We start from the raw sequence: 477,085 nt of genomic DNA, 5'->3' as shown, positions 1-477,085 counted from the left end.
TTGTCACTCCAGTGTTTGGCGGGTAGTGGGTGGGTGGGTGGAGGACCTCCACAGAGATGGGCCACCATGTGGGGGGGGCGGGGCAAATCATTTGCGTCACCACCACGCCAAGCCCTGGATCCCAACCCTATTCCGAGAGCAATCCTTGTCCCTGCCTGTCTGTGCCACCGATCATCCATAACCCCACTGACTGCCGATGATTCTGGCTGGACGGCTGAAGGCTATCGGTAATAGGGAATCGTGGTTAAGTGACACATGCAATGGATTTGTGTGGGTGGGCAGGCCATGTAGCATGTGGGAGTCATTGCCTATCTCTCCAATCCCACCTTGATGCCTGTACACTGTGCTAGCCAACACTATACACCCAGCAGCCACCATCCGAATACCCAGGGGATGGGACACAACCACGGCCAGAGGGTGGGTGGGTGCCATGGGGAGGGGAGGTTGCCTGGAGAGATGGGCAAAGGGTCCGGGGGCCAGCCTGTATTGTGGAAGAAGGTGACAGACATCACAATGATTCTACAAAATGTTGTTTAATATGCTGTAGAATACAACATTCGGACAGTCCCCCCTCCCCCCGTTGCCTTCAGTGATGCTAACGTGCCTGGCCCTCCTAGCTTTACCACTGCATCTTGATGTTTCCCCAGGATTCACATCTGAGATGGAGGCAGCCAGCTATTACCTCCTACTGTGGCCGTTGATGCCCCTGGCGGGCATCCTCTGGGGCCGGAGAGCCCCAGCTCACTTGGCGGCACATGCACAGCCGTGTCACCCTGTCCCGAGGGCTGCATGTGAGACTTGGCCTCATTGGGGGGGGGGGGAACTCCGGGGAGCTGATGGCCTCCGTCGCCATTCCATGTGACGGATCTGGGTTGGCACACAGTGCCCCCTCCTGATCGGTGCCCTTAGGGCACTGGGGTTCACGTTAGGACGGAGGGGTAGCTGGTTCAAGTCCAGGCTGCTCCTCCAGCCCTGGCAGTTCCCCGTGGCCTGCACCATAGTGTTCACGCCTTTGTCGATTCCCCTGACTGGCACATGCTCTGCAGTGCCTCAGCCATGCCCATCTGAGAGTGGGACATGTCCCCCAAATCCTCATCAAGGTTAGCCTGCTACTGGGTGACATCACCCAGCGAGGCATACATATTGCCGAGACCCTCAGCCGTGACTGCCACTGACTGTGTGAAACCTTGGACAACATCACTCATTGGGCCGATGTTGTGCACCAGGCTCTCCGCTGTGGTCACTACCCTTGCAGTGTTTGCCTCGGTGCCACTCATTGCTGATGCCATCTCCTGTAGCCTCTGGGACTCCACCAAGTGGCTATGGATCTGCTGGAGTGATACTGACATCTCCCTCTGAATGTCTCGGCCGCTCCCTATGATCTCCATCAGCTCGGGTTATCCCAATTCCAGAGGCTCAGCATCAGGCTGTGACCCAGCTGGCTCCTTGGATCCAGCAGACCTCCCTACTGCTGTCTCACCTGAGGATTCCTGACTCCTGATGTGCATCAGCAGCAGTGTGGTGCTCACCAGATTGTGTCCTAGAAGTCTGTCCACTAAAATGTCCCACCGAGGAGTGTGTATCTGCGCTGGTAGAGGGTGGGGATGACAGCTGTGCTGTGACCACAGTGGCTTCCTCTGAGCTCTCCTCCGAGGTGTTCTCCGAGTTAGGATAAGATACCACCCGGATGGGCCGGCGCCATCGGCTGCAGGAGAATGGAAATGTGATTAGTGGGAGGGATGGGTCAGTCAGTAAGGCAATCGCTACTCATGTTTGACGGGTCCTCTGGGCGGAGCTCCTCACCTCTCGCGTCCACCAGCCTCTGTTTTGATGACTGCCCTGTCCCCGGCCACACCAGCCACCTCCACGGCTCACTCCTCGAAGGAGGTGAGGATTCTCAAGTCTGGCACCTCACCACGAGTCTGGGCCCTTTCCCGATGATTGTGGGAGAGCTTTTCCTGCGGAGACACAAAGAGGGCAACATTAACCACTCGCATGGTTCTGTGGTGGAAGCGGAGGTGTGAAGAAGGAATCTTAAATTTAAGGGAATCAACTTGTAATCAGAAGATTCTAGGTTCGACTCCTGGCTGGCTCGCCAAAATGAAAGAATCTTAAATTTAAGGGATCTTAACCTGTCGAACTACGCCAAGTTTGGGGGAAACTTAGTTGATGAATCAAGTCCTGACGCAATACGACAAGTTGTAAGATTTGTACTATTTGTAGACTGTGTTAAGTTGTTGTTCGATTCCTTGTATTATTCGACTGTGTATAGTTGAAGGAATTTATATCATCTCTGCTATTCGGTTATCAGTAGCACTTTGCGAATACTGGAACTCAGCAGAAATTTGCAGTATAAACTCCTCAGGTGCCAAAAAGAATTGTTTTATTTGTAGTCGCTTGATTACAATTTGAAAGTCATTTAAAAGGCAATTCGTAGACAATTCAAAGCTTTCAGAGAATTACAGACATTATCTTTCTTTGCTTAGGCAGACAGCTCGAAAGTAACTTTTAAAAGGTCAAAGTCTGGCAATGAAACATGAAGAGAGAGAGAAAGCTAATCTTCAGCTAAACTCAAACTCAAAGTCAAAAGTGGACTAACATCACTGACACAGACTGTTAAACTGACAACCCCCAAAAGACATCTCTAAAATGGAGACTAGAATTAAAGGCAAAAACTGACTAAACTAACAGAAAGACAAAACTTAAGCTACAAAGACAATACTCACAAAGACAACAAACCCCAACCTAACCTAACCTAACCTAACCTAACCTAAAATGGCCGGGAGAAACTTTTTAGTTATACACTTTCATATCTGTCTTAAGTCGTCTAATTACACCCCAATATAATCCTAATTGGTTTGGGTTAGACTCAAACACATTTGATTTGATGGCAAGCCGTCCATCTTCAATGTGCAACATCAGCTTTTCTGACCTAGCTGTTATCTACATTGTGAACAATGGTGCTGTGTATTCAATCCCTTGACCTTGACAATTAGCACAAGACAGTGTCATTATCTTGAAAATATGCATTTGCCAGAACAACGGACTTCAGTAAAAGTGAATTATGCTGTATAAATGGGTATTTAAAACTGGGGCTCAACATTTATGCTTAAACAGCTATCTTTTACCTATACTAGTTGTATTTGAAATACTTGGCTTCTACAGTCGGCCCTTTGATAAATCGAAAAATTGAGATATATCAGAAAATACATCATTAATGCGATAGGATAGGTAAAAGCGCAAAGAATCATTGCAGTTTTAAAGAATAAAATGGAATTAACATTGCAACAGGCATTTCAAAATAATTATTATAATTAATAAATTAATCAAATTTGATCACATTGGTAATTAATAATAACTTCTTGTAAAATGATTATACAATAAAAGTTGAACATATGATCTAGTAATAAATGGTAAAATGATTATCAAAATTGATGTCAAGTCTTTGACATCTTCTGGATAATACACAAAAGCTTGTTGAAAGGGTTAATTTTCTTGCAGAGACAAAAAGAGGCGTATAGCTTGGAATGATGCCATTCGCATCTTTAAACCTTTTTTTTTGTCACTCAAATGGACTGAGGGTAAAAGTTGGATTGCTGCCAAATTCCCGTTATCAAATTTCTTTGAACGATCTGTTCTTTTGGCTTTTAATCAAAGATTGTTGGGTTTTTTTTTAAACCAGCTTCCACATTGTTTGAAGTTTTAATTTCCAGGCTAATTCCAAACATTTATTTTAAAATATCAAATACAATAACTTATTAAATATATAACTGAACCAATCTTGTGCTGTATCTTGATTTTCTGTAGATGAATTTGTCGATTCTGTTAAAGGAAACACAGCTAACAAGATATGTTAATTTCTTTAAATTAATAAAGCAACGTTCAGAATGACAGTTTTCTTAAGCTGACAGTTCTTGGCAACTTTTTAGCGATACATTGAGGGTTCTTTAGCTGCTTTGATGGCAGCCGTTCTCTTCTGAGTAAGTTCCCTTTTTCGTTTGGAAATTTTCTGTCCCAAGTAAACATCTTTCTGGGCAATTTGTGCTTTGTGAAAGCTAGCTTTGCGACTGTTAGTACTGAGGTGGTTCAAGACCATCCGTAAATCTTTGTCATGATCATCTTTATTGATAGAGGTTATCAGAACATCATCTTCATATTGGATAATGGTGGAAGGCCGAACAGGCAGTTGCCTGAGATGATTCTGTAAAGCCATGTGGTAAACAGTTGGGCTATTATGATACTGTTGTTGATTAACTGCAAAAGCAAACCATGGTTGTAGTTGCTTAGCCAGTGTTGCTGACCAGAAGCCAAACTGGGTGTGTCTTGTTGGTACGTGTTACATGGTTGACCACGAGGTGGAGATGTATTGTAGTGAACATTGTCTACTTCATTATCATCTCTTGAATCCATCCGTTGTTTTTGATAGCATTTTGCCATCCAGTGTCCTACTCTACCACAGGAAAGACATTGTGGTATTTTCTTACGTGATTTTAATGGAGCAAGGGTACATGTTTGTTCTAGCGCTGGTGGTGAAATTGTAGTTACTGCTGATATTCCTGCAGGTGCTGCAACAGCCGCCGCTGGAGCAGCAGGTAACATGGGCTGGATTTGAGCAATAGGCTGCATTTGAGCAGCTGCAGTGTTAAAAGTTGCCTGATTGTGCAAACCACGATCTATCTGAATGCATCGGTCAACTATGTCTCGGTATGTGCCAGCTGTGGCCCAAGCTGGTAAAACCAAATTCAAGGCAGCAGAAACTCCAGGCTTAACACCGGCTATAAAAGCCGTTTTTAATGGACTTAAAGTGCTTGCATCCCATGTGTCGTTTTCCTGGTCGAGTGTCATCCCTGAATATTCCATCCAAGTACGTAAAAATCTTTCCTCAAAATCCTGAATATCTTCATTCTTTTTTTGAAAGCAAGCTGTGATCTTAGACCAATTGGTCCTCGGGGGGCGAAATTGTAATAGCCAATTCTTGATTGTTAGCCAACCACCTTCTAAATTTTGCATATTGTCTCCAAGGGCAACTTCTACTTCATTTCTAAGGGTTGAACTTATACGAGTACCTAGCATGATAGTCAGAATTTGTACTCCATCAAATGGGTGGAGACTGTAAATGGCTTGTAATCTGTGAATTCCATCCCATGTGATCTTACCACCCTTTTTAGGGTGTGGAAGACCCTTGGACCATTCGTCAATTTTAGAAGGATCAATTTGTTCATGAACCCATTGGTGGTCAAATATGTTTCTAGTGATAGTTTCACCATCTTCTTCTATTTTTTTGCTTCCAACTCTAACCCGTTTGCGTTTTAAAGGGGCTAGTCGAATTGCTTTAGTATTTTGTATTGTAGGAACACTATCTTCGTCTGATTCATCCGACAGAGAAAATGATTTATTTTTAACAATTGATCTCGGCTGTGCAATTGCCGATTGTGCCACTAGGTGGGTGGCTTGGACTGCTTTCTGAGTTTGTTCAATCTTTTGTACAGAAAGCATGTTTGTCAAAGATTTACAATGTTCATTCACGCTGGTTATATTTCTTTCTAAAACACATCTTTCTTTCACTAACTTGCAATTTTCAAGTTCAATTCGCTCAGTTTTTAATTGCAATTGTCGGTATTTTGACTCCACTTCAAAGACTTGATTTTGGAATTCTGTTATTTGAAAAGATAACTGCTGGAGTTCAGAGGTTTTGTTTTGCAAATCTGTTTTAATTTCATCATGATGCTCAAGTTTGGATTTTGCAACTCGTAAATCTGTTTTAATTTCATCATAATGCTCAAGTTTGGATTTTGCAACTTGCAAACCTGTTTTAATTTCATCAGAATGCTCAAGTTTGGATTTTGCATCTTGCAGTTCTGTTTCAAGTTTGGATTTTGCATCTTGCAATTCTGTTTTAATTTCATCATAATGCTCAAGTTTGGATTTTGCAACTTGCAAATCTGTTTCAAGTTTGGATTTTGCATCTTGCAAATCTGTTTTAATTTCATCATAATGCTCAAGTTTGGATTTTGCAACTTGCAATTCTGTTTCAAGTTTGGATTTTGCATCTTGCAATTCTGTTTTAATTTCATCATAATGCTCAAGTTTGGATTTTGCAACTTGCAAATCTGTTTTAATTTCATCATAATGCTCAAGTTTGGATTTTGCATCTTGCAATTCTGTTTTAATTTCATCAGAATGCTCAAGTTTGGATTTTGCATCTTGCAAATCTGTTTCAAGTTTGGATTTTGCATCTTGCAATTCTGTTTTAATTTCATCAGAATGCTCAAGTTTGGATTTTGCATCTTGCAAATCTGTTTCAAGTTTGGATTTTGCATCTTGCAATTCTTCAACAACTGTAATTAATTGTTTTTTAGTGGACCTATACTCATCATCGCTTCGCTCAGTAGTTAATTGCAACTGTTGGTATTTTGACTCCACTTTAAAAACTTGGATTTGAAATTGCTGGAGTTCAGAGGTTTTGTTTTGCAAATCTGTTCTAATTTCATCATAATGCTCAAGTTTGGATTTTGCAACTTGCAATTCTGTTTCAAGTTTGGATTTTGCAACTTGCAATTCTGTTTCAAGTTTGGATTTTGCAACTTGCAAATCTGTTTTAATTTCATCAGAATGCTCAAGTTTGGATTTTGCATCTTGCAAATCTGTTTCAAGTTTGGATTTTGCATCTTGCAAATCTGTTTCAAGTTTGGATTTTGCAACTTGCAAATCTGTTTTAATTTCATCAGAATGCTCAAGTTTGGATTTTGCAACTTGCAATTCTGTTTCAAGTTTGGATTTTGCAACTTGCAATTCTGTTTCAAGTTTGGATTTTGCAACTTGCAAATCTGTTTCAAGTTTGGATTTTGCATCTTGCAATTCTGTTTTAATTTCATCAGAATGCTCAAGTTTGGATTTTGCATCTTGCAAATCTGTTTCAAGTTTGGATTTTGCATCTTGCAATTCTTCAACAACTGTAATTAATTGTTTTTTAGTAGACCTATACTCATCATCACTTCGTTCAGTATTTAATTGCAGCTGTTGGTATTTTGACTCCATTTTAAAAACTTGATTTTGGAATTCTGACTCCACTTCAAAAACTTGATTTTGAAATTCTGCGATTTGAACATTTAACTGCTGGAGTTCAGAGGTTTTATTTTGTAAATCTGTTCTAATTTCATCATAATGCTCAAGTTTGGATTTTGCATCTTGCAAATCTTCAAGAACTGCACTTAGTTGGTCTTTAGTGGACTGAAGCTGATGATCACTTTTATTTTTAACAATGATCTCTTGCTGACTGTGTATCTGTCCCGTAATTACCAGGGACCATTTTACACGTTCTGCACCGTGTAATCGTGTGCATTTTCCCCATGCTCTCTTGATATTATTGAAGGACCACTGTCCTCTGGGGATATCATACTTTGATTCAATTTTTTTTGAGGTTTCACATAGGTTAAAATGTCTACGAGTGAAAGATCTACAATCCCCCAACATATCTTCAACAGAAACATCTGGTATTCCAGCACCCCCCCTTGGATGTAGTGGGGAGTAATTTTCTGTCTGCTAAAGGCTCTGAATCTACTCTTTGAATTGGATCAGCCATAACTTTTCTTGATCGCTGACTGCCGTTTTATTTTAGTTACTGCAGTGACTAATCTTCCAGTCACGTCTGATAGTCTGACCGAAGGCACTTGATTTATTTAACACAGTCTATAAAAAATGTTCTTTTCAAGGGTCGAAGTACTGATTGATGCGGCTTTAAGACTTTTAATGGGTGAAAAAGATATTTCTTACCCCAGTCTAGCCGTGGGTTCCGGCTGTCTTCTGGGCCTCCTCCGATTATCTCCGAAGCTTCCCGAAGGTTCCCGACCTCCTCCGATTATCTTCGAAGCTTTCCGTCGTCACCTGGGCCTCCGAAGGTCGTCCTCAGTACTCCCCCCCCCCCCCCCCCCCCCCCCCGACTGCCTGACTACGCCAATTAAAGAAACTTTAATTTATAGGGAATCCAACTTGTAATCAGAAGATTCTAGGTTCGACTCCTGGCTGGCTCGCCAAAATGAAAGAATCTTAAATTTAAGGGATCTTAACCTGTCGAACTACGCCAAGTTTGGGGGAAACTTAGTTGATGAATCAAGTCCTGACGCAATACGACAAGTTGTAAGATTTGTACTATTTGTAGACTGTGTTAAGTTGTTGTTCGATTCCTTGTATTATTCGACTGTGTATAGTTGAAGGAATTTATATCATCTCTGCTATTCGGTTATCAGTAGCACTTTGCGAATACTGGAACTCAGCAGAAATTTGCAGTATAAACTCCTCAGGTGCCAAAAAGAATTGTTTTATTTGTAGTCGCTTGATTACAATTTGAAAGTCATTTAAAAGGCAATTCGTAGACAATTCGAAGCTTTCAGAGAATTACAGACATTATCTTTCTTTGCTTAGGCAGACAGCTCGAAAGTAACTTTTAAAAGGTCAAAGTCTGGCAATGAAACATGAAGAGAGAGAGAAAGCTAATCTTCAGCTAAACTCAAACTCAAAGTCAAAAGTGGACTAACATCACTGACACAGACTGTTAAACTGACAACCCCCAAAAGACATCTCTAAAATGGAGACTAGAATTAAAGGCAAAAACTGACTAAACTAACAGAAAGACAAAACTTAAGCTACAAAGACAATACTCACAAAGACAACAAACCCCAACCTAACCTAACCTAACCTAACCTAAAATGGCCGGGAGAAACGTTTTAGTTATACACTTTCATATCTGTCTTAAGTCGTCTAATTACACCCCAATATAATCCTAATTGGTTTGGGTTAGACTCAAACACATTTGATTTGATGGCAAGCCGTCCATCTTCAATGTGCAACATCAGCTTTTCTGACCTAGCTGTTATCTGCATTGTGAACAATGGTGCTGTGTATTCAATCCCTTGACCTTGACAATTAGCACAAGACAGTGTCATTATCTTGAAAATATGCATTTGCCAGAACAACGGACTTCAGTATAAGTGAATTATGCTGTATAAATGGGTATTTAAAACTGGGGCTCAACATTTATGCTTAAACAGCTATCTTTTACCTATACTAGTTGTATTTGAAATACTTGGCTTCTACAGGGGTTAAGGTGGGAAGGAGGGCTTGGCGTCACGTGTGGAATTGGGGGTAGATGTTCCCTTGTTTGGGGGGGGGTCCTTTGGTGTCTACTCAACATGTAGGTTGTTGCCTTCCTCCTGCACTGCTGGGCAGTCGTCTTCGTCATACTGTTGGAGGTGACTGCTGCGCCACCTCGTCCCAGGTAGCACTGTGGCTCACCCTCCGGGAATCCCGGGGAACAGGACATCCCTCCTGGTTTCCACTGATGTTCCATTTGTCAATGTATTCTGTTGATTATTTTTTTGTCTACTGTGTACATTCCCTTGGCCGCAGAAAGATGCCGATTAGCACTCCTTTTGAAAAGCGTGAACCTGGCGGAACGGCTTCTGTGGGGAGCCAAGGTGAGTAGCCATCTTTGCTCAAAGGCAAAGAGCCCGGGTGTGCTGGGATTGCCACCCCAGTGCTCAGCAGGGGATGGGGGACCCTCCGCAGGGGTAGGCTGCTGTGAAGGGTGGGGCAAATCACTCGGGGCACCACCATGCTAACCCCATTCCAGGGCAACCTTGTCCCTGCCTGTCTGCCCCACCGACTGATGTGGATTCTGGCTGTATGGCTGAATCGTTCATAGGGAATTAGCAATTTTGAATTGGCAACTGCTTTCGCTCTCTCTTACTGTTTCTGCTGCTCTCCTCTCGCTCTTTCACTGTCTCCGCCGCTCTCCTCGCGCTCTTTTACTTTCCACCGCTCTCCTCGCGCTCTTTTACTATGTCTCCGCTGCTCTCCTCGTGCTCTTTTACTGTGTCTCCGCCGCTCTCGCACTTTTACTGTGTCTCCACCGCTCTCCTCGCGCTCTTTTACTGTGTCTCCGCTGCTCTCACGCTCTTTTACCGTCTCCGCCACTCTCCTCGTGCCTTTACTGTGTCGCTGCCGCTCTCCTCGCGCTTTTACTGTCTGCCACTCTCCTCGCTCTTTCACTGTCTCCGCCTCTCCTTGTGCTCTTTTACTGTGTCTCCGCCACTCTCGTGCTTTTACTGTGTCTCTGCCACTCTCCTCGCACTCGTTTACTGTGTCTCTGCCACTTTCCTCGCGCTCTTTTACTGTGTCTCTGCTGATGTGTTCGGCAGGTAGGTTTGATGTGGACTGCACTCGATGCAGGGAAGCTAGAAACAGACGTCTAACATTGGAGAAGTTCCAACACTGTTTTAATCAACAATACAACTGATATACATATTCAGCTGTGGGTCGACACTATACTGAACTGACTGGTGACCTTGTAGTAGCCTGACCAGACTTACTAGCTACCGCAGGGTGTTTGCACTTGCTCGCTCATGGACTCTAACTGTCTCAGTGGCTGGGTCCCGAGAGAGCGGGAAACCTAGAACCCTCTGGCTTTATAGTGGTAGTGTCCTGTCTGGTGTTGTGTGCTTACTGGTCATCCTGGTCATCTTGTGTGTCAATCACTGCCTGTCTGCATCTCATTATATACATGAGTGGATATTATGACATCTCCCTTTTTTTTTAGATAAATAAATACTAAGGTGTGCGTGCGTGTGTATATATACCTGATTATATACAAAAGGTGTCTAAATGAACGTATATACATAGGAAGGTGTCGATAGTGTAGATACATGGCAAACAAAACAATATTTACAGAGGTTAAATCGGTGGAGTCACAAAATGTACAAAAGTTCAGTCTTTGGGGTGGGCGACGAATTCTTGTCGATCGCCGCAGAGGTGGATCAGGAGCCGCCTGCACATGGGTAGGCGGGATCCCTGCCATCACGGTGGTCGCATGCGCTGGCAGAATTGCTGGTAGATCAGTGGCCTTGTGGGAGGGTACGTCCAGAGGAAGCATCGTAGGCGGCGGGGCACTTCGGTCAGGTAGCGGGCGTGGAACTCTTTGCAGCGCCCGTCTATTGCGCCGTCGCAGGGAGCCATCAACCATGTGGATGAGGAACGATCTTGGGGCCACTTGTTTGATCACAACAGCTGTGGCTGACCAGCCGCCCTCAGGCAACTGGACACGAACATGATTAGTTGGGGCCAGCTCGGGTAGATCCGTGGCATAAGCAGTGTATGTGTCCTTCTGTTGGGCCCGTGACTGCTGCATTTTCTGTAAGACCGTGAGGTGGTCAAGGTCTGGAACATGGATGCCTGGAACTGTGGTCCTCAGAGTGCGATTCATGAGCATCTGCGCTGGAGACAACCCAGTGGACAGTGGGGTTGCCCTGTATGCCAGCATTGGCAGGTTGAAGTTGGAGCCTGAGTCTGCAGCTTTGCTCAGCAACCGCTTTACAATATGGAACCCTTTCTCGGCCTTCCCGTTTGACTGCGGGTAGTGGGGACTGGAGGTTGCATGACGGAAGTTGTAGGACTGCAAAATCAGACCATTCCTGGCTGTAAAAGCAAGGACCGTTGTCGCTCATTACCATGAGCGGAATCCCATGCTTGGCGAATGTTTCTTTGCAGGCTTTGATTACCGCCTTCGACGTGAGGTCGGACAGTTTCACCACTTCTGGGTAACTGGAGAAGTAGTCGACCAGGAGTACGTAGTCACGCCCCTTGGCGTGGAAAAGGTCTACACCTACTTTGGACCACGGAGAGGTCATGATCTCGTGCTGTTGCAGCGTTTCCTTGGGTTGATCTGGTTAAAACTTCTGACAAGTAGGGCAGTTGAGGACTGTGTCGGCAATGTCCTGTCTGATGCCCGGCCAATAGACCGCCTCCCGAGCTCTGCGTCGGCATTTCTCGACCCCAAGGTGACCCTCATGGAGTTGGCCCAGCACCATAGCCCGCATGCTCTGAGGAATTACAACCCTGGCGAGTTTCAGACGGATTCCCTCCACCACCATCAGGTCGTCTTTTACGTTTTCGAACTGGGGACATTATCCCTTCTGCCAGCCATTGGTAAGGTGCTGCATCACACGCTGCAGCAGAGGATCCTTGGCCGTCTCCTCACGAATTTTGACCACCTGTTCGTCAGAGGCCGGAAGGTTGGTGGCACACAACCGCACTTGCGCTTCTATGTGGCAGATGAAGTCACTTTGTTCACACGGTGTGGTAATGGACCTGGATAGGGCATCTGCAACGATCAGCTCTTTGCCTGGAGTGTAGACAAGTTCGAAGTCATAGCAGCGTAGCTTAAGAAGAATTTGCTGTAACCGAGGTGTCATGTCATTTAAATCCTTCTGGATTATATGGTATAGAGGCCTATGGTCTGTTTCTACCGTGAATTTTGGCAGGCCGTAAACGTAGTCATGAAACTTGACTATCCCTGTCAGGAGGCCCAGACACTTCTTCTCAATCTGAGCGTACCGTTGCTCAGTGGGCATCATGGCCCTGGAGGCATACACCACTGGACCCCAGGGCGAGGAGTCATCTCGCTGAAGGAGCACCGCCCCAATGCCGTCCTGGCTTGCATTAGTCGATATCTTGGTTTCCTTGGTTGGGTCGAAGAATGCTAGAACCAGGGCTGTGGTGAGCTTTGCTTTCAGCTCACGCCGTTCCTCTTCATGCGTGGGCAGCCACTGGAAATCCGTTGACTTCTTGACGAGATGGTGGAGGGCCGTGGTGTGGGATGCCATATTGGGAATGAATTTCCCGAGGAAGTTGACCATCCCGAGGAAGCGAAGGACCTCCTTCTTGTCCTCCATGGTATTCATGGCATTGATCGCCGAGACCCTGTCGGCATCTGGCCGCACGCCCTGCTGCAAGATGTGGTCACCCAGGAACTTAATATCCGATTGGCCAAATGAGCACGTGGCCCTGTTGAGCTGGAGACCATGTTCATGAATTCTCTGGAATACCTTCTTGAGGCGAGCGATGTGTTCCTGGGGTGTTGTGGACCAGATAATTACGTCGTCAATGTATACTCGCACCCCCTCGATGCCCTCCATCATCTGCTCCAGGATGCGGTGAAATACTTCGGAGGCAGATATGATCCCAAAAGGCATCCGGTTCTAGCAGTAGCGACCGAACTGGGGTGTTGAAAGTACACAGCTTGCGACTGGACACGTCCAGCTGTATTTGCCAAAAACCCTTGGAGGCGTCCAGCTTAGTAAAGAATTTGGCATGAGCCATCTCACTGGTCAACTCTTCACGTTTTGGTATCGGGTAATGCTCCCGCATGATGTTGCGGTTTAGATCCTTAGGGTCAATGCAAATGCGAAGCTCCCCTGACGGCTTCTTTACGCAGACCATGGAGCTGACCCAATCTGTTGGCTCCGTGACCTTTGATATGATGCCCTGGTCTTGGAGGTCCTGTAATTGCTTTTTCAGACGATCCTTGAGGGGTGCCGACACCCGGCGTGGTGCATGAATTACAGGGGTGGCGTTCGGCTTGAGCAGGATTTTATATTGGTATGAGAGCGTGCCCATTCCATCGAATACGCTATGGTACTGCGTGATAATGTCATCAATGTCGGCTTGCAAGTTTCCATCAGGCGAGGCCGTCGCTGGTGATGACATGGTGTGGACTCGCTGAATCAGGTTCAGGAGCTTGCAGGCACGAGCACCGAGCAGGGCCGCTCTGTCAGGCCCGACGATTTCAAACCGCAGTGTTGCCTTGATCGCCTTGTTGGATACCCCTAGTTGACAGGCGCCACTGGCAGCTATGGCATTGCCATTGTAGTCGAGGAGCTGGCAGGGCGGTGGAAGAATGCTTGGTCTGGCGCGGATGGTGTCGAGGCCGGATTTTAAGATGAGGTTCGCTGAAGCGCCGGTGTCCAATTTAAATCGGATGCGAGCCTTGTTAACCGTGAGGACAGCACACCACTCGTCGTCGGGATCCACACTGAGGATCGAGAGGCGTTTCACCGTTGTGGTGGAAGGCAGCCCATACGTAGTTATGATGCACACCCGGTTTGGGGACTTGGGGCACTCAGCATCAGGGTCTGTTGGACTGTCAGGATTGGAATCTGGCATGCCTTGTTGTATTTAGCGGACACTTCTGCGCCGCAGCTGGGATCACTGGCTGCTGAGCAGTGGAGCAGATCTGCAAAGGGCTGCGTAGTGGCCAAGCTTGCCACACAGTAGACACCGGCGTCCTTTTGCTAGACATTGCCGCTTTAAATGGGTGGAGCCACAATTCGGACACGTCATGACGCTGACGTCAGCACGTTCCGTGCACCATCGCGCATGCGCAGTGCGGTCGGTCAAAGTACGCACCTGCGCAGTTGGGTTGTCGGGCTCGTCGTCCACTCGGTCGTGGTGCGCATGCGCAGGGACCCGGGAAAAGCGTGCAAAACGGCCACTCTCCTCGATGCTCAGGCCCTACATTTGTGCAATGGCCTGCACCTGTTCCGCCTCATGGGAGGCCAGCTTTGCAGTTTCTGCCGCCCTGATGTGGGAGTAACTATTCGTAGCATGCTCATGGACAACACACATCTCGATAGCAACAGAGAGGGTCAACTGTTTGACTTTCTTCAGCAATAGCTCCTGAAAGTCAGAGTGGAGCCCGAAAATGATCTGGTCCCGGATCGTGGAATCAGCCGTCGAGTCATAGTTACATGACTGCACTAGGATGCGGAGATGGATCACGAAGGACTGAAAAGGTTCATCCTTACCCTGAAGCCTCTGCTGGAAAACGTACCGTTCAAAGCTCTCATTCACCTCAATGTCGCAGTGGCTGTCAAACTTCAGCAGGACTGTTTGGAATTTTGTTTAGTCTTCGCCGTCAAGATCAGTATCACTCTGGTACCATGATGTGTTAGGCAGGTAGGCTCGATGTGGACTGCACTCGATGCAGGGAAACTAGAAACAGACTAACACTGGAGAAGATCCAACACTCTTTTATTCAACGATAGAACTGATATACATATTCGGCTCTGGGTCGACACTATACTGAACTGACTGGAGACCTTGTACTAGCCTGACCAGACTTACTATGGTGTTTGCACTGTGCTAGCTCGTGGACTCTGACTGTCTCAGTGGCTGGGTCCCGAGAGAGCGGGAAACCTGGTGCCCTCTGGCTTTATAGCTGTAGTGTCCTGTCTGGCGATTGGCTGCACTGTGTTGTGTGCTTACTGGTCATCCTGTGTGTCAATCACTGCCTGTCTGCGTCTCATTGTATACATGAGTGGATATTATGACATTTGCCGCTCTCCTCGCGCTTTTACTTGTCCCTACCACTCTCCTTGTGCTCTTTTACTGTGTCTCCGCCGCTCGCCTCACTCTTTTTTTACACCGATTTAATTGGTGTGAAGGCCTATAGGGGACGCTGATGGCATCCTATTTTCTGGCCACTTTAAAATTCGTTTTAATGTAAATTTGATTTTTTTTGTACTTGTTTCTTCTTCCTCTTATTGCCTCGGCGGAATTTTGTTTTGTCCATGTGTTGAACTGTCCTGGCGGCTCCTTGACCGCGAACTGCCAGGAGCGACTGTTTGACGAAAGGGGAAAGAAAAAACCGTTTTCCCGCGGCGGTCTTTCTGCTATCCCCGGTGCGCAGGCGCGGGAGCCCAGAGCCGGCCGTTTGGGCACGCGAACCCTCGCGCGTGGCCAGCTGGCGGTCGATAGGCGTCACTGGTCCTTGTGCGCAGGCGCGGGAGGGCGATCGCGTGCAAGCCCCTCCTCGCCTGTTGCCAGCGGGCGGCCGTTCGGTGTCACTGGTCCTTGTGCGCAGGCGCGGGATGGGGGAGGGAGCGTGCAAACCCCTCGCGCATGGCCAGCTGGCGACCGTTAGGTGTCAGTTGTCCTGTGCGCAAGCGCGGAAGGGAGGGAGGGTGCACGCGCGAGCTCGCGGGAGGGAGGGTGCACGCGCGAGCTCGCGCAGTGGGCGGCCGTTTGGCGCCTTTTTGTCTTCGGTCGTCGACGGCAGAAAACGGCGAGGGAGAGGGTGTGGAGAGACTATGGGGTGGTCGGGTGGGGACACGGTGAAGCAGAAGGAAAGAATGGGGGGGGTGTGTGAAAAAGTTGAAGTAGCCATGGAGAGACAAGGCGAGGAAGAAGGAGATAGAAACGTGTGTGGGCTAGTTAAGAAATAGCGGCACAATAATACCACAGATAGGTGGAAATCTCTGGAGAAAACATTGGTGAAAAGAGCAGAGCCGGATTTTCAGTGGGGCGGGAGTGATGGTGAGTATGAATGTGGCCAAATTTACCCTTGATGGGCAATTCCATGGGTGGATGAAGATATCTGTGACACTCAAAGACAGGACTTGGATACTGTATTTGGATTTCAGGAGGCGGTCAAGGTGGAAGGGGAGAATAGCACGAGATGTATCTAATTTGGGTTCTGATCAGCTCATAGAGGGTAGCACAGAGTTAACCCAATGTCACTAACCGGAAGAATAGTTTTGCGAGTATGGAGAAGTCACAAATATAATCTGGACATTAGATTCTAACACCCAGCGATGTGTTCCTTTTATCTCTGGAATACTCGAGGATTTGCCCTTGGGGGCCCCCTCAAGTTTCCCATCTATATGCTTCCTTCTGCAGAAATCGTCCGAAAATACACCAGGTGGTTTCACGCGAGCACTGACCATATATAAAGTCAAAGGTAAAGTTGTCAAGAGTCCCAGATGATCATAGGCTGCTTTCCACTTTTGACCGGGGGGGGGGGGAGGGGGGTGGATTACTAGTGGTGATTTAACCTGAGAGTTACCACACCTCAGGCGAGGGGCAAGGTTGATAAGACGGGGCCTTAGCCCGGTGGTGGCGGCAACGCTAAGGATCTGGGGCCAGTGGAGACGGCACCGGGGTGCAATGGGAGCATCGGTGTGGTCCCCGATCAGGGGTAACCACCGGTTTGTCCTGGGGAAGATGGACGTGGGGTTCCAGAGCTGGCATCGGGCGGGGATTGGAAGAATGGGGGACCTGTTCATCGACGGGGCGTTTGCGAGCCTAGGGGCACTGGAGGAGAAGTTCGAGTTACCCCCGGGAAATGCCTTTAGATATATGCAGGTGAGGGCTTTTGTGAGGCGACAGGTGAGGGAATTCCCGTTGCTCCCGGCACAAGAAGTTCAAGATAGGGTGATCTCGGGTGTATGGGTCGGGGAGGGCAAGGTGTCGGAAATACACCAGGAGTTGAAAGAAGAGGAGGAAGCGCTGGTAGAAGAGTTGAAGGGTAAATGGGAGGAGGAGCTGGGGGAGGAGATTGAGGAAGGTCTGTGGGCTGATGCCCTAGGTAGGGTTAATTCCTCCTCCTTGTGTGCCAGGCTCAGCCTGATACAATTTAAGGTGGTCCACAGAACGCACTTGACGGGAGTGTGGTTGAGTAGGTTCTTTGGGGTGGAGGACAGATGTGGAAGGTGCTGAGGGAGCCCGGCGAACCATGTCCATATGTTTTGGTCATGCCCGGCACTGGAGGGGTTCTGGAGAGGAGTGGCGGGAGCAATATCTCAGGTGGTGAAAGTCCGGGTCAAGCCAAGCTGGAGGCTAGCAATATTTGGAGTAGTGGACGAACCGGGAGTGCAGGAGGCGAAAGAGGCCGGCATTCTGGCCTTTGCGTCCCTAGTAGCCCGGCGAAGGACCTTGCTAATGTGGCAGGAGGTGAAGCCCCCCAGCTTGGAGGCCGGGATAAATGATATGGCTGGATTCATAAAGTTGGAGAGGATTAAGTTCGCCTTGAGAGGGTCTGCGCAGGTGTTCTACAGACGGTGGCAACCGTTCCTAGACTATCTCGCGGAGCGTGACAGGAAGGTCGGTCAGCAGCAGCAACCTTGGGGGGGTGGTGGGGGCATCCTTGGGGGGGGGGGAGGGGGGGAAGGGGGGACTGCCTGGGAGGGTGGATGAGCAAGAGATAACATGAAGGGTTGGGGAAACTGGCATGTACAGGTGAGGGCCAGTGTACAAAGCTGTGTAAATATATCATTTTACCATGTATATATCTTGCTCTGTGCGATTTCTCGTTTTTTTTTGTCATGTTTATTGTTTGTAAGGGAGAAAAATTGTGTTAAAAAACGTTAATGAATATATATTTTTAAAAAAGATAAGATGGGGCATGAATAACCTCAGCCGGTATGAGATGTGAATCTGTGCTGCTGGTTGCATCACAACCAGCCAACTGAGCTACACCGGCCCCACATATATATACAACTCGACTCACTACCAGTCTGTTTGTGTTGTTAGGTCATTTAACACAGTTCTGGACCAGTGGAAATTTCGTCCAATTCAGCATTTAGAAGCCATTGGGCGGGATTCTCCGTTTGTGAGACTAAGTTTTGACGCCAACACAGAATCTGTGGACTTTTACGACAGAAAAACCGATGTCGCACCTGGACCGATTACGCTACCGATGAGGGGCTAGCACCGATGCCGCATGGAACACAATCAATTTCAATGAAAAATGGTGCGGTATTTGCCGGGTCCATGATTGACACTCAGGAGACTGACAAGCTGCAGCTGCACATACGCATTACACTCCACACACACTCATCCCAGCCAACAAGATGCCACTGGTTGTGCTGGAGCATGCACATACAACTGATGGGTCAGCTGGGGCAAGAGGGTACCTGGCGGGTGCCCTGGGGGACACATATATTACCCGTGGCACTAAGTTCAAAGTGGGCTGTTAGCGGTATATGCAGCTGAAAATGAAAATCGCTTATTGTCACAAGTAGGCTTCAAATGAAGTTACGGTGAAAAGCCCCTAGTCGCCACATTCCGGCGCCTGTTCGGGGAGGATGGTACGGCTGGTGCTCGCGTCAAACCACCTGGTGTATTTTTGGACAATTTCTTATCTTGCAGTCTGCGGCAATGGGGTTCGGTTCCCGTCCACCCCGATCCCACAGCCCACCTCCTGACCACCCCCTACTACTCCCCCCAGCCCTAGCAGAAGCGCACCAGCCAGCAGCACAACTGTCAGCAAACTATGGCATGTTGGACACTTTCCCTACCACCTCTCTCCCTCAGCAGCCATGACGCCGGTTTTACGATTTTTAAAAGCACGAGTGAACCGTGCGATGGGAACTTTGCCCATCGGAGGTGGAGCATTGTGGAGGCCCCGGAGAATACCGGATCAGGCCCGCTAATGACATGCAAACGGTGTTTACTGTGCGTGTGTTCTAGAACAGATTGACGCTGCTATTGAGGTGATGGAGAATTGCAATTTGGCGTCAAATCGGCGCCTGCTGCGATTTTGGCGTCAGGACCTATTGTCTGCCCAATCGTCTTTCCTGATTTCAGCATCGGCCAATGGATATTCCTGCCCAATATATTTATCATTTTATATTTGTTGCCATATTAAGGGAGGCAATGGCATCGTGATATTGTCACTGAACTAACAATCCAGAGAACCAGGGTAATGCTCTGGGGACCCGGCTTCGAATCCCGCAAGGACAGATGGTGGAATTTGAATTCAATAAAAATCAGGAATTAAAAAGTCTGATGAGACCATGAATCGATTGTCGTAAAAACCCATCTGGTACATTAATGTCCTTTCGAGAAGGAAATCTGTCGTCCTTACCTGGTCTGGCCCACATGTGACTCCAGACCCACAGCAATGTGGTTGACTCTTAAATGCCCTCAGTGCTGGCCCAGCCAGCGATGCCAACATCCATGAACGAATTAAAAAAAAATTAAATCCTGGTTTAACATAAGGCAGGCAGTGTGTCTGCAAAAGGTACAATTAAGATATTGTAAAAGTGAGATCTTCGTTCATTCCAACCATGTGTTTGCTTACAAAAAGAGGCGTAATTGAACTTTGTTATGAATGCTGGAGATTCCCTGGAGAATAGATAATTTGAGACATTGTGTTTAGATATAGGTAAGCAGGTCATGGGTACTTAGTGGGATAAACACGATGTAATTAATGGGAGGAGCCAGGTCTGTCTTTGGTTTTGCTGTTTGATATGGGTTTGGCAGTCAGCTAGGAGTTTTTAAGTTGGGCAGCAGTTTTTGCCAAATGTTACCAGGTTGAACAGGACAAGAATCTTCACGCTGTTTCCAGAAAGGGTCTCTCTCCCTCTCTCTCTCTCTCCAAGAAGATGCCACTACCCAGCTGCCTGCATGTACAGGCAGCACTACTTGGACATGACCAGAGGTCCAGTGCCACTGTAGATCACTGTGGCACTGAACTTTAATGCCTTTGGTTAATTCCAGGGTGCAGTGGGTGATCTTTGCGATGTCTTGCAGTCAGTTGTCTGCAGCTGTGTTAAGCTGGTGATTGACACTTGGTTCCGGCATATTAAAACATTCATTTCAGAGCGGACCGATTCAGGGGTGCCCTAAAGTAACCGCCCAAGTCAGTTTTGCTCATTGGACTTGATTGCTGTGGTCTTCATAATCTTTCTCTCTCCAGTGGTGAACCTCTGAGCCAGGAGGATGATGTGGCTGATGCACCTGATTCAGACGAGGACACCACGTCGACTCAGATGCAGATTCTGAGCAGCCAGAAGGCGAGGACGAGCAGGCTGAAATCAGGAGGGGGAGGGACATAAGGGAGGCCCTTATTCAGCGCTTTTTCTGGTAGAATCTCATCTCCAGCCCTCCCACAGAGTCCATGGGCATCATCCCAATCTCCAACACTCTCCGTGAAACTCTTATGAACCCAAAGTCTGACTAATAAAGGCTTATATTGGAGACGTCTATCCAAAGCCATTTATGAGACTAAAAACATTTGAGCATACGAGACACTGATGATTTGTGAGAATTATGAATTTAATGGTGACAACATCTAGCTGGATAATCGAGAGAAAATGGTGAGGGGGATGGAAATCAAAAACACCCTGTGCAAACTCTGGTTGTGCTCACTGCAACTTAAGTTTACATTTGCGGGTTCTACATCTAGGTCATCCTGCAACCACCCCTGTCAGTGGCATGAGAGATAGGTGTTGACGTTGATGCCCTGTGGGCGCAGATGACCTTGGCGGCTGTCCTCTTCTATCTAGCCGTCCTTCCTCTGACTGTAGGCGCACTGGGCACTCCCGACTTCCACATTCTGCACCAGTGAGCATGATGTGCTTTTACTGCTGTGTACTACCAACTCTCCCAAAATGGTTATGCATGCTGACATGTCAGTATCTGCCCTGGCGCTCATTGTGACAGAAGGTGTGCTGTGGATGCATCATGTGAGTTATCACGCCCCGGTATCAACAGATTGCCATTGGCCTCTTAGCTGGCTCTGGTGGACAGTTCATCCGAGGGCTGAAAACAAACATTCTGAGACATTATTCCTATTGCAAACACTTAGTTTTCATCATATGCTGCCCATTGCAGTTGGTCTCAGTTGCATTGAAGTGTCTCAAAGACCAGTGCATAACTGAAGTTGTTCTTGTAATGATATGTATATAGTCAGGTTAGTGAAGGGTTAATAATTACATCTCTGTGTAAATCAAAGATTAGAGTAGATAGAGTTAAAACGGGGTTAGAGCATAATGTTGTGAGTGACTATTTAGATTATTGAGTACTGTAAGACAGATTCAATATTACTTAATTATTATCTGTAGCTCAGTAGAGTGTGCAAACTTTGTTTAATTAATAGTATTATAATAAATTAGTTTTGTTTCAATCTTTTGATTGGTATATTCTTTGTCAATACCACATCGGACCATTCTGGAAGAAAGGACAAAGATTACAACATATCACCAAGAATGGTAATATAACAGGTCTGAGGAATGAGATGCCCATTCATCACTTTTACCCTCACTCTGTCATAACTCTACCTAATGGGTCCTTAGCTTCATCCGTGATGCCAGCCTCACTGCGACCTTATGACTCCCGTCCCTGCTATACTCGAGCGGCAGTGCTCCCATCTCATGGCTGTCGAGGATGGCCAGGTTTGGCAGAGCACCACCTGTGCCTGCTCTCTCCTGGTTGTTGTGGTTATGTTTCTCCTGCAAGTAAGTACATTGAGTACTCAACTCTCTACCTTCAGCAGCATAACATGTTTGCCCCCCAACCACCACCCCACAACTCAGACCACCCCTGAGAGGTTAACCATCATTAGACCTTTAATTCCAGATTTCTATTGGATAAAAAATTTAAATTCCGTGGTGGGATTCAAACCTGAGTCCCCAGAGGGTTACCTTGGGTCTCAGGATAACTCGACACTGCCCGCCCAAAAATAGCGTTACATTGTACGAGCTGGAGCTGCTTGAAAAGGAAGAAACTGCAGCAGTGGAGCGTGCCCCAGAGGAATGGGCATGCTGTTGAAGACTCCGGCTGAGCAGGGAGACAGTACAACATATCTGCCAGATCATGGCGCACCTGGCAGCGCGGGGTAATAGGGAGGACACCCGGTCCTGGTGGCCATCAAGATGACGGTCACCCTGAACTTATACACCATGAGGTCCTTCCAGGCACCGATTGGAGATCTGTCCAGGATCTCACAGTGCTCGGTGCACAGGTACATCTGCGCCATCATGGAGGCCCTATATGCCCGGTCAGCACAATACATCCATTTTAATGTGGACCGCCCACCAGGATGCCTGGGCAGTGGGGTTCACCACCATCGCTGACATGCCCCTGGTCCAGGGGGTGATCGATGGGATGCATGTCCCCCTACTGTAGTGTTCATGTCGGATGGCCTGATTTATATTACAAGAACATTTGTAGCTAAAGCTATAAATGTTTTATTAACATTAACTGTAGGTTAAATATATACAAAACAACAAATGAATAACAGTATGAACATGCACAAGAAACCTGGGTTGGATTATCCGCAGCCCTGCGCCGGAATTACGTTCGGCACAGGGGCGGAGAATCCAATTTCACAGCGAAATTGTGTCCGCCACCAGTCCGACGAATCGCCGGGATCCGAGAATTGCCGCGATCGCAGAGTACTCCGCACGGCTGGGGGCCTGCCAGAGGCCAGCCCAGCGATCCTCCGCTCCCGTCCGGCCGAGTTCCCGACGGCGTGGAACTAACCACCTGTTGCCAGTCGGAATGCTCGCGTGACGGCTGCGGACTCAGTCCGCAGCCTCCCTGGTGGGGGATCGGGCACTGGTAGGGGGGGTTCTACGTGGTCGGGGGACAGATCGGCGCGGTCAGATTTCCTGTTGCGTGGCCGATCGGGGGGCTCTAATTTCTATGTCTGCCTCCGCGGTCTGAGTCCGCCATGGCGCTTGGCACGGCGGCTGGAAACCGCCGCCGTGCGCATGCTTGCACTCAAAACCGGAGGTGCAGGGGCCCGACTCTGCAGCTAAAGCTGCGTGAATTACTCTGGGTCCCTGCTAGCCCCCTGCAGGTCATTGAATCAGCTCCACTTTTTCCCAGGAATCTTCAGTGTGAAACGCCAGCGTTTAAGCGCCGGCATGAGGACATTGTCCCAATTTGGGAGAATCCAGCCCCCGATCTCCCAGCTCTCCAATCCGTCTGAAGATACCTGACTCTAACATTCACATATATACTATTGAGACTCCTAGTGGCCAGTCGGTGAATTACAACACAACAATGAAAGCACGACATCTACAAGCACCTGAAGATGATAGGCCGCTCTGCACAAACCGAAAGGGTTCCACTCAATGAATGTGCAGCTAATATGTGACCATCAGATGCTCATCATGCCCGTCTGTGCCTGATACCCAGGCAGTGTGTTCAACGCCTTCATCCTGGCACATTCGACGATTCCTGACATGTTCCGGCTGGGAGGTTGGCTCCTGGGCGGCGGATTATCCGCTGCAGTTATGACTGGTGACGCATATCTGGAGATCACAGACTGAAGCCGAGACTCGCTACAACGATGCCCATGGAGCGATCAGCGGTGTGATCGAGTGGTGCTTTGGCCCACTGAAGATGCGGTTCAGGTGCCTGGACTGCTCTGGAGGGGCCCTCCAGTATGAAGCTAAGAGGGTCGCCTGCATCATAGCGGCCTGCTATGTTCTTCACAACATTGTGCAGCATAGGGGTGATGTGGTGGAGGAGGAAGAGGAATGGCAGGCCTCGTCCGACGAGGAAGATGTGGGGGAGGACGAGGATGGACAGGATATGGCCCCCAGGCAGGAACCGGAGGCTGAACGACGTGTGTGCCAGGGGCAATGCGCATGGGGCGCTCTCATCGCCTCCAGGTTCATGACTAGGGGAGGGGGGAACTGGCCAGGTGCACGGACATCGCATCCCATCCAAACACACCCCGCCCCCTGTGCCTGCATCCCCTCTGTGATACATACCTGCTGCTCTACAGGATGCAGCCCTGAGTTGGGAGTAAAACAGGGTCTGGTCCATGGGATGGAGGATGATGACAACCTGCTCTGCGATGAGCCCTGGTGCCCCTGGCATCCTGTGACAAAGTCTGACTCCTGCCTACGATAGCACTTTCCAGCGTCCACCTGGGTGATTCCTGCATGCGAGCTGGTCATTCCATCACAGTGACATCGGATCCCTGGGGTGACAGTGGTGGGGACGGTTGGGAGAGAGGATGGGTAGTCCAGGCCACCAACAACATCCGCCCATTTCACTCCCCCTCCCCCCGCCTCCCCCGCACAACCTCTCTGGCTAGCCCAGACCAATCCACTCATCACATGGAGCACCGAGGCAGGTTGGAACAGTGTTTGCAGGTGTTTCATGTGCACAGATATTTACAGATATGTGCCCTAGACCCTATAATTAAATTGTGCCCTGCACCCATGCCAAATTTTCTGGCCTTATGGGACTGCACGCTATGCCTAGGTGGATCCTCAGATGGTACATCAAGAGTGGAGGCGGCCTGCTGTGATTCCCGTCCCGTGATCTGGGTCCCCGTTGGCGGCCGTATTAGAATAATCTTTATTCGTGTCACAAGTAGGCTTGCGACTGGGCCTGGATGGGACTGGCTGCTGCTTGGGTGTCCCAGGTGGCGTGGTACCATCCTGTTCTGCCCACCACCCACCAGATGTGCCAGGGACAAAAAGTGGGGGGGGGGGGGATTCCGAGGCGCTGCAGCTTCCCTGCGCGAGTCATTGGCACAGGCCCCATCACTTTCTCCTCCTTCAGGACAGCGGTGTGAGTGGAGCTAAACCCTGAGGTTCCTGACGCTGCCAGTCCTGGAGGCCCCCGTCTGGTCTCGACCCGGGTCTGCATGCTCGCGGCGCTGGAGCAGAGGGAGTGGCTTATCTCCGCCTCGGACTGCGCCACATCACCCAACGACTGTGAGGCAGCATCCCTGTCCTGGGCCTCAGCCAGCACCTTCCCAGAATGCCCCAGGCCTTGGATATGCTGATCCAAAGCCAAAACCCTCGTCACCAATGCCTCCACTGCAGACAACATCCTTGCAGTGTTGGCCTGGATGGCACGCATGGTCGGCATCACCTCTGCTCCTACACACAGTTGGACTCCTCCAACTGCACCTGCAGGTACTGGATGCTCGCTGACAACCCACCATGTTGTCCCTGGGTTTGCGACTGCATCTCCATGATCGATTGGGACTGCATGTTCCAGAAGCCCGTAACCGGTCTGGGCGGCAACTAGACCCTGGGGTCAGTCTGTCCTCCGACCTTCTGCCATCTCGGGTGTTCCTACCTCCACCTGATCTACCGTGTCCCAGGATCCTTATCACTAAAGTGGCCAACTGAGATGAGTCACTCTGGGATGGTGGAGTGTGTTGGAGATAGCAGTGATGGGAAATCAGTGTCATCCTGGAATCGAGCTCCGGGGTGTCCTGGGTTTCGGGTTTCGGGCTCCCATCCGTGCTGCTGTTCTCGTCGCTGGTCGGCACATGGGGGGATCCTGCTGGGGGCGGAGGACGCCAGATGGACCACCCCAGCAGCTTTTGCAAGACTAGACACATGATTAGACCGCTGGCGGTGGGGCGGTGGGGGGGTGGGGGGGGGGGGGGTGCTCGGGGTGAAGGTAATGTGTGGGTGAGGGTGGTGTGGGGGGTGATTGACACAAGTGGCATCAAGAACCGCAACTAAGCTGGGGTCTAACTTTCTTGCCAATGGCCGATCTCCACCCCGACGACCTCCCGTTCCTCTGGACCGCCGAACCTGTCCCAGGCCATTTGCGCAGCCGTGGTGAGGAGCTGGAGGTCTGGCAGTCCCCCTCCAGTTTTCTCCTGCTCGTGGCGGTTATGTGTAAAAAATCTGCCTCGCACATCTCCTCTAAAGTTTGCCCCACTGAACTTAAACCTATGCTCCCTGGTGACTGATCCCTCCAATCTGGGAAAGAGCGCCTGCCCATCCACTCATATATGCATTTTGGTAAGTGTGGTAGTATGCATTAGGGGTCATGTGGGACTGTGAAGCCGTGATGCCATTGGCTGACAGATCCCGGGTCCTGGTTGGCTGTTGATCTCTAGCTCCGCCCTAAAGGCAGAGTATAAGAACCAGGAGTTCTCCCCGCAGCTCCAGTCTGTTGCTGAACTGCGGGGAACAAGTCACGCTTAATAAAGCCTCATCGACTTCATCTCTATTCGTCTCCTCGTAAGCAATTGTGCGCTACAATTTATTAAGCATGCTTAAAGGACTATGGAGCTCAGGATCGTCCCGGAATGCCTGAGGATCAGCCCCCACGCAGTGAACTCAGCAGCAATTTTTAAACACTGGCAGACTAGTTTCGAAGGCTACCTCCGAACGGCCCCCGGCCGGATCACAGAAGACCAGAAACTGCAGGCCTTGCATTCGAGGGTAAGCCCGGAAATTTACCCTCTCATAGAAGACGCAGAGGATTTCCAGACGGCGTTCGCAGCACAAAAGAGCATCTATGTTCGCCCAGTGAACCAGGTCTACGCACGCTACCAACTAGCAACGAGACGGCAAAGTCCCGGAGAATCGCTAGACGAATTCTACGCCGCGCTGCTAATTTTGGGACGGGCCTGCAGCTGCCCGCCGGTAAACATGGCTGAACACACGGACATGTTAATTCGCGATGCGTTTGTGGCAGGTATGAACTCTCCCCAAATCCGCCAAAGACTGTTAGAAAAAGAGTCGCTAGGACTCTCAGAGGCACGGGCCCTTGCAGCTTCCCTAGATGTGGCCGCGCAAAACGCCCGCGCGTACGGCCCCGACCGCGTGGCAGCCCCTTGGGCTCCGTGGACCCCCGTCGCGACAAACGCCCCCCCCCTCACAGGCTTGCGCGGTTCAGACGCCAGGTCATCCCGGGGGGGCCCGCTGCTATTTTTGCGGCCAGGCGAAACACCCCCGGCAGCGCTGCCCGGCACGCGCAGCGATTTGCAAGAGCTGCGGCAAAAAGGGCCATTTCGCGGCTGTGTGCCGGTCCCGGGGGGTCACCGCTGTCCCCGGAGAAGAAAGAGTCCAGCGCATCCCAAACGCTCCCCAACCCCCCCAGCGCCCCATGTGCGACCCGCAGGCGCCGCCATTTTGGGTCCCGGCCACCACGAGGGGAGGATGGGCGCTGCCATCTTGTGACCCCCCAGCCATGTGCGATGCATGGGGGCGGCCATTTTGTCCACCCCCGCCGCCATCTTGGGACCCCCCAGCCATGTGTGATACATGGGGGCGGCCATTTTGTTCACCCCCGCCGCCATCTTGGACGACAACAATAGACCCCAGCATCGACGGCTCCACGGGTTTCGAAGAAGACGCTGAGACACTGCGACCACGTCTGGCCTCGGTGACGCTGGACCAAGCACGGCCCTGGACGCTCCAGACGACGACAACAACGGTGCTGATCAACGGACACGAGACACCATGCCTGATCGACTCCGGGAGCACAGAAAGCTTCATCCACCCCGACACGGTAAGACGCTGTTTTTTGACCATCCGTCCCAGTACGCAAAAGATTTCCCTAGCTGCAGGATCCCACTCCGTACAGATCAAAGGGTTCTGCATAGTGACCCTAATGGTGCAAGGGAGGAAGTTTAAAAACTACAGGGTCTACGTCCTTCCCCAACTCTGGGCGCCCACATTACTGGGATTAGACTTCCAGTGCAACCTGCAGAGCCTAACATTCCAATTCGGCGGCCCAATACCCCCACTCAGTATCTGCGGCCTCGCAACCCTCAAAGTTGAACCCCCATCCTTGTTTGCAAACCTCACCCCGGATTGCAAACCCGTCGCCACTAGGAGCAGACGGTACAGCGCCCAGGGCCGGACATTTATTCGGTCCGAAGTCCAGCGGTTGCTGAAGGAAGGCATAATCCAGGCCAGCAATAGTCCCTGGAGAGCACAGGTGGTAGTAGTAAAGACCGGGGAGAAGCAAAGGATGGTCATAGACTATAGCCAGACCATCAACAGGTACACACAGCTAGATGCGTACCCTCTCCCCCGCATATCCGACATGGTCAATCGGATTGCCCAATATAAGGTCTTCTCCACCGTGGACCTCAAGTCCGCCTACCACCAGCTCCCCATCCGCCCAAGTGACCGCAAGTACACAGCCTTCGAGGCAGACGGGCGACTATACCACTTCCTAAGGGTCCCATTTGGCGTCACAAACGGGGTCTCGGTCTTCCAACGGGAGATGGACCGAATGGTTGATCAACACGGGTTGCAGGCCACGTTCCCGTATCTCAGCAACGTAACCATCTGCGGCCACGATCAGCAGGACCACGACGCCAACCTCCAAAAATTCCTCCAGACCGCTAAAGCCTTGAACCTCACATACAACGAGGACAAGTGCGTGTTTAGCACAAACCGGCTAGCCATCTTGGGATATGTAGTGCGCAATGGGATATAGGCCCCGACCCCGAACGCATGCGCCCCCTCATGGAATTTCCCCTACTCCACTGCTTCAAAGCCCTGAAACGCTGCCTGGGGTTCTTTTCATATTACGCCCAGTTGGTCCCCCAGTACGCAGACAAGGCCCGCCCCCTAATACAGACCACTACCTTCCCCCTGTCGACAGAGGCTCGCCAGGCCTTCAGCCGCATCAAAGCGGGTATCGCAAAGGCCACGATGCGCGCCATCGACGAGTCCCTCCCCTTCCAGGTTGAGAGATACGCCTCCGATGTAGCTCTAGCGGCCACCCTTAACCAAGCGGGCAGACCCTTGGCCTTTTTCTCCCGAACCCTCCACGCCTCAGAAATCCGCCACTCCTCAGTGGAAAAGGAAGCCCAAGCCATAGTGGAAGCTGTGCGACATTGGAGGCATTACCTGGCCGGCAGGAGATTCACTCTCCTCACTGACCAACGGCCGGTAGCTTTCATGTTCGATAATGCACAGCGGGGCAAAATTAAAAATGACAAGATCTTAAGGTGGAGGATCGAGCTCTCCACCTTCAACTACGAGATCTTGTACCGTCCCGGAAAGCTGAACGAGCCGTCCGATGCCCTATCCCGTGGCACATGTGCCAACGCACAAATAAACCGTCTCCAAACCCTCCACGAGGACCTCTGCCACCCGGGGGTCACTTGGTTCTACCATTTTATAAAGTCCCGCAACCTCCCCTACTCCGTGTAGAAGGTCCGTACAGTCACCAGGAACTGCCACATCTGCGCAGAGTGCAAACCGCACTTTTTCAGGCCGTATAGAGCGCACCTGATCAAGGCTTCCCGTCCCTTTGAACGCCTCAGTCTGGATTTCAAAAGGCCCCTCCCCTCCACCGACCGCAACACACACTTCCTGAACTTGGTGGACGAGTACTCTCGTTTCCCTTTCGCCATCCCCTGCCCCGACATGACAGCGGCCACAGTTATTAAAGCCCTTAGCACCATATTCACACTGTTCGGTTGCCCCGCATATATCCATAGCGACAGGGGGTCCTCCTTCATGAGTGACAAGCTGCGCCAGTTCCTGCTCAGCAAGGGTATAGCCTCGAGCAGGACGACCAGCTACAACCCCCGGGGGAACGGGCAAGTAGAGAGGGAGAACGACACGGTCTGGAAGACCGTCCTACTGGCCCTACGGTCCAGGGATCTCCCAGTTTCACGGTGGCAGGAGGTCCTCCCGGACGCTCTCCACTCCATCCGGTTGCTGCTGTGTACCACCACTAATCAAACGCCCCATGAGCGCCTCCTTGTCTTCCCCAGGAAGTCCTCCTCCGGAACGTCGCTGCCAATATGGCTGGCGGCCCCAGGACCCATCTTGCTCCGGAAACATGTGCGGGCGCACAAGTCGGACCCGTTAGTCGAGAGGGTTCACCTCCTCCACGCGAACCCGCAGTACGCCTACGTGGCGTACCCCGACGGCCGACAGGACACGGTCTCCCTGCGAGACCTGGCGCCCGCCGGCAACACGCACACCCCCCCGACACCAATCACCCCCTCCCTGCCACCGGCGCACCCCCCGACCGCCCCCTTCCCGGGAGGATCGGTCAACAAGAATGTTGTGGACTTTAACGAGAATGTTCTTTTTCTTCTTACGAATATTGTAAATAGTTCACAAACCCTGTACATAGCCCAGTGTAGGGCAAAGTGTAGGGCACTGTAATGACATGCAAAAAGTTTTTTTTCCTCCCAGGACCAGCCTTGTAAACCCCTACCACCATGCGAAGCACCACCCCGCCGGGTTCATTTTTAACAAAGGGTGAATGTGGTAGTATGCATTAGGGGTCATGTGGACTGTGAAGCCGTGATGCCATTGGCTGACAGATCCCGGGTCCTGGTTGGCTGTTGATCTCTAGCTCCGCCCTAAAGGCGGAGTATAAGAACCAGGAGTTCTCCCCACAGCTCCAGTCTGTTGCTGAACTGCGGGGAACAAGTCACGCTGAATAAAGCCTCATCGACTTCATCTCTATTCGTCTCTCGTAAGTCATTGTGCGCTACAGTAAGTTAAACATAGAGGGAAATATACAGTAAATGGCAAATCTCTCAGGAATATAGAAAGTCAGAGAGATCTCGGTGTACAGGTCCACAGAACTTTGAAAGTGGCAACACAAGTGGACAAGGTAGTCAAGAAAGCATATGGAATGCTTGCCTCATTGGACGGGGCATCGAGTGTAAAAATTGGCAAGTCATGCTACAGTTGTATAGATCCTTGGTAAGGCCGCACTTGGATTATTGTGCACAATTCTGGTCGCCGCACTACCTGAAGGATGTGAAGGCTTTGGAGAGGGTGAAGCGAAGGTTTACCAGAATGTTGCCTGGTCTGGAGGATGTTAGCTATGTGGAAAGGCTGAATAGACTCGGACTGTTTTCATTAGAACGACGGAGGTTGAGGGGCGACTTGATAGAGGTCTGCAAGATTATGAGTGGCATGGACAGGGTAGATAGTCAGATGCTCTTTGCTAGGATAGGAGAGTCGAGTACATGGGGACATAGGTTTAAAGTGCATGGGGAAAAATTTAGAACAGAGGTGTGAGGCAAGGTTTTTACACAGAGGGTGTAAATATACAGGTATATACCTAGGGGTGCACATCTTCAAAAATCTGTCCTGGTCCACCCATGTCGACGCTGCCACCAAGAAAGCACAACAGCGCCTATACTTCCTCAGGAAACTTAGAAAATTCATCATGTCCACATTAAATCTTAACTTTTACAGATGCACCATAGAAAGCATCCTATCTGGCTGCATCACAGCCTGGTATGGCAACTGCTCGGCCCAAGACCGCAAGAAACTTCAGAGAGCCGTGAACACAGCCCAGTCCATTATACAAACCTGCCTCCCATCCATTGACGCTATCTACACCTCCCGCTGCCTGGGGAAAGCGGGCAGCATAATCAAAGTACCTCCTACCCGGCTTACTCACTCTTCCAACTTCTATCGGGCAGGAGATACAGAAGTCTGAGAACACGCACAAACAGACTCAAAAACAGCTTCTTCCCTGCTGTCACCAGACTCCTAAATGACCCTCTTATGGACTGATCTGATTAACACTACACCCCTGCATGCTTCACCCGATGCCAGTGTTTACGTAGTTACATTGTCTACCTTGTGTTGCCCTATTATGTATTTTTTTTTATTCCCTTCCCATGTACTTAATGATCTGTTGAGCTGCTTGCAGAAAAATACTTTTCACTGTACCTCGGTACATATGACATTAAACAAAATCCAATCCAATCCAATCCAATCCAATACATGGAATGCGCTGCCTGGGAAGGTGGTGAGAGCAGGTACGATAGTGGCATTTAAGGTCATCTAGACAAATATATGAAGAGGGTGGGAATGGAAGGACACGGACTCCGTAAGTGCATACGGTTTTAATTTAGGCAGGTACCATGGCCGGCACAGGCTGGGAAGGCCGAAGGGCCTGTTCCTGTGCTGTATTGTTCTTTGTTCTATCTATGTCCTGCTGTATCCTCTGACAATCTTCAACACAATCTGCCATTCCACCAACCTTGGTGTCATCCTCAAACTTACTAATCAAACCAGCTACATTTTCCTCCAAATTGTTTATGTATACTACAAATAGCAGGGGCCCCAGCACAGATCCTTGTGGAACACCACTAGTCGCAACCTTCCATTCAGAAAAACACCATTCTATTGCTACCCTCTGCCTTCTGTGGCTCAGCCTGTTCTGTATCCATCTTGCCACCTCACCTCTGATCCCGTGTGACTTTAACTTTTGTGCCAGTCTGCCATGAGGCACCTTGTCAAAGGCTTTAGTGAAGTCCATATAAACAACATCCACTGCCCTCCCCATATCAATCATCTTTATCACCTCCTCAAAAAACTCAATCAAGTTAGTGAGGCACTCCCCTTCACAAAACCATGCTGTCTATTTGTTTCCAAATGGGTATAAATCCTTTCCCTGAGAATTCTCTCTAATAATTTACCTACTACCGATGTGAGGCTCACTGGACTATAGTTTTCAAGATTATCCCTGCTACCTTTCTTAAACAGCGGTACCTATTAGCTATTCTCCAGTCCTCTGGGACCTCACCTATAGCCATCCAATGATGATACAAAGATGTCAGTCAAGGCCCCAGCAATTTCCTCCCTTGCTTCCCTCAGTATTCTGAGGTAAATCCCATCAGGCCCAGGAGACGTATCTACCTTAATGTCTTTTAAAACACCCAATACCTCCTCCTTTTTGATGCCAGCATGACCCAGACTATCCACACACCCTACCCATGAATCATCTTCCACAAAGTCCTTTTCTTTGGTGAACACTGATGCAAAGTACTCATTTAGTACCATGCCCATATCCTCTGGCTCAACACATAGATTCCCCCCACTGTCCTTAAGTGGTCCAATCCTTTCCCTGGCCACCTTCTTGCCTTAACATTTGAATAAAATACTTTGTGATTTACTTGTCAAGGACTTTTCATGACCCCTCCTAGACCTCCTAATTTCCCGCTTAAGTACCTTCCTACTCTTGATACTCAAGGGTTTCAACTGTCCTTCTAGACCGTTCAAAAGCCTCCTTTTTCTTTTTGTCGATGTTCACAATAACCCTCGTTATCCAAGGTTCCCTAAACTTCCCATACTTATCCTACGTCTTCCCAGGAATGTAACTTTCTTGAATCCTAATCAACTGTCGCTTGAAAGACTCCGACTTGTCCGATGCACATTTACTTTCCAACAGCCGCACCAATCCAAATTCTTCAATTCCTGTCTAATATTATCGTAATTTGCCTTTCCCCTGTTTAGCACCTTAACACGAAGGGGGGTGGGGGGGTGGGGGGGTGGGGGGGGGGGGGGGGCGGTGGGGTCAGTGATGATCCCTCTTAAAACTGAATAGTTAGCATGCCACTAGAGTAGTTTTACATAAGTTACTTTATTAAGGATTGAGATGAATTATAGGACTGAGTAATCATTATTAACCATTAAACATGTATTTTTATCACATAGCAGTAATAAGTAATCAAATGGGATTTAGGATAGCTAACTTGTCTGGAAGGACGTCACTTCTGATATCCTTGTCTTTGTGAAACAATGCAGGATGTGGGTTTTACTGGTCCTGCTTCTCACAGACAATGAATGCACAGCTGTCAGGATGAAGATGAATCATGCGCTGCTTGCAATTCCATTGGGTGAAGTTTAAACATTGCTTGCAATTCTATTGGATAAGTTTAAACATAGCAGCTTCAGGGATTGGATCGCGCCCAACTGGGCTATTGATTTTTGAAAATTGTATAAGTACTATGTTCTGGCCTTTGTTCGGCAGAACAGATCAAAGAACAAAGAACAAAGAGAACAAAGAAAAGTACAGCACAGGAACAGGCCCTTCGGCCTTCCAAGCCTGTGCCGACCATGCTGCCCGTCTAAACTAAAATCTTCTACACTTCCTGGTTCGTATCCCTCTATTCCCATCCTATTCATGTATTTGTCAAGATGCCCCTTAAATGTCACTATCCCTGCTTCCACCTGCTTCTTACCATGAGGGACCTTGTCAAAGGCTTTGCTGAAATCCATATAGACAACATCCACTGCCTACCTGCATGAATCATCTTTGTGACCTCTTCGAAAAACTCTATCAAGTTAGTGAGACACGACCTCCCCTTCACAAAACCATGCTGCCTCTCACTAATACGTCCATTTGCATCCAAATGGGAGTAGATCCTGTCTCGAAGAATTCTCTCCAGTAATTTCCCTACCACTGACGTAAGGCTCACCGGCCTGTAGTTCCCTGGATTATCCTTGCAGATATCCATGTCTGTTCTCCGTGTACACGTAACAAGCTTGATTAAATAGCCATCTTGTCCAGGTTGTCAATGTGTTTGTTCCTCTCTGTACTGAGTTGAACCACAGGGAATAACCCCACGTGGAAGCTGACTCAATACACAGGTCTTGAAACCGCTCCTACAGAGGGTTACGCTCATCCCTATTCAAAAGTACCCTAAACATATGGAATTGTGGTTACTACTCCCAAAATGTTCCCCTACTGAAACCTCAACCACCTGTCCAGGCTCATCCCCAATACCAGGTCCAGTACTGCCGCTTCCCTAGTTGGACTATCTACATATTGCATCAAGAAGCCTTCCTGGATACACTTTACAAGCTCTGCCCCATCCAACCCCTAGCACTAAGTGAGTCCCAGTCAATATAGAGTAGTTAAAATCACCACCACAACAGCCCTGTTACTTTTGCACCTATCCAAAATCTCTCTACCTATCTGCTCCTCTATCTCTCTCTGGCAGTTGGGGGGCCTGTAATAAACCCTCAACATTGTGATTGCCCCCTTCCTGTTCCTGAGCTCGACTCAGATTTCCTCATTGTATGAGCCCTCCGAGGTGTCCTCCCATAGTACGGCTATAATATTCTCCTTAACCAGTAATGCTTCTCCTGACCCCTTTTACATCTCCCTGTAACTCTCCTGAAGCACCTATATCCTTCAACGTTGAGCTGCCATTCCTGCCCTTCCTTTAACCACATTTCTGTGATAGCCACAACATAATTGTTCCAAGAACTAATCAATGCTCTAAGTTTATCTGCCTCACCTGCTATTCTTCTGGCGTTGAAACAAATACACCTCCGACCACTTTGTTTGAGCAGACAGGGTGATTTCGTTGTTCTCTTATTTTTGCTCTCTATTTCCGCTTCAGTTGTTACACCTTCTAAGCCAGTGTTTTTCAAACATTTTTTCCGGGGATCCATTTTACCAGCCAGCCAACCTTGGGGACCCACGGCGGCTGACCTTCGGGACCCATGGCGGCCGACCTTCGCGACCCACGCCGGCCGACCTTCGCGACCCACCATTTTCTTTTACCTTTAATGGGAGAGGTGGGCCTGCTTGGTCCTCACGATCTCACTCCAATCAGGTTTACAGGAGGAGAGGTTAGTTAGCATCCAAGTTTCACCATCAAACAAATCAGCCAGAGAGGACAATTTCTCGAGGAGGAAAGCGTGGACTTCATACCTCAGTTCATAAGCTCTGAGTAGCTCTCCTGTTGACTGATCATTACAGTAACTCTTCAAGCGGATGAAATCCACCATCATTGGGATTGACTGGTCGCTGTTTCGATCCAATGCTTTAATGTAATCTAAAAGATCAGCAAAAAACTTGTAGAGAGTGATGATGTGATGATTTCCCATGGCTTTCATTATATCTCTTGCCAAACATTCAGTTCTGTCCATGATCAAACCATGAGGAATATATGCTCTTTCCAGATCATTTGAGTAATGTTTAGGGATGCAAAACAGATTGAGGTCAGAGCCTTCTTCATCAGCGGTGATCACCACGCAGTCAGCCACTGCCATGCTACTATTGCAATTTGACTCTGGATTCAGGTCCCAACACTCCCGGACCACACGCGCACTGATGAGCAGGCACGCATGCGCAGTGCACCACATTTTGTTAGCTGGTCGCAGCTGTATTTTCAAAACCGCTCCGCGACCCTCCCAACACCCTCCCGCGACTCCCACTTTGAAAATGCCTGTTCTAAGTTAACGCTCTGATTCCCACCCCCCTGCCATACTGGTTTAAATCCTCCCGCGTGACTCCAGCAAACCTCCCAACCAGGATATTGGTGCCCCTCCAGTTTAGATGCAGGTCCCATCTGCCTGGAAAAGATCCCAATGGTCCAGAAATCTGAAACCCTCCCTCCTACAGCACAGTTTAGCCTCGTGTTTAGCTGCACTATCCTGCACTATTTCTAGCTTCACTGGCACGTGGTACAGGGAGTAATCCTGAAATTATAACCCACGAGGTCCTGCTTTTAAGCTTACTGCCTAACTCCCTGAACTCCTTCTGCAGGACCTCATCGCTCTTACTGCCTATGCCGTTAGTACCTATGTGTACTACAGCCTCTGGCTGTTCACCCTCTGTCTTCAGAATGCTTTCTGCCCGTTCAGAGACATCCTGGACCCTGGCACCAGGGAGGCAACATACCGTCCTGGAGTCTCTTTCACATTGACAGAAGCGCCTATCTATACCCCACCTATATTGTTCCCTATAAATATTGCTCTAGTGCTCTTTGTCCCACCCTGCTTAACAACAGAGCCATCCGGGGTGTCACTGCTCTCACTGCTGCTGTTATCCCCTGATAGGCCAACCCCCCCCCGCAATCAGTATCCAAAACGGTATATGTGTCAGAGAGGGGGATGACCACAGGGGATTCCTGCACTGACTGTCCCTTCTAGCGGTCACCCATCTATCTGGCTGCATCTTGGGTGTCACCACATCACTAAAATCCCTGTCTATGATGCTTCCCACCACCTTCATGCTCCTAAGTGCATTCAATTACTGCTCCAACCAATCGATGCGGTCTGTGAGGAGCTGCAATTGGGTGCACTTCCTTAGAAGTAGTCGGCTGAGACGCTGGATGCGTCCAGGATGTCCCACATTTCACAAGTGCAACACTTAACCTCACTGACCAATAATCACCAATTGAATTTTTGAAGAAAACTTATTAAACTGTTACCTTCACTTACCGCTGCAGATACCCGAGGTAGATCTTTATATCACTTACCTTCCCAGGACGTTCTCAGGATCTCTCCAAGCAGATTAACAGTTACAAAGCAAGAAGAAAGAAAGTAAACATAAAGGGAAATAGCACCTCCTCCCACTCTGCACCGAATTACCACACTGCTCCAAATTACCAATTTTCAATCCCCACTCTGGCTGCCTCACCCAGGCTGTCTCTAACTTCACGTACGCAAACTTACTGAGAGTGTGCTTATGCCTCTGTCTTATATAGAGTTCAGCTAAACTGAGATGACTCACACTAGTTAGGCTTCAAACAGAAGAATTTGATTTAAACCTTTTTCTTCTAATCAGGCTTTAGGTGATTGACAGACAACTGCCATTCAGCTACCCGGCCATACCGGCCGGTGTGGGTACAGACATGTGCTGCAGGGTGGGGGTTTGCCTGCCCTCCAGGTGGAGAGGGGGGGCGTCGGGTTATGGATGTGTGGAATGGGGTTAGTGCCAGGGGCACAGTGTTGCCTCCTCCCTCTAGCCGTCCTGAGGAGGTTGTGCAGTTTTTTATGGCATGCAGGCCATTCTGGACGGCATTGTGGTGCTCAACGCCTCTGCAACCTGTGCCCAGACATGGCACGGCTCCCCCCTGACTGGCGGTGCTGGACACAGTCTGCAACTTCCACACGAGGTCCACTAAAAAAAATACCATAAGTGTTCCGTGCCGACGGGAACCCAGTCCATTGGGGGCGGAGCATCCAGAGAGGGCCTCGGGTGACATCATGAGGCTGTCCCAACGCCATTTTTGAGGGAGCGGAGCATCGCAAAAGCAGCGCCGCCCCCGATTTCAGCACAAACTGGGATTCTCCGGCCTATCGCCAAACGCAATTTTGGTGTCGCCGATCGGAGAATCCCGCCCTACATTTTGGGAGGGGGAAATGTGCAACAAGGCCTGGGTGTCCTTATACACAAGTCACTGAAAGTAAGCATGCAGGTGCAGCATGTGATAAAGAAGGTTTCAAGTACAGGAGCAGGGTGTGTTGCTGCAAATATACAGGCCCTTAGTGAGACCACACCTGGAATATTGTGTGCAGTTTTGGTCTTATTTAATGAAGGATATTCTTGCTATAGAGGAAGTGCAGTGAAGATTTACCAGATTGATTCCAGAGATGACGGGACTGAATTATGAGGAAAGATTGAGTTGGTTCGTCTTATATTCACTGGAGTTTCGAAAAATGAGGGGGGATCTTACAGAAACCTTTAAAATTCGAACCGGACTATACAGGGTAGTTGCAGGAAAGATCTTCCAGATGGCAGGAGTGTCCAGAACCAGGGGGGCGTCATTCTCCGACCCCCCAGAGGGTCGGAGAATGGCCGTTGGCCGCCGTGAATCCCGCCCCCGCCGGTTGCCGAAGTCTCCGAAGGGAGAAAAGTCGGCGGGGCGTTAATGGCGCCGCTGCCGCGGAGAATGTCACGGGTCTGCGCAAGGCAGCCGATTTTCGGCCTGCCGATATTCTCCCTTCCGGATGGGCCGAAGTCCCGTCGACGTGATGACCGTTCACGTCGACGTGAATCAAACCTCCATTTCATCGGCATGACCCGGTGCTCCAGGCTCACGCCGACCAGCGTGGAGGTGAGTGACGGCCTGGGGGGTTGGCTCTGGGCAGGCAATGGCGTGCCCGCAGTCTGATTGCTTGAGGAGAGGTGTGTCTCGGGTTGTGTGTGTGTGTGCGGCGGGGGGGGGGGGGGGTGGTTAGAGTAGGCTGGGCTCCGGGGGAGTGCCGGGAGGGGGTCCGTGTCGGGGTGGAGGTTGGGGGGGGGGTCCGTGCCGGGGTGGAGGTTGGGGGGGGGTCCGTGCTGGGGTGGAGGTTGTGGGGGGGGGGTCCGTGCTGGGGTGGAGGTTGGAGGTTGGGGGGGGGGGGGTCCGTGCTGGGGTGGAGGTTGGACGGGGGGTCCGTGCCGGGGTGGAGGTTGGGGGTTGGGGGGGGTCCGTGCTGGGGTGGAGGTTGTGGGGGGGGTCCGTGCTGGGGTGGAGGTTGGGGAGGGGTCCGTGCTGGGGTGGAGGTTGGGGGGGGGGGTCCGTGCCGTGCCAGGGTGGAGGTTGGGGGTTGGGGGGGGGGGTCCGTGCTGGGATGGAGGTTGGGGGGGGTCCGTGCTGACGTGGAGGTTGGGGGGGGGGTCTGTGCTGGGGTGGAGGTTGGGGGGGGGGGTCCGTGCTGGGGTGGAGGTTGGGGGGGGTCCGTGCTGGGGTGGAGGTTGGGGGGGGATCCGTGCTGGGGTGGAGGTTGGGGGGGTCCGTGCTGGGGTGGAGGTTGGGGGGGTCCGTGCTGGGGTGGAGGTTGGGGGGGGGGTCCGTGCTGGGGTGGAGGTTGGGGGGGGTCCGTGCTGGGGTGGAGGTTGGGGGGGGGTCCGTGCCGAGGAGGGGGATGGGAGGGCAAGTGAGTTGGTCCACCTGGCCAGGTGCCAGCCTCCAACAGTTGGACCCATGCGGTCCATGCCACCTGGCTGGGGGGAGGAGGGGATATGGGCAATGATGACATGTCGTCGTTCCCCTCCCCCCCACCAGGCCGTCGTGTTTTCAGATCAGCCAGCGATGTTGGCCGCCGTGGTGGCAGCCGCTCATGTCTATGTTGCCCTGGATGAGGAGGAGGAGGAGGAGGAGCGTGCCAGAGAGGCGGCGCAGGCTGCCGCAGAGGGGCAGGTGGCAGCCGCCCAGGCTGGAGGGACACCTGACCGACAGGACGAAGAGGGGGAGGAGGACGTCGCGGCCCCACGGCAACGGAGGCACCCGAGGGCGCCCCGTGTGTACCGGCCCCCGCAGTCATACCAGGACCTCACGGACCGGGAATGCAGGAGGAGACTCCGGATGAGTCGGGAAACTGTGGCACACATCTGCCACCTGCTGGCACACCTGTCACCGCGTGGCACTGGCGGGGGACACCCTCTCCCCGTGTCCGTCAAGGTTACGGTGGCCCTGAACTTTTATACAACGGGGTCATTCCAGGCACCGAGTGGGGACCTGTCCGGCATATCGCAGACATCGGTGCACCGGTGCATCCGGGCAGTGACAGATGCCCTATATGCCATGGCGCACCGCTACATCCGCTTCCCCGTGGACCGGGCCAGCCAAGATGCCCGGGCCGTGTGCTTCTCTGCCGTTGCCGTGTTCCCCATGGTCCAGGGCGCGATCGATGGGATGCACGTCGCCGTGCGGCCACCTGCAGATAACAGGGCCGTGTTCACTAATAGGAAGGGGACCTATTCGATGAACGTACAGGTGGCCTGCGACCACCGCATGATGATCCTGCACGTCTGCGCCCGTCACCCAGGCAGTGTACACGACTCATTCGTGTTGTCGCGGTCATCCATCCCCGGCATGTACGAGGGACGCCATCCCCGGCTGAGGGGCTGGTTGCTGGGCGACAGGGGCTACCCATTGCGATCGTGGCTGATGACGCCTATACGGAGGCCACGCAATGAGGCGGAGAACCGCTACAATGATGCCCATGTAGCGACAAGGGGAGTGATCGAGAGGTGCTTTGGTGTGCTGAAGATGCCTGGACCGCGTGGCACTGGCGGGGGACACCCTCTCCCCGTGTCCGTCAAGGTTACGGTGGCCCTGAACTTTTATACAACGGGGTCATTCCAGGCACCGAGTGGGGACCTGTCCGGCATATCGCTGACATCGGTGCACCGGTGCATCCGGGCAGTGACAGATGCCCTATATGCCATGGCGCACCGCTACATCCGGTTTCAGGTGCCTGGACCTCTCTGGGGGCGCCCTCCAGTATCGGTCAGATAGGGTCGGCCGCATCATTGTGGTGTGCTGCGTCCTGCACAACATAGCCCAGCAGAGGGGCAATGTGCCGCAGGCAGAGGAGGGTGGAGTGGAGGAGCAGCAGGAAGAGGCCCAGTCCTCCCCAGATGAGGGGGATGGGGGCAATGGTCAGGGCAGACGGGGTAGACACAGGCGGGTGGCTGTCCACCGTTACCGGCTGGCCCAGCGGGCACGGGACAGACTGATAGACGCCCGCTTCACTGACTAGATGGGCGTGGGAATCGGGGGGGGGGGGGGGGTGGTGTGCATGCGGGTGGGGTGGGGTGGGTGGGGTTGGGGAGGGGGGTGAGGGTGCTGGGTGGGTGGTGGTGGGAATCGGGTAGTATGGCCACAGACCGCACACCATGGCAACAGCCGACCACCCACACCCCCCACCCATCCACCCACCCAGCACCCTCACCCCCCTCCCCAACCCCACCCACCCCACCCCACCCGCATGCACACCACACCACCCCCCCCCCCCCCCCATTGCCGATCCACTTGCGGCACAACGGGCCAGGCTCACACAGTTGCGGGTGGACGCGTGTCTATCGCAGGCCATGGAGGATGATGACAACCCGCCCTGCGATGAGCTCCTGGCTCTACATCATTGGACTATGTCTGACCCATGGCCACAGTACCGCCATCCACCCGGACCATCCCTGCATGCGGCTGTGACACTGCAGCGCACGGTCCCTTCCTCTGCCCGGGGGATGTTGATGGAGGCCCAGGGGGAAGGGGGCAGACTCACCTGGGGCTGAGGTAAGACCACCCCTCACACACACACTTGCGCTCAACGTACATGACACCCCCGCACACTTTGGACAGAGCACAAAGGCAGCTTCGGTAGGTGTAACATTGACTTTAATAACCAAAGGAGTTCATGCACGTGCCCTAGCCCCTAAAACTCATCTGTGCCCTGCACCCGTGCCAACTTACTCAGTGTCTAATTGTTTGGCCTTACGGGCCCTTTGACTACGTCTACGTGGTTCCCCAGACGGTACAGCAGAACTGGAGGTGGACTCCTGTGATTCCTGCCCTCTGACACTGGATCCCTTTGGCGGCCGTTTCCTGGGGCGTCCTGGCCTAGATGGGCCAGGCTGCGGCCCGGGCGACTGGGATGGCGAGCTGCCAGCCTGTCCTGCCCGTTGCCCACCCAATGCACCTGGGACGGAAGGGGGGGAGTCCGAGGTGTCGCGGTGTACCGGGACCTCCCCTACAGAGGGAGCCGGGACGGACCACACCACCTCCTCCTCCGTCGGGGTGCCCGATGGCCCCCAAGCCTCTACATGGGTGGGGGATGCGAACGGACTGGCCATCCGACGCCCCCCCGACATCTGGCGCTGCCAGTCCTGGAGGCCCGTGCTGGTATCGACAGGGGTCTGCAGGTTTGCAGCCATGGAGCCCAGGGGGTTGGCAAACCCTGTCTGTGACAGTGCGACGCCAGCTCGCACATGGCCACTGGCGCCGATGCCCTCAGCGATGGCCTGCTGAGACTGGGCCATGGCCTGCTGAGACTGGGCCATGGCCTGCAGGGACTGGGCTATGGCGTTGAGCGCCTCTGCCATCTGGCGCTGGCACTGGCTCATGGCCTCCTGTGAGAGGGCAGCCATTTCCTGGGCCACAGACGCCGCCTGCATGGAAGGCCCCAGGCCTCGCAAAGCGTTCCCCATGTCTGACACCGTCGCACCCATTGCCTCCACCGCGGACGCCACCCGTGCGGTGTCAGCCTGGGCGGCACGCATGACCGGCACCACTCCCAGCTCCTGGACGTGGGTGGAGTCCTCCACCTGCGACCGCAGCCGCCGCAAGCCGCCCGTCACCCTCTTCGCTCGTCTCCGGGTCGGTGGTTGCATCGGATCTATGTGTGGGTGTGGTAACTGCAGGAACCCGGGATCCATCTGGGCGGCAGATGTTCGCTTGGGCTGGGCTGCCTTCCGACCGCCCGGTCCCTCTGCTGCTCCTTCCTCCACCTGCTGTACCAGGACGGCTGTGTTGTGCGCACCAGTGAGTGTACCAGACACCTCATCACTAAACTGCCCAACCGTGGTGAGTGTTTCTGCGATGGTGGAGGGTGTTGGTGACAGCAGTGGCGTTGTGTCGTGCTCTTCGTCCCACTCTGAGTCCATGGCACTTTGGGGTGGGAGTTCGTCTCCACCCATCCACTCTGAGTCACTGTCCGGTATTTCGTCTTCCTGGGTAGTGCTGTCCCGGGTAGGGGTGTCCTGGGTAGTGGTGTCCTGGGTAGTGGTGTCCTGGGTAGTGGTGTCCTGGCTCGGATGTGACGGGGGCTTGTGGCTGCCCCCCTCGTCGCTGGGTGGTCGCTCCCGCACGTGACGGGGGTGTCGTCTCCCTGTTGCTCCAGGTCTCTCCGTCTCCCGTGGTGTGCGAGGGGCATCCTGCGGGCGTCGCATGCTGGAGGGTCCGGGTCTCTCCGTCTCCCGTGGTCTCCGAGGGGCATCCTGCGGGCGTCGCATGCTGGAGGGTCCGGGTCTCTCCGTCTCCCGTGGTCTCCGAGGGGCATCCTGCGGGCGTCGCATGCTGGAGGGTCCGGGTCTCTCCGTCTCCCGTGGTCTCCGAGGGGCATCCTGCGGGCGTCGCATGCTGGAGGGTGCGGGTCTCTCCGTCTCCTGTGGTCTCCGAGGGACATCCTGCGGGCGGTCTGCATCTGCGGGGATGGGTGCCTGGACGTTTGGTCCTGCGATACACAATGAAGCATGCATGGTTATACATCAGGCAGTGATCAGGTGATACGGGGAGGGTGATATAGGGGAGGGGGGATATGGGGACGGGATGTCGGTGGCTCACTCGCTAGTACGCCCCCGACCTCTGCATCAGCAAACTCCCGGTCCTCAGGTCCGCCAGCCAGTTCCAGGGCCCTTTCCTCGTGTACGGTCAGTGGCCTCTCATCAGCGGGCCCTCCTCCAGTCCTCACATGCTCCCTATTGTTGTGTGCGCGCTTCTCCTGTGGGGGGGGGGGGGCAGGGGTAAAAGGCAACAGTGTTAGGCAGGTATATGAATGCATGCCATCGGTTGCGCGTGCATTGCAGAGGTTAAGGTTAGGGCTGGATTCACTTGGAGATATGGGGGATATGGGGGAGGGGGGGATATGGGGAAGGGGGGATATGGGGGAGGGGGTATATGGGGGAGGGGGATATGGGGGATATGGGGGAGGGGGGGATATGGGGGAGGGGGGATATTGGGGAGGGGGGATATTGGGGAGGGGGGATATGGGGGAGAGGGGGGGATATGGGGGAGAGGGGGGGATATGGGGGAGAGGGGGGATATGGGGGAGAGGGGGGGATATGGGGGAGGGGGGGATATGGGGGAGGGGGGATATGGGGGAGGGGGGATATTGTGGATATGGGGAATCTCACCCTGCCTACTCTGACGAGGTTGTTCACCTTCTTGTGGCACTGGGTGCCTGTCCGTGGTGTCAGGGCCACAGCGGTGACGGCCTCTGCCACTTCCCTCCACAGACGCCGGCTGTGGCACGGGGCAACTCTGCGACCGTGCCCGGAATACAGGGCGTCCCTCCTCTGCTCCACCGCGTCCAGGAGCGCCTCCACATCGCGTGACTCGAACCTCGGGGCTGAGCTTCGGCCAGCCATCCAGTCGGGTGTTGCGGTCGGGTGTTCCGGTCGGGTGGGGGGGAGCAGCGCGGCCTTATGAGCCGTCACGCCGTGTAGCGCGTATGACGCTGCACGGCGTGAACCACTGCGCAAGCGCGGATCCCGTTACGTCGCTGCTAGCCCATTTCGGGCCGGAGACTATCGACCCATTTTTCCGACGTGGCGCAGGTCGGATTTGCGCCCTTTTTTGCGCCGATCGGCGGACTTTCCGCCGATAACGGAGAATTTCGCCCCTCCAGGTGTCACAGTATGAGGATACGGGGGTAAACCATTTAGGACTGAGGTAAGGAGAAATGTTTTCACCCAGAGAGTGGTGAGCCTATAGAATTTGCTATCACAGAAAGCAATTGAGGCCAAAACATTTATTTTTTCAAGATATAGCTCTTGGGGCTAAAGGGATCAAAGGATATGGGGGAAGGCGTATCAGGGTATTGAACTTGGGGCTAAAGGGATCAAAGGATATGGAGGTAGGTGGGATCAGGGTATTGAACTTGGGGCTAAAGGGATTAAAGGATATGGGGGACGACAGGATCAGGGTATTGAACTTGATGATCAGCCATGATCATAATGAATGGCGGAGCAGGCTCAAAGGTTCAAATGGCCTCCTCCTTCTATGTATATTTCTATGTATGAAAGGAGGAACAGCTTTCTGAGCTGGATGATCATCCATGATAATAATGAATGGCCTACTCCTGCTTCTATTTTCTATGTTTCTATGTTTTATGTAGATTGAAGTTGGGGATGTGCAACAGAGCAAAATTGGATGAGTGCAGACACGAATGCAGAGATCTTGAAAGGGCTGGACAATGTTACAAGGAAAGCGAGGGGTGGCGCAATGGAGAAATTTGGAAAAAAAGGTAAGAATTTTTAAATCAGGCATTGTCAGACAGGAAACCATTGTATGTCAATGAGCACAGGGATGATGGGAAAATATGACTTGTGTGAACTGGGGTATGCACTGCTGTGTTTTATGAAATCAAATTTGTGTGGAAGTTGGGAAGCTGGAGAGCATTGATGTAATCCTGTAGTTTTTAACAATGCGAAGTTATAATACGGACATACTACTGAACAACTCAGTTTAATTTCAAAAATATATAATTTATTTAAATATACAATAATAATAATCGCTTATTGTCAAAAGTAGGCTTCAATTAAGTAATTATGAAAAGCCCTTAGCCGCCACATTCTGGTGCCTGTTCGGAGAGGCCGGTACGGGAATTGAACCCATGCTGCTGGCACTATTCTGCATTACAAGCCAGCTGATTAGCCCACTGTTTAAACCAGCTCCTAGATCAGGTCAGGTCAGGTTAGCCAATTAAAAAAACCTAAAAATTCTGGTTGTCAAATGTGTCCATATCTGTTGTTCTCTTGATGCAGACTGTGTAGTTTGGAATATCCGACTTAAGTGAAAAACTTGTGAGATTCATTTTGGGGTTTGTGAATACAGCTTTATATTTTCTGAGAAGTGACACACATTCAGATCTTCAAGCCTGGAATATTCAGAGCACCATATAGTTTGAGGAATAAAGCACAAATGTATGAATTTTGATTCAACTTCTGTTGTTGCTAGCTGTCCCTCAATTTGAGGATGACAGGGTCATGAGTTTCTGTCACGGGTCTTCATGTGAGTGAACAGTGATTCTTGACCCGCAAATCTTTGGACACCAGGGACAGGACATCTTGTGAGATTGTGGGATCTGAAATGTAGGATTTGTTTTCTTGTTTTTCCGTTTCGGCCTCCGCTCTACCTCATCATTAGGGGCAGCACGGTAGCATTGTGGATAGCACAATTGCTTCACAGCTCCAGGGTCCCAGGTTCGATTCCGGCTTGGGTCACTGTCTGTGCGGAGTCTGCACATCCTCCCCGTGTGTGCGTGGGTTTCCTCCGGGTGCTCCGGTTTCCTCCCACAGTCCAAAGATGTGCAGGTTAGGTGGATTGGCCATGATAAATTGCCCTTAGTGTCCAAAATTGCCCTTAGCGTTGGGTGGGGTTACTGGGTTATGGGGATAGGGTGGAGGTGTTGACCTTGGGTAGGGTGCTCTTTCCAAGAGCCAGTGCAGACTCGATGGGCCAAATGGCCTCCTTCTGCACTGTAAATTCTATGATAATCATTAAGACATCAATACTCAAAGTGTGTTGTAGCTTGATTCTGAATGATTGATAGGAAGCTCATCCTAGACATTAATGTCAATGCTGCTGTGTCTTAGAAGTGTTTCCCTTGTCCCCTTCAACCTTATTTATCTTTAATTTGTCATTAATTCTTGAGCTGTACAAGCTAGACATATTTATTTCACATATAACCTGTTTCTTTTGCACTTCCCATTTAAACATTTTTGTTAGTACTGTTCAAAAAAAATTGCAAACACATATTGAAGTGAATAATATTTGTGTACACATTTATCATCTGCAAATGAAGCCCCATAGAAGCAATTATCTTTTACATGGAAACTTTGAAGTGAAATAGATCACACCACGAAGAAAGATGAGCTAGAAAAGCTCAGGTCATTGAGGTGAAGAACCTGGCATTCTTTCAGGACAGTATAAATATAATTCTCATACTGGATTATTTAACTTGGTGAAACAACTGGAACAAAAATGCTTTATCTCTAAAACTGAGATAAAACATTTGGTATACATTTGGATTTGGTAGCTTTAAAATTTGGTAGTAGTGCATCTTTTCATGTTTAAGATTTATAACTATGATTGGAGCAGTGGACCAGTGTCATAACACACTGCACCTCTGAGTTTAGCTCTTATGTTTTGATATCGAGAACATTTCCAATCTTAGTTGACGTATTAAAGACCAAATTGTCTCAAATAAAAATTATAGTTGAATCAGTCAGCAAGTTACCTGAGCTGTGCTCAGGGAAATTATAGCAGGAAATGCACAGTGGAATGGGCAAATAATTTATTACTTAGCAATTTTTTAAAAAATTACCGTAACCTTTTAATTATTTAGTTGATGTGTTCTTGACGACCATGTTAATACATCGTTCACAGAAATCCTTTACCTGAACCAAGAATTGTATACTCGTCTTGAGAATTGGCTAGCTATGCCTGTGATGTCTGTGCCTAGGCTGTGTGGAATGTTCATCTGAATATCCTTTTGCAACATGATGGCATGTGCTTTTGGCTTTTCCCATTCTTTTTTCATGCTGCCAGATGTCTTGGCTTTGCTGCCTTGACTTGCATTTGGCTGTCCTTTCATGTGTTACAGCACCATGGGAGGAAGGCTCTCTTCCTTTTCTTCCACATTTAGATTGAGCCTTTCTTAAAGCTAGTTTCTTTTTTTCCCATTCTTCCTCTTGCAGTTGCCTCTGCATTTTTTCTTTCTCTGCCTGTTCAATGTCTCTCCTGTCTCTTCTGTCAAATGCTTCTGCAATTAATCTCACTCTATCCTTCCTTCTCATCCGAGGTGCTAGCTTCTCGAGTGAAGATGTAGCCTCCAACTTCAAATGTCTCTGTTTTGAATTGTTTCTACTTTGCTTACGTCTCACCTCTCGGTCTGCATGTTTTGAATTGTGATGGCCTTGGCATTTTTCACAGAACCTCCAGGGATACTGAATTGGAATCCTGAATGTGTCAGTATCACTAAAGTTAGAAATTTGAGCAATAGGCTGTGGAGACAAAAATCTTCATTATTTCACCTCGAAGGAGTAAATTCATTCCTTAAGAACATTTCTTGAAGGTTTAAATATGTATTGCTCTTATTTAGAAATTTGAGGTTATAAGAAGGTGAAAGAACAGAGACACTTGGTATGCATATATATTATTTTTTGAAGATTGCAGGACAAAAAGAAAAGGCTGTTAAAATCTGGAGATTTAAAAAATAGAGGCTTTGAATACAACAGCAAGAAAGTATTACTAAACCTTTACAAATTACTGGTAGGCTTCTTTTGGTGAATTGTGTCCAATTCCAGGCATTATGCCTGAGGAAGAATGTCATGAGCTCGGGAACATAGAAGTATATGGAAAAAGCCCAAAAGGAGGCCCTTGGCCATTGTGTCAGTGTTTACAGATAAACAGCTATCCAGCCTAATCCCACTTTCCAGCTCTTGGTCCATTGGTTCCAGTAGATTATGGCACTTCAAACACACAATGGGCGGGATTCTCCACTCCCGCGCCGAAGTGCCCACGCCGTTGTGAACGCCGTCGAGGTTCACGATGGCGCGAAACGGCCCCGATCCCGACCGATTCAGGCCCCGACAATGGGCTAGGATCGGGGCCGCGTCATCTACATGCGCCAGGCCTTGTCACGGCATAAAGGCGGCGCCGCATGGATGACGTGGCATAATTGGCGTCACCCGCGCATGCGCGGGTTGGCGCGTGGTTGCCGTCCTCTCTGAGTCCGCGTCGCAAGAAGATGGCAGACGGATCTTGCAGGGCCGCGGAAGGAAGGAGGTCCTCCTTCAGAGAGGACGGCCCGACGATCGGTGGGCACCGATCGCGGGCCATGCCACATTTGAGGTACAGGGTGCAGGATCCCCCCCCTCCCCCCCGCAGGCCGCCCCCCCAGCGTTCCCGCGCTGTTCCCGACGGCAGCGACCAGGTGTGGACGGCGCTGGGGGGAACCCGCCATTTTGGCCTGGCCGCTCGGCCCATCCGGGCCTGAGAATAGCGGGGGTGTCGGAGAATCGCCATTTTGGTTGTCTCCGGCGAATCTCCGGCCTGCGGCCCGCGGAACTCGACGGTTCCATTCCCGCCGCTTGGGAAAATCGCGGGAGGGCGTCGGACCGGCGTCCCGGGAAATTTTGGCGGCCCAGGCGATTCTCCCAACCGGCGCGGGAGTGGAGAATCTCGCCCATTATTTGTGATTTGGGTTTTTCCCTCTACCATATTTTCAGTCAGTGAATTCTAGACCCTCTGGAAAAAAATTATCCTCAATTACTTTAAATCTAAACATCCTTTTTTAAAAAAAAATTCTCATGGGATGTGGGTGTCGCTGACTGGGCTAGCATTTATTTCCCACCTCTAATTGCCAGTGGCTTGCTGTGGATAGGAAGTCACATGTAGCCAATTTTCTTTCCTAAAGGACATTAGTAAACCAGATGGGTTTTTACAACAATGGTTTCATGGTCATCACTCATACTTTTAATTCGAGATTTTTATTGAATTCAAATTTCCCGATCTGTTGTGATGGAATTCGACCCTGGGTCTCTGGATTACTAGTCCAGCTACAATACCGCTATGCCATTCCCTCCCCTCAATTAACTGATCTCAAAGAAAAATAGGTAGCACAGTGGTTAGCACCGTTGCTTCACAGCACCAGGGACCAGGGTTCGATTCCTGGCTTAGGTCACTGTCTGTACGGAGTCTGCACGTTCTCCCTGTGTCAGTGTGGGTTTCCTCCGGGTGCTTCAGTTTCATCCCACAAGTCCCAAAAGAGGTGCTGTTAAGTGAATTGAACATTCTGAATTCTCCCTCAGTGTACCCAAACAGGCACCAGATGACTACTTGTGACATTAATAAAGATTATTGCAGGGGCATGGGAACCTGGATTGTAGTTTTAGGGTAAGGGAGAATGAGTGTATAGAGGTCAGGAGCTCAGATTTGACGTCGCAGGAGGGGGCCAGTGTTCAGGTAGGTGGTTTGAAGTGTGTCTACTTCAATGCCAGGAGTATACGAAATAAGGTAGGGGAACTGGCAGCATGGGTTGGTACCTGGGACTTCGATGTTGTGGCCATTTTGGAGACATGGATAGAGCAGGGACAGGAATGGATGTTGCAGGTTGCGGGGTTTAGGTGTTTTAGTAAGCTCAGAGAAGGAGGCAAAAGAGGGGGTGGTGTGGCGCTGCTAGTCAAGAGCAGTATTACGGTGGCGGAGAGGATGCTAGATGGGGACTCATCTTCCGAGGTAGTATGGGCTGAGGTTAGAAACATGAAAGGAGAGGTCACACTGTTGGGAGTCTTCTATAGGCCTCCAAATAGTTCTAGGGATGTAGAGGAAAGGATGGCAAGGATGATCCTGGATAAGAGCGAAAGTAACAGGGTAGTTATTATGGGAGACTTTAACTTTCCAAATATTGACTGGAAAAGATATAGTTTGAGTACATTAGATGGGTCGTTTTTTGTACAGTGTGCGCAGGAGGGTTTCCTGACACAGTTTGTTGACAGGCCAACAAGAGGCGAGGCCACATTGGATTTGGTTTTGGGTAATGAACCAGGCCAGGTGTTGGATTTGGATGTAGGTGAGCACTTTGGGGACAGTGACCACAATTCGGTGACGTTTACGTTAAGGATGGAAAGGGATAAGTATACACCGCAGGGCAAGAGTTATAGCTGGGGGAAGGGAAATTATGATGCCATTAGACGTGACTTGGGGGGGATAAGGTGGAGAAGTAGGCTGCAAGTGTTGGACACACTGGATAAGTGGAGCTTGTTCAAGGATCAGCTACATAGATCCCTGAAAGTTGCCACCCAGGTTGATAGGGTGGTGAAGAAGGCCTATGGAGTGTTGGCCTTTATTGGTAGAGGGATTGAGTTCCGGAGTCAGGAGGTCATGTTGCAGCTGTACAGAACTCTGGTACGGCTGTATTTGGAGTATTGAGTACAGTTCTGGTCACCGCATTATAGGAAGGACGTGGAGGCTTTGGAGCGGGTGCAGAGGAGATTTACCAGGATGTTGCCTGGTATGGAGGGAAAATCTTATGGGGAAAGGCTGATGGACTTGAGGTTGTTTTCGTTGGAGAGAAGAAGGTTAAGAGGAGACTTAATAGAGGCATACAAAATGATTAGGGGGTTGGATAGGGTGGACAGTGAGAGCCTTCTCCCGCGGATGGAAATGGCTGGCACGAGGGGACATAACTTTAAACTGAGGGGTAATAGATATAGGACAGAGGTCAGAGGAAGGTTCTTTACGCAAAGAGTAGTGAGGCCGTGGAATGCCCTACCTGCTACAGTAGTGAACTCGCCAACATTGAGGGCATTTAAAAGTTTATTGGATAAACATATGGATGATAATGGTATAGTGTAGGTTAGATGGCTTTTGTTTCGGTGCAACATCGTGGGCCGAAGGGCCTGTACTGCGCTGTATTGTTCTATGTTCTATGTTCTATATTATAAACAGCAAGTTATAAATAGATAAAAGCAAATTACTACGGATGCTGGAATCTGAAACAAAAACAGAAAATACAGCACAATCACAGCAGGTCAGGATGACTTTCACAAAGAACCATCCAGAATCAAAACATTAGTTCCCTTCTCTCTCCACAGATGCTATCAGACCTGCTGCGATTGTCCAGTATTTTCTGCAGTTATAGAGCTATGTGGTTCCACAACCACCTGACCAGATTATCATAGAATTTACAGTGCAGAAGGAGGCCATTCGGCCCATCGAGTCTGCACCGGCTCTTGGAAAGAGCACCCTACCCAAGTTCAGCATCTCCACAATATCCCCATAACCCAGTAACCCCACCCAACACTAAGGGCAATTTTGGACACTAAGGGCAATTTATCATGGCCAATCCACCTAACCTGCACATCTTTGGACTGTGGGAGGAAACCGGAGCACCTGATGAAACCCACGCACACACGGGGAGAACGTGCAGACTCCGGACAGACAGTGACTCAAGCCGGGAATCGAACCAGGGACCCTGGAGCTGTGAAGCAATTGTGCTATCCACAATGCTACTGTGCTGCCCGTTCTCAGATCTCAGCTCTCTAGTCCTACCACATCCAGTTGTGAATGGTGGTGGCCAATTAAACAACTCAATGATGGGGGATACCAGCACATCAGTGCAAAAGATAAGTCTGAAGCATTTGCTGCAATCTTCAGCCAGAAATGTCGGGTGGACATTCCATTATGTCATCTTCTGGAGGTCCCTAGTATCATAGATTTCAGTTGATTATTCTTTTTGTCTACTATGTACGTACTGTGTACGTTCCCACAGCCGCAGAAAAATACTTTTCACTGTACTTCGGTACATGTGACAATAAATCAAATCAAATCAAAAAATCAAATCCAAGTGCGGCCTTATTGGGCATTTTGGAAAACAATGTTTTGCGCGTTCTACAATGGACCATGTACGAGCGGTGCATGCAGTTGATGAGATAAATATCGAAGAACAGTTTTTCATCGATCTCATCACTGCGAGGTACCAGAAGAGTCTGACCCAGAATGATGGAAACAAAATTTTAAGGAAGACTGAAGCTATTAAGAACTCTCAGGGACCTTTAAATCTAGATTGAAATCGATGGTGGTGCTGAACAATTCTCGAATACGATGTGATTTTGACCCGAAAGCAACAGCCAACCTCGTGAGTCGGTCTGCTTCGCAACAGCTGAATGTGCAGTGGAAATTTGCTTATTGGCCAGGGCTGCCGATGGACTTTGGAACAAGAACAAAGTCGCTGTCTGCGAACTGATGCTATCCATGGCAGGAATGAGGCACACGCTACTTTTTCACATTGTAGACATGGACGTTGACTCCGTCCCAGGAGAAGAGTCATGTGATTACCGAATCTAGTTGAGTGACTGTCCCAGAAGATGACTAGTCAACTAAACACTTCAGATCCCGACAAGACATTAAATGTGCACATTTGATGAGGATTCGGAAGAAATCCAGGTGGAGGACGGAAAATCAGATGAGGGGGCGATAAGCATTCCGCAATTCTGTTTAACAGTCTTCAAGAACGTGCATAGGCTCAGTGGCATGATACGGGAGCATGACAAACCCATATTGAAGCAAGCTGTGAGTGTTAAATGGACAGGGCATGGGAAGCCATGGAGCTTCACTCTGGAGTTTAAATTCGAGCCTAATGAGTATTTCAGAAATGAGATGATCACTAAAGTTTATCAGTTGGACTCGCGGCCGCTTAAATCATTCTTTGATGAACCAGAAATCATGGGGTACACAGACTGCAAGATCGACTGGAGGGACGGCAAAAATGTAACGTTGAAAACAATTAAAACCAAACCGAAGCACAAAGGTTGAAACACTCGCAGAACAGTGACAAAAACTATACCAAATGAATCGTCCTTTAACTTCTCCAGTCCTGTGGAATGTTAAGCCAAAGTTCGGCAGCCAAACTTAGTGCTGACGTGGAACTTGCCGGCCTACTGCGTGAACACATAATTCCGTGTGCAGTGTTGATTTTACAGGAGGATGCGGACGATGCTGAATCTGATGATGACTACTCCGAATATCTGCTCGAAGATGTCAACAATGATGCAGAAAGTGACAGTATGGAAGGTGAGACAGATGAAGACCTGTATGAACGTCTTGCAGATCTCTTTTGCAGCAGCACAGAAGGGTTTAATGACAAGGCTCCAGAAGCACTACTCCGATGGTCTGGAAGGAATGACGAGGTGGTCACGAGGGCACCCAGACGCGCTGGACTCTGAGAAGAGTGGGAGCTTGGAGATAAATTGAAGCTGCTGATACCACAGAGGATCAGCCACTGACTGAGCCAGAAATGGAAGAAATCATCCCGATATTAGAGAAACCGGCCTCAGAGGTACGTGATGACTTGTTCCAGGTCTTTGAGCCTGTTCCTGTAATTCATTCCTAAACCATTGACAACACTGATGATGAATGGGAAGACATTGATGACTGCGATGACAGCGACCTGGATGTTGCAGTGGCAGGCAACTCTGAGACTGACCCAGAGGAAGAGCTTATGACAATCTCAATATGCAGCTCCACAGATCACTCACACAATTTTGCTCTTGACCAAGATGACCCAATGCCTGGACCAGCACGGCCAGAGAGCATCGCAATCTCTAGTGACGAAGAGCAAGTGAGCGAGGCTCCAGCGAGCCAAGAACGGGTGGCCCCAGTTCCAACCTCAGCTCAGGCAACAGAAACCTATGTGCTCCAATATGTCAGTGAGGCCGCAGAAGTGGGCGTGGTCATACCACCCAAAGATGACGCGACGGTCCCTAGGTTTACACCTGAAACTCTGCAGACCTCTGAGTACACAGTAAAAATCAACACCACACCAGAGGCTGCTAAACCAAAATACAAAAGCAAGAAACACATGAAATTGGTTCAAGAGGGTAGCTCACCACCACCTTCTTAAGGTGCAGGGCTGGTTTAGCACCGGGCTAAAGAGCTGGCTTTTAAAGCAGACCAAGGCAGGCCAGCAGCACGGTTCAATTCCCGTACCAGCCTCCCCGAACAGGTGCCGGAATGTGGCGACTAGGGGCTTTTCACAGTAACTTCATTTGAAGCCTACTTGTGACAATAAGCGATTTATTTTTTTATTTTATTTTTAAGGACAGTTAGGGATGGCAATAAATGCTGCCAAGCCAGTGAAATTCACGTCTCATGAATGAATAAAGGAAGGAAACTTGCAAATCTCCAGTTTTGAGTCTCAGTGCTCCTGCCAGCGGATGAACCAGAATAGGTTCCCGCTGGCACCAGGAGCGTTCACAAGGTATGATTCTTTACCTTTAGTACGGCAAATTATTCATAACGGCCAGCATGCCAGTATGCCAGACTTAGCAATCCCGAGGCGTTATTTTTAGCAGGAACCCTGACTCCCGCATCCAGAAACAGGACACCTCCCCCATCACAGAAATGGTGACCCCGCTGACAACCCTCAACCTCTCAGCAAATAGGGGCATCCTCCTTCCCCATCATGGAAAAAATGGGTCACCCCCCCTCCACACCATGCGCGCATGAGAGTGACCTGACCCCCTCACCACCTCCCCCCCACCCCCACTCCCCCCCCCCCCCCTTCCTCCACCCCAGAGGGAGGGTCCCATATCTCATAGATAGAAGCAGGAGGAGCCCATTCGGCCTTTGAGCCTGCTCCGCCATTCATTATGATTATGACTGATCATCAAGTTCAATACCCTGATCCCGCCTCCCGCCATATCCCTTGATCCCTTTAGCCCCAAGAGCTATATCTAATTCCTTCTTGAAATTACACAACAATTTGACCTCAACTACTTTCTGTGGTAGTGAATTCCACAGATTCACCACTCTCTGGGTGAAGAAATTTCTCCTCACCTCAGTCCTAAAAGGTTTACCCCTTATCCTCAACTATGACCCCAAGTTCTAGACTCCCCTACCATCGGCAACATTCTGAATCTACCCTGTTTAATCCACAAGATCCACATAGAATTTTATAAGAATCTATGAGGTTCCCTCTCACTCTTCTACGCTCCAATGAATATAATCCTAACGGATTTAGTCTCTCCTCATATGACAGTCCTGTCATCCCAGAAATCAGCCTGGTAAACCTTTGTTGCACTCCCTTCATAGTAAGAACATTCTTCCTCAGATAAGGACACCAAAACTGCACACAATATTCATAAGACCATAAGACGCAGGAGCAGAATTAGACCACTCGGCCCATCGAGTCTGCTCCGCCATTCAATCATGGCTGATATTTTTCTGATTCCCATTCTCCTGCCTTCTCCCCTTATTGATCCCCCCTCATCCTTCTAAACTCCAACGAGTACAGGCCCAGAGTCCTCAACCGTTCCTCATACGACAAGCTCTTCATTCCAGGGACCATTCTTGTGAACCTCCTCTGGACCCTTTCCAAGGGTCTGACCAGAGCCTTATACAGCCTCAGAAGTACATCCCTGGTCTTATTCCAGGTGTGGCCTCACCAATGCCCTGTACAATTGTAGCAAAACATCTCTATCCCTATACTCAAATCCTCTCGCACTGAATGCCAACATGCCATTTGCCTTCTTTACTGCCTGCTGTATCTGCGCGTTTACTTTCAGCGACTGATGCACAAGGACACTAAGGTCTCACTGAGTATTCATCTCTCTCATTTGCACCAATTCAAATAATAACCTGTCATTCTATTTTTTACTACCGAAGTGGATAACCTCACATTTATCCATATTATATTGCATCTGACATGCATGTGCACACTCACTCAGCCTGTCCAAATCCCACTGAAGCATCTCTGCATCCTCCTCACAACTCAACCTCCTTTGTGTCCTCTGCAAATTTGGAGATAGTACGTTTAGTTCCCTTATCCAAATCATTAATATATAATGTGAACAGTTGGGGCCCTAGCACAGACATCTGCGGTCCCCCACTCATCACTGCGTGCCAATCAGAAAAGGACCCATTTATTCCAACTTTCTGCTTCCTGCACATCTTTGGACTGTGGGAGGAAACTGGAGCACCCGGAGGAAACCCACGCAAACACGGGGAGAACGTGCAGACTCTGCACAGACAGAGACCCAAGCCAGGAATCAAACATGGGACCTGTGAGCTGTGAAGCAATTGTGCTAACCATTATGCTACCATGCTGCCTGTTCCCGTTTTTGAAAAGGAGGACTTAACGGCGCCCGTGAGACTTCCCGCAATTCCTGGGAGGCTGCTGCATTTGACTTCAGTCTTGTTAATGAGATTGAACAAAATGCAAATGAGGGTTAATGATATTCTTGCAATTTTTGGGAGTGATCCGGAACTCGCCTTCGAGAGCGGCCCAGGTGAATTGCAAAATGGTTTCCACCTGGCGCAAATCTAGATTTTGTCCCCTCCCGCTATTCACCGGCACATCCCGATTCATTAAATTGTGCCCATTGTCAGCAGTCTTCTAGTCCTTCAATCCCATGGCTTGGATCTGTAGCCGTGGAGGATTGAAAAGTGATGGTCAAACCCTCTTGCTTCTCTCAACAGCCTGGGATACATTCCATTCGATCTGAGAGATTTATCAACTTTCAAGCCCCTAATATTTTGCCTCTCACTATCTTTAAAAATTCCTTTTGAATCCCACCCCTGCATGAAATGAAAATGCAATTGTGGTAGTATGCATTAGGGGTCATGTGGGACTGTAAAGCCGTGATGTCATTGGCTGACAGATCCCGGGTCCTGGTTGGCTGTTGACCTCTAGCTCCGCCCTGAAGGCGGAGTATAAGAACCTGGAGTTCTGCCCCGCAGGCCAGTCAGCTACTGAACTGCGGGGAACTAAGTCACGCTTAATTAGGCCTCATCGACTTCATCTCTATTAGTCTCTCGTGAGTCTTTGTGCGCTACAATTTATTAAGCGTGCTTAAAAGAACTATGGAGCTCAGGATCATCCCGGAATGCCTGAGGATCAGCCCCAACGCAGTGAACTCAGCAGCAGTTTTCAAACACTGGCAGACCTGTTTCGAGGCCTACCTCAGAACGGCCCCCGGCCGAGTCACAGAAGACCAGAAACTACAGGTCCTGCACTCGAGGGTAAGCCCGGAAATTTTCCCTCTCATCGAAGACGCAGAGGATTACCAGACGGCGTTCGCAGCACTAAAAAGCATCTATGTTCGCCCAGTGAACCAGATCTACGCACGCTACCAACTCGCAACGAGACGGCAAAGTCCCGGAGAATCGATAGATGATTTCTACGCCGCGCTACTCATTTTGGGACGGGCCTGCGGCTGCCCGCCGGTAAACGCGATGGAACACATGGACATGTTGATGCGTGATGCTTTTGTGGCTGGTATGAACTCTTCCCAAATCCACCAAAGACTTTTAGAAAAAGAGTCGCTAGGACTCTCAGAGGCAAGGGCCCTTGCAGCCTCACTAGATGTGGCCGCGGGAAACGCCCGCGCCTACGGCCCCGACCGCGCGGCAGCCCCTTGGGCTCCGTGGACCCCCGTCGCGACAAACCCCCCCCCTCCCCCCCACCCCACAGGCTTGCGCGGTTCAGACGCCAAGTCGTTCCGGGGGAGCCCGCTGCTATTCCTGCGACAGGCGAAACACCCCCGACAGCGCTGCCCGGCCCGCGCAGCGACTTGTAAGAGCTGCGGGAAAAAGGGCCATTTCGCGGCTGTGTGCCGGTCCCGGGAGGTCGCCGCGGTCCCCGGCGAACAAGGATTCCTGCGCGCTTATAACGCTCCCCAACCCCCCCCAGCGCCCCATGTACGACCCGCAGGCGCAACCAGTTTGGGTCCCGGCCACTGCTGTCCAGCGCCCCATGTACGATCCGCAGGCGCAGCCAGTTTGGGTCCCGACTACCGCTGTCCCCGGAGAACAAAGCTATCTGCGCGTTTCTGACGCTCCCCAGCCCCCCCAGCGCCCCATGTGCGACCCGCAGGCGCCGCCATTTTGGGTCCCGGCCACCACGAGGGGAGGAGGGACGCCGCCATCTTGGGATCCCCAGACCTGTGCGACGCAGGGGGACAGCCATTTTGTCCACCCCCGCCGCCATCTTGTGATCCCCCAGCCATGTGCGATGCATGGGGGTGGCCATTTTGTTCACCCCCGCCGCCATCTTGGACGGCAACAACGGACCCCAGTGTCGACGGCTCCATGGGGTTCGAGGAAGAAGCTCAAACACTACAATCACGTCTGGCCTCAATGTCGCTGGACCAAGCACGGCCCCGGACGCTCCAGACGACGACAACAACGGTGCTGATAAACGGGCACGAGACACCATGCCTAGTCGACTCCGGGTGCACGGAAAGCTTCATCCACCCCGACACGGTAAGACGCTGTTCTTTGACCATCCGTCCCAGTGCGCAAAAGATTTCCCTAGCTGCAGGATCCCACTCCGTACAGATTAAAGGTTTCTGCATAGTGACCCTAACGGTGCAAGGGAGGGAGTTTAAAAACTACAGGCTCTACGTCCTTCCCCAACTCTGCGCGCCCACATTACTGGGATTAGATTTCCAGTGCAACCTGAAGAGCCTAACGTTTCAATTCGGCGGCCCAATACCCCCACTCACTATCTACGGTCTCGCAACCCTCAAGGTTGAGCCCCCATCCTTGTTTGCAAACCTCACCCCGGATTGCAAACCCGTCGCCACTAGGAGCAGACGGTACAGCGCCCAGGACCGGACATTCATTCGGTCCGAAGTCCCATCGGCTACTGAAGGAAGGCATACTCCAGGCCAGCAACAGTCCCTGGAGAGCACAGGTGGTAGTAGTCAAGACAGGGGAGAAGCAAAGGATGGTCATAGACTATAGCCAGACCATCAACAGGTACACACAACTAGATGCGTACCCTCTCCCCCGCATATCCGACATGGTCAATCGGATTGCCCAATATAAGGTCTTCTCCACCGTAGACCTCAAGTCCGCCTACCATCAGCTCCCCATCCGCCCAAGTGACCGCAAGTACACAGCCTTCGAGGCCGACGGGCGATTATACCACTTCCTAAGGGTCCCATTTGGCGTCACAAATGGGGTCTCGGTCTTCCAACGAGAGATGGACCGAATGGTTGATCAACACGGGTTGCAGGCCACGTTCCCGTACCTCGAGAACGTGACCATCTGCGGCCACGATCAGCAGGACCACGACGCCAACCTCCAAAAATTCCTCCAGACCGCTAAAGCCTTGAACCTCACATACAACGAGGACAAGTGCGTGTTTAGCACAAACCGGCTCGCCATCTTGGGATATGTAGTGCGCAATGGGATAATAGGACCCGACCCCGAACGCATGCGCCCCCTCATGGAATTTCCCCTCCCGCACTGCTCAAAAGCCCTAAAACGCTGCCTGGGGTTTTTTTCATATTACGCCCAGTGGGTCCCCCAGTACGCAGACAAGGCCCGCCCCCTAATACAGACCACGACCTTCCCACTGTCGACAGAGGCTTGCCAGGCCTTCAGCCGCATCAAAGCGATATCGCAAAGGCCACGATGCGCGCCATCGACGTTGCCCCGCATACGTCCACAGCGACAGGGGGTCCTCCATTATGAGTGACGAGCTGCGCCAGTTCCTGCTCAGCAACGGTATAGCCTCGAGCAGGACGACCAGCTACAACCCCCGGGGGAACGGGCAAGTAGAGAGGGAGAATGGCACGGTCTGGATGACCGTCCTACTGGCCCTACGGTCCAGGGACCTCCCAGTTTCACGGTGGCAGGAGGTCCTCCCGGACGCTCTCCACTCCATCCGGTCGCTACTGTGTACTAGCACTAACCAAACGCCTCATGAGCGCCTCCTTGTCTTCCCCAGGAAGTCCTCCTCTGGAACGTCGCTGCCGACCTGGCTGGCGGTCCCAGGACCCATCCTGCTCCGAAAACATGTGCGGGCGCACAAGTCGGACCCGTTGGTCGAGAGGGTTCGCCTCCTCCACGCGAACCCGCAGTACGCTTACGTGGAGTACCCCGACGGCCGACAGGACACGGTCTCCCTGCGAGATCTGGTGTCCGCTGGCAACACACACACCCCCCCGACACCAATCACCCCCTCCCTGCCACCGGCGCACCCCGCGAGCGCCCCCTTCCCGGGGGGATCGGTCCTCCTCCCAGGTCCGACCAGAAGTGAAGCGGAAGCAGAAACCGCAAGGCTCCCGGAGATGACAACACGGGAACAAGTACCACCACCGGGGCCGAGGCAATCGACGAGGACGACCAGACCGCCCGATCGACTTGTGGCATCAATGTAACATCACTATATTGTGGACTGTAACGAGAACGTTTTCCTTTTCCCCCTTTTACTATATATAGTTCAAAACACAAAAAAAAAAACCTCTGTACATGCAAAAGTTTTCCTCCCAGGACCAGCCTTGTAAACCCTTACCACCATACGAAGCACCACCCCGCCGGGTTCATTTTTAACAAGAGGTGAATGTGGTAGTAAGCATTAGGGGTCATGTGGGACTGTAAAGCCGTGATGTCATTGGCTGACAGATCCCGGGTCCTGGTTGGCTGTTGATCTCTAGCTCCGCCCTGAAGGTGAGTCAGTTTCAGCGGGAGCATTGCGGAAGAGGTTGCTGGGAGGGAAGTCAACCTTTAAAAGCACTTGTCTTTGCAGGGGCAGGCCAGTCGATTTCGGCGTGAGAACAGCTGGTGAGTCAGTTTCAGCGGGAGCATTGCGGAAGGAGGTTGCTGGGAGGTAAGTCAACCTTTAAAAGCACTTGTCTTTGCAGGGGCAGGCCAGTCGATTTTGGCGGGAGAACAGCTGGTGAGTCAGTTTCAGCGGGAGCATTGCGGAAGAGGTTGCTGGGAGGTAAGTCAACCTTTAAAAGCACTTGTCTTTGCAGGGGCAGGCCAGTCGATTTCGGCGGGAGAACAGCTGGTGAGTCAGTTTCAGCGGGAGCATTGCGGAAGGAGGTTGCTGGGAGGTAAGTCAACCTTTAAAAGCACTTGTCTTTGCAGGGGCAGGCCAGTCGATTTCGGCGTGAGAACAGCTGGTGAGTCAGTTTCAGCGGGAGCATTGCGGAAGGAGGTTGCTGGGAGGTAAGTCAACCTTTAAAAGCACTTGTCTTCGCAGGGGCAGGCCAGTCGATTTCGGCGTGAGAACAGCTGGTGAGTCAGTTTCAGCGGGAGCATTGCGGAAGGAGGTTGCTGGGAGGTAAGTCAACCTTTAAAAGCACTTGTCTTTGCAGGGGCAGGCCAGTCGATTTCGGCGTGAGAACAGCTGGTGAGTCAGTTTCAGCGGGAGCATTGCGGAAGGAGGTTGCTGGGAGGTAAGTCAACCTTTAAAAGCACTTGTCTTTGCAGGGGCAGGCCAGTCGATTTCGGCGGGAGTGGAGCTGGCTGGTTAGTCAATTTCAGCAGGAGCTGAGAATTTTTCTTCTTTTTTTTTAAAATTAGTTTTTTAGGCGGGAACAGGAAGTCGACCCGCGGACGTCTGGGAAGACCCTCACCAATAAATTCTGGTGGAGAGGAAACCCGAGACACTACACGTGTAGTGTCTCCCACCCGCCCTCCTCCTCTAACCTAATAATAAAACCCATTGGTCTGAGGTAAGTACCATATTTTATTACATTATTATTATTTTTTATAAAAATTTAATTTAGTTGTTAGCCAGATCTTGTTAGAAAGTTAGAGGAATGGCAGGGAAGGTAGTGCAATGTTCCTCCTACAGGATGTTTGAGGTGAGGGATGCAGTTAGTGGCCCTGCTGATTTTACCTGCAGGAAGTGCTGCCATCTCCAGCTCCTCCAAGACCGAGTTAGGGAACTGGAGCTGGAGTTGGAAGAACTTCGGATCATTCGGGAGGCAGAAGGGGTCATAGCTAGCAGCTTCAGGGAATTAGTTACACCAAAGATTGGAGATAGGTGGGTAACTGTAAGAGGGACTGGGAAAAAGCAGACAGTGCAGGGATCCCCTGCGGTCGTTCCCCTGAGAAACAAGTATACCGCTTTGGATACTTGTGGGGAGGGGGACTTACCAGGGGTAAGCCATGGGGTACGGGCCTCTGGCACGGAGTCTGTCCCTGTTGCTCAGAAGGGAAGGGGGGAGAGGAGCAGAGCATTAGTAATTGGGGACTCTATAGTCAGGGGCACAGATAGGAGATTTTGTGGGAGCCTGAGAGACTCGCGTTTGGTATGTTGCCTCCCAGGTGCAAGGGTACGTGATGTCTCGGATCGTGTTTTCCGGGTCCTTAGGGGGGAGGGGGAGCAGCCCCCCGATCCACATTGGCACTAACGACATAGGTAGGAAAGGGGCCAAGGATGTCAGGCAGGCTTTCAGGGAGCTAGGGTGGAAGCTCAGAACTAGAACAAACAGAGTTGTTATCTCTGGGTTGTTGCCCGTGCCACGTGATAGTGAGATGAGGAATAGGGAGAGAGAGCATTTAAACACGTGGCTACAGGGATGGTGCAGGCGGGAGGGATTCAGATTTTTGGATAACTGGGGCTCTTTCTGGGGAAGGTGGGACCTCTACAGACAGGATGGTCTACATCTGAACCTGAGGGGCACAAATATCCTGGGGGGGAGATTTGTTAGTGCTCTTTGGGGGGGTTTAAACTAATGCAGCAGGGGCATGGGAACCTGGATTGTAGTTTTAGGGTAAGGGAGAATGAGAGTATAGAGGTCAGGAGCACAGATTTGACGTCGCAGGAGGGGGCCAGTGTTCAGGTAGGTGGTTTGAAGTGTGTCTACTTCAATGCCAGGAGTATACGAAACAAGGTAGGGGAACTGGCAGCATGGGTTGGTACCTGGGACTTCAATGTTGTGGCCATTTCGGAGACATGGATAGAGCAGGGACAGGAATGGATGTTGCAGGTTCCGGGGTTTAGGTGTTTTAGTAAGCTCAGAGAAGGAGGCAAAAGAGGGGGAGGTGTGGCGCTGCTAGTCAAGAGCAGTATTACGGTGGCGAAGGGGATGCTAGATGGGGACTCTTCTTCCGAGGTAGTATGGGCTGAAGTTAGAAACAGGAAAGGAGAGGTCACCCTGTTGGGAGTTTTTTATAGGCCTCCTAATAGTTCTAGGGATGTAGAGGAAAGGATGGCGAAGATGATTCTGGATATGAGTGAAAGTAACAGGGTAGTTATTATGGGAGACTTTAACTTTCCAAATATTGACTGGAAAAGATATAGTTCGAGTACAATAGATGGGTCGTTTTTTGTACAGTGTGTGCAGGAGGGTTTCCTGAAACAATATGTTGACAGGCCAACAAGAGGCGAGGCCACGTTGGATTTGGTTTTGGGTAATGAACCAGGCCAGGTGTTTGATTTGGAGGTAGGAGAGCACTTTGGGGACAGTGACCACAATTCGGTGACGTTTACGTTAATGATGGAAAGGGATAAGTATACACCGCAGGGCAAGAGTTATAGCTGGGGGAAGGGCAATTATGATGCCATTAGACGTGACTTGGGGGGGATAAGGTGGAGAAGTAGGCTGCAAGTGTTGGGCACACTGGATAAGTGGGGCTTGTTCAAGGATCAGCTACTGCGTGTTCTTGATAAGTATGTACCGGTCAGACAGGGAGGAAGGCGTCGAGCGAGGGAACCGTGGTTTACCAAGGAAGTGGAATCTCTTGTTAAGAGGAAGAAGGAGGCCTATGTGAAGATGAAGTGTGAAGTTTCGGTTGGGGCGATGGATAGTTACAAGGTAGCGAGGAAGGATCTAAAGAGAGAGCTAAGACGAGCAAGGAGGGGACATGAGAAGTATTTGGCAGGAAGGATCAAGGAAAACCCAAAAGCTTTCTATATGTATGTCAGGAATAAGCGAATGACTAGGGAAAGAGTAGGACCAGTCAAGGACAGGGATGGGAAATTGTGTGTGGAGTCTGAAGAGATAGGCGAGATATTAAACGAATATTTTTCGTCAGTATTCACTCAGGAAAAAGATAATGTTGTGGAGGAGAATGCTGAGCCCCAGGCTAATAGAATAGATGGCATTGAGGTACGTAGGGAAGAGGTGTTGGCAATTCTGGACAGGCTGAAAATAGATAAGTCCCCGGGACCTGATGGGATTTATCCTAGGATTCTCTGGGAGGCCAGGGAAGAGATTGCTGGACCTTTGGCTTTGATTTTTATGTCATCATTGGCTACAGGAATAGTGCCAGAGGACTGGAGGACAGCAAATGTGGTCCCTTTGTTCAAAAAGGGGAGCAGAGACATCCCCGGCAACTATAGACCGGTGAGCCTCACATCTGTAGTGGGTAAAGTCTTGGAGGGGATTATAAGAGACAAGATTTATAATCATCTAGATAGGAATAATATGATCAGGGATAGTCAGCATGGCTTTGTGAAGGGTAGGTCATGCCTCACAAACCTTATTGAGTTCTTTGAGAAGGTGACTGAACAAGTAGACGAGGGTAGAGCAGTTGATGTGGTGTATATGGATTTCAGCAAAGCGTTTGATAAGGTTCCCCACGGTAGGCTATTGCAAAAAATACGGAGGCTGGGGATTGAGGGTGATTTAGAAATGTGGATCAGAACTTGGCTAGCTGAAAGAAGACAGAGGGTGGTGGTTGATGGGATATGTTCAGAATGGAGTACAGTCACAAGTGGAGTACCACAAGGATCTGTTCTGGGGCCGTTGCTGTTTGTCATTTTTATCAATGACCTGGAGGAAGGCGCAGAAGGGTGGGTGAGTAAATTTGCAGACGATACTAAAGTCGGTGGTGTTGTCGATCGTGTGGAAGGATGTAGCAGGTTACAGAGGGATATAGATAAGCTGCAGAGCTGGGCTGAGAGGTGGCAAATGGAGTTTAATGTAGAGAAGTGTGAGGTGATTCACTTTGGAAGGAATAACAGGAATGCGGAATATTTGGCTAATGGTAAAGTTCTTGAAAGTGTGGATGAGCAGAGGGATCTAGGTGTCCATGTACATAGATCCCTGAAAGCTGCCACCCAGGTTGATAGGGTTGTGAAGAAGGCCTATGGAGTGTTGGCCTTTATTGGTAGAGGGATTGAGTTCCGGAGTCGGGAGGTCATGTTGCAGCTGTACAGAACTCTGGTATGGCCGCATTTGGAGTATTGCGTACAGTTCTGGTCACCGCATTATAGGAAGGACGTGGAGGCTTTGGAGCGGGTGCAGAGGAGATTTACCAGGATGTTGCCTGGTATGGAGGAAAATCTTATGAGGAAAGGCTGATGGACTTGAGGTTGTTTTCGTTGGAGAGAAGAACGTTAAGAGGAGACTTAATAGAGGCATACAAAATGATCAGGGGGTTGGATAGGGTGGACAGTGAGAGCCTTCTCCCGCGGATGGATATGGCTGGCACGAGGGGACATAACTTTAAACTGAGGGGTAATAGATATAGGACAGAGGTCAGAGGTAGGTTCTTTACGCAAAGAGTAGTGAGGCCGTGGAATGCCCTACCTGCTACAGTAGTGAACTCGCCAACATTGAGGGCATTTAAAAGTTTATTGGATAAACATATGGATGAAAATGGCATAGTGTAGGTTAGATGGCTTTTGTTTCGGTGCAACATCGTGGGCCGAAGGGCCTGTACTGCGCTGTATTGTTCTATGTTCTATATAAGAACCTGGTGTTCTCCCCCGCAGGCCAGTCAGCTACTGAACTGCGGGGAACTAAGACACGCTTTATAAAGCCTCATCGACTTTGAGTCGATTTCGGCGGCGTGAGAGCAGCTGGTTAGTCAGTTTCAGCGGGAGCATTGCGGAAGGAGGGTGCTGGGAGGTAAGTCAACCTTTAAAAGCACTTCTCTTTGCAGGGGCAGGCCAGTCGATTTCGGCGGCGTGAGAGCAGCTGGTTAGTCAGTTTCAGCGGGAGCATTGCGGAAGGAGGGTGCTGGGAGGTAAGTCAACCTTTAAAAGCACTTCTCTTTGCAGGGGCAGGCCAGTCGATTTCGGCGGCGTGAGAGCAGCTGGTTAGTCAGTTTCAGCGGGAGCATTGCGGAAGGAGGGTGCTGGGAGGTAAGTCAACCTTTAAAAGCACTTCTCTTTGCAGGGGCAGGCCAGTCGATTTCGGCGGCGTGAGAGCAGCTGGTTAGTCAGTTTCAGCGGGAGCATTGCGGAAGGAGGGTGCTGGGAGGTAAGTCAACCTTTAAAAGCACTTCTCTTTGCAGGGGCAGGCCAGTCGATTTCGGCGGCGTGAGAGCAGCTGGTTAGTCAGTTTCAGCAGGAGCATTGCGGAAGGAGGGTGCTGGGAGGTAAGTCAACCTTTAAAAGCACTTCTCTTTGCAGGGGCAGGCCAGTCGATTTCGGCGGCGTGAGAGCAGCTGGTTAGTCAGTTTCAGCGGGAGCATTGCGGAAGGAGGGTGCTGGGAGGTAAGTCAACCTTTAAAAGCACTTCTCTTTGCAGGGGCAGGCCAGTCGATTTCGGCGGCGTGAGAGCAGCTGGTTAGTCAGTTTCAGCGGGAGCATTGCGGAAGGAGGGTGCTGGGAGGTAAGTCAACCTTTAAAAGCACTTCTCTTTGCAGGGGCAGGCCAGTCGATTTCGGCGGCGTGAGAGCAGCTGGTTAGTCAGTTTCAGCGGGAGCATTGCGGAAGGAGGGTGCTGGGAGGTAAGTCAACCTTTAAAAGCACTTCTCTTTGCAGGGGCAGGCCAGTCGATTTCGGTGGCGTGAGAGCAGCTGGTTAGTCAGTTTCAGCGGGAGCATTGCGGAAGGAGGGAGCTGGGAGGTAAGTCAACCTTTAAAAGCACTTCTCTTTGCAGGGGCAGGCCAGTCGATTTCGGCGGCGTGAGAGCAGCTGGTTAGTCAGTTTCAGCGGGAGCATTGCGGAAGGAGGTTGCTGGGAGGTAAGTCAACCTTTAAAAGCACTTCTCTTTGCAGGGGCAGGCCAGTCGATTTCGGCGGCGTGAGAGCAGCTGGTTAGTCAGTTTCAGCGGGAGCATTGCGGAAGGAGGGTGCTGGGAGGTAAGTCAACCTTTAAAAGCACTTCTCTTTGCAGGGGCAGGCCAGTCGATTTCGGCGGCGTGAGAGCAGCTGGTTAGTCAGTTTCAGCGGGAGCATTGCGGAAGGAGGGTGCTGGGAGGTAAGTCAACCTTTAAAAGCACTTCTCTTTGCAGGGGCAGGCCAGTCGATTTCGGCGGCGTGAGAGCAGCTGGTTAGTCAGTTTCAGCGGGAGCATTGCGGAAGGAGGGTGCTGGGAGGTAAGTCAACCTTTAAAAGCACTTCTCTTTGCAGGGGCAGGCCAGTCAATTTCGGCGGCGTGAGAGCAGCTGGTTAGTCAGTTTCAGCGGGAGCATTGCGGAAGGAGGGTGCTGGGAGGTAAGTCAACCTTTAAAAGCACTTCTCTTTGCAGGGGCAGGCCAGTCGATTTCGGCGGCGTGAGAGCAGCTGGTTAGTCAGTTTCAGCGGGAGCATTGCGGAAGGAGGGTGCTGGGAGGTAAGTCAACCTTTAAAAGCACTTCTCTTTGCAGGGGCAGGCCAGTCGATTTCGGCGGCGTGAGAGCAGCTGGTTAGTCAGTTTCAGCGGGAGCATTGCGGAAGGAGGGTGCTGGGAGGTAAGTCAACCTTTAAAAGCACTTCTCTTTGCAGGGGCAGGCCAGTCGATTTCGGCGGCGTGAGAGCAGCTGGTTAGTCAGTTTCAGCGGGAGCATTGCGGAAGGAGGGTGCTGGGAGGTAAGTCAACCTTTAAAAGCACTTCTCTTTGCAGGGGCAGGCCAGTCGATTTCGGCGGCGTGAGAGCAGCTGGTTAGTCAGTTTCAGCGGGAGCATTGCGGAAGGAGGGTGCTGGGAGGTAAGTCAACCTTTAAAAGCACTTCTCTTTGCAGGGGCAGGCCAGTCGATTTCGGCGGCGTGAGAGCAGCTCGTGAGTGATGAGTCAGTTTCAGCAGGAGCTGAGACTTTTTCTCTTTTCTTTAAATTAGTTTTTTAGGCGGGATCAGGAAGTCGACCCGCGGACGTCTGGGAAGACCCTCACCAATAAATTCTGGTGGAGAGGAAACCCGAGACACTACACGTGTAGTGTCTCCCACCCGCCCTCCTCCTCTAACCTAATAATAAAACCCATTGGTCTGAGGTAAGTACCATATTTTTATTATATTATTATTATTTTTTATAAAAATTTAATTTAGTTGTTAGCCAGATCTTGGTAGAAAGTTAGAGGAATGGCAGGGAAGGGAGTACAATGTTCCTCCTGCAGGATGTTTGAGGTGAGGGATGCAGTTAGTGTCCCTGCTGATTTTACCTGCAGGAAGTGCTGCCATCTCCAGCTCCTCCAAGACCGAGTTAGGGAACTGGAGCTGGAGTTGGAAGAACTTCGGATCATTCGGGAGGCAGAAGGGGTCATAGATAGCAGCTTCAGGGAATTAGTTACACCAAAGATTGGAGATAGGTGGGTAACTGTAAGAGGGACTGGGAAGAAACAGTCAGTGCAGGGATCCCCTGCGGTCGTTCCCCTGAGAAACAAGTATACCGCTTTGGATACTTGTGGGGGGGACGACTTACCAGGGGTAAGCCATGGGGTACGGGCCTCTGGCACGGAGTCTGTCCCTGTTGCTCAGAAGGGAAGGGGGGAGAGGAGCAGAGCATTAGTAATTGGGGACTCTATAGTCAGGGGCACAGATAGGAGATTTTGTGGGAGCGTGAGAGACTCACGTTTGGTATGTTGCCTCCCAGGTGCAAGGGTACGTGATGTCTCGGATCGTGTTTTCCGGGTCCTTAGGGGGGAGGGGGAGCAGCCCCAAGTCGTGGTCCACATTGGCACCAACGACATAGGTAGGAAAGGGGACAAGGATGTCAGGCAGGCTTTCAGGGAGCTAGGGTGGAAGCTCAGAACTAGAACAAACAGAGTTGTTATCTCTGGGTTGTTGCCCGTGCCACGTGATAGTGAGATGAGGAATAGGGAGAGAGAGCATTTAAACACGTGGCTACAGGGATGGTGCAGGCGGGAGGGTTTCAGATTTTTGGATAACTGGGGCTCTTTCTGGGGAAGGTGGGACCTCTACAGACAGGATGGTCTACATCTGAACCTGAGGGGCACAAATATCCTGGGGGGGAGATTTGTTAGTGCTCTTTGGGGGGGTTTAAACTAATGCAGCAGGGGCATGGGAACCTGGATTGTAGTTTTAGGGTAAGGGAGAATGAGAGTATAGAGGTCAGGAGCACAGATTTGACGTCGCAGGAGGGGGCCAGCGTTCAGGTAGGTGGTTTGAAGTGTGTCTACTTCAATGCCAGGAGTATACGAAACAAGGTAGGGGAACTGGCAGCGTGGGTTGGTACCTGGGACTTCCATGTTGTGGCCATTTCGGAGACATGGATAGAGCAGGGACAGGAATGGATGTTGCAGGTTCCGGGGTTTAGGTGTTTTAGTAAGCTCAGAGAAGGAGGCAAAAGAGGGGGAGGTGTGGCGCTGCTAGTCAAGAGCAGTATTACGGTGGCGGAGAGGATGCTAGATGGGGACTCTTCTTCCGAGGTAGTATTGGCTGAAGTTAGAAACAGGAAAGGAGAGGTCACCCTGTTGGGAGTTTTTTATAGGCCTCCTAATAGTTCTAGGGATGTAGAGGAAAGGATGGCGAAGATGATTCTGGATATGAGCGAAAGTAACAGGGTAGTTATTATGGGAGACTTTAACTTTCCAAATATTGACTGGAAAAGATATAGTTCGAGTACAATAGATGGGTCGTTTTTTGTACAGTGTGTGCAGGAGGGTTTCCTGAAACAATATGTTGACAGGCCAACAAGAGGCGAGGCCACGTTGGATTTGGTTTTGGGTAATGAACCAGGCCAGGTGTTGGATTTGGAGGTAGGAGAGCACTTTGGGGACAGTGACCACAATTCGGTGACGTTTACGTTAATGATGGAAAGGGATAAGTATACACCGCAGGGCAAGAGTTATAGCTGGGGGAAGGGCAATTATGATGCCATTAGACGTGACTTGGGGGGGATAAGGTGGAGAAGTAGGCTGCAAGTGTTGGGCACACTGGATAAGTGGGGCTTGTTCAAGGATCAGCTACTGCGTGTTCTTGATAAGTATGTACCGGTCAGACAGGGAGGAAGGCGTCGAGCGAGGGAACCGTGGTTTACCAGGGAAGTGGAATCTCTTGTTAAGAGGAAGAAGGAGGCCTATGTGAAGATGAAGTGTGAAGTTTCGGTTGGGGCGATGGATAGTTACAAGGTAGCGAGGAAGGATCTAAAGAGAGAGCTAAGACGAGCAAGGAGGGGACATGAGAAGTATTTGGCAGGAAGGATCAAGGAAAACCCAAAAGCTTTCTATAGGTATGTCAGGAATAAGCGAATGACTAGGGAAAGAGTAGGACCAGTCAAGGACAGGGATGGGAAAGTGTGTGTGGAGTCTGAAGAGATAGGCGAGATACTAAATGAATATTTTTCGTCAGTATTCACTCAGGAAAAAGATAATGTTGTGGAGGAGAATGCTGAGCCCCAGGCTAATAGAATAGATGGCATTGAGGTACGTAGGGAAGAGGTGTTGGCAATTCTGGACAGGCTGAAAATAGATAAGTCCCCGGGACCTGATGGGATTTATCCTAGGATTCTATGGGAGGCCAGGGAAGAGATTGCTGGACCTTTGGCTTTGATTTTTATGTCATCATTGGCTACAGGAATAGTGCCAGAGGACTGGAGGACAGCAAATGTGGTCCCTTTGTTCAAAAAGGGGAGCAGAGACAACCCCGGCAACTATAGACCGGTGAGCCTCACGTCTGTAGTGGGTAAAGTCTTGGAGGGGATTATAAGGGACAAGATTTATAATCATCTAGATAGGAATGATATGATCAGGGATAGTCAGCATGGCTTTGTGAAGGGTAGGTCATGCCTCACAAACCTTATTGAGTTCTTTGAGAAGGTGACTGAACAGGTAGACGAGGGTAGAGCAGTTGATGTGGTGTATATGTATTTCAGCAAAGCGTTTGATAAAGTTCCCCACGGTAGGCTATTGCAAAAAATACGGAGGCTGGGGATTAAGGGTGATTTAGAGATGTGGATCAGAAATTGGCTAGCTGAAAGACAGAGGGTGGTGGTTGATGGGAAATGTTCAGAATGGAGTACAGTCACAAGTGGAGTCCCACAAGGATCTGTTCTGGGGCCGTTGCTGTTTGTCATTTTTATCAATGACCTAGAGGAAGGCACAGAAGGGTGGGTGAGTAAATTTGCAGATGATACTAAAGTCGGTGGTGTTGTCGATAGTGTGGAAGGATGTAGCAGGTTACAGAGGGATATAGATAAGCTGCAGAGCTGGGCTGAGAGGTGGCAAATGGAGTTTAATGTAGAGAAGTGTGAGGTGATTCACTTTGGAAGGAATAACAGGAATGCGGAATATTTGGCTAATGGTAAAGTTCTTGAAAGTGTGGCTGAGCAGAGGGATCTAGGTGTCCATGTACATAGATCCCTGAAAGTTGCCACCCAGGTTGATAGGGTTGTGAAGAAGGCCTATGGAGTGTTGGCCTTTATTGGTAGAGGGATTGAGTTCCGGAGTCGGGAGGTCATGTTGCAGCTGTACAGAACTCTGGTCCGGCCGCATTTGGAGTATTGCGTACAGTTCTGGTCACCGCATTATAGGAAGGACGTGGAGGCTTTGGAGCGGGTGCAGAGGAGATTTACCAGGATGTTGCCTGGTATGGAGGGAAAATCTTATGAGGAAAGGCTGACGGACTTGAGGTTGTTTTCGTTGGAGAGAAGAAGGTTAAGAGGAGACTTAATAGAGGCATACAAAATGATCAGGGGGTTGGATAGGGTGGACAGTGAGAGCCTTCTCCCGCGGATGGATATGGCTGGCACGAGGGGACATAACTTTAAACTGAGGGGTAATAGATATAGGACAGAGGTCAGAGGTAGGTTCTTTACGCAAAGAGTAGTGAGGCCGTGGAATGCCCTACCTGCTACAGTAGTGAACTCGCCAACATTGAGGGCATTTAAAAGTTTATTGGATAAACATATGGATGATAATGGCATAGTGTAGGTTAGATGGCTTTTGTTTCGGTGCAACATCGTGGGCCGAAGGGCCTGTACTGCGCTGTATTGTTCTATGTTCTATGTTCATCTCTATTCGTCTCTCGTGAATCTTTGTGCGCTACAGCAATTTCCTGCATTTTCTATACTTTGTCAAAATTTCAACAGTACTGAGCTTTGGCATATGATGTGAACTTCCGTTTTTTGCATTATACTACACTGAATGCATTTTGACATCCAAATGTATTGTATTGCTCTGATATTGGGTGCGATCTAAAGTAAAGTAAAGTCGCCATCATTCCAGATGACCATAGGCTGCTTTCCCCTTTGAGGGGGAGAGCTGACTGGTAGTGGTTTGACCTGAGGATCACTACACCTCAGGCGATGGGCAAGGTTTAGAAGGCAGCCGGTATGGGAATTGAAGCCGTGCTGCTGGCCTTGCTGTGCAACATGAACCAGCTGTCTAGCCAAGTGAGCTAAACTGGCCCCCTATACCGGCCACATCGCGCGCGAACGAGGGTGCGGCCGGTAGATGCCAGGTGAAACCTCATGTGGGCTTCCTGGCAGCCAGTACGCCTTGCGATATCTACCCCCTTATTGCTTTTTTAGTTGTCCTCTGCTTGTTTTTAAAAGCTTCCCAATCCTCTGTAAGCCACTTTGTATGCTTTTTCTTTTGCTTTTAGCTGTCCTTGACTTCCCTCATCAGCCATGGAAACCTTGTCCACCCATTAGCATGTTTCCTCCTCCTTGGGATGAATTTCCTCCCGAATACATGCAAAAACCGCTGCCATTGCTGTTCCACTCTCTTCCCTGCTAGGTTCCTTTTCCAATCAACACTGGCCAGCTCCTCCCTCATGACTTTATAGTTGCCATTATTTAATTGTAATACCATTGCATCTGATTCCAGGTTCTCCCTCTCAAACTGAAGGGTAAATTCTATCATATTGTGGTCACTGCTCCCTAAGGGTTCCTTCACCTTAAGTTCTCTAATCAAGTCTGTCTCATTACACATCACCAAATCCAGAATTGCCTGTTCCCTAGTAGACTTTGTCACAAGCTGCTCCAAAAAACCATCTCTTAGACATTCCACAAATTCCTTTTCTTTTGCGTTCCAAGTCAAGCGATTCCCGAATGTCAGTGGGGATGTTGCATTTATTTAGGAAGGCTTCCAGAGTGTCATTGTAGAGTTTCCTCTGCCATCGTAGTGATCATTTGCTTTTGCGGAGCTCGAGGTAGTGCACTTATTTTGGGAGTCTTGGGTCAGACATGCAGGCAATGTGGCCCGCCCAACGCAGCTGTTCAAGCCTCGATATAATCTGGGAAAGGACGCTGCCGTTGGTACGCCTATCCTGCCAGTGAATTTGCAGGTTTTTGCAGAGGCAGCATTGGTGATATCTCTCCAAGGATTTGAAGTGTCTGCTGCACATTGTCCAAGTTTCTGATGCATACAGGTAGACAGGGACCACAGCTGCTCTGTAGACTATGAGCTTGGTGCTGGGTTTGAGGTCTTGGTCTTCGAATACTCTGTCCCTCAGGTGTCCAGAGACTGCACTGGTGCATTGGAGTTGATGTTGGATTTTGGCATCAATGTATGTTCACACCGAGAGGAGGTTCCCGAGGTATGGGAAATGGTCCACACTGTCCAAGGGCTCACTATGGATATTGATGGTTGGGAGGCAGTTTTGTGTGGTAGGAGCAGGCTGGTAGAGAATCTTTGTTTTCCGGATGTTTAGTCTGAGGCCCATTCTCTCATATATCTAAAGAACAGAAGGTGGGTGGAAAGAGCGCAGAAGGCTCAGCAACTTGTCGACAACCACGATATGCGCGGTTTCTTCAGCACAATCGAAACCATCTACGGTCTGAGTACCCAGGGGCCCACCCCACTGAAGGCCAACAATGGAGAGGCACTCATCAAAAACTGAGAAGCAATCAACGCCCACTGGAGAGAGCACTTTGAGGACCTCCTCAACCAAGACTCAGCCTTCGACACAAGCGTCCTCGACACCTTCCCACAACACGCTACCCACCACCATCTCGGTGCAACCCTACCTCGCCGCGAGGTCGAAAAAGCCATCCGACAGCTGAAGAACAACAAGGACACTGCCGCAAATAGAATCCATGCAGAAGTACTAAAATGCGGTGGAGTTGCACTCTTGACAAAGATCCATAACCTCATCACCCTTGTCTGGCAGGAAGAGAGCATGCCAAATGGTCTCAGAGATGCCTGAATTATGACCATCTTCAGGAAAGGGGACAGGTCTGACTGCGGAAATTACAGGTGGATCTTGCAACTCTCTGCCACAGGAAAGGTCATCATGCGAATACTCCTCAACTGCCTCCTCCCAGTGCCTGAAGAGCTTCTCCCTGAGTCTCAGTGCGGCATCTGCCCATCAAGAGGCTCAATTGTCATAATCTTTAGAACAGATAAAGTTAAGGAGAGATTTAACAGAGGTGTTTATCATTTAGAAGGTGGGAAAAGGCAAAATGTTTTATGCAGCAAGTTATCTGGAATGCACTGATTGAAAGTGCAGTGGAAACAGTCAACCAAAATGTTTATTTATTTTATATGAAAAGTAATGGTGGGTCACAACATTCTATTTCAAGATGCATTGAAAACTCCTATGTCACCTAATTGCACTTTAAGTACATGCACATTTAAATACAGTATTTGTTACACATGTAGAAGTTTTCCCATGTTAAAGTTTGACTTTGTTAATAGTACCATATTGTCTTATCTCAGGAATAATTGGTCCCTTTTGAAAATGAAGAAATATTTTCCAATTGAGTAGACAACTTGCTGATTTGTCAAAATTCAGGATCTCTTCACCCTGGAGATTTACTGTCTAAAATATGGGAGCATATTTGATTGGACTAGTAAAGAAAATAAACTTTGGAATTCGCAAAAGATAGCAAAAAGCCCTACCATCCATATTAATACTAACATGTAGTTCTTATCTCTCTGCATTTTTTGATTGGTCAGTGGATTAATTTTATAGTTAGGACCTGCACACATGAAGGGAAGTGGAACGTGTGTTGTGTTATGCTGCTTCGGATAACACAGTCTGCTACTTGATGCAGTCTTAACTGAAGGATGCTCCAGACTCTGAAATGAGTTCAACGTGTTTATTGAACTATTAACACAGTTCTCAAATGAGTTCAACTCTCTGCTAATCTAACTGTAGTAACTCTGTCTAACTGTACCAGCTTGCTCTAAGCCACGTGCTGGGGTGTGATAGTGCTGATCAACCCTAACTCTCTAGGTATCTGTCTGTGGAAAGAGGCAGGGTGTGAGTGCCTCATCCCTTTTATAGTGTTTATGTCATGCCCCCTTGTGGTGATGCCACCTCTGAGTGTCCTGACTGCCTATTGGTTGTATCCTATTCTGAGTGTTCATTGGTTGCATGTTTGCATATCATGACTGTGGTGATGTGCATCAATGTAAATGCATGTAGGCTAGCTAGACACTAGAGGGAGCACCAGTGACATCACACACACACACCCAACCAATAGATCAGTTAGATAGGACATGACCAATGGACATTCACGATACACACAGAGGTGACACCACCACAGGAGGGCATTACACCAACCCATATATAAAGGACACCACACACATGATCTGCCTCTTTCCAGTGGAGACAGTCAGTGAGTAGAGACACAGGGTTGATTCAATATTACATCCACCAAGTGGACTGCAGCAACTGGTTAGTCAGTCTGGGTAGCTATAGTAGGATTAGCAGTAGTGTTGAACCCGAGTAATAGAAGTGTAAATAGTTTAATAAACGTGTTGAAATTATCTCCACGTCTGAACCTTCCTTTGTCAAGTGCACCACAAGGAAGCCGCTTATGTTACACCTACAACATAACAAATCATGGTACCAGGACTGAACTGTTTCAATCCATACAGCCATACCTCAGCGTACAGTGACAACCAGCAACAATACCCAGGCAAGATGTTCGAGATCCGGGTTCCGCAGCACCTCCAGTGCCACGGCGATCTCCGCGAAAACTGACGGGTATTCTGGCAAATGTTTGAAATCTTCCTGGTAGCAGCCAAACTAGAAGACCTGCCCGATGCTGAAAAAACAGAGCTTCTCCTCACCATCCCTGGTGCCAGAGCAGAAGAAATCTTTTAAAAATTCAAGTTCTCCAAGGGGCAAAACAGGAGCGACATCCAGGCAGTCCTGGACAAATTTGGCAAATACTGTGAGGAAAACACACTCCAACCAGCAAGAAAAGGTAAGAGAAGCGCCAGTACTCACCACGATGCCGAGATCCCGGCGCAGAGAACAATTTTGATCGGCGGCCATCTTTCTACAGGGACTGCACTTGCGCAGTTGCGCGAGAAGTGCACAGAACGGGAAGGTCCGTTTGCGCATGCGCGAGACGCCGTGCATGCGCAATTACGAAAACGGCCATCGGTACAGGAACAGCGATTTGCGCATGCGCAACTGCTTACTAAGTATGATGTCACATGCGCCATTACGTCAGAGGCCCCGGACCACGCCCATTTAAAGGGGAAATGTCCCAAATCAAAGAAAAAATCTTTTAAAGCCGTAAAATAACCTTCCTTCACCTGGAATGACAGCACAATGCCCCAAATTGAACCAGGAAATGAAATGAACCGCCGAAGAACCCTGCAACAAACAGTTACATACGCCCAAACTGATGATTCCGACCTTGAATACTTTGACACCGCCTTTTACATTTTCTCTGGACCTCGCGAGCCCAATGCGAGCTCCGACGCAAACAGTGATGATATGGTCCTAGAAGACTACGACTCGGACGAACCTTTCACCTTGGGAGGCTACCCCAGTACCAAATCCGAACAGCGACTAGACATGTTGCACATTGGCGACCCCTGTACTGAATCCGACGCAGACGCGGATTCGTTCTTCGGATTTGAGAATCTTCAGCCCAGCAGATATGACATCCCAACTCGTGAGTGCAGGACGATGCTGCAGCATGAAACCAAGAGATAGAGAACGGTACAAGCCACAGAGAGCGGCCTGCTGCCACACAGAGCGTGGTCCACGCACCGCTCAGGGTTCCCGACTCTACGAAAGAAGACACGCAAGACTCCACACTGCAGTCCTTGCATGAACAAGAAATGACTCCACTGTCACAAGCTTCCATAGCGAGCTCGTGGACAGACTCCACAATTGCAGAAACGCAAGACTCCAGAGCGCAGTCCTTGCACACGCAAGACGTGACTCCAGTGTCACAAGCCTCCGCAGTGAGCTCGTGGACAGCCTCTACGATAGAAGCAACAGAAGACTCCGACGTGCAGTCCTTGCAGGAACAAGACCATGAGGGTCTAGCAACCTCCTCTGACCAACTAGCGGCAGACGATGCAATTCTATCATACTCAAGTGAACAGCAAGAAGACTATGACCGTCTACCACGCTCCAGTGCACAGCAGGACGACCATGACGGTCTATCATGCTACAGTGAAGAACAAAGCGACGATGACAGTCCAAGCCCAAATGAAGGACAACAGCAAGACAATGACAGTCCACCCACATTGTTTGCGCCACCAGATGAAGACTCTGACAATTTACCCAACCCAAGTGAACAACAAGCAGCTACTGAGGATCTACCCACGGTATGTGAGACGAGTGACAACAGCATCCCACTTCCCATGCAAGATGTGCAAAGTACCTCAGCTAGTGTGTACAGAGGCACTCGACGATCGCTGTGAGACCACTGGTGACTCCGGTGACACCATGATACTTCCACCCTCATTCGCTCGAACCTCTCCACAAGTCAATGCATTCCTGCATGTTCCGACTCCAGACGTGCAGCTTCAAGAAATCTCAGCTGACTCCAGTGAACCTGCTAAGACGGGGAGCATCAACAAACCAACATTGACTCAGTTAAAACAGACCAGACCCCAGATGGGGAGCAACCAAACGCCGACTCTGATTCATGGAAGCAGGACTTTACTCCAGTCAGGGAGTGCCGCAACCTCAGTGATGGCACGCTCAGGGTGACAGCAGATGCCACAACGACAGGAGAAATCACTTAGCAATTACACTGGGTCAGTAATAACAAGCAGCGGCTACAGTTCACCACAGCTATATCCACACATTTCTTTCCACACCAGCAGTGCAGCCAATGACAGCTCATGCTGGACAAACCCAGTATTCAGGCATGCTATGTTATACCTACAACATAACAAATCAATGACTGTGGTGGTATGTATTAGGGGTAATACGGTACACCATGAATGCCGAGGAGCTATTGGAGGACAGATGCTGGGTCCCGATTGGATCTGCCGCCGACTGGGCTCCACCCAGATAGGCGGGGTATAAGAACCCGGTTTACTCCCCGCAGCTGCATTCTGTGACTGAGCTGCTTGGGAACAAGTCTGAACAAGTCTGCTCAATAAAGCCTCGATTGAAGTTCTCTACGTCTCGCCTCGTGTGTGATCGATGGTGCTACAATTTATTGAGCAGACTTAAAAAGGAATAAGGAGCTCCGGATCGCCCCGGAGTGCCTGCGAATCAGCCCCCAAGCAGCTAACGCAACATCGGCGTTTAAACACTGGCTGGCGTGCTTTGAGGGGTACCTCCGAATGGCCCCCGGCAGACCAACGGAAGACCAGAAGATGCAGGTCCTGCATTCCAGAGTGAGTCCCAAAATCTACGCACTCATCGAGGACGAGGAAGAATTCCCAGCGGCGATCAACTTGCTGAAACAGACCTACATTAGGCCCGTCAACCAGGTCTATGCACGCTACCAGCTCGCGACGAGACGACAAATCCCCGGGGAATCGCTGGACGAATTCTTCAATGCGCTGACGATCCTAGGAAGAAACTGCGACTGCCCAGCGGTAATGCGAATGAACATATGGACCTCCTGATCAGAGACGCTTACGTAGCAGGTTTGGCATCGTCGCAAATTCGCCAGAGACTTTTAGAGAAAGACTCTCTCGGACTCACAGAGGCACGGGCCCTTGCAGCCTCCCAAAACGCCCGCGCCTATGCCCGCGACCGCACTACAGCCCCTTGGGCTCCGAGGACCCCCGCCACGACCGACCCCCCCGGCACCCCCACCCCTCCGCAAGCGTGCGCGGCCAGAATCCCAGACCACCCGGGGGGGCCCCGCTGCTACTTTTGCGGGCAGCCGAAACACCCCCGCCAGCGCTGCCCGGCCCGCTCGGCCACCTGTAAAAGCTGCGGCAAAAAGGGGCACTACACAGCGGTGTGCCAGTCCTGTGGGGTCGCTGCTATCTACGGGGAACAAACGGGTCCACGGGCTCAACCCCCCCCCCCCCAGCGACCAACGGGCGCCGCCATTTTGGACCCCGGACACCACGAGGGGGGGACGGGCGCCACCATCTTCCGACCCATGGGCCGCGTGCGATCCATGGGAGCGGCCATTTTGTCCACTCCCGGCTGCGTGCTATCCATGGATGCCGGCATCTTGGCTGACAGGCAAGGACCCCAGCGTGGACGGCTCCACACTGCCTGAAGACAACGATCTGATGCACCAACCACGTTTGGCATCGGTGACCCTCGACCAGTCGCGGCCCCGGACGCTCCAGACGACAACGACAAAGGTGCTGGTGAACGGGCACGAGACGTCGTGTTTGATCGACTCGGGGAGCACGGAGAGTTTTAGTCATCCGGACGCGGTAAGACGCTGTTCCCTTGTAATTCGGCCAAGCACCCAAAAATGTTTCCTGGCGGCGGGGTCCCACTCCGTTGCAATCAAAGGGTTCTGCATCGCAAACCTAACGGTGCAGGGGAGGGAGTTCAAAAATTACCGGTGGTATGTCCTCCCCCATCTCTGCGCTCCCACTCTCTTGGGTTTGGACTTCCAATGCAACCTCCAGAGCTTAACATTTAAATTTGGCGGCCCTATACCCCCACTGACTATCTGCGGCCTCGCGACACTCAAGGTCGAACCGCACTCCTTGTTTGCGAACCTCACCCCGGATTGCAAACCCGTCGCCACTAGGAGCAGACGGTACATCACCCAGGACCGGACGTTTATCAGGTCCGACGTCCAGCGGCTGCTGAAGGAAGGCATAATCCAGGCCAGCAATAGTCCCTGGAGAGCTCAAGTGGTAGTAGTGAAGACAGGGGAGAAGCAGAGGATGGTCGTAGACTACAGTCAGACCATCAACAGGTACACGCAGCTAGATGCGTACCCTCTTCCCCGCATATCCGACATGGTCAATCGGATTGCACAGTGCAAGGTCTTCTCCACCGTGGACCTTAAATCCGCCTACCACCAGCTCCCCATTCGCCCCGGTGACCGCAAGTACTTGCCTTCGAAGCAGACGGGTGGCTATACCACTTCTTAAGGGTTCCATTCGGCGTCACGAACGGAGTCTCGGTCTTCCAACGGGAGATGGACTGAATGGTTGACCAGCACAGTTTACGGGCCACGTTCCCGTACCTCGACAACGTCACCATCTGCGGCCACGACCAGCAGGGCCACGACGCCAACCTCCGCAAATTCCTTCAGACCACTAACGCCCTCGACCTCACCTACAACGAGGAAAAATGCGTGTTTAGCACTGACTGTCTAGCCATCTTGGGCTACATAGTGTGTAATGGAGTGATAGGCCCCGACCCTGAATGCATGCGCCCCCTCATGGAGTTACCTCTTTCCCACTGTGCCAAAGCCCTGAAACGCTGCCTGGGCTTCTTTTCTTATTACGCCCAGTGGGTCCCCCAGTACGCCGACAAGGCCCGCCCACTAATCCAGTCCACTACTTTTCCCCTGCCAACAGAGGCTCGCCAGGCCTTCAGCCGAATCAAAGCGGATATCGCAAAGGCCATGATGCACGCCATCGACGAGTCCCTCCCCTTCCAAGCCGAGAGCGACGCATCTGACGTAGCTCTGGCGGCCACTCAACTAAGCGGGCATACCCGTGGCCTTTTTCTCCCGGACTCACCATGCTTCAGAAATTCGCCACTCCTCAGTAGAAAAGGAGGCCCGAGCCATAGTGGAAGCTGTGCGACATTGGAGGCATTACCTGGCCGGTAGGAGATTCACTCTCCTCACTGACCAACAGTCGGTAGCCTTCATGTTCGATAATGCACAGCGGGGCAAGATAAAGAACGACAAGATCCTGCGGTGGAGGATCGAACTCTCCACCTACAACTATGAGATCTTGTACCGTCCTGGAAAGCTGAACGAGCTGTCCGATGCCCTATCTCGCGGCACATGTGCCAACGCACAAGTGGACCGCCTCCAAGCCCTCCACGAGGACCTCTGCCACCTGGGGGTCACTCGCTTCTACCACTTTATAAAGGCCCGCAACCTCCCTTACTCCGTCGAGGAGGTCCGAACAATCACCAGGAACTGCCAAATCTGCGCAGAATGCAAACCGCATTTTTTCAGGCCAGATAGAGTGCACCTGATAAAGGCTTCCCGTCCCTTTGAACGCCTCAGTCTGGATTTCAAAGGCCCCCACCCCTCCACCGATCGCAACACGTACTTTCTTAACGTCGTTGACGAATACTCCCGTTTCCCCTTCGCCATCCCCTGCCCCGACATGACCGCGGCCACTGTCATTAAAGCCCTCTGCACCATCTTTACCCTGTTCGGTTTCCCCGCGTACATCCATAGCGACAGGGGGTCCTCCTTCATGAATGACGAGCTGCGTCAATTCCTGCTCAGCAAGGGCATAGCCTCGAGCAGGACGACCAGCTACAACCCCCGGGGGAACGGGCAGGTAGAGAGGGAGAACGGAACGGTCTGGAAGACCGTCCTACTGGCCCTACGGTCTAGGAGTCTCCCAACTTCCCGCTGGCAGGAAGTCCTCCCGGATGCCCTTCATTCTATCCGGTCTCTGCTGTCCACCACCACGAACCAAACGCCTCACGAACGCCCTCCTTGTCTTCCCTAGGAAGTCCGCTTCTGGAACGTCACTTCCGACCTGGCTAGCAGCCCCGGGACCCATCCTGCTCCGGAAACATGTGCGGGCGCACAAATCAGACCCACTGGTGGAAAAGGTACATCTACTCCACGCCAACCCGCAGTACGCCTACGTGGCGTTCCCAGACGGCCGACAGGACACGGTCTCTCTGCAGGACCTGGCGCCCGCCGGAGCTCCCCACACCCCCCCAACACCAATCACCACCCCTCACTCCCGCCGGTGCACCCCACAGCCACCCCCTTCCCGGGGGGATCGGTTCTCCTCCCAGGCCCGCCCAGGAGTAAGGAAACAGAGAGGGACAGCGCGATGCTCCCAGAGTCGACCGGACCCGAGCCACCACCACCACCACCACCCGGGCTGAGACGATCGGAGAGGGCGACCAGAGCACCATCTCGACTCATCGAGTCGACTTAAGATGTATATAATTCAGTGGCCCAGTAAAGCGGCATTGTTGTAAATAGTTAACACTGCTAATCGGGTAAAATGTGAATAATTCAGTGGCCCAGTAAAAGCGGCATGGTTGTATATAGTTTAATGGTTAAGGCACCGACCCTGTAAACCCCTACCACCATACCACCCAACACCTCGCCGAGTTCCTTTTTAACAAGGGGAGAATGTGGTGGTATGTATTAGGGGTAATACGGTACACCATGAATGCCGAGGAGCTATTGGAGGACAGATGCTGGGTCCCGATTGGATCTGCCTCTTACTGGGCTCCACCCAGATAGGCGGGGTATAAGAACCCGGTTTACTCCCCGCAGCTGCATTCTGTGACTGAGCTGCTTGGGAACAAGTCTGAACAAGTCTGCTCAATAAAGCCTCGATTGAAGTTCTCTACGTCTCGCCTCGTGTGTGATCGATGGTGCTACAATGACATCTCCCTTTTGTTTTAGATGTACATACATGTGAATGTGTCTGTCTAATGTAACTGACTGAGGAATACAGAACAAACAAAACAAATGCTCATCAGTCCAGTCTCTGAGGCTTGCATCTGATCCTCGTCAACCGCCGGAGAAGTGGTGGGGGGATGACGGTGTCTTGACAGGCGAGTGGGAGGCACAACTGGTGGCCTCGTGGTTCGAGGTGTCTGGAGGTGGCAATTCGACATGTGGAAATGGAGGGGAAAGTGGTTGTGGGCAAGCAACTTTTCGCAGTGCCCTTCGATTCCTTCGCACAATGGAGCCATCAGCTATACGTATGACATAGGATCTGGGCGCGGCCTGTCGAACAACGACAGCCGGAGCAGACCACCCACCATCCGGTATCTTGATCCTGACCATGTCTGCCGGGGATAGCATGTCCAGATCAATGGCATGTGCGTCATAGCACTGCTTCTGGCTGTCGCGAAGCTGCTGTATCTTCTGCAGCACTGGGAGGTGATCACGGTTGGGCAGGTGTGTGGCTGGAAGCGTCGTCCGCAGGTCCCTGTTCATCAGCAGTTGAGCTGGCGACATGCCAGTGGACAAGGGAGTCGCCCGGTACGCAAGTAGTGCAAGGTGTATGTCGGCAGCGGAGTCTGAGGCCTTGCAGATGAGCTGCTTAACGATGTGCACCCCTTTTTCGACTTTGCCATTGGACTGCTGATAGTGCGGACTGGAGGTGACATGCCTGAAATTGTAGCTCTTGGCAAACGTGCACCATTCTCGACTGTGGAAGCACGGGCCATTGTCGCTCATGACGGTGTTCGGGATACCATGCCGTGAGAATGTCTCTTTACACGCTTTGATGACGGTCCGTGAGGTGAGGTCTGGCAGCTTCAGCACCTCAGGATAATTAAAAAAGTAATCGATGATTAAGATATAGTTGCGACCATTCGCGTGGAATAGGTCAATGCCAACCTTGCACCACTGAGTGGTCTCGAGGTCATGTGGTTGGAGCGTCTCCTTGCTCTGCGCTGGTTGGAACCTCTGACAGGTTTCGCAGTTCAAGGCCATGTCCGTGATGTCCTGGTTGATGCCGGGCCAGTAGACAGCTTGCCGGGCCCTGCGTCTGCACTTTTCTACGCCCAGGTGTCCCTCATGAATCTGCTGCAGCACCATGCTCTGGAGACGTAGCGGGATGACTATCCTGTCCAGCTTGAGCAGGATGCCGTCGATCACCGCCAGGTCGCCTTGACGTTGTAGAATTGAGGGCATTGCCCTTTCTGCCAGCCATTGCTGAGGTTGTGGATGACCCGCTGCAACAGGGGGTCTTTGGCTGTCTCTTCTCGGATGATAACAATCTTCTCATCTGTTGCCGGGAGAGTGCTTGCACACAGTTGTAATTCAATGTGCTGGATGATCTCCAGTGGTTCACTGGGTGAGTTGACGGAGCGGGACAATGCATAGGCGATGATGAGCTCCTTGCCAGGTGTGTACACCAAATTGAAATCATACCTCCGGAGTTTGAGCAGAATTCTCTGCAAACGAGGCGTCATGTCGTTCAGGTCCTTTTGTATGATATGGACTAGAGGCCTATGATCCGTTTCAACAGTAAATGTTGGCAAGCCGTAGACATAATCATGAAATTTGAGGATGCCGGTGAGAAGACCTAAACATTCCTTCTCAACCTGCGCATATCTGGTCTCAGTGGGTGTCATTGCCCGTGACGCATATGCTACTGGTGCCCAGGAAGCAACACTGCCCCAATGCCATCCTGATTCGCATCTGTGGATATCTTGGTCTCTCGGTCTGGGTCAAAGAATGCAAGGACGGGTGCAGAGTGAGCTTGGCTTTCAGCTCCAGCCACTCTGTTCGGTGCTCCGCCTTCCATTCACAGGCGGTTGATTTTTTCACCAGGTTGCGTAGGGCCATGGTGTGTGTGGCCAAATTCGGGATGAACTTGCCAAGGAAATTGACCATTCCCAGGAAGTGCCGTACTGCCTTCTTGTCCTCGGGGACTTTCGTTGCCTCGATGGCTTTAATTTTGTCTGTGTCCGGGCGCACACCATGTTGCGAAATCTGATCGCCCGGAAACTTCAGCGTGGATTTCCAAAACAGCACTTGGACCTGTTTAGCTTGAAGCCATGTTCATGTATGCGTTGGAATACTTTCTTGAGTCACGACACATGTTGCTCTGAGGTTGTGGACCAGATTATGATATCGTCAACGTAGACACAAACCCCTTCTATTCCCTCCATCATCTGTTCCATGATGCGATGGAAAATCTCTGATGCTGAGATGATGCCAAATGGCATTCGATTGTAGCAGAACTTCTGATGCGCCGCTGTCGGAATTGGGAGCACTGGCTCCTGACTGGTGGTGCAAATCTGCACAGGGCTGCATCGTGGTTTGGTTTCCCACAGTTTAAACAGCGTTTGCCTCTTGCAGGGCAGTTTTTAAAAAAATGGGCGGTGCCGCAGTTCGCACACGTCATGACGTTGGCGTCATGACGCTCAGTGCGTCGTTGTTTCATGTGTTGTGCGGTACTCGGACGTCTGCACCTGCACAGTGAGGTTTTCGGCCGCTTCGTGTTCCCGATCGCATTGCGCATGCGTCGGGCCCCGGGAAGAGCGCGCAAAATGGCCGTTTTCGTCAATGTGGAGGCGCTGCATCCGGGAGATGGCCTGAACACTCTCCACTTCGTGGGAGGTTTGTTTTTCACTTTCTGTCGTTTTGTACTGTGAATAGCGATTTTTAGAGTGCTCATGCACAGTACATGTTTCAATCGCGATTGGCAGGGTCATGTGCTTGATTTTCAACAATTGCTCTAGCAGAGGATCAGAGTGGACTCCAAAAATGATTTGGTCTCTGATCATGGAGTCAGTGATATCACCGAAGTTGCAGGATTGCACTAGCAGTCTAAGGTTAGTTAGATAGGAGTTGAAGGATTCGTCTTTACCTTGCATCCTCTGCTTGAAGATGTAGCGCTCGAAGATTTCGTTGGAGTCCACCTCGCAGTGGCTGTCGAATTTGTCCAGGATGGTTTGGTACTTTGCTTTGTCCTGCCCTTCGGAAAAGTGAAAGGAGTTGAAGATCTCTATCGCATGGTCACCCGCAGTGGTGAGTAGAAGAGCTATCTTCCGAGGATCGGTCGCGCCATTGAGGTTGGATGCTTCCACGTATAGCTGAAATTTCTACTTGAATGATCAGCAGTTGGTACTAAGATTGCCGGTGGTCCTGAGTTGATGAGGAGCCTGAATTTTGTCCATTGTGCCTATATTCAGTAGCTGGTTGTCACGGATCTTGCTGAGTTGAACTAAATAGATTGAACAGTCACACCTGGTATCATGTTGTGTTATGCTGCTTCGGACAGCACAGGCTGCTACTTGATGCAGCCTTAACAAAAGGATGCTCCAGACTCTGAAATGAGTTCAACGTGTTTGTTGAACTATTAACACAGTTCTCAAATGAGTTCGACTCTCTGCTAATCTAACTGTAGTAACTTAGTCTAACTGTACCAGCTTGCTCTAAGCCACGTGCTGGGGTGTGTTGCTGCTGATCAACCCTAACTGTCTAGATGTCTGTCTGTGGAAAGAGGCAGGGTGTGAGTGCCTCATCCCTTTTATAGTGTTTATGTCATGCCCCCTTGTGGTGATGCCACTTCTGAGTGTCCTGACTGCCTATTGGTTGTGTCCTATTCTGAGTGTTCATTGGTTGCATGTTTGCATATCGTGACAGTGTGGAGGACTATAAGTCGTGATGCATTTGCAGCAGCCAACGGTTGGTGGTGGTTTGGGATGGAGATGGCAAAGGAGAGAAATGTTTGGTTTTCTACACCTTGCAAAGGAATCCACCAAACACCTTGACTTGTCCAAACCAGGATCTTTATTGAGTCTTGTGTGGTAAGATAGCAATCTGTTACAGAGCACGTTATCATGGAGTCTCCTTATTACACCTCTGGAACTACACCTAGCATCGACCATTCACTTGTATGTCTTACTACCATCTGCTCATGTGTCTCCACTTACATGGGACGTGCTGGTCACATGACCATGGTCTTGAGACTGTATGGTATGTCTGCACCGCCACCTGCTGGTTGAAGGTCGCACACCATCCATTTATGATATTGCCTGCAGGCATATCACCACAGTGATGATGCGGAATAGGGATGGCATTAGGGACGAGGGGATGCCATTGAATCAATGGCATGGGAAAGTTGGGATTTGATGGGGATGGCATGGGAGGAGTGGGAGACATAGCATTGGAGGAGTGGCTTGGGGTGGATGGAATAACATGGGATGGGGATGGCATGGAAGGAATGGAAAAGAGGGGATTGTATGGAAGGGGTGGCACGGGAAGCAGGCAAAGCATGGGATGAGAATGGCATGGAAGGGAGAGTATGGCATGAGAGGAATGTCATGGGTGGGGTAGATGAGATGATGGAATTGGTTTATTATACTAACCCAACTGCAAATCCTATGTGGGTCTCTGTTGGTATTACAAGTTCTTTTCTATCCTTCTTGCACCACAAAAAAACCCTTTTGATTGTCCCACCGAGTTAGTTTCCAACCTTTTTCTCATTAACGAAGGTACCTTTCATATTCAGCATCACTTTTAGAAGTCTTTGTGAACTAAATAGCCTGAGTTTTCCAAGTAGCGGCAATGCCATTCATATTACTTATGCGTGTGAAGATTCCTCAGACCTGATGTTGTTGCGCATTTCTTGATTGATTGATTGATTGATTGCCCTATTATGTATTTTCTTTTCTTCCCTTTTCTTCCCATGTATTTTATGATCTGTTGAGCTGCTCGCAGAAAAATACTTTTCACTGTACCTCGGTACGCGTGACAATAAACAATCCAATCCGATTGATTGATTGATTTGATTTATTATCACATGTACCGAAGTACAGTGAAAAGTATTTTTCTGTGGCCGAGGGAACGCACACGGTCCGTACATAGTAGACAAAAAGAATAATCAATAGAGAACATTGACAAATGGTACATCGACAAACAGTGATTGGTTACAGTGCGGAACAAGGGGTCAAACAAAGCAAATACATGAGCAAGAGCAGCATAGGGCGTCCCGAATAGTGTTCTTACAGGAAACAGATCTTCTGATCCTTGCTGTCATAGAACAGGCCAATCTCACGAACTAACGTAGACGCACGGAGCCTGGCGAAGGCCCTGGCAAGATGGTGGAAAGCTGCGTGCCAGAAGTAGCTGCGGAGGTCCAGATGGACTTTGTCAAGGGCAGGCAGCTAACATCGAACATCAGGTGCCTGTTGAACGCGATAATGGCCCCATCCGGGGAGAGAACACTAGAAGTGATCATCTCATTGGATGCAGAAAAGGCCTTGACAGAGTTGAATGGAAGTACCTCACAGAGGTACTGGAACAGTTTGGGTTTGGGGCAGGGTTCACTTTCTGGGTGAAACTACTGTACAGCGCTCCCATGACGAGGGTACAGACAAACACCACTAAATAGATACTTCCGGCTTCACAGAGGCATGACGCAAGGATGTCCGCTGTCACAACTGCTGTTCACCCTGGCAATCTAGCCACTGGCGATCGCTCTCAGATCGGTGAAGGGGTGGAGAGACATCCAAAGGTAGACAGAGAGCACAGAGTCTCACACTACGTGGATGACCTACTTCTCTACATCTCAAACCCCTGGACCAGCATGGAAGAGATAATGAAACTTCTAATGGAGTTCGGAGCCTTCTCAGGTTACAAGCTTAACCTGAGCAAGAGCGAGACCTTCCCTGTGAACCCGCAGGGGGGAGGGACAGAGCTGGGGGGACTGCCGTTTAAGCAAGCCCAGACTAAATTCCGCTACCTGTGGATCCAATAGCCCACAATTGGACATGGGTCCACAAATGGAACCTAAAAAGCGTGGTGGAGGAAGTAAAAAAGAACTTGCAGAAGTGGGACCCACTCCCATTCTCCCTCGCAGGGAGAATACAGACGATCAAACTGAACGTGCTGCCCAGGTTCCTCTTCCTGTTCAGATCCATCCCGATCTACATCCCCAAGGCCTTTTTCAACACAGTCGACAAACTAATCATGCCGTTTGTGTGTGTGTGTGTGTGTGTGTGGGGTGGGGGGTGCAAGGGGAGCACGAGAATACAAAAGAAGGTCCTACAAAGGAGAGGAATTGTGGGAGGCCTGGCCTTTCTGCAGGGAATGGGTTAAGGAACCAGGAGCAGAGTGGGTGAAGATGGAAGAGAGTTCCTGCACAGGAACATCCCTCCGAGCCGTAGCCACAACTCCTCTCCCATCCCCCCCGGCGGCCAAATACTCAAGGAGCCCAGTGGTAGTAGTCACGCTTTGGACAAATGAGGCAACACTTTGGCCTAACCGAAATGTCCACCATGGTCCCCATCTGAAACAAGCACAGTTTCACTCCCATAACAATGGAGGTCATCTTCAAAAAGTGGAGACAGGACGAGGGGACTCTGACAGATAGGGACATGTACATGGACGATAGAGTAGTGACCCTGGGGGAAATAACAAAGAGGTTCCAGTTATCAAGAGGAAAAGACCTGTGAAACATTCAGGTCACGGTAACTCAGTGGTTAGCATTGTTGCTTCACATCGCCTGGGTCCCAGGTTCGATTCCTGCCTGGGTCACTGTCTGTGTGAGTCTGCATGTTTAGCACAGGGCTAAATCGCTGGCTTTGAAAGCAGACCAAGGCAGGCCAGCAGCACGGTTCGATTCCCGTAACAGCCTCCCCGAACAGGCGCCAGAATGTGGCAACTAGGGGCTTTTCACAGTAACTTCATTTGAAACCTACTTGTGACAATAAGCGATTTTCATTTCCCTCTACGTACCCGAACAGGCGCAGGAATATGGTGACTGGGGGATTTTCACAGTAACTTCATTGCAGTGTTAATGTAAGCCTATTTGTGACACTAATAAAGATTATTAATATTAAAACCTTCCTAGCAAAGAAACAACGATGTACCCCAGATACCAGGACACTTGTTGCAGAAGAACTGCTGGACACAGATGACCTAGGGAAGGACATGTACGGGCGACTGTTGGAGGAGGTACTCTTTGTGGTAGTCTCTGTAGAGGTATTACGGTACCTGGTAATGCTGGAACACCATTGGTAGATATTGTATGTTTCCCATTGGTCAAACTGTATGGTAGCTCCACCCTGCTAGGCGGGGTATAAGAGCCCGTCCCACCCCAGCAGTCTTCATTCTGTACCTGAGCTGCTGGGGGGAACATAGAACATAGAACATTACAGCGCAGTACAGGCCCTTCGGCCCTCGATGTTGCACTGACCTGCGAAACAGGTTCCCTTATTACACTATTCCCTTATTGTCCATATGTCTATCCAATGACCATTTGAATGTCATCTTGCTTATTAAAGCCTTCAGTTGGACTACAGCCTCGCTTTAGTGGTCATTGATCGTGCATCAATTTAATAATGTAGATTTAAAAGGATGGAGCTTCGAATCAAACCGGAGTGTCTGCAACTCAGCCCCCACGCGGTGAACTCAGTGGCAGTCTTCAAGCACTGGCTGGCGTGTTTTAAAGGATATCTCGGAACGGCTGAAAACACACCCACGGGAGAACAGAAAATGCAAGTCCTGCGCTCGAGGGTGAGCCTGGAAATTTACACCCTCATCGAGGAAGCGGAAGACTTCGATGCAGCAATGGAGCTGCTAAAAGGACATTATATTCGCCCGGTAAACTAGGTCTACGCCCGACATCTGCTAGCAACGAGGCGACAAGTCCCTGGGGAATCGCTGGAAGAATTCTACCGTGCACTCCTGGTGTTGGGGAGAAACTGCAGCTGCCCGCAGGTTTCGGCGAGCGACCACACAGAACTCTTCATAGAATCATAGATTATCATAGAATTTACAGTGCAGAAGGAGGCCATTCGGCCCATCGAGTCCGTACCGGCTCTTGGAAAGAGCACCCTACCCAAGGTCAACACTTCCATCCTATCCCCATAACCCAGTAACCCCACCCAACACTAAGGGCAATTTTGGACACTAAGGGGCAATTTAGCCTGGCCAATCCACCTAACCCGCACATCTTTGGACTGTGGGAGGAAACCGGAGCACCCGGAGGAAACCCACGCAGACACAAGGGAGAACGTGCAGACTCCGCACAGACAGTGACCCAAGCCGGAATCGAACCTGGGACCCTGGAGCTGTGAAGCAATTGTGCTATCCACAATGCTACCGTGCTGCCCTTGATCCGGGACGTTATCGTGGCAGGTATGCTGTCCTCCCAAATATGCCAGCGATTGCTGGAAAAAGACACTCTAGGCCTCAAGGAGGCACTGGCCCTTGCAGGCTCTCTGGATGTGGCCTCCAGAAATGCCCGCGCTTACGTTCTCGACCGCGCGGCAGTCCCCTGGGCAGCGTGGAACCCCTCCGCAGCCGACCCCGAGATATCCCCCGTCCCCCCCACAAGCTTGTGCTGTAAGGCAGCCTGGCAACCCCGGGGGGCCCTGCTGCTACTTTTCCGGGCAGGCCAAGCACCCCAGGCAGCGCTGCCCGGCCCGCGCATCCATCTGCAAGGGATGCGGTAAAAAGGGCCACGTCGTGGTGGTATGCCAGGCCCGTGCGGTCGCCGTGGTCTCCGGCGGCGAATGCGGACCGCCACCACGAGGACCGCTGCCACCTGGGGGTCACTCGCTTTTTCTACTTTATCAAGACCCACAACCTGCCCTACTCCATCGAGGAGGTCAGGACAGCCACGAGGGACTGCCAAATCTGCGCAGAGTACGAACCGCACTTCTACCGGCCAGAGAAAGCGCACCTGATAAAGGCTTCCCGTCCCTTTGAACGCCTCAGCATGGACTTCAAAGGCCCCCCTCCCCTCCACCGACCGCAACACGTACTTCCTGAACGTGATTGACGAGTACCCCCGGTTCCCATTCGCCATCCCCTACCCCGACATGACCGCAACCACTGTCATCAAGGCCCTCCATAGCATCTTTGCACTGTTCGAGTTCCCCGCTTACATACATAGTGATAGGGGGTCCTCCTTTATGAGCGACGAACTGCGTCAATTCCTGCTCAGCAAGGGCATCGCCTCGAGCAGGACGACCAGTTACAACCCCCGGGGTAACGGACAGGTAGAGAGGGAGAGCGGAACGGTCTGGAAGACTGTCCTACTGGCCCTACGGTCCTGGAATCTCCCAGTCTCCCGCTGGCAGGAAGTCCTCCTGGATGCCCTCCATTCCATCCGGTCACTGCTGTGTACCACAACCAACCAAACACCTCGCGAACGTCTCCTTGTCTTCCCCAGGAAGTCCTCCTTGCTCCCGACCTGGCTGGCAGCTCCCGAACCCATCCTGCTCCGAAAACACGTGCGGGCGCACAAGTCGGACCCGTTGGTCGAGAGGGTCCATCTTCTCCACGCTAACCCCCAGTACGCCTACGTGGCGTACCCCAACGGCCAACAAGTTACGGCCTCCCTTCGAGACCTGCCGCCCGCACACCCCAGCCACCAGTCCCACCCTCCCTCCCACCTGTGCACCTTACAGGAGGGTCGGTCCTTCCGCCGGCCCCGTCTCGGCCCCCCCACCCACCGACGCACCCCGCAGACGCTCCCTTCCCAGGTCAACCGTTTTCCCCACCAGCGCCGTCTAGGGATGTCGAAGCTGCCACAGGGATCGAGGCCACGCTCCCGGAGTCACAGACGCCCGAGCCTCCACCGGAGTCACCACGGAAGCTTCGACGATCACAGAGGACGACCAGGCCCCCCGATCGACTGATTGCTTCATTTTAAAGTGTATACTTAATTATGAATCATAAATTGTAAATAGTAAATAGAATTGTAAATAGTTACAAAACGCTGTACGGAGGTATTACGGTACCTCCATAACTATAATTTCTACCACGTTACCATGTTGTAATGTCAGGCTACCACCCCCGCCGGACTCTTTTTTAACAGGGGGTGAATGCAGTAGTCTCTGTAGAGGTATTACGGTACCTGGTAATGCTGGAACACCATTGGTAGATATTGTATGTTTCTCATTGTTCAAACTGTATGGTAGCTCCGCCCTGCTAGGCGGGGTATAAGAGCCCGTGCCGCCCCAGCAGCCTTCATTCTGTACCTGAGCTGCTGGGGGAAACTCAGTTGGACTACAACCTCGCTTTAGTGGTCATTGATCGTGCATCACTCTCCTCCCTGGACGAGTCAAGGGAAAAATGGGATAAGCATAGCGATAGGGGGAGGACTCTGAATCGAAGCACTGCACAGGGCGAACTTCACCTCCACGTGCACAGGGCTGAACCTAACGCAGCTAAAGGTGGTGCACAGAGCTGACCTAACCAGAATGCGAAAGAGGAGGGTGTCAGGGACGCCCGGCCAGCCACACTCACATTTTCTGGGTGTGCCCTGGACTTGTCGGGGGCCAGATAGGAGAATGTGAGATATGTTTTTTTAATCTGTTCTTGGGATGTGGGCATCGCTGGCTGGATCAGCATTCATTGCTCATCCCTAATTACCTTTGAACTAAGTGGTTTGCTGGGCCATTTCAGTGGGGGGCAGTTAAGAGTCAGCCACATCGCTGTGGGCAGCACGGTGACACAGTGGTTAGCACAGGTGCTTCACAGTTTCAGGGACCTGGGTTCAATTCCCGGCTTGGGTCACTGTCTGTTGGAGTTTGCATGTTCCTCCCCGTGTCTGCATGGGTTTCCTCCAGGTGCTCCGGTTTCCTCTTACAAGTCCTGAAAGATGTGTGTTAGGTGATTTCGACATTCTGAATTTTCCCTCAGTGTACCTGAACAGGTACCGTACACGACCGGGGGAAGGACATTAGTGAACCAGATGGGTTCACTACAATAGATTGGCCATGCTAAATTGCCCTTAGTGTCCAAAATTGCCCTTAGTGTTGGGTGGGGTTACTGGGTTATGGGGATGGGATGGAGGTGTTGACCTTGGGTAAGGTGCTCTTTCCAAGAGCCGGTGCAGACTCGATGGGCCGAATGGCCTCCTTCTGCACTGTAAATTCTATGTAAATTCTATGTAAATAGACAATGGTTTCATGGTCATCATCAGGCTTTAAATTCCAGATTTTTATTGAATTCAATTTTCAGCATCTGCCATGGTGGGACTTGAACCAGCGACCCCAGAGCATTACCCTAGGTCTCTGGATGACTAGTCCAGTGACAATATCACTGTTAAAGCGCCTCCCCTGCCGATTAAAGCAGGGGGTTACATCCACAATTGTAATGAACTTACTTGCTTATGAATATATCAGTTGGTTTTGACACAGTATTGTAATTTATGAATTGTTATCTATAAAATCTGAAAACTCAAAAAACATTTTTTAAAAAAAAGCTATGGCTTCCACCCCGGACCCGTGTGTTCCCCGGGACTCCCCACCCTCACATCCCCTGCCATCTCTCAGGGTGCCATCCAGCATGCACACCCAGCTGCAGCAGTGGCCCCTGGCAATGGACCCAGGCCCTGTACCCCAGACACCCGCTGGAAACGTTACCTGGACCTGCCGTTGGTCACCTCCCCGACCCACACACATATCCTCTGGTTGTGGGGATGTCCCAGTGCTGTGGCCCAGTTCTTGGGTGTTAGAATGTTGGCTGCTGCCTCTGTGGCGCTGATGCCTCCGGAGTTCAGGAAAAGTGTCTGGGTGCCACAGCCTGATTGGGATCTAGGCAGTAACAATCGCCTGCATCATGGCACTCCTACTCATGGCAATCCACTTTGGAGCTGTGAAAAGCTTACATTACTGGAATTGCCAATTCCCTATCAGCAATAGCCTTCAGCTGTGCGGCCAGCGGCGTCTACAGTCAGTGAAAGTTAAAGTGACCGTCACCATATTACCACTGGTGGGGCTATGTCACGGGAGTGTTCGGTGGGACAGATAGGCAGCAGCTGGAGCTGCTCCAGTTATGAGGAAACACAATCCAGGGGTGGCTTGGCCAACCCACAGGCACTGCGTCCCCTCGCCCTCTGGACCATGGGCAGCCCCATGCAGAGTTAAGGTAGTCAACATCTTTTCCTAAAGGTACAGGAGTCTAGAAGTAGAGGGCACAGGTTTACGGTGAGAGGGGAGAGATACAAAAGAGACTCGAGCCCCCCCCCCTCCTTTGCACTGATGCAGCAGCCCCGTTGCCCTCAGGCTGACTGCCTGATTTCTAAGATGGCTACTCACCTCAGAACGCACCACAGGAACCATTTCGCTAACTTTACGTTTTTAAATTGGTGTACCCGCGTGACCACCTGCTGGTAAGGTGGTTAGATCACGGGTAGCCGTTCAATAGGGCGTCCTTTCTGTTAATAGTATGGAGATCGGATTTACTTGGTTATTATTGGTTTCTTGCCACGCCAATGGGACCGGACTGGTTAGATTGGAAACCAATCGTCATCGAGTGGTTCCCGATTTCGGCCTCATCCGCGATCTAACTGACCCACTCGGCACGATGAGACTAGTAGATTGCGCCAAATATCTTTTTATTTCACTCATTAATCATGCGCTTTCATCATTCAGTGATTTCTTAATTTACATTATTTTGTTTGGAAGGGACTATTAATTGATTTCAAGCCTCTTTGTCTCTACTTCTCAGAACCACAATCCCTCTGTGGAATCAGCTGTTGAAAAGTACAACTACTTTTTTTTAAAGCAAGGTTTGCCAACTTTAATTATTAATTATGCCAGAGGTTACAGGCCGACTACCTATCTATTTAAAAAAAGAGCATGATTTAAGAAAAGAACCAACCTGACTAAGTGAGTCTTTTGCAGAAACATGCCAGCTGTTGCTTGGTCTGTGATAAACATTGGAGCCAATGGATTCTAAACTGTCTTTACATTTGTAAATACCTTTTCTTGGTGGGTTTTGAATTCTTCCACTTTTTTTATCAAGCAGTCTACAGGAGTTGCAGGCACATAACTGGCTATAATCAGCACTAGAATGGCTCATTGCTGTTTTACCAGCACTACTATTTTTAAAGACTGCATCTGAGAACTTTCTTGTCCCTGTTTCATTGTATTCATCATTGCTTTCACTCATTTTCTTTCTTTCTGATTTTAACAAATTAGAAGACCTTTTAATCCAAGAGGAACATTGTTTCAGGATGTTTTTCTTGCAATTTCTGTCATCCTCATAAAAAAAAGAATCAGTTGATGAATCTTCAGAACAGTTATTTAGATTTTGGCATATCTCACACTGACTGATATGTTGGCACATGTATTTGTCAAATGTTTGATCAGTTCCATTGTATTTGGAACTGTGTTTTTTGAAACTATTGGATGGAGCAACCACTTTTGGTTGGGAGTAGGCGTTATTACATGGGAAGTACTGGTCTTTGTACTCTGATTCACAACCTAGCTCATTGTAAAATGATCTGTTGCATTTTATACATTTGCAAATATCTGTATGAGGAGTCCAGTCCTGTTTTGGCCTTGCTTTGCACCTTTCTGTGGGTATAGTCAATGCAGACATATGTTTTGTTATTTCTTTTGTGTTATACTGCTTCTTTGCCAACTCAGCAGTTTTTCTTTGAGAGATTTTATGCTCCTCCTCTTTGTGTTTGTTGCTCTTCTGGATTTGCTTTTCAAAATGAACCTGCAAGTTTTGAATATGCTTGGTTTTATCCATAACTTCACGAATTCTTTCCAGTGAGCGTGAAGCTACCAAACGATGTAAGTCACACCTTGAACCCAATTGCTTGGATTGACAAGCAATTGGTTTTCTTGCTTGTAGCCACCTTGAGTTGATTGTATCATATAGATTGTCAACATTTTCATAAACGTTTGAAGTATCCAGACATGGATTGAGCGGATGTGGGGAATTATTCCGAGTCTCCAACTTCTTACGTAAAAATGTGTCTAACTTCTGTGCTGCATTGGTACTGAAAGTGGATGTGCGGTCAATACCTGACAACACAGACTCTGTTTCATTATAATCCAATTCATATTTGTCTTGAATAAAGGAACCTGCTTTGACAGCTTCAGGTTTCAAGTGGCTTGCATTGCTTTGAATCAGTACTCCAGGGTAATCTCCTCCATAAGATTGGAAGGGATCCTGCTGATTTTTATTTAACAACTCTAAATCAGTGCGGACTGAAGAAGCAGAAGTGGAATTGCTTCTACTCTCTGGATAATATGTGTGAGCTTTGTTAAAATTATGCCTTATGCCTGGGTTACACCTCTCTGTTTCTACATTCTGGTCAGGTATGTAAAATATTTTCCCTTTTTTATTCTGAAAATTGTTTTCTCTGATTTGGTATCTATGGTATCTGTCATTTTGATAACAGTTTTGATTATGAGGGAGTACAGAATCATTTACTCCTATAGTGGCATAAGATTTGCTACATTGTGGCAATTCTAAACTGTTTAGCTGTTGGCTATCAGAAACCGAAGAAGTCTTGCTATGAAGCTTGTTGAATCCTTCCCAATTCCTGATGGATTTTGACAGTTCTAGAAAGAACAAAATAATTAGCAAATAATAATTTGAAAGGTGTTACCCCAGCAAAAGACATCAATCAAGTCAGTTACAATTTTTTTGGACTATTTTCTTATCTCGGGAGCAAATGCTGACATGAACTGCTTGAGCTGAATTATCTTTTTCTTATTTGTAGCTTCTATATGTCTACCTGCTTCAATTAAAAAGTCATAAGGAGAAAGATAGCACAATAACACATCATATTGAGCACCAACTTGCAGTGATATGGAGCTGGATGGGAGAGAGCATTGTCAGCAATCAGTGAGCAGTGATTAGGAATGCCATGGAATCTGGGAACAGATCAGTTACCCTTGGCCATAAGAATGAGGGCCAGAGGGAAAAGTTTAGAAGGTAAATTTGTGCTTAACAAAAGCCAGATCTGATGTATTTTGAATACTAATAGTATTTTCACCATATTTATCTGAGATGCCCAGAGACGTATCTTCAATAAGGGGTGGGGAACCCGACACCTGAATGAATTCCGGGTCTCAACCATGTGCTCTTGCGACACGATGTTTAAATGTGAACGGCCTAATTAGCCAGAAGGGATACTGGCGTCCAATTAGAGTTCCGAGCACATTGAGGAGGTGAGAGTTGCCTTCCTGGTGACAGCGGCAAAGTTAGGTGGCTGTATATTATGGGCTGTCATAGAATCATAGAATTTACAGTGCAGAAGGAGGCCATTCAGCTCATTGAGTCTGCACCAGCCCTTGGAAAGAGCACCCCACTTAAGCCCACGCCTCCACCCTATCCCCGTAACTCAGTTACCCCACCTAACCTTTTTGGACATTAAGGGGCAATTTAACATGGCCAATGCACCTAATCTGCACATCTTTGGACTATGAGAGGAAGCCAGAGCACCCAGAGGAAACCCACGCAGACACGGGGAGAAATTGCAAACTTCACACAGTCACCTGAGGCTGGAATTGAACCCGGGCCCTTGAGCTGTGAGGCTGCAGTCCCACCATGCTGCCACTGCCTTGAATTGTGGAAGAAAGCAACCATGAACAGAAAGGATAGGTTTAGGTTTCATGCTCGCACTCGTTGACCCCATGGATAAGATTTTAAAAACCATTATAACACAATTTATCTGGCTCCTGCGGTGAACCTGATTGTCTGGGCTGTCTGGAAAACATTTAAAAATCACTATGCTCACTATCCTTAACAAGGAGCTCAAGTACTTGTTAATTGACAGTGCCCACAGTTTCAGGCCTGTAGCCTTTGTGAAGACGTGAAACGTTAACTCTGTTTCTCTCTCCACAGATGCTGCCAGATCAGCTGAGTGTTTCCCACATTTTCAGTTTCTTCTATTTCTGATTTTTAGCATCAGCAGTATTTTGGTTTTGTAGATTCGGAACAGTTATCCCGTGAGCAGAAGGATCGAGGGCCAGAAGGCACTGATTGCCAGAAGATCGAGGGGCAACATGGAGAAAATCCCTTTTGTACACAGCAAGTGATTATGGTCTGGAAAGCACTGCTTGAGAGTGCCGTGGAGGCAGTCAACCATGGGCCGGGATTCTCCGACGCCCTGCCGGGTCGGAGAATCCCCAGGTGGAGGCCTGAATCCCGCCCCGACGCCAGCTGCCCTATTTTCCGGCGCCGTTTCTCGGGCGGTAGTGGGATTCCCGCCACGTGGGTCGGGGGCCGTTGACAGCCGCCCCTTCCCCCGGCGATTCTCCGGGCCCCGATGGGCCAAGCGGCAATCCAGTGTTTGCCAATTGTGAATTACTCACCTCACGCATGGCGGGACCTGGCAGGTGAGCGTGCGGGGGCGGTCCTCGGGGGGGTGCGGGGGGGGGGGCCCCCACGGTCGCCTGGCCCGCGATCGGGGCCTACCGGTCCTGCCGGCGGGCTGGTTCCGTGGGGGCCTTCTTTCCTCCGCGCCGGACCCCTGTTGGGCTCCGCCATATTGCCCGGGGGCTGGCGCAGAGAAGAGAATCCCCGCGCATGCGCGGAAATATGCCGGCTGGGCCGCGCATGCGCAGAAATACGCCGGCCGGTCCGCGCATGTGCGAACTCGCACTGGCCCTTCGCCGCCGGCTGGAGCAGCAGGGACGGCTCCGGCGGCAACCTAGCCCCCTAAAAAGGTGAGAATTCCTCACCTTGGGGGGCCGTTGATGCCGGAGACGTTGGTGCCGGTTTTCCTGTCGGCGTGGGGACATAGCCCCATTTTCAGAGAATCCCGCCCATGATTTCAAAATGGAAGTCGATAATTATCTGAGTAAAAAAATTTGCAGGCTAACAGCGAAAGAGTAGGGGAGTGGGACTAACTGAGTAGCTCTTACAAAGAACTGTCATCGACAGAACAGGCTCAATGGCCTCCTTCTACACTGTTCTATGATTCAATCTGAAAGGCAAGCTGCCTCTTAAAGGAATGCTACAACAGGGCAAACATGAATCCATAGTGATAGTTGGGAACGTTGGTACTGGTGAGCATGAAGAGAGAAACCATGTTCATGTGGTAGACCAGGAGAACCTCAAGGCTCACCCTCAGAAGCGTGTGTGAGTAGGTGGCCAGGTCGGTTAATTCCAAACTCTGGACCCAAGGCTCTTTCACAATGCCCCACGGTCCCTTGTGGTCAGTGTCAGTGAATGCACCTTTTACCCACAACATCACCAATCTCTCAATGTTGCACAGCCAATCACTCACCCAACGTGTGAGTTGAAAGTGATTTCCCCTGATAGCAAAGCCACATTTGACCAAGGGTTACATCCAAGATCCTTAACAAAATTAAATCAATGGGAATTATGTCAAAGGGGAAGTTCTTCACTAGCTTAAGGCATAATGTAGCACAACCATTCTGGAGATCTCTCCCATTCTGGTTCCGATCTATCCAGGAACCTGAATCATATCGCTTGCAATCCAAAGGCTTGTTAAATAACTGCCCTTGTGATTGAATATGTGACCCCTGTTGTACCTCTCCTCCGTATCTGTGGTAGGGCTCCTGTTAGGTCTCATCAGCTAGACTCTCAGAGTCCCAGAGCTCCTGTCTGCAAAGAACCTTACACTCACACTCGGTGATGGTATGAATACCTGTTGGTGATTTGACTATCACAAAATGATTCTGTTTGATAAATATTCCAGGCTGCCTTAATTTCCACTTCAGTATTGTCAATGACTCTGCAACTTATAGAAATCCACCACTGATAGCAAATCTGAGATCCCTCTGTGTCGAATTGACCTCATCAGTGTCAAAACATACTTAAGTGGTGACCTTGACACCTGGGAGATGGACTTTAGGGTGGCAGATTATGGAACTCTGGAGATGTCATCATCAGTTTCTGTAAGCCGGCGAATAAATTCAGGACCACAGTAACCTCGATGATTCTCATTCCAGGAGACTGCAGATGTGAAAGCTGAACCCCAGGAGCTCCGATGAGCCAAGGAAGCTGATCCTCTTTGTACACTCTGTGCTGGAGGTTATCACTTGCTTCTAGTTAAAGCTTTGCATTAATCTTTGCTGTCCTGTGGAGCAGAAAATGGCTGTGGAGTAGCCATCTGCAGTTTCTGGTGATGCTACTTTTGATGCTATTGGTGCTATTCCTGCTCCTGCTGGTGGTGTTGGTCTGGCTGTTGCTGTGTCTGTAGATGGTCTGGTTACACATGCTGCTCCTCATCAGATGTTCAGATGAAGTTGATTAAAGTGGGTGAAATAACTTTCAAAAAGATGGGAATCATCTGTGAAGAAGTGAAATCAAGCTCTCAGAGAAAGTGAGCACATATCTTTCACAAAGGCAGGCTAGCAGCTATTCAGTTTAAAATTTAAAGGCTTTCATGCCTGTCGTTTCTACTGATCAAGTTCTGTGCTTTCGCCATGTTTCTCCTGGCAAGGTCCACTGAGTTTGGAAAACCCACTTGCTGGCTCTGAATGCCAGAATTTAGGGTTAAACACTGTGATGAATGGGTAATGTGCCTTTAGGATCATGCATGTAATGTCCCTTTAAGACCAGGGGCGAAATTCTCCCCCAACGGCGCGATGTCCGCCGACTGGCGCCAAAGACGGCACCAATCAGATGGGCATCGCGCCGGCCCAAAGGTGCGGAATGCTCCGGCCTAGCCCCAACATTGAGGGGCTAGGCCGACGCCGGAGGGATTTCCGCCCCGCCAGCTGGCGGAAATGGCGTTTGTTGCCCCGCCAGCTGGCGCGGAAATGTGGCGCATGCGCGGGAGCGTCAGCGGCCGCTGTCAGTTTCCCGGCGCATGCGCGGGAGCGTCAGCGGCCGCTGTCAGTTTCCCGCGCATGCGCAGTGGGGAGAGTCTCTTCCGCCTCCGCCATGGTGGAGGCCGTGGCGGAGGCGGAAGGGAAAGAGTGCCCCCATGGCACAGGCCCGCCCACGGATCGGTGGGCCCCGATCGCGGGCCAGGTCACCGTGGGGGCACCCCCCGGGGTCAGATCGCCCCACGCCCCCCCCCAGGACCCCGGAGCCCACCCACGCCGCCTGGTCCCGCCGGTAAATACCAGGTTTGATTTACGCCGGCGGGACAGGCAATTTCTGGGCGGGACTTCGGCCCATTCGGGCCGGAGAATTGAACGGGGGGTCCCGCCAACCGGCGCGGCCCGATTCCCGCCCCCGCCCAATCTCCGGTACCGGAGACTTCGGCGGGGGCGGGGGCGGGATTCACGGCGGCCAACGGCCATTCTCCGACCCGGCAGGGGGTCGGAGAATGACGCCCCAGGTTTGGAACCCCGGGGGACTCCGCCTCCGGCTCCACCTCCCAGGGGCCGGATATAAGGTGACGTCCTGTGGGCGGCGCTCAGTGAGCACTCATCTCTCCGGCTGGCGAAGTTCTCTGTTTATTAAAGCCTTTGTTTGACGAATACACTCTCTCGTGTCATAATTGAGGGTATATCAAACACTAAATTATTTGTTTATTTAAATGACTGACCTGGCAGTTTCAGATCCACCGCAATAAAACCCAGAAGTTGGAGGGATCAAGTTGGATTTCTTCAGGGCTTTAACCACATCTCCCCATAACACCTGAATTCTGCCCACTATCCCTCCCTCAACATTCCTTGGTAGCTCAAATTCTGCCCATAAAAATAGAAAGGCTTGTCCAGGATCATTGAATTCACTGTTTATGAAGACTTCTGAGAAACTTCCAAACCAGTGTAACCGCACCTGAAATCCTTTTCTCTCTCCAGTACTGTCAGGCTTTTCCTCACCTCACTGTTGGCAGTCCCGAGGAATCCACCCACGATTCAAACCTCACACTGCAAATATAATGTTATCAATGCCCAGGTCTTCTGTCAAAAATAGTGCCATAACCTCCAAACCTCCATAGGCTTAATGAAATTTAACTCCAGGAATCCCTTCCTGGCCCTCTTAGAGCTTCTCTCGTTGCTAGCTCCATCGATGTGGCAACTTCCACAGCAGCTTTTAGAGTTAAATCACTTACAGCGAGCAGCTTCCCCCGAATAGCTTTACTGCAAGGTCGACAAATCACAAAGAGCATCATCAACTGTTGCACCAAATTTCAATATTTTGCTAACCTTATTATAGTCGCTGAACGATGAGAGGTTTATTAAGAGATGTTGCTCATCCATCAAAGATTTAGAACTTCCTGAAAGCCATGCAAATACTCTGCTGCTGTCACTACATATCATGTGATGCTTCACCAGCAGCAATGTATTCCCAGATACATAACACAAGGGCCCTCCCAGAACTTAGAATCATTGAATTAGAGAATCCCTACAGTGTAGAAGAAAGCAAGTCGGACCAACGAGTCTGCACTGACTCTCTAAAAGAGTACCCTGCCACACCTCTGCCCTATCCCTATAACCCCACTGAACCTATACATTCCTGGACAGTAAGGGGAATTTTTTTATCATGGCCAATCCACCTAACCTGCACATCTTTGGACTGTGGGAGGAAACGGAGCATTTGGAGGAAACCCATGCAGACACAGGGAGAAAGAACAAAGAACAATACAGCATTGGAACAGGTCCTTCGGCCTTCCAAGCCTGTGTCGGCCTTGGTACCAACCTTGGCCAAACCCCTCAGCACTTCCTTGTGCCGTATCCCTATATACCCATCCTGTCCATGTATTTGTCAATGCCTTTTGAATGCCGTTAATGTATCTGCTTCCACAACCTCTGCTGGCAACGCGTTCCAGGCACTCACCACCCTCTGCGTAAAAAACCTGCCTCGCACATCTCCTCTAAACCTTGCCCCATGGACCTTAAACCTATGCCCACCGATGACTGACCCCTCCTCCCTGGGAAAGAGTCCCTGTCCATCCACTCTATTCATGCCCCTCATAATCTTGTATCAGGTCACCCCTGTTCTAATGAAAACAGACTGAGTCTATTCAGCCTCTCTGAATAGTTAACACCCTCCAGACTAGGCAACATCCTGGTAAACCCTCTAAAGACTCATAGTGTGGCGAACAGAATTGTGTGCAATATTCCACTTGCATCCTCTATGCTGAAGACTAATGCAAAATGCTTGTTCAATTCATCTGACATCTCCTTGTTTTTTAAAAATTATTCGTCCATGGGACGTGGGCGACGCATGATGCCCCTTGAGGGGGCAGTTAAGAGCAACCACATTGCTGTGGTTCTGGAGTCACATGTAGGCAAATCCAGGCAAGGACTGCAGATTTCCTTCCCTAAAAGACATCATAATAATCTTTATTATTGTCACAAGTAGGCTTACATTAACACTGCAATGAAGTTACAGTGTGTAGTCACACTGCCCCCTCAAGGGGCATCATGCGTCGCCCACGTCCCATGGACGAATAATTTTAAAAAAACGAGGAGATGTCAGATGAATTGAACAAGCATTTTGCATCAGTCTTCAGCATAGAGGATGCAAGTATTATTCCATTAACAGCTATAAACCAGGAGCTATAAACAGAAGGAGGAATTCAGGAAAATTAGTTATCAGAAAAATGGTACTGAGTAAATTGTTGGAGCTGAGGACAGAGAAGAGCCCAGGTTCTGATGGACTTCATTCTAGGGGCACACTGAAGGAGAAATTACCTAACAGCACGTCTTTTGAGACTTGTGGGAGAAAACCGGAGTACCCGGAGGAAACCCACGCAGACATGGGGAGAACGTGCAGACGCCGCACAGACAGTGACCCAAGCCGGGAATCGAACCTGGGACACTGGCGCTGTGAAGCACCACTGTGCCACCGCATCAATGAACTAGGTGGGTTTTTATGACAATTGTTTCATAGTCATCATCAGACTTTTAATTCCAGATTTTTATTGAATTCAAATTTCACCATCTGCAGTGGCGGGATTTGAACCTGGTCCCCAGAACATTATTCTGGGTCTCTGGTTTACTCGTCCAGTGACAATACCATTATGCTACCACGTCCCCATTCAATTCTCCAGACTCACTTTCTATTGGACCAATGCTCACTTTATTAACTCTTTTCTTCTTTAAAGATTTATAAAACTCTTGCCACCTATTATTATATCTCTGGTTAGCTTTTTCGTGTACTCTAATTTTCCCCTCCTCATTTGTCTTTTATTCATCCTTCGCCATTCCTTATATTCTGCCTAATTTTCTGACCTGCCACTGACCTTTGCAGAACTATGCTTTTTATTGAAGTTTGATACTACCTTTAACTGTTTTCATTGTCTCAGTAATGGTGACCATGAAATTATCATTGATTGTCATAAAATGCCTTATGATAAAAGGAGGTAATGTTGAACTTGTAATTAACATTAGTTAGGCATCATCTGGAGTACTGCATCCAGTTCTGCCTGTCAAACTTGAGGAAGGACGTGAAGGCATTGGAGAGAATACAGTCCCAATCTTGTTCAAGGAAAACATCTGAACCTCCAATTTATCATCATAGCTACAGTTATTTATCCCTGGAATCATTCTTGTGAGTCTAATCTGTACTTTCTCCAATGCCTTTGCATGCTTCTTCAAGTACAGCACCCAGAACTGAATGCAGTGCTACAGATAAGGCCCGACAAGTTCAACATGATTGCTTTACTCCTGAACTCATTGCCCCTCTTAATAAAACCCAAGGTACTGTATGCTTTATTAATTGCTCATCAATATACCCTGCCATCTTCAGTAACTTACGTGCATATACGCCAAGGTCTCACTATTCTGCACTTCCTATAGATTTTCTCCCTTTATTTTATTTTATACTGGTATTTTATACCTTATCAGTATTTGGCAAAGTATCAGGGTCAGACAGAAAACTGGCATGTTGCACGGACTAGTTTTCTCATGGAATATTAAACCTCTTTGCCAAAAGAAATGACTGAGCATCATTTACACCATCGCTCTGGTGGGATGAGACATCATAGAGCTGGGAACAGGCTCCAAAGAGATTGGGACGTCATCTTTGAACGGTGCCCCAATCAGTGCTGTAGCCTAATGGCCCCCAGCCCCCATCACGGAGATATCGGGGATTCTTATCCCATCCCCGACGTTCATACCCGCAATCTCCCCACCCTCCCAATGTCTGCTCTCCCCCTGCACACCACCTATCAACACAACCCCCACCAATGGGGCTCCCACTAGGGTCCACTGCTGGCCCTGCTCCCTGGCACAGGTTGGCACTGTCAGGTTAGCACCAGCACTGCCAACCTGGCAGTGTTAACCTGTGCCAGGGAACATATCCAGGGCACTGTCTGGGCATGTCCCTGTCTCCCCCCCCCAGGAGGCTACACTTACCGCTGTGCCCCCAGAGGCATCGCCTCGACTGCCTAAGTGACTGGCCAAACCTGTTGTCATGTTGTGCAAGGTATGAATATTTAGTGGGGGGGGGGATCATTTGGCAGGGGCCCCCTAATAGTATTTAAATGCATTCATATTTATTAACGTGAGGTTCACGCCCTCTGTGGGCGTGAATGTCATGATGTCACCGGCGAGGGGCAGGGAAAATCATGAATTGCGATCTCGCTGGTTTCCCGATTCTTGCCATATTATCCACCTGTGCCGCCAATCGCGCGGGCGCGGAGTGCGGGCTCAAAATCGCGGTCAGTGTCTCCCCATTCTTCCTGCCACAATGAATCACCTCACAGTTTTTAAAAACATTCATGAGTGTTGCTGGCTGGGCCAATGAACAAAGAGCAATATAGCACAGGAACAGGCCCTTTGGCCCTCCAAGCCTGCGCCGACCGTGGTACCTGCCTAAACTAAAACCGCATGCACTTAAGGAGACCATATCCTTCCAATCCCACGCTATTCATATATTTGTCTAGATGCCCCTTAAATGCCGCTATTGTACCTGCTCCCACCACCTCCACAGGCAGCGCGTTCCATATATTTACCACCCTCTGTGTAAAAATCTTGCCTCGCTCATCAGCTCTAAACTTTTCTCCACGCACTTTAAACCTATGTCCCCTAGTACTTGACTCTTTTACCCCAGGAAAGAGCATCTGACTATCCACTCTGTCCATGCCACTCCTAATCTTGCAGACCTCTATCAGGTCGCCTGTCAACCTCTGTTCCAGTGAGAACAGATCGAGTTTATCTAACCTCTCCTCATAGCTAATGCTCTCCATACCAGGCAATATCCTAGTAAACCGCTCCTGTATCCTCTCCAAAGCATCCACATCCTTCTGGTAGTGTGGCGACCAGAATTGTACACAATATTCCAAATGAGGCCGATCTAAGGTCTTGTACAGCTGCAACATGACTTGCCAATTTTTATATTCAATGCCCCAACCGATGAAGGCCAGCATGCTGTATGCCTTTTTGACCACCTTATCCACATGCATTGCCACTTTCAGTGATCGGTGGACATGCATGCCCAGATCTCTCTGCCTGTCAACACCCGCAAGAGTTCTACCATTGACTGTGTAATTCCTACATGCATTGGACCTTCCAAAGTGCATTATCTCACACTTGACGGATTAAATTCCATCTGCCATTTCTCTGCCCAAGACTCCAACCAGTTTATATCTTGCTGCATCCTCTGACAATCCTCTTCACCAATTTTTGTGTCGTCTGCGAACTTACTAATCAGACCAGATTCATTTTCTTCCAAATCATTTATATACACTACGAACAACAAAGGTCACAGAACTGATCTCTGTGGAATGCCGTTAGTCACATCCTTCTATTCAGAAAAACACCCTTCTACTGCTACCCTCTGTCTTCTGTATCCAACTTGCCAGCTCTCCTCTGATCCCATGTGACTTCACCTTTTGTACCAGTCTACCATGAGGTACCTTGTCAAAGGCTTTACTGAAGTCCATATATACAACATCTACTGCCTTTCCCTCATCTATCATCTTTGTCACTTCCTCGAAAAACTTGATCAAATTAGTGAAGAACGACTTCCCCTTCACAAAACCATGCTGTCCATCACTAATAAGTCCATTTGTTTCCAAATGTGAGTAAATCCTGTCTCTAAGAATCTTTTCCAATAATTTCCCTACCACTGACGTAAGGCTCACCGGCCTATAATTTCCTGGATAATCCCTGCTGCCCTTCTTAACTAATGGAACAACATTGGCTACTGTCCAGTCCCCTGGAACTTTACCTGTAGCCAATAAGGATACAAAGATTACTGTCAAGGCCCCAGCAATTTCCTCCCTTGTCTTCCTCAGTATTCTGGGGTAGATCCCATCAGGCCCTGGGGACTTATCTACTTTTATGTTTTTTAGCATGCCCAACACCTCTTTGTTAATATCAACATGACTCAGAATATCTACACACTCTCTACCCTATACCTCTCATCCACCAAGTTCTTCTCTTTGGTGAATACTGAGGCAAAGTATTCATTTAGTATTTCACCCATTTCCTCTGGTTCCATACATAGATTCCCTCCAATATCCTTGAATGGACCAACCCTTTCTCTGGCTGCCCTCTTGCTCTTTACATATGTATAAAACGCCTTAGGATTTTCCTTAATCCTGTTTGCCATTTTGTGATCCTGTTTCCTTAATCGTGTTTGCCATTTGACATTTTGTGACTCCTTTTAGCCTTCCTCACTCCTACCTTAAGTTCCTTCCTACTTTCTTTATATTCTTCAAGGGCTTCATCTGTCCTAAGCCTTTTAGACCTCATGAATGCTTCCTTTTTCTTTTTGACAAGGTTCATAATATCCCTTGTTATCCAGGGTTCTCTATACTTGCCACCCTTATCTTTCGTCCTCACAGATACATGCCTGAATTCTAATCAACTGACATTTGAAAATCTACAACATGCTGATTGTTAATTTTCCCTCAAACAGCCTCGCCCAGTCAACACTCTCCAAATCCTGCCTAATGCTGTTGTAATTAGCCTTCCCCCAGTCTGAGGCTAAGTATTCATTTAGTATTTCACCCATATCCTGAGGACCTCTCTTGTCCTTATCCATAAGCAGCTTAAAACATACAAAATTAAAAAACTTTTTTTTAGAGTACCCAATTCATTTTTTCCAATAAAGGGGCAATTTAGTGTGGCCAATCCACCTAGCCTGCACATCATTGGGTTGTGGGGGCAAAACCCATGCAAACATAGGGAGAATGTGCAAACTCCACACGGACAGTGATCCAGAGCTGGGATTGAACCTGGGACCTCGGCACTGTGAGACAGCAGGGTTAACCTCTGCACCACTGTGCTGCCACAAAATTACAGAATTATGATCACTGTTCCCGAAATGATCTCCTACTGAAACTATGATCACCTGGCCGGACCAGGACCAGGTCTAATATGGCTCTTCCCGAGTTGGGCTATTTACATATTGTTTCAAGAAACCCTCCTGAACGCTCCTTACAAATTCTGTTCCATCCATGCCTCGAGCAGTAAGTGTGTCCCAGTCAATATAGGGAAAGTTAAAATCACCCACGCAACAACAACCCTATTGTTTATGCATATTTCCAAGATATGTCTGCATATCTGCTCCTCTATCTCCCGCTGGCTGTTAGGTCTGTAGTAAACCCCCAACATTGTGACAGCACCCTTCCTATTCCTGAGCTCTACCCATATTGCCTCGCTCCCTCAGCACAGCTATGATATTCTCCTTAACCAATAATGCAACTCCCCCACCCCTTTTGCACCTCCCTCTATCCTGCCTGAAGCATCTAAATCCTGGAATGTTTAGTTGCCAATCTTGTCCCTCTTTTAAGCAAGTTTCTGTAATAGCAACATCATCATAATTCTACGTACTAATCCAAGCTCTAAATTCATCTGCCTTACCTAAAATACTCCTCGCATTGAAACCAATGCACTTCCTAATAAACTAAAAAGTAGGACCTCAAGGATAGTAATCTCAGGGTTACTACCAGTGCCACGTACTAGTCAAAGTAGGAATGACAGGATAGAGAGGATAAATGCGTGGCTTGAGAGATGGTGCAGGAGTTAACATGACTAATGTACTTTGTCATAATGTGCACCCATGCACATCATGAGGTAAAAGCAGGCAGTGGCCAGACACCCAGGTGAGCCAATCAATATACAGAACAGAACACGGCCAATCACAAGACAGGACACCAGAGGGGGGCTTACACCTATAAAACCCATGAGGCATCAGCACTCTGCCTCTTTCCACTGGTGATAGCTATAGTGATAGTCAGGGTGTACAAATCATTCAACACCTCCTGCACGTGGATCAGAGCTAGCCTGGTCTGGATAGTCAACTTTAGTTTACTTAGGGTAGTAGAGAGTCAACCCACAGGCAACTGTGTGTTTCATTACTAGAGTTCAATAAATCTCATATTGAACCAACGCCTTCGTTTGGTGTATACTTGATCAGCTAATTGCATCGTGTGCAATCCGTGTTACCCCAGGGTGAACAACACGACATGATACCAGAAGTGGCTACTGCCTCTAAGTAATTTACCTTCGAAAATTCACTGAAGACCAGCAACTGCCTTCTAGTGGCATGGAAAAGATCCAGGCACCTCCGCAGCTCCAGATCTCCGGGAACCTTGGCGCCTACTGGCGGGTCTTCAAGCAGAAATTCAGCCTATACCTTGAGGCCTCGGGCCACGAAAGTGCCTCTGATGCTCGAAACATCGCCCTGCTGCTGTCTACTGCGGGGGACCAGGCCATCCAAATCTTCAATTCATTCACTTTTGCCGACGGTGAGGACAAGGCCAAGTTCCAGACCGTCCTCGCCAAAAGAACCGGTCCCAATGCCCCCAAAATCTGAACCCCTTCCTCCTGCACCATCTCTCAAGCCATGCATTCATCCTGCCTATTCTTTCATTTCTACTCTGACTACCACGTGGCACTGGTAGCAATCCTGAGATTACTACCTCTGAGGTCCGACTTTTTAACTTGGTTCCTAACTCCCTAAATTCTGCTTGTAGACCTCGTCCTGTTTTTTACCTATATCATTGGTGCCTACATGCACCACGACAACTGGCTGTTCACCCTCCCCCTTCAGAATGTTTTGCAGCCAATCTGAGACATCCCTGACCCGTGCACCTGGGAGGCAACATACCATTCGGCAGTCGTTTTCGACCACATCACGGCGTTAGGGCCCTGTCACCTGTAGGTATCCAACAGGGCCGTCAAGGCCACTTTGCAGTTTGCGATCATCCAGCCCGGCAAGGCTTCTCTGCTGGGTGCCCGAACATCCAAGCTCCTCCATCTAGTTCAGCCATGTCTTCAGCTAACAACACTCTGCAAGCCGACATTGAGGAGCTCCTACTGCAATACCCAGATGTGTTCACTGGGATGGGCACGCTGCCCTACCGCTGTAAAATTCTGCTCAGGCCTGATGCCACGCCTGTCATCCATACCGGCGCCCCTCAAAGACCGTCTGAAGGTGCAGCTGCAGGAGCTTCAGGATCAATAATAATATCCAAGGTGACGGAACCAACTGACTGGGTCTGCTCGATGGTCTGTGTCAAGAAGCCCTCTGGAGAACTGCGCATTTGCATCAATCCCAAGGATCTGTACCACAACATTATGAGGGAACACTATCCGATCCCGAAGCGGGAGGAGCTGACGAGTGAAATGGCGCATGCCAAATTCTTTACAAAGCTGGATGCATCGAGGGGCTTCTGGCAGATACAGCTAGACGAGTCCAGCAGGAAGCTCTGCACATTTAATACTCCCTTCGGGAGATATTGCTACAATCGCATGCCATTTGGCATTGTGTTGGCCTCCAAAATCTTTCATCTAATAATGGAGCAAATGCTCAAGGGCATTGACGGTGTATGGGTCTACATTGACGACGTCATCATCTGGTCCACGACCCCGGAGGGACATATTGCCCGTCTGCAGCAAGTCTTCAGGTGCATACATGCCAACGGCCTGAAGTTAAGTAAAACCAAATGCTCCTTTGGCAGGTCGTCAATTAAGTTTCTGGGCGATCAGATCTCACAACAGGGCATGCAGCCGGACTCAGACAAAGTCCAGGCAATCAACACGATGAAGATTCCAGAGGACAAGAAGGCAGTCCTCCGCTTCCTGGGGATGGTAAATTTTCTGGGGAAGTTCATTCCCAATCCCGCGTCACACACCACGGCCCTCAGACACCTTGTGAAAAAGTCCACCACTTTCCAGTGGCTGCCCGCACATCAAGAAGAATGGCTTGAGTTGAAAGCGAAGCTAACCACCGTTCCTGTTCTAGCCTTCTTTGACCCAGCAAGGGAGACCAAGATCTCCACAGACGCCAGCCAGGACGGCATTGGGGAGGTGCTCCTGCAGAAGGATGACACCTCGTCCTGGGCTCCAGTGGCCTACGCATCCAGGGCCATGATGCCCACTGAGCAACGCTAAGCTCAAATCGAAAAAGAATGCCTGGGCCTGCTCACTGGCATCGTGAAACTCCACGATTATGTGTATGGTCTCCCGACCTTTACGTAGAGACGGACCACAGACCCCTAGTGCACATTATACACAAGGACTTAAATGACATGACACCCAGGCTCCAGAGCATTCTCCTTCGACTCCGCAGGTATGATTTTGACCTGGTTTATATACCTGGGAAGGAGCTAATCATCGCGGATACCCTATCCCATGCCATCACCTCACCATGTGAGCAGGTGGACTTAATAGACGACATCGAGGCGCAGGTGAAACTGTGTGCCAGCACCCTCCCGTCATCCGACGAACGACTCGGCATCATTCGAGAAGAGACCGCCAAGGACCCTCTGCTGCAGAGGGTCACACATCACCTCACAAATGGCTGGCAGAAAGGGCAATGCCCCCAATACTATAATGTAAAAGATGACCTAACTGTTGTCGAGGGGATCCTTCTGAAATTGGATCGCATCGTCATTCCGCGCAGCCTCCAGAGCTTGGTGCTCACGCAGATACACGAGGGGCACCTCGGCATTGAGAAGTGTAGGTGCAGGGCCTGGCAAGCTGTCTACTGGCCCGGCATCAATGAGGATATCCCAAACATGGTCCTGAACTGCATGACATGAGGTAGCTTTGGCTGAGAGGATTAAGGTGAATCCAAAGGAATTCTTTAAGTATATTAAAGGAAAAATAAGAACTAGAGAGAGAATTGGACCTCTCAAGGACCAAAGTAGACACATTTGTGGAACAGCAGGTGATGGGCGAGGTTCTCAGTGAATATTTCTCCTCTGTGTTTACTATGGAGAAAAACATGAAGACTTGGGAACCTGGGAAGGTTACTGGTGATATATTGGGGACAGTTTGCATTACAGTACAGGAGGTGATAAACGTATTAAAATGTATGAAGGTGGATAAATCTCCTGGCCCTGACCAGGTATATCCAAGAACACTGCGTGAGGCTAGAGAAGAAATTGCAGGAGCCCTGGCTGAGATATCTGCATCATCGTTAGCTATGGGTGAGGTACCAGAAGGCTGGAGGGTAGCAAATGTTGTGCCCTTATTTAAGAAGGGCTGCAAAGGAAAACCTGGGAATTATAGATAGGTAAGCCTAACATCTGTGTGTTAAGTAATGGGTTAAGAGACATTGCAATTAGTTGTCTCATTTATGTTAAGTATCCATTAATTGACACTGATATGTAAAGGGGCTTCAGGTGGCCTCTGTCAGGTGGTGTGTTAAGAGTTCTGTGCAGAGGCTGTGGAAGTGAAATAAATGGTGTTTGGTGAAAAGGAACAAGAACTTTAGACTCTTCATTTCACAGCAACTAAAACGTCTAATAATGGTAGCAGAAGATGGTTGCTGTGCAAATGTGAAGGTTTGAAAGATACAACTTTTCCTGATCAAACCAAGGAGTGAGTGGGAAGGAAAAAAAAAAAAGATACATGGCTGAACCCAGGATAAAGATGGCTGGATATGACTATCCTCCCTTATGTTCTGAAAGGGAATCGTACGACCAATGGAGAAGTGCAGTAGTTATGTGGACTAAAGTAACTGCTTTGGGAAAGAGAAAACAAGGTATGGCATTGGCTCTTTCTCTACCATATGGCAGTAAAATCATAAACAAAGTGCTTTCTGAGCTGGAATTGGAAGAGTTAGACTCAGAAGAAGGTCTGGAGACTTTATTATTATATGGATAAGATTTGTAAGAAAAATGACTTGTTAAGTGCATATGAAGCATGGTCGGATTTTGATAAGTTCTGGAAAATGGAGGATATCTCCATGGAAGACTAGAAAATGGAATTTGGCAGACTATATAAAAGGCTGCAGAAACACAATTTGGAATTTCCACAGTCTGTGTTGTCCTTTAAATTACTTGACTTTGCTAGAGTGAGCAACATGGATAAGAACATAAGAACTAGGAACAGGAGTAGGCCATCTGGCCCCTCGGGCCTGCTCCGCCATTTAATGAGATCATGGCTGATCTTTGTGGACTCAGCTCCACTCTCCGGCCCGTACACCATATCCCCGAATCCCTTTATTCTTTAGAAAGGCATCTATCTTTTTCTCAAAAATGTTTAAAGAAGGAGCCTCAACTGCTTCCCTGGGCAAGGAATTCCAGAGATTCACAACCCTTTGGGTGAAGAAGTTCCTCCTACACTCCGTCCTAAATCTACCTCCCCTTATTTTGAGGCTATGCCCCCTAGTTCTGCTTTCCCCGACCAGTGGAAACAACCTGCCCGCATCTATCCTATCTATTCCCTTCATAATTTTATATGTTTCAATAAGATCCCCCCGCATCCTTTTAAACTCCAATGAGTACAGTCCCAGTCTACTCAACCTCTCGTCATAATCTAATCCCCTCAACTCTGGGATCAACCTAGTGAATCTCCTCTGCACTCCCTCCAGTGCCAATATGTCCTTTCTCAGGTAAGGAGACCAAAACTGAACACAATACTCCAGATGCGGCCTCACCAACACCCTATACAATTACAGCATAACCTCACTAGTCTTGAACTCCATCCCTCTAGCAATGAAAGACAAAACTCGATTAGCCTTCTTAAATCACCTGCTGCACCTGCACACCAACTTTTTGCGACTCGTGCACCAGCACACCCAGGTCCCTCTGCACAGCAGCATGTTTTAACATCTTACCATTTAAATAATAATCCATTCTGCTGTTATTCCTCACAAAATGGATAGCCTCACACTTGGCAACATTGAATTCCATCTGCCAGACCCTAGCCCATTCACCTAACCTATCCAAATCCTTCTGCAGACTTCCGGTATCCTCTGCCTTTTTTGCTTTACCACTCATCTTAGTGTCGTCTGCAAACTTTGACACATTGCATTTGGTCCCCAACTCCAAATCGTCTATGTAAATTGTGAACAACTGCGGGCCCAACACTGATCCTTGAGGGACACCACTCGTTACAGGTTGCCAACCAGAGAAACACCCATTTATCCCCACTCTCTGCTTTCTGTTAGTTAACCAATCCTCTACCCATGCTACCACTTTACCCTCAATGCCATGCATCTTTAGTTTATGCAGCAACCTTTTGTGTGGCACCTTGTCAAAAGCTTTCTGGAAATCCAGATATACCACATCCATTGGCTCCCCGTTATCGACTGCACTGGTAACGTCCTCAAAATTCTACCAAATTAGTCAGACACGACGTACCCTTTGTGAACCCATGCTGCGTCTGCCCAATGGGACAATTTCCCTCCAGGTGCCCCGCTATTTCCTCCTTAATGATAGATTCCAGCATTTTCCCTACAACCGAAGTTAAGCTTACCGGCCTATAATTACCCGCTTTCTGCCGACCTCCTTTTTTAAACAGTGGCACGTTTGCCACTTTCCAATCCTCTGGGACCACCCCAGAGTCTAGTGAATTTTGATAAATTATCACTAGTGCGTTTACAATTTCCCTAGCCATCTCTTTTAACACTCTGGGATGCATCCCATCAGGGCCAGGAGACTTGTCTACCTTTAGCCCCATTAGCTTGCCCAATACTGCCTCCTTAGTGATTACAATCATCTCAAGGTCCTCACTCATCATATCCTTATTTCCATCAGTCACTGGCATGTTATTTGTGTCCTCCACTGTGAAGACTGACCCAAAAAACCTGTTCAGCTCCTCAGCCATTTCCCCGTCTCCTATTATTAAATCTCCCTTCCCATCTTCCAAAGGACCAATATTTACCTTAGCCACTCTTTTTTGTCTTATATATTTGTAGAAGCTTTTACTATCTGCTTTTCTGTTCTGAGCCAGTTTACTTTCATAGTCTACCTTACTCTTCTTTATGGCTTTTTTAGTAGCTTTCTGTTCCCTAAAGACTTCCCAGTCCTCTAGTCTCCCACTAATTTTTGCCACTTTGTATGTTTTTTCCTTCAATTTGATACTCTCCCTCACCTCCTTAGATATCCACGGTCGATTTTTCCCCTTTCTACCGTCTTTCTTTTTTGTCGGTATGAACCTTTTCTGAACACTGTGAAAGATCGCTCGGAAGGTTCTCCACTGTTCCTCAATTGCTTCACCATGAAGTCTTTGTTCCCAGTCTACCTTAGCTAGTTCTTCTCTCATCCCATTGTAATCACCTTTGTTTAAGCACAAAACACTAGTGGTTGATTTTACCTTGTCATCCTCCAACTGTATTTTCAATTCCACCATATTGTGGTCGCTCCTTCCAAGAGGATCCCGAACTATGAGATCATTAATCAATCCTGCCTCATTACACAGGACCAGATCTAGGACCGCTTGTTCCCTTGTAGGTTCCATTACATACTGTTCCAGGAAATTATCCCGGGCACATTCTATAAACTCCTCCTCAAGGCTGCCTTTACCAACCTGGTTAAACCAATCGATATGCAGATTAAAATCTCACATGATAACCGCTGTACCATTTCTACATGCATCCGTTATTTCTTTGCTTATTGCCTGCCCTACCATCCTGTTACTATTTGGTGGCCTATAGACTACTCCTATCTGTGACCTTTTTCGCCTTACTATTCCTGATTTCCACGCAAATTGATTCAACTTTGTCCTCCATAGCACCAATATCATCCCTTACTATTGCCCGGATGCCATCCTTAAACAACAAAGCTACACCACCACCCTTACCGTCCATTCTATCCTTTCGTATAGTCTGATACCCTTGGATATTTAACTCCCAGTCGTGACCATCTTTTAACCATGTTTCAGTAATGGCTACCAAATCATAGTCATTCACGATGATTTGCGCCATCAACTCATTTACCTTATTTCATGTACTACGAGCATTCAGGTAAAGCACACTTATGCTGTTTTTTATGTCTTTGTTATGAATCCTAACACCTTGATCAGTAGCTTTTTGCAATTTATTTTCCCTCTTACCCTTTCTCCTAATTTTCCTTGTCTTTGAACCCATATCTCTACATAATAACCTGTCACGTAACCTGCTGCCTTGATCTCCATTAACCATTATACTGTCCATAGCTTTACACTTCCCTTCCCCCCCCAACTTGCTAGTTTAAAGTCCTTGTGACCAACCTATTTATCCTATTCGATAGAACACTGGTCCCAGAATGGTTCAGGTGAAGACCGTCCCAACGGTACAGGTCCCTCCTGCCCCAGTACTGATGCCAATGCCCCATGAAATGGAATCCCTCTTTCCCGCACCACTCCTTTAGCCACGTGTTAACTTCTCTAATTTTCTCAACCCTATGCCAATTGGCACGTGTCTCGGGTAGTAATCCAGAGATTATAACCCTGGAGGACCTGCTCTTTAATTTAGTCCCTAGTGTTTGATAATCCCCAAACAGGTCATCTTTCCTAGTCTTACCTATGTTGTTAGTTCCAACGTGGACCACAACAACTGGATCCTCCCCCTCCCTCTCCAAAATCCTTTCAAGCTGATCAGAGATGTCCCTCACCCTGGCACTGGGCAGGCAACATACCATGCGAGACTCTCGATCTGGCTTACAAAGGATGCCATCAATCCCCCTAATTATAGAATCCCCTACGACTACCACTTGTCTTTTTGCTCCCCCCTCTTGAATGGCTTCCTGTACCACAGTGCAGTGGTCAGTCAATGCATCCTCCCTACAGCCCTCGTCGTCATCCACACAGGGAGCAAGTACCTCATACCTCTTGGGCAAGGTCAAGGGCTGAGGCTCCTCAACTCCTATACTCAGGATCCCCCTACCTGCCTCCCTTGCAGTCACACCGCTCTGTCCCTGGCACTGTCCGAATTAACAGAACTTATTCTACCGGGTGTGACTGCCTCCTGAAACAAAGCATCCAGGTAATGTTCCCCCTCCCTGATGTGCCGCAGTGTGTGCAGCTCGGTCTCCAGCTCATCAATTCTGAGCCGAAGTTCCTCGAGCAGCCAACATTTGCTGCAGATGTGGTCACTGACGGTCTCAATTGGATCCACCAGTTCCATCATCATACAGCAACAGCACATCACCTGTCCAGCCATATTCAACTAGTTAATTAATTTAAATAATTTTTTTTTTTAATAGAACCTCCAGGATAAACCTGAACACCAACAAAAACACAGCCCTCTCTCGCCACTCACCCGAACTCAGTCACTCACCTAAACTCAGATGCACTCTGTTCCAATCAGCACTCAGTCACTCACCTAAGCTCAGATGCACTCTGTTCCAATCAGCACTCAGTCACTCACCTAAACTCAGATGCACTCTGTTCCAATCAGCACTCAGTCACTCACCTAAGCTCAGATGCACTCTGTTCCAATCAGCACTCCGTGTCTAAAGGCACTCCTGCCACACCTTTTGTGTACTCACCTCTCCCAGCACTGTCCCGGCTCTCCTCCCGCGCTTTTAAAATCTCCCGGCTCTCTCCTCCTCAACTGTTTTACGAAAAGAGGGGTGAGTTCACAGAAACTTTTGGATATTGTTAATGAAGGGCGCTTGTTTCTGTGACTGTTTTTTTTTTCTTTCTCATCCAAACAAAAAAAAAAGAGGGGGGGACATCATATGTGTGTTTTTGAGTTTCTTGAAATTTTGTTTTCACCTAATAATTTTTTTTTCCACCAAGGCAGGGGAGACTGTTAAGTAATGGGTTAAGAGACATTGCAATTAGTTGTCTCATTTATGTTAAGTATCCATTAATTGACACTGATATGTAAAGGGGCTTCAGGTGGCCTCTGTCAGGTGGTGTGTTGTTAAGAGTTCTGTGCAGAGGCTGTGGAAGTGAAATAAATAGTGTTTGGTGAAAAGGAACAAGAACTTTAGACTCTTCATTTCACAGCAACTAAAACGTCTAACACTGTGGTGGTTAAGGTACTTGAGAGGATTCTGAGGGATAAGATATACAGACATTTGGAAAGACAGGGTTTTATTAGGAGTAGTCAGCACAGCTTTATGCATGGGAGATCATGCCATACAAATTTGTTAGAGTTCTTTGATGAAGTGGCCAGGAAGGTTGATGAGGGCGTGGCGGTAGTCCGAGTTCCCCATGGTAGGTTGCTCTGGAAGGTTAGATCACATGGAATCCAGGGAGAGCTGGCAAATTGGATATACAATTGGCTTGATGGTAGGAAGCAGAGGGTAATGGTGGAAGGGGCTTGTCGGACTGGATGTCTGTGACTAATGGTGTGCCTCAGGGGTCAATGTTGGGCCCAGTGATGTTTGTTATCTATATCAACGATTTGGATGAGAATGTACAAGGCATGATCAGTAAGTTTGCAGATGACACTAAAAGTGGTATTTTAGACAGTGAGGAAGGTTATAGAAATTGCAGCAGGATCTTGATCAGCTGGGGAAGTGGGCCAAGAAATGGCAAATGGAGTTCAATACAGATAAGTGTGAGGTGTTTAATTTTGGAAAGTTAAATCAAGATAGGACTTTCACAGTGAATGGTAGGACCTTAGGGAGTATAGTGTAACAGAGGAACTTGGAATTCAGGTGCCTGGTTCTCTAAAGGTGGAGTCACAGGTGGACAGGGCAGTGAAGAAGGCTTTTAGCATGCTGGCCTTCATCAGTCAGGGCATTGAGTGTAGAAGTTGGGAAGTTATGTTGCAGTTGTACAGGATGATGGTGAGGCCGCACCTGGAGTATTATGTTCAGTTTTGGCCACCTCGCTATAGGAAAGATGTTATTAAACTGGAGACAGTGCTGAACAAATTTATAAGGATGTTGTCAGGACCCTCGGGACTGAGTCAGAGGGATTCATTGGACAGGTTAGGATTTTTTTCTTTGAAGCGTAGGAGACTGAGGGGTGAACTTGTAGAGGTGTATAAGATCATGAGAGGCATAGATAGGGTGAATGCACTCAGCCTTTTTCCCAGGGTTGGGGAATCGAGAACTAGAGGGCATAGGTTTAAGTTAAGGGGGGGGAAACAATTAATGGGAACCTAAGAAGCAACCTTTATACAGAAGGTGGTATGTTTGTGAAATGAGCTGCTCGGAGGAAGTGGTTGAGGCCGGGACGTTGACAATATATAAAAGGCATTTGGACAGACACACGGATAGGAAATGGTTAGAGGGATATATGCCAAATGCAGCCAAATCGGATTAGCTTAGATGGGCTTTTTGGTTGGTATAGACTAATTAGGGTCGAAGAGCCTGTCTCCGTGCTGTAGATTTTCTGATTGCATTAGCGGCATGGTAGCACAGTGGTTAGCACTGTTGCTTCACAGCTCTAATGTACCAGGTTCGATTCCTGGCTTGGGTCACTGTTTGTGCGGATTCTGCATGTTCTCCCCGTGTATGCATGGGTTTCTTCCGGGTGTTCCGGTTTCCCCCCACAGTTCTAAGATGTGCAGGTTCCATGGATTGGCCATGCTAAATTGCCCTTAGTGTCCAAAGAGGTTAGGTAGGGTTACTGGGTTACGGGGATAGGATGGAGGTGTGGGCTTAAGTGGGGTGTTCTTTCAAGGGCTGGTGCAGACTCGATGGGCCGAATGGCCTCCTTCTACACTGTAGATTCCATGATTCCTAACTGCCAACTGAACCTGAATGTTAACCTTGAGAATCCTGAATTAGGACTCCTAAGTCCCTTTATGATTCTGATTTCCGTATTCCTTCGATTTAGAAAATAGTCTATGGCTTGTGTGATTTATTGTCATGTGTACCGAGGTACAGTGATACGCATTCTGCGTACAGTCTAAACAGGTGGCTGTGGGGAAGTTGTTTCCATTAGCAGGGGAGACTAGGACCCGGGGGCACAGCCTTAGAATAAAAGGGAGTCACTTTAGAACAGAGATGAGGAGAAATTTCTTCAGCAGAGATTTCATAGAATTTACAGTGCAGAAGGAGGCCATTCGGCCCATCGAGTCTGCTCCGGCTCTTGGAAAGAGCACCCCACCCAAGCCCACATTTCCACCCTATCCCCAAACCCAGTAACCCCACCCAACACTAAGGGCAATTTTGAACACTTAAGGGAAATTTAGCATGGCCAATCCACCTAAACCTGCACATCTTTGGACTGTGGGAGGAAACCGGAGCACCCGGAGGAAACCCACGCACACACGGGGAGAACGTGCAGACTCCGCACAGACAGTGAACCAAGCCGGGAATCGAACCTGGGACCCTGGAGCTGTGAAGCAATTGTGCTAGCTACCGTGCTGCCCCAGAGAGTGGTGGGTCTGTAGAATTCATTGCCACAGAGGGCGATGGAGGCCGGGACGTTGAGTGTCTTTAAGACAGAAGTTGATAAATTCTTGATTTCTCGAGGAATTAAGGGCTATGGAGAGAGAGAGCGGGTAAATGGAGTTGAAATCAGCCATGATTGAATGGTGGAGTGGACTCGATGGGCCGAATGGCCTTACTTCCGCTCCTATGTCTTATGGTCTTATCTTATGGTTCCATACATGGGACACACAAATACATAGACACAGGCATTGATACATAAGGAGTGTAGTACTACTCAGGAGAGCAGATGTGTGAAGAGATACATTCAGTCCATAAGAGGGTCATTAAAGAGTCTGGTAACAGCGGGCAAGAAGCTGCTTGTGAACCTGTTAGAGCATGTTCTCAGATTTTTGTATCTCCTGCCCGATGGTTTGAAGAGCGAATAATCCGGGTGGGAGGGTTCTTTGATCATGCTGCCCGCTTTCCCAAGGCAGCGGGATGTGTAGACAGAGTCAATAGATGGGAAGCGGTTTCACGTGATGGACTGGGCTGTGTTCACGACTCTCTGTAGTTTCTTATGGTCTTGGGCCGAGCAGTTGCCATACCAGGCTGTGATGCAGCCAGGCAGTCTGCTTTCTATGGTGCATCTGTAAAAATTGGTAAGAATCAATGTGGACATGCCGCATTTCCTTAGATTCCTGCGAAAGTATAGGCGCTCCTGTGCTTTCGTGGTTGTAGCATCTATGTGTGTGGACCAGGACAGATTGTCGGTGATGTCCATCTCCACCTCGGCACCATTAATGCAGACAGAACTGTGTACAATACTTTGCTTCCTGAAGTCAATGACTAGCTCCTTAGTTTTGCTGACATTGAGGGAGAGATTGTTGTTGTTACAACACTCCACTAGCTCCTCTATTTCCCTTGTGTACTCCTCATTGTTTGAGATCAGACCCAATTCGGTCGTGTCATCAGCAAACGTGTAGATGGAGTCGGAGCCAAATCTTGCCACACAGTCGTGTGTGTATAGGGAGTATTGTAGGAGGCTGAGTACACAGCCTTGTGGGGCCTTAGTATTGAGAACTATCGTGGAGGAGGTGCTGTTGTTTATCCTTACTGATTGTGGTCTATGGGTCAGGAAGTCGAGGAGCCAAGTCCTGGGGTTTGGAGTTTTGGTTTGCCTCTATTCTTCCTACCAAAGTATATAACCTCACCCTTTTCTAAATAGTATTCCATCTGCCACTTCTTTGCCACTCTCCTAGATTATCCAGGTTCTTCTGCAGTCTCTCTGCTTCCTCAGCACAGCATGTCCCTCTACATATCTTTGTATCATCTGCAAACCTAGCAACAATGCCTCAGTTCCTTCTTCTAGATCATTAATGTATATTGTGAAGTGAATAGCTATGGTCCCAACACTGACCCCTGCAGAACTCCACTAGTTACTGGCTGATATAATGGATCTCTTGAGGAGCTTTGGTTCATTTTCGGATTACAAGTTGAATCTGGAGAAGAGTGAATGTTTTCCGGTTAAGCCCCCCCAGGGAGGGGAGCCAACTTAGGGATGTTGCCCTTTTGCTTGGCCAGCTCTAGCTTCAGATATCTGGGAGTGCATCTGGCTCATGGCTTGGCCCGGCTGCAGAAATTGAACTTTACAAGTCTGGTGGACAAAGTTCAGTCTGATCTGCAAAAGTGGGACAGCCTTCCTCTGTCTCTGGTGGGCAGAGTCCAGTCTATCAAAATGAACATTCTTCCAATGTTGTTGTTTCACCGTCTTCCTATCTTCCTCCCTAAATCTTTCTTTGGGATGATTAATATGTTAATTTTGTCCTTCATAGGGCGGCACGTGGCGCAGCGGTTAGCACTAGGACTACACCGCTGAGGACCCGGGTTTGAATCCCGGCCCTGGGTCACTGTCCGTGTGGCGTTTGCATATTCTCCCCGTGTCTGCGTGGGTTTCACCCCCACAACCTAAAGATGTGCAGGTTAGGTGGATTGGCCATGCTAAATTGCCCCTTAATTGGAAAAAATAATAGTTGGGTACTCTAAATTTATATATTTAAAAATTTGTTTTTGTCCTTCATATGGGTGGGCAAGACTCTGAGGACCTGTAGGATAGTTCTTCAATGGGGTGGGCAATCAGGTGGCCTAGCACTGCTGAATTTGCTTAATAATTATTGGGCGGCCAATGCCGAGAAGGTTCTGGGGTGTTACAGTGACCCAGGTTCCTTTTTGGGGACAAATAGAAGCGCGGTCATGTAGGGGGTCTGGTCTGGGTACGTTGGTACCGGCCTCGCGTCCGTTTCCACCGGCTGGATACTCCTCGAACCCATTGGCCATGTCCACTTTAAGGATCTGGAGACAATTCAGGCAGCATTTTAAACTTGGAGCTGTGTCGAGGTTGATCCTTACCTGTGCCAATCGTTTATTCGAGCCATTGAGATTGGACGCCATGTTCGGGTGTGCGAAGGGAAGGGGCTGGAGAGATTCGGGGATTTGTTTCTAGAGGGACGGTTCGCCAGCTTGGAAGAATTGTCGGCGAACTTTGAGCTGGGAGGGGTGAACTCGTTCAGGTACCTCCAGAAAAGGAAATTTGTGCGGGTGGCCTTCCCCACATTTTCCGAGGCATCACAGACATCTCTGTTGGAAAGGATACATTCGCTGGCGGGTCGGAACAGGGCAGCACGTCTGGTATTTATGGGCGAATTGTATCTGAGGACTCAGACTTGGCAGATGAAATGAAGGCGAAGTGGGAAAGGGAGCTTGGGCCTATAATGGAGTGAGGCCCTTTGTAGGCTGAACTCTACGTCGTCATGTGTGCGGCTTGGTCTAATGTAGTTTAAGGTGGTGCACAGGGTGCACCTGACCAAAACTTGGCTGTATTTTTTGTCCCCTAGTTAAAGACAAGTGCTCGTGGTGTTCCGGTGAACCGACCAATCATGCACATGTTCTGGTCTTGCCCCAAACTGGTAAGCTTTTGGGTTTTCAACATGTCGCCGATTCTGAATACCGATCTGGATCCTTGTCCTCTGGTGGCCATTTTCGGGGTTTTGGACATACCGGGGCTGCAGGCAGGAGTGAAGGCGAATGTCCTTGCCTTTGCCTCGCTGATTGCCCGGAGGCAGGTTCTGCTGGGGTGACGTCTTTATCTCGCTCAGCACCTCGGTATGGTTGGGTGACCTAATGGAATTCTTGTACTTGGAGAACATCAAGTACACCGCCAGGAAGTGGATGAAGGGTTCTACTGGGTGGCACAGTCACATAGTGGTTAGCACTGCTGCCTCACAGCTCTAGGGACCCGGGTTCAATTCCAGCATCAGGTGACAGTCTGTGGAGTTTGCAGTTTGTTCCCGTGTCTGTATCCTCCAGGTATTAGTTTCCTCCCACAGTCCAAAGATGTGCAGGTTAGGTGGATTGCCCATGCTAAATTGCCCCTTAGTGTCCAAAAGGTTAGGTGGGGTTACTGGGTTATGGGGATAGGGTGGAGGTGTGGACTTAAGTAGGATGCTCTTTCCAAGAGCCAGTGCAGACTCGATGAGTCGAATGGTCTCCTTCTGCACTGTAAACTGCACTGTAAATTCTATGATTCTATGAACTACATTAAGGAATTAGTGAGCGTTAGTTGGTTGGGGAGGTGGGGTTAAGGGTTTGGTTTATTTTGTTTGTTCAGTTTTCTCATATATCTTGGTGAATGGGGTAGGTATGGTTGGTCAGGGTTTTTGTTATATTGGCTTTTGTGAATCTGCTTTGGTAATATAGGTTTTGATGCAAAATTTATTGTAAAATGGAAAATCCACAATAAAAATATATATTTAAAAACATTATGTGAATGAGCACTTGAAATTTCTCAACCTGGGCCAAGTGCTGGAAAGTGGGATTTTGTGCAGTTTTTCCTGTTGCAGGCTGGATGGGCCAAAAAAGCCTCTTCTATCCTGACTCTAATGAGATGCGATCTCAATGAAATGTATAACGTTCAGACAGGCTGGACAACCTGGATGCAGGGATGTTGTTTCCTCTGGTGGTGGGGGGAGGTCTAGAACAAGGGGTCATTTTCTCAGGATACAGAGGATGTGATCTATAGAATCCCTACAGTGCCGAAGGAGGCCATTCGGCCCATTGAGTCTGTACCGAGCATCGGAAAGAGCACTCTACTGAGGCCCACTCACCCTCCCTCTCCTCGTAGCTCAATGCGTTGATCATGGCCAACCACCTAACCTCCACATTTTTGGACTGTGGGAAGAAACCGGAGTACCCGGAGGAAACCCACGCAGATACGGGGAGAGTGTGCAAACTCCACACAGGCAGTCACCCCAGGCGAGAATTGAACCCAGGTCCCTGGTGCTAACTAACCACTGTGCTACCATGCCACCTCTAGGACTGAGAAGAGGAGAAACCTCCTTGAAGGTGAACCTGTGGAATTCTCTACCACAGACGGCTGGAGAGGCTGAATCTTTGAATATATTTATAAAGGAAATAGCACATTTCTGGACTCTTAACGGTGTCAAGGAGTTCAGGGAGAGCACGGAGTATAACATTGAGATTGAAAATCAGCCATGACCATGCTGATGGTTGCGCAGACTAAAGGGCTGAATGGATTACTCCTGCTTCTATTTTCAGTGTTTCTCTATTACTCTGTTTGAGGGCTGAGAAATCAGGACCTGGCCGGGGAGAAGGTTTTCGACTTTCTGGGCACCGTGTCTAGAAAGAGTTTTGCCTGTGAAGCTGTCGTAAATAATGACAAGCTTTTGTCTGACGGTCATCCCATTGAATCCAGAGGATGGAGCAGTGTTATTGCTGATAGAATTTCTCTGGTGCTCATACATGCCACGAGACAAAGTACAGGTTTCACTGTAGTACAGGACAACTAAGGCAGGATATTCTCATTGTACTGCTTCAAGATCGCAAATTCCCACCTGAAGTCGACAGATCTTTAAATGGTCCGCTAAATTTTCCGTCCCACCTGCGACGGTTTCCGCAGCAGGTGGGACTGGAAAATTTACCAACTAGTGTGTGCACTTGGACTTCTGCTGACTTGTGCGATCTTTGTTGTCAAACACATGTGATTCGTGGACTTCTACAAAAGGAAAACTGGCACTGTACCTGGATCGATTCAGCCACTTGAGGGGCTAGCACCATCATGTGGAACACAATTGATTCCTGCGAAATGGTGTGGGATTCGTTGGATTCGTGATTGATATTCAGGAGGCTGACAAGCTGCTGCCCCATATACACATAAATATTAATAATAATCGCTTATTGTCACAAGTAGGCTTCAATGAAGTTACTGTGAAAAGCCCCTAGTCGCCACATTCCGGCGCCTGTTCGGGGAGGCCGGTACGGGAATTGAACCCGCGCTGCTGGCCTTGTTCTGCATTACATGCCAGCTGTTTGGCCCACTGTGCTAAACCAGCCCCTCTCCCCACACCATCCCAGCCAACAAGATGATAGCGAGGAGAGCAGCCCTGAGATTCTCAGACGCTGAGCTTGAGACTCTCCTGGTCGCCTTTGGGGAGAGACGGGTGATCATGTACCCTGGGAAGGAGTCTACCTGCCGTTCGCTGGGCCTGGGCAGAGGCCGTCAGCACCATGAGCAATACTATCTGAACCGGCCAGTAATGCTGTAAGAAACTGCGCAACCTCTAGGGCGGCCAGGGTGAGTAGGCAGCACTGTGCCCTTAACACCAACCCCGTCCCACACACCCGTAACCTTACCAGCTCCCCCCCCCCCACCCCACCTGCAGGGCGGCCTAACTCCAACCCTGCACCACATGCCGGCCATGGCTGGTGCTCTGGCCACTGAAGCCACCAGCTACCATCCCCTTGCATGTCTAATACTGTGTGTTTTCTGTTTCCCCTTCCCCAGCGAATGCTGCCCATAAGGGCAGCACGGTAGCATTGTGGATAGCACAATTGCTCCACAGCTCCAGGTCCCAGGTTCGATTCCGGTTTGGGTCACTGTCTGTGCGGAGTCTGCACATCTTCCCCGTGTCTGCGTGGGTTTCCTCCGGGTGCTCTGGTTTCCTCCCACAGTCCAAAGATGTGCAGGTTAGGTGGATTGGCCATGATAAATTGCCCTTAGTGTCCACAATTGCCCTTAGTGTCCACAATTGCCCTTAGTGTCCACAATTGCCCTTAGTGTCCACAATTGCCCTTAGTGTCCACAATTGCCCTTAGTGTCCACAATTGCCCTTAGTGTCCACAATTGCCCTTAGTGTCCACAATTGCCCTTAGTGTCCACAATTGCCCTTAGTGTCCACAATTGCCCTTAGTGTTGGGTGGGGTTACTGGGTTATGGGGATAGGGTGGGGGTGTTGACCATGGGTAGGGTGCTCTTTCCAAGAGCCGGTGCAGACTCGATGGGCCGAATGGCCTCCTGCTGCACTGTAAATTCTATGATAAATTCCGGGAGTTGGAGGGGACCCGCCGGACCTGCGGCCCCTCACCTCGGCAGAGCAGAGGGCCCCGGACATGGTCGGCGGGCACAAAGAAAGGGTGGAGACTGGCCTCTGGCAAGGATGTGAGACCCCACTGAGTTGTGATTCTCCCCCGCCAACACCACCCTCAAATTCATAACCCCCCCCCACCCACCCTGCGGTTTAATCATGTATCCTAGCTTGTGTCTTGCAGGACTTGGATGGGGCGGGTCCTTCTGATGTCCCCCTTCACTGGCCAGAGCCCCAGGCTACCGAGCATTGACGAGGATGATACCGACGCAGAGCAGAGCCAAATACCCGAGACTCATGATAAATTCCGGGAGTTGGAGGGGACCCGCCGGACCTGCGGCCCCTCACCTCGGCAGAGCAGAGGGCCCCGGTCATGGTCGGCGGGCACAAAGAAAGGGTGGAGACTGGCCTCTGGCAAGGATGTGAGACCCCACTGAGTTGTGATTCTCCCCCGCCAACACCACCCTCAAATTCATAACCCCCCCCCACCCACCCTGCGGTTTAATCATGTATCCTAGCTTGTGTCTTGCAGGACTTGGATGGGGCGGGTCCTTCTGATGTCTCCCTCCACTGGCCAGAGCCCCAGGGTACCGAGCATTGACGAGGATGATACCGACGCAGAGCAGAGCCAAATACCCGAGACTCAGCGTGCCATGGCCGAGTGCGTCGGCATTGCCCAGATGCAGGCCAACTTGGCACAGACCCAGAGGTAGGTGGACCAGTCCCAGAAGGAGATGGCGCAGTCTTTGGATGATGTGGCACAGATCCAGAAGGTGGGTGCACAATCGCAATGTGTTGCGGTGCAGTCCCAGATGGAGGTGGTCCACTTCTGGTGCTCCATAGTTGTGTGAATGCAGACTCTGGTCGAGATGGTAATGGGCCTCCAGGACTGGCAGCGCCCAGGTGGCGAGGGAGCCTCCGGGTTTAGCTCTGCTCACTCCCCTGTCCAATGGAGTGGCCTGGGGACCATCGGAGGAGGTGATGGGATCCGTGCCGGTGATTCCTGCAGGGGAGATACCGGAACGCCACAGCACCACGGACGCTCTCCGTACCCCCCCCCCCCCCCTGCCCCTGGCGCATTTGGTGGGCAGCGGGCACAAGAGGGCGGCATCACTCCACCTGGGACACCCGATCAGCAGCCGGACCTATCCAGGCCCAGTCGCCCCAGAAGACGGCCGCCAAAAGGAACCCAGGTTACAGGGTAGGAACCGCCGCAGATTGCCTCCACTCTGATGTACCATCTGGGTATCCACCTGGATGTAACGTTAGGGCCTGTAAGGTGAGAAAAGCAGGCACCATGTAGGTTGGCATGGATGCAGGGCAGACTTTAATGATAGCGGCTAGGGCATGAATCTGATGTATGTATTCACATTAAGCACCTGTGCACAATGTTAGAATCTGCTTCGGTGCTCTGTCAGAAGGGTGTAAGGGATGGGCTGGTCTCGGCTGGTCGCAGTGGGACACAGGGAGGGGGTTCTATGGATGGATCATGTGGGTTGGCTTGGCTCAGGGATCACAGTTCAGCCAGTACTCACCATTCCAGTGTCCCACCCACCTCCGCCACCCCGGGGGATTCGATGGGAATGTGTGATGGAATGGCCAGCTTGCATGTAGGGAGCATCACCCAGGTGGATGGTAGAAAGTGCTATCATGAGCAGAAGTCAGACATTGTCAAAAGATGTGGAGCACCAGAGCTCAGCCAAAAGCGTGTTGTCATCCTCTATTCCATGGACCAAGATCTGCTGTTACTGCAAATCCAGGGCCCGCATCCCATGGTGTGTTAGGTATGTATCACGGAGAGGGCTTCAGGCGGTGGCGGGGGATGCAGTATCCATGCCGTGGCCAGTTTTCCTCCCCCTCACCCAAGTCAGTGAATCTGGAGACGATCAGAGCATCCTACGTGCATTGACCTTGGCCTGCACCCCTCCCGTACCCGCCCACACCACATATCCTGCCCATCCTTGCCCTCCCCCGCATCCTTATCGCAGAACGAGGCCTGCCGATCATCCTCCTCATCCAGCACATCGCGCTTCTGCTGTACGATGTTGTGGAGAACACAGCAGGCCATCAAGATGCGTGTGTCCCTCCCAGCGTCATACTGGAGCACCCCTCCAGAGCGTCCAGGCCCTCGAGCCGCATCTTCAGGAGGCCGAAGCACTGCTTGATCATGCTCCTGGTCATGGCATATGAGTCGTTGCCGCAGGTCTCCATGTTGGTTTGTGGACTCAGGGTGGTGAGTGTCTTGGAGGAGAACCTCCAGGTGGTGGGGTTCCCAGGTATCAGCTCCTCTTGTCCATCTAGATGGTAGTACTCGTGGGTTTGGAAGGTGCTGTCTAAGGAACTTTGGTGAGTTATTGCAATGCATCTTGTAGATGGTACACATGGCTGCCACTGTTTGTCAGTGGTGGTGGAGGGTTTGAATGGTTGTGGAAGGAGGAACAATCAAGTGGGCTGCTTTGTCCTGGATGGTGTCAAGCTTCTCGAGTGTTGTTGGAGCTATACTCATTCAAGCAAGCGGACAGTATTCCATTACACTCCTGACTTGTGCCTTGTAGATGGTTGACAGGCTTTGGGGAGTCAGGAGGTGAATTATTCGCCAAAGAATTCCTCGCCTTTGACCTTTCCTGGTAGTCACAGTATTAATGTGGTTAGTCCATTCAGTTTCTGATCAATGGTCACCCCCCGGATGTGGGGGATTCAGCAATTGTAATGTCATTGAATGTCAAGAGATGATGGTTAGATCCTCTCTTGTAGATGGTCATTGCCTGGCACTTGTGTGGCGCAAATGTAACTTTTCACTTGTCATCCCAAGCCTGGATATTGTCCAGGCCTTGCTGCATTTGGGCATGGACTGCTTCATTATCTGAGAAGTCGCAAGTGGTGCTGAATATTGTGCAGTCATCCGCAAACATCTGCACTTCTGACCTTATGATGGAAGGCAGGTGAAGGTGGTCGGGCCCAGGAAATTACCCTGAGGAACTCCTGCACTGATGTCCTGGAGCTGAGAGGATTGATCTCCAACTATCACAACCAGCTTTCTTTGTGCCAGGTACACCCGGGGAGTGTTTTCCCCCTGATTCCCATTGATTCCAGTTTAGCTAGGGCTCCTTGATGCCAAACTTGGTCAAGGGCAGTCACTCTCACCTCACCTCTGTCATTCAGCGCTTTTGACCATGTTTCGACCAAGGCTGTAATGAGGTCAGGAGCTGAGTGACCATAGCAGAACCCAAACTGAGCGTCCGTGACCAGGTTATTGCCAAGTAAGTTCTGCTTGATAGCACTGTTGATGACTTCTTCTATCACTTTGCTGATGAAGGAGAGTAGACTGACAGGGTGGTAATTGGCTGGCTTAGATTTATACATAAGACATTGTGGTAGTATGTATTAGGGGTCATGTGGGACTTGAAGCCCTAATGTCATTGGCTGACAGATCCCGGGTCCTGGTTGGCCGTTGACCTCTAGCTCCGCCCTGAAGGCGGAGTATAAGAAGCTGGAGTCCTCCCCCGCAGGTCATTCTACTATCGAGCTGCGGGGGAACAGACACGCTTAATAAAGCCTCATCGACTTCGCTCTATTCGTCTCACGGAGTCTTTGTGCGCTACAATTTATTAAGCGTGCCTAAAAAGGACTATGGAGCTCAGGATCATCCCGGAATGCCTGAGGATCAGCCCCCACTCAGTGAACGCGGCAGCAGCTTTCAAGCACTGGCAGACTTGTTTCGAGGCCTACCTCAGAACGGCCACCGGCCGGGTCACAGAAGACCAAAAACTACAGGTCCTGCACTCGAGGTTAAGCACGGAGATTTTCTCCCTCATCGAAGATGCGGAGGATTTCCAGACGGCGTTCGCAGCACTGAAAAGTCTCTGTCCGCCCAGTTAACCAAATCTACGCTCGCTACCAGCTCACGACGAGACGGCAAGGTCCCGGAGAATCGATGGACGAATTCTACGCCGTGCTGCTGATTTTGGGATGAGCCTGCAGCTGCCCTTCGGTGAACGCAAATGAACACATGGACATGTTAATGCGCGATGCTTTTGTGGCAGGTATGAATTCCTCCCAAATCCGCCAAAGACTTCTAGAAAGAGAGTCGCTAGGACACTCAGAGGCACGGGCCCTAGCAGCCTCCCTAGACGTGGCCGCGCGTAATACCTGCGCCTACGGCCCCGAACGCGCGGCAGCCCATTGGGCTCCGTACGTACCCGTCGCGACAAACCCACCCCCCCCCCCCCCCGGACACCCCACAGACTTGTGCGGTCCAAACACCAAGTCGCACCGGGGGCGCCCGCTGCTATTTCTGCGGCCAGGCGAAACACCCCCGGCAGCGCTGCCCAGCCCGCGCAGCAATCTGCAAGAGCTGCGGGAAAAAGGGCCATTTCGCGGTTGTGTGCCGGTCCCGCGAGGTCGCCGCTGTCCCGGGAGAACAGGGAGCCCTGCAAGCCGTTTACGCTCCCCAGCACCCCATGTACGACCCGCAGGCGCAGCCGCTCTGGGTCCCGACCACCGCGGTCCCGGGAGAACAGGGAGCCCTGCACGCCGCTTGCGCTCCCTACCGCCCCCCCCCCCCCCCCCCCCCCCCCCGTCCCCACGTATGACCCGCCGGCGCTTCCAATTTGGGTCCCGACCACCGCTGTCCACAGAGATGAGGGAGCCCCGTGCGGTCCTAACGCTCCCCAACCCCCCCCAGCGCCCCATGTGCGACCCGCAGACGCCGCCATTTTGGGTCCCGGCCACCACGAGGGGAGGAAGGGCGCCGCCATCTTGGACCACCCCAGACCTGTATGACACGTGGGGGTGGCCATTTTGTCCACCCCTGCCACCATCTTGTGACCCCCCAGCCATGTGCGATGTATGGGGGCGGCCATTTTGTTCATCCCCGACGCCATCTTGGACGGCAACAACGGACCCCAGTGTTGACGGCTCCACGGGGTTCGAGGAAGACGCTCCACTACTACAACCACGTCTCGCTTCAATTACGCTCGATCAAGCTCGGCCCCGGACACTCCAGACGACGACGACAACGGTGCTAATAAACAATGCCTAGTTGACTCCGGGAGCACGGAGAGCTTTATCCACCCCGACACGGTAAGACGCTGTTCCTTGACAACCTATCCCAGTGCACAAAAGATTTCCCTAGCTGCAGGATCCCACTCCGTACAGATCCAAGGTTTCTGCATAGTTACCCTAACGGTGCAGGGGAGGGAGTTCAAAAACTACAAACTACACGTCCTTCCCCAACTCTGCGCCCCCACATTACTGGGATTAGATTTCCAGTGCAATCTACAGAGCCTTACGTTCAAATTCGGCGGCCCAAAACCCCCACTCACTATCTGCGGCCTCGCAACCCTCAAGGTGCAACCCCCGTCCTTGTTTGCGAACCTTACCCCGGATTGCAAACCCGTCGCCACTAGGAGCAGACGGTACAGCGCCCAGGACCGGACCTTCATTCGGTCCGAAGTCCAGCGGCTACTAAAGGAAGGCATAATCCAGGCCAGCAATAGTCCCTGGAGAGCACAGGTGGTAGTAGTGAAGACAGGGGAGAAACAAAGGATGGTCATAGACTATAGCCAGACCATCAACAGGTACACACAACTAGACGCGTACCCTGTCCCCCGCATATCCGACATGGTCAATCGGATTGCCCAATATAAAGTCTTCTCCACCGTGGACCTCAAGTCCGCCTACCATCAGCTCCCCATCCGCCCAAGTGACCGCAAGTACACAGCCTTCGAGGCAGACGGGCGATTATACCATTTCCTACGGGTCCCTTTTGGCGTCACAAACGGGGTCTCGGTCTTCCAACGGGAGATGGACCGAATGGTTGATCAACATGGGTTGCGGGCCACGTTCCCGTATCTCGACAATGTAACCATCTGCGGCCACGACCAGCAGGACCACGACGCCAACCTCCAAAAATTCCTCCAGACCGCTAAAGCCTTGAACCTCACGTACAACGAGGACAAGTGCGTTTTTAGCACCAACCGGCTACCCATTCTGGGCTACGTAGTGCGCAATGGGATAATAGGCCCCGACCCCGAACGTATGCGCGCCGTCATGGAATTTCCCCTCCCGCACTGCTCAAAAGCCCTGAAACGCTGCCTGGGGTTCTTTTCATACTACGCCCAGTGGGTCCCCCAGTACGCAGACAAGGCCCGCCCCCTAATACAGACCACGACCTTCCCTCTGTCGACAGAGGCTTGCCAGGCCTTCAGCCGCATCAAAGCACGGTAGCATAGTGGATAGCACAATTGCTTCACAGCTCCAGGGTCCCAGGTTCGATTCCTGGCTTGGGTCACTGTCTGTGCGGAGTCTGCACGTCCTCCCCGTGTGTGCGTGGGTTTCCTCCGGGTGCTCCGGATTCCTCCCACAGTCCAAAGATGTGCAGGTTAGGTGGATTGGCCATGCTAAATTGTTCTTAGTGTCCAAAATTGCCCTTGGTGTTGGGTGTGGTTGCTGGGTTAAGGGGTTATGGGGATAGGGTGGAGTTGTGGGCTTCGGTGGGGTGCTCTTTCCAGGAGCCGGTGCGGACTCGATGGGCCGACTGGCCTCCTTCTGCACTGTAAATTCTATCTATCTATCTAAAGCGGATATCGCAAAGGCCACGATGCGTGCCATCGACGAGTCCCTCCCCTTCCAGGTCGAGAGTGACGCCTCCGACGTAGCTCTAGCGGCCACCCTTAACCAAGCGGGCAGACCCGTGGCCTTTTTCTCTCGAACCCTCCACGCTTCAGAAATCCGCCACTCCTCAGTGGAAAAGGCAGCCCAAGCCATAGTGGAAGCTGTGCGACATTGGAGGCATTACCTGGCCGGCAGGAGATTCACTCTCCTCACCGACCAACGGTCGGTAGCCTTCATGTTCAATAATGCACTGCGGGGCAAAATCAAAAACGACAAGATCTTAAGGTGGAGGATCGAGCTCTCCACCTTCAACTACGAGATCTTGTATCGTCCCGGAAAGCTGAACGAGCCGTCCGATGCCCTATCCCGCGGCACATGTGCCAACGCACAAATTAACCGCCTCCAAACCCTCCACGAGGACCTCTGCCACCCGGGGGTCACTCGGTTTTTCCACTTTATCAAGTCCCGCAATCTCCCATACTCTTTAGAGGAGGTCCGTACAGTCACAAGGGACTGCCACATCTGCGCGGAATGCAAACCACATTTTTTCAGGCCGGATGGTGCGCACCTGATTAAGGCTTCCCACCCCTTTGAACGCCTTAGTCTGGATTTCAAAGGGCCCCTCCCCTCCACCGACCGCAACACATACTTCCTTAATGTGGTGGACGAATACTCCCGCTTCCCATTCGCCATTCCCTGCTCTGACATGACCGCGGCCACAGTCATTAAAGCCCTGAACACCATCTTCACACTGTTCGGTTGCCCGCATACGTCCACAGCGACAGGGGGTCCTCTTTCATGAGTGACGAGCTGCACCAGTTCCTGCTCAGCAAGGGCATAGCCTCAAGCAGGACGACCAGCTACAACCCCCGGGGGAACGGGCAAGTAGAGAGGGAGAACGGCACGGCCTGGAAGACCGTCCTACTGGCCCTACGGTCCAGGGACCTCCCAGTTTCACGGTGGCAGGAGGTCCTCCCGGACGCTCTCCACTCCATCCGGTCGCTATTATGTACAAGCACTAATCAAACGCCTCATGAGCGTCTCCTTGTCTTCCCTAGGAGGTCCTCCTCTGGAACGTCGCTGCCGACCTGGCTGGCGGCCCCAGGACCCATCTTGCTCCGAAAGCATGTGCGGGCACAAGGCAGACCCGTTGGTCGAAAGGGTTCACCTTCTCCACGCGAACCCGCAGTACGCTTACGTGGAGTACCCTGACAACCGACAGGACACGGTCTCCCTGCGGGATCTGGCGCCCGCCGGCAACACACACACCCGCCCGACACCATTCACCCAACCCCCTCCCCTTCCTGCCACCGTCGCACCCCGCGACCGCCCCCTTCCCAGGAGGATCGGTTCCCCTCCCCTCAGGCCCAACCAAGAATAAAGCCCAAGCTGAAACCGTAAGGCTCCCAGAGACGACAACACCGGTACAAGCACCACCACCACCACCGGGGCCGAGGCGATCGACACGGACGACCAGACCGCCCGACCGACTCGTGGCGTCGATCTAAATCAATATATGGACTTTTCACAAGAACATTTTGCTTTTCTCCCGATACCTTCTGTAAATAGTTGAAACAGGACAAAATTGTACATACTGTATTGCCATATGAATGTTTTCCTCCCAGGACCAGCCCTGTAAACCCTTACCACCATGCGAAGCATCACCCCGCCGGGTTCATTTTTGACAAGGGGTGAATGTGGTAGTATGTGTTAGGGGTCATGTGGGACTGGAAGCCCTAATGTCATTGGCTGACAGATCCCGGGTCCTGGTTGGCCGTTGACCTCTAGCTCCGCCCTGAAGGCGGAGGAGAAGAAGCCGGAGTCCTCCCCCGCAGGCCATTCTACTATCGAGCTGCGGGGGAACAGACACGCTTAATAAAGCCTCATCGACTTCACTCTATTCATCTCACGGAGTCTTTGTGCGCTACAGACATAGAAACAGAATTAAGCCACTCGGCCCATCGAGTCTGCTCCGCCATTCAATTATGGCTGATATTTTTCTCATCCCCATTCTCCTGCTTTCTTCCCATAACCCCTGATTACCTTATTAATCAAGTACCTATCTATCTCTGTCTTAAAGACATTCAGTGATTTGTCCTCCACAGCCTTCTGCTGCAAAGAGTTCCACAGATTCACCACCCTCTGGCTGAAGAAATGAAATGAAAATCGCTTACTGTCAAGTAGGCTTCAAATGAAGTTACTGTGAAAAGGCCCTAGTCGCCACATTCCGGCGCCTGTTCGTGGAGGCTGGTACGGGAATTGAACCGTGCTGCTGGCCTACCTTGGTCTGCATTCAAAGCCAGCAATTTAACCCTGTGCTAAACCAGCCCCAATGAGTCGACAGGCTGTAGTTCATGCAGACTTTTTAAACAGACTGTCTGCTATAGTCCACACGGACAGTGACCTGGGGCCGGGATCGAACCTGGATCCTCAGCGCCATGAGGCACCAGTGCCAAATGTCATTGAATGTTAAAAGGAGATATCGGATTCTGTCTGGTTGGAGATGATTATTGCCTGGTACTTGTGTAGCATGATTATAAATTGGCACTCGTTAGCCCAAGTCAGAATGTTGTTGGGGGTCTTGCTGCTTGCTTTTGGACATGGACTGCTTCAGTGTCTGAGGAATTGTGATTGGTGCTCTACATCATGCTATCATCAGCACCTTATGATGGAGGGTGTCGTGGTCGCTGTTCTGAAGGCTGGGTAGCTTGCCACAAACAATGGCTTGTTTGAGGTTGTGCGGTTGTTTGAAGGCAAGTAGTGGGGGTGTGGGGATGACCTTGGCAAGATGTTCATCTTCATCGATGACGTGTTGAAGGCTGCAAAGAAGATGTTGTAGTTTCTCCGCTCCAGGGAAGTACTGGATGACAAAGGGTACTCTGTCGGTAGTGTCCCGTGTTTGTCTTCTGAGGAGGTCGGTGCGTTTTTTGCTGTGGCGCGTTGAAACTGTCGATAGATGAGTCGTGCGCCATATCCCGTTCGTATGAGGGCATCTTTCAGCGTTTGAAGATGTCTGTTACGCTCCTCCTCATCTGAGCAGATCCTGTGTATACGGAGGGCTTGTCCATAGAGGATGGCTTCTTTAATGTGTTTAGGGTGGAAGCTGGAGAAGTGGAGCATCGTGAGGTTATCCGTGGGCTTGCGGTAAAGCGAAGTGCTGAGGTGACCGTTCTTTATGGAGATGAGTGTCCAAGAATGCAACCGATTCTGGAGAGTAGTCCATGGTGAGTCTGACGGTGGGATGGCACTTATTGATGTCATCGTGTAGTTGTTTCAGTGATTCTTCATCGTGGGTCCAAAGGAAAAAAATGTCTTCGATGGATCTGGTGTCGAACATAAGAACTAGGAGTAGGCCATCTGGCCCCTTGAGCCTGCTCCACCATTCAATTAGATCATGGCTGATCTTTTGTGGTCTCAGCTTCACTTTCCGGCCCAAACACCGTCGGTTGAAGGTCCTGTGCGGTGAAATCTTGTTCAAACTTGTGCATGAAGATGTTGGCATATTGAGGTGCGAATTTGGTCCCCATGGCTGTTCGTGTGTCTGAATGAAGAACTTGTTGTGGAAGGTGAAGACGTTGTGATCCAGAATGAAGCAGATGAGTTGCAGAATTGCATCTGGAGATTGGCAGTTGTCGGTGTTGAGTACTGAGGCAGTTGCAGAAATGCCGTCGTCTTGGGGGATGCTGGTGTTGAGTGGCGAGACGTCCATTGTGACGAGGAATGTTCCTGGTTCAACTGGTCCATGGGTTTTGAGTTTCCGGGAGCAAGAGAGAGAGAGAGAGCCGGAGTGCAGCTTGGGTTTAGGTAGGTGATGAAACTTACCCCCAGGTTCCAGCGGCCTTCATTTCCGGGAGTGGGAGGGAGAGAGAGAGAGTCAGTGCAGCTTGGGAATTAGGTATGTGATATAAACTTACCTCCAGGTTCCAGCGGCCTTCATTTCCGGGAGCGGGGGAGAGGGAGAGCGAGCCGGAGTGCAGCTTGGGAATTAGGTAGGTGATGAAACTTACCTCCAGGTTCCAGCGGCCTTCATTTCCGGGAGTGGGAGAGAGAGAGAGCGCGAGTCGGAGTGCAGCTTGGGAATTAGGTAGGTGATGAAACTTACCTCCAGGTTCCAGCGGACTTCATTTCCAGGAGCGAGAGAGCGAGAAAGAGAGCCGGGGTCCAGCTTGGGAATCAGGTAGGTGATATAAAAACTTACCCCCAGGTTCCAGCGGCCTTCATTACCGGGAGTGGGAGAGAGAGAGAGAGAGAGAGCCGGAGTGCAGCTTGGGAATCAGGTAGGTGATATCTATTCTGAGTGTTCTGGCTGGGAAAAAAACCCTGAAAAGTGATGTCACAGGAAAGCTGTGACCTGATTGGCTGGGAGGGAATCTGCACTAAAATTTAAAAATTAAACATTATTAAACTCATTAAACATAATTAATTAATTACTTAATCATAATTTAGAGGGGTATCTAAGCCAGAGACTGGAGAGCACTGTATTTAGCATTTACATTTATAGTAGTAATCTAGTGCTAGGAAACATACTTAACTGTAACTTTAAAAAAAATTATTTTTAAATTTAATTAATTAATTAGTTAACAATGTCAATTAGAGGGGTGCAGTGCTCTGACTGTGAGATGTGGCAAGTCTGGGAGGCTTCAGTGTCCCGGATGGCTACATCTGCAGAAAGTGCACCCAACTGCGGCTCCTCACAGACCACATGGTTCGGCTGGAGCAGCAGTTGGATGCACTTAAGAACTGCAGGTGGCGGAAAGCGTCATAGACAACAGTTATATAGATGTGGTCACACCCCAGGTGCAGGCAGAGAGATGGGTGACCACCAGAAGGGGCAGGCAGTCAGTGCAGGAATCCCCTGTGGCTGTCACCCTCTTGAACAGGTATACTGCTTAGGCTATTCCCCCCAACAGTATCCTATCAGGGGAAAACAGCAGTAGCCAGAGCAGTGACACCACGGCTGGCTCTGATGTTCAGAAGGGAGGGTCAAAGCGCAGAAGAACAAGAGTCTTAGGGGACATTATAGTCAGGGGCACAGATAGGCTTCTGTGGGCATGAAAGAGACTCCAGGATGGTATGTTGCCTCCATGGTGACAGGGTCCAGAATGTCTCTGAATGGGTAGCGGGCATCCTGAAGGGGGAGGGCAAATAGGCAGAGGTTGTGGTACATAGTGGTACTAACGACATAGGCAGGGAAAGGGATGAGGTCCTGCAGCAGGAGTTCAGGGAGCTCGACAAAATAAAAGATAGGACCTCTAGGGTTGTAATCTCAGGATTACTCCCTGTGCCATGTGCCAGTGAGGCTAGAAATAGGAAGATAGAGCAGCTAAACATGTGGCTAAACATCTGGTGTAGAGGGGAGGGTTTTAGTTATCTGGACCACTGGGAGCTCTTCCGGGGAAGGTGTGACCTGTATAAGAAGGATGGGTGGTTGCATCTAAACTGGAGAGGCATAAATATCCTGGCCGCGAGGTTTGCTAATGTCCACACGGGAGGGTTTAAACTAGTATAGCAGGGGGGTGGGCACCGGAGCAATAGGTCAGAAGGTGAAAAAATTGATGGAGAACTAGGGAATAAGGCCAGTGTGGCTCTGAGGAAGAGCAGACAGGGAGATGTTACTGAAAACAATGGGACTGGTGGCCTGAAGTGCGTATGTTTTAATGCAAGAAGTATAACAGGTAAGGCAGATGAACTTAGAGCTTGGAATAGTACTTGGAACTATGATGCTGTTGCCATTACAGAGACCTGGTTGAGGGAAGGACCGGATTGGCAGCTAAACATTCCAGGATTCAAATGTTTCAGGCGGGATAGAGGGGGAGGTAAAAAGGGTGGAGGAGTTGCCTACTGGTTAGGGAGATGTTATAACCTGCCTGCTTACCATTGGCTGGGGACTAATGACTATCCCATAATCCTGTGGGAGTATGAGCTTCCCCAATGAGGGGGGCGGAGAAATCATTAGCAGACTCCCTGTATAAATAAAGCTGGCCAGTTTGGAACCAGCAGGAAGGAGTGAGCAGCAAGCGAAGTTGCTGCTGCTGTTGTGTATATATATATATATATGTTATTGTAAATAAATGGTATTTCTTTGTATCCTTATAACTCGTGCTGGATTCTTCGTGACCCTCAAAACTGGCGACGAGGGTTAAAGTGAATAGCTGTCTACACTGCTGAAGCCGCCTCCCTGGATTTTTGTTGGATACAGGTTGGAAGTTGTTTTCTATTACACCATGCCTCTGTCTGGACGTTTGAATGTTTTTGATGCTGCGCTGGAAAACTGGAACCAGTACGCACAATGGATGCATTACTATTTCCGGGCAAACAATATCACCGAAAACGAGCGCCAGGTGGTCCTATTGCTCACCGCCTGCGGCCTGCATACGTTTGGGGAGCCTAACGTACCCAGCTGCGCGGACACCAAAACGTTTGATGAACTTGTGAATTTAGTGGGGCAACATTTTAACCCAACCCCGTCCACGATAGTCGAATGTTACCGGTTTAATACCGCTGAGAGGACCCCACGAGAATCCCTTGCTGAGTTTCTATCCAGGCTACGCAGGATTGCGGAGTACTGTGACTATGGTGAGACCTTGTCAGAAATGTTACGCGACGTTTGGTTTGCGGTATTAACAATGTGGCCAACCAGAGAAAGTTGTTGGCTGAGCCAACATTGACTTTTCAACAGGCCATTCAAATAGTATTGTCCTGAGAGAGCGCAGAACGAGGAGTGCAGGAGCTACAGGGAATGGAGGTGCATGCCTTGGGGCGCAACCCCTTCCGTCCGAAAACGTCCCCCGCACTCCTGCGGTACCTTGGGCAAGGCGACGTCCAGATCGACGCCAGTGGCCGTCGGACATTCCTCCCCGAAGGGAGCCTTCTACAGAACCAATGGATGAGGAGCCATGTCCGTGTCAGACTTGTAGGCGCCGACCCTGTCGCGGACGCCGGTCCTGGGGGCACCAGAGGCGCCGTCGCTCCGACCGAAACTGGGACCAGCCCTGGGGCCGTACCTTCCATGTGGATGAACCTGCGGCGGCGACTCCTGAGGATGTGGAGACGGAGGACGACTGCCTGCAGCTGCGTTGTGTGGCAGCTCCCCGTGTGGCCCCCATTAAGGTGACAGTACGGGTCAATGGTCACCCGCTTGAGATGGAGTTGGACACTGGCGCAGCGGTCTCCGTGATCGCCCAGAAGACATTCGACCGCATCAAGCAGGGTATACAGACCCTTACATTAACCGACACACAGGCCAGGTTGGCCACCTACACGGGGGAACCATTGGACATTGCAGGAACTATGATGACCCCTGTTGTTTATGGACGCCAGGAGGGGCGTTTCCCACTTATCGTAGTGCGCGGCCATGGGCCCAGCTTGTTGGGTCGGGACTAGTTGCGCCATTTGCGGTTGCAGTGGCAGCACATCCTCCAAACAGTTTCTGGAGGGTTGACTGAGGTGCTAGGACGATACCCAGATGCATTCCAGCCTGGTTTGGGGAAAATAAAAGTGAATAGCTATACGAGGGAAGGACCGCTAAACATTCCAGGATTCAAATGTTTTAGGCGGGATAGAGGGGGAGGTAAAAAGGGTGGAGGAGTTGCACTACTGGTTAGGGAGATGTTATAACCTGCCTGCTTACCATTGGCTGGGGACTAATGACTATCCCACAATCCTGTGGGAGTATGAGCTTCAAGTCGAACCAGGAGCCATACCGTGCTATTTCCGGGTGCGCCCGGTGCCTTACTCCTCGCTCGAGAAGGTAGAAGGGGAGCTCACTCATTTGGAGACTTTGGGTATCATCAGGCCCGTCCATTTTGCTGACTGGGCAGCATCAATTGTACCTGTAATGATGCCACAGTTCGCTTGTGCGGCGACTAGAATCTTACAGTGAATACGGCTTCCCGACTGGACCGATATCAAATGCCTCGCATAGAGGATCTCTACGCAAAGCGTGCAGGCAGACTCTCATCCACAAAATTAGATATGAGTCACGCATACCGACAGTTGGAGCTGGACCCTGCCTCCCGACCATATGTAATGATTAATACACACCGGGGCCTGTATGAATATACATGTTTGCCCTTTGGAGTATCCTCTGCCTGCGCTATTTTTCAACGCGTTATGGAGGGCATTTTGAGAGGTTTACCGCAGGACGCTGTCTACTTAGATGACGTTTTGATCACAGGGACGTCGGAGCAGGAACATTTGGAAAATCTGGAGGCTGTCCTTAGACGCTTTTCGGAGGCTAGAGTCCGTTTACATTGCACAAAGTGCATATTTCGGGCAAAGGAAGTAGTCTACCTAGATTATCGGGTGGACCGCGAAGGTTTGCACCCCATCGCAGAAAAGGTGCGCGCGATTCAACAGGCCCCCACCCCGACTGACACTTTGCATCTTTGTTCTTTTCTCGGCCCGTAAGCTATTACGGGAAGTTCCTCCCCAATCTGGCAACTACGCTGGCCCCGTTGCACCTTCTGCTAAAGAAAAATCACACCTGGGTTTGGGCTAAGCCGCAAGAAACCGCTTTCCGACGGGTAAAGCAACAATTCATAGAATCATAGAAGTTTACAGCATGGAAAAGGGCCCTTCGGCCCAACCAGTCCATGCCGCCCAGTTTTTACCATTAAGCTAGTCCCAGTTGCCCGCACTTGGCCCATAACCCTCTATACCCATCTTACCCATGTAACTATCTAAATGCTTTTTAAAAGACACAATTGTACCCGCCTCTACTACTACCTCTGGCAGCCCATTCCAGACACTCACTACCCTCTGAATGAAGAAATTGCCCCTCTGGGCCCTTCTGAATCTCTCCCCTCTCACCTTAAACCTATGCCCTCCAGTTTTAGACTCCCCTACCTTTGGGAAAAGATGTTGACTATCTACCTTATCTATGCCCCTCATTATTTTATAGACCTCTATAAGATCACCCCTAAGCCTCCTACGCTCCAGGGAAAAGTCCCAGTCTATCCAGCCTCTCCTTATAACTCAAACCATCAAGTCCCGGCAACATCCTAGTAAATCTTTTCTGCACTCTTTCTAGTTTAATAATATCCTTTCTATAATAGGGTGACCACAGTATTCCAAGTGTGGCCGTACCAATGTCGTGTACAACTTCAACAAGACGTCCCAACTCCTGTATTCAATGTTCTGACCAATGAAACCAAGCATGCCGAATGCCTTCTTCACCACCCTGTCCACCTGCGACTCCACCTTCAAGGAGCTATGAACCTGTACTCCTAGAACTCTTTGTTCTATAACTCTCCCCAACGCCATACCATTAACTGAGTAGGTCCTGGCCTGATTCGATCTGCCAAAATGCATCGCCTCACATTTATCTAAATTAAACTCCATCTGCCATTCGTCGGCCCACTGGCCTAATTGATCAAGATCCCGTTGCAATCCTAGATAACCTTCTTCACTATCCACTGTGCCACCAATCTTGGTGTCATCTGCAAACTTACTAACCATGCCTCCTAAATTCTCATCCAAATCATTAATATAAATCACAAATAACAGTGGACCCAGCACCGATCCCTGAGGCACACCACTGGTCACAGGCCTCCAGTTTGAACAACCACCCTCTGTCTTCTGTCGTCCAGCCAATTTTGAATCCAATTGGCAACCTCACCCTGGATCCCGTGAGCTTTAACCTTCTGCAACAACCTACCATGCGGTACCTTGTCAAAGGCTTTGCTAAAGTCCATGTAGACAACGTCTACTGCACAGCCCTCCTCTACCTTCTTGGTCACCCCCTCAAAAAACTCAATCAAATTTGTGAGACATGATTTTCCACGCACAAAGCCATGCTGACTGCCCCGAATCAGTCCTTGCCTCTCTAAATGCTTGTACATCCTGTCTCTCAGAATACCTTCTAGCAACTTACCTACTACAGACGTTAGGCTCACCGGTCTGTAGTTCCCAGGCTTTTCCCTGCTGCCCTTCTTAAACAAGGGCACAACATTCGCCACTCTCCAATCTTCAGGCACCTCACCTGTGGCTGCCGATGATTCAAATATCTCTGTTAGGAGACCCGCAATTTCCTCCCTAGCCTCCCACAACATCCTGGGATACATTTCATCAGGTCCCGGGGATTTATCTACCTTGATGCGCTTAAAGACTTCCAGCACCTCCTCCTCTGTAATATGCACACTTCTCAAGACATCACTATTTATTTCCCTTAGTTTCCTAACATCCATGCCTTTCTCCACCGTGAATACCGATGAGAAATATTCATTCAGGATCTCACCCAACTCTTGTGGCTCTGCACATAGATGTCCTTGTTGATCCTTAAGAGGATTGTCGTCGTCTGGGTTAATAACCCACTATGATCCTGGAAAGCCTTTGCTCGTCACATGTGATGCATCCGCGTATGGTATTGGGGCCGTCCTGTCCCACAAGATGGAGAACGGGGCCGAGCGGCCGATAGCTTTCGCCTCCCGCACATTGACTGCAGCGGAAATAAAGTACGCGCAGATCGTGAAGGAAGGCCTGGCAGTGGTCTTTGCGGTGAAACGTTTCCACCAGTACGTGTATGGCCGCCACTTCACTATCGTAACTGATCAAGCCTCTGCTGGGACTTTTCAGAGAGGATAAGCCAATACCGCCCATTGCTTCCGCACGGATCCAGCGCTGGGCTTTGGTGCTCGCTGCATACGAGTATTCTCTGGAGCACAAACCAGGAACGCACATGGCGAATTCCGATGCACTGAGCCGATTGCCTTTATCGACCGGCCCCATGTCGACCCCCACGACCGGTGAGGTGGTTGCAACCCTAAATTCTATGGACACCTTGCCTGTCACGGCATCACAGATCCGTGAGTGGACACAGACTGAGCCAGTCCTGTCAAGGGTTCGGCACATAGTCCTGTATGGTGGGCAGCATAGACAGGTCCCAGGCGAGTTGCGGGCATTTTCCTCCAAGCTGTCAGAATTCAGCGTGGAAGACGGCATCCTCTTGTGGGGGCCGTGTGTGATTGTCCCGGAAAAAGGACAGGAGCTGATACTAAGACTTGCACAATGGGCATCCAGGTGTGATCAAAATGAAAAATGTTGGCCCAGAGTTATGTCTGGTGGCCAGGCCTCGACACCGACATTGAGAAGGTGGCCCAAAACTGCTCCATTTGCCAGGAGCATCAGCAGCTTCCGCCGGCCGCGCCCCTACATCACTGGGAATGGCCAGGGCGGCCTTGGGTGCGCTTGCATGCGGATTTTGCAGGCCCTATTCAAGGATCCATGTTCCTTCTATTAATGGACGCCCAGTCTAAATGGCTAGAGGTGCATAAGATGCAAGGCACAACGTCCTGCTCAATAATTGAGAAGATGCGTTTGTCTTTTAGTACGCATGGCCTCCCCGAGGTGCTGGTCACGGATAATGGCACTCCATTCACAAGTAAGGAGTTTGTGAGGTTCATGAAGATGAATGGCATACGCCATATCCGCACTGCCCCTTACCACCCGGCTTCAAATGGGTTGGCGGAGCGCGCGGTGCAGACATTCAACCGAGGCCTAAAGAAGCAGTCTTCCGGGTCAATGGACACGAGACTGGCTCACTTTTTTTTTCGTATAGGACCACCCCCCATGCGGTGACTGGGGTAGCTCCCGCAGAACTCCTAATGGGCCGGAGACTTCGCACTCGCCTTAGCATGGTTTACCCGGACATTGGCGCAAAAGTACGCCGCACACAAGAACGGCAGGGACAGGGTTTTTCTCTGCATCGGCCAATTCGGCAGTTTGCGCCCGCTGACCCAGTGCTCGTTTGGAATTTTGCTGGTGGTGCCCAGTGGGTCCCTGGCGTAATCTTTCGCCAAACGGGCCCTATATCTTACCAGGTGCAAGCCCAGGGTCGTCTCCAGCGCAAACATGGAGACCACGTTCGGTCCGGAAGACTATCCCTTCCATAGATTCCCCGGAGCTCATTTCTACAGCCACAGAGACCAGAGACAATGGAAAGTAGTCCTCAAATCTTCCTCTGGTGCCTCACTCAAAGCCTGCGCAGGTCGTTACAGAACCGCATGGCGATAGAGACGCCGAGATGATGGAGGCAGCAGACTCTGACTCCGAGGTAGAGACACAGGATGCATCAGAGGGGGAGTCCTCTGGGCCCACGGGTCGTGGATGTACAACCGTTACGCCGTTCATCACGGAAACGCCGGTCTCCGTCTCGTTACACGCCGCCCAATCCAGCGCCTTGTGCAAATGGTGTCCGGCCTGCGGCAAAACGAGTCTGACGCCCTCCTTCGCCAGGGTCTTCGGTGGATTCCTTGGACTTTGGGGGGGAGGGATGTTATCACCTGCCTACTTACCATTGGCTGGGGACTAATGACAATCCCACAATCTTGTGGGAGTATAAGCTTCCCCAATGAGGGGGGGCGGAGAAATCATTAGCAGACACCCTGTATAAATAAAGCTGGCCAGTTTGGAACCAGCAGGAAGGAGTGAGCAGCAAGCGAAGTTGCTGCTGCTGTTGTGTGTATATATATGTTATTGTCAATAAATGGTATTTCTTTGTATCCTTAAAACTCGTGCTGGATTCTTCGTGGCCCTCACAAAAGGAGAGCATCACAGCTGTACTGTGGGAGGACACCTTGGAGGGCAGCGAGGCTATATGGGTAGAGATCAGGAATAAGAAGGATGCAGTCACAACGTTGGGCCTCCCAACAGCCAGCGGGAGATAGAGGAGCAGGTTGGTAGACAGATTTTGGAAAGGAGTAAAAGCAACAGGGTTGTTGTGATCGGAGTCTTTAACTTCCCCAATATTGACTGGGACTCACTAGGGGCTTAGACTGGGCAGAGTTTGTAAGGAGCATCCAGGAGGGCTTCTTAAAACAATATGTAGATAGTCCAACTCGGGAAGGGGCTATACTGGACATTATATTGGGGAATAATCCTGGCCAGGTGGTAGAAGTTTCAGCAGGGGAGCATTTCGGGAACAGTGACCACAATTCAGTAAGTTTTGAAGTGCTGGTGGACAAGGATAAGAGTGGACCGAAGAACTTAGATTGGGGGTGGATATTTGAGGGTAATTCAACATCTGACATGTGGGAGGCTTTCGAGTGTCAGTTGAAAGAAATTCATGACTGGCATGTTCCTGTGCAGAAGAAGGATAAATATTGCAAATTTCGGGAACCTTGGATAATGAAAGATATTGTAGACCTCGTCTAAAAGAAAAAGGAGGCATTTGTCAGGGCTAGAAGGCTGGGAACAGACAAAGCCTGTGTGGAATATAAGGAAAGTAGGAAGGTACTTAAGCAAGGAGTCAGGAGGGCTAAAAGGGGTCATGAAAAGTCTTTGGCAAATAGGGTTAAGGAAAATCCCAAAGCTTTTTACACATATATGAAAAGCAAGAGGGAAGCCAGGGAAAGGGTTGGCCCACTGAAAGACAGGGGAGGGAATCTGTGTGGAGCCAGAGGAAATGGGCGAGGTACTAAATTGATACTTTGCATCAGTATTCACCAAAGAGATGGAATTGGTGGATGTTGAGTCTGGAGAAGGGTGTGTAGCTAGCCTGAGAGAATTCTTCGAGACAGGATCTACTCCCATTTGGAAGCAAGTGGACGTATTAGCGAGAGGCAGCATGGTTTTGTGAAGGGGAGGTCGTGTCTCACTAACTTGATAGAGTTTTTCGAGGAGGTCACAAAGATGGTTGATGCAGGTAGGGCAGTGGATTTTGTCTGTATAGAATTCAGTAAGGCCTTTGACAAGGTCCCTCATAGCAGACTGGTTCAAAAGGTGAAACCACATGGGATCAGAAGTGAGCTGGCAAGATGGATACAGAACTTGTTAGGTCATAGAAGGCAGAGAGTAGCAATGGAAGGGTTTTCTGATTGGAGGGCAGCTGTATAGAACCTTAGTTAGGCCACACTTGGGGTATAGTGTTCAATTTGGTCGCCACACTACCAGAAGGATATGGAGGCTTTAGCGAGGGTGCAGAAGAGATTTACCAGGATGTTGCCTGGTATGGAGGGCTTAAGCTATGAGGAGAGGTTGAATAAACTTGGTTTGTTGTCACTCGAACGACAGAGGTTGAGGAGCGACCTGATAGAGGTCTACAAAATTATGAGGGGCATAGACAGAGTGGATGGTCAGAGACTTTTTCCCAGGGTGGAGGGATCAATTACTAGGGGGTATAGGTTTAAGGTGCGGGGGGCAAGGTTTAGAGGAGATGTACGAGGCATGTTTTTTACACAAGAGGGTAGTGGGTGCCTGGAACTCGCTCCCGGAGGAGGTGGTGGAAGCAGGGACGATTGTGACGTTTAAGGGGCATCTTGACAAATACATGAATGGGATGGGAATAGAGGGATACGGACCCAGGAAGTGTAGAAGATTTTAGTTTAGACGGGCAGCATGGTCGGCGCAGGCTTGGAGGGCTGAAGGGCCTATTCCTGTGCTGAACTTTTCTTTGTTCTTTGTAAGTCCGTCGTATCGCGACAGAAGCTGGTCGTTCCTTGTACGATGGGTTTCAAGGTGCCTCGATGTAGCCAGAGAGGTTTTCACACAGGGTCCCATTGCCTGATACAAAAGGAAGACCTAGTGTGTTGGCCGTGTGTATTTTCGGGAAGCAGTAGAGATGTCCAACGCGGGGAGTACGTGGAATGAGAACAGTTGGGGTGCTCTAAAGGTCTAGATCCAAGGTCTTGATCAGTCTGTTGAGTTGGCGGGTGCGTTCCTTGGTCGGATCTGCGGGTAACTGTAGTGTTCCTGGTTGTTGAGTTGTCGGTACACTTTTTTGCAGTGGCCCCTCCTTTGTTTGCTTGTTTGATGACGATGATGCAGTTGGTCTTGAGAGCGCGGATGGCATTGTGTTGTACTTGGGTGATGTTCGGGGCTGTCTTGTGAATGCGACTGGTGAATCTGGCATTGACGCGACTCCTGACGGCTTGAGCATACATGTCGAGTTTAGGGCAGTGTCCTTCCGGAGGGGTTGTATTTGACTCTTTCCTCTTCGGTTGCCGCACCGCAGATCTCTCAATCTGCTGTTCTGGTTCATTGGTTGTTTCATTGGGTTCGCTGTCGACCTCTTGGGGTCTGTGGATGAACTCCCAGATCCTCATTCGCCTGGTGAATTCCTCCGTGTCTGCCACGAGACTGATGGGGTCCATTTTGGTGGTGGTGCAGAAATTGAGCCCTCTGCTGAGGACTTCGATTTTGTCTGGTTGAAGGGTGCAGTCTGACAAGTTGACAATAGATTTCCCTCTATTGTTTTGTATTGTGGTACTGGGGGAGGCTTTGTTGATGCTGGTGATGATGCCGAGTTTCTCAAGCTTCCTGTTCTTGGTGTGCATATAGGTGGCATAGTTTTGTTGTCTCATCTGTTTGGCGGTGTACCGCAGCTAGCCTGCTGCGTCCTGAGCGCAAGTTGAGAATATGAACTCTATCTAGGTTTCCAGGTTTCGGCATCTGCTGTACAGCTGGTATACGAGGTGGTTGAGGAGTGCGAGAGAGATGTGACGCCAGAGTCTCTCCGTGTAGTCTGTTGTAGGTCGACTTGAGTGGATTTGTGATCTGTAGCCCTTTCAGGATCTTGTCTGCTTTCTTGCATCTTTGTGGAAACTTAATGTCAGCGTCTATATGCGCGATCTTCTTGGAGATCCTCACCACTTTGAGCCGGCAGTTTGCGGTGTCGATGGTAGCCATGATGTGGAGATGCCGGCGTTAGACTGGGTTGAGCACAGTAAGAAGTCTTACAACACCAGGTTAAAGTCTAACCGGTCTGTTTCGAAACACTAGCTTTCGGAGCACTGCTCCTTCCTCAGGTGAATGAAGAGGTATGTTCCAGAAACATTTATATTGACAAAGTTGCTCCGAAAGCTAGTGATTCAAAACAAACCTGTTGGACTTTAACCTGGTTTTTTAAGACTTCTTACTGTGCTCACCCCAGTCCAACACCGGCATCTCCACATCATAAATATGTTATGACAGAGAAGTTGGAAAAATTCAAGGCAATCAAGCTAAGTCGATTTAGTTTTGTGAAGGGATGTGAGGTGATTTGATTGAAAGTTTTAAGATATTGATAGAGGAGAGGATGTCTCTTGTCGGAGAATCGAAAACTAGGGATCACGGTTTAAAAATAAGGGGTTGTACATTTAAGACAGATGAGGGGAAATTTTCCTCTCCGAGGGTTGGGAGTGTCTGGAACTTGTTTCCCCAAAAGGCAGTGGAAACACAATCTTTGAATATTTTTAAGGCAGAGCTAAAAGATTCTTGATTAGCAATGGAGTGAAAGGTTAGCAGGAATGTGGGGTTGAGGTTACAATCAGATCAACCATGATCTTATTGAATGGCAGAGCAGGCTCAAGGGGCAGAGTGGCCTACTCCTGTTTGTTATTCATATGTATGTATATTCGTAACCTCAACCATCTTACTTTCGACTCGGTATCGCTTCAACCAGTGGAGCGTTTTCCTCCTGGTGGTGGGGTGGGTTGTTTTAACTTGCACGAGACCTATAGGGTGGGAGCAATCACTATCCCTGTGATTCTCGCCGAATACAAGTTTGCCCATTTAAGGGGGCAGGGAGCCCGTGATTAATCATGGTTAAGTTCCACATAAAGTCGGCCAAGGATGGAACCGACAGTACAGACCCGACTCGGTTATGATGTATATTATAAATACCTTTACGCTATAATAAACCAAAATAGCTTTTTACCAACTTGGTTTGGACTCCAATGTGGGGCAGGATTCTCCGACCACCCCCCCCCCCCCCCCCCCCCGCCGGCTCGGAAGCGGTGTGAATCCTGCCCCCACCGGCTGCCGAATTCTCCGGCAGGGATGACGTCAGCAGCCAAAGGCCTTCCATGCCAGCTGACGGGGCGCCAACCACTCCGGGGTGGGCCTAGCCCCTAAAGGTGTGGAGGAATCTGCACCTTTGGGGCGGCCCGATGCCGGAGTGGTTCACACCACTCCATCCTGCCGGCACCCCCCCAGCCTGCTGGGTAGGGGAGAATCCCACCCGTGATCTACAAAATTAGCAACTAGGATAACACTGGATCACTGTTGACGCTGCTACACCATCAGGTAAACTGTCTGCTGGTTGGAGTCATACTAGGCACAAAGGAAGCTGGTTGTGGTGGTTGGAGGTCATTCACCTCAACTCTAGGACATCACTGCAAGAGTTCCTCAGGTTAGTGCCCTGGGCCCAACCATCTTCAACTGCTTCATGAATGACCTCCCAGCATAAGGTTAGAAGTGGGGATGTTTGCGGATGAGTTTGCGGATGATTGCACAATGTTCAGCACCAGTCGTGACTTCTCAGGTAATGAAGCTGTCCGTGTCCAAATGCAGCAAGACCTGGACAATGAGGTAGGTAATCTAAGGTACCTGCAAATCAAAAACTTCCTACGAAGGGAAACCAGGATGTATCCATGACCACCATGACAATCACTGCGAGAGAATCTGCTGGACGCAGCCAGCCTAGGGAAAGGGAACTGTGGTGACATGTATGGGCGACTGATAAGGGGCCAATACCCAACTTGACAAGATGAGGGAAAAGTGGGAGGAGTACTTGGGGTGAAGCACTGCACAGGGTCAACTCCACCTCCACATGTGCAAGGCTAAGCGTATATTAGCTAAAAGTGGTACACAGAGGCCACTTAACCAGAACCCGAATGAGCAGGTTCTTCTCGGAGATGGAGGATAAATGTGAACGGTGGCAAGGAGGCCCGGCCAACCACACCCACATGTTCTTGTCTTGTCCCAGAGTTGTTGGGTTTTGGACAGCCTTCGAGGCAATGTCTAAGATGGTGAGGGTGGAGCCTTGCCCAAGAGTGGTAGTCTTCGGGGTATCAGAAAAGCCAGATCTCTTCATGGGAGGAGGGCTGACGCCCTTGCCTTTGCCTCCCTAATCGCTAGCCGGAGAATCCTGCTCGGCTGGCGGTCAGTAGCACCACCCAAAGTTGCTGACTATCTGACCGACTTGAAATTTCTCCAAATGGAGAAAATTAAATTCGTCATCAGAGGGTCGGAGGAGGGCTTCCACAAAACCTGGGAGCCATTCATTCGGTTGTTCCAGGACCTGTTTGTAGACAACAACCAAGAAGTCAAAGAACAGGAGAGGGTAGCACAACACAGCAAGGAAGGGAGGGTGGTGGTGGAAAAGGGGGGTGGGAGGGGGGACAGGGAGACGTGGAACCCAACGATGCACAACAAAAGAAGCATAAGAAACAGTATCACTGAGGCACGATCAATTTGGCTGGAGATGAAGTTGAATTCAAACTGAGGCTTTATTAGTATCTGAAGTGTGGCCTCCTACAGCAGCTGATGAAATGGCTGCTAGCTGAAGGCCACGCATATTTATAACCCGGCTCCTGGGCGGAGCTAGCATGCAGGGACCCAGGTGAACCTGCAGTGCAGGTTCTACCGTACAACCCTTAATATAGGAACACAGTGGTTTACCGGTCGGAGGAGGGCTTCCACAAAACCTGGGAGCCATTCACTCGGTTGTTCCAGGACCTGTTTGTAGACAACAACCAAGAAGTCAAAGAACAGGAGAGGATAGCACAACACAGCAAGGAAGGGAGGGTGGTGGTGGGGAGGGGGGACAGGGAGACATGGAACCCAATGATGCACAACAAAAGAAACTATGACCAATGGGAGGGTGGGGGTGGGGAAGGATAAGAGGAGGTGGAGCAGCAGAAAAAGCCAGAACCAAAAAACCAAGGAAACAAACAACAAGAAATTTCAATCACCACTGTAAATAAGTAAAAGAAAATGATGTATGTGATAATAAAAATAATCTTTATTGTCACAAATAGGCTTACATTAACACTGCAATGAAGTTACTGTGAAAGACCCCCAGTCGCCACACTCCGGCACCTGTTCGGGTACACGGAGGGCGAATTCATATGTCCAAATTACCTAACAGCACGTCTTTCGGGACTTGTGGGAGGAAACCGGAGCACCCGGAGGAAACCCGTGCAGACTCCCCACAGACAGTGACCCAAGCCGGGAATCGAACCTGTGACCCTGGCGCTGTGAAGCAACAGTGCTAACCACTGTGCTGCTGTGCCGCCCAAGAGTTTGTATGTATGTAAATAACTGAAACCGACCGACAATATGTGTAAATATTTCTGTTCATCCTCTGTCTTCTACTGTTTGTCCACACTTATCCTTGTTTTGTATACCACAAAAAACTCAATGAAAACATTTAAAAATAAATGTTACTGTCTTTTGAGCCAGCATTCAATTCTGTAATCTTCCCGTCCAGTTCTAATACCAGCTGGAATTATGACAGGGCACGGGTGAGTTTAGGCATGAGTAGATATTAAACAATTATGCGAGCAACAGTTCATGTATTAAAAGTCACAACATGCATCCTTAAAGGGATTCCCTGCTCTCATTTAATTACAGCTTGCACAGCCGAACCCCATGTTTTGGCTGGAAACCATACCACCCTCATTCTTCTGAGAGGATGGCAACTCAAAGGTTACCCCCCTACTGTAACAATGCAGTCATGCCTATGTAATCTTAGTCACGGCACCCCCACGTCCCAATCCAGGCCAACGCATAGGCCGTTCATCTGTGGAAACGTTCTTTCAGCACGAGGAAGCCATCGGCTGAAGACTTGTGAGAGTCTGTCCACCTGCACAATAGTTGCAGACCACACCGGTATCCTAATCTCGGAGGATGCAGTATCAGCATAAATGTATCATTCTGTGTTTAATTGTCCACATACCACCCTGTTTCAGTGGCAGGTTGCCCTTAGGTTTCTATCAGGCAGCAGTCAGACATTCACAGGAGATATGAGGAGCATTGCTTTTTCCTCACTGCATGTCTTCAATATTCTCCTGCATCATCTGGTCATTGCGCTTCCACGCCCTGCCATGAAAGCAGCAAAAAGCAAGGAGACCACCCACTGGCAGCACACACATAAGAAGGTCTCATAACTCATGGGTGGAAATACCTGGCCACCCTACTCCTGGAGAGGCTATCAGGACGTCCCGAGCCCTGTGACCCATTCAGGCCCTGGCCATTGCCTGAGGTCCTTCGCCGCCTCCAGGGCTTGCCCATGCCACCCTCCTCGATCGCCTCAGCTGAGGAGAGGCGTTGGTCCTCCATCTTCTCACCCTGACAAACCGGTCCAGGCATCAAAATTACATCTTCAGCAGGCCAATTGTCTGCTCCATTGTGCACGTGTAGCAGCATGAGCCCCATTGTAATGAGTCTCACTGGATATTTGTGCCCTGCACAATGGTGTCATTAACCACCTCTTGATCATTACCCCTGATCTGCAGGCGCTGTTCTCTTTCGAAGACAGCCGGGATCTGAGAGCTTATGGAAATGTAGCTGCCGTGGATGCTCCTCAAGAAGCGGACACACACTTGCATCATGTGCTTTATATTGTTGCGGACGATCAGCACATTGAGGGCGACATGGTAGCACAGTGGTTAGCACTGCTGCCTCACAGTGCCAGGGACCCGGGTTCAACCCCAGCCTTGGGTGAGTGTCTGTGTGGAGTTTGTACATTTTCCCTGTGTCTGCATGAGTTTCTTCTGAGTGCTCTGGTTTCCTTCCACAGTCCAAAGATGTGCAGGTTAGGCAGATTTACCACATTAAAGTGCCCCTTAGTGTCCAAAAGGTCCAGTGGGATTACGGGGAAGGGGTGGGGGCATGGGCCTAGGTAGGGCGCTTCTTCAGAGGGTTGGTGCAGACTCGATGGGCCGAATGGATCCTTCTGCGCTGTAGGGATTCTATGAATAGAATCCCTTACGATTCCCATGGCAACCTGGGGAATACAGTATCACGTGCACGCAGTCAATGAGATCTTGCAATTGGCCAGTGAGCAAAGCCCATAGTCCTGGCAAGCCTGGTTCAGGTCAAAGTTGATGTAGTTATGAGCTCACGCCAATAGTGCATCTGTCACCTCCCTCATTCACTTACATGCAGTGGACTGGGGGTTGCTGCAGAGGTCACATGTGCAGCTCTGAAATGAGCCACTAGCATTAAAGTTGAGCGAAGCTATTATCTTTAGGATCAAAGGCAATGGGTGATCTCCCAGTCCATGTGGCACTAGCTCCTGCATGACCTGGCACAGGTGGTCCACCATCCCTTGGGACAGACAGTCATCTCCAGTACTAGATTGCCATCACCTGGAGTTATGTTGTTCTCTGGTTCATCTGTGCCTGTTAATGTCTCCCTGAGCCACCTCAATGTGTGACCCTGCCCTGGTAACTCTGCAGACACTGCCACCCCTCCTCTGTAGGGTGCTGGTCAATTCCACATGCAGCCGCACATTGACCTTCTCTCTTGTTCCACTACAATCAGAAGAACATTTAGGTCACTTGGCTCCATCATCCTTGTTTACTGAAAATTGAAAGGGAGGAAACAGATCTGTGAGCAATGGGAAGCTCTGTCAATACCTGACATCTACCTGTGCACATTCTCTTACGTGAGTGACTTTCCACTGAGCATAACTCCTTTACTCTCATGCACAATGGCCATGTCCCCACATGAGCCTTCTTCAACTCTGTATGACAGACAGGCTACCTTGGATAGCCTCAGTGACTTGCTGAACCCCCCATGGATGAGGACTGAGGGCACATGCATGCATTAACTTGACCTGTGTGCTGATTTCCTGGGGGGCTGAAATGCTGCCTCAATACTTCTCATTTCAGGGCAGCCTGCTGAACTATTTGGGTTTAAATGTTTGTCACCTCTCATTGAGAAGTTTCATTTGTTTTTTAAGAATATTAATAATAATAATAATCATTATTAGTGTTACAAGTCGGCTTATGTTAACACTGCAATTAAGTTACTGTGAAAATGTATAAATTTAAAGTACCCAATTCTTTTTTTTACAATTAAGGCGCAATTTTGCATGACCAATCCACCTACCCTGCATCTTTGGGTTGTGGGGCTGATGCACGATCAATTGCACAAAGACGAGAGTTGAATAAAACTGAGGCTTTATTACACTAAGATGTGTGGCCTCCTACAGCAGCTGGCGAAATGGCTGCTGTATGGGGAGCACACATATTTATACTCCGCCTACTGGGCGGAGCCAGCAGGCAGGGACTACCCCCGTACCTGTAGTACAGGGCCTTACCACACATCTCCTAATATATACAACAATGGTGATTACCACATTCACCCCCTGTTAAAATTGAGTACGGCGGGAGTGGCGGAGAACTATATACAGAACAAGTTTTAATGTACAGAGGCAAAACAAATTTTGGAGTCCCGTACATGGTGCTTTAACAGTCCTGAACCAATTGCAGGTTTAGCCGGTCCGGGGCCGGGCTCTGACGTTGGGAGCGACGCAGTGGTGGTGGCCATTCCGGTGCCGGTCTGGTCCTCGGTGACTCCAGGAGCGTGCTAAAATCCTCCTCATCCTCAGGCGTGGGCAGGGGGAGGACTGATAGTCCCGGGGGAGTTGCTGCTGGGTGCGCCGGGGAGGGGAGAGTGGCGCCGGGCCGGAGGGGTGTGTGTGTGGGGAACCTGCTGGTGCCAGGTCCCTGAGGGAGACAGTATCCTATCGGCCGTCGGGGGGTACGCTACGTAGGCATAATGGGGGTTAGCGTGGAGTAGCTGCACCCTTTCAACCAACGGGTCCGCTTTGTGGAGTCGTACGTGCTTACGGAGGAGTACTGGTCCTGGAGCTGCAAGCCAAGTCGGGAGCGACACCTCGAATGTGGACTTCCTGGGGACGTTCATGGGGTGTGTCGTTAGTCGCAGTGCGTAGGAGCGGCCGAATGGAGTGCAGTGCATCGGGGAGGACTCCTGCCAGCGGGAGGCTGGGAGATATATAGACCGTAGGGCCAGCTGGACGGCCCTCCAGACCGTCCCGTTCTCCCTCTCCACCTGCCCGTTTCCCCGGGAGTTATAGCTGGTCGTCCTGCTGGAGGCGATACCCCTGCTGAGCAGGAACTGACGCAGCTCATCACTCATGAATGAGGATCCCCCGTCGCTGTGGATGTAGGCGGGGAAGCCGAACAGAGCGAAGATGGTGTTGAGGACTTTAATGACTGTGGCAGACGGCGTGTCGGGGCATAGAATGGTGAAGGGGAATCTGGAGTACTCATCGACCACACTGAGGAAATACGTATTACGGTCGGTGGAGGGGAGGGGCCCTTTGAAATCCACGCTGAGGCGTTCAAAGGGGCGGGAGGCCTTCACCAGGCGCGCGCGGTCTGGCTGGTAGAAGTGCAGTTTGCACTCTGCACAGACCTGGCAGTCTCTGGTGATTGCCCGTACTTCCTTGACTGAGTAGGGCAGATTGCGGGCCTTGATGAAGTGGTACAACCGTGTGATCCCGGGTGACAAAGGTTGTCGTGCAGAGTCCGGAGACGGTCCACCTGTGCGCTGGCACATGTACCTCGGGATAGGGCATCGGGGGGGCTCGTTGAGCTTACCTGGGCGATACAAAATCTCGTAGTTGTAGGTGGAGAGCTCGATCCTCCACTGCAAGATTTTATCGTTTTTGATCTTGCCCTGCTGTGTGTTGTTAAACATGAAAGCTACCGACCCGTGGTCAGTGAGAAGAGTGAATCTCCTGCCGGCCAGGTAATGCCTCCGATGCCGCACAGCTTCAACGATAGCCTGGGCCTCTTTTTCGACGGAGGCCTGTCGAATTTCGGAGGCATGAAGGGTTCATGAAAAGAATGCCACGGGCCTGCCTGCCTGGTTGAGGGTGGCAGCTAGAGCGACGTCTGATGCGTCGCTCTCCACTTGAAAGGGTAACGTCTCGTCGACTGCGTGCATCGCGGCCTTGGCGGTGTCGGCCCTAATACGGTTGAAGGCCTGTTGAGCCTTGGCCGCCAGGGGGAAAAGAGTGGACTGGATGAGTAGGCGGGCCTTGTCCGCATAGTTTGGGACCCACTGGGCATAGTAAGAAAAGAACGCCAGGCAGCGTTTGAGGGCCTTGGGGCAGTGGGGAAGGGGGGAGTTCCATGAGGGGGCGCATGTGGTCTGGGTTGGGCCCCAGAACTCTGTTCTGGACCACATAGCTGAGGATGGCTATGCGGTTCGTGCTGGAATACGCACTTCTCCTTGTTATAGGTGAGGTTTAGGAGAGTGGCGGTGTGGAGAAATTTGGCAAGGTTGGCATCATGGTCCTGCTGATCATGGCCGCAGATGGTGACATTGTCTAGGTATGGGAAAGTGGCCCACAGCCCATACCGGTCGACCATTCGGTCCATCTCCCTTTGGAAGACCGAGACCCCGCTGGTGACACCGAAGGGATCCCTCAGGAAATGGTAGAGGCGGCCATCTGCCTCGAAGGCAGTGTATGGGTGGTCCGCCTTACGGTTGGGGCGCTGGTGGTAGGCGGATTTTAGGTCTACAGTTGAGAAGACCCGGTACTGTGCAATCTGATTGACCATATCAGATATGCATGGGAGGAGGTACGCGTCAAGCTTCATGTACCGATTGATGGTCTGGCTGTAGTCCACGACCATTCGGTGTTTCTCCCCAGTTTTCACCACTACCACTTGGGCTCTCCAGGGGCTGTTGATGGCCTCGATGATGCCTTCCCGAAGCAGCCGCTGGATCTCGGACCTGATGAAGGTCCTGTCCTGGGTGCTGTACTGTCTGCTCCTGGTGGCGACGGGTTTGCAATCCGGGGTTAGGTTTGCCAATAGGGAAGGTGAGTCGGCCTTTAGAGTTGCGAGGCCGCACACAGTAAGGGGTGGTATGGGCCCGCCGAATTTCAATGTTAGGCTCTGGAGGTTACACTGGAAGTCCAGGCCGAGTAACAGGGCAGCGCAGGTTGGGGAGGACGTAGAGGCGGAAGAGGCGGAAGCCGCTGAATTCTACGCCCTGGATCGTGAGCGTTGCTATACAGTACCCCCGGATCACCACGGAGTGGGACCCGGAGGCCAGGGAGATTCTCTGATTGGTGGGGTGTACCGCGAGGGAGCAGCGCCTTACCGTATCGGGATGGATGAAGCTTTTGGTGCTCCCGGAGTCCAGCAGACAGGAGATCTCGTGCCCATCGATCTTCACGCTTGTCGAGGCGGTGGCTAGATTGTGCGGCGGGACTGGTCAATCGTGACCGAGGCGAGTCGTGGCTGGTCGTTGCGGTGTCGGACGATGGGGTGCCCGGGGGGCACGAGTCCTGGTACGATGGTGGCGCCCATTTGCCGTGTGGAGACAAGGTGGCGGCGCCTGGAGATCCTGAGGTGGACAAGATGGGGGCACTCAAGGGCCGCACGTGACGGGGGTTGAAAAAGATGGCGGCACCCATGGGCCACACGTGGTCCGAGAAGGGGAAGATGGCGGCGTCCACTGGCCGCGTGTTGTCCGAGGAGGGGAAGATGGCGGCGCCCGCTGAAGTTAAAAACTCATCACTATTCTTAGAATTCCCCCTATACCAAAAAAGGGTCGATATTCTAAATGGTGAACATGGATTCTCACTCCCCGACTCCGATGCAGGCTTCAGTGGGTGCTATTCAGGTCAAACTATATTTTCAAGTTATCCCCCGGTATAACCCATACCTTCACCGAAGAATTTTACCTACTTACCCCTCAGTAGCATTGATACCCTGGGTCCTGCGTTGCTAAGTAAGTAAAGTAGGCTAATGACCACTGTTTCAGGTTAAAACTTTTAAGTTTTTTTATTATTATATTTTTTTTCTTTTTAAAAGATGCAATCACTGTCTTTACAGAAAAGTAAAAAGATCTTGCTTCTGGATCCTTCTGGCTGGTTGAAGAGACCTTCAGGCCCAACTTGACAATCAATCTTCTTTTTAAAATCTGGTCTTCTTTAGATGTATTCGCTGATGAGCTTGGTTGCTGTGTTCTATCTTTCCCATGTACCAAGCTATGAGAGCTGTCTCTGCTGACTGTCTCTGAGCTGACTCTGCCAACTCTTTAAATTCTAGTCTTCCTGAGATGTAATAGCTGTTTTAGCTCCGCTGCTTTGCCCTGTCCCTTTCCCATGGCCGAGCTGACTGTAATCTGACTCTGAACTGCTTGTTCCTTCTCTGCTTCTCCGCCTCTCTGCTTCTCTCTGAGTTCTGGTAGTTCCTGCTCTGGTCTCTGGGTTTATATTCTCTTTCTAACAGTTATTAAGTTGTCATGACTTTATTGTAAAGTAACGTTTTTCACTTTGATTGTAAAAAGTATCTTTGATCTAAACATTTTAATCCAACTAAGTATTCATTTTGACATGACCTCACCCCTCAGGTCTCTGATTACATTGTTTCCTTTGTGATGTTCAAAGTTCCTTTGTGATATTTTAAAATGCTTTGGTTTCAAGAGGTGTGAATTTTGGTTTGGTTCCTGTCATTTCAATAGTTTTATTTTCCAATTGTGTCCTCAGCTCATAATTTTGACTTTTACTTTGGCTTTGAATTATGTTTCTCGAGACTGATAGTCTCTAGTCTTCTTTAATTCCATATCATAGAATTTACAGTGCAGAAGGAGGCCATTCGGCCCATCGAGTCTGCATCGGCTCTTGGAAAGGGCACCCTACCCAAGGTCAACACCTCCACCCGATCCCCATAATCCAGTAACCAAACCCAACACTAAGGCCAATTTTGGACACTAAGGGCAATTTATCATGGCCAATCCACCTAACCTGCACATCTTTGGACTGTGGGAGGAAACCGGAGCACCCGGAGGAAACCCACGCACACACGGGGAGGATGTACAGACTCTGCACAGACAGTGACCCAAGCCGGAATCGAACCTGGGACCCTGGAGCTGTGAAGCAATTGTGCTATCCACAATGCTACCGTACTGCCCACACAATTTACCTGGTATTAGCAAAATTTCACACCTAGAATTGTCACCACATTCAACTGAACCTCATCCTTTCCTTTCCAGCTTACTAAGATAGTTAATTTCAACAAAGGTGTGAAACATTGCTTTTAGCTGTCTGCTAAAAATCCACTTGGTTATAACTTCAAAGGTTTACATTTATCACCGAGCTCAACTGAAACTATCATCCATGCTTTTCCAGATGCTTACTAAGATAGTTACTTTCAACGAAGGTGTGAGCCGTTGTTTTTGGCTTCATTCAAAATCCTGTGTGTTTGCTAAGCCTGCTTGACCAAGGATATCTGCATTTTACAATCCTGCTCTTTGCTGCTGCTGTTAACCCTTTGTGGGATCTTTCCCTGTATCCTCATGTTTCTCTCAGACCAGATATTGCCAGACTTCCATGTTTCAAATGACACATCTTTCCATATTTTCAATAACACCACTGTCCGTACGCGGGGGGGGGGGGGGGGGGGGGGGTCGGGGCGATCGCGGCGACTGAGCGGGCCTGGCACACGGCGGCGAAGTGCCCCTTCTTGCTGCAGGCCTTGCAAAGGGCGCTACGGGCCGGGCAGCGATGGCGCGGGTGTTTTTGCTGCCCACAGAAGTAACATCTGGGGCCCCCGGGGTTGGCTGGCTGGCGCGTGGCACAGGGGTAGGAATGGCTGAGTGGGGTCCCCGGTGGGGCGGCCGTCTGCGGAGTCCACGATGCGTAGGAGGAGTGGGCCGCGCGGCCGAGGGTGTCGGCCTGGATATTGCGCGAGGCGATTGTCATCTATAGTGCCAGCTTTTTGGTTTCCGCGGGGTCGAGCGTGGCCCCCTCTAAAAGTCGCTGGCAGATGTGATCTGACCCTATCCCTGTGACGAATGTGTCCCGCATGAGGAGGTTCGAATGCTCCGTGGCCGTGACGGCCTGACAGTCACAGTCTCTGACCAGGCAAATTAAAGCACGCCAGAAATCTTCTACGGACTCACCAGGGAGCTGACTACAAGTAGAGAGTATGGGTCTGGTGAAGAGCGTGTTCGTCCGCTGGGCGTAGTTCTCTTTCAGTAGTGCCATGGCTTCATCAGATGTCGGCGCGTCCTGGATAAACGGAAAAACGTTGGAGCTCAGCCACGAGTAGAGGATCTGGATCTTCTGAGCTTCCAGAATAGGGTCTGGTGCAGACCTGATGTAAGCTTCGAAACAAACTAGCCAATGTTCAAAGTCCTTTTTGGCGTTGCTTGATTGCGGATCCAGCTGCAGGCGATCTGGCTTGATGCGTAGGTCCATCTTCTGAAAACATCTTAGTGTAATAAATTGATGCACGACCAATTGCACAAAGATGAGAGTTGAATACAACTGAGGCTTTATTGCACTAAGATGTGTGGCCTCCTACAACAGCTGGTGAAATGGCTGCTGTATGGGGAGCACACATATTTATACTCCGCCTACTGGGCGGAGCCAGCAGTCAGGGACTACCCCCGTACCTGTAGTACAGGGCCTTACCACACATCTCCTAATATATACAATAGTAGTGATTACCACAGGGGCTAAACCAACGTAGACCTGGAGAGAATGTGCAAACTCCACACGGACAGTGACCCAGGGCTGCATTGAACCCGGGTCCTCAGCGCCATGAGGCAACAGTGCTAACCACTGCACCACCTTGCCACCGAGAAGTTTCATTTGTGATTTATTTTTATTTAAGACCGTATCCCTTTAAGGAGCTATCCCTTGAATTTGCCCCTCTGTTTATTTGATTTAGTTTACTTGGTTATTTGATTTACCTCAAAGTAGGGTAATCCACTAACCTAGGGCAAAGCTCTGAGGTTCCAGCCTCAAATCCCACCACAGCAGATGGGTAAATTTGAATTTAACTTTGATATAATCCTCATGTAGTGGGAATGGGTGAGCTCATTGCTGTCAGGCCTCCATATTAAACTTTACATTATCAGGTAACATCACTGGCAGCCCCCCCACCCCCTCCCCCCGCCCACACACACGCACACACACACACACACACACACAGTTGTGGCTCCTACAAATCTTGTATTGTGCATCCGGTGGGGAGGGGCAGGGATGGAGGAGGAGGGTCTCTTCGTGAACCTGTTCTTGGACCTAGCCAAACTTGCCATCAACAGGCCCAGGCAGCGGATGACCAAGGGGATCGTCCAGCCTGACTGTCTGCCCCTCTACCATGGCTATATTCATGACTGGGTGTCCTGGAGAGACACCACGTGGTGTCCACCGCCACCATTGAAGCCTTCCGTGCTTGGTGGGCACCAAGCGGACCTGGGTGCATTATCGACCCTGGGTTGATGCTTTCGTTTGATGTTTTAAGTCTCAATTGTGATTTTTTTTTTTTTTATCCTTTAATTTGTCCCTCAGTTTATTTGATTTAGTTTACTTGGTTATTTGATTTATCTCAAAATTGGGTATAGGTCACTGAACTAGTAAACCACACCTTGGGCAATTCTATGGAGTTACAGGTTTGAATCTCACCATAGTAGATGGTTAAATGTGAATTTGAATTTGAAATAAACTTTCTGTGGCAGGTGAGGCTCACTTAATTTATTTTGGGTGCCTTATCAACCCTCTTAATCATGTTTTGGTTTGATGTTTTCATTTTCATTTGTGATTTGTTTTTTTTTAAGGTCATATACCTTTAAGGGGCTGGCCTTTAATTTGTCCCTCAGTTCATTTGTAAGAACATAAGAACATAAAAACTAAGAGCAGGATTAGGCCATCTGGCCCTTCGAGCCTGCTCCACCATTCAATGAGATCATGGCTGATCTTTTGTGGACTCAGCTCCACTTTTCCGCCCGAACACCATAATTCCTTTATTCTTCAAAAAACTATATCTTTATCTTGAAAACATTTAATAAAGGAGCCTCAACTGCTTCACTGGACAGTGAATTTCACAGATTTACAACCCTTTGGGTGAAGAAGTTCCTCCTGAACTCAGTCCTAAATCTACTTCCCCTTATTTTGAGGCTATGCCCCCTAGTTCTGCTTTCACCCGCCAGTGGAAACAACCTCCCCGCATCTATCTGATCTATTCCCTTCATAATTATATATGTTTCTGTAATATCTCCCCGCATCCTTCTAAATTCCAACAAGTACAGACCCAGTCTACTCAACCTCTCCTCATAATTCAACCCCCTCAGCTCTGGGATTAACCTAGTGAACCTCCTCTGCACACCCTCCAGTGTCAGTACGTCCTTTCTCAGGTAAGAAGACCAAAACTGAACACAATACTCCAGGTGTGGCCTTACTAATACATACAGTTACAACATAACCTCCCTCATCTTAAACTCCATCCCTCTAGCAATGAAGGACAAAACTCCATTTGCCTCCTTAATCACCTGTTGCACATGTAAACCAACTTTTTGCGACTCATACACCCGTACATCCAGGTCCCTCTGCACAGCAGCATGTTTTTATATTTTATCATTGAAATAATAATCCCTTTTGCTGTTATTCCTACCAAAATGGATAACTTCACATTTGTCAACATTCCATCTGCCAGACCCTAGCCCATTCACTTAAATTATCCAAATCCCTCTGCAGACTTCTGGTATCCTCTGCACTTTTTGCTTTACCACTCATCTTAATGTCATCTGCAAACTTGGACACATTGCACTTGGTCCCCAACTCCAAATCATCTATGTAAATTGTGAACAATTGTGGGCCCAACACTGATCCTTGAGGGCACCACTAGCTACTGATTGCTAACTAGAGATACACCCATTAATCCCCACTCTTTGCTTTCTATTAATTAACTAATCCTCTATCCATGCTACTACTTTACCCTTAACGCCATGCATCATTATCTTATGCACCTTGTCAAAAGCTTTCTGGAAATCCAGATATACTACATCCATTGGCTCCTCGTTGTCTACCGCACTGGTAATGTCCTCAAAATATTCCACTAAATTAGTTAGGCACGACCTGCCCTTTATGAACCCATGCTGCGTCTGTCCAATGGGACAATTAACATCCAGCTGCCTCGCTATTTCTTCCTTGATGATAGATTCCAGCATCTTCCCTACTACCGAAGTTAAGTTAAATGGCCTATAATTGCCCGCTTTCTGCCTACCTCCTTTTTTAAAACAGTGGTGTCATAGAACATAGAACATAACAGCGCAGTACAGGCCCTTCGGCCCTCGATGTTGCGCCGACCTGTGAAACCACTCTAAAGCCCATCTACACTATTCCTTTATCGCCCAAATGTCTATCCAATGACCATTTGAATGCCCTGAGTGTTGGCGAGTTCACTACTGTTGCAGGCAGGGCATTCTACGCCCTTACTACTCTCTGAGTAAAGAACCTACCTCTGACATCTGTCCTCTATCTATCTCCCCTCAATTTAAAGCTATGTCCCCTCCTGCTAGACATCACCATCCGTTAAAAAAGGCTCTCACTGTCCACCCGATCTAATCCTCTGATCATCTTGTATGCCTCAATTAAGTCACCTCTTAACCTTCTTCTCTCTAACGAAAATAGCATCAAGTCCCTCAGCTTTCCCTCATAAGATCTTCCCTCCATACCAGGCAACAATCTGGTAAATCTCCTCTGCACTCTTTCCAATGCTTCCACATCCTTCCTATAATGCGGCGAGTGTTTGCTCATTTCCAAACTGCCGGGACCACCCCAATGTCTAGTGAATTTTGGTAAATTATCCTGAGTGCATTTGCAATTTCCCTAGCCATCGCTTTTAGTACTCTGGGATGCATTACATCAGGGCCAGGAAACTTGTCTGCCTTTAGCCCCTTTAGCTTGCCCATCACTACCTCCTTAGTGATAGCAATCGTTTCAAAGTCCTCACCTGTGATAGCCTCATTTCCATCAGTCACTGGCATGTTATTTGTGTCTTCCACTGTGAAGACCGACCCAAAAAACCTGTTCAGTTCCTCAGCCATTTCCTCATCTCCCATTATTAAATCTCCCTTCTCATCCTCTAAAGGACCAATATTTACCTTAGCCATTGTTTTTTTTGTTTTATATATTTGTAGAAACTTTTACTATCTGTTTTTATAATCTGAGCAAGTTTACTCTCATAATCTTATCTTATTCTTCTTTATAGCTTTTTTAGTAGCTTTCTCTTGCTCACTAAAGATTTCCCAATCCTCTAGTCTCCCACTAATATTTGCCACTTTGTATGCTTTTTCCTTCAATTTGATACTCTCCCTTATTTCCTTAGATATCCACGGTCAATTTTCCCTCTTTCTACCGTTCTTCATTTTAGTTGGTATGAACTTTTGCTGAGCACTGTGAAAAATCACTTGGAAGGTTCTCCACTGTTCCTCAACTGTTTCACCATTAGGTCTTTGCTCCCAGTCTACCTAAGCCAGCTCTTCTCTCATCCCATTGTAATCTACTTTGTTTAAGCACAAAACACGAGTGTTTGATTTTACCTTCTCACCCTTCATTTTATATTTTAAATTCCACCTTATTGTGATTGCTCCTTCCGAGAGGATCCCTAACTATGTGATCATTAATCAATCCTGTCTTATTACACAGGACCAGATTTAGGATCGCTTGTTCCCTCGTAGGTTCCATTACACACTGTTCTTGGAAACTATCACTGATACATTCTATAAACACCTCCTCAAGGCTGCCTTGACCGACCTGGTTAAACCAATGGACATGTAGATTAAAATCCCCCATGATAACTGCTGTACCATTTGTACATGCATCAGTTATTTCTTTGTTTATTGCCCGCCCCACCGTAATGTTACTATTTGATGGCCTATAGACTACTCCTATCAGTGCCTTTTTCGCCTTACTATTCCTGATTTCCACCCAAATGGATTCAACCTTATCCTCTATAGCACCGATATCATCCCTCACTACTGCCCAGATGTCATCCTCAAATAACAGAGCTACACTAACTCCCTTACCATCCACTCTGTCTTTCTGAATAGTTTGATACCCTTGGATATTTAACTCCCAGACGTGACCATCCTTTAACCATGTTTCAGTAATGGCCACTAAATCATAGTCATTCACAATTATTTGCGCCATCAACTCATTTACCTTATTCCGAATACTACAAGCATTCAGGTAAAGTACCCTTATGTTGGCTTTTATACCTCCGTTTTGAATCTTAACACCTCTCTCCTAAGTTATTTTTCCTTTTAACTTTTCTCCTAATTTTCCTTATTGTTGAACCCATATCTTCATGTAATAACCTACTGCTTTGCTTTCCATTTATGTTTTTACTTCCCGTTTTATTCCTTTTAGTATTACTAGGCCTATTCGCTGAGCTCTCCTCAGTGACTGTACCCTGTACTGTGGCCCTTTTTGATTTTTGACTGTGGCTAATCTGCCTTATACTTTCCCTCTTACTGCCTTTTGTTTCTGTCCCCGTTTTACTTCCCTCCGACTTCCTGCATTGGTTCCCATCCCCCTGCCACATTAGTTTAAACCCTCCCCAACAGTACTAGCAAACACCCCCCCAGGACATTGGTTCCAGTCCTGCCAGGTGCAAACCGTCCGGTTGTACTGGTCCCACCTCCCCCACAACTGGTTCTAATGCCCCAGGAATTTAAATCCCTCCCTCTTGCACCATCTGTCAAGCCACGCATTCATCCTATCTATCCTGACATTCCTACTCTGACAAGCTCGTGGCACTGGTAGCAATCCTGAGATTTCTACCTCTGAGGTCCTACTTTTTAGTTTAACTCCTAACTCCCTGAATTCAGCTGTAGGATCTCACCCCTTTTTTTTAACCTATATCGTATTTGATTTAGTTTCATTGGTTTTACCCCAAATTTGGGTAAAGAACAAACCGGATGCAATTCTCTGGGGTTCCAAGTTCGAATTCCACCACAATAGATGGTTAAATTTGAATTCTGAAAGAAACCCCCAGCTTTCATGGATAGTGGATCATATAAGCCTTCCTATTTGTACACCCAGCCACCCCATGATAACATCTCTGTAAGCCTGGCCCTCCCCGTACCATTGACAATGCCCACCCACGCTGCTCATGCCATACAGCTGTTCCTTGCAGCCTGAAGGTAGGGAATAAATGTGACTGGTCTCGCCATCCACTCTCTGTTGGGGTCCTATTGCTTTCATGGAGCTAATCACCACCTCATGTCATGGTCTTCACATTGCCCATCTGAGCTGACGTGTCACCGATTCCTACCTTGGGATCTTGCAGTTGCCTCCTATTGATTTTCCCACTTCCAGTTGCCACTCCAGCAAAGCAATTCCTCTGAGAAACCATCGCTTAAACCCCAGCAAGTGAAATCCAAGCTGTGCAAAGTTCACACTAAGCCCCCCCCCCCCCCCAAAGCTCCAGATAGACACCTTGGAGACCAAGAGTACCACAATAGTGGAGGATGGCAAAGGACTGCGAGCAGCAAACCCCCCCCCGCCCCCCTCCTTGGTAAATTGTCAGGACTCAAGATAAGTGGGTTCAATGTTGTGGAGGATAGTTTGGTTGGCTGAAACGTTATACAAAGTCTTGGGTATCAGGAGTTGAAAACTGAGTCCATTTAATAAGCGAAAGCTCCGAAAGTAGCAACAAAGAAAGACCCGATGATAGCTTGGAATCTGGCTTCAAAGGGAAGTGGTTAAAATTGCTGAATCCAGAGGATAAGAGTCGATAAAACTGAAAATCTCCTTGGGTTTCAGCCCTAGGAACTTATTAAATAGGGGCAGGAGTGGGCCATTCAGATCCTTGAGCCTTCCCTGCCATTCAGTTAGATCATCGCTGATATTTAACTTCACCATTCTCCTGCCCTAACTCCACATCCCTTCATGTCTTGTTTATCTAGAAATTGATTGATCTCTGGCTTCACCATACTTATTGGGTGGGATTCTGTGCAATACTGGTGGCAAGTTTTGTGGTGGTGGTGGAGACCCGCCATTGTCCGGTTGTGAGATCTTCTGCAACCGTTGCTATCAATGGGGTTTCCTGTTGTTTGGACTCTCCATCACCGGGAAACCCGTGGTGCGGGGGGGGGGGGGGGGGGGGGGGGGTGTGTCACTGTCAGGGGGACTGGAACATCCCGCTGGTGGGATTGGCCAGAACCTCTACAGACTTCCAGGATTGAGAATTCTTTAAATTAACTTCCCTCATTACAGACTTAGTGCTGCATGGCTGTCCATCATTCATCATTCTCAAGTGGTTGGCCAGATGGTTGGAGGGTAGTGAAGGTGGTAGGGGGCTGTAAGAAACTCCTTCTTATCTGTAAAATATACTTAAATCTGTACCTTATTTCTGACATTTAACAATAACAATACAAATATAGGTCACTTATGGTGGGAGGCACTATAGCACAGTGGTTAGCACTGTTGTTTCACAGCACCAGGGTCCCAGGTTCGATACCCGGCTTCGGTCACTGTCTGTGCGGAGTCTGCACGTTCTCCCTGTGTCTACGAGGGTTTCTTCTGGGTGCTCTGGTTGCCTCCCACAAGTCCCAAAAGACTTGTGTGTTAGGTGAATTGGACATTCTGAATTCTCCCTCTTGTGTACCCGAACAGGCGCAGGAGTGTGGCGACTAGGGTCTTTTAACAGTAACTTCATTGCACTGTTAATGTAAGCCTACTTGTGACAATAAAGATACTTATAAATACTCTTGCAACTTCTTTATATTCTCCTCACAGCTTATATTCCCACCTAATTTTGTGTCATCAGCAAACTTGAAATATTTGGTCTCCACATCCAATTCGTTGATATAGATTACGAATAGTTGTGGTCCAAGCATGGGTTTTTGTGTACCCAATGCGTCATGGACTGTCACCCTGAGAATGATCGATTTTTTACTATTCTTTGTTTTCTGTCCATTACCAGTTCTCAATCCATACCTGTATATTACCCCAAACCACATGGTCCCATTTTGTTTATTAACCTCCTTAAAATTGGTCATGGCGACAGACTAGCGACCTGTTCCAGGAATAACTAGCTCTGAGAACAAATGAAAGTCTGCCACAATTTGTGCTCCACAAGGTACAGGAAGAAAACTGGAATTTGAATTTACACTGGCCTCAGGGAAAATGTTAGAAGCTATTATTAAATTTGTTTTTACTAGGAAAAATTCAACTTAATCAGGCAGAGTCATAATGGTTTTGTGAAAGGGAAATCATGTGTACTTGGGATTGTGGTGGTGTAGTATTTTCACAGAATTAGTAACCCAGAGGCCCAGGGTAATGCTTTGGGGACCTGGGTTCGAATCCCATGATGGCAAACGATGAAATTTGAATTCCGTAAAAAACAGGAATTAACAATCTAATGATGGCCATGGAATAATTGTTCTCTGGTTCATTAACGTCCTTTAGGGGAGGAAATCTGCCATCCTTACCTGGTCTAGCCCACATGCGACTCCAGATTCCCAGCAATATGGTGGGCCAGTGGCATGGCAATCCACTCAGTTCAAGGGTAATTTGAGATGAGCAATAAATGAATTCATCCCATGAATGATTAAAAATAAACAATTTATTGGAGTTTGTTGCATAAGTAAGATGTGATTTGGATAAAGGGGTGCTTGGATTTCCATAAGCATTTGATAAGGTGCCACTTCAAAAGTTATTTTGAAAATAACATAATTGGCATAAAAAATTGGCGAGCTCACAGGAAACAAAGATAGGCATTAATGGGGCATTTGCCAGTTGGAAAGATCTAATGAGTTCCACAAGGCTCAGTACTGGGGCCTCAACTTATTACAACTTATATAAATGGCTTGGATGGTGCGACCAAAGGCATAGTTGCTAAATTTGCTGCTGATACAAAGATAGCTTGGAAAGTAAATTATGAAGAGGATTTAATAGATATAGGTAGGTTAAGAAAGTGGGCAAAGATCTGGTTAATGGAGTATAATATGGGAAAATGTGAAATTGTCCATTTTGAAGCAAAATTAAAAAGAATATTATCTAATTGGTGAGAGTTTGCAGAGCTCTGAGATGCAGAGGGATCTGGGTCTCCTAGCACATGAATTGCAAACGTATGTAGGTGCAGCAAGTAATTAGGAAAGCACATTTACTGCGAAAGGAATTGAATACAGAATCAAAGAATTGTTATGGCTCAGAAGGAGCCCTTCGGCCCATCTTGTCTGCACTGGCTCTCCAAACGAGCATCATGACTAAGTGCCATCCCCCTGCCTTTTCACTGTGCCCCTGCACATTGTTTTATTCAAATAATCATCTAATTCCCTCTTGAATGCCTCGATTATGCCTGTCTCCACCACACTTCCCAGGCAGTGTATTCCATCCCAAAGCACTCATGTGAAAATGTTTTTTCTCACATCACATTTGCTTCTTTTGCAAATTACTTAAAATCATTCTTGATCATATTACGAGTGGGACATTTTCTCCCTATCTGCCCTACTCAGCCCTCTCATTGTTTTGAACGTCTCTCAGCCTTCTTCTCTTCAAGGAGAACAGATCCAACTTCTCCAATCTATCCTCATAAATGAAAATTCTCATCCGTGGACCCATTCTGGTAAACCTCCTCTGCACTCTCTCCAATGGGTTTGCATTCTTCATTTGTGTGGTGCCCAGAATTGTCCACAATATTCCAACTGAAGTCTAACTAATACCTTGTGTAAGTTCAGCATAACCTCCTTGCTCTTGTACTCTATGGCCCTGTTAATAAAGCCCAGAATACTATATACTTTATTAAGTGCTTCCTCCATCTGTCCTGCCACATTCAATTATCTATGTACATATAGACCCAGGTCCTTCTGTCCTGCACCCCCTTAAGAATATTACCCTTTATTATATACTACCTCTCCCATGTTCTTCCTATGAAAATGCATTACCTCACTTCTTCGCATTAAACTTCATCTGCCGCCTATCTGCCCATGCTACCAACTTGTCTGTGTCTTTTTGAAATTCTACATTGTCCCCCTCACAGTTTACAATACTTCCACGTTTTGTGTGATCCACAAATTTGGAAATTTTCCCCTACACACCGAGACCTATAAAACCATCAGACCATAAGAAATAGAATGCCATTCAACCCTTCGAGTCTGCTCCACCACATTTAAAAAATATATATTTTTATTCTCCTTTTTCACATTTTCGCCCAAATATACACCCGACAATAAACAATAATCAGTAATTAATGTAAATCTCCATATCAATAACAACGATCCCATCCTCCCACCAAACCCCAAACATTAGCCCACATGTTAACATAAACAAATGACAAAAAGTAATCAGGAATCACCCATAGTCACCATTAACACATACAGTCCCTGTCGCCCCAACCTCTCAGCCCCCCCCCCCCGCCCAATATTTGATGTGATCCAATTCTCGAAAGTGCATAATGAATAAAGCCCATGAATTGTAGAACCCCTCCATCCTTCCCCTCAGTTCAAATTTTACCTTTTCAAGCGTCAAGAATTCCAGAAGGTCCCCCCACCACGCCAGGGCACAGGGTGGAGAGGTTGATCTCCAACCCATCAGGATCCGCCTTCGGACATCAATGAGGTGAAGGCTACAACATCTGCCTCTGCGCCTGCTTCCAACCCCGTCTGGTCCGACACCCTGAATATTGCCTTCTTAGGGCCCAGGTCCAGTTTCACGTGCACCACTTTAGAGATTACCCTAAAAACCTCCTTCCAGTAACCCTCCAGCTTTGGACAGGACCAAAACATATGAACGTGGTTTGCGCCCCCCCCCCCCCCCCCACCAACGCCCCCCCCCCCCCCACCGCAACGTTCACACAAATCGTCTGCCCCCTCAAAGAGCCGGCTTAGCCTCGCTCTTGTGAGGTGTGCTCTATACACCACCTTCAGCTGTATCAGCACCAACTTCGCACAAGAGCTGGAGATGTTCACCCTCCGGAGCACCTCACACCAGAACCCCTCCTCCATACCCTCTCCCAACTCTTCCTCCCACTTTGCCTTGATCCATTCTAGCGGCACCTTCTCCTCCTCAAAACAGCCCCGTAAACCGCCGATACTACCCCCTTCTCCAGTCCCCCTGTTGTCAGCACCTCCTCCAGCAATGTGGAAGCCGGCTCTACTGGGAAGCTCTGTGTCTCCTTTCTGGGAACGTCTCGAACCTGCATGTATCAAAATATTTCCCCCTGCTCCAGCCCATACTTCGCTCCCAGCTCCTTAAATCCTGCAAAACGACCCTCAAGAAACAAATCTTTTAGTGTCCTAATTCCTTTCTTCTCCCATCTCCGAAAATTTCCATCCCACTTCCCTGGCTCAAATCTATGGATCCCCCGAATCGGCATTTCCCTTGACCCTGCCCCCAACCTGAAGTGCTGTTGAAACTGCCTCCAAATTCTCAATGAAGCTATTACTACCGGACTCTCTGAGTATCTCCCCGTCGGGAGCCGCGCTGTTGCTAGCGCCTTTAATCCCGACCCCCTACCCAAACTCTCCTCCATTCTGACCCATTGGGAGTCAAGCCCTCGGACCCAGCTCCGTACCTTCTCCACATTCGCCGCCCAGTAATAATACATCAGGTTCGGAAGACCCCCCAAACCCCCTGCCTGCCTTCCTCTCTGTAGTAGCACCTTTTTAATCTGGCCACCTTCCCTCCCCATATGAACGAGGTAATCATCCCTTCAAACTCTCTAAAAAATGCCTTTGGCATCAAAATCGGCAGGCATTGAAAAATAAACAGGAATCACTGCAGCACATTTATTTTAACTGCCTGTAACCAACCCACCAGTGACAGAGGGAGACCATCCTACCTTGCCAGATCAGCTTTCACGCTTCCCACCAAACTAGAAATGTTTTACGTACTGTTATAACCTGCCTGCTTACCATTGGCTGGGGACTAATGACAATCCCACAATCCTGTGGGAGTATGAGCTTCCCCAATGAGGGGGGCGGAGAAATCATTAGCAGACTCCCTGTATAAATAAAGCTGGACAGTTTGGAACCAGCAGGAAGGAGTAAGCAGCAAGCAAGGTTGCTGCTGTTGTTGTGTGTATATATGTTATTGTAAATAAATGTTATTTCTTTGTATCCTTGAAACTTGTGCTGGATTCTTTGTGGCCCTCATAAAACTGGCGATGAGGGTTAAAGTGAATAGCTGTCTACACTGCTGGAGCCACCTCCCTGGATTTTTGTTGGATACAGGTTGGAAGTTGTTTTCTATTACACCATGCCTCTGTACTGACGTTTGGATGTTTTTGATGCTGCGCTGGAAAGCTGGAACCAGTATGCACAACGGATGCGTTATTATTTCCGGGCAAACAATATCACCGAAAATGAGCTCCAGGTGGTCATATTGCTCACCACCTGCGGCCTGCATATGTTTGGGGTGATTAGGAGACTTACGTACCCAGCTGCGCCGGACACCAAAACGTTTGATGAACTTGTGAATTTAGTCCAACGTTACCGGTTTAATACCGCTGAGAGGACCCCAGGAGAATCCCTTGCCGACTTTCGATCCAGGCTACGCAGGATTGTGGAGTACTGTGACTATGGTGAGACCTTGTCAGAAATGTTAGGCGACCGTTTGGTTTGCGGTATTAACAATGCGGCCACCCAGAGAAAGTTGTTGGCTGAGCCAACATTGACTTTTCAACAGGCCATTCAAATAGTATTGTCCTGAGAGAGCACAGAACGAGGAGTGCAGGAGATACAGGGAATGGAAGTGCTTGCCTTGGGGCGCAACCCCTTCCGTCCGAAAACTTCCCCCCGCACTCCTGCGGTACCTTGGACGACGTCCGGATCAACGCCAGTGGCCGTTGGACATTCCTCCCCGAAGGGAGCCTTCTCCAGAACCAATGGATGAGGAGCCATGTCCGTGTCAGACTTGTAGGCGCCGACCCCGTCGCGGACGCTGGTCCTGGGGGCGCCAGAGGCGCCGTCGTTCCTACCAAAACTGGGACCAGCCCAGGGGCTGTACCTTCCATGTGGATGAACTTGCGGCGACTGCTCCTGAGAACGTGGAGACGGAGGACGACTGCCTGCAGCTGCATTGTGTGGCAGCTCCCCGTGTGGCTCCCATTAAGGTGACAGTACGGGTTAATGGTCACCCGCTTGAGATGGAGTTGGACACTGGCGCAGCGGTCTCCGTGATCACCCAGAGGACATTCAACCGCATCAAGCAGGGTATACAGACCCTTACATTAACCGACACACAGGCCAGGTTGGCCACCTACACGGGGGAACCATTGGACATTGCAGGAACTACGATGACCCCTGTTGTTTATGGACGCCAGGAGGGGCGTTTCCCACTTATCGTGGTGCGCGGCCATGGGCCCAGCCTGTTGGGTCGGGACTGGTTGCGCCATTTGCGCTTGCAGTGGCAGCACATCCCCCAAACAGTTTCTGGAGGGTTGACTGAGGTGCTAGGATGATACACAGATGTATTCCAGCCTGGTTTGGGGAAAATAAAAGGGGCCATATCCCATATCCAAGTCGAACCAGGAGCCTCGCCGCGCTATTTCCGGGCGCGCGCCTGGCCTTACGCCTTGCTTGAGAAGGTAGAAGGGGAGCTCACTCATTTGGAAAGTTTGGGTATTATCAGGCCCGTCCGTTTCGCTGACTGGGCAGCACCAATTGTACCTGTAATGAAGCCAGATGCCACAGTTTACTTGTGCGGCGACTATAAACTTACAGTGAATAGGGCTTCCCTATTCGACCAATATCCAATGCCTCACAGAGAGGATCTCTACGCAAAGCTTGCAGGTGGACTCTCGTTCACAAAATTAGATGTGAGTCACGCCTACCAACAGTTGGAGCTGGACCCTGCCTCCCGACTATATGTAACGATTAATACACACCGGTGCCTGTATGCATATACACGTTTGCCCTTTGGAGTATCCTCTGCCTGCGCTATTTTTCAACGCGTTATTGACGGCATTTTGAGAGGTTTACCACGTGTCGCTGTCTACTTAGATGACCTTTTGATGACGGGGACGTCGGAGCAGGAACATTTGGAAAATCTGGAGGCTGTCCTTAGACGCTTTTTGGAGACTGGAGTCCGTTTACGTCGCACAAAGTGCGTCTTTCAGGCGAAGGAAGTAGTCTACCTGGGTTATCGGGTGGACCGCGAAGGTTTGCACACCGCCGCAGAGAAAGTGCGCGCAATTCAACAGGCCCCGCCCCGACTGACGCTTCGCATCTTCGTTCTTTTCTCGGCCTCGTAAATTGCTACGGGAAGTTCCTCCCCAATCTGGCAACTACGCTGGCCCCGTTGCAACTGCTGCTAAAGAAAAATCACACCTGGGTTTGGGGTCAGCCGCAAGAAACCACTTTCCGGCGGGTAAAACAACAATTGTCGTCGTCTGGGTTACTAATCCACTATGATCCTGGAAAGCCTTTGCTCGTCACATGTGATGCATCCCCGTATGGTATTGGGGCCGTCCTGTCCCACAAGCTGGAGAACGGGGCCGAGCGGCCGATAGCTTTCGCCTCCCGTACATTGACTCCAGCGGAACAAAAGTACGCGCAGATCGAGAAGGAGGGCGTGGCAGTGGTCTTTGCGGTGAAACGTTTCCACCAGTACGGGTATGGCCGCCACTTCACTATCGTGACTGATCATAAGCCTCTGCTGGGACTTTTCAGAGAGGATAAGCCAATACCGCCCATTGCTTCCGCACGGATCCAGCGCTGGGCTTTGTTGCTCGCTGCCTACGAATATTCTCTGGAGCACAAACCAGGAACACAGATAGCGAATGCCGACGCAGTGAGCCGATTGCCTTTATCGACCGGCCCCATGTCGACCCCCACGACCGGTGATGTGGTTGCAACCCTAAATTTTATGGACACCTTGCCTGTCACTGCATCACAGATCCCTGAGTGGACCCAGACGGAGCCAGTCCTGTCAAAGGTTCGACACATAGTCCTGTATGGTGGGCAGCATAGACAGGTCCCAGGCAAGTTGCAGGCATTTTCCTCCAAGCTGTCAGAATTCAGCGTGGAAGACGGCATCCTCTTGTGGGGGACGTGTGTGATTGTCCCGGAAAAAGGACAGGAGCTGATACTAAGAGACTTGCACAATGGGCATCCAGGTGTGACCAAAATGAAAATGTTGGCCCGGAGTTATGTTTGGTGGCCAGGCCTCGACACCGACATTGAGAAGGTGGCCCAAAACTGCTCCATTTGTCAGGAGCTTCAGAAGCTTCCGCCAGCCGCACCCCTACATAACTGGGAATGGCCAGGGATTTCACCGGCCCTTTTCAAGGATCCATGTTCCTTTTATTAATCGACACCCAGTCTAAATGGGTAGAGGTGCATAAGATGCTAGGCACAACGTCCTGCGCAACAATTGAGAAGATGCGTTTGTCTTTTAGTACACATGGCCTCCCCGAGGTGCTGGTCACGGATAACGGCACTCCATTCACCAGTGAGGAGTTTGCGAGGTTCATGATGAACGGCATTCGCCATATCCGCACTGTCCCTTACCACCCGGCTTCAAATCGGTTGGCGGAGCGCGTAGTGCAGATATTCAACCGAGGCCTAAAGAAGCAGTCTTCCGGGTCAATGGACACGAGACTGGCTCACTTTTTTTTTCGTATAGGACCACCCCCCATGCGGTGACTGGGGTAGCTCTCGCCGAACTCCTAATGGGCCGGAGACTTCGCACGCGCCTTAGTATGGTTTTCCCGGACATTGGCGCAAAAGTACGGTGCACACAAGAATGGCAGGGACAGGATTTTTCTCGGCATCGGCCGATTCGGCAGTTTGCGCCCGGTGACCCAGTGTTCGTTCGCAATTTTGCTGGTGGTGCCCAGTGGCTCCCTGGCATAATCTTTCGCCAAACGGGCCCTATATCTTACCAGGTGCAAGCCCAGGGTCGTCTCCAGCGCAAACATGCCGACCATGTTCGGTCCAGAAGACTATCCCTTCCAAAGATTCCCTGTCCCCGGAGCTCATTTCTACAGCCGCAGAGACCAAAGACAATGGTAAGTTGTCCTCACAATCTTCCTCTGGTGCCTCACTCAAAGCCTGCGCAGGTCGCTACAGAACAGCGCGGAGATAGAGACACCGAGATGACAAAGGCAGCAGACTCTGACTCCGAGATGGAGACACAGGACGCATCAGAGAGGGAATCCTCGGGCCCACGGGCCGTGGATGTACAACCGTTACGCCGTTCATCACAGAAGCGCCAGTCTCCGTCTCGTTACACGCCGCCTGATCCATCACCTCGTGCAAAACGAGTCCGACAGCCTCCTTCGCCAGGGTCTTCAGTGGATTCCTTGGACTTTGGGGGGGGGGGAGGGACGTTATAACCTGCCTGCTTACCATTGGCTGGGGACTAATGACAATCCCACAATCCTATGGGAGTATGAGCTTCCCCAATGAGGGGGGCGGAGAAATCATTAGCAGACTCCCTGTATAAATAAAGCTGACCAGTTTGGAACCAGCAGGAAGGAATAAGCAGCAAGCGAGATTGCTGCTGCTGTTGTTGTGTGTACATTGTAAATAAATGTTATTTCTCTGTATCCTTCAAACTTGTGCTGGATTCTTTGTGGCCCTCTCAAAACCTACGGAGTCCCCCCCCCCCCCCCCCCCAATCTCCAGCAACCTGCATCCCCAGGTATCTAAAGTGAGTCCCTGCCCTACGGAATGGCAGCCCCCCCACCCCTGCCCTCACCCATGGCCCTGACACCACAAAATATTCACTCTTGTCTAGATTTAATTTGTACCCCGAGAAAGACCCAAACACCTGAAGCAGCTCCAGTATTCCCCCTATTGACACGTAAAATAACAAGTCATCGGCATATAAGGACACCATATGCTCTCCCCACCCCCCCTCGCACTATCCCTTTCCACGCCCCTGAACATCTTAGCTTGATGGCCTATGGCTCAATCGCGAGTGCAAACAGCAGGGGGGGGGGACATAGGACATCTCTGCCTAGTCCCATGGTGGAGAGGAAAGTATTCTGAGCTGATGTTATTTGTGCGGCCACTCGCCCCCGGCTCCTTATATAATAGCTTTACCCAGTCCACAAATCTGGGTCCAATTCCAAACTGCTCTAGAACTGCCATCAAGTACCCCCATTCTACCCGGTCAGAAGCCTTCTCGGCGTCCAATGCCACAACCACCTCTGTTTCCTTCCCCTCTGCCGGTACCATAACCATGTTCAATACCCTTCTAATTCGAAAAGAGCTGCCTCCCTCTCTCAAACCCCGTCTGATCTTCACCTATCACCTTCGGGAGGCACTCCTCTAGCCTACCTGCCAGTACCTTTGCCAATATCTTTGCGTCCATGTTTAAAAGTGATATAGGCCTATACGACCCACACTCCGTCGGATCCTTATCTTTCTTAAGTAACAGGGAAATTGATGCCTGCCCCAAAGTTTGTGGTCTCACCCCCTTCCCTATTGCCTCCTCAAACATCCCCACCATCAGCGGTACCAGCTTATTTTTGAATTTTTTATAATTTTCCATCGGAAACCCATCCGGCCCTGCCACCTCCCCCGGACTGCATCCTCCCAATCGCATCTTTCATCTGCTCCACTATCGCCCCCTCTAATGTAGCCCTGTCCCCCTCTCCTAACCTCGGGTACTCCAGCCCATCTAGAAATTCCTGCATCTCCTGGCCTCCCCCAGGTGGCTCTGACCTGTACAACCTCTCATAGAATTCCTGAAACACCTTGTTAATCTGATCTGGAGCTACCACCAACTTCCCTGCCCTGTCCCGCACCTGGACAATTTCCCTTGCCGCAGCCTCCCTATGGAGCTGACCCTCCAACATACGCCCTGCCTTCTCTCCATGCACGCCCCGCCTTCTCTCCATGCTAGTCTGCTCCACCACTTAATAAGATCATGGCTAATCTAACACTCTCAAAGTCCACTTTCTTCCCTTATTTCTGTAACCCTTGTTTCTCCTATTGATTAAAACCTATCGATCTCGCACTTCCGTGGCAACCATGGAGTGAACGGTTGCACATTTGGCAGCTTCTGCTCATGGTGGTCTTTTTGTGGCCTTTACGCTGGTTTGTTGCAGGGATTTTGTAGAGGAAAGGTGCAGAAGTAAGAAGAGAAGAAATTGACCCCTAGTTTATGGAGCTGCGGTCCATAATTAATCAGAAAAGAATGAACCAGGTGGTGGTGGCGAGTGAGGAGTGGACAACACGTGTGGTGATGGCGGACGAACAGTGTCGGACTCTGTCAGCTCAGTGGTCGATGGACCAGTTGGTGAGCTTCTTAAATGAGAAGATCACCCAACAGCGGAAGGACATGCGGAGGACCTGGCCCGGGCGGTGGACTCAATCAAGGTGGTAGTTGACCACTTGAAGCCGAGGCTGGCAGCCCAGGGACAGGCAATCCAGGAGGTTGGAGGAGCAGTCGGGGGGACAGGAGGAAAAGTACACGTTGATGGCAGCAGAGATTGGGATGCTGCGTGACCAGCAGGAGAGACTGCTCGAGAAAGTGGAGGATCTGGAAAATCGTTCTCGGAGGCAGAACATTCGGATCATGGGTCTGCCGGAGGGAATCGAAGGATCGGATGCTGGTGCATATGTGGAGAAGATATTAGAGACACTGCTTGAAGAGGGTGCATTTGATCGACTGTTGGATGTGGATCAGGCTCACAGGATACTGATGCGCAAGCTCCAGGGGGGTGAGCCGCCGAGGGCGATGGTGGTATGATTACATCGGTTCCTGGACAAAGAACGTATTATGCGGTGGGCCAGGCAGACGAGGCGATGCACTTGGAAAGATGTCGAGATCCGGGGTACCAGGAACTGGGAGCAGAGCTTGCGAAGAGGAGGGCAAGGTGTTGGGTTGGGTGGGGTGGGGGGGGGGGAGGAACTATCAAGGTGGAGGTGGAGGAGGGTTGATGACCATAGTTGCCCGAGGGCGGGCCAGGGGAGGTGCGGGACATGGGCCAAGGACTGGCCTAGGAGAGGTTATGGCTGATCGGCAGTGGAGGGAGGCAGGGTCCCCCCCCCCCCCCGACCAGGCTGATCACGTGGAACATTCGGGGACTGAATAAGCCAGTCAAAAGGGCCCGTGTGTTCGCGCACTTGGGGTAACTGAAGGCGGACGTGGCTAGGTTTTTTTTTTAATAAACATTTTATTGAGGTATTTTGTGGCATTGTAACAGCAGCAATATAAACAATGTACATGAAAATATAAACATAGTGCAAATACCACCTCCCTCCCCAATAGGTCCCATCATTAATTAACCCCCTAATCTACGCTAACCTAACCCCCTCCCCCCTCTGCTGACGATTAATTCTCCGCAAAGCGGTCGATGAATGGTTGCCACCTCCGGGCGAACCCCAGCAGTGACCCTCTCAAGGCGAACTTAATTTTCTCCAGACCGAGAATGCTAGCCATGTCCGATAGCCTGGTCTCTGACTTCGAGGGCCTTGAGTCCCTCCATGTTAGTAATATCTGCCTCTTGGCTATCAAGGAAGCAAAGGCCAGAACGTCTGCCTCTTTCTCCTCCTGGATTCCCGGATCCTGCGACACCCCGAAAATCGCCACCTCTGGACTCAATGCCACCCTTGTTTTTAATACCTTAGACATGACTGTCATGTTGGGTGTTCCTCTATACAAACGAACCAACACGGTTGTAGATGGTACAACTCTGTTTTATTACTTTTGATAACAACATCTGTTAACTCATGGCTGTGGTTCGTACTTTACCCGTTAGCCTGTGGACCCTGCCCTAACACTATCTTAGGGAGGCACTCAGCACATGGTGTATGTCTGAGTGGCACGCTGTGAGCTCTGTGCTCTAAGCTATCTCCTGCTGGAATCAGCGGGAACTGTGGTGTTCCCTGTTTTATGGTGCATGTGCTCTCACTGGTGATTGGCTATGATGTTGCGTGTGTGTTGATTGGTCTGTTGATCTGTCCATCAGTGTGTGTGTGTGATTGCACCATGATATGTTTATATGAATATCATGACATCGCCCCTTTTTACAAGAATATGTGCCTATATGGTAATAAATATTGGTGTGTACTGAGTGCAGCTGAATGTGTGTGCAATATCTACAACATATACATGAGGCTATACTATATACATAGGAGGGTGTCAGGTGCAACATAGCAACGAGGTTGTACCACAAACAAAACAAGTGTAATCATCAAATATCGAAAGAGAACTCCTGAAACGACAAAAAGAGAAACACATTAACATTGTTGCATTACAATTCAGTGAGTCCAATGTGCAAACAGTCTCATAAGTCCAGCCTAGTAGGTGGGCGACGAATTTGGGTTGACCGCCTCAAGGGTGGGTCAGGATCCACCGGCTGAGGAATGGGCCTGGCCACTGGCAATAGAGGAATAGGCATAGTGGCAGGAAGCTCCACGAAGTCGACATCAGCGACAACAGGAGGGCGTGGCACCGGTCGCATCCTTTGCAGTATTGGAGCATGGTCAGGTTTAGGAACATGAATAGATGGTACAGTGGTCCTGAGGGCGCGACCCATCAACAGCTGCGCTGGTGAGAGGCCCGTGGACAGTGGGGCTGAGCGATAGGCCAGCAGGGCTAAACAGAAGTCGGATCCGGCATCAGCAGCCTTGCAGAGGAGCCGCTTCACGATATGGACGCCCTTTTCCGCCTTGCCATTTGACTGGGGATGCAGAGGGCTGGACGTCATGTGTGTGAAGCCATACGAAGCGGCAAAAGAAGACCATTCTTGGCTCGCAAAACAGGGCCCATTGTCCGACATGACGGTAAGCGGAATGCCATGGCGAGCGAAGGTTTCCTTACATGCTCTGATTACAGCTGATGATGTCAAGACGTGCAGGCGTATGACCTCCGGATAATTTGAAAAATAATCAATTATGATGACGTAGTCCCTGCAGAGCGCATTAAAAAAATCCACACCCACCTTCGCCCAGGGGGACGTTACCAACTCATGGGGCTGAAGCGTCTCAGCGGGTTGCGCCGGCTGAAACCTTTGGCAGGTGGGGCAGTTGAGCACCATGTTGGCGATGTCATCGCTGATGCCCGGCCAGTACACAGCTTCTCGGGCCCTCTGCCTGCACTTTTCAACGCCGAGATGGCCTTCGTGTAATTGTTCGAGGACCAGCCTGTCCATGCTGTGTGGGATCACAATCCGGTCCAACTTTAGGAGGACACCGTCAATGACGGCCAAGTCATCCCGGACATTGTAGAATTGTGGGCACTGTCCTTTGAGCTACCCTTCCGTCATGTGGCGCATCACCCGTTGTAGAAGGGGGTCAGCCGCAGTCTCCCGGCGAATACGGGCCAGACTTGCATCATTAGCTGGCAGATTGGCTGATGTGAAGGCCACATGCGCTTCGACCTGACAGACGAACCCCCCCGATTCGGGCGGTGTGCTCACTGCTCTGGACAGGGCATCCGCGATGATGAGGTCCTTTCCCGTGGTGTAGACCAGTTGGAAGTCGTCCCTCCGGAGCTTGAGCAGAATGTGCTGGAGGCGAGGTGTCATCTCATTAAGGTCCTTTTGTATGATGTGGACCAGGGGGCGGTCTCCACAGTGAACTGAGGGAGACCATACACATAGTCATGGAATTTATCTATGCCGGTTAACAAACCCAGGCACTCCTTCTCAATCTGCGCATAGCTCTGTTCTGTGGGGGTCATGGCCCGCGAGGCATAGGCGACCGGGGCCCATGATGCAGTGTCGTCCCGTTGCAGGAGTACCGCCCCAATGCCGGACCGGCTGGCATCAGTCGAGATCTTTGTATCTCGAGCAGTGTCGAAGAACGGCAATACTGGGGCTGTGGTGAGCTTGATCTTGAGCTCCTCCCATTCCTTCTGGTGTGCGGGCAGCCACTGGAACTCCGTAGTCTTCTTCACCAGGTGGCGAAGAGCCGTTGTGTCAGAGGCTAGGTTGGGAATAAACTTCACCAGGAAGTTGACCATCTCGAGAAAGCGTAGCACTGCCTTCTTGTCTGCCGGCTGCGGCATGGTTGTAATAGCTGTCACTTTGTCTGCATCCGGACGCACCCCTGACCGGGATATGTGGTTCCCCCAGAAACTTTAGCTCAGTTTGGCCAAAAGAACACTTGGCTTAGTTGAGGCGCAGGCCGTGTTCTCGTATCCGAGCAAAGATGCGCTGGAGATGACTGATGTGCTCCTGTGGTGTGGTGGACCAGATGATGACATCGTAAACATAGACGTGCACCCTTTCGGTGCCCTCCATCATCTGTTCCATGATCCGATGAAACACCTCGGATGCCGAGATGATGCCAAACGGCATCCTATTGTAGCAGTACCTGCCAAAGGGAGTGTTGAAGGTGCACAGCTTCCTGCTGGACTGATCCAGCTGAATCTGCCAAAAACCCTTTGAGGCATCAAACTTGGTAAAAATTTTAGCCTGGGCCATCTCGCTCATGATCTCTTCCCGTTTGGGTATGGGGTAGTGTTCCCTCATGATGCTATTGTTCAGGTCTTTTGGGTCGATGCAGATCTGGAGTTCGCCAGAGGGCTTTTTTACGCACACCACGGAGCTGACCCATGGCGTGGGCTCCGTGACCCGGGAAAGCACTTCTTGGTCCTGGAGATCCTGCAGCTGCTGCTTGAGGCGGTCCTTGAGTGGTGCTGGGACTCTACGAGATGTGTGAATGACCGGGGTGGCGTCCGGTTTGAGCTGTATTCTGTAAGTGTAGGGCAGTGTGCCCATGCCCTCGAAAGTCTCCTGGTTGTGGGCGAGGAGCGAGTGGAGCTGTGTCCTAAAGTCTGCATCCGGGAAATCGGACGTGCCTTCTGGAGACAGAGTGTGTACCCGCTGAACGAGGTGGAGAGCCTTGCACGCCTGTGCGCCTAGCAGGGAGTCCTTCGAGGTTCCAACTATCTCAAAGGACAGTGTGGCTGTGTATGCATTGTGTGTAACCTCGAGCTGGCAGGATCCCATGGCCGGGATAACATTACCGTTGTAATCGACCAACTGACAGCGGGATGGCCGAATCGGTGGTTTGACCTTCAAGGCGTAGAAGGCTGACCATGCAATGAGATTGGCGGAGGCACCAGTGTCTAAACGGAATGTGATTGGTGATCGGTTGACCGTTCGGGTGGCACACCATTCATGACCCGGATTAACGCTGTGCACTGGCATCGGCTGGTGGGTCCTACTTGGGGACATCCGATTTCTGTCAATTACCGCAACGCGGAAGGCTTCCCGGTCGTCGGTATCACCGGTCTGCACGTCGTCAGGGTATGACTCGGCGTATGGAGGCTGAATGGCCCGCATGTCCCTGCGAGGCTGGCGGAATTGGGGAGCGTTGGCAGGTTGAGCTGCTCGACAGCAGGCAGCGTAGTGGCCCATCTTGCCACAGCGGAGGCACTGTCGATTTTTTTGCTGGACATTGCCGCTTTATATATACGGATCCACAGTTGCCGCCCGTCGTGACGTCATGGCATTCGTTGCGCCACCGCGCATGCGCAGTTCGGTCCTGCGTAGAGCGCGCCTGCGCATCACGTCCCTCTGCGTCGGCGTCTCTTTTGGCACGTACAAGCGCAGGAGGCCACGGAAAGCGCGCAAAATGGCCGCCCTTGTCCGGGCCGCGGGCTGGGAGGAACTCGATCGACTGGACCCGCTCGGCCTCTTAGGACCCCTGCCGTGCCGATTCGGCAGCCTGGAATTGGGAGTACCGGCTGGTCGCGTTTTCGTGGAGGACGCAGGTTTCGATGGCAGTGGCTAGGGTGAGGCTCTTGATTTTGAGGAGCTGCTGGCGTAGGGTGCCCGAGGTGACCCCAAAAACTATCTGGTCCCGAATCATGGAATCGGAGGTGGCCTCATAGCCGCAGGACTGCGCGAGGATACGGAGGTGTGTCAGAAAAGATTGAAAAGGTTCATCCTTACCCTGCTCTTACTGGTGATTGGCTGTGATGTTGCGTGTGTGTTGATTGGTCCGTTGATCTGTCCATCAGTGTGTGTTGATTGGTCCGTTGATCTGTCCATCGGTGTGTGTGTGTGATTGCACCATGATATGTTTATGTGAATATCATGACAATGACATCAGCAAACCCCTGCCAAAATCCCCTCAGCTTTGGACATGCCCAGAACATGTGGACATGGTTCGCTGGTCCTCCCGCACATTTTGCGCTCCACGCCAAAGAAAATGCTCATCTGGGCCATTGTCATGTGAGCCTGGTAACGATCTTAAATTGAATCAGGCTGAGCCTGGCACATGTTGCGGTCATGTTGACTCTACTCAACGCGTCCGCCCAAAGCCCTCCTCTATCTCTACTCCCAGCTCCTCCTCCCACTTTCGCTTCAGCTCCTCAGTCTGAGTCTCCTCTGATCCCATAAGCTCCTTATAAATGTCAGAAATGCTCCCCTCACCTATCCATCCTCTGGAAACTACCCTGTCCTGAATTTCCCTTAGCGGCAGGGGTGGGAAGGTTGGTACCTGTCTACGCAGAAAGTCCCACACCTGCAGATATCGAAATTTGTTTCCCCCCGCCAATACAAACTTCTCCTCCAGCGCCGTCATATTCGGAAAGCTCTCCACTATAAACAACTCCCTCATCCTCTCAATCCCCGCTCTCCGCCATATTCGGAACCCCCCGTCCATCCTCCCCGGGGCAAACTGGTGATTATCGCAGATTGGGGAACAGACCGATGTTCCCACTGCTCCCACATATCTCCTTCATTGCCCCCAGACTTTCAAGGCCACCACCACCATGGGGCTGGTGGAGTACCGCGCCGGCGGGAACGGCAGAGGCGCAGTTACCAGCGCCCTCAAACTTGTGCCCTTGCAAGAAGCCGCCTCCATACGCACCCATGCCGAGCCCTCCCCCACCAGCCACTTCCTAATCATGGCTATGTTAGCCGCCCAGTGATAATTGCTCAAGTTTGGCAGCGGCATCCCTCCCTCTCCGCGACTCAGCTCCAGCATTACCCTCCTCACTCGTGGGGACTTGCCCCCCCCACACGAAGCCCGCTATAACTTTATTGACCCGGTTAAAAAAAGGACTGAAGGATGAAGGTGGGAAGGTGGGGAGACATTGAAATACAAACAGGAATCTCAGGAGGACCGTCATTTTCACCGTTTGGACTCTACCAGCTAGAGACAACGGGAGCACATCCCATCTCTGGAAATCATCTTTCATCTGATCCACCAACCGGGCCAAGTTTAATTTATGTAGATACAGTACTCTATAGATAATAGATTATCATAGAATTTACAGTGCAGAAGGAGGCCATTCGGCCCATCGAGTCTGCACCGGCTCTTGGAAAGAGCTCCCTACCCAAGGTCAACACCGCCACCCTATCCCCATAACCCCGTAACCCAGTAACCCCACCCAACACTAAGGGCAATTTTGGACACTAAGGGCAATTTATCACGGCCAATCCACCTAACCTGCACATCTTTGGACTGTGGGAGGAAACCGGAGCACCCGGAGGAAACTCACGCACACACGGGGAGGATGTGCAGACTCCGCACAGACAGTGACCCAAGCCAGAATCGAACCTGGGACCCTGGAGCTGTGAAGCAATTGTGCTATCCACAAGGCTACCGTGCTGCCCCAATGCCGGTCCCAATCCCGCGCCACTTGGATACCTAGGTGCCTGAAACTGTCCCCTACCAATCTAAACGGCAGTTCCCCTAGTCGCCTCTCCTGAACCCTCGCCTGGACCGCAAACATCTCCCTCTTCCCCATATTAAGCTTGTTCCCTGAAAACCGGCCGAATTCCCCTAAAATTCCCATGGTTTCTTCCATCCCCTCAATTGGATCTGAAACATACAGAAGCAGGTCGTCCGCATACAGCGAGACTCTGTGCGCCACCCTCCCCCGGACCAGTCCCTTGAGGCCCTAAGAGCAATTGCCAGTGGCTCTATAGCCAGCGCAAACAGCAGTGGGGAGAGGGGGCATCCCTGTCTCGTCCCCCAGTGCAGTATAAAATAGTCCGAAGTCGTCCTGTTCGTCCGTACACTTGCCACAGGAGCCTGGTACAGCAACCTGACCCAGTCAATAAAGCCCCTCCCAAATCCGAACCGCCCCAGAACCTCCATAAATAATCCCACTCAACCCGGTCAAAAGCTTTTTCTGCATCCATCGCGACCACTACCTCCACCTCCCTACTTTCCGGAGGCATCATGATCATGTTTAACAGCCTTCTTACATTGGCCACCAGCTGCCTGCACTTAACGAACCCCGTCTGATCCTCCACAACGACGATCGGTACACAATCCTCAATCCTGAAGGATTAAATTCTGGTCAACAGTTTGGCGTCTACGTTCAACAGGGAAATCATCCTGTAAGACCCACATAGCTCCGGGTTCTTGCAGGATAAGCAAAATCGTGGCCTGTGACATCGTCTGGGGCAGAACCCCTCTTTCCCTTGCCTCATTAAACACCTTCGGATGTGGCTATGTTGCAGGAGACACATTTGAAGGTGGGGGACCAGATTAGGTTAAGGAAAGGATTCGACTTTAAAGCGATGGGGGGGGGGGGGGGCGGTAAACGTGATCAATAAGTGGGTGGCATTCGAGATGGGGATATAGAGACGGACCCGGGGATAGATATATTATGGTTAGTGGGAAATTGGAGGGAATGGCCATGGTATTGGTAAGCATATATGCCTCAAACTGGGATGAAGTTGAGTTTGTTAGACGGATGCTCGGGAAGATCCCGGACCTGGACTCACATAGATTGATTTAGGGGGGAGATTTTAACACGGTCCTGGATCCAAGGCTGGATCGATCGAGTGGGAAGGTATCAGCTATGGCAAAGGAGCTGCGGTGGTTTATGGAGTGCACTGGAGGGGGGGTGGGGTTGATCCGTGGAGATTTGGGAGGCCAAGGAGTAAGGAGTTTTCATTCCCATGTGCACAAGGCGTATTCCCGGATAGACTTCTTTGTGTTGGACAAAACGCTGCTGGCTTAGGTGATAGATGCTGAATATTCAGCAATTGTGGTGTCAGACCATGCCCCACACTGGGTAGACCTGCAAGTTAACAAAAGAAAGGCCCACGCCCGCAGTGGAGATTAGATGTGGGGCTGTTAGCGGAGGAGGAGGTGTGCAAGCGGATGAGGGAGGCCATTCGGGGATATATAAAGATCAATGACACAGGTGAGGTTTCGGCTGGGGTGGTGTGGGAGGCACTGAAGGCGGTTATTAGGGGGGAACTCACCTCAATTCGGGCCCATAAGGAGAAGGCTGAGCGGGTGGAGTTAGACAAGGCTGGTAGGCGAAGGTGGTTTTGGATCCGGCGAGGGTGAATGATGAGTTTCGGGAATTTTTATAGTGGATTGTATAAATCGGAATCCCCAGGGTATGAAGCGATTTCTTGGGGGACTGGAGTTTCCAAGGATAGATGAGGAGTTGGTGGAGGGTTTGGGAGCCCCAATTGGGTTGGGGGAGGTTATAGACGGGTTGGGGGCGATGCAATCGGGTAATGCCCCGGGACATGATGGATACCCGGTTGAATTTTATAAAAAGTTTTCCAGGCTGTTGGGGCCGCTCCTGGTAAAGGATTTTAATGAGTCCAAGGAGCTGGGAGTGCTCCCCCCAATGTTATCGCAGGCATTGATTTCCGGATCCGGAGAGTTGTGGGTCGTATAGGCCAATCGCCCCGTGAATGTGGATGCAAAATTGCTGGCAAAGGTCTTGGCCATGTGCATAGAGGATTGTGTTCTGGGAGTAATAGGGGAGGACCAGATAAGGTTTGTGAAGGGATGACACCTGACGTCCAACATTAGGCAGCTCCTAAATGTAATAATGATGCCTGCGGAGGGGCGCGAGGTCGAGGTGGTGGTGGCCATGGTCGCAGAAAAGGCCTTTGATTGGGTGGAGTGGAAGTACCTGTGGGATGTCTTGGGAAGGTTTGGGTTTGAACAAAGAACAAAGAAATGTACAGCACAGGAACAGGCGCTTCGGCCCTCCAAGCCCGTGCCCACCATGCTGCCCGACTAAACTACAATCTTCTACACTTCCTGGGTCCGTATCCTTCTATTCCCATCCTATTCATATATTTGTCAAGATGTCCCTTAAATGTCCCTATCGTCCCTGCTTCCACTACCTCCTCCGGTAGCGGGTTCCAGGCACCCACTACCCTCTGCGTAAAAAACTTGCCTCGTACATCTACTCTAAACCTTGCCCCTCTCACCTTAAACCTATGCCCCCTAGTAATTGACCCCTCTACCCTGGGGAAAAGCCTCTGACTAACCACTCTGTCTATGCCCCTCATAATTTTATATACCTCTATCAGGTCTCCCCTCAACCTCCTTCGTTCCAGTGAGAACAAACCGAGTTTATTCAATCGCTCCTCATAGCTAATGCCCTCCATACCAGGCAACATTCTGGTAAATCTCTTCTACACCCTCTCTAAAGCCTCCACATCCTTCTGGTAGTGTGGCGACCAGAATTGAACACTATACTCCAAGTGTGGCCTAACTAAGGTTCTATACAGCTGCAACATGACTTGCCAATTCTTATACTCAATGCCCCGGCCAATGAAGGCAAGCATGCCGTATGCCTTCTTGACTACCTTCTCCACCTGTGTTGCCCCTTTCAATGACCTGTGGACCTGTACTCCTAGATCTCTTTGACTTTCAATACTCTTGAGGGTTCTACCATTCACTGTATATTCCCTACCTGCATTAGACCTTCCAAAATGCATTACCTCACATTTGTCCGGATTAAACTCCATCTGCCATCTCTCCGCCCAAGTCTCCAGACAATCTAAATCCTGCTGTATCCTCCGACAGTCCTCATCGCTATCCGCAATTCCACCAACCTTTGTGTCGTCTGCAAACTTACTAATCAGACCAGTTACATTTTCCTCCAAATCATTTATATATACTACAAAGAGCAAAGGTCCCAGCACTGATCCCTGTGGAACACCACTGGTCACAGCCCTCCAATTAGAAAAGCATCCCTCCATTGCTACTGTCTGCCTTCTATGGCCTAGCCAGTTCTGTATCCACCTTGCCAGCTCACCCCTGATCCCGTGTGACTTCACCTTTTGTACTAGTCTACCATGAGGGACCTTGTCAAAGGCCTTACTGAAGTCCATATAGACAACATCTACTGCCCTACCTGCATCAATCATCTTAGTGACCTCCTTGAAAAACTCTATCAAGTTAGTGAGACACGACCTCCCCTTCACAAAACCGTGCTGCCTCTCACTAATACGTCCATTTGCTTCCAAATGGGAGTAGATCCTGTCTCGAAGAATTCTCTCCAGTAATTTCCCTACCACTGAAGTAAGGCTCACCGGCCTGTAGTTCCCTTGATTATCCTTGCTACCCTTCTTAAACAGAGGAACAACATTGGCTATTCTCCAGTCCTCCGGGACATCCCCTGAAGACAGCGAGGATCCAAAGATTTCTGTCAAGGCCTCAGCAATTTCCTCTCCAGCCTCCTTCAGTATTCTGGGGTAGATCCCATCAGGCCCTGGGGACTTATCTACCTTAATATTTTTTAAGACACCCAACACCTCGTCTTTTTGGATCACAATGTGACCCAGGCTATCTACACCCCCTTCTCCAGACTCAACATCTACCAATTCCTTCTCTTTGGTGAATACTGATGCAAAGTATTCATTTAGTACCTCGCCCATTTCCTCTGGCTCCACACATAGATTCCCTTGCCTATCCTTCAGTGGGCCAACCCTTTCCCTGGCTACCCTCTTGCTTTTTATGTACGTGTAAAAAGCCTTGGGATTTTCCTTAACCCTATTTGCCAATGACTTTTCGTGACCCCTTCTAGCCCTCCTGACTCCTTGCTTAAGTTCCTTCCTACTTTCCTTATATTCCACGCAGGCTTCGTCTGTTCCCAGCCTTTTAGCCCTGACAATGCCTCCTTTTTCTTTTTGACAAGGCCTACAATATCACTCGTCATCCAAGGTTCCCGAAAATTGCCGTATTTATCTTTCTTCCTCACAGGAACATGCCGGTCCTGTATTCCTTTCAACTGCCACTTGAAAGCCTCCCACATGTCAGATGTTGATTTGCCCTCAAACATCCGCCCCCAATCTATGTTCTTCAGTTCCCGCCTAATATTGTTATAATTAGCCTTCCCCCAATTTAGCACATTCATCCTCGGACCACTCTTATCCTTGTCCACCAGTACTTTAAAACTTACTGAATTGTGGTCACTGTTACCGAAATGCTCCCCTACTGAAACATCTACCACCTGGCCGGGCTCATTCCCCAATATCAGGTCCAGTACCGCCCCTTCCCTAGTTGGACTGTCTACATATTGTTTTAAGAAGCCCTCCTGGATGCTCCTTACAAACTCCGCCCCGTCTAAGCCCCTGGCACTAAGTGAGTCCCAGTCAATATTGGGGAAGTTGAAATCTCCCATCACCACAACCCTGTTGTTTTTACTCTTTTCCAAAATCTGTCTACCTATCTGCTCCTCTATCTCCCGCTGGCTGTTGGGAGGCCTGTAGTATACCCCCAACATTGTGACTGCACCCTTCTTATTCCTGATCTCTACCCATATAGCCTCACTGCCCTCTGAGGTGTCCTCTCGCAGTACAGCTGTGATATTCTCCCGAACAAGTAGCGCAACTCCACCTCCCCTTTTACATCCCCCTCTATCCCGCCTGAAACATCTAAATCCTGGAACGTTTAGCTGCCAATCCTGCCCTTCCCTCAACCAGGTCTCTGTAATGGCCACAACATCATAGTTCCAAGTACTAATCCAAGCTCTAAGTTCATCTGTCTTACCCGTAATGCTCCTTGCATTAAAACATATGCACTTCAGGCCACCAGACCCGCTGTGTTCAGCAACTTCTCCCCGTCTGCTCTGCCTCAGAGCCACACTGTCCCTATTCCCTAGTTCTCCCTCAATGCTCTCACCTTCTGACCTATTGCTCCCGTGCACACCCCCCTGCCATACTAGTTTAAATAGGGATTTGTGGAATGGGTCCGGTTTCTATAACAGGCACCGGTGGCAAATGTAAGGACCAACCGGGTTTGATCAGAGTATTTTAGTCTGTGCAGGGGGACAAGGCAGGGGTGTCCACTCTCCCCACTACGGTTTGCCCTGGCCATAGAGCCTTTGGCAATGGCTCTTAGGGCATCAAACATTTGGAGGGGGATAGTGAGAGAGGGGGTGGAACTTAGGGTCTCACACTCCGTGGATGATTTACTCCTTATATAACAGACCCATTGGGGGGGGAATTGCAGGAATTATGGGAATACTGGAGGAAATTGGCCGGTTCTCAGGTTACAAACTGAATATGGGCAAGAGTGAGGCTTTTGCGATCCAGGCAAGGGGGCAGGAGAGGAGACTGAGGGAGATACCGTTCAAAATGGTGGGAAGGAGTTTTAGGTACCTGAGGATTCAGGTGGCAAGGGACTGGGGTTAGCTTCATAAACTAAATTTGGGCAGGATGATTGGGCAAATGTAAGGGGACTTTCGTAGGTGTGACGTGCTCCCGCTGTCATTGGTGGGGACGGTACAGACTGTGAAGATGACAGTCCTCCCAAGATTGCTGTTTGTGTTTCAATGTTTCCCAATCTTCATCCCCAAGGCATTTTTTAGGAAGATGAACGCGGCGATCTCGGATTTTATATGGGCCGGGAAAGCCCCAAGGGTGAAGAAGGTCCTTCTTGAGCGGGGGGTGGGATGAGGGGGGCTTGGCCCTTCCGAACTTTATTAACTATTACTGGGCGGCCAATATTTCGATGATTAGGAAATGGGTAGTGGGGGAGGAATTGGTGTGGGTGCGGCATCTTGCAAGAGCACAAGTCTGAAGGTTCTGTTAACGGCACCTCTGCCGTTCTCGCCGGCTCGTTACTCCACAAGTCCAGTGGTAATGGCAGCGCTGATAGTGTGGGGGCAATGGAGGCAACACATGAGACTGGAGAGGGCGTCGGTATGGCCTGATAATCACAGGTTTGCTCCGGGGGGTCTGGACGGGAGCTTTAGGAGATGGCAGCGGGCAGGGATTGAGAGATTGAGAGATCTCTTCATTGAGGAGGGTTTCCTGAGCCTGGAGGAGCTAGAGGAGGAGTTTGAGTTACTGGGTGGGAATGGGTTCCGGTACCTGCAGGTACGGGATTTTCTCCAGAGGCAAGTTCCAAGCTTCCCTCTAAGGGGACTACAGGACAAGGTGATGTCTAAAACAGGGGTAGGGGAGGGAAGGGTCTCGGAAATATATAAGGAACTGATGGAATGGGAAGGGGTCCCAATCGGGGAGGCGAAGAGGAAGTGGGAGGAAGAGTTGGGAGGGGAGTTGGAAGTCGGGCTCTGGGAGAAGGCCCCGAGGAGAGTCAATGCATCCTCGTCGTGTGCCAGGCTCAGCCTGATCCAGTTCAAGGTGGTCCATAGGGTTTATATGACTGTGGCATAGATGAGTAGGTTTTTTGATTAGATGGAGAACAAATGTGGGCGGTGCGGGAGGTGTCCAGCGAATCATGTACATATGTTTTGGGCTTGTCCGAAGCTGAGGGGGTTTTGGCAGGAATTCTCAGAAGTCATGTCAGAGGTCCTGGAAGGGAGGGTGATTCTGAGTCCAGAGGTGGCAATATTTGGAGTATTGGAATATCCAGGAGCCCAGGGGGGAAGAGAGGCCGACGTTTTGGCCTTTGCCTCCCTAGTGGCCTGGAGACAGATTTTGCTGGGATGGAGGGACTCGGAGCCACCAAAGTCAGGGGTGTGGGTCAGTGACATGGCAGGGTTTCTTAGGCTAGAGAAGATTAAGTTTGCCTTAAGGGGTTCATTACTGGGGTTCGTTCGGAGGTGGCAGACGCTCATCGCTTCTTTAAGGAAAACTGACCATCAGCGGTGGGGGGGGGGGGGGAGGGAGGGGATATCTAATATATGGGTAGCTAGAAGTTAGGGTGGGGCGAAGTTGGGTATGTTATTGTGGGGTATTTGCGTGTGTTGGACCGCTCTGTTGTTTCGAATGTTAAAATGTTAAAATTATAAATGCCTCAATAAAATATTTTCTAAAAACAAACCTATCGATCTCAGCCTTGAAAATGTTAATGGACTCGGCCTCCACAGCCTCCTGAGTAAAGAATTCCAAATATTCACCACTCTTTGATGAGCACCCCTTATTCTGTCACTATGCCCTCTGGTTCTACACTCTCCCATGAGTGGAAACATCATCCCTGTCTAACTCCCGAAGAAATTTACATGTTTTAATCATATCTCCTCCCATTCTTCTGAAGTTCAAGGAGACCCAACCTGTTTAATCTTTGCTCATATGGCAGTTCCTCCACATCCGTGATCATCCTAGTAAAGCTCCTCTGAACTGTCTCCAATGATAGCACATCATTCCTCAGAGAAATTCTAAATGTGGCCTCACTAGTAGTACCTTGTATAGCTGCAGAAGCTCCTCTTTAGTTATATTCCAACCCCTTGAAATAAAAGCCAGCATTCCATTTGCCTTCCCTATTACCTTCAGCTAGCTTTCTGGATTTCAAAAACCAGAATCCCCACGTTCTTTTGTACTGCAGCTTTCTTCAGTTTCTCACCATTAAAATAATAATCCACCTTCTCAGGCAGTGTATCCCAGACCCGAAGCACCCAAAGACCGGGCTGGTTTGAAGCAAACCGGATTTGGGGGAGGGGCGCAGATCCGGATAGGGCCGGGCCAGGCCAGAGCGGGCATGCGGGAGGGAGGCGCAGCCGTGGAGCCGGGTCCGGGTTAAGTGAGATTCGCCAGGAGCCATTCAGCATCCCCTTGATGGAATGCTCTGCCTGACTTGTCTGTTTACCTGTGGTAGTCACCGCTGATGTATATATTAGGTGATTTGTGGTAAGGCCCTGTACTACAGGTACGGGGTAGTTCCCTGCCTGCTGGCTCCGCCCAGTAGGCGGAGTATAAATATGTGTGTTCCCCATACAGCAGCCATTTTGTCAGCTGCTGTAGGAGGCCACACATCTTAGTGTAATAAAGCCTCAGTTGCATTCAACTCTCGTCTTTGTGTAATTGATCGTGCATCAATTTATTGCACTAAAGTTTTCAGAAGATGGACCTCCGCATCAAGCCGGATAGCCTGCAGCTGGATCCGCAATCAGGCAACGCCAAAAGGGACTTTGAACATTGGCTAGCCTGTTTCAAAGCTGACATCAGGTCTGCACCAAACCCAATTCCGGAAGCTCAGAAGATTCAGATCCTCTACACGCGGCTGAGCTCCAACGTCTTACCGCTTATCCAGGACTACGACAAAGCCATGGCGCTACTGAAAGAAAACTACACTCAGCGGACTAACACGCTTTACGCCAGACACATCCTTTCCACGCGCAGTCAACTCCCTGGTGAGTCAGTAGAAAACTTCTGCCGTGCTCTAATTCCCCTAGTCAGAGACTGTGACTGTCAGGCATTCATGGCCACGGAACACTCGAACTTGCTTATGAGAGACGTTTTTGTTACGGGGATAGGGTCAGATTACATCCGCCAACGCCTTTTAGAAGGGGCCACGCTCGACCTCACGGCAACCAAAAAGCTTGCGCTCTCGCTGATGGTCGCCTCGCACAACATCCAGGCCTACACCCCCGGCCGCGCGGCACAACCCTCCTACGCATCGTGGACTCCACAGACGACCGCCCCATCGGGGACCCCACTCAGCCAACCCCACGCCTGTGCCGGGCGGCAGCCAACCAACCAACCAACCAAGGGGCCCCAAATGTTACTTCTGTGGGCAGCCAAAACACCCCCGACAACGCTGCCCGGCCCGCAAGGCCTGCAGAAAGAAGGGGCACTTCGCGGCGGTGTGCCAGGCCCGTTCAGCCGCCGCTATTGTTCCAACCCCCCCCCCCCCCCGTACGGCCAGTGGGCGCCGCCATCTTCCCCTCCTCGGACCACGCACGGCCAGTGGGGCCCGCCATCTTCCCCTCCTCGGACCACATGCGGCCCATGGACGCCGCCATTTTGTTCAACCCCGAGCACATGCGGCCCATGGGCGCCGCCATCTTGTCCTCCCCAGGAACATCAAGCGCCGCCATCTTGTCTCTCCCATGGCACGTGCGGCCCGTGGGCACCGCCATCCTACCAGGACCCATGCCCCCTGGGCACCTCATCGTCTGCCACCATCGACGATCAGCCGCGTCTCGCCTCGGTCACGATTGACCAGTCTCGCCCACACAACCTAGCAACCGCCTCTACAAACATGAAAATCGATGGGCACGAGATCTCCTGCATGCTGGACTCCGGGAGCACCGAGAACTTCATTCATCCCGATACGGAAGCCCACCTCCCGGGTGTCGTTCCGACTTGGCTTGCAGCTCCAGGACCCGTCCTCATCCGTAAGCACGTACGAATCCACAAGGCGGACCCGTTGGTTGAAAGGGTACAGCTCCTCCACGCCAACCCGTAGTACGCCTACATAGCGTACCCCGACGGCCGCCAAGATACTGTCTCCCTTGGGGAGCTGGTTCCACACACACACACCCCTCCGACCCAGCGCCACCCTCCCCTTCCCCGGCGCACCCCACCGCAGCCCCCGCCCCAGGACAATCCGTCCTCCTCCTGCACACGCCCGAGGATGACGAGGATTTCGGCACGCTCCTGGAGTCACCGACGACCAGACCGACACCGGAATCGCCGCCACCACTGCGGCGCTCCCAACGGCAGATCAAGGCTTCGGACTGACTGAACCTGTAACTTGATCGGGACTCCATTTTTTTCTCTGTAGTTTTAAACATGTACTTGTATATAGTTCTCCACCACCCCCGCCGGACTCAATTTTAACAGGGGGTGAATATGGTAGTCACCACTGATGTATATATTAGGTGATTTGTAGTAAGGCCCTGTACTACAGGTACGGGGGTAGTACCCTGCCTGCTGGCTCCGCCCAGTAGGCGGAGTATAAATATGTGTGCTCCCCATACAGCAGCCATTTCGCCAGCTGCTGTAGGAGGCCACACATCTTAGTGTAATAAAGCCTCAGTTGCATTCAACTCTCGTCTTTGTGTAATTGATCGTGCATCACCATCCTCATCCCCTTCCCTCATCTCCCCCTTTACCCTCCTCCCCCTCCCCCTCTACTCTCTCTCTCGCCCCTCTGGTGATATTATGGAACAATGTCTGAGAGGGAGAGGGAGCTGGATAAAGTGCTGCAGAAATTCACCACCTACGGGCAACACTGCGACCGGACTCTGAAGGAGCTGATCAAGAATACCAGCGGCCAGCCCAGACTGGAGGGCAGGATGTTGAGTTGTCAGGAACCTTGTCATTTGTTTTGTCTCAGTGTTGCAAATGAATAAAGGGCACAGTTCAAAAACTGGGTTCCGACTACAAGGACATTCACTGCAGTATTTCATGAATAGGTAAAGGCATTGACTGGGTATTTTGGCATGTTTCCCCATTCTTTATACTTACAGTAGATGCCAAACACTGCTCCTTTTATCCAAGAATGGGACAGAACTTTGCTACGAATCAGAATTTTGATGCAGATATCAATGGCGTGGCAATAGATGGATGCTGGCAAACCAATAGGCAATGCCTCCTTAGTGAGGTAATGGTAGAACACGTGTTCCGACGAGGGTTGCTGGATGTGGCAGAAGAACTCTGTTAGGAGGCTGGCTTGTGCATAGAAGGAAACCAAAACAAACTTTTTGTAAAACTCAATCGCATCTTGGAGGCACTCAGAGTAAGAGATCTAACGCCTGCACTAGAATGGGCAGCTGCAAACCGAGATATGTTGATGGAACAGAACAGCTCGCGAGAGTTCAAGCTACACAGATTATATTTTATAAGCCTGTCAATGGGAGGTATTGAAAATCAAAGGGAAGCACTTCAGTATGCAAAGAAGTTCCAGCCATTTGCTTTGAATCTCCAGAAGGACATGCAGGTGCTATTGGGAAGCCTTCTTTACTTGAGACAGGGAATAGCAAACTCGCCATATATGCACCTGTTAGATTCTAACCAGAGGACTGATATCTGTGATATCTTCACCAGGGATGCCTGTTCTCTCCTTGGTCTCTCAGTTGAATCACCACTGAGTGTTTGTTGTTCAGCAGAGTGTATTGCATTGCCAGCTCTCATTAACATGAGGGTAGTCACCTAGCAGAGACAATGCATTGGAGTATGGAATCAGAAGGATGAGTTGCCAATTGAAGTAGACCTCGGTAAAAAATGTTGGTACCACTCAATATTTGCTTGCCCAATTCTTTGACAACAGACGACAGAATTCAATCCACCTATGAAGGGGCGGCACAGTGGCACAGTGGTTAGGACTGCTGCCTCACAGCTCCAGGGTCCTAGGTTCAATTCTGGCCTCGGGTCACTGTGTGGAGTTTGCACTTTCTCCCTGTGTCTACGTGAGTTTCCTTTAGATGCTCCAGTTTCCTCCTGCAGTCCAAAGATGTGCAGGTTAGATGGATTGGCCATGCTAAATTGCCCCTTAATTTCCAAAAGGTTAGGTGGGGTTACAGGGATAGGATGGAGGAGTAGGGTGCTCTTTCCAAGGGCCGGTGCTGGCTGAATGGCCTCCTTCTGCACTGTAAATTCTATTATTCTCATTCTTTCTTCCCAAATGAACAATCTCACATTTTCCCACATTGATTCCATTTGCCAATTTTCTGTCCACTCACAGCACAGTAGCAGAGTGGTTAGCACTGTGGATTCACAGTGCCAGGGGCCCAGGTTCGATTTCCGGCTGGGTCACTGTCTGTGCGGAGTCTGCATGTTCTCCCCGTGTCTGCATGGGTTTCCTCCGGGTGCTCCGGTTTCCTCCCATTAGCCCCGAAAGGCGTGCTGTTAGGTAATTTGGACATTCTGAATTCTCCCTCTGTCTACCTGAACTGGCGCCGGACTGTGGCAACTAGGGTCTTTTCACAGTAACTTCATTGCAATGTAAGCCTACTTGTGACAATAAAGATTATTATTATTAACCTCTCAATATCTCGCTGTAAATTATTTATATCCTCCTTACAACCTGCCATCCCTCCCACCTTTGTATCATCCGCAGGAAAAGCAATGATCCCAAACCGACCCTTAGGGAACACCACCACAATCCTTCCTCCAGCCCAAAAAATATCCATTGATCATTACTCTCTGCTTCCTATTATTCAACCAATTTTGTTCCCATGTTGCGACTGTCCCTTTTCTTCCATGAGCTATAACTTTTCTCACAAGCCTGTTGTGTGGCACTGTATCTGAAAGTCCATGTACACCACATCAACAACATTAACCTCATCGACCCTCTCTTTTACTTCCTCAAAAAACTCCAGCAAGTTAGTTAATCACAATTTCCTCATTAGAAATTCATGCTGGCTCTTAATAACCCACATTTTTCCAAGTGATTACTAATTTTATCCTGAATAATTGTTTCCAAAAGCTTGCCCACTGCTGATGTTAAACTGAATTGCCTGTGATTGCTGGGGCGATCCTTCCAACCCATTTTGAACAAGGACTTAATGTCTTCAAATGCTCCAATTCTCCGGCACCTCCCAGAGCCGAGAGAAGACTGGAAGGTTATGTCTGGCCAGCATCCTACAATTTTGAATTTCTTTCAGTTCCTCATTCTTGCTAGACCCAAGGCTCTCCAGTATTCCTGAGAGAAGTTTTTGTACTTTTCTCTGTGGAGCCAGACATTCTCCACTGCCCCGCCCCAAAATCGCATTTGGCACGGCGAAAGAGAATCCAATTTCACACGAAATCGGGCCCGGGGCCGGTCCAGCGATTCTCTGGGACCCGATAATCGGCATGTTCACGGAGTACTCCGCGCGGCTATGGGGCCATTGCCAGAGGCCCGGCCCTCTGCTCCCGGCCGGCCACGTTCCCAGTGGCATGGTTCTAACCACTTATCGCTGTTCGGGAAGCTCGCATGGCGGCTGTGGATTCAGTCCGCGACCACCGGTGGGGGGGGCGGGGGAATCGGACACAGGGGGAGGGGGGCCTTATGGGCGGCCGGTGGACAGATCGGGCCGGTCGGATCTTTGGGTGCACGGCCGATCGGGGGGCCTACATTTTGCAGCTGCCTCCGCGGTCCGAGTCTGCCATGGCGCTTGGCGCGGCCACTAGAGGCTGCCGCCATGCGCATGCGTGGACTCAAAACCGGAAGAGTGGGGGCCTGTAAAGCTGCGTGAATCATTCTGGGTCCCTGCTAGCCCCCTACAGGTGAGTGGAATTGGAGTTTGTATGCCGGCGTGGGGACATAGTCCCATTTTGGGAGAATCCAGCCATTGATGCACCATTTCTGTATTGCCCATTATAAATTCTCTGATCAGGGCAGCATGGTGGCGCAGTGGTATCACTGCAGTCTTACGGCGCCGAGGTCCCAGGATAATCCCGGCTCTGGGTCACTGTCCATGTGGAGTTTGCACATTCTCCCCGTGTTTGCATTGATTTCGCCCCCACAACCCCGGGTTACAGGGTCAACGGCAGGGTTCTGAGGAATGTGGAGGAACAGAGAGATCTTGGGGTTCATGTCCACATATCTCTGCAGGTTGCCACTCAAGTGGATAGAGCCGTGAAGAAGGCTTATAGTGTGTTAGTGTTTATTAACAGGGGCTTGAGTTTAAGAGCCGCGGGGTTATGCTGCAACTATACATGACTCGTGAGACCACATTTGGAGTATTGTGTGCAGTTCTGGTCACCTCATTATAGGAAGGATGTGGAAGCATTGGAAAGGGTGCAAAGAGATTTACCAGGAAGCTGCCTGTTTTGCAGGATAGGTCTTATGAGGAAAGGTTGAGGGAGCTAGGGCTTTTCTCTTTGGAGCGGAGGAGGATGAGAGGCGACTTAATAGAGGTTGAGAGATGATGAGGGGGATAGATAGAGTGGACGTTCAGAGACTATTTCCTCGGGTGGATGTAGCTGTTACAAGGGGGCATAACTATAAGATTCAGGGTGGGAGATATAGGAGGGATGTCCGAGGTAGGTTCTTTACTCAGAGAATGGTTAGGGTGTGGAATGGACTGCCTGCTGTGATAGTGGAGTCGGACACTTTAGGAACTTTCAAGCGGTTATTGGATAGGCACATGGAGCACACCAGAATGACAGGGAGTGTGATAGCTTGATCTTGGTTTCAGACAATGCTCGGCACAACATCGAGGGCCGAAGGGCCTGTTCTGTGCTGTACTGTTCTATGTTCTATGTGCAGGGTAGGTGGATTGAACACGCTAAATTGCCCCTTAATTGGAAAAAATGAATTGGGTACTCGAAAAAATTTTTTTTAATTCTCCGGTCTCAGCCTTTGGTGGGCCCACATTTATTTTTTCCGATATTTTCCTTTAAATACCTTGAAGCTTCTACAGTCCATGTAGAACTTTTACAGAACTTAGGTTCAGTTTTCTATGTTGATGCAATTGGCAGTGTAAAACGGCGTTCTAAACCAAGGTTTCTCAAGTGCAGATCATGACTCACCGGGTGTCAGAAAGGTCGTGGAGCTAAGGGTTCTTAGTTCTTAAATCGGAATATTTATCCTTTGTGCTTCTTTTCCAATAGAGCAAGCATTATTTCCAACAGCATTTGCCTGGCAGATAATGAAGTGATTCAGGTTTCACACCATTTTAAAACAAAATACTAAAGCTGCACTTTTCTCCTGCAAGAAAGTTTCCCTCGAGATAATGCAGGGATATTGCAATGCATAACCATTTCAACATTAGGGAATCATATAAACTATATTGCACCCCCACAGCTAATCTGGTGTCTATAATCATTCCTGTATAGAATCATAGAATTCCTACTGTGCAGAAGGGGGCCATTCAGCCCATCGGGTCGACATTGACCCTTCAAAGAAACACCTTACCTCGGCCCACCCCAACCCCGCCCTCTCCCCATAATCCCACCCAACCTTTTGGACACTAAGGGGCAATTTACCATGGCCAATCTACCTAACCGGCACATCTTTGGACTGTAGGAGGAAACCGGAACACCCAAAGGAAGCCTGCAGGCATGGGGGGAAAGGTGCAAACTCCACACAGACAGCCATCCAAGGCTGGAATCGAACCCGTGTCCCTTGCGCTGTGAGGCAGCAGTGCTGCCGCCGTACCACCCGTATTGCAACGTACATTATAGTTTTTAAGCTTTCTGAAATATCAAGCGGTGGTTATATTTAGGCGAAATGGGCCAGAAATCTGTTCAAGTCACTGAATTTTCGACAACTAACTGCAGGTTTAAATGACTATTCCTCCACCGGAAACATGGGGAAAATGTGCTTTAGCGTTACGAGCTGTTTAAAAACCCGACAGAATTAATAATGAAAATTATGACAAGGTTGCAGAGCAAATCAGGATATCCGTGATTACAGATAAATCATTTCTTAGAAATGTTAGCGGTGCCGGATGGACAATGAACAATCACATTATATTATCGCTGTCCAACTCTCATGTAAACTATTGTTACAGGTTCCAAATGCTTTCTGCTAATTTGTCTCTTTGGCCAAGCCGCAAAACACGTTCCATACCATTATGTTTACAATCGGAAATCACAACTAAAAGCTAGAGTGGAATAAATGCAAGACAAAAAATGTTGATATTGGGATTTAGGCCGAGACCTTGTAATGAAATGCCCACATTTGGATTGTGCGCAAAGTGCCTATCTGAGTGTACAATCCATGCGGATTTATTTCCGTTAATAGTTGAAAAATTCTGACCTACAGTCAAGCGTCATCTTAAAACTTTTAGGCTATGCTTACGAAAGGAAAAAAACAAAAAGCAACGTAAATGACACTGCAGGCATACCATTCTGTGAGTTTCCAAATTCACTCGTAAAACAGTGATGGTCCTTTGGCATAAGAGCCAGAATATCTTTATTCTCTAAGCTAATACAAAATAAGGTGGAGATGGTGGGCAGAACTGACCACAATGTTGGACAGTCATGATGTTGGGTGTGGTTTATATGCTGAGCCCTGAGGCCAGGATAGGTGGATGGAGTTTCAAGATGAGTTGGCAGTAGTTGGCACAATGGCAGCAACATATACTGGAAGAGCTAGTGGTAAGAATGCTGGAATTCAATGGTAGGGTGTAGGCAGGAAATGAAACAAAACATGGGTAGGCAGGCTACAAGACATGAAACCTGATTGGCATGAGCTGGTGAGGACCAAGAAGGCTCACCTGTCACATTAAAGGAAACGAACGTGACGTGGGTCCTGAAGGTCAGCCGGCCTGGGGTTCCCGAAGGTCGCACATTGGCAAAAGTGGGTCCTGGACCATTCTTTAAAAATAAATCACCCTTCGGACAAGTGTGTGACACTTCCACTTTGAAATATGTTTTGAAAAGTATAATATACACAGGTGATGAAAAAAAAGCTCTGATTTTGTACACCGGCTCACGTTTTCTCAACTGTCGTGTTTTTGCTGTAGTTTCCAAATCACCTGTAGCTATTGATGAGATTGATTCCACGCTGCAAGCCTGACTAAATCTTCCCCACCTCAGATCTCTGTCGCTACCGTAGGTAATCACATCGGGATCCGTTTCCCAATCCTCCTCCGCATTTGCATCCGCCCAGCTGTTCTGGCATTTGACGCTATATGCAAACGGGATGGAAGACCGGACTTTTCTTCTTTTAGACATCTGTTTGACCCTTATTTTTCGTTTCTGGTTAATACTTTTTAAAGAATCTGCAACGTCCGGGAGAGAATGGAATAGGAAACCTGACATCAGTGCCCATTGTGACAAAATAGTTTGGTAAAGGGTCCACGTTCCTTTGAAAGGTCGATTGATTTGCTATTCCAATTAAGCAAACCTCTGACTAATAAATTATATTATTATGAGTTATCGGAAATGATAAAAGTCTTTCCAACGATTTTATATCATTGGCATTTCAACCCAATCCTCCACATATACTTATTTTTTTCTAATATCGTCATTCTGTTATTAACGAAACAAAATCAGAAGCATTTTAATTATTGCATCACACGGAGCGTCATAAAACTTTGATGTTTACCCCCTTGGGTAGGGAGGATTGCAGACCGCTGTAGGACATCTTTCAGCAAGCGGTGATCCGGGAGGAGGAGTACAATGGATTCTGAAGACGAAATGAGATCGGATTTTGAAGGCCTCGTTGCCCGGGGACGAAACAGGGTCTGCCAGCGACGACAAGGTCTATTCAGTGATCCAAATTTTGAAGACATAGAACTCGAGGATGTAGAGAGCGAACAAGGTGAGTAGCACAATGGGCTTTGACAGTAAAGTATCAGTCCATTTTATTTTGAAAATAAAATGCTTTCAGCTCACCTGCTCACCCCGTCCCAGTGGTTCCACAATGTAGTAGGTTCCTATTTAAGCTGAGATAGCACGGTAGCATCGTGGTTAGCACAATTGCTTCACAGCTCCAGGGTCCCAGGTTCGATTCCTGGCTTGGGTCAATATCTGTGTGGAGTCTGCATGTTCTCCCCGTGTGTGCGAGGATTTCTTCTGGGTGCTCTGGTTTCCCCCCGCAGTCCAAAGATGTGCGGGTTAGGTGGATTGGCCAGGATGAATTGCCTTAAGTGTCCAAAAAGGTTAAGTGGGGTTTCTGGGTTATGGGGATAGGGTGGAGATGTGGGCTTGGATAGGGTGCTCTTTCCAAGGGATAGTGCATATTCAGTGGGCCGAATGGCCTCCTTCGGCACTAAATTCTATGAACTCTATACAATGAGAAATATCAACTCAGTGTCCCAGGGTTTTCGACCCTTTGGAGTGAAGTGGGCCTTCTGCACTGTAAATTCTATGTAAGTATAATGGTCAACAATACATAAACCGGCTGGAGTTTTAAAAAAATCATGAGTTTAACACATGCTTCCTTGTGAGTCTATGCTATGGGCAAGGGTTTAGAAAACTCCAAAGTATATCATGGAGTTCACCTGACCTACAACTGTTTATTGATTTTGGTTATGAGGAGCACAATGGCCTACAAAGAACAAAGAAAAAAGAAATGTACAGCACAGGAACAGGCCCTTCGGCCCTCCAAGCCCGTGCCGACCATGCTGCCCGACTAAACTACAATCTTCTACACTTCCTGGGTCCGTATCCCTCTATTCCCATCCTATTCATGTATTTGTCAAGATGCCCCTTAAATGTCACTATCGTCCCTGCTTCCACTACCTCCTCCGGTAGCGGGTTCCAGGCACCCACTACCCTCTGCGTAAAAAACTTGCCTCATACATCTACTCTAAATCTTGCCCCTCTCACCTTAAACCTATGCCCCCTAGTAATTGACCCCTCTACCCTGGGGAAAAGCCTCTGACTATCCACTCTGTCTATGCCCCTCATAATTTTGTAGACCTCTATCAGGTCGCCCCACAACCGCTGTTATTCCAGTGAGAACAAACCGAGTTTATTCAACCGCTCCTCATAGCTAATGCCCTCCATACCAGGCAACATTCTGGTAAATCTCTTCTGCGCGTTTCAGGTGTTATTCAATAGAAGCCTTAAGTGCTTTTAATCAAAAACAAAGTTTATTCTACGAATTCAGTTAACATTTTCATAAACACACACAGTAAGCATTTGTATCAACTTCAAACGTAAATACGCTACACAGATACAGTACTCTATATATAATCCTTAATGAATTCCCTGAAACTGTTTCAAATTAAAATCAACATCCCATGAACCCAGTACCCTTTTACTGAAACAGTAGGTTTGAATTCCTTCCAGAAAATAGTTACCACTTTTAAGTTATCAAGTCATCTGGAGACAGCTTTTAAACTGAAGATAGAGAGACACTCCAAGGTACTTGTCCGTCTGAATACAGCAGCCAAATATGAAAACGAAAGCAACAAACCCAGAGCCACAAAACAGCTCCCAGCTCAAAAACAAAAGTAGAACTCAGAGCCACAGCCCAGCTCCACCCACAAAATGACATCACTGAAGCCATGTGACAAGACAAACTACAATCTTCTACACTTCCTGGGTCTGTATGAAAGGAACATTCCCATGACACCTCCCCCCAAGAAAAACAAATAAACCATCAACTTCAAAGATGGTTTATTTTTCACCTTTCCACTTTCCTTTAAGAACAATTGACAATGAATATACTTTTTAAAAACTAAAACAAAACAGGCAATCATTAATAATAACACAGTCCATATTACTTCTTCTTCTTCCACCATCGAACCAGCTTCTCTTCATTGCATTCATGACAAAGCATTGGCTATCAAGTTTTCTCGTCCTGCCACGTGTATAATTTTTAAATGAAATGGCTGTAACAATAAACTCCAGCAAAACAATCTGGCATTGTTATTCCTGAATCACTCCAAAAACGTCAATGGATTATGATCAGTATATATAATTGTTTCAGACAAATTGCTGGTAACATAAATATGAAAATATTGCAAAGCCAGCACCAAGCTCAAAGTCTCCTTCTCAATCATTGAATACTTCCTCTGGTGATCGTTCAATTTTTTGGAAAAATATGCAATAGGCCGCTCTGCTCCTTTATCATCTTCTTGCAAGAGCACAGTACCTACGCCCACATCACTCGCATCGACAGCCACTTTGAAAGGTTTTGTGTAATTTGGAGTGGCCAACACAGGAGCAGTGGTTAACACAGCCTAAGGCAGTCAAATGCTTGTTGGCACTCCGCGGTCCACTGAAATATGCTACACTTCTTCAGCAAGTGAGTGAGTGGAGTAAATATTCTGTGAAAATTCGGCAGAAATCCACTCATGCCAAGAAATCACATTATTTCCCTTTGTGCCGAGGGTATTGGAAACTCCCAATAACTTTTGTTTTCACATCCCGTGGGACCATTCAACCCTGTCCAATTCGACCCTGTATGGCCAAGGAACGTAATTTGGGCTTTTCCAAATTCACTTTTGGCTAGGTTTACCACCAAACCCGCCTCCTGAAGTCGATCGAATAACTGCATCAGCTGCTTAAAATGTTCTTTCCATGTCTGACTAAAAATCACCTGATCGTCGATGTATATCACACAATTGGGTAATCCATTTCACTTCGTTCGTTAACCGTTGAAATGTGGCTAGGGCATTTTTCATGCCGAATGCCATAACTTTGAATTGGTAAATACCATCCGGAGTCACAAAAGCTGAAATCTCCTTCACCCTTTCAGATAAAGATACCTGCCAGTAACCTATAAGTAAATTGGGTTTGGAAATAAAAGCTGATTGTCCCACCTTCTCAATGCAGTCCTCCAAGCGTGGGATAGGATAAGAGTCTGTTCTTGTAACTGCATTAACCTTTCTATCATCCACACACAATCGTTGGGTGCCGTCCAGTTTTGGTACCATCACTATGGATGAGCTCCATTGGCTGCAACCCACTTCAATTGTGCCATTTTTAAGCATACTTGCAATTTCTTTGTTAACCTGTGCCAATTTTAAAGGGTTAAGTCGACATGGATGTTGTTTGATTGGAACAGCATTTCCCACACCTACATCATGTATAGCCATTTTAGTACTTCCTAACTTATCTTCACAATCTTGCCCATGTGATATTAATAACTCTTTCAAGTCAGTTTGTTTTTCCTCGAGAAGGTAAATCAACAATTTATCCCAATTTTTAAGAGCATCCTCGTTATCCAATTTAATTTGAGGAATGTTAAACTCAGAGTCATCTGGATTCAGTTCTTCACTTTGAGTTAGAATCACTAAAACCTCCTCCTTTTGCTCTCTTTCTCTTTCAAAGTACCTTTTAAGCATATTCACATGACACACTCGGTGAGTTTTCCTTCTATCTGGCGTTCTTACCACATAATTCACCTCACTTAATTTCCTTTCAATCTGATAAGGTCCACAAAACCTTGCTTTTAAAGGTTCACCTACCACTGGTAACAATACTAAAACTTTATCTCCACTGGCAAAACTACAAACATTTGCTTTCTTGTCCGCTACCTGTTTCATTACATGCTGTGCAACTTTTAAATATTGCCTATTTGAAATTAAATGAAATGAAAATCGCTTATTGTCACAAGTGGGCTTCAAATGAAGTTACTGTGAAAAGCCCCTCGTCGCCACATTCCGGCGCCTGTTCGGGGAGGCTGGTACGGGAATTTAATCGTTCTCTAAAATTTGATATACAGTTCAATAATGTAATTTCTGACTGCTCACTCACCAATTACTCCTGAATAAATTTAAGTGGTCCTCTTACCTCATGGCCAAAAATTAGTTCAAAAGGACTGAATTTGGTTGACTCATTAGGTGCATCCCTAATTGCAAACAGTACGAATGGAATTCCTTTACGCCAATCCTCTGGATAATCTGGACAATAAGCCTTCAATAAGCCTTCAACGTTGTCTTTAACGTCTGATGCCACCGTTCTAACGCTCCCTGCGATTCTGGATGGTACGCAGTTAAATTAAGTTGTTTTACTCCTCAGCTATCCATAATGTCATTGCATAATCTTGAGCTAAAAGTTGATCCTTGATCCGATTGTATTTCTGTGGGTAGTCCATATCTAGTAAAGAATTTAAGTAACTCCTCCACAATCTTTTTAGCTATAATATTGCATACTGGAATAGCCTCTGGAAACCTAGTAGACACATCCATTACAGTCTAAAGATATTGATTCCCACTTCTTGTTTTCGAAAGCAATCCTATGCAATTAAGACCCTTGCAAAAGGTTACTCAAATGCTGGAATGGGTATTAAGGGCGCTGGTTTTATCACTGCTTGAGGTTTCCCTATCACTTGCCAATGTGACATGATCGACAACATTTTACTACATTTTTATGTAGTCCAGGCCAATAAAAATGGTTTTGTATTTTAGCTTGAGTTTTCCTTACTCCCAAATGACCTCCCACTGGTACCTCATGTGCAACTCGCAACACCTCTTTTCTATACCCTACCGGCAACACCACTTGATGAACTTCTGCCCACTTTTCATTCGCTTGCATACGTAAAGTCTCCATTTTCTCATTAAGACATCATTTTTAAAGTAATAACATTCTAGTATACACTCAGATTCCTCTTCCATGTATGCTTTCTGATAGTCTGTTTTATTTCCAAATCCTTCTGTTGTAACTCCACCAATTTTCCTCAACTAAAAATATCTGCCTCATCCTCCTCCTGCTCTTGTTCTTTTCCAACCATCTGATCAAAAATCGTTTCTGAACTTCAACTTTATCTTCATTCTTTGATTTCTCCTCTTGTCTTAACCTCTGACTTTGCGACCTTGTTACTACACAATCCGGAAAAATCCCTGGATATTTGTCCTTCAACAATTCAGTTTGATTTTCCACTGGCTTATCAACCACAAGGCGTCACTCCCACCTGCGATCCAGCTATATCATTACCCATGATAAACTGTATTTCTGGTCAAGGTAGTTTCTCTATTACACCTACTACCACTTCACCACTCTTCACTGGACTTTCCAATCTTACCTTATATAATGGAACATTACTCTTCTCACGCTGAATTCCACATATTACCACCTTTTCTGGCAATATTCCTCCCAAACTACATAACTCCTCATCTCGTACCATCAAAGATTGACTAGCTCCCGTATCTCTTAAAATCTGACTTCTTTACTTACTCCTCCTGGTACGCATGAGTAAACTTTACCCACACAAGTAAATTCTTTGAAGAGATCCGGCACCTTCTTATCAATCATCTCTTGATCAGGCTGTACAATCTTTTGCACCTCCTTCACTTGAATCGGGCATTCCTTTCCCACTTTAACAAACTCCACTGGCTTATTCTGTTTTACCACATCAGCCTTCCCAGTGCTTTTCTTCAACCCCCAACATGGTTGGCCACTTCATTTGTTTAGCTACCTTCTCAAATGAAATGAACAAGGCTTCTACATCCTTCTCATCAAACCTTGGCAATTACATGGCCTAATTTATTGCAATAAAAACATCTGAAACTTTTCATATCTCTTACACCCTGCTGGATTTCTTTTTTAATCTGAGGTCCACTCTCCTTATTATCTCCCATCAGATCCCCTTTACCTTTACCACTTGAGTATTTCTGTTTTCCCCAGTTTCTATCCCTCACAGGCTGAAACTGATATCGGAAACCAAGCTTTGATTTCTGAACTAATTCATAATCATCTGCCATTTCTGCTGCTAATCTCGCAGTTGTAACCCTCTGCTCTCCCACATGAGTTCTCACTACATCAGGAATTGAATTTTTAAACGCCTCCAAAAATATCATTTCTCTAAGAGCTTCATACGGTTGGTTTATTTTCAAAGCCCTTATCCACCTATCAAAATTACTCTGTTTGATCGTTTCAAACTCCATGTATGTTTGACCAAGTCCTTTCCTTAAATTTCTAAACCTTTATGGCTTCAGGCACTAATTCATATGCACCGAAGATGAATTTTTTCACCTCCTCATACGTCCCAGATACCTCCTCTGATAGTGATGGAAACACTTCACTAGCTCTACCTGCCAACTTTGTTTGATTCAGTAATACCCACATGTCCTGTGGCCATTTCATTTGTTTAGCTACCTTCTCAAATGAAATGAAAAAGGCTTCTACATCCTTCTCATCAAACCTTGGCAATGCTTGGACATATTTAAATAGATCCCCACCAAACCTTTGCCTACGATGCTCTGTCTCACTGTCCTCATCACCATCCTCAAACTGTATGTTTCTCTTTACATACGCCAATTTTAACTTATTTTCACGTTTCATGGCCATTTTCCAAAGTTCAAAGTCTCTCTCTTCTTTTTCCCTGCTCTGTACCTCCCTTTCTCTTTCTTTTTGTTCTGCTAGTGCTATTCTTTCTTTTTCCCCTTCTTCGTATTCAAGCTGATTTAATTCTTTTTCATGCTCAAGCTGCTTGATCTGTAATTGAATTCTTGCCATTTCCAATGATGCTATAAGACCATAAGGCGTAGGAGCAGAATTAGGCTACTTGGCCCATCGAGTCTGTTCCGCCATTCAACCATGGCTGATATTAAACCTTGCCCCTCTCACCTTAAACCTATGCCCCCTAGTAATTGACCCCTCTACCCTGGGGAAAAGCCTCTGACTATCCACTCTGTCTATGCCCTTCATAATTTTTTAGACCTCTATCAGGTCGCCCCACAACCGCTGTCATTCCAGTGAGAACAAACCGAGTTTATTCAACCGCTCCTCATAGCTAATGCCCTCCATACCAGGCAACATTCTGGTAAATCTCTTCTGCACCCTCTCTAAAGCCTCCACATCCTTCTGGTAGTGTGGCGACCAGAATTGATATACTCCAAGTGTGGCCTAACTAAGGTTCTATACAGCAGCAACATGACTTGCCAATTCTTATACTCAATGCCCCGGCCAATGAAGGCAAGCATGCCGTATGCCTTCTTGACTACCTTCTCCACCTGTGTTGCCTCTTTCAGTGACCTGTGGATCTGTACACCTAGATCTCTCTGACTGTCAATACTCTTGAGGGTTCTACCATTCACTGTATTAGACCTTCCAAAATGCATTACCTCACATTTGTCCGGATTAAACTCCATCTGCCATCTCTCCGCCCAAGTCTCCAAACAATCTAAATCCTGCTGCATCCTCTGACAGTCCTCATCACTATCCGCAATTCCATTAACCTTTGTGTCGTCTGCAAACTTACTAATCAGACCAGTTACATTTTCCTCCAAATCATTTATATATACTACAAACAGCAAATGTCCCAGCACTGATCCCTGCGGAACACCACTGGTCACAGCCCTCCAATTAGAAAAGCATCCTTCCATTGCTACTCTCTGCCTTCTGTGACCTAGCCAGTTCTGTATCCACCTTGCCAGCTCACCCCTGATCCCGTGTGACTTCACCTTTTGTACTAGTCTACCATGAGGGACCTTGTCAAAGGCCTTACTGAAGTCCATATGGACAACATCCACTGCCCTACCTGCATCAATCAGCTTTGTGACTGTAGCGCACAAAGACTCCGAGAGACGAATAGAGTGAAGTCGATGAGGCTTTATTAAGACTGACTGTTCCCCCCGCAGTTCAGTAGTAGACTGGCTGCGGGGGAGGACTCCTGGTTCTTATACTCCGCCTTCAGGGCGGAGCTAGAGGTCAACGGCCAACCAGGACCCGGGATCTGTCAGCCAATGACATCACGGCTTCACAGTCCCACATGACCCCGAATGCATACTACCACATTCACCCCTTGTTAAAAATGAACCCGGCGGGGTGATGCTTCCCATGGTGGTGAGGGTTTACAAGGCTGGTCCTGGGAGGAAAACCTTCGCATGTTATTACAGTATGTACAAGGTTTCTTTTTTTCGAACTATTTACAGTAATCGTCAGGAGAAAAAAAACAAAATGTTCTCGTTAAAAGTCCACATATTGTAGTGTTAGACCGACGCCACGAGTCGGTCGGGCGGTCTGGTCGTCCGTGTCGATCGCCTCGGCCCCTGTGGTGGTGGTGGTGCTTGTTCCGGTGTTGTCGTCTCCGGGAGCCTTACGGTTTCAGCTTGGGCTTCACTCCTGGTCGGGCCTGGGAGGAGGACCAATCCTCCTGGGAAGGGGGCGGTCGCGGGGTGCGGCGGTGGCAGGGAGGGGGTGATTGGTGTCGGGGGTGTGTGTGTGTTGCCGGCGGGCGCCAGATCTCGCAGGGAGACCGTGTCCTGTCGGCCGTCGGGGTACTCCACGTAAGCGTACTGCGGGTTCGCGTGAAGGAGGTGAACCCTTTCGACCAACGGGTCCGACTTGTGCGCCCGCACATGTCTTCGGAGCAAGATGGGTCCTGGGGCCGCCAGCCAGGTCGGCAGCGACGTTCCAGAGGAGGACTTCCTGGGGAAGACAAGGCGGCGCTCATGAGGCGTTTGGTTAGTGCTAGTACACAGTAGTGACCGGATGGAGTGGAGGGCGTCCGGGAGGACCTCCTGCCACCGTGAAACTGGGAGGTCCCTGGACCGTAGGGCCAGTAGGACGGTCATCCAGACCGTGCCGTTCTCCCTCTCTACTTGCCCGTTCCCCCGGGGGTTGTAGCTGGTCGTCCTGCTCGAGGCTATACCGTTGCTGAGCAGGAACTGGCGCAGCTCGTCACTCATGAAGGAGGACCCCTGTCGCTGTGGACGTATGCGGGGCAACCGAACAGTGTGAATATGGTGTTCAGGGCTTTAATGACTGTGGCCGCGGTCATGTCAGGGCAGGGGATGGCGAATGGGAAGCGGGAGTACTCGTCCACCACATTAAGGAAGTATGTGTTGCGGTCGGTGGAGGGGAGGGGTCCTTTGAAATCCAGACTAAGGCGTTCAAAGGGGCGGGAAGCCTTAATCAGGTGTGCACCATCCGGCCTGAAAAAATGCGGTTTGCACTCTGCGCAGATGTGGCAGTTCCTTGTGACTGTACGGACCTCGTCCAAAGAGTATGGGAGGTTGTGGGACTTAATAAAGTGGTAGAACCGAGTGACCCCCGGGTGGCAGAGGTCCTCGTGGAGGGTTTGGAGGCGGTTAATTTGTGCATTGGCACATGTAGGGCATCGGACGGCTCGTTCAGCTTTCCGGGACGATACAAGATCTCGTAGTTGAAGGTGGAGAGTTCGATCCTCCACCTTAAGATCTTGTCGTTTTTGATTTTGCCCCGCTGTGCATTATCGAACATGAAGGCTACCGACCTTTGGTCCGTGAGGAGAGTGAATCTCCTGCCGGCCAGGTAATGCCTCCAATGTCGCACAGCTTCCACTATGGCTTGGGCTTCCTTTTCCACTGAGGAGTGGCAGATTTCTGAAGCGTGGAGGGTTTGGGAGAAAAAGGCCACGGGTCTGCCCGCTTGGTTAAGGGTGGCCGCTAGAGCTACGTCGGAGGCGTCGCTCTCGACCTGGAAGGGGAGGGACTCGTCGATGGCGCGCATCGTGGCCTTTGCGATATCCGCTTTGATGCGGCTGAAGGCCTGGCAAGCCTCTGTCGACAGAGGGAAGGTCGTGGTCTGTATTAGGGGGCGGGCCTTGTCTGCATACTGGGGGACCCACTGGGCGTAGTATGAAAAGAACCCCAGGCAGCGTTTTAGGGCTTTTGAGCAGTGCGGGAGGGGAAATTCCATGAGTGGCGCATACGTTCGGGGTCGGGGCCTATTATCCCATTGCGCACTACGTAGCCCAGGATGGCTAGCCGGTTGGTGCTAAAAACGCACTTGTCCTCGTTGTACGTGAGGTTCAAGGCTTTAGTGGTCTGGAGGAATTTTTGGAGGTTGGCGTCGTGGTTCTGCTGATCGTGGCTGCAGATGGTTACATTGTCGAGGTACGGGAACGTGGCCCGCAACCCGTGTTGATCAACCATTCGGTCCATCTCTCGTTGGAAGACCGAGACCCCGTTTGAGACGCCAAATGGGACCCTTAGGAAGTGGTATAATCGCCCGTCTGCCTCGAAGGCTGTGTATTTGCGGTCACTTGGGCGGATGGGGAGCTGATGGTAGGCGGACTTGAGGTCCACGGTGGAGAAGACCTTATATTGGGCAATCCGATTGACCATGTTGGATATGCGGGGGAGAGGGTACGCATCTAGTTGTGTGTACCTGTTGATGGTCTGGCTATAGTCTACGACCATCCTTTGCTTCTCCCCTGTCTTTACTACTACCACCTGTGCTCTCCAGGGACTATTGCTGGCCTGGATTATGCCTTCCTTCAGTAGCCGCTGGACTTCGGACCGAATGAAGGTCCAGTCCTGGGCGCTGTACCGTCTGCTCCGAGTGGCGACGGGTTTGCAATCCGGGGTGAGGTTTGCAAGCCAGGATGGGGGTTGAACCTTGAGGGTTGCGCGGCCGCAGATAGTGAGTGGGGGTATTGAGCCGCCGAATTTGAAGGTTAGGCTCTGTAGATTGCACTGGAAGTCTAATCCCAGTAATGTGGGGGCGCAGAGTTGGGGAAGGACGTAGAGCCTGTAGTTTTTGAACTCCCTCCCTTGCACCGTTAGGGTAACTATGCAGAAGCCTTTGATCTGTACGGAGTGGGATCCTGCAGCTAGGGAAATCTTTTGTGCGCTGGGACGGATGGTCAAAGAACAGCGTCTTACCGTGTCGGGGTGGATAAAGCTCTCCGTGCTCCCGGAGTCGACCAGGCATGGTGTCTCGTGCCCGTTTATCAGCACCGTTGTCGTCGTCGTCTGGAGCGTCCGGGGCCGTGCTTGGTCCAGCGGCATTGAAGCCAGACGTGGTCGTAATGGTTGAGCGTCTTCTTCGAACCCCGTGGAGCCGTCGACACTGGGGTCCGTTGTTGCCGTCCAAGATGGCGTCGGGGGTGAACAAGATGGCTGCCCCCATGCATCGCACATGGCTGGGGGGTCACAAGATGGCGGCGGGGGTGGACAAAATGGCCGCCCCATGCGTCGCACAGATCTGGGGTGGTCCAAGATGGCGGCGCCCCTCCTCCCCTCGTGGTGACCGGGACCCAAAATGGCGGCGCCTGCGGGTCGCACATGGGGCGCTGGAGGGGTTGGGGAGCGTTAGGAACATGCAGGACTCCCTCTTCTCTGGGGACAGCGGTGGCCGGGACCCAAAGTGGTAGCGCCGGCGGGTCATACATGGGGCGCAGGGGGGGGGTTGGGGAGCGTAAACGGCGTGCAGGGCTCCCTGTTCTCCGGGGAGAGCGGTGGTCGGGATCCAAAGTGGTTGCGCCTGCGGGTCGTACATGGGGCGCTGGGGGGGTTGGGGAGCGCAAAAAGCGTGCAGGGCTCCCTGTTCTCCGGGGAAAGCGGCGACCTCCCGGGACCGGCACACAGCCGCGAAATGGCCCTTATTCCCGCAGCTCTTACAGATCGCTGCGCAGGCCGGGCAGCGCTGCCGGGGGTGTTTCGCCTGGCCGCAGAAATAGCAGCGGGCTCCCCCGGTGCGACTTGACATTTGGACCGCGCAAGCCTGTGGGGTGTCCGGGGGGGTGGTGGGTTTGTCGCGACGGGTGCGTACGGAGCCCAATGGCCTGCCGCGCGGTCGGGGCCGTAGGCGCGGGTGTTTCGCGCGGCCACGTCCAGGGAGGCTGCTAGGGCCCGTGCCTCTGAGTGTCCTAGCGACTCTTTTTCTAAAAGTCTTTGGCGGATTTGGGAGGAGTTCATACCTGCCACAAAAGCATCTCGCATTAACATGTCCGTCTGTTACATTTGCGTTCACCGGCGGGCAGCTGCAGGCCCGTCCCAAAATTAGTAGCGCGGTGTAGAATTCATCTATCGATTCTCCAGGACTTTGCCGTCTCGTTGCGAGTTGATAGCGAGCGTAGATCTCGTTTACTGGGCGAACGTAGAGACTTTTTAGTGCTGTGAACGCCGTCTGGAAATCCTCTGCGTCTTCGATGAGGGAGAAAATCTCCGTGCTTAACCTCGAGTGCAGGACCTGTAGTTTTTGGTCTTCTGTGACCCGGCCGGTGGCCGTTCTGAGGTAGGCCTCGAAACAAGTCTGCCAGTGCTTGAAAGCTGCTGCTGAGTTCACTGCGTGGGGGCTGATCCTCAGGCATTCCGGGATGATCCTGAGCTCCATAGTCCTTTAGTCACACTTAATAAATTGTAGCGCACAAAGACTCCGAGAGACGAATAGAGTGAAGTCGATGAGGCTTTATTAAGCGTGACTGTCAGTTCATGAGGCTTTATTAAGCGTGACGTGGCAGTTCAGTAGTAGACTGGCTGCGGGGGAGGACTCCTGGTTCTTATACTCCGCCTTCAGGGCGGAGCTAGAGGTCAATGGCCAACCAGGACCCGGGATCTGTCAGCCAATGACATCACGGCTTCACAGTCCCACATGACCCCTAATGCATACTACCACAGTGACCTCCTCGAAAAACTCTATCAAGTTAGTGAGACACGACCTCCCCTTCACAAAACCATGCTGCTTCTCACTAATACGTCCATTTGTTTCCAAATGGGAGTAGATCCTGTCTCGAAGAATTCTCTCCAGTAATTTCCCTACCACTGAAGTAAGGCTCACCGGCCTGTAGTTCCCTGGATTATCCTTGCTACCCTTCTTAAACAGAGGAACAACATTGGCTATTCTCCAGTCCTCCGGGACATCACCTGAAGATAGTGAGGATCCAAAGATTTCCGTCAAGGCCTCAGCAATTTCCTCTCCAGCCTCCTTCAGTATTCTGGGGTAGATCCCATCAGGCCCTGGGGACTTATCTACCTTAATATGTTTTAAGACGCCCAACACCTCGTCTTTTTGGATCTCAATCTGACCCAGGCTATCTACACACCCTTCTCCAGACTCAACATCTACCAATTCCTTCTCTTTGCTGAATACTGATGCAAAGTATTCATTTAGTACCTCGCCCATTTCCTCTGGCTGCACACATAGATTCCCTTGCCTATCCTTCAGTGGGCCAGCCCTTTCCCTGGCTACCCTCTTGCTTTTTATGTACGTGTAAAAAGCCTTGGGATTTTCCTTAACCCTATTTGCCAATGACTTTTCGTGACCCCCTTCTAGCCCTCCTGACTCCTTGCTTAAGTTCCTTCCTACTTTCCTTATATTCCACACAGGCTTCGTCTGTTCCCAGCCTTTTAGCCCTGACAAATGCCTCCTTTTTCTTTTTGACAAGGCCTACAATATCTCGTTATCCAAGGTTTCCGAAAATTGCCGTATTTATCCTTCTTCCTCACAGGAACCTGCCGGTCCTGAATTCCTTTCAACTGACACTTGAAAGCCTCCCACATGTCAGATGTTGATTTGCCCTCAAACATCCGCCCCCAATCTGGGTTCTTCAGTTCCCGCCTAATATTGTTATAATTAGCCTTTCCCCAATTTAGCACATTCACCCTAGGACCACTCTTATCCTTGTCCACCAGCACTTTAAAACTTACTGAATTGTGGTCACTGTTCCCGAAATGCTCCCCTACTGAAACTTCTACCACCTGGCTGGGCTCATTCGCCAATACCAGGTCCCGTACCGCCCCTTCCCTAGTTGGACTGTCTACATATTGTTTTAAGAAGCCCTCCTGGATGCTCCTTACAAACTCTGCCCCCTCTAAGCCCCTTGCACTAAGTGAGTCCCAGTCAGTATTGGGGAAGTTGAAGTTTCCCATCACCACAACCCTGTTGTTTTTACTCTTTTCCAAAATCTGTCTACCTATCTGTCCCTTTGTGCTTCTGCTTTCCGAAGCATTTCCCCATTTAGAAAATAGTCTATGCCTAGATTCCTCGTTCCAAAGTGCATAACCTCACAATTTTCCACATTGTATTTCATTTGCCACTTCATTGCCCACTCTCCGAGCTTGTCCAAGTCCTTCTGCAGCCCCCTTGCTTCCTCAATACTACCTGTCCCTCGACAGATCTTTGTATCAACTGCAAACTTAGCAACAGTGCTGTTTAGCACAGGACTAAATAGCTGGTTTCGACAGCAGACCAAGGCAGGCCAGCAGCATGGTTGAATTCCCGTACCAGCCTCCCTGAACAGGCGCCGGAATGTGGCGACTAGGGGCTTTTCACAGTAACTTCATTTGAAGCCTACTTGTGATAATAAGTGATATTCATTCATTTTCTTTCATTTCAGTACCTTCTTCCAGATCATTAATGTATATTGCAAAAAGTTGTGGTCCCAGCACAGACCCCTGAGGCACACCACTAGTCACTGGCTGCCATCCTGAAAAAGACCCCTGTATCCCCACTCTCTGCCGTCTGCCAGTCAGCCAATCCTCTATCTATGCCAGGATCTTACCCTTAACACCATGGGCTTTTAACTTATTTACCAGTCTCCTATGTGGCACCTTGTCAAAGGCCTTCTGGAAATCTAAATAAATCAAGTCCACTGATTCTCCTTGGTCTAACTTGCTTGTTACCTCCTCAAGGAACTCTGAACAGATTTGTCAGACACGACCTCCCTTTGACAAAGCCGTGCTGACTGAGTCCTATTTTACCATGCCAAGTTCTTCGCGATCTCATCTTTAATAACAGACTCTAAAATCTTACCAATGACCAAAGTCAGGCTAACTGGCCTATAAATTCCTATCTTATGCCTCCCTCCCTTCTTAAACAATGGTGTTACATTAGCCACCTTCCAGTCCTCTGGGACCCTTCCTGCCTCCAGTGATTCCTGAAAGATCATCACTAATGCCTCCACAATTTCCTCAGCTATCTCTTTTAGGACCCTGGGGTGTAGTCCATCCGGTCCAGGTGACTTATCCACCTTCAAACCTTTTAGTTTCCCCAGGACCTTCTCCTTAGTAATGGTCATTGCACTCACCTCTGCCCCCTGGTTCTCCTGGAGCTCTGGCATCCCACTGGTGTCTTCCACCGTGAAGACTGATGCAAAGTAACTATTCAGTTTGTCTGCCTTTTCTTTGCTTCCTATTATTACTTCTCCAGCCACATTTTCTAGTGGTCCAATGTCTAATTTTGACTCTCTCTTACCTTCACCTTAAGTTCCCTAATCAAGTCTGCCTCATTACACATTACCAAATCCAGAATAGCCTGTTCCCCAGTAGGCTCTGTCACAAGCTGCTCCAAAAAAACATCTCTTAGACATTCCACAAATTCCATTTCTTGGGATCCACTACCAACCTGATTTTCCCAGTCCACCTGCATATTGAAGTCCCACATGATTATCGTAATATTGCCTTTTTTACATGTCTTTTCTATCTCCTGATTTATTTTCTGCCCCACATCCTGACTACTGCTAGGGGGCCTGTACATAACTCCCATCAAGGTCTTTCTCCGTTGCCATTCCTCAACTCTACCCACAGAGATTCTATGCCTTCTGATCCTATATCGCTCCTTGCTATCGATTTAACTTCATTCTTTACGAACAATGCAACCCCGCCCCCTTTGCCCATCTGCCTGACCTTTCGATAGGACATATATCCTTGGATATTTAGATCCCAGCCCTGATCCCCTTGCAGCTATGTCTCTGTGAAGCCCACAACATCGCACCGGCCAATTTCAATGTGCGCAACAAGCTCATTTACCTTGTTCCATATACTGCGCGCATTTAGGTACAACTCCCTCAATCCTGCATTGGCCACCTCCCTTTCCACACTCTCCTCACTCACCGTACCCTGTACCCTGGACGTTTTAGATTTTTGACTATGGCTTCTGTGCCTTACACTTTCCCCCTTGCTGCTTTTTATTTCTGGCCCTGTTTGGATTGGATTGGGTTGGATTTGTTTATTGTCACGTGTACCGAGGTACAGTGAAAAGTATTTTTCTGCGAGCAGCTCAACAGATCATTAAATACATGGCAGAAAAGGGAATAAAAGAAAATACATAACAGGGCAACGCAACATATACATTGTAACGTAAGCACTGGCATCGGATGAAGCATACAGGGTGTAGTGTTAATGAGGTCAGTCCATAAGAGGGTCCTTTAGGAGTCTGGTGACAGTGGGGAAGAAGCTGTTTTTGAGTCTGTTTGTGTGTGTTCTCAGACTTCTGTATCTCCTACCCGATGGAAGAAGGTGCAAGAGTGAGTAAGCCAGGTGAGAGGGATCTTTGATTATGCTGCCCGCGTTCCCCAGGCAGCGGGAGGTGTAGATGGAGTCAATGGATGGGAGGCAGGTTCATGTGATGGACTGGGCAGTGTTCACGACTCTCTGAAGTTTCTTGCGGTCCTGGGCCGAGCAGTTGCAATACCAGGCTGTGATGCAGCCCGATAGGATGCTTTCTATGGTGCATCTGTAAAAGTTGGTAAGGGTTAATGTGGACATGCCCAATTTCCTTAGTTTCCTGAGGAAGTATAGGCGCTGTGGTGCTTTCTTGGTGGTAGCGTCGACGTGGGTGGACCAGGACAGATTTTTGGAGATGTGCACCCCTAGGAATTTGAAACTGCTAACCATCTCCACCTCGGCCCCGTTGATGCCAAGAGAGAATGTCAAACCAAGCGAGAGTCACAGACAGACTCTCGGCGGTTGTGGCAAAGACTAAACAATATAACGGGCTACAAAGCGAAGCCGAACAGTATCTCTGGTAGCAGCACACCCCTCCCCGATGAACTCAATGCATTCTATGCTTTGTTCGAGCAGGTAACCAACAATCCGCTGTCGAGTGCCCCAGCAGCCCATAATTCACCCATATCCACCATCACAGCTTCCGAAGTCAGATTGGGCTTCCTCAAAGTGAACCCTCAGAAGGCGGCGGGCCCGGACGGGATCCCTGGTCATGCACTCAGAGCCTGCGCGGACCAGCTGGCAGAGGTATTCGCGGACATCTTTAACCTGTCACTACTCCACTCCGAGGTCCCCACCTGCTTCAAGAAGACCACCATCATACCGGTACCAAAGAAGAACCAGGCAACGTGCCTCAATGACTACTGACCAGTGGAGAGAGTGTTGTCGCTACACCACTCCACTAGGTTCTCTATATCCCGCCTGTATTCTGACTCGTCGTTATTCGAGATCCGTCCCACTATGGTCGTATCGTCAGCAAACTTGTAGATGGAGTTGGGACCAGGTTTTGCCACGCAGTCGTGTGTGTACAGGGAATAGAGTAGGTGGCTAAGGGTAGGGTAGGGTAGGGTTTTACTTCCCTCCGACTTCGTACATCAGATCCCACCCCCCTGCCACATTAGTTTAAACTGTCCCCAACAGCTCTAGCAAACACCCTGCCTGGGACATCGGTTCCAGTCCTGCCCAGATGCAGATCAACCGGTTTGTACTGGTCCCACCTGCCCCAGAACTGGTTCCAATGCCCCAGGAATTTGAATCCCTCCCTCTTGCACCATCTCTCGAGCCACGCATTCATCCTATCTATCCTGACATTCCTACTCTGACTAGCCTGTGGCACTTGTAGCAATCCTGAGATTACTACCTTTGAGGTCCTACTATTTAGTTTAACTCCTAACTCCGTGAATTCAGCTTGTAGGACCTCATCCTGTTTTTTACCGAAATCGTTGGTGCTGATGTGCACCACGACAACTGGCTGTTCACCCTCCCCCCACCAGAATGTCCTGCAGCCGCTCCGAGACATCCTTGAGCCTTGCACCATGGAGGCAACATACCATCCTGGAGTCTCGATTGCGTCCGCAGAACCGCCTATCCCCCTTACGATTGAGTCCCCTATCACTATAGCCCTGCCATTCTTCTTCCTGCCCTGCTGCGCAGCAGAGCCAGCCACGGTGCCATGAACCTGGCTGCTGCTGCCTTCCCCTGGTGAGCCATCTCCCTCAACAGTATGAAATGAAATGAAAATGGCTTATTGTCACAAGTAGGCTTAAATGAAGTTACTGTGAAAAGCTCCTAGTCGCCACATTCCGGCGCCTGTTCGGCGAGGCTGGTACGGGAATTGAACCATGCTGCTGGCCTGCCTTGGTCTGCTTTAAAAGCCAGCGATTTAGCCCAGTGTGCTAAACCAGCCCCGCCAAAGCGGTATATCTGTTTTGCAGGGAGATGACCGCAGGGGACACCTGCACTGTCTTCCTTCTCTTGCTGTCTTTTGGTCACCCATTTTCCATCTCCCTCAGTAACTTTCACCTGTGGTGTGACCAACTCGCTAAACGTGCTATCCACGACCTCCTCAGCATCGCGGATGCTCCAAAGTGAGTCCATCCACAGCTCCAGAGCCGACAAGCAGTCTAACAGGAGCTGCAACTAGACACACTTCTTGCACGTGAAGGAGCCAGGGACAGTGAACGTGTCCCTGAGCTCCCACATCGCACACGAGGAGCAATTCACGGGTCTGGGATCTCCTGCCATGTCTTAAACCTTAAGTTAACTTATACAACTACAATTTCAAAAAACGAAAGAAAAAATAAATAAATATGCAAATGAAAAGACAAACTACTTACCAGTCACTTACCAGGGATAAAAAGCACCTCCTCCCCACCCAGCTTTGAATTCCCACCGAGCTTCAAATTCCCAAACTCACTCTTCGCTGTGTCACACTCTGGCTGTGTCTTCTCTGGCTCACTGGGAAAACTGACAGTGTCTCAGGCAATTTTAAATGCTCAGCTATCGCCACAATTATTTATTTTTGTATTTTGTCATGTAATGTTAACTGCAATGTTTTTGCTAAATTTAAAAGCCTTTTTTTGTCTCTGTCTGTAAGGTACTGCGTGTGACCTTCTCCAGCCCCCAAAACCTTTGAGCCTCTGAAAGAGCCATTGTCCACAACACACTCCCTACTTAAACTGGAATACCACACCCGAAAAACAAACACAAATATGCTCACCCCTCACTGTCTTTAAGTTCACTTAGCCAACCCAATCACGAAAGCTAGACTTTTACCCCACAAGCCCCCAATTTGTTATGGGCCAGGGTTTAGTAAACTCCAAAGTATATCATGGAGTTCACCTGACCCACAACTGTTTATAGATTTTGATTATGAGGAGCACAAGGCCTACCTTTCAGGTGTTATTCTACAGAAGCCTTAAGCACTTTGAATCAAAAACAAAGTTTATTCTACAAATTCAGTTAACATTTCCCTAAATACACAGTAAGTATTTTTATCAACTACAACCATAACTACCCAACAGAGCTACAGTTCTATATAATTCTTAATAACTTCCCTTTCAACTGTTTCAATTTGATAACAACATCCAATAAACCAGTAGGTTTTACCAAAACAGTAGGTTTGAATTCCTTCCAGAAAACAGTTATCAAGTCATCTGGAGATAGCTTTTAAACTGAAGGTAGAGAGAAAAACTCCAAGGTACTTGTCTGTGAGATATGAAAATTAAGGAAAAATTCCTTGAGACACAAAACAGCTCTCAGCTCAAAAATGTAAGTAAAACTCAGAGCTGCAGCCCAGCTCCACCCACTCAATGACATCGCTGAAGCCGTGTGGCAAGACAATACATTTCTTAAAGGATCATTCCCATGACACCTACTTGTAAAAACATGTTAAAATTGTAAAAGCAAAGTACCGTGGAATGCTGGAGGTAATGCTGAAATAAAAAACACAAGTGTTGGAAAGACACAGCAGGTCTGACAGTGTCTGTGGAGAGAGAAACAGTTTTGAGTGCAGTGGCCCATAACTTCCTGGTTCCCCAAATTTTAGGGGGTACCCCAATGAAGTCCTGCTGTGGATTTCCTGTGAGAATTTCTCAGATGAGGGTTTACCTGGCAAATGTCCCAAAGTCCTAATTTCCCCTGGACAATTGCGCTGGCCTGGAAACTGACTGACAGAGCATCATGAGCAAATACAGTTCCAATGAAGAGTCATGCAGGCCCGTAACGTCCCTTAGAGCAAACAAAGATGAAGATGCTGGCATGCAGCAAAATATGGTGGCTAGGAATTGATAAAGAAATGGTACAGTAATGTATCCTCTGTTAGATTCAACAATCATTACTTCCATCAGCCAGTCTCTACCCCTGTGAGTGGCCAGGTCGCCAATGGCCCTGTCTTGGGCAGGATGTTCTTAGTTTTAGTGGATGCCCACTCCCAGGTGACTGTCTTTGCAAGAGATGAAGGCCACGATCGCAATCACCCCCTACCACTGTGGGTGTAATGGGTTGGCCGAGAGGGCCAAACAGCCTTTTAAAAATGTCATGCGGAAACAATCATACAGACCAATGCACTATCAGCTTACTAATTTTCTGGTATCCTTCAACACGACCCCCACATACCACCACAGGGCTCACACCTTCTGACTTGTTTCTGGGCGGTCGCCTCAGAACTCCTTTGGATTTGGTATTTCCTAACTTGGCTAGGAGGGTGGAGGCACGTCAAGCCTCCCAGAGAAATCACCTGACTACGCAAAGGGGCAACAGATTATTCTGGTGGAGGACCAGTCTTAGTTTAAAATTCCGCTTTTAGTCTATTATAGTTAACTGGGCAGATTGTGACCAAGTCTATGCCCACGTCATATGCGGTGAATGTAAATGGCAGGGCCGTCAAAAGCATATTGACCACTTGAGGAGCTGGGGGGTAAGGGGGGGGGGGTGGGACACACACACACACACACTATCTCGAAAGGTATTGAGCCAGTGGGAGAACTACGGAGGCCCATGAGGACTCAAAGTTCTCCGGACAAACAAACTGTTTGATTTACTCTTCAGGCTGATCTCATTGAATGGTGGAGCAGGCTCGAGGGGCCAGATGGCCTACTCCTGCCCCTAGTTCTTATGGTCCCCTGTGTATAGAAGCTGCACATAATTATTGTGTAAAATGTAATAAGGACTTGAAGGGGAAAGGATGTGGTTGAGTGTATCCTGAAGGGAGAGGCCTTGGCGGCTTATGTTTTTAAAAATTCATTTTTACGGGATGTGGGCTTCGCTGGTTAGGCCAACATTTATTGCCCATCCCTAGTTTCCCTTCAGAAGGTGGTGGTGAGCTGACTTCTTGAACCACTGCAGCCCCTGAGGTGTAGGTACACCCACAGTGTTGTTAGGGTGGGAGTTCCTGGATTTAAAATATATATTTTTTTATTGGTATTTTCCAGTTTTTACAGATTAAAAGTTCAAATGTCGCTGATATATTGTTTCTTATTTACAGCACTATTTACATGAGATCCCCCCCTTTCCCTCGTTGGTAGTGTAGTCTCCCTTTAAGTGTTGCCATCTGCCCTGGGCGCCACTTGCTGTGCTTTGCTTTTTCCTGTTGGGGCTTTTCGTTTTTATGTTGGGGGGGACTGCTTGCCCCCTCCCCTCTTGCCCTGTGCTTTGCTCTGTGCTTCCCTTGGAGGCCCTTCCCTCTACTCTGCCCCTTTCTCCTCTGTGTACTTTCCTTTGTCTTCCCTCTTTCTTCCCCCCCCCCACCCCGCCACCTTCATCATCGCAGTTGGTTTCGAACAACTCTTGGATCCGGCTGATTAATGGGCCCCAGGCTTTGTGGAAGCCCTCGTCCGACCTTCGGGTGTTGTACTTGATCTTCTCCAGGTGGCAGCCAATCTGCAGCTATTGGTGGTGCTGTAGATCGCCAGCCGAGCAGAATTGTCCAGCGTGTGATTAGAGAAGCAAACGCCAGGGCGTCGGCCCTCGTCTCTATATACAGATCTGGCCGGTCCGATACCCTGAAGACTGCCACTCTCGGGCACGGCTCTACCCTCACCCCCACAACCTTGGACATCGCCACAAAGAACACAACATGTTTGGGGCATGCCCAGAAGACGTGGCCATGGTATGGGGGCCTCCCAGGCACTGTTCACATTTGTCCTCCACCTCTGGGAAGAACCTGCTCATTCGGGTTTTAGTTAGGTGGGCGCTGTGCACCACTTTAAACTGCATGAGGCTTAGCCTAGCACAGGAGGAGTAGGAATTGACCCTTCTCATTGCTTCGCTCAGAGTCCCCAATCCACTTCCGTCCCCAATACGTCCTTCCATTTCCGTCTGGCTTCATTCAGTGGTAGTCTTGCGCTGTCCAGCAACCATCCATATATATTCCCACAGTTCCCCCCTCCTTGTTGTCCTTGTTGATTAGTTCCTCCAGTAGAGTGTCTCTCGGGACTCTGGCATATCTTGCCGCCTCCTTGCAGAGAAAGTGTTTAATTTGGAGGTGCCTGAGTTGTCCTGTAGGAAGGTCCAAGTCCTCTGTCAGCTCGTCCAAGGTCGGGAATCTGTCCCCTATGTGGAGGTCCCTAACTGCTCGTGTCCCCCCGTCCTGTCTCCATTTTTTAAAGGTGGCGTCAAGCATGGCTGGCGGGAAATTGTGGGGACTATGTAGGACATCTCGGTAGACCAGAATGCTGCCTCATTTGATTCCACTTTTTCAGTGTGGCTATCACCACTGGGCTAGATGTGTACGTTGATGGGGGGGATGGGAGCGCTGGGGTGGCGAGGGCTCAGAGGGTCGTTCCCTTGCAGGAGGACTCCCCCAGCCTCACCCATTCCATGTTCGGTTGTGGTATCAATCCCCTCACCCTCCACCCATTGGTAGGACTGTAGATTCAGCAGTGTCAAACCGTCCATGTTTTTCCTCCTTTGCAGTGTCGACTCAGGGATCCTTGGGTTCTCCCCTCCCCCCCGGCCAGCCACACACACAGACACGCAAACGCCATAATCATTTTGTCTACTTGGTGGAACTAGACCTTGGGGATGCAGATCGGTATGGAAAAAAGCTGGAATCTGGAACCAAAGAGAAAACGCTGGAAAATCTCAGCAGGTCTGGCAGCATCTGTAGGGAGAGAAAAGAGCTTACGTTTCAAGTCCAGATGACCCTTTGTCAAAGCTATAAGACTGAGAAATTGGGAAATATTTATACTGTGGAGTGAGAATGAAAGATGAGTCACAGCCACAGAAACCCAGGGAGACGGGGTGCTTTTTAAAAGCCACAGAAACCACGGGGAAAGAGTGCTAATGGCAGTCCCCAGATAGAACAAAAGGTGTGAAAGGCCAAACAGCAGAGGAACTAACATCAGAGGGTAAACTGTGACAAATGTAGATGTGGGGGAGGGGAAGGGGGAATCAAAGGGGAGAAAGGGGAAGGAAAGGTGGATAAGATGGGGGGGCGGGGGGGGGGGTTAAATATATATAAAGAAGGACAGGAGATAAAGAAATGGTAAAATACAGTTAAAATGAAATGGGATGCAAACAAATGGGTCAAGGAGGGGGTAGAGCTAATCATCTGAAGTTGTTGAATTCAGTGTTGAAACTGGAAGGCTGTAAGCCTAACCGGAAGATGAGATGTTGTTCCTCCAGTTTGCATTGAGCATCACTGGAACATTAAAGCAGGCCAAAGACAGACATGTGGGCATGGGAGCAGGGTCTTGTGTTAAAATCGCAAACAACGGGAAGGTCAGGGTCCTGAATGTGCACACACCGAAGGTGCTCAGCAAAGCGATCACCCAATCTGCGTTTGGTCTCTCCGATATAGAGGAGACCACATTGGGAGCAGCGAATGCAAGTGACCAGTTTGGAAGAGGTGCAAGTGAAACGCTGCTAAACCTGAAATGAGTGTTTTGGGCCTGGGATGTTAAGCATGGAAGAGGTAAAGGGGCAGGTGTTACACCTTGTGCGATTGCATGGGAAGGTGCCATGGGTGATGGGAGAGGTACTGGGTATGGTGGAGGAATGGACCAGATTATCTGCGGATTGCTGACAGAGGGAGTGAAGGGAAGATGTGTTTGGTGGTGGCATCACGCTGGAGTTGGCGAAAATGGCAGAGGATTATGCTTTGCATACGGAGGCTGGTGGGGTGAAATGTAAGAACGAGGGAGACTATCGTTGTTCTGGGAGGGAGGGGAGGGGGCGGGGGTAGTGGCGAGGGAGATGGACCGTACACTGTTGAGGGCCCTGTCAACAATTGTAGGTGGGAAATCACGGTTGAGTCTCTGTCCGTAAAGTACTGTGTGTGACCACCCACAAAAACTCCAGAGCCTCTGAAAGAGCCATTGTCCACAACAAACTCCTCCAACATCTTCCCTTCATTTCCTCTATCAGCATTCCGCAGAGACCGTTGGCTCCGAGATAATCTGGCCCACTCCTCCACCATACCCACTTAAACTGGAACCACACCTGAAAAGCAACCACAATATGCTCATCCCTCACTGTCTTTATGTTCACTAAGCCAATCCAATAGATAGACTTTTATCCCCCTTGAGCCCCCAATTTGTTATGGGCCAGGCTTTAGAGAACCCCAAAGTGTATCATGAAGTTCACCTGACCCACAACTTTTAATAGATTGTGGTATGGGGAGCACATGGCCCATTCTACAGGTGTGGTACAGCAGAAATGGAAAAGTATTTTTTAAAGCAAAACAATGTTTATTCTATGAACTCAAGTTAACCTTTTTAAAACATACAGTGAACATCTTAGCAACCATTAATTCAAATACAACCCCCAAAGAACACAACACTAAGTAATCCTTAATTTCCTTTTAACATCCATAAGACTTGAAAAAAATTTAACAGAAGCAAATCAGGTTTAAATTCACTACTGAGAACAGTTATAACTCTGAATTCACCAAATGATCAAGAGATAGTCTTTACATGGCAGAGGGAACAACATTACACATTCTGACTGCAGCTCCAACACTGAAACGAAACCAAAAAAACAGACACACCCAAGCTTTTCTCAAGGAGGGAGGTAAGTCAACCTTTAAAAGCACTTCTCTTTGCAGGGGCAGGCCAGTCGATTTCGGCGGCGTGAGAGCAGCTGGTTAGTCAGTTTCAGCGGGAGCATTGCGGAAGGAGGTTGCTGGGAGGTAAGTCAACCTTTAAAAGCACTTCTCTTTGCAGGGGCAGGCCAGTCGATTTCGGCGGCGTGAGAGCAGCTGGTTAGTCAGTTTCAGCGGGAGCATTGTGGAAGGAGGTTGCTGGGAGGTAAGTCAACCTTTAAAAGCACTTCTCTTTGCAGGGGCAGGCCAGTCGATTTCGGCGGGAGTGGAGCTGGCTGGTTAGTCAATTTCAGCAGGAGCTGAGAATTTTTCTTTTTTTTAAAATTAGTTTTTTAGGCGGGAACAGGAAGTCGACCCGCGGACGTCTGGGAAGACCCTCACCAATAAATTCTGGTGGTGAGGAAACCCGAGACACTACACGTGTAGTGTCTCCCACCCGCCCTCCTCCTCTAACCTAATAATAAAACCCTTTGGTCTGAGGTAAGTACCATATTTTTATTATATTATTATTATTTTTTATAAAAATTTAATTTAGTTGTTAGCCAGATCTTGGTAGAAAGTTAGAGGAATGGCAGGGGAGGTAGTGCAATGTTCCTCCTGCAGGATGTTTGAGGTGAGGGATGCAGTTAGTGTCCCTGCTGATTTTACCTGCAGGAAGTGCTGCCATCTCCAGCTCCTCCAAGACCGAGTTAGGGAACTGGAGCTGGAGTTGGAAGAGCTTCGGATCATTCGGGAGGCAGAAGGGGTCATAGATAGCAGCTTCAGGGAATTAGTTACACCAAAGATTGGAGATAGGTGGGTAACTGTAAGAGGGACTGGGAAAAAACAGTCAGTGCAGGGATCCCCTGCGGTCGTTCCCCTGAGAAACAAGTATACCGCTTTGGATACTTGTGGGGGGGACGACTTACCAGGGGTAAGCCATGGGGTACGGGCCTCTGGCACGGAGTCTGTCCCTGTTGCTCAGAAGGGAAGGGGGGAGAGGAGCAGAGCATTAGTAATTGGGGACTCTATAGTCAGGGGCACAGATAGGAGATTTTGTGGGAGCGTGAGAGACTCACGTTTGGTATGTTGCCTCCCAGGTGCAAGGGTACGTGATGTCTCGGATCGTGTTTTCCGGGTCCTTAGGGGGGAGGGGGAGCAGCCCCAAGTCGTGGTCCACATTGGCACCAACGACATAGGTAGGAAAGGGGACAAGGATGTCAGGCAGGCTTTCAGGGAGCTAGGATGGAAGCTCAGAACTAGAACAAACAGAGTTGTTATCTCTGGGTTGTTGCCCGTGCCACGTGATAGTGAGATGAGGAATAGGGAGAGAGAGCATTTAAACACGTGGCTACAGGGATGGTGCAGGCGGGAGGGTTTCAGATTTTTGGATAACTGGGGCTCGCTCTTTCTGGGGAAGGTGGGACCTCTACAGACAGGATGGTCTACATCTGAACCTGAGGGGCACAAATATCCTGGGGGGGAGATTTGTTAGTGCTCTTTGGGGGGTTTAAACTAATGCAGCAGGGGCATGGAACCTGGATTGTAGTTTTAGGGTAAGGGAGAATGAGAGTATAGAGGTCAGGAGCACAGATTTGACGTCGCAGGAGGGGGCCAGCGTTCAGGTAGGTGGTTTGAAGTGTGTCTACTTCAATGCCAGGAGTATACGAACAAGGTAGGGGAACTGGCATCGTGGGTTGGTACCTGGGACTTCGATGTTGTGGCCATTTCGGAGACATGGATAGAGCAGGGACAGGAATGGATGTTGCAGGTTCCGGGGTTTAGGTGTTTTAGTAAGCTCAGAGAAGGAGGCAAAAGAGGGGGAGGTGTGGCGCTGCTAGTCAAGAGCAGTATTACGGTGGCGGAGAGGATGCTAGATGGGGACTCTTCGAGGTAGTATTGGCTGAAGTTAGAAACCGGAAAGGAGAGGTCACCCTGTTGGGAGTTTTTTATAGGCCTCCTAATAGTTCTAGGGATGTAGAGGAAAGGATGGCGAAGATGATTCTGGATATGAGCGAAAGTAACAGGGTAGTTATTATGGAGACTTTTAACTTTCCAAATATTGACTGGAAAATATATAGTTCGAGTACAATAGATGGGTCGTTTTTTGTACAGTGTGTGCAGGAGGGTTTCCTGAAACAATATGTTGACAGGCCAACAAGAGGCGAGGCCACGTTGGATTTGGTTTTGGGTAATGAACCAGGCCAGGTGTTGGATTTGGAGGTAGGAGAGCACTTTGGGGACAGTGACCACAATTCGGTGACGTTTACGTTAATGATGGAAAGGGATAAGTATACACCGCAGGGCAAGAGTAAGAGCTGGGGAAGGGCAATTATGATGCCATTAGACGTGACTTGGGGGGGATAAGGTGGAGAAGTAGGCTGCAAGTGTTGGGCACACTGGATAAGTGGGGCTTGTTCAAGGATCAGCTACTGCGTGTTCTTGATAAGTATGTACCGGTCAGACAGGGAGGAAGGCGTCGAGCGAGGGAACCGTGGTTTACCAAGGAAGTGGAATCTCTTGTTAAGAGGAAGAAGAAGGCCTATGTGAAGATGAAGTGTGAAGTTTCGGTTGGGGCGATGGATAGTTACAAGGTAGCGAGGAAGGATCTAAAGAGAGAGCTAAGACGAGCAAGGAGGGGACATGAGAAGTATTTGGCAGGAAGGATCAAGGAAAACCCAAAAGCTTTCTATATGTATGTCAGGAATAAGCGAATGACTAGGGAAAGAGTAGGACCAGTCAAGGACAGGGATGGGAAATTGTGTGTGGAGTCTGAAGAGATAGGCGAGATACTAAATGAATATTTTTCGTCAGTATTCACTCAGGAAAAAGATAATGTTGTGGAGGAGAATGCTGAGCCCCAGGCTAATAGAATAGATGGCATTGAGGTACGTAGGGAAGAGGTTGTTGGCAATTCTGGACAGGCTGAAAATAGATAAGTCCCCGGGGACCTGATGGGATTTATCCTAGGATTCTATGGGAGGCCAGGGAAGAGATTGCTGGACCTTTGGCTTTGATTTTTATGTCATCATTGGCTACAGGAATAGTGCCAGAGGACTGGAGGACAGCAAATGTGGTCCCTTTGTTCAAAAAGGGGAGCAGAGACAACCCGGCAACTATAGACCGGTGAGCCTCACGTCTGTAGTGGGTAAAGTCTTGGAGGGGATTATAAGGGACAAGATTTATAATCATCTAGATAGGAATAATATGATCAGGGATAGTCAGCATGGCTTTGTGAAGGGTAGGTCATGCCTCACAAACCTTATTGAGTTCTTTGAGAAGGTGACTGAACAGGTAGACGAGGGGTAGAGCAGTTGATGTGGTGTATATGGATTTCAGCAAAGCGTTTGATAAGGTTCCCCACGGTAGGCTATTGCAAAAAATACGGAGGCTGGGGATTGAGGGTGATTTAGAGATGTGGATCAGAAATTGGCTAGCTGAAAGAAGACAGAGGGTGGTGGTTGATGGGAAATGTTCAGAATGGAGTACAGTCACAAGTGGAGTACCACAAGGATCTGTTCTGGGGCCGTTGCTGTTTGTCATTTTTATCAATGACCTAGAGGAAGGCGCAGAAGGGTGGGTGAGTAAATTTGCAGACGATACTAAAGTCGGTGGTGTTGTCGATAGTGTGGAAGGATGTAGCAGGTTACAGAGGGATATAGATAAGCTGCAGAGCTGGGCTGAGAGGTGGCAAATGGAGTTTAATGTAGAGAAGTGTGAGGTGATTCACTTTGGAAGGAATAACAGGAATGCGGAATATTTGGCTAATGGTAAAGTTCTTGAAAGTGTGGATGAGCAGAGGGATCTAGGTGTCCATGTACATAGATCCCTGAAAGTTGCCACCCAGGTTGATAGGGTTGTGAAGAAGGCCTATGGAGTGTTGGCCTTTATTGGTAGAGGGATTGAGTTCCGGAGTCGGGAGGTCATGTTGCAGCTGTACAGAACTCTGGTCCGGCCGCATTTGGAGTATTGCGTACAGTTCTGGTCACCGCATTATAGGAAGGACGTGGAGGCTTTGGAGCGGGTGCAGAGGAGATTTACCAGGATGTTGCCTGGTATGGAGGGAAAATCTTATGAGGAAAGGCTGACGGACTTGAGGTTGTTTTCGTTGGAGAGAAGAAGGTTAAGAGGAGACTTAATAGAGGCATACAAAATGATCAGGGGGTTGGATAGGGTGGACAGTGAGAGCCTTCTCCCGCGGATGGATATGGCTGGCACGAGGGGACATAACTTTAAACTGAGGGGTAATAGATATAGGACAGAGGTCAGAGGTAGGTTCTTTACGCAAAGAGTAGTGAGGCCGTGGAATGCCCTACCTGCTACAGTAGTGAACTCGCCAACATTGAGGGCATTTAAAAGTTTATTGGATAAACATATGGATGATAATGGCATAGTGTAGGTTAGATGGCTTTTGTTTCGGTGCAACATCGTGGGCCGAAGGGCCTGTACTGCGCTGTATTGTTCTATGTTCTATGTTCTATGTTCTAAAGTGAGACTAAAAGCTGACATACAGCCCAGCTCCACCCACACTCTGACATCACTGCAGTAATAAACACCCATTTCTTAAAGGTACACCCACTACAGATATTCTATAAAAAACACCCATTTCTTAAAGGTACTCTCACATGACAATCTGTACCCCGAAAAGGAGCAGAAACTCTCAAGCAGTTTCATTATCTCTGCACTGGAGAGTGGGTCCGTTACACACAGTAACAGGTCGTCCGCATATGAGGACACTCAATGCTCTCTGCTCCCTCTATCTATTCTCCTCCACTTTGTGGATGACCTCAATGTGATAGCCAGGGTAACAATAGAGAAGACAATGAATACCCCTGTCTTGTGCCTCTTCCCAGTCGGAGGTATTTTGAGTTCCATTTGGATTGAATTGGATTGGATTTGTTTATTGTCACGTGTACCGAGGTACAGTGAAAAGTATTTTTCTGCGAGCAGCTCAACAGATCATTAAGTATATGAGAAGAAAAGGGAATGAAAGAAAATACATAATAGGGCAACACAACATATACAATGTAACTACATAAGCACTGGCATCGGATGAAGCATACAGGGTGTAGTGTTAATGTAGTCAGTCCATAAGAGGGTCAGTTAGGAGTCTGGTAACAGTGGGGAAGAAGCTGTTTTTGAGTCTGTTCGTGTGTGTTCTCAGACTTCTGTATCTCCTGCCCGATGGAAGAAGTTGGAAGAGTGAGTAAGCCGGATGGGAGGGATCTTTGATTATACTGCCCGCTTTCCCCAGGCAGCGGGAGGTGTAGATGGAGTCAATGGATGGGAGGCAGGTTCGTGTGATGGACTGGGTGGTGTTCACGACTCTCTGAAGTTTCTTGCTGTCCTGTGCCGAGCAGTTGCCATGCCAGGCTGTGATGCAGCCCGATAGGATGCTTTCTATGGTGCATCTGTAAAAGTTGGTAAGAGTCAATGTGGACATGCTGAATTTCCTTAGTTTCCTGAGGAAGAATAGGCTGTTGTGCTTTCTTGGTGGTAGCGTCGACGTGGGTGGACCAGGACAGATTTTTGGAGATGTGCACCCCTAGGAATTTGAAACTGCTAACCATCTCCACCTCGGCCCCGTTGATGCTGACAGGGGTGTGTACAGTACTTTGCTTCCTGAAGTCAATTACCAGCTCTTTAGTTTTGTTGACATTGAGGGAGAGATTGTTGTCGCTACACCACTCCACTAGGTTCTCTATCTCCCTCCTGTATTCGGACTCATCGTTATTCGAGATCCAGCCCACTATGGTCGTATCGTCAGCAAACTTGTAGATGGAGTTGGAACCAAGTTTTGCCACGCAGTCGTGTGTGTACAGGGAGTAGAGTAGGGGGCTACGTACGCAGCCTTGCGGGACCCCGGTGTTGCGGACTATTGTGGAGGAGTTGTTGTTGTTCATTCTTACTGATTGTGGTCTGCTGGTCAGAAAATCGAGGATCCAGTTGCAGAGAGGGGAGCCAAGTCCTAGGATTTGGAGCCTTGATATGAGCTTGGCTGGGATTATGGTGTTGAAGGCGTCTGCCTTGAACGCCTGAGATCTGTCCTTCAGTAGGGAGTCAATCTCGCGATTGAGCCATGGTTTCCGGTTGGGGAACGCACGTACTGCTTTCTTTGGCACGCAGTCGTCCACACATTTGCTGATGAAGTCTGTGACGGTGGTGGCATACTAATTTAAGATGGTTGCTGAGTTCTTAAATATGGACCAGTCCACTGTCTCTAAGCAGTCACGTAAGAGCTCTTCTGTCTCCTTGGACCAGCACTGCACAACCTTCTTAGCTGGATTCTCCCGCTTGAGTTTCTGCTTGTATGCCGGGAGAAGGAGCACCGTCTTATGGTCTGATTTCCCAAAGTGCGGTCGGGGGATGGAACGGTAGGCGCCCTTGATTTTTGAGTAGCAGTGGTCAAGAGTGTTGTCGCCCCTGGTGGGACAGGAGATGTGCTGGTGGAATTTTGGCAGTACACTCTTGAGGTTGGCCTTGTTGAAGTCTCCGGCCACGATGAACAAGGCCTCCGGGTGTTCTGTTTCGTAGTTGTTTATTACTGTGTATAGCTCGTCCAGCACCTTCCTCACTACTGCCTGGAGTGGGATGTAGACCGCTGTGATAATGGCTGAAGTGAACTCACGTGGAAGATAATATGGGCGGCATTTCACGGTCAGGCATTCCAGGTCTGGGGAGCAGTAGGTCGCCCGGGTAGCCACATCCAAGCACCAGGAGGAGTTGATGAGGAGGCAAACCCCTCCACCCTTCGCTTTGCGTTTGTATGGACACTGGCAGTGGGAGCTCCATACAAAAACCAGATCCAGGATATAAACCGAGGTCCAAAGCTAAACCTGCCCAAGACCTCAAATAAATATCTCCATTCCAGCCTATCGAACGCTTCTCTGTGACCAGAGAAATGATCTCCTCTGTTTCAGAATATGGAGAGGGGAGAGAGGTACATTGAGCAGCCTCCGCTCATTGGCCGACAGTTGACTCCCCTTAATAAAACCTGCCTGTTGTTCTGAAATTATCCCGGGATGCAGGACTCCATGTGCCTCCAATCCCTTCACTTGCAACTTTGCATCTGCATTCAACAAAGAGATGGTTTGATTGATTGATATTTATTGTCACATGTACCGAAGTACAGTGAAAAGTTTTTTTCTGCGGCCAAGGGAACGTACACAGTACGTACACAGTAGACAAAAGAATAATCAACAGAGCACATTGACAAATGGTACATCAACAAATAGTGATTGGTTAGAGTGTGGAACAAGGGCAAACAAACAATACATTAGCAAGAGCAGCAAAGGGTGTCATGAATAGTGTTCTTACAGTGAACAGATCAGTCCGAGGGAGTGTCATTGAGGAGTCTAGTAGCTGTGGGGAAGAAGCTGTTCCTATGTCTGGATGTGTGGGTCTTCAGACTTCTGTATCTTTTGCCTGATGGAAGAGAAGGAAGAGGGCAAAGCGTGGGTGCGAGAGAGGTCTTTGACAATGCTGCCTGCCTTCCTGAGGCAACGGGAGGTGTAGACAGAATCGAGGGGAGGATGGCAAGCTTGTGTGATGTGTTGGGCTGAGTTCACCACACTGAGGTTTATTGCGGTCTTGAGCCGAGCAGTTGCCATACCAAGCTGTAGTGCAGTTATATAGGATGCTCTCTATGGCACATCTGTAGAAGTTTGTGAGAGTCGATGCAGACATGCCAAATTTCTTTAGCTTTCATAGGATGTGGACATGATATGGAGATACCGAGTTGGACTGGGGTGGGCACAGTAAGAAGTTTTACAACACCAGGTTAATGTCCAACAGGTTTGTTTCGAATCATTAGCTTTCGGAGCACAGCTCCTTCCTCAGGTGAATCAGGTGAAGTTGAGACATTATTGGGCTGTCTTGACTGTTGCATCAACATGAGTGGACCAGGACAGACGGTGATGGTGACCCCAGGAACTTAAACCTATCGACCATCTCCACTTTGGAGCTATTGATGTAGACGGGGGGTTGTGTCGCGCTACGCTTCCTGGGACGGTATGACCCACATTCCATCGGGTCTTTATCCTTCATCAATATCGAGGAGATCATAGCCTGCAGAAGAGGTCAGCAATGTCCCTCGAGTCAGAGAGTCCTCAAACATCTCAAGCAGCACTGGGGTCAGCAACCAGGCAAACCTTTTTTAAAACTCAATTGGGAACCCAACTGACCCGGCGTCTTCCCCGACTGCATCAATCCCATACATTCCTTACTGTCCTCCATAGTCAGGAGATATGTGGAGTCTCCGGATGAGGAGCTCCTGAAGGAGCGTCAGAGACTTCAAATAGAATTTGGGCTCCTGTCTACAGGTAAGGCAGAGGGGCAGCTGAGGAGTGTAAAAGGGGCGATATACAAGTATGGGTAGAACACTAGTAGGATGTTAGCACATCAGCTGAGGAAGCGAGAGAAATTGGGAAAGAAAAGGATATGAGGGGGAAGGTGGTGGTGAACCTGGGGGGGGGGGCGGTAAATGATGTGTTTCGCGAATTCTATAGCCGACTTTATAAATCGGAACCCCCAGCGGGGGAGGAGGGTACGAAGCAATTTTTGGCGGGGCTAGAGTTCCCGGAGGTAGATGAGGAACTGGTGGAAGGCCTGGGGGTCCATTTGGGCTCGGGGAGGTGATAATCGGATTGGGGGGCAATGCAATCAGGTTAAGCCCCGGAACCTGATGGATACCCAGTGGGGTTTTACAAAAAGTTTTCTGGGTTACTGGGGCCGCTCCTGGTTAATGCAGAAAACTTTTTATAAAACCCCACTGGGTATCCATCAGGTTCCGGGGCCTTACCCGATGAGTCTAAGGAACTGGGAATGCTCCCCCCAACGCTATGACAAGCATCGATCTCTCTCATCTTGAAACGGGATAAGGACCCAGAGAGCTGTGGATCACACAGGCTGATCTCTCTTTTGTACGTAGTCGCTAAATTGCTGGCAAAGATCTTGGCCACACATATAGAAGACTGTGTCCCGGAGGTAATTGGGGAGGACATCTGCTAAGTGCAGTCAAGATGCGGCTCTAGGACCAGGCTTTTCATCAGCCACTTGAGGACCCACAGAATTTGTGACCAGGAACACAGAGTTTCTTAGGTGAAGAATCGCTCGTTCGCGAGTGATTGCTGAAGAACAAGATTGTTCTGATAAGTGCAAGATGTAGTTTTTCATCAATACTTAAGTTTTGCACTGTAAAATGTCTTCAGTATCTTCCTGACTTTGGCCCCTTTCCCTGTTACTATGCTCTTCATTGTTATGACAGCTTAAATATAGTGATGAAATATCAAGCGCATTAAGATACAAATGTTGCCACCTTCAGCAGCAGACTCTTGCTACATGCAACCATGCTTGCAGACCTTTTTATCTGCTCTTGCATCACTTGTCATGGGCCAGGGTTTAGAAAACTCCAAAGTATGTCATGGAGTTCACCTCACCTACAACTGTTGATTAATTTTTGTTACGAGGAGCACAAGGGCCTACTTTTCAGGTGTTATCAACAGGGACCTTAAGCACTTTTAAACAAAACAAAGTTGATTCTATGAATTCAGTTAACATTTTATTAACACACATAGTAAGCGTTTTTACCAACTACAAACATAAATCCCCCACACAGCTACAGTTCTCTCTATATATAACCCTTAATGACTTCCCTTTCAACTGTTTGAATTTGATAACAACATCCACTAAACCAAGAAAACCCTCTTTACCAAAATATAGGTTTGAATTCTTTACAGGAAAGCTATCACTTTTAAATTATCAAGTGATCTGAACACGTTTTAACATTAAGAGCGAGAGAAAAGAAACCTTCTTCGTCTGAATCCAGCTTCCAACTGTGTAAACCGAAAATAAACCCGAGCTCCACAGCCCAGCTCACACAATGACATCACTGAAGCCATGTAATAATACAAAACAGTTCTTAAAGGGACACTCCTATGACACACCTCATACCTGGCATAACTCACTCCCAAAGATTTTCCTGTGCATCTGACAAGTAATGGGGTGGGCAACATAAAATCACAGTTAATTTTTTGCTGAACAAAGTCAGTTAGCTGCTCTTTAATTGTTGTTTTAAAAGTTATGGACAAACTTTCAATTTCAGCACCTGTGCGCTTTCCATATTACTGGAGAATAGTGTTATCATGTCAGATTTTACGTAAACGTAGGACAGCACAGTGGCGCAGTTGTTAGCACTGCTGCCACACGAGACCGAGGATCCGGGTTCGATCGCAACCCCGGTCACTGTGTGGATTTACACATTTTCCCCATGTCTGCATGGGTCTCACCCCACAACCCAAAGATGTGTAGGGTAGGTGGATTGGCCACGCTAAATTGCCCCTTAGTTGGAAAAAAATAATAATTGGGTACTCTAAATGTATGAAAAATAAGATACTTCATAAAGATGGGGTTGAGGCTGCACTTCCGGCTTATGACCTTAATTCCATACCAATGTCTCTATCTGATTCTCTCAGACACAGTGGGAAAGACCCAGATCTGTATATTTAAGTGTGCAGTACGACACGCTTGAATATGTACTCTCTAGAGTCACCCAAGGTGTGGGATCTAACCCCTGTGTCTTGGAGACTTTGAGCGAGAGCCTGTTAACACTGGTCTCCACAATCATGGACCAGGCACACCGTCACTTGGGGGGTCTCCTTGGGTGGTTGGGTTCTGGGCAGGGTGGTACCCTGGCACCTGCAATACCACCTGGGCACCCTTGTGCTGCCAGCCTGGTGCCTGGCAGTGCCAAGATGTCTGGGTAGCATTTTGCCCGCATTGGGGGTCGGGCCCGGTGGGATGCCCTGCCCTGATTTGGATTTGTTTATTGTCATGTGTACTGAGATAGTGAAAAATGTTGTTCTGCATACAGTCTAGGCAGATCATTCCATACATGAAAAAAACTGTTTATTGTCACGTGTACAGGGAAAAGCATTTTTCTGCGAGCAGCTCAAACAGATTTTATTTAGTACAATAAAAGAAAATTATCAGAAAATACATAACAGGGCAACACAAAGTACACAATGTAAATATGTAGACTCCGGCATCGGGTGAAGTATACAGAAATGTAGTATGAATCAGGTCAGTCCATAAGAGGGTCGTTTAGGAGTCTGGTAGCAGCGAGGTAGCACCAGAGCACCAGAGGCGCTGTTGTGCTTTCTTGGTTGTATCGTCGATGTGGGTGGATCAGGACAGATTGTTCGTGATGGCACACCTAGGAATTTGAAGCTGTCAACCATCTCCAATGCAAAACCATTGATGCAGACAAGTGTATTTACAATACTTTGTTTCCTGAAGTCAATGACCAGCTCTTTAGTTTTGTTGACATTGAGGGAGAGAGTGTTGTCGTTACACCACTCCACTAGGTTTTCTATCTCCCTCCTGTATTCTTACTCATCGCTGTTTGAGATCCGACCCACTACAGTCGTGTCATCAGCAAACCTGTAGATGGAGTTGGAGTCAAATTTTGCCACACAGTTGTGTGTGTATAGGCAGTATAGTAGGGGCTATGTACGCAGCCTTGCTGGCCCTGTATTGAGGACTATTGTGGAAGCGGTGTTGTTTATCCTTACTGATTGTGGTCTATGGGTCAGAAAGTCGAGAATCCAATTGCATAGGGAGGAGCCAAGTCCTAGGTTTTGGAGCTTTGGTATGAGCTGTAGTCGATAAATAGGAGTCTGTCGTAGGAGTCCTTGTTGTCGTGATGCTCCAGGGATGAGTGTACGGCCAGGGAGATAGCATCTGCTGTGGACCGGTTGCGGTGGTATCCGAATTGCAGTGGATCTAGTGTTCTGGGACTATGGAGTTGATGCGCTTCATGACCAACCTCTCGAAGCACTTCATTACGATTGATGTCAGGGCCACCGGAAGGTAGTCATTGAGGCACGTTGACTGGTTCTTCTTTGGCACCGGTATGCTGGTGATCATCTTGAAACAGGTGGGGCCCTCGGAGCAGAGTAGGGACAGGTTGAAGATGTCCGCGAAACAAATCTGCCAGCTGTCCGCGCAGGCTCTGACTGCACTACCAGGAGTCCCGTCCGGACTGGTCGCCTTCCGAGGCCAAAGATAAAAAATACACAATGTAAATACATAGACACAGGCATCGAGTGAAGCATACAGGAGTGTAGTACTACTCAGTAGAGAAGATGTGTGAAGAGATCAGATCAGTCCATGAGAGGGTAATTTAGGAATCTGGTAACAGTGGGGAAGAAGCAGTTTTTGAATCGTTTAATGCGTGTTTTCAGACTTTTGTCTCTCCTACTCAATGGAAGAAGTTAGAAGGGTGAATAAGCTGGGTGGGAGAGTCTTTGATTATGCTGCCTGCTTTTCGAAGGCAACGGGAGGTGTCGACAGTCAGTGGTTGCGAGGTGGGTTTCCGTGAAGGACTGGGCTGTGTTCACGATGCTCTGTAGTTTCTTACGGTCTTGGGCCGAGTTGTTGCCAAACGAGGCTGTGATGGAGCCAGCTAGGATGCTTTCTATGGTGTAACTGTAAAAGTTGGTAAGAGCCAATATGGACATGCCGAATTTCTGTAGTTTCCTGTGGACAAATAGGCGATTGGTTGAATCGCCGATGTGGGAGGATCAAGAAAGATTGTTGGTGATGTGCACACCTAGGAATTTGAAGCTGTCCACCATCTCCGCCTCAAAACTATTAATGCAGACAGGGGTGTGTACAATACGTTACTTCCTGGGCTCACCCGTGTTTCATACAATACGAACATTATATGCTTACTTTTATATTATATACCTCTGCCAATGAAGGAAAGCATTCCACATGCTTTCTTCACAACGTTGACAGATATCTTCACATCCTCTTTGACCACAGGCGAAGTTCCAGAGGACTGGAGAATAACCCTTGTTTAAGAAGGAAACAGGGATAATCCATCAAATTATCGGCCGGTGAGCCTGATATCAGTGGTAGGGAAGCTTTTGGAAAAGATGCTGAGGGACAAGATGTATGCACATTTGGAGGGAAATGGACTAGTTAGTGACAGGCAGCATGGTTTTGTACGGGGAAGGTCATGTCTCAGCAACGTTTTTGAAGAGGTGACAATGAAAATTGATGAGGGAAGGGCTGTAGATGTAGTTTCTATGGACTTTAGTAAGGCATTTGACAAGGTCCCACATGTCAGACTGGTACCAAAACTAAAATCACATGGGATTCGGGATGGGCTGGCTAGATGGATACAGAACTGGCTTGATTATAGAAGACAGAGTAACAGTGGAAGGGTGTTTTTCAGAATGGAAATCTGTAGCTAGTGGCATTCCACAGAATCAGTGCTAGGACCCCTGTTGTTTGTAATATATATAAATGATCTGGAGGAAAATGTAGGTGGTCTGATTAATAAATTTGCGGATGACGAAAAGATTGGCAGAGTTGCGGATAGTGCAGAGGATTGGCATAGGATACAACAGGATATAGATTGGAGACTTGGGCACAGAAATGGCAGATGGAGTTTAATCCGGAAAAATGCAAGGTGATGCATTTTGGAGGATCAAATCTAGGTATGAATTACACTGTAAATGGCAGAAGCCTTAGGAACATTAACATACAGAGGGATCGGGGCGTGCAGGTCCACAGTTCCCTAAACGTGGCAACACAGGTGGTCAAGATGATTAAGAAGGCATATGGCATGCTTGCCTTCATCAGCTGGGGCATTGAGTACAGGAGTTGGGAAAACATGTTGCAGCTATATAAAACCTTGGTTAGGCTGCATTTAGAGTATTGCATGCAGTTCTGACCAACACTTCATCAGAAGGATGTGGAAGCTTTGGAGAGAGTGCAAAGAAGGTTCATCAGGAGGTTGCTTGGCCACGAGGGTGTTGGCTATGAAGAGAGGTTGAATACATTATATAACACAAACAGTAAGGGTCCCAACACCGAGCTCTGTGGAAAACCACTTGAAACAATTTTCTAATTGCAAGGGCAGCCATCGACCATTACCCTTTGTTTCCTATTACTAAGCCAACATTTTATCCAGTTTCCCACATTGCCCTGAATCCCATAGGCTTTCACTTTCTTGCCCAATCTGCCATGTGGGACTTTGTCAGACACCTTGCTAAAATCCATGTGCACCACATCCACTGCACTATCTTCATAAACCCTTCTTGTCACTTACATAAAACATAGAACAGTACAGCACAGAACAGGCCCCCCCCCCCTCGATGTTGTGCCGAGCCTTGTTCAAAACCAAGATCAAGCTATCCCACTCCCTGTCATTCTGGTGTGCTCCATGTGCCTATCTAATAACCGCTTGAAAGTTCCTAAAGTGTCCAACTCCACTATCACAGCAGGCAGTCCATTCCACACCCTAACCACTCTCTGAGTAAAGAACCTACCTCGGACATCCCTCCTACATCTCCCACCCTGAACCTTACAGTTATGTCCCCTTGTAACAGCTACATCCACCCGAGCAAATAGTCTCTGAACGTCCACTCTATCCCCCTCATCATCTTATACACCTCAATTAAGTCACCTCTCATCCTCCTCCGCTCCAAAGAGAAAACCCCTAGCTCCCTCAACCTTTCCTCATAAGACCTACCCTCCAATCCAGGCATCCTGGTAAATCTCCTTTGCACCCTTTCCAATGCTTCCACTTCATTTTCATTTCATTCATTTTCATTCATTTCATTTTCATTTCATTCATTCATTCATTTCATTTCATTTTCATTCATTCACATCCTTCCTATAGTGAGGTGACCAGAACTTCACACAATACTTCAAATGTGGTCTCACCAGGGTCATGTACAGTTGCAGCATAACCCCACGGCTCTTAAACTCAAGCCCCCTGTCAATAAATGCTAACACACGATAAGCCTTCTTCACGGCTCTGTCCACTTGAGTGGCAACCTTCAGAGATCTATGGACATGAACCCCAAGATCTCTCTGTTCCTCCACATTCCTCAGAACCCTGCCATTGACCCTGTAATCTGCATTCACATTTTTCCTACCAAAATGAATCACCTCGCACTTACCAGGGTTAAACTCCATCTGCCATTTTTAGGCCCAGCTCTGCATCCTATCAATGTCTCTTTGCAGCCTACAACTGCCCTCCACCTCATCTACTACTCCACCAATCTTGGTGTCATCAGCAAATTTACTGACCCACCCATCAGCCCCCTCCTCCAAGTCATTGATAAAAATCACAACTAGCAGAGGACCCAGCACTGATCCCTGTGGTACACCGCTGGTAACTGGTCTCCAGTCTGAAACTTTTCTATCCACCACCACTCTCTGTCTTCTATGTGATAGCCAGTTACTTATGCAATTAGCCAAATTTCCCTCTATCCCACACCTCCTTACTTTCTTCATGAGCCGACCATGGGGAACCTTATCAAACGCCTGACTAAAATCCATGTATATGACATCAACTGCTCTACCTTCATCTGCACACCTAGTAACTTCCTCAAAGAATTCAATCAAATTTGTGAGGCAAGACTTACCCTTCACAAATCCGTGTTGACTATCCCTGACTAGTCCATTCCTTTCTATGTGACAGGTAATTCTATCTCTCTGGATTGATTCTAATAATTTTTCCACCACTGATGTAAGACTAACTGGCCTATAATTGTTCGGCATTTCCTTTGATCCCTTTTTAAATGATGGAAGTGCTGGCCATCAGGGATGAAGAGGGGAACTTGTGTGTAGATGCAGAGGCTGTGGGAAGGGATTTAAATGAATATTTTGCCTCCGTGTTTACAAAGGAAAAGGATGATCGAGATACGGTAGTTCAGGAAGAACATTGTGAGATATTTGATGGGATTATCATAAAGAGAGAGGAAGTACTCGAAGGTTTGAAATCCTGGAAAGTTCATAAGTCGCCAGGGCTGGATGGATTGTTTCTGAAGCTACTGAAGGAGGTCAGGGAGGCGATAACAGATGCTCTGAGGATGATTTCCATCCTCATTAGACACAGGGGAGGTACCGGAGGACTGGAGAAATGCAAATGTGGTTCCATCGTTTTAAAAGCTGACAAAACATTGAATTCTTTACCCATCAGTCTGGCCTTAATTATACTCGAGATGGATTTGTAGGCATAGTATTATTTATTTTTAACCAACTTGCAAGTTTGACTCGCTTCTCAGGGGCACAGAACACAGAACCAGTCTCCTGGACCCCTTGGAAACGAATGAGGTCCGAGACAAAGGGATCTCTGCAAATACATTCACATGGCATCAGGTTTCGCATACAGATTCCCATAGGTCATCCTATACCCCTCCTGACCTGGCCATACATTTTAATTGGCTCACTTCTCATTCCTTAACCCTGGGCCTCTTGTTACCCAGCATCCTTTTCCCCTCCTCTACCAGACACCCCTCCCCCCTTCCTTGCCATGCTTGCTGAAATCCTTTGTCCTTTGTGAACTCACTAGAATTAAACTGGCCTCTATCTACATTACTGGAACTAATATTTAAACTTACTATTTTATATCACATTCATCATTCCCTCCTTTTATCATTTCATGATAACCTATCTATTCAATCCGTAGCTACGGCCCCTCATCTAAGAAGATTCATCGCTGCATTTCCTTCCTGTTGCAGCACTCCATCATCCGCTGCACCCTTGTGGATCCTAACAGCCAAGATTCTAGGGGCGTCTATCTGTTCCAGTGCACCCGCATTCTACCCATCACGCATTTAAGATTGGCCAGGCCCCCAAAGATGCAGCCGAGTGCCACTGCTAAATACATGGCCATATTTATCAACCAGTCCTTCCAACCTCCAAATCCCCAGTTACCCCAAGAGCCAGGGTCCTGCATTCTGTCCAGGTGATCCCGTATGCGATCCATAAATTTAGTGATGTTAGCGGTTAGGTCTTGAACTCCCATGATACACTTGCCCTGCACTATGGCGCATACCCTACCCTCATGGGCCAGAAGATAGTAAAGAGCATACCAGTTCTGCATTGCAAACAATCGCAGCTGAGACAATTCCTTAGTTATTGCCCTGAGGGCTCCCAAGGTTTTGTTTCCCAGGATGGTAAGGCCACAAGTAAAATAATTCCTATCGCTAAACGCCAAGGAACCCCCCCCCACCTCACAGTTTATCCAGCTTTGGAACGCCCATTCGGGCCTCCCAGCAATGCGCAAAGCCCTAGTCCCAACAGTGATATGAGAGACATTCGCCCAGCCGCAAAGGAGCTGGAGGCCGGCGTTCAATGGAACGCAGGTGGTGTTGTAACAAACGCATTGGCCAGACGCCTGAGTGATATGACACCTCCTGTCCGTACAGGTGGGGAACAGACATGTTATATGCCGTACCCGTCACTGCCGAAACAATTCTCGTACGACCGGGAGTCTCTATTGGGTGTGAAGTAGCTAGGTATTAGTTTCAGGGAATTAGGTATCAGGGAATTAGTTACACCAAAGATTGGAGATAGGTGGGTAACTGTAAGAGGGACTGGGAAAAAACAGTCAGTGCAGGGATCCCCTGCGGTCGTTCCCCTGAGAAACAAGTATACCGCTTTGGATACTTGTCGGGGGGGGACTTACCAGGGGTAAGCCATGGGGTACGGGCCTCTGGCACGGAGTCTGTCCCTGTTGCTCAGAAGGGAAGGGGGGAGAGGAGCAGAGCATTAGTAATTGGGGACTCTATAGTCAGGGGCACAGATAGGAGATTTTGTGGGAGCGTGAGAGACTCACGTTTGGTATGTTGCCTCCCAGGTGCAAAAAACGGATCGTGTTTTCCGGGTCCTTAGGGGGGAGGGGGAGCAGCCCCAAGTCGTGGTCCACATTGGCACCAACGACATAGGTAGGAAAGGGGACAAGGATGTCAGGCAGGCTTTCAGGGAGCTAGGATGGAAGCTCAGAACTAGAACAAACAGAGTTGTTATCTCTGGGTTGTTGCCCGTGCCACGTGATAGTGAGATGAGGAATAGGGAGAGAGAGCATTTAAACACGTGGCTACAGGGATGGTGCAGGCGGGAGGGTTTCAGATTTTTGGATAACTGGGGCTCTTTCTGGGGAAGGTGGGACCTCTACAGACAGGATGGTCTACATCTGAACCTGAGGGGCACAAATATCCTGGGGGGGAGATTTGTTAGTGCTCTTTGGGGGGGTTTAAACTAATGCAGCAGGGGCATGGGAACCTGGATTGTAGTTTTAGGGTAAGGGAGAATGAGAGTATAGAGGTCAGGAGCACAGATTTGACGTCGCAGGAGGGGGCCAGCGTTCAGGTAGGTGGTTTGAAGTGTGTCTACTTCAATGCCAGGAGTATACGAAACAGGGTAGGGGAACTGGCAGCGTGGGTTGGTACCTGGGACTTCGATGTTGTGGCCATTTCGGAGACATGGATAGAGCAGGGACAGGAATGGATGTTGCAGGTTCCGGGGTTTAGGTGTTTTAGTAAGCTCAGAGAAGGAGGCAAAAGAGGGGGAGGTGTGGCGCTGCTAGTCAAGAGCAGTATTACGGTGGCGGAGAGGATGCTAGATGGGGACTCTTCTTCCGAGGTAGTATTGGCTGAAGTTAGAAACAGGAAAGGAGAGGTCACCCTGTTGGGAGTTTTTTATAGGCCTCCTAATAGTTCTAGGGATGTAGAGGAAAGGATGGCGAAGATGATTCTGGATATGAGCGAAAGTAACAGGGTAGTTATTATGGGAGACTTTAACTTTCCAAATATTGACTGGAAAATATATAGTTCGAGTACAATAGATGGGTTGTTTTTTGTACAGTGTGTGCAGGAGGGTTTCCTGAAACAATATGTTGACAGGCCAACAAGAGGCGAGGCCACGTTGGATTTGGTTTTGGGTAATGAACCAGGCCAGGTGTTGGATTTGGAGGTAGGAGAGCACTTTGGGGACAGTGACCACAATTCGGTGACGTTTACGTTAATGATGGAAAGGGATAAGTATACACCGCAGGGCAAGAGTTATAGCTGGGGGAAGGGCAATTATGATGCCATTAGACGTGACTTGGGGGGGATAAGGTGGAGAAGTAGGCTGCAAGTGTTGGGCACACTGGATAAGTGGGGCTTGTTCAAGGATCAGCTACTGCGTGTTCTTGATAAGTATGTACCGGTCAGACAGGGAGGAAGGCGTCAAGCGAGGGAACCATGGTTTACCAAGGAAGTGGAATCTCTTGTTAAGAGGAAGAAGAAGGCCTATGTGAAGATGAAGTGTGAAGTTTTGGTTGGGGCGATGGATAGTTACAAGGTAGCGAGGAAGGATCTAAAGAGAGAGCTAAGACGAGCAAGGAGGGGACATGAGAAGTATTTGGCAGGAAGGATCAAGGAAAACCCAAAAGCTTTCTATAGGTATGTCAGGAATAAGCGAATGACTAGGGAAAGAGTAGGACCAGTCAAGGACAGGGATGGGAAATTGTGTGTGGAGTCTGAAGAGATAGGCGAGATACTAAATGAATATTTTTCGTCAGTATTCACTCAGGAAAAAGATAATGTTGTGGAGGAGAATGCTGAGCCCCAGGCTAATAGAATAGATGGCATTGAGGTACGTAGGGAAGAGGTGTTGGCAATTCTGGACAGGCTGAAAATAGATAAGTCACCGGGGCCTGATGGGATTTATCCTAGGATTCTATGGGAGGCCAGGGAAGAGATTGCTGGACCTTTGGCTTTGATTTTTATGTCATCATTGGCTACAGGAATAGTGCCAGAGGACTGGAGGACAGCAAATGTGGTCCCTTTGTTCAAAAAGGGGAGCAGAGACAACCCCGGCAACTATAGACCGGTGAGCCTCACGTCTGTAGTGGGTAAAGTCTTGGAGGGGATTATAAGAGACAAGATTTATAATCATCTAGATAGGAATAATATGATCAGGGATAGTCAGCATGGCTTTGTGAAGGGTAGGTCATGCCTCACAAACCTTATCGAGTTCTTTGAGAAGGTGACTGAACAGGTAGACGAGGGTAGAGCAGTTGATGTGGTGTATATGGATTTCAGCAAAGCGTTTGATAAGGTTCCCCACGGTAGGCTATTGCAAAAAATACGGAGGCTGGGGATTGAGGGTGATTTAGAGATGTGGATCAGAAATTGGCTAGCTGAAAGAAGACAGAGGGTGGTGGTTGATGGGAAATGTTCAGAATGGAGTACAGTCACAAGTGGAGTACCACAAGGATCTGTTCTGGGGCCGTTGCTGTTTGTCATTTTTATCAATGACCTAGAGGAAGGCGCAGAAGGGTGGGTGAGTAAATTTGCAGACGATACTAAAGTCGGTGGTGTTGTCGATAGTGTGGAAGGATGTAGCAGGTTACAGAGGGATATAGATAAGCTGCAGAGCTGGGCTGAGAGGTGGCAAATGGAGTTTAATGTAGAGAAGTGTGAGGTGATTCACTTTGGAAGGAATAACAGGAATGCAGAATATTTGGCTAATGGTAAAGTTCTTGAAAGTGTGGATGAGCAGAGGGATCTAGGTGTCCATGTACATAGATCCCTGAAAGTTGCCACCCAGGTTGATAGGGTTGTGAAGAAGGCCTATGGAGTGTTGGCCTTTATTGGTAGAGGGATTGAGTTCCGGAGTCGGGAGGTCATGTTGCAGCTGTACAGAACTCTGGTCCGGCCGCATTTGGAGTATTGCGTACAGTTCTGGTCACCGCATTATAGGAAGGACGTGGAGGCTTTGGAGCGGGTGCAGAGGAGATTTACCAGGATGTTGCCTGGTATGGAGGGAAAATCTTATGAGGAAAGGCTGACGGACTTGAGGTTGTTTTCGTTGGAGAGAAGAAGGTTAAGAGGAGACTTAATAGAGGCATACAAAATGATCAGGGGTTTGGATAGGGTGGACAGTGAGAGCCTTCTCCCGCGGATGGATATGGCTGGCACGAGGGGACATAACTTTAAACTGAGGGGTAATAGATATAGGACAGAGGTCAGAGGTAGGTTCTTTACGCAAAGAGTAGTGAGGCCGTGGAATGCCCTACCTGCTACAGTAGTGAACTCGCCAACATTGAGGGCATTTAAAAGTTTATTGGATAAACATATGGATGATAATGGCATAGTGTAGGTTAGATGGCTTTTGTTTCGGTGCAACATCGTGGGCCGAAGGGCCTGTACTGCGCTGTATTGTTCTATGTTCTATGTTCTATGTATGTACGCCCTCCACCGTTGCAGTTTATCATACTGTGAGTGGGAATTATCCCAAGGAAGGGGAAGGAAAATAGCCGGTGGCACGTGTAGCGCACAAAGACTCCGAGAGACGAATAGAGTGAAGTCGATGAGGCTTTATTAAGCATGACTGTTCCCCCGCAGTTCAGTAGTAGACTGCCTGCGGGGGAGGACTCCTGGTACTTATACTCCGCCTTCAGGGCGGAGCTAGAGGTCAACGTCCAACCAGGACCCGGGATCTGTCAGCCAATGACATCACGGCGTCACAGTCCCACATGACCCCTAATGCATACTACCACATTCACCCCTTGTTAAAAATGAACCCGGCGGGGTGATGCTTCGAATGGTGGTAAGGGTTTACAAGGCTGGTCCTGGGAGGAAAACTTTCGCATGTTATTACAGTATGTACAAGGTTTTTTTTTGTTTCGAACTATTTACAGTAATCGTCAGGAAAAGACAAAACGTTCTCGTTAAAAGTCCACATATTGTACTGTTAGATCGACGCCACGGGTCGGTCGGGCGGTCTGGTCGTCCGTGTCGATCGCCTCGGCCCCGGTGGTGGTGGTGGTGCTTGTTCCGGTGTTGCCGTCTCCGGGAGCCTTACAATTTCAGCTTGGGCTTCATTCCTGGTCGGGCCTGGGAGGAGGACCGATCCTCCTGGGAAGGGGGCGGTCACAGGGTGCGGCGGTGGCAGGAAGGGGGGGGGGTTGGGTGATTGGTGTCGGGGGTGTGTGTGTGTTGCCGGCGGGCGCCAGATCTCGCAGGGAGACCGTGTCCTGTCGGCTGTCGGGGTACTCCACGTAAGCGTACTGTGGGTTCGCGTGAAGGAGGTGAACCCTTTCGACCAATGGGTCCGACTTGTGCGCCCGCACATGTCTTCGGAGCAAGATGGGTCCTGGGGCCGCCAGCCAGGTCGGCAGCGACGTTCCAGAGGAGGACTTCCTGGGGAAGACAAGGCGGCGCTCATGAGGCGTTTGGTTAGTGCTAGTACACAGTAGTGACCGGATGGAGCGGAGGGCGTCCGGGAGGACCTCCTGCCACCGTGAAACTGGGAGGTCCCTGGACCGTAGGGCCAGTAGGACGGTCTTCCAGACCGTGCCGTTCTCCCTCTCTACTTGCCCGTTCCCCCGGGGGTTGTAGCTGGTCGTCCTGCTCGAGGCTATACCGTTGCTGAGCAGGAACTGGCGCAGCTCGTCACTCATGAAGGAGGACCCCCTGTCGCTGTGGACGTATGCGGGGCAACCGAACAGTGTGAATATGGTGTTCAGGGCTTTAATGACTTTGGCCGCGGTCATGTCAGGGCAGGGGATGGCGAATGGGAAGCGGGAGTACTCGTCCACCACATTAAGGAAGTATGTGTTGCGGTCGGTGGAGGGGAGGGGTCCTTTGAAATCCAGACTAAGGCGTTCAAAGGAGCGGGAAGCCTTAATCAGGTGCACACCATCCGGCCTGAAAAAATGCGGTTTGCACTCTGCGCAGATGTGGCAGTTCCTTGTGACTGTACGGACCTCCTCTAAAGAGTATGGGAGGTTGCGGGACTTAATAAAGTGGTAGAACCGAGTGACCCCCGGGTGGCAGAAGTCCTCGTGGAGAGTTTGGAGGCGGTTAATTTGTGCGTTGGCACATGTGCCGTGGGATAGGGCATCGGACGGCTCGTTCAGCTTTCCGGGATGATACAAGATCTCGTAGTTGAAGGTGGAGAGTTCGATCCTCCACCTTAAGATCTTGTCGTTTTTGATTTTGCCCCGCTGTGCATTATCGAACATGAAGGTTACCGACCGTTGGTCCGTGAGGAGAGTGAATCTCCTGCCGGCCAGGTAATGCCTCCAATGTCGCTCAGCTTCCACTATGGCTTGGGCTTCCTTTTCCACTGAGGAGTGGCGGATTTCTGAAGCGTGGAGGGTTCGGGAGAAAAAGGCCAAGGGTCTGCCCGCTTGGTTAAGGGTGGCCGCTAGAGCTACGTCGGAGGCGTCGCTCTCGACCTGGAAGGGGAAGGACTCGTCGATGGCACGCATCGTGGCCTTTGCGATATCCGCTTTGATGCGGCTGAAGGCCTGGCAAGCCTCTGTCGACAGAGGGAAGGTCGTGGTCTGTATTAGGGGGCGGGCCTTGTCTGCGTACTGGGGGACCCACTGGGCGTAGTATGAAAAGAACCCCAGGCAGCGTTTTAGGGCTTTTGAGCAGTGCGGGAGGGGAAATTCCATGAGGGCGCGCATACGTTCGGGGTCGGGGCCTATTATCCCATTGCGCACTACGTAGCCCAGGATGGCTAGCCGGTTTATGCTAAAGACGCACTTGCCCTCGTTGTACGTGAGGTTCAAGGCTTTAGCGGTCTGGAGGAATTTTTGGAGGTTGGCGTCGTGGTCCTGCTGATCGTGGCCGCAGATGGTTACATTGTCGAGATACGGGAACGTGGCCCGTAACCCGTGTTGATCAACCATTCGGTCCATCTCTCGTTGGAAGACCGAGACCCCGTTTGTGACGCCAAATGGGACCCTTAGGAAATGGTATAATCGCCCGTCTGCCTCGAAGGCTGTGTACTTGCGGTCACTTGGGCGGATGGGGAACTGATGGTAGGCGGACTTGAGGTCCACGGTGGAGAAGACCTTATATTGGGCAATCCGATTGACCATGTTGGATATGCGGGGGAGAGGGTACGCGTCTAGTTGTGTGTACCTGTTGATGGTCTGGCTATAGTCTATGACCATCCTTTGCTTCTCCCCTGTCTTTACTACTACCACCTGTGCTCTCCAGGGACTATTGCTGGCCTGGATTATGCCTTCCTTTAGTAGCCGCTGGACTTCGGACCGAATGAAGGTCCGGTCCTGGGCGCTGTACCGTCTGCTCCTAGTGGCGATGGGTTTGCAATCCGGGGTGAGGTTTGCAAACAAGGATGGGGGTTGCACCTTGAGGGTTGCGAGGCCGCAGATAGTGAGTGGGGGTATTGGGCCGCCGAATTTGAAGGTTAGGCTCTGTAGATTGCACTGGAAGTCTAATCCCAGTAATGTGGGGGCGCAGAGTTGGGGAAGGACGTAGAGCCTGTAGTTTTTGAACTCCCTCCCTTGCACCGTTAGGGTAACTATGCAGAAGCCTTTGATCTGTACGGAGTGGGATCCTGCAGCTAGGGAAATCTTTTGTGGGCTGGGACGGATGGTCAAAGAACAGCGTTTTACCGTGTCGGGGTGGATAAAGCTCTCCGTGCTCCCGGAGTCGACTAGGCATGGTGTCTCGTGCCCGTTTATCAGCACCGTTGTCATCGTCGTCTGGAGCGTCCGGGGCCGAGCTTGGTCCAGCGTCATTGAAGCCAGACGTGGTTGTAATGGTTGAGCGTCTTCTTCGAACCCCGTGGAGCCGTCGACACTGGGGCCCGTTGTTGCCGTCCAAGATGGCGTCGGGGGTGAACAAGATGGCTGCCCCCATGCATCGCACATGGCTGGGGAGTCACAAGATGGCGGCGGGGGTGGACAAAATGGCCACCCCCATGCGTCGCACAGGTCTGGGGTGGTCCAAGATGGCGGCGCCCTTCCTCCCCTCGTGGTGACCGGGACCCAAAATGGCGGCGCCTGCGGGTCGCACATGGGGCGCTGGGGGGGTTGGGGAGCGTTGGGAACACACAGGACTCCCTCTTCTCTGGGGACAGCGGTGGCCGGGACCCAAAGTGGTAGCGCCGGCGGGTCGTAATTGGGGCGCTGGAGGGGTTGGGGAGCGTAAACGGCGTGCAGGGCTCCCTGTTCTCCCGGGACAGCGGCGACCTCGCGGGACCGGCACACAGCCGCGAAATGGCCCTTTTTCCCGCAGCTCTTACAGATCGCTGCGCGGGCCGGGCAGTGCTGCTGGGGGTGTTTCGCCTGGCCGCAGAAATAGCAGCGGGCTCCCCCGGTGCGACTTGGCGTTTGGACCGCGCAAGCCTGTGGGGTGTCCGGGGGGGGGGGTGGGTTTGTCGCGACGGGTACGTACGGAGCCCAATGGGCTGCCGCGCGGTCGGGGCCATAGGCGCGGGTATTTCGCGCTGCCACGTCTAGGGAGGCTGCTAGGGCCCGTGCCTCTGAGAGTCCTAGCGACTCTTTTTCTAGAAGTCTTTGGCGGATTTGGGAGGAGTTCATACCTGCCACAAAAGCATCGCGCATTAACATGTCCGTGTGTTCATTTGCGTTCACCGGCGGGCAGCTGCAGGCTCGTCCCAAAATTAGTAGCGCGGCGTAGAATTCATCTATCGATTCTCCGGGACTTTGCCGTCTCGTTGCGAGTTGATAGCGAGCGTAGATCTGGTTTACTGGGCGAACATAGAGACTTTTTAGTGCTGCGAACGCCGTCTGGAAATCCTCTGCGTCTTCGATGAGAGAGAAAATCTCCGTGCTTCACCTCGAGTGCAGGACCTGTAGTTTTTGGTCTTCTGTGACCCGGCCGGTGGCCGTTCTGAGGTAGGCCTCGAAACAAGTCTGCCAGTGCTTGAAAGCTGCTGCTGCGTTCACTGCGTGGGGGCTGATCCTCAGGCATTCCGGGATGATCCTGAGCTCCATAGTCCTTTAGGCACGCTTAATAAATTGTGGCGCACAAAGACTCCGAGAGACGAATAGAGTGAAGTCGATGAGGCTTTATTAAGCGTGACTGTTCCCCCGCAGTTCAGTAGTAGACTGCCTGCGGGGGAGGACTCCTGGTACTTATACTCCGCCTTCAGGGCGGAGCTAGAAGTCAATGTCCAACCAGGACCCGGGATCTGTCAGCCAATGACATCACGGCTTCACAGTCCCACATGACCCCTAATGCATACTACCACAGTACGGAACCCGGATCATAAGGAAGGGTGACTTGCTCGGGCGGTGGCTCGGAACGCTGACAATGAACCACCATTTGGGGAGTGCCCCAAAGCGGTGAAACAGAAAATAACCTAAACACCACTGCGGGGTTTGGGTAGCAGATAACCCGTCCCTGGCCATACAAGCGGTGGTAAATCTGGTAGAAGAGGTTCATACTACCTGAGTTTTCCTCAGTCTGTGTCCTAAATGAATTAAGTGTATCTCCTGATAACCTACATTCTAGTTGTACTCCCCTCCTTAAAGGCCCTGTCCTCTCTCGTTCCCCTCTCTCTCTCACAGCCTCTTCCTACCCTCTCCTGACGGTCTGATTTTACCTTTATGGCACCAATCTTAACACATCCAAAATTAAATTGACATGTACTCCAAAAACAAGGCAATGTCCATGTAATGTTACCTTCCCATCGCCGGGACCGGTGCAATTGCTTCATTAGTCCTGCATTGTCCGTTAACCTGATGACCTTCCATGAGTCGATACCATGTCCTTGTATATGGGGGCAGCGAAGAACATCACCTCTGCATAAATGAAATGTCCTTGTAGTTTGGTTGTGGTCACTCCAAGCGAGGCAAGACCGAAGATTACACAGGCGGTGCGCAGCCACCCCATCATTCTTTACACCTGTAAAACAGCGCTGGGGAAGGGAGGCAGACTAGTAACCGACCTTTTTACAGTGGTAGAGGTGGACCCAATTTACAGTGGTGGAGATGGACCCAAGCACTCCGCCCCTCCACTTTAACTGCAGTGGGGGTGGTAAGGAGAACTTGGAAGGGCCACTCCCATCGTGGCTCTGACCCTGTCCGAGTCCAATTTTTGACCATGACATAACTACCGGGCTGCACTGAAAGTGAGCTAGGTAATGGGGGCGGTGGCGGGTGAGCCGCGTGGACCAGGCCATGGGGCTCCTTGACCTTAGTGAGGGCTAGAACATAGGTGGTCATTTCTTCAGTCATATGGTGAAACTGAACCAGTCTGGGGACATGCAGGTTCCAGGGAGTTCTAAGACGCCTGCCATAAAGGATCTCGGCAGGAGAGAGCCGTGCCGGTCCCACAGGTGTAACCCGCAGCTAGAAGAGGGCAACGGGGAGCAACGTAAGCCATGTCAGTCACGTGTCAGCTCTTAATTTAGCCAATTTAGTTTTGAGGGTCTGATTGTGTCTCTCAACCAACCCGGCCGCCTGCGGTCTGTACGCACAGTGTAACTGCTGGCGTATGCCCAACTGGGAGCAGAACTCTCTATTAATCTGTCCAATAAAATGAGGCCTGTTATCAGAACTTAACCGAGCTGGTATACCGTACCGGGGAATGATTTCCCGCATCAGAACTTTAACCACAGTAGCAGCTTTATTATCGGTAGTTGGATACGCCTTGACCCATCTGCTGAACACATCCACAATGACCAAAACATATTTATAACATTGACACCTTTCCAACTCAATGTAATCCATTTGGAGCGTCTCAAAGGGACCATTGGGCAATGGGGTTTGCCCTATACCACAAGGGATACCTTTGCCGGAGTTATATTGCTGACAAATCAAACACCGATTACTGATACTCTGGGCCAACCCCTGCATTTTAGGGTGCCACCAAGTGTCTAGCAACAAATCACTAGTCCCCCGAGCCCCACAATGAGTTGCAAAGTGAACACATTCAGTGACCCATAAAGCCAGTACATCAGATATACAAGTTTGATGTGCTGGAGTGGTCCATAAAGTGGAAACAGAATCATATGTACAACCTAACCGTTTCCACATTTGTATATCACTCTCAGGAGCATCGTCCTGTAACCTTATGACGTCTTGGATGGTTGGCATTGGCTTGTCAGAAGCAGACCTATTTATAGCAGATCGTTTAGTCTGACTTAACATTTTAGGCACCATCACTTGCTGAATTTGCGCGGCTGTCCGCGCTGCACAATCTGCTTGTTCATTACCAACGTCAACTGGGGTTGGAAATCTGCGCGGGCATAAGGAGGGCCTGCAGTAGGTCAATAACTAAACCCCGGAGGGATATTTCCGTGCTGGCCGAGATAAGGAATCCCCTACTCTTCCAGAGCTGTGGGTTGGCTGAAGTCGAGTGTTAATCGTTTCAGGGACCTCAAAATATTTTATGGATGTGCCGTCTGGCGTGACTTGATGTGCGTACTCTGTTGGAGCTGAATGATCCACTGCCCTCCTTACCATAGGCCCCAGATCCTTGGCATGGTACTGGTCGTGGACCTGACGTGTAATATGAGGGCCCACAGAAGCTGACTGTGGCCATAAATGTGGTGGTATTGTAACAAAATTGGCTGTACCTTCTTTTCCCGTGACTGTGGCTGTAACCTTGACTGGCCATTTGGTCCCAATTAACGGCCGGCATTTGTCCTCCAACTCCCTGTTTTGTCCGGTTCTGTCATAGGCCAGGGTAACGTGGTGCAGTGAATGTTCAATGTCTAACGTCCACCACTGGGGAGTGATAGAAATATAGGACTGTTGTCTCATCCTCCATGATTGAACTGTTACCCCTTCGTCTCCGCACTCTAGCTGTAGCTGGAAGATACACAGTAAATCTCGGGGCAACAAGTTACAGTCCAGTAGTCACCACAAACTGATGATCCGCAGACTTATTCTCATAAGTGACTGTCACAGGTTCAGAAATAGTATACTCACACACCTGTCCTTGGACCCCCGACAAATGCTGGGTGTGGTCGGATAATGGTAGTCGAAGTTCTGATTGCACCGAAGACATGGCTGCTCCAGTGTCGATTACAAATGAGCAGTGTTGATCTCCTATCTGCAGAGAAATAATAGGTTCCCTGTCCGATTGGAGAGTCTTTATGACTAAATTAGCTAGTCAATCTTGTGTTGGGAAAGGGTTTGCCTGGGAGAAGTCAGTGTACCTCGTCTGTCCTCCCCTTAGTAGGTACCCCCTCCTTTGGGTTGGATAGTCTCCTTTTGCTGCCCGTCTTTTAAAGGGGCATTCCTGTTGCCAGTGATCTGCACGGCCACAATTAAAACATGTATTGGTCCCTCTATATCTGCCCCGTCCTCTTTTCCCAGTAGACCAATGGCCCCTCAGAGGGGGCGGCAGTTGTGGTGCATACGGTGGGCCATAAAGAGGAGCTGAGGGTCCATTTGGGTGGGTTTGATATCCTACCCCATGTTGATCCACCCACCCAAGGTCACAATATTGGGGTTCCAGCTGGTAAGCCATCGTATCTGCCGCTGGTTGGGGTCTCAGATCATCCTTTTTCATGACATACTCAGTCTTAATCTTTGTAACTGAGCCTCCTTCCTGGCCTACACCCTCCTTCCAATAAAATCTGACTGCCCTGGCCATCTGAGAAGGGTCGTTCTCTGCCCAATTCATGTTATTACATTTCACGGCAGTAGCCACGGAAGGTGGTAGGCAATGCATTAGCATAGCACAATATTGAGGGGAATTCTGACCATTTTGGTACGGCAAGTCGCCTGACTGCCCACGGTAGATTTCATTAAAATGTTCCAGAAATTCCTCTGGCTCTTCAGTCTTTTTAGGTTTGAGGTCTAAGATAGCAGAAATGTTTATGGGCTTTTGAAATGTGACATTCAACGCATTCAGAATTTGTGCCCGTCTATCATCGTCCAAAGCATGGGCTTGCTGGAGTGCGGCGTGGCTAGCATAATTCAAGTGATTGAGATGATTGCGGTACTCTGCTGGGGTTAAAACCTGCTGGACTAGGGCCCAGAGGTCCCTTGAATCAACTTGATAAACTGAGATAGTAGTTCTCAGATAATCCACGAAAGCAGCAGGAAATTTCCTGTCTGGGATTGCAGCCAGAATAGCCATCATCTTACTGGGTCTCCATGGGAAATAAATGTCTATCGTGGGCTGGGCCGCCGTTACATCATCAGGGTTTGGTATTTTCCTAATTGGCAACTGTCTCAGAGTCTCACTAGGGGGCGCTCTCGCAGATTCCTCTGGCTCTTCAAAGACTTCAACGTCCTTCCCTTCCACTAGATGGAGCTCCAGCTCCTCAGAACCATTCCCATCCTCTTTCTTTGTTCTAATACTTTTCTGTCCTACCATATCGGTCTGAAGGGATCTAGGTGGTATGCGTGATTGTTTCTGGATAGGATTAGGCCCCTCTCTCATTGTAGGAGATCGGGTCCTAGAGCTAACTGGGCTTGTTGAACAGAGCTCCCCTTCTCTAACAGACGGTGAAGATGCTGAAATAGGACCCAATCTATCAACCGAAGGGGCTGGAGAGGCTGGCATGATTTGAATCTGGGGAGCAGTGACTAGATATAAATTATGATACCCTGGTGGTTCCGGAATTAGTGCAGACAGTGCTACTGATGCAGTCGGGACTCTACCCAACATGGTCCAATTCTCTGGGTCCTCATCTCCTTCTGTCAATGCAAGGCCAGCCATTGAACTACGTAGCTCTTTTTTTTTTTCTCGAGTCCACCCTCTCTTTACGTGCGCATTTTTTTGAATGCACACTCCTTTTCAAGATCTCCAGAGTTTTCTGGTTCCCCCTTTCACTAATTGGAATCCCCATTTTAAGGGCATTTTCTTGCCAACTTAATAACATGATCTTATCCCTCTCATGTTGACAATATTGTCTCCATAATCTAATTAACTCTTTAGCTTTCATACTTTGGCTCTCTTTTAAAAAAAAAAATGTATTTGCCTATTTATAACCAATGACAATTTTTGCTACATGGCAAAATTATTTAAAAGGTTTTAACAGTGTTCTTTTAAAACTTAAAATGTTTGAAAATTCTAATTGAATTGCTGCAACCTGCAAGCTTAGCTCTGATCTCAACTCAGAACTGAATTTACGATTTGCTTAACACAAACTTGTATAACTTTTACAACTTAATTAATTCGTTATCTTAACAATTTTTCTTTTAACAAGTTTTTCTTACATTCACAAAAATGTTGGCTGCTATCAATGAGGGAGCAGTTAGCCTTTTTTTGACCCGTTTAGCATATCATTCCTTCTCACAACTGGAATGGATTCCCTAACCATTGGTGCTACTGTTCCTCAGTTTTTATCTCCCTCTCTGCCCTGCCTGAAATGTCTGTGCGCACCATTTTCTCTTGCTGGACACTTTTAAAACTTTGCTCCCCATGTAATTCCAAGTCTATCATTCCATCTTTTACATGACTGGTTAACGTTCTACCTCCATTTTCCTGATCTAAATTTTCCCTATCTGATCCTACTACCGGGATCATCCCTTGCCACACTAGTTTAAATACTCTCCAACAGAACTAACAAAAGTCCCCTCTAGACTATTGGTCCCAGCTCTGCCTGGGGGAAATTCGTCCAGTTTGTACAGGTGTCACCTGCCCCAGAGCCAGTCCCAGTGCCTCAAGAATATGAATCACTGCTGGCTGCACCATCTTTCTAGCCACGCATTCATCTGATCTATCCTCCTGTTCCTGCTCTCTCTAGCACATTGAACTGGGAGTAATCCTAACATTACTGCATTTGAGGTCCTGCGTTTTAGTTTATCTCCTAACTTCCTGTACTTGGCTTGCAGGTCCTCATCCTTTAGTTTACCAATGTCATTGGCACCAATGTGTATCATGACCACTGGCTGTTCACCATCCCTCCCCAACATGCTTTGCAGCCCACCGTGACATCCTGGACACTGGCGAGGCAACATACCATCCTTGATTTACGTTTGCAACCACAGAAGCATCTGACTATTGAATCCCCTATCACTATAGCCCTGCCACTTGTTTTCCTCCCACCAATCTGAGCAGCAGAGTCACCCAGGGTGCTGTGGTTTAGGCTGCTGCTGCTTTACCCTGAGAGGCCACCTCCCCCCCGCCCCCCGCCAACAGTATCCAAAGCAGTATATCTGTTTGAGAGGAGGATGACCATACGGGTCTGTATCCTGCACTGCCTTCCTGAGTCTTTTACTATTCCTGATGGTCACCCATTCCCTCTCTGCCTGTGCAATCCTCACCTGCAGTGTGACCACCTGCTAATGTGCTATCCACAACATCCTCAGCACCGAGGATGCTACCCAGTTAGTCCACCCGCAGCTCCAGCTCCCAATTCTAGTTAGCTAGAAGCGGTATTTGGACACACTTTCTGCACACATGGTAATCAGAGATGCTGGAGTTGTCCCTCATTTCCCACATTATGCATGAGGAGCATATCACGGGTTTGTGGTCTCCTGCCATGATGTCCTTCTTGATTAAACTAGTTACTCTCTGAAAAGAAAAATCACGTTAGCTAGGGGCCTTATTTACATTTGCTAGGAACGCTATTTCTTATTTAACTCTTCTATTGTGAATGTACGGTACTTATCTATGATATTTATTTATTTGTTTATTTATTTGATTAATTTATTGATTGATTTATTATCCCAACCAAGTTTTAAGCAATGAATTTGATTAAAAGATTGAAAAACAAAACTCACCTGGACCTACTTACCAAATCAGCTGCTTTGCTTGGTCGCACACCACTTTCTGAACTGGCATTTGTATTTATCTTTCTCCTCTCGCCCTTACTCCTTCTTCTCTGCTCCTTGTTATTACAGAATTCATAACTGCACTCATCCAATTAGCTCTTTTTGATTTCCTGGTTCTGCTTTCAGAGTCACTTCTCCTTTATTCTCCCAGCTTGGCTCCCTACCTGTTATCTTTTTATATTTATACACAGTTCCTAATGTCAGTTACTCACCAACCAAATAGCTCACCGCTTTCCTGTGAGGGCACTGTTGATTTTTTTCTTGAACTCCATTCTCCTGAGGAGGCTGCCCTGGTGCTCTCTCCTCCCGAAGGTAAGTGCTGTCCCTGAGCCTCTGCCTGACTTTATATTCTCCGCAGTACATGGTGTCCACCGCAGTCAGCATAATAAATGTTCATTTCAGAACTATATGAGTTTGACTGTCAAGTTCATGAATGAGTGTTTTGATTGTCCACCAGGTGATATAAATAATTGTCAAGGTATTTTTATTAGTCCATATAAATCTAATAGTTATGTTCTTTGTATCATGCTTTAGTTTAGAATATACTGCTTTAAATGATGTCTGAACTTGTCCGGCTGTTCCTGCTGGTGGAATCTTCTGGCCCCGTGATGGTGAGCAGCCGCCGTGCGTTCCCCGGTGGCAGACAGTGTCAACAATGAAAAAACCCATTGATAGCAGCGGGACTGGAAGATTCCTCCACCAGCCAGTGGCGGTCCACCTCTGCCACTTCAAATCATGCCGCATGTGGGGTGGTGGAAAATCTCACCCGATAGTTTTGTTCAGTTGTTGCTTACCAAACCTATATTTCTTGTTTGAAATTAGATTATTGGGTTTCAACTTTTGATGAAGATCAAAATGGGATGGCACCACCAGCACCATCAGCTTGTCCAGCTGCAGCACATCCAGTAGCTGCACCACCTCACGTCTGTGCCTTGCCTGATCCCTGTGCATCGCAAAAGGAAGAAGTATGTCCAGCTCCGGCTTCAAATATGTCAGCCGTTCACAGGAAAGGTAGTAGTAACATTATTATTAAAATGGAAATGTACATAAGTTTAAATAAATTATGATGAGGAACTGAATGGTCATTCACAGAAAATTGTCACCCTTCCCAACTCCCAGTCGAACCATTTAACCACTTACCTCACCCGCCCGACCACTTTACCTCATTTACGCTACCCACTTAAAACTTTACCATCGACTCATTCATTCACTTATTTTCATAACTTTTCGATGTGTTCGTAAATGTGCCATAGGTTTTCAGTGTGTTAGTGAACACTTGCTGAAATATGGCAGCTATTTCCTTAAAAAGGGTGTGCTGGCTGACTACAGGGAATGCCCCCCTTCTCCTTATCGATACAGTCCTACCAGGAAACAGTTCAATGATGAATCTTTTTCTATTCATTCATAGGGTGGGGGTGTCACTTGGGCCACTTTTAATGCCCATCTGTAATTACCCTCGAACTAAGTGGCTTGCCCATTTCAAAGATCTTTAGTCTTTTAAGAGTCAACCACATTGCTGTGGAGCATTGGAAAATCCCTCACTAGGTCTTTTAGTTACTGTCTGCAAATTTATTTAAAAAAAAACACTTTATTAAGGCATTTATGGTTTTATGATAACAAAAGACACAAGTACAGTTATAAACAGAGTTCAACACGTAACACACCCCTCCATCTCCCACAGTTCTCGCCGAAGCTAGAACGATATAGTCTAACTCCCTCCCCCCCCCATATTGAATCTGCTGACGGTTCAAATTTCTCTGAAGAAGTGGATAAACGTCTGCCACCTCCGGACGAACCCTAATAATGAGCCTCTCAGGGCGAACTTGATTTTCTCAAGCCTGAGAACCCAGCCATGTCACTAACCCATATCCGTGCTTTCAGGGGCTCCAAGTCCATCCACACTGATAGGATCCGTCTCCAGGCTACTAAGGAGGCTACCCTGGACTCAGGGGTCTTCCGACAGTCCAAAAATTGCCACCTCTGGTCTCGGTGCCACCCTCACCTTTAACACCCTGGACATGACATCTGCAAATCCCTGCCAGAATCCCCTGAGCTTCGAGCATGCCCCAAACATGTGGACATGATTTGCGGGCCCTCCTGCACATTGCCCACACCTGTCCTCTACCCCGAAAAACCTGCTCATCCAGGCCACCTTCACGTGTGCCCGGTGGACCACCTTGAATTGTATCAAGCTGAGCCTGGCACCTGATGAGGACGTATTGACTCTGCTCAGAGCATCCTCCCACAGACCCGCCTCTAATCCCTTTCCCAACTCACCTTCCCATTTACGTTTGTCTCCCCTATCTGGATTTCCTCCCACTCCATGTGTTCTTTTTAAATTTCCGATACCTTCCCCCTCCCCCACCCCCGTTCTAGAAACGACCTTGTCCTGTATCCCCTGTGCCGGAAGGAGCGGAAAGGTAAAAACCTACCTTTGCACAAAATCTCTTACCTGGAGATATCGGAACCCACTCCCTCCCGGCAATTCAAACTTCACTTCCAGATCCTCCAGACCGGGAATGCTCCCATCAATAAACAGATCCCCCAGCCTCTCAATACCCGCTTTCTGCCACCTGCAAAATCCCCCATCCATCATCCCCGGCACAAACCGGTAACTTCCACAAATTGGAGCCCAGACCGACGCTCCCTCCACTCCCATAAGCTTCCGCCATTGCCCCAAGACTCTCAGGGCCGCCACTACCACTGTGCAGTACTGGGTCGGCGAGAATGGCAGAGGTGCCGTGACCAATGCCCCCAAACTTGTTCCCTTACAAGATGCTGCCTCCACCCGCTCCCACACCGACCCCTCCCCAACTATCCACTTCCTAATCATGGCTGTATTTGCCGCCCAGTAGTAGTTCCTAAAGTTTGGCAGTGCCAGCACTCCCCATGGCTCTGCTCCAGCAACACTTTCTTTACTCGCCGCGTTTTAGCCGCCCACACAAACCCAGATATCACCCTGTTCACCCGCTTAAAAAAGGCCTTTGGAATAAAAATAGGGAGACACTGAAAAGCAAACAGAAATCTTGGGAGAACCGTCATCTTTACGGTCTGTACCCTCCCCACCAGTGATAACAGGAGTATGTCCCACCTCCGGAAATCCTCCTTCATTTGTTCCACTAATCGACCCAGATTTAATTTGTGTAGCTGCTCCCATCTCCTTGCGACCTGAATCCCCAGGTGATGCAAACTACCTCCCACCACCTTAAACGGCAACATCTCCAGTCTCCTCTCCTGCCCCCTTGCTTGGATCACACAAAACCTCACTTATACTCATATTCAATTTGTACCCCGACAATCGGCCAAATTCCCCGAAGATCCACATAATCCACTCCATTCCCCCTAATGGGTCGGAAATATTTAGGAGTAGGTCGTCTGCATATAGCGAGACCCTGTGTTCCACCTCCCCCCTCCCGGGGAATAGCCCCCTCCAGTCCTTTGACGCTCTCAGCGCCATCGCCAATGGCTCTATAGCCAAGGCAAACAACAGTGGGGAGAGGGGACATCCCTGCCTCGTTCCCCGCTGCAATCTAAAATAATCCGAGCTCTCCCGGTTCGTCCGCACGCTAGCCATCGGTGCCTGGTACAGCAACCAAGCCCAGTCAAAGAAGACCTGCCCAAACCCGAACCATTCCAGGACCTCCCACAAATAATTCCATTCCACCTGATTGAAGGCCTTCTCCGGGTCCATAGCGACAACCACCTCCGCCTCCCTTCCCTCGAAGGGCTTCATGACCACATTCAGGAGCCTTCTAACATTGGCCGTTAACTGCCTACCCTTAACAAACCCCGTCTGGCCTTCTCCTATCACCCCGGAACACAGCCCTCTATTCTCAAGGCCAGGATTTTTTCCAGCAATTTGGCATCAACATTTATTAGGGAGATTGGTCTGTGTGACCCACATTGCTCTGGGACCTTCTCCCGATTTTTATGGGAGAGGTGTTTCAGAACCCCAAAATGTATCATGGAGTTCAACCAACCTCCCCCTTTAATGTATTGTTGCTTTTCCGAGCACACGGCTTGTTCTCCAGGTGTGGGATTACAATTATGGACACATGGGCTTTTAAACACAATGTTTATTCCATGAACTCAACTTAACCTTTTAAATAAACATTGGATCTCTTAACACCTCTTACTTCAAAGATAACCCTGAAAATAATACAACACTACCCAATCCTGCAAACTGTTCTTTAAACCTCCAAAAGACTTCAACCCTTCAAAAATAGGAGCACAATAGGTTACATTCAATATATTGATAGTCTTTGGATTTGTAGAAATCACCAGACCAGCTCTTTTCCTTCCTGCAGTTCTCAGCAAACCAGCCAGGCACTTTTCAGCTGCTCTCTCAAACCAGCCAGGCACTTTTCAGCTGCTCTCTCCCAAAACTGAAACTTCAAAATGGCCGATCTAATGCCCAGCTCCACCCACACTCTGACATCACTGCATTTCTTAAAGGTACATTGCATAAACAGCCATTTCTTAAAGGCACTCTCACATGACACCTCCCCCCAAGAAAAAACCCCATCAACTTCAAGATGGTTTCATTTTTCACTTTTACACCATCCACTAAGAAATGTACACAGTAAATATACCTTTTTGTTTTTAAAAAAAAAAACACACGCAAACAGGCATAATAACATAGTTCATTTTTCTTTGCTCGAAATCCTTCTCGATTGACAGTCTCTTTGAACAAGAAAGTCTCTGCACGATCCATCCATTCCTCTACTCCTCAGCATTTCTCTTTAGAATCAGATACTTTAGTTCCATCTGACCACAGAGTCCCTTGCAATTCTCCAATACAGGAGCATTGGTGATCACAGCTTTCAGGCAGTCAAATGCCTGTTGAAAGTCCACTGTCCATTGAAATTTTTGATGTTTCTTTAGCAAGTCCATCAGTGGAGCAACCACGCTACAAATCTTTTGCACAAAGGTACGATCAAATTCATTCATGCTAAGAGATTGCATTATTTCCCTTCGTCTTGAGGGTATCGGAAACTCCGCAAGGAAAGTGATTCGGGCTTCTCCAAATTCACTTTCGGCTAGGTTCATCGCCAAACCCACCGCCTGAAGTCGATCGAAGAACTCCATACGATGTTGAAAATGTTCTTTCCATGTGTGGAAGTTGGAAATAAAAGCAGATTGTCCCACTTTCTCAATGCAATCCTTCAAACGTGGGATAGGGTAAGAGTCCGTTCTTGTAACAGCATTCACCTTTCAATAGTCCACACACAACCGTTGGGTACTGTCTGGTTTAGTTACCATCACTATGGGTGAGCTCCATCGGCTGCAACCCACTTCAATTATGCCATTTGTAAGCATCCTCTCAATCTCTTTGTTAACCTGTGCCAATTTTAAAGGATTAAGTCTATATGGATGTTGTTTAATCGGAACAGCATTTCCCACATCCACATCATGTATAGCCATTTTAGTACTTCCCAATTTATCTCTACAAACTTACCCATGTGATATCAATAACTCTTTCAGGTCAGTTTGTTTTTCCTCTGGAAGGTAACTTAACAATTCATCCCAATTTTTAAGAACATCCTCATTTTCCAATTTAATTTGAGGTTTGTCAAATTCACAGTCATCTGGATTTGGTTTATCACTTTGAGTTAGCATCATTAAAACCTCCTTTTTCTCTCCTTCCCTTTCAAACTACCTTTTAAACATATTCACATGACACACTCGGTGAGTCTTCCTTTTATCTAGTGTTTTTACCACATAATTCACCTCACTTAATTTCCTTTCAATCTGATACGGTCCACAAAACCTAGCTTATAAAGGCTCCCTTACCACTGGTAACAACACTAAAACTTTATCCCCACTGGCAAAACTACGAACTTTGGATTTCTTGTCCGCTACCCGTTTCATCACATTTTGTGCAACTTTCAAATGTTGTCTAGTCAATTCACCTGCTCTATTTAATCGTTCCCTAAAATTTGACACGTAATCCAATAGTGTAATTTCCGATTTCTCACCCACCAATATTTCCTTAATCAATTTAAGTTGTCCTCTAACCTCATGACCAAAAATGAGCTCAAAAGGACTACATTTGGTAGCCTCATTAGGTGCATCCCTAATTGCAAACAATACGAATGGGATTCCTTTATCCCAATCCTCTGGGTAATCTTGACAATACTCCCTCAACATTGTCTTTAATGTCTGATGCCACCTTTCTAACGCACCCTGCGATTCTGGATGGTACGCAGTTGATTATAATTGTTTTATTCCTAAGCTATCCATAACTTTTTTGAATAACTTTGAAGTAAAATTTGATCCTTGATCCGATTGAATTTCTGTGGGTAGTCCATATCTAGTAAAGAATTTAAGTAACTCCTCCACAATCCTTTTAGCTGTAATATTACGTACTGGAATATCCCCTGGAAACCTAGTAGACATATCCGTTATAGTCAAAAGATATTGATTCCCACTTTTTGTTTTAGGAAGCGGTCCTCCACAATCAATTATGACCCTCGTAAAAGGTTCCTCAAATGCTGGAATGGGTATTGAGGGCGCTGGTTTTATCACTGCTTGAGGTTTCCCTATCACTTGACATGTGTGGCATGATTGACAAAATTTAACTAGATCTTTAGGTAGTCCAGGCCAATAAAAATGTTTCTGGATTTTGGCTTCAGTTTTCCTTATTCCCAAATGACCTCCCGCTGGTACCTCATGTGCAACACGCAACACCTCCTTTCTATACTACTACTTTTAAGACTAGCCCCTGTATCTCTTAAAATTGGCAATACTACTTGATGAACTTCTGCCCACTTTTCATCCGCCTGCACATGTGCAGGTCTCCATTTTCTCATCAAGACATAACTTTTACGATAATAACACTCTGGTATACTCTCAGATTCCTCTTCCATATATGCTTTCTGATATATCCGTTTTATTTCTACATCTTTCTGTTGTAACTCCGCCAATTTTCCTGAGCTAAAAATATCCGCCTCATCCTCCACCTGTTCTTGTTCTTTTTCAACCATCTGATCAAAAATTGTTTCTGATAATTGCACTCCAACTTCATCTTCACTCTTTGATTTCTCCTCTTGTCTTAACCTGTGACTTTGCGATCTTGTTACAACACAATTCGGAAAAATCCCAGGATATTCGTCCTTCAACACTTCAGTTGACTGATTTTCCACTGGCCTATCAACCACAGTAGGCATCACTCCCACCTGCGATCCAGCTATATCATTACCCAAGATAAACTGTATTCCTGGACAAGATAGTTTATCTATTACTCCTACTACCACTTCACCACTCTTCACTGGACTTTCCAACCTTACCTTATATAATGGAACGCTACTCCTCTCACCCTGAATTCCATATATCACCACCTTTTTTGGCAACATTTTTCCCAAACTACATAATTCCTCATCTCTTACCATTAAAGATTGACTAGCCCCTGTATCTCTTAAAATTGTGACTTCTTTACCTTCTCCTCCTGATACACATGAGTAAACTTTACCCACACAAGTAAATTCTTTAAAAGACATCTGGCACCTTCTTAACAATTACTTCTTGAACAGGCTGTACAATTATTTGCACCTCCTTCGCTTCCCTTGGGCTTTCCTTTACCACTCTAACAAATCCCACTGTCTTACCCTGTTTTACCACATCAGCCTTTCCAGTGCTTTTCTTCAACCACCAACACTGTGACTTTACATGGCCTAGTTTATTACAGTGAAAACATTTGAAACTTTTCATGTCTTTTCCACCCTCCTGGATTTCTTTTTTAATCTGTGGTACCCTCTCTTTATTGTCTCCCACCAGATCACCTTTACCTTTACCACTTGAGTATTTCTCATGTCCCCAGTTTCTATCCCTCACCGGCTGAAATTGATGTCAGAAACCAATCTTTGATTTATGAACTAATTCATAATCATCTGCCATTTCTGCTGCTAATCTCGCAGTTTTAACCCTCTGTTCTTCCACATGAGTTCTCACTACATCAGGAATTGAATTTTGAAACTCCTTCAAAAATATAATTTCTATGAGAGCTTCATACGTTTGATGTATTTTCAAAACCCTTATCCACCTATCAAAATTATTCTGTTTGAGCCTTTCAAACTCCATATATGTTTGACCAAATTCTTTCCTTAAATTTCTAAACCTTTGTCTGTAAGCTTCAGGCACCAGCTGGTATGCACTTAAGATGGATTTCTTCACCTCGCCATACGTTCCAGATACCTCCTCCGGTAGTGACGCAAACACTTCACTAGCTCAACCTACCAGCTTTGTTTGAATCAGTAATACCCACATGTCCTGTGGCCATTTCATTTGTTTAGCTAGCTTCTCAAATGAAATGAAAAAGGCTTCCACTTCCTTCTTGTCAAACCTTGGCAATGCTTGGACATATTTAAATAGATTTCCACCAAGCCTTCGACTATGACCCTCTTTCTCACTATCCTCATGACTATCCTCCCACTGTACATTTCCCTTTTCGTCTGCCAATTTTAACTGATGTTCATGTTTCATGGCCATTTTCTGAAGTTCAAACTCCCTCTCTTTATCTTTTTCCCCGATCTGTATTTCCCTTTCTTTTTCTTTTTGTTCTGCTAGGGCTATTCTTTCTTTTCTCCTTTCTTCTCTCTCCTTTTCTTTTTCCTCTCTCTCTCTTTCTCTCTCTTTTTCCTCTCTCTCTCTCGTATTCAAGCCGCTTTAATTCTTTCTCATGTTCCATTTGTTTAATTTGCAACTGAATTTTTGCCATTTCCAATGAGTCAAACAGTATCTCAGGCATCTTTAAATGCTTAACCACTGCCATAATTACCTCATCTTTTCACATTTTGTCAGGTAATGTTAACTGCAATGTTTTTGCCAGACCCAACAGGTACTTTTCAGCTGCTCTCTTAAATCAGCCAGGCACTTTTCAGTTGCTCTCTCCCAAAACTGAAACTTCAAAATGGTCAATCTAATGTCCAGCTCCACCCACACTCTGACATCACTGCATTTCTTAAAGGCACTCTCACATGACACGCTTCAGGATCAATGAAATCGAGGCCTGTGACATTGTTGGGGGAAGAACACCCCGCTCCCTTGCCTCATTAAATGCTGTCTCCAGCAGCAGGCCCAGCATCCCAGAGAACTTCTTATAAAATTCCACTGGGTAGCCATCCAGTCCTGGGGCTTTGCCCGACTGCATGGCCTCCAATCCCTCAAGTATTTCTTCAATCCTGATAGGGGCTCCCAGCCTTCCATCAACCCTTCTTCCACCTTCAGAAACTACAATCTTTCCAAGAACTACCTCATCCCCTCCACCCCAGCTGAGGGCTCCAACTCATACAACCAACTGTCAAACTCCTTAAACACCCCATTCACCCCTGCTAGGTCCAGGACCATGTTTCATCCTCTGTCCTTCACTCTTCCTATCTCCCTGGCCGCCTCCCTTTTCCTTAACACGTGTGCTAGCATCCTACTGGCCTTCTCACCAGACTCATATATCGCCCCTCTTGCCTTCCTCAACTGCCCCAATGTCATCCCTGTAGATAAGAGCCCAAACTCCATCTGCAGCTTCTGTCGCTCCTTCAACAACCCTGCCTCCGGGGCTTCAGAATACCGTCTATCCACCTGGAGTATCTCCCTAACCAGCCTATCCGTCTCTGCCCGTTCCACCTTCTCCCAATGAGTCCGTATCGAAATTAGCTCCTCCCTAACCACCACCTTCAGCGCTTCCCACACCATTGCTGCCGAAACTCCCCCCGTATCATTTATCTCCAAATAATTCTGAATGGCCTTTCCCACCCGTCCGCACACCCTCTCATCTGCTACCAGTCCTATATCCAGACTCCATTGAGGGCACTGACCCCCCTCGTTGCTCTCATAAATCCACCCAGTGTGGGGCATGGTCTGACACAATGATCGCCGAGCTCGGTATCCACCACCCCCACCAGCAAAGCCCTGTTCAAAACAAAATAATCAATCCGGGAGTACACTTTGTGAACCTGGGAGAAAAAATAAAACTCCTTCGCTCTTGGCCGTCCAAATCTCCATGGATCTACCCATCCAATCTGTTCCATAATCCTTTCTAGCTCCTTCACCGCGGCTGGCACCCTCCCTGTCCTTGAACTCGACCGATCTAACCTCGGTTCAATGACCGTTGTCATGGGAACAAAGAAAAGTACAGCACAGGAACAGGCCCTTCGGCCCTCCAAGTCCGTGCCGACCATGCTGCCCGTCTGAACTAAAATCTTCTTCACTTCCTGGGTCCATATCCCTCTATTCCCATCCTATTCATGTATTTGTCAAGATGCCCCTTAATTGTCATTATCGTCTCTGCTTCCACCACCTCCTCCGGCAGCGAGTTACAGGCACCCACTACCCTCTGTGTAAAAAACTTGCCTTGTACATCTCCTCTAAACCTTGCCCTCGCATCTTAAACCTATGCTCCCTAGTAATTGACCCCTCTACCCTGGGGAAAAGCCTCTGACTATCCACTCTGACTATGCGCCTCATAATTTTTTAGACCTCTATCAGGTCTCCCCTCAACCTCCTTTGTTCCAGTGAGAACAAACCAAGTTTATTCCACCGCTCCTCATAGCTAATGCCCTCCAAACCAGGCTACATCCTGGTAAATCTCTTCTGCACCCCCTCTGGTTTAGGGGCTGGTTTAGCACAGGGCTAAATCGCTGGCTTTGAAAGCAGACCAAGGCAGGCCAGCAGCATGGTTCAAATCCCGTACCAGCCTCCCTGAACAGGTGCGGGAATGTGGCGACTAGGGGCTTTTCACAGTAACTTCATTTGAAGCCTACTTGTGACAATAAGTGATTTTCATTTAATTTCATTTTCTAAAGCCTCCACATCCTTCTGGTAGTGTGATGACCAGAATTGAACACTATACTCCAAGATGTGCAGGTTAGGTGGATTGGCCATGATAAATTGCACTTAGTGTCCAAAATTGCCCTTAGTGTTGGGTGGGGTTACTGGGTTATGGGGATAGGGTGGGGGTGTTGGCTTGGGTAGGGTGCTCTTTCCAAGAGTCGGCGTAGACTCGATGGGCCGAATAGCCTCCTTCTGCACTGTAAATTCTATAAAATGTGGCCTAAGGTTCTACACAGCTGCAACATGACTTGCCAATTCTTATACTCAATGCCCCGGCCAATGAAGGCAAGCACACCGAATGCCTTCTGGACTACATTCTCCACCTGTGTTGCCCCTTTCAGTGACCTGTCGACCTGTACACCTAGATCTCTCTGACTTTCAATACTCTTGAGGGTTCTACCATTCACTGTATAATGTCAGTTTAAGAAATGTTTGTCTGCTCAAGTGGCTGCAGTGATATCAGAGTGTGGGTGGAGCTGAGCTCTGGCTCTGCTTTTTAGTTTCGCTTTGAGGAAAAGCTTGGTTGTGTCTGTGTATTTTTAGTTTTATTTTAGTGTTGGAGCTGCAGCCAGCCAAAGAAGGTGTTTAGTGTTGGAGCTGCAGCCAGACAAAGAAGGTGTAATTTTGATCTCTCTGCAAACTAAAGACTATCTCTAGATCATTTGGTGAATTCAGAGTGATATCTGCTCTCAGTAGAGAATTTAAACCTGATGTGCTTTTAAAAGGAAAGTTTGAGGATTACTTAGAGTATTGTATTCTTTGGGAGTTGTATTTGAATTGATGGTTGCTAAGATGTTCACTGTATGTTTTAAAAAGGTGAACTGAGTTCATAGAATAAACATTGTTTTGCTTTAAAAATACTTTTAGATTTCTGCTGCACCACATCTGTAGAGTGGGCCGTGTGCTCTGTGATGAATATCACGTTCGCCGCAGAATTCGGTTTAAAATAAGGCATTAATACAGACAGCATTTTAATTCATTGTGGAATAAAACCACTTCAGCTAAAGGTCAGGTAGAGGTTACCACCTGATGGAAGAAACTCGAAGCTGGTTTCAAAGGCTTGTTAATACAAACAAATACAAGATAATAAAGGCTTTTCTTTGACAGACCATAAATTCTTTATGGATCACTCCCTGCACCTATAAGTATTCAAAACATAAGGACAGGGAATTCTCCAGATAAATAGATACACAAATCTTTCCCTAACTATATCTCATGGCACTTAGAATAACACCCTCACAAAAAGTGTCTGTTTTGGTATCTGACAACACTGAAAAAAGACAGGCCTCTATAAGTGTCCCCTTTGCCAATATATCTGAAGACACCTGACATTTACACAGACACTTCGATCATTAAAAGATGTATTAATGATAATACATCCAATTAGCCATTTGGATATAGGCAATTAACCAACAATAAGTGACAAGGTAACAGATGCCGTCCTTGACCGATAAGAGGATTTCATTTATATAAAAAGAGAGGCATTTTAGCAGAGAGTTACCCTTCTCACTCCCCTGCAGGAGTGTGGGTCAAAGTTCTGTTCTTCAAGCTTGCCTCGTCAGATAAAACCTCAGATTTTGTAAGTATGTTTTTGTTTAACTTCTTAGAAATATATTAAGAAATTGATAGGAGATACTTTAGGATTTTCCACGTTTCAGATATCTCATTCAATTGAGAGAAGTTAGTGTGTTAGCAGATAACATAGGACTGTTAACGATTTTATATTATTAACAGATAACTAAAGACTATTAATCAATTTATATTTTTAACTCTGCAATTCTGTATGTATCTATTGGGAGTATTTTTACAATAAAAATACTTTGATTAAAATTATACTGTGTAAGAATTTCTCTCCTAAACCCCTAGACACTCATTTAGGAAGTCTTAAATGGCTAGGATCCACGGCGATAGAGGTAAAGATTTTGTTATGAGTGACGCATCTGAACTTTCCCCATAAAAATTAACTGAAATCCTGTTTAACTGTCTGAGACCCAGAAAAGCATTCTCCCTTTGTGAGGTCTATTCTGAGTCTTGGCAGGAAAACAGGTTTCCTTCTTTTGGTGGGTTAACCTAGAGCATAGGTTATTAATACAGTATTATCAGGTCCGGAATAACCTAAATCCTTCACAATCCCCATACCACAATCTAGTAAAAGTCGTGGGTCAGGTGATCTCCATGATATACTTTGAAGTTCTCTAAATAAAGTTCATAATAACATTTAGTTTTAGAAATAAAAAAGCCCCATTTCTTCATGCAATCACTCCTGGAGTGAATCATTCTTTCTGCAGTCTTACAAATAAACTAAAATATTGGGGTTTCGGTCCAGTATCATGGCCAGTTGGGGTCTGGTCTGGGATCATAATAAAATTCACTCATTTAAATAACATTGTAGTGCATTAGTAAATGTGCCAAAGCTTTTCTGTGTGTTAGTGAACACTTGCTGGAATATGGCAGCTATTTCCATAAAAATACTGTGGTGGCTTGTCTTGTGTGTGTGTGTGGGGGGGTGGGTGGGTGGGGGTGGGTGGGGGGGCAGCAAAGCTACACACCATTTTTATGGAAATAGCCACCCCTCCAATGATCCTGCACTACAAGGACACAATTCGACGGTGATTCTTTTTCTATTAATTCATAAGATGTCAGTGGCTGAGCCACATTTAACGCCCATCTTAGCACTTGAACTAAGTGGCTTGCTCATTTCAAAGAGATTTTAAGAGTCAGCCACATTGCTGTGGCTATGAATCTGTAGAACAGAGTAGGTAAGGATGGGAGATTTCCTTTCCTTAAGTGCAGTAGTGAACCAGATGGGTTTTTACGACAATGAACACTGGTTTGCTGATTTATTTATTGAATTTAGATTTCACCGTCTCCCATGATGGGATTTGAACCCTTGGTCTTGAAATGGCTTATCCAGTGACAATATCACAATGTCATGATGTTGCTCCTTGACAGGTTCAGTTTGCGGTCAGGATTTTCTGAATGTCTCCTCCCCACCCTCATCAGACAGGCGTTTCTGCGGCAGAGGCAGTGATCTCAGTGCAGAGGAGTGAACACTGGGAAAGTCTGTTGACAACAGCAAGGCAGGATGATTACACCGTTGGCCAACGGTGGTCGACCTCCGGTACTGCAAAGCACGCCTTGCGGGGATGGAAGCGTTGGAAAATCCCTACAGCATTTTTGTTAGTTGATGCATGCATAACCTATATTTCTTATTTGGACCATTGGCTTTCAGATCCAAATATGATGGCACCACCGTGTCCACGAGCACCATCAGTTTGTCCAGCGGCACCACCTCACGTCTGTGCCTTGCCTGATCCATGTCCAGCACCAAGTATGCCAGTCGTTCGCAGGAAAGGTAGTAGTAGCATTATTAAAATAGAAATAAATATAAATTTAAATACACCATGATGAGAAATTGGATGGTCATTCAATGAAACATAAAATCATAGAAACCCTACAGTTCAGGAGGATGCCATTCGGCCCATCGAGTCTGCACTGACCCTCTGGAAGTGCACCCCACCCAGGTCCTATCCCTGTAACCCCACTGTGTTGTTCTCTGCCTTGCTCTATCCGGATGGCTTCGATGTGTAGTGTTGATCAGAGAACGAGTCTTGTAAACCAACAAAACTATTTTATTAAATATTACTCACTGGATTCGACACTTATCCCTAAGAAACAAACAGTTGATTCATCACACAAAAACTATACTCACTATACTAATCTACATCTAACTGACTAACATAATAAACTACTCTCTTGCTCGCACTACTTCAGTCCTTCTTTCCAGCCCCTGCTCCTGCCACCTACTCCAACCTTATGTCCCACAAGGCTCTGCATCATCCCTTATATACTCTGAGACTAGCTCCCACTAGTGACTCTCTGTGTACATTTTATTAATCCTTACTTTACTGGCATGTATAATAATACCACACCCACCTAACCTTTTTGGACACTAAAGAGCAATCTAGAATGGCCACTCCACTTAACCTATGGTAGCCGTGGGCAGCACGGTAGCACAGTGGGTAGCACTGTTGCTTCATAGCTCCAGGGTCCTAGGTTCGATTCCCGGCTTGGGTCACTGTCTGTGTGGAGTCTGTACGTTCTCCCTGTGTCTCCATGGGTTTCCTCCGGGTGCTCCGGTTTCCTCCCACCAGTCCCGAAAGATGTGCTGTTAGGTAATTTTCTCCCCCTGTGTACCCGAACAGGCGTCGGAATGTAGCGACTCAGGGCTTCTCACAGTAACTTCATTGCAATAACGATTGTGACAATAAAGATTACTTTACTTTACTTCTTTGGACTGTGGGAGGAAACCGGAGCATTCGGAAGAAACCCATGCAGACACAGGGAGAATGTGCAGCCTATAGTAACCCAAGACTGAAATTGAACCCAGGTCCCTGGTGCCACCTATGGATTAGCACAACACAGAAGTAAGCCATTCTGTATTTAGAGTATGCACCAGCTCTTTCAAAATCACTGTCATTCTTTCCAAGATGTGGAAATGCCGGCGTTGGACTGGGGTGAGCACAGTAAGAATTCTTACTACACCAGGTTAAAGTCCAACAGGTTTGTTTCAAACACTAGCTTTCGGAGCACTGCTCTTTCCTCAGGTGAATGAAGAGGTATGTTCCAGAAACATATATATAGACAATTTCAAAGATGCAAGACAATGCTTAGAATGAGAGCATTTGCAGGTAATTAAGTGTTTATAGATCCAGAGACCGGGGTAACCCCAGGTTAAAGAGGTGTGAATTGTCTCAAGCCAGGACAGTTGGTAGGATTTCACAAGCCCAGGCCAGATGGTGGGGGATGAATGTAATGCGACATGAATCCCAGGTCACGGTTGAGGCCGCACTCATGTGTGCGGAACTTGGCTATAAGCTTCTGCTCGGCGATTCTGCATTGTCGCACGTCCTGAAGGCCGCCTTGGAGAACACTTACCCGGAGATCAGAGGCTTGACTGCTGACGTGTTCCCCGACTGGAAGGGAACATTCCTGCCTGGTGATTGTCACGCGATATCCATTCATTCGTTGTCACAGCGTCTGCATGGTCTCGCCAATGTACCACGCTTCGGGACATCCTTTCCTGCAGCGTATGAGGTAGACAACGTTGGCCGAGTTGCACGAGTATGTACCGCGAACCTAATGGGTGGTGTTCTCGCGTTTAATGGTGTCAATGATCTGGCACGTCTTGCAGAGATTACCATGGCAGGGTTGTGTGGTGTCGTGATCGCTATTTTGAAGGCTGGGTAGTTTGCTGCAAACAATGGTTTGTTTGAGATTGCGCGATTGTTTGAAGGCAATTAATGGGGGCGTGGGGATGACCTTGGCAAGATGTTCATCTTCATCGATGACGTGTTGAAGGCTGCGAAGATGATGTCGTAGTTTCTCCGCTCCAGGAAAGTACTGGACGACGAAGGGTACTCTGTTGGTTGTGTCCCGTGTTTGTCTTCTGAGGAGGTCGGTGCAGTTTTTTGCTGTGGCGTGTTGGAACTGTCGATCAATGAGTCGAGCGTCATATCCCGTTCGTACAAGGGCAACTTTCAGCGTCTGTAGATGTCTGTTACGCTCCTCCTCGTCTGAGCAGATCCTGTGTATACGGAGGGCTTGTCCATAGGGGATGGCTTCTTTAATGTGTTTAGGGTGGAAGCTGGAGAAGTGGAGCATCATGAGGTTATCCGTGGGCTTACGGTAAAGCGAAGTGCTGAGGTGACCGTCCTTGATGGTGATGAGTGTGTCCAAGAATGCAACTGATTTTGAAGAGTAGTTCATGGTCAGTCTGATGGTTGGATAGAACTTATTGATGTCATTGTGTAGTCATTTCAGTGATTCTTCGCCGTGGGTCCAAAGGAAAAAAATGTCATCGTGTATCTGGTGTATAACGTCGGTTGAAGGTCCTGTGAGGTGAGGAGGTCTTGTTCAAACTTGTGCATGAATATCCAATATCATTTCAAATTTTCTCCTTCAAGTGTTGATCAATTATTTTTTAAAGAGGCCATTTCAAATTTTGACCACTAGTTGTATAAAAAGGATTTTCCCCTGTTGTCTCTAGGTTCTTTTGCCAATCACGGAAAGTTTGTGTCCCCTTCAAACATTGGAAGCAGATTCTCTTTATTTAATCTATCTTTTGGCGATTTTCAATACCCTTGTGAAACCTCTTAGCCTTCCCTGCTGTAAGGAGAACAACCTCAGCGTTTGTAATCTGTATATCTAATTCTCATCCCTCAAACTATTCCAGTGAGTTTCTTCTGTTTCTTATCCAAAGCTTTCAACACAGTCCTTAAGTATATTTTGATGCTTCATGTTTTGAGCGCAATGGACAGGATTTTCTTTCCGGAGTGGGCATCACCCTACTCACCTACCTCCTTTCCCAGCTGCCACCAGATCCACCTGCCATACTACCACCCAACCCAGTTCCTAGCATAACCACTTACCCACTTAACCCACCAACCCTACCCATTTACCTCATTCACTCTACCCACTTTAAACCGGTTTAGTGCAGTTGGCTGGACAGCTGCTTTCTGATGTAGAGAGAAGCCAGCAGCGAGGGTTCAATTCCTGTACTGGCTGAGGTTATTTGAATGCGTAGCACGGTAGCATAGATGTTCGCGTGGGTTTCCTCCAGCTGCTCCGGTTTCCTCCCACAGTTCAAAGATGTGCAGGTTAGGTGGATTGGCTTTGCTAAATTGCCCTTTGTGTCCAAAAAGGTGAGGTAGGGTTGTAGGGATGGGGTGTAGGTGTGGGCCTGGCTGGGGTGCTCTTTTCGGGGGCCGGTGCAGACTCAATGGGTCGAATGGCCTCCTTCTGCACTCACAATTCTATGATCTATCATCTAAACACCGAACCATTTGACTCATTCACTCACCCATTCACTAATTTAAACAACCTTTCAGCGTGTCGGTGAACACGTGCCAGAATATGGCAGCTATTTCAATGAACAGGGTGTGTGGGCCACATTTAATGCCCATCTCTGACTGCCCTCGAACTAAGTAGTTCATCTATTTCAAAGAGCTTTTAAGAGTCAACCACATTGCTATGGACCTGGATCTATGTGCAGATTAAGTAAGTCGGCAGATTTCCTTCCATAAAGTGCATTAATAAACCAGGTGGGATTTTACAACAATTGACAATGATTTCAACATTTTTTTATTTAATTCAAATTTCCCATCTGCCATGATGGGATTCGAACCGTGGGTCTCTAGATTGCTTGTCCAGTGACAATACCACTACATCATGGTACTGCTCCTCGGAAGATTCGGGATTTCGGTCAGGATTTTCTGAAAGCCCCCCCTGCACAGGTGTTCCTGCGACGAGGCAGTGAACTATTGGCCATCAGCAAGATCTTCCCATCCCACCAAAGTCAGTGACAATTTGCGTGGCTTTCCAGCCCCTCTGCTGGAGAACCCGCAGTGGGTGTTGAAGATCATTCCAACGGGATGCATTGGAAAATTCTGTCCGTTGTTTTTGGCAGAATAGCACAGACATTTTTTCCACTTCATTTTACCAGAATTGAATCTAATGCATATTTATAGCTCGGTTTATTGGGATATTCAGTGCAGGATTCCCTGGGTTTCTGGGAGTGCTTCTGACAAAATCCAAAGGATAGGTGGAACATCCGTGGGAATGCAGAAGAAGCAGCCTCTTCCCCATCACAATTCTCTGGTTTTCTTTTCCCCTCTCTAGTGAATTGGATGGAAAGTTGTACTCTATCCTTTTTATCCACCTTCACTCCAGAATGGTTGAATGTAGGGTGAAGAAAGCAGTGTTGAGCGTGGATATAGTACATTGTGGTGGGACTCCACTGCACCTGAGATGATTCACCCACAATTTTCAAGTAAGATAAAATTGCTTAGAAATCATTCGCCTTTGAATTTTAACTATGGCACCAGTGAGTAAACAATTAAATCTATTATTGCAATTTTTAAAAGTAGATTGTTTTTAATATGTAAAGAGGATTCCCTTAAAGTTTCAACTATGTTACAGAGACAGGGAGGCTCTGAGGAAACAACTCACAACATTGATGTTACACACTTGGTGCATAATATTGGTTGTGAGTGGCTATGACTGTCTAATTGCAGTTACCTGCACACAGAGATGGAACCATTTTAAGATTAGCAGGAGATATAGATGCAAAATCAGCCAAGGCTGCAGCTCCACATTCTAAAATGAGTAAGGCAACAATTAGCAAAACCTTACGAACCATTGCATAATGAACAATTATAGCAGACACATGTGCAGATGTATTGTAATATTGAAATCTAACCCATCCACTTCAACCAGCAAACCAAAACTAATGTTTTATTATCTACCTTAATGCGAGGTTTGTTTGTTCTTAATTTAAATTATTGGATAATTGATGATGTATAATATACAATTGGGCAAAGAAATTCAACCAAGTTGACCAATCCATCAATGGAGGCCTTTGACAAGGTCTCTCATGGTAGACTAGTACAAAAGGTGAAGTCACACGGGATCAGGGGTGTGCTGGCAAGGTGGATACAGAACTGGCTAGGCCATAGAAGGCAGAGAGTAGCAATGGAGGGATGCTTTTCTAATTGGAGGGCTGTGACCAGTGGTGTTCCACAGGGATCAGTGCTGGGACCTTTGCTCTTTGTAGTATATATAAATGATTTGGAGGAAAATGTAACTGGTCTGATTAGTAAGTTTGCAGACGACACAAAGGTTGGTGGAATTGCGGATAGCGATGAGGACTGTCGGAGGATACAGCAGGATTTAGATTGTCTGGAGACTTGGGCGGAGAGATGGCAGATGGAGTTTAATCCGGACAAATGTGAGGTAATGCATTTTGGAAGGTCTAATGCAGGTAGGGAATATACAGTGAATGGTAGAACCCTCAAGAGTATTGAAAGTCAAAGAGATCTAGGAGTACAGGTCCACAGGTCATTGAAAGGGGCAACACAGGTGGAGAAGGTAGTCAAGAAGGCATACGGCATGCTTGCCTTCATTGGCCGGGGCATTGAGTATAAGAATTGAGTATAAGTCATGTTGCAGCTGTATAGAACCTTAGTTAGGCCACACTTGGAGTATACTGTTCAATTCTGGTCGCCACACTACCAGAAGGATGTGGAGGCTTTAGAGAGGGTGCAGAAGAGATTTACCAGAATGTTGCCTGGTATGGAGGGCATTAGCTATGAGGAGCGATTGAATAAACTCGGTTTGTTCTCACTGGAACGAAGGAGGTTGAGGGGAGACCTGATAGAGGTATACAAAATTATGAGGGGCATAGACAGAGTGGATAGTCAGAGGCTTTTCCCCAGGGTAGAGGGGTCAATTACTAGGGGGCATAGGTTTAAGGTGAGAGGGGCAAGGTTTAGAGTAGATGTACGAGGCAAGTTTTTTACGCAGAGGGTAGTGGGTGCCTGGAACTCGCTACCGGAGGAGGTAATGGAAGCAGGGACAATAGGGACATTTAAGGGGCATCTTGACAAATATATGAATAGGATGGGAATAGAAGGATACGGACCCAGGAAGTGTAGAAGATTGTAGTTTAGTCGGGCAGCATGGTCGGCACGGGCTTGGAGGGCCGAAGGGCCTGTTCCTGTGCTGTACATTTCTTTGTTCTTTGTTTGTTCTTTGGAGGCATGGTCCAATGTAGGGTGGAGAAAGCAGCGTTGAGCAGGTGATTTGGACATTCTGATTTCTCCTCTGTGTACTCGGACAGGCGCCGGAGTGTGGCGACTAGGGGATTTTCACAGCAACTTCATTGCAGTGTTAATGTAAGCACGGTAGCATTGTGGATAGCACAATTGCTTCACAGCTCCAGGGTCCCAGGTTCGATTCCCGATTTGGGTCACTGTCTGTGCGGAGTCTGCACATTCACCCCGTGTGTGCGTGGGTTTCCTCCGGGTGCTCCGGTTTCCTCCTACAGTCCAAAGATGTGCAGGTTAGGTGGATTGGCCATGCTAAATTACCCATGGTGTCCAAAATTGCCCTTAGTGTTGGGTTTGGTTACTGGGTTTTGGGGATAGGGTAGAGGTTGTTGGAATCTTTAATTTGAAGGATCTTAACCTGCCGAACTACGCCAAGTTGGGGGAAGCTTAGTTGATGAATCAAAGTCCTGACGCACTACGACAAGTTGAAAGATTTGTAATATTTCTGGACAACGCCAAGTTGTTGGATTCCTAGTATTATTCGACTGTGTAAAGTTGAAAGAATTTATATTATTTCTACTATTCGGTTACCAGTAGCACTTTGCGATTACTGGGACTCAGCAGAAATTTGCAGTTAAAACTTCTCAGGTGCCAAAAGGAAATTATTTTATTTGTCTTCTATTGATTACAATTTGAAAGTCATTTAAAAGGCAATTCGGAGACAATTTGAAGCTTTCAGAGAATTACAGACATTATCTTTTTGCTTAGGCAGACAGCTCGAAAGTAACTTTTAAAAGGTCAAAGTCTGGAAATGAAACATGAAGAGAGAGAGAGCTAAACTTCAGCTAAACTCAAACTCAAAGTACAAAACAGACTAACAGACTGACAGACTGACAGAATCAAAAAATCAAAGACAGAACCCCCAAAAGACAACTAAAATGGCGGGCGGAAACTTTTCAGTTATACACTTTCATTTCTGTCTTAAGTCATCTAATCACACCCCAATATAATCCTAATTGGTTTGGGTTAGACTCAAACACATTTGATTTGATTGCAAGCCGTCCATCTTCAATGTGCAACATTAGCTTTTAATTGTTTCATGTCTGCATGTTATGGAATGTGATATTCTGCTAATCTTTACCAGCAATAAACTGGTTTTAAGCTAGCTTGGCTAATGTAACAATGGAGACTTCATATCGAGAAAGATTGAGTAAAATATATATTTGATTCAATGCTCTACAAGCTGCACTGGACTCCTGCAACCTCGCTGCCATGGAACTCAGCCCTTGTCCTTGACAATTAGCACAAGCAGTGTCAAATCATCTTGCAACTGTGCAGTTTTAATCTATGATGGAATTTTATGCTGTTTCATGTATCTATTGAAGACCTGAATTTATGGGTGCTGAAATTCTCATTTTTAAATGAGTATTTAAAACTGGGGCTTAATATTTATGCTTAAACAGCTATCTTTTACCCATACTAGTATTCGAAATACCTGGCTTCTACAGTCGGCCCTTTGATAAATCGAAAAATTAAGTGAGATATATCACCATAAGATAAAATACATCATTAATGCGATAGGATAGGTAAAAGCGCAAAGAATAACTCATTCATATTGTCATTGCAGTTTTAAACAATAGAATGGACACTTAGCATTGCAACAGGCATTTTCAAAATAATTATTATAATTAATAAATTAATCAAATTTGATCCTACTGATTCAGTATTAATAAATTATACAATATGTTAATACAGTCAAATAGTTGATTGATCAGTAACATTTCAATAATAGTATTTCAGCTCAAGTTCATCAATTAGGGGTACAGTTGGGTTAGTTTGAATCATTCTGATAGTTGGTCCCCTGCGTTTAGCGAATAGTTCTTTGATGCACTTAGCACATTGGTATGTTATGTAAATGATGAATACAGCTACACAGGAGAATAGGATTATTCTTATTGTGGACATTCCAATGTGTCCAAGCCACCCGCAAATTTTATCCCAGAGAGAGATAAATTGGGGTGGATCAAGTTTTTTGATTTCTTTTTGGATATGTAATGCCAAAGCTTTAACTTCTTTAAAGTTATCGGGAATGAAAGTGCAACACTCTGCACCTATCAGGGTGCAGGTGCCACCTTTTTCGGCTAGCACATAGTCAAGTGCCATTCGATTTTGTAATACTACGGTTAATCATTTTACAGATCTTAACATTGATATACTGATTGAAAATTGATATCATGATTAAATAATTCAGCAATAAACAATTAATAATAACTTCATGTAGACAAATAAAATGATTATACAATAAAAAGTTGAACATATGATCTAGTAATAAATGGTAAAATGATTATCAATATTGATGTCAAGTCTTTGACATCTTCTGGATTATACACAAAAGTTTGTTGAAAGGGTTAATTTTCTTGCAGAGACAAAAAGAGGCGTATAGCTTGGAATGATGCCATTCGCATCTCTAAACTTTAAAAAAAAATATTTGTCACTCAAATGGGCTGGGAGTAAAAGTTGGATTGCTGCCAAATTCCCATTATCAGATGTCTTTGAACGATCTGTTCTTTTGGAATATAGATTTGCTTTTAATCAAAGTTGTTTTTTAAAAAAAAAACAGCTTCCATATTGTTTGAAGTTTTAATTTTCAGACTAATTTTAAACATTTATTTTAAAATATCAAATACAATAACTTATTAAATATATAACTGAACCAATCTTGTGCTGTATCTTGATTTTCTGTAGATGAATTTGTCGATTCTGTTAAAGGAAACACAGCTAACAAGATATGTTAATTTCTTTAAATTAATAAAGCAACGTTCAGAATAATGACAGTTTTCTTAAGTTGACAGTTCTTGGCAACTTTTTAGCGATACATTGAGGTTTCTTTAGCTGCTTTGATGGCAGCCATTCTGTTCTGAGTAAGTTCCCTTTTTCGTTTGGAAATTTTCTGTCCCAAGTAAACATCTTCTTTCTGGGCAATTTGTGTTTTGTGAAAGCTAGCTTCGTGACTAGTAGTACTGAGGTGGTTCAAGACCACCCGTAAGTCTTTGTCATGATCATCTTTATTGATGGAGGTTATCAGAACATCATCTTCATATTGGATAATGGTGGAAGACTTAACAGGCAGTTGCCTGAGATGATTCTGTAAAGCCATGTGGTAAACATAGAACAGTACAGCACAGAACAGGCCCTTCGGCCCTCGATGTTGTGCCGAGCATTGTCTACAGTTGGGCTATCGTGATACTGTTGCTGATTAACTGTAAAAGCAAACCATGGTTGTAGTTGCTTAGCCAGTGATGCTGACCAGAAGCCATACTGGGTGTGTCTTGTTGGTACGTGTTACATGGTTGACCACGAGGTGGAAATGTATTGTAGTGAACATTGTCTACTTCATTATCATCTCTTGAATCCATCCGTTGTTTTTGATAGCATTTTGCCATCCAGTGTCCTACTCTACCACAGAAAAGACATTGTGGTATTTTCTTACATGATTTTAATGGAGCAAGGGTACATGTTTGCCCTGGCGCTGGTGGTGAAATTGTAGTTACTGCTGATATTCCTGCGGGTGCTGCAACAGTCGCCGCTGGAGCAGCGGGTAACATGGGCTGGATTTGAGCAAGAGGCTGCATTTGAGCAGCTGCAGTGTTAAAAGTAGCCTGATTGTGCAAGCCATGATCTATCTGAATGCATCGGTCAACTATGTCTCGGTATGTGCCAGCTGTGGCCCAAGCTGGTAAAACCAAATTCAAGGAAGCAGAAACTTTAGGTTTAACACCGGCTATAAAAGCCGTTTTTAATGCTTGCATCCCATGTGTCATTTTCCTGGTCGAGTGTCATCCCTGAATATTCCATCCAAGTATGTAAAAATCTTTCCTCAAAATCCTGAATATCTTTATTATTTATTTGAATGCAAGATGTGACCTTAGACCAGTTTGTCCTCGGGGGGGGGGGGGGGGGGGGGCGAAATTTTAATAGCCAATTCTTGACTGCTAGCCAACCAACTTCTAAATTTTGCAAATTGTCTCCAAGGGCAACTTCTACTTCATTTCTAAGGGTTGAAATTACACGAGTACCTAGCATGATAGTCAGAATTTGTACTCCATCAAATGGATGGAGACTGTAAATGGATTGTAATCTGTGAATTCCATCCCATGTGGGCATACCACCCTTTTTAGGGTGTGGAAGATCTTTGGACCATTCGTCAATTTTTGAAGGATCAATTTGTTCATGGACCAAATATGTTTCTAGTGATAGTTTCACCATCTTCTTCTATTTTTTTGCTTCCAACTCTCACCCGTTTGCGTTTTAAAGGGGCTAGTCGAATTACTTTAGTATTTTGTATTGTAGGAACACTATCTTCGTCTGATTCATCTGATAAAGGAACTAATTTATTCTTGACAATTGATCTCGGCTCTGCAGTTGCCGATTGTGCCACTAGGTGGGGTGCTTGGGCTGCTTTCTGAGTTTGTTCAAATGTCTGCACAGAAAGCCTGTTTGTCAACAAATTGCAGTGTTCAGTTACGTTGTTTATATCTCTTTCTAAAACATATCTTTCTTCCATTAACTTGCAATTTTCAAGTTCAATTCGCTCAGTTTTTAATTGCAATTGTCGGTATTTTGACTCCACTTCAAAAACTTGATTTTGGAATTCTGTTATTTGAAAAGATAACTGCTGGAGTTCAGAGGTTTTATTTTGCACATCTGTTTTAATTTCATCATAATGCTCAAGTTTGGATTTTGCAACTCGCAATTCTGTTTTAATTTCATGATAATGCTCAAGTTTGGATTTTGCATTTTACAATTCTTCAACAACTGCAATTAGTTGCTTTTTAGTGGACCTATACTCATCATCACTTCACTCAGTATTTAATTGCAACTGTTGGTATTTTGATTCCACTTTAAAAACTTGAATTTGGAATTCTGATATTTGAAAAGATAACTGCTGGAGTTCAGAGGTTTTATTTTGCAAATCTGTTTTAATTTCATCATAATGCTCAAGTTTGGATTTTGCATCTCGCAATTCTTCAACAACTGCAATTAGTTGGTCTTTAGTGGACTGAAGCTGATGATCACTTTTATTTTTAATAATGACCTCTTGCTGACTGTGTAACTGTCCCGTAATTACCAGGGACCATTTTACACATTCTGCGCCAGGTAATCGTGTGCATTTTCCCCATGACCTCTTGATATCATTGAAGGACCACTATCCTCTGGGGATATCATACTTTGATTCAATTTTTTTTGAGGTTTCACATAGGTCAAATTGTCTACGAATGAAAGATCTACAATCCCCCAACATATCTTCAACAGAAACATCTGGTATTCCAGCACCTCCCTTGGATGTAGTTGGGAGTAATTTTCTGCCTGCTAAAGGCTCTGAATCTACACTTTGATTTGGATCAGCCATAAATTTTCTTGATCGCTGACTGCCGTGACTATTTTTTCAATCCCGTTTTATTTTAGTTTCAACGACCGGCACCTGATTGATTTAACACAGTCTATAAAAAATGTTCTTTTCAAGGGTCGAAGTACTGATTGATGCGGCTTTAAGACTTTTAATGGGTGAAAAAGATATTTCTTACCCTAGTCTAGCCGTGGGTTCCGGCTGTCTTCTGGGCCTCCTCCGATTATCTCCGAAGCTTCCCGAAGGTTCCGGACCTCCTCCGATTATCTTCGTAGCTTTCCGTTGTCACCTGGGCCTCCGAAGGTCGTTCTCAGTACTCCTCCCAGCTGCCGACTACGCCAAGTGGTTAGAATCTTTAATTTGAAGGATCTTAACTTGCCGAACTACGCCAAGTTGGGGGAAGCTTAGTTGATGAATCAAAGTCCTGGCGCACTACGACAAGTTGAAAGATTTGTAATATTTCTGGACTACGCCAGGTTGTTGGATTCCTAGTATTATTCGACTGTGTAAAGTTGAAGGAATTTATATTATTTCTACTATTCGGTTACCAGTAGCACTTTGCGATTACTGGGACTCAGCAGAAATTTGCAGTTAAAACTTCTCAGGTGCCAAAAGGAAATTATTTTATTTGTCTTCTATTGATTACAATTTGAAAGTCATTTAAAAGGCAATTCGTAGACAATTTGAAGCTTTCGGAGAATTACAGACATTATCTTTTTGCTTAGGCAGACAGCTCGAAAGTAACTTTTAAAAGGTCAAAGTCTGGAAATGAAACATGAAGAGAGAGAGAGCTAAACTTTAGCTAAACTCAAACTCAAAGTACAAAACAGACTAACAGACTGACAGAATCAAAAAAAATCAAAGACAGAACCCCCAAAAGACAACTAAAATGGCGGGCGGAAACTTTTCAGTTATACACTTTCATTTCTGTCTTAAGTCATCTAATCACACCCCAATATAATCCTAATTGGTTTGGGTTAGACTCAAACACATTTGATTTGATGGCAAGCTGTCCATCTTCAATGTGCAACATTAGCTTTTAATTGTTTCATGTCTGCATGTTATGGAATGTGATATTCTGCTAATCTTTACCAGCAATAAACTGGTTTTAAGCTAGCTTGGCTAATGTAACAATGGAGACTTCATATCGAGAAAGATTGAGTAAAATATATATTTGATTCAATGCTCTACAAGCTGCACTGGACTCCTGCCACCTCGCTGCCATGGAACTCAGCCCTTGTCCTTGCCAATTAGCACAAGCAGTGTCAAATCATCTTGCAACTGTACTGTTTTAATCTATGATGGAATTTTATGCTGTTTCAAGAAGACCTGAATTTATGGGTGCTGAAATTCTCATTTTTAAATGAGTATTTAAAACTGGGGCTTAATATTTATGCTTAAACAGCTAACTTTTACCGATACTAGTTGTATTCGGAATATCTGGCTTCTACAGAGGTGTGGACCTTGGGTAGGGTGCTCTTTCCAAGTGCTGGTGCAGACTCGATGGGCCAATTGGCCTTCTTCTGCACTGTAAATTCTATGATTTGTGACAATTAAAAAAAAAAAATTTAGAGTACCAAATTCATTTTTTCCAATTAAGGGGCAATTTTGTGTGACCAATCCACCTACCCTGCACATCTTTGGGTTTTGGGAGCGAGACCCACGCAACATGGGGAGAATGTGCAAACTCCACACGGACAGTGACCCAGAGCCGGGATCGAACCTGGGACCTCGGAGCCATGAGGCAGCAGTGCTATCCACTGCGCCACCGTGCTGCCCTATACTTGTGACAATAATAAAGACTATTAATTACTATTATGAGGTGTAGGCACATAACAAGAAGCAGACATCCCTATGGATGGTGGGGTGTATTAAGATTTGAAGAAAATCAAGATTAAAAATGAAATTGAGATAATATGAACATAAGAACTAGGAACAGGAGTAGGCCATCTGGCCCCTCGAGCCTGCTCCGCCATTTAATGAGATCATGGCTGATCTTTGTGGACTCAGCTCCACTCTCCGGCTCGTACATCATACCCCCGAATCCCTTTATTCTTTAGAAAGGTATCTATCTTTTTCTTAAAAACGTTTAAAGAAGGAGCCTCAACTGCTTCACTGGGCAAGGAATTCCAGAGATTCACAACCCTTTGGGTGAAGACGTTCCTCCTACACACTGTCCTAAATCTACTTCCCCTTATTTTGAGGCTATGCCCCCTAGTTCTGCTTTCCCCGACCAGTGGAAACAACCTGCCGCATCTATCCTATCTATTCCCTTCATAATTTTATATGTTTCAATAAGATCCCCCCGCATCCTTCTAAACTCCAATGAGTACAGTCCCAGCCTACTCAAACTCTCGTCATAATCTAATCCCCTCAACTCTGGGATCAACCCAGTGAATCTCCTCTGCACTCCCTCCAGTGCCAATATGTCCTTTCTCAGGTAAGGAGACCAAAACTGAACACAATACTCCAGATGCAGCCTCACCAACACCCTATACAATTGCAGCATAACCTCCCTAGTCTTGAACTCCATCCCTCTAGCAACGAAAGACAAAACTCGATTAGCCTTCTTAATCACCTGTTGCACCTGCACACCAACTTTTTGCGACTCGTGCACCAGCACACCCAGGTCCCTCTGCACAGCAGCATGTTTTAACATCTTACCGTTTAAATAATAATCCATTCTGCTGTTATTCCTCCCAAAATGGATAGCCTCACACTTGGCAACATTGAATTCCATCTGCCAGACCCTAGCCCATTCACCTAACCTATCCAAATCCTTCTGCAGACTTCCGGTATCCTCTACACCTTTTGCTTCACCACTCATCTTAGTGTCGTCTGCAAACTTTGACACATTGCACTTGGTCCCCAACTCCAAATCGTCTATGTAAATTGTGAACAACTGCGGGCCCAACACTGATCCTTGAGGGACCCCACTAGTTACAGGTTGCCAACCAGAGAAACACCCATTTATCCCCACTCTCTGCTTTCTGTTAGTTAACCAATCCTCTACCCATGCTACCACTTTACCCTCAATGCCATGCATCTTTAGTTTATGCAGCAACCTTTTGTGTGGCACCTTGTCAAAAGCTTTCTGGAAATCCAGATATATCACATCCATTGGCTCCCCGTTATCTACTGCACTGGTAACGTCCTCAAAAAATTCTACCAAATTAGTCAGACACGACCTACCCTTTGTGAACCCATGCTGCGTCTGCCCAATGGGACAATTTCCCTCCAGGTGCCCCGCTATTTCCTCCCTAATGATAGATTCCAGCATTTTCCCTACAACCGAAGTTAAGCTTATCGGCCTATAATTACCCACTTTCTGCCGACCTCCTTTTTTAAACAGTGGTGTCACGTTTGCTACTTTCCAATCCTCTGGAACCACCCCAGAGTCCAGTGAATTTTGATAAATTATCACTAGTGCTTTTGTAATTTCCCTAGCCATCTATTTTAACACTCTGGGATGCATCCCATCAGGGCCAGGAGACTTGTCTACCTTTAGCCCCATTAGCTTGCCCAATACTGCCTCCTTAGTGATTACAATCATCTCAAGGTCCTCACCTATCATATCCTTATTCCCATCAGTCACTGGCATGTTATTTGTGTCCTCCACTGTGAAGACTGACCCAAAAAACCTGTTCAGCTCCTCAGCCATTTCCCCGTCTCCTATTATTAAATCTCCCTTCTCATCTTCCAAAGGACCACTATTTACCTTAGCCACTCTTTTTTGTCTTATATATTTGTAGAAGCTTTTACTATCTGCTTTTATGTTCTGAGCCAGTTTACTTTCATAGTCTACCTTACTCTTCTTTATAGCTTTTTTAGTAGCTTTCTGTTGTCCCCTAAAGACTTCCCAGTCCTCTAGTCTCCCACTAATTTTTGCCATTTTGTATGTTTTTTCCTTCAATTTGATACTCTCCCTCACCTCCTTAGATATCCACGGTCGATTTTTCCCCTTTCTACCGTCTTTCATTTTTGTCGGTATGAACCTTTTCTGAACACTGTGAAAGATCGCTCGGAAGATTCTCCACTGTTCCTCGACTGCTTCACCATGAAGTCTTTGCTCCCAGTCTACCTTAGCTAGTTCTTCTCTCATCCCATTGTAATCGCCTTTGTTTAAGCACAAAACACTAGTGTTTGATTTTAACTTGTCATCCTCCAACTGTATTTTAAATTCCACCATATTGTGGTCGCTCCTTCCAAGAGGATCCCCAACTATGAGATCATTAATCAATCCTGCCTCATTACACAGGACCAGATCTAGGACCGCTTGTTCCCTTGTAGGTTCCATTACATACTGTTCCAGGAAATTATCCCGGGCATATTCTATAAACTCCTCCTCAAGGCTGCCTTTACCAACCTGGTTAAACCAATCGATATGCAGATTAAAATCTCCCATGATAACCGCTGTACCATTTCTTCATGCATCCATTATTTCTTTGCTTATTGCCTGCCCTACCATCCTGTTACTATTTGCTGGCCTATAGACTACTCCTATCAGTGACCTTTTCGTCTTACTATTCCTGATTTCCACCCAAATTGATTCAACCTTGTCCTCCATAGCATCAATATCATCTCTTACTATTGCCCGGATGCCATCCTTAAACAACCGTCCATTCTATCCTTTCGTATAGTCTGATACCCTTGGATATTTAACTCCCAGTCGTGACCATCTTTTAACCATGTTTCAGTAATGGCCACTAAATCAGTCATTCACGATGATTTTGCGCCATCAACTCATTTACCTTATTTCGTATACTACGAGCATTCAGGTAAAGTACACTTATGCTGTTTTCTATGTCTTTGTTATGAATCCTAACACCTTGATCATTAACTTTTCGCAAATTATTATTCCTCTTACCCTTTCTCCTAATTTTCCTTGTCTTTGAACCCATATCTCTACATAATAACCCGTCACGTAACCTGCTGCCTTGATCTCCATTAACCATTATACTGTACATAGCTTTACACTTCCCTTCCCCCCAACTTGCTAGTTTAAAGTCCTTGTGAACAACCTATTTATCCTATTCGCTGGAACACTGGTCCCAGAATGGTTCAGGTGAAGACCGTCTCAACGGTACAGGTCCCTCCTGCCCCAGTACTGATGCCAATGCCCCATGAAATGGAATCCCTCTTTCCCGCACTACTCCTTTAGCCACGTGTTAACTTCCCTAATTTTCTCAACCCTATGCCAATTGACACGTGGCTCGGGTAGTAATTCAGAGATTATAACCCTGGAGGACCTGTTCTTTAATTTAGTCCCTAGTGTTTGATAATTCCCAAACAGGTCCTCTTTCCTAGTCTTACCTATGTTGTTAGTCCCAACGTGGACCACAACAAATCAGCCATGATTGAATGGTGGAGTGGACTCGATGGTCCGAATGGCCTTACTTCCTTCCGCTCCTGTGTCTTGTGGTCTTATGGATCCTCCCCCTCCCTCTCGAAAATCCTTTCAAGCCGATCAGAGATGTCCCTCACCCTGGCACCGGGCAGGCAACATACCATGCGGGACTCTCGATCTGGCTTACAAAGGATGCCATCAATCCCCCTAATTATAAAATCCCCTACAACTACCACTTGTCTTTTTGCTCCCCCCTCTTGAATGGCTTCCTGTACCATGGTGCAGTGGTCAGTCAACGCATCCTCCCTACAGCCCTCTTCCTCATCCACACAGGGAGCAAGTACCTCATACCTGTTGGACAAGGTCAAGGGCTGAGGCTCCTCAACTCCTAAACTCAGGATCCCCCTACCTGCCTCCCTTGCAGTCACACCACTCTGTCCCTGACCACTGTCCGAATTAACAGTACTTATTCTACCGGGTGTGACTGCCTCCTGAAACAAAGCGTCCAGGTAATTTTCCCCCTCCCTGATGTGCCGCAGTGTGTGCAGCTCGGTCTCCAGCTCATCAATTCTGAGCCAAAGTTCCTCGAGCAGCCAACATTTGCTGCAGATGTGGTCACTGACGGTCTCAATGGGATCCACCAGTTCCATCATCATACAGCAACAGCACATCACCTGTCCAGCCATATTCAACTAGTTAATTAATTTAAATAATTTTTTTTTTTGTTATATAACCTCAAGGATAACCGAAAACCAACAAAAACACAGCCCTCTCTCGCCACTCACCCGAACTCAGTCACTCACCTAAACTCAGATGCACTCTGTTCCAATCAGCACTCCGTGTCTAAAGGCACTCCTGCCACACCTTTTGTGCACTCACCTCTCCCAGCACTGTCCCGGCTCTCTCCTCCCGCGCTTTTTAAATCTCCCGGCTCTCTCCTCCCGCTCTGTTTTTGCTGTCCCGGCTCTCTCTCCTCCCCCGCTGCTTTCGCTGTTTAGAAGTTGAGAAACAGGATAAAAGATGATTGATCAATTTGTACAGCTGACTGAGTGGGTGGTTTTGATATGCGCATTAGCATGGCAGTAGGAAAATGAGTGCAGAATTTTCCGAAAAAAATGAAAAAGTGTCAATCTCAGCATGAAAACCTCTGCAGTTACCCCCGATCCATGCAACGCAATCCGGCCTGCAAATTTTAGGCGCGTAGAAAAATTAATTTTCTCCACGTGAAAAAGGCCACACCTGAGGCACTAAGGTCCGATCTGCCTGCCCCGGGAGGCAACTGAGCACTTCAATGAAAATGCATTAAATGGCTCCACAGCACTTCCTCTCATTCAAGCCAGGAGAATGGCAGCGAGGAAATATGCTCCTCGATTCAAGGAGGGGGCACTCACCCATCTGGATGACGTGGAGGAAGGGGGGCAACAATATACCCTCAGGCTGTCAGGAGACCCTCCAGCAAGATGACAAATCCCACCAGAGAGATGGTCACAACACTGATCAGTGCCAGCAGCCTGCACGTGAGGATGGTGGTGCAATGCTGCATGAAGTTGAATGGCCTACTCGATTCCGCCAGGGTAAATGCTCCTTGTCTCCCTTTTGTACTCACCTTGCCTTCACTCCTCAGAATGTCACCTCAATTCCACATGCTGCAACCTCACAGAAACCCAGCATCCAAACAAGTTTCCTCACACCCATGGCTCTCCCCATCAGTACCCCTCCCTACTTATGCACAGTGCCCACACATGCCAGGTATCATTCACATCTAATCTGCCAGTGGTCAGCTCACATCATACCCATTTGTATTCCTGCCGGATAAGCTTGGCCACAACCACCATGAGCGAGAGGAGACAGTTGATGGGATGTCGGAGTTGAAGATCCTGACTCCTTGAAGAGAGGGCACTGGAGCTCACTGGGGAGAAGCAGGAGCGGGCTTGTGGTGAGAGCGAGATGGGCCTGCGAGAAAAAAGTTAGGAGCATCTGCACGTTCATCCAGATGACCAATCTCAACTCAGTTCTGTGGATCCCAGACGATTGACCTGGTCCTGTACTAATACTATGTCCATTTCCTTGCAGGAACATCACCCAATCAGTCTGACCTGAGAGAAAAACGAGAAATTCCCCCATTCCTGAGACTGGCACAACTCAAGCACAGTGCACAGAACAGGGTAAAACTACAATACCAGAGGTAGCCCTCTAGGACTCGGCTCTCCAAAGACATCTGCTGAGGGCAGCTCAGGAAACAGTGCATGGAAGGCAACAGGCTGCCTCCACATAGAACATAGAACGATACAGCGCAGTACAGGCCCTTCGGCCCACGATGTTGCACCAAAACAAAATCCATCTAACCTACACTATGCCATTATCATCCATATGCTTATCCAATAAACTTTTAAATGCCCTCAATGTTGGCGAGTTCACTACTGTTGCAGGTAGGGCATTCCACGGCCTCACCACTCTTTGCGTAAAGAACCTACCTCTGACCTCTGTCCTATATCTATTACCCCTCAGTTTAAAGCTATGTCCCCTCGTGCCAGCCATTTCCATCCGCGGGAGAAGGCTCTCACTGTCCACCCTATCTAACCCCCTGATCATTTTGTATGCCTCTATTAAGTCTCCTCTTAACCTTCTTCTCTCCAGCAAAAACAACCTCAAGTCCATCAGCCTTTCCTCATAAGATTTTCCCTCCATACCAGGCAACATCCTGGTAAATCTCCTCTGCACCCGCTCCAAAGCCTCCACGTCCTTCCTATAATGCGGTGGCCAGAACTGTACGCAATACTCCAAATGCGGCCGTACCAGAGTTTTGTACAGCTGCAATATGACCTCCTGACTCCGGAACTCAATCCCTCTACCAATAAAGGCCAACACTCCATAGGCCTTCTTCACAACCCTATCAACCTGGGTGGCAGCTTTCAGGGATCTATGTACATGGACACCTAGATCCCTCTGCTCATCCACACTTCCAAGAACTTTACCATTAGCCAAATATTCCGCATTCCTGTTATTCCTTCCAAAGTGAATCACCTCACACTTCTCTACATTAAACTCCATTTGCCACCTCTCAGCCCAGCTCTGCAGCTTATCTATGTCCCTCTGTAACCTGCTACATCCTTCCACACTGTCGACAACACCACCGAATTTAGTGTCGTCTGCAAATTTACTCACCCACCCTTCTGCGCCTTCCTCTAGGTCATTGATAAAAATGACAAACAGCAACGGCCCCAGAACAGATCCTTGTGGTACGCAACTTGTAACTGAACTCCATTCTGAACATTCCCCATCAACCACCACCCTCTGTCTTCTTTCAGCTAGCCAATTTCTGATCCACATCTCTAAATCACCCTCAATCCCCAGCCTCCGTATTTTCTGCAATAGCCTACCGTGGGGAACTTTATCAAACGCTTTACTGAAATCCATATACACCACATCAACTGCTCTACCCTCGTCTACCTGTTCAGTCACCTTCTCAAAGAACTCGATAAGGTTTGTGAGGCATGACCTACCCTTCACAAAGCCATGCTGACTATCCCTGATCATATTATTCCTATCTAGATGATTATAAATCTTGTCTCTTATAATCCCCTCCAAGACTTTACCCACTACAGACGTGAGGCTCACCTGTCTATAGTTGCCGGGGTTGTCTCTGCTCCCCTTTCTGAACAAAGGGACCACATTTGCTATCCTCCAGTCCTCTGGCACTATTCCTGTAGCCAATGATGACATAAAAATCAAAGCCAAAGGTCCAGCAATCTCTTCCCTGGCCTCCCAGAGAATCCTTGGATAAATCCCATCAGGCCCCGGTGACTTATCTATTTTCAGCCTGTCCAGAATTGCCAACACCTCTTCCCTACGTACCTCAATGCCATCTATTCTAATAGCCTGGGTCTCAGCATTCTCCTCCACAACATTATCTTTTTCCTGAGTGAATACTGACGAAAAATATTCATTTAGTATCTCGCCTATCTCTTCAGACTCCACACACAACTTCCCATCCCTGTCCTTGACTGGTCCTACTCTTACCCTAGTCATTCGCTTATTCCTGACATACCTATAGAAAGCTTTTGGGTTTTCCTTGATCCTACCTGCCAAATACTTCTCATGTCCCCTCCTTGCTCGTCTTAGCTCTCTCTTTAGATCCTTCCTCGCTACCTTGTAACTATCCATCGCCCCAACTGAAACTTCACACCTCATCTTCACATAGGCCTCCTTCTTCCTCTTAACAAGAGATTCCACTTTGGTAAACCACGGTTCCCTCGCTCTACGCCTTCCTCCCTGCCTGACCGGTACATACTTATCAAGAACACGCAGTAGCTGATCCTTGAACAAGCTCCACTTATCCAGTGTGCCCAACACTTGCAGCCTACTTCTCCAACCTATCCCCCCCAAGTCACGTCTAATGGCATCATAATTGCCCTTCCCCCAGCTATAACTCTTGCCCTGCGGTGTATATTTATCCCTTTCCATCATTAACGTAAACGTCACCGAATTGTGGTCACTGTCCCCAAAGTGCTCTCCTACCTCCAAATCCAACAACTGGCCTGGTTCATTACCCAAAACCAAATCCAACGTGGCCTCGCCTCTTGTTGGCCTGTCAACATATTGTGTCAGGAAACCCTCCTGCACACACTGTACAAAAAACGACCCATCTAATGTACTCAAACTATATCTTTTCCAGTCAATATTTGGAAAGTTAAAGTCTCCCATAATAACTACCCTGTTACTTTCACGCTTATCCAGGATCATCCTCGCCATCCTTTCCTCTACATCCCTAGAACTATTTGGAGGCCTATAGAAAACTCCCAACAGGGTGACCTCTCCTTTCCTGTTTCTAACCTCAGCCCATACTACCTCGGAAGATGAGTCCCCATCTAGCATCCTCTCCGCCACCGTAATACTGCTCTTGACTAGCAGCGCCACACCTCCCTCTCTTTTGCCTCCTTCTCTGAGCTTACTAAAACACCTAAACCCCGGAACCTACAACATCCATTCCTGTCCCTGCTCTATCCATGTCTCCGAAATGGCCACAACATCGAAGTCCCAGGTACCAACCCATGCTGCCAGTTCCCCTACCTTATTTCGTATACTCCTGGCATTGAAGTAGACACACTTCAAACCACCTACCTGAACACTGGCCCCCTCCTGCGACGTCAAATCTGTGCTCCTGACCTCTATACTCTCATTCTCCCGTACCCTTAAACTACAATCCAGGTTCCCATGCCCCTGCTGCATCTGCATCCCAGGATACACATCAGATGTGTATCCTGGGAACACACTTAGATATAGTGGGAGGGTTCACAAGGATTTGTAGGGATACAGGTGAAGTTCGGCACTCGTAGTTGGGGGACATCGTCACTTATCATATTTTGATATGCCACCACATTAAATATTATTGCTGTTCACCACTTTAACACCTCAAAATGGTTAATCCACCTCCCAGTGGCATGGCATGTTTTCGGGATCCTTAAAGGGGAGGGGGAGCAGCCCCAAGTCGTGGTCCACATATGTACCAATGACATAGGTAGGAAAAGGGATCGGGATGTAAGGCAGGAATTCAGGGAGCTAGGGTGGAAACTTAGATCTAGGACAAACAGAGTTGTTACCTCTGGGTTGTTACCCGTGCCACGTGATAGTGAGATGAGGAATAGGGAGAGAGAGCATTTAAACACGTGGCTACAGGGATGGTGCAGGCGGGAGGGATTCAGATTTCTGGATAACTGGGGCTCTTTCTGGGGAAGGTGGGACCTCTACAGACAGGATGGTCTACATCTGAACCTGAGGGGCACAAATATCCTGGGGGGGAGATTTGTTAGTGCTCTTTGGGGAGGTTTAAACTAATGCAGCAGGGGCATGGGAACCTGGATTGTAGTTTTAGGGTAAGGGAGAATGAGAGTATAGAGGTCAGGAGCACAGATTTGACGCCGCAGAAGGGGGCCAGTGTTCAGGTAGGTGGTTTGAAGTGTGTCTACTTCAATGCCAGGAGTATACGAAACAAGGTAGGGGAACTGGCAGCATGGGTTGGTACCTGGGACTTCGATGTTGTGGCCATTTCGGAGACATGGAAAGAGCAGGGACAGGAATGGATGTTGCAGGTTCCGGGGTTTAGGTGTTTTAGTAAGCTCAGAGAAGGAGGCAAAAGAGGGGGAGGTGTGGCGCTGCTAGTCAAGAGCAGTATTACGGTGGCGGAGAGGATGCTAGATGGGGACTCTTCTTCCGAGATAGTATGGGCTGAAATTAGAAACAGGAAAGGAGAGGTCACCCTGTTGGGAGTTTTTTATAGGCCTCCTAATAGTTCTAGGGATGTAGAGGAAAGGATGGCGAAGATGATTCTGGATAAGAGCGAAAGTAACAGGGTAGTTATTACGGGAGACTTTAACTTTCCAAATATTGACTGGAAAAGATATAGTTTGAGTACAATAGATGGGTCATTTTTTGTACAGTGTGTGCAGGAGGGTTTCCTGAAACAATATGTTGACAGGCCAACAAGAGGCGAGGCCACGTTGGATTTGGTTTTGGGTAATGAACCAGGCCAGGTGTTGGATTTGGAGGTAGGAGAGCACTTTGGGGACAGTGACCACAATTCGGTGACGTTTACGTTAATGATGGAAAGGGATAAGTATACACCGCAGGGCAAGAGTTATAGCTGGGGGAAGGGCAATTATGATGCCATTAGACGTGACTTGGGGGGGATAAGGTGGAGAAGTAGGCTGCAAGTGTTGGGCACACTGGATAAGTGGGGCTTGTTCAAGGATCAGCTACTGCGTGTTCTTGATAAGTATGTACCGGTCAGACAGGGAGGAAGGCGTCGAGCGAGGGAACCGTGGTTTACCAAGGAAGTGGAATCTCTTGTTAAGAGGAAGAAGGAGGCCTATGTGAAGATGAGGTGTGAAGTTTCGGTTGGGGCGATGGATAGTTACAAGGTAGCGAGGAAGGATCTAAAGAGAGAGCTAAGACGAGCAAGGAGGGGACATGAGAAGTATTTGGCAGGAAGGATCAAGGAAAACCCAAAAGCTTTCCATCGGTATGTCAGGAATAAGCGAATGACTAGGGAAAGAGTAGGACCAGTCAAGGACAGGGATGGGAAATTGTGTGTGGAGTCTGAAGAGATAGGCGAGATACTAAATGAATATTTTTCGTCAGTATTCACTCAGGAAAAAGATAATGTTGTGGAGGAGAATGCTGAGCCCCAGGCTAATAGAATAGATGGCACTGAGGTACGTAGGGAAGAGGTGTTGGCAATTCTGGACAGGCTGAAAATAGATAAGTCCCCGGGACCTGATGGGATTTATCCTAGGATTCTCTGGGAGGCCAGGGAAGAGATTGCTGGACCTTTGGCTTTGATTTTTATGTCATCATTGGCTACAGGAATAGTGCCAGATGACTGGAGGACAGCAAATGTGGTCCCTTTGTTCAAAAAGAGGAGCAGAGACAACCCCGGCAACTATAGACCGGTGAGCCTCACGTCTGTAGTGGGTAAAGTCTTGGAGGGGATTATAAGAGACAAGATTTATAATCATCTAGATAGGAATAATATGATCAGGGATAGTCAGCATGGCTTTGTGAAGGGTAGGTCATGCCTCACAAACCTTATTGAGTTCTTTGAGAAGGTGACTGAACAGGTGGACGAGGGTAGAGCAGTTGATGTGGTGTATATGGATTTCAGTAAAGCGTTTGATAAGGTTCCCCACGGTAGGCTATTGCAAAAAATACGGAGGCTGGGGATTGAGGTTGCCACCCAGGTTGATAGGGTTGTGAAGAAGGCTGATGGAGTGTTGGCCTTTATTGGTAGAGGGATTGAGTTCCGGAGTCGGGAGGTCATGTTGCAGCTGTACAGAACTCTGGTACGGCCGCATTTGGAGTATTGCGTACAGTTCTGGTCACCGCATTATAGGAAGGACGTGGAGGCTTTGGAGCGGGTGCAGAGGAGATTTACCAGGATGTTGCCTGGTATGGAGGGAAAATCTTATGAGGAAAGGCTGATGGACTTGAGGTTGCTTTCGTTGGAGAGAAGAAGGTTAAGAGGCGACTTAATAGAGGCATACAAAATGATCAGGGGGTTGGATAGGGTGGACAGTGAGAGCCTTCTCCCGCGGATGGAAATGGCTGGCACGAGGGGACATAGCTTTAAACTGAGGGGTAATAGATATAGGACAGAGGTCAGAGGTAGGTTTTTTACGCAAAGAGTAGTGAGGCCGTGGAATGCCCTACCTGCTACAGTAGTGAACTCGCCAACATTGAGGGCATTTAAAAGTTTATTTGATAAACATATAATGGCATAGTGTAGGTTAGATGGCTTTTGTTTCGGTGCAACATCGTGGGCCGAAGGGCCTGTACTGCGCTGAATTGTTCTATGTTCTAATGCCAGGAGCATCCGGAATAAGGTGGGTGAACTTGCGGCATGAGTTGGTACCTGGGACTTCGATGTTGTGTCCATTTCGGAGACATGGATAGAGCAGGGACAGGAATGGTTGTTGCAGGTGCCGGGGTTTAGATATTTCAGTAAGCTTAGGGAAGGTGGTAAAAGAGGGGGAGGGGTGGCATTGTTAGTCAAGGACAGTATTACAGTGGCAGAAAGGACGTTTGATGAGGACTGGTCTACTGAGGTAGTCTGGGCTGAGGTTAGAAACAGGAAAGGAGAGGTCACCCTGTTAGGGGTTTTCTATAGGCCTCCGACAAGTTCCAGAGATGTAGAGGAAAGGATTACAAAGATGATTCTGGATCGGAGCGAAAGCAACAGGGCAGTTGTTATGGGGGACTTTAGCTTTCCAAATATTGACTGGAAACGCTATAGTTCGAGTACTTTAGATAGAACATAGAACATAGAACAATACAGCGCAGTACAGGCCCTTCGGCCCACGATGTTGCACCAAAACAAAAGCCATCTAACCTACACTATACCATTATCATCCATATGTTTATCCAATAAACTTTTAAATGCCCTCAATGTTGGCGAGTTCACTACTGTAGCAGGTAGGGCATTCCACGGCCTCACTACTCTTTGCGTAAAGAACCTACCCCTGACCTCTGTCCTATATCTATTACCCCTCAGTTTAAGGCTATGTCCCCTCGTGCTAGCCATTTCCATCCGCGGGAGAAGGCTCTCACTGTCCACCCTATCTAACCCTCTGATCATTTTGTATGCCTCTATTAAGTCTCCTCTTAACCTTTTTCTCACTAACGAAAAAAACCTCAAGTCCATCAGCCTTTCCTCATAAGATTTTCCCTCCATACCAGGCAACATCCTGGTAAATCTCCTCTGCACCCGTTCCAAAGCCTCCACGTCCTACCTATAATGCGGTGACCAGAACTGTACGCAATACTCCAAATGCGGCCGTACCATAGTTCTGTACAGCTGCAACATGACCTCCTGACTCCGGAACTCAATCCCTCTACCAATAAAGGCCAACACTCCATAGGCCTTCTTCACCACCCTATCAACCTGGGTGGCAACTTTCAGGGATCTATGTACATAGACACCTAGATCCCTCTGCTCATCCACACTTTCAAGAACTTTTCCATTAGCCAAATATTCCACATTCCTGTTTTTGCTTCCAAAGTGAATCACCTCACACTTCTCTACATTAAACTCCATTTGCCACCTCTCAGCCCAGCACTGCAGCTTATCTATTTCCCTCTGTAACCTGCTACTTCCTTCCACACTATCGACAACACCACCGACTTTAGTATCGTCTGCAAATTTACTCACCCACCCTTCTGCGCCTTCCTCTAGGTCATTGATAAAAATGACAAACAGCAACGGCCCCAGAACAGATCCTTGTGGTACTCCACTTGTGACAGAACTCCATTCTGAACATTTCCCATCAACCACCACCCTCTGTCTTCTTTCAGCTAGCCAATTTCTGATCCACATCTCTAAATCACCCTCAATCCCCAGCCTCCGTATTTTCTGCAATAGCCTACCGTGGGGAACCTTATCAAACGCTTTGCTGAAATCCATATACACCACATCAACTGCTCTACCCTCGTCTACCTGTTCAGTCACCTTCTCAAAGAACTCGATAAGGTTTGTGAGGCATGACCTACCCTTCACAAAGCCATGCTGACTATCCCTGATCATATTATTCCTATCTAGATGATTATAAATCTTGTCTCTTATAATCCCCTCCAAGACTTTACCCACTACAGACGTGAGGCTCACCGGTCTATAGTTGCCGGGGTTGTCTCTGCTCCCCTTTTTGAACAAAGGGTCTGTTTTTGTCCAATGTGTGCAGGAGGGTTTCCTGACATAGTATGTAGATAGGCCAACGAGAGGCAAGATCATATTGGATTTGGTACTGGGTAATGAACCGGGACAGGTGTTAAATTTGGAGGTAGGTGAGCACTTTGGTGATAGTGACCACACTTCGATTAAGTTTACTTTAGTGATGGAAAGGGATAGGTATATATCGCAGGGCAAGAGTTATATCTGGGGGAAAGGCAATTATGATTCGATGAGGCAAGACTTAGGATGCATCGGATGGAGAGGAAAACTGCAGAGGATGGGCACAGTGGAAATGTGGAGCTTGTTCAAGGAACAGCTACTGTGAGTCCTTGATAAGTATGTACCTGTCAGGCAGGGAGGAAGTGGTCGAGCAAGGGAACCGTGGTTTACTAAAGCAGTCGAAACACTTGTCAAGAGGAAGAAGGAGGCTTATGTAAAGATGAGACATAAAGGTTCATTTAGGGCGCTCGAGACTGACAAGTTAGCTAGGAAGGACCTATAGAGAGAGCTAAGAAGAGCCAGGAGGGGACATGAGAAGTCTTTGGCAGGTAGGATCAAGGATAACCCTAAAGCTTTCTATAGATATGTCAGGAATAAACATATGTCTAGGGTAAGAGTAGGGCCAGTCAAGGACAGTAGTGGCAAGTTGTGCTTGGAGGCCGAGGAGATAGGAGAGGTGCTAAATGAATATTTTTTGTCAGTATTCACACAGGAAAAAGACAATGTTGTCGAGGAGAATACTGAGATTCAGGCTACTAGACTAGAAGGGCTTGAGGTTCATAAGGAGGAGGTGTTAGCAATTCTGGAATGTGTGAAAATAGATACGTCCCCTGGGCCGGATGGGATTTATCCTAGGATTCTCTGGGAAGGTAAGGAGGAGATTGCTGAGCCTTTGGCTTTGATCTTTAAGTCATCTTTGTCTGCAGGAATAGTGCCAGAAGACTGGAGGATAGCAAATGTTGTCCCCTTGTTCAAGAAGGGGAGTAGAGACAACCCCGGTAACTATAGACCAGTGAGCCTTACTTCTGTTGTGGGCAAAATCTTGGAAAGGTTTATAAGAGATAGGATGTACAATCATCTGGAAAGGAATAATTTGATTAGAGATAGTCAACACGGTTTTGTGAAGGGTAGGTCGTGCCTCACAAACCTTATTGAGTTCTTTGAGAAGGTGACCAAACAGGTGGATGAGGGTAAAGCAGTCGATGTGGTGTATATGGATTTCAGTAAAGCGTTTGCTAAGGTTCCCCAAGGTAGGCTACTGCAGAAAATACGGAGGCATGGGATTCAGGGTAATTTAGCAGTTTGGATCAGAAATTGGCTAGCTGGAAGAAGACAAAGGGTGGTGGTTGATGGGAAATGTTCAGACTGGGGTCCAGTTACTAGTGGCATAGATAAGCTGCAGCGCTGGGCTGAGAGGTGGCAAATGTAGTTTAATGCAGAAAAGTGTGAGGTGATTCATTTTTGAAGGAATAACAGGAAGACAGAGCACTGGGCTAATGGTAAGATTCTTGGCAGTGTGGATGAGCAGAGAGATCTTGGTGTCCATGTACATAGATCCCTGAAAGTTGCCACCCAGGTTGAGAGGGTTGTTAAGAAGGCGTATGGTGTGTTAGCTTTTATTGGTAGAGGGATTGAGTTTCGGAGCCATGAGGTCATGTTGCAGCTGTACAAAACTCTGGTGCAGCTGCATTTGGAGTATTGCGTGCAATTCTGGTCGCCGCATTATAGGAAGGATGTGGAAGCATTGGCAAGGGTGCAGAGGAGATTTACCAGAATGTTGCCTGGTATGGAGGGACGATCTTATGAGGAAAGGCTGAGGGACTTGAGGCTGTTTTCATTAGAGAGAAGAAGGTTAAGAGGTGACTTAATTGAGGCATACATGATGATCAGAGGATTGGATAGGGTGGACAGTGAGAGCCTTTTTCCTCGGATGGTGATGTATAGCATGAGGGGACATAGCTTTAAATTGAGGGGAGATAGATATAGGACAGATGTCAGAAGTAGGTTCATTACTCAAAGAGTAGTAAGGGCGTGGAATGCCCTGCCTGCAACAGTAGTGGACTCGCCAACACTAAGGGCATTCAAATGATCATTGGATGGACATATGGATGATAAGGGAATAGTGTAGATGGGCTTTAGAGTGGTTTCACGGGTCGGCGCAACATCGAGGGCCGAAGAGCCTGTACTGCGCTGTGATGTTCTATGTTCTATGGCGCTTCTCCCCATCAGAGCATTGGTGTTCTGGTTGGGCCTCCATGCCAGCCAGACGGTTAGGCCCTCTCAGAGTTAATGTTTCAAATGCAGTAATAGGATGTTACAGTGAACCCTAGATGCTCTCCCCTAATCCCTCTCGAGAGCAAATGGATAAAGGAGTGAAGCCTTACTTCGACATGAGCCAAAGCCTCAGCGTGCTGACAGCAGACAGAAATAAACAGCAGCTCAGGAACGTCACAGGCCATTCCTCTCTGCGAGTCATCATCACCTTCCTGCATTGATCGGGCAGCAAGCACTCAAGGGCTCCCCAGCCCCAGCACCTAATGATCGATATCTTGGCTCACCTTCATCCCCTGGTTGCAGGCGAGTAACAAAGTCTGGCGGGGGGGGCGAGGGTTATGGGTCATGCTGTTGGACAGTGAGCTAGTCTTCCTGCATGAGGGTGTCTCTTGCCCTCCTGCCCATGCGCACCCTGGCCACCATCCCCAGGCTCTTCAGCGGGCTCTTCCTTGGCAGCCTCAGGCACGTCCTCATTGTCTGAGGGTACATGCTGCCCTTCCAGGTCGTTCTCAGGAAGCCTGTGAACTACAATAGGTTCCCTGTGGAGCCCTGAATGGACCCTGTGGCATAGAGGTTGACGGCTGTCTCAACAATGTGTTCTCCGCCTTCATGTGGCACCATGTCGGCAAGGACATGGCACAGGTGCCACATCGTCTCCTTCATGACAAGGTGTAAAAGTAACATGGTTGTTGTGGTGGGTGAATTTAACTTCCCCTATATTTACTAGGACTCACTTCGTGGATGGGGCAGAGTTTGTAAGGAGAATCCAGGAGGTATTCTTGAAACATTATGTAGATAGTCCAACTAGAGAAGGAGCCGTACTCAACCTAGTATTGGGAAATGAGCCCAGCCAGGTGGTCGACGTTTCAGTAGGAAAGCAGATCGGGAGCACTGACCACAATTCAGTCAGCTTTAAGGTACTGATGAAAAAAGATAAGTGCAGTCCTCAGATGAAGGTGCTAATTTGGGGAAAGGCTAATCACAACAATATTAGGCAGGAACTGAAGAATGTAGATTGGTGGCAGATGTTTGAGGGCAAATCAACATCTGGCATGTGGGAGGCTTTCAAGTGTGAATTGTTAGGAATTCAGGACCGGCACATTCCTGTAAGAATGAAGGATAAGTTGGAAAATTTCAGGAACCTTGAATAACGAGAGTTTGTTGCGAACAAAAAGGAGGAGGTATTGCGGGTCTTGAAGAACATTAAGGTGGACAAGTCCCTAGGGCCTGATGGGATATAACCCAGAATATTGAGAAAGGCAGGGGAGGAAATTGCTGGGATCTTGAGATAAACCTTTGTATCCTCACTGGCTACAGGGGAGGTCCCAGAGGATTGGAGAATAGCTAATGTTGTTCCTTTCTTTAAGAAGGGTAGCAAGGATAATCCAGATAATTGCAGGACATTATAGCCTTATGTCAGAGGTAGGGAAACTATTGGAGACGATGCTTCAAGCCATGATTTACACCCACTTGGAAATAAATGGACGTATTAGCGAGAGGCAACATGGTTTTGTGAAGGAGAGGTCATGTCTTACTAACTTGATCGAGTTTTTTGAGGAAGTGACAAAGATGTTTGATGAGGGTTGGGCAGTGGATGTTGTCTCCATGGACTTCAGTCAGGCCTTTGACAAGGTCCCTTATGGCAGACTGGTACAGAAAGTGAAGTCGCACAGGATCAGAGGTGAGGTGGCAAGATGGATCCAGAACTGGCTCGGTGGTAGAAGACAGAGAGTAGCAGTCAAAGGGTGTGCTTCTGAATGGAGGACTGTGACTAGTGGCATTCCTCAGTGATCAGTGCTGGGACCCTTGCTGTTTGTAATATATATATATAAATGATTTGGAGGAAAATTTAACTGGTTTGATTAGTAAGTTTGCGGATGACACAAAGGTTGGTGGAATTGCAGATAGCAATGAGGATCGTCAGAGGATACAGAAGGATATAGAGCGGTTGGAGACTTGGTCGGAGAGATATCAGATGGAGATTAATCCGGACAAATGTGAGGTCTTTTTGCAAGGTCGAGTACAGATGGTAAATATACAGTAAATGGCAGAAACCTTAAGATTATTGATAGGCAGAGGGATCCGAGTGTACAGGTACACAGGTCACCTGAAAGTGGCAACACTGGTGGAGAAGGTAGTCAAGAAGGCATATGGCATGCTTGCCTTTATTGGCCAGGGCACTGAGTTTAAAAATTGGCAAGTCATGTTGCAGCTTTATAGAACCTTAGTTAGGCCGTAGTTGGAATATAGTATTCAATTCTGGTCGGCACACTACCAGAAAGATGTAATAATAATCTTTATTAGTGTCACAAGTAGGCTTATATTAACACTGCAGTGAAATTATTGTGAAAATCCCCTATTTGCCGCACTCCGACGCCTGTTCAGGTCACTGAGGGAGAATTCGAAATGTCCAATTCACCTAACAAGCACATCTTTGGGAGTGGAGGTTTTGGAGGGGGTACAGAAAAGATTTACCAGGATGTTGCCTGGCATGGAGGGCATTAGCTATGAGGAGAGGTTGGAGAAATTTGATTTGTTCTTACTGGAATGACGGGGTTTGAAGGGCGAAAAAAAGAAGTCTACAAGATTATGAGGGGCATAGAATCATAGAATTTACAGTGCAGAAGGACAAAGTGGATAGTCAGAAGTTTTTTCCCATGGTGGAAGAGTCAATTACTAGGGGGCATTGGTTTATGGTGCGAGGGGCAAGATTTAAAGCAGATATACGAGACAGGTTTTGCACAGAGGGTGGTGGGAGCCTGGAATTTGCTGTTCCGGGGGTGGGGGGGGGGGGGGGGGGGATAGTGGGAGCAGATACAATAGTGACTTTTAAGGAGCGTCTTGACAAATACATGAATAGGATGGTGTTATGGGCCAAGGTTTAGAATCTCCAAAGTATATTATGGAGTTCTCTGATCTATAATGCTTTGTTGAATTTGGCTAGGATGAGCACAGTCTTCCTAGGCACTTTAATCAAAATAAGCTTTATTCAAAGAACTTAGTTAACATTTATATAAACACACAGCAAGAATTGTTATCAATTGCAAACATAAAGATACCCCACAGCTACAGTAATCTGTGTATAGTACTTAATGAATCCCCCCTCAACTGTTCCAAATCAAAAACAAAATCCAATAAACCAAAAACCTCTTTTCAAGGGCAAGGCCCAGCACTCTGCATTCTCACATTCTCAGAATAAGACTGGCTTTTCCTGAGATTCTGACCCCATCCAACAGAGGGCAGTAGAGCAGAGTTGCTGATTGGCTGTTGCGGGGAAAATTTGTATACGTCCGTTGTGGTCACCCTAACTTGAAGTTGTATCTGTGCAAGAGACCCTAGCTGTTCAAGGGAAGACAAGCATCCAGCAGAGGGCAGTACAGTAGAGCTGCTGATTGGTTGTTGCGGGGGAAATTTGCATACATCTGTTGTGGTCACCCTAACTTGAAGGTGTATCTGTGCAAGAGACCCTAGCTCTTCAAGTGAAGACATGCATCCAGTAGAGGGCAGTAGAGTGGAGCTGCTGATTGGCTGTTGTGGGGGACATTTGCATACACCCGTGTGGTCACGCTAACCTGAAGGTGTATCTGTGCAAGAGACTCTAGCTGTTCAAGTGAAGACAAGCATCCGGCAGAGGGCAGTAGAGCAGAGCTGCTGATTGGCTGTTGCGGGGGAAATTTGCATATGTCCGTTGTGGTCACCCGAACTTGAAGTTGGTTTGTGGACGAGCTGTTGTCAAGTGACACTTAAACCCAAAACACTTCTTCAGTGTTTCCCTCCCTACCCCCTCTTCTAACCCCAAAAAACCAACCGCTGTAAAGATCAAGAGGAAGGCTCGAGGTCAGGTTGAAGTAGAAAGAAGTTGTACCGTGACGTCACAGCCTGCAGGTAAGGGATTGGCTGGTGACTGGTCAGTAGTTTTTCTTTTATTTTCCCTCAGGTGTTATCGTGCGGGGCACAGAGATTGCTGAGTGAGTGCTTGCTGAGAAGGGGAGTGAATAACAGGTAAGCTCTTTCTTTTTTTATCTAGAGGGGATGGCAGGGAAGGTAGTGCAATGTTCCTCCTGCAGAATGTTTGAGGTGAGGGACGCCGTCAGTGTCCCTGCTGATTTCTTCTGTGGGAAGTGCACCTATCTCCAGCTCCCCTGAAACCGCGTTAGGGAACTGGAGCTGGATGAACTTCGGATCATTCGGGAGGCAGAGGTGGCCATAGATAGAAGCTTCAGGGATGTAGTTACTCTGAAGAATAAAGATAGGTGGGTGACGGTGAGAGGGGCTGGGAGGAAGCAGTCAGTACAGGGATCCCCTGTAGTCGTTCCCCTTAGTAACAAGTATACTGCTTTGGATACTGTCGAGGGGGACGACTTACCAGGGGTAAGCCATGGGGTACAGGTCTCTGGCACAGAGTCTGTCCCTGTTGCTCAGAAGGGAAGGGGGAGAGGAGTAGAGCATTCGTCATTGGAGACTCCATAGTTAGGGGGATAGATAGGAGATTCTGTGGGAACAAGAGAGACTCGCGTTTGGTGTGTTGCCTCCCAGGTGCCAGGGTGCGTGATGTCTCGGATCGTGTTTTCGGGATCCTTAAGGGAGAGGGGGAGCAGCCCCAAGTCGTAGTCCACATAGGTACCAACGACATAGGTAGGAAAATGGATAGGGATGTAAGGCAGGAATTCAGGGAGCTAGGGTGGAAACTTAGATCTAGGACAAACAGAGTTATTATCTCTGGGTTGTTACATGTGCTAGCGAGACGGGGAATAGGGAGAGAGAGGAGTTGAACACGTGGCTACAGGGATGTGCAGGAGGGGGTGTTTCAGATTTCTGGATAATTGGGGCTCATTCAGGGGTCGGTGGGACCTCTACAAACGGGATGGTCTACACCTGGACCAGAGGGGTACCAATATTCTGGGGTGGAAATGTTCTAATGCTCTTCGGGAGGGTTTAAACTAGTTCAGTAGGGGCTTGGGAACCTGAATTGTAGCTCCAGTATATAGGAGGTTGAGAATAGTAAGGTCATGAGTAAGGTTTCAAAGTTGTAGGAGTGTACCGGCAGGCAGGAAGTTCGTTTAAAGTGTGTCTTCTTCAATGCCAGGAGCATCCGAAATAAGGTGGGTGAGCTTGCAGCATGGGTTGGTACCAGGGACTTCGATGTTGTGGCCATTTCGGAGACATGGATAGAGCAGGGACAGGAATGGTTGTTGCAGGTGCCGGGGTTTAGATATTTCAATAAGCTCAGGGAAGGTGGTAAAAGAGGGGAAGGGGTAGCATTGTTAGTCAAGGACAGTATTCCGGTGGCAGAAAGGACGTTTGATGAGGACTCGTCTACTGAGGTAGTATGGGCTGAGGTTAGAAACAGGAAAGGAGAGGTCACCCTGTTAGGGGTTTTCTATAGGCCTCCGAAAAGTTCCAGAGATGTAGAGGAAAGGATTGCAAAGATGATTCTGGATAGGAGTGAAAGCAACAGGGTAGTTGATATGGGGGACTTTAACTTTCCAACTATTGACTGGAAACGCTGTAGTTCGAGTACTTTAGATGGGTCCGTTTTTGTCCAATGTGTGCAGGAGGGTTTCCTGACACAGTATGTAGATAGGCCAACGAGAGGCGAGGCCATATTGGATTTGGTACTGGGTAATGAACCAGGACAGGTGTTAGATTTGGAGGTAGGTGAGCACTTTGGTGATAGTGACCACAATTATATTACGTTTACTTTAGTGATGGAAAGGGATAGGAATATACCGCAGGGCAAGAGTTATATCTGGGGGAAAGCCAATTATGATGCGATGAGGCAAGACTTAGGATGCATCGGATGGAGAGGAAAACTGCAGGGGATGGGCACAATGGAAATGTGGAGCTTGTTCAAGGAACAGCTACTGCGTGTCCTTGATAAGTATGTACCTGTCTGGCAGGGAGGAAGTGGTCGAGCAAGGGAACCGTGGTTTACTAAAGCAGTCAAAACACTTGTCAAGAGGAAGGATGAGGCTCATGTAAGGTGTTGCTAACTTTCCGTTGGTTCAATTGCTCTGTTTTATTACCTTTGTTCTCGCGTCACCAGGTATCTTTATGATACCGCCACGAGGTTCAATTCCAAGTAATGATCAATAATTCGATACACCGATTAGTAAGGTTCAAATCAAAGCACATTTATTATACACAGTAATCGCTACTCATGCACAAATTCTACGTCTAAGCTACTTCTACAACTAACAGGCGTATACTTAACTTCGGGCTGGCCCACCACGTCAGTGGAACAAATGGCTTTTCGTTCGGGTTCTGAGTATGCGGGATTCGAAGTTGGGTACGGATTGGTAGCTAGGAGCGCCTATCTCGTAGCGAGCGTTGACTTAAGACTTACTTTGTTCGGTGGTCACTGCACCGGTCACGGTCAATGTTGGTTCCTGGTGCTGGGTGACCCGGGCAGGATGAAGAGGTGAAGAGAGAGATTTGAACTTGGGGCTTAACTCTTATAGTCCCCAGGGGCTTCCCGCCTTTCGGGGAGGACCGTGTACCTGGTCCCGAGTGATTGGACTTTGTCCCAATCGCTTGGTTCGATTTCTCCAATACTGGAGCGGCTCCCTGATCGATGGGTGGTCTTGAGGTGTTCGTTCACCTCCTTTGTGTTGGCTCCTGCTGGCGCCGGGGAGTCTGGCTTTGCTTTGTGTGTCCCAAATGTTACTTATTGTTCCCGGGGATTGCTCATCAGTATGCAGATGGCTGCTACATTGTTATGGTGATGGTCGCTGGTATCAATGTTGTCTGGCTTTTTGTAGAGTTTTAATACACAGTAAACCTGCACCTGCCGGTTTCTGCCTTGTTGGCTGACTTTCCCATCAGCCTTTGCCATTCGCCATTTTAAATTGGGAGTTGGCCAATTTAGGTGGCTACAAAAGATAAGGTTCAGTTAGGGAGCTCGAAAGTTACAAATTAGGTAGGAAGGACCAAAAGAGAGAGCTAAGAAGAGCCAGGAGGGGACATGAGAAGTCTTTGGCAGGTCGGATCAAGGATAACCCTAAAGCTTTCTATAGATATGTCAGGAATAAAAGAATGACGGGTAAGAGTAGGGCCAGTCAAGGACAGTAATGGGAAGTTGTGCGTGGAGTCCGAGGAGATAGGAGAGGTGCTAAATGAATATTTTTTGTCAGTATTCACACAGGAAAAAGACACTGTTGTCGAGGAGAATACTGAGATTCAGGCTACTAGACTAGAAGGGCTTGAGGTTCATAGGGAGGAGGTGTCAGGAATTCTGGAAAGTGTGAAAATAGATAAGTCCCCTTGGCCGGATGGGATTTATCCTAGGATTCTCTGGGAAGCTAGGGAGGAGATTGCTGAACCTTTGGCTTTGATCTTTAAGTCATCTTTGTCTACAGGAATAGTGCCAGAAGACTAGGATAGAAAATGTTGTCCCCTTGTTCAAGAAGGGGAGTAGAGACAACCCCGGTAACTACAGAGCTGTGAGCCTTACTTCTGTTGTGGACAAAATCTTGGAAAGGTTTATAAGAGATCGGATGTATAATCTGGAAAGGAATAATTTGATTAGAGATAGTCAACACGGTTTTGTGAAGGGTAGGTCGTGCCTCCCAAACCTTATTGAGTTCTTTGAGAAGGTGACCAAACAGGTGGATGAGGGTAAAGCAGTTGATGTGGTGTATATGGATTTCAGTAAAGCGTTTGCTAAGGTTCCCCAAGGTAGGCTACTGCAGAAAATACGGAGGCATGGGATTCAGTGTGATTTAGCAGTTTGGATCAGGAATTGGCTAGCTGGAAGAAGACAAAGGGTGGTGGTTGATGGGAAATGGTCAGACTGGGGTCCAGTTACTAGTGGTGTACCACAAGGATCTGTTTTGGGGCCACTGCTATTTGTCATTTTTATAAATGACCTGGAGGAGGGCATAGAAGGATGGGTGAGTAAATTTGCAGATGACACTGAAGTCGGTGGAGTTGTGGACAGTGCGGAGGATGTGTTGTGTATTCTAAAAGGCATTAAGGTGGACATGTCCCCAGGTCCGGATGGGATCTATCCCAGGTTGCTGAGGGAAGTGAGAGAGGAAATAGCTGGGGCCTTAACAGATATCTTTGCAGCATCCTTGAACACGGGTGAGGTACCGGAGGACTGAGAATTGTTAATGTTGTCCCCTTGTTTAAGAAGGGTAGCAGGGATAATCCTGGTAATTATAGACCGGTGAGCCTGACGGCAGTGGTAGGGAAGCTGCTGGAGAAGATACTGAGGGATAGGATCTATTCACATTTGGAAGAAAATGGGCTTATCAGTGATAGGCAACATGGTTTTGTGCAGGGAAGGTCATGTCTTACCAACTTAATAGAATTCTTTGAGGAAGTAACAAAGTTGATTGATGAGGGAAGGGCTGTAGATGTCATATACATGGACTTCAGTAAGGCATTTGATAAGGTTCCCCATGGTAGGCTGATGGAGAAAGTGAAGTCTCATGTGGTCCTGGGTGTACGAGCTAGATGGATAAAGAACTGGCTGGGCAACAGGAGACAGAGAGTAGTTGTGGAAGGGAGTTTCTCAAAATGGAGAACTGTGACCAGTGGTGTTCCACAGGGATCCGTGCTGGGACCACTGTTGTTTGTGATATACACAAATGATGTGGAGGAAGGTATAGGTGTTCTGATTAGCAAGTTTGCAGATGACACTAAGATTGGTGGATTAGCAGATAGTGAAGGGGACTGTCAGAGAATACAACAGAATATAGATAGTTTAGAGAGTTGGGTGGAGAAATGGCAGATGGAGTTCAATCCGGGCAAATGCGAGGTGATGCATTTTGGAAGATCCAATTCAAGAGCGAACTTATACGGTAAATGAAAAAGCCCTGGGGAAAATTGATGTCCAGAGAGATCTGGGTGTTCAGGTCCATTGTATCCTGAAGGTGGCTGCGCGGGTCGATAGAGTGGTCAAGAAGGCTTACGGCTTGCTTTCCTTCATCGGAAGGGGTGTTGGGTACAAGAGTTGGCAGGTCATGTTACAGTTGTATAAGACTTTGGTTCGGCCACATTTGGAATACTGCGTACAGTTTTGGTCACCACATTACCAAAAGGATGTGGATGCTTTGGAGAGGGTGCAGAGGAGGTTCACCAGGATGTTGCCTGGTATGGAGGACGCTAGCTATGAAGAGAAGTTGAGTAGATTAGGATTATTTTCATTAGAAAGACGGAGGTTGAGGGGGGACCTCATTGAGGTCTACAAAATCATGAGCGGTATAGACAGGGTGGATATCAAGAAGCTTTTTCCCAGAGTGGGAGACTCAATTACTAGGGGTCACGAGTTCAAGGTGAGAGGGGAAAAGTTTAAGGGAGATATGCGTGGAAAGTTCTTTACGTAGAGTGTGGTGTGTGCCTGGAACGCATTACCGGCGGAGGTGGTAGAGGCGGGCATGATAGCGTCATTTAAGATGTATCTAGACAGATACATGAATGGGCAGGGATCAGTGTGATTTAGATCCTTAGAAAATAGGCAACAGTTTTAGATAGAGGATCTGGATCGGCGCAGGCTTGGAGGGCCGAAGGGCCTGTTCCTGTGCTGTAATTTTTCTTTGTTGTTTGTTCTAATACCATGAGCTTTAATTTTGCTCACTAATCTCTTGTGTAGGATCTCGTCAAAAGTCTTTTGAAAGTCCAGATACACAACATCCACTGGTTCACTCATGTTTACTCGACTGGTCAAATCCTCAAAAAAGTGCAGAAGATTTGTCAAGCATGATTTTCATTTAATGAATCCATACTGACTTGGACCGATCCTGTCCCCACTTTCTAAATGCTCAGTTATTTCATCCTTAGTAATTGACTCCAGCATTTACGCCACCACTGATGTCAGGCTAACCGGTCAAGAATTCCCCGTTTTCTCTCCTTTTTTCAAAAAGTGAGGTTCCATTAGTTACCCTCCAATCCATTGGAACTCTTCCAGAGTCTATAGAATGCTGGAAAATGATCATCAGTGCTCCCACAATTTCTAGGGCCACTTCTTTAAATACTCTGGGATGCCAGTTGCTTCCTTGACATATTGGTCGAGAAAATCATCACTTATACATTCCAGGAAATCCTCCTCCATCACATTGCTACCAGTTTGATTAGCCCAATCAATATGAAGGCTGAAGTAGACCATAAGACATAGGAGCAGAATTAGGCCACTCGGCCCATCGAGTCTGCTCCACCATTCAATCATTGCTGATATTTTCTCATCCCCATTTTCCTGCCTTCTCCCCATAACCCCTAATCCCCTTATTAATCAAGAACCTATCTATCTCTGTCTTAAAGACACTCAGTGATTTGGCCTCCACAGCCATCTGAGGTAAAGACTTCCACAGATTCACCACCCTCTGGCTGAAGAAATTCCTCCTCATCTCTGTTTTAAAGGATCGTCCCTTTAGTCTGAGATGGTGTCCTCTGGTTCTAGTTTTTCCTACAAGTGGAAACATCCTCTCCACGTCCACTTTATCCAGGCCTCGCAGTATCCTGTAAGTTTCAATAAGATCCCCCTTCATCCTTCTAAACTCCAACGAGTACAGACCCAGAGTCCTCAACCGTTTCTCATACGACAAGTTCAAAACAGGGGCTGGTTTAGCACACTGGGCTTAATCACTGGCTTTTAAAGCAGACCAAGGCAGGCCAGCAGCACAGTCCAATTCCCGTACCAGCCTCCCCGAACAGGTGCCGGATTGTGGCGACTAGGGACTTTTCACAGTAACTTCATTTGAAGCCTACTTGTGACAATAAGCGATTTTCATTTCATTTCATTTTTTCATTCCAGGGATCATTCTTGTGGACCTCCTCTGGACCCTTTCCAAGGCCAGCACATCTTTCCTTAGACACGGAGCCCAAAAGTGCTCACAATATTCCAAGTGCGGTCTGACCAGAGCCTTATACAGCCTCAGAAGTACATCCCTCGTCTTGTATTCTAGGCCCTCTTGACATGAATGCTAACATTGCATTTGCCTTCTTAACTGCCGACTGAACCTGCACATTATCCTTAAGAGAATCGTGAACAAGGACTCCCTTGTGCTTGTGATTTCCTGAGCATTTCCCCATTTAGAAAATAGTCTATGCCTAAATTTCTCCTTCCAAGTGCATAACCTCACACTTTTCCACATTGTATTCCATTTGCCACTTCATTCCCCACTCTCCAAGCTTGTCCAAATCCTGCTGCAGCCCCCTTGCTTCCTCAATACTACCTGTCCTCTACAGATGTTTGTATCATCTGTAAACCTAGCAACAGTGCCTTCAGTTCCTTCTTCCAGATCATTTATGTATATTGTGAAAAGTTGTGGTCCCAGCACAGACCCCTGAGGCACACTACTAGTCACCGGTTGCCACCCTGAAAAGCCACCCATAATAACTGCGGCACAGCAGGCATCTCTAATTTCCTGTTTGATGCCGTCCCCAACCTCTGAACTACTGTTTGGTGGTCTGTACACAATTCTCACTAGCATCTTTTGCCGTTTGGTGTTCCGCAGCTCCACCGATACAGATTTCACATCGTTCAAGCTAATGTCCTTCCTTACTATTGCGTTAATCTGCTCTTTTTTTAATAAACATTTTATTGAGGTATTTTTGGTATTATAACAACAACAAAATAAATAATATACATGAAACTATAAACATAGTGCAAAAGCCATCTCCCTCCCTTACAGGTCCCACCTTTATTAACCCCCTACTCTAAGCTAAGTTAATCTGCTCTTTAACTAGCCACGCTACCCCACCTGCCTTTCCTTTCCTTCTATCTTTCCTGAATATTGAATACCCCTGGATGTTGAGTTCCCATCCTTGGTCACCCTGGAGCCAGAGCTCCCTGATCCTAATTACATAATATCCATTAATGACTGTCCTCTCAGTTAATTCATCAACCTTATTACAAATTTTTCTCGGATTGAGACGCAGAGCCTTCAGGCTTGTTTTTTTGACATTTATTGCTCCTTGAGAATTATGATGTAAGGTGCCCCTTTTTTTTGGTATTTGGTTTCTCTGCCTTCCACTTTTCCCTTTACTGCATTTTGTTTCTGTCCCCACCTTACCTCCCTCCAACTTCCTGAATCGGTTCCCATCCCCCTGCCACATTAGTTTATCTCCTCTCCAACAGACCTAGCAAACACTCCTCTTAGGACATTGGTTCCGGTCCTGCCCAGGTGCAGACTGTCCGGTTTGCACTTGTCCCATCTCCCCAGGAATGGTTCCAATGTCCCAGGACTTTGGATCCCCCCCTCTTGCACCATCCTTCAAACCACGTATTCATCTTAGCTATCTTGCCATTGGTACTCGTGACAAGCATGTGGCACTGGTAGCAATCCTGAGATTATTACCTTTGAGGTCCTGCTTTTTAGTTTATCTCCTAACTCCCTAAATTCAGCTTGTAGGATCTCATCACATTTTTTTTAACCTATATTGTTGGCGTCTACATGCACCACGACAGCTGGCTGTTCACCCTCCCCCTCCAGAATGACTGAAGCTGCTCCAAGACATTCTTGACCCTTGCACCAGGAAGGCAACACATCATCCTGGAATCTCGTTTGTGGCCGCTGAAACACCTATCTATTCCCCTTACATTTGAATTCCCTATCACTCTAGCTCTGTCAGTCTTTTTCCTGCTCTCCTATGCAGCAGAGCCAGCTATGGTGCCACGAACCTGGCTGGTGCCGCTTTCCCTTGCTGAGCCATCTCCCCAACAGTATCTAAAACGGTATATCTGTTTTGGAGGGGAATGACCACATGGGGACCCCTGCACTGCCTTCCAACTCTTCCTCTGCCTGGTGGTCACCCATTCCCTATCTCCTTCAGTAATTTCTATCTGCGGTGTGACCATGATACTGAACTTGTTAACCATGATTTCCTCAGCATCACAGATGCTCCAAAGTGAATCAACCTGCAGCTCCAGAGCCGCCAAGCGGTCTGTCAGGAACTGCAGTTGGACACACTTCCTGCTTGTGAAGGAGCCAGTGCCACTGGAAGGGTCCCTGAATTCTCAAATTGCACAGGAGGAGCATGACACGGATCTAGGACCTCCTGCTTCGACTTAGTCCTTAAGTTAACTTTAAAAAAAAATTTAGAGTACCTAATTATTTTTTTCCAATTAAGATGCAATTTAGGGTGGCCAATCCACCTCCCCTGCATATCTTTGGTTTATGGGGATGAAACGCACGCAAACACGGAGAGAATGTGCAAACTCCACACGGACAGTGACCCAGAGCCGGGATCGAAACTTGGCGCTATGAGGCAGCATTGTTAACCACTATGCCACCGTGCTGCCTTCCTTAAGTTACCTTTACAACAATGCCAAGAGAGAATAAGAGAAAAGAAAATAGAAAAAAACCCCAAAAAACTACTTACCAGTCACCAGCCAATGTCACGGTTCGATTTGTTCCTTGCAGCTGTAGTCAGGCCAGTACACGGCCCACCCAATGAGGAGACTTACAGTAGACCCCACTGGGGAAACAGGACAGGGACCAGAGAGCGCATTGCTGACAAGAGTTGCGGCAGCCACTAGTACCCCTGTTGATAGGGATGGATGGTGGGGATAGAGGCTTCCCACATTATAGAACCATGCCATTCACTGTTGGCGGCAGGGATGCAGTGTGGAAGGCAACATATCAGGGGGAGATTGAGGGGTGGGGGTGGGTATGAGTGAGACAAATGGGGAGTGGATCTGAAGTACAACTCAAGGTCACCATGTAGCCTGTTTGATCGGGATGGGCAAGGGAATGCTCATTCTCCTAACATGTCTTCTCCTTCCCCTCCTGCAGAGAATGAATATTGAAGTACAGCCAGCAATGCTCGCTATATACCTGGCCACAGCTGCCGTTATGGGCGTACAGAGGCAGGAGCACAGGGTGTGCTCAGGAAAGACTCTGCACAAGAGGACCCTGCTCTAGAAGGGTCCGCCGGAGAGTGCAAGCCTTTCAAAAGATTGCAGAGGAGGTGCGAAAGAGACGCTGCATCAGGGAACATGTATACCTGTTGGTGTCTGCCCTTCAAGGAACTGCTGTACCGCATATGCCGCCGAAGACGTTGGCTAACCAGGGAGACCATGCGCCACCTGTGCCAGATAATGGTGCACCTGGCAGCGTGGGGATATCGAGGAGGATACCTGCTCCTGGTGGTCATCAAGGTGACAGTCGCCTTGGACTTTTTATGCCTCTGAGTATTTTCAGGGGCTGAGCAGAGATCTGTCTGGGATGACTCAGACATCCACTCATAGGTGCATCTGTAACGTGACCTATGCTTTCGGGCAGCAAACTATATAAACTTCAGTCTGGACCAGGCACACCAGGATGCCCAGGCAGCAGGATTTGCCACCATTGATGGAGTGCGCCAGGTCCAGAGGGTGGTCGATGGAACACATGTCCTCCAATGAGCACAGGCTCACTAGGGGATCTCTTCATCAATAGGAAGGACTTCCACTCTCTGAATGTGTGTCTGCCCGATACCCAGACAGTGTGCACGATGCATCCATCTTGGCACACTCGTGAGAGCTGAGTGATGCTGGAGGCTCCACCGTTACTTAGCGCTGCCAGTTCTAGAGGTCCCCCCTTGTGTGAACCAGGTCTCGATGCCCTCAACCATAGATCTCTGAGACAGGGGCACGTCCCACAGCGGGTGAGACACATCCCCTCCGGTTGTGTCCCTTTGGCACTGTGCAATCTCCCTCTTGGACTGTGGCACGTCCCTCTGTGACTGGCCCAGGTCAGTCAGCACCCGGCCAATGTTCTTGATGCCCTCAACCATGACTCTTTGAAACTGAACCAAGCTCTGGTTCACAGCAATGTCCATGTAGTGCAGTACATGTCTGACGGTGACTAGGCTACCCTGCCTGAAGCTCAACCATTGACTTCACAGTATGTCTCAAGCCTTGAACGTCTTGACCCATGGCTTGATGTCTTGCCACCCGTTCAGTGTTGGCCTGGGTACCACGCATTGTCAGCATCATCTCCTGCACCTGAAGGTGGTTCGACTCCTTCATCTGCACCTGCAGATGCTGGAATGTTGCTGACACCCCCTCCTGTAAATCCTGGCTCTGCATCTTTATCTCCACCAGTGATGGAACCATTCTTTCCAGAAACACGATACCTGTCCACACTGCAACTGTTTCCAGGCATCGGGCAGCCCTCCAACTGTCCACTCCCTCAGGAGACCCTACCTTCACCTGGTGTGCCGCAGCATGTGTGATATGTGCACCAAAAGATGACCAAGGAGCCTTATCACTGGTAGTCTCTGCGATCGTGGAGGGTGAGATGACAGCAGTGATGAGAAGTTGATATCTTCCCCCGAGTGGTAATCTGGGGTGTGCTGTGTATCTGACTTGGGGGAAGGTACCCCCAAGCTGCTGGCCCGCTCATTGGTGATCCGAAAGACAAAAACACAAGAGACATGGTGAGATTTTGGAAAGGAATGGTCTGTAGGAGAGGGGTGACTCATCTGCTGGGTCATCACTTGGTTGACGTATGCCGACTTCTGTTCAGAGATAGCCCTCTCCTGGACTTCGCTGGCTAGCTCCAGCGCCCTCTGCTCTGCAAGGGGATGTGAGCCCTGAGGGCCAGGCACCCACTCCGTCTCCTCCCTCTCCTGGTGATAGTTGCCACCTTTTCCTAGGGGACACATAAATAAAGGACACGGTGAGACCCATGGAAGTGAGTCAGTAGATGGTGGCATGTATGTGCATGGCACTTGGCCAAAGAGGACAAAACAGGTGTTGGAGTTTAGTCAGGGTGGGATGTAAGTGAGTTGCAAGCACATGGGTTTTGATTGCCTCAAGGGGACTGGGTGGCAATGTGAGGGACAGGAATGATGCCAGAGACACAGAGGTGGTGACTCACTCGAGCTGCCCTGAGGAGGTCATTCATCTTCTTCCGACACTATGTGTTGGTCAGGCTGGCACAATGACCACTTCTGCCACTTCACACAGGCACGGTTCATGATTGCAGACTGGAGCCTCCTGCCCATCCTGGGGAAGAAGATGTCTCACCTCTCTTCCACAGCGTCCAGCATCGTAATCAGATCGGAGTCCAGGAATCGGGGGGCAATTCTCCGTTCATAAGAGTATGTGTGGAGTGCTTATAATCAACTCACTACATAGAATCCCTACAGTGCAGAAGGAGGCCATTCAACCCATCGGGTCTGCACTGACCCTCCGAAAGAGCAACCACCTAGGCCTAATCCTAGTTTAGCACACTGGGCTAAATCGCTGGCTTTTAAAGCAGACCAAGGCAGGCCAGCAGCACGGTTCAATTCCCGTACCAGCCTCCCCGAACAGGCACCGAAATGTGGCGACTCGGGGCTTTTCACAGTAACTTCGTTTGAAGCCTACTTGTGACAATAAGCGATTTTCATTTCATTTCATGTCAACCTCACCTAACCTTTGGACACTAAGGGGAAGTTTAATACTGCCAAATCACCTGACCTGCACATCTGAAGATGGTGGTAAGAAACCAGAGTATCTGGAGGAAACCCACGTAGTCATGGGGAGAACATGCAAATTTGACACAGTCACCCAAGGTCAGATACGAACCCGGGTCTCTGGCAGCAGTGCTAACCACTGTGCCACCGTACCGCTCCCTTGTCAACCTTTCCAGCACCAATTCCGGCCCCAGCTAATCAGATGGCAGCGGGAATGGGAATTGCTCTAGATTCACGTGGACAGTGTGCTGGCCTAATGGTATGTCTTGAATTGCTCCCTGAAAAGCCCCCCCAACGGGAACACGAACCGTACGTAATTCAGTCCTAGTATCAACACTTCTCCCAAATGAAGAATCCTGTCCACTGTGTTCCTCATAGGTTCAGCTCATGAAGGATGCCAAAGGATCAGGAAAGATTAAACTTTACCGGCTACATCACCATGATTGACCCTGGTCACTGAGAGCAAGCGAGCTGCCACCTGCAAGACAGGAGTCAGACATTTACATCAGCTCTGTGAGGATCTATGAACTGTCCCCACTGCAAGTCCTCATCATCCTCCTAGAATATTGGCACTATAGGCAGAAGCTGCTTCTCCATGACAGGAACCTTATCACAGATGCCTTGTGGCGAAAATGGGATGTTATCGCTGTATGGTCTCATCACCCTCTAAGAATCTTGCGACAATGAGTGCACCTTTGGTTCGTCTGCATCCTCCCCTTGATAACCTCCTCAGCCTCATCCCCTTCAATATCCTCCTCATCGAAGGAGATGTGCCACTCCTCCATGAACTGCTCAGGCAGTTCCTTCCCCCGGTGCAGCACCAGGTTATATAGGGCACAGAAGCAACGACGATGCGTGTGACCCTCTGCAAATTGTATTGCAAGAATCTGCAAGACTGGTTGAGGCACCGGAACATCGACAGGATTCTCCATTTCAAAGATTTAAATGCTGACACTGGAACACGGGTGTTCTGCAGTCACAATGGGTGTGCTGGTCCTGGAGCAATTCAGCACATGCTACTGGGCTAGCACCTGCACCACATGGAACTACTGCAATTCCAACGCATGCCGCTATGTGATTCGCCGAGATTGGGATTGGTACTTCAGAGCCTGACAAGCTGCTGCCGCATATAGTCAATCTACTCGCCACACACTCTCATTCCAGCCAAGAAGATGCCAACCCAACAAGTGGCACTGAGGTTCACTGATGCAGATCTGGCGACACAGCTGGATGCCATAGAGGAGCAGTAGGACATCTGGTTCCCTGCGATGGGAAGGAGGCTGCTACCCGCTCACGTCAACTGGACCTGGGCACAGGTGGCAGAGGTTGTGAGTATCATGGGCCCCACCGCCTGGACAAGCCTGCAGTTCAGGAGGAAGCTGCACGGCCTCACCAGGGCGACCAGCTCTGTGCCCCCGGCAACACCGCTGTCCCACACTCCCCACACCCATCACTCTCCCCAACTATGTGGCCCCACTAGGTGGACCGGTACACAGTGCTGGGTGTGTATGGGCAACCCCCCAGGCAGCCAGCGTGAGTCTCCACCACCACCGTGCCACTGGTCTCAATCCCACACAACTGTAGCCTCCGCCACACCACCGAGAGGGTAATCGAACCTCACCCGCCAGCAGGTCGCTCACACCCCAGCCGCACCACATGCCAACACCCATACTGCCCACCATGACTAGTCACAGATGAGTCAAGCAGGGCAGACCCAGCAGAGGTGGTGGCACAATAGTATACAGTTAGGAGGAAGTTGCCTGGGAGTCCACTACATCGACGCTGGACGCCATGGAGTCTCACCGCTTCAGATTAAACATGGGCAAGGAAACTCCTGCTGATTCCCATGTACTGGCCACCATCAACTGTTGTATCAGTACTCCTCCGTGTTGAACACTGCTTGTAGGAAGCACTGAGGGTGGTAAGAGCGCAGAATATGCTCTGGGTGGGGACATCATAGAATCATAAAATTTACAGTGCCTTCGGCCTATCGAGCCTGCACCGGCCCTTGGAAAGAGCACCCTACTTCAGGCCACACCTCCACCCTATCTATGTAACCCAGTAACCCACTAACCTTTTTGGAAACTAGGGCAATTTAACATGATCAATCCACCTAACCTACACATCTTTGGACTATGGGAGGAAACCGGAGCACCTGGAAAAAACCCACACAGACACGAGGAGAATTGTGCAGACTCCGCACAGACCCTCACCCTAACCTGGGACCCTGGAGCTGTGAAACAACAGTGCTACCATGCCACCACCTGTGCTATCGTCCCGCCCCTTCAATGTCCATCACCAAGATGGCTCAGTAGTACCATTACAGACTGGGCTGGCAGCGTCGTAAAGGACATAGCTGCGAAACTGGGACTGCAGCAGGTGGTTGTAATGTTCCTTGTATTCTCCAAGATAGCCAAAGTTGTTATGATTACAAAGAACATTGAGCTATATGTTTAAACTAAAGCTAATTTATTTTACACTACTTGAAATGGTTTGCACACACTACTGAGTAACAGCTAACAAAATAATAGTATTGAATCTTTGTTACAGTAATTAATTATTTCTCTCTAATACAACCAACACTCCAACTCAACCTCACAGTATCCTTCTTGTGTTGGGTGGGGTTACTGGGTTATGGGGATAGGGTGGAGGTGTTGACCTTGGGTAGGGTGCTCTTTCCAAGAGCCGGTGCAGACTCGATGGGCCGAATGGCCTCCTTCTGCACTGCAAATTCTATGAAATTCTATGAAATTCTTCCCCAGCTTCTTCCAGAATACTTCAAGACTTTTATAAAACTACTCAATGATGCCATCTAATGTTGATATACATGAACATCATCTTGTTAACCCTTTATGTTTCTTAGATTATACATATCATTACAGTGGTGAGGGAACCAACAAGGGAGAAAAACATACTTATATACTTTCTTATAATTTTTTTCCAATTAAGGGACATTTTAGGTGGCCTGTCCACCTACCCTGCATATCTACAGACTGCATGAGGCCCACACAGACACGGGGAGAATTTGCAGACGCCACATGTGACCTGGGCCAGGAGTGAACACGGGTCCTCGGCGGCGTGAGGAAGCAGTGCTAACCACTGCACCAGGAAAACATACTTGACCTCATCCTCAGTAATCTGCCTGCTGCAGATGCATCTGTCCGTGACAGTATCCCGTCTTCACGGGACAGCATGATGACACAGTGGTTAACACTGCTGCTACGGCGCTGAACACCTGGGTTCGATCCCGGCCCTGTGTCTGCGTGGGTCTCACCCCCGCAACCCAAAGATGTGTAGGGTAGGTGAATTGGCCACACTAAATTGCCCCTTAATTGGACAAAAAGAATTGGGTACTCTAAATTTTTTTTTTTTAAATGACAACATCCCGTCTTCACATTGAGGATATCCTCCATCATGTTGTGTGGCACTACCACCATGGGATAGACTTTGAACAGATCTAGCAACTCGAGGCTGGGCATCCATGATGAGCTGTGGGCCATCAGCAGCAGCATAGAATCATAGAAATCATAGAAAAGTTGCAGCAGAGAAGGAGACCATTCGGCCCATCTTGTCCATGCCAGCCCTAGGACACCCAGGTGCCCTTTCTAATCCCACCTTCCTGCATTTAGTCCATAGCCTGGAGCACTTAAGGTGAAGATCCAGGTACCTTTTAAAAGAGTTTAGGGTCTCTGCCTCCATCGCCAACTCGGGCAGCGAATTCCAGACTCCCAATACACACTGTAAAAAAACTTTTTCCTCATGTCCTCTCTACTCCTTCTATCACTTGAATTATGTCCTCTGGTTCTAGAAATCTCCACCAGGGTAAACAATTTTATCCTGCCCACCGTATCTCTTCCCCTCATAATTTTGTACACCTTAATTAAGTCACCACTCAGCCTTCTTTGTTCCAAGGAAAATAACCCCAACCTATCCAATCTCTCCTCGTGGCCACACTTTTTCTTGCCCTGGCAACATTCTTGTAAACCTCCTCTGCACTCTCTCCAGGGTAATAACGTCCTTCCTGCAATGTGGCGACCAGAACTGCACAAAATATTCCAGTTGTGGCCTCGCCAGTGTATTATACAATTCTAACATTGTATCCTTACTTTTATATTCTATACATCTTCCAATGACAGAGAGCATTTCATATGCTTTCTTAGCAACTTTGTCTACTTATGAACCTGTGTACTTGTACGCCAAGGTCTCTCACTTCATCGACCGGTTCTCTGCGGACCTCTGGACAACTGCTGTGGATAACCCCTGTCACCCAGGAGTCAATCCCTCACCGAAGGAGCGCCTCAATGCTGTTGGAAATCGTTGAGTGTACCAGGATGAATGTGTCGTGCAATCTGCCCGGATAACGGGGGCAGACGTACATGATGTGCAGCTGGTGACCACACACCAACTGCACATTGAGGGATTGGAACCCCTTCCGGTTTTTGACAGGCACCCCCTTATTGCCGGTGCTCGTGGGGGAAAGGCATATTGTTGCTCACCCCCTGGATCTGGGGGCGGCCCACGATGGCGGCGGATCACACTGCCGGGTGTACTGGGTCCATATTCAGGTTGATGTATTATGCTGTCCAGGCATTCAGGGCCTCCGTTATGGCGCGGGTGCAGCTGTGCATGGAGGTCTGTGAGATTCCAGACAGGTCCCCTCTTAGCACCTGGAAGGATCCCGTGGCATAAAAGTTCAGGACTGCCACTGGGAGCAGGTGTCCTCCCCCATACCTCCCAGTTCCAGTGACATGGAAGATATGCCGCACTGGCCTCCCTGGTTAGCCGGAGTCTTCTGTGACATGCTCGATCTGGCAAATGACAGGCGTGCAGTATATACGGCACCTGATGCGCATAAGTAGACAAAGATCCTTCCCATCTCCTCCTCGGCCTGGTGGATAGCCGGTTCTTCATCCTCACTGGCTGGCTCCTGCTCCTCTGGGGTAGGCTCCAGTTCTGCAAGGCCCTCCCCGAGCAGCTTCTGCTGATGCAGCAGCAATGCGTATGCCAGGGCTGCGGCAGCAAGGCAGATGACAACCATTCCTGGTTGGATACCAAACTCCATTACCTGCAGGGGGTGAAGGGCAGACATGTTATCATGCTGAGTACTCCAGTGCCTAATCAGGTCCAACAGGATGCCTGGTGGCCCTAGTTTGCACTGCAGCCCCTGCCCCTGCATGTCCCGCTTGGCACCGGGGGTCAGCGAACGTACCAATGGCTGGTGTTACCCATGCCAGCAATATACTCTGTGGCCCCTGTCTTGCGTCCTGCTGTGGGGTCTCCTGTGGGGGTCCCCCTTGGGTGGGCCATGAGATAGCCTGCCAACTGGGTTACACCGGGTTGTGGAAAGGGATGGGCGCAGTGCGCCATCAGCTGGCGCCATGCTTGGTGGCATGTGCGCGGGCTGGGTTCATGGGTGGGGCTTGGCCAGGTGCATGGGCACCTGTTGGGACTGTAGCTGTGGTGTGCTGTGGGTCCATTGTGCATGCACAGATTGTGCCTACTTGTCTGGGGGCAGGATGTATGGGGGCAGACGTGCAGTGGGCAGTCAGTGGGGTGCGCAACCAGATGACAGTGACCCAAGCCGGATTCGAACCTGGGACCCTGGAGCTGTGAAGCAATTGTGCTATCCACAATGCTACCGTGCTGCCTGCTACTTGATGGGCCAAAAGGCCTCCTTCTGCACTGTATGTTCTATGTTCTCCGCCAGCACAGGCCACAATATCGCTGATACCCAAAAAAGACAAAGACCCAATGGAATGCGGCTGTTACAGACCCATTCCGCTGCTGAATGTGGACGCAAAGATACTTGTGAAGGTCTTGGCCAAAAGGCTGGAGAACTGCTGGAGAACCGGAGGTGTTCACAAAGGGCCAGATGGGCTTTGTCAAGGATAGGCAGCTTACTGCGAACATCAGATGGCTGATGAATTTAATATTGAACCTCCCCCCCGCCCCCCCACCTTGGATGCGGAAAATGGCCTTCAACAGAGTCGAATGGAAGCATCTCCTCGAGGTACCGGAGCAGGGTAGGATTCACCTCCTGGGTGAAAATCCGGTACAATGCCCCCCAGGCGAGCGTTCGAACCAACACCACCAGCTCTGAATACTTCCAGCTGCACAGAGGCACAAAGCAGGGATGCCCACTGTAGAATCATAGAATTTACAGTGTAGAAGGAGGCCATTTGGCCCATCGAGTCTGCACCAGCTCTTGGAAAGAGCACCCTAGCCAAACCCACACCACCCTGTCCCCATAACCCAGTAACCCCATTCAAACAACACTAAGGGCAATTTTGGACACTTAGGGCAATTTAGCATGGCCAATCCACCTAACCTGCACATCTTTGGACTGTGGGAGGAAACCGGAGAACCCAGAGGAAACCCACGCACACACGGGGAGAACTTGCAGACTCCGCACAGACAGTGACCCAGCCGGGAATCGAACCTGGGACCCTGGAGCTGTAAAGCAATTATGCTAACCACTATGCTACCATGCTGCCCTTATCCGCTTCTGTTTGCCCGAGTAATCGAACCCCTGACGATCGCTCGGCGAGACAGGAAAAACTGGAAGGGCATCCAAAGGGGAGGCAGAGAGCACAGAGTTGTCCCACCTTTCTCAGTGAGAATATAACCAAGAGCCATTCGATTTTGCAAGACCACAGTACGGATAGCTAGCATTTCAGCGGAAATCTTGAACTGGATTGCAGAGGTGTCATTAGCTACCTTGTCTATGATGACTGCCATTTTATTAAACTCTAATCACCATAAAAAGGAACAAGAAAAGTGAAAAACCTGTCACATGCAGGAATAGCACATTTAAATTTTTGGACTGATAGTTTGTATCAGTAATTGTTCAACCTTGAAGTCTCACATCACTGCATTAAGGCCATGTGTTCCCTCTCCCTTGTCAATTTTGAGTGTGATGCCAAGACCGGGTCACGGGGTGAGCGTTTGATCCAAAATTGACTATAAAATCATATTGATGTGCTGTACATAGATTATAGGCAGCACGGTAGCTTAGTGTTTAGCACTATGGCTTCACAGCACCAGGTCCCAGGCTTGATTCCTGGCTTGGGTCACTGTCTGTACGGAGTCTGCACATTCTCCCCGTGTCTGCGTGGGTTTCCTCCGGGCGCTCCAGTTTCCACCCACAAGTCCCGAAAGACGTGCTATTAGATAATTTGGACTTTCTGAATTCTCCCTCTGTTAACCTGGTGTTGTAAGACTTCTTACAAACAGGCGCCGGAATACGGCGACTAGGGGCTTTACACAGTAACTGCATTGTAGTGTTAATGTAAGCCTACTTGTGACAATGAAGATTATTAAATTATTATTAAATTAATGTGTTAACTAAATTAAAATAAATGTCATTTCAACTCGTGAATAACGTATAAAATGGTTCCAGTTTTCACAGCGTGATATATTACTCTTCCACCCCTTATCTCAATATTATTTTCAGTCACTTTCTCTATCCCTTGAGTGGGTGATCTGTGTAGGGAGGAAATTCACTTCTTTGTTTTTGTTTTCGATTCCAATTTTATCTTCTCATAACTTGTGTTAAATTCCAGTTTATTCCATAATCTAGTGTAATTTGAATGCGACCTCTGAATAATTGTATTGATACCCCTTTCTCTCTGACACTTTCCCATTTGCAAAGACAAGGACACAAGCATTACCAAGAGAACGTATATCGATTTACTAGCTTCCTCTCGAAATTCCCCTTCATATTAATACCAGAGTGAATATTCCGTTGCATCCAATATTTCAATTCCCATTTCCTGTTTTGATTTCCTGTTTCAATTGTCGATTACTTAATCCTATCCCAACCATGAGCCCTGGAGAAAACTTGCAGTCCAATCAAATATCTTCATGTTTAAAATAGAAATCAACACTTACATTTGATTCCAGGCAGTATCATTTTGATTGCTTGTTCTTTGTCTTTAATTACATTTTTTTAACATAACTTGCTAAATTGCATTGCCTTTCTACATCCCAGAATTGTCCCAAATTCAACCAACAGTGTTGTTGGCTTTTAGATTTTTATGAATTTCCAGTTCCTCTCTTCTTTGTCTTAAGTTGTAGAATCTCTTCTTCAAAAGAGGCTTTGTCCTTATGTCCATGAATACCAGCTTACTGTAAATATTGTTCCACTTGCAGTTACTTGTAAAGTGAAACACACAAGATCCATTCTGCTTGGGGCAAAATGAGTTAATTAATAGGAACATGTCTGACAATTCAAACTTAAAATTTGTAATTCCCAATTCCTGTAAAAATATTAATACATCTTCAGCTGGTAACAGGCAAGGGTTAATTCTGTGCTCGTTTAAAATAGGGACGGAGTAAAAGTTTTCAACTGGACGTCATTACGTCACCACCTCTTTGTTTCGACCTAAGGAGAAAACATGATCGCTACTTTACACTCCAATCTCAGGATTTTTCTGTCTTTCTTTTTGTGTCAGTTGTGTTTGGAATAATTCTTTTTTAAACCTGACAAGAAGTTTTAACTCAAGATCAATCCAACACAGGGTTGGTTACAATCATTTTGGATATCCCAAATTCCAATTAATCCTGTTAAATTAAAATTATCTCACTCTTACATGTGTGAATTTTGATCCGGATTAAAATTCCCCCATGTTGATCACAAATATCGTGGAATCCTCTGGCCAGATAAACATGACTCCAGGTTTGTTAGCTGTTTTCTCAAAGATTATAATTTTGACAGATAACAGCAACACTTGAAACAGACACACATGAATATCATTCACATACAAGCAGCAAAACATTTCAAGTGCTTTAAAACAACAAATGAATTATGTCAATGTCCTTTTGTTTCTATTGCAACATGCCACAAATGTCTGTAATTTAAAAAAAACTCCAAACATGGTTAATTCCCCATAAAGATAAACCTTAACTATAACATGATGATGAACACCCACATATTCATTTGCTTGCAAAGTTCAAACAGTTAATCATTTCTGCTTTTAACTGCCATCATTGAGCTCCCATAAATCATCACTTAAACCTTATCGTGAGTAATTTAGACACATAAGTTTCTGGGCAAAAAAAAAAATCAATCAATTGCCTGCTGGAATAGTTAATTCCTGTGTTCCAATTTATTTTCTTATGTTCTTTATTTTTTTCCTTTAAACCAATTTCAATTTAGTTAACCCAATTTGAAAGAAATCTTAACATTTCACTTGTAACTTGTTTTGAAGAATTCAAATTGAATCACTGCTAAACGACATCCTGACCTTGACTGGACAAACCAAGCTTGTATTTTTTTTGTCTGGATCTGTTTGCGCAGTGCTTTCAATTGGTATTTGTTGATCCCCATGTTCCTGTGTTAAAAGTGCTGTCATATATCCCTCTTTTTCATGAACAAATAGGGTAAATGGTTTCCCACTATTTGGAATTCCTGAAGCTGGTGCTGAGCACAAAGCCTGTTTCAGATCCTTAAAAGTTTATTCCTGCTCTGTTGGCAGTATGATTTCCCTTTAAGAGGTCATTCAATGGTTGTTCTGATCAATCCAACTTCAATTAAAATTGCACAACCCCCCCCCCCCCCCCACCCCTCCATCCGCCCCACCCCCCCAAAAAAAATCTTAACTCTTGAATAGTGATGGAGTTTTTAGCAGCCGGATTGCCTCTGTTCTATCTCGTTTTCCCTTTGAAATTTTCTGACCTAGATAGAGAACTTCATGTTGAGAAATTTGTGCTTTAGACAAATTAGCTTTATATCCCCTTTAGCTGAGATGGTCCAAGGGAAACAATTTTTCATACTGCAAAGGAAAGAATGTTAACTCCACTCCTGTATCGAAAAGACAATCTACTGCTATACCGCCCACCCTCATTAATACAAACAATCCATCCCTCCTATTATCAATCAGAGCATTAAGAGAGCTAGGGACAGGGGGAGTGAGAGTCACTCAGTGGGGTGCAGTGCTCTAACTGTGAGATGTGGGAGATCCGTGATGCTTCCAGCGTTCTGGTCGACTACCTCTGCAGGAAGTGTAACCAATGGCAGCTCCTCACAGACTGCATGGTTCTGTTGGAGCAGAAGTTGGATGCACTTAGGAGCATATAGGTGGCGGATAGCATCATAGATAGGAGTTATAGAGACATAGTCACACCCAAGGAGCAGGCAGACAGATGGGTGACCGTTAGAAAGGGCAGGCAGTAGTGTAGAAATCCCCTGTGACTGCCCCCTCTCTAACAGGTATTCCATTTTGAATACTGTTGGGGGGATAGCCTATCAGGGGAAAACAACAAAAGCCAGAACAGTGGCACCACAATTGGCTTTGTTGCTCAGTAGGGGAGTGCAAAGTGCAGGAGAGCGATAGTTACTCCTGAACACTCCCTGTGTTCCATAGCTGTGAGATTTCGGATTCTGGTCGAGACCAGAGCGGGTCCAGGACTGGCAAAGCCAGGTGGCGGGGGAGCCTCAGGAATTTGCTCCGCTCGCACCTCCATTCCATGGATTAACCCGGGGGCCATCGGAAACCCCGAAGGAGGAGGAGGTGATGGGGCCCGTGCCGGTGACTCACGCAGGGGATGTGTCGGAACACCGCAGCACTTCGGACACCGTCCCTCCTGTCCCTGGTGCATCTGGTGGGCAGCGGGCAGAACAGGGCAGCACCTAGGACACCCGAGCAGCAGCAGGGCCCACCCAGGCTTGGTCGCCCCAGAAGATATCGCCAACTGGGACCCAGGCCTCAGGGCAGGAATCACAGCAGGCCGCCTCCACTCCTGCTGTACTGTCTGGAAACCACCTAGATGTAGCGTTAGGGCACGTAAGACCAGTTACGTTGACATGAGTGCAGGGCACAGTTTAATTATCGGGGATAGGGCACAAATATGTAAATGTTTATTCACAACACCTGTTCACACTGTTGCAACCTGTCTCGGTTCTCTGTCCGATGGGTGTGAGGGGTGATCAGGTCTGGGCTGCCCAGAGACGGAGGGGGGAAATGGGGGGTCATTGTGGGTGGCTCGGGCTCACCACTGCCGCCCCCTACGCTGACTGTCCTTAGCACCATCATAGATCATAGAATTTACAGTGCAGAAGGAGGCCATTCGGCCCATCGAGTGCACCGGCTCTTGGAAAGAGCACCCTACCCAGGTCAACACCTCCACCCTATCCCCATAACCCAGTAACCCCACACAACACTAAGGGCAATTTTGGACACTAAGGGCAATTTATCATGGCCAATCCACCTAACCTGCACATCTTTGGACTGTGGGAGGAAACCGGAGCACCCGGAGGAAACCCACGCAGCCACGGGGAGAACGTTCAGACTCCGCACAGACAGTGACTCAAGCCGGAATCGAACCTGGGACCCTGGAGCTGTGAAGCAATTGTGCTATCCACAATGCTACCATGCTGCCAAAAGAAATCACACCAGGGAATTGATGGGACTGTGTGATGGAATGGCCAGCCTGCTTGAGAATCACCCAGGTGGGCGGTGGAAAGTGCTAGTGCGGGCAGGGGTCAGACGTTGTGGAACGCCAGAGCTCATTGCAGAGTGGATTGTCATCACTCTCCATCCATGGACCATGCCCTCTCTTACTGCCAACCCAGGGCCCACACACCGTAATGTGGCAGGTATGTATCACAGAGGTGGTTGTGGGGGGTGGGTGGGATGGGGTCGCGGGGGGGGGGGTTGGATGCGTCATACTGGAGGGCCCCTCCAGAGCGGTCCAGGCACTTCAGCCGCATCTTCAAGAGGCTGAAGCACTGCTCGATCACAGACCTGGTCGCTGTATGGGCATCATTGTAGGGTCGTCTATGGCCTCCGGATAGGTGTCATCAACCACGACTGCAGTGGATGACCCCCGTGGCCCAGGAGCCAACCCCCCAGCCAGGCGTCTCGAACATGTCAGGAACCGTTAAATGTGCCAGGATGAAGGCATTGTGCACTTTGCCCGGGTATCGGGTGCAGAGGTGTACGATGTGCATCTGATGGTCACATATCAGCTGCACTTTCATCGAGTGGTACCTTTTTGGTTTGTGTAGAGCGGCCTTTCATCTGTAGTTGCTCTTAGGAGGACATGCATCTGGTCGATCACCCACTGGACTCGGGGCATGGCGGCGAACCCCACTGCCGGGCAGCCTAGTGGACTCGGTCCACACTGAAGTGGATGTATTGGGCCACTGTGACAGCACGGATGCACCTGTGCACCGAGGTTTGTGAGATCCCGGCCAGATCCCCACTTGGCGCCTGGAAGGATCCCGTGGTGTAAAGGTTCAGGGAAACTGTCATCTTGATGGCCACTGGCAGCGGGGGTCCTCCCCCACATCCCTGCGGTGCCAGCTGTGCCATCATCTGGCAGATGTGTCCCACTGTTTCTGCTCAGTTTGAGTCTCCGACTGCATGACCGATCAGGCAGGTCCTCGAATCACAGGGGGTGCTGATACACACAAGGCCTCATGCGGCACGTCCTTGGCACCTCCTTCTCCTCGGCCTGTTGGAGGGCTCACTCTCCACGCTGGGCAGCTGCTCCTCTGCGGCACATTCCGCTGCTGCACGCTCCGCTGCTGCAGCTTCCTCCTCCTCGAGCAGTGCTAGCTCGTACAGCCGCAGTGCATCCCCCACAGCTGCGGCAACTAGCAGGAAGGCCACAATTGCTGGTTGAATTCCAATATCCATTGTCTGCAGGGGTGAAAGGCTGACCCTCATTCCCAACCAGGTCCAATGGGTTACACGGTGCTCCCAGTTTGCACTGCGGTGCATGACCACACCCCGCATCCCCGCACCCCTGCCTTGTCGGACGTGGCCCCCGTAGGGGCCACTGTGGATGTTGCTCTATGTGGACAGCCAGGTTGGGGGACAAGGATGTGGGATATGTCAGATGGTAGGCAGCCATACGAGCAGTGTCATTCTGCAGAACCCGGGGCCAGGGTGAGTGGTCTGCGGGGTACGCAGAAAGATGGCTGCCTTGCAGGCGACAGTAATGGTAGTCCATGACTCGCCACCGCCCCAGTCATGTGGGGGGGGTCATCGCGTCCACTCGGCCAGTTCCCCCGCCACCCCCCCCCCCCCCCCCCCCACCCCCCCAGCCCAGCCAGTGTCCGGCCCGGCCTGGCCGCCCCACAGTCGCTCTTCGCTGTGTCCTACCTCCCCTCTCTCTCCTTCATTAACCATGACGCTGGTTTCACAATTTTTAAAAGCATAAGTGAACTGCGGCACAGGAAATCAGCCCATCGGAGAAGGTGAATCGCGCAGGCCCCGGAGAATACTGGGTCGGTGCCGCTAATGACATGCAAACGGGTTTACTGTCCCTGCATTCCAGTACGCATTGACGCCGTTGTCGAGGTGACGGAGAATTGCGATTTGACGTGAAAGTGGCGCCTGCCGCGATTTTGGCATTGGAACCTATTCTCTGCCCAATTGTGTTTTGGCCAAGAGAGAATCCCACCCAAGAGGTTTATCTTATGAAGAGAGATTGAGCAGTTTCGAAGAATGAGGGGAGATCAAATTAAGGTATATAAGGTGATAAAAGGTATGGATGAAGTAGATGTGGAGCTGATGCTTCCTCTTGTGCGACATTCTAGAATGAAAAGGGATAGGGCGGGACTCTCCACCCCGCCGGGTCGGAGAATTGGTGGGGGGCGGCGTGAATCCCGCACCGCTGCTCCAACGCCAGCTGCCGAATTCTCCGGCGCCGGTTTTTGGGCGGGGGCGGGGTTCACATCGCGCCTGTCGGGGGCCGTTGGCAGTGGCCCCCCGGCAATTCTCCGGGCCCCACTGGGCCGAGCGGCCGCCCGTTTTCGGCCAGTCCCACCGGCATTAAATGGACATGGTCCATCCCGGCGGGACCTGGCTTGTCGGCCATCTAGCATGGTCCTCGGGGGCTGTGGAGGGATCCGGCCTGGGGGGGGCCCCCACGGTGGCCTTGCCCGCGATCGGGGCCCACCGATTTGCGGGTGGTCCTGTGCTGTGGGGACACTCGTTCTCTCCGCGCCGGCCTCTGTAAGGCTCCACCATGGCCAACGCGGGGAAGACACCCCCTACGCATGTGCAGGAAAATCAGCGGCGGTTCTGCGCATGCGGGAGATCACGCTGGCAGTCCTGCGCATGCGCCAACTCGCGCCGGCCGCCGGCGGCCCCTCGCTGTCGGTCGGCACGGTGCCAACCCCTCCAGCGCCGGCGTAGCCCCTGGAAGTGTGGAGGATTCCGCAACTTCCAGGTGGCCTGATGCCGGAGTTCTTCGCGCCGCTCTTGCCGCCGGTACGGGCTGCCCCGCCAATTGTGGGAGAATCCCGCTCATAGTCTCAGTAGAAGGGGTAGCAAATTTAAAACAGGTGAGGAGAAACTAATTCTCCCAAAGGGTCATGAACCTGGAATTCGCTACCCCAGAATACGATGGATGCTGGGACACTGAGTAAAGTTAAGGAGGCGTTAGACCGATTTTTAATTAGTCATGGGTTGAAGGGTTACGGAGAACGGGCAGGATGGTGTAGTTGAGGCCATAATGAGATCAGCCATGATCAAATGGAGGAGCAGGCTCAAGAGGCTAAATTACCTGCACCTGTACCTAGTTCTTATGTTCTAAGAAAAAAATATTTTGTCTAATCCCACCTTCCAGCTCTTGGTCTGCAGCCCTGTAGGTAACAGCCCGTCAAGCACAAATCTGGTGTTCTTGATTAATGAGGGGATTTCTTGAATAATAGGGGGATTAGGGGTTATGACGTGAAAGCAAGGGAATGGGGTGAGGTGCATATCAGCCATTATCGAATGGCAGAATAGGCTCGATGGGCTGAATGGCCTAATCCTGCTCCTATATCTTATGGTCTTATGTCTGTGCTGGACAATGTCTTGTTTAAATTGTACAGAGCATTGGTGAGACAGCACCTGAAATAATGTGTACAGTCGGGTCTCCATATCTGAGGAAGGATATAGTTGCAAACAAGAAATGCAATGTGTGTTCAGCTAACTAATCCCTGGAACGTCGGAAAGGGGTGGCACGGTAGCAAAGTGGTTAGCACTGTTGCTGCACAGCGCCTGGATCCCAGGTTGAATTCCCGGCTTTGGTCTCAGTCTGTGCGGAGTCTGCACGTTCTCCCCGTGTCTGCGTGGGTTTCCTCCGGGCGCTCTGATTTCCTCCCACAAGTCCTGAAATATGTGCTTGTTAGGTGATTTGGACATTCTGAATTCTCCCTCAGTGTACCCGAACAGGTGTGTGGTGACTAGGGGCTTTTCGCAGTAACTTCATTGCAGTGTTAACGTAAGCCTAATTGTGGCAATAATAAAGATTAATATGACTTGTGAGGAACGACTGAGGAAACTGGGCCTGCATACTCTGGAGTTTTGAAAATGGATGAGTAATCTAATTTAAACTTACATTATTACAGGGGCATGGCAGGGTGGGTGTAGGTAGGATATTTCCCCCAGCTGGTGAGTCTAGGGGCACGATCTAACCCAATAGGAGGAGTCCCATAGCGCCTGATTAGCTGGGTGTTTTCTGGCACTTGTAGCGCCGAGAAACACCACGCTATTGATCGGGTAGATCGGGGGCCTTAGCGGGGAACGTGTAGCCAAGATCACACTTAGTCCCGTTACTGCAATGAGGAGCCCCACTTGCCGGAACTCGTCATTGCCGGGAGAGATTGGGACGCCATTTTAAAATGGCATCCCATTCTCTCGACCCCCATGGAACCCCCGAACCCCCTCAGTCCCATATCACATGTAAGGGGGTCCTCGCCAGCCCCCACACCCACGCAGGGTACACAACATGGGTACCACCATTACACACGAACACCACCCACCAGGTACGCGGTACATACTCGTGCGACTCAGCCAATGTTGTCTACCTCATTCGCTGCAGGAAAGGATCTCCCGAGGCGTGGTACATTGGTGAGACCATGCAGATGCTGTGTCAATGGATGAACGGACATCGCACGACAATCGCCAGGCAGGAATGTTCCCTTTCAGCCGGGAAACACTTCAGCTGTCAAGGGCATTCAGCCTCTGATCTTCGGGTAAGCATTCTCCAAGGTGGCCTTCAGGAACTAATAGCCAAATTCCTCACGCATGAGTACAGCCTCAACCAGGACCTTGGATTCATGTCACATTACATTCACCCCCCATCATCTGACCTGGGTTTGCAAAATCCTAACATCTGTCCTGGCTTGAGACAATTCACATCTCTTTCAACTGTGATTATCCCTCTATCCAGTCGCACCGTCTGGACCTGTAAAGATTTAATTACCTGCAAAGACTCACGTTCAGTGTATCATCTTACATCATTGAATTTGTCTGTATATGTGGTTGTGGAACTCATCTCATTCACCTGAGGAAGGAGCTACGCTCCGAAAGCTAGTGATTCGAAATAAACCTGTTGGACTTTAACGTGATGTTTTAAAACTGTGCCCACTCCAGTCCAATGTTGGCATCTCCACATCATCAGTAAATTGATGGAAGGGGTCTTCAACAGTGCTGTCTAGTGGCACTTAGTCAGCAATAACCTGCTCTCAGATGCTCAGTTTGGGTTTCGCCAGGGTCACTCAGCTCCTGACCTCATTGCAGCCTGGTTCAAACAAAGACAAAAGAGCTGAATGCCAGAAGTGAAGTGAGAATAACTTCCCTTGACATTAAGGAAGCATTTGACTGAGTATGGCATCAAGGAATCCCAGCTAACTTGGAGTGAATGGGAAAAATGGGGGAACAAGTTTTGCTCGTTGGCACAAAGGAAGGTGATTGTGGTGGTTGGAGGTGAATCATCTCTGCTCCAGAACATCACTGCAAGATTTTCTCATTGTAGTGTCCTAGGTCCAACCATCTTCAGCTGCTTCATCAATGACCTTCCATCACAAGTCAGAAATGGAGATGCTCGCTGATGACTGCACAATGCTCAGCACCATATGCGAGTCCTCACATACTGAAGCAGTCCAAATCCAAATGCATCAAAACCTGGAAATTATCCAGGCTTGGACTGACAAGTGGCAAGCAACATTTGCACCGTTCATTCAATGACATTACTATCACTGAATCCCCCACTATCAATATCCTGGCGGTTACCATTGATCAGAAACTGGACTGGAATAGTCATATAAACACTGGCTACCAGCGTAGGCCAAAGGTTAGGAACCCTGCAGCAATTAACTCACCTCCTAACGCACCAAAGTTTGTCCACCATCTATAAGGCATAAGTCAGGGGTGCGATGGAACACTCAATTTTCCACTTGGAGTGCAGCTACAGCAACAAAAGCTTGACACCATTCAGGACAAAGCAGCCCACTTGATTGCTATCCCTGTCATTAACATTCAATCCATCCAATAGCTACGAACAGTGACAGCTGTGTATACCATCTACAAGATGCACTGTAGATGAACTCGCCATAAGCAGCACCTTCCAAACTCATGACTGCTACCATCTAGAAGGACAAGGGCAGCAGATCCCTGGAAACACCCACCACCTGGTGGTTTCCCTTCAAATCTCTCACCATCCTGACTTGAAAATACAACACTGTCGCTGGGTCAAAATCTGGGAATTCCCTCCCGAACAGCACTGAGGATGTACTTATATCTCAAATACTGAAGCGTCTCAAGAAGGTAGCTCACCACCATCTTCTGAAGGGCAACCAGGGATGGGAAATACACATCCCGTAAATTAATTTTCAAAAATTGATTGGCGGAGAAAGCTCGATTACCTAAATGGCCTACTCCTGTTACCATGTTCCTCTGCAATACTATTTGCCATATACTCAGATTTTCTTTCTATTTGTTCATGGGATGTGGGTATTCCTGGTGAAGTCAGCATTTATTGCCTATTTCTAATTGCTTTTGAAAAGGTGGTGGTGTACTGCCTTCATGAACTGCTGCAGTTCTTGTGCTGCATAAAATTGCACTAATTGTTCAACTGCTAATTATTAATTTTAAATGGTGGACCGTTGTCCAGTTTCAGTGTGGTTCCACCTTCCATATTATCAAAAACTGCTGATATTGGATTGGATTTGTTTATTGTCACGTGTACCAAGGTACAGTGAAAAGTATTTTTCTGTGAGCAGCTCAAACAGATCACTTAGTACATGAACAGAAAATAAAATAAAAAGAAAATACATAATAGGGTAACACAAGGTCCACAATGTAAATACAAAAGTACCGGCATCGGGTGAAGCATAATGGAGTGTATTATTAATCAGGTCAGTCCATAAGAGAGTCGAATAGGAGTCTGGTAACAGCGGGGAAGAAGCTGTTTTGGAATCTGTTCGTGCGTGTTCTCAGACTTTTGTATCTCCTGCCCGATGGATGAAATTGGAAGAGTGAGTAAGCCGGGTGGAAGGGGTTTTTGATTATGCTGCCCGCTTTCCCCAAGCAGCGGGAGGTGTAGATATGATATGTTGCTGAATTACTGACATGACATCATTACGCGGTCACGAATGTAAACCTGGGGGCACGGAGTGGGGGTGGTGATAAACTGACGTTAAATCCTCTCGTCGTTTTGGCTTGTGTTCCCTCAAGTGTTTGATGAATGGCTGAACTGTAGCCAAAAAAAGTGAATGTATTTTTGCGCAATAATTTATTTTCTGAAAAATATTACTTTTCTAGAATATTCTTTCACAATCCAAATTACTTTGCTGAATTTTGTCATACTTATGATTTGATCGTAATAATTAGCAATTTCCGTAGTTCAATAATTGCTTAATAAGTTTTGAATCCTTCTGTTCTTTGTTTAATGGCAGTATCAAAACCGCCTAGAAGTACTTGCCCAAGAAGAAATGCATCTGCACATGCTCCAGCTGAACAAAGACTGAGAAGGGCTCGATGTGCCCTTAATTTGGATCCTTGTCATGCTCCTGTTACCAACAGAGTGCCAGACATTCTGCCTGTAGAAACAGCTGATGTTGGAAGGAGGGGCGATGTTCAGGCAGTGGCGTTGCATGACCATGAGAGAGGTATTAATGTTACTAAGAAAAAGGGGATATATCTATTTTTGGTATTGATTTGTTTAAGAATGTAAGAACAGGAAATGCCACTTAGCTCCTCGAACGTGTTTCACATTCAGTGAAATCATGGCCAAACTGCACCTAACACTGTATACCAGTGTTTGCCCCATAATCCCTTTGGATAAAAAAATTAAATCAATCTTAGGTTGAAAATTAAAAGTTGACCTAGCATCAGCTGCCTTTTGCAGAAGAGAATTTGAAATTTCTGCAATTCTTTGTTTGTAGAAGTATCATCTAATTTAATTCTCGAAAAGTCTAGCTTTCATTTTTAGTCTCATAGAATTTATAGTGCAGAAGAAGGCCATTCAGCACCAGCCCGTGGAAAGAGCACCCTACTCAAGCCCACACCATCACTCTATCCCCGTTACCCCACCCAACCTTTTTTGGACACTAAGGGCAATTTTGCATGGCCAATCCACCTAACCTGCACATCTTTGGACTTTGTGGGAGGAAACCAGAGCACCTGGAGGAAACCCATGCAGACACGGGGAGAACGTGCAGACTCCGCACAGACAGTGACCCAAGCTAGGAATTGAACCTGGGACCCTGGGGCTGTGAAGAAGTTGTGCTAACCACTATGCCACCATGGTTCCCAGTAGTCCTAGACTTCCTGGTCGAGATTGTCCAACCTCCACTGCCAGACAGAACAGCAAAGTTGATGCACGGCCAAAACTCTATTCACTGCAGCGGGAACAGATATTTCATCCCTCTGGCATGAACGGATGGAGAAATCTGTCCCCTGTTTAGCCCAAATAGTTTCACTTTACTTGTTCCTCTTGCCATTTTGAAAAATCTCAATCAAGTCATCACTTAAGCTTTATTTCCAGGGAATACAACTCTGGGGTGCAATCTCATGCACAAATGCTGGTCCTGCCTTTGTCCATTCCAGCATAAAAATCAGGGCGATCCTGCCTCCATGTGGCCGGGGAGCCCTGACTCAATTTAACAGTTCACTGTTGAAGTCCCTGCTGAAGTGCCAGACGGAGGCATTCAAGTTTAACAACCCTGACCTCTTTAAGAGATCCAGGTATGACGTACAGAAAGCCATCAGGGACGCCAAAGACAATACCAGATCAAACTAGGGTCCCAGGCCAACGACACAAACTCACGACATCTATAGCAGGGCTTACATGAGATCACAGGCTACAAAGCAAGGCCAGGTGCAATCTCTGGGGCTGGAGCATCCCTCCCCGGTGAATTGAACAGGTTCTATGCCCGCTTTGAACAGTCAGCCACCATCAGTGCCACCTGCCCTAACAGCCCTGGACACGTCCATACCCACTATTACAGCCTCAGAGGTAAGAGCTGCGTTCTTGAAAGTGAACTTGATAGCAACGGGCCCCGAGGAGTCCCTGGGTGAGCACTCAGAGCCTGTGCAGACCAGCTGCCGAGCGTATTCGCAGACATCTTCAACACCTCACTTCTCTGCTCCGAGGTTCCCACCTCCTTCAAGAAGACCACCATAATACCAGTACCAAAGAAGAACAAGGTAGTGTGCCTCAAAGACTACTGACCAGTGACCCTGACATCTGTTAACATGAATTGCTTCGAGCGGCTAGTCATCAACGCCAGCCTCCCAGATGGTCTCGATCCATTGCAGTTCGCCTGTCACCGCAACTGGTCCATAGCAGATTCTATCTCCTTGGCCCTACAATCAACACTCAAACACTTCAACAACAAGGACACCTACATCAGACTGCTGTTCATAGACAACAGCTCAGCCTTCAACATCATTATCCAATTCAATCTATAAGTTTGTGGATGATACAACTTTGTTGGGTCGTATCTCAAACAACGACGAATCAGATAGATCACTTGGTTGCAGCGTGTACTGAAAACAACCTCTCTCTAAATTTTAGAAAGACCAAGGAACTGATCATCAACTTCAAGAAGCGTAACACAACGCCCCCCCCCCCCCCCCCCCCCCCCCCCCATCTACATCAATGGCTCCGAAGTGAAGATGGTCAATAGCTTTAAGTTCCTGGGTGTCATGATCACTAACAGCCTGTCCTGGTTCACTCACGTTGATGCAACAGTCAAGAAAGCCCAACAACTTCTCTACTTCCTACGGAAGCTAAAGAGATTCAGCATGTCTGCAGCGACTCTCACAAACTTCTACAGATGCGCCATAGAGAGCATCCTATCCGGCCGCATTAGTTTGGTATGGCAACTGCTCGGCCCAAGGAAGCAAGAAACTGCAGTGTGGTGAACTCAGCCCAACACATCACACAAGCTTGCCCCCCTCTCATTGATTATGTCTACACCTCTCGCTGTCTCAGGAAGACAGACAGCATTGTCAGAGAGCCCTTGCACCCAGGCTTTGCCCTCTTCCAGACCCTTCCATCAGGCAGAAGATACAGAAGTCTGAAGACCCGCACATCCAGACATAGGAACAGACCAGCTTCTTCCCCACAACTACTAGACGCCTCATCAACTCTTCCTTGGAGTGATCTGTTCCTTGCAAGAACACTATTCACAACGCCCTATGCTGCTCTTGCTCATGTATTTGCTTGTTTGGCCCTTGTTCCACACTTTAATCAATCACTATTTGTTGATGTACCATTTATCAATGTATTCTGTCAATTATTCTTTTGTCTACTATGTATGTACTGTGTACATTCCCTTGGCCGCAGAAAAATACTTTTCACTGTACCTCAGTACATGTGACAATAAATATCAATCAATCAATCAGTCATCTGGGACCAATCAAATTGTTGGCACCCTGAATGCCTGGAGCATGCTGCCGGGGGAGGTGGTGGAAGCAGATATACTAGTGGCGTTTGAGAGATATCTTGACAAATACATGAATAGGATAGGGATAGAGGGATACGGACCCTGGAAGTGCAGAAAGATTTTGTGGTGTTCTTTGTGTTGCTTATTTCAGGATGGTTGCATAGTGTTCATAAAGACCACAGTATAGCTTTTACTTAAACAAAGCTATGATTTTATTACACTACTAAAATTGGGATTCGACTTAGTCCTTAAGAATGCAGAATTGATCAATAACATCTAACAACACTCAGCTACTGCTAATCTCACTACTGGTATAAACTATAGTCTAACCTTACTCACACTATCTGCACCTATGACCTTCACTAGCTATCTCCTGCATACACTCCTCCCCTAACATCACTGCCTTATATAGTTGTATCTGAAGCTCCCTCTAGTGGCTACTCTTGACACCACATTAACCCTTGTGATGCTGATTGTGATGATAATACCATATCCTCCCTTCTTTATAAAAGAAAATTATTATAACATTGGTTGTGATATTTTATTTAACTCTGACCTTACAGTGTAATTCTGACTAATAGTAACTATCACTAACTTATCAGACAATACAGTAATTATTAATGACTGTTACATCACTTAGATGAGTATAGGTTCATTATACAATCACAAGTTTAGTCTCTCTGGAAGTCGTCTTCTTGTAGAACATGTCAGTGGAATGTTCAAGGTGGTGGATTGCTCTGCCACATCTTCTAGCTATGTCTGTGCTAAGTAGGGACCTGGCAAGGCAATGCCCTTGAATATGTCATCACGTGGTACAACGTTTGCATGTTGAGTTTAAATCTTGTGCTTGACATGCAGCAATGTCCGTCTGTTTCTCCTGAACAGCGATCCCTGTTCTGTTTGTACTAAGTAGGATCGAGGTGCTACCTGTTTCAGAACCTTTGCAACATTTTGCCAGCCTCCTTCTGGATTCTGAATTCTCATGAAGTCACCTTCTTGAAGTTCAGTCAGAGGTTTGGCATGCCTTTGTAGACCTCTTGTTGCATCTTTTTTGTTGTTGTGATACTTTCACGTATCTTGTTATCAGTTTTTGGACTGATGATCTCTGGTAAAGTGGTTTTAGTCTTCTCCCCATCTACATTTGAGCAGGTGAGAGACCCTTTGATAACGGTGTTGCTCGGTATGCTAACAGCGCTAATGACACTTCTTGACCATCTTCACTCGCTTTGCGGAATAACTTCTTTTTATCCCTACTCCTTTCTCTGCTTTCCCATTAGACTGAGGATAACATGGGCTAGACGTTACATGATTGAAATTATATTTCCTTGCAAACTGTGTCCACTCCCAACTCGAGAAACATGGACCATTGTCAGAGACAACGTTAAGAGGTATCCTATGTCGTGCAAAAATCAATTTTGTTGCCTTTATCACAGATCTGGCAGTCGAATCTTTCAGCATCATCACCTCTGGAAAGTTGGAGCAATAGTCGATGACTATCAAGTAGACATGACCCTGGAAATAGAATAAATCCGTGCCCACTTTGTTCCATCGATTTCCATCTTGTTGCATGGTTTCTTTGCTCTGTGCAGGCTGATGCATCTGACAAATTGGACATGCTTGAACATACTGGTTGATATGAAGGGAGGCGGTGGCATAGTGGTATTGTTACTGGACTAGAAACCCAGGGTTCATCCTCTGGGGACCCGGGTTCGAATCCTACCACTGCAGATAGTGAAATTTGAATTCAATAAAAATCTGGAATTAAAAGTCCAATGATGACCATGAAACCATTGTTATATATAATAATAATCTTTAAGGGCAGCACAGTAGCATTGTGGATGGCACAATTGCTTCACAGCTCCAGGGTCACTGTCTGTGCAGAGTCTGCACATCCTCCCTGTGTGTGTGGGTTTCCTCCGGGTGCTCTGGTTTCCTCCCACAGTCCAAAGGTGGATTGGCCATGATAAATTGCCCTTAGTGTCCAAAATTGCCCTTAGTGTTGGGTGGGGTTACTGGGTTATGGGGATAGGGTGGAGTTGTTGACCTTGGATAGGGTGCTCTTTCCAAGAGCCGGTGCAGACTCGATGGGCTGAATGGCCTCCTTTGCACTGTAAATTCTATGAATCTATGTTTATTCCTGGCCAATACACCGACTCTCTGGCTTGCCTACGATGCCTTGATGACCCTCGTAAATCTGCTGCATAATCCCGAAACGTAAACTGGCAGATATCACTATCTTGTCTCCCTTGAGCAGGACGCCATCAATTGTAGCAAGGTCATCTCTTATGTCTCACAAGGGTGATTTGCATCCAGCAGGCCATCCTTCTCTGAGGTATTGTTTCACCTTCTGGAGCGTCAAGTCCTTTTCAGTTTCGGCTTATATGGTCTGTAGTTTGCGGTCAGATACTGGTAGGATCTTGGAAATTAAATGAGCTTGAGATTCCATTCTTCGGACGAACGCGGGTTCTGATGTTTCAGCATCAGTGATTGCCCCGTTTTCTGATGTGTCAGCATCAGTGGTAGCTTTGGGGAGGTCATTCACAACACCTAAGTCTTCCCTTGACTCTTCATCTTGGTCATCTGAAGTGCTGGTTGAGTGAATCCTTTCAACTAGCTGCAATCTTTCAAAAGCATCAACTTCAATAAATGAAGATTTCTCACCCTCTATCACCTCGAGGTCGATGGATATCTCAATGTTCCCATTCTTCATGACGAGCAGCATGACCCCTTTGTGGCTATCGTGTTACCATTGTAATCTTTGAGTTTACAGCTGGACTGCTTTATCAGAGGCTTTACAATTGCTTGCTTTAAAGATTGGTACGTGATAATATTTGCTTGCTCTCCTGTATCAATCTTAAATGGGATCAATTCTCCATTTATTTCGAATGAGACAGTCCACTCCTTTATTGGGCGGTATTCTCTGATCCTGAGGCTAAGTGTTGATGCAGTCAACAAGCCCCCAGGATCAGCGATCTTGCGCCCTACAGGGGGCAAGCAAGGCACTGGAGTGACTCACACAGCTCCAGCTGCTGATACCGGCGTCAAATGGGCTCCGTGGGTCTGCGCATGGGCGCTATAGCCGACGCAAATTTGCGCATGTGCGTGAGGTTCCTTCTCCGCGCCGGCCCCGACGCAACATGGCAGAGAGCTACAGTGGCACGGCGCGGAGGAACATAGGCCCCCACCAGGAGAGGCCAGCCGCCGATCGGTAGGCCCCGATCGCGGGCCAAGCCACGGTGGAGGCCTCCCCCCGGGGTCGGATCCCCCCACCAGGCTGCCACCCGCAGGATGAACGCCGAGGTCCCACCGGGTAGGACCATGTGTGAACGGTGCCGGCGGGACTCGGCCTATCTCGGCGGCCACTCAGCCCATCGCGCGCGGAGAATCGCCGGGGGGCCGCGTACACCGGCCCCGACAGGCGCCGCGCTGACGCCAATGGCGTGAATCGCCCCATTCCCCCCCCCCCCCCGGCGATTATCCAACCCGGGTCAGAGAATCCCACCCATTATCTTTGAGAGTGCTTTTACTGATCTTTCTTTCCAATCTGTAAATTAATCCTTGTGAAAGCTTCTGTCATGAAGGTATCCAAAAGTGAATACGGTGAGCAATCCTGTCTGCCCTCTATGATTTCGGATCTTTTCTTAGCACTCTCCACACTTTGGATCCATCTGCAATCACTACAAGACTGTTTAAATTTGATTACTGGAACAGTTGCTGATAAACGACACTGTGGTGCGAAGTGGTTCTGTTTGTGACAATTGGAACAATGTTTCCTTCTCGCCGGACAATGTTTTTGACTGGGGGTATGTCCACACGTCATCACACTCGTGATGTCATATTCAAAATGGCCACCGGCCATTGTCCACAGTTTTCTTTGTTGTGACACAGCTTTATTGGCGTCATCCACGTTTAACGATTTCGAGCTCTTTTCCTGAGCCACAAATTTGGCATATTCGCTCGATGTCTGCTTGCTGGCCTTACACATATTTATAGCGTCTTCAATCGACAAAACTCTTAATTTTTGCTTGCGCACCCGTTCATTGTTCATTCCGAACACAACTTTATCTCGCAGCATAGTCTCGGAGGATGAGGAAAAATTACCGGACTGTGCTTGCAGCTTTAGAGCTGTGATTACTGAATCTACAGCCTCTCCTCTGAACTGCAGCCTTTTGTTTACCATGTAGCGCTCATAGAATTCTTTCACAATTGGTAGTCTCTGTAGCACCATGCTGTATTTAGTTTTATCCTTACCTGTACTGAATTCAACCGAATTGAATAGCTCCAATGCTTGCGGCCCATCCAAATTTAGTAGGAGTGCTATTTTGCGTTGGTCTGATTCATTTTCAAGCACGGAGGCAGAAATAAAGAATTCAAACTGTTGCGTAAACAAAGCATGGTTCTGGCATAGTTTACCATGTGTCTTGAGACCTTCCATCTTCTGATCAGTCTTTACCGTAGACTTTTATGAGTTGTAGCTTCTGGATTGCTTCTTCAATCTCCAGTGCTATTCTAACCTAATCTAACTTCTCATTCTTTAAAGCGATACACTCCTGGTATCATGTGATGTTCTTTGTGTTGCTTATTACAAGATGGTTGGCGTAGTGTTCACAAAGACCACAGTATAGCTTTTACTAAAACTACTAAATCTGGGATTCGACACTTAGTCCTTAAGAATACAGAATTGATCAATAACAACTAACTACACTCATCGACTGCTAATCTCAATAATGGTATAAACTATAATCTAACCTTACTCTCACTATCTTCTCCTATGACCTTCATTAGCTATCTCCTGCAGACACTCCTCCCCTAAGGTTCAGCATTACTGCCTTATATAGTTGTATCTCCAGCTCCCTCTAGTGGCTACTATCGAGACTACATTAACCCTTGTAATGATGATAGTTACGATAATACTACAATTTGTCCTGTGCCCAGCCAGGTTTGACGGGCTACACGGCGTCCCGGGTTGGTAATGCGGGCTCCGCCCTTGCATAATAATAAAAATCTTTATTGTCACAAGTGGACTTACATTAACGTTGCAATGAGGATTCTGTGAAAAGCCCCTAGTTGCATGTCCCCCCAACCCTGTGCGTCATATTTATGCCATTTTTGGGGTGCCGCAGAATCGCAATTTGGGGTCAAACCGGCGTCTGCCACGACTTTGGCGTCGGAGGTTATTCTCCGCCCAATCATGCTTCCCGATTTTGCCGTCGGCCGGCGGGGAATCCTGCCCAGGAAATTAGGCATGTCCACATTGACTCTTACCAACTTTTAGAAATGCACCATAGAGAGCATCCTATCTGGCTGCATCACAGCCTGGTCAGATAACTGCTTGGCCCAAGACCATAAGAAACTACAGAGAGTCGTGAACACAGCCCAGTCCATCATGTGAACCCACCTCCCATCTATTGACTCAGTCTACACCTCCCGCTGCCTTAGGAAAGCAAGCAGCATAATCAAAAACCCCTCCGGCTTAATCACTCTTCCAACGTTTTCCATTGTGCAGGAGATACAAAAGTCTGAGAACACGCACTAACAGATTAAAAAACAGCTTGTACCAGACTCCTGAATGACCCTCTTATGGACTGATCTGATCTCTTCACACATCTTTATTGAGTAGTACGACACTCCTGTATGCTTCATCCGATGCCTGTGTCTATGTACTTACATTGTGTATTTATGTATGCCCTATGTTTTTTTCCCCATGTGTTAATAAGAAATCCTCAATCTTGTTATATAATTATTCAAGTTCGGACTTCGAGACAACAGATAATTTTTTATTTATGTGGAACCACGGAGAGGCTCGGCAGCAGCCAGACGCTGTCTCCCGAGGCTCTGACAAGTGAAATACAGTGTGGCCTTTTGTACATTCACCACTAAGAGTGTCTGTTACAAAATGTGATCAGCAAGCAATGTGATTAACAAGCAATGTGATTAACAAGCAACCAAAGAGAAAATGCTGGAAAATCTCAGCAGGTCTGGCAGCATCTGTAGGGAGAGAAAAGAGGTAACGTTTTGAGTCCAAATGACGTTTGTCAAAGTTAAAAGACAGAGAAAGTGGGAAATATTTATACTGTGGAGTGAGAGAATGAAAGATGAGTCACAGCCACAGAAACCAAGGGAACAGGGTGCTAATAGCCATAGGAAACCAAGGGAACAGGGTGCTAATAGCCACAGGAAACAAAGGGGAAAGAGTGTTAATAGCAGTCCCCAGATAGAACAAAATGTGTGAAAAGCCAAACAGCAGAGAAACTAACATCAGAGGGTAAACAGTGGTTCCTCTGCTGTTTGGCCTTTCACACCTTTTGCTCTCTCTGGGGTCATTTTATCACCTTTTCACTTGACCATGAATAACAATTGACAATAAGCAAACATTTTTTAAACATAAACAAAACAGGCATACGTTGATGATAATAGTCTATTTTAGTTCTTCTTCCACTATCAAAACTTCTTGGGCGGGATTCTCCGACCCCCCCGCCGGGCCGGAGAATCACTGGAGGGCGGTGTGAATCCCGCCCCAACGCCGGCTGCCTTCCGGGTGGCCCGACGCCGGAGTTGTTCACGCCACTCTTTGGCGCCGGTACAGCCCGCCCGCCGTATACCGGAGAATCCTGACCCTTGACTTCATCACATTCGTGACAAAGCATTGGCTATCACATTTTCCCATCCTGCCACGTATATAATTTTAAAATGAAATGGCTGTGATAATAAAATCCATCAAAACAGTTTGGTATTTTTATCCGGCGCTGTTTTTTTGGTGGGGGTAGGAATCGCGTTGCGCCGGTCGGGGGCCGTTGGCAGCTGCTCCCCGGCAATTCTCCGCTCCGCGATGAGCCCTGTGGCCGCCTGTTTTCGGCCTGTCCCGCCGGTGATAATAAAATCAATCGAAACAGGTATTTTTATTCCTGAATCACTCACTATGTATGAGCTCCATTGGCTGCAACCCAGTTCAATTATGCCATTTTAAAGCATACTTTCAATTTATTTTTGAACCTGTGCCAATTTTAGAGAGTTAAGTCGATATGGATGTTGTTTAATTGGAACAGCATTTACCACATCTACATCGTGCATAGCCATTTTAGTACTTCCCAACTTATTTCCACAAACTTTCCCATGTGATATTAGCACATAGAACATAGAACAGTACAGTAAGTACAGGCCCTTCGGCCCACGATGATGTGCCGGCCATTTATCCTAATGTAAGATCAACCTAACCAACACCCCTTCAATTTACTGCTGTCCATGTGTCTATCCAAGACTCGCTTAAATGTCCCCAATGACTTGACTCCACCACCTCCGCTGCCAATGCATTCCACGCACCCACCACTCTCTGTATAAAGAACCTACCTCTGACATCTCCCTTATACCTTCCTCCAATCACCTTAAAATTATGTCCCCTCGTGACAGCCATTTCCGCCCTGGCGAAAAGCCTCCGGCTATCCACTCTATCCATGCTTCTCATCACCTTGTACACCTCCATCAGTGATGTGGAGATGCCGGCGTTGGACTGGGGTGAGCACAGTACGAAGTCTTACAACACCAGGTTAAAGTCCAACAGGTTTGTTTTGATGTCACTAGCTTTCGGAGCGCTGCTCCTTCCTCAGGTGAATGAAGAGGTCTGTTCCAGAAACACATATATAGACAAATTCAAAGATGCCAAACAATGCTAGGAATGCGACCATTAGCAGGTGATTAAATCCTTACAGATCCAGAGATGGGGTAACCCCAGGTTAAAGAGGTGTGAATTGTGTCAAGCCAGGACAGTTGGTAGGATTTTGCAGGCCAGATGGTGGGGGATGAATGTAATGCGACATGAATCCCAGGTCCCGGTTGAGGCCGCACTCATGTGTGCGGAACTTGGCTATAAGTTTCTGCTCGGCGATTCTGCGTTGTCGCGGGTCCTGAAGGCCGCCTTGGAGAATGCTTACCCGGAGATCAGAGGCTGAATGCCCTTGACTGCTGAAGTGTTCCCCGACTGGAAGGGAACATTCCTGCCTGGTGATTGTTGCGCGATGTCCGTTCATTCGTTGTCGCAGCGTCTGCATGGTCTCGCCAATGTACCACGCTTTGGGACATCCTTTCCTGCAGCGTATGAGGTAGACAACGTTGGCCGAGTCGCACGAGTCAGACGAGGAGGAGCGTAACACATCTACAGACGTTGAAAGATGCCCTCGTACGAACGGGATATGGCACTCGACTCATCGATAGACAGTTCCAACGCGCCACAGCGAAAAACCGGACCGACCTCCTCAGAAGACAAACATGGGACACAATCGACAGAATACCCTTCGTCGTCCAGTACTTCCCCAGAGTGGAGAAACTACGTCATCTTCTTCACAGCCTTCAACACGTCATTGATGACGATGAACACCTTGCCAAGGTCATCCCCACACCCCCACTACTTGCCTTCAAACAACCGCGCACCTTAAACGAACCATTGTTTGCAGCAAACTACCCAGTCTTCAGAACAGTGACCATGACACCACACAACCCTGCCATGGCAATCTCTGCAAGACGTGCCAGATCATCGACATGGATACCACTATTACACGTGAGAACACCACCCACCAGGTACGCGGTACATACTCCTGCGACTCGGCCAACGTTGTCTACCTCATACGCTGCAGGAAAGGATGTCCCGAAGCGTGGTACATTGGCGAGACCATGCAGACGCTGCGACAACGAATGAATGGACATCGCGCAACAATCGCCAGGCAGGAATGTTCCCTTCCAGTCGGGGAACACTTCAGCAGTCAAGGGCATTCAGCCTCTGATCTCCGGGTAAGCGTTCTCCAAGGCGGCCTTCAGGACCCGCGACAACGCAGAATCGCCGAGCAGAAACTTATAGCCAAGTTCCGCACACATGAGTGCGGCCTCAACCGGGACCTGGGATTCATGTCTCATTACATTCATCCCCCACCATCTGGCCTGCAAAATCCTACCAACTGTCCTGGCTTGACACAATTCACACCTCTTTAACCTGGGGTTACCCCATCTCTGGATCTGTAAGGATTTAATCACCTGCTAATGGTCGCATTCCTAGCATTGTTTGGCATCTTTGAATTTGTCTATATATGTGTTTCTGGAACAGACCTCTTCATTCACCTGAGGAAGGAGCAGTGCTCCGAAAGCTAGTGACATCGAAACAAACCTGTTGGACTTTAACCTGGTGTTGTAAGACTTCGTACTGTGCTCACCTCCATCAAGTCACCTCTCTTCCTTCTTCGCTCCATTGAGAAAAGCCCTAGCTCCCTCAATCTTTCTTCATAAGACATGCCCTCCAGTCCAGGCAGCATCCTGGTAAATCTCCTCTGTACCCTCTCCAGAGCATCCACATCCTTCCTATAATGAGGCGACCAGAACTGGACACAATATTCCAAGTGTGGTCTAACCAAGGTTTTATAAAGCTGCAGCAAAATCTCGCGGCTCTTAAACTTAATCCCCCTGTTAATGAAAGTCAACACACCATACGCCTTCTTAACAACCCTGTCAACCTAGGTGGCAATTTTGAGGGATCTATGCACTTGGACCCCAAGATCCTCCACACTTCCAAGAATCCTGCCTTTAACCCTGTATTCAGCATTCAAATTCGACCTTCCAAAATGAATCACTTCACATTTATCAAGGTTGAACTCCATCTGCCACTTCTAGCCCAGTTCTTCATTCTGTCAATATCCTGTTGTAACCTGCAACAGCCCTCAACATTATCTACAACTCCACAAACCTTTGTGTCATCGGCAAACTTACTAACCCACCCTTCCTCTTCCTCATCCAAGTCATTTATAAAAACTTCAAAGAGCAGAGGTCCAGAACAGATCCTTGCGGGACACCACTGGTCACCGACCTCCGGGCGGAATACTTTCCATCCACTATCACTCGCTGTCTTCTTTCGGCCAGCCAATTCTCTATCCAGACAGCCAAATTTCCCTGTATCCCATAATGGATGAGCCTACCATGGAGAACCTTATCAAATGCCTTCTTCAAATCCATATACACCACATCCACTGTCCGACCTTCATCAGTGTGTCTCGTCACATCCGCAAAGAATTCAATTGGGCTTTTGAGGCAAGACCTGCCCCTCACAAAGCCATGCTGACTATCTTTAATCAAACTATGTTTTTCTAAATAATCATAAATCCTACCTCTCAGAATACTTTCCAGTATTCTGCTCACCACAAACATAAGACTGACTGGTCTGTAATTCCTAGGAATTTCCCTATTCCCTTTCTTGAACAGTGAAACAACATTCACCTCCCTCCAATCATCCGGTACTACTCCAGTGGCGAGTGAGGATGCAAATATCATCGCCAACGGCGCAGCGATCTCCTCCCTCGCTTCCCGTAGTAACTTTGGGTAGATCCCATCTGGTCGAGGGGACCTATCCTGTTGCTTTTCAAAATTTCCAGCACATCCTCCTTCTGAATATCAACCTGTTTGAGCCTATTAACCTGCTTTATGCTGTTCTCATGAACAACAAGGTCCCTCTAGTGAATACTGCAACAAAATATTCCTTTAGGGCCTCCTCAGACTCGAGGCACAAATTCCTTCCACTAATCCTGATCGGCCCTACTCCCACTCTGAGCATCCTCTTATTTCTCACATAAGTGTAGAATGCCTGGGGTTTTCACTCATCTTTCCCACCAGGGCTTTTTCATGCCCCTTTCTAGCTCTCTTAAGTCCATTTTTGAGTTCCTTCCTGACTACCTTGTAATCCTTTACAGCCTTGCCAGTTCCTTGCTCCCTCAACCTTACATAAGCTTGCTTCTTCCTCTTGACTAGAAGCTCCACTTCTCTTGTCATCCAAGGCTTCTTCACCTTATCATTCCTTCCTTGTCTCAGTGGGACAAAACTATCCAGCCCTCGCAGAAAGAGCTCCTTAAACAATCCCCACATCACTGTTGTGCATTTCCCCAAGAACAATTGTTCCCACTTTATGATACTCAGCTCCTGTCTAATAGCAGTATAATTTCCCCATTTGCACTAAGGAGGTTCCAGTCAATATTAGTTGAAGTCACCCATGACAACAACTCTGTTATTTCAGCACCTTTCCAAGATCTGCCGCTCAATCAGTTTCCTCCATCTCTCTGCTGCCATTGGCGGGGTCTATAGAAAACTCCCATTAAAGTGACTGCTCCTTTCTTGTTTCTGACCTCCACCCATACTGACTCAGTAGACAAACCATCCTCGACTACTTCCTTTTCTGCAGCTGTGATGCACTCTCTAATTACTTCCCTCTCTAATCTTCTCAAAACGTCTAAACTCCGGAACATCGAACAGCCATTCCTGCCCTTGTGAAAGCCATGTCTCCGTATTGGTCACAACATCGTAGTTCCAAGTACTGATTCATGCTCTAAGTTCATTTTCCTTATTCCTGACACTCCTTGCATTGAAACAGACACACTTGGCGCGATGGACCGAACCCGGCGGCAAAAACGGCGCGAATCACTCAGGCATCGGGCACCCCGAAATGTCAGGAATTCTCCAGCCTGGAATGGGCTAGGCAGCGGCGTGACGCCATTTGCAATGACATCACCCATCATGGACGTGTGCGTCGTCAGTGACGCTGCGCGACGTCACAGCAGAAAGGACGTCCCCCCCGTGTTGCAGCACAGAAGACGGCCCCCCGCGGCTCAGCACAAAAGACGGCCCCTCCCGTGTTGCAGCACAAAAGATGCCCCCCCACCCGCGTCTCAGCACAAAAGACGGCCCACCCCCGGAGACCCGTCAAAATGGCCGCCCGCCACGCAGCACCGAGGTTCCAGGAAAGGGACATCGAGGTGCTCCTGGACACAGTGAGCAGAGGAGGGATGCCCTGTACCCCGGAAACGGCCGCAGGGTCGCACCACGCCTCAGCCAGCGTCTGTGGAGGGAGGTGGCTGAGGCCGTCAGTGCCCTGGCCGTGACAGCAAGGACAGGCGTCCAGTGTCAAGAAGATCGATGACCTTGTCAGGGCAGCCAGGGTGAGTACCCCCCCCCCCCCTCCACCTCCCCCCCCCCCACCCCCAACTCCGACCTCCGATGGGCGGCACAACCCCAGGTGCAACCGACATATCATAGAATTTACAGTGCAGAAGGAGGCCATTCGGCCCATCGAGTCTGCACCGGCTCTTGGAAAGAGCACCCTACCCAAGGTCAACACCTTGTATTTTCATTTATTCCCTTTTCTTCTCATGTACTTAATGATCTGTTGAGGTGCTCGCAGAAAAATACTTTTCACTGTACCTCGGTACACGTGACAATAAACAAATCCAATCCAATCCAATCCAATCCAATAACCCCACCCAACACTAAGGGCAATTTTGGACACTAAGGGCAATTTATCATGGCCAATCCACTAACCTGCACATCTTTGGACTGTGGGAGGAAAACGGGGGACCCGGAGGAAACCCACGCACACACGGGGAGGATGTGTAGACTCCGCACAGACACTGACCCAAGCCGGAATCGAACCTGGGACCCTGGAGCTGTGAAGCAATTGTGCTAACCACAATGCTATCGTGCTGCACCCACCCATGCAGGCTGCAGTGGCAGGATGCATTGTGAACCTCTGCCAACATACACACAACCGCTGGTCCGCATGTATATGTCAGCCTAACACTGTTGCCCTTTATCCCTGCCACCCTCCCGCCCACCACAGGAGAAGCGCGCTCACAACAACTGGGAGCGTGAGAGGATCGGAGGGGATCCACCTGAACTGCGACCGATAACCATCATGAGGAGAGGGCCCTGGAACTTGCAGGCGGACCCGAGGATGCAGAGGTCGGGGTCGCACCACCAAGTGAGATCCCCATTGCCTGCCCCCCTTTTCCCCTTCCCCCATATCCCCCTTCCCGTTCCCCATATCCCCCATTCCCCATATCCCCTTCCCCCATATCCCCTTCCCCCATATCCCCAATAGCCCTCTTCCCCCATATCCCCTTCCCCATATCCCCCTTTCCCCATATTCCCCATATCCCCCTTCCCCCATATGCCCCATATCCCCTTTCCCCTATATCCTCCTTCCCCCATATCCCCCATGCCCCCTATCCCCGTCTGCGTGTCTAACCATGCATGCTGTATTGTGTATTGCAGGACCAAATGTCGACCCATCCGTCCCCGTGGATGCCGACCGCCCCCAGGACGATCCAGGGCGGCCACAAGCCAGGGACAGACCCGGCCCATCAGGCATATGACACCCCCAGGACGATCCAGGGCGGCCATGAGCCAGGGACAGACCCGGAACACCAGGGAGACTTCACCCCCCACCTAGTGCGAGTGCGGCAACGCCAGCAGGCCAGACCCAGTGACGAGGGGGGCAGCCACAGGAACAGGCCCCCGTCGCAGCATACCCAGGACACACCTACCCAGGGCACACCTACCCAGGGCACACCTACCCAGGACACACCTACCCAGGGCACACCTACACAGGGCACACCTACCCAGGGCACACCTACCCAGGACACACCTACCCAGGGCACACCTACACAGGGCACACCTACCCAGGACACACCTACCCAGGACTCACCTACCCAGGACACCGATTCACAGGGCACTGACGCACAGGACACTGACGCACAGGACACTAATGCCCAGGACACCGACGCACTGGACACCGACGCACAGGACACGAATGCACACGACACACACACACACAGGGGACGGATGGACAAGAATCACCACTCCAGGGGACCCTGGACTTCGGGTCGGATGAGGAACACGACATTACGCCACTGCTATCTCCTACACCCTCCGCCATCGCAGGGACACTCACCTCGGTTGGGCACTTTAGCGATGAGGCATCTGGGACACTAACTGGTGCGCACAACACAGCTGTCCCGGTACAGCAGGTGGAGGCAGGAGCAGCCGAGGGGCCGGGCGGTCGGAGGGCCGCCCGGCGCAAGCAACCATCTGCTGCCCAGATGGGTCCCGGGTTCCTGGAGTTACCACACCCACCCATAGACCCGATGCAGTCACGGACCAAGGGACGATCGAAGGGGGTGATGGCTGGCTTGCGGCAGCTGCAGACGCAGGTGGAGGAGTCCACCCACGTGCAGGAGCAGGGTGTGGTGCCGGTCATGCGTGCAACCCAGACCGAAACCGCACAGGTGGCGTCCGTGGTGGAGGCAATGGGTGCGATGGTGTCAGACATGGGTCGCAGTATGCAAGGCCTGGGGCCTTCCATGCGGGCGGCGTCTGTGACCCAAGACATGGCTGCCCTCTCAAAGGAAGCCATGAGCCAGAGCCAACAGCAGATCGCAGAGGTGCTCAACGCCGTGGCCCAGTCCCAGCAGGCCATGGGCCAGTCTCTGCAGGCCATGGGCCAGTCTTTGCAGGCCGTGGCCTAGTCTCAGCAGGCCATCGCTGAGGGCATCGGCGCCATTGCCCAGGTGCTGGCCGGCATCGCCCAGACACAGACAGGGATGGCTAACTCCCTAAGCTCCATGGCTGCAAACTTGCAGACCCTTGTTGATACCAGGGCGGGCCTCCAGCCCGATCGCATCCTTGACCCATGTAGTGGCCCGGGGGCCATCGGGCACCCCGAGGGAGGAGGAGGTGCTGGGGTCCGTTCCGAGTCCCCCTGTAGGGGAGACCCCGGAACACAGCGACACCTCGGACTCACCCCCCACCTTACGTCCCAGGTGCATCTGGTGGGCAACGGGCAGGACAGGCTGGCAGCTTGCCATCCCAGTCGCCCGAGCCGCAGCCTGGCCCATCTAGGCCGGGCCATCCCAGGAAACGGCCGCCAAAGAGGTCCCTAGTCACAGGGCAGGAATCACAGGAGTCCACCTCCAGTTCTGGGGAACCACCTAGACGTAGTCAAAGTGCCCGTAAGGCCAAACAATTAGACACTGAGTAAGTTGGCACGGGTGCAGGGCACAGATTAGTTATAGGGGCTAGGGCACATGTATGAACGCCTTTGTGCTCTGTCCGATGCTTGCGCGGGGGGGCGGGTGGTTTGAGGTGAGCGCCAGTGTGTGTGTGAGGGGTGATAGAACATCAGCCTCAGGTGAGTGTGCCCCCCCTCCCCTGGGTCGCCCTCGCCATCCCCCCGGGCAGACGACGGGATCGTGCGCTGCAGTGTCACGGCCGCATGCAGGGACGGTCCGGGTGGAGGGTGGTACTGTGGCCATGGGTCAGACATGGTCCAACGATGTAGAGCCCAGAGATCATCGCAGAGCAGGTTGTCATCATCCTCCATGGCCTGCAATAGACACGCTTCTGCAATGGAGGGGTGATGTGCCTGTGGGTGGGGTGGGTGTGGTAGGCTGGTGGGTGAGTGGGGTGAGGGTGGTTGGTGGTGGGTGGTGGGTGGGTGGGGTGAGGGTGGTAGGCTGGTGACGTAATGTGCAGTCTGTGCCCATACTCGGCGATTCCCATGCCCGCCTTGTCCGTGAACCGGGCGGCTATCAGCCTGTCCCGTGCCCGCTGGCCCAGCCGGTAACGGTGGGCAGCCTCCTGTCCATGTCCAGCCCGTCTGTCCTGACCATTGCCCCCATCCTCCTCATCTGGGGAGGGCTGCGCCTTGTCTTGCTGCACCTCCCTTTCCCCCTCTTCTGCCTGCAGCACATCGCCCCTCTGCTGGGCTATGTTGTGCAGGACGCAGCAGACCACAACGATGCGGCCGACCCTATCAGACGGGTACTGGAGGGCCCCTCCAGAGTGGTCCAGGCACCTGAAGCACATCTTTAGCAGCCCAAAGCACCTCTCTATCACACCCCTGGCCGCTGCATGGGCATCGTTGGAGCGGTTCTGTGGCCTCCGTATAGGCATCATCAGCCACGACCGCAACGGGTAACCCCTGTTGCCCAACAACCAGCCCCTCAGCCGGGGGGGGGGGGGGGGGGTGCGTCCCTCGAACATGGTGGTGATGAAATGTTGAGCCAATACGAACGAGTCATGTGCGACGAGTGGGGACGGTACACACGGGGCCTCATATGGCGTGTCCGTCACACCACCACCTCCCCCTCCTCCTCCTCGTCCTGTCGGGCGGGCGGCCCTCCAGCATGGATGGTCACCTGCCACCTGCCTCCCTGCAGCACGCTCCTCTGCAGCCGCCTCCGCCGCCTCCCTGGCACGCTCCTCTGCGGCAGCCTCCGCTGCCTCCCTGGCACGCTCCTGCTCCCCCAGGGCAACATGTCGAAGTGCGGCTTCCGCCACAGCGGCCAACATCGCTGGGTGATGACCAAACATAACGGCCTGTGAGGGTGGGGGGGATAGATGGCATGTCATCATTGCCCATACCCTAGCAACCCCCCCCCCCCGCCCCTGTTGCCAGGTGCCATGGGCTGCATGGTCGCGACTGTTGGAAGGTGGCACCAGGTGGACCTCCCCAAACCCCCCCTTCCCAGCACTCGCCCCCCCCCTCCCCCGGCAGTCACCGCCCCCCTACCTGGCACTCGCCCTCTTCTCCCGGCACTCGCCCTCTCCTCCCCGGTACTCGCCCCCCCCCTCCCCGGCACTTGCCACCCCTCCCCGGCACACACCCTCTCCTCCCCGGCACTCGTTCCCCCCCTCTCCCGGCATGCGCCCTCTCCACCCCGGCACTCGCCCCCCCCTCCACGGCACTGGCCCCCCCTCCCCGGCAATTGCCACCCCTCCCCGGGACTCACCCCCCCCCTCCCCAGCACTTGCCCCCCGCACATCCCGAGCACGCGCCCTCTCCTCCCCGGCACTCGTCCCCCCCTTCCCTTGCACACGCCCCCCCCTCCCCTGCACTCGCCCCCCCCTCCACTGCACTCGCCCCCCCCTCCCGGCACTCGCCCCCCGTACCTGGCACGCCCCCCACCAATCCTCCCCCCGCCCTCCCCAAACCCACCCCCAAAACCCCCCCTCCACCGGCACGCACACTCCAACGGATCCTGCGCCCTGCCCCCACCAACTACAGCCATGCCGTCACTTCTCCTGCGGCCGCCCAATGCCGAGCCCTACCTCCGTGCTGGCTGGCGTCAACCATCACGACTGGTTGACGCCATTAAATAGGTGGTTTGATTTATGCCGGCGTGACCCGTGGTCACGTCGGTGGGGACTTCGGCCCATCCGTCCCTGAGAATTCGGGCGGCTCCGGGACCCATTGCGTCGCCCCGGTCCTCGCCATTCTCCGAGGCGGGCGGCACGATTCACGTCGACGGGATTTTTGGGGGCCGGAGAATTCTGCAACAGCTGGGGCGGGATTCACGCCGCCCCCCCCGGCGATTCTCCGACCTGGCGGGGGGTTGGATAATCCCGCCCACTTTAACCCACCCCACGGAGTTCAACTTTGTCCTATCAGCTGTCTATCCTTCTTCACAGCACGATAGCATTGTGGTTAGCACAATTGCTTCACAGCTCCAGGGTCCCAGGTTCAATTCCCGGCTTGGGTCACTGTCTGTGCGGAGTCTGCACGTTCTCCCCGTGTGTGCGTGGGTTTCCTCCGGGTACTCCGGTTTCCCCCCACAGTCCAAAGATGTGCAGGTTAGATGGATTGGCCATGCTAAATTACCCTTAGTGTTGGGTGAGGTTGCTGGGTTATGGGGATAGGGTGGAGGTGTGGAACTTGAGTTGGGTGCTCTTTCCAAGAGCCGGTGCAGACTCGATGGGCTGAATGGCCTCCTTCTGCACTGTAAATTCTATGCATATACTATTTTTGCCCGATCAACAGCTACCCTATCCTCTGATTCGTAGCTCTGGTTCCCATCCCCTTGCTAAACTAGTTTAAACCCTCCCGAAGAGTTCTCACAAACCCCCCACCCAGGATATTTGTGCCCCTCCAGTTTAGGTGCAACCTGTCCTTCATGTACAGGTCCCACCTTCCCCAGAAGGTATCCCAATGAACTACATATCTGAAGCCTTCCCTGCTGCACTAGCTATTAATAACTTCCACGTCAGTTTGTTTTTCCTCAGGGAGGTGACCCAATAATTTATCCCAATTTTTAATAACATCCTCTTTATCCAATTTAATTTGAGGAATGTCAAATTCAGAGTCATCTGGATTTGGTTCTTCATTTTGAGTTAGATTCACTAAAAACTCCTTTTGCTCGGTGAGTTTTCCTTCTGTCTGGCGTTCTTACCACTTATTTCACCTCACTTAATTTCCTTTCAATCTAATAAATGCCACAAAACCTCGCTTTTAAAGGTTCACCTACCACTGGGAACAACACTAAAATGTTATCTCCACTGGCAAAACTACAAACTTTTGCTTTCTTGTCTGCTACCCGTTTCATCACATTTTGTGCAACTTTTAAATGTTGTCCAGCCAATTCACCTGCTCTATTTAATCATTCCCTAAAATTTGACACGTAATCCAATAATGTAATTTCCGATTCCTCACTCACCAATTTTTCCTCAATCAATTTAAGTGGTCCTCTGACCTCATGACTAAAAATTAGTTCAAAAGGACTAAATTTGGTTGACTCAGTAGGTGCATCCCTAATTGCAAACAGTACGAATGGAATTCCTTTATCCCAATCCTCTGGATAATCTTGACAATACGCCCTCAACATTGTCTTTAATGTCTGATGCCACCTTTCTAATGCTCTCTGCGATTCTGGATGATACGCAGTTAATTTTAATTGTTTTATTCCTAAGCTATCCATAACTTCTTTGAATAACTTTGAAGTAAAATTTGATCCTTGATCCAATTGTATTTCTGTGGGTAGTCCATATCTAGTAAAGAATTTAAGTAACTCCTCCTCAATCTTTTTAGCTGTAATATTACGTACTGGAATGGCCTCTGGAAACCTAGTAGACACATCCATTATAGTCAAAAGATATTGATTCCCACTTTTTGTTTTAGGAAGCGGTCCTATGCAATCAATTAGGACCCTTGTAAAAGGTTCCTCAAATGCTGGAATGAGTGTTAAGGGCGCTGGTTTCATCACTGTTTGAGGTTTCCCTATCACTTGACTTGTGTGACATGATTGACAAAATTTAACTACATCTTTATGTAGTCCAGGCCAATAAAAATGTTTCTGGATTTTAGCTTGAGTTTTCCTTATCCCCAAATGACCTCCCACTGGTACCTCATGTGCAACTCACAACACCTCCTTTCTATACCCTACCGGCAATACTACTTGATGAACTTCTGCCCACTTTTCATCCGCCTGCATATGTAAAGGTCTACATTTTCTCATCAAGACATCACTTTTATGGTAATAACACTCTGGTATACACGCAGATTCCTCTTCCGTGTATGCTTTCTGATATATCTGTTTCATTTCTATATCTTTTTGTTGTAATTCCACCAATTTTGTTGAACTAAAAATGTCTGCCTCAGCCTTCACCTGTTCTTGTTCTTTTACAACCATCTGATCAAAAATTGTTTCTGATAATTGCTCTTCAACGTCATCTTCACTCTTTGATTTCTCCTCTTGTCTTAACCTGTGACTTTGCAACCTTGTTACTACCAATCTGGAACAATCCCAGGATATTCGTCCTTCAACACTTCAGTTGTCTGATTTTCCACTGGCTTATCAACCACAGTAGGCATCACTACCACTTGCGATCCAGCTTTATCATTACCCAAGATAAACTGTATTCCTGGAAAAGATAGTTTTTCTATTACTCCTACTACCATTTCACCACTCTTCACTGGACTTTCCAACCTTACCTTATGTAATTGAACACTACTCCTCTCACCCTGAATTCTACATATTGCCACCTTTTCTGGCAACATTCTTCCCAAACTACATAACTCCTCATCTCTTACCATTAAAGGCTGACTGGCTCCCATATCTCTTAAAATTATGACTTCTTTACCTGATCCTCCTGATACACATGAGTAAACTTTACCCACACAAGTAAATTCTTTAAAGACATCTGGCACCTTCTTATCAATCACCTCTTGATCAGGCTGTACAATCTTTTGCACTTCCTTCGCTTCACTTGGCTTTCCTTTACCACTTTAACAAACCCCACTGTCTTATCCTGTTTTACCACATCAGCCTTCCCAGTGCTTTTCTTCAACCACCAACTCTGTGACTTTACATGGCCCAGTTTATTACAGTGAAAACATTTGAAACTTTTCATTTCTTGTCCACCCTCCTGGATTTCATTTTTAATCTGAGGCACACTCTCCTTAATATCTCCCATCAGATCACCTTTACCTTTACCACTTGAGTATTTCTCATGTCCCCAGGTTCTATCCCTCACAGGCTGGAACTGATGTCAGAAACCAAGCTTTAATTTATGAACTAATTCATAATCATCTGCCATTTCTGCTGCCAATCTCGCAGTTTTAACCCTCTGCTCTTCCACATGAGTTCTCACTACATCAGGAATTGAATTTTTAAACTCCTCCAAAATTATAATTTCTCTGAGAGCTTCATATGTTTGATCTATTTTCAAAGCCCTTACCTACCTATGAAAATTACTCTGAGCCTTTCAAACTCCATGTATGTTTGATCAAATTCTTTCCTTAAATTTCTAAACCTTTGTCTGTCAGCTTCAGGCACTAGTTCATATGCACCTAAGATGGATTTTTTCACCTCATACGTCCCAGATACCTCCTCCGGTAGTAATGCAAACACTTCACTAGCCCTACCTATCAGCTTTGTTTGAATCAATAATACCCACATGTCCTTTGGCCATTTCATTTGTTTAGCTACCTTCTCAAATGAAATGAAAAAGGCTTCCACCTCCTTCTCATCAAACCTTGGCAATACTTGGACAGATTTAAATAGATTCCCACCATGCCTTTGACGCTCTTTCTCACTATCCTCATCACTATCAAGCAACTGTACGTTTCCCTTTACGTCTGCCAATTTTAACTGACTGTCATGTTTCATGGCCATTTTCTGAAGTTCAAACTCTCTCTCTTTATCTTTTTCCCTGATCTGTATCTACCTTTCTCTTCCTTTTTGTTCTGCTAGGGCTATTCTTTCTTTTCTCCTTTCTTCTCTCTCCTTTTCTTTTTCCTCTCTCTCTCTTTCTCTTTCCTCTCTCTCTCTTTCATATTCAAGCTGCTTTAATTCTTTCTCATGTTCAAGTTGCTTAATCTGCAACTGGATCTTTGCCATTTCTAATGTGTCAGACTGTATCTCAGGCAACTTTAAGTGCTTACCCACTGCCATAATTACCTCATCTTTTCGCATTTTGTCAGGTAATGTTAACTGCAATGTTTTTGCCAAATCTAACAGTCTGCTTTTAGTCTCTGTCCGTAAGGTACTGCATGTGACCGTCTCCACCCCAAAACTTCTGAGCCTCTAAAAGAGCCATTGTCCACAACACACTCCCCACTTAAACTAAAATACCACACCTGAAAAGCAACCACAATATGCTCACCCCTCACTGTCTTTAAGTTCACTAAGCCAATCCAATATCCCCTTCGAGCCCCCAATTGTTATGAGCCAGGGTTTAGAGAATCCCAAAGTGTATCATGGAGTTCACCTGATCCACAACTTTTAATAGATTGTGGTATGGGGAGCACACGGCTCACTCTACAGGTGTGGTACAGCAGAAAATGGACCAGTGTTTTTTAAAAAAACAAAACCATGTTTATTCCATGAACTCAAGTTAACCTTTTTAAAACAAACAGTGAATATCTTGGCAACCAGTATATCAAATACCCCCCCCCCAAAAAAAATACAACACTAAGTAACCTGTATGCTGTCCTTTTAACATCCAAAAGACTTAACACACCTTCAAACAGGAGCACATTAGGGTTTACATTCAAGACTGAAAACATTTATATTTCTTCTGAATTCACCAACTGATCCATAGATAGCTTTTGGATGGCAGAGATCAACAGTACAACTGCTTTTCTTGACTTCAGCTGCAACACACTGCAAACACAGACACACCCAAGCTCTCTCTCAAATTGAAACTAAAAAGCAGAAGTGGAGCTCAGCTCCACCCACACTCTGACATCACTCCAGTAACATGAGCAGCTCCATTTCTTAAAGGTACATTTCTTAAACACCCATTTCTTAAAGGGTACTCTCACATGACACCCAAACAGCCATGATGGGATTGAACTGAAGGGGGAGGGTGAACAGCCAGAGGTCGTAGTACGCATAGGTACTAAAGGCATAGGCAGGAAGAGTGATGAGGTCCTGCAGAAGGAGTTCAGGGAGTTAGGCAGTAAACTAAAAAGCAGGACGTCTAGGATTGTCATCTCCGGATTACTCCCTGTACCACAGGCCAGTGAGGCTAGAAATAGGAGGTTAGTGCAGCTAAACACGTGGCTAAACCAGTGGTGTAGGAGGGAGGGTTTCAGATTTCTGGACCATTGGGATCTCTTCCGTAGAGCATGTGGGACCTGTACAAAAAGGACGGTTTGCACCTAAGCTCGAGGGGCACCAATATTCTGGTTGGGAGGTTTGCTAGTGTCACTCAGTATGGCAGGGGTGTGGGAACCTGAGCGTTAGCTAAGAAGGTGTCACAACTGAAGGGGAAATAGAGAACAAAAATAAGAGAACAACATCACCCTCAGACAAAGCAAAAAAGGTGACAAGTGTGAGAAGGGAGATGGTCAATGCAGGACTGAGGGTATTGTACCTTAATGCGCGCAGTATACAGAACAAGGCTTATTGCGCACATTGAAATTAGCCGGTAAGATGTTGTGAGCATCACAGAGATGTGGCTGCAAGGGGATCAGGGCTGCGATCTAAATAGACAAGGGTATGTGTCCTATCGAAAGGACAGGCAGATGGGCAAAGGAGGCAGGGTAGCAGTATTACTAAGGAATGAAGTTAAATCGATAGCAAGGAGCGATATAGAATCAGAGGCATAGAATCTCTGTGGTAGAATTGAGGAATCGCAAAAGTTTGCACTGAGTGCTGAATTTGGTGCATTTGAGTGCGATAGTGAGAGTTTGGTGACTGAGGGAGTTAGGTGAGGAGGGAGTAAGGTGCTCCTTTCATTTTGTTCCCTACATTTCCACAAAGAGTGAGAAGAGAGCCAGGAGTTTACAGAGAGTGCAGCTGACTGGGAGCAGAGCCGGAGGGCGGAGATCCAGTTGGTTCACAGGGCAACTATATTCTGTAAGGTAAGAGGGGATGGAGGCTAGGCCAGTTGCATGCTCCTCCTGTAGGATGTGGGTGGTGAGGGATACCACCGGTGTCCCCGCTGACTATATCTACGGGAAGTGCACCCAACTCCAGCTCCTCAAAGACCGTGTTAGGGAACTGGAGTTGAAGCTGGATGAACTTCAGATCATCCGGGAGGCAGAGGGGGTGATAGAGAAGAGTTACAGGGAGGTAACCAAACCCAAGGTACAGGACAAGAATAGCTGGGTTACAGTCAGGGGAAAAAACAAACAAACAGGCAGACAGTGCAGGGATCCCTCGTGGCCATTCCCCTTCAAATCAAGTATACCGTTTTGGATGCTGTTGGGGGGATGACCTAGCGGGGGAACGTCTTAGTGGCCAGGTCTCTGGCACTGAGTCTGGCTCTGGGGCTCAGAAGGGAAGGGGGGAGAATAGAAAAGCAATAGTTGTAGGAGATTCAATGGTTAGGGGAATAGATAGGAGATTCTGTGGTCGCAAGCGAGACTCCCGGAAGGTATGTTGCCTCCCGGGTGCCAGGGCCAGGGATGTCTCGGATCGTGTCTTCAGGATCCTTAAGGGGGAGGGGGAGCAGCCAGAAGTCGTGGTGCACATTGGTACCAACGACGTAGGTAGGAAAAGGGGTGTGGAGGTAATAAACGAGTTTAGGGAGTTAGGCTGGAAGTTAAAAGCCAGGACGGACAGAGTTGTCATCTCTGGTTTGTTGCCGGTGCCACGTGGTGGCGAGGCTAGGAATAGGGAGAGAGTGCAGCTGAACACGTGGCTGCAGGAATGGTGTAGGAGGGAGGGCTTCAGGCATTTGGATAATTGGAGCACATTCTGGGGAAGGTGGGACCTGTACAAGCAGGATGGGTTGCATCTGAACCAGAGAGGCACCGATATCATTGGAGGGAGGTTTTCTCGTACTCTTCAGGAGGGTTTCAACTAATTTGGCAGGGGAATGAGAACCGGATTTGTAGTCCAGCAACTAAGGTAGCCGATATTCAGGACGCCAAAGCGTGTAATGAGGCAGTGGAGAAGGGAACACTGACAAAGGAGCGTACTTGCAGGCACGGAGATGGAGGAAGTGTGTATACTTCAACGCAAGAAGCATCAGGAATAAGGTGGGTGAACTTAAGGCATGGATCGGTACTTGGGACTACGATGTGGTGGCCATCACGGAAACTTGGATAGAAGAGGGGCAGAAATGATTGTTGGAGGTCCCTGGTTATAGATGTTTCAATAAGATTAGAGAGGGTGGTAAAAGAGGTGGGGGGGGGGGGTAGCATTGTTAATTAGAGATCGTATAACAGCTGCAGAAAGGCAGTTTGAGGAGTATCAGCCTACTGAGGTAGTATGGGTTGAAGTCAGAAATAGGAAAGGAGCAGTCAGCTTGTTAGGAGTTTTCTATAGGCCCCCCAATAGTAGCAGAGATGTGGAGGAACAGATTGGGAAACAGATTTTGGAAAGGTGCAGAAGTCACAGGGTAGTAGTCATGGGTGACTTTAACTTCCCAAACATTGAGTGGAAACTCTTTAGATCAAATAGTTTGGATGGGGTGGTGTTTGTGCAGTGTGTCCAGGAAGCTTTTCTAACACAGTATGTAGATTGTCCGACCAGAGGAGGGGCAATATTGGATTTAGTACTTGGTAATGAACCAGAGCAAGTGATAGATTTGTTAGTGGGGGAGCATTTTGGAGATAGTGACCACAATTCTGTGACTTTCACTTTAGTAATGGAGATGGATAGGTGCTTGCAACAGGGCAAGGTTTATAATTGGGGGAAGGGTAAATACGATGTTGTCAGACAAGAATTGAAGTGCATAAGTTGGGAACATAGGCTATCAGGGAAGGACACAAGTGAAATGTGGAACTTGTTCCCGTAACAGCCTCGCCGAACAGGCGCCGGAATGTAGCGACTAGGGGCTTTTCACAGTAACTTAATTTGAAGCCGACTTGTGACAATAAGCGATTTTCATTTCATTTTTCATTTCATTTCAAGGAACAGGTACTACGTGTCCTTGATGTGTATGCCCCTGTCAGGCAGGGAAGAGAGGTCGAGTGAGGGAACCATGGTTGACAAGAGAGGTTGAATGTCTTCTTAAGAGGAAAAAGTAGACTTATGTATGGCTGAGGAAACAAGGTTCAGAGAGGGCTTTGGAGGGATACATGATAGCCAGGAGGGAACTGAAGAAAGGGATTAGGAGAGCTAAGTGAGGGCATGAACAATCTTTGGCGGGTTGGATCAAGGAAAACCCCAAGGCCTTTTACAGCCTTGTGAGAAATATGAGAATGACTAGAGCGAGGGTAGGTCCGATCAAGGACAGTAGCGGGAGATTGTGTATTGAGTCTGAAGAGATAGGAGAGGTCTTGAACGAGTACTTTTCTTCTGTATTTACAGATGAGAGGGGCCATATTGTTGGAGAGGACAGTGTGAAACAGGCTGGTAAGCTCGAGGAAATACTTGTTAGGAAGGAAGATATGTTGGGCATTTTGAAAAACTTGAGGGTAGACAAGTCCCCCGGGCCTGACGGGATACATCCAAGGATTCTATGGGAAGCAAGAGATGAAATTGCAGAGCCGTTGGCAATGATCTTTTCGCCCTCACTGTCAACAGGGGTGATACCAGGGGATTGGAGAGTGGCGAATGTCGTGCCCCTGTTCAAAAAAGGGACGAGGGATAACCCTGGGAATTACAGGCCAGTTAACCGTACTTCGGTGGTAGGCAAAGTCATGGAAAGGGTACTGAAGGATAGGATTTCTGAGCATCTGGAAAGACACTGCTTGATTACGGATAGTCAGCACAGATTTGTGAGGGGTAGGTCTTGCTTTACAAGTCTTCTTGAATTCTTTGAGGAGGTGACCAAGCATGTGGATGAAGGTAAAGCAGTGGATGTAATGTACATGGATTTTAGTAAGGCATTTGATAAGGTTCCCCATGGTAGGCTTCTGCAGAAAGTAAGGAGGCATGGGATAGCGGGAAATTTGGCCAGTTGGATAACAAACTGGCTAACCGATAGAAGTCAGAGAGTGGCGGTGGATGGCAAATATTCAGCCTGGATCCCAGTTACCAGTGGCGTACCGCAGGGATCAGTTCTGGGTCCTCTGCTGTTTGTGATTTTCATTAATGACTTGGATGAGGGAGTTGAAGGGTGGGTCAGTAAATTTGCAGACAATACGAAGATTGGTGGAGTTGTGGATAGTGAGGTGGGCTGTTGTCGGCTGCAAAGAGACATAGATAGGATGCAGAGCTGGGCTGAGAAGTGGCAGATGGAGTTTAACCCTGAAAAGTGTGAGGTTGTCCATTTTGGAAGGACAAATATGAATGCGGAATACAGGGTTAACGGTAGAGTTCTTGGCAATGTGGAGGAGCAGAGAGATCTTGGGGTCTATGTTCATACATCTTTGAAAGTTGCCACTCAAGTGGATAGAGCTGTGAAGAAGGCCGATGGTGTGCTAGCGTTCATTAACAGAGGGATTGAATTTAAGAGCCGTGAGGTGATGATGCAGCTGTACAAAACTTTGGTAAGGCCACATTTGGAGTACTGTGTACAGTTCTGGTTGCCTCATCCACAGGAAGGATGTGGAAGCTTTGGAAAAGGTGCAAAGGAGATTTACCAGGATGTTGCCTGGAATGGAGAGTAGGTCTTATGAGGAAAGGTTGAGGGTGCTAGGCCTTTTCTCATTAGAACGGAGAAGGATGAGGGGCGACTTGATAGAGGTTTATAAGATGATCAGGGGAATAGATAGAGTAGACAGTCAGAGACTTTTTCCCCGGGTGGAACAAACCATTACAAGGGGACATAAATGTAAGGTGAATGGCGGAAGATATAGGGGGATGTCAGAGATAGGTTCTTTACCCAGAGAGTAGTGGGAGCATGGAATGCACTGCCTGTGGAAGTAGTTGAGTCGGAAACATTAGGGTCCTTCAAGTAGCTATTGGATAGGTACATGGATTACGGTAAAATGATATAGTGTAGATTTATTTGTTCTTAAGGGCAGCACGGTAGCATTGTGGATAGCACAATTGCTTCACTGCTCCAAGGTCCCAGGTTCGATTCCGGCTTGGGTCACTGTCTGTGTGGAGTCTGCACATCCTCCCCGTGTCTGCGTGGGTTTCCTCCGGGTGCTCCGGTTTCCTCCCACAGTCCAAAGATGTGCAGGTTAGGTGGATTGGCCATGATAAATTGCCCTTAGTGTCCAAAATTGCCCTTAGTGTTGGGTGGAGGTGTTGACTTTGGGTAAGTTGCTCTTTCCAAGAGCCGGTGCAGACTCAGTGGGCCGAATGGCCTCCTTCTGCACTGTAAATTCAATGATAATCTATGATTAATCTAGGACAAAGGTTCGGCACAACATCGTGGGCCGAAGGGCCTGTTCTGTGCTGTATTTTCTATGTTCTATGTTCTATGCTAAAAGACCCTGATGTGAGTTATTACAGGCCCTCTAGCAGTAGTCAGGATATGGGGCAGAAAATAAACCATGAGATAGAGAAAGCATCTAAAAAAGGCAATATCACAATAATTATGGGGGACTTCAATATGCAGGTGGACTGGGAAAATCAGGTTTGTAGTGGATCCCAAGAAAAGGAATTTGTGGAATATTTAAGAGATGATGTTTTGGGGAAGCTTGTGGTAGAGCCGACTTGGGAACAGGCATTTCTGGATTTGGTGATAGGGGGCACTGACCACAATATGATATAATTTACCCTGCAGTTTGAGTGGTAGAAGCTGGAGTCAGATGTAACGATATTACAATTAAATAAGGGTAACTACAAAGACATGAGGAAGGAGCTGGCCAGAGTTGATTGGAAAGGGAGCCTAGCAGGGAAGACAGTGGAACAGCAATGGCAGGAGTTATTCGGGAGGCACAGCAAAAATTCATCCCAAGGACAAGGAAACATGCTAAGAGCAGGACAAGGCATCCTTGGTTGACGAGGGAAGTCAAGGACAGCATAAAAGCAAAAGAAAAAGCATAAAAAGTGGCGCACATTAGTAGGAAGCCAGAGAATTGGGAATCCTTTAAAAGCGAGTAGAGGACAACTAAAAAAGCAATAAGAGGAGAGAAGATGAAATATGAGTGGAAGCTAGCTCATAATACAAAAGAAGATAGGAAGAGTTTTTTTCAATATATAAAAGGTAAGAGAGAGGCAAAAATAGACATTGCACCACTGGAAAATGTGGCTGGAGACGTAATAATACGAGACAAAGAAATGGCAGATTATTCAGTAACTGAATTGTTACTTTGCATCAGTCTTCACGGTGAAAGACACCAGTGAGATGCCAGAGCTCCAGGAGAATCATGGGGCACAGGTGAGTGCAGTGGCCATCACTAAGGAGAAGGTTCTGGGGAAACTGAAAGGTCTGAAGGTGGAAAAATCACCTGGACCGGATGGACTACAATCCAGGGTTCTAAAAGAGATAGCTGAGGAGATTGTGGAGGCATTGGTGGTGATCTTTCAGGAATCACTGTTGAAAAAGGGTGGGAGGCAGAAGACGGGAAATTATAGGCCGGTTAGCCTGACTTTGGTTATTGGTAAGAGTTTAGAGTCTGTTATTACAGATCAGATCACAGAGTACTTGGAAGTGTATGAAAAAATAGGACTGAACCAGCACATCTTTGTCAAAGGGAGGTCATGTCTGACAAATCTGTTGGGGTTCTTTGAGGAGGTAATAAGGAAGGTAGACAAAGGAGAATCAGTGGACGTGATTTATTTAGATTTCCAGAATTCCTTTGATAAGGTGTTGCATAGGAGATTGTTAAATAAGGTAAGAGCCCATGGTGTTAAGGGTATGATCCTGGCATGGATAGAGGATTGACTGACTGGCAAAAGGCAGAGAATCGGGATAGTATTGAGGAATCAGGGGGGCTGCAGAAGGACTTGGACAAGCTAGGAGAATGGGCAATGAAGTGGCAGATGAAATACAATGTGGAAAAGTGTGAGGTTATGTACTTTGGAAGGAGGAATTTAGGCACAGACTATTTTCTAAATGGGAAATCAGGTCCTTGTTCATGATTCTCTTAAGGTTAACGTGCAGGTTCTGCCGGCAGTTAGGAAGGCAAATCATGTCAAGAGGGCTACATACCAGGTATGTACTTCTGCTTCTGAGGCTGTATAAGGAGTATTGGAGTATTGTGATCAATTTTGGGCCCCGTATCTAAGGAAGGATGTGCTGGCTTTGGAAACGGTCCAGAGGAGGTTCACAAGAATGATCCCTGGAATGAACAGCTTGTCATATGAGGAACGATTGAGGACTCTGGGTCTGCACTCATTGGAGTTTAGAAGGATGAAGGGGGATCTTATTGAAACTTACAGGATACTGCGAGGCCTGGATAGAGTGGACGTGGAGAAACTAGAACCAGAGGACACAATCTCAGACTAAAGGGACGACCCTTTAAAACAGAGATGAGGAGGAATTTCTTCAGCCAGAGGGTGGTGAATCTGTGGAAGTCTTTACCGCAGATGGCTGTGGAGGCCAAATCACTGAGTGTCTTTAAGACAGAGTTAGATAGGTTCTTGATTAATAAGGGGATTAGGGGTTATGGGGAGAAGGCAGGAAAATGGGGATGAGAAAATATCAGCCATGATTGAATGGCGGAGCAGACTCGATGGGCCAAGTGGCCTAATTCTGCTCCTATGTCTCATGGTCTTATGGTCTACTTCAACCTTCATATTGATTGGGCTAATCAAACTGGTAGCAATGTGATGGAGGAGGATTTCCTGGAATGTATAAGGGATGATTTTTCTCGACCAATATGTGAAGGAACCAACTAGAGAACAGGCCATCCTAGGCTGGGTATTCTGCAATGAGAGCAGATTATTAGCAAAATTGTGGTGCGAGATCCTGCAGAGATGAGTAACCATAATATGGTAGAATCCTTAATTCAGATGGAGAGTGACTCAGTTAAGTCTGAGACGAGGGTCCTGAACATAAAGAAAGCTAACTTTGATGGTATGAGACGTGCATTGGCTAGGATAAGCTGGGGAGAAGGCAGGAAAATGGGGATGAGAAAAATATCAGCCATGATTGAATGGCGTCACAGACTCGATGGGCCGAGTGGCCTAATGCCGCTCCTATGTCTTATGGGGTGGGATTCTGCGGGAATCGGCAGGGCGGGCATCTCCAGCGCGAAGGAGTGGTGGGAACCACTCCGGTGTCAGGCCGCCCCAAAGGTGCGGAGGATTCCTCCGCACCTTCAGGGGCTAGGCCGGCGCCGGAGTGGTTTGCGCCGTGCCAGCTGGTGGGGAAGGGGCTTGGCGCCACGCCAACCGACAGCGAAGGGCCTCTGCTGGCCGGCGCCAGTTGGTGCATGCGCGGGAGCGCCAGCGTGTGCTGGCGTCATCCCAGCGAATGCGCAGGGGGGGTTCATCTCCGCGTTGGCCATTGCGGAGGACCACAGCGGCTGACACGGAAGAATAGAGTGCCTCCACGTCACAGGCCCGCCCGCGGATCGGTGCGCCCCGATCACGGGCCAGGCCACCGTGGGGCACCTCCCGGGGCCAGATCCCCCCCCCCCCTCGAGGACCCCAGAGGCCGCCCGCGCAGCCAGGTCCTGCCGGCAAATACCTGGTGTAATATACGCCAGTGGGATTGGCCGAAAACGGGCGGCCACTCGGCCGATCGCGGGCCGGAGAATCAGCGGCCGTCGACCGGCACGGCGTGATTCCTGCCCCCGTCAAATCCCTGGCGCCAGAGAATTCGGCAGCCGGCAGGGGCGGGATTCGCGCCGGCCCCGGATGAGATTCTCCGACTCGGAGGGGGGTCGGAGAATCCCACCCATGGTCTTATAGTCTTATGATTTGAACACGTGTCTCCGGACGATTAGTTCGGACCTCTTGTTCCTTTGGGGCTTGTATGTGGCAGTGTGAGAGGGTATGAGTGGGAGAACCACCCAGTCCATAAACCAAGGAATGGCTGACGTTTAGTGGAAATGTACCATCCTGTAGCACATGGAGCTTTACAACTTAGAATTGGCAGAGCAGCATGGCAACCCCTCCATTGCTGATGGCAAGAGAGCAGTGTCAATCTAAGAGATAGTAGCTGCATGCAATGGGTACCCACAGGGGCTCTAGGTTTGTTGCCTTTTTGTGAGGTACGTGAAACATTCTATGTTCCAGCCCCTTTCAAGCCCCTTCTGCAACTTTTTCCCGGTACATCGATGACCGTAATTGTGCTACTTTGCGCCTTCATCTAGAACTAGAAAAATTGATACATTTTACTTCCTCGCTGTCACTTTCACATGTCTCATCTCTGCTTCACTTCCTTGACTTCTCAGTGTCCATTTCTGGGGATATAGGGTGTGACCTTCCAGCCTCATTACACTTGTGCTCTAGTGAAATGAGGCCGGTGAATAGCGGGAGAGGACAAAACCAGGAACGGCGCCAAGCACCAAACAGTTTGCGAGTCAACTGGCCTGCTCCCCTCGGCAAAATCGGAATCTCGACGTAATGTGGCGAGAAACCAATTATCACCACTTAAGCCCTATTTCCATACAATTTACAGGAGCCACCCCTTATCCAACAGCCTCCCGTCATTCAGTGGTCTCCCCAGCAAGTGATCACGCTGGCGCCGATTAGTACTCATTTTCAAAAGCGTGAACCTGAGGAAGGGCTTCTGTGGGAGCCGAGGAGGTGAGTAGCCATCTTTGATCATAGGCAAAGAGCCCAGGGGGCTGGGCTGACTGCCACTGTGCTCGATGGGGCTGAGGGGACCCTCTGCAGGTGGGCCGCCATGGGAGGGTGGGAAGGAGGGCAACCGCTCACTGCACCACTATGCCAACCCCTGGATTGTGTAGTCCCATTCCAGGGGCAACCCTTGTCCTTGCCTGTCTTCCCCACCAACTACTCATAACCCTCACCTACTGGCGACGTGTCTGGCTACACGGCTAAAGGAATTCCCTCTGGGGAATTGACAATCGTGGTTGAGCACTTCATACAACCCATATTGCACGGTAGCATTGTGGATAGCAGTAATTGCTTCACAGCTCCAGGGTCCCAGGTTTGATTCCGGCTTGGGTCACTGTGCGGAGTCTGCACATCCTCCCCGTGTGTGCGTGGGTTTCCTCGCACATCCTCCCCATGTGTACCATGCGGGGGTCATTGCCCAGCATCCCAATCAGACAGCAATGCCTGGACAGTGTGCCAGAACACTGGGGGATGCAGCACCACACACTGAAACCAACGTCCAAACACTCAGGGGATGGGACACAGCTCTGGGGGACATGTCCACGGCCAGACGGTGGGTGAGTGCCACGGAGAGGGGACCAAGCCCGGTCCGGTTGATGTTGTGAGCGGGTGTCCGGGGTACAGGGTCTGGGGCCCAGCAAGGGGGGCCCACTGCGGCCTGGAGTACGTGGCCAGGGTTTTCCAGGAGGGTGGTGGGGGCGTTAGTGGGGAAATGGAGGATCCTTGGATGGGAGCCACCGCTGTTTGTCGGTCTAACACCCTCTCCCAATGCCTTAAGATATTGAACGCTATGGCAGGGATGTTGGGAGCAGAGGCTGCCCTAGTGGTGTTGGTGCTATGCGATGCGGCCAGACATCGGAGAAGGTGGCAGCAGCAGTATGTGCAGATGCTCGAGGCAGCGGCCCATGTGCCAGACCCCACCCCACACTCTGAGGATCCGACCGCCCATCAGGCTGGGGGGGGACCCAGAAGGGGAGTCCCGCGACGGCCCAGGATGTAGAGGTGCCACTGGTCGTTTGAACTGATGATAGACAGCACGTGCCGTAGGAGGCTCCATCTCAACAAGGACACGGTGCGTCACCTGTGCCGTATCCTCACGGACTTTGCACCACGTGGAGGAGGAGGGGACCTGCTCCCGGTAGCCGTCAAGATCACCGAAACCCTGAACATTTATGGCCTGGGATCATTCCAGGGCTCGAGTGGGGACTTGTGTAGCATCTCACAGGCCACAACCCACAGATGCATCCGGCAGGTCACGAATGCCCTGTATGCCCGGGCGGAAGACTACATCGTTTTTGACCTGGACCAGGCGCAACAGGATGCCTGGGCAGCAGGTTTCTCCACTATCACTGGGATGTCCCAGGTCCAGGGAATCATAGATGCCACGCATGTTGCCTGCGCTCACCTGGCCATCTGGGGGTGCCCTAGTTAACCGAAAGCGGTTCCGCTCCCTCAACATACAGCTAGTGTGTGACCACCAGTTGAAAATAATGCACGTGTGTGCCCGCTTCCCGGGGAGTATGCATGACAGCTACATCCTAGGGCAGATGGCAGTCAGTGATCCCTACCCTCGTCGAGGAGCACCCCAGGATGGCCGGTTGGTTCTTGGGGGATAAGGGATATCCGCTGAGGGCCTGGCTAACGACGTTAGTAGGAGGTCGAAGACCGAAGTGGAGACCCAGTACAACGAGGCCCATGCAGTCTCCTGGGGTGTCATTAAGTGGTGCATCAGACGCCTCAAGATGCCGTTCCAATGCCTCGACCGCTCTGGAGGTGCCCTCCAGTATACTGCCTGGAGTTCCGCCCGCTTTGTTGAGGTCTGCTGTGTCCTCATAACCTGATATAGCAATGGCCGACGAGCTGGAGGCTTGTGATGCGGAATATGTGGCCACCTCGGAGGAGAAGGGCAGGGATGAGGATGATGAGGAGGGACGGAGGACAAGGCCGGGAGGAATCTGAAGCCCTGCCGGAGGCTGCAGGACAGTTTGCAGTGGTGAGGGCCCAACAAGCCCGGCTTGCCAGGGAAGCCCTCATACTCGCCCGTTTCACTTAGCACATGGTCTGGTCCATCGGCGCATCCTCACCCACCCCCGACCCCCATTTTCTACCCTCTCAGGATCTGTGCCACATCACTCCAGGGTGTTGGGACTGTGTAGGCTCTTTCAGCGGGTCACTGTCGAGGGCAGGAAAGGTGATGATAACGCACAGAGACCTGAGCCCTGGTGCTCCTCAATCTATGCCATAACCTGACCCCTGTCTATCTGCTGAATGCTTGCTCACACCCATTACCTGCATACGGTGATGCATTGCGGAAGAAAGTGACAGAGGCATTCTACTGGTAGTGAACAAGGGTGTTTATTGTTCAATATAGTTCCTCACTCTCCCGATGGTGCAGCCCCCCACCCCCCCCAACCCCTCACTCCCCACTCACCCCTTACCTACCCCCTCCCCCAGTGCCCTCAATGATCCTCGATGTGCTTTACCCTCCTAGCTCTACCACTATGTCTAGGTGTCTCCTGTTGCTAACTTTTGGTTGGTTCAATTGGCTCTGTTTTATAACCTTTGCTCTTGAGTCGCCAGGTATCTTTATGATACCGCCACGAGGTTCAAGTTCAAGTAATGATCAATAACTCAATACACCAATTAGTAAGGTTCAAATCAAAGCACATTTATTATACACAGTAATCGCTACTCATGCATAAATTCTACTTCTAAGCTACTTCTACAACTAACAGGCCTATACTTCGCTTCGAACTGGCCCACCAGGTCAGGGGAACAAATAGCCTTTCGTTCAGGATCTGAGTCTGCGGGATTCAAAGTTGGTACGGACTGGTAGCTAGGAGCGCCTATCTCGTAGCGAGCATTGACTTAAGACTTACGGGCTCATGGCGGCAGCTGAACCGGTCACTGTCAAGGGTTGGTTCGCGTTGCTGAGTGACCCGGTCAAGAAAGACGATTAGAACTTGGGGGCTTAACTTTATAGTCCCCAGGGTCTTCCCGCCTTTCGGGGCGGACCCTGTACCTTGTTCCAAGTGATTGGACTTCGTTCCAATCCCTTGGATCGATTTCTCCAATACTGGAGCGGTTCCCTGATCGATGGGCGGTCTTGAGGTGTCCGTTAAACTCTTTTGTGTTGGCTCCTGCTGGCGCCGAGGAGTCTGGCTTGGCCTTGTTTATCCCAAATGTTTCAATTGTTCCCGGGGATCGCTCATTAGTCTGTAGATGGCTGCTACATTATTATGCAGATAGCTGCTTGTATCGATGCTGTCTGGGCTTTTGCAGAGTTTAATACGCAGTAAACTTGCACCTGCTAGTTTCTGCCTCTGTTGGCTGAATTTCCCTTCAGCCTTTGCTGTTCTCCATTTTACGTCGGGAGTTGGCCAACCCAGGTGGCTACACTCCCTCTTTGTGATCCTAACGCGAAGCATGAAGGATCACATAACTGCGTTGTTCTTCATCCCCTGACCCGGCGAGCACTCTTCTATGGCCTCTTCACTGACCATAACTATGCAAGAAAATTTTTAACGGACAATTCTGAGGGGCGCTATGTCAAACAGGGACATGCATTACAAAATAAGAAAATCGGAACCTCTAACTATCCTTAATAAACTACACTCATTCAAACATTCCATCACACTAACTTCCTAAACAATACACACAAAATCATAGCAGCATTATACACATTTTTCTGGCTTGGCAGTCAAGCTCAGGATTGTACAATCGCTCATGAAATATTTCTTTATTCACAACAAAAACCCAAACGAATGTTCTTTATTATAGATCGCGGGTGTCGGGGGTTTGGTCGTATCCGAAAATAGGGGATCTTATCCTATATACCGGGGTGTGAGCGTGGTAGGCTCTCCTTCTCCATTTTCTCAGACGAATAGTCTGCACGATGCAGCAGAGTATCGCCAATACTAGTAGGGATTCTATCGCGTAGGACAGGGAGTACCAGGCTATAAACCTGTCGCACCAAGATGGTGTGGTGTCGCTTGTGACTGGGTTCCGGGTACTATGGGGAAGTGAATCATTATCTGCTGGGGGGGGGGTTGAGGTCAGGGGGTTCGCGTTCGCGCGCAACCAAATGTCCATTGTGGTGATGAGCCACGCGGAGGATGTCCTCATGGTTCTTCTTTCACTTCTCTTCTCTTCTCTGGTCCTGGAGTTTCTGGAGTTCTGTGTGATCAAGCATAGTGTCTGTTACTGTCTTGGTTTAACATCTCGTATGATAGCCTGTCTGTCCTTTAGTGCCAATTACTCCCTTTATAATTGGTCACTATTGGTGACTCCCTCAATTTTTCTTCTTCAAAAAACGAATTTCAGGACAAGACACACTTACAAATACTGAACCAGTGCGAGCCGTCTCGCAGACTGTGCGGTTTACCATCCAAATGTTTGAGGGTGTAAATAGCAGAGGTTTGGGAACCTAAGGGTTACCTGAAAACAAAAAAAACTTTTTGAACAAAACTTGCCGAAATGAGGTGCGTATGGGCCGCGACGGGTGATATTTGGATGGAGTCCCCGGGTAGGACGGCGACCAATGCCGTGTGTGCTCTACCCGAGCGTAGCTGACCAGAGGGGAGTTCCCAGGCAGGGCATGTCCCAATCCCGTTTCTCCACTGCCTGAGCAACCAACAAGAATGGGCAAGAAATGTAGTCATCGTGGGGGGGTTGCCGTATTGGTTCTTCCTTCGAACCAGAAGGGCAGTTACGAACGTGGGTCTGGCAAGCTCTGAGGTTTCTGCTGATGAGCGTGCTGACAAGTTCTCAGAGGTTAGGGCAGCACGGTTGCATTGTGGATAGCACAATTGCTTCACAGCTCCAGGGTCCCAGGTTCGATTCCGGCTTGGGTCACTGTCTGTGCGGAGTCTGCACATCCTCCCCGTGTGTGCGTGGGTTTCCTCCGGGTGCTCCGGTTTCCTCCCACAGTCCAAAGATGTGCGGGTTAGGTGGATTGGCCATGCTAAATTGCCCATAGTGTCCAAAATTGCCCTTAGTGTTGTGTGGGGTTACTGGGTTATGGGGATAGGGTGGAGGTGTGCACCTTGGGTAGGGTGCCCTTTCCAAGAGCCGGTGCAGACTCGATGGGCCGAATGGCCTCCTTCTGCACTGTAAATTCTATGTTTCGGCCGAAAAATAAGGCGTGGGGCTGTGGAAAATTTCCGAGTTCACAAACAACATTTAACAGAACAAGTACAAACAACATCAAACCTGCTGCAGGTTCCATCAGAAAGGACATCGTTTTCTCCCAAGCGGTTCCTTTTAGAACATCATCTGGCCACTTCAGTTATCGGTTGCGAACAGGGTCGCAAAGGGGTTCTCGTTTTGGGAGTCAGACTCAAAGTCGTCATCTTCTCCCGGATGCCAAACTCTCGAGTGTATCAGGGCTGATAGGGCTGCATGGTGTGATCTGGGATCGCTCTCGTCATTCCGGATGAGTCTGTATGAATTATCTCGGTGCCAAAAGGTGGTGTCTAGTTCTGTGGGGCCGGAATCGGGGTCGTCATTGTAGGTCGGTGGTCGGTGGTGGGGTTTGTTTAGGAAAGTGATCATGAAGGGATCACTCGAACCGTGGTCAGATTCGCTGGGTGTGGGTCCGGTTGCATGGGGATAGTAGGGAGGCGTGCTGTGGCTATTGTCTGAGTCACAGTCGCTGTCGCTGCTGCTGCAGTCTGTGGGCGTTCCAGGGTGGAGTCTATCGTTCAGGGGTGGAGTCGGGGTTGAGTCCGTGGCTGGGCTGGACGTGTTGGGGGAGGGTAGGGTTACGTTGGCTGTGGGCGGGGCATGGTCTGCTGCGTCAAGCATGACGTGGTGTGCATGGTTAGACTGTGTTCCAGATGCCTTCATCTGGTTGATATGGAACCACGCAGTCTTTCCATTGGTGTAGTTTATTTTGTAGACGGAAGGGCTTACTTTGTCCGCAATGGAGTATGGACCCGAATACTTTGGTGACAGGAATGTGCTGGGGTTGTATACGGAGAACATGACTTGCTGTCCTACACTGAACTCAGTCGCATGCACTGTCTTATCGAAACAGGCCTTGCTCTGTTTCTTTCTTGTGCCCAATTTCACTGCGGCTGCTAGCTGAGCCGTTTTTACATTTGCCACTAATTGACCGCATTCTCGTGTGTGAGGGCCGTCACTTCGGGGCTGGTCAAGTCCAATCCAAATAAAAACTCTGTGCCTTTCATGGGGCCTCCGGTCATGAGGGTGTGTGGGGTGTAACCTGTGGAAGTTGAAACTGTATTTCGCAAAAACATCAGCGCAAAGGGGAGGACTGAATCCCAAGTGGTGCTTTGCTGGACAATTTTTCTGAGGGTGGATTTTAGGGTCCGATTCATGCGCTCCACGATACCACTTGACTGGGGGTGGTATGCAATGTGGAATTTTTGGGTAATGCCAAATATTGTGAGGACGTTCTTCATGACACGTCCCGTAAAGTGGGAACCTTGGTCGGATTCAATGACGCGGGGGAGTCCCTATCTCGTAAAGATGTGGTGGGTTAAAATCTTGGCTGTGGCCTTTGCCGTGTTCGTTCTGGATTGGATTGCTTCCACCCATCTATCGCCACGAGTACATATTTATAACTATTCCTGCAAGGGGGCAATGGTCCAATATAATCAATCTGGAGGTTAGTCCAGGGGCCATTAGCAGGTCCGGTGGGACTGAGCTGAGCTGTTTTGGCGTATCTGTCCGGGTTGTTCTGGGCACAGATAAGGCAATTCTCAATGTAGTGATTTACATCGTCTTTTAAACTCGGCCACCAACAGAGCTGCCTGAGGTGGGCTGTAGTGGGATCAATTCCCTGATGTCCATGACTGTCATGGAACAAACAAATGAGCTGATTCCTATTCTGTTCAGGAACCACAGAAAGGGTGTCTTTTAACACCACACCGTCATGTGTGGTCAGAGCATTTTTAAATCTCTCGTAGGGTGCTGGATAGTTTCCTTTTAAAATCTCCCTGAGATTGCTGTCCTGCTTCTGGGCCTGCACTAAATCCTCGATATTAGTCTGCGAGACCTGAACTGCATTCACTGGTGCGCTTTCGGGGGGTGTCCGAAAATATCCATGCCTGGAACCTGCTTTAGCCAGTGCGTCGGCTTTTACATTTCCATGGGGGCCAAACGATGGTGACTACGAACTTTGACTATTCCAAAAGTCCTGTTCTGTGCTCGCTCTAAAATGTGACGGAGCAATGGGGCTGAAGGGAGGGGTTTTCCGTCTGCGGAAAAAAATCCTCTTGCTTTCCACAGGGGTAGGAATTCCGTAAGGCTGTTGCAGACATAGAGGCTGTCCGAGTATATGTTTGCTGGGCTGGGGAAGGAATCTGGGTGTTCCACTATGTATGCGATGGCCGCAAGTTCTGCTGCCTGCACGCCTAAGTGTCCTGGCAGTTTTATTGCTATTTCTTCTCGGGCGATTCCCTGTGCGTCCTCGACGTAAATGCCGCATCCGGTTATGCGCTTCCCTTCTAATATTGTGGAAGATCCATCCACATATATCCTTATGGGTGCGCATGTGTCTGTGTGCTTGGGGCTCTGGGTTGAACTACCTATCTTTCTGGGGGGTGTTTGAGCAATAAAGGGGCCTGTGTTGTGGTGTGGAGAGATAATTTCACATTCATGGGGGGTTCCGGGGTACTGTAGGTTATCGGCTAAAAAAGTGCGGGTTTTTATCCTTTTAACAGTGCTGTCCCGTCCCTGCAAAAGAAGGATCCATCTGACTGCTCTTATCTGACTGACTACCGTCCTTGAGTCGTCCGTCCAGTAAAAGTTGGGTGGGAGTGTGTTCCGTCAGGATTGTGATGGGGTTCAGTCCGGTAATGTAAGAAAAATACTGTACTGCCCAAAAAACTGCGAGCAGGTGCCTTTCACAGGCTGAAAATCCCTGCTCCACAGCATCTAAACCTCTGGAGGCGTAAGCCACGGGCCTTAACTGTTCGTGCCGTTCCTGAAGAACCACGGCCGAAAGGGTGCGGTCTGTGCTTGCTACCTGTATCACATAGGGGGAAAGCGTGTCTGGAACTTGTAGTGCGGGGGCTGCTATGAGTGCTCTTTTCTGCCCAAAAAACTGCGAGCAGGTGCCTTTCACAGGCTGAAAATCCCTGCTCCACAGCATCTAAACCTCTGGAGGCGTAAGCCACGGGCTTTAACTGTTCGTGCCGTTCCTGAAGGAGCACGGCCGAAAGGGTGCGGTCTGTGCTTGCTACCTGTATCGCATAGGGGGAAAGCGTGTCTGGAACTTGTAGTGCGGGGGCTGCTATGAGTGCTCTTTTCAACGAGTCCACGGCATCTGTATGCTGCGGAAACCATTCCCAGGGGGCTCCTTTCTTTAGAAGGTCTGAGAGGGGTGCTGCCTTGCTGGCGAAACCGTCAATGTGGTTTCGGCAGTAGCCAACCAGTCCTAAAAACGACTGGATGGCTGAAACGTTCTGGGGAAGGGGCAATTTAGCAATCGAGTCAATCCTTTTGTGCTCGATCTCGCGTTTACCGTGCGTGATAATTGTACCCAAATATATCACTTTGTGTTCCAAAATCTGGGCCTTTTTGGGGTTAACTTTACATCCAATTGCTTGTAGGAGTTCCAGGAGTTTGGACAGAAGCTCGATGTGCTCTTCCTTGGTGTCTGTCTGCAGTAGTAGGTCGTCTACGTACTGGACCAGACATTCGGGGCGAGAAAATTTGGCTAAACCATTTGCCAGCTGTCGGTGGAAAATGGAGGGGGAGTTGTGGAATCCTTGTGGAAGGCATGTCTGTTGGGTTTTAAAGGTGAAGGCAAATTTGTACTGGCACGCCTTTGCCAATGGAATGGACCAGAATCCATTACTGAAAGCCAAAACCGTAAAATATCGGGAATTGAGTCCCTGCTTAAGCATGGTTTCGGGACTTGCTACTGTGGGGGTGATTTTATTGAGTTCCCGGTAATCGATGGTCAGTCGCCATGATCCATCGGGCTTTCTCACTGGCCAAATCGGGGCATTATTAGTGGAGGCTACTGATCTAAGTACGCCCTGCTCTAATAAGCTGTTACCGTTGCGATTTCTCCCTCTGCCTCTTGGGGAAATCCATATTGTTTTTGGGGTCTAGGGTCAGTTCCTGTGATTTGTACTGAACCAGTCATCCGGCCACCGTCGTGTTTGTGGGTCACGAATGCTGTCCTGTTCTTTTGTAACACTGCCCTAACCTGCTTGTCTGTCCTAATTGTAGTCGGGTTAAACCAAAATTTGCCTACTGCGCTAATTTTGTTGGCGTATTCATCTATTGTGGACGTTGCGGGGGCTCTTGCGGACTTTGCCATTTTCCAGACACATTGGTTGACTGGATCAAAGGATAGGTTGTGGGAATTCATAAAATCTATGCCCAAAATGTGTTCTGCTGTGTGGGGTAGATCAACTAAAACTATGGGGTGCTTGGTGGTGATGTTGCCGATTTGAATGGGTACAGGGGCTGTGATGTGTCCCTGCTGTGAGTGGCCTGTAAAGCCGCTGAGGGTGATAGTGGCTGTAGTGGGCCACGTGTCCTTTTGAAACATGGTGGAGGAATTTATTGTGGTGCGGAACCCTCCTGTGTCCCAGAGAAACTCGATGGGCTGTCCCCGTATTTTTGCTGCAACTACCGGTCGGCCGGACCTATCCCAAAGGGTGTTGCAGACCCAACTGGGGGAGCCCGAACACCGTCAGTCCATTCCGTTCAGGTCCGTCTGATCTGAACGGGTGCTCACACTATGTATGGGCTCTGTCTTATTCTTACTTAGAGTGCCCGTCGGCTGGGCTCTCTGTGGCTTTCGTGGGGCATTGCATTTTCTTGCAAAGTGTCCCAATTGTCCACAGTTGTAACACTCCTGTGACTTTGGTGGGTTCATTTACCCATGCGGCGTTCTGGTGTGTTTTAACTGCTTGTATGTCTACTTCTGCCTGCTGTTCTTCGGGATTTAAAAAAAAAATATATATTTTATTCAAATGTTTTCGGTCAAACAAGAACAGTACAGGATTTTCCCCTTTTTACAACTTTGAAACAATATAAATAATAATGACCGTTTTTTAACAAATAAATAATATATTAACTAAACGGCAACTGCCAACAACAAAATAATAACTCTCCAAGACAATAAAGTCCCACACACCAGTATAAATAGCTATATACAAACAACTATAGGAAACCCCTGAGGGCCCGCGTGGGACCCCGCTTCCCCCCTCCCCCCCCAGGTTGCTGCTGCTACCTTCCCCATTTCCCTTATCGTTCTGCGAGGTAGTCAAGGAATGGTTGCCACCGTCTGGTGAACCCTTGAGCCGAACCTCTTAGTGCGTACTTTATCCGCTCCAATTTTATAAACCCTGCCATGTCGTTTATCCAGGCCTCCACGCCCGGGGGCTTAGCTTCCTTCCACATAAGCAATATCCTTCGCCGGGCTACTAGGGACGCAAAGGCCAAAACATCAGCCTCTCTCGCCTCCTGCACTCCCGGCTCTTCTGCAACCCCGAATATAGCCAACCCCCAGCCTGGCTCAACCCGGACCCCCACCACCTTCGAAAGCACATTTGCCACCCCCACCCAGAACCCCTGTAGTGCCGGGCATGACCAAAACATGTGGGTGTGGTTCGCTGGGCTTCCCGTGCATCTCCCGCACCTGTCCTCCACTCCAAAAAATCTACTTAACCTTTCTCCAGTCATATGCGCCCTATGTAGAACCTTGAATTGTATCAGGCTGAGCCTGGCGCATGAGGACGAAGAGTTTACCCTACTTAGGGCATCTGCCCATAGCCCCTCCTCAATCTCTTCCCCCAGCTCCTCTTCCCATTTTCCCTTCAGCTCATCCACCATGATCTCCCCCTCGTCTCTCATTTCCCTGTATACATCTGACACCCTACCATCCCCCACCCATGCCCCCAAAATCACCCTGTCCTGAATCTCTTGCGCCGGGAGCTGCGGAAATTCCCTCACCTGTTGCCTCGCAAAAGCCCTCAGTTGCATATACCGAAATGCATTCCCCGGTGGCAACCCATATTTTTCCGTCAGTGCTCCCAGACTCGCAAATGTCCCGTCTAGGAACAAATCCCTCAATTGCACAATCCCTGCTCTCTGCCAGACTTTAAATCCCCCATCTATCTTCCCCGGGACAAACCTATGGTTGTTCCTTAGCGGGGACCTCCCCGAGGCACCCGTCACTCCCTTATGCCGTCTCCACTGCCCCCAAATTTTCAGTGTTGCCACCACCACTGGACTTGTGGTGTACTTTTTCAGGGAGAACGGTAAAGGCGCCGTCGCTAATGCTTGCAGGCAGGTTCCCCTACAGTACGCCATCTCTAGTCTTTTCAACGCCGCTCCCTCCCCTTCCCCCATCCACTTGCTTACCATTGATATATTGGCGGCCCAATAATAGTCACTTAAGCTCGGCAGTGCCAGTCCCCCCCTATCCCTGTTACGCTGCAGAAACCCCCTCTTCACTCTTGGGGTCTTCCCAGCCCACACAAAGCTCATAACGCTCTTATCCACTTTTTTGAAAAAAGCCTTGGTAATCATCACAGGGAGGCACTGGAACACTAAAAGAAATCGCGGAAGGACCACCATTTTGACCACCTGCATCCTACCCGCCAGTGACAGGGGCACCATGTCCCATCTCCTATAATCCTCTTCCATCTGCTCCGCCAATCTTCCTAAATTAAGCTTATGCAAGGTTCCCCAGTTCCTGGCTATCTGGATCCCTAGGTACCGAAAATCCCTTGTTACTCTCCTCAGTGGCAAATCATCTATTCCCCTGCTCTGTTCCCCAGGGTGCATCACAAACAGCTCACTCTTCCCCATATTCAGTTTATATCCCGAAAATTCCCCAAACTCCCTGAGTGTCTGCATTATCTCGGGCATCCCCTCCACTGGGTCCGCGACATACAACAACAAATCATCCGCGTATAATGACACCTGGTGCTCTTCTCCTCCCCTAAGTACTCCCCTCCACTTCCTAGAGCCCCTCAGCGCTATGGCCAGTGGCTCAATTTCCAACGCTAACAGTATCGGGGACAGGGGACACCCCTGTCTTGTCCCTCTATATAGACGGAAGTAGTCAGATCTCTGCCTGTTTGTGATCACAGTTGCCACCGGGACCCTATATAAAAGCTGAACCCACCCAATAAACCCCTCTCCAAATCCAAATCTCCTCAACACGTCCCACAGGTAATCCCACTCCACTCTATCAAATGCTTTCTCAGCGTCCATCGCCACCACTATCTCCGCCTCTCCCTCCGGCGGGGACATCATCATCACACCTAGCAGTCTCCGTATATTAGTGTTCAACTGTCTCCCCTTAACAAACCCAGTTTGATCCTCGTGAACCACCCCTGGGACATAATCCTCTATCCTCGTCGCCATCACCTTGGCCAAGAGCTTGGCATCTACATTCAGAAGAGAGATAGGCCTGTAAGACCCGCACTGCAGCGGGTCTTTGTCCCTCTTCAGGAGCAACGATATCGTCGCCTCCGACATCGTCGAGGGCAACGTCCCCCTTTCCCTGGCCTCGTTAAAGGTTCTCGTCAGAAGCGGGGCTAGTAGGTCCATGTATTTCCTATAAAATTCCACCGGGAACCCATCTGGTCCCGGGGCCTTCCCTGCCTGCATGCTCCCAATCCCTTTTACCACCTCCTCCACCTCAATCTGTGCTCCCAATCCTGTCCTCTCCTGCTCCTCCACCTTCGGGAATTCCAGCTGATCCAGGAAGTGCATCATTCCCTCTTTCCCTTCCGGGGGTTGAGCCTTATACAGCCTCTCATAAAATGCCTTAAACACCCCGTTCACCCTCTCTGCTCCCCGTTCCATCTCACCCTCCTCGTCCCTCACCCCACCCATCTCCCTCGCCGCCCCTCTCTTCCTCAATTGTTGGGCCAGTAACCGGCTCGCCTTCTCTCCGTACTCATACTGTACTCCCTGTGCCTTCCTCCATTGTGCCTCTGCCCTGCCCGTGGTCAGCAAGTCAAATTCTGTATGCAACCTTCGTCTTTCCCTGTACAGTCCCTCATCCGGAGCCTCTGCATACTGCCTATCCACCCTCAAAATTTCTCTCAACAATCGCTCCCTCTCTTTACTCTTTTGTTTCCCCTTATGGGCCTTTATGGAAATCAGTTCCCCTCTGACCACCGCCTTCAGTGCCTCCCAGACCACTCCCACCTGAACCTCTCCATCATCGTTAATCTCCAGCTACCTTTCGATACATCTCCTCACCCTTACACACACACCCTCATCCGCCAACAGTCCCATATCTAATCTCCAGAGTGGGTGCCGTTCCTTTTCCTCTCCTACTACCAGATCTACCCAATGTGGGGCATGGTCCGAGATGGCTATGGCCGAATACTCCGTCCCTGTCACCTTCGGGATCAGTGCCCTTCCCAGGACAAATAAGTCTATCCGAGAATACACCTTGTGGACATGAGCGAAGAAGGAAAACTCCCTACTCCTGGGCCTAGTGAATCTCCAGGGGTCTACTCCTCCCATCTGCTCCATGAAGTCCTTAAGCACCTTGGCCGCTGCCGGCCTCCTCCCGGTCCTATACCTGGACCGGTCCAGCCCTGGATTCTGCACCGTGTTGAAATCTCCCCCCATTACCAACTTTCCCGCCTCCAGGTCCGGGATACGCCCCACCATACGTTTCATGAGGTTTGCATCATCCCAGTTCGGGGCATATACGTTCACCAGAACCACTGCTTCCCCTTGTAATCTGCCACTCACCATCACGTATCTACCCCCACTGTCCGCTACTATGGTCCTCGCCTCAAACGCTACCCGTTTCCCCACTAATATAGCCACCCCTCTATTTTTCGCATCCAAGCCCGAATGAAATACCTGTCCCACCCATCCTTTACGTAATCTGACCTGATTCAGATGCGTCTCCTGTAGCATGACCACATCTGCCTTTAATTTCTTTAGGTGCGCGAGTACCCTTGCCCTCTTAATCGGCCCATTCAGCCCTCTCACATTCCACGTGATCAACCGGGTCGGGGGGCTCTTTACCCCCCCCCCCCCATGTCGACTAGCCATCCCCTTATTTAGACCAGCTCCTCACCCGGTTCCCACGCTCCCGTTTGTCCCCCCGACGGTGTCCTCCTGTCCCGACCACCCCGCCCCATAACAGCTCCCCCTTTCCCTTAGCAGCAGCAACCCAGTTAACCCCCCCGCCCCTCCGATAGATCCCTTTCTAGCGTAATTGCTCCCCCCATGTTGCTCCCAGAAGTCAGCAAACTCTGGCTGACCTCGGCTTCCCCCGTTTATCCTTGGCCCCCCATTGTGTAAGGCCCCCTCCTTCCTGCGCTCCCTTTCAAAGAACAAAGAACAAAGAACAAAGAAATGTACAGCACAGGAACAGGCCCTTCGGCCCTCCAAGCCCGTGCTGACCATGCTGCCCGACTAAACTACAATCTTCTACACTTCCTGGGTCCGTATCCTTCTATTCCCATCCTATTCATATATTTGTCAAGATGCACCTTAAATGTCCCTATCGTCCCTGCTTCCACTACCTCCTCCGGTAGCGAGTTCCAGGCACCCACTACCCTCTGCGTAAAAAACTTGCCTCGTACATCTACTCTAAACCTTGCCCCTCTCACCTTAAACCTATGCCCCCTAGTAATTGACCCCTCTACCCTGGGGAAAAGCCTCTGACTATCCACTCTGTCTATGCCCCTCATAATTTTGTATACCTCTATCAGGTCGCCCCTCAACCTCATTCGTTCCAGTGAGAACAAACCAAGTTTATTCAATCGCTCCTCATAGCTAATGCCCTCCATACCAGGCAACATTCTGGTAAATCTCTTCTGCACCCTCTCTAAAGCCTCCACATCCTTCTGGTAGTGTGGCGACCAGAATTGAACACTATACTCCAAGTGTGGCCTAACTAAGGTTCTATACAGCTGCAACATGAGTTGCCAATTCTTATACTCAATGCCCCGGCCAATGAAGGCAAGCATGCCGTATGCCTTCTTGACTACCTTTATGCCTTCTTGACTACCTTATGCCTTCTTGACTACCTTAGTAATTACCATAGCGTGGGAACAAAGCCCGCGTTTCACACTCGGCCCCGCCCCTAATGGCGCAGCTCCCTCTCTCCTTCCCCCTCTCCTTCCCCACCGGCGCCCACAGTTCACCATACCCCCCCCCCAACGAGGGGAATAGAGAAAATTTCCCCCCCTTCCCCGTCCCATACAATCCCCCCACTACTTTATTACAGAAACTCTTTCTCTCTCCAGTCTAGTCCAACTTCTCCTCTACAATAAATGTCCACGCCTCTTCTGCCGTCTCGAAGTAGTGATGTTTCCCTTGGTGTGTAACCCACAGTCTCGCTGGCTGCAGCATTCCAAATTTAACTTTCTTTCTATGTAGCACCGCCTTGGCCCGATTGAAACTTGCCCTCCTTCTCGCCACCTCCGCACTCCAATCCTGGTACACGCGGATCACTGCATTCTCCCACCTGCAGCTCCGTGTCTTTTTTGCCCATCTCAGGACCATCTCCCTGTCCTTATAGTGGTGAAACCTCACCACTATGGCTCGAGGTATTTCTCCTGCCTTTGGTCTTCGCGCAAGGACTCGATATGCTCTCTCCACTTCCAAGGGGCCCGTCGGGGCCTCCGGTCCCATTAACGAGTGAAGCAATGTGCTCACATATGCCCCGACGTCCTCCCCCTCTGCACCTTCGGGAAGACCCAAAACTCTTAAGTTCTTCCTCCTCAAGTTATTCTCCAGGGCTTCCAGCCTCTCTACACACCTTTTATGCAGTGCCTCGTGCGTCTCTGTCTTCACCACCAGGCCCTGTATTTCATCCTCATTCTCGGCAGCCTTTGCCTTCACATCACAAAGCTCCAACTCCTGGGTCTTCTGTGCCTCCTTTAGCCCTTCAATCACCTGTAGCATCGGGGCCAACACCTCCTTCTTCAGCTCTTCCACGCAGCGCCGCAGGAATTCTTGTTGCTCCGGGCCCCATACCAAACAGCCACCTTCCAACGCCATCTTGCTTCGAGCTTCCCTTCCTTGCCGCTGCTCCTGAGGATCCTCTGCAATCCAGCCACTACTCTCTCCTTTCTCCATATATATCCGGGGGGATTCCCTTCTATTTCACCGCACAATGGTTTTAGCCGTCAAAAATTGCCGTTGGGGCTCCTAATAAGAGCCCAAAAGTCCGTTCCAAAGGGAGGTGCCGAAACGTGCGACTCAGCTGGTCATCGCCGCACCCAGAAGTCCGTTCTTCGGGATTTTTAACTGCTGGTTTGTTTTGTACAGACTGCTCCCAGGCGCGGGACAATCTTTTTACGACCCATTTCTCATTATGAGCCTCCTCTGAGGGGTCATAATTCGCACAAGCTTTCTGTCCTGTTTCTGTGGCATGGGAGATAAGGGTGCGGGTCCATTTGGCCATGTTGTCTGGGGACAAATGGGCGTGGTCTAAGTCTCCGAAAACTGCTGCAAAATGGATCCACAGGCGTCCAGCAAACACTTTGGGGTGCTCGGTTTTCTTTTGCCTGCCATCTACGGGGTCACCCCTGTTATACCCGATTGCGTCTAGGATCGCGGTATGCATTTCTGCAAGGGTGCCTCCTCCTACATTCTGTGGGTCGGGAAGGGCTGCTACGACCGAAGGGTCTAAACTCAAAACTGTGAGCTTTACGTGCGCACGCTCATCCAGGCCGTACATGGTCGCCTGCTGCGTTACTCTGGCAAAGAAATGGTGGGGGTCTGAGGTGGGGAGGAACTGTGTGATTTTCTCGCACGCGTCCCGTAATTGGGTCACTGTTAAGGGGGTGGTGTACAGAAATTCCATGTCGTCCGATGTGGCTGTGTGGTGGGTGCTGACTGGGGTCATTGGAGCCTGAACTATCTGGTCGGTGGGGGATTGGTGCGCTTTCCTCTTTTGGGGCTTTCGCTGCGCACATGTTCCCTGAACATATCTCTGCGCTGTCTCATTTAACTCTTCCCAATCAGGGCTGTCTTCCTCATCTAACTTTGATCCAAAGGTTACCTGGAATCCTTTTTGAACTGAAAGCAGAGATTGGAGTTCTGCAATCTGCTTCCGGCACTTTGCGTGGTCCAGTGAGCTTTGTCTTTGCTCCATGGTGGCAGCATGGAGTGCTCTTAATGCTGCCTTCAGGTCACTACACTGCCTCTGCAATGCCTCTACCTGCTTCTCGGTTTCCTCTCGTACCAGGACTGCACGTTGCGTGTCCTGATAGGCCTTTTCGTACTGGGACTGGAAGCTGCTTAAGTGCGCCAGACAAGACTGGTGTGCCCACTTGGCATCATCCACCTCTCCGTCCTTTGCTGCCAACTGCCTCCTTAACTCTACGTTCTCTCTTTCTACCTCACTGACATCGACCATGCTCATTCGATGTATGCCTTCTATCTATTTCCGGAGCATCCTAATGACCTCCTCTGTGCCTCGCAATTGTGCCAAACAGGACACGATTGCCATCGGCTTTCGAGCTTTTCCTAAGCTCTTCTTGTGAATCTCGCTCAGTTTCTCCCACCAAGTATGTCCTATACTCCCAGGACCTGTTTCCTCATTGTTACAGAATTCACTCCAAAGGGGCCATCCTTTCCCTTTGAGGTACTTCCTGATTTCCTCTTTCCAAACAGGACATTGTCCTACTCTACTGCTGCTGGTCGCTGCGACCATGAATTCTTCGGGGTTCATGAGGCGTTGCATTGCCTGCATTGCCATCTTTCCTATCTGAATGCTTTCTTAAATTTGGAACAAGGGGTACTAAGGCAGTGCTGTAATTAAGGGTACGGCTTTCGCTATTTTCCGAAATACAAACTCCCGACAGTTTTGTCGCAACAAAAAATCTATCGGTATTACCTTATCGCCCTGTTAGTTACGCATGCATTTAACACACTTCCGAATTATGAGGACCGATCAGAACTGCTTGAACACTTGTGGCTTTCTGTTCCCAATTGGATCTCTAATTCAAATTTTTGGGTTCTCCCGGAGTGGTTAAGCCACTTCTAGATTGGGTCCCGTCAGATGTCGCCAGTAATATATTGCTAACTTTTGGTTGGTTCAATTGGCTCTGTTTTATAACCTTTGCTCTCGAGTCGCCAGGTAGCTTTATGATACCGCCACGAGGTTCAAGTTCAAGTAATGATCAATAACTCAATACACCAATTAGTAAGATTCAAATCAAAGCACATTTATTATACACAGTAATCGCTACTCATGCATAAATTCTACTTCTAAGCTACTTCTACAACTAACAGGCCTATACTTACCTTCGGACTGGCCCACCAGGTCAGGGGAACAAATGGCCTTTCATTCAGGTTCTGAGTCTGCGGGATTCAAAGTTGGTACGGACTGGTAGCTAGGAGCGCCTATCTCGTAGCGAGCGTTGACTTAAGACATACGGGCTCTTGGCGGCAGCTGAACCGGTCACTCTCAAGGGTTGGTTCGCGTTGCTGAGTGACCCGGTCAAGAAGGACGATTTAAACTTGGGGGCTTAACTTTATAGTCCCCAGGGGCTTCCCGCCTTTCGGGGCGGACCCTGTACCTGGTTCCAAGTGATTGGACTTCGTTCCAATCGCTTGGTTCGATTTCCCCAATACTGGAGCGGTTCCCTGATCGATGGGCAGTCTTGAGGTGTCCGTTAACCTCTTTTGTGTTGGCTCCTGCTGGCGCCGAGGAGTCTGGCTTGGCCTTGTTTATCCCAAATGTTTTGATTGTTCCTGGGGATCGCTTATTAGTATGTAGATGGCTGCTACATTATTATGCAGATGGCTGCTTGTATCAATGCTGTCTGGGCTTTTGCAGAGTTTAATACACAGTAAACTTGCACCTGCTAGTTTCTGCCTCTGTTGGCTAAATTTCCCTTCAGCCTTTGCTGTTCTCCATTTTACGTCGGGAGTTGGCCAACCCAGGTGGCTACACTCCCCAGGATGCACATCTGAGGTGGAGGCAGCCAGCTGCTTACCTCATCCCTTGGCCTTCGATGCCCCTGGCGGGCATTCTCTTGGGGCTCTGGGGCCGGTGAACCCGGCTTACTTGTCAACGGCACATGTATAGCTGTGCCACCCTGTCCCGTGTGCTGACCCCAAGACACGGCCTCATCAGAGGGATGGAACTCAGGAGAGCTGGTGGCCACTGTCGCCGCCCAATGGGATGGGTCCCGGTCCCAGCGCCCCCTCCTGCTCGGTGCCCACAGGGCCCTGGGGTTCACCTTGTGATGGAGGGGCAGCTGGTTGCCTCTGCACCATCTGGCTCTGCCAGCTCTCACGGTTCCCCATGGTCCGCATCATCGTGTCGATGCCCTCGGTGATGCTCCACAGTGATTGGGCCAAGCTCTTCAGCTACTCAGCAATGCCCACCTGCGACAGGGACAGGCTCCGCTGAACCTTATCAAGGTTGGCCTGGTACTGGGTGATATCCCCAGTGAGGCAGACATACTGCTGGGACCCTTAGCCATAGCTGTCATCGACTGCGTGACGCCTTGGACACCTTCACTCATGGTGCTGACGTCCTGCACCAGGCTCTCCACTGCGGTCGCCATCCTATCAGTGTTTGCCTCGGTGCCACTCATTACCAGTGACATCTACGCCCGTAGCCTCTGGGACTCCTCCAAATGGCTATGGATTTGCTGGGGTGACACTGGTACCTCCCTTTGAAATATCCTGGCCACTCCCTATCATCTCCATCAGCTCCGGGAAACCGTGTTCCAGAAGCTCAACACAATGCTGTCTTGCCTGCGGGTTCCTGCCTCCACCAGATGTGCATCATCAGCAGTGTGGTGCTCAGCAGATTGTGCCCCAGAAGCCTGTCCACTAATATGCCCCACCGAGGTGTGTGTATCTGCGCTGGTGGAGGGTGGGAATGACAGCTGTGAGGCAATTATAACGGTGGCATCCACGGAGCTCTCCTCCGACGTTGTCTCCTGGGAGGCTGCAGAGGGGGATCGCCAGGGATGAGCCAGGAGAATTGACATGTGGTCAGTGGGAGGGATGGTTCAGTCAGTGAGGTAATCACTAATGTTTAACAGGTCCTCCGGGTAGAGCCAAGTGGTTCCTCGCCTCCGCGGCATCCGCCAGCCTCCACATTGGTTTCCGCCCTGTCCTCGGCCACCCAGTCACCACCAGGACACGCTCCTTGAAGGAGGCGAGGATTCTCAAGTCCGGCACTTCACCGCAAGTCTGGGCCCTCTCCCGCCGATTATGGGAGAGCTTTTCCTGAGGAGACACAGAGAGGGCATCGTTAGTCACAGTTGTGGGGGAGGGGTGTGTGTGAAGGGATTGCTGGTGAATCGCCTGGGTGTTTGGGGGTGGTGGATGCGTCCTTGAAGCGGGGGAGGGATGGGACCCCCAGGAGAATAGGACATCCCTCCTGTCCTCCACTGTGTACAGGAGCCTCCCCAGGTCAGCATTCCTGAATCTTGGGGCTGGCCTCCTGGGCACCATCGATGTGAGCTGGCTGAGTTTGGCTGAGCAAATGCAGCTTAAGTGCTGCTCGACCTTGTTAGTGGAGGGCTGGCGAGCACAGGCCGGCGAATCAGCTGGCGAGCCACCATTTGGGGCGAGAAGCCAGCGAGACAACATTTAGTGGACCATTTAACGTTCAATAACGTTCCTGGACTCGCTGGGCCGAGTGCCGGGAAACTCGCAACAATTGCCGCTCGCTAGCATACTTGGAAATTTTTCCGGAGAATAGCGCACCATGATTTGATTGAGTCCTGAAATGTCTTGGGTTATGAAAGGAAGGGAATGTACTTAGTGTTAACTGCCTTTCAGTTAATGGTTCCACTGGTTCACTTCGAAGAATGGGTCGGTTGAACTGAATAATATCCTCTAAATTGATGAATTTTTACTGACTGTAATTATTTCTTACAGAATCGGATACATTGCATCGTGTTCTTGGAGAAATTGCCTTTCAGTTAGATCGTCGAGTTTTGACTTACATCTTCACTGATAAGATCCGATTGTATGGATTCAGAATAGCTGATATCAGTGCAAACATCATTGAGGTCAGTATGCTGAAGTGGAGCTGTATATATTTTTAGGAAGGGATCAGGATACCTTTTTTGCAATCTTACAAACTTCCAGCACAAAAGGAAGTCATTTGCCCCATCCCCCAGTACCACATAAGCTTGGGCGGTGTGGTAACACAGTGGTTAGCACTGTTGCTTCGCAGCTCAAGGGTCCCAGGTTCGATTCCTGGCTTGGGTCACTGTCTGTGCGGAGTCTGCACGTTCTCCCTGTGCCTGTGTGGGTTTCCACCAGGTGCTCCGGTTTCCTCCCACAAGTCCCGAAAGACGTGCTGTTAGGTGAATTGGACATTCTGAATTCTCCCTCAGTGTACCTGAGCTGGCGCTGTGATGTGGCGACTAGGGGATTTTCACAGTAACTTCATTGCAGTGTTAATGTAAGCCTACTTGTGACAATAATTATTATTATAAAATTAAGGCTATTCTCAGAATGGTTTTTCATTCAGCGATTCTGCTTGCTGCTGGCAAGACTAGCATTTGGTGACTACACTTAATTATCTTTCAAAAGGTGGAGTTGAGCCATATTTTGGAATAGCTTCAGACCATGTAAGTGTAGAGACTGGGGAAAAAAGCGAGACTGAGAAAAACATAGCGCAGAGTAAGAGCAGGCAGATCTCAACAGGACTTTAGGTCTGGACTGCGTTTGCTTCAGTGCAAGAACATTGGCGGAGTTGCTGATAGTGCCGAGGATTGTCAGAGGATACAACAGGACCTACATAGATTGGCGATTGGGCACAGAAATGGCAGATGGAGTTTAATCCGGACAAATTCGAGGTGATGCATTTTGGAGGCTCAAATCTAGGCATGAATTATACTGTAAATGGCAGAACCCTTAGGAACATTAATGTACAGAGGGATCTGGGCGTGCAGGCCCACAGTTCCCTAAAGGTGGCAACACAGGTGGCCAAGGTGATTAAGAAGACATATAGTAAGCTTTCATTCATCAGCCAGGGCATTGTGTACAGGAGTTGGGAAATCATATTGCAGCTATATAAAACCTTGGTTAGGACGCATTTGGATGTTTGAGGGCAAATCAACATCTGACATGTGGGAGGCTTTCAAGTGGCAGTTGAAAGGAATTCAGGACCAGCATGATCCTGTGAGGAAGAAGGATAAATACGGCAATTTTCGGGAACCTTGGATGACGAGAGATATTGTAGGCCTCGTCAAAAAGAAAAAGGAGGCATTTGTCAGGGCTAAAAGGCTGGGAACAGACGAAGCCTGCGTGGAATATAAGGAAAGTAGGAAGGAACTTAAGCAAGGAGTCAGGAGGGCTAGAAGGGGTCACGAAAAGTCATTGGCAAATAGGGTTAAGGAAAATCCCAAGGCTTTTTACAAGTACATAAAAAGCAAGAGGGTAGCCAGGGAAAGGGTTGGCCCACTGAAGGATAGGCAAGGGAATCTATGTGTGGAGCCAGAGGAAATGGGCGAGGTACTAAATGAATACTTTGCATCAGTATTCACCAAAGAGAAGAAATTGGTAGATGTTGAGTCTGGAGAAGGGTGTGTAGATAGCCTGGGTCACATTGAGATCCAAAAAGACGAGGTGTTGGGTGTCTTAAAAAATATTAAGGTAGCTAAGTCCCCAGGGCCTGATGGGATCTACCCCAGAATACTGAAGGAGGCTGGAGAGGAAATTGCTGAGGCCTTGACAGAAATCTTTGGATCCTCGCTGTCTTCAGGTGATGTCCCGGAGGACTGGAGAATAGCCAATGTTGTTCCTCTGTTTAAGAAGGGTAGCAAGGATAATCCCGGGAACTACAGGCCGGTGAGCCTTACTTCAGTGGTAGGGAAATTACTGGAGAGAATTCTTCGATACAGGATCTACTCCCATTTGGAAGCAAATGGACATATTAGTGAGAGGCAGCACGGTTTTGTGAAGGGAAGGTCGTGTCTCACTAACTTGATAGAGTTTTTCGAGGAGGTCACTAAGATGATTGATGCAGGTAGGGCAGTGGATGTTGTCTATATGGACTTCAGTAAGGCCTTTGACAAGGTCCCTCATGGTAGACTAGTACATAAGGTGAAGTCACACGGGATCAGGGGTGAGCTGGCAAGGTGGATACAGAACTGGCTAGGCCATAGAAGGCAGAGAGTAGCAATGGAAGGATGCTTTTCTAATTGGAGGGCTGTGACCAGTGGTGTTCCACAGGGATCAGTGCTGGGACCTTTGCTGTTTGTAGTATATATAAATGATTTGGAGGAAAATGTAACTGGTCTGATTAGTAAGTTTGCAGACGACACAAAGGTTGGTGGAATTGCGGATAGCGATGAGGACTGTCGGAGGATACAGCAGGATTTAGATTGTTTGGAGACTTGGGCGGAGAGATGGCAGATGGAGTTTAATCCGGACAAATGTGAGGTAATGCATTTTGGAAGGTCTAATGCAGGTAGGGAATATACAGTGAATGGTAGAACCCTCAAGAGTATTGAAAGTCAAAGAGATCTAGGAGTACAGGTCCACAGGTCATTGAAAGGGGCAACACAGGTGGAGAAGGTAGTCAAGAAGGCATACGGCATGCTTGCCTTCATTGGCCGGGGCATTGAGTATAAGAATTGGCAACTCATGTTGCAGCTGTATAGAACCTTAGTTAGGCCACACTTGGAGTATAGTGTTCAATTCTGGTCGCCACACTACCAGAAGGATGTGGAGGCTTTAGAGAGGGTGCAGAAGAGATTTACCAGAATGTTGCCTGGTATGGAGGGCATTAGCTATGAGGAGCGGTTGAATAAACTCGGTTTGTTCTCACTGGAACGAAGGAGGTTGAGGGGAGACCTGATAGAGGTATACAAAATTATGAGGGGCATAGACAGAGTGGATAGTCAGAGGCTTTTCCCCGGGGTAGAGGGGTCAATTACTAGGGGGCATATGTTTAAGGTGAGAGGGGCAAGGTTTAGAGTAGATGTACGAGGCAAGTTTTTTACGCAGAGGGTAGTGGGTGCCTGGAATTCGCTACCGGAGGAGGTGGTGGAAACAGGGATGATAGTGACATTTAAGGGGCATCTTGACAAATACATGAATAGGACGGGAATAGAGGGATACGGACCCAGGAAGTGTAGAAGATTGTAGTTTAGTCGGGCAGCATGGTCGGCACGGGCTTGGAGGGCCGAAGGGCCTTTTCCTGTGCTGTACATTTCTTTGTTCTTTATTCTTTGTACTTATTGCAGTTCTGGTCACCGCATTATCAGAAGGACGTGGAAGCCTTGGAGAGAGTGCAAAGAAGATTCACCAGGGTGTTGCCTGGTCTCAAGGAGAGGTTGAATAAACTAGGATTGTTTTCACTGGAAAGACGGAGGCTGACGGGTGACCTGATAGAGGTCTACAAAATTCTGAGAGACATAAACAAGGTGGATAGTCAGAGGCTTTTTCTAAGGGTGGAAGTGTCAATTACAAGGGGCACAGGTTCAAGGTGAGAGGGGGAAAGTTTAAGGGAGATGTGCGGGGTAAGATTTTCACACAGTGGTGGGTGCTTGGAATGTGCTGCCAGAGGATGTGGTAGAAGCAGGCACATTAGCAACATTTAAGAGGCATCTGGATGGATAGGGAGGAAATAGAGGAATATGGACCGAGTAAGGGCAGAGGGATTTCTTTTAGTTAAGGCATCATGATCGCATGGGCTTGGTGGGCCGAAGGGCTTGTTTCTGTGCTGTACTTTTCTTTGTTCTTTGTTTTTTTTAATTATCCTGTAGTCCCATGTCAAGATGATGTGTGGCTTGCACAGGAACTTGCAGGTGGTGATGTTCCTATGCTACCCTTCTGCTGAAAGGTAGTAGAGATCACCTTCTGGATTCTCCGTTCTTGAGACTAAGGGCTGGATTCTCCGATTTTGAGCCTATGTTCGAAGGAAGTATCTAGTTTTACAATGATAAAGTCAGCGCCGCCTCTGCACCGATGCTCCACCCGGTGGGTGGCTAGCAGCGCACCGGATAAAACGCCCAGCATTCCCGAGATAAATGGCCGGAGAATTGCCGTCGATTGCGCCGTACAGCATGGCCTCGGCTGCGCAAGGACCTGGCCGGCCAAATAGTGTCCCCCTGATTCGGTCGCAAGCGGGGATTCTCTGCCCGATCGCCGAATACTACTTCAGCGTCGGGCAACAAAGTATCCCACCCTAAGTGTTGACGCCGGGGCAGATTCATGGACTAACGCAACAACAAAACTGGTGCCGCACCCAAACCGATTCTGCGACTGTTAAGGGGCTAGCACCAGTGCCATGTGGATGGATTCCAGTAAGAAATGGTGTGGGATTTGCTGGATTCATGATTGACACTCAGGAGGCTGACAAGCAACAGCCATACATACACACTGCACCCCCACAGACACCCTCCCAGCCAACAAAATGGCAGCAAGATGCAAGGCACCACCGTTCACAGATTCCGAGCTCCTCCTGGGCATGGTGGAAGGGAGGTAGGTCACCCTGTAACCTGGCCGGGAAGGAGGCTGCCTGCTGTTCTCTGTGCCTGGGCGCAGGTGGCAGAGCAACACTGGCTGGACCAGTCTGCAGTGGCATAAAAAACTCCACAACCACCTCAGTGCGGCTAGGGTGAGAAGGCAGCATGTGCCCCTGGTACGAACACCCATCCCACACATCCCTCCACCAGGAGAGCGCTGAACCCCATCTTGCACCACATGCCAACACCCATACTGGCTGCCATGGTCAGGTGCCCTGGCCACTGAGGCCGCCAGCTACCCTGGGCTGCATGCGTCGGACTGTCTAACACTGCCATTTTCATTCCCCCCCCCAACGACCAGTCGGAGCGGATAAAAACTTGAGGGGGACCGCTTGACCCGGGGTCCCTCACCGTGGCTGAGCAAAAAGCCCCGGATGTGGTTGGCAAGTGAGAAGAAAGGGGAAATCGCCCGGTTGGAGGTCGGCCGGGGGCGAGGAAGTGAGACCCTGCTTAGTTGTGGTTCTCCATGACACGTCTGTCACCCCGCCACTACCCCCACACCATCCTCGCCCCCCCCACCACCCTCACCCTAACCCCCACACCATTCACATCCCAACCTCACCCCACACCACCCTCACCTCCACACCTTCACCCCCATACCACCCTCATCCCCACATCACACTCATCCCCACCAGTCCTACCATCCCCACTCCCCCCCCGGCCTGCGATCTAATCATGTGTCTTGACTTGTCTTGCATGACCTGCTGGTGATGAGACGGGTCCCTTTTCCCCAGCCGGTGGCACAGCCTGAGCCCCCCCCCTCATGTGCCTACTAGCGACGAAGACATCTCTTGATCCAAAACCCAGGACACCCGCTCGAGTCCGGGGATGACACAAATTTCCCATCACAGCTGTCTCCAACACCCTCCACCATCCCAGAGATACTCTGTGGAGACTCCTCGGACACTCTCTGGTGCACACCATACATCTGCTCTGGTACATCATACAATCAAAGGGGCAGATGGTCGGACGGCAGGCCTACCCCAGGGACTAGCTGCCGTCCAGATGGGTGTCGGGCTTCTGGAACGGACAGTCTGATGCACTATCAATTACGATGAGACAAGAGTAGAGGGGAATCGAGGCTTTATTACACAGAGATATGTAGCCTCCTACAGCTGCTGCCGAAATAGCTGCAGTTCGGAGAGCACACACATTTATACTCCGCCTACTGGGCGGAGCCAGCAGGCAGGGATCTACCCCGTACCTGTAGTACAGGGGTCTTACCGTAATACCCTCGTATGCAGTGCAGTATATACAATATAATACAACACTGGTGACTACCATACAGTTCCATCGATTGTGGAGATGCAGTCACAGAGTCACAGAGCCAGGGACTACATGAGGGGTTGTCGGTGAGCATCCCGCACCTGCAGGTGAAGTTGGAGGAGTCCAACTGCATGCAGGAGCAGGACGTGGTGTCGACCATGCATGCCACCCAGGCAACACCTCAGGGTGTTGTGCAGTGTCCGCAGTGGATGCATTGGGGGCGAGGGTTTTGGCTATAGATATGTCCAAGGCCTGGGGCATTCTGTTCAGGCGCTGGCTGAGGCCCAGGACAGGACTGTCCTCTTATAGACAGCCATGTGCCAGAGTCATCTAGACATTGCAGTGGCGCTCCTGAGCGTGGCCCAGTCACAGCAGGCCATGGCTGAGAACGTCGGCGGCATTGTCCAGGCACTGGCCTAATTGGCTCAAACACAGAGGGAGGTGGCCCAGTCCCAGAGGGAAATGGCACAGTCACAGCGTGATGTGACACTGTCACGGACAGATCTGATCCACCCCCTGTGTTGCATGGCATGGTCGAGACCAGAGCAAGCCTACAGGATTGTCAGCGACAAGTGGCGGAGATGCCTCAGGACATAGCTCTGCTTGCACCCCCGTCTTGTGACGAAGTAGCACGGGGGTCATTGTGCACCCCAAGGAAGGAGATGGGGCCCTTGCCGGTGACTCCCGCAGGGGAGGTTCCAGAACACGGCAGCACCTCGGACTCCCCCCCCCCCCCACACTGTCTGTGGCGCATGTGGTGGGCAATAGGCAGAACAGGGCGCCACCACGCCACCTGGGACACCCAAGCAGCAGCCAGGCCCAAAAAGACCAGTCGCCCAGAAGACAACCGCCAACGGGGACCCGGTCACAGGGCGGAAATCACAGCATGCCGCCTGCACTCCTGATGTTCCATCTGGGCATCCACATGGACATAGTGTTCGGGCCCGTAAGGCCAGAAAGTTAGACACTAGTTAATTTGGCATAGCTGCAGGGCACAGTTTAGTTATAGGAGCTAGGCCCTATGTATGTATATATTTGTGCACATTAAACACCTCTTCACACTTTTACAACCTGCCTCGGTGCTCTGTCAGGGGTGGGCTGGTCTGGGATGGCCAGAGAGGGGACACGGGAGGGGGCCGGGGGGGAATGGGCGGGCGTTGTGGGCAGGCTGGGCTCCCCACCACCACCGCCCCATGTGATGGAATAGCCAGCTCAAATGCAGGGATCACCCTTGTGGAGGATGGAAAGTGCTACCGTGGGCACGAGTCAGGCATGGGCTTAAATAGGGTGCTCTTTCAAGGGCCGGTGTTAACTTGATAGGCCGAATGGCCACCTTCTGAACTGTAAATTCTATGATGTGGAGCATCAGAGCTAATTACAGAGCGGATTGTCATCATCCTCTATCCCATGTTACTAATATTGTTATTATTAACTGTTACTAACAACCCAGGGCCCACATCCCCGTAGTGCAGCAGGCATGTATCATGGAGGGGGTTGCAGACGTGGGGGTGTCCGGGTTGAAGGGGGGGGGGTGCGGGCGGGATGCAGTGTCTGTGCCCCTGACTAGTCCTCCTCTCCCCTAGTCAGTGAACCTGGAGGCGATCAGAGTATCCCGTGAGCGTTGGCCCTGGCGCACACGTCGTGCAGCCTCCCATGCCTGCCTGGGCCCCATGTACTGCCCATTTACGCCCTCCCCTGCATCCTCCTCATCGGAGGAGTGCTGCCGTTCATCCTCCTCCCCCGGCACATCGCCCCGCTGCTGCATGATCTTGTAGAGGATGCAGCAGGCTGCCACAATGCGAGCGACCCTCTCAGTGCCATGCTGAAGGGCCATTCCAGAGCAGTCCAGGCACCTGAACCGTATCTTCAGGATGCCAAAGCACTGCTCAATCACGCCGCTGGTCGCAGTTTGGATGCTATTGTAGCAGTTCTATGTGTCGGTCTGTGGCCTCTGGATAGGCGTCATCAACCACGACTGCAACGGATAACCCCTGTCGCCCAGGAGCCAACCGCCAGATGGAGTGGTGGGGGGGGGGGGCGTTTCAGAGAGGTCAGGAATCGTCAAGTGTGCCAGGATGAAGGCGGCGTGCACACTGCCCAGGTATCAGGCGCAGATGTGCATGATGCACAGCTGATGGTCACATATCGGCTAAACATTTGTCGCGTAGAACCCCTTTCGGTTTGTGTGGAGTGGCCTGTCATCTGTTGCTGCTCATACGGCGACATACATCCCGTCGACTTGGAGCTAGTCGGCAATGGCGGCGAACCTCGCTGCCCAGGCATCCTGGTGAGCTCGCTCCACATTGAAATGGATATATTGTGCCGCTCGGGCATATAGGCCTTCCGTGGCGGCGAAGATGCATCTGTACACGAGTTCTGTGAGATCCTGTACAGTTTCCCACTCGGTGCCTGGAAGGCCACCGGGCGCGGGTGTCCTTCCCTATTCCCCCGCAGTGCCAGGTTCTCCACGATCTGGCAGATATGTCACACTGTCTCCCTGCTCAGCTGGAGTCTTCGATGGCATGCCCTGTCTGAAAGGAGGTGCTGCATGAGCCACGTGTGTACCGCCAACGCCTGTCACTCGAGGACCTGTCCGACAGGTCCTCGAGTGACAGGTGTTGGCGCTACTCACGAGGCTCATGCAGCACCTCTTTTGCACCTCCTCTTCCTCAGCCTCTTGGTGGGGGGGAGGGGAGGGGATGGGGGGGGGGTGGCAGCTCTCCACCCTGAGCGGCTGCCTCCTGTTCTTCTGGGGCAGGCTCTGCTGCTGCCCGTGGTGCTGTTCCAACATACTCCTGTGAATGACAGACATGTTAGCATGGTGCATATCCCTGTACCCAACCAGGACCAATGGGCAACAAGGTGGCCCCGGCTGGCATTGCGGACCCTAACCCCGCATGTCACCCCCATCCCGCACTCCTGAACCTGTCAGTGTCCAGCACCATGGGGGCCCCTGCTACCAGGGGTACCATTAGCTGGTGCCCTTGCCAGGGATATGCTTTGTGGCCATGCCTGATGCCCCCATAGGGGCTAAGGGCATTGTTCTTGGGTGGGCCAGCTGATGCCCCACCGCCGGGTGGTGGCCGGGGGATGGTGAGGTGGTATTGTGGCGGGTGGGGCGGAGGGTGGGGGCTGGGGTGTGGGGGCAGTGGGATGAGGGCACCCATACAGCTCGTGTCACTCTGCAGAACCAGGTGCCAAGGTGGGTGGTCAGTGGGGTGCTCAGCAAGATGGCTGACTTGCAGGCCGCAGCAATGGCGGTCCATGCCTAGGCACCACCCCAGTCCTTGGGGGGTCACCCTGACCCATGGCCTGTTCGCCGTGTCTAGACAAGAACCTGAGAAACTTCTGCAGTGATATCCTGAGGCTAAAATAATCGCCCTCCAACCATCTTACCCATCTTCATTTGTATTAGGTATGACTCCAACCAGTGAAAGATCCACCGCTCCAATTCCCTTTGATTTTAATTTTGCTAAAGGTCCTGGTTTCAGACTTGAATAAAGACTGTTTTGATGTTGAGAGCAGTCACTCTGACCTCACCCTTGGAATTCACTTTATTTTATCCATGTTTGGGCAATGAGGTCTGCAGCCGAGTGGTCCTGGAAAACCAAGCAGAACATCAGAGACTTAGTTATTTCTGAGGAACTTGATAACAATGTCAACCACTTTCCATCACTTTTCCAATAAATGAGTGGATGAGTTGGAAGTGTAATGCCAGAGCAAGAGGAGAGGCAGTCAGGAGAGGCAGATTTCTTTTTATTCGTTCTTGGGATGTGGGTTTCTCTGACTGGGCCAGCATTTGTTGCCCATCCCTAATTGCCCTTGAACTTGATCAGTGGACCCAGATCCTGTACCCAGACACCCGCATGTAACGTTACCTCGACAGGGCGCTGGTCCCCTCCCCAGTGCACACACCCACCCTTTAGGCGTGGAGATGTCTCCGATGCCCGGGCCAAGCCCATGGGTGCTTGGATGTTGGCCACTGCACCCTAGGTGCTGCCTCCTGCAGCATTCAGGCTCCCTGTCTGGGCATCACGGTCTGATTGGGATGCTGGGCAATAATTCCCACTTTCTACATGGCATGCCCACCACGTGAATCCACTTGCGATGTATGAAGTGCTCAGCCGCACGGCCAATGGCCCTCAGTTAGAGTTATGGGTGGTCAGTGGGGCAGGTGGGCAGGGGCTGGGGTTGCGCCTGGAACGGTCCAGAGGTCAGCATGGTTTTTTCATAATCTTTATTGGTGTCACAAGTAGGCTTACATTAACACTGCAATGAAGTTACTGTGAAAATCTCCCAGTTGGCACACTACGGTGCTTGTTTGGGTACACAAAGGGAGAATTCAGAATGTCAAATTCAATTAACAGCACGGCTTTTGGGACTTTTGTGGGAGGAAACCGGAGCACCCGGAGGAAACTCACGCAGACATGGGGAGAACATGCAGACGCCGCACAGACAGTGACCCAAGCACAAATTGAACATGGGATCCTGGCGCTGTGAAATAACAGTGCTAACCACGGTGCTACCGTGCCTCCCATGTGTGAAGTGTTCACTTAATCCGTGGACCAGCGGGCGCTGAGACACCCATCTGTCCCCCACCCAAGCCTAGCCCAGTCCATGGGCAGCCACCTCCTGCTCAGCAACCTCCCCCCGATGGCAGCCTACCCCGACCAAGGGTGGCCCCCCTGGTGGCTCCCCCAACCCGGAAAATTAAGGTAGAAAATTAAGGTTATAAAGTCTTCAGACATGATAGAGTGGGAGATAAAAAAGGATGGGGAGTCGCACTAATGGTTAAAGAATCCATCCCAGAGAAGGGATGAAAGACTAAATGAGTCAACAAACGAGGCTTTATGGGTTGAGCTTAGAAATAGAAAAAGGGTAATCACACCACTGGAAGTATACTACAGACCCCAACCCCTCCGAGCACCGGAGCAGCAACCTCAATGCCCCGGACTCTTTGTCAGTGAAGACGGCTATTCACCTTCTCGGGTCCCCACAGCAGCCCTCCCGCCAGCTTCACATTTTTAAAAAGGAATGTCCAGAGGAGGTTGACAAGATTGCTCCTTGGAATGAAGAACTTGTTGTATGAGAAACAGCTGAGGACTCTGGGTCTGTGAGTTTAGAAGGATGAGGGACGATCTTATTGAAACCTACATGATACTGCGATGCCTGGATAGAGTGTACATGGAGAGGATGTTTCCACTTGTAGGAGGCTGGTATGGGAATTGAACTGTGCTGCTGGCCTGCCTTGGTCTGCTTTAAAAGCCAGTGATTTAGCCCAGTGTGCTAAACCAGCCCCTGTTTTGAACTTGTCGTATGAGAAACGGTTGAGGACTCTGGGTCTGTACTCGTTGGAGTTTAGAAGGATGAAGGGGGATCTTATTGAAACTTACAGGATATTGCGAGACCTGGATAAAGTGGACGTGGAGAGGATGTTTCCACTTGTAGGAAAAACTAGAAGCAGAGGACACCATCTCAGACTAAAGGGGCGATCCTTTAAAACAGAGATGAGGAGGAATTTCTTCAGCCAGAGGGTGGTGAATTTGTGGAAGTCTTTACCGCAGATGGCTATGGAGGCCAAAACACGGAGTGTCTTTAAGACAGAGATAGATAGGTTCTTGATTAATAAGGGGATTAGGGGTTATGGGAGAAGGTAGGAAAATGGGGATGAGAAAATATCAGCCATAATTGAATGGCGGAGCAGACTCGATGGGCCGAATGGCCTAATTCTGCTCCTATGTCTTATGGTCTTCTGGTCTTATCGTACTAATTGGTGCCCGCATGACCACTTAATGGGGAGGCAGTTAGATAGCAGGTCCTCCCGTTAATTGTATGGAGATTGGACTTAAGTGGTGATTATTGGTTCCCCATCATGCTACAGCAGGATTCTGATTTTGCCAACAGGTGCGGGCTGGTTAGATAGCAAACAGATCGGCACCCAGCGTGGTTATTGATTTTGGCCTCTCCCACGATTTAACGACCTCCTCAAGCTCTCAATTAATTCGCGCCCTCTATCTATCTTTCACTGTTTGAGGTCTGTAGTATATTTCTAAGCTCAACCCATAAAGCCTCGTTTGTTGGCTCATTTAGTCTTTCATCCCTTCTCTGGGATGGATTCTTTAACCATTAGTGCGACTCCCCATCCTTTTTTATCTCCCACTCTACCATGTCTGAAGACTTTATAACATTAATTTTCTACCTTAATTTTCCCGATGTAAATTTGACATATCTGATCCTACTCATGATCCCTCCCCCTGCTGCACTAATTTAAATACTTCCCAACAGTTCTGCTTGGGTTCAACCTGTCCAGTTTGTGCAGATCCCACCTTCCCCAGCACTTGGCTCAATGCCTCAAGAATCTGAATCCCTCCCAGCTGCACCATCTCTCCAGCCTGTCGTGTTGGGTGTTCTGATGCACAAATGATCCAACACGGCTGTAGATGGTACAACTCTGTTTTATTATCTGAACAATGGTTACAACTAACTGCTGGCTTGGGTACGTGCTTCACCAGCTAACCTGTGGACCCAGCTCTATCACTATCTTAGTGAGGCACTCAGCACATGCTCTATGTCTGAGTGGCACGCTGTGAGCTCTGTGCTCTGAGCTATCTCCTGGTAGAATGAGTGGGAACTGTGGTGTTCCCTGTTTTGTAGTGCGTGTGCTCTCACTGGTGATTGGCTGCGATGTTATGTGTGTGCTGGTTGGTCCAACTGCCTGTCCATCAGTGTGTGTGTGATTGCACCATGATATGCTGATGTGGATATCATGACATCCTCCCCTTTCACAAAAGATATGTGCCTACATGCTAATAAATAGAAATGTGTACTGAGTGCATCTGAGTATGTGTGTGCAATATTTACAACATGTACATGAGGCTGAACTATATACAGAGGAAGGTGTCAGGTGCAACAGAACAACGAGGTTGTACCAATAACAGAACAAATGCAATCAGCAAACGACGAGAGAAAACTTCTGGAACAATGAACGACAAGAAAAGAAACTCGTTAACAGTACTGTAAACCAATTCAGTGAGTCCAATGTGCTAACAGGCTCATAAGTCAAGTCTCTCAGATGGGTGACGAATTCGGGTTGACCGCCTCAAGGGTGGGTCAGGATCCACCGGCTGAGGAATCGGCCTGGCCACGGGCAAGAGAGGAAGAGGCAGAGGTGGCAGGAAGCTCAACAAAGGCGACATCAGGGACAATAGGAGGGCGTGGCACCAGTGCATGGTCTCGTAGCGAGCGCGGAACCAGACAAAGGGCCTGCCGATTACGGCGGCGAATAGACCCATCAGGCATGCGAACCAGGAATGAGCGGGGAGCCACGTGGCAGAGAACCTCGGCGGTTGCCGACCAGCTACCCTCTGGTAGGTGTATGCGGACATTGTCTCCAGGCGCCAGGGCAGGAAGATCAGTCGCCCGATCGTCATGTGCCACCTTCTGCTGAGCACGCTGTTGTTGCATCCTTTGCAATACTGGAGCATGGTCGAGGTCAGGAGCATGAATGGACGGCACAGTGGTTCTGAGGGTGTGACCCATCAACAGCTGGGTTGGCGAGAGGCCCGTGGACAGTGGGGCCGAGCGATAGGCCAGCAGGGCTAAATAGAAGTCAGATCCGGCATCAGCAGCCTTGCAGAGGAGCCGCTTCACAATGTGGACGCCCTTTTCCGCCTTGCCATTCGACTGAGGATGCAAGGGACTGGACGTCACGTGTGTGAAGTTGTGTGTGATATCGAGCTGGCAGGACCCCGTGGCCGGGTTGACGTTTCCATTGTAGCCAACCAGCTGACAGTGGGATGGCAGAATTGGTGGTTTAACCTTCAAGGTCTGGAAGGCTGGCCATGCGAGGAGATTGGCAGAGGCACCAGTGTCCAGGCGAAATGTGATCTGTGATCGGTTGACCGTTAGGGTGGCACACCACTCATCGCCCGGATCAATGCTGTGCACTGGTAGCGGCTGGTGGTTCCGACTTGGGGACATTCGGTTCTTGTGGATTACCGCAACGCGGAAGGGCTACCTGTCTTCGGTATCGCTGGTCTGCATACTGTTTGGATATGACTCAGTGCAGGGGGGCTGAATCGCCCGCACGCCCTGCGAGGCTGGCAGAATTGTTGGGAGTTGGCAGGTTGAGCTGCTCAACAGCTGGCAGCATAGTGGCCCATCCTGCCACAGTGGAGGTATTGTCGCGCTTTGGCCAGACATTGCCGCTTTAAGTGGGCGGAGCCACAGTTGCCGCACGTCGTGACGTCATGGCGTTCGTTGCACCACCGCGCATGCGCGGTGCGATCATGCGTAGAGCGCGCCTGCGCATCACGTCCCTCTGTGTCAACGTCCCCTCTTTTGGCGCGTACAAGCGCGGGAGGCCTCAGAAAGCGCGCAAAATGGCCGCCATCGTCCGGGCCGCAGGCCGGGAGGAACTCGATCGACTGGACCCGCTCCGCCTCGTAGGACCCGTGCCGTGCCATTTCGGCCGCTTGGATTTGGGAGTACGATCTGGTCGCGTTCTCATGGAGGACGCAGGTCTCGATGGCAGTTGCTAGGATGAGGCGCTTTATTTTATGGAGCTGCTGGCGTAGAGTGTCCGAGATGATCCCAAAAACTATCTGATCCCGTATAATGGAGTCGGAGGTGACCTCATAGCTGCAGGACTGTGCGAGGATACGGAGGTGTGTCAAGTAAGATTGGAAAGGCTCATCCTTACCCTGCAGGCGCTGCTGGAAGAGGTACCTCTCGAAGCTCTCATTGACTTCCACGCTGAAGTGTTGTTCGAACTTGAGAAGGACCGTCTTATTTTGTTTTGTCTTCGCCTTCCGCGAATGCCAGGGAGTTATAGATGTGGATGGCGTGTTGCCCCACCGTGGAGAGGAGGAGGGCGATCTTCCTGGTGTCCGATGCATTCTCCCTGTCTGTGGCTTCTAGGAAGAGCTGGAAGCGCTGTTTAAACAGCTTCCAGTTGACGCCAAGATTTCCAGCGATTCGGAGCGGCTGCGGTGGGCTGATGGTTTCCATGGAGCAGGATGGCGGATTTCTGAAAGGTGCAGGTAGGTCTCACAGTTGCTGGTTAGCTTCCACTACTGGTACCATGTCGTGTTGGGTGTTACGATACACAAACGAACCAACATGGCTATAGACGGTACAACTCTGTTTTATTGTCTTAACAACGGTTACAACTAACTGCTGGCTTGGGTACGTGCTTCACCAGCTAACCTGTGGACCCAGCTCTATCACTATCTTAGTGAGGCACTCAGCACATGGACTATGTCTGAGTGGCACGCTGTGAGCTCTGTGCTCTGAGCTATCTCCTGGTAGAATGAGCAGGAACTGTGGTATTCCCTGTTTTGTAGTGCGTGTGCTCTCACTGGTGATTGGCTGCGATGTTATGTGTGTGCTGGTTGGTCCAACTGCCTGTCCATCAGTGTGTGTGTGATTGCACCATGATATGCTGATGTGGATATCATGACACAGCCATGCATTTATCTGATCTATCCTCTTATTCCTGCTCTCTTAAGCATGTGCAATTGGGAGTCATCCTGAGATTACTACATTTGAAGTCTCCCAAAACTTCCTTTATTCGGCTTGCAGGTCCTCTTCCCTTAGTTTACCTATGTCGTTGGCACCAATGTGGACCATAACCACTGGCGGTTCACCTTCCCTCCCCAGAATGCCCAAGAGGAAGATAGAAAGTGCAGGGTTACTTAAAAAATAAATTAGGAGAGCGAAGAGGGCATATTAAAAAACATTGGCGGATAAAATAAAGAAAAATCCCAAGATGTTTTATCAGTATATCAAGGACAAGAGGATAACCAAGGAAAGATTAGGGCCCAAATTGGCAACGTGTGCATGGACCCAAAAGGCACAGGTGAGTTATTAAATTTAATTCTGAAAAGTGTGAGGTGATGCATTTTGGGAGAACTAACAAGGCAAGGGGATACACAATGAATGATAGGACGCTAAGAAGTTCAGAAAACCAGAGGGACCTTGGGGTGCAAGAACAAAGAACAAAGAAATGTACAGCACAGGAATAGGCCCTTCGGCCCTCCAAGCCCGTGCCGACCATGCTGCCCGACTAAACTACAATCTTCTACACTTCCTGGGTCTGTATCCCTCTATTCCCATCCTATTCATGTATTTGTCAAGATGCCCCTTAAATATCACTATCGTCCCTGCTTCCACCACCTCCTCCGGTAGCGAGTTCCAGGCACCCACTATCCTCTGTAAAAAACTTGCCTCGTACATCGACTCTAAGCCTTGCTCCTCTCACCTTAAACCTATGCCCCCTAGTAATTGACCCCTCTACCCCGGGGAAAAGCCTCTGACTATCCACTCTGTCTATGCCCCTCATAATTTTGTATACCTCTATCAGGTCGCCCCTCAACCTCATTCGTTCCAGTGAGAACAAACCGAGTTTATTCAACCACTCCTCATAGCGAATGCCCTCCATACCAGGCAACATTCTGGTAAATCTCTTCTGCACCCTCTCTAAAGCCTCCACTTCCTTCTGGTAGTGTGGCGACCAGAATTGAACACTATACTCCAAGTGTGGCCTAACTAAGGTTCTATACAGCTGCAACATGACTTGCCAATTCTTATACTCAATGCCCCGGCCAATGAAGGCAAGCATGCCGTATGCCTTCTTGACTACCTTCTCCACCTGAGTTGCCCCTTTCAGTGACCTGTGGACCTGTACTCCTAGATCTCTTTGACTTTCAATACTCTTGAGGGTTCTACCATTCACTGTCTATTCCCTACCTGCATTAGACCTTCCAAAATGCATTACCTCACATTTGTCCGGATTAAACTCCATCTGCCACCTCTCCGCCCAAGTCTCCAAACAATCTAAATCCTGCTGTATCCTCTGACAGTCCTCATCGCTATCCGCAATTCCACCAACCTTTGTGTCGTCTGCAAACTTACTAATCAGACCAGTTACATTTTCCTCCAAATCATTTATATATACTACAAACAGCAAAGGTCCAGCCCTGATTCCTGTGGAACACCACTGGTCACAGCCCTCCAATTAGAAAAGCATCCTTCCATTGCTACTCTCTGCCTTCTATGACCTAGCCAGTTCTGTATCCACCTTGTCAGCTCACCCCTGATCCCGTGTGACTTCACCTTTTGTACTAGTCTACCATGAGGGACCTTGTCAAAGGCCTTACTGAAGTCCATATAGACAACATCCACTGCCCTACCTGCATCAATCATCTTTGTGACCTCCTCGAAAAACTCTATCAAGTTAGTGAGACACGACCTCCCCTTCACAAAACCATGCTGCCTCTCACTAATACGTGCATTTGCTTCCAAATGGGAGTAGATCCTGTCTCGAAGAATTCGCTCCAGTAATTTCCCTACCACTGACGTAAGGCTCACCGGCCTGTAGTTCCCTCGATTATCCTTGCTACCCTTCTTAAACAGAGGAACAACATTGGCTATTCTCCAGTCCTCCGGGACATCACCTGAAGACAGTGAGGATCCAAAGATTTCTGTCAAGGCCTCAGCAATTTCCTCTCCAACCTCCTTCAGTATTCTGGGGTAGATCCCATCAGGCCCTGGGGACTTATCTGCCTTAATATTTTTTAAGACACCCAACACCTCGTCTTTTTGGATCTCAATGTGACCCAGGCTATCTACACACCCTTCTCCAGACTCAACATCTACCAATTTCTTCTCTTTGGTGAATACTGATGCAAAGTATTCATTTAGTACCTCGCCCATTTCCTCTGGCTCCACACATAGATTCCCTTGCCTATCCTTCAGTGGGCCAACCCTTTCCCTGGCTACCCTCTTACTTTTTATGTACATGTAAAAAGCCTTGGGATTTTCCTTAACCCTATTTGCCAATGACTTTTCGTGACCCCTTCTAGCCCTCCTGACTCCTTGCTTAAGTTCCTTCCTACTTTCCTTATATTCCACACAGGCTTCGTCTGTTCCCAGCCTTTTAGCCCTGACAAATGCCTCCTTTTTCTTTTTGACGAGGCCTACATTATCTCTTGTTATCCAAGGTTCCCGGAAATTGCTGTATTTATCCTTCTTCCTCACAGGAACATGCCAGTCCTGAATTTCTTTCAACTGACACTTGAAAGCCTCCCACATGTCAGATGTTGATTTGCCCTCAAACATCCGCCGCCAATCTATGTTCTTCAGTTCCCGCCTAATATTGTTATAATTAGCCTTCCCCCAATTTAGCACATTCATCCTAGGACCACTCTTATCCTTGTCCACCAGCACTTTAAAACTTACTGAATTGTGGTCACTGTTCCCGAAATGCTCCCCTACTGAAACTTCTACCACCTGGCCGGGCTCATTCCCCAATACCAGGTCCAGTACCGCATCTTCCCTAGTTGGACTGTCTACATATTGTTTTAAGAAGCCCTCCTGGATGCTCCTTACAAACTCCGCCCCGTCTAAGCCCCTGGCACTAAGTGAGTCCCAGTCAATATTGGGGAAGTTGAAGTCTCCCATCACTACATCCCTGTTGTTTTTACTCTTTTCCAAAATCTGTCTACCTATCTGCTCCTCTATCTCCCGCTGGCTGTTGGGATGCCGGTAGTAAACCCCCAACATTGTGACTGCACCCTTCTTATTCCTGATCTCTACCCACCTCGCCTCACTGCCCTCTGACGTGTCCTCCCGCAGTACAGCTGTGATATTCTTCCTAACCAGTAGCGCAACTCCGCCACCCCTTTTACATCCCCCTCTATCCCGCCTGAAACATCTAAATCGTGGAACGTTTAGCTGCTAATCCTGTCCCTCCCTCAACCAGGTCTCTGTAATGGCAACAAATCATAGTTCCAAGTACTAATCCAAGCTCTAAGTTTATCTGCCTTACCCGTAATACTTCTTGCATTAAAACATATGCACTTCAGGCCACCAGACCCGCTGTATTCAGCAACTTCTCCCTGTCTGCTCTGCCTCAGAGCCCCACTGTCCCTATCCCCTAGTTCTCCCTCAATGCTCTCACCTTCTGACCTATTGCTCCCATGCCCACCCACCTGCCATTCTAGTTTAAACCCTCCCGTGTGACACTAGCAAACCTCGCGGCCAGGATATTTATGCCTCTCCAGTTTAGATGCAACCCGTGCTTCTTATATAGGTCACACCTGCCCCGGAAGAGCTCCCAGTGGTCCAGATAACGGAAACCCTCCCTCCTACACCAGCTCTTTAATCACGTGTTTAGCTGCTCTATCTTCCTATTTCTAGCCTCACTGGCACATGGCACAGGGAGTAATCCCGAGATTACAACCCTAGAGGTCCTGTCTTTTAACTTTCTGCCTTGCTCCCTGAACTCCTGCTGCAGGACCTCATGCCCCTTCCTGCCTATGTTGTTAGTACCAATATGTACAACGATCTCTGCCTGTTTGCCCTCCCCCTCCAGGGTGCCCTCTACCCGTTCGGAGACATCCTGGACCCTGGTACCAGGGAGGCAACATACCATCCTGGAGTCTCTTTCACGTCCACAGAAACGCCTATCTGTGCCCTGACTATAGAGTCCCCTATTACTATTGCTCTTCTGCACTTTGACCCTCCCTTCTGAACATCAGAGCCAGCCGTGGTGCCACTGCTCTGGCTGCTGCTGTTTTCCCCTGATAGGCTATCCCTCCCGACAGCATCCAAAGGGGTATACCTGTTCGAGAGAGGGACAACCACAGGGGATTCCTGCACTGACTGCCTGCCCTTTCTGGTGGTCACCCATTTCTCTGCCTGCACCTTGGGTGTGACGACATTTATATAACTGCGATCTATGATGCTTTCCGCCACCTGCATGCTCCTAAGTGCATCCAATTGCTGCTCCAACCGAACCATGCGGTCTGTGAGGAGCTCCAGTTGGGTGCACGTTCTGCAGATGAAGCCATCCGGGACGCTGGAAGCCTCCCAGACCGGCCACATCTCACAGTCAGAGCACTGCACCCCTCTAACTGACATTGCGTCAATTAATTAAAATAAAAAGTTTTTAAAAAATTTGTAATTTTAAAAAAAAAAGTTACTGTTAACTATCTGTTTCCTAGCACTAGATTTCTAATATAAATGTGAAAGCTAAATATAGTACTCTCCAATCTCTGGCTTAGATACCCCTCTAAATTATAATTAAGTAATTATGTTTAATTAGTTACCAATGCTTAATTTTTTTAATTTAGTGTAGATTCCCAACCAGCCACTCAGGTCACAGCTTTTCTGTTATGTCACTTCAGTTTCCCCCCCCCCGACACACACAATTTGAAAAAGGTATAAAAGTAAAAATGAGTAAAAATCACTTACCTACCTTCTTATCTTCTGAGTGTCTTAGATGTTCTCAGGTTCTCTCCCTGACAGAGACTGCTCTCTGTCCATAAGTCCCTGGAAGCAGTACGACAGGTGGATAAGGTGGTCCAAAAAACATACGGTATACTTACCTTTATCAACTGAGGCATAGAATATTAGATCAGAGTGGTTATGATTGATCTGTATATAACGCTCATTAAGTCACAGTTAGAGTACTGTGTGCCGTTTTTTTCGCCACATTACAGGAAGGGTGTGATTGCACAAGAAACGATGCATAGGCGAGTCATCAGGATATTGCCTTGGCAGAAGCATTTCAGCTATGAAGAGAGGCTGGTTAGGCTGAGCTCCTTGGAGCAGGAAAGGCTGAGGGGTGCGCGATTGAGTTGCACAAAATTATAAGGACTTAGGTTGATAGAAACAAACTTTTCCCCTTAGCAGAAGGGCAAATAACCAGGAGGTACAGATTTATGTAATGGGCAGGAGATTTAGAGGGAATTTGAGGGAAAGCATCTTTCGCCAGAAGGTGTTGGGAATCTGGAACTCACTGTCTGGAAGGGTGGTAAAGGTGGGAACTCTCACAGCATTTAAGGAGCATTTCGATGAGCACTTGAAACGTCAGAGGATACAAGGTTATGGACAAATTGCTGGAAAATGGGATTAGAATAGGTAGGTGCTTGATGGCCAGTGGAGATACATTGGGCTGAATGACCTCTTTCTGTGCTGTAAAACTCTTATGATTATGAGAAATTTTCACGCTCCCTTACCTGTCTTCGTGCCATTTCAACCATCGTTCTGTGGGCCACACAGAGTGAAACCACAGGTAATGCCCTCAAAGAAAACATGAGAATTTTCCTTCCATAGACTGTGCAGTGATCTGTTCTGCAGATAGAATGAATAAATTTGATGAGAATGGGGTCAGGTAGTTTACTTCCTTATGTTCTTTCCTTTACCACCTGTTGCGTGACCAGTCTGACAACGGAAGAAAATGAAAACAAAATATTGCTTATATTGGAAATCTGGAATAAAGAACAAAGAACAATACAGCACAGGAATGGGCCCTTCGGTCCTCCAAGCCTGTACCGGTCATGATTCCACCCTTGGCCAAAACCCTCAGCACTTCCTTGTGCCATATTCCTCTATACCCATCCTATCCATGTGTTTGTCGAGATGCCTTTTGAACGCTGTTAATGTATCTGCTTCCACAACCTCCCCTGGCAATGCGTTCCAGGCACTCACCGCCCTCTGTGTAAAAAACCTGCCTCGTACGTCTCCTATAAACTTTGCCCATGGCCTTTAAACCTATGCACCCTGGTGACTGACCCCTCCACCCTGGGAAAGAGTGCCTGCCTATCCAAATTAAGAAAATTCTGGAAAAACTCTGCAGCGCCTGTGGAGAGCAAAACAGAGTTAGCGTTTCAAGTCTATGTAGGATGGCCTGATTTATATTACAAGAACTCTTGTAGCTAAAGCTATAAACAATTTATTAACATTAACTGGGTCAAATACATACAAAACAACAGATGAATAACAGTATGAACATGCACAAAACACAATCTCTCTCCCAGCTCTCCAGTCAGTCTGAGGTCACCTGACTCTGACATTCACTCGTATACGAATGAGACTCCTAGTGGTCAGTCGGTGAATTACAACACAACCATGATATCACTACATCCCCTTTCCTTTGAAGGAATAAATTAATACATTATCATAAGTATATTAACAAGTGGTATCATTAGCATGTGTCACAACAACTGACCATCCTTTCAATAGCCTGGTTTATACCTGGCCAATAAACAGAGTCACGAGCTCTCAGTTTACACTTCTCAATCCCAAGATGTCCTTCATGTACCCTCTTAAGTACATCCTTGCAAAGAGATTGAGGTATAACTATAGTGCTCAAACGAATTACCACTCCATTAATAATACTGAGTTCAGATTTTATATTAAAGAACTCCATAATTGACCTCTGGGCCAGTGTGAGTTGATGCTCCTCATCACCTCTTGAAGAGTTTGATCCTTCCTGGTCTCTTTTTTGGATCTCGCATAGTTTTATCTCTGATTCTGGTAGTAGTGTGGAAATAAGATTGACATGCAGATCTACATATTCAGCTATTGCTCTACTAATATTTTGTATCGGTGCTCTGCCTGGCGTGTAGATGAGATGAAATCATAGCGTTGTAACTTCATCATCAATCTCTGAATGCATGGAAACATTTGGTTGAGATTCTTCTTGACGATATTAACCAAAGGTCGATAATATGTCTCAACTGTAAAAGTTGAAAGCCCATACATGTAACTGTGGAATTTCGCCAAGCCTACAACTAAATCTAGGCATTCTTTTTCGATTTGAGCACACCTCTGCTCTGTTCTCATCATGGATCGTGATGTGTATGCAACTGTTTTCCAAATATCATGCTTGAATTGCAGAAGAACTGCTCCTAGACCCTGGGCGGGATTCTCCACAATCGGCGCGATGTCCGCCGACCGGCGCCAAAAACGGCACGAATCAGTCCGGCATCGTGCCGCCCCAAAGGTGCAGAATTCTCCGCACCTTGAGGGGCCGAGCCCTCACCTTGAGGGGCTAGGCCCGTGCCGGACTGATTTCCACCCCGCCAGCTGGCGCGGAAATGACATTGCCGTGTGCCGCATGCGCGGGAGCGTCAGCGGCCGCTCACGGCATCCCCGCGAATATGCAGTGGAAGGGGTCTCCCGCCTCCGCCATAGTGAAGACCATGGCGAAGGTGGAAGGAAAAGAGTGCCCCCACGGCACAGGCCCGCCCGCGGATCGGTGTGCCCCGATCGCGGGCCAGGCCACCGTGGGGGCACCCCCCGGGGCCAGATGGCCTCGCGCCCCCCCCCGGACCCCGGAGCCCGCCCGCACCGCCTTGTCCCGCCGTTCGAAACGTGGTTCAATCCACGCCGGCTGGCGTGGGTTGACAGCTGCGGGACTTCGGCCCATCGCGGACCGGAGAATCGCCGGGGGTGGGCCCGCCGACCGGCGCGATTTCTGTCGACCGGCGCAGCGCGATTCCCGCCCCTGCCGAATCTCTGGTGGTGGAGAATTCGGGACACAGCGGGGGCGGGATTCACGCCAGCCCCCGGCGATTCTTCGACCCGGTGGGGGGTCGGAGAATCGCGCCCCATCTTTCGACACGTCTGTTCAATGACATACTTAAATCTGCTTAGATGGGTCATAAAATGTGAGAACTGGCATGGTGTTTAGTGAAGTCTTGAGCTTCTTCCACTCTTGCTCATGTTGCTCAGTCCAAGTGAAATCTGCTGTCTTGTACAGGAGATCACATAGATGTGTTGTTTTTGCTGACAGGTTTGGAATGAATTTCCCTGGAATGAAATTGATCATACCGATCATCCTTAAGATGGCTTTCTTGTTGTGTGGTTTTGGCATGTGAGAATTGCTTGACTTTTGTCCTTGTCAGATTCATTGCCATGTGATGAGAGCTTGTCACCTAGGAATGTGACCTCAGGTACTCCAAAATGGCACTTTTGCTTCTTGAACTTCAGCCCATTTCTCCTGACGTTCGTTGGAACATTAAACAACTTCTATGGTTGAGCCCCAAATTATGATATCATCTACGTACACACGTACACCTTTGATGCCTTCAATTTTGTGCTCCATGGCACGGTGAAACATTTCTGATGCCGAAATTATGCCAAACTGCATTCTCAGAGAGCAATACTATCTAAATGATATACTAAAAGTGCAGTACTTTGTTCCTCTAGTTTTAGCTGCCAGAAACCATGAGATGAGTCAAGTTTCGTAAAGAATTGTGCACCAGTCATCTCAGATGTGATTTCCTAATGCTTTGGCATTTGGTAGTGTTCTATTTTGATATTCTCGTTAAGATCTTTGAGATGCATACATATGTGAATATCGTCATTCTTTTTCTTTACACATACCACAGAATTTACCCAATCGGTAGGTTCTTCTATCTTTCTGATTACTTTTAATTCTGTCATTCTATCTAGCTCCTTTTTGAGGCGATCCCAAAGAGGTGCAGGTGCTTTTCTTGGTGCCTGTCTCACAGGTTTTGCAACCTCTTTGCGTTCCCTCTTGAAGGGGAATGGTAGTGCACCAAAACTTGTGAACACATCACTGAATTTTCAAAAAGTTTGGTCATGGGACGTGAGCGTTGCAGGTTTGCCAGCATTTATTGCCCATCCTGAGGTGCCCTTGAGGTGGCAGTAAATAGTCAACCACATTGCTGTGGGTCTGGAGTCACATTTAGGCCAGATTAGATGGCAAATTTTTTTCCCTAAAGGATGTTAGTGAACCAGATGTTTTTTTTTACGACAATCGACAACGGTTTCCTGGTCATTATTAGACTTTCAATTCCAGATTTTTATTGAATTCAAATTTCACCATCTGAAGTGGCGGAATTTGAACATGGGTCTCCAAAGCACGATAGCACAGTGGTTAGCATTGTTGCTTCACAGCTCTAGGGTCCCAGGTTCGATTCCTGGCTTGGGTCACTGTCTGTGCGGAGTCTGCACGTTCTCCCCATGTCTGCATGGGTTTCCTCCGGGTGCTCCGGTTTCCTCCCACCGTCGCGGGCTTGGACCCCATGGAGGCCCCCCCCCCGGAGTCAGAATCCCCCGCACCCCCCAACCAGGACGTCCACAACAGTCGCGTGTCCGAGCTCCCGCCGGGTGGTACCAGGTTTGAATCACACCGGCGGAACTCAGCGGGAGATCGGCCTGTCGCCTGCGTAGAATCCCCCTGGGAGCCTATTTCAGTGGCCTGGACCGGCGGCGCAGCAACCGCGCGGGTGTGATTGGTGCTGATTCCCTGGAGCATTGTGGCGGGAATCTTGCACCCCCCCCCCCCCCCCCCCCCCCCGGCGATTTCCCAACCCGGCGTAGGCACGGAGAATCCCGGCCCATATCTTTCACACAGAAATACTCTGTCCTGCTCTTTAACCTGTTTATTGGTGTGCGAGGAGCTGCGGGAACTTTCCTGCCTATTTTTTGAAGCTTCCCGCCTTTTTGGAAAATGGATGGCAACCGGAGTGCTTTCCTCCAAGAAGACGCCCCATTACTGAGAAACATTTTGGAATGCAGCGCTGCTAGCTCGCGCGCCTGACAAATCTTAACTGTTTGTTCCAAGGACCTTTCCGATTCCCTCAGCAACCGTTCCCTCAGCTTATTTTCATTCACACCAAACATAATCTGGTCCCGAATCATGGAAGATTCCACCGCAGAATTCCCGTACCAGCCTCCCCGAACAGGCGCCGGAATGTGGCGACAAGGGGCTTTTCACAGTCACTTCATTGAAGCCTACTTGTGACAATAAGCGATTTCCATTAAAAAAATTACAGGTTTTAGCTTAATGATCTGTGGGCCGGGATTCTCCGAGCCCGGCAACCGGAGAATCACCGCGCGTGCGCAGTTGATGGGTCACTGGTTGGGAGCCATTGAAAGAGGCCCCCGCAGTGATTCTCTGTGGTCGACCGGCCGAGTTCATGCCAGCGTGGTTCTCATATAGTTCCACCAGGCGGAAGCTCGGCGTCGCAGCTGCGGTGGCCATCCTGTTGGTGGGCGGTGGGATCAGTCTCCGGGGTGGGCCTCCACAACGGCCAGGCCCGTGATCGGGGGCCTACCTTCTTCCGCGCCGGCCCGCTGTGTGGGTCCGCCATGTCGTGCGGGGCTGGCACCGCAGGCGGTCGCCGTGCGCATACATGGACCCGTGGCCTGAAGTGCAGTGCCCTGTGTCAGCAGCAGGAGCTGTGCGGCGCACGCCGGGGCCCTGCAAGCCCCCTTAAAAATGGAGAATCACCCTGGACTTTTCAGACAAAAGCGCTCGTTTTCTGGCAGGCGTGGGGACATAACCTCCCCGAACAGGCGCCGGAATGTGGTGACTAGGGGCTTTTCACAGTAACTTCATTTGAAGTCTACTTGTGAAAATAAGCGATTTTCACTTCATTTCATTTCAAAACCCAATTATTGGAGAATTCTGGCCATGGATTCTGACTATTGTAAACGCCATCTAAACACGTTGGGCGGAATTCTCTGATAATGGCCTAAGTCCCCATGCCCGCGAGAAAACGGGTGCAAATCACTCTGGACTTTCCTGGATTCTCTGTTTTGAAGGGGACTATCAGGACTGCGGAGTAGTCCACACAGCTCTGACTGCCAATATGGGGCCCTGCATTTCCGGCCGCAGGTCCACGCAACATGGCGGACCCACACAGCGGGCCGGCCCCCACAATATAGGCCCCCCCAGATCACACCCGTCGATCGGTGGCCCCCGATCGCGAGCCTGACCATCCTGGAGGCGCGAGCCTGGCCATCCTGGAGCCCCCCCCCACCCCCCGGTGACGGAATCCCCCACCCACTACCAGGGCGACCTCGGACCGTGTCCGCAGCCACCACTCTCAGTGCCCACCAGGTGGAACTATGAGTGAACCACGCCGGCGAGAACTTGGCCAGTTGTCGGCAGAGAATCGCCGCGGGGGCCTCTATCAAGGGCCCCCGACCGGCACCGTGTCGACTTGGCATGCACGATTGGTGGCGATTCTCCGGTCCCGGAGAATCCCCATTCTCTGCCCCCGCGCCGAGCACGACTGCGGCGTGGAACCTCAGGGAATCCTCACCATAGCGTTCATAAATTTCACTCTTTCTGAGGGTGCAATGATAATCTTAGAATTACTTTGTTAAAATTTTTACTACCTTCATCGTTTGAAAATGTTAACGTATTAAACACAGCAATTGCTTTAGCCCTGCCGCTATTCGGAGCATCGCTACCTTACTTGAATCTGATTGATCTCCTGAATCTACTGCAGTAAGAAACAGATTAAATTGTTATTTGAACAAATGCTAGTTGCTGTCCACATTACCATGAAATCGGAGACTCATTGGTGGCTTCACCGACTCCATGTTGTTCATTCTTGCAGTCTGCAAAATCTTCAAATCTTTGTGGATCGCGTGGCTTCACTGAAAGTGATAGTTTTTTCTCAGTGTTTTATACTTTCCAGCCCAGGTACCACATGATGTTCTTGTCCAAACATCACATAGATTTGAGCATATTAACGTCCCAGAAGGGTCAATTTCTCCTGGCTGGCACAGCTTAGGATACAAAGCAGCCATGCATCCTATTGTCCGACAGCTCCCTAAGGCCTACTGAGATTAAAGTGGAAGTGTTCCTTGAAGTGTTGGGTACTCTGATACACAGACGAACTAACACGGTTGCGAATGGTACAACGCAGTTTTATTTCAATGAACTATTAACATATTAAACTCTGGTATTCAGCACATGGTGAACCTCTGAGTGGCTGGCAATGAGGTCTGTGCCCTGAGCCCTCTCCTGCTCGAGTGCCCAGGAAGTGTCGTGTTCCCTACTTTGTACTGTGTATACTCTTATCCGTGATTGGCTGTCGTGTTTTGTTTGTTGATTGGTCCGTTGATCTGTCCATCATTATGTGTGTATGTATGTGCTGTGATGTTCACCTGAATATCATGACATTCCTTTAAAGCAATTAATACAGCTCTTGTGATAAGTTGCTGTGGGGCAGACTTTGGGATTGTGGGTGGGCTCCCCGCCACCTCGTCCACCCTCCTCCACTGCTATCCTCTGACATTTTAGCCTGGGGAGAGACAATGTACCATACAATCTATCCCTGTGTAGGACTACTCCCTTTTTCTATCCCAGTGTCATTGTTTGAACATCCACTGTGGATTCTAGTTGTTCATCCTTTGCAGAATGTTTGGCACTCGTTCCCTCTATCCTGTACCCTGACACCAGGGAGGCAACACTGAATGAGAGCTCAATTCAGCAGCAGCAGAAACACCTATTTATTTCCCCAACTTTATGAATCCTTTATGATAACTGCATTTCTCATAGATTATCATAGAATTTACAGTGCAGAAGGAGGCCATTCGGCCCATCGAATCTGCACCGGCTCTTGGAAAGAGCACCCTACCCAAGGTCAACACCTCCATTCTATCCCCATAACCCAGTAACCTCACACAACACTAAGGCAATTTTGGACACTAACAGCAATTTATCATGGCCAATCCACCTAGCCTGCACATCTTTGGACTGTGGGAGGAAACCGGAGCACCCGGAGGAAACCCACGCACACACGGGGAGGATGTGCAGACTCCACACAGACAGTGACTCAAGCCGAAATCGAACCTGGGACCCTGGAGCTGTGAAGCAATTGTGCGATCCACAATGCTACCGTGCTGCTCTCACATCCTTTTGTTTACATCATTTGTTCATTGTTGCTGGGTCAAAATCCTGGGAAATAAGAAAATCAAGAGAGGGCATGAAAAAAAATTAGCAAGCAAAATTAAAGAAAACCCAAAGATGTTTAACCAATATATTAATGGTAAAAGGTTAGTTAAGGAAGGCCTATCAGAGATGAAATGGGGAATTTATGTGCAGAGGTTGTGGAAAGTGTTTTAGAAGAATATTTTGTTTCTGTGTTTACAAAGGCATAGATTATGCAGATATAGTAGTCCAGGAGGAACACTGTGAGATACTGGATGGGATAATCATAAAGAGAGAGGAAATACTTGAAGGATTGAAATCCTTGAAAGTTGATAAGTTGCCAGGGCCAGATGGATTGTTTCCGAGGCTACTGAAAGGGAGGTCATGGAGAAGAGAACAGATGCTCTGAGGATGATTTTCCATCCTCATTCGACACGGGAGAGGTACTGGAGGACTGGAGAAATGCAAATGTGATACCATTGCTTAAAAAGAGATCAAAGGAAATGCCGAACAATTATAGGCCAGTTAATCTTACGTCACTGGTGGGTAAATTAGCAGAATCAACCCTGAGAGATGGGATTAATTGTCGTATCGAAACCCCCTCCCAAACAGCACTCTGGCTGTACCCAGACCACAGAGACTGCAGCAGTTTAGGATCATAGCTCACTACAACCTTCTCAAGGACAATTAAGGATGGGCAATAATGCGTGCCTATCAAGTGACGCCCACATCTCATAAAGATAAACGAAATGTGCACTTTCTGTGTAGTCATTTTCCACTAAAACTGCTTATTTATTTAATGGCAAATAATCAAAACTTAGAACGGCACAGTGGTTTGTACTGCTGCCTCACAGCACCAGGGACCCGGATTCAATTTGGCTTGGGTCTGCACTTTCTTCCCATGTCTGAGTGGGTTTCCTCCGGGTGCGCCAGTTTCCTCCCACAGTCCAGAAATATGTGGGTTAGGTAGATTGGCCATGCTTAATGGCACTTAGTGTCCAAAGATGTGCAGCTTAGATGGGGTTATGGGATTAGGGCAGGGGAGTTAGCCTAAGACCCTCTTTCAGAGGGTTGGTGCAGACTCAATGGGCCGAATGGCCTCCTTCTGCCCTCTAGAAATTCTATGTTCTATTAAATGTGTATCCGTCTTGCACACCAACACATTTAAAGGTATTTAATGTAATAAAGGAAGGAACTTATGAAAGTCTACATTTTTTCTCCAGGTTGGAGGGGCATCTGGGCGATGTGCTGAGATGAATGCTCGAAACTCTGAGATAATGAGCAACCTGAGAAACTTTGGGTACTGTCCTGTAACTCATTCCACATTTGCAGAGTTCATAGTAAACACCTATGGAATCCTGAAGGAAAAGCCACAGTGTCAAACAACACTAGACAATTTCAATGATCAAGACTATCTCCAAAAATTGGTAACTGAGAATACACCACCACCTTTATTGCAGAACATGATGGTGCTATTGAACTGTCTGTTGAACTTATCAGTGGCTGATGGGAAACCATTGTTTATTTGGTAGGTGTCCGCACAGCAAGGAAGAGAACCACACATTTGTTCTTTCAATAAACCGCTAATTAACAGGATGTAGTCTTTATTTAAGTCAGAATTGATAGAATTGATATACCAGAGTATCAGGCCTGTTAATCATCTTGGTCAAGTAACTGGTAATTGTAAACCTCTTAAATTGAGATATGTCATGAAAATCATTTTATAATTCAACATAGTCGAGAGTGAGATATTTATAGTACTAAATTTTAGTCATTTCCAGACTATCATTCTCCTGTATTCTATCCCCATAGGGGTTGCACGGTGGCACAGTGGTTCGCAGTGCAGCCTCACAGTGCCAGGAACCCAGGTTCAATTCCAGCCTCGGGTGACTGTCTGTGTGGAGTTTGCACGTTCTCCCCATGTCTGCGTGGGTTTCCTCCGGTGCTCTGATTTCCTCCCACAGTCCAAAGATGTGCAGGTTAGGTAGATTCATAGATTCATAGAAATTATAGTGCAGAAGGAGGCCATTTGGCCCATCGAGTCTGCACCGGCTCTTGGAAAGAGCACCCTTCCCAACCGCACACCTCCACCCTATCCCCATAACCCAGTTACCCCACCCAACACTAAGGACAATTTTGGACACTAAGGGCAATTTAGCATGGCCAATCCACCTAACCTGTACATCTTTGGACTGTGGGAGGAAACCGGAGCACCCGGAGGAAACCCACGCACACACGGGGAGAACGTGCAGACTCCGCACAGACAGTCACCCAAGCTGGGAATCGAACCTGGGACTTTGGAGCTGTGAAGCAATTGTGCTAATCACTATGCTACCGTGCTGCCCTTGCTAGGCAAGATTGGCAAGATTGGCCTTGCTAAAATTGCCCCTTAGTGTCTGAAGGTTGGGCAGGGTTGCAGGGATGGGGTGGGGGATTGGGCCTGGGTGGGGTGCTGTTGTGGTGAACTTGATCGCCTGAGTGGCCTTCTTCTGTACGGTAGGGATTCTATGATTTTACCAATTTTCCTTGAAGAAAATTGTACTGTTCAATGATGGAAACTGCACATTCTATAATCCAGTTGAGCAGTAATTCTGTATCAGAAAAATTACACCTGATTTGAATGAAACTGATCATTTTAATCTTGTTTTGAGAAATTGTGCCCCCCACACCCAATAAACTGGGCACTTACAACATTTTTGATAAATTGGGGAAATGGATCACAAGTTAACATCTCGCATCCTGTTGGATTCAGTGGGCGTGTTTCTCCGGTTCCCCAGATGCGTGTTTCTTGGCGGTGTGTCATTTGCTGGTGGCAGTTTTCTCTACCCTTGCCACTTGTCAATGGGATTTCCCATTGAAGCCGCCCCACGCTGCCAGGAAGCCCATGGGCAGGGGTGCGCTGCCGACGGGAAAAGAGAATCCTGATGACTGGATAATTCTGAATCCCAAATTCATGTGTCTGTACAGGGGTGGGCAAAAGGGGGCTCCAAAAATTAATAAAAGCAAATGACTGCAGATGCCGGAATCTAAAACCAAAATAGAAAATGCTGGAAAATCTCAGAAGATCTGGCAGCATCTGTAAGGAGAGAAAAGAGCTAGCGTTTCAAGTCTACCAGGTCGATGCTACCAGGACTTGATGGTCTGAGTTATAAGGAGAGGCTGGATAAGCTGGGACATTTTTCCCTGGAGCATAGGAGGCTTAAGGGTGATATAGAGGTCTATAAAATAATGAGGAGCATAGATAAGGTAGACAGTCAACATCTTTCCCCAAAGGTAGAGGAATCTAGAACTAGAGGGCATAGAACAAAGAATAATACAGCACAGGAACAGGCCCTTTGGCTCTCCAAGCCTGTACCGGTCATACCAACCTTTGCCAAAACCTTCAGCACTTCCTTATGCAGTATCCCTCTATATCCATCCTATCCATATGCTTGTCAAGGTGCCTTCTGAACGCTATTAGTGTATCTGCTTCCACAACCTCCTTTGGCAAGCTCAACCCATAGATTTAAGGTGAGAGGGGAGAGATATAAAAGAGACCAGAGGGGAAATTTCTTCACACAGAGGGTGGTGAGCCTTTGGAACAGGCTGCCAGAGACAGTCGTAGAGGCAGGTACGATTTATCTTTTATAAAGCAGTGAGCCAGTTACATGAGCAGGGTGGGTATAGAGGGATATGGGCCAAATGCGGTCAAGTGGGACTAGTTTAGTGATAGAAACTGGGCGGCATGGACAAGTTGGGTCGAAGGACCTGTTTCCTTGCTGTAAACATCTATGAATCTATGAGTCCAGATGACCCTTTGTCAAAGTTAAAAAGCATAGAAAGTGGGAGATATTTATACTGTAGACTGAGGGAATGAAAGATGAGTGATAGCCACAGAAACCAAGGGAAGAGCGTGCCAATGGCAGTCCCAAGAGAGAATAAAAGGTGTGAAAGGCCAAATGGCAGGGAAACTAAAATCAGAGTGTAAGCTCCAAAATGGGCCTTGATGGACATCTTTGTATCCTAATTGGCTATAGGTGAGCTCCAAGAGGACTGGAGAATAGTTAATGTGGTACCCCTGTTTAAGAAAGGTAGCAGCGATAATCCTGAAAACTATAGACCGGTGAGCCTCATGTCGGTAGTAGGTAAATTATTGGAGCGAATTCTCAGGGACAGGATTTATATCCATTTGGAAACAAATGGACTCATTAGCGACGGACAGCATGGTTTTGTGAAGGTGAGGTCGTGCCTCACTAACGTGATTTGAGTTTTTTGAGACAGTGACAAAGATGATTGATGAGGGGAGGGTGGTGGATGTTGTTTACATGGACTTCAATAAAGCCTTTGACAAGGTGTCTCATGGCAGACTGGTACAAAAGGTAAAGTCACACGGGATCAGAGGTGAGGTGGTAAGCTGGTTACAGAACTGGCTCGGTCATAGAAGGCAAAGGGTAGCAGTAGAAGGATGTTTTTCTGAATGGAAGGTTGTGACTAGTATTCCACAGGAATCTCTGCTGGGGCCTCTGTTGTTTGTAGTATACATAAACGATTTGGAGGAAAATGTAGCTGTTCTGATTGATAAGTTTGCGGATGACGTGAAGGATGGCGGAGTGGCAGATAGTGTTGAGGATTGTCAGAGGATACAGCAGGACATAGATAGGTTGGAGATTTGGGCAGGGAAATGGCAAATGGAGTTTAATCCGGACAAATGTGAGGTAATGCATTTTTGGAGGTCTAACATAGAGAGGAAATATACCGCAAATGGCAAAACGCTTAGGAATATAGAAAGTCAGAGAGATCTGGGCATGCAGGTCCACAGATCTTCGAAGGTGGCAACACAAGTGGACAAGGTAGTCAAGAAAGCAGATGGAATGCTTGCCTTCATTGGATGGGGCATTGAGTATAAAAACTGGCAAGTCGCTCTACAGTTGTATAGAACCTTGGTAAGGCCTCACTTGGAATATTGCACACAATTCTGGTCACCACACTACCAGAAGTGGAGGCTTTGGAGATGGTGCAGAGGAGGGTTACCAGGATGCTGCCTGGTCTGGAGGGTGTTATCTATGTGGAGAGGCTGAATAGACACAGACTTTTTTATTAGAAAGATGGAGGTTGAGAGGTGACCTGATAGGGGTCTACAAGATTATGAGGTGCATGGATAGAGTGGATGGGCAGGCACTCTTTCCCAGGGTGGAGGGGTCAGTCACCAGGGGGCTTAGGTTTAAGGTCTGTGGGGCAAAGTTTAGAGAAGATGTGCGAGGCAGGTTTTTTACACAGAGGGTGGTGAGTGCCTGCAACGCATTGCCAGGGGAAGTTGTGGAAGCAGATACATTAACAGCGTTTAAAAGGCATCTTGACAAACACATGGATAGGATGGGTGTGGAGGGATACGGCAAAAGGAAGTGCTGAGAGTTTTGACAAAGGTTGGTATCATGACCGGTACAGGTTTGGAGGGCCGAAGGGCCTGTTGCTATGATGTATTGTTCTTTATTAAGATGGGGGAAAGTGTGGGGGCGGATATATATAAAGAAAGACAAGAAAGAAATAAAAGGTAAAAGATAGTTCAAATGAAATGAAATGAAAACAAAGGGGTCAAGGTGGGGTAGAGCGAATCATCTGAAGTTGTTGAATTCGATGTTGAGACCGTGCCTAACTGGAAGATGAAAATGAAAATGAAAATCGCTTATTGTCACAAGTAGGCTTCAAATGAAGTAACTGTGAAAAGCCCCTAGTCGCCACATTCCGGCGCCTGTTCGGGGAGGCTGGTACGGGAATTGAACCGTGCTGCTAGCCTGCCTTGCTCTGCTTTCAAAGCCAGCGATTTAGCCCTGTGCTAAACAGCTAAACAGAGATGCTATGAGATGAGATGTTGTTCCTCCAGTTTGCGTTGAGCTTCACTGGAACATTGCAGCAGGCCAAGGACATGTGGGCATGGGAGCAGAATCTTTTGTTAAAATGGCAAGCAATGGAAAGGCCAGGATCCTGAATGCGCACAGACCGAAGGTGCTCAGCAAAGCGTTCACCCAGTCTACGTTTGGTCTCTCCGATATAGAGGAGACCATATTGGGAGCAGCGAATGCAATAGACCAGATTGAAAGAGGTGCAATTGAAACGCTACTGGAATGACTATTTTGGGTCTCGAATGTTAAGCATGGAAGAGGTAAAGGGGCAGGTGTTACACCTTCTGCCATTGCATGGGAGGTGCATTAGATGATGGGAGATGTGTTGGGTGTGGTGGAAGAATTCAGAATGTCCAAATTACCTAACTTGTCTTTCGGGGCTTGTGGGAGGAAACCGGAGCACCTGGAGGAAACCCAGGCAGACATGGGGGAGAATGTGCAGACTCCACACAGACAGTGACCCAAGCCGGGAATCGAACCTGGGACCCTTGAGCTGCGAAGCAACAGTGCTAGCCACTGTGCTGCCGTGCCACCCAGTAGAGGGCAACATTGGGCTGGAAAAAAGGAATGTTCCACCCTGTCCTGTGGTTTTCACTCCAGTGTTTTACTTCAAAACTACCCTCAAAAGGTAATCTTTCTGACCTGGCATTTCTGCCCAGATCACTGTTCTTTTAGATGCAATATCTGAAATTGGAGTAATCAGCAAAACAGCTAATGGAATTTTAATTTTAAATTACATTCAGTTCATTAAAAAAATTATTTGATGGGATATGGGCGTTTCGAGCACTGTCAACATTTATTGCCCATCTCAAATTTCCCTTGAAATTAATGAAATTAATTAACTAAGCCGTTTCAGAGGACAGTTAAGTGTCATCCACATTGCTGTGGATCTAGAGACAAGTGGAGGCCATACCAGGTGAGGATGGGAGTTTTCCTTCTCAAAAGGCATTCGTAAACCAGATGAAATTTTATGCCAATTTATGATAGTTTCATTTTTTTAAATAAATCTATTTTACTCCAAACATGTATCAAAACAGGTTACAGCGAATAAACACACCAGGAAACATATTTCCCAACAATCAACTATACAGTCTGTACAGATTTTTCCCCTTTTCCACGCCCCCTCCCCCGCGACGAACAGCCCCTCAAACACGGTCACGAACATCCCCCACCTTTTCTCAAACGCCCCTGAAGAGCCCCTGAACTCATACTTTATCTTCTCTAATCGCAGGAAGTCGTACAGGTCACCCAACCAAGCCGCTACCCACGCCACTCCAGCAAAATTTTCCACCGTGCAATCAGAGAGGCGAAGGCCACAATATCGACCTTCCTCTTCACCATGAGCTCCGGCTTCTCTGAAACCCCAAATATCGTCACCAAAGGGTCCGGGTCCTCCACCTCCTCCACTATCCTGGCTAAGACCGCAAACACTCCCGCCCAGAATGTTCCCAATTTTTCGCAACCCCAAAACATGTGCATGTGATTCGTTGGCCCCCACCCACAGCTCTCACACTCATGTGCTATCCCCTGAAAGAATCCACTCATTCTCACCTGAGTCATATTCACCCTGTGCATCGCCTTAAACTGTATTAGGCTCATCCTTGCACAAGAGGAGGTATCATTCACCCTACTCAGTGCCTCACTCCTTACTTCCCAACTCCGCTTCCCATTTCTCCTTGATCTTCACCACCCACTTGCCTCCCTGCTCCCCAGCCACTGATATATATCCCTAATTCTTCCCTCCCCTTCCACATCCTGAAGCAGTAGTCACTCCAGCAGGGTGTATCCCAACAACCTAGGGAACCCCCTCCAGACCTTTCCCGCAAAGTCCCTAACCTGCAGATACCTGAACTCACTTCCCCGCGGCAGCTCTACCCTCTCCCTTAGCTCCTCCAGACTGGCGAACCCTTCCTCCAAATACAGATCCCTCACTTTGACCAGCCCCACTTCCCTCCACCTCCTGTATACACTATCCATCCCTCCCGGCTCAAACCCATGATTCTCGCACAGCAGCGTTAGCACCGACATCCCTTCCATCCTAAAATGTCTCCTCAACTGATTCCACATCTTCACCATTGACTGCACCACCGGGCTCCCTGAATACCTCCTCGGAGCCATTGGCAACGCTATCGTCACCATAGCCCTCAATTATTACGAGGTGACAAATGTGGACAAGGTGTGGCATAGCCCTCAAATTAGACCCCTTACAAGATTCCTCCTCCATCCTAACCCATTCTAGCCCTTCTCCTCCCACCACCGCCGCACCTTGTCCACATTCGCCGCCCAATAGTAATGAAGCAATTTCGGCAACGCCAACCCCCCTACTGCCTCAGCAGCAGGGTCCTCCCCATCCTCGGCACCTTCCGCGCCCATACAAAGTCATAAATGATCGTGTCCGCTTTCCTAAAAAAGGCTTTTGGTGTAAAGATCAGGAGAGCTTGAAAGATAAACAAGAACCTCGGCAGAATATTCATTTTGACCACCCTCCCTGCCAACGTTAAGTGCAGTGTATCCAACCTCTTAAGATCCTCCCTAGCCTCCTCCACCAGCTTCATTAAGTTCCACTCATGGAGCCCCATCCATTCCCTCGCTACCTGAATCCCCAAATACTTTAACCTATCCCTCACTACCGTAAATGGCATCCCCTCCCTAAATTAGCCCGCAGTGCCAGCTCATTCACCAGGAATACCTCGCTTTTCCCTACATTTAGCTTGTACCCTGAGAACCCTCCAAGTCTCCCCAACAGGCCAATAATCTTTCCCATACTCTCCAACGGACTCTGCCGACCCCCTGAGAGCCATCGCCAATGGCTCTGTGGCCAGCGCAAACAGCAGCGGCGACAGTACCCCTGCCTCGTACCCCTGTGTAAATCAAAGCTTCGTGAGCTCATATTAGTCGTCATCACCTTCGCCTTTGGTGCCACATACAGCAACTGTACCCATGCCACAAATCACGGCCCAAACCCAAACCTTCAAATAAGTACCGCCGCTCAAACTGATCAAATGCCTTCTCCGGGTCCATGGATACCACCACCTCCGGTACCAGAGCCCCCGACGGATTCATCACCACATTCAACAGCTGTCTAATATTACTCACGCGCTGCCTGTCCTTCGCAAAGCCTGTTTGATCTTCTGCCATACCCCCGGGACACACTCCTCCAACATCCCCGCCAAAAACTTAGCCAATACTTTCACATCCGTGTTCAATAGTGATATGGGCCTATACGACCCACATTCCACCGAGCCCTTCCCATTTTTCTGGATTAGTGTGATTATTACCTGCGTCATCGTCTCCGGTAACTCCCCCTTCTCCAGTGCTTCATTAAATGCCCCCAACAGATGTGGTGCCAGGTCCATCGCAAATTCCTTATACAATTAGAACATAGAACATAGAAAAATACAGCACAGAACAGGCCCTTTGGCCCACGATGTTGTGCCGAACCTTTGTCCTAGATTAATCATAGATTATCATTGAATTTACAGCGCAGAAGGAGGCCATTCGGCCCATTGAGTCTGCACCGGCTCTTGCAAAGAGCAACCTACCCAAAGTCAACACCTCCACCCAACACTAAGGGCAATTTTGGACACGAAGGGCAATTTATCATGGCCAATCCACCTAACCTGCACATCTTTGGACTGTGGGAGAAAACCGGAGCACCCGGAGGAAACCCACGCAGACACGAGGAGGATGTGCAGACTCCGCACAGACAGTGACCCAAGCCGGAATCGAACCTGGGACCCTGGAGCTGTGAAGAAATTGTGCTATCCACAATGCTACCGTGCTGCCCTTAAGAACAAATAAATCTACACTATATCATTTTACCGTAATCCATGTACCTATCCAGTAGCTGCTTGAAGGTCCCTAATGTTTCCAACTCAACTACTTCCGCAGGCAGTGCATTCCATGCCCCCACTACTCTCTGGGTAAAGAACCTACCTCTGACATCCCCCCTATATCTTCCACCATTCACCTTAAATTTATGTCCCCTTGTAATGGTTTGTTCCACTCGGGGAAAAAATCTCTGACTGTCTACTCTATCTATTCCCCTAATCATCTTATAAACCTCTATCAAGTTACCCCTCATCCTTCTCCGTTCTAATGAGAAAAGGCCTAGCACCCTCAACCTTTCCTCGTAAGACCTACTCTCCATTCCAGGCAACGTCCTGGTAAATCTCCTTTGCACCTTTTGCAAAGCTTCCACATCCTTTCTAAAATGAGGCGACTAGAACTGGACACAGTACTCCAAATGTGGCCTTACCAAAGTTTTGTACAGCTGCATCATCACCTCACGGCTCTTAAATTCAATCCCTCTGTTAATGAACGCTAACGCACCATTGGCCTTCTTCACAGCTCTATCCACTTGAGTGGCAACTTTCAAAGATGTATGAACATAGACCCCAAGATCTCTCTGCTCCTCCACATTGCCAAGAACTCTACTGTTAACTCTGTATTCCGCATTCATATTTGTCCTTCCAAAATGGACAACCTCACACTTTTCAGGGTTAAACTCCATCTGCCACTTCTCAGCCCAGCTCTGCATCTATCTATGTCTCTTTGCAGCCGACAACAGCCCTCCTCACTATCCACAACTCCACCAATCTTCGTATCGTGCAAATTTACTGACCCACCCTTCAACTCCCTCATCCAAGTCATTAATGAAAATCACAAACAGCAGAGGACCCAGAACTGATCCCTGCGGTACGCCACTGGTAACTGGGATCTAGGCTGAATATTTGCCATCCACCACCACTCTCTGACTTCTATCGGTTAGCCAGTTCGTTATCCAACTGGCCAAATTTCCCACTATCCCATGCCTCCTTACTTCCTGCAGAAGCCTACCATGGGGAACCTTATCAAATGCCTTACTAAAATCCATGTACATTACATCCACTGTTTTACCTTCATCCACATGCTTGGTCACCTCCTCAAAGAATTCAATAAGACTTGTAAGGCAAGACCTACCCCTCACAAATCCGTACTGACTATCCCTAATCAAGCAGTGTCTTTCCAGATGCTCGGGTACCCATCTGGCCCAGGGGCCTTCCCCGACTTCATACCCCTGATACAATCCAGCACCTCCCTCAGCCCCAGGGGCTCCTCCAACGCCTGCCTCTTTGCTTCCTCCATCTGGGAAAATTCTAGCTTGTCCAGAAACTGCCCCATGTCCCCCTCCTCCCGGGTCTGCCTCATAAAGTCCCTGGTTGTACTCCTGAAATGACTCATTTATCTTCCCACGAGCCTTAAACAAAATAATTTCCACCCGGACCACTGCCTTCAATGCTTCCCAAAAAATGGCTGCTGACACCACCCCATTCTGATTCAACTCCACATACCCCTTAAATGCTGCCTGCACGTTATCACAAAAACCTCCATCCGCCAACAACCCCGAGTCAAACCTCCACCCTGGCCTCTGCTCTCATCCTGATCTAAACCAAACCTCCAGCCAGTGGGGCGCATGGTCTGAGATAACTATCCCCGCATACTCTGCCCCTCCACCCCAACCAAAATCTCCCGACTCACTACAAAGTAATCAATCCTCAAATACACCTTATAGACATGTGAAAAGAAGGAATACTCCCTACCCCCTGGGTTCTGAAAGCGCCATGGATCCACCATACCCATCCTCTCCATAAACCCCCCCAGCTCCCTTGCCATTCGTAACCTACCCATCGACCTGGGGCTCGACCTATCCACCCTTGGCTCTAGGCACAGTTAAAATCTCCTCCCATGATCACCTGGTGCATGGCCAATTCCAGGATTGCTGCCAGCAACCTCCTCATAAACCCCACATCATCTCAATTTGGGGCATACACATTTACCAACCGCACCGGTGCCTCTTCCAATACCCCACTCACAATCACATATCTCCCACCTGGATCCCTCGCCTCCTTCGCACTCACTGTGGTGAACCACTGTAATTGGAGATGTGATGTAGGACCTGCACTACAGGTTCGCCGGTAGCTCCTGCTTGCTGGCTCCGCCCACGGAGAACTGTATAAATATGCATGACCTCCAGTGCCCTGCCGTTTCGCCAGCTGCAGCAGGAGGCCACACATCTGACTGTATAAAGCCACAGTTGTACCCAACTTTAGTCTTTGTGCAATTGATCGTGCATCACTCACAAATCCCATTTTTTTAGTCATTAAAATCGCCACCCCCCACCGCCCGTGACCATTTTATCTCTCACCCCCTGCCATGTCGCAATAACCTCCCCCCCCCTTTCATCCCTCCCCCGACAACCTCCCCCGACAACCTCTCTCGGCCTTCTCCCCACCACCTCGCTTCTGTTCACCAGCATAACCTGTTAGCGCAGCAGCCCCTGCCCAAAGGCACTTACCAATGACCTCTCCTTTCCCCCCCCCCCCAACTCCTCAGCTCAAGGAGGAAGGCTCCTGTTGACCTTTCCCTCCCCCGCACAAACACCGACTTCTCCCGAACTCCAAACAGCCTTCTCCAAAAGCAAACAAACAAATGTTGAACATAAACAGTCCCAGAAAACAGGAGGGGGGGGGATGGGAACATCCATCCGCACATCACCTTTCTACCCCTTACAATCCCAACAGTAAACCACCCCCCGTGTGATGAACGGTTATTGTAACACTGTACCCTTGTCATCATGTAAGGTGATGTCCCCTTTAAGACCGGGCTTGGAACCCTGGGGAACTCCGCTTACGTCTCTGCCCATCTGGGAGCCGTATATAAGGGGCCGCCTTGTGGGCGGCGTAGCTGTTAGCACACGTCTCGGCACCAGTCTAGTTCTTAGTTTATTAAAGTCTTCTTTACCGTTTACACTCTAAGCGTCGTTATTGAGGGTATCACACCCTTCTAATAAAAAGATGAACATTCCCCAATCCCTACCTCCACTTCAAACATGCTCCCAACCATTACAAAGTGCCAGCACCCCGGTTCCCAAGCACTGTCCTCTCAGTTCTCCCCCAGTTTATGCTCCTTAATGAAGTCTTTGTCCGCTTCTGGGGACTCAAAATAATACTCCCGGCCTCTGAACTTCACCCATAATTTCGCCGGGTAGAGCACCCTAAACCTGATCTGCCATCGGTACAGCACCGCCTTGGCCTTGTTGAAGCTTGCCAACTCGGCTCCAATGTCCTGATAAATTCGGACCTTATTCCCCTCAAAGTCGCAGGTACACTTCTCCCTGGCCCATCACAGTATCTTCTTCCTCTTCAAATCTGTGGAGCCTCACAATCACCGCCTGCAGTGGCTCCCCAGCTCTAGACTTCTGCCTCAGGGACCTATACGCTCGGTCCACTTCAGGCGCCTTATCTAGCACTCCTTCTACCACCAGCCCCTCCAACATTTTCGAGACGTACCTTGTGACACTCGCATCTTCCACTCCTTCAGGCAGGCCCACTATTCGCAAGTTCTGCCTTCTCCTCCACCTTTGCCTTCAACGTTTTACAGAGGTCTCCTGGAGCCCCACCTCTGCCTCCAGAGTCACCATACGATCGCTGTGGTTCGAGATCACTCCTTCAATCTCCAGGTCTGTGACACCTACACCTCCAAACACTTCTCCACCTGTTCCAAAGAACTCCTCAGGGATGCCACTGCTTCTTCAATGGCCTGTGCGCGATCCTCCTGAATTTGTTTCCTCTGCTGCTGGAATTCAGCTTTAATAAGTCACCTGAGGCCTGTTTAGTGGCACAAGGGTGTACATTGTATTCTTCTCTTTGAAGCTTAAGTAGTGTGAGTCACCCTGGTTAACTGAGATCTGTATAAAAGACAGACAGAAAGCGCACTCAGTAAACTTTGCGCAGGTGATGGTGACACATCCTGAGTGAGTGAGACACATCCAGAGTGGGAATGGAACTTGATAATTTGGTGCAGAGAGGTAATCAGGAAAGGTTAGTGATAAGTCTAAGTTTGCTGTTTCTCAGTTAAAAGTGCAGAGTGTAGCTTAGTGTCTGATTGCCTGAAGCTGCTCCCACCCTAATTGCTGAATCTGTTAACTTTGAAAAAAAAAATAATATTGCAAAACAAATCTAATTAATTAACTAGATAGTGGAGTAACTAAACCTGAGGGCAGTGATAGGTATTTAGCATTTAATTTTACAGTAAAAATATCTAGCGTCAGGGCCATATAGTTAATTGTAACTCAATCTAACAATAATTCAAGTGTTTATTTTAAATTAATTAATTAGTGCTTAAATGTCACTCAGCGGGATGCAGAGGTCCAACTGAGATGTGGCAGATCTGTGATGCTTCCAGCGTTCCTGTCAACTACATCTGCAGTAAGTGTAACCAATGGCAGCTCCTCACAGACCGCGGGGTTCGGTTGGAGCAGCAATGGGATGCACTTAGGAAAATGCAGGTAGCGGAAAGCATCATAGATAGGAGTTATAGAGATGTGGTCACACCCAAGGTGCAGGCAGAGAGATGGGTGACCACCAGAAGGGGCAGGCAGTCAGTGCAGGAATCCCCTGTGGCTGTCCCCCTCTCAAACAGGTATACCGCTTTGGATACTGTTGGGGGGGAATAACCTATCAGGGGAAAACAGCAGCAGCCAGAGCAGTGGCACCACAGCTGGCTCTGATGTTCAGCAGGGAGGGTCAAAGCGCAGAAGAGCAATAGACATAGGGGGCTCAGGGGCACAGATAGGCGATTCTGTGGACGTGAAAGAGACTCCAGGATGGTATGTTGCCTCCCTGGTGCCAGGGTCCAGGATGTCTCAGAATGGGTAACGGGCATCCTGAAGGGAGAGGGCAAACAGGCAGAGGTTGTTGTACATATTGGTACTAATGACATAGGCAGGAAGGGGCATGAGGTCCTGCAGTAGGTGTTCAGGGAGCTAGGCAGAAAGTTAAAAGACAGGGCCTCTAGGGTTTTAATCTCTGGTTTACTCCCTGTGCCACGTGCCAGTGAGGCTAGAAATAGGAAGATAGAGCAGCTAAACACGTGGCTAAGCAGCTGGTGTAGGAGGGAGGGTTTCCGCTATCTGGACCACTGGGAGCTCTTCCGGGGCAGGTGTGACCTGTATAAGAAGGACGGGTTGCATCTAAACTGGAGACGCATAAATATCCTGGCCGCGAGGTTTGCTAGTGTCACACGGCAGGGTTTAAACTAGTATGGCAGGGGGATGGGTACCGGAGCAATAGGTCAGAAGGTGAAAACATTGAGGGAGAACTAGGGAATGGGGCCAGATGGCTCTGAGGAAGAGCAGACAGGGAGATGTTGCTGAAAACAGCAGGTCTGGTGGTCTGAAGTGCATACGTTTTAATGCAAGGAGTATAACGGGTAAGGCAGATGAACTTCGAGCTTGGATTAGTACTTGGAACTGTGATGTTGTTGCCATTACAGAGACCTGGTTGAGGGAAGGACAGGATTGGCAGCAAAACATTCCAGGATTTAGATGTTTCAGGTGGGATAGAGGGGGATGTGAAAGGGGTGGCGGAGTTGCGCTACTGGTTAGGGAGAATATCACAGCTGTACTACGGGAGGACACCTCAGAGGGCAGCGAGGCTATATGGGTAGAGATCAGGAATAAGAAGGGTGAAGACACAATGTTGGGGGTTTACTACAGGCCTCCCAACAGCCAGCGGGAGATAGAGGAGCAGATAGGTAGACAGATTTTGGAAGGAGTAAAAGCAACAGGGTTGTTGTGATAGGAGACTTCAATTTCCCCAATATTGACTGGGACTCACTTAGTGCGAGGGGTTTGTACGGGGCAGAGTTTGTAAGGAGCATTCAGGAGGGCTTCTTAAAACAACATGTAGACAGTCCAACTAGGGAAGGGGTTGTACTGGACCTGGTATTGGGGAATGAGCCCTGCCAGGTGGTAGAAGTTTCAGTCGGGGAGAATTTCGGGAACAGTGAACACAATTCAGTAAGTTTTAAAGTGCTGGTGGACAAGGATAAGAGTGGTTCTAGGGTGAATGTGCTCAATTGGGGGAAGGCTAATTATAACAATATTAGGCGGGAACTGAAGAACATAGATTGGGGGAGGATGTTTGAGGCTATATCAACATCTGACATGTGGGAGGCTTTCAAATGTCAGTTGAAAGGAATTCAGGACCGGCATTTTCCTGTGCGGAAGAAGGATAAATACGGCAAATTTCGGGAACCTTGGATAACGAGAGATATTGTAGGCCTCGTCAAAAAGAAAAAGGAGGCATTTGTCAGGGCTCGAAGGCTGGGAACAGTCAAAGCCAGTGTGGAATATAAGGAAAGTAGGAAGGAACTTAAGCAAGGAGTCAGGAGTGCTAAAAGGGGTCACGAAAAGACATTGCCAAATAGGGTTAAGGAAAATCCCAAGGCTTTTCCACTGACAGGTAGGGATGCAGGTAGGGCAGTGGATGATGTCTATATGGACTTCAGTAAGGCCTTTGACAAGGTCCCTCATGGTAGACTAGTACAAAAGGTGAAGTCACACGGGATCAGGGGTGAGCTGGCAAGGTGGATACAGAACTGGCTAGGTCATAGAAGGCAGAGGGTAGCAATGGAAGGATGCTTTTCTAATTGGAGGGCTGTGACCAGTGGTGTTCCGCAGGGATCAGTGCTGGAACCTTTGCTGTTTGTAGTATATTTAAATGATTTGGAGGAAAATGTAACTGGTCTGATTAGTAAGTTTGCAGACGACACAAAGGTTGGTGGAATTGCGGATAGCGATGAGGACTGTCAGAGGATACAGCAGGATTTAGATTGTTTGGAGACTTGGGCGGAGAGATGGCAGATGGAGTTTAATCCGGACAAATGTGAGGTAATGCATTTTGGAAGGTGAATGAATATCGCTTATTGTCGCAAGTAGGCTTCAAAGGAAGTTACTGTGAAAAGTCCCTAGTCACATTCTGGCACCTGTTCGGGGAGGCTGTTACGGGAACTGAACCGTGCTGCTGGCCTGCCTTGGTCTGCTTTCAAACCCAGTGATTTAGCCCTGTGCTAAACAGCCCCTGCTAATAATGCAGGTCTAATGCAGGTAGGGAAAATACAGTGAATGGTAGAACCCTCAAGAGTATTGAAAGTCAAAGAGATCTAGGTGTACAGGCCCACAGGTCAATACAGGTGGAGAAGGTAGCCAAGAAGGCATACGGCATGCTTGCCTTCATTGGCCGGGGCATTGAGTATAAGAATTGGCAAGTTATGTTGCAGCTGCATAGAACCTTAGTTAGGCCACACTTGGAGTACAGTGTTCAATTCTGGTCGCCACACTACCAGAAGGATGTGGAGGCTTTAGAGAGGGTGCAGAAGAGATTTACCAGAATGTTGCCTGGTATGGAGGGCATTAGCTATGAGGAGCGGTTGAATAAACTCGGTTTGTTCTCACTGGAACGACGGAGGTTGAGGGGCGACCTGATAGAGGTCTACAAAATTATGAGGGGCATAGACAGAGTGGACAGTCAGAGGCTTTTCCCCAGGGTAGAGGGGTCAATTACTCGGGGGCATAGGTTTAAGGTGAGAGGGGCAATGTTTGGAGTAGATGTACGAGGCAAGTTTTTTTACACAGAGGGTACTGGGTGCCTGGAACTCGCTACCGGGGGAGGTGGTGGAAGCAGGGACGATAGTGACATTTAAGGGGCATCTTGGCAAATACATGAATAGGATGGGAATAGAGGGATACGGACCCAGGAAGTGTAGAAGATTGTAGTTCAGTCGGGCAGCATGGTCGGCACGGAGTTGGAGGGCCGAAGGGCCTGTTCCTGTGCTGTACATTTCTTTGTTCTTTGTTCTTTGTTCTTACATAAAAAGCAAGAGGGTAGTCAGGGAAAGGGTTGGCCCACTGAGGGACAGGCAAGGGAATTTATGTGTGAAGCCAGAAGAAATGGGCGAGATACTAAATGAATACTTTGCATCAGTATTCACCAAAGAGAAGGAATTGGTGGATGTTCAGTCTGGAGAAGGGTGTGTAGATAGTCTGAGTCATATTGAGATCCAAAAAGACGAGGTGTTGGGCGTCTTGAAAAATATTGAGGTAGATAAGTCCCCAGGGCCTGATGGGATCTACCCCAGAATACTGAAGGAGGCTAGAGAGGAAATTGCTGAGGCATTGACAGAAATCTTTGGATCCTCACTGTCTTCAGGTGATGTCCCGGAGGACTGGAGAATAGCCAATGTTGTTCCTTTGTTTAAGAAGGATAGCAAGGATAATCCAGGGAACTATAGGCCGGTGAGCCTTACGTCAGTGGTAGGGAAATTACTGGAGAGAATTATTTGAGACAGGATCTACTCCCATTTCCAAGCAAATGGACGTATTAGCGAGTGGCAGCATGGTTTTGTGAAGGGGAGGTCATGGCTCACTAACTTGATAGAGTTTTTCGAAGAGGTCACAAAGATGATTGATGCAGGTAAGGCAGTGGATGTTGTCTATATAGGCTTCAGTAAGGCCTTTGACAAGGTCCCTCATGGCAGACTGGTACAAAATGTGAAGTCACACGGGATCAGGGGTGAGCTGGAAAGATGGATACAGAACTGGCTATGTCATAGAAGGCAGAGAGTAGCAATGGAAGGGTGCTTTTCTGATTGGAGGGCTGTGACTAGTGGTGTTTCGCAGGGATCAGGGCTGGGACTTTTGCTGTTCGTAGTATATATAAATGATTTGGAGGAAAATGTAACTGGTCTGATTCGTAAGTTTGCAGACGACACAAAGGTTGGTGGAATTGCAGATAGCGATAAGGACTGTCAGAGGATACAGCAGGATTTAGATTGTTTGGAGACTTGGGCGGAGAGATGGCAGATGGAGTTTAATCCGGACAAATGTGAGGTAATGCATTTTGGAAGGTCTAATGCAGGTAGGGAATATACAGTGAATGGTAGAACCCTCAAGAGTATTGACAGTCAGAGAGATCTAGGTCCACAGGTCCACAGGTCACTGAAAGGGGCAACACAGGTGGAGAAGGTAGTCAAGAAGGCATACGGCATGCTTGCCTTCATTGGCCGGGGCATTGAGTATAAGAATTGGCAAGTCATGTTGCAGCTGTATAAAACCTTAGGTAGGCCACACTTGGAGTATCGTGTTCAATTCTGGTCGCCACACTACCAGAAGGACGTGGAGGCTTTAGAGAGGATGCAGAAGAGATTTACCAGGATGTTGCCAGGGTTCAATTACTGGGGGGGCATAGGTTTAAGCTGCAAGGGGCAAGGTTTAGAGGAGATGTACGAGGCAGGTTTTTTTACACAGAGGGTAGTGGGTGCCTGGAACTCGCTACCGGAGGAAGTGGTGGAAGCAGGGACGATAGTGACATTTAAGGGGCATCTTGACAAATACATGAATAGGATGGGAATAGAGGGATACGGACCCAGAAAGTGTAGAAGATTTTAGTTTAGACGGGCAGCATGGTCGGCACAGGCTTGTAGGGCCGAAGGGCCTGTTCTTGTGCTGTACTTGTCTTTGTTTTTTGTATAAAAGCCATCAAGTTAAGTTGAAGCCTTCACGCTTGTACAGCCCTTCCCCCGCCTGCATGTTTAAGTTGGTTGTTGTTGTTGCTGCAGCACAAGTTTGTTCCAGCTTTTCAGCCAAATCTCTCACTGTTTTCTGCCGGGTCTGGTAACCAACAGATATACCACTCCCAGGGGAATCTACTCCTCCAACATTCACCGACGTCCTTTCATCAACATTCCACCTAGTATTTGAAGTGTTGGGTCCTCTGCTACACAGACGAACCAACACGGTTGCGAATGGTACAACGCAGTTTTATTTCAAACATCTATTTACACTGGTGAACTGTTTACTGAGGTTCGATCATGACCCTTGATTCTGTGGACCTATTCCTAATTCTATCCTGTTAGGGCACTCAGCACATGGTGGATGTCTGAGTGGCTTGTAATGAGCTCTGTGCCCGGAGCCGTCTCCTGCTCGAGTTTCCAGGAAGTGTTGTGTTCCTTGTTTTGTACTGTGTATGCTCTTGCCTGTGATTGGCTGTCGTGTTGTGTGTGTTGATTGGTCCGTTGATCTGCCCATCAGTATGTGCTATGATGTTTACCTGAATATCATGACATTCCCCCTTTTTTACAAGAACATGTGCCTACCTGGTCATAAATAGCGATGTGTACTGAGTGTAGCTAAATGTGTGTGTGTGCAATATTTACAGCATGTACATGGGGCTAAACTATATACAAGGGGCGATGTCGGGTGCGACATAACAACGAGGTTGTACCATAAACAAAGAACAGGGAAATGTTGAACGACAAAACTAATTCCTGAAACGATAAGAACAGAAACATATTAACACAGTGGTAGTATGAGTTCAATGTACGAGCAGTCTCATAAGTCCAGTCTAGTAGGTGGGCGATGAATTCGGGTTGACCGCCTCAAGGATTGGTCTGGAACCACCGGCTGAGGAATGGGCCTGGCCACGGGCGACGACGGAAGGGGCATGGTGGCAGGCAGCTCCATGAAGTCGATACCAGGAACAACAGGAGGGCGTGGTGTCGGTGTAAGTTCCCGTAGCGAGCGTGGAAGTAGGCGAAGAGCCCGGCGATTGCGCCTACGATTGGATCCATCAGGCATGCGAACCAGGAACGAGCGGGGAGCCACGCGTCGGAGAACTTCGGCAGGTACTGACCAGCCACCTTCTGGTATCCAGGGGCCAGGGTGGGAAGATCAGTTGCCCGTGTGTCATATGCCCTCTTCTGGCGACCGCGCTGCTGTTGCATTCTGTGTAGTACCAGAGCATGGTTGGTTGTGGGTGCCAGAATGGAAGGCACAGTGGTCCTGAGGGCGCGACCCATCAACAGCTGGGCTGGTGAGAGGCCAGTGGCTAGTGGGACCGAGCGATAGGCCAGCAGGGCGAGGCAGAAATCCGATCCGGTAGCACAAGCCTTACAGAGGAGCCGCTTGACAATGTGAACGCCCTTCTCCGCCTTTCCGTTGGACTGGGGGTGCAGAGGGCTAGACGTCACGTGTGTGAAACCATACGAGGCAGCAAAAGATGACCATTCCTGGCTGGCGAAACAGGGTCCATTGTCCGACATGACAGTAATTGAAATGCCGTGGAGAGCGAAGGTGTCTTTGCAGGCCCTTATGACAGCGGACGATGTCAAATCGTGCAGGCGCATGACCTCTGGATAGTTGGAAAAGTAGTCAATGATGATGACATAGTCCCTGCCGAGCGCGTGAAAGAGGTCCACACCCACCTTCGCCCAGGGGGACGTCACCAGCTCATGGGGCCGAAGCGTTTCAGGAGGTTGCGCAGGTTGAAACCTTTGCAGGTGGGGCAGTTGAGCACCATATTGGCAATGTCATCACTGATTCACTGATGCCCGGCCAGTATACCGCCTCTCGGGCCCTCCGTCTGCACTTCTCGACCCCCAGGTGGCCTTCGTGTAGTTGGTTGAGGACCAGCTTGTGCATGCTGTGCGGAATCACAATCCGGTCCAGCTTTAGAAGGACACCATCAATGACGGCCAAGTCGCCGTGGACATTGTAGAACTGCGGGCACTGCCCTTTGAGCCACCCTCCCGTCATGTGGCGCATCACACGTTGTAGAAGGGGGTCAGCCGCAGTCTCTCGGCGAATACGGGCCAGACTGAGTCGTCAGCTGGCAGATTTGTCGATGTGAAAGCCACCTGCGCCTCGACATGACAGGCGAACACCTCCGAATCTGGCGGTGTGCTCACTGCTCTAGATAGGGCATCCGTAATGATAAGGTCCTTACCCGGGATGTAGACCAGTTGGAAGTCATATCTCCTAAGTTTAAGTAGGATGCGCTGGAGGCGAGGGGTCATCTCGTTCAGGTCCTTATTTATGATGCTGACCAGGGGGCGGTGGTCAGTCTCAATGGTAAACCGGGTGAGACCATACACATAGTCATGGAACTTGTCTATCCCGGTTAGCAAGCCCAGGCACTCCTTTTCGATCTGCGCGTAGCGCTGTTCTGTGGGGGTATTGGCTCACAAGGCATAGGCGACCGGGGCCCATGACGCAGTGTCATCCCGCTGTAGGAGCACCGCCCCAATGCCGGACTGGCTGGCATCAGTCGAGATTTTAGTGTCACAAGATGTGTCGAAAAACGCCAATACCGGTGCTGTGGTGAGCTTAAGTTTGAGCTCCTCCCATTCCTGCTGGTGTGTGTGTAGCCACTGAACTCCGTGGACTTCTTGACGAGGTGGCGCAGAGCTGTCGTGTGGGAGGCAAGGTTGTGAATGAACCTCCCCAGGAAGTTGACCATGCCTAGGAAGCGTAGCACAGCTTTCTTGTCCGCTGGCTGCGGCGTGGCTGTAATGGCGCTCACCTTGTCTGCATCCGGACGGACCCCTGCAGTGTAGTGGCCCACCTTGCCACAGCGGAGGCATTGTCGGGTTCTTGCGGGACATTGCCGCTTTAAATGTGCGGCTCCACAGTTGCCGCACGTCGTGACGTCATGGCGTTCGTTGCGCCACTGCGCATGCGCAGTTTGGTCATGCGTCGAGTACGCCTGCGCATCACGTCCCTCAGTGTTGCCGTAGTTTTTGGCGCGCACAAGCGCGGGAGGACTCGAAAAGCACGCGAAATGGCCCCCCTCGTCCGGGCCGCGGGCCGTGAGGAACTCGATCGCCTGGACCCGTTCGGCCTCGTAGGGCGCCTGCCTCTCCGATCCGGCCACGTAGGATCCCTGCCGCGCCGATTCGGCCGCCTGAAATTGAGTATAGTGGCTAGTTGCGTTTTCGTGCAGGACACAGGCTTCGATTGCGGAGGCTAAGGTGAGGCCTTTTATTTTTAAGAGCAGCTGGCGTAGGGTGCCCGAGGTGACCCCAAAAACGATCTGGTCCCGAATCATGGAATCCGAGGTGGTGTCGTAACCGCAGGACTGCGCGAGGATGCGGAGATGCGTAAGGAATGACCGAAAGGTCTCATCCTTACCTTGCAGGCGCTGCTGGAAGAGATACCTCTCGAAGCACTCGTTGACCTCGACGTTGAAGTGTTGGTCGAGCTTGAGAAGGACCGTCTTGTATTTGGTCTTGTCCTCGCCTTCCGCGAACACCAGGGAGTTGTAGACATGGATGGCGTGTTGACCTGCCATGGTGAGGAGGATGGCGATCTTTCTGGTGTCCGAGGCGCTTTCCTTTTTGTTGGCTTCCAGAAAGAACTGGAAGCGCTGTTTGAACAGCTTCCAATTACCGCCGAGGTTTCCAGCGACTTGCAGCGGCTGCGGTGTCCATGGCGCAGGATGGCAGATTCCGGATGATTTGTAGGTAGGTATCAAAGTTACTCCTGGTACTATGAAGTGTTGGGTCCTCTGCTACATAGACGAACCAACACGGTTGCGAATGGTACAACGCAGTTTTATTTCAAACATCTATTTACACTGGTAAACTGTTTACTGAGGTTCGATCATGACCCTTGATTCTGTGGACCTATTCCTAATTCTATCTTGTAGTGGCACTCAGCACATGGTGGATGTCTGAGTGGCTTGTAATGAGCTCTGTGCCCTGAGCCGTCTCCTGCTCGAGTTGGCAGGAAGTGTTGTGTTCCCTGTTTTGTACTGTGTATGCTCTTGCCTGTGATTGACTGTAGTGTTGTGTGTGTGTTGATTGGTCCGTTGAGCTGTCCATCAGTATGTATGTATGTATGTGCTATGATGTTTACCTGAATATCATGACAGTATTGGGTAAAAAAAGCTCTTTTCTGTGACTTTAAGCAGGAGCTGCCCGTATGTGACCACTCACTCCATGTTCAACACCGGAAGTCAATTTATGAGTTTCATGCTCAGCATTACTGAGGCATTCAATTCCAGATTTCATTTATTTAATTTAAATTTTAACAGCTGCTGTGGTGGAATTAAAGCGCATGTTATCTGTGCATTTGCCTGGACACTCTGGATTATGACAGTTATAACGTTACCATTATGCAAGCCTGCCCCCAAAAATTGATGACTGGATTCTCCGTTTCTGAGATTAAGTGTTGACACCGGGGCAGGATTCGTGGACTTCCATGGCAGCAAAACTGGCGCCGCCACTGGACCATTTCAGCGACCTTTGAGAGGCTAGCACTAGCACCACGTGGAATACAATCGATTCCATTGGGAAACGATGATGAATTCACCGGGTCCGTGATTGACACTTGGGAGGCTGTCAAGCTGCAGCCGCAAATGCAAACTTCACTCCCCACACACACCATGCAAGCCAACAATATGGCACTGGTTTTACTGACGTATGCCCATATGGCTGATGGGTCGGCTGGGCCAGAGAGAACCTAGGGGGTTGGTCGGGGAGGGGGGGGCATACGACCTGTGCCCCTAAGTTCACAGTGGGCAGTCAGCATCGTGCGCAGCTGCATGGCTGCCTTGCAGACTGCGGCAATGGTGTTCCATGCCCATCCACCTTGACCCCACGCCCACCTCCTGGCCACCCACCCTGCTACTCCCCCCGATCCTGACAGAAGCCCTCTGGCCAGTGGCGCAACTGTGAGTAAACTATGGCGATGCTGGACTTTCTCCATACCCACCCCCTCTCTCCCTCATCAGCTACAGGGCCTATTTCACGATTTTTAAAAGCACAAGTGAACCTTATGTCGGTAATTCGGCCCAGTGGAGGTGGAGAATCGCGGAGGGTCCGAACAATACAACATCAGGCCCGCTAATGATATGCCAATAGTGTTTACTGTGCGTGCGTTCTGGGACGTATTGACGCCGCTGTCGAGGCACTGGAGAATTGCGATTTGGCGCGAAACCGGCGGCAGCCATGATTTCGGCGCCAAAACCGATTCTCCACCCAATCGCGTTCCACGATGCCGGCATCGCCCTGAGCTTTTGCAACCTATCTCACCAATTTAATAAGAATGTTTATTAGTGTCACAAGTAAGCTTACATTAACACTGCAAAGAAATTACTGTGAAAATCCCCTAGGCGCCACACCACGGCCTGTGCAAGGGAGAATTCAGAATGTCCAATTCATCAAACAAGCATAGGCTGTGGTAAACCACTGTTGCACCGGTATTAGGGGATGTAAGGTAGGACCTGTACTACAGGTTCGCTGTTAGTCCCTGCCTGCTGGCTCTGCCCAGTAGGCGGAGTATAAATATGCGTGTCCTCCATTCAGCAGCCATTTTGTCAGCTGCTGTGGGAGGCCACACATCTTAGAGCAATAAAGCCTCAGTTGTATCCAACTCTCGTCTTTGTTCTATTGATCGTGCATCAATTTATTGCTCTAAGATTTTCTAAAAGATGGACCTCCGAATCAAACCAGATCGCCTGCAGCCGGATCCACAATCAAACGACGCCAAAAAGGACTTTAATCACTGGCTAGCTTGCTTCGAGGCATACATCAACTCAGCGACCACCCCTCTTCCTGAGGCTCAGGAGATACAGATCCTGTACTCAAGGTTGAGCTCCAACGTGTTTCCGCTGATCCAGGACGCCCCAAACTACGCCGATGCCATGGCGCTTCTCAAAGAAAACTAATCACAGAAAACGAGCTCTTCGCCAGGCACGTACTCGCCACTTGCTCTCAACTCCCTGGTGAGTCCATAGAAGACTTCTGGCGGGCCCTAATCCCACTCGTCCGGGACTGTGACTGTCAGGCCGTTACGGCCACCGAACATTCCAACCTTCTTATGCGGGACGCGTTCGTAACGGGGATTGGGTCGGACCTCATACGCCAAAGACTGTTAGAAGGGCCCACGCTCGACCTAGCTGAAACAAAGAAGTTGGCGCTCTCCTTGACGGTTGCCTCACGTAACATTCAGGTTTAAACCACCAGCCGCGCGGCCCACCCCTCATACCCCTCGTGGACCCCACAGACGGCCGCCCCAGCGGGGGCCTTACCCAGCCAGTACGCCTGCGCCACACGCCTGCCCGCGTACCCCGGGGATCCCCGATGTTACTTCTGCGGCCAGCAGAAGCACCCTCGCCAACGCTGCCCGGCCCGCGCTGCCCTTTGCAAGGCTTGCGGCAAAAAGGTGCACTTCGCCGTGGTGTGCCAGGCCCGCGCAGTCGCCGCTGTCGCCCCCACCCCCTAGCCTGGTCGATGAGTACTCTCGGTTCCCCTTCGCCATCCCATGCCCCAACATGACGTCTGCCACCGTCATCAAAGCCCGAAACACTATCTTCGTTCTGTTCGGTTTCCCCGCCTATATCCACAGTGACAGGGGATCCTCATTCATGAGCGATGAGCTGCATCAGTTCCTGTTCAGCAGGGGTATAGCCTCTGCAGGACGACCAGCTATAACCCCCGGGGAAATGGGCAGGTAGAGAGGGAGAACGGGACGGTATCGAGAGCCGTCCAACTGGCCCTATGGTTCAGGAACCTACCGGCCTCCCGCTGGCAGGAGGTCCTCCCTGATGCACTCTACTCCATTCGGTCACTGCTGTGCACAGCTACTAACAAAACACCCCATGAACGTCTTTTTGCCTTCCCCAGGAAGTCCACATCTGGGGTGTCGCTCCCAACTTGGCTCGCAGCTCCAGGACCAGCTCTGCTCCGTGGGCACGTCTGCCTGCACAAGGCAGACCCGTTGGTGGAAAGGATGCAATTGCTCCATACCAACCCCCAGTATGCCTACGTGGCGTACCCCAATGGCCGCCAAGATACTGTCTCCCTCAGGGACCTGGCACCAACAGGTTCCACACACACACACCTCTCCGGGCTGGCGCCACCCTCCCCTCCCCTAGCGCTCCCAACATTAACCCCACCAGGACCATCCGTCCTTCCCTTGCCCACGCCCGAGGATGAAGAGGATTTTGGCACGCTCCCGGAGTCACCGAACATCAAACCAGCATCAACATCGCCGCCACCGCTACGTTGCTCCCAGCGGAACATCAAAGCACCAGACCGGTTAAATGTCTAACTGGCACCGGACTTCAAAAGACATTTGTTTTCTGATCAAATACTGTAAATATAAATTCATTGCCGTATATAGTTCTCCACCACCCCCGCCGGACTCAATTTTAACAGTGGTGAATGTGGTAAACCACTGTTGCACCTGTATTAGGTGATGTAAGGTAGGACCTGCACTACAGGTTCTCCGGTAGTCCCTGCCTGCTGGCTCCGCCCATATGTGTGTCCTCCATTCAGCAGCCATTTCGCCAGCTTCTATGGGAGGACATACATCTTAGAGCAATAAAGCCTCAGTTGTATCCAACTCTAGTCTTTGTTCAATTGATCGTGCCTCATAGGCTGAATTCTCCATTATCCATTGTTGACGTTGTCTTGAAAACTGGAGTTTCACGATGGCGCGATCGGGTCCACAGCTGCAGTGATTGAACCGCTCCCAAGGGGCTAGCACGGGCGTAACATGGAACGCCACACTCTGGTAACAGAACCGCGGCCAATTCGCCGGTTCCGTGATAGATGCCCCGCTGCGGCTGGACATAAGTTATTCTCCCCCTCCCATACAAGCGTCGCAGCCAACATGGCCTCAAAGCGAGCAACGCTGCGCTTCCAGGACACCGAACCCGAGACCCTTTTGGACTCCGTGGAAGATAGGAGGCTGGTGCTGAACCCGGGCTGGGACGGAGGCCATCAGGCGGAGGTTGGAGCTGCCGTCAGCGCCGTCAGGGAGGTGACCCATACTGGAGAGCAGTGCAGGAAGAAACTGCATGACCTCCTCAGGGCGGCCAGGATGGGTACCCAGCAGTGTGCCTCTGGCACCAAGCATCTTACCCCACACACATGTGCCTTGGACCCTCCCCCCTCCATCTGCCTGGGGGACGACCGGATCCCTACCGTGACTCACATGCCAGCACCAATGCCAACCGCAATGGCCGTTTGCCCTGGCCACTGATGCTATCAATCATCTACCCAACCCCTGGGCTTCATGCGTTGGACCGTGTAACACTGTTGTTATTTGTGTTTGCCCCCCCCCCCCCCCCGCCCAGGATAAGGCCGTGCACAACCACCGGGAGCGCAATAAGACTGGAGGGGGACCACCAGACCTGCGTCCCCTCACCGTGCCCGAGCAGAGGGCACTATACGTTGTCGGCGGCCCGGAGGAGAGGGAGGTCGCCGACGTGGAGGTCGGCGGCGCACCACGAAGTGAGATCCTCTGCCTGGTTGCGGTCCACACGACAAATATGTGCTCAACCGAAACCCCAAACCCCCACACCCCAACCAGCCTCACCTCAGCCTCACCACCTCACCCCAGCCCTCACCCCCGTCCCGCTGTCTAACCATACATGCCGTCTTGTGTCTTACAGGCCCAGGTGGGGATGGGCCCGGCGCATCTGGGGCCCCCCAACCACAGCCAGTCCCAGAGCCGGTGCCCCTAGACATCTGAGCACCGACGGGGAGATCAGCCGGGACACCAGCCCTCTGCCCGAGACCCAGGAGACCCCGAAGTTCGGGTCAGAGGAGGACACAGGCCTCGGTTGGGCAAATTAGTGAAGAGGTTCTTGGGACACTCACTGGTGCACACCACACAGTCGGTCTGGTACAGCAGGTGGAGGTAGGAGCAGCCGAGGGGCCGGACGGTAAGAGGGCAGTCTGGCTCCAGGAACCAGCTGCTGCCCAGACGGATCCCGGGCTTCTGGAACATCCAGCCCCACTCATAGTGCAGGAGCAGGCAGAGACTCATGGACTAGATGAGGAGGTGATGGCCACCTTCCAGCACCTGCAGGGAGAGGTGGAGAGTCCATCGCGTGCAGGAACAGGGGGTGGTGCCGCTCATGGCTAAAGGGATGATCCTTTAAAACAGAGATGAGGAGGAATTTCTTTAGCCAGAGGACGGTGAATCTGTGGAACTCTTTGCCGCAGAAGGCTGTGGAGGCCAATTCACTGAGTGTCTTTAAGACCGAGATAGATAGGTTCTTGATTAATAAGGGGATCAGGGGTTCTGGGGAGAAGGCAGGAGAATGGGGATAAGAAAAATATCAACCATGATTGAATGGCGGATCAGACTTGATGGGCCAAGTGGCCTAATTCTGCTCCTATGTCTTATGGTCTGAGGGAGAGTATCATGGATAGCATTTATAAGTGGTCACGCTGCAGGCTAAGACTCCATAGGCAGGAAGGGAATGGGTGAAGGGAAAGGACTAGGCGCGCAGTGCAGGAACCCCATGTGGCTATTTCTCTGTAAAACAGATATACCACTTTGGATACTGGTGGGGGAAATGGCCTCTTGGGAAAGCAGTAACAGACAAATATGTTGCACCATGATTGGCTCTGCTGCATGGGTGAGGAGGAGAAAGTATCGGAATGCAGCAGTTTAAAAAAAAAAATTGTATTTGATTTTTAACATTATAAATGTACACGTAAAACAACAAATCCATCCTCTCAAACAACCAGCTCATCCTTGACTTCGTCAGGTGCGCTCTATGTACAACCTTTAGCTATATCAACACCAGCCTTGCACACAAGTGTTATGGGCGAGGCGTTTTCAGAACCCCAAAATGTATCATGGAGTTCAACCAACCTCTCCCTTTAATGGATTTGTTGCTTTTCCGAGCACACGGCTTTTTCCCTAGGTGTGGGATTACAATTATGGACACGTGGGTTTTTAAACACAAAACACTGTTTATTTCATGACCTCAATTTTACATCTTAAATAAACATTGGATCTCTTAACACCCCTTACTTCAAAGATAACTCAGAAAATATTGCAACAGTAAATAATTCCTTAAAATGTTCCTTCAAATTTCCAAGAGACTTAACACCTTTAAACAAAATCACATCAGGTTAAAAGTTTTACTCTTATGAGTTTAAATCACCCAAATAATCCAGAGATGGTCTTTGATGGCAGACATCACAGCAAATCCAGCTCACTGCAAAACACAGACACTCACAAGCTCTTTTCAAACTAACTGCAGCTCTCTGGAAACACACAGACACACACCAACTCTTTTTCAAAACTGGAAAAACTAAGCTGCAAAACTGAGCTGACCTCCACCCACTCTATGACATCACTGTTTTCTTAAAAGGTACATTGCTTAAACATTCAGTTCTTAAAAGCACTTTTGCATGACACCTTCCCCCAAGAAAAATAAATAAACCATCAACTTCAAGATGGTTTCATTTTTCACTTTTGCACCATCCACTAAGAAATGCACACAGTAAATATACATTTTCATTCAAAGAAAACATATGCAAACAGGTATAATAATATAGTCCATTTTTCTTTGTTCTTCTTCCTCCAACCAAAATCCTTCTCGATTGACAGTCTCTTTGAACAAAGTCTCTGCACGATCCATCCATTCCTCCACTCCTCGGCATTTCTCTTCAGAATCAGATACTTTAGTTCAATCTGACCACAGAGTCCCTTGCAATTCTCCAATACAGGAGCATTGGTGATCACAGCTTTCAGGCAATCAAATGCCTGTTGAAAGTCCGCTGTCCATTGAAATTTTTTTGGTTTCTTTAGCAAGTCCATCAGTGGAGTAATCACGCCACAAAACTTTTGCACAACTGTTCGATCAAATTCATTCATGCTAAGAAATCGCATTCTTTCCTTTCATCTTGAAGATAACGGAAACTCCACAAGGAAAGTGATTCGGGCTTCTCCAAATTCACTTTCGGCAAGGTTCATCACCAAACCCACCACCTGAAGTCGATCGAAGAACTCCATATGATGTTTTAAATGTTCTTTCCATGTCTGGGAGTTGGAAATAAAAGCAGATTGTCCCGCTTTCTCCATGCAATCCATCAATGGTGGGACAGGATAAGAGTCCGTTCTTGTAACTGCATTCACCTTTCTATAGTCCACACACAACTGTTGGGTACCATCTGGTTTAGGTACCATCACTATGGGTGAGCTCCATTGGCTGCAACCCACTTCAATTATGCCATTCTTCAGCATACACTCAATCTCTCTGTTAACCTGTGCCAATTTTAAAGGATTAAGTCTATATGGATGTTGTTTGATAGGAACAGCATTTCCCACATCTACATCATGTATAGCTTCCCAATTTATAGCTTCAGTACTTCCCAATGTATCTCTACAAACTTGCCCATGTGATATCAATAACTCTTTCAGGTAAGTTTGTTTTTCCTCTGGAAGGTAACTTAACAATTCATCCCAATTTTTAAGAACATCCTCATTTTCCAATTCAATTTGAGGTATGTCAAATTCACAGCCATCTGGATTTGGTTTGTCACTTTGAGTTAAAATCATTAAAACCTCCTTTTTCTCTCCTCCCCTTTCAAAGTACCTTTTAAGCATATTCATATGACACACTCGGTGAGTCTTCCTTCTATCTGGTGTTTTTACCACATAATTCACTTCACTTAATTTCCTTTCAATCTGATACGGTCCACAAAACCTAGCTTTTAAAGGCTCCCCTACCACTGGTAACAACACTAAAACTTTATCCCCACTGGCAAAACTACAAACTTTGGATTTCTTGTCCGGTACCCGTTTCATCACATTTTGTGCAACTTTCAAATGTTGTCGAGCCAATTCACCTGCTCTATTTAATCGTTCCCTAAAATTTGACACATAATCCAATAGTGTAATTTCCGATTTCTCACCCACCAATTTTTCCTTAATCAATTTAAGTGGTCCTCTTACCCCATGACCAAAAATTAGTTCTAAAGGACTAAATTTGGTAGACTCATTAGGTGCATCCCTAATTGCAAACAATACGACTGGGATTCCTTTATCCCAATCCTCTGGATAATCTTGACAATATGCCCTCAACATTGTCTTTAATGTCTGATGCCACCTTTCTAATGCTCCCTGCGATTCTGGATGGTTGATTTAACTTGTTTTAGTCCTAAGCTATCCATAACTTCCTTTGAATAACTTTGAAGTAAAAATTGTTCCTTGATCCGATTGTATTTCTGTGGGTAGTCCATATCTAGTAAAGAATTTAACTAACTCCTCCACAATCCTTTTAGCTGTAATATTGCATACTGGAATGGCCTCTGGAAACCTAGTAGACACACCCATTACAGTCAAAAGATATTGATTCCCACTTTTTGTTTTAGGAAACGGTCCTACACAATCGATTAGGACCCTTGTAAAAGGTTCCTCAAATGCTGGAATGGGTATTAAGGGCACTGGTTTTATCACTGCTTGAGGTTTCCCTATCACTTGACGTGTGAGACATGATTGACAATATTTAACTACATCTTTATGCAATCCAGGCCAATAAAAATGTTTCTGGATTTTAGCTTGAGTTTTCCTTATTCCCAAATGACCTCCCACTGGTACCTCATGTGCAACTCACAACACCTCCTTTCTATACCCTTCCAGCAATATTACATAATGAACCTCTGCCCACTTTTCATCTGCCTACATATGTACAGGTCTCCATTTTCTCATCAAGACATCATTTTTACGGTAATAACACTCTGGTATCCTCTCAGATTCCTCTTCCGTATATGCTTTCTGATATATCCGTTTTATTTCTACATCTTTCTGTTGTAACTCCGCCAATTTTCCTGAACTAAAAATATCCGCCTCATTCTCCACCTACCTGTTCTTGTTCTTTTTCAACCATCTGATCAAAAATCGTTTCTGATAATTGCACTTCAACTTCATCTTCACTCTTTGATTTCTCCTCTTGTCTTAACCTGTGACTTTGCGATCTTGTTACTACACAATCCGGAAAAATCCGAGGATATTCGTCCTTCAACCCTTCAGTTGACTGATTTTCAACTGGCTTATCAACCACAATAGGCATCACTCTCACCTGCGATACAGATATATCATTACCCAAGATAAGCCGTGTGCTCGGAAAAGCAACAAATCCCTTTAATGGATTTGTTGCTTTTCCGAGCACACGGCTTTTTACCTAGGTGTGGGATTACAATTATGGACACGTAGGTTTTTAAACACAAAACACTGTTTATTCCATGAACTCAACTTAACATCTTAAATAAACATTGGATCTCTTAACACCCCTTACTTCAAAGATAACTCAGAAAATATTGCAACAGTAAATAATTCCTTAAAATTTTCCTTCAAACTTCCAAGAGACTTAACACCTTTAAACAAAATCACATCAGGTTAAAGGTTTTACTCTTATGAGTTTAAATCACCCAAATAATCCAGAGATGGTCTTTTATGGCAGACATCACAGAAAATCCAGCTCACTGCAAAACACAGACACTCACAAGCTCTTTTCAAACTAATTGCTTCTCTCTGGAAACACACAGACACGCACCAATTCTTTTGCAAAACTGCAAAAACTAAACTGCAAAATGGCTGAACTGAGCTGAGCTCCACCCACTCTATGACATCACTGTTTTCTTAAAGGTACATTGCTTAAACATCCCGTTCTTAAAGGCACTCTCGCATGACACAAACATGAGACATTCACCCTCCACAGCACCTCAACCACAGGCCCTCCTCCAACACCATTACCAGCTCTTCCTCCCACTTGGCCTTGACCCCCTCCAATGACAGCATATCCTTCCCCAAAATCCTCCCATAAATGTCTGAAATGATCCCTCCCACCACTCCAACCCCATCACCGACAGCGCCCCCCTCCAACAACGAGGAGGATGGCGCCACCGGGAAAAGCAGGAAAACCTTTGTGAAATCCCGCAAGTGCCACTACCACCGGGCTCCCCAAATACTTCCCTGGGGAGAACGGTGGAGCACCATTGCCACCGCCCACAACCCTGGTCCCTTACAGCAGCCTGCCTCCATCTTCACGTACAAAGCCTCCATCTCCCAACTCCAACCTTGCACCTTCTCAGCGTTCGCCCCCAAGGGGGAGACGGTGGTGTAGTGTAATTGTCACTGAACTAGTAAACCAGAGACCCAGAGTAATGCTCTGGGGGATCTAGGTTCAAATCCCACCACGGCAGATAGTGAAATTTGAATTCGATAAAACAAATCTGGAATTAAAAGTCTAAGGATGACCATGAAACCATTGTCGATTGTTGTTAAAACCCATCTGGTTCACTAATGTCGTTCAGGGAAGGAAATCTGCCATCCTTACCCGGTCTGGCTTTCATGTGACTCCAGACCCACAGCAATGTGATTCACTCTTAACTGGCCCCTCAAGGGCAATTAGGGATCCACAATAAATGCTAGCACAGCCAGCAATGCCCATGTCCCATGAACAAATTAAATACATCAGGTTTGGAAGGGACAAGCCGTTGACTGCCACCCTTTCTAAAACACTGTCTTCTGAATCTTTGCTGCCTTACCTGCCCAGACAAATGACAAAATCAAACGTTCCACCCCCATAAAAAACGTTTTCGGATAAAAGTAAGCACTGAAATAAAAATAAAAACTATGGCAAGAGATTCATCTTTATCATCTGCACCCGGCCTGCCAATGACAGGAGAAGGCTGCCCCATCTCAGTAAATATGCCTTGATCCTACCCACCAGGCTCGTGAAATTCAATTTATGAAGCTGGGCCTAGTCTTGAGCCACCGACACCCCTAAATACCTAGAGCAGGATTCTCCGATTCTGAAGCTATGTCCTCACTCCAGCGTGGGAATGGTGGCGTTTTACGCCCGAACATTCGGTGCAAAACGGCCACCGATCCTCCGTTTGACTCCGTTTTTACATATTTTCAACAAACCGCCCCCCTTACAGAAAAAAGAAAAACAAAGAACACATAAATAAACATCTTACAACTACATCATGAATTCCCCCAATATACAAACCCCCCATTAAGCAATAATAAACACAGTAGAAAACTCAAAGTACACCCCCCCCCCCTCCCCCACTCCCTCTGGGTTTCTGCTGCTGCTGACCACCTCCTAACGCTCCGCTAGAAAGTCTAGGAACGGTTGCCACCACCTGAAGAACCCTTGCACAGACCCTCTCAAGGCAAATTTAATGAACCCTGCCATGTCGCTGACCCAGGCTTCCACGCTTGGGGCCCTCGCATCTTTCCACTGTAGCAGAATCCTCCGCCGGGCTACCAGGGACACAAAGGCCAGAATACCGGCCTCTTTCGCCTCCTGCACTCCCAGCTCGTCCGATACCCCAAATAGTGCTAACCCCCAGCTCGGCTTAACCCGGGTGTTCACCACCTTAGACACCGTCCTCGCAATACCCCTCCAGAACCCATCCAGCGCCGGGCACGCCCAGAACATGTGGGTGTGATTTGCTGGGCTCCCCGGGCACCTCCCACACCTGTCTTCCACCCCAAAGAACCTGCTCAGCCTCGCCCCTGTCATGTGCACTCTGTGAAGAACCTTAAATTGTATCAGGCTAAGCCTGGCGCAAGAGGAGGAAGAATTAACCCTACCCAGGGCGTCTGCCCACGCACCCTTGTCTATCTCCTCCCCAAGCTCCTCCTCCCATTTACCCTTTAGCTCCTCCACCGAGGTTTCTTCCTCCTCCTGCATCTCCTGGTAGATCGCCGAGACCCTGCCCTCTCCAACCCATACCCCCGAGAGCATGCTATCCTGGATCCTGAGTGCTGGAAACAGTGGGAATTCCCTCACCTGCCAGCTTACAAACGCCCTTACCTGCATGTACCTGAAGGCATTTCCGGGGGAAGCCTGAATTAATTTTTCCTCCATCGCCCCAAGGCTCGCAAACGTCCCATCTAAAAACAGGTCCCCCATCCTTCTAATTCCTGCCGTGTGCCAGCTCAGGAACCCTCCATCCATTCTCCCCGGGATGAACCGATGGTTCTCCTGGATCGGGCACCAAACCGAAGCCTCTACCTCACCCCTGTGGCGTCTCCACTGCCTCCAAATTTTCACCGGACTCGTGGTGTACCTAGTTGGCGGGAGCGGCAGCGGTGCCGTCACCAGCGCTCCCAGACTCGTGCCCACACAGGACGCCATCTCCAGCCTTTTCCATGCTTTCCCCTCCCCCTCCATTACCCACTTGCGTATCATCGCCACATTGGCAGCCCAGTAATACCCACACAGGTTAGGTAATGCTAACCCTCCTCTGTCCCTACTCCGCTCCAGAAACACCCTTCTCACCCTCGGGGTCTTTTTCTCCCACACAAATCCCATGATGCTCCTACTGACCGGCTTAAAAAAGGCCTTAGGGATCAGGATGGGGATGCACTGGAATATAAAAAGGAATCTCGGGAGCACCGTCATCTTCACCGACTGTACCCTACCCGCCAGGGAGAGTGCCAGCATATCCCTCCTCCATCTGCTCCACCAGCCTCGTCAAGTTGACCTTGTGCAGGGCCCGCCAACTCCTGGCCACCTGGATCCCTAGGTACCGAAAACTCCATTCCAGCCTCTTCAGTGGAAGCTTGTCTATCCCCCTTCCCTGGTCTCCTGGGTGTACCACGAAGAGCTCACTCTTTCCCACATTGAGCTTATACCAGGAAAAGTCCCCAAACTCCCTGAGGATCCGCATCACCTCCAGCATCCCCCCACTGGGTCCACCACATACAGTAACAGGTCATCGGCATACAACGATACCCGGTGTTCCTCCCACCCCCGGACCAGCCCCCTCCAGTTCCTGGACTCCCTTAGAACCATAGCCAAAGGCTCAATTGCCAATGCAAATAGCAAGGGAGATAGGGGGCACCCCTGCCTCGTCCCCCGGTACAGCCAAAAGTATTCCAACCTCCTCCGATTTGTGGCCACACTCGCCACCGGGGCTTCGTAAAGAAGCCTAACCCAACTAATGAACCCCTCCCCGAACCCAAACCTCCTCAGCACTTCCCAAAGGTACCACCACTCCACCCTATCGAAGGCCTTCTCCCCATCCATCGCCGCCACTATCTCTGCTTCCCCCTCCGCTGCAGGCATCATGATTACGTTAAGGAGCCTCCACACATTGGTATTCAGCTGCCTTCCCTTAACAAAACCCGTCTGGTCCTCGTGAATCACCCCCGGGACACAGTCCTCAATTTTGGTAGCCAATATCTTCGCTAACAGCTTCGCGTCCACGTTGAGGAGAGAGATTGGCCTATACAACCCACACTGTAATGGGTCCTTGTCCCGCTTCAAGATCAGCGAGATCAGCGCCCTGGACATCGTTGGGGGTAGGGCCCCCCCTCACTCGCCTCATTGAAAGTCCTCACTAATAGAGGGCTCAGCAGGTCCATGTACTTCCGATAAAATTCCACCGGGAACCCATCTGGCCCCGGTGCCTTCCCCGTCTGCATACTCCCCAGCCACTTAGTCAGCTCCTCCAGCCCTACCGGTGCCCCAAGCCCCGCCACCTGCTCCTCCTCCACCCTTGGGAACCTCAGCCGATCCAAAAATTGACGCATCCCACTCCTCCTCCATCGGGGGCTCAGACCTATACAGCCCCTCATAAAAGTCTCTAAATACCCCATTTATTCCCACTGCTTTCCGCACCATGTTCCCCCTTTATCCCTAACTCCCCCAATCTCCCTCGCTGCCTCCCGCTTCCGAAGCTGGTGTGCCAACATCCGGCTAGCCTTCTCCCTGTACTCATCCACCGCCCCTTGCGTTTTCCTCCACTGCACCTCTGCCTTCTTGGTGGTCAACAGGTCGAACTCGGCCTGGAGGCCACGCTGAGTTCCTGATGAATGATAGCACACGCGACCGATGCCGTAGTTAACTTGGCCGGTTGGGGGCGGTGCATCGGGGATGGGCCTCAGGTAACGTCCTGAGGCCGTCGATAGGGTGCGCGACGTACTTGAAACCGTCGCCGTCCCCACTTTTGTCGGGAACGGGTATTCTCCAGCCAATCGCTGAACGTGATTTCGGCGTCGGTGCCGGAGAATCTCACCCCTAAAGTGGGTAGTCGCTGTCATAATATGCACCCATGCACATCATTTTTTAATTTTATTTTTTATAAATTTAGATTACCCAATTATTTTTTTTCAATTAAGGGTCAATTTAGCGTGGCCAATCCACCTACTCTGCACATTTTTGGGTTGTGGAGGCGAAACCCACGCAGGCATGGGGAGAATGTACAAATTCCACACGGACAGTGACCCAGAGTCGGGATCGAACCTGGGACCTCAGCGCTGTGAGGCAGCAGTGCTAACCACTAGGCCACCGTGCTGCCCACCCATGCACATCATGAGGTAAAAACAGGCAGTGACAGACACCCAGATTAGCCAATCAACATACAGGACAGAACACAACCAATCACTAGACAGAACACCAGAGTTAGGAGTCATGGGTGACTTCAACTTCCCAAACATTGAGTGGAAACTCTTTAGATCAAATACTTTGGATGGGGTGGTGTTTGTGCAGTGTGTCCAGGAAGCTTTTCTAACACAGTATGTAGATTGTCCGACCAGAGGAGAGGCAATATTGGATTTAGTACTTGGTAATGAACCAGAACAAGTGATAGATTTGTTAGTGGGGGAGCATTTTGGAGATAGTGACCACAATTCTGTGACTTTCACTTTAGTAATGGAGAGGGATAGGTGCGAGCAACAGGGCAAGGTTTACAATTGGGGGAAGGGTAAATACGATGTTGTCAGACAAGAATTGAAGTGCATAAGTTGGGAACATAGGCTGTCAGGGCAGGACACAAGTGAAATGTGGAACTTGTTCAAGGAACAGGTACTACGTGTCCTTGATATGTATGTCCCTGTCAGGCAGGAAAGAGATGGTCGAGTGAGGTTGAATGTCTTGTTAAGAGGAAAAAGGAGACTTATGTAAGGCTGAGGAAACAAGGTTCAGACAGGCCGTTGGAGGGGTACAAGATAGCCAGGAGGGAACTGAAGAAAGGGATTAGGAGAGCTAAGAGAGGGCATGAACAATCTTTGGTGGGTAGGATCAAGGAAAACCCCAAGGCCTTTTACACATATGTGAGAAATATGAGAATGACTAGAGTGAGGGTAGGTCCGATCAAGGACAGTAGCGGGAGATTGTGTATTGAGTCTGAAGAGATAGGAGAGGTCTTGAACGAGTACTTTTCTTCTGTATTTACAAATGAGAGGGGCCATATTGTTGGAGAGGGCAGTGTGAAACAGACTGGTAAGTTCGAGGAAATACTTGTTAGGAAGGAAGATGTGTTGGGCATTTTGAAAAACTTGATAGACAAGTCCCCTGGGCCTGACGGGATATATCCAAGGATTCTATGGGAAGCAAGAGATGAAATTGCAGAGCCGTTGGCAATGATCTTTTCGTCCTCACGGTCAACAGGGGTGGTACCAGGGGATTGTAGAATGGCGAATGTCGTGCCCCTGTTCAAAAAAGGGACTAGGGATAACCCTGGGAATTACAGACCAGTTAGCCTTACTTCGGTGGTAGGCAAAGTAATGGAAAGGGTACTGAAGGATAGGATTTCTGAGCATCTGGAAAGACACTGCTTGATTAGGGATAGTCAGCACGGGTTTGTGAGGGGTAGGTCTTGCCTTACAAGTCTTATTGAATTCTTTGAGGAGGTGACCAAGCATGTGGATGAAGGTAAAGCAGTGGATGTCGTGTACATGGATTTTAGTAAGGCATTTGATAAGGTTCCCCATGGTAGGCTTCTGCAGAAAGTAAGGAGGCATGGGATAGTGGGAAATTTGGCCAGTTGGATAACAAACTGGCTAACTGATAGAAGTCAGAGAGTGGTGGTGGTGGCAAATATTCAGCCTGGAGCCCAGTTACCAGTGGTGTACCGCAGGGACCAGTTCTGGGTCCTCTGCTGTTTGTGATTTTCATTAATGACTTGGATGAGGGAGTTGAAGGGTGGGTCAGTAAATTTGCAGACGATACTAAGATTGGTGGAGTTGTGGATAGTGAGGAGGGCTGTTGTCGGCTGCAGAGACATAGATAGGATGCACAGCTGGGCTGAGAAGTGGCAGATGGAGTTTAACCCTGAAAAGTGTGAGGTTGTCCATTTTGGAAGGACAAATATGAATGCGGAATACAGGGTTAACGGTAGAGTTCTTGGCAATGTGGAGGAGCAGAGAGATCTTGGGGTCTATGTTCAGACATCTTTGAAAGTTGCCACTCAAGTGGATAGAGCTGTGAAGAAGGCCTATGGTGTGCTAGCGTTCATTAACAGAGGGATTGAATCTAAGAGCTGTGAGGTGATGATGCAGTTGTACAAAACTTTGGTAAGGACACATTTGGAGTACTGTGTCCAGTTCTGGTCGCCTCATTTTAGGAAGGATGTGGAAGCTTTGGAAAAGGTGCAAAGGAGATTTACCAGGATGTTGCCTGGAATGGAGAGTAGGTCTTACGAGGAAAGGTTGAGGGTGCTAGGCCTTTTCTCATTAGAACGGAGAAGGATGAGGGGCGACTTGATAGAGGTTTATAAGATGATCAGGGGAATAGATAGAGTAGACGGTCAGAGACTTTTTCCCCGGGTGGAACAAACCATTACAAGGGGACATAAATGTAAGGTGAATGGTGGAAGATATAGGGGGATGTCTGAGGTAGGTTCTTTACCCAGAGCGCAGAGCGTAGTGGGGGCATGGAATGCATTGCCTGTGGAAGTAGTTGAGTCGGAAACATTAGGGACCTTCAAGCAGCTATTGGATAGGTACATGGATTACGGTAAAATGATATAGTGTAGATTTATTTGTTCTTAAGGGCAGCACGGTAGCATTGTGGATAGCACAATTTCTTCACAGCTCCAGGGTCCCAGGTTCGATTCCGGCTTGGGTCACTGCCTGTGCGGAGTCTGCACATCCTCCCCGTGTGTGCGTGGGTTTCCTCCGGGTGCTCCGGTTTCCTCCCACAGTCCAAAGATGTGCAGGTTAGGTGGATTGGCTATGATAAATTGCCCTTCGTGTCCAAAATTGTCCTCAGTGTTGGGTGGGGTTACTGGATTATGGGGATAGGGTGGAGGTGTGACTTTGGGTAGGGTGTTCTTTCCAGGAGCCGGTGCAGACTCGAAGAGCTGAATGGCCTCCTGCGCTAATCTATGATTAATCTAGGACAAAGGTTCGGCACAACATCGTGGGCCGAAGGGCTTGTTCTGTGCTGTATTTTTCTATGTTCTATGTTCTATGTTCAGAGGGGGGCTTCCAACTATAAAACACACAAGGCATCAGCACTCTGCCTCTTTCCACTGGTGACAACTGTAGTGACAGTCAGGGTGTATATATCAGTCAGCACCTTCTACACGTGGATCAGAGCTAGCCTGGTCTAGTTAGTTAGAATTAGTGCACTTAGAGTAGTAGAGCGTCAACCCACAGCCAGCTGTGTGCATTGTTACAGAAGTTCAATAAATCGTATTGAACCAACTCCTACGTTTGGTGTATGCTTTACAATTCATCTGCATCCTGCTGCAGTCCGTGTTACTCCGTAATAACACGACATGATACCAGGTCTCTACTTCATCTAAGTAATTTACCTTTAATAATTCAGTGACGACCAGCAAATGCCTTCCAGCGGCATGTAGAAGATCCAGGCCTCTCCACAGCTCCGGATCTCCGGAAATCTTAACGCCAACTGGCGGGTCTCCAAGCAGAAATTCAGTCTGTACATTGAGGCCTCGGGCCTCGAGGATGCGTCTGATGCCAGAAAAATCATGCTGCTCCTACCGAATGCGGGGGACCAGGCCATCCAAATCTTCAATTCGCTCACTTTTGCCGACAGCGAGGACAAGACCAAGTTCCAGACCGTGTGAGCCAAATTCAACAGTCACTGTGAAGTCGAAACGAATGAGAGCTTTGAGCGTTATGTCCTCCAGCAACGCCTTCAGGGTAAGGATGAGCCTTTCCAATCCTTTCTAACTCATCTCCGCATATTAGCGCAATCCTGCAACTACGGTGACACCGCTGATTCCCTCATCGGGGATCAGACCGTGTTTGGGGTCCGACGCCCTGCAGGAGCAGCTCCTAAAAATAAAAAACATGACCCTGCCAGTAGCCATCAAGATGTGTAGAGTGCATGAACAGGCGAAAAGTCGCTAGTCCCGCCTTAAATCGACAGAACAGGACCAACTTGCCTCCCACGAGGTCATCGATGAAGGCGGCCATTTCGCACGCTTTTCCCGGGGTCCCACGCATGCGCATCACGGACGGGAGAACGAAGTGGCCGAAGACCACACTGCACAGGTGCGAGCGGCGGCTGACCGCACTGCGCATGTGCGACGACGCACGGAGCGTTACAACATCAACGTCATGACGTGCCAGAACTGCGGCACCACCCACTTAAAGCGGCAATGCCCTGCAAGAGGCAGGCGATGTTTAAATTGTGGGAAGCTTGGCCATTATGCAGCCTTGTGCAAGCCTACACCTCCGATCGTGGGCCAGCGATCCCAATTCCAACGCAAACACGTTTGAAGTGTGCAGCAAGGGCTGCTGGATTCGGAACCTGGTAACACCACGGATCCAGAGGACGACTGCCTGGAGTCCTCATATTGTGTGGGCATCATTAGCACGTATGACAAGGCCTCCTCAAATTCAGCAACACGCCTACCCACCCTCAATGTGGATTCTGCGGACGAATGGCGTGCTGTCGTACAAGTTAACCAGTGCAGCGTCCGGTTCAAGCTGGACACTGGTGCTTCAGCCAATCTCATATCTCAAGAAGATCTCGCTCGCATCCAAAGGCAGCCAAAAATTCTTCCGCCGGCCTGCCAGCTGCTTTATTATAGTGGCAATGCCATTACTGCATTAGGGTCTTGTCACTTGCATGTCTCCAACAAGGCCATCAAAGCCACACTGCGATTCGAAATTGTCAAGCCTGACAAGGCTTCCCTGCTTGGTGCCCATGCATGCAAGCTACTCCATCTCGTCCAGCGCGTACGTGCCATGTCCTCTGCCAATATGAATCTTCAGGCTGCCATTGATGAAATCCTGTCACGATACCCATTTGTGTTCAGCTGCCGTATCGCTACAAAATCTTACTCAGGCCTGATGCCATGGCTGTGATCTATGCACCACGCTAGGTGCCGGCTCCTCTGAAGGACTGTTTAAAGGCGCAGCTGCAGGCACTCCAAGACCAGGGTATAATCTCTAAAGTGACGGAACCGACTGACTGGGTCAGCTCGATGGTCTGTGTGAAGAAGCCCTCTGGAGAACTGCGCATATGTATAGATCCCAAGGATCTTAACCAAAACATAATGCGGGAACACTACCCGATCCCGAAGCGGGAAGAACTAACCAGTGAGATGGCGCATGCCAAATTCTTCACGAAGCTAGATGCATTGCGTGGCTTCTGGCAGATACAACTGGACGAGTCCAGCAGGAAGCTCTGCACGTTTAATACACATTTCGGAAGGTACTGTTACAACCGCATGCCGTTTGGTATTGTTTCGGTCTCTGAAATCTTTCACAGAATCATGGAACAGATGCTGGAGGGCATTGAGGGTGTGAGGGTTTATGTTGATGACGTCATTATATGGTCCGCGACCGCAGAGGAACACATATCTCGTCTCCAACAAGTCTTTGGAAGCATACATGCCAACGGCCTCGAGTTGAACAAGGCCAAATGCTCCTTTGGCATGTCATCAATCAAGTTTTTGGGTGATCAAATATCCCAGCAGGGCGTGCAACCGGACTCGGACAAAGTCAAGGCCATCAACACCATGAAGACCCCGGAAGACAAACAGGCGGTACTCCGCTTCCTGGGTATGGTTAACTTCTTGGGAAAGCTCATTCCCAACTTCGCATCACACACCACGGCTCTCAGGCATCTGGTGAAGAAGTCCACTGCCTTCCAGTGGCTACCCACACATCAAGCAGAGTGGCTCGAGTTAAAGGCAAAGCTCACCACTGCTCTTGACTTATGGTTTTTTGACCCAGAGGGGGAGACAAAAATCTCCATGGACGCCAGCCAGGACGGCACTGGTGCGGTGCTCCAGTGGCCTATGCATCAAGGGCCACGACTCCCACTGAGCAGAGGTATGCTCAGATAGAGAAAGAGTGCCTGGGCCTCCTTACCGGTATTGTAAAGTTCCATGATTACGTCTACGGTCTACCAAACTTCACAGTAGAGACTGACCACAGTCCCCTGATACGTATCATTCACAAGGACTTGAATGACATGACGCCCAGGCTTCAGCGCATTCTCCTTTGACTCTGCAGGTATGATTTCGAATTGGTTTACACACCGGGCAAGGAGCTGATCATTGCGGATTCCCTGTCCCGCCCATCACCTCGCCCAGTGAACAGGTCGACTTCATCTGCCAAATTGAGGCACAGGTGCAATGTGTGCCAGCAACCTCCCGGCCTCAGACGAAAGAGTCATCAACATTCGAGAAGAGACTGCCAAGGACTCTTCTGCAGCGGATCATACATCCTCGCAGCCTCCAGAGCTTAGTGCTCAAACAGATCCACGAGGGACACCTCGGTATCGAGAAATGCAGGCACAGGGCCCGGCAGGCTGTCTATTGGTCAGGCATCAACGAGGACATATCCAACATGGTCCTCAGTTGTGCGACCTGCCAGCGTTTCCAGCCTGCTCAGCCCAAAGAAACACTCCAGCAACACGAGATCGTGACCTCTCCGTGGTCTAAGGTGGGACTCGATCTTTATCACGCCAATGAGCGTGACTACGTGCTTATAATTGACTACTTCTCGAGTTACCCCGAAGTGGTGAAACTGTTCGACCTCACATCAAGGACCGTCATCAAGGCCTGCAAGGAGACATTTGCCAGGCATGGTTTCCGCTCACGGTCATGAGCGACAACGGTCCCTTCTTCTACAGTCAAGAGTGGTCCAACTTTGCGAAGCTTTACCAGTTCAAGCACATTACCTCGAGCCCGCATTACCCGCAATCTAACGGGAAGGTCGAGAAAGGGGTCCATATCGTGAAGCAACTGCTCTGCAAGGCTGCGGACTCAGCTTCTGACTTTAACCTTGCGCTCCTGGTGTACAGGGCAACCCCTCTGTCCACCGGTATGTCTCCGGCACAACTCCTTATGAATCGTGACCTGCGGACGACTGTTCCGGCCATTTATTTACCTGACCTGGATCACCTCCCAGTGCTGCAAAAGGCGCAGCAACTCAGAAACCGGCAAAAGCTGACATACGATGCTCATGCTACTGATTTGCCTGTGCTCTCTCTGGAAGATGCTGTTTGCATCAAGTTGCCTGGTGGAGGCTGGTCAGCTCCAGCTGTTGTTGTTCAACAGGCTGCTCCCGGGTCGTTCGTGGTTCGCATGGCTGATGTCAGGCGCAATAGAAGGGCACTACGCAAACTTGCCTGCCCACCGCCGGATCTCACGTTCCCAGCTGTCGTTACGCCTTTTCAGGACACCTCGCTCCACGAAGCTACCAATCTGGCTGCAATCCTGCCTGTCAAGGTGCCGTCGTCCCCACCTCCATCTCTCAGGCGATTGACAAGGATCCGACGTCAGCCCAGAGATTGGACTTATAAATATTTCCTTTGTTCATATTGTTCTGTATCTGCACGCTAGACACCTTACATGTACATATGCCATTTGCTGTAAATAGTTATATCTGTAAATATGTCGTAAATGCTCTAAGCAACCGACAAATTTATTTTTAAAAAGGGGGGATGTCATAATATGCACCCATGCACAGCATGAGGTACAAACAGGCAGTGACAGACACCCAGGTTAGCCAATCAACATACAGGACAGAACACAACCAATCACCAGAGAGAACACCAGAGGGGGGGCTTCCAACTATAAAACACACAAGGCATCAGCACTCCGCCTCTTTCTACTGGTGACAACTGTAGTGACAGTCAGGGTGTATATATCAGTCAGCACCTTCTACACGTGGATCAGAGCTAGCCTGGTCTAGTTAGTTAGAGTTAGTGCACTTAGAATAGTAGAGTGTCAACCCTCAGCCAGCTGTGTGCATTGTTACAGAAGTTCAATAAATCGTATTGAACCAACTCCTACGTTTGGTGTATGCTTTACAGTTCATCTGCATCCTGTTGCAGTCCGTGTTACCCCAGGGTGAATAACATGACAGTCGCCACCAGAAGTGGCAATCCTCTCCCAAACCAGCTCGTACCCCCAGAGAAGACACCAAAAAACACTCTTTTCCAGATTCAGCTGATAACCTAAAAAAGCTCTGAATCTCCTGAGCAGCACCATTATATCACCCACTGTAGAATGGATTGGAGATATGCAACAATAATAAGAATAATCTTTATTGTCACAAGTAGGCTTACATTAACACTGCAATGAAGTTACTGTGAAAACCTCCTGGACATCACATTCCGGCGCCTGTTTGGGAACACAGAGAGAGAATTTAGAATGTTCAATTCACCTAACAAGCACGTCTTTCGGGATTTTTTGTGGGAGGAAACCGGAGCACCTGGAGGAAATCCACAGGGAGAACGTGCAGACTCACAGACAGTGACCCAAGCCGGAAATTGGACCTGGAACCCTGGCGCTGTGAAGCAACAGTGCTAACGACTGTGCTGCCCAATCAAATAATAATAATCTTTATTATTGTCACAAGTAGGCTTACATTAACACTGCAATGAAGTTACTGTGACATGCCCCTAGTCGCCACATCATCGGCATAAAAAGACAATTGTGCTCCACAATGCCCCCCCTCACTATCCCTTTCCACTTATCTGAGCATCACAGCGCAATGTCCAAGGGTTCTATCACCAGCGCAAACAGGAGGGGGGACATAGGATACCCCTGCCTCACTCCCCTCTGTGACCGAAAGTACCCCGAATTCACCTCATTCATGTGCACACTCGCCTTTGATTCCCTATACAACCAGTTGACCCACGCCACAAACTTAGGCCCAATCCCAAACCTATCCAACACCGCAAAAAAATAGCTCCTCTCTACACAGATAAATGCCTCCTCCGCATCCAACGGCACCACCACCTCCAGCTCCCTCCCTTCTGTTGAAGAGAGCACCACAATTAACAAACGGCGTACATTCGCAAACCGCTTCCTACCCTTTACAAACCCCGTCTGATCTTCCCCAATCACCTGCGGGAGGCACTCTTCCAAGCTAAGCGGCACCACCTTGGCAAGAATCTTGGCATCCACATTCAGCAGAAATATTGGCCTATACAACCCACACTCCACCGGGTCCTTATCCTTTTTTAATAACAGCGAAATGGATGCCTGTCCCATCGTCTCCGGGAATGCCCCCTTACCCACAGCATATTCAACCATCTCATCAACAGCGGCGCAGCCTATCGAAAAATCTTTTATAAAACTCCACCGGAAGCCCCAGTGCCTTACCCGTTTGGATCTTCCCTATCGCTGCCCAAACCTTCTCAATCTTCACTGGCTCTTCCAGCCCTGTCCTCTCCACCACTCCTAGTCTAGGACACTACAACCCACCCAAAAAATACCACATGTCCGACGTGTCCCCCAGAGGCTCCGACCTATACAACCTTTTATAAAACTTCTCAAATGCTTTGTTCACCTACTCCGGCGTCAGCACAAGCTCCCCTGCCCCATCCCGGACCCGAACAATCTCTCATCCAGCCGCCTGCTGGCGGAGCTGGCCCTTGGCAAGCAACTGGCCTTCTCCTCATATTCATAGACTACCACCTTCGCTCGCCTTAACTGCCAAACCACTTTTCCTGTGGACAGAAGGTCAAACCGTACCTGCAATTCCTTTCTCCTTACCAGACGTTCTTGAGTTGGATCCTTCGCATACCTTCCATTCACTTCCAAGATTTCCTCCACCAGCCACTGCTGCTCCTCTCTTGCTTCCCCCTGTCCACCTGAGCCTTAAACAAGATGATCTTGTGCTTTACCGTTGCCTTCAGCACCTCCCAAACCACTGATGGCGAGACCTCCCCATTTCTATTGAACCCCAAATTGTCATCAATCACCTTTCCAATCTTTGCACAAAATCTCGGGTCTGCAAGCAGCCCCACATCCAACCTCCACGCTGGCCTCTGCGCCGGCTCCTTCCCCAGGACCATGTCCAGCAAATGCAGAGCATGATCCAAAATAAGAATCGCTAAGTATTCCGTCTTCCTCAACGCCCCCCCGCCCGCCCCCCCGTCGCCCGTCCCAACAACATAATAAAGAAGTCGGTCCTTGTGTAGCGGTGAAAAGAAGGAATACGCCCTAACCCGCAGGTTCAGAACCTGTCATCGATACGTTCCCCCCCATCTCAGCGTGACCACTTTGGAGAGAGCTCTGAGGATGCCACCATTATAGCCGCGGCACAACTGTCATCCCTCCACCATCACAGATACATGCACCTCGGTGGATCATGTTCGTGGACAGGCTTGAGGGGCAAAATCTGGCGAGCGCCACACTGCTGCTGATGCACATCAGGTGGGGAGGTAGGAACCCCCAGGCAAGACAGCAGTCGGAGGGCTGCTGGACTCCAGGACCCAGCTGGGTTCCAGCCTGATGCTGAACCTGTGTAGTAGCGTTACCTGGAGCTGATGGAGACAATAGGGATCAGCTGGGACACTCAGAGGGAGATGTCAGCATCACTCCAGCAGATTCAAAGCCAATTGGAGGAGTCCCAGAGGCTACGGACACAGGAGATGTCACCGGCAATGCGTGACACCGAGGCCAACACTACTGCTAGTGTGGTGACTGCATTGGAGAGCCTGGTGCATGACGTTGGCACCATTGGTGAAGGTGTCCAAGGCGTTGCGCAGTTGGTGTCGGCCATGGCTGAGGATCTCGGCAGAATGTCTGCCTCGCTGGAAGATGTCACCCAGTACCAGGCTGACCTTGATGAGGTTGTATCGCAAACGGTTTGGCGCCTGGCGCGGCTCTCGTTTTTGGCTTCTCCCGCTTTTCACCAGCCTTGTTTCGCTTGAGCGAGTGCGTAACGAGGCCGGAGAATTACGCCCCTTATTCTAAAAGGCAAAAAAGCGGGTAACTATAGGCCAATTTGCCGAACATCTATTGTTGGGAAAATTTTGAAATCAATCAGTACGGAAGTAATAGCACATTTGGAAAATCATGACCTCATCAAGCAGAGTCAGCATGGTTTCATGAAAGGAAAATTGTGTCTGAGCAATTTTTCGAGGAAGTCACAACTAGAGTGGATAAAGGGGAACCAGTAGACGTGTTATATTTGCACTTCCAGGAAACATTAAACAAGGTACTTAACAGAAGGTTAAGCCATAAGATAAGAGCCGATGGTGTTGGAAGTAGTATATGGATGGAGAATTGGCTAATGAGCAGGAAACAACGGGCGGGATTCTCCGGTCACTGATGCCGAACTCTTGTTTGGCGATCGGCCAGAGAATCAACATTTCCTAGAGTACGCCGCACGCAGTATCGACGGCCTCAGGATGTTGCCTGAGGCCCCCCCCCTCGATTCTCCACCCCCGACCATCCGAGTTCCCGACGGCGTCGATCGCGTGTGCTATCGTTTGACGGGAACTCGGCGTGGCAGCTGCGGACTCAGTCCAGCGCTGCCACAGTTGGGGGAGGGCCAATCCAAGGGCAGGGGGGGACTTTGGCAGGGGCTGGGGGCACTGTTGGGGGGTGGTCCAGGGGTTGTGAGCCGGCCAAAGGGAGGATACTATTTTGCAGGCCGGGTCCGGTCCACACGCAGCCGTGCGCATGCGCAGCCACAGACCCGCCAACTCTCCGGCCCATATTGGCAGCTAGAGCCGGGTGATCTATGCTGCCTGCCTACTAGCCCCCCATCAAACAAATTTTCGGTCGTAAAACGCCACCGTTCCCACACAGGCGTCAGGACATAGCCTGAAAATCGGAGAATCCAGACCAACGAGTTTGCGACCTTTAACCACTGGGGTTTTACAGGGATCAGTGTTGGGACCACAACTGTTTACCATGGGCGTGATTCTACCACCATGTTGTGTCCGACTGATTTGGGTGCGCCGGGAGCATCGCAGGAGGGACCCAAATTAGGCTTTGCACCAGGCGCAAAACCTCGCGCGAATCAGCCAACCAGTGGCGCTCGGCGCAATCTGGATCACGCTCTCACTGCACGTGATCCAGATGATCATATTCATAAAAATATTAATAATAATCTTTATTGTCACAAGTAGACTTACATTAATAAAAGCAAATTACTGCGGATGCTGGAATCTGAAACCAAAGAGAAAATGCTGGAAAATCTCAGCAGGTCTGGCAGCATCTGTAGGGCTGCCAGTCCTGCCCCTCCTTTAGCCACGTTTCAGTAACAGCTATGATATCCCATGTACCTATCTGTGCCCTGAGTTCACCTGCCTTGCCGTTAGGCCTCTTGCATTGAAACAAACGCAGTTCAATCCGTTTCTCTGCCTTCCACTTTTCTCCTTACTGACTTTTATTTCTATCCTCTCTTTACTACCCTCCGACTTCCTGCATTGGTTCCCATCCCCCTGGCACATTAGTTTAAAACCCTCCCAACAGCACGAGCAACCAACTCCCCTCGGACATTGGTTCCAGTCCTGCCCAGGTGTAGACCATCCAATTTGTAATGGTCCCACCTCCCCAGAACTAGTTCCAATGTCCCAAAAATCTGAATCCCTTCCTCCTGCACCATCTCTCAAGCCACGCATTCATCCTGTCATTCCTACTCTGACTAGCACGTGGCACTGGTTGCAATTTCAAGATTACTACCTTTGAGGTCCTACTTTTTAGTTTATCTCCTAACTCCCTAAATTCAGCATGTAGGACCTCATTCCTTTTTTTACCTATATTGTTGGTGTCCATATGCACCATGACAGCTGACTGTTCACACTTGCCCTTTAGAATGTCCTGCAGCCGCTCTGAGACATCCTTGACCCTTGCACCCAGCAGGCAACATACCTTCCTGGAGTCTCGTTTGCGTCCGCAGAAATGCCTGTCTACTCCCCTTACAATTGAATCCATTATCACTATAGCTCTACCACTCTTTTTCCTGCCCTCCTGCGCAGCAGAGCCAGCCATGGTGCCATGAACCTGGCTACTGCTGCCTTCCCCTGGTGAGCCACCTCCCCCAAAACGGTATACCTGTTTGGGAGGGAGATGACTGCAGGGGATCCCTGCACTGCCTTCCTACTCTTTCACTGTCTGATGGTCACCCATTTCCTATCTCTGTCAGTATTCTTTATCTGCGGTGTGACCAACTTGCTAAATGTGCTATCCACAAATTCCTCAGCATCGTGGATGCTCCAAAGTGAGACCATCCGCAGCTCCAGAGCCGTCAAGCGGTCTAACAGGAGCTGCAACTGGACACACTTCTTGCATGTGAAAGAGCCAGGGTCAGTGGACGTGTCCCTGAACTCCGACATCGCACACGAGGAGCATGACATGGGTCCTGCCCTGTCTTAAACCTTAGGTTAACTGATACAACTACAATGCCAAAAAACAAAAGAAAACAAAAAAATAGACAAATGAAAAGAAAAGAAAAGAAAAACTATTTATAGCTGGGGTCCCAGCACCGATCCCTGCGGTACCACTAGTTACTGCTTGCCAATTTGAAAAGGACCCATTAGTCCCTATTCTTTGTTTCCTCATTGCCAACCAGTTTTCTATCCATCTCAATACACCTCCCCCAATCACATGCATTTTAACCTTGCATGATAATCTCTAATGCGGGACTTTGTCAAACGCTTTCTGAAATTCCAAATATACCACATCGACTGGCTCCCCCTCGTCAACTCTACTAGTTACATTTTCAAAAAATTTCAATAGATTTGTCAAGAATGACTTCCCCTTCATAAATCCACGCGGACTCTGTCTGATCCTGCCACTGTTTTCTCAATGCTCCTCTATCAAGTCCTTGATAATGGATTCGAGAATTTTCCCCACCATCGACGTTAAGCTTACTGGTCTTTAATTCCCTGTTTTCCCTCTACCTCCCTTTTTGAATATTGGAGTGACATTAACTACCCTCCAGGCTGCAGGGACTGTTCTAGAGTCTATAGAATCCTGGAAGATGAGTTAGGCCTCATCTGGAGCATTGCATCCAGTTCTTGATGCCATACCTGAGGAAGGAAATGAAGGCATATGGACAGGGTAAATAGTGAGTGTCTCCACTGAAGGGAGCATCAAGAATTGGACATCACAGATTCAGAATAATTGACAAAATTTGACAAATTTCTTTCACCACGAAAGTAGTTGGAGTTTTGAACGAGAGGACGGTAGAGACAGGTTAGATAGAAGTATTCAAAAGGGACATGGATTGCTATTTGAAAATAAATAATATGCAAGGTTACGGGGATAAGGCACGTGACTGGGGCTAGGTAGAATGCTCTTTCAGAGAGCCAATGCAGACTTGATGGGCCCAATGTCTTCCTTCTGCACTGCAATTATTTTGCTATAAATACTGTGGCACCAGAGCAGGCCAGGAGCTGGGAATCCAATTGTGCGTAACTTAACTACTGATTTCCCAAAGCCTGTTCACCATCTAAAAAACACGTCACCAGTATGCTGGAATACTCTCCACTTGCCTGGATGAGTACAGCTCCAACAACGCTCATGAAGCTCTACAACATCCAGGTCAGATCAGATCATTTGATTGGCCCCTCAGCCACCATCATCAACATTCACTCCTTCCACACACTGTTCACAATGGCAGCCGTGTGTAGCATCTACAAGATGCATTGCAGCAACGCACCAAGGCTCCTCCAAACCCACAAGCCCTATCATCTAGAGGGGCAAGGGCAGCAGATGCATGGGAACACCACCACCAGGAAGTTCCTCTCCAAGCCACACATCATCTTGACTTGGAAATGTATCAATGTTCCTTCGCTGTCATGGGGCAAAATCATGGAACTCACTTCCTCACAACACTGCGGGTGTACCATATGGGCTGCAGAGGTTGAAGCACAGTTCACCAATTAGAGATTGACAATCAATGCTGACCTAGACAGGGTCACCCAGATCCCCTGCATGATTAAAAAGACAGTGCCCTCGTGGCTGTTGTGGGTAGTCGTAATGGACATGAAACACCATGTAAATTTAGCATTGGGCCATCCCTGTACTAAATCTCTTATTTTATGCCTGAAAATGAATGTGACACACATTAATGTTTACTCCCTAAAATCATATCACAGAAAGCTGAGGCGGGAAAGCTGACAAAACGATAAATGCAGATTAAAATTATTACAAGTCACAAAATACATTTCTGTATATGATTACATAGACCAAAGCATATGTACAGAATAACTCTCAGAATAATATGACTTTGGGGGCAGCACGGTAGCACAAGTGGATAGCACTGTGGCTTCACAGCGCCAGGGTCCCAGGTTCGATTCCCCGCTGGGCCACTGTCCGTGCGGAGTTTGCACGTTCTCCCCGTGTGTGCGTGGGTTTCCTCCGGGTGCGCCGGTTTCCTCCCACAGTCCAAAGACGGGCAGGTTAGGTGGATTGGTCATGATAAATTGCCCTTA

At 49.0% G+C, this 477,085-nt stretch overlaps 1 protein-coding gene and 1 pseudogene across 3 annotated transcripts; both read left to right on the top strand.

Moving 5' to 3' along the window:
• Nucleotides 1-16,026: 16,026 nt before the first annotated feature.
• Nucleotides 16,027-425,970, top strand: LOC140425687 (uncharacterized). Of its 3 annotated transcripts, XM_072510183.1 has the most exons (8): nucleotides 16,029-16,146; nucleotides 45,243-45,371; nucleotides 204,707-204,910; nucleotides 262,640-262,828; nucleotides 275,874-275,996; nucleotides 340,562-340,774; nucleotides 396,016-396,149; nucleotides 425,601-425,970. In XM_072510183.1, the coding sequence occupies exons 3-8, from the start codon at nucleotides 204,769-204,771 to the stop codon at nucleotides 425,907-425,909; spliced, it is 1,110 nt and encodes a 369-aa protein (XP_072366284.1). In that variant the 5' UTR covers nucleotides 16,029-16,146; nucleotides 45,243-45,371; nucleotides 204,707-204,768; the 3' UTR covers nucleotides 425,910-425,970. The 3 variants fall into 3 exon arrangements, with proteins under 3 accessions (XP_072366285.1, XP_072366284.1, XP_072366286.1); XM_072510184.1 differs by lacking the exon at nucleotides 275,874-275,996 and having other exon boundaries at nucleotides 16,027-16,146; XM_072510185.1 differs by lacking the exon at nucleotides 340,562-340,774 and having other exon boundaries at nucleotides 16,032-16,146.
• Nucleotides 197,883-204,163, top strand: LOC140425675 (E3 ubiquitin-protein ligase RMND5A-like; annotated as a pseudogene).
• Nucleotides 425,971-477,085: the final 51,115 nt, after the last annotated feature.

The sequence above is a fragment of the Scyliorhinus torazame genome, chromosome 6, assembly GCF_047496885.1.
Source record: "Scyliorhinus torazame isolate Kashiwa2021f chromosome 6, sScyTor2.1, whole genome shotgun sequence".
NCBI classification, from domain to species: domain Eukaryota; kingdom Metazoa; phylum Chordata; class Chondrichthyes; order Carcharhiniformes; family Scyliorhinidae; genus Scyliorhinus; species Scyliorhinus torazame.
The sequence above is the reverse complement of the archived record's forward strand: the minus strand, read 5'-3'. Positions and strand labels throughout refer to the sequence as shown.

Coding starts and splice junctions, on each gene's coding strand:
- LOC140425687 (XM_072510183.1), top strand. CDS start 204,769: ATGGATTCTGAAGACGAAATGAGATCGGATTTTGAAGGCCTCGTTGCC. Junction 204,911..262,639: donor GGATGTAGAGAGCGAACAAG/GTGAGTAGCACA, acceptor GTTTGAAATTAG/ATTATTGGGTTTCAACTTTT. Junction 275,997..340,561: donor GCCAGTCGTTCGCAGGAAAG/GTAGTAGTAGCA, acceptor GTTTAATGGCAG/TATCAAAACCGCCTAGAAGT.